Genomic DNA, 516,668 nt, shown 5'->3' with positions numbered 1-516,668 from the left:
AGGATGTCTAGTTGTTTCATCACTATGTTTTGAAAAGTCTGTCCTCTATCCATATATATATATTATTTGCTAAGGTTCAAATCATTTGTATATTTTATAATAGGGTTGTTTTTTTACTGTTGAGTTTTAAGAGTTCTTTATATATTTTAAATACAAGTTCGTTATCAGATGTTTTTAGTAAATATTTTTCTCTCAATTTTTAACTTATCTTTTTTATTATCTTAACAGTATCATCATAGAGTTTTTAATTTTACTGAAGTCCTACTTATCAATTCTTTTCTTTCATGGGTTGTGCTTTTGGTGTTATATCTAAAATCTCATTGCCAAACCCATGGTCACTTAAACTTTTTTCTATGTTATCTTCTAGAATGTTATACTTTGCATTTTACATTTAGATCTATGATACATTTAGAATTAATTTTTGAGACGTGTGCATGGTCTGTATATAGATTTTCTCTCTCTCTCTCTCTTTTTTTTTTTTTTGCTTAAGGATGTCTAGTTGTTTCATCACTATGTTTTGAAAAGTCTGTCCTCTATCCATTGAATCACCCTTGCTCTTTTGTTAAAGATTAGTTGACTATATTTATGTGGCTCTATTTCTAAGCTTTCTAGTCTGTATCACTAATCTATTTTTCTATTGTTTTATAAATGCCACACTGTCTTGATCACTGTAGCTTTGTTATAAGTGAAGTCAGGCAGTGTCAACCCTCCAATTTTGTTATTGTTCAATATTGTGTTGGCTATTCTGAGTCTTTTGCCTGTCCATGTATACTTTTGAATAAGTTTTTTGATATCCACAATATGACTCACTGGTATTTGGACTGAGATTATGCTGAATCTATAGATCAAGTTTAGAAGAACTGACATTTTAATAATATCAAGCTTTTCTATCCATAAACATGTACGATCTCTCCATAACTGTAGGTTATGTTTACTGTTTGCTTTAGCTGTAGGTTTCAGAGACTAAAATTTCCTCTAGAGTCCTTTTTTGTTCCCCACTGTGGTCTTTGGATTTTCCTAGAGCTAGTTTAAAAAGTGCTTGAGGCTAGCTCTTTCAACTGTAATCTCCTGTTTTTGTAGACGAGCCCAATCTACATGGTGGTGAACAGGGAGAGGAGTCTCATGATTAGGTCTCAGCCTTTTAGTGAGCCTGTGCCCCTAGGCTGTGACCTTCACAAGTGTTTCTCTGCCTTTAGTTTTATACTTTTATGTGAGACAGGAGGCAAGAGGAGATCTGAGGTGGTATTTCACTTCCCCTTGTTCAATTAGGTTCTGATAAGTCTCAAGTCTCTTAGGCTCTGACAAAGCAGTTGCCCTTGAGGGTAGACTTTTGTTTAGGAGAACAGAATGTTCTGAGCTTATTTCAAAATTGCTGCTTTCCCCCTGTTTATTCCAGAAGTATGAGGGAGCTTTTCTCTGATCTTCACCCTCATAACCTGGTGGGGCTCTTAAACATGAAACTCACAAAAGTCTAGCCCTTTCCTGAACTGGGGGCCCTGGAGCTTTAACTCTTAAATTCATCAGTGCCAAATCTCCAGCGATTGATCAATAGCTTAAGTGTTCCTGCTGGTACTGGCTGCAGATAAGCTGTGAATCTCTTTATTAAATTTTCTCTCCAATTTTAGGGTAGCGTCTTGATCTTTGACCTCGATTCTTTAACAGATGGAGGAATAGTTGGTGATTTTCAGGTTTTTTGGAATTTTCTTGTTTTAAAGACAGAAAACACAACTTTAGAGTTCTTTACATGGTAGACCAGAAACCAGGACTTTATTAGAAAACTGAAAACCAATCCTTATAAATCGAAAAGGCCTACTGTTGCTGTTAAGTAAAATTCTAAGTGCTCTGTGCTCACAGCTTTTGTTGAGAGGATATTTAGTTTGATGTTATCATATCGGACTGGCACCAAGAGTCAATGTAGTATGACAATGATAAGCGCAAAACCGTGAGTCAAAGTGAATTTTACATTTTACAATAATTTTTCTTTTATATAAAAGAAAAAACAGGTTATCCTACAGGCTATAAAAAGTTCAGAGCAGTATTATTGGGGGCGGGGTGATGGGGGAAACCCAGAAAGAGTAAAAGTATCCCATCATAGAATGGATAAAAACATTTCATTGTTATGTTTTTCTTACATTTAGGTAATATCTGTTTAATTAGTCCTATTATATTTATGTTCTCCTTTTAAAAGTTCTTAAATTTATGAATCTTTAGAACGCACCATAATGCAACCTATGAAATATACATATCCAATAAATAATTAAAAGATTTAAAGTGCCATATCAAAGGACAGAAAAGAACATAAATTATTGTTATATTTTTTTGCAAACATTATTTAATTGTCCTACTATTAATTATTGCTAATTGTCACTGTTTAGTCCTATTGTTGTTCTTAAATTATAGCACTTATATAACAGAAAATTAAATAACACGTAATAATACATAGTTTTAAACAAACATTTATTTTTTACATTTTGTGTGCTAAAGTAATAACATAATGTGGATATATATTATAATATTTTTTGTCTGATATGGCTGTGTCCTGAACTGGCTCTCTCAAATTTGTGTACCTTATTGACCTTCACTCTAAGTGTAGGCTTTCTTAAGGCAGCTTGTGAGCAGGAGACAACAAGTTAGGGGCCAGACAAGGAAGGACCTGTAGTGGACCCCATGAGTAAATGCTGAGAGTCTATTCAAGCCCACTACGCATATATCATAAGTCATTGATTTTTTATTGTACTTTTGAAATATATAATAAAATTTATTAAGTATTATCAGTTTTCTGCAGTACTGCAGGTAAGAGAGGGAAGCGGTTCTATGTGCGATTGGAAAATGGTACAAAAGAGAGAAAATATACTCTACAGACCAGCGGTGCCCCAGGATGAAAATTAGGAGAAGGCATTTACCATTTTGAGGCTCAGTTCTGATAAGAACTGAATGGTTGCTGGAAAGAGGTTAATCACAGGTGAGACACGGAGTCTAGGGTATTACACAACCAGAATGACAAAGGTTGGCTTCTACAGAGCTGGGGTGGCAGTAACAGCAATAGTTTAAAAATTACCAATGAGAACTTGTGGACTTTTGTAGATTCCTAGAACTATTAGAAGAAATAAGAAAGCTTAAATAATTTGCATCAGTAGGGGCAGGGTATAAGGACAGGAAATAGATTGCTATAAATTCGAGAGAGCTGCAATCTAGCAGAAACATAATACACATATTAATATGATCTGATATGCAGGAAAAGAGGGTAAAACTTCAGGTGTCTGTATCTGTAAGGCTAATTTTATTAATTGTATTATTCAAATCTTTGTAGTGGACATTTGTTGCCTGTTCCTGCTTACCTTGTTTTTCTCTTTGGATACTAATACTTTAATTTTCTTATGTTAATTATTCAATCCACGTGGTTTGAATGAGACTGAGCCTATCTCAGCCCCAGAGATAAGCATGTGACTCAGTATTAGCCAATCGGAATATTCTATGACTGGTCACAGGGACTTAATCACAGAAGTTCATTTGACTCATAACAGGCAGATATAACCACATTCATTTGCTAGGATTGTTAGGAAAGATAAGATCTTATTATATTTATATTGCCAGTTATACGGATGATGTAAATGTAAAGGTACTTATACAGAACGAAAGCCAAAGTACAGAAATGCAGAGCCTAGAGGTGGAGAAAGGAAAAGTGAGCAAGCGAGAGAAAGAAAAGGGATGAGATACAGAGGACAGTGGAGAAAGAAGAGAGAAATGCTCAGTAATAATAATAACATTGAAGAAAGATATCTGAATTCTACCCCTTGACTTTCATCAAAGATTCCTTACTTGGGGTACTAAATTTTAAATAATTTCTGTCACTTGCATACCAATGAATTCTAAAGAAATCTATTTTTGAATTCTTAAGGACTAATAAAAATATTAGCATTTTGCAGTATTAATGTATTTCTTTTGATTTATTGTGATGCTTTAAAATTTTTTTGCTTTATATATTTGATTGCAAGGTACCCATAGGTTTATGACCGTAATATCTTCCATGTAAATTTCCTGCTAGGTGTCTTTTAATTTTTTTAAGCCAGAACTCTATCTAATATTAATAAGAATCCAATACTTTTGTTTACATTTTAATGTTATAAATTTGCCCATCCTTTTTGTGTGTCAACCTTGCTAAATCAATTTTTCATTAGTCTCTTATAGACAGCACAAGATTGGATTTTGTTTTATAACATTAACTGATATTGTATGTTTGTGTTTATTGATTACATTGTTCCATTTTAAATTATTTCATGACCTAGTTACTGTCTTCTTTTTGTCATTTTGTTCTATGTTCTGGTTCTCGCTTGATCATGATATAAAATTATTTTTTATAATGCTGAATTCTGTTTGCTAATATTTTGTTAAGGATTTTTGCCTCTATATTCAGGAGGAAAATCAGTCTATAGTTTGTTTTTTTCTGTGATATCTTTGTCTCTATTTGGTATTATAGTAATACAACACAAATTAATTGAGAAGCATTTACTTCACTTCAATTTTCTGAAGAGATTGTAAAGAATTGCTGTTAATTTTTCCTTCAACATTGGAAGAATTCTCTAATGAAACCATGTGGACTTGTAGATTTCCTTCTGGAGAATTTATCAATTACAAATTTTTAAAATAGTATAGAGTATTTCAAATGATCTATTTCATATTGTGTGAATTGTAGTATTTTGTGTTTTTGAGAAATTGATCCATTTTGTTTAAATCATCAAATTTATGACTGTAGAGTTGTTTGCAGTATTCCTTTATTATCCTTTTGATATTTGTACAGTGTGTAGTGCTACTTCCTATTTAATTTCTAATACTGGTAATTTGTATTTTTTCTCTTTTTTCTTTTCCAGTCTTGCTAGGGGTTTGACAAATGTATTCACATTTCAAAGACCCAGATCTTTATTTCATTGATTTTATCTATTTTTTTCTCTTTTTAATTTTATTGATTTCTGCAATTATCTTTATCATTTTCTTCCTTCTAATTTACATTGGAATAATTTTGCTCTTCTTTTCCAAAGTCCTTGAAGTCTTAGCTTAGATTAGTGATTTGAGGCTTTTCTTTATTTGTAATGAATATATTTAACACTGTAAATTTTCCTCTCAACACTGCCACAGTTATGCCCACAAATTTTGTTTATTTTCATTTTTATTCAAGATCAATGTATTTTCCATTTTTCTTGAGGTTTCCTCTTGGATTCAAGAGTTATTTTGAAGTGTCTTATTTAGTTTCCAAGTGTTTAGAGATTTTCCACCAATGTTTCTATTATTACTTTCTACTTTGATTCCAATATGCTCAAAACAACACAATTTTTATACATCTTTTCAACTTGTTGAGGTTTGTGTTTTGGTACAGGATATATTCTATCTTGGTACATCTTTCATGGCACCTGAAAAGATATATATAATCTACTGTCGTTGAGTAGAATGTTTTATAAATATAATTTAGATCCTTTTGGTTGATAGTTTGGAGTTCTTTTATATCTTGCTAATTACTTGTTTAGCTGTTCTGTGATTTGTTGTGAGAGAGTTGTTAAAACTTCCCATTAAAATTTTGAATTCTTCTATTTCTCTTTCCAGTTCTATAAGATTTTGCTTTCTATATTTGGCAATTCTGTTGTTCGGTGCATGCTCATTTAGGATTACCATGCTTCATGTTGGATTGACCTTTTACCATTGTATGTGCTTCTCTTTCTCTAGTAATTTTCCTTGTTTTAAAGACTACTTTAATTAATATTAATATACCCAAATTTGATTTACTTTGATAAATGTTTAGATGATATATTTTCTCCTATCCTTTTATTTTTAACCTACCTATGGGGAAAGTGAGTTTCTTATAGACAGTACGCAGCTGGGTCATGTTTAAAAAATATATTGGGAGGTTGTTTTTATTTTCTGGAAGTTGTCCCCATCACCAGAGGACCAGCTATGTTGGAAAGATATTGGTTAGATACTAGGTTTGGTAAGGCCACACACTTATTTCCTCCATGCTGTTACTTTGACAACTATTAGGCTAGAAATGTGAACATGATACTAATTTGGTTTATTCCTGTTTCCCCCCAATCTTTCTTAACCTCTAGACCATGTTCTCTCAGATTTAGAAGTTAACCTAATATCAGAAGGAACTGGTATAATTGATTATTAAGAAAGTAAATTATAGAAAAATTGCAGAGATTTACATTTTCTTTTCTAATTCTGAAAGCACTAAGTATGAAGTACTATTGATCTGTAACTATGTCAACCATATTTCAGCTTCAGAGTCTTTGCACTTGCTGTTCCTACTACCTGGAATTTTCTTCCTTTTTACATTGACATGGCTTACTCACTCATTTTATTCAGAGCCATACTAAAACACGCCTTCCTCAGAGACTTCTTCCCCAGTGTCTCTTTCTGTAAGACTTTCTCTCTCTTCTTACTTTCTTGGACTATTTCATTTTTATTCACTGCATTAATCAGTACCTTGAATTCTAGCTTATAAATCTATTTTTTTTTCCTTTTTCTGTCTCCCCTCTAGAATGTAAGATCTGTCAGAACATAGTTTCTGTCTTCCCAGATCACTATGATATCATCAGTACCTTAAGACAGTGCCTAACTGAGAAGAGGCATCTAAAAATATTTGTCAGAATGTGGCCAGAAAAGAAATTCAAAATATTTGCCTCTTGACTTCTCTAGAATTTTTCAGCACATCTGTTTAATTATAGCATTTTATTATGTTTGGCTCAAACTATACAATTATGGGAATAATTTATCATTCTCTTGGAAGAAAATTCATGCTCTGGCCCTTGATATCTACTTTCAAAACAATCTAATCAGTACAATATATAGCAGAAATGTCTCTAGAATTGTGATAAGAAGTGTGGACCATTCCTTAGGTGAGTAATTATCAACTTTTCTTTTTAAATTATTTTGGCCAGTTGCTAGAAGATGGTTGTTGGGAAAAAGATTGGCAACCTGCTTTTACCCCAACAATTTTCCCAAGTTCTAAGTCTTAAAATCCGTTTTTTTTTTTTTAACAAAAACTTTTTTATTATGGAAAATGTCAAATGCAAATAAGATAGAATCATATAATAAACCTCCACTTACCCATTACTTTTATTATCGTATATCTTCTAGCCAATCTTTTTTGTTATCCATAGACCCGAATGCTTCAACTTCTCAGATTATTTTAAAGAAAATCTTAAATATCTTATCATTTCAACCAGAAATATTTTACTATATATCTCTAAAAGAAGGACAAATCTTGTTTTTCATATAATCACAATTGTATTATCTCTATAATCACATTAACTCTAAATAGTCCAAATACACAATTAAAAAGCAGCAGTTGTAAAATTGGATAAAAGAGCAAAACTCAACTATATGCTGCCTAGAAGAAACTTACTTAAAAAATAAACACTTAAAAGTAAAGAATAGGAAAAAAATGCACCATGATAACAATAATTAAAAACTAAGTGGCTATATTAATAACAAACAAAGGAGATCTTAAGACAAAGAATATTACCATGGATAAGAAAAGACATTACACAATGACAGAGGGATCAATTCTCCAAGTGGATATTACAATCCTAAATGTTTTTTATATTATAACACAGTTTAAATATAGATGAAGCAAAAACTGATAGAACTAAAAAGAGAAACAGGCACATCTATCATTATCATCAGAGGTTTCAACAAGCTTCTCTCAATAATTAATAGAAGAAAACAGAAAATCAGCAAAAAGTGTAGAATACTTTAAGATTATCAATCAACTTACCCTAATCTATATTTATTGAACTCCAACCAAAACCAGCAGAATACATATTCTTTTCTAGTCCCCATTAGACTTTCACCAAAGAAGATCATATTGTTGACCATAAAACAAATATTAATGCATTTTTAATAATATAAAGTATGTTCCCTAATAAAAATGAAATTAATTTAGATATCAATAACAAGATATTTGAGAAATCCATATATATTTTGTAATTAAACAATAGATTTCCAAATAACACATGGGTCTAAGAAAAAATTCACAAGGAAGTTAGAAAGCATTTTGAACATTTGTAAATCATAATATGTGAGATGTAGCTAATGGAGTATACACACAGGGAAATATGGCACTAAATGCTCATATTAGAAAACAGAAAAAAAGAAAGAAGGAAGGAAAGAAGGAAGGAAGGAAGGAAGAAAGGAAGGAAGGAAGGATTTCAAATCAAAGAGTTCAGCTTCCACCTTTAGAAATAAAAATGGGAACAAAGTAAACAGAAGAGGGAAATAATATAAATTAAAGCAGAAATCAATAGAAATCAGGGAAATAGTAGAGAAAAATAAAAAATCAAAAGTAGGTTTCTTGAGATTAATAAAGTTGATAAATATTGACAAAATTAATCATGAAAAAGAGAAACAAGATTACAAATATCAAGTATGAGATGACATCAATATAGTCTACAGATATTAAAAGAATAACAAAGGAATATCGCAAAAAGTATATGCCAATATATTTGATAAGTAGGTGAAATGAGCAAATTTCTTAAACACACCAACTTCTAAAGCTCATTGAACAAGAATTATATAACATGTATTCCTGTATCTATTAATAAAATTGAACTTGTAATCAAAGTTCTCTCCACAAAGAAAACTCCAGGACCAGGTGGATTTACTTGAAAATTTTACCAAATGCTTAAGGAATAAACGATACCAATTTTAGACAAAATATCCAGAAAATTGAAGAGAGTATATTTTCTACTTCATTCCGTGAGGCAAGAATTAGTCTGCTACAGAGCGAGAGAGAGAGAAAGAGAGAGACAGAGACAGAGACAGAAACAGAGACAGAGACAGAGACAAAGAGATTACAAGAAAGGTAAACTATAGACCCAAATTGCTCATTAACATAGATACAAAAATTCTTAACAAAATTTTAGCAAGTCAAACAATACATAAAAAGGATGATGTTTCATTACCAAGTAAGGTTTATCTGAGAAATGCAAAGTTGCCTTAATATTGAAAAATTCATCATATTGCCATACTATGAAAGAAAAACCATATTATCATTTGAATAGATTCAGAAAAACTTTTGACAAAATCCAATGTTCATTCATGATAAAAACTGCATAAACTAGGAACAGAAGGAAACTTCCTCAATCTAGTAAAAGGCAGCTATGAAAACAAACTTTCATCTAGTATTTACTTAATAATGAAATACTAAATGATTTTCCTCTAAGATAAGAAATAAGAAAGCTTTATTTGTAATACCCCAAAACTTGAAGCAACCCTTCTATTTAGCATTGTACTAGAGTTCTTACTAGTCTAATGATTTAGACAGAAAAGATAGAAGCAAAATGGTCAGTATTCACAGATGGTATGATTGTCCATGTAGAAAATCTGATGGCATCTACAAAAAATAATGTTAAAATTAATAACTGAGATTCTTAATATTTTAGGCTATAATATGAGTATATAAAAATGAATTTTATTTCTATATATTTATAACAAATAATAAGATTGAAATTTTAAAAATTCCATTCATATAAGAATATGAATGTGGATAAATCTTACAAAAATGTGAAAGACTATAGCTGAAAATTTTCAAACATTGCTGAGAGAAATTAAAGAAAACCATAATAAATGGGCAATATACCAGCTTCATATCAATTCTCCCCAAATTTACATAAAGATTATTGTAAACATATTTTCACTCAAAACTCCAATAGACTACTTTGTAGAAATTGGCAAGCTGGGTTTAAATTCTATATGGAAACACAAGAGCCTATATATTTTTTTTTTTAATCAAAGTTAGAGGACTAAATCTACCTGATTTAAGACATTATAAAATTACAGGAATCAAGACAGTATGATATTGATACCAAGACAGATGACTAGAACAATGAGATAGAATATGTAGCCCAGAAATAGTCAACTGATTTTCAGTAAGCATGTAAACACAACTAAATTGAAGAACTAATAGCATATTAAACATATACTCTTGAAATGATTCAATACCCATATGCAAAAGAAGAGCTTGAATTTATGTTTTGCACCATATATTAAAATGTATATAATTGGTTCAAAGATCCAAATGTAAAACTTAGAGCTATAAAATTTCTAGAAGAAACATAGGAGGGATTCTAGTCAAGATGGTGGAGTAGGTAGGTAGATGCTGCATTTGCCTCCTTTCATGACCACATCAAAATTACGACTAAACTACAGAACAACTATCATTGGGAGTCACCTGAAATCTAGTTGAACAGAAGTCCTACAACTGGGGACACACAGAAGAAACTATCTTGATAACTGGTAGGAGGGGCAGAGATGCAGAATGGGGTGATCTCACACATGCGTGTGGTGGTTAAAAATCGGGAGTGATATCATGGCTGCAGAGGTCCCTCTGGTAGAGTGAGGGACCCCAGCCTCACACCAGACTCCCCAACTAAGGGTTTCAGTGCTGGGAAGAGAAGGCCCCACAAAATCTGGATGAGCAGAGATTGTGGCTGAGTGAGACCAAGGGCTTCAGGAGTCCCAGGTATTCCTTTTAAAGGGCCAGTGCATGGATTTACCTGCTGATGAACTCGCTGGGAACTGCAGTGTTTGAGCAGCAGTTCAAAAGGTATCAGGGACCAATTTTAGAGAAACTAAATTGTCTGGCTTCAGGGCAAGGGCTAGAGGGGCAGCTTTCTCCCACACAGAAGTACTAGCAGAGGGCATTGTTTCTTTGATGAACCCTGCCCCCACCCAGCATGCTAACCCAGGCAGTGGCCATATCTGAGTTTCTATCAGTCTAGCTAACACTGGTTGCTCTGATATCCTGCACTACTCAACTTGCAGGTCTCCAGGGGCTTTTCCAATCAAATGGCTTGTTTCCTAGACATGAAAAAAGCTAAAGGAGTTCATCATCACCAAGCCAGAATCATTGAAACAGAGGAACTTCTTTAAGAAGAAGAAAAAAGATAAAAAAGATGAATAATAAAATGGCAATAACTACATACTTATCGACAATGACTTTGAATGTAAATGGATTAAGTATTCAAAAGATAGGGTGGCTGAATGGATAAGAAAGCAAAACTCTTACATATGCTGCCTATAAGTGACTTACTTCAGATCAAAAGACACACAGAATGAAAGTAATGAAAAAAGATGTTACATGAAAATGAAAACAAACAAAAAAGCTTGGGTAGCAAGTCTTATACCAGACAAAATATACTTTAAAACAATGGCTATAACAATAGATAAAGAAGGACTCAGTAATCCTACTTCTGGGTATTTATCCAAAGAAACTCAGTACACTACTTCGAAGGGACATATGTATCCATATGTTCATTGCAGCATTATTTACAATAATCAAGATATGGAGGCAACCTGGGTGTCCATCAATGGGTGAATGGATAAAAAGGTACTCAGTCATAAAAAAGAATGAAATCTTGCTATTTGCAATGACATAGATGGACCTAGAGGGTAATGTACTGCGTGGAGTAAGTCAGACAGATAAAGACAAATGCCACATGATTTCACGTACATGTGAAATCTAAAGAATGAAACCAACAAAACAAACAGACTCGTAGATAAGAGAACATTTTGATGGTTGCCAGATGGGAGGGGGTTTGGGGGGGTGAAAAATTGGTAGTTACAAAATAGTTATAGAGATGTAAAGTATAGCATATGGAATGTAGTCAAAAATAATGTAATAACTATGTAAGGTGTCAGATGGGTGCTAGATTTATTGGGGTGATAACTTTGTAATTTATATAAATTCTAATCACTGTGTTGTATACTTAAAACTAATATTATATCATATGCCGATTGTAATTGAAAAAAATATATATTAGAGAAAAAAAAGAAACACAGGAGAAAACATTTGTGCCCATGGGTAGGCAAAGATGTCTTAGATTTGACACCAAAACCAAGACTTATAAAAGAGAATGATAAATTAAATGTCATTGAAATTAAGAAGTTCTGCTTTTCAAATGTCACTGTTAAAAGCATGAATATAAAAGCCACAAAGTTGGGGGGGGGAACACAATTTTTGCAAAGAATATATCAGATAAAGGGCTTGAATATAGAATATATAAATATTCTTCAGACTTCAATAATAAGAAAATAAATAACCCAATTAAAATGGGAGATAGGAGCAAAATATTTGAAGACACTCTTAACCAAAGAAGATACATGGATGACAAATAAATACACATAACTCTTACATTATTTGTCTTTAGAACAGCCAGTTAAACCACAATAAGATACCACTATATATCTATTAGAATGATAAAATTAAAAGGACTGATCATACAGTGGTAAGAATGTAGAGCAATTGCAAACTCTCATAAACTACTAGTAGAAAATAATTACTTTGGAAAATGGTTTGGCATATTTCTTAAAAAGTTAAATATATACCCACCATATGACCCTGTCATTTTACTCCTTGTATTTACCAGAGAAAAACAAAAACACATGTCAATTCAATAATCTATGCACAAATGTTCATACTAGCTTTTTCGTGCTGGCCCAGAACTGGAAGCAACCAAATATCCATCAATAGATCAATAAATAAACAAACTGTGGTGTGCTGATGCCAAAACAGCACAAGACCGCCCAGAAATAAAAAGATAATACTTGTTGCCTCAAATGCCATTCTTGTGTTTTGTTGACTAGAAAATATTTACTCATTTTTCAACAAAATTGAATTATCATTTCTTCTAGAAAGTTTTCTCTTTTACCCTGTTCACCATCCACCCCAGTTTGAAGTGTGGTCCTGCTTTGTGTTTCTTTTGATTTGTGCTTCACTCTGGGTTGCAGATGCTATTCAGATATTCATGAAACACTTCTTCCTCCCTGGGCTCATAGCTAGATGGCATTTCCCAGTCTCCCTTGTGGTCAAGTGCAGCTATGTAATTGATGTCTAGCCATTAGAATTCAAACAGAAGTGACATGGGAAACCTCTGTAGCGCAATCCTCCATCCACAACACTGAAGATTAAACAATGTTTACAGAAGAGGATGGAGGTATAAGATGAAAGGATTCTGCATGCTAAGTGAACCCAGGGAGCCCATCGACCTTAGGAACCTATGTTGAAATCATTAGTAAAAAGTGTTAAACTGCTGAGGTTTAGGGATTTATCTATTACATTAGCATTACCCCAACAAATACACTCTGCAATCATACTGAAAACATCGTATTGAAGTTATATATTTATGTATCTGAATCTCTTATTAGACTGCTGTAACAATCTGAATTTAGAGACTGTGCGATGTCTTATTCATACTTGTATGCCTAAGTGAATACAGATATTCAATGAATGCTTGAATTTAATGAATAATGACCTGAATTTCCATTCATGGAAGTAACATGTTTTAGGCAAGTTGTGAAATTTATTGTATTTAATTGTCACGACATTGCTTGTAGTATGTATCATTTTTTCTATATTATAGGCAAGGAATGAAATATGAAAAGGCAAATAATTTGGGCAATGTTGACAATAATACCCAGATTTGCCTAACTCTAAAGCCCATGTTACTTTCTTGAAACACATGTCAGAGTCCGTGGAAATCTGCAGTTCACATCTAAAACCTGTGTCTTGTGTTTCTCAGAAACACTTTGTCCATGATTTGATTCCATAGCTCTCTGATCAAAAATCCCAGAAGTAACTTTCCATTCTAGGGAAGCTTAGTATAAGTTACTATTTTCCAAAAAATTTTAGGTCTATCATGTGTATCTATTTTATTTTTAAGAATTCTGTAGGGTTATCCTTTGAATAAGTGCTCTAGTTTTCTATGGGAGTGAGAAGGTGATTTTTCTTCAAACAATAAGGTAGTTTATGATTTAATCAAAAATAAAATACCAGCGACTTGTTATCTTCTAACAAGTACTCTGCAGTCCTTTGCTTGCACACTCCTTATTAGTCTCCTTGGCAACGGGTAATCACTTGTTTCCCTTAAATAGATGAGATGCCAACAAATATGTAATAGTGGTTTGATACATCAGCAAAGTAAAGTGCTATAATGACAGCATAATAAATCTGAACATGAAAAGTTAATAGCCACATTAGTGACAGCCTAACTATAGTGGGAGAAGCACATGAAGCCTGAATTTTCGGCTTCCATTTCATTCTTTTTGTGATACTTGGTTCTCCCTAGAATGCCCTCCTTCCTCCTCCCTCCCATCCCTTTGCATAGCTCCAAATTATAACAGGATAAAAAACACTCAAAATTAAAATAGACCTGTTAATAATTACTTATTTTTCTCTATAAGAAAGGATGCTAAATTTATCTGAATCAGGGTCAATATTTTTATAAAAAATATGACTTTGAGGTGATCCTTAAAGAGTTAAATGTGTAATTTGAACCCAATACGTTTACCTAAATAGGTTGCATTTGGGGATATTCACCTTGATGTGTTCCAGTCAGGGTCATTCATCTCTGATTAAGTATCACAGCTCTGTCATCAAGACCAATGCAGAACTCACCATGGTTCTTTCAGTGGATTCAGGCTTAGAGTCACTGCCTCTGAAGGTATAACTAGGTACAGTGACCCTGCTTGACCCATAAGGGGTCATTTTCTCATTCTTGGTGGGCGAATACAGGCATTTCGCAGTGAATTAACTATGCTTAGCAATGGCACCAGATTTAGGCCAAAATGAGAAGTCAGTCATAGAGGTCTCCTACATCTCCTCTCTTCTTTATTTTTAGCGCTGCTTCCTCTACTTCCAATGGTCTTCTATCTTCCTTTAATTTAGGGTACCCAGTTTTGTCTTTTTCCTTGATATAGTAACAGAACCATCTGAAAAAAAAAATATCTCCTCTAAGATATTAAGTAGCCCAACATAAAATGGTGAGATTAGAGAATAATATGGATTGGAGAAGCAAAAACCTAAATAAACATAAATATAATATTAGAAATTATTTCTATCACCTGCCAGGTACTGTTTGTGTGACGATCAGTGGGTTAAATTCTATGTACATTATTCTCATTGAATCTTTACAATGCAAATATTACTATCTTAATTATACAGACAAGTGAGACTTCCACCGTTGTTAAACATTTTGTCCAGGGTCACCTAAGTAGTAAGTGGCAGAGTCAGTATTTTGATCTACATCATCTTGTTTCCAAAGCCTGTGTAGAGTAATTTTCTACTAAATGTAGTCATTCTTCATCCAGAATTCTTGGAGGGTGATTAGCCAAAATTTGAATAGTTCCATGTCCTTGCTTTCTAAGGCAACTACTTCATTATTAATAACAAGAGGAAGAATGGCTACTATTTATGTAATACTTTCAATGATCCAGGAGCATACTTAACCCCAAACATGATCAGTGATTACAACTGTGGTCTCTGGAGTGAGACTGCCTGGGTTAAATTCTTTTTCCATTGTTGTGATTATTGTGAGACCTTGGGCCTCCATTCCTTACCTAACACCCCAGTTTTTTCCATTTATAAAGAGGGGAAGAATAATATTCACATTATCACAGGGTTATTGTGAGAATTAGATGAAATAATACACATATAACTCTTGGCACTGTGCCTGCATGTAGGAATTATTCAGTGAAAGTTAACTAGATTGTAAGTTTTTATTGTTGTATACAAGACAATGTGCTTAGCAATTTATATACATTAATTCACCTGTTCTTCTTAGTAATTCTATAAATTATGCACTGTGGTTACCCTCATTTTGCAATTAAGAAAAATAAGCCACAGAGGGATTATTTTCCTAAGGATACAGAGCAAGTAGTGGCTGAGCCAGGATTCTAACTCAGGCGTTATGCCTTCAAGCCTGGCTTCTCAGCAGCCGATATTGTGACACTTTGCTATTGAACAATACTATTGGTTAGAAAAGCATGTGTCTATTTGAAGCCGAACTGTTTCTATGAAATTTTATCCTCTTAATATTAGTTTTTATTATTAGTTTATAGGCATCGATGAACATACCAGGACAATTTTCTTTCTCCTTCCTAATGGTCTACAACCCTCTTCACTCAACCCATCCCAACACTACTGCTTCACTAACTTTTCATCCCAAGTAATTTGTTAAATATATTCTAAGGAAAAGTACAAAATAAATACATGCAATCCAAAGAAAGATAACAGAATTTTCATGTGTTGGACCAAAAGCCTCTCTTAAACTGAACAAATCCAGATCTATTTAAGCATCAATGCTTTTCCTATGGTGGAAAATAATAACAAGCAATTCATTGAATCGAGGAATTTCTCGCCAATTTTTTGAGTCAGTTATATATCCTTTGCCACCAGGGGAGGGACATACATGTTCAGATTTCACTCTGACCCTGAGGTGACAGGGCGTCCTGTTTGACAGCCCAGGTTACCATACACGCACAATGCACAAAGACTGCCTTTTAGGAATCAGCAACTTTAGAGAAGTTATTTGCTTGTTGCAAATTTGTGTCATAGCAACACACACATTTTTAATAAATAAATTGTTCTCCAAATAACTTTATTCACTGAGGAGAGATTTCAAGTCCTTGTCTCTCAGTCTGAATAGCACTTGATGTTCTGTTCTTCCTGTGTTGAATCTAAAAACCACACAAACTTTCTTTCCCCTCTGTAAATTATTATCACAAGTGGAAAATGCCTTGGTTTTCAGTGGATGGTTACACATTGTTTTTCAAAATTCTCCAGAGTTATTAAAGAAACAATGTCAGGGATGAGAGTTTGATTTAAAAGGATGAAACTGTCAGATGTCATTTCTGAATCTGCCACTAGAACACTGACTTGGCTAAGGAGATATTCTGATTTCATTTCCAGTCAACTTGTACTCTGAGTGCTCCTCTCAAGAATCTTGAGGTTTACTGGGAGGGAAGGATTGTGGACTGGAGTGAGAGAAAAAAATATGATACAAGATAGAATATTAAATAATTTTTACATACAATTATGTTAGGAATTATGCAACAGAACCAATGAAATCAGGCTCAGTTTCAAGTAATTTCTATTGAAATGCCAATTATCTCTATTTTCACTCACATCCCATCCTACCTCATTTCTGTCCTCCATGGTCTGTGGTGAGTGGATCTAACATAGACCAAAGCCTCTGACTATAAAAATGTAACTCATTTTTATTACTTGTCAAGCCTCTATGACCAGAACTTCATCATTTAGGAGGATCATGGCATCCCTTCCTGTGTGACTCTAGACAAATTTCGGCTCATCTTTGAACTTTCTGAAACGTTCTCTCATCTGGAAGCCTTCCCTGACCTTCCTTCTCCCATTTCACCTAGAAATTAGGTACTCTCTTTTGGTTCTGATAGTATTTTGTGTATACCCCTAGCATAATCTACACTTATTTGTCTGCATGTCTATTTACTTTCTAAAGTGTGAAATTCACTGCAGTGGCATAGACAAATGCTATGCCTTAGGCTTTTTTTAAAAAATTGCAATTGCTTAGCAAGTTGTTGCTTCAAGAAATGTTTGTTGGATGATTGGCTGGATGAATAAAGTGATAAGACTAATAGTAGAAATATTGGCATCAATACTTTTAAGGCTTGTTCATTAAACATTCATTAGTTTAAGAGATGATTACGCAGAGCGAAACAGCAATTGGCTTTGAAGGAAAAAGACTTGGGTTTAAATACCTACTACAGCACCTACTGGATATTTGACCTTGCTCTGATTGCTTAACTTCTTAGACTATGAACTATCTCTTTTATAAACTGGGCCTAATAAAGTTGACCTCAGAGAATTTTTATAAAAATTTAATAAAATTATAAAGAGTCTGGTCAATTATAAGTATACAATAAATGGTAACTATTATATATAAACCTAAGAACCTCTCTACATTTTAAGACATGTTTTTGTTTAAGTAAAAATAATTGAAGACCTCTCAGCACATGCAAATACATGCTTAGTCATTTCCTCATTAAAACTAATGTTCAAACTAATAGATGGTTTATCACACATGCACATACACACCAACACAGACACACAATCACGAATATAAAATGTCTGTTGTTTCTTAAAAAATACATTTGACTTAGGAACTCTTGCTTGTTTGTACAAGGCAACAGACCGAAAATAATTATTAATAATAACCATAACAATAATAATAACAACAATAAATATTTATATAGAATTTATTTTGTGCCTGGTCCTGTTTTAAGTACTTTATATATATTAAGTTAGCTAATGGACATAAGAACAACATAATGTAGATGTGTTATTAGTATTCCCATTTAACAGGTGGAGAAACACAAGCACAGAGATGAAACAACTGGCCCAAGCTCACGCAATTTGTGAATAGCATAGTAGTTGGGCAAGTTTTTAAAGTAGCAATGACATGAAGTTAGCTCATTATGAAACAGGTGGCTGGACAGGAACTATTCAATATTTGCAGAAAATAATAAATTTAACCTTGTTAAGCTAAACATCATGGAAAGAAAGATACTGTGGAAGCATACTATGCTAGTCCAAGATATGCATGGTTGAAACAGAGGCTCAGATTCCTACCCAACTGAATGATGTCTTTTCATTGTTTGCTATCTACTGTCCCCTGAAGTTGCAAGACTCACAGGCATGGTGAGTGGCATGCAGGGGCACTCAGTGTAGGCACCCAGGGTGCCATTTGGGTTTGGAGCTGTGACGTTTGTCCCTGCAGTGGATTACAGTGATATCTGGGGCATATAAGCTTGTTAGAAACTGCCTCAGCTATGTAATCATATAAGTTGGTATCTAAACCCTCCCATTTTTATTCTGATCTGTCTGCATAATGCTTATATCTATGAAACACATTTACCTGTCTTTTATTATAGACACTTATGGAGTTATCATGGAAAATCAATCAATCAATCAATCGGTCGATCACCCACCCCCACCTAAATTTGTTTGTTCTATCTATGGAAGAGATGTGGTATAAATGAATACTAAATTCCAAAATAATGTACTTTTTACCTAAATAATATATTGATTCACTACAGAAGATTTATACCAAAGTGGAAAAATCCATTTTGGAAAAAAAGCCTGCTTATAGTGATAACAGTGTTTTGATGTTGTGTATCATGCCAAATATTATGAAGGAAGGCCACTAAAGAATGTCAGAACTAGTAGCTCTTTTAGACAGTGGTTTAGTGCACAGAGGAATCGCCAAGAGAGTTGGAAACAGGAAAGGCATCATTTTCAAAGATTCTGGTAGGTCTCCCTTTTAGATGGAGCCTGAGGGTTTGCATAATGAGCTTTCTGGGTGATTTGTATAGGCGTGGTCTATGTACCATACTTGAACAAACACTGCTTGAGGGCATCTTCAGTTGTTTAATAGTTAATACTATTTGTTTTAAATGCTTCAGAAACTGTAAAGAATGACAGAAATGATCTCTTGACTCTTATGTCATTACTCTAGATCCTAAAATACACAGGCATATTTACACCAGAAACTGGAAGGCAATTAATCTCAGACATACCGTAGATCATAACAAGGTTCTCCATTAAGTGATAGGGATATTCCAGTCCTCAGAGCTTTCGGAGTGCCATCAGGAAGGTAGATTTGGCCTTGTAATTCTTTCTATCTTATTTAAAATGTCAATTTCCTGTCATACATTTCACCTGCATTGGTTGGACCCCTTGCTTATAGACAATGGGGGCAGACAAAATGCCACATCCAGAAGTCTCAAGTTCTGTGATTTCTGACTGCTGTTAAAGAATTCATTAGGTTTAGCATGGGCTCTCCTTGCTACTGTGTAATTGAAGACTCCTCTAACATCAATCTTATCATTGAATTAAATTGACTACAGTGCACTGAAGACTACATCAAATGAGTTTGAGGTTTGAATATAACAGGTATTGCCAAGAGCAGAGAAAGTGTCGATAACTGGGCATAGATTTTGCACTTTGGTTTGAACATCTTAGATCACTCAGCTGCAAAAGGAAAGACAGCGACGAGTGAAGTGGTCTGAGTCTGACGTGAGCTTGGTCATCAGTGCTACCATCATTGTGATCATTGTGGTCACTGTCAACACTATTATTCCCCAACAAATTTAATTAAAAGCTGTGTCTTTTAGCCTGTAGTACAATGATTTCTAGTTATCTATTCTTTAGTCAGTCTATGACATTTTGTTATTTTCTCTAGGAAAGAGCCTGATTAAAAATTTTGCATGGAACAATAGGGAAAAAATTAGGTATTGGAGTTCTCCAACGAAATATTATCTCCAAACCTATCTTACTACTTATCTTAGGGTAGCTGATTCACTTAGCTGGTCTTATTTTATATATTTTAAATATGGGAATGATAATATTTTACCCCTCTGATCATTGAGAAGATGAAGTAATAATAGTAATAATAATTTTAAAAAATGAAGCATAGAATTTGGCATAGAAGCTGGCACTGAATATGCTTTAGTTACCATCCCTTCACTTATCCAATATAGTTTAGGGTCTGTTATAACTGCACATTAATAAGGTGTACATGAATGGATGGATGGGGGAGTGAAACAATTAGTGGAATGGACAATTAAGAAATTCAAAACTTCATTTTTAATGTAAGACACCAACTACTTCTCTAGAAGACACATTTGTCTCTTTCCCAAGTGGATTCCTTCAAAAAACTACATGTTTTATTAAACACAAAGTACTACACAGAAAATTTTATTAAGAGAAAGGGTCTTTTATATGTCATCTATTTCAATACATTTATTCCATAAATTGGAAAAAGGAGAGTCAAAAATAAACTGTCCACACAATTTATCAACTAAACCAGGACACTTCTAAGCTTGAAATGGAGTGCTGTTAATCATTATACCAGGGCAACAGGTATAAACTGAAAGTATTCCAGGCAAACTAGGATTACTAATCAGTTTATCATGACTTGCCAATGGGCCTTTTAACCAGCCCTTTCTTTCTCAGTTCAGCACTTTTTCTGATCATGCATCCCTTTTAGTACTTCATCTTTGGATTATATAAATGATCAAATAATTAATAAATTATTGAAAATACTCATATCTTCTTATGAGACCAGTCTGAAGTTAATCCTTAGCTTTCCTCTCTGGCTCTCTCCTGCTTCCCGTGCTCTTTTCATGAGAATCCCATTTCGGATTCTACTTCTAGGGGACCAACCTAAGATGACAGGATTGGTTGTGGAGAGTAAGGAACAGAATGTTTGAGAAATTAAAAAATAGAGAAATATATAGTTTTCAGGGCCCTTTCTGTTTGCCTCAAACTTCAGTGATAAAGATGATGGCCTTGGTGGTGCTGCTTTGGCTCAAGAATTAGGCAAGTCCTAAGACTGCAAATAACCCCTTGAAGGAAAGGGTGCAAATTGTTGGTGTAAGTTCTCTGGGAAAAGTGAAGTAAGCCTAAAGTGGGTTGAGCTGTCTCCCCAAAAAATGATATGTTGAAGTCTCACCTCTGGAACCTGAGAACGTGGCCTTATTTGGAAAAAAGATCTTTGCAGATGTAATTAGATGAGATGAGGTCGTACTGGAGAAAAGTGGGTTCTACATCTAATACGACTGGTGTCCTTACAAGAAAAGGAGAAGTGACATCATCCTGTAGAGGAAGGAGATATGAAGATATAGGGAGAACCGCAATGTGAAAATGAGAGCAGAGACGGAAGTGTGCATGTACAAGGACTGCTGGTGACCACTAGGGGAAAGTGTGGAACAAACACTCCTTCTGAGCCCCTAAGAAGGAAGCAATCTTGCCAACACTCGATTTTGGACTTTCAGCCTCCAGAACTGAGAGAGAATGAATTTTTGTTGTTTTAAGCCATCGAAGTATGTGCTAATTTGTTTCAGCAGCCCTAGGAGACTAATTCTTAAGTACACAATGGCAGTGAGTTAGCATACACTGAGCTTTTCTTCATAAATCAGTGGGAACCATATCTGTACCAGGTGTTGCTAGCAATTGTGTCTGTCTCCTGTCTCTCCCACTTCTCACCTAGAGGGGATCTGGAGAAAAGGAACCAGCAGCAAAAATAGACTTCATTTTGTCCCACTACCCTGTATAGCATTTTGCTTTTGTGACATTCTATCTCTTTGGCTGAATAAATCACAAACTTGCAAAGGGTTACATTTATGTTGTTTTTTTCCCCATCGTAACCCAACCCACCTGAAATGCTCTGACACACTTGAAAATAATTCCAATTAATGAATAAAACATGATAAACTGATAATTTGCTTTTGAAGGTGAACTCTTTAACAGGAGGGTAATTCAGTAATGTTCTAGTTGTTTTTCCCAGCATCAGACCTTAGCTGACATTTGGTTTTAGCTTCAGCATAACCATTCCCAGGATATGTTTAGAAAGATCATGAGCAATTTCCTAGGACTTGGCCAGAAATTATTCACAATGCCTGGATTACACACTTTGAAAATGTGAGGTTGTATGTTAGTCAAGATTTTAAATCTAGCTTTGGCTTAGGCTCCTGGCTTGGAATACTTAACAGAAACTTATGATCAGCCTTGTTTTTTAATTTCCAAGCAAAACAACATGAAAGAGACTTTTGTTAGTAGATAATTAGCAATTTAAAAATTATAGATGTTAATATCAATTCTAAAGTGTCAGTTTATTGCCTGGGCAGACAAGGATAGCTATTTTGCATACTATGGCTAATTCTATATTTTAAATGCTATTTCTAAATGTTGGTAGGACAGGGAGTTATTTCAAGAGTTAATAAAAATACTTTTGCATGGATTTTTTTTTCAAACTAATAATCTGGTAGCTTACATGTATTTGCAGGAAAGTAGTCGGTGGTCCTAAAAAAAAGAATCAAATGTATTCAGCCAAGGTATGTTCAGAAATATTATCTCTAAAATTTTCTTCATATTTGACTTGAAGAAAAAAAGAGATAAGGTCTTGTTTTCATATGAAATATACTTGGTATTTCTTCCTAAAATCCCATTTCTGTTAATAGCTGAAGCCAAATTCTCCTATAAGAAAATACAAAGAAAGTGATAGAATCCTTTTTTTGAATAGAGTCACCCACTGCCTGAATCAAATTATTCCTGGGTGTCAATTTTAAGGAATCTCACACACTCTCCAGTCATTAATTTGTCACAGGCCATACTCTGGTGAAGGGAGCCTGAATGAGATTGATGTTTGCAAAACATTGCCCCTTATAAAACTGCCTATTCAAAATGAGAATCAGAAGTATTATAAGACAAACACAGCAATAATGAATTGGGAGAGAGAATAGAGGGATGAAGAGGACCCTGAAAACTCGCTGGCAAAAGAGTATGTGGTGGTTGAGAATCAATCATCCATGCTGGTCATTGAAAAACAAATGATTACAGGGGTCTGGCAGGAAACAATTACTGGGGCCTAAGTGTAGATGATAATAAATTGCAAAACTCTGCTTTGTCTAAAGGGGGCAATCACAGTTCAGTTGCAGCTAACAGTTGCCTAGTAGGAATGCAATACCAGGGCTTTCAGATTTTTCTGATTTTTCAAGAGAAATCAGAATTTCCAATTAAAAAATTCCTTTATTTTTTAGGAATAGGAGCTAATTAAAATTTGTTTAAAAACACTGTTCAGGCAAAAAAACTTTTTCAGTTATATGGAAACATGGACATCTTGCAACCTCTTATCTGCACTGAGATTTCATTTCAGCAAGGACCAATCACAAGGTTTTAAAGTTATAAATAATTGTTCTGCCTTACACGTAATTGAAATGTACTGTGTTTAGTTTAAAGATAAGAACTCTTGTCATTCTAACAAGGGAGAAAGAAGGGACAATGGAACAGGCATCATTCAGGGATGAATAAAAATATTTTATCTTTTTTTTCTTTTTCAAACAACACATTTCTTTGGCGAAACAGTCATAATAAACATTTTCTGTGAGTCATTAAATGTCTGAGTTTGCACTTGGGACAATTGTGTCATGTAGGTTTACTGTACTTCTCGAAATGGTAAGATATTACAAATAAGTAGAGTGAACATGTAGGATACACACTTGATACGATCTAATACTCCCTCCTTCAAAAGAGCCTTCAAATTTAAACTCAGAAGGAAAAATGTTTCCAAAATTGGATATATTACCTACAGATTATATATGAGTGAGAAGAAAATAGAAACCATCTTTATTTCATGAACTAAATGAAGAATAAGTTCTTAAATGTACCAATTTCCTGAAACCACCAGTAAAGTTACATTTATCTGGACAATTTTCATATTGTCAAAAAGAGAGGATATCATGGCTAAGGATGTTTCTAGAGCTGCTGAAGGAACCAGGGAACTTTCATCACATAAAAATATCACTAGTGTCTCTTATATTGAAACTGAAAAGTTCTTAAAGAAATTGTGATAAAAATAAAGACTAATTTGTTCACAGCTGCAAGCTGAACTTAGTACAGGACCAGAGACAGGATGAAAAGTGCTATATATTACATTTCTGAGTAAATAAAATTGATAGCAGCTTCATTTCATATTGGGTAAATTACTGGCATATGGGGAAATTTTATTACATGACTTAAAAAGGAAGAAAAGCATGATACAAATTATGCAAATTTTCCTGATTATTTTTAATTCGGGGCTTTACTGGCATACAGGGGACAGTTCTTTGGGTCTGCAATTAAAATAAATAATAACACCAACACAAATAACCATAATTCAAGTATCAAAATGCAAAACATAAAAAAGTTTCTTCTCAACAGTCTAAGTCCACCTGGGGACATCTAAAACCTCTAACTAAAGGTTATTCACCATGTTTTGGCAAGATGAAAAGAGCAAAGTCAGTTACTGGCACAGGGGCTGATAAGGTGACACAAATTTGCTTCCTGAGCATTTTGGCTTCTGCTGCTCAAGTCAAGCTCCCAAATGTGCATATGAAGATGGAACATGCTAATTCTACAACATTGGGGTGTCAGCGTAACTGACTGATGAATCAGTGACCCATAGCTGTGTGACTATAGGTAAGTCAATTTTTTTAATCCTTGCTTTTCTCTTATTTTTTTAAATCAAGAAAGCCATGTCTACTGTACCTCTTTAATGTTTGTAGTAATGCTCTGTCAAAAGTGAGGTATTATGGTTATCAGGTAAAACTTCATAAAAACTTTGCCAGGCAGTTGATTGATATTGGACAAAGCCCTGCTATGAGATTTTTCTAAGCTATGAGATTTTTAAGGGAAGAAAAATCACATTTCCCCCCCTAAATTGTTTTTCTGCAGGGCTACAAAAATGTGGGACAAACTATAATCTATTTTTTTTTAATTTCAAAATATTATTCATTTTTTTGGAACGTTAATGCCAGAGTTTCCAATCAGAAGCCTGGTTGTCAAAAACAAATGCTGCCTTCAATTCATGGTCACTAAATGCATAGGGATTAAGCTATTCTTAGTCTTGAGACTAAGGTTCAAATTGGCTCATGTCAGTAAATGCACAGTCATCACTCAATTCATTTGATAGGGTTGGTTTTTAGTTCTATTGTTAAGAATAACTGTTTAAAAATAACCAAGCCTCCAGTGTTCGTGAGAGTTGACTGTTTCATCACACATTGGCTAAGGCTAAATTGACCCTCTTTAGGAGGCAATTTAAAATTAATTGTAAAATTCCAGTAAATTAAATATTACTAGCAGAAATGATTGATTATAATTAAGAAAAACTTAGTTGAATTAACATAAGATTTCAACTGATAAATTTTTAAAATTATGATTAACAAATGTCCCAAGAAAACAATGTTCTTAGCATATAGAATCCATTGAGTTTTTTTTAGAGCAAAATTGAGTGTTTAATATAGCTACATATGACTTTGCTTTGGCATCAGATCAGTCTAATCTTAAATATGTAGGAATATTAACACTGTAAGTATGAGATACATTTTAAAACAATTTTATTGAAATTTATAGGGATTAGACAAGATTTTGGAATCAATTTTGAGAGGCAAAATACTTGTTTTTTTTGTTTGTTATTTTACTAAATTCAGCCTTTTTTTAAAAATATGTACTTGTAATCTCATTATTACTTTTTTTTTTCCAGAAGAGAATGATCAAAATAACATGTGAGTTGGCCCAGGTTCCTCATAGATAATTTGTGATGAAGCCAGATACCATGTTCATAATTCTGTGATGATCAATCTGTGCCCAGATCCCTTGGCCACAAGGCTTTTCCTCAATATTTAACACTTCCACACATTTTTCCATAATGCCTTTACAACGCAGATGTCATCTGATAAAATCTTCTTGACTCTTTCATGAAAGCTAAACTTTCCATAATCTCAAGAACTTTATTTCTTTTCTATTTCTAATAATATTAGAACTTTATTTCTTTTCTATTAGAACTTTATTTCTTTTCTATTTCTAATAATATTAGCTCACAGATACAAAAGTATTCACCCAGTATTAACCTCCCTAGCCCATGTCCTAGGCTGAAATTATGCAAAAATGTATTTTAAATTGAGTTGACAAGTATCCAATAAACCCATATTGTTATTTTTTGTTAATAAAATTCTATATCATCTCACCATAGCTTAAAAATTCCATAAGAACATCACTTCTCAATGGATTTATGTTTCAAGAAGTTTAGACAAATAGCTAGTGATTTCAAAAAAAAGAAAAAATTATTTCCTGGGAAAAAAATGTAATCTGGGACCCCAGAAAAGGATTCTCTCTTTGTTAATTTTCTTTAGTCCTGTTTTATCGTGTTCTCACACTACCTGGATTTGAAGATTTGATGATTTGATAAAGGTTCAACTTGTATGCTTAAAGTCAGTAACTTGTAAGAAATGATAAAATGCATTATGCAACTCAAATTGCTAGTGTAATAATATTACTAGAGACCACATCTACTTATCAACCTCGTCAAAGCTCTAAAGTGATTGAGGTTCCTTAGAACTGGTCACTGTACAAGTACTTACTTTTAGTTATATTTTTTTGTTCACAAATCATTTAGTCTTATTCTTTGGAAATTGCTTTGAGAGCTGACTTGTCATGAAAAGAACATGATCCCATTTTCTGTGGTCTTAGTAAACTTGACCAAACTATACGATACTTCACTTGATCATAAATACTAACCATCAGATTTAAGTTCAACTCAGCTATCCAAGAAGGATAGCTTTCCATCACTGAGAAAAGAGAAGACACTCAGATTGAAGGTAATTCTTAGTCCTTTCACACCAGAGCATTGATAAGCCAACCAAGGAATTCTTTAAACTCTGTGACTCTTTGTAACTTGCACAAACTTCTAATCAAGTAGCACATGCAAAGTTTTTCCAAGGCAGCACCTGTCTTCCATCACCATTCAGAATTCTGGTAAGGTATAACTCCATTCTTGGAAGTAACAAACAACCTTACAGGCCTTCTGAGGATGATATATCAACATATCTATCTTTCACTGAAAGCCCTGATATCATTCTCAGAACTTGTAAGTGGGCAATGGAGACTTGTCATATAAATGATCCATTTTACTGCCTGATAGTAGACTCTGTAGTTATTGAAGCATACCTTAGAAAGACCAGCAGAGGTGCTCCAGAAATCAGTCTGCCCTTTTCAAGAAGACCAACAGCAATCAATGTGTAAAACATTCCTTGTCAGGATTCAACTCAAATACAGGCATACCTTGAAGATATGGTGGGTTCCTTTTCAGAGCACTGTAATAAAATGTGTCTTGTGATAAAGCAGCCCCTAATCTTTCTGCTGACGAAGGCTTTCACCTTCAATTTGTAAAAAACACAACACCTGTGATGCAAAGCGAAGTACAATAAAAGGAGGCATTCCTGTAATTCTTGCTGTAACAATGGAAAGAGGAGATAACTAATATCTTTTGGCTGTGGGAGAAGCAGTCTTAATAAGGTGGCCATTAGCTAAAACACCTGCAAAACCATGGCAGAATTACTGAGGGGATCTGTGAGAAAGCACCACAAAAAGAAAAAGGATGAAGCATTTAAATCTGTTGCTCCCTTCCACACCCTCATTGCCTATTTTCTATTGCTTTTATTGGGGTTTGTTTTATTCAGAATTTATTATGTTCTAAACTGAGAAAAGAGATGCACTGTATTCTTCATGACTTGTTATAAGTCTGATGTGAATTAGCAACTCCTCTGATAATTCTTGGTGAAGTCTACATTCTGATTAATCAGATGAATGATAATACTCAGGATGGAAAGGAATTCAGAACATTTTTCTGGACACTTGCAAATATTGAATAGCTGTATGGTTTACTACCACAAGAAGCAGTTTTATTCCTGAGGGGACTAGAGAAGAGGTCCTTTAAATGCAGAAATAGGAAACCAGCTCAGTCGTTACACACCCTCACCTTTACTGATGAAGTAGTTAAGGACAAAGCATTAGCTGACTATTCGTTACACTGCTGGTCAGAGACTACAAGACTTGGACTTCTTTCAGGCTCATTGTTTTCTCCACCACTTTCTGATGCTTTCCCGTATGCACGTAGGTATTAACACAATGTCATCCATGCTTATGAACAGGAAAGTATTTCTATACATCAATCCAGATTTGAAGAAAGAGGTCTATAAACCACAGAACCGTCTTTTAGCTTTGTAATCTGACTTCTTCAGGAAAGTTGAAATTTTACATGGGTGTGGAGACAAATATATTCACTTAAAATGTAATTGTAAGTGAAATTTAATGCCCATGTCTGCTATATATTGGTTCTGTGCCTTAGAAATCTACATGGGCATATCCACGATAAACTCTGAATGATCTTATTTTTAAAACTTTATTGTCTTTTAATTTTTAATCCTTTGTTTTGTGATTTACTGCTCTTTTAATTTCCAAATGAGTATAAACAGTCTCTTGGCTAAATAGTTCCTTGGCAGAAAATATGTAGCACCTTTCAAAAACCCAAACTATATCTCTGATGATAACAGCAGTAAGTTATTAAAATGAATGTGAGAAAGCCCAACAGTACCTAAAGTCTACAATTCTTTCAGATGAGACAATGATGATATAAACTGTCAAAAACCAACTGTTTGCTTATGTGAAAAGAATAAAGTTTAGGACCACCGAGAGGAGCCATTTGTTATGTGTAATCACCTGTTTTCTCAAAAGAGAAATACAATACCTCCCCAACAACTGTTTCCCATTTGTCTAGAATGATCTGGATGAGGTGCAACAATGCTTTTTCCAGAGGAATCTGACTCCTGCAATGCATTTATATTTGTTTCAAATGAAATCAGAGACGCTTTCTCTATCACTTCCTTGTCATGGGTGTGATGCATGGGACAGGATATATAACTATAAAGTCAGACCACCCTTCGGGATTTTCAGAGCACCACTGCTGACCAATCTGAATTATTGATCTTTATTCATGAAGAAAGTTCCCTCAGGGAAAGGATACAGCTTTATAGCAGTCTGGACTATAATAGATGTTGATCTGGTACTGATAAATACATGGAGTGGGAGGAAACAATTCACAGAGAGAATCCACTATAAGTTCTAAGGTTAGGCTTCATCCTTTATTAGGTAGTGAGTAAAAGACAACTGATGATTACAACTCCAATTTAAGAGACCATTTAAACAAAAATGGTTCCATAGCGAAGTGAGGCAGAAAGGATTTACGTATTTCTCAGTTTTCTCATATGGCTGATGGAGAAATATGGCTGATTTGTTTGTTCCCAGCAAATCATTAAAGTTAGTAACACCTTGTGATCCAGGACTCTTGTATCCCATAGGCCCTGACTTTTAGTGGACTGGCTCATTCGCTTTGGTGAAAACAGGGGAGAACAGCGAAAGCACATGTAGTGAGACTGCATCAATTAACACTAAGTTCTCCAATAGAAAGGCAGGTGTTCTCAGGTGTAGGCTGTTGGATAAGAATTCAGAAAAAGGAAAACTAAAGTTCAAAACAGTCAGAATCTAGTCACACGAGATACAGAGTCCCAAACAACTCTTCACTTGGCTGAACTAGCAGATCTGTGGGTGAACAAAGAAAATGCTGGCGAAGACCAGAGAGTAGAGATATTGGCAAGTACAAAATCACCAGATACTCTCAAAAATAATTTTTAATGCTAACCAACATGTTTAACCAAGATATATAATTTAAAATTCTTTTTTAACAAAGACTGATGAAATAGTTTTTCTTCTCCTTCCTTCCTGCTTGCCTGCCCTCTTCCTTTTTCTTTCTTTCTTTTTTCTTTTGTTTTGGTTGTTTGTTTAACAAAAAATATATAAAGCTGACTGCTTTAAAGATATGTTTATATGACAAATGTCTGTAGCTAGATGGTAGAGAAGAACTCCAAAGATCATGGTTAATATCGAGCACCAAGCGCGCTATGGGTGTTTCTTAAATATAAAATGACAAATGCTAAATACCTATCTCTCAAATGGTTTCATCTTGAATCCTCTCAAAAGGTTAGTACAGTTTAGATAAGAGCAGTTTCAGGAAGGCCATACTCAGCCCTTCCTATGTTTTTAAATAATCTTTACAAAACCTTTTCAAAAATATTTTTTTTCTCTAAACCTAAATCATGTAGGACTGATTTGTACATGTTTTATCATTGTTCTAAGTTTGAGTGTCACTGTTCTTATGAATAATTAACAGACTGGCTGCCTCAAACCCCATCATAGTGATAGGTATATGTTAGCTTTCTATGGGAAAAAGCAAATAGCCTTTATCACAAATTAAAGGCACAGCTATTTTTATGCCATTTGTTACCAACTTAATGATAACATGTAACACGGGATGGTTATATAATTATTTCATATAGATTTTCTTTTTATAAGTTATTCTCTTAATCTTTCTAACATATATACAATATACATATATTTATATATACCCCTGATAAATCTTGTTTTAAAGGTAAAACATCAACTCCTTTCAGCCTTACGGTGAATATCAAAGGCTATTAGTATTTCACAACTTCACTAGAGAAATGATGGTCAATTGCATCTTACCGGTATTTTGTTTTAACATTATATCCTTGGTCTGCAATTAACTCAGATTCATTTTTCTTGTCTTACTAACATTTAAATATATTAATTGTTTATATCATGTCAGTAGGAAATAAAAAGAAACAACAAAAAACCCACAATAGCTAATGTCTACCATCATATTCAAAGCGGACACCTTTGAGACAAAGGTTTGCCTAAGAGACAACCCTACTGGTATGATATAAAGGGATATTGCAGAGATACAATATTCTGTCTTTATTGGATATGAACACGAGAAATTTTTACTTTGCCTTATCATCTTAGGTTATGATTGTCCCTTATCCATGAAATAAAAGAGTTGTGTCGTTTTCTTTTTCGACACCCATGATGCATGGTTTTATCTATTTTGCAGATCCAGGTTCATTACAAACAGTTCCCTATTTCCAGCAATACTGCTTCAAGGTGGGAAGATGATACTTGGTAAGAAATCGTCTTTGTTAACATCTCCCCCACCTCTGTGATTGGCCCTGTTCTATTGTTCTGAACTGAAAGTCGTCTTAGAGCTGGACAGGAGGGGAGGATGTGGACCAGAGAGACCTCCACAACACCATCGGGTGTGCTTTGTTTTTTGACTGCTTACTGGCATGAAATAGTTGTTCGTTCTACCTTTGCAATTCTTCAAAACCTAGTGGCATAGATTGAGACACAGCACTATTGTTTTACAAGACATCTACTGTATCTATTTTTGTTGGGATAAATACCCAGTAATTGCTGTCATAGCAAGAGGACCAGCACGGGTACTACTATTCACAGTGTTGCTTTTGTTTTTTTCTTCTGTTTTTTTCTATTATTTTAATCTACAGGGTAAATTATTATATATACATTGGAACCAGTTAATGCCCTTAGACAATATATAGTTGTTTCATAAAGCAGGAAGGACAATGCAGAGGGAAATAGGTGCCCAAAAGCACAGTCACAAAGGCTTCAGAAGTTCTAGATACCACAACAAGTCAATGCTGGAGATCACTTCTAAAACAATCTGTTCAAGAGGAATGCTTTAATTTGGAGAAAATACCACCCCTGCCCTCCCATTCCCACACCTCCCTCCCTCCCCTTTTTGTTTTAATAATCTTTTAAATTCACTATCAAAAGTCCTGGCTCTTCAGATATACTTTAAACTATAAATAAACACTGCATAGTTCTCTTTTGTTTGTTTTTTTTTTGTTTGTTTTTTGAAAAATTATTGCAGTACAATTACTCCCGTTTGGAATTCAGTAAGGAGCAAACAGCACAGGCGTGTGGGCGGTCCGAATGGGTCCAGGTGCTGGCCGCAGGAGGGCAGGCGGAAGGGCGGAAGTCTGGAACAGTGTCGCTGCTGGGGCTGTCCGAAGACTGAAGGGGGAATTCACTGCCACAGCAGCTGCGGCAGCCGCAGCTGCCAGCGGGTTTGGTAGAATTCGTGGAGCCAATGGCTTTGTAGGTTCTTTTGAAAATACTAATTTTACCTGCAAGGGAGTGACAGAAAAAAAACAGAAGAACAAAAGTTTGGAGTCTACACTTGGAATCCAAAATGGCAGGCAGCTTTTAAAATATAGCAGGAAACAACTACGAAGATTAACTTATACTTGTGAATTGACAATAAAAATACTGGAAAGCGTAGATCATCTTTCCTTTGGAAGAGTTGGTAGATGCCTGAAAATGGCTGACCTCGGATGTGGAACAGCCCCCCCAGAAAAGTACTCAGCAATCTTATTTTTCTTGATAAATAACTTCCTAAGGAAAGTATTCATCTTGAGAAAAAAATTAAAAATTTTACTCCACCTTTTACACACATAATAACTATCATGGAATAGACATTTTAAAATAGAGATTCATTAATGCTGTCAGTTACTATTAGACTATCCAAGTGTATCACTGATTAGCATAGAGAAGTGTGAGGTCCTAATCAAGGGAAATAAAAATAACGAAATTCCACTTTCAATAAAGAAGAAAACTTATCTCCCCCAAAGTTTGACATGTTCTACTTTTTCTTTGTGCAAAATAGTAACAACATTCTCTCAATCCTACTCTACAAAACCATTTCCTTCTCTGGCTAGTAGCAACAATAAGATGTCTGTTCTCATGGAGAGAATGTTCTCATTTATGGAAATAGTAACACAGTGATAGTAAGGAGGTTTTGCATGCTAATATTAACATGATTTGACTTCTCTGTTTGTTTAAGAACCATTCACTTGGTTTTCGAAAGCTGCATCTATGCTGGTCAGAGCACTCAAGGTTATGACAAGTGGTGCTGAAGTCACAATTTCCCAATGCAGCTAAAATTGCTTCTGTAAAAGAGTAAAGTAACTTCATTTGCATAAAAATGAGTGATGCTACTAAACTAATTGGGTCAACTCATACTTAGGTCTTGTAATAGATGATTGCAGTTTTCCTTTATATTTTCATGTGTCAACAGCACACAATAGCACCAATTACAGTTGGCCCTTGAATAATGTGAGGGTTAGGGGTGATGATCACCCCCTCAGTACAGTAAAAAATACATGTATAACTCATGTCTTCCCCACAACTCAACTATAGTCAGCCCTCCGCATATGCAGATTTCCAACTGTTGATCAAAAATATACTGTTTTCGATACGAGGTTGGTGGAATCCATGGATGCAAAACCTGTAGATGCAGAAGGCTAACTGTATTTATGGAAAAAAAAAACCAGATAAGTGGACCTACACAGTTCGAAACTGAGCTATTCAAGGGTCAATTGTATTAATAAGATCTATTTTGAAGAAAACAGATTTCAAAATGTACAAATTCAACACATACCGCAGATCAGCTATCCTCAACTTTCCACTGATAAAAATTATGGTCAATTCAACAAGAAAAAAAGCACATGCTCATAACTATTAACCTAAGAGGTCCACAGATTCCCCCTAAAGCCCTACAAAAATTCCAAGTGAAGACATCAGTATTAGTATGTTTACTAACCTAAAAGGCACATTTGGAATAAATGGAAGAGGCCACTTCCTGCGAAGTATTTCCCAAGCATCATATAGTGACCTTGGTGAATAATTAAATAAAAATAAGCCATACCTTTGAGACTGTGTCACTCAAAATTCAAAATATTACTGAGGGTATCAATAATACCAATATTTTGTCTCTTAAAAGTATTAAAAAGGATAGTTGGTCATGGAGATGGGGAGCACGGCAGAGGGAAAGCAGTTAGCATTAATATGATGGCTAGGTGGAGGGCCAGAGGAGGGAGGGAGCAATTGGGGGGATTGTTTTATGAACTATATAGATGTCTAACCAATGTACTGTATACTTGGAACTAATTTAAATAAATAAATTTTAAAAAATATTAAAAAGGAGATGCAAAAACTTGTTTTTCACTGACATTCTTTCCTAAAATTATCCATTAATTTCAAGACCAGGTTTTAGGTGATTACTTATCCGACTCAAAAGAATTTGACTTTTCTCATTTCCTCATGATCTGTCACAAACCTGAGCCAACTTAGGAAGATAAGATACTGGGCGGTGGCTAAAGATGGCAAAACAACTCACAAAACCAATCATTCTGTAGTTGTTGGACCCTCAAATCAATTGTCATTACTTAAGTACCACTCATTTATTTCATTCAGTAACAACGACACAACCCAAACAAACCAAAGTTCAGCTGACTGTGGTAAATTAAAGGCTACTATCTTTTGGCAAGCAAAAATGATACTCACCCCCAGTGGATGTGCTGCCTTCTGTAGTTTGTTGTAAGGACTGTATTTAGGTTTTGGGGGCTTCCCCGCAGCTCTGTCTTTGTGCCTTCTACTGCTAATGTGCTATGAAAAGCAATTAAAATTGACAACTTTAAAAAAAACATCATCCCAAAGAACTCTCACAAATATTGCTTTAACTTGAGGAAACATATTAATTATTTCATGCAAGTTTTGGAAAGAGAAACATAAAAAAGCATGCACTTTTATCCTTGAATTTTGTCTGATGCCTTGAGTATATTTTTATGTTATTCATTTTAGTATTTTTTAACAAATAGAAGGATCTTCTTTTTCCCAGTCTTCTTTATCATTGCACAGATCTCTTTTTTTAGAAGTTTACAAAGGAAAGGAATGTCTGAAGGAATTTCATGTGCAGATAAACAAAGATGCCTAGGCAGGCACAAATTTATCTCCCTTCTAATATTTATCCTCACATTTGTACAGTCAAATGTCAACCCCTTAAATTTAAAGATAAATAACTAAGGTGCATAAAATCAGCACAATATCATACCTATGCATATAAAACAACATAATGTGAGGGCTGGGCCTTTGATTGGCAACATGTAACCAATCTCTTTGTAAGGCTATTCAGAGTAAAAGTGAATGTAACAAGATTAGTCATCCCTTTAGCAGGTGGCTACAGGATTTAGTACAACACCATGTAATAAAGTACATAAAATAATAGCATTGTATAAAGTTAGTTGTAGTATGTAAATATCTAAACAAGTTAAAATAAAATGTTACAATTTGAACTTTAAAGAAAATCAACACTTTTAAGTGGGAAACCTGGTAGAAAAAAGGTCTAATACCCACTTTCCTCTCACTCTCATATATAAGAATAGTACAAACTCACTTCAAATAATTTCTGAAAGGTCTGAGAAGCCATTGCGTTATAGTAGTCCCTCAGCAACTAAAATGAGCATAAATAAATTAGGACAGTGACTAGAAGGTAAGTCGATGGATGGATGGATGGATGGATGGATAGATAAATGGATAAATGGACAAATAAATACATAGATAAATGGATGAATGGGTGGATAAATGAATGGATGGATGGGAGGAGAAAATAGAAAAAAAGGAATAAAGGAAACATACATCCTGCTCATAAGGTGTCCCCTCTTTTTATTTCTAGAATATGTGCTGCCTACCTGTTTAAGTTGTGTTTCCGAGTTGACGTGCACATCACAGATTTCACAGTGAAATGTTTTGTTTTGCAGGCCTGTATTTCCCTTGTTAACTGGTCCTTTACCTTTCACGCCTGCCCTAGGAAAGGCTTTGATAGTCCCACTTCCATTCCGGGCTTCTAGCATGGTTTTGTGCTTAGTACCTGCCAGGAATATTTACAAAAAAGAAGAGAACAATCTTAACTAGTATATGCCTTCAAGAAACAATACAATAACAAAACACGAGTCCTAGTTTTAGTGCAGTTCTTTTGTAGATTATGGTTGAAGTATGCTCAAATTTATTGGAGCAAGAAATCGAGAAGCATTCCTGAGGCTAGCTTGGCTTTCAAATGACTACCTTATAGCAACATTACTTAGTTACTTGTTTTTTTTAAATAATGCCCCCATTACAAATAAGCACGATTAATATAGTAACTCAACTCCAGAGTTTTGAGATGAAATTAAATGGGTATGACTTGGTTTTGTTTCCTCTTGATGCTAACAAGATATAAATGATAGCTGATGAGGAAGAGTGATTTAGTTGCTAAAGGTATGGTTGAAGGTGATGTATAACAAATGTAATCACTTTAACATGGTGTGTTAATAGAAGTGGCACTAATTAAGTACCCACTTTCTAAACAGAATACAAACAAGCTTGCCTGGCTATGTGTCTTAGGTTCAAAGAGGAAGAGTAACAGTATAAAGATCTTAATGACTCTGAAAAAAAGCCCTATGAGGATAGTAAGCCCACACTGATTGGCTATATAATTTCAAATATAAATAAATTACCAAGAAGATGAGGGTGGAATCATAGGCTAAGCAGATACAGTATAAAAAAAATGCATCTTTTAAATAAATCAGTAACATCTTTGGACTGTCACATGTAACTAATGTAACTCAGCTTATCAACATTTATTGTTGTTTTTTAATCACTAAAGTTCATGATGGGAGTTTTCTCTCAAAATTTTATTCATAATTTCCTTTTTCTTAGCGTTGATAAGTATTCTTTATTTTTCTCACATAATCATGTGTTTTTGCTACGAAATTTTCTCTTGTAATCGTTTATGTCATTTCCACCATTCTGGTTTTTAAAAAGCTTTTTTTTATTTTTCAGCAGTTTCTCCTTCCTAATTGTATTTATTAGACTTTTATCAATTCTGCAAGCATAACAAAAGATTCTTAACTTATGCTTCTTAGGCTAGCCTCCCAGAACCATTGAATATTAAGGAGGAAAACATGTTTGGGGACATTCTAGGTCAATGCAGATTATCATTGTCTTAAATAAGAGGCAATGAATACATGAAACAAATTTATAACCTTATGTTTCTTTCAAAATGATTACAACTTTATTGAGTCCAATATAAAAAAAGTATATATTTTTACAATTTAGATTACCTACTTTGAATATCATAATGTTATTGCATAGCTATGAAAATATTCATATCTCAGCATATTAAGAAAAGAGTAAAATGTCACCATCTATGAGAAGATTAGAGGAACTGAAATACAGGGCCACAGAACTGCTCTGTGGTGGCGGTTGTGAGGCCTCACTGAGGTTTGTTTTCACCCATTTCCCTGGTACTATAGTGACAGAAACGCTTTCTACATTGTACGAAGATGGCATAAGCGAGAGTAGGGCAAACAATGGTCGTAAGGAGCAAGAAATCGAGAAGCATTCCTGAGGCCAGCTTGGCTTTCAAATGCCTAAAAGTAGTCTGTAGGAGGCTAATTTTCATCCTGATTTTCTTGAGGGTCTTTCGAGTCCCTTTGGTTAATATCTTTGAGAGCTGGTGCTTGGTAGGTGGCACCTGAATAGATCAGAAAACTATTTTAACCTATTCAGCAATATTTAAGTACTTTATCCTGTCTAAGAGGAGAAAAAAAGCCAGATTTGGTGTCTTGTCTCAGGACTGAATGTCAGGTGAATTAGGGAGGTGAGAAGAAATTCAAAGAGTTGGCCCCAATAGTAGGGGCTTAGAAACAGTAGGGAAAGATCCAAAATATAAAAACAAAATTCTCCCCATAATATATTTGGCAAGTTAAGTCCCACTTATGTCATGTTCCTAGGAGAAGAGTAGAATGGGATATATGTATACATGTGAACATTTGAGAAATCCTCTCAGAAAATCACTGGATCGTTAGCATTATTATTTCAGTGTAGTCTCTCCACAGAGCTAGCAAACATAGGAAAATTAGATATACCTACCTACACGTGCCTTATATGCAAACACACACACACCCGCACACACGCACACACACACACACACACCCCCATACACTCATACACTTATGGTTAAAAATGTGGCAATATTGTGTGAAAAACTTCAACTAATAGCTTTGACTCTGGGGTTATTATTCATCATAAGCAGAGTGGAACTTTTGTACTATATAACCTCCTTTATTTTGTGGCAGGTTGTCAGTCTTGTTAAATAGCTATTAGCTACTTTTTAAAGGCCATAAAGCTCGAATAAGCTGTAAGAGTATCTGTATTTCCTCCAAATACAGCTAAAATTAATGCTTAATTTTAAAGCATTTATATTTTTGAGAGATAAAACGTTCAATAATAATATAAAAATAGTGATTATTAGGAGAACTCATACTTATGTTATTTTGTAAACATTGCACATATTGTGCTAAATTACTTACCTGCTCACTGCTGCCCCATAAGTTAGGTGCTATCATTATACCCATTTTAGGCATAACAACCTTTGACTCAGAAAGGTTAAGGTGCTTGCCTGGCTCACAAAGGAAGTACTACTTGAAGTTTCTGGCAGGTAGAAAAAGGATTTCTAACTAAGTCCCTAGAGCTATGGGGACTTAGCTAGACATCCACTAAGGATTTCTGAGCCAGTTTAATATCAGTTATGAATCTCTCATAGCACTTTTAATTTTCTATTGTGATAATGCAGTCTTTTCAAAACTTGGATTTTGAGTCTTTGAAATTTCCAGTCTCTGGGCTTCCTCTTCTTCTTTTTCTTTTTTTTTTTTTTTTTTAGCCTTGCAATGCTCCTTTCTGCTTAGCAGAGTACTTTGAAACATGATGCCTCGAAAGGCTGTGACTCTATGATGGCCAGTTTGATCACCTCTTTGGTCACCTCTGGTGCAACATTGTGTAAATATCTCCAATGCTTGTGGCTTCCTCTGTGATTGCACAGCAGGTCAGTCACAAGTCTGCTTCTGTATTTTATTCCTTCTTCCTCAGAGGACAGAATCAGCAAGGAGCTAAATGGACTATTTTCTTTCTATAACTTTTAAAAGACTGACTCTGGCTATGTAAGACCTTCATTTGATGCTTCATGATTCCTGAAATATGAAACTATATTCCAACTATGGTTTAAATTAAGCAAATCATAATGCTCCAATAGATATTAGTTTTTACTTGTTTGTTTTTGATGACCTTGGGTCAAGAGAGTTATTTATCTTATATCTGCAAATCAAAATAATATGTAGGGGGTAGTGAAAAGAGGCTGGGCTTCCCTTTTATCCCCCATCATCTTTATAATTTCCCCCTTTTAGATGGTTCCCAAGTTAGGTATAAAGAAAAGGCAGGCAAGCAAGAAAACTGGCAAATGACTTTTAAAAATTAAATGAATTATTCTTTAGGTCATCAGAAAAATCAAGAAGAAGATCTATTTACAAAAAGGATTTTTTTAAAATGAAAAAATCATAATTCCACCAAGGAGAGGTATATCAAAATATTAATAGTGGTTATCACGTTCCAGTCTTTTATTTTCTATTTGTATATGTGCATTTTAAAAAGTTTAGTAATTTAAAAGTGACTTTGTAAAGAACTTCCTATGGAATTATATATACTTTTAGAAATGAACATGACTTTTTAATGACAACATAGGCTAACATTTTATGGATGCGATGTATTTAACCACTTATTTAATATGAGACATTTCTTTTCTTTCTCCTATATAATTAGGTTGTAATGAACATCCCACTCATTAAATCTTTTATCCCATATTTGGTTGCTTCCTTAGGACAGATTTTTATAAGGGGTCTTATAGGGACCAAGAATATGACTACTTTTAAGTCTCTTGATTCAAGCTGCCAAAAAATTAGAAAGGAAGTTTCAGAGGGATTCATCTTACACAGAAATGTATTCTGGTACAGTCTGAAAACTTTGCTTCTCTATAAAATAAATTTCAATACCTTAAATTCTCCAGAATGCCCATTAAATGATATTTAGTAATGTTAGACTAGACCCTTAATAAACCCATGCACCTTCCAGCAATTATCTAGTTACCTTCTCATCGGCGAGTTCAGGTGATTCAGCTTACAGATAAATGGACAGGAAAGTGGTCAGTCTCCACACAAACAGCAAAGTGCAAAGGTGTTTCTTTTTGATGTGCTTATTTATGATATTTTGTATAATGGCATTATATTCAAACTCTTGTGTGCCCTAAGGAAAAAAAGTTCTCTTGAACCTATATACCTAAACTGTATAATAGGCATCAAAAGCCTCTGTGTTCCATATCTTTTTATTACCCTGACTTCCTATATAATATGTATTTTCCACGTTAATCATATTTGCATTTTGTCTTAGAGATGAAAACTTTGGTTTACTTTAACAGCATATCAATAAGCATTAAGCACCCACAAAGACATCTATGGTTCAGGTAACTAAGTAATGCCCCAAATGAGTAAAAAAAATTGTATTATTTCTGTTAGCTTCCAGGTTGAAAGTAATTTGCTGATTCACCAGTAATGTATCTAAAGTCCAATTTGCAGAAGTGAAAGATGAGACAAGGAAAACGAGAAGTCTAAAGCAGAGGAAAGGATAACTTTGCTTTTAGCATCTGAAACAGCCCTAGATGAAGAACTATGAAGTTGGAATAGAATGGGAGACAAGCCACACACAGCACTACTAGTGGGGATGGGCTTGATGAACAACAACAAAAAACTCAGGAAAGAGCTCTACAGGCTCAGGGACCAATGGGCAGAGCACTGGCTGTGTCTGATGGGAAGATAAACACATGGGGTTGATATGGCAGTAACTCTGGTGATCCCAGCATGTGAATAAAAATGTCAGACATCCAGAAAGCCTCTTTTATCCATAATAACTGACTACAGGGAACACTGAGGCTTTCTTGTGCTTCTTTAGACAGGAATTTAACACTCTTTATGTGCACATGTCCCACCTCCTTAAAACAAGGATCGTAAGAGCATGGAAAAATGCTATGTTGCTTTTATATCTATTACCCGAGACAGCCTAGCATAAAGATCTTCATTTAATAAATATTAAACAATTAAAGGATCTTCACATAATAAACACAAAACAATCAATCAACGAATAGACAAATTAGAGACAGTTTCATAGTATATAAAAAATGTTACCGTATTTATAAAAGTGTTTTTACTTTCTGTATAAACTAATTTTATTTTTAATTTTTTAAAAATTATTTTTGATGGCAGTAAAACATGCTTTTAGTAGAAAATTCAAAGAGCATTTAAAGTGAACATCAAATTTTAAAATCTGCCCACCTCTCACCTTCAAGCTTCATTTCCTCAGTAGTGACACATTTTCAGGTGTAAACTTCCTGAAATGTTCTAAATAACAATGACTTTATAGTAGGTAAGAGTAGGAAAAATAATATAGGTTGAATATTCCATTTGGTTTGCATGTGAAACCACTTTTAACAAGAACAGTCATATAAAAATACACAGCATGAGAATGCATCTTGACACAACTGTGAAGTTACTCCTGGTTGTTGTGTGTAGTGAGATGCCATCAAATGTGAAATAAATAAACTTTGAGTGCTCACAGGTATGCACAAATTATTTTTATCGAGTCACATACTGTATATCGCAACCTCCCAAACATGTTATTTATGAATTATAGCACTAATACACTGTCTGATAGAAACTTCTGTGATAATGGAAATGTTCCATATCCATACAGTCCAATATGGTGGCCATTAGTCATACGTGGCTCTCGAACACTTGAAATGAGGCTACTGCAACTGTGAAACTGAATTTGTAATTAATTTAAATGTAAATAGCCGCCCGAGGCTGGTGGTTACTATATGAGATTGTATAGCTCCAGTACTCAAATATTCCTTATATTGTCATATGGAACAGAGAGGAGGTATAAGGCTGAATTTTTTTTTTTTTTATTTGTAGAAAGTTTACAGAAGGCACAATAGCAGAACTGTGATAAGAGAGTTTCTATCTTTATTTTCAATCAAATTGAAGTCTTACCATGATCATGGAAGACGCTGACTAGGAGTGGCAGATAATCTTTGAGCCTTAATAATAATAAGGACATGACATTGGCCACAGCTGACTGGCTTAAATGAGTTTTTTACTTGAACAATGAAATGACAGATCTCTTGATGAAACCAGTCTTTACATATTCTATTCTTGAATACAGAGGAACAAACTAGACATGAGCTTCTTAAAGGCAATTGTTGGGTTTTGCTCATATTTATATTATCAGTGCCTAACACATAGTAGGCGATCAGCAAAGATTAGCTGAAGTATTAGATATTAATAAAGTTCAGTGAACACATATTTGTAAAGAGAGTTGTAACCTCAGGCTGTGGAATGATGTAAGTCAGAATTCACTTCCATTAGCTGTGTGGTTTATATTTCTTTGTCCCTCAATGTCCTCAGTTATGAAAAAAAAATTATCTGCTCTATTAAAATGTATTGCTTTAAAGACTATTTTTTGGTACTTCCATGTGCCCAATAAATTTTAGTCAATTTTCTCCTCTTTCTCCTTCTTAACATTGTTGTTCTTGTTTAGGCAAAATTCTAAAAATCTCTAAGCATTTTAAAATCTCTAAGCATTTTAAAATTTAGTAAAGGCCATCTTTGGATAACTGTCTTTTCTGTATATTAAAACTTAGTGAGGGATAGAATAAGCTCTGTCTTGGGACAGAAAAGCTGTAATGAGATTAGTGAAAATTATCAAATATTATCCTTTTGAGTCATTACCCCCCAAAATCTGCCCAAATTAGTAATGAGCGTTAACTACAAAACATTGCAAGGTTTTTTGTTTTTTTTTTCAATTATGTAGAGGCAATCATCACAATTAGCTAGACAAAGCAAATCTAGTAGGATGTTTTGGGGGAGGTTTTTTAAAAGAAAAAAACAAAACATATTTTGTAATATCTGTATCTATAACATACAATAAAAGAGGACTCTCAGATTCCTTGAAAACTGCATGTCCTTAAGATGTTTTAAGCATTCTTAGACTGTTTTTTTAATCCTGCCCGTATACTCAGGAGAGAGACTTCTCTCCCCAAATTCTAAAAAGGCAAAGCAGTTATGCCCCTATTCAAATTCTGTATTCTCATTTTATGGAATATAAGTTAATTAATTACAATTTTGAATGGTTACACATTTGTGAAAACAAAAAGGAGAAAGAAAATGAAACACAAAGCTGTGGTTATACTAAAAATCATGCTAGAATAGTTGATCCTTAAAAGATTCTTAAGAGAGAGAGAGAGAGAGACACAGACAGACAGACAGACAGAGACAGAGACAGAAAGAGACCGACCCAAAGAGGACAACTGACATACCCAGGTTCACACAAAAAGTTATCTGCCATTTGAGGTAAAAACTAAATCTGGTCACTTCTATTTCATCTACTGAACCATGCCATAGGCAGTGTTTGATGCAAGTTGTATTCCCAAATTTACTTATGATTAAGAATGCATTTTCCAAGATTAAAATAAAAACGTGTTTTGAAAGGTCATTGGCTTCCCATGAGCAGACCATAAATGCATAATTCTACTCAGTGCTACAGGCCTTATTTTATGTATATAATGTGCTTCCGAAGGGAAAAGAAAAAGAAAAAAAACAACAACTGAATTATAATTTGGATGCAAAGAACACATCTCCCCACCCTGCATCGTGGTTGCTTCTGATCAAAATTGGCATTCGAACCTCTTTCTCTGTATAACATAGTCCAATCTTAACAGTGGTTTCCTAATACCAGGCTTAGAAGAAAGCATAGAAGTCCTAGAGTTATATTAGAGGGGTGGGGGTGATGTAGGGGGCAGTGGAGCACTAAGGGTGGGGTAGTGAATGTGGTCTGCTCTGAGTGCAGGTAATAAAAGTGTACATTAAAGAGAACTAGAAAACAATACCTAAATGGATTAGGAGAATTCCATTAGCACCATGAACTGGCAACTCTAAAATGTCAGTGATAAAGGACTGCTCTCTAAAAATATTTTGTTAATGTGTATTCTAAATAACTGATATGGTTACTGTTAAGATGTCATATAGATTAAGTTAACATATTGTATTACTTATTCTATAATGAACATCATATGATACATGGAAATTAATTTGTAGAACTCTCCATTATACAGTCAGCCCGCGACACATATGAATTTGGCCATAAGCTTTTGTTTCATTAGTAAGTTCATAACATTTCAAAATCCCTTCAGCTCGCAAAGGCTGTAGTTCATGCATTCGACCTCCGTGGTATCATACATTTTTTAATGTGAAAAATAGATTATAAATAAACAATGATAGCACAGTGATCGTAAAGATGAAGAAATAGCATTGAATTAATTCAATTCTGTCATTCTATGTGAATACTTGAAATTTTTATGTTGAAAATAGCTAAACAGAGTGTGAGCCATGTGGCTTACAGGTTTTGTTTGGTGAATTCCAGTTGCCCACGTTAGCAACTGGCTATGTGATGCACCCGACGCTGGCTGCCATCTCTTCCCTGGTTCCTTTTCTCAGTCTCTTAACTGGTTTCTTTCACTTCCCCTAAAAACTATGTGCCCTGAAATCCTGGTCTTATATTCTGCTTCTGATGAAACCGAAACTAAAACACAATACAATAACCCTACAACTACCATTCCTACTCCTGACAGGAGAGCGAGCATGATATAGAACCTCTCTACTTTACACTCAACTCATGGGTTCCTCCGTATCAGACCCTAAGGGAAAGATGCAGGATGCTGTCTGGATACAGGAAGGACTGCATTCACCTTCATCTACATTTAGAGGAAGTCCCAGATTTACTTGGCTTTCCAACACTATTGCAGTTACAAATAATGGAGCTAAATCTGGAGCTCAAAAATGGTGCATGAAGCGGGTCCTAGAACATCTAGTTGTATATCTTTTCTTTTTCCTTTGCCACCTCTATTTCTGGCACTGCTGGCTCATGCAAGTATAGGGTGAATCCTAAAATGAGTATCATGCCTGGATCCTGGAAAAAGGTCTCTGACGCTGAACGGGAAATACAGGAATAAGGAAACCCACACAGCATGTTGGAGGGAAAGGGAGTGGCTGCAGTCCCCCGACTAACTGAAAGACTGAAAGGGACACCCCTATAAAGGGATTCAAGTATGGGTAAAACCACATTTAACATTTAAACTCTCAAATGAGATGGTTATAGTAGTTCCAAGCTCTGAATAGATAACACTTTTGAGTTTTTAAAAAAATTTTTCCAAACACTATAGCTTCCCAGGTCCTGAATATATAAATAATCAGAATCCCTGGATATAGGAAAAAAAAAATATATATAAATATTTATACATAAATATATATAATTACAATATATTTAAATAAATATAAATGTATTTATAACATATGAACATGTTTTATATTCATATAAAATATATGAATATATACATATATTTTGTAAAGCACCATGGGTGAATATGTTTTTAGAACTCCATAAATAATTCTGGCACACAAAGTAGAGATGACCACAGGATTGTAATATGAAAATTATTGACCTGATGTGATATAATCAAATAATTCCTTTTTGCTTCTTAATCAGATGTTTCTGATAAGAATTCAGGAAAGATATCCAAATTCTTGATAAATTAACTCTAGCCTCATAGGATATGGTTTGTGCCCTGCCCCCAAATAAAAGCGTTTCTTAGTCACCATGCAAAATGATCAAGAATTCTTGAGAAATAAATTGACTTCTAGCAATGTTTATGCTCTCCAATTATCTTGCATCCAGGAAGAATATGTTGTAGTGATAAACACAAGACAAATCTACATGGTATAGATTCTGACAGAGCCAGACACTTTCTATGTTTTTTAGCCCCTGGACACATGACTCTCCATAACTACAACTAATGTTGCATGATGGAGGAAAGTATGTGCTAAAGGGGTTATTCTCCATCTGAAATTACTCCCTTAAAGCTTTGAAGTCAATACTCGAATATTACTAGGGCAGCACATTGATTGGTCAATGACTTAGTCAACATAGAGCTACAATATTAACTCAAGGTATAATTCACAAATTATTCTTTTTCTATTGTAATTGCTGAAAGAATCCTGGCAATGAATTGAGTCTTTCAGAGAAAAGCTGAACTTGGGCCAAAGAGCTGACTAAAATTTCAGGCAGGACATAAACAAACAAACAAATATACTATTATTTATATCTAGATATATATGTAGATAGATATGCCAAAGATAGATATAGATATATAATACCTTGATATAGATATATAACATATGAATGAAATAAAAATATATTGAGAAAGCATTTTATCTTGGCTTATCATATATCATGACATATTAATGTTTAGTATTTTCTGGTATAATATATTAACGTTTAGTATTTACATTAGCAAGACCTGTGTTTGAATTATGACTCGGTCAACTTAAGTCATCATGTGCCTTCACTGAGCCTCAATCAAACAAGAAGAATAGTATCTAGGTTGTCAGAAAGAGTAAAATATTACATGTAAAGATCATAACAAGCACTTTTTTAAGTTTAATCGTCCAGGTCATATGGATTTAGCCCAAACAACATTATCTGCCATAAGAAAAAAAACAAACAAACAAAAAAACAAACAAACAAAAAAACTAATAGGGAAGTTTTGAACAAAAGTACATAGAGTTATGCAACAAATTTTGCAACTATATTATTGGTATAACTTTAGAAAACTTCATTTAGAAGCAAATGCATGGAAGTACTTAGGAACCTAGAAATCAAATAAATGCAAAAGTTATACTTTAGAATTGTATTTTACTTTATCTTCTAATGTTTAATAATGCACACACACATCCATTGATACAAACACATACACAACACAGCACAGAAGCCCTGGAAACCCTCCCTTGTCCTCATGTAAATGACACTTTGCATGTCATTTTTATTTTTTAATGGTTAATGAATTCCATGTAATAATTGCCAGTTTTCTGCCATCTCCTTGTCCCCTGATGCAAAAGATCTAATCTATTCAGAGGAAGATAATTGCAGAGCTGCTAAGACAGAAAAGAAAGTGCTGCATCTCACCACTGTTGTGTGCCTCCAGCTGCGAGGCCGAATTGACAGCAACCTTGCATAGGGAACAGTAAAGAAGCCGTTTTGCCTTTTCTTCTTCAGTCTCTGCAGAAGGACATGAGCTATTGCCAGTGGCTGTCGTGGGGCTTTTTTCCACTTTAGAGGTGATCTCAGTTGTCATAACACTGCTTTTGCGAATTTCCACAGTTGTCGTTGATATTGCTGGTGTCCCTGTGGTACTGTCTGCATTCAAAACAGCACGGGAAAAAAAAAGGAAAAACAGTGATATTATCTTTCCCTATTTGGAGATGTATCACTAACATTACATTCTGCTAATATAAGAGCAGTTATCAAGGGGGTAAATAAATATGCCCACAATGTTCTCCTGTTAACATATGGCCTTAGTAAAATAATTTTTACATTGTATTATACCTTGTAATACATATATTTCTACACAGATGGCTTTAAAAAATAAAATAGAGAATACTTTTAAGATATTTTTATTTTTACTTATTACTTGTCTATTTTCCTTCTACATTATTTTCTATAATTATAAAAATAAGCACTGATTCTTTTGCACATACTTTACAAAAGAAAAAAAAATGGAACCCTGACAATATATTGCTTTGTCTAGATCAGCAGTTTAGAAAATCATTGCCCTATTTACGAAGAGTTGTATATTCAATACCAGGTACAAAAATTATCAATATACAAATACGAGAAATTCCAATATGGTGTATTTAGTAAATGCATGCTCTGTACCAGGCTGTGTTCTGGGAGTTTGTGACATAGTATTCAAACATCAACGGTCACTCTTTACAAGGAATTCACAGACCTGTCACATCATGTTAATGTCAAATGGTTTCAAGAGTTTGATAACCAATAAAGTGTTGATATATTATAACCCTACAACCCCCCCACCCCACTCCAAAGTTTGATCCTAAATCTGGAGTGATCAACCTCTAAAGTGAAACAATCTTCCCCTAACTTCATGTGGGTATACATAGCTCTCATTCCAAATATGCCAATTATCATGATGTCAACAAATGTTTGTATATCCAACAACGAACTGCAAATGAGCTCTATACTCATATTCTTTCTACTCTTATACTACTTACTCTGCCTCCTGGCTGGCTAGTTCTTAACCTCTTACTCAAAATATTCCCAGGCTGTCTGTCTGTCCAGCAACTGTTTCTCATTCCATATGCTGCTGTGGTCACTACCTAATGCCACATTGAAAAATGGATTGAGCAGTGACTATAAAAGACATTGGTCTGCCTGCAATGAAATGTTGTCCTCATAAACTCTTACTTCTTGTAAAGCTCATACTACCAAGAGTTGATTTCGGTTCCAGGATTCCTTTTAACTTGGATATTCTCTCTCTTTGATTCAGAATCAGAGGTGGGAATATAGGTGAGATTGATTATGGCTTCTTCCCAAAATATGGCATCAGAAACACTAGTCAATAAGAAGAGAAATGAGGTCTTGTTGGGGGCTTTTGCATAAAACAATTCATCTGGATATCATTTTCTTTACCTAACACTTCACACACTTTTTAATCACTTATTTTAGCTGCTAAGATCATCAAGTAAGCCTCCTTCGGTGTCATGAAGAATTATCCACCAATCATGTAAAAAAAAATCAGTTTCTCATGGTTAGGAAAAAATAAATAAAAATAACTGTAATACAATCCCCCCCGAGAGTTTATTTACTCCTTTGAACACTGAGAGGTCCATTTCCAGATTAGTTTTTACTTGCTTAATAAACTACCTGATTAAAGTTAAAATACCAGGTAATAGCCAGAAAATATTTCTAAGAGCCTAGATACGGCATAAAATACAATGACTGTTTTGAGATAGTATAGTAGCTGTTCATTACTCTCAACAAACCAGAAATGATTGTTTCAAAGCATATGCACATGTGTCTGTGAATAAATAACAAATAGCCAGTTAATTTGCTGAATGCTTTATATATATCATTTCATTTAACCTTCACACAAACTTGTACAAATGAAGAAATTCCAGAGTTAAAGAAATTTCCCAAGGTCACACAAGTACTATATGGTGAGCCAGGGCAAAGAGCTTCATGGAACGAAGAAATCACGGATTTTAAAAAATAAAAAAAAGGAACAAATGAACAGGACAAACAGAGACTCATGGCCATGGACAATGGACTATTGGTATAATACAGGAGAGGGGAGGGGGCAAGGGGGAAAAATAAAATGTTAAAAATAAATGAATAAATAAAATGTTTAAAAAAATAAAAAAATACAAAAAAGGAAATGATATCGTTGGCCAACACAGTGGTTCTCCATAGATAGTCCCAAACACCAGTTAGTTAAAACTACTAAATTTTTCTCATGATCAGCTGTATTTGGAGTGACACCCATATATACAGAGATATTTAAACTTAGTGTGGCTACATGCTAGAGCAAGAGTGTGATACTATGGGTATTATTTCATTAAAATCTAAGTAAAGATATTCCTAGTAATACCCTACTTCTAACAAATTTTCCCCTGGATTGACCACATTTATTTTACGTCTTGATCTAAAAATTGTACAGAGCATAGATCACAGCACTCCTAAACCAACTTTCCTATTTACAGTGAAATTCATAACAAAAGTATAGAATAAACAAAACCATGGATCTTCCAGTCTCGGTAACAGCTACATCAGTGTCTTTCCAAACACTAGAGGATAATGTACATTTATACCAAAGACTCCACAAGATTAGAGACTCCAGATTCTCCATGCCTAAGGCTTAGTAAAGTATTAACATTTTGTTGCTTGCATGAGACAGGCTTAGGGGAATTAGTATCAAAATGCTTGACTTCTGGGCTTCTACTTTGTTGCATCCTTTAGACCACATAGCTGAGCATAGATCTGTTATTATCAGTTTGCAGTAAATTTGAAAGAAATACAAACAGTTACATTTTTCATCTTAAATTTAATATATAGATCTTGAGTCCATAAAGGTAGGACTACTACTAATTTGTAACAAGACGTGAATTTTTCATTTACTTTTTATTTATAAGTGGTGAAAGGGACTTTTTTACATGAAAAAAGTAAGGTAAATATATTTTGAGATTATGCCATATTCAAATTGAATATAAATTGAATAGAAAATTACATATAGCAAAGAGATTTTCCTTACTATGATATGTTAAATTAGCAATTATACATAATTTTTATGCACTTATTAAAATAGAATCTTAAATCAGTGATCGTGTTAAAAGCATATACACTTAATATGATGGGATAAGGATTACTCCTGCAATCTTCCTCCTCAAAACTCATAACTCTTGTCTTACCATGAGAAAAGAAAAAAAATAAACCTAAATTTAAAGGCATTCTACAAAATTCCTGACCAAGAGTCCTCAAAACTGTCAAGGTCATCAAAACAAGGAAGTCTGAGAAAGGAAGAAATATAAGAAAAGGACTGGTTCATTAGTTTTGACAAATGTACCATGATAATGTGACATGTTAACAATAAGGGAAAGTGGGTGTGGGGTATATGGGAACCCTCTATAATATTCTTGCACCTTTTCTGTAAATCTAAAACTATTCTAAAATCAAAAGTTTATTAAATTTAAGAAAAAATAGAATTATAACCAGTCAACAAATAGCATATAATTTCAGTTACTTTGTAGAATCATAGTCAGAAGCTATAGTATAGTTTTCTTAATTTTTTATTAGGAAATTTCAGTCAATTTCTCAAGGTCACATAATGCTCTGGGGGAGAAACTGGGACTTGACATTGCATCTCCCAATTCCAAATACAGGGCTTCTTATACTACATTGCATTGACTTATGTATTCAAATTTCATTCCATCAACATTTATTAAGTGGCTATTTTGTGCTAGGTTCTATATTAAGCCACTAAAGATGAGAAGGCCAACAAACATCCATCATGTACTAAAGTGGTTTATGAGACATCCCATAATGACTTGAAATAATAATAAACTTAATCTTTAATCAGTTTTGGTCATTGCTATATCCTTGCACTTATACTTGGCATGAAAAGACACTCAATAAATATTTATTGAAAAAAATGAATGAATGAATGAACAACAATTATAGGTAATGATTGTGGAGCACTTTTAAAGCATTTACAGGTATTAACACATTCAATCTTCATAAAAACCTTAGAGGGCATACCATTTTCATCTCCATCTTATAGAATAAATTGAAGTATGGAGAGATTTGGGAACTTGCCCCATGCCAGAGCTGCCAGCTGTAGCTCAATAATTTAAACTCAGTCTGGCTCAGAAGCACATGCTCTTCATTTATTTTTTAATGCTAAATTTTTTATTTTTTCATAAAAGTATTGACTATGTCCCCTTCAGTCAATGCAAGTTGGTCATTATTTATTATGCATGTTTGAAAATCACATCCTAAAAATCTGACTTTAAAAGAAACTAGGCAAGGTCCAAACTAGAGTTGATTATGTATGTCCAATCATGCATTTATGCTAAAGTATTAAGTTGCTGGAATCCAACTTAATACTTTAGCATAAATGCATGATTGGACATACATAAGAAAAACCTACAGCTCTCAAATAACCTCTTGTGCAAAACGGTAAGTAAACCACAGGCCTTCCTTATTGCACCTTTTTCTTTCTTCCTTTTTTTTTTTTTAAGATTAGAAACTAGAATAATTTGCTTTTCTTAATGTTTCCCCAAGGCAGATTCACATTTATTTGCACTATTCAACCAATGACCCCCTAGGAACAATATATGTGAGAGGGAGCTAAAAATAATAGTGGTTCAGTGGGAAGAGAAAGGTTTGAGATGATTTGGGTTTGCATTTCTGTGCCATTTCTGTGCTACTGCCAGTGTCTAGTAGCAAATATTCATTATTGCAACTGTCACGATTTGGCTTTGGCATCAAAACAGGCTGTTTATACTTTGCAAATGGGGCTTTAGTTGAGAATGAAAGGAAACTTGACAGTATTCAGCGTGGTCCATTTGTGGTTCTCATTCTTGTCTAAAAACACTGTAAATTCTTCTTCAAAAATCCACAAAGCAAGAAGATTCCACAAAATACTAACATTGTGAATTGCAAATAATAAAATATAGCAGCCAAGTGACGTGGTCTGGGTAAGAAATTTATTCTCTCAGTTACAAACCTCATAACCCAAGTGGGAGACCCAGAGTTGTATTATTTAAGTTTTCTCCTAGGTAACAGGAATTAATATTATGACCCAAAGATGCTCATCATATTTCCTGTAGACTGAAGACTCAGAATTATATACTATTTATTTTCTTCTTTCCTGTGTGGATTTAAGTCTCACCGAGGCTTGCTACCAAGTGTGCAGAACAGCTGCTTCCTTAACTATGCTGACATTCTGAGGCTTCATGACACAAAAACCCCACAAGTTTTTAAAAATTATTTCTGGTGGTTTCTTTCCTATGGATTTTATTTAATTTAACCAACATTTATTAAGCATATTATGATGCTCTTAGACCCAAGCAGAAATAGTCCCTGCATTGGGCTCTGGACTTTTGAAGGCTCTACATATCACAAGCCACTGAAAGAAAAGTCTACTTTGTGTCTTTTGATCTCATGAAAAAGTTTTTAGAGAGTTTAATAACCAACTGAGCAGATGGGGATTATAGGAAAGAAATGTAAGAGCTGAACTGGGTGCCCCAAAGGTCAGAGTATAGAGTATGAATGTTCACAAGTTTGAGTGTGTTTGTGTGCGTATGTGTGTCTCTGTGTGTGTATATGTCTGTGTGTGTGCATGTGTGGCTATGTATGTTGAGAGGTAGGAGATCACAGCCTCTATATGGAAATCCAAGAAGGAGGTTGGTTTGTTCAAACTTGGCTACCTCAAATCACCAAAACGTATGGTTGCAGAAACTCTTAGAAGATGTAGTGATCAAGACCAGATCAAAGAAGGCTTGACTTGGGCCAAGCAACTGAGAGTGGAGCTAATGTGAAGGAGGAGGGGGCAGGAGAATCAGGCCAGAAAGAAGGAAGATCAGAGGTTCCTGAAGCACAGAGGGCTTAACAGGAATTGGTTGGCCAACCATAGCTGATATCTTCAAACCTGACACCTCCGAAATGTCCTTGACCTCCAAATGGACCTCTCTGGTTTGAACTGAGATTTCACCAAGTAAAAGAAGGTATAAAACTAGGCCATACTCTCTCTCTCTTACGCGTGCGCGCGCGCACACACACACACACACACACACACGTGCACACACACACACGCACACACACAGAGCAACAGGAAAAGGCAGAAGATATAAATGACTGAAACAGTGCAATTCACAGTATAAGCAGACAAAGTCCTTCCCCTCCCCTCAATATTTACTCCTTCCGCTCTGCTTCATTGGTATAGACAGTACTTCAAACTGCCTGGAAATTTTGAATCCGCAAAGTGAGGTTGGGGAGAAAGAACACCTCCCCCAGCAGGTTACCTGATTTGGGTGGGTTCAGTCACCACCCAAACGTTCTGACTTTGGGAACAGCTTCCACCTTGTCCCTGAAGATTTGTATCGCCACTTGGTAGGACTCAGGGCTGACTCGGGTGAGTGGATTCCTTATTCTCCAGATCAAAAAGGCACTCCGAGGCTGTGGGGCTACTAGGTGAAACTTGAGGTATAATTTGTAAATATTTAGCCTTATGGCATATGGTCTCGATTTGTATTTTTGTCTTGGCTCTGAAACCTTTGGGGTGGGCCTGATTGAACTCTCATGTGTCAGATCCTGTATTATAAACTGGAGAGCACAGTGCTCCACAAAAAAGGGGGTAGTTCATTATATCACTCTAGTCAGTTCCTGTCATTTTAGACATATGGGTCCAATTTTACCAGATGTTTTGATTATTATTTTGATAAAAGCCAAAAGTTTTATATAAAATTTCCAAATTTGAAGTTTCAGAAACTCTGTGTGTGTGTGTGTGTGTAAAAGTGAGAGAGAGAGAGAGAGAGAGAGAGAGAGAGAGAGAGAGAGAGAGAGAGAGAGAGAGAGAGAGAAAGAAGAAAGAAAGAAATCCTGTGTGGGCCCCAAATCTCTGTTTTTTTTTTTTATGAGAGCTGCCAGTTTTGAAAGGTGCTCTAGGGACTCTGTACCTGAGCTCCAAACACTGATCATTTCCACAATGGTTCAGGTCACGTGACCCGACTTAAGCTCTCCCTCAGAAGGCAAGGTCTCTTTTTTAAGGAGAAATACTCTGATTTCAGCTAGTCTTATTTTTTCTCTTCGCCAAATAATTTGCCCTTGTTCCTTTCTTTCAAGTCCACAGAAAGCACTCATTCTAGTGTAGAAGCCTTGGCATCTCTTGTTAGCCACCTGGAAGGGTTCATAACGTAATATTCCAGGGATGTTCTTGGTTGACGACAGTCACTTCAGCAATCTCTAATGTCTTATCATGTTAAAGCCCTACTTTCTGAAAGTCTATGGGGATTATATTCTCTACTTCTATAGTATATACAATTATACTCCATAACACAACCAGAACAGGGCTTGCTCGTTATTTGATAATTGATAAACGTAGAGCCTACTATCAACACATTTGTTGTTAGGCATTTGCTTTTCTTCAAAAAGTCGAGGTTACATCCCCACGAGGTGCTAGACTGAAAACTGGCACAGCAGTATAAATAGCAATCTCTGACCTGCTAACCTAAGTTTTCATCCTTAATCATTTTCCCCTTAGAATTTTTAAAACTTTTTTCACTCGTTTTTTTTTTTTTTTTTTTTCCTCTGCTCTTTTGGCTCTCACAACATCCAACAAAGATGAGGCCAAAAAGTTGAAAACTTTTGTGAATCAGAAATAACGCTGTTACTGTAAACCAGTGGTTTCCAAACTTTCATATCCATCACAACCACTTGGGGGAGGGGGATTGATAAAACACAGACTGTTGATTCCCACCCAGCATTTATGATTCCTAGGTCTGCACTGGGGTCTGAATATCTGCAAGTCCAACAAGTACCCAGGTGATGCTGCTGCTGGGGCTGGTCTGAGGACAACACTTTAACAGCCACCACTGACAGATCTGCCAATTAGTTTCTGCTTTAGCTTAACTGGTCTCATCTTTAGAGCTGTAATGTCACCTAAACAGAAAGTCATGAAAGTCAAAAAGGGAAATGAGGGATCGATCGGGTGGTTACTGTCCTGTTTTGCCTGTGACTAAGGTTGTTCCCGAGACATGGAACTTCCAGTACTAAAACGGGGCACATTTCCAGCAAGCCAGGATAAGTCGATCACTCTAAGGGGAAATTTGGAATAAATTATGAAACAACTCTTTAAAAAACATTTTAAATACTACCTAAGCAAGCAATGAATATTTCCATTGTACAGTACATTTTTTAGAGATATATGTAACGAAAAATGAGGGAGGATAGAGAAACATTCAGATCCTTGAAGTAGAAATAAATAAGTAAGGAGCTTCCTTACCCTCCCATTGAGCAGTGAAACCAGGGATTCTTTTGTAAGAATATAGTCTTCTCTCCCTAAATTAGAGTTTATGTTTCCAAGGAAATTTGTTTCCTATGTTGCTCACAGAATGTCTGTACATCCCTTCCAAGCATGAATTAATTCAAAGCAATTCAATTCAAAACTAAGTTAATCAGAAAGTAAGACTGCTAGGCCTTGAGAATTAATTGAGTAGGTCTGGCCACTGGACATACGTGGAATAAGCATTAACTTGTTTTGTTAGAATGTGCGAACTTTCTGATAAATAGTACAAAAAAGACAGAAAGGGGAAGACCAAAGAAATTTTATTTCAAAGCTATTTTAAGTGACTTGGATGCCACTAGATTAGGAAATGACCTTTTTAGGGTTCTAATGGAAAGGTGCTTCCCCACCCCGCTCAGAAAGGCAGAAGAAAAAGTCTTTTCAAATCTATAAATGATAGTTCTCCTGTTCCAAGAACTTTCAGAGGGAAAAAGTGTTGCACGCCACAGTAACAGCTGCCGTTTCATTAATGAGAAGACCTGTTTTAAAAAATCAGATTTGAAATCTGGGGAAAAGTCCAGGCATGGTTTTTCAGTGAAAACCTCTGGTACTGTATCTGTTTACAGCAACAGTCTTCTTTAGCCACATGCTTTAGCTTAAAAGTAAGGGTTTGCCTTGTGTCCTTAACTTCCATGATATCTAACTACTAAGGTTTATGACATCATAAATCATGAATCTTGAATTCTTTTACTAATTAAAATCGAACACAAAGTGAGGGAGAGTGTGCCTTCTGACAAATGAATTCAGAAAGTGTAGAAAACTGAGAATGTGGAGAAAGTCACACCAAGCCATTTAGGACACAAATCCTTGCTGTAGAATGCTGCTGGACAGCCCATATAACAAAAAGGAAGTAACGATTGTCAGCTCTTCAAATTTTTTTGTACCTTAGAGCTGTCTTGAAGATAAGAAAACAAACTCTCATAATGGATGGCACAATGATAAAATATTTAGCGTGGATATAATTTAGAACACTGTTTCATGTGGTCTCAGGCATTTTATTGTATGTGTAAGAGTTACTTAACAGTTTTCATTACAATATAAGTGTCTCATAGATAACTATGCAGAAAACATTTAAATCACCAGAAAGATACCATGATGTAACTGATATGTACTTGTCACACTCAAACATCTAGATTAAAAACTTATTTTTCAAATTTTAGGGCACCAGTTTTTAGGACTTAAGTGCCACTGGACAAATTTTGGGAAATGGTTGGCAAAAATGAGAGAAATACAGAAGAAGAGAGGGCTTTTAAAATAATTGAGAAAACATTCATCTCTATATATGTGTGTATATATATATATACACACACACACACACACACACACACACACACACACACACATATATATTTTTAAATGACAACATTTCAACAACTGCTAAGCATTCCATTTAAACTATAAACTGTGTTGTCTCAAGAACCAAACTACCGTTCATTACACTTCAAACAGCAATTTATTATGATTTTCCTCTCGGCAGAACAGAGTACAGAAGGAAGTTATCACATAATGCAATCACTTTTTGGTAGAATTTTTATCCTCAAAGTAGCTGTTTCCATGTAATGTTAATGTACCTCAGCCAAGATTTTTAAGACTTGGAGGACACATAAAAATTAGGAAAAATGTACACATCGAAGTAGAACAGGAAAAATCAAAATTCTACTCATTATTTACTGAAAGGTTGGCTGCTGAAAAATTAACAGAACTGCTTGGAGACTAATAAAATTTTGGAGCAAATGCCTCTCAGTGAAGCCGACAGACCTATTTCTAAAATGGTAAGTAAGATTCCCTTTTAATCGGCAGAAACCATACAAAACAGATGATCATGAAATTCCAGATATAAAATTCTCTCTCCTATTATTTCCATAAACTATCACACTGTTCCAGAAACTCTAAGCTACAAAGACTGCCCTTTGCACAAAAATCCTCCATACCATGTTTTCTTTTTGTTTTTGAGAATACATTTAGTATAATCGTATCATCATTTCTCTAAAACACTAACTGAAACACTAAAAAAATTATGTCAATCACTCTTTTGTCTAAATGATGCAGAATAATCATTTTGGTTTTCCTTAGCTCTCAATTAAGAGACTAGTTATTTCAGTATAATTTAAACAGCTTCAAATCCACTTACTTATTTTGAGTATATATGCAGGAAAAAAAAAGAGTTCTTCTTGGTTAGCTCTATCAACCAATATTTAACTTAATACTTTAAGATATATTTTAAAGGAAGACCTATGTTAAAGGCTATGCCACCTGAGAATTAATTTCAAAATAAATTTGTATTATCTCTGATAGTTAGTACTGGTCATTCTGATCCTGTAGAATGCTAAATATTTTTATAGCTATAAAAGGATAGAAATCTAGTCCCATGCAACCCGACTTCTAAAAAATGATAGCACTTCTGTTCCATTTCACCATTTGGGATCTATTTCATGAGTCAAATCTGAATACTATATTAGAGACATTCTAATATAGTTCTGAAATTTCATCGTTAATTTAGATAAACTAATTTTAAAATATAATTCTTAGTCAAGTCTTAGAAAATAATCATTATTTTATTTAGGATACATATTTGTATAGCTGTTTTAATTATCACTATTTCTACTTTTAACCAAAAGCAAACTGTAAAGTTAAAATTAAAAGCCAGCACTTTGAGTAAACCACTTTGCTTTATAGATCACATTAAAAAATTAATTTTCTTAGTATAGATTTGTGTATCCTGTTTTCTCTAAACCTGTTTTAAATCAACATTAGATTCTTTTGATGATGTTTCTCCAGAAATGGAAAAGCTTCACTGCAATGTGTGACTAGTTTTGTTCACATCCTTTCTGGCAGCCTCCTCTAGCTCAGGGAGGAAGCCAAGCCAAGAGTGCTAGCAGTCCAGGGCTGGATGTGTAGAGTGAAAAGTCTGAGTGGATAGGGAGTGTGCAAGGCAGACCACATCTGAGCCTGGCACTTGAAAAGCTGTTGCCAAGGAGTCAAGATCACAGCCAGGTCATGACAGCCAATTCACCCAGCTGCGGGGAGAAGTCAGAGCCAGAAGGCAACTGGGTGAGAAGAAACAGCCCTGGGGTATTTGAGGACGTGGCTTAAGACCATGGTAGGGAGACAAAGTAGTGACCATGTCAGATTATTTTTAGCATGAAGGCCTTACCTTTTAGACAGCCCTGTCATGGTTTTATTGAGAAAAGAGTACTCGTGGCCACTGCCTGCACCTCCCAAAGAAGGGGAGAAGAGGCAAAGCAAGAGATGGTAACTGTGTGTTTAGAGACTTCAGGCTTTATGACCCTGGATCACACTACAGGCAACTGGGATAAACAGGCAGGCAAGGCAAGTACAGGGCTAGGGTTCAAGCTCCTTTCTTTCCTGCTCTTTGGCTCAACTCATCTATTCTCTACCTCAACAAAAACAAAATAATATAAGCAAACAAATAAACAGACACACAAATATATGTATTTCTCCCTTTGAGATTTCAATTTGCACCTATAAGTGGCCCTTCACTGAGGATATTTCTAGAGACAGCAAATAAAAACTTTCCAGATTGGCTTGGGGGAGGGAAAAATGACCAAGAATTGGGCAAGTCAGCTAACAGGGTTGAACTGTATGATCTATTTCAGTGATATCATCTTTCCTTAGAAGTTCCTCCAGAGAACATTGATGCTTAGGCCTAGCTTTATAAAAATACAATGCTTTTTAAAAGCAAAATTGAATTCAAAGCAAAAATAAATCCACCTAGAAAATTTAAGGGCACAGATAATTCTAAGTGTTGGGGGAATTCTTGAAAACTGCTTAGACATTGAAAAAATAATATATTTTATTTTCACACATTTTTATTTTCCCTCGATATTTATCTTTATATTTATCTTTAGTGCTGCAATGCCATAATTGTAGTGGTCATTTGCTTTTACGTAGCACTTCAGCAAAATTCCATTGTAACTTAACCTTCAGAATACAGTTCCAAAGCCAATAAAAGTCTTGTCAGTCTGAGTTAATACATATTTCCTCAGATTGAAAGTTTAATTAAGTTGAATAGATGTGAATGAGATAGAAATTATTTGTATTTGCTTATTCTTTCTTTTTCTCCCAAGAGAGAACTAGAAAGAAAAAACAAGAGCTAAGAGTTAGGGAGATGTGTGTCTTATTTGCCTTTCTAAATTACAGATATTATAGGAAGAAAGCTTTTGTGAGCTTCTCCTCTTAAAGGGTATTTTTATCAGTCAGCCCAGATGGATCAATGTAATGAACTAATCAATAAGATTTGGATGAAATTCTTCTCTTTCAATCTTTGAAGGTCCCATCATCACAGATGCTCTATTTCTGTTGAGGGATCTATCTGTTAAGATTTCCGAGATGCTACTGCAAAAGGTGCCACCAGATATGATGTGTATATCACTGAAACACACAAATGTATGGTAAATGCCAAAGAAGCCTATAGCTGATTTTGCAAGATATATATTATACAATATATTCAAAATAATAGATGATGTATCACTCAAAATGAGAGAAAGACTGCTTTTTCAACTATTTTTCTATCTCATTATTTTTTGTTATTTAAAATTTTGCATGATATAGAGTAGCTCTCTCTAGTTAGTCCAACAACCCAGTTACTGTCTAGTTTTAAAGGTCCTTAATTCTAAATGTCATTACTGTTACATGAATCAGCTACTGGCTTTAACAGTGCATTCCTTTTAAAAGTAAACCTAAAAAATTAGAAAATTAAACGAATGTGTAACAAATTTAAAATATGCAAGTAACAGCAATGCCCAACATTTGTTTAGTCCCTGTTAGTTTTCAGATAATCTTTTTAGATATTTCTCTTTTTTATCCTCATAACAATACAGTGAAATAGGCATTAGAGTTCTTATTTTATAAAAGCGATATAAAGTCATTGATATAAAGTCACTGGCTAGCACCATGTAGCTGTTAGAAAAGCCATTGTCAGTACCAAGATTTTTCTTAGGATTTATTGTCGCCACCTGGTAGAAAACATTTAATCATCAAGACCTAAGTGTAAAAAAGGTTACATAATATCAATAGGATACTGCAAAACTATACAGTAATTTTTATTTCTCCAAAAATATTATTGCTAAGACAATGTATATGACTAGAATACATTATATATGTAGTTTTGAACTAATTTTATAGTACTTAGGATAAATATATATGGATTAAACATTTTTGTGTAGTAATATTACTATATTATTTAAATTTAATGAACCGCATCAGATTTTTAATACCTACTTATATTTACTAAAATTTCTAGCCTTACTTTTAGAAATCGCAATCATTTAAAACAAAGACAAAGGTATTCTTTTAAAATAGGGGTTATATCTCATCACTCTTTTCCTCAAACTACCACAATGCTGCCCTATTTTGCCCTAAGTAAAAGCTAATGTCCAACTGAAAGCTCTCCTCCTTAGATCAGCAACAAGATGAAGATGTCTCTCTCATCACTGTTATTCAACATTGTACTGGAAGTTTTAGCCAGGACTATTAAACAAGAAACAAAAGCTATCCAGATTGGAAAAGAAGAAGTAAAACTTTCTCTAGTCACAGATGACATAATATTATATATAGAAAACCCTAAAGAATCTAAAAAAAAAAAAAAAAAAAAATAGAGCTAATAGACAACTTCAGCCAAGTTGCAGAATACAAGATCAATGTACAAAAATCAATTACATTTCTATACGCTAACAATGAGCAATCGAAAAATGGAATTAAGAAAACAATTTTATTTACCATAGCATGAGAAAGAATAAAATAGTTAGGAATATATGTAATCAATGAAGTGGAAGATTATACACTGAAAACTCTAAAACATTGATGAAGAAAATTTTAAAACACCCAAATAAATGGAAAGACATTGCTTACTCATGGATTAAAAGACAGTGTTATTAAGATGGTAATACTTCCTGAAGTGATCTACAGCTTAAGTGCAAAATCTATCAAATTCTCTATGAACTTTTTGTAGATATAAGCAAGCTGACCTAAAGTTAATAAAGAAATGGAGGGATCCCTAATAGCCAAACAACATCGAAAGAGAAAAATAACACCGACTTATTCACACTACCTGATTTCAAAACTTATTAAAAAGCTACAGTAATCAAAACGGTGTGGCATAAGGCTAGACAGACATATAGATCAATGGAATAAAACTGAGAGTCCAGAAATTAACCCATACATCCATAGCTAGCTGATTTTTGACAAAAGTGACAACACAATTCAGTGGAGAAAGAATAGTCTCTTCAACAAATGATGGTGAAAAAAGTTGACATCCAGAGCAAGAGAATAAAGCTAGAGACCTGTCTCGTATCATATGCCTCTCAAAATAAATCAACAATCTATACGTAAGAGCTAAATTATAAAACTCTTAAAAGGAAACAGTTGAAAATATGTGATCCTGGATTAAGCAATGGTTTCTTAAAAATGATATTAAAAGCACAGGAACAAAGAAAAAAAGAAGTTTAACTTCAAAATTAAAAACTCCTGGGTGTCAAAAAAGTGATAAAAAATCTACAGAATGGGAGATATTTGCAAATCATAAAGCTGCTAGTGTTTAGAAAATAAAAATAACTCTTACAGCTCAACAATAAAAAGATGAACAACTCTTACAGCTCAACAATAAAAAGATGAACAACCCAATTAAAAACTGGACAGAATATCAGAATAGACATTTCTCCAAATTAAGATATACAAATGGCCAATAAATACAGGAGAGACGTTCAACATCATTAGTCATTAGAGAAATGCAGATCAAAACCACAATGAGATACCATTTCACACTCACTAGGATAGCTGAAATAATGGTGGGGGAGAGGGCGGGAATAAAATATCAAGTATTAGCAAAGATGTGTAGAAACTAGAATCTTCATAAATTGCTAGTTGAGATAAGATATGATGCAGTGGCTGTTGAAAAGTTTGGTAGTTTCTCAAAAGATTAAATATAGAGTCAACATACAACTCAGCAATTACACTTCTAAGTATACACACAAGACAAATGCAATATTTTCTAACACAAACTTGTAAATGAATGCTCATAACAGCACTTCATAATTGCCAAAAAAAAAAAAAAAGAAAGAAATCCAAATGTCTATCAACTAATAAATAGGCATACGAATGTGGTATGTCCATAAATGAAATATTATCAAGCCACATAAAGAAATGAAGTATCAATATATGTTATAAAGCAGATGAATCTTGAAAGCGTTATGCTAAGTGAAAGAAGTCAGTCACAAAAGACCGCATGATTCTATTTACCAGAATAGCCAAATCCATAGAGATAGAAAGTATATTAGTGGTTGCCAGAGAATGAGGGAAAAGGAAATTAGGAAGTATAGGGTTTTTTTTCCCGGTAGTGATGGAAATATTCTGGAATTAGGTAGTGTATTGGTTTTATGACACTGGGAATATACTAAAACCCTCTAATTGTATACTTTAAAATGGTTAAAATAGTGGATTATGTTATGTAAATTTTATTTCTATAATTTTGTTTTGTTTTTAAAACCGATGTCCTTGTGATGGCCAGAGGCCCTATGTGGTCTGGTCCTCCATTATCTATCTGGCTTTACCTTTTCCTACCTTCCCTTTATTCTATCTGTAACAATCACACTGCACTGGACTTTTTGCTCTTCTTCAAGCATTCCAAGGATACTCTCACCTTAGAAACTGTGAGTTTGCTATTTCATCTATCCAGAATACTCTTCCTCAGAGAGTCAGATTACTCATCCCCTCCCCATTTTTAAATCTGTATCATTTTCCCAGTGAGGCTTTACCTTATCTTGGATAAAATCGTATCCCTCCAGCTATGCCTGTAATTCCCCTTTCTCTATCCTGCTTTCTTTTACTCCTCAGAATTTATCACATTAAAATATGCTATGAAATATATAACAATCTAAGTGTTGTTTATTATCAGTCTCCCTCCAGTGGAATGCAAACTCTACAAGGGTAGGGGTTTTTATTTGTTTTGTTCTCTGGTGATCTTTAGTATCTAATACTGTATCTGAAACATAATAGATTCTCAATAAATATTTCTTCAGTAAATGAATGAATAAATGGAAAAAAACAACCCAGGAAATGAAATGACACTTGGAAAGGAAGAATGGATAATAATAGAGAAAGGCAGAGAAAGGCCCAACATCTGTGTGTGATTGCATTATGTGAAAATTATTTCTTATCTCTAAAATTTCTGCCTTCTTCAAGTGTGATTAGGTGATTTAAGAAAGGTAGTTATGATTTTTTAAAAGTGAGGAACCTTGTTACATGATTTCTGAAGTCCTTCCCAGCTCTAAAATAATATGATGCTCTGAAAAACAGGATGATTATAAAAACTCATCTGTAAGATACAGTTTCTAAAAAAAGTGATTATTAAGTTAACTTGAGAATTATACACAGATAATTTCTTCACTACCCCTTCCATTACAAAAGGCCAATTGCTAAATTGGATAGGGCATATGTGGAAAATTATTTTCTGCATTTGGGGAGTTAGGTCAGGAATCATATCAAGGAATTATTGCCATGCTTTTTCTCCTCCTCTCCTCAATTATGCTAGGTCAGGAAGAAAGAGATCATATAGTCCAGAAAACAGTTTCTGAAACTCTTGGAGGGAAAAAAAAAAAAAAACAACTTTAAGTAGCTGAAAAAGAGATTAAGATTAAAGCTGGTAACACAAGAACAAAGATTAGGAAAATCTGAACTCTCAAGTATCCAGTAGCTCTGTAAAACCTAAGAAGAGTGACTCAGTGTTAAGAAATAGATTAAGGTTCTCTGGTTAAACCACAGGTAAAAATATAAAAAATACAAATTATTAGGAAAAAAACAAATTAGAAAAAAATGCAAATTATTAGAATTAGTTAATAGTTATATTTTATTTATACCTTTCTTTTTTTAAACAGAAACAGCATCATTGACTAAAAATGCATCCAGGTTTTTGTTTTCTTTTCAGTTAATTTTATGAGGAACCTATCTGCTAAGAGTATCAACCTATAGAAACTTTACATACAAGTTTTGACTTGGTAGTTAAGAATAAATAGTCTCAAACCTAATAGCTATTAAGTTGGTACAGCCAGTTTGGAAAATATTTTGATAAGTTCCTCAAAAAGTTAACCATGGAGTTATATGACTCAGCAATTCTCATCCTACCCAATTCCCCACATACCTAAGAGAAAGAAAAAACATGTGTTCACACAAAAACTTGCACACAAATGTTTATAGCAGCACTGTTCATGATACCTCACATGTGGAAAATCTAACTATCCATCATCTGACGGAAGAGAAAATAAAATGCGATATATCCATACAATGGATATTCTGCCCTAAAGAGAAATGAAGTTATGATACATGACACATTATGAATGAACTTTGAAAACATTATGTTAAGTAAAAATAATCAGTCACAAAATACTAGACATTATGTGGTTTCATTTTTATGAAATATCTGGCATAGGCAAATCTACAGAAAGTTTATTAGTGATTGCAAGGGGAGAAGGGGTTGAAGAAGTAAGGGAAAGTGACCACTAGCAGGTATAAGATTTCTTTGTGGGGTTCTAACATTGTGGCGATGAGTGCACAACTCCGTGAATATTTATGCCTTCAGGTTGCTCTGTTGGGAGGTTGGGCCTAATATATTAATATATGCAAATGGATGGCAATTATCATGCATCTCAAATAAAAAAAAAATCCTCTTAAAAGACAACTATCAGGATTCCTCTGCTAAAAACCCTGTAGAACAAAATCTAAACTACTCTAACACACCAGTCTGGCCTTTGAGAGTTTTTGAGCTTTAATTCTAGGTTCTCATCCACACACTACATTTTCATCTTGTCAAACTATCCTAGTTGCCTAAAATGCTATTCTCATTCCAAGCTTCCTGTGCGTCTTTGGCCGGGGCTTAGCACAAATGTTACTGTAGAAATTCGGTGATTCTTTCTCCATGTGCTTATAACACCTTGTCCACATTCCTATTTGGGTACTAACCATGTTACTATAATGACTTTTTAAATTAGCAATCTTTTCCCAAGACTATGAGTCTCCCAAGGACAATATCTGGCACATGGTAAGTGCTTAAATAAAGTACTTATTACTTGGCTGGCTGGCTGGATGATTAAATAAAGTGTTGCATTTAACTATCTCTGCTTGACATCTCTGCTCTATAGGGAAGGAGGAGAAGGGTGGAGTGAAACAATACTTTATAATTAAAATGTAAGTTTAGAATTATTTAATTGGTGTGAGCAATCACAATTAAATGGGTGGACAATAATGTAGAATAAGCGCAAAATTTACAGTTAGGATATATTTTACTTTTAATGAGTTCTCGATCCCCAAAAGAAGGGAATCTCCAAGAATACTACACTAGGTATATTTTATTTTTAAACAACATGGCCCAGAAAGCCAACTATCTCATCTAGTGCTCACCCAGTGCAACATAATCTATTATATTGCTTGATGAAAATGGAAGACGATGGGCATTCAAGAGACATGAAATGTCTACACCAAACTGCCACCTTTTTAAGGTATGTTCGAAGGTAACTATGATACTATCTAATTTTCACCTTAGGTGAAAACTTTAGAATCCACTTTCCATGAAAGATGGACCTCCACTCTCTAAGTCTGGGAATATAAAATTCTGTTCCAGGTTCCAGACCAACCGACTATTTACAGCTTCCCACAGCAGTGCTTCACAACCTAGGCTGTAACAAGTATAAATCCTCATTGCTATTATTATTGACTGCTGCTAAATCATCTGTCAAATTTTCTGCATTCTCAGTCAATTTACTCTGAATGTTAAGCTTGATCCTTTGTGTCGATATTTCTGTCAATGCTGTTTACATCGGGAGTCCTAAGAGACTCAGGCCTGACCTCTGTTTTACACTCAGATGTTCTGTAATATCATCTTTTTTCTTTCTAGTGCTACACAGCATAAAATTCAAATATAGTTTAGTGATGTTGTACGTCCTAGACTGCATGAACGACTGATGTAGATTTGGAGCAGAAATTCTTTTGGTTTCTTTATCTGCCTGAAATACGGATGCCTCAGCCTAATGCTTTGTGTATTATTTCATATATATTAATTAGCTCATGTAAGAAACAGTGTAGAAAGCCAAAAAGCAGTTGTTGGAAATTGGATATTTATCATTTAACTTTGCTTATAACAGTTTATATTCAGGATAAAGCTTTACCAACATGCTTTCAAATTAAACACTTCAATGGGGACAAAAGGAACAAAGCAATTGATTTTTCTTTAAAATATTATATTACTTTCAACTTCGAAATTAAGTCTTTGTATGTAATCTTGTGATAAAGCTACAACACCAAATGGGTCTTTTGTCCAAGCACAAGTTTTTACATGTGTGGTCTTTGTTCTGTGTATGTAAGGAGTAATATTTTACATTATTTTCTATAGATTCTGTTAAAGAATGAAGATACAACAAAGTTACTTATTAGAGCCATGGTAATCTCTAAAACTGATAGTTTTCTAATTTGATATACAGTCATGATGTAGAACTTTTTTTTAAAAAAAGAGCAATTAATTAGGACAACTAGATTTCTGATCTAGTTTCTGAAAAACTCAAGACTTATCTTTCTGTCATGAAAAAAATTATTAAGTTGTCTTAATAACATCTAAGATTTGTTTAGCACTGTACAATTTGCTAAATGCTTTTATACTCATTCATTCTAACAAAATTCTTTAAAATCAGAGCAGGAACTATTTTTGCTTTTGAAATGTGACTATAGTTGATAACACTGTATTGTATAATTTAAATTTGCTAAAAGAGTAGAACAAATGCCCTCACCAAAATAAATAATAAATGAATAAATGAATGAATGAATGAACAAATAAATAGATAGATAGATAAATAAGGTGATGGGTATGTTAATTAACTACATGGGGATAATCCTTTCACAGTATATATCAAATCACTACCATCTATACTTTAACTATCTTACAATTTTATATGGCAAATGTATCTCAATAAAACTGAAATAACAAAAATAAAATGCAGACACAAAAGTTGATAGACTTGAATTAACTCACCTAAAGACACAAAAATTACATTGCAGCACCAAGACCCTCACATATGCTATCTCAGGGAATTAAGGTAAAGAAAGGATGTAAAATGAAAGAAGATTCTCTGCCTTTCATCTTCTAAAATAATTTTCACTGTTTAGTCTTTGGTCTTCACACTTTAGATGATATATGAATTTTTTGAACTTAAAATTCCTCTTTGAAATTAAGTTTTAATTTTGAAGATGACAATTTAAGAGAGCAAGTCTAGTACGAATGTTATAAATTCAAATTATTCATGTTGGGCCAAATGTTAAATAGTAATTTAATTGCCTTCGAATTTGCACAGCTACTAATTAGGCCTCTAGCCAGTTGAAATCACACACTATCAACTTGTAGTTGTACATTTCAAATATTCATAGAAAGGAGTCGAATACTGCCTGACAGCGTGCTTCCTGGAGAGCTGCAAATGGCCAGTAAAGCTGCTTGCTGGTACAAACTGGGACAAAAACACATCTGCAGTCTATTAAAGTATTTTAACCTGTGTCCTTGATTTCTGGCTTGGGTACTCTTGCAATCTAGTTCTTACCATAATAGATATAAATAGGTATCTGACATATAGTAGTTGCTTAACAAATAGTTTATGAGTGAGCTAATTTTTTTGGTCCTTATAATATTTTCACAGCTGAAATTTGACAGTCTTGCACATTAATTGCATGTGCAGTGGCAACAGCAATCAAAAGCAAATCCCTTAGACTAGAAACTCCAGAGCGCCCCATAGTGGCTTGGTGGTTGGAATTGTTATATTAAAATCGAAACCCAACTTTTCTACTTTTAATTTAATTTCCTTCTATTCTCCACCCACCCTACCCAGAAACGAGATGCAAGAATTCTCAGGTACTTAATATTTCTCAGACTATAGTTTTGTGAGCTAGGATTTAGTTTCTAGAGGAAAACTTATAGAATAAGAACCTAGAGCAATTGTCATGGAACTAAATGCAAGAGAGAGATTTACTTCGGAACTGATCCTGATGCCTATGATACTTGCTTGATATTAAGTCAGGAGAAGAAATGTAACTTATAAGCAGGAGATAGGTAGATAAATAGCTAAACATTATTTTAATGGTAAAAGTAGACATTAAAATATGTGTAACATTGTGCTGGAAGTAAATACCATTTTTTAGGAGGCTAAGGATAAAAACATAATGAAGCCAAAAAGATAAAATAAATTCAAATAAATTTTAAATGCTATAAAGTTGAATTATATAATTCAACTTTACAATTATATATTATAATTACAATAATTATATAATCATATATTATAATTATGAAATTCATATATAACTACATATAATTATATATGTAATTAGTATATAATTATATATGTAAATATGTAATAATTATTATATAATGATTTACATGATAAGCTTTTAAAAGCTAAGCAGGCAACATCAAATAAAGCAATCTTTAAAATATTGTTTGATAAGAAAAAAATAAAGTCTTGAAAGATTGGAAAAGTAGAGAGCTCAGTAATATTAAGGATAATACATATAATTTTATTAGTCTGGGTAATTAAATTAGTAAATATACAAAAATAATGTAGATTAAGAGGGAAAATAAAGTAGAACAGAAAATATTCAGCAACATAAGATTCCAAAACATTATGTGTCATGTAATTCCATTTTTATAAAAATACATCCCATATATTTTTAAAGATAAATTAGAAGGATATATAAGTGGTAAGTGACACAATCTATTTTTTTCTGTATTAAAATACGTATTGCTTTCACAATTAGAAAAAATACTACTTATTTAAAATAATGAAGAGACAGAGAGCACAGGCAGCAGCACAGCAGCAGCTGAGACCCATGAGACCTACACAGCAGCATGCATAGGAGCCTGAGCGGTTCTGAGGGCATCCTCAGAGCTAAATGCCGGGGGGAAGTGAAAAGCAGCTAAGCCCCTTCACATATGGCCTTGAAGACAGCTCTCTGCAACAGCTGGCTAGTTTTCCTTCATCCATGAATCCAGACTCACTAGCCTTCTCCACAGATGCCTTACAGATAAGAAAAGATACCCATTTCCAGGTGGTTACACCACAGCCCAAATATCTGGGAATCAAGAAAAACCTCTTCAGATCTGAGGTCCCTCACTTTTTCAGTGACAGACCTTACTAGATGAAATCCAAAATTATTGATAGGGTTAAATGTTTAGTTTTATTAGAGATTACATTTTTCTTCCTAGATTGGTGCTATCATATTATACTCTTTGGAGACCCACTTGGTTTAATTTCTTTATATGCACAGGACTAAGAGTATAGATCCCACACTATCTTATTTATAGGAGGTGACGGCACACGTAAATAAAACAATAGAAATATAGCAATGAAGTGAAATGAGTTCAGCTGAGGTAAATGCTATATACAATTCTTGGCTTAACCAAAGGAAGCAGAGGTTCCAATAAGCCTTATACTCATTTAAATCTCCACCTAAAGCAAATATTTTAGATTATAATATTCTCAGGATATTTGATAAAGCAATGCTGCAAACTCATAAGCAAACTTTTGAGAAAGTAATTACAGAGATTTCAAAATAACTTTATAGTCACTGACTGGAAGTTTAATGTAGAATAACATATTATATACATACACTTTTTTGTTAACTATGTAATCTTATAATCTTAAATGGAAAACCAAAAGCCTTCTTTTGAATGGGTCTACTAATTTGAAACAAATAAACCTTAATGCTAGTAAATGCTAGTATATTAAAAAGAAAACCAAAAATATTGTTGTCTGTCTGTCTTCCTACCTCTCCCTGTTTTTGGCACAGCACACATTACACTGCATATGCACCCAGAGAACCTCAAATGCTCAGATGCATATTACTTTTTCTCTCTCTCTGGAACACTGTATTAGCTTCAGAAACAACAGCAGTCAACTCTTCTCCAAATAGAATAGGCTCTATCTAGAACTGCAGTTTTAAAACCACAGCTGTTAGAAGCTGCAGTCCAAAGTTAATATGTTTATGCCATGTTTTCAACTCATAGTGTCCAAAAATCCTTTTTGTGTGTGTGTGTGTGAAAAACACAGACACACATACTCAATTATTTACAGCCATCAGAAAATAAAATAGACATGTGCGCACAAGTGTGCACATACACACGCACGCTCATGGATATTTTTGCAATAATTTCTGGATTAAGAGAAAAACAATCACAGCAGATGTGCAACATATTAAAATGTTCACAGAACTATAACTCATGTGAAAATGAGATCGTATCTCTGTTTACCACACATTACTCGGCTACTCTCTGCTTTTCAGTGGGGTGCAGGCAGAGCGATCCAAGCAAATTTATGAGGCCGTCATGTGATTCCACTGCTGGTCAAAGATTCTGCTTCAAAGTAAGATGCTATAAATTTCTTTCTCATTAAATACTTAGTTAACTTCACAGAGAGATTTTATATCCAAGTACTGTACACCCTGTGGTTAACAGATTTCCATCCATCTTTCTCTGTACGGGACATTTTATGTTAAACATTTCTTTGCATATGTTTTCACTGTCCCCTTGACTAGCTGGAAAACCTGAATTTTATTTCTGTGTAGGCGGCTACATTTATACCTAAAGTCTTCTCAATTTCTTTGCTTTTAGATTGTTTTTATATAACCCTTGTGTATTTAATAAAAAACATACTGGTTTTTAAAGACTATTCTCTGCACTGAATATTTCTGTTCAGAATCATGGTTATTTAGGTGATACAAACTAGTCTACCAATGCCTTATATAATCTCGGTTAATTTGAAGTACTTTCTCTCTTCTCAATGGGAAGAATCACGTATTGTAATATTTCATGCACAGTTTAGATCTAATAGGCCTCTCTTTTCCTATCCACACATTTGCAAACCCTCTTTCCCCCCAAGGGAGCCTTAGCCTCTCATCACCCGGCAAGGGTAGATAACACAAGACAAAATATTTTAAAGTCCAGGAAAAGTCATAAAATAATTAATGAAATAGAACCCAAACCTGTCAATTACCACTAGTACTTAAACCTAAACTCTCAGATAATTCCTCCAAGAATGTATTAGAGTTATTTATTTTTCTTGGCACTCTTGTCTCACATCTGTGTGAGTCTCAATATATCTTTTTTTTTTTTTTGTCCTGACCCTGCTTCTTCCTTTACTGTGAAAAGCAATCCATTCAGAGTCCACCTGTGTGAATTTTATAACACTTCTATAATTTGTTTCTTTATCACCCATTTTATTTTTGTGATTAATCGCACAGTTGACCTAAGCAGGGCACTGGGGATAGGATCTGGCATATAACCAGACTCATTGATCGCAGCCTGACCCACTCTCTCAGGCTATATAACACTCATGCTCCGTCATACTTCAAGCTGCAGAAGCTGCTGTAAGCATGAATAAAGATGCTCTTTTTCTGCATGAATTCCTGCCAGGTACCTCTGCTAGGGTTTGTGAGGATCTTGGAAAATTGTTGTTTCCATATATTTCAATAGCAAATTTCAGAGTACAATTATTTCTCACTTAACACCATTGAAATACGTCTGCAAATGATATCTGCATGTCTTCTATTACACTATCCCAATTCATTCTAATATAAAAATCTATTAGTACTTTTACCTTATAATATGTTCATTTGCTTAACATTTTGGGGAACAAAATCCAACAACCTTAATATGGCCAATAAGATCCTTAAGACTCTGGTCCTTGCTTAACTTTCTAGACTCATCTTTCTCTTTGCCCATTCCTCCATATATCAACTCTGCTCTAGTCCTACTGACCTTCTTTCATGTTCTAGGAAATCATTCTTATCTCAAGGCTTCAAACATTATGTCACCTCTGCCCTTAACATCATTCTCTTTCACATCTGGGTAATGGCTATTTGTCCTCAGCTAAGAGATTTCATTTTCCAAGAAGCCTTCAGGGATCTCTAAAATGAGTTGTCAACCCCTCCTGTATACTGTTACTAACAATTGTGGCTTTTAACATCTGTATCTCAATTTCTTTCCTCTTAGTTGCATTCTTCACTAGACTGAAAGCTCCATAAGAAATGATAACATATTTACCTTGTTCTCCATTATGTCTTGTGATTCCTGCTCAAGGCAATTGCTAAGCACAAAAATTTGTTAAATTACTGAACAGCTGGTTCCATTTCCTTTAACTCCATGTTCTCTTCCAATAGCACTTGCCCTCTTTCTCCCTGCTTAGGTCTCCGTGAATTATGGGCCTTGATAAGTAAATACAGAAAAACTCAAAGGAGTAGTAATTTAGGAGAATAACTATTACTGTCTTACAGTCTAACAAATGAATGTACACTAGTCCAACAAGATGAGACAATTTTCCCAGGACATAGTGCTGGAGAGAAGCAGGCTCTGGACCTGACCTCAAATCTTCTAAATCTCTGTTCTATGTTATCTTGACTACGCCAAACAATTTACCAACGATCAGGAATTTATCAACTCCTTCTAACATGTTCTTATGTCACTGGCTCTAGCATTTACATTCTTATTCATGCAAAATACTGAAGGGGATGGGTAGCTTATTCCATTAACATTTCTTCATCAATATGCTCATCAATAACATATGAAAGCAAAGTTTAGAAGAAAACAGTGAATTTCTGTGTCAAAACTTGAATCTATTACAGTTACTTTTCTTTTGCATGAACTTGACAGCTTTTTCAAAATATGAAAACCAAGAATGGTTTTGTTTTTGTTGGTGGTGTAGGTGGTGTTGTGATGTTTATAAAATATCGTGGATGCTATCTATCTATCTATCTATCTATCTATCTATCTATCTATCTATCTATTTATTTATTTATTTATTTTGCCAAAACAGTAATCTGTTTCCAAGTGCAGATAAGTGGAAAGACTTAAGTAAGACAGTTTCTTTGAGACATCATTATTGATGCATATAGACTTTCTAGTATTTGGAGAACAAAACAGTTCTTAAAATAGTTGAAGGCATTTTTGGGGAGGTCAATATTAAGCATCTCCCAGTGAGTCTAACCTAGAGAATAAGGAAAAAGGGCAATGCTAGTAAACATGCTTATTTTAGTTTACTTCCGCACCTGGAGCTTTGTTTTGGCCTTAGACCCCTAGTGTAAGAGACACCTTTTTGTGAGATTTCCCTGATAATTCATAATATCCTGGTTCTGTACCAGCAAAGCCATGCTTTCTCTCAATGACCATTTGAGGTTCATTTGGATGTTACATTCTTCAGGACCCAGAGATTCTACTTGTGAGAATATGCACAGCATGATTCAATTAATGTCACATTCTGGAAAAGGTAAAAATAGTCTATCGTGATACAAAGCAGATCAGTGTTTGCCTCTGAGTTAGGAGGGGATTGACTGGAATGGGACATCAGTGAACTTCCTGGGGTAATGGAAAGGTCCTATTTCTTCTTTTAAATATATTTTTTTATTTTATATTAGTTTTAGGTACACAGTACAATGGTTAAACATTCATATAATTTATGAATTGATCCCCTTGATTACTCTAGCGCCCATCTGGCTCTACACACAGCCATTACAATGCTATTGACTACAGTCCCTACGCTGTACTCTACATCTCCATGACTGTTTTGTAACTCCTAATTTGTACTTCTTCATCCCTTCACCTGTTTCACCCAGTCTTCCGTCCCCCTTCCTCTCTGGAAATCACTAGTTTGTTCTCTGTATCTGAGTCTGTTTTTGTTTGGTTTGTTCCTTTTATTCCTTAGATTCTGCATATGGTATTTATCTTTCTCTGTCTGACTTATTTCACTCAGTATAATATCCTCTAGGTTCATCCATGCTGTTACAAATGGAAGATTTCATTTTTTTTTTATGGTTGAGTAATATTCTATTGTATATATGTACCACCTCTTCTTTATCCAATTGTCTATCGATGGGCACTTAGGCTGCTTCCATATCTTGGCTATTATGAATAGTGCTGCCATGAACATAGGGGTGCATACATCTTTACCAATTAGTGTTTTGGGTTCTTTAAATAAGTATCCAGAAGTACAATAGCTGAGTCAAATGGCAGTTTTATTTTTAATTTTCGAGGAATTTCCATAGCGGCTGTACCATTTTGCAGTCTCACCAACAATGTATGAGGGCTCCCTTTTCTACGCATCTTTGCCAACACTTGTTTTTTGACTTATTGATGATAGCCATTCTGACAGGTATGAGGTAATATCTCATTGCGGTTTTAATTTGTATTTCTTTGATGATTAGTGACGTTGAGCAACTTTTCATTTGTCTATTGGCCATCTGTATTGCCTCTATGGAAAAATACCTATTTGGGTTTTCTGCCTATTTTTCAATTCCATTGTTTGTTTTTTGTTGTTGTTGAGTTGTATGAGTACTTTATACATTTTGGATTTTAAACCCTTATTAGGTGTTTCGTAATCAAATATATACTCCCATCCAGTAGGCTGCCTTTTCATTTTGTTGATGGTTTCCTTAGCTATACAAAAACTTTTTAGTTTTTTGTAGTCCCATTTATTTTTTCTTTTGTTTCCCTTGCCCAGGGAGATACAGCAGAAAAAAAATTACTGATAGCAATATCAAGAGTTTACTGCCTATGTTTTCTTCTAAAAGCTTTATGGTTTTGGGTCTTACATTTAACTCTATAGTGCACTTTGAGTTTATTTTTGTATATGGTGTAAGAAGGTGGTCCAGTTTTCCCAACACCTTTTGTTGAAGAGACTGTCTTTACCCAATTGTATATTTTTGTCACCTTTGTCATAGAGTGGATTTATTTCTGGGCTCTTTATTCTGGTCCCATTGATCTATGCATCTGTTTTTACTCTAGTACCATGCTGTTTTGATTACTATAGCCTTGTAGTATAGTTTGATATCAGGTAGTGTGATAGCTCCAACTTTGTACTTTTTCTCAAGATTTTCTTCGCTATTCGGGATCTTTTATGGTTCCATATACATTTTTGGATTATTTGTTCTAGTTTTCTGAAAAATGCCATTAGTATTTTCATAAGGATTGCATTGAATCTGTAGATTGCTTTGGGTAGTATGGCCATTTTAATGACATTGATCCTTCCTACTAGAAAAGTCCATTTCTTGACTAGGGTGATGGTTATACTGGTGAACAGACCTGTCTAAACTCATTTAAAATATGTACATTTGATTGTATATAAGCTACGTCTCAATAAAACAGTAAAGTAACTGAAATTTGTTCATTCACACTGATTTGTACAGTATTGTAAATGGAACATGGGAGGAGGCCATAGACTTTTGTGCCATGAACTTAGAAAATAAACATGGTCATACTGTGATTTCACCAAAGCCCTCCTCCCTACAACCTGCCATAGTTTGTGTTTACCTCCAGCTGACCCCATACTTCACAGAACATATTTTAGGATATGTTGCTTTCTTTTTGAGGGCCAAATATAAACACATTATATTAGTCCTTTTTTTAAACAGTGTTTTTCAAAGGATACTAAAAAAACATAGGGAATGTCAAAATAAGTAGTTTTTTTTGGAACTATTATAAATAATATACATTGGACAAATATCAGATAAGAGTCTACTTAGGTTTATACTATGGGAAAAGTTTTTTAGTGTTTTTATTGTAAGTTATTTCACGATGTTCAAGTTTCTTTTTTTTTTCTTTAAATAACTATATAGACTCATGGAAGTTCCATTACTTGAGAAAAATTTTTAAATTTTCTTCTTATTTTAGTGTAACATAATTTGGCATAGGCATAGCCACTTAAAACTCGAGAAAAATTATTAAAATGGAACTCAAAGTATTAAACAACCATACAAAGAAGACAAAGAGAGAAAAAAAAGTTGGTAATTGTTTTGTGGTCTAGAAGTTTGGGAGTGGATCCAAAGAAATCTCTCATTTTCTTGCAAAGTACTCTACAAAGCAGGTGCATTAAGAAAAAATTGATGGGTAAGAGGACTAAGAATATAGCTACTAATGGAATGTGTTGGTTTTTAAAGTCGGATAAAGTGGAAGTCATATCAACTAAGTATAACTGCTTTTCTCTGAGCACTTCGCTTGCCGCATGTCATATTAGGCACTTACAACAAGTTTCCTCCCTTTCCCCCCTTTAAAATATGAGTTCATTATATAATCATGGTAAGGAAACATATCATGTACTTCTTTTCTATTTGCTTGCTTTGCCCAGTACTATGCTGCATAGACCAACTCTTCGACAAACATGAGATGATAGAACTAAAGAATTAAGAGCACATTATGAAAGGCCTTTATGTTAAAAATGTTCTAGATACTAAGTAACTAGCCAGGTAGTTTGAGGAAAGTAGGCAGCTGCGCAGGTTTAGAAAACTCAGCACAGTCACTAGTATTGTTCTAAAATGTGATGGGGGTCGGTGTAGTCTGTCTACATTATCCTCAAATTTCTATAAAGCTGTCAGAGTATAAAATGACTAAGAAAACAATACAAATTTCCACATAAAACTTTAAAAATTTTAAAATATTGTTTCTGGAATTAGTATCAAAATAAATTGATGTAAAAATATATAAAGGAAAGGACAAATTAAGTATGATATATACATAATATGATTTCTATCTTTAATTTTTTGGGGGAAGCATAATCAAATGGTTTCCTAACATTTGATCAGAGACTGTTCTTTGTTGTCATATCACAGATCCTAACTGAGCCAGACCTATAATTTGAAAACTGCTTCTGCGGACAGAAAACATGTCCTCTGGGACTAACTATGGAGATAAAAAAGTATAGGACACAGCAAAATGCTAAAGAACGGGCCTGGAGTCAACTACCTTTTTGCGGTGCAATTATTTTTAAATGAGCATTCCTAACCTTCAGCCATCAGTGGGCCCAAGATACCCTTGTATACATGGAACATACTTTGCAAATGTTGGCAATTATAAACCAACACAACGGGGCCAGTAGAGTCTGAAAGACTAAAGCAAGTGGGACTTTAAACTCATATTCTATATTCAATTCATAAAGACAATGTAGGCTAGTGATTCATTAAATCGTTGAATTTTAGAGCTAGATTGTGTGTTTTATGTTATAACTCTCTCAATTTAATATGGAAAAATAGGGGACCAGAAAAGTCTAAATGATTTGCCCAAGACAACACATATATCACATGTCATAGCCAGGATCAATCCCAAATTCTCCTGAGTTCTGAGTTAGGACTTCTTTCACTGTATCATTCTCTGGATTGTTTTCTCACCATTACTTGGTACGATCTATTCATATAAGGGCATTATTTTCATGAATGACGTTCAAAGCCATAGTCTGCAGAGGTTCTAATACATAACCCTTAAAGCAGCTCTGATAATGCTCACTAAAGAGCCCAGAGCAAATAAGCAAACTCATTTCTCTGTAATAAAATGTCAGGTTCTTATATTTGTGGTGAAACTACTTTTCTGTTAATTAATCTATTATATGAAGTCTTCTAACGATCAAAAATTCTCAGAGGATGGAGTACAGAGAACACTTCTCACCCCTCAAGTTAAAATATCAAAATATTTTTATTATAATCAGTTTTGTCTTATTAAAAACAGCCTGCAGCATGTAGGGTAACATCTCCCTTAAGACTCTTTATTTTTGACACAATTGGAAAAATGATTTCTTTCTGAGTATATTTACAGGGTCTTTCTGAATATCTTTGTGCATGAAAAACTCAAAGGAAATCAATAATTGCTTGCTGGTTAAGTTTTTTTCTCTCCCTGTTAGAGAAAAAAATAATTATTTCTTCCTATTTCATTATATACATAGGTTCAGAAAATAAAATGCTAAGTTTGCTAAATTACTTTGATGAGTTCTTAAGATTCATCTTTTTCCATAAACTTTTAAAGTGGTAATTTCTTATGTTATAATAAAGACATGTTGCTAAAGGTCGGAATGTAACAAAGAAGAAACACTTAATTAACATTTCTTGACATAAGAAACTGTGCTAGGAACTTCAGGAGGATATAAAAAATAAGTTTTAAAAAATATGACAGGAGGAGGCATTTGAGATCTTGCTCCCCAGCACATATGTTGTTGTCATTTTGGCTCAAACGCTTATAAAAATTCAATAAACAAACAAACAAACAAATAACAGACAAGAAATCTCTATTCTTGAAGATCTTAAAACTAAGAAAAGGAAGCAAGAACTTTACCCAATAGTACTATAAGGGAGCATAAGAGAAGGGCTACAATCAAGGAGCAAGCAATATATTACGGAACCCCAGAGAGAAAGTGCTGACTCTCATTTAGAAAACACAACCGTCAGCCACAAATGGCACCCTCATGCAGCCAGCTGCTTAAGTCTGAACATGGTTTGTCCTTGTTTCCTACCTCTCACCTCTGATCCATCAACAAGTCCTCCTGTGTCTATATCAAAAGGTACTTTCAGTCCACCCACCACTTCTGTTGCCACAGTGCTCCCAGTCACCATCACTTCTTGCCTAGACTGGTATAATCACCTTCAATCAGTCTCCCTGATTCCATTCCTAATTTCTAATCCACTCCCTGCACTACAACAAAAGTAACCATTTTGAAACATAAAAAGATGATGCCTACTTAAAATACTTTAATGGCTTCCCGTTGCTCTTAAAGGTCTAAGTATGTGTAATAGCTTGCAAAACCCAAGGATGATTTGGTTCCTGCCTGAGTGTGCATCCTCTTCTCCTCTTTTGTAGGGGATGTGGTAGCCTTACTCAGCATCTGTGCCAGAGGCTGGAGAGCTACAAGCCGTATGTCCTAGATTCACCTCCACATAGGTTAGTTTCTACCAGTTAGATTGCGTGAGATTGGAAGAAAAGAAGGATAAAATGGATTATAGATTCATTAGGAAATAAAGTTAATTCTAAATATTGCTGTTCAACTCTGAATGATATATTTATTTTCAGTTTCTCTAATATACCAAATATTTGTTGTTGTTTTAAAGTTTTTGTACATACTTTCTCTCTTGACTGGACTGGCCTTTGGGCTCCTTCTCAACTCTAACTTCTTAATGTAAATTTTAGCTACTCAAACATAGCTAAAGATAGCATTTTCCTTGATTAATGAACCCAACTTGGATACTCCCCAATTTTCTCCTATTAAATACTCTGCTTCTTAGTTAATATAAGCTATAGTATATAAGTATATGATATATAGTATATATCATAAAATATCAGATATTTTGTATCCCATATGAGATATATCTACATATCTATCTAAGTAAACTTGTTCATTGTATTCAGCCAATAAATTCTGCCACTTGCTCAGCAATGGATACCTAGTACCTTGAAGAGTGCCTGGCTCAACTATTTTTAGAATAAATCTACGTTGCTCCTAAGAGTTTCCTAACTTTTCAATTAGCCCATTCTTCTTTCATTGTTTTTCAGTGACCATGGCTTAGCTAGGGAAACCGAGAGGGAGATTTCTATCCAGAGCGGCTGGAAAAGTTCACCCAAACCACAGCATCAAGGCAAACCATAGTATAACTGTCAGAGATGGTGAAGGTCACAGGGGACTCTGTCTCTATACTGTCCTATTTCCTTAGTACCTAGCAAAGGCTTTGAACTTTGAGTAGGTGCCCAAGGAATAAATGTTTGGTAAATAAACTGATTTCATTCTAAAGTCCGGGGAGGTCACATCATTCTCTTAAGGTCAAATATGTTGTTTGGAGGTGACTACAGATCCAGTATCATCAGAAATTATTCTTTTCCCTACACAATTCAAGCTGTCATACTGCTAAAATTTCTCACATTTTATTTTTGAGATTAGAACTATATTTAATTTATTTTAAATCCTGAGAAAATTAAATAACTATTTGGATACTTAAATTTTAAAATGTACAGAATATTTTCTAATCAAAGCCCTCTCACAAGTCTTGCTGTTCACATAATTCAAAATAATTTTATATTGCTTGAGGCCTTTGTTATAGTCCTCATATTAATGATTACATTCCTCATGACATGTTTTCTTGTATAGTTTTATATTTTAATTATGGCTAAAATATATCGGGTGTAATTGATAAAGACTCTTTTCTCTACATGTTGATATAGAAAATACAGAATAAATTTAAAAAATTATTTTTTTTTTTTGTTTTGCAATAAAATTTCAGGCATGTTATTTATTGTTCATATGGTACACAGAGTAGTAAAATGCTACTAGGATAGTTACAAATTTTAAAAAATATATACTCCCCAAAAACTGGTTGGGGGAGGCAATAATTGTTTTGTGTTATTCCATTTCTCATTACTAGTATTTGAATTGGTATTTATATTAGATAATGTGCTTAGACCAATAATTTTATACTGAAATATGCTATAACAACATGTCTAAAGGCATCTATTTAAAATCTGCAGCAGTCGATTTCTGTTTTTGATGTTAAGGTAAATAATGTCAAGCATAAAATAAGAATATACCTTCATTTAAAATATCTAACGGCCTTTTTGTTCAATTTTCGTTTTTAGAAAGTGAAAGATTTGATACATATTTTAAAATCTTTCATAGCTACTAAAACAAATGTTTCCCTTTTTTTTTTTTTTTTAAATCCACAGGCATTATTTAGACTGACCTCTAATACAGAAAAGATCCAAGAGGAAAGACTCCCAGATTTAACGTTCGAAACTTGTATAAAAGTTCATGGTATCTTTATTTTCCTTATGAGCCAAAGAGTGCCATTCTTCTCAAAGTTAAAGACACACACATTTAAAATGTCAAGCCCATTAACTCTTTCAGTCCCCCAAAGAAATAATCAATGCATGCCTATATTAGTGCAAATCAAATCTAAGACAGGAAAAAAAGATTACATTTTATAGATACTTAAATTTTGAGTTTAAAGTAGACTTCACTGGCATTCTTAGGAAAATCCATTTCTTTTCTTTTGGTTTTTATGGTTTAATCTAGAATCATTTCTAGTGTATCACATACGAAAAATACCTCATCTTTTAGATACAGCTCATGTGTATATGCATTTTGCATGCCGAGTGAATCATCAACAGACAGAAAAGCATGTTGCTTTCTCAGCAATTGTTGGTCATATAGATTAAAAGATAGAGTACAGTTAAATATTCCTGATTATTTGAACATAGCTCTGTAAACATTGCTCAACCCTGAAATGCAGTGTTAGACATTTAAACTACTGAAATTTGTTTGGGCAGAGAAGCTGCAAGCTACAATAGTGTGTGTGGCAGTTTTACCTTTTAAACCATAGCATTTTAAACAGAATTAAATCCACTTTAGTTGGATTTAATTTGTTTCAGGCTGGATTTAAATACTGTCTTCATGAAGGAAGGCCACTCTTTATTCAATCATTCACTCAGCCCCTAAAATAGACCAGATGAAGTAACCACAAAGGGGAACAGCTCAAAGGAATAATTGCTAAATGTATTATTTACCTATTAATTCTAAAAATTAGATCCTTCACTCCCCTCACATATAAATTGGAATATTTTTAATGACGTTCAGCCCAATTTTCTCCTTTTTACAAAAAACAGTACATATATTTGCTTGAATTATATCTTTAAGATACTTATCCTCATGGTAGAGTATGTGTGCATGTGCATGTGCATGTGCATGTGTGTATTGGAAGGAGACTTATATTCTGTTTTATTTTGCATTTGTAGCCTATTAAATTTACTGTTTTTAGGTGAGAGTGGCTACCCATTTTTAATTACAGCACCTGAACTTAGGTCAGAATTAAAAAGAACATTTCTCTACTATCGAAGAAAAAAATTCCTTACCCAAAATCTGTTTATTTCCTTTCATGCTTTCATTTTGGCTAGAACCTGATTCTCCCCTAAAAACTGTTCCAGGAAGCTCTCTTTTTTTTTCCTGTATATGGAAGAGATTTGGGATATCGGTACTCCTGGCTGCAGAGTCTCATCCATATTCACTCTATTTCCATCATCTGAAGGTCCATGGTTACTCTCTGAATTATTCTCTGTCACCAATCACCTTCACTATTTTTGTCACCGCCCCACAATCCTTCTAAGACCTTCTGACTTGCAGTCTTTAAGGCACTGTTACCTCTTTCTTGACTATGTCTGACAGACCAAATCCACCAGATTGCAACTCCACTCCAGCTCACCTCTTCTTTATTAACACCCCATGTTCTGCAGAGTGATTGCATCATATTTACAACTTGCAAAATTTAGCAAAGATCTCCCCAAAGATACTTTCTTTTTCATGTCACTGTTGGTTCCCAAATATCTACCAGCTGTTAGATTGTTCTCTCTAATGTCAAGCTCTGAGTCCTTAATCTACTGTGTTCTGCCTTTTCTTGCTGGAGTTCCATCTTCCCTACCCAATTCTAGCACTCTAACTCTCCATCAACCAACATAATGTTTATTCTTGTATCTGTTTTTGTTCATGGTTATTTCCACCAGGCTTGTTTTTTCTCTGACATCTCAAACATCTGTGCCCAAGCCAGTTTCCTTTAAATTTTACATCTCATGAAGCCTCACTTCCAGAAACTAAAACCTGTAAACACACATGCATGGTCACCAATTTTCTGCCCTTATGCTATCACCCCACATTTAAAGATACAAATCTATGGATTTCAGTGACTTTCTCTACTATCACAATGGAATTGGAGGGGACATCTTCCAGAATCGCTCAGAATCTCCAGGGTCGTGTATAAAAATGTCCTTGGCTTATTTCTTGCTCCCTAATCCCTAACTGGATTTCTTTCAGAAAGGAATATTTGCAGCCTCTACGAAAGTAGCATAAAATTTCAATCAACACTATATTCACAAAAAAAGTCTGTTATTCATTACTCTAGCCTCAACCCTAACACAGACCTTAGCACATATTAGATGTTCCAAAATATGTATTATATAAACAAATATGTACCACATAAGTGATAGAATCATTGTTCAAGATATTCAAACCCTTTCTCCACAGTATCCTTCAGAGGACTATATATGCCTATGTCTCACTGCCATTAGGACTCACCGTGCAACTGACTTTAGGAATCTCCGCCCCCCAATAAAAACATGAGTAAAAGTGACCACGCCACCTCTTAGAAGATAATTTAACAAATAATGTGTGGCTTATCATTCCTCCCCACCCTCATACTATAAAACAAACAATGCCCAGATACACCTGCTCTGTACATCTGACTATGTCTAGAAATAAATGCACATTCAGCAGAATCACAGCAAAGAACAAACCTTTTTTTTTTTTTATAAGCCATTGAGATTTGGATGGCCATCTATTACCATAAGATAACTTAGCCTAAGATGTCCGATATTTGAATCAACTATTTGAAGATGAATTATTCTCTCTTACTACTGTCTATCATCTTTGAGAGAAAGGAAAATCCTTTTAATTCAAATTTGTGAAAATCTTCAATACAAAAACACTGTCCCCAGTAAAAAAGAAAACTGACTGACCGAAGGGACAGAAAGAGAGATGAGACTTTGTTTCTTTGTCTTTGTTCGAATTTGGTAGCAGAAGAAATTTGCAGAAAAGGGGATTACGGGAAGTTTATTTTACCTTTTAGGTCATATAAATCTTATAAAATGAGCTTGTACTATGTCTAATTAAGAAATAGTAATAAAAAAGAAATACATGAGAAAATGAAGTGACAACCATAAATTATTATAAACATTGGGTAGGAACATTTTTGTTGAAAAAAGAATAATATACACTATTTCCGATCTAAAACACAAATTACCAAGTTAATATTTTTATATTTGAACTGGTAGCCTAGAAGTATTGGTATTATGTCCTCTATGAAAAATTTTAGAAGATTCTAGAGGTGTAAGTTAATTTAGTTCAATAATAAGGCAGGAAATGCATATCTCTCTGTATAATTTCATCTAGGATACCACTTGAGAAATTTATCTTTGCTTTATGTAACTTTTGTGGAAATTTTCCTTCTCAGATCTGATCCATAATTTAGTATGTGTAATTAACACATGTAATGATGTGTTAATGATCTCTTATTTATACATCTAGCATCTAGCTTCAGTGAACACAAAGTACTCTATTTACTTAATTCATTCTCTAAATATATGCATCTGGAACTAACTTTGGACTTAAATTAACTCTACTAAAGAACAGATTTCTGTAAAAGAAGATTTATTTAAAGGCGAGAAGAAAAAATTAAGACATACAAATATTCTTTTGCATGACAAACTTATTTAAAGCTTTTGATTTAGAATCAAGAGTACCAAAAAAGTATTTCCTCCCTCCTATCAGTGTTCAGCAGGCCTCTGATGGCTACCTAGAACCTTACAGTTTTATTAACATCATAAGAACTTAACTTGTAATGAAAGGCTGCTTTGCAGTTACAGCTAATTCTACATTTACTTGCCTCTATAATTTGCTTTACTTACGGCTGTCTCTTACATTAATATTCATCACAAAAGCCCCCTTCTAATATTACTTGATATGACAGAAATGCGTTAGCTATGACAAATGCTTCATAATGTATTCAGTATTAATGCAAGCAGAATCTATGATAATTATTGCTATTTAAACACACAGATTATTCCTTCTGGTCTTCTTTTAAAAAATGAAAATAAAATCTACAGCTACCGGAGATTACAAATATCTGCTTTTGAAATACACTTTGTATTATATCATTTCTCTAAAACAACCATGTACAGAGGTAGTGGCATACAATAATCATGGTGCACCCATATATATAATTGAAAAAAAGTAGAAAATTAAAAAAATAAACTCCTTACTTGTATGGAAAAAAGAGAGATCTCAAGATGATGAGTTACTTAGTATAACAATAAGGTTAGGGCTTTTTGTCACTCACTATCACTTCATCCTCCAGGGGTCCCTTTCTTTAACTGTTCCCATTCTCCTCACATACAGCCGAATCAGCAGCTCCTTTCAGTAAGGAAAGATCCAGAAGATAAGGGAGATTTCTTTTTTACTTTAATAATCACTAAAAAAGCATAACACATATGGCCTGATTAAGTCTAAGTTATTGACTGGTGGTATTTGATATTTGACTTGTTCCACTTTGTAAGCTCAGCCCACAAACATAGTCATCTCCCAATATTTCAGGGATTATGGATCATTTACAAGTAGCACGTAATTTAAAGCTATCTTATGATTCAAATATATTCTGATGGATATTTGGATATGGTATTCTCAATGATTTTAACCCAATCGGTATCATTAACTGTCATTTCATGTTATATAAATCACTAAATTTCACTTTTTTAAATTTTTATTTTCCAATTACAGTGGATGTTCAATATTATTTTATGTTAATTTCAGGTGTATGGCATAGTGGTTAGACATTTATATAATTTACAAAGTGGTCCCTCTGATTAGTCTACTACCCACCTGACACCATACAGTTATTGTAATATTGTTGACTGTATTCTCTATGCTGTACTTCACATCCCCGTGACTACTTTGCAACTACCTATTTGTACTTCTTAATCTCTTCACCTTTTTCACCCAGCCCCCAAACCCCCTCCGATCTGACAATCATCAGTTTGTTCTCTGTGTCTATGAGTCTGTTTCTCTTTTGTTTGTTCACTTATTTTGTTCTTTAGTTTCCACATATAAGGGAGATAATCAATTTCATTTTTGAAAAGCAAATTTTAAGTTTACTTACCACATATGATAACCCTTAACTATTTATTTTATCTTCTAGGTTTTCCAGATTTTTTAATTGATTTCCTGAGGGTGACTACATGCTAGGCGGAGTTGAGTGGTGACAGGAAACACAAAACTGTCTAAGGCACTGGCTGAGAAATCACTGAGTGATTGAGTCACCTGGAAGGGACACGAATAAGATTTATACTATCATAAAAACAGGGATAAAGGTAGAATTTTGCTGAATTATAGAAATATAAGTAACATTATATAACAGAATGTACAGACTGTAAAAAATTGAACGACAAAAGGGATGCGATGCAATAAAGGAGATAAATCACTTTTGTAGAAATAAATGGCAATGTCCAAGACAAAAGTAAAAATAAGGTACTATGAAAATAGGTATTATTTGAAAAGGAATGTTACCTTTGGGATTCCTATAAACTATCTCTTCAAATCTACAGTTTTCTGATTGTGTATTTTAATTCCGAAGTGTTCAGTTGCTACTGCCTACTTTGATAAAATATAGAAACTCAGATTTAGAGCGGACAATCTCACAGAGCTTTTGATTGAAATCATTATCTCAGTGGTTTTAAAATATATTTTTAGGCAAAGGACTGACTATTTATTCAGAAAATTATTATGCAGGAGTCCAACTGTTCATAGATAAACACGGAAACTGAAACTGGACTGAGGAATCCGGAATTCTGAACTCCACAACCTTGGTTCCTTACGGAGCTCACAGAGAGCCCTAGAGGCCACAAGACAGAACTTAAACCACTGCCCCATACAGACTCTCCACTAAAATGCCCCAGGCCAAATTACTCTATTTGTTAGATTGTTTTTACACAGCTCCAAAGACGAAGAATTCATCACCTCCCAAGTAGCCCAGACCATTTTCCGGTAGCTTTTAGTTTTTAGAGGAGCCTTTCTTATTGAATTGAAATCCAACTTTTTACAACCTTCTTTCACCATCTGGTTGGCTAGTGTCTTTCTGGGGCCTAGAACAGCACATGAATGCAGTAAGTGTTCAAAATAGAGTTCTTAGATAAATGAGTTGAATAAAGAGCCTCTTTCTTTGTTTCTACCTTTAATCTCTTTTCTGAATAACAAAGTATTTGAACACCGTTCTCAGTCTCTTCTTCAGGTTCAGCATTCTAGTTACTCCAAGTGCTTTACCCATGGTCCAGTTTTCACTGTCTTGGGTAGTTCGTTCTGGCCTTGAACAATTTCATAAATGTTCACCTAAGTAGAGAGTCAGACTAAGCACAATGCACTAAGCGTGGTTTGACAAGAGCAGAGTAGGTACAGTCATTGGTTTCGTAAGTATGGAATCATTTGTTTATTAATTCTAAATAGGATTGCAAAAACTCATAGGCTGGGACCACCACATGATTGACTACCACTAAGTATGTGATCCACTTAATCCTTTAAATAAGACTTTAGTGATTTGTGGCCTTCGGGACAACTTTGTTCCGTTGTGTGTCTTTATAAAGTTTTATTGGAATATAGGCACATCCATTCATTTGTGTATTATCTATGACAGCTTTTGCATTTCAATGGCAGAGCTGAATAGGTATGACAGAGACTGTATGACCTGCCAAGCATAAAATGTTTCCACCTGATCCTTTATAGAAAAAGTTTTTTTCCAAACCAAATATTCTAAATCATTCTTGCCCAGAATCAATGAAAGTTCAGGCCAAGATAAATAGTGCCATCAAATATCATAAACCCAGGGAACCTAGGAAAATTCTCCCTCCAAGGCAAACCTAACTTTGCCTTAGAATTCCTTTAAATCAGCATTTCTTCAACCTGTCTACTCAGTAAAATTATCTGTGAAATTTTTAAAAAGTGCCAATTCCTAGGCCTCTAACTAGGTCAACTGACTCAGAAACAAGGGTATGGCTTTGACTAGTCCCTGGCATCAGATCCCCTGTCTTAGTCCTATCCTTCTACCACGGTACCTAACATACCGTTGTTGGATATGTTATGATTCTTTGCTTGCTTAATTTTTACTTTGAAATAATTTTAGACCCTCAGAAAAGTTGTACAAATAATACAGAAAGTGTTCTCGTGCAATCTTCATTCAGATTCTTCCCATGATAACAACTTATATACCATAGCAAAATTATCAAAATCAGAAAACTGATGTTGGACAGTATTATTAACTGAACTACAGATTTTATTCAGATTTTACCGGTTTCAACATGCAACCTTTTTAAATGGTTTATTTCTTTGAAATTGTATCACATGTATAGATTCTTGTGATCACCACCACAATCAAGGAAATAGACTATTAATCACTCCAAAGAAACTTGCTCACGCTACCCACTGTAGTTACAACCCTACTCCAACTTTACACCCTGAAAACTACTGCAGAGTACAATTTGGGAAATGCTACATAAATGGAACGATAAAGTCTGGAAAATTTTGCGGCCGGTTTTATACACTCACCACAATGCCCTTGACATCTGCCCAAGTTGTTGCATTAACAGAAGTTTATTCCTTTTTCTTATTGAGCAGCACTCCATTGTATCAATGGACCATTTGCCCAGTGAAGGCCATTTGGGTTGCTTCCAGTATTTGCTGAGTATTAATAGAACTGCTCTAAATGTTTGTATGCAAGTTTTTGAAGCAACTTAAGTTTTCAATTTCCTTGGGTAAATCCCCAGGAATAAGATTGCTGGGTCACATGGCAATTATATGTTTATCTTTATAAGAAACTGCTAACTGTTTTACTCAGTGTCTGAACCAGTTTGCATTCAAACCAGCAATGTGTTCCAGCTGCTCTGCATCCTCATTGGTATTTGGCATTGTCAGTATTTATTTATTTTAGCCATCCTAGTTGGTGTGTGTAGGATCTTATCATGGCTTTAATTTGCATTTCCCTAATAGTTAATAATGTTGAACATCCGTCTTCTTATGTACTTATTTACCATAGGTAAATTCTTTGGTGAAGAGCTGGTCAAGGCTTTTGCCCATTTTATAATCGGAATGTTTGCCTTCTCACTCTTGAGTTTAATGGGTTCTTTATTCTGGATACAAAATCATTGTCAGATATGTGAATTAAAAATATTTCCTCTCAGACTGAAGTTTGTCTGTGGCAGAACAAAAGTTTTAATTTTGGTGAAGTCCAATTTATCAACTTTTTTTTTCTTTCACGGATCATGTTTTTGGTGTCATTCTTTATCAGTCAGGGTCCAATGAGGAGGGAGAAACTACACAGTAATTTGAACATGGAAAGTTCAGTATTGAATGTAACAGGATTGCTTAAATGATGATTGGCTAATAAGAAGTAAAGAGATCTCTAAATAATATAGGACGAGCACATATAAGGAGCAGCCACCCAGGGCTGAGCTCCAGACCTTGGGGCAGAGGGTGTGGTCATGGCTCACTTAATGGTTATAGAGTTGCTGTGGGGCAACTCGCTGGTGGAACTTCCTGGAAATCTGTCCCCTAGTGACCAGGGAAAGCTATTCATGAGCAGGAATCTCACTGGAGGCACCAAGCTACAAAATTGCCATAGGAGTGTGTCGAGAGAAGCTGCTGGCCTGTGGATGCTTCTCATCACCATTCACATCAGGAGCCGGGTATCTATGGGAGAAGCTGTCCACATCTCAAGAGTCTGACCAGTGACTACTTGAGACCAGAAAGAAAAATCCCTCTTGCTGCAATGTCTCGCCAGCGCCCTCTACTGACAAAGCTGAAGATTGTGCCAGTTGGTAAAAGGAAGGCTATTTAAAGGGTCCAGATCCATATTCACAGGGTGGGGCTGGTCAACAGGGTTGTGCTCCACAGTTTTCACAGTGCTTGCTGGAAAGGGTCACTGCCTCTGCTTGCATCAGTGCTGATGGTCGACATGATTCTTGCCCCCAACTTTTGCAGTGTCCAGTGGGACGGGGGAGTGGAGTGCCCTCTTTGTGATATTCATCTAAACAGGGAGTGTATAGTCAAAAGGGTTTGAAGGCTCTCTCTTTCCAAGGAGCTAGAAAGAGCACAGTTTTCTTGGGGTTGTTGTGTCTGTAACTATTTCCAGTTTCAGGTTGCAGGCTGCTCTGGCACCCAGGCAGGCATATATAGGAGGCAAAACAAACAAACAAACAAAACTAAACAAAAGAAACAAACAAAAACAAAAAAATAGGAAAATGTCTACTGGGTCATCCTCAAGTCATTAGTCAGTCATACTTCTCTCCACCCTTCAGAGTCTTCTTATAGTTGCCTTATATTTGTCCAGGGTTTATGGTAGTAATTTGGAAAAAGATAGGATGAAATGTGTTTACTCCATCTTCTCTGGAACCACACACTACCCATGGCCTCTGTTTAGACTGATTTATTTCCTTAGACTGAATGCCAAGCCTTGTTCCATATGTAGATGTTCCTGAGCACAGCTCAGGGAGATTCCTTCTAAAAAAATGCTTATCCTGATCCACAAGGCTTCCTTACTTGCTAAAGCTGGAAGTGAACCATAATATGGGCAATAAAGAGACACCACATTATTGTGAAGGCCAAGCTATACTAAATACTGGAGCTGATCTATAGAAAACACTGAACTTGTCCTCAACTGCCAGTTGGTGGTGACAAATATTCACTTGGCATCACTGATTCCCACCTTTGTGGCATATCAAAGATCTGGGAATGCCTTGGCACTCTTCTGGCCATAGCACCATTTCTGATCTTGCTAGCTATCAGCTTCCTCTCGGGGTTTCCTCACATCTTTTAATCCCTCCCACCTTCTTTACCCATTTGTGCAGACCACAGAAGATTAGTCTCAAAATTACACAAAAATTTAATAATTATAACAACAATAATGACAATAATAAATAGTAATAGTGATCTTTCTAACCATTTCATAGAACCAACTATGTCCCAGTCATTATGACAGGTGTCTTAACTGCATTACTAATCATCCTCATTATAATTTATTATTTGAGAGATGAAGAAAATTAAATGGTATTGCAGAGATTAGAAACCTGGAGTCTCATTCCAAACTTCATCTACTTTTCCTCAAATCATCCCTTGCCTTTAACCCACCCCCAACATAAACACATGTGTTGTGTTGTTCTTTTTGCAGGTACCTTTAGGCATACGTCATAGCATTTCGATTTGGGTTTAATCTATAAAACAAGGCTGAAAGCTCTTTGATAGCAGTGAGTTATCATAGGTTTTAAAACACTTAATGTGACACGGAATCCTGTTTTAGGCATTGAGTGGCTACCGACTTTCATAGCTGCCAATTTAGAGGCTGTCTCTCTCTGGAAACTGACTTAGCAGAGAGATTAAAAGAATTTATCTAGAGAGTCACAAATCCATTCAATGACCAGCTGAGTGGAAGGGATGCTCAGTGATTAATGAGGCTAATCTGACTGGTGGTCAAAATTTGACCATGCATACATATGAGCACCCAACTTGAGATGAGGTGTCACTGTATGCCTTAATTTATAGCTCTATATGAAGAAATGGAGCCCAGTGTCATAAATGCAAGTACAAGCCTTTCAGACACACACATTTCAGAAACACACATTTGACAATGATACCTGATAAAAGCTCCCATCAGTTATGCCACAGCCTCCTGTCCTGATTACAAAGTACTTGCTGTCCCTTTCTCTGAACATGATGACATGTTATCAAAAGATGATAAATGTCCTCACAAACAGGTGGGCTAAAAAATGCTTGCAATATTTCCCTGTGGTTTTGCAACAACAAACATCTTGACTGAATTTCCTATCTGCTGGGGAATAAAAAAGCAAAAGGCTTTAACTATCAGGAAAGCTCCAACAAAAAGAGATAGAAATCAGAGGATCAGGATGTTGGAATAGACATTACACTACTCTAGTACAACCACAATCCAGAGCTGGAACTTGCTCTGAAACATTCTTAACAACTAGTCACACAGCCTGTACCAGAATTCCTCCGTAGTTGGGAAAATATCTGGAGTGCTCTATTTGATAGAAAATTCTTTTGTTCATTCATTCATTCTCCCATTCGTTCATTCATTTGATGACTACATTATGCTTTTTTTTTTTTAATGAGAAGAGACTATGCAAGGCACTAGGAAAATAGCCATGAACAAGACACACATATTTTTGCTCTTAAGGAACTTCTAGTCTTCTGGAGGTAGCAAACAAAACTGTACAAGAAATAAATTATTTACAAATGTAGTGGAGAATCCATATGTAATATCAAAAATAAGTTCTTTTTTATATTGAACCTAGTGAGTTCCTCTGTATTTCTCACCAATTAGTCCTGGTTGTATACTTTCACACCGTATAGAACAAGGCTTTTTTCATTCTTCTACATGTTCACACACCAGATATTTGAAGACAGCTAGCATTTCACCTTCAAAACTTCTCTAGGACAAATGCCTCCAGAATTTTAAAAATAATTTCATGTTTAACAAAATGTCATTGCCCTTAATCACCATGCTGGTCCTACATGCTAGGTTTTTTCTCTGTCAACACAGTGTTTCACAATCTACCACATCTGTTCATAATCACATTTAGTATAATTAATTATATGGCCCAAATATAAATGCAAGAGGGGCTTGAAAATGGAGGAGAATATATGGATATTTAGTGAGCATTATCTCTACTGCAAATTCCAAATCTCACCTAACATCATGATAGTACATCTAACAACAGTATTATCTTTCTTTATTAATCCTATAGCTTTACTATATTACTTCCAAATGTATCACACACACACACACTATAATATGTATATACATAACATTAATATGGCAATAGAATGGAGATATTTTGTTTGAGGAAAGAGAATTAAATAATATGCTTACTGAAAATATAACACATAGAGCTGGATCACAACCTTGCATCACAGAGGCACCATGCCTACCGCTCAGGATCAGTGCCTTTGGAGACAGATTTGCTGGATTCTGATCCTGGTTCCATCATTACTAGCTTAACACCTGTGACTCCGGGCAAGTACTTAACCTCTCTGTTCTATAGTATCTTCACTCACCAAATAAGATCAAAACCTTTGCCAAGGTGCTGTGCAAATTAAATAAGTCAATCTCTGTAAAATATGAGAGGGCTTGACTCATAGTGTTATAGAAGTATACGCTACTGTTATTATTACGATTAAATGTGCAAGGAAAATGCAATTTTTTCATTTGCTAAAACCCAGTCAGTCTTCCTTAAGAGCTTCCACCATGCTAAGCTGGAAGTGGGCAGGAGGATGTATTTTCACAATGAGCTTATGTATCAACATCATCACGATTTTTCCAGGCTGAATAGTTTCTTTTGGATTTTTTTTTTTTTAACGCAATGGCACAGAGATAAAATCTATGTCTCTTCTTCTTCCCTTCTATTAACTTCAGGAGGATTACAATTGTTCATAACATTTGTTCTAATCTTCCTGGCAGTCAAGGCAAAAAGAAAAGCACAACTTTCATTATGAAAGAGGAAGAAACATGCCAGTTCCACAAAGAATTAATATCAATTTAGCTTTTCTGGTGCCTGCATGAATCTCCATATCTAGAATAGAATCTTTTACCATACTATGACCAAGGAAAAACTTGTAATCTTGTTCAACTGCATCTGACTCTGCAGAAGAACTGAAATGCATTTCTCCGATTAACTTGGTTCTCAACCTTCTGTCCATCCAATGTCACAGCTCTGTAGAAACAGGACAGAAATTATATTAAGGAGCTTGCAGTTGGAACAGACTTGGGCCCAGTGGGCAGTTTGCTGCTTAAGTCTTGACTATTTTCTTAGGCCAGAGGTTTTAGAGTATGAATAAATCCAGCTCCCTGGAAGGTAAGTTTCAGCATTTATTTGTTTAATCTCTCCAAGCAGTCCAAAAGCATTATCTGAAGGTAGAACTTAGAATTGGATTTCTAGTCCCAGAGGACATTGCTGCTGCTGCTAGACTCAGCCTAACGCCCTAGCATTTAACAAGCACATTTGCAGTTAAAGCCTATTAATAAACTGATGAAAGCTCACCAGTTAAAAGCTGAAGAACGCTAGTTAATACACTCTTTTGCTTTTAATGGACTGAAACCTGTTAAAACACTGCTAAATAATAAGGTACATTTTTCTTGCAGTTGATAGAGGGACAAGAACACACACACACACACACACACACACACAGAGATTAATTTCAATAGGCTCTATACCAGAAGCAGCTAGAATGGAGCAAAACTGAGTCTACAGGGTCCAAGGAGCCTCACAGAAAGGCTGGAGATAAAACTCGAGACGTTTTACTCAGACAGAACTCTATGATTACATTATCAACTTTTCCTGGGGCTATTAAACCAGTGGAGCGAAAAATAGGCACATTTGGTTCACAGACAAAGAGATCTGGGTACAGCGGAGAGAAGACTGAAACGGAACAACAGATGTCTCAGGGCTCTCGTATCAAGGTGCATGCTCGGAAGGGCTCTTCCGGGGCCCTAATGCAGAAAACGGCTTATTGAGTGCAAAAATGAGAGAAGTTAGGGGATGGAGTTTTAAAGACTTTCCTTATTTTTAAGTTCCCAGATGGGCTGTTTCATCTATTTTGGGATTCATGATGTCAAACCAACCAGTCGATGCAGCCATTTCAGTGAGATTTTTGCTTCTGTGACACCTGTCGGAATTCAGCTTCACAGTCAACACTTGATTCTCATTCTAGCTAGAAACATTTCCCTCTCTGCCCCACCCTATGCTATGGGTTGTCTTTGACACGCAGTGGGTTTCAGACCTCCAGAAGATTTTGCAGCTCCTGGTAGGGTCAGAATGTGGCCCCGGTGTCAAGGGCACCTCACTTGCCTGGTTGTAAAGGCCTCTTTCTGATTTCTTCCCTTATTTGTATGAATAGGGACATCCGTTCATCTTTTATAGATACAGCATTTCTAAAATTCTTTTGCTTCAATGGATGGCTCTAGCATTTTGAATCTTATAACAACCCGGATTTACCTCCTGCTTGCCTTAGCTACCATGATCAATGTGTCCTTATTACTGTCCCAATTTCTCCCTTGCTTTCCAAATCTTTTTGTTCTGCCTTTTCTATTGCTGTTCTATTGCTGCTGTTAACAGACTAGACTAGACTAGAATACTACCAGGGCAGATTTTATTTTACAAAGATGACCATAGCAATAGTTCCCAACGCATGTGACCATTTTACATGGTGACTCTGACACTCTGTCATCATTGGGTGGAATTTAGGCCCTCTACCCTTGCGCCTGTGTCAACCAACATAATATGGTGGAATGATATTATGACTTTACAGACTATGTTATAAAAGGAAATGAAGCTTCGACTTGGCTGTCTTTTTGAAACCCAGATGCCATGCTGTGAGAAGCCCAGGACATAGAGAGGCCACCAGTAGGGGCTCTAGCAGCTGGTCCTGCGGATGGTCCAGTCAACAGGCAACATATACAGCCTGACACGTGAGTGGGGAAGGCGTCAAGATGACTCCAGCATAAGCTGCCATTTCCTTGTAACTACACAGAAGATAGCCCCCCTCCACCCTCACTCAAAAGAATACCCCTTATTAAATCTCAGAATCATGAGAGATATCAATAACATAATACTGCTAAGATACTAATAGTCTTGTGCGATATTAAGATAAATTGTTGTTGTATTTTTCCACTCCGACATCTGTAGTGGTTTGTTTTGAGTACACAGATAATGGGGGAAAAACAAATGAAATAGCTGAATGTATGGAGGCCTCTAGACCAAGTATTCACAAAGTATGGCCCTTGAGTCAAATCTAATCTGCTTCATGTTTTGGTAAATAAAGATTTATTGAAATACAGCTCATTCGTTTACATATGCCAATGGCTACTTTCACGTGACAGTGTCAGAGTTACGTAGTTGTGACAGATGATATGATCTACAAAGGTTAAAATATTTAATACCTGGCTCCCTCACTGAAAAATTTTTCTGAACCATGATCTAGACAAATGGCTGATTTGTCTTTTCCTTTTTTTTTTTTTTTAACTTTTGACGGTGGATAGTTACCATTTGCCATCTAATATACTAAAAGTTTTGTTTTAATTTTCACACTAAAGTAAAGCTACACATACTCACTCATGCATGTGAGTAAAGCTTTCATTAAACTGAAATACAGCACAGATTCTAAATAGCCATATATGTGATTTTTGTAATGCTAATGTGGCATTGAGTATGCGCTGAGGTACCCAAAAGCAAATATGCTCATCGATTAACCAGGGATTGTGACGCATTATAGTAAATGTTTTGTTTTTCCTTCTGGAATAAGAAGATAGCTGACATAACATACTTGCGTCTTGAGAGTACCATGTTAAGTGAAGTAAGTTAGAAGGAAAAGGACAAGAACCACATAATTTCACTCGTATGTGGGCTATAAAACAGAAAGCAACAAACAAACAAACACTCATAGGCGCAGACAGTATGGCAGTTACCAGAAGGGAAGAGGGGTGTGGATAGGATGAAGAGGGTAAAGAGGGTCAAATATATGGTGACAGAAGGAGACTAGACTTTGAGTGGGGAGCCCACAAGGCAGTATACATATGATATCGTACAGAATTATATAACTGAAACTTATGTTATTAACCAATGTTACCCTAAAAATTTAACAAAAAAAAAGACAGCTGAGAAAACCAAAAACTCCTTACTGTTCAGAATTCTACATTGAGTGGGATTTGGATGAAGATAAAACAAAGCCTTTGTCTGGTTTTTAAGTCAAGACAAACATCTTAAAAAGAAAACAAAAAACCAAAAAAACTCAACTGCATTAACCTGATGACAAAGTACCTGCAAATTGAGCAGACTTACTTTATAGATTCTAAACGTGTTCTGTATGAAAAATAACTTTGTCAATCAAGTCCTGCTTGACTTCTTTCCTTCATTATTGTTTGCATTATAAAAAATTAAATTTCTGCAGGATACAACTTAGGAAAACCATCTCACCCTCTTCAATTAATTGCACGTTTGATGGAAGATGTTACCTTTATCCTTTTGAATAAAGAGAACAATAGCAGACGGAAATAGTCAATGGTTTGAGAGCCATGACAAGTAAATTATTCTACCACTGTTCCAAACATAGCTATTAGATTAGTGGTTTTCAACACAAAGATACATAATCTGGTTAGAATCTTGAATTACTTTGAAGAAAGAAATTGCTTTTCACCTACTGATTTAAAAACCTTTTTAAGATCTACTCATCTTTCAAGGTGATGTGTAATTCCCTCCTTCCTAGGACACAAAAGTTAATATACATGAGTATCCGGAAATAACTAAAAGGCAGATACTACATCACAAATATATTTTTCAATAATATTTGGCAAATGAGTGCTATATAAACTGTTTCTACTAATAGGGAGATAACTATGATTTCTGTCCCATTTTGATAGTCTTCCGTAAAGCAATTTTTTTTAAAATGGGGATTTCAATACTTAGAAATAATTCTTTACACATTAAAAAAATTCTGTATGAGGATAAAACATGATAATCTATATACCATCTTGAAATTTTAAAAACTATATAAATAAAAAGCACACTGTTTTTCCTGTTTAGGAAATTAACCAACTTTATAGGGAAAAAACAATTTATGACCTTAGACTCTAAACTATATTAGCTTATTTTTAAATGTCACTATATCCTGATCTAAAATGTCTTACTAACAAAGGAGAAAACTTGCATTTATGGGCCCTGAACCAATCCTTTCTAGGTTACTGGATTTTCAATTACCAAAATTACTGCACTAAATATTGCCTTAGTTACCTGAAAGAATTAAAGCCCTTTTCCAAAGTGGAAATTCCTAGGAGACCTTACACGTCCCGCAGACCTTAATCTCTTCCAATGTAGGTAACCCTGTAACTTTATTTGATAATTTTGTATACTCATTTAGAAAAATTTACATTTAAAGGTCAAAAAAAGCAGATTTTTTTTTTGTCCTTTGTATTTAAGACCTCAGTTTTATTCTTCCAGAGAATTCTGTCATTGTCTAGACAGTATTACGAAATCAACATACATAGAAAAACTATGGTTGAAATGGCTTCACGTGCAACCCTATATTATCTGCTACAAATTTTACATAGAAAGATCAAAGACGTTCCTTTTCAGTACACATGATGTTTTTCTGTCTGGCAAAATAATAAAAATAACAGCGTGGTTTTCATTAACAAAATGTAGCCTAGCAAAATGCTTTGGCCCTTAACCTTATTTTCTCTTACCAGCTTCCATGCAGGTGAAAACCACAATAAAGACATGAGGAGCATAAATGTGGGCAGACACACACACTGAAATCTTTTAACAGGTCCAAGTATGCAAAAGCAACTATTTACAGCAGCATCCTGTAAATAAGAGGAACTATCTGAATAATCCAACAACATGTTGATATCAGTTAGTAATCAAAACTGGGGCTAGTGCTAACAAGGATTCTGGGAGGATTAAACAATTTTCTGCCTAAGAGGAGACAGGGAGGCAAAAGGCCCTGGGAGGAATCAGAACTCGGTTCAAATCCTAACTCTGCCTCTTACAAATTTGTTGACCTCAGATAAGTTATTTAACTCAAAACCTGCTTTCTTTATCTGCAAATTAAGAATGTCTACTTCCAATTGCTAGGACTGCCATGACTTTCAATCCTCTAGCACAGAATTTCTAAACTACTTCATTATAGCCTTTTGTTCCCTGTCTCTCCTACTAAAGTGAGTCGCTAGAGGACAGGAGCCATATCTAAAGACAAGCAATTACTGAGTTCTCACTAATGTTTAAAAGAACTACTTTATCCAAGGAGTTATTTTAGGGATTACATACCCCTGACATTAAGCTTAGAGCACATGTTGATTAATAATCTCTGTATCTGCTTCTACCACTCTCGTATGAAGAGATCATTCTACCTGCTCTACACTTTCATGGCACCATATCTGCTATTTTCTCCTGACAAACCATTACCTACCCAGGCTTGCATTTTGGGTTTATTTCTTGTTTTCCCAATCTTGTGGGTAGAATTCTGCATCTTAATTTTCATCTCTGCAGTACCTTATATATTACAAAAATACTTGTAGAAGAATGAGTGGGTGTGAGCTGACAAAAGAATAAATAAATAACCTAGAGTTCATGAGTTAGACTCAAATCTCTGACCATTTCAGACAAGGATAAAAATGGTTTTCTTATTCACATGCTCTTCTACTTCCTGAGCAGCATGAAAAAAATGGATTACTTTTCTTCCCTGGTTTTACTTAATTTTACTAGAGAGCTGGCAGAGAAACAGAAAACTGGACAAAAAGTAAAATAAAGTCCAAATGGCTATCATTACTGCTACATATTCTGCATCTTGACCTTCGCCTTGGAGTTTGGCCAGGCACCAACTGTTAGTCTGAGGGCGACTGATTTGAGCAATCACATAAGTGTAAAATGTTGTCAACTGCCCCCAAACTGAGTCATAACAAAAGCAAACTAGAGCACTGGCTGAGCACTGGCCAAGCGGCACAGACTCTACCCCATGGAGCTAAATATGCTCCCTGACCTCAAATTTAACCTGACACCAATGTCATAACTTGAAGTTAGTACACAGTCAATCTGACTCAACGGAGCTTTTAAAAATGTTCTTAACACTCATTAGAAACTGAAGTAGCACAGTAATTTAATGACAAATCTGAATGCAATTATGATAATTAAAATAGCAATTTAATTTTATGCTGTCTTTGGAAAATGCTCAACCCAAAGGTTGCACATTCAAATTCTGAGTTACGCTGGTTGATGTCTTTGATCTGTATTATAAAGTAGTTAAATATATTAGAGTTCAGCAAAACTTATTGACTATATGTATTCAAATAATTACTATGTATTTTAGAGTATGCTAGTTGTTATTGTTAAAATAATTTTTAGGATGATCTTCCATAGAGTAAAAGTAATATATCACTGTTAAATGATAGTTTTAATATAAAACTTATACTTGCTGGGATAAAGACATATAAGATAAAGGTGTATATGCCATCAAGGAAGTGGAAATTTGCTGGGGTTGACAAGTAGGTGCTAGTACAGAGCTTACACAGAAGCCTGGAAATAGGAATCACTCAGGCAAAAGAGCGTGAATGTATTTGTACGTTTGTGTCAATCTGTTCATGTGTACCCTGGCACACAACATGTGTGTCTTGTGTATCAGTACATGATACATGAGATGGGGTGAAGTATAAGGAAGGGTTTTCCCAAGTAAAAGAATGTGGACACCTTGCTCTCAATCCTCAAGTGATTTTGTCGGGCTACAGTTAAGGAGAGATGTGGATGCCTGCCAGAAATGGTAGATTACAAAAGAGTTCTGATGCCATGTTTAAGAGTTTGGAATTCATAGAACACAAATGCGATTGTAATTCTTAATTTAAATGTCTGTTTCAGTTTGAGTTTTGCCAAAAATTCAGTAGAAGTTTATGTCTCTTGGTTGTAAGAAATGTGTTTTTAACATGTTTCGTTTCACACTTCATGTCTCTTACTATTAGATAGCAAACCCTTCACTTTTCCACTTTGGAGACAAAGTTCTTTAATGGTACACAAATTTTTATAGGTTCTCATTTCACATTCTGTCATATTTGATTATTGTTCTACTTTTTGTTATAGTTAAGATTCTACCTTTAAGAATTATTTTGCAATTGAAATATTTTATCATTATGTAAGTTTATGTCTACTTAATTCATAAGAATGACGTTAAAACAGGAGAAAAAAACACTCCTCCAGAAATTAAAAAAAATGTACAAACACACACATAGGCACAGATGTTTCTAGAAGTATAGCATCTGTAGACAAAGCCACTGGGAATTTATTTTAATTTTTAAAATTCATCCAGATGTCTAGTATTTCACAGATACTAGTTAGATATTTAGCTTATTTATTTTATAGATTTGATATTTATGGTAAAGAAAGATGATCGCATACACAGTGTATACACAAGCACGTGCATGCATACGCACACATACACAAGTAAAAGATCCTGTTGTTTTAGACAATATCATAAAATTATATACAAGCATATCATTTTAGTCTTAATTCCTCTCTTATCTTGAACGCCATATACCAGCACCCACACAAAGCTCTATGACAGTTTCCTTAAGAAGTTTATGTCCTTACTACATAACCCATTCATTTTGTCGAGGAAGGCAACTCTTCTTGTCCACATGAAGAATTCACTGTGAAATTCTTTTGCGATTCAAGAAGAGAAGTCATATGTAATGCATCTAGGTCAAATGTTTATCAGACTGATGGAACCAGCAAAATAACTTTCATTTGATTTCCTCAGACACAAAAAGAATGGGATAAAGTATTGTTTTTGTTATTTCACATCACCCATAATATATACAATTTGTCATCACTGATTCGCATACGAAGATCCTGGAACCACAATATTCAAATGAGCTTTAGGTGTTTTCTTTTCCCTCTTCTCTTTTTTAATCTCTCTAGATATCTGCTACCAGGACACTCTGCTGGCACTTTTCACGTATCTTGAGAAGAGAACACTTGATAAAGTCTCTTTCTTTGACCAATCTGAAGCAAGTCATGAACCAGTGCTAAGAAAAGAAAAAGCACTTTCTTTTAAAATAAATGGTCTCACAATGGTGCTTCAACTCCTACGCCAAGGTGCTTGCAATAGGGTCCTTTATCATGGAGTAGTGATTGTCCCAGGGAGGCTTTGTTTGGGAGAATGGGTCAGAAAAGAAAGACCCCAGGAGATAGTAAAAATTCCCCTATGCCGAGAGGGGCGTTTGCACACCACTGCACCAGATCTGTAAGTGCTGATAGAAATGTGCACCCTTTCAAATGGCTTTATATTGCCTTTAAAGTACAACAAAGCTATGGATTCATAAGCCACAAAAATGTTTGTTTTTATTCCTAAAGAAAATGTACAATGCTAATTATAAAGATCTGGTGTAGTGGGATATTTCAAAGACAGAATCTTGCATATAAATAAATATGTGTATAAAATATTTATATATACTATAACTTTTATGTGTGTGTGTGTGTGTGTGTGTGTGTGTGTGTGTGTGTGTGTGTGTGTGTGTATGGGTTTCTGATGTCAAACCCAGATTGTAGTTTGTTATAATTTTAGCCTTGGGACATTAGTCTGAAGTCTATGTCAAGAGAAGCAAAATTTTCCCATTTTCCTTTTGAAAACAGAAACAAAACTAATTCCTACTTGTCCTCTGCTGAAAACTGTGTGTCTGTTTTTTAAATAACATTGGAATTGGCTTTTCCTTACAAATTATTCATCCACCACCTTTATTTCCAGATCACCATTCCAATGATTTTGCTTCTAGCTAAATAGGAAGGAAAAAACATGTGTGCCTAGCTTTGCTGGCAAGGAGCCTGATGGAAATAAATAGCTGGCTCGAGAGGGTAACGCTCAGGAGAGAAAAGAACAGAGACTTTGTGACCTTGTAAGTGACTGATTTTCCCAAAGAGGCTTTGCTTCCTAATGTATTTGTTTGCAGTCACTGGCCATCAATTTATATCAGATATATTCTTTATCTTTAGAAAAGTCTTTTTATCACTCTAAGTCCCAGAACAAATAATGTGAATTCCAATAAACATTAGAGTCAATTATTAATCCAGAGCAAATAAATGCTCCTTTGCATTCATAGACCTTCTCAACAATAGATTCAAAAGTATTTCACTCTTGCACCTTTGAGTCAAGTGAGTACAACACCTCGGGATTATAATTTTATATTTAAAAAAAGAAAAAGAGAGGTAAAAGTGTATACAAAAAATACTTAATCACAAGAGTGAAAAGTGCACATTTAAATTGTAACATATTACCTTTACCTAATGAATATATTTGCAATTCACTGACTTTGTAAAGAGAATTATGTAATAGAACCCTGGAGAAATGTTCCCAATCTTACCAATTAGATGACTAGGGTAAATCTATATACTTAATAGGCTAATTAACTCCTGATTGATAGTCACTGAAGAGGCATTAGAAATGTCAAGTGTTTTTTTTATCTGTGCAACCAGAGAATCTCTAAAAAACAAAGAAATTTTAGAGGTTTGACTTGATGATCTTTATGAAAATTTGCAACTCTAAAATTTGATGAGCAACATTTCAGAATTTCTTGGATTAATGAGAACCAAATACTTGCAAAGAAGTCTAAATTTTTGCTATGCTTCAATTCACGAACAAAAACACAAGTGATTACTTTAAGTTTTAAAACTACTTATTTATTATTTTTATGAAAAAAAAGAGTAAAAAATAAATAAAAGAAGAGTAAAAAATAAGTGTGTACTCTGAACGAACACATCATCTAGCAATAGGAGAAAGTAAAGACATAAAACTTACATTTTAAGAATCTGAAAGTTTTAAGGTTTAAGAATATGGGTTCTTATGGAAATTCATAGGCAAAGGACAAAGAGAAAAGTAATATATTTTTTAAGAAATTTAGAAAAACAGTATAAAAAACACAGATAAAAAAAACAAAGTGTGTCTCTAGGAGAAAATATTACAGATGAGCAATAGAAGAAAAGTTTGGAAAGGCAGGTTGTCAAATCAAGGTCATATCAAGGAGGGACATGAGGTTCCACATAAAGGTAAACTGAAGGTTTCTGAATAGGTAAGTGCTGTGATGGATAGGGTTGTCAAGGGGCAAGAATGGAGGCTAGGGCAATTGTATAGGCAGGACACAGAGCTATGAGGCCAGAGAACAGGTAGTAACTGTGTGTGAAAGAATGAAAGATGTTTTCTAGGGCTTGGAGGGGAGTGGATTCCAACAACTGAATTGATGTGCAGACTGAGATAGAAAAGGCAAAGCAACTAGAAGGTTTCAACTCTGAAATGCACAACCCAAAATAAAACTAAGTAAAGACAGAATGAAGAGAAAGTTGGGGATGATGGTCAAGATTAGCTCTATTTTTTTAAACCTGTAAATTAGAGGTACTGACAAACCATCCAAGTGAATGAGCAATAAGCCATGAAGAATCAGGTTAGCACTTAGAAGAACAATGTTAGAGATGTCAAATGTTGTTGAAACATCTAAGCACAAGTGATGGCTGAGATACAATGTCGTGTTTAATTGCTCACTAATATCTGCTTCCCCTACCTGGAGATTATTCTTCCTCCCCAGTTATAATCAGGCTTGACCATGGGATTTGCCAATGGCCACATGAAGAATGTTATATGTCACTTCCATCAAAAAGCTTTAAAAGCCTATTGTTTCAGGACGCTTTTTTTCCCTCTTCCATAGAATTGGTAATATACAGCTAGTGACTGCTTCATTAGCCTGGCTCTAGAGTTAAATTAACATGAAAACAAACAAACAAACAAACAAACAAACCTATAGTTGATATGCAGTGTGAGAAATAATTTGAAAAAAGCCACGAGAATTTAGAAATTATTTCTTACTGCAGTATAATCTAGCCTAAACTAACTGAAAGGCCATGGAAATAAAGAGTTCCCCAAAAGGGATAGTAAAGAAAGATCATAGGATGACTGACCTAGCGCAAGACTAAATCAGACAACTATGAATTTGTCATTTCATAGAAAACAAAACAAAACAAAACAACTGAGTTACATATGCCAAGTTGCTTTGAGCATAATTTCTTAATTCTTGTCATTTCTTTTTCTGTATAAAATTACCTTGCTAGATTAGATAAAGTTATTCTGGCCAACTTGGACAATGTTTGCTCTACGAAATATTCTGTAATAAATAGCAATCACCATTATATGCCAACAATTTCGAGTGTTCAGAATAGTTTTTAAAATATTACTTTTGCCTGTAAATTTGTCTTTGTGTCAATTCGCCAGCCCAACATTAGATCACAAGAACTAAAATTATGCTTTTATGTTAGGGAGTATCTTTCATGCCTAGAGATAGGGAAACAAAGCTTTCTGTGAGCAGTTGGTGGTTGATCACTGAATATTATCTATTGCTCACCACTCCAGCATGCAGACTGACATAAATAATGAAAAAGAATTCCAAGATCATAAAGCTAGTGAATAAAAGCTTACCCCATGTGTCATTAAGACATATTTGTTAGCCCAAGGCAGCAATTAAAACCATTAATATATGATTTTGGAATTCAAGAGGAATTGTTTGTCACAATGCTCTTTTTATCAAGTAGATTTGTAATGAAAATTTGTTTTTAATGAGTATTCTATTTCTTGTATGTATGTTAGAGAAACTCAGGAAAACCTCTGTCAATTTTCTAATTCTCAAGTTCACACTACTTCCTGCCTTTTTCACTATTGCTGCTCAACCTTCTCTTAAGATTCTCATCTACCAAATAATTGTATATTTAGCTTTTTAAAAAGCAATATTTAAAAAATATATTTGGATTATTTTTATTAAGAATAATTTGATAAAATCAGTAAAATGTGACAATATATTTCTAATTTTATGTATGGATAAATCCACGAATCAAAAGAAAAACCTTGTTCATTAAGTAGAATGGTTAATATTTTTTATTATTAAAAATTCGTGATCTTTAATTCTAGAGTCTTAGCTCTCCTTCTGTCACCAAATATTTAACTGTTCTAGGAAACTAGCTCAGAGAACCATCTTATATTCAGGGTTGTACTCCTTCCTAAACAGCATGAAGAAGCAGGCAGTAATAAAAAAGGACCAATGATAAGTTTTAAGAAAACTCCAATTTGTCAGCATATGTGCCTCTGATTTGCAATACTGATGGGTAAAGAAACTATTGAATGACAGGAGTATTCTTGGGCTACTTCTCATAGGTAGTTTTGTGGAAATCTCAGTTTTATAGACTTTGGCTTAAAATATCTGGTGAATGTGCTAGATTTTCAACCTATGGATTTTTTTTTTTTTTTTTTTTGGATGTAGGTCTCCACAGATTAAGAGAGCAATTCTTGATACCCATCACTTCCTTCCAATTTTATAGATTTTACTATCCCTTCTGCCTTTCTAGATTTTCTTTAGCTCCAGCCTGAAGGGATGGTTCACCATTTCAATGCCATTCCAACCATTAGGTATGTTCTCGCATCTCCACTGGAGATCCATTTATTTTATATAGGTTGTTTCCCACAGTCCAATCCCCAAACTGTTCTCATTTAACTTCTAAAAGGACAGAGTCATGATGACTGCCAGCCTTTACCCTTTTGTCTCTAAGTTGAGGAATGGAAGAATGAATTCATAACCCATTTATGTAACAGAGACAATGCACGTGGGAGCCTTCCTAACCCAAGTTAGCAGCTCTACCCACCATGTACAAAGCTATATTTAAATGATGTGCATCCTCAATGTAACAGGGATTTTTGCAATTTAAAGAGGAGTCAAGGTAACCCAAAAAGCCATTATTGATTAAAATGTCTAGGAGTAAAAAAGTTTGGGGGCAAGCAAAAATTTTACACCAAATACATCTATTTGTTCTCCTTACCTACTATCTTTTCGCAAATGAAAGATATTTCTTTATGGAAAGTATGGCTTTAGGGATGCAAATCTGTGCCCCAATATCTGGGAGCAAATATTGCACTCACCTGGTTCATTACTGTTCATTCCCCTACAGCTCCGTAAATAAGGCAGTGAGTTTTCAATAATAGAAAAAAGATTAACGCTTTCCCTGTAAAGTGTTACATCTAAATTAATAAAATAGCATAATGCAGGTCTTATTCTTGATACAAAAGAAGTGAACATGACAAGGGCTTCATTTTTCCTTTAGTATGTTGTGACACAAAATAGAATGAATCAGAGAATCAAAGGGGTGAGAGGAAATTCAGCCATTCAATAGACATTTTACTCAGCATCTACAGCAGGTGCCAGGGTACAAAGATGACAGATGCACTCCGCCTCAGAGAGCATATAGGGTTCTCAGGGAGGACAGCATGATGCATCTACCAATAATGCCTGGGTAAAGGATAGCAATTTTGTCTCGGGAACTTGGAGAGAACATCATTATCCCTTACAGATTCACATAGGAGTAAGTATCTCCCCAAATCCTTTGAGTAGCATATATGTGTCTAATATATGTAACCATGTGTAATAAAGTCATCATAATCTGTTCTATTTGATCACTGCAGTTTTATATTTTCATCAGTCATGGACAGAAGAGTCTTTTCTAGTTAAGACATTACCATCTCTGATGATATCAATGCTTCCTGACCATTGTCATTTGTAGGGACTGAAAAACAACCAGTGATTTTTTTCAAGGGACATCCATGAATCACACAGGACTTCCTTTCATGTAAATTTTGAGGATCAGTGTTTTTATATTTTAAAATGCCAGCTTAGGAAGACCCCATTGGCTTCCACTGCTGTGAATAAACTGGTTGTTTGTAGGAGCTATCCCAGGGGGGCATTCAGAAGCCATTATTTTACTGTGAAGACTCTGTTAAAAAGAATAATTGATATCAATAATACTTACCTGTGTGTGCGTAGAGAAGGTTACCAAGCCATAACAAACCCAGAATTACATAGCCGCTACTTAAAACACTGCAATGCTTGGGATTTATAAGAATAAGGCCTGTCAATAATGTCCTTATTTGGGTCTTCTCAATTCATTTGGCATCCTTCGCTGTGTATTCACAGTTAAATTAAATCTGCCATGCAGTTACAGGCTGGGGTGCTGCATACAAGATACCAATAATGCACACTGAAAGGTTGCACTTCTCAAAAAGGGTTTCTGGGGACATGGCTTCAAATGCCTTTATGATTGTTGTGTTCCTTTAAAACAGCCACAGGACTGCTTCAAGTGAAAAATCTGTAGTATAATTAGTGATTACCTTAATGTCTTAAGGGTATTAGAAAACTGAGGGGATACAATTATCATTACATAGAAAGATGGATCAAGCATGAATTAATGTGGCAGGAACATAAGTAAACAGACATGGGGTTAGACAAGGGAAGGAATCCCAAATGACGACGACAACAGCAACAATGACAACAACAAAGATCATCGCTTAACCTGTTTTGTCAGAGCTGGTATTGATGGTATTGGTAGTGATGGAGGTGAAGGTTGTCTTTGCGCTGTCCTTGGTAGTTACAGATTTCTGCTTATTTTTCATGGCTTCCAGTGCTTTGAGCTTCTTGGCATGTTTCGTGCCTTTGTAGTGGGCCGCAGCCTGGCTCTACAAAGGAGAACAAAATGAACCATGCAATCAGGCTCATTTCTAAACTAGCATTCTCTGTATTACTGCAAATACAGACTCCCTTTCAATAATAGGTACCATTCGAGCTAATTCTGGCCGTGGCCAAACAGTGGGATTCTATTTAGAATGATGCTAGAAAGCAATGGGGATCAAGTTCTAAAGCCTCTGGATGGAAGGAAGAAACATTCTATTGCTTCCCTTAAGAGACATGTAGCTGAACACTAACACATGAATAACATTTTCTTTGTGGTGTGGAAAAAAGTACAAATTTACACCTGGATTGCCTTTGTTCTGCCACAGAAGATGCTGGGCTCCCAGAGATTAACAAGGGCCCTAGAAAAGAACGGCTCTCCTATTCTTGGCTTGGGAAATGTGTTTTCTCTTTCTACAATGTGTCTTATTAATACAGTCCCCAAAGGGTATCTATAAGAAAAAGTTCACACATAACAAGGGAAGTGGGCACCCTGGAGACTGAGATTGAAGCTTGAGAGTTCAAAACCAAAGGCACTGCCTGAGTCCAAACGGGGTACACAGAAATCAAATTTCTGATTCTTTCTTTCTCCTTGCTTCTTATAGAGGGTAGTCTGAGAAATTATGGTAGTGACATTCTTTCAACACATAGGTCTTTCAAACCCCGATCCATTGTAAGGAGATTTCAGTGTGTTTTGACTATCTAATGGGGCTAAGGCAATTCTTTTGCCTGTGCCTTCCGAGATTTTTTTAAAACAGTAAGATATATTTTCCCAAGTTTATATTTCCTTAACATTATTTTTTGGGGGTACTGTAGAGACACATTAATTGAGATAGAAAATCATCTTAAAGAAATCTGTATTTATTAATGTTGATTTATAGAGAACAAAAGCCTTTGTGGCTTGGGATGAGGCTGGGAGTGGGCAGAGAGATTCTTAAATCAAAAGGTTTTCCAGCTTAAAACATTTAAAAATGTCATCTAACAAAGAAGATATCTCAGTGGAGGATTATGCCTGTTAGACTACCCATGATTTTCCATGGCATATTTAAACTCAATGTTTCCTTTTGTCAGAAAAATAATAATCACATTGTCCTCTTCATCACAGCAACTGTGGTAGGTAAGGTGCTGCGGTATAATATCTTTTAATAAATGATAAATAAATAATCCACACCTTAATTTGCATCATTCTGATAAGTATCTTCAGAAAACTAGGTACCCTTATTGAAAGAACACTGGACAAGGAAATTATATATTAGAAACAGTTTGAACAGAGAGGACACTCATGCATCAGTTACAGTTTTCCAACAACACATAACATCAAAAGACATAGTGTGAGCCAAATGTGAAATTAAGACTTGCTATAATTAATTGAAGAACCAGTGATAGGTTGGATTGGTTTGATTCTACATGGAGAATGCTACTTTGATGGACAGAGGTGTGTCCCTTTTTATTTCCTGCCTAGTTCTCCTCTTTAATAAATCAAGTCTCTTGGCCATATCTTTTGAAGGCAATACAGTCAATTAAATCCAAATCACAGTTGGTCATCTTCTCTAAGCAGCTGGCTACATAATTTCTCTTAAAGCAAAGTTCCTCTCTTCTCTCTGTCCAGCATATTTAGAAGTGGATATTTTAGGTATAATACATATTAAAAGATAGGGTTTAAATTAACAGTGATATCTTCACTTATACCTCCAAAATATACATTTTAAAGTTTCTAGCAAATCTTAGTGGTATTTCAAACAAGACAAAATTTTGTTTGAGTACACCATGGGACCAGGTGAACATAACTATTTTGGAAATTAAGAAAAAATCCTAAAGAATCCTGCAAGTAAGAGAATATTCTATCCCCCCCCCCAAATACTCTTTGTACAGGTACAGTTAAGCTGATGCTCCCAACAAGTGAAATGGCTCAGGGAGTCGTGGGGAGAAGGGGATGATAAAATGACCAATAGCTGGTAAGTCCCAACTGAGACACCTGATGAATTAAAAAGCAAAACAGAACAAAATAATAAGATAATGCATACTCACTTGTTAATTGAATAATAGTCCCAAAGCACCCTGATAATAATTATCTTAATTAAAAATTATCTGATTAAAAAAAATACAACTAAGTCCTACAAATCTGAAAATAACCCAATGATATGACGGTCCGAAGTGCTCTGGAAAGCCCCAAACATATAGAATTTAGGGGAATGATGGAGGTGGTGAGTGTAATAGAGAAGATCAAGGTGATTATGATGGTGCAGGGTATGTGTGTTAGAGTAGAAGTGGACATATGAGTTGGAAACTGAATGTAGAGAGATAATCCTGGATACTACAAATTTTCTTTGTCATCAGCCTTTGTTTAATGTTTGTAGAATTTATTGAACTGCTCTTGGGTTGTACTAGGAGCAATTTTTCTATCTATGTACACTGACCCATAACTCTTGGTCCACCTTGACACAGGTATCTTGTATAAAGATGTGCTTCTTGTGTAAAAAAGAAAACTCAGTCAGCTCTCCTTACCCATTTTGGCCACTTCACTGGACTGGATAGATTATTTAGCCACATCTAATCTTTCTGTGACTATAAACAAAGCTGCAGCCTAAGAAAGAATCCTGCTGAGAGATTTTTAAAAGTAGCAGTTGGCCAGAGATGTCTCTTGGGGCCCCATCTGCTTTTCTGTCGGGCAGAGAGGTACTGGACATAACGTAACACATCATATTCCCTTCAAGGTTGTTTTCTGTTATTTATTAGCCAGTCTCTGAACCGAGTTTTTCCCAGAAGCCTGGAAACTATCAGACACAAGCAAACAATTATTTTTCACGGGAATGATTTCAAGGTTAAAAAAGTGTACTACTTCATTATGGCCCATTTCAGAATTCTGCATTTTAAAACTAAAACAGAATCAGATGATCATAGTACACATAGAAGTGAGCAGAACAATAAAAATTGGGCTTTGACAACTTACTTTTAAATAATAAGTGCAGTTTGGGGTACTGTGCAATAAAAATCACTACTATAGACTGTGAAACAGCACATGACACAAAGAAATCTAACAAGTGTCATCACAGAGGCAAGTGCTGACATGAAAGATACACACACACATTCCTGGAGAAAAGAATGATGCCAGTTTAAATATCATCCTCACATCCTGGGCATCTGTAGCCAGTTAGGCTTTTCAATTGTTAAATTTTATCCTCAGTATTTCAAAATGGTTTCCAGTTTAAAAACAACTAAAGTTCCAAAGTAGATAAAAATAGCTGTTAAATGGCTAACATTTGGGAGAAGAGTTTCATACTTTTGAAACACGCATACACACCCATTTATTTTACTTATCTAAGTAAGGCTTCTTTCTAAGTCACTATTATTCTGTTAAACGCCCTGGATATTTAATATTTATGTGTCACTGCATTCCTTAACATCAATACCTTGTATACTTTTATTCTATGTCTCTTTTATATAAAGGTATCTTAACGTGCTTTTCTAAATCTAGGAAGTATATTATAAACATACATACCTGGTTACCATAATCGATTAATTTTCATGCAAATGTGATTTTAAAAGGAACAAGGTGGTCTTTGTTAGTTTGTGATATCATGTAATTTTATAACATATTAAATTTATTAAAACAAAATGAACATTATCCTATTAAAATGTAACATTAGGAAAAGAAAGAGTAGTTATTAAAGAAGTTGCCATCCTTTTGGGGAGGGGACAGAAGATGAGTCAGAGTAATTATTATTATTTTTTAAAGAATTATCTGACTTTAAAATTTTAGCTTATGTTATTTTTTTATAGAAAAAAAAATGAAATAACACATGATATAGTATCCAAACTCTAAAACATTAAATGTAGATTTATATTTTAAGAACTATTAAAAAAGTACTAAAGGAAAAAAAGTTTAAAATTTCGATTTATCTAAATACAGTTGTTTTTTAAGTTACGTATACTCACTCAAGTCTAAGGTCGAGGCAGTGTGTATGGGCTCAGCCATATGGATTAAGACCAAATGCATTCTAATTGGTCAGTGGCTTGTTAAATATTTTGAATATTACTTTTGTATACACCAGTAGAATATTTCCAAGTCCTTATTTTACCTTAATTCTTTTCTATCAATTCTCAGCTTAATTTAACATTCATGTAAAGCATTTGTTCTCAAAGTGTGGTCCTCAGAACAGTAGCAGTAGCAGCAGCAGCAGCAGCAGCAGCAGGCAGCTTGTCAGAAATGCAAATTCTCAGCTTCCATCCTAGACATATGGAATCAGAAACTATGGAGATGGGGCTCAGCAATCTGTATTTTATAAGCTCTCCAGGTAATTCTGATGCATACTAAAATTTCAGAACCACTCATCTTAAATATTAGTGACTTTTCTCCTTCTTGAATAAATAGCCAAAGTCTAGATTTTTTTTTAAGATTAATGCAGAATCATTTGAAGACTGAGCATTTACATATGTATAAATGTGAGCAAGGTATATTACCACACCCTCCCCTCCCCAAATTATCAAAAATTTCTTTTCTTAAAAACCAATCGTAAAAAAAGAAGTAAAAAATAACGAGGATACATGTGTAATTGGGAAGCATCTATCCAAGAAGGATCAATGCAAAATAGCAAATCAACCTTGGAAACCTCTATATAATTCTAAAACCCCATATAAGTGCTTTCCAAGTCCTTGTGATTTTTTTCTTTCCAGTTTTTACCTTTTCTCTCCAAGCTAATTATTGTTGCAGCATGACCCACTGACTCCAATATTTTTACTTCTGTATTGAATGCTTTGCCATGGTCCTTTTTGTGGGGGCTGAGGGTATCCCCAGCTCTATGAAAAAATAAGCTAAGCTGAACCCTGTGTCACAATTCTTATAACTTCACTATATAACAAATATGTATCTCACTATTTTGTTTGCACGAAACTGATTTGGTGTTAGTCATGTTCAGGTTCTTTCATTATGTACTTAGGGCTTTTTTATTGAGGGAAACGTCTCGCCAGCAGGCAAATAAAAACCACTCTGGTAAGCCAAGAAGAGAGCTTTTCTGTTACTCCACTTAACAAAATAGCTGAAGAAGAAATTTCAAGGTATAATAGTTCATTGTTTTACATTTGCCTTACTGCTGTGAATACATGCACCTTTCAAATTCTCTTACACATCGGGGGAATGATGTGATACAGATATTTTTATTCCTCAATTACATGTTCCATAAAGACTATTTAATAATTTAACTTGTGATTGTGTAGTTAACATGGAAGTAGATGACTGCATTACAAATAAAAATGAAATTTCACTGGCATTGAGTCCCAAAGAAAAAAAACATGATTCAATTAAGAGTGTTCCCTTTGAGCTCATGTGATTGATGCCTTACTTTAAATGTGTTCCTGTCCCCTGTACTCTTCAATACAGAAATGAACGGTAACAGTCACAGGAACAGAAAAATAGAAAAGAAGAAAAATAATACCACAAGAGTAACGTGATTTTTATCCACTACCACTACTAACTGAAAAAAAATTCTAAATAAACATTTTAAAGGCAAAGAAAATACCTTGTCACTTACGTGGTTGTATAAAAACAATCTCGATGGACTCATTTATCTTTTAAAAGCTTCTCAATTCATCTATGAACATCACGATTTCGAAACAATAAGTATTTAATGTTTTCAGGTATCTAATGTGAATGATAAAGTAGCACTTATTTAAGTGAGAAAAACTAATTTAATAGGTCCTTCCTGTTTTCTGTTGTGGAACTACCATTATTTTTATTTTGGGAATCCAAAAAGCTATTTCATTGACTTCTAACGGTAGGGTCCTGATTGGGGGACACCAGCTAACAGTGGGCACTGGAGCTGGTACACATCATCTGATGGAGCCAAAACAAAGACCTGACTCTGGCTAAGTTTGCTCAATATTTTTGGAAAGTTTTTTGTAAGCCAGAGAACTTGAATGAGTTTTAACTCTAGTGATGAAAGAGTTCTTGTATGAAACTGAGAGAAAGCAGAAAAAACACTTTGCCTAACTATTCAACTAATGTTCAGTATGGCCTCACAATTTCCATAGTTTAATACTTCACTCAGCATGTGATTGTCAATTACCATTTAAAAGTTCGGGTACACTTAAAAATGTTGAATCTAAGTATGTCCGAAGGTCAAGCTGTCATAGGTGTTGGTATCAGTAACAGATAAAAATGTTTTTATTTCCTGGTATAACATGCATGCTTCCTTTAAGTAACCCTCAACTTCCTCCTCCAGACAACCTACCTGTCCCACTACCCCTGCTACCAAGTCACAGTTATTTTTGTTCTCCGGTAAGAAAATTTCTTGCAATGTAGACAAATGAAGGATAGCCCTCCCTTTTATAGCACAAGAAGAAATAATTTCAAGCCTTTGTATGACTAGTTTCCTTTGCCTAGAGCACCTGAACTTGGCTGACAGATTTCTATTCATCACATGTCACCTTCTCCATGTAGTCTTAGATATGTCGGCATTATAGCACTTATGTCATTGCCACAAGAAGGGTTAAATGTCTGCTTCTAATAGAGGGTGAATCTCTCAACAGATAAAGAACTGATGTTACTAGTCATTCTGTCCCTAGGTCCTAGTCTGGATCTCTAAATAGGTGCCTATTAAATGCACTTTGAGTTAGCTTCACATTTTGATTTTAAAATGGATGTATGCATATGGTGTCTCAATGGATTTTATATGTGAACAGGGTTCAACTTAATTCTCTGCCATTCTTTGGCACTTTGCCTTATCTGTTGAACACACTTCAGGGAATTTTTATGGCACTTAATGCTGGAAAAGCATCTGGCATAAAGACAAACTATTATTTTTTCTCTGGGAGAAGCTTATCACCAACTGCAAATTGTGCTGTTTACAGGAGCTCTCTTTGCATGAGATGTAGCAAAGGAATAATATGGAGATTGTTTCATTTTTTTAAAATTTTGATGAATAACTTACAAGTTTTTTTTTTTAAATCTGGAAAATGTAACGAGTAATTCCGGAGATGACTCTGCATTTTAAGATTTACATAAAAGACTGAATTATTTTAAACATACATCTAGAAATTTTTAGTACTCAAAAGAATGCTATTTCTCTAACACCATTTTTTAACTCTCAAAATGCTTTCAAACAATATAGAGAAATTAACTCTGACATCATTAACCCATTTTCCTCCCTGCAAATCTGCATAATAATACATATCCTGTATTTGCTGAAGAAGAGCGCCTTCCATTAGGGAAAAATGATTAAATTATCGATTTCTCCATAAACCAACGAAGGGCTTCTTTCAGTAGGTTTGTAACATTTCTAATTTCTAATTCATAAATCTGAGAATTGTTTTAATTGTTCCCTTAATGAACTTTCAAAGATCATTTCTAAAATATGCAATTGTTAAAATATGCAATTGGGTCCACAAAATAATAATGGTTTCTATCTGGGCCAAATGTTTTGTCTTTGTTAAGCATCATAACAGTTTTCTGAAGCACTTTGGGCACACAGGGAAAAGCTGGAGAATGAGACTACAGATAACCTCAAGAACCTAGATTAGGCAGAATCCACCCTTATTCCAGTCCTTTAGCTGTTCATTCATTCATTCACAAAGGTCTCACTGACCTGTGGCCAGATGCTACTGAAGTAATGAGGACAGAGTAGAAAACAAGTCAGACTGATAAACTAAATTTACAAATAACTCTATTAAAAATACCATAGTAAAACGGTTTGAAAAGATATAAAAAGTATTTTCAAGTCCTATTGCAAAAGGTTGTTAAACTTCATATTACATCACAAATATCTAGATAATCAGGAAGACAAAGACACCAACCATTTGAAAAACTGGCAAAGGTTTCACCTAATTCAATGAGATAAATTATGTCAAAGTACCTAAGGCTTTTGGGGATATAATAAAGACTCAAATAATGAGAATAAATGTCCATTTTTTGGTCAAAATAAAAGAATGCAAATGTTCATCTGTATAAATCAATTTGATGCCTAGGTTAGAATCCCGAATATGGACAAACACTGTGAATGAACTGTGCATTTGTGGGCTTAAGAACAAAGGAAAAGAAAATGCTTTTAAAGAAGAGAAGCTCAGCTGACTTGACACTACCTCAGAACATCCCTTTGATCAAAGAGGTCTGGAGTGAGATATTTCATGGGCAAAACCTGGAGAAATCGTCAAACTTCTCAAATAAGGGACTTAGGAAATATTTAAAAGACAGAAAAAAGCTGTTGTTGTTATTGTTGTTGTGAACTTTCATATAAGAATTGTGTTAGCAAAGAAGAGTTATAATCCCAAGAGCTTAATGTTTAGAGGAAATGTGAACAATCAGGTGCTAACAGCACAGTATCCCCCAGGAACGTTCAGCAGTCATTAGTAGAATTTTGTCCAGATGGTTTTTTCCTGGGTGATGCTTGCAGGAAGAGTCAGTGTGTCACAACTGCAGTAAGGAGCCCCTGCTATTTCTTTATACGATGGATATTTATGTGAGGCATTTATTAAATGTTCATCTGTGCTAGATACTGTGCTGAAGGCTTTTTATGAATATTCTCACTTATTTCTTATGAAGACCTATGAGAGAATGACATGGGCATTTTATAGATGAAGAGACTGACACTCTGAAAGCTAGAACAACTAAACCACAAAAGTGAAGGCAAAACAGGGCATGTACCCAATGGAAAACCACCTTATCATGTGACTTAATAGTGGCTCGCCTTGTAGAAGACATAAGACTAAATACTGCATAGATATTAAGCTCATTAATGAGAAATGACTGATTTATGTGGTCAATAAGTCACAAAATTTCATTGTATATTAGGCCTATGCTTTTCACAGTATTAGCATCATTCTATCTGAGGTTTCCCTTAGTTTAATTATTTCAATATAAGCCCCAATGAATTAATGCCGATGTTCTACACAAAGTGTGGGAAACCATGTGATGTTTGTTTATATCCCAAAATGTGAAGGCTTCAGGCATCAGAAAGTATCACTGGGCATACGTCAACTCTTGCAGAGGGCCTCGTAGGCTAGGTTAAGAATTATGTTCTTTACTCTTTGTTCAAAGGTAAGGCCCTTTGAAGGTTTTAAGAAATACAGATACATAGATATGTTTGCATGTTTTTTATGAGGTCACTCTAGCAGGCACAAAGAGGCTAGATAAGGAGGGGAAGGGCAAAAATGGGGAAAGAGAAGAGCATTGGATTATTACTGTAGAGATCCAGACACTGAAAGCAGAGAGAGGACTACATACTTTTGATTATTATGTAAGTTAAAAATGTCAAGAACTGATGGAGAATCTTGAGGGGTGGTCTCAAAGATGCCTCACAGGGTTTTGCTTCTTGCAAATGTATGATTGGAGATTCCATTTCCTAGAATTGTTGATATTCAAAGAGGTCCAAATATTTGAGGAGAAATCATGGGTTGGGTTGGGGTATGTTGAGTTTGAGGAGTCTTTAACAGGTCTAAGTAAAATGTGGGCTATGTAATTAGCTATATGGTCTGGAGCTTAGAGGTGAATTCTAGGCTGTAGCTATATTGTGGAGTTATCAGCAACAGATGGTAACCAAAGCCACTGGGAAATGCCATTTGAAAGGCAAATAAAATATTTTTTTCCTGTTTAACCACTGAAACACAATCTTTAATCAGCTGCAACATTTGAATGAATGAACTAAAACTCCAACTGACAGTGTATGAGATAACATATTTCCAAATTCTTCACTGAGCTAAAGTATACTTCATCACTTAGCTTTTTTAAAAAGTATTTTCTTAAAGTGTTTAAAATCTTCAATTTCAGCCAGAGAATGAGTCATTCTCTTTTCATCTTCACACCAAAGTAAGTTCACTAGAAATAAAAGACCCATTTCTCTCTGCTATATAGAATATTATATCTCAGTATTTGGCCTCCAGAGGCTAGATTCATAAAAATAAAAATTCTATCACTAGAGCAGCAAAATGAGGATTGGTAAAGTCTGACTATAGAAGGCTACAATGAGGTGGCCTCCAAACCTGACAGTTGTTCCCTCAGATAAAATTGTAGTGGATGGAATTAGCCATTTACAGGAAACTTATTAAAGGGTAGGTCAAAAGCAACAAGGCAATAATCAAGGGCTGACTAAATATAAAAGAGAGCTGTGCTTAATGAATATTATTAACATGTCTGAAGTAAGACTATATTAGTTGAATAGGTTACATCCTGGCATCTAGAAAAAGGGAATTTAAAGATTAATGTCATATAGGTTTCTTTCTCTCCCCCTGATAAATATAAGAGGGAAAAAAAAAAAACAACTAATGCCATCTGTCTCTGTGACGACCAAAGGAGAAAGAGTTTATTTTATAAATTATATTTTTATAAATTTTATAAGTATAACATTTAAAAGTCTCAATAACTATAAAATTTAAGCACTCGGCTTCTACATGTGAAGAAATAAAAAGCTATGACTTAGATTACTAAAACTAAAATTCTAGGCTATATTTTTTTCAACATTTTCAAAGTTAATTTTCAGTTTTTAAAACAGGCCTTTAATTTCAATTTCTGAGGGATGGTATCAAAGCAGGGGCTTCATCTGACATGTTTTTTGAATAGTATTTGTGATTAACACTAAAAAATGTCAAAAAGTTTTCTAAGTAAAAATTATTAAAACTTTGACTTTGTAAATATGAAGAAATTTCTAACCATAGGATTTTTGATGATATTATTTGAATCTCTAAATTGTTTGAATTTACCAAGGTCAAGTAAATTAACAAAATAAACATCTATATTTTCATGACAAGTTGGCTATTTTGGACCTAATCTTAAATACAGGAGTTGTCTAAGTGATGCTTGTTAATATCACTGCTTCCACTGCACAAGCCAGCAAGAGACTTCTCCCCTTGGGCATATATTAACAATTTACTTTTTTGCAGACAAGTGCACAAATATGATTAGCTTTTGCAAATTGCTCTTTATTCTGTTACTGGTAAGTAATTTTTATATTATTACAGTGTAAACAGATGCTATTTTCCACTACATATTCAGCTGTAATGAGCTAATTTAATGTGTTAAAAACAACAAAAGAACTCCAAGAATGATTCAGTGATTCAAGCTTCATGGAAAGCAACAGAAAAATCAAGCGCAAAGTTTGCAAAATTATTCCAAGGTTTAGTTTTCGATAAGGAATTGTGGAGCCCCTGTTCTCTGAGGTTGTTTATTCAAAGCTGTGTTTTCACCTTTTCTGGGTGAGTCCTGTAACCAACCTTCCAAGTGGAAGGGTTCCACAGGTTCCTCTGCTCATTGTGCTCCTAGTTCCCGAAACACCCATTATTAGTGCAACTCTTTTATATTAAAATTAGATTTATTTATTTATCTGTTCATTTAAATATTTATGTTTTCTACCAATGCATATGCTGTGGGGCATCCCAACATATGGATAGGCATTTCAGGAAGTGGAGCCAGAAGAGGAGATGAAGAAGATTCAGTAATGGAAATAGAATAAAAGTCTGAAGAATCTGGTATCACAGAAGCCAAGAGCCTTAATAGCTTGTGGAAGGGAATTGACTACTACTGCCATGTCAGGTAAAAAGAGAACACAAAACGTCCATTGAATTTTGCAACATGTACATTGTTGATGATACAGGACATGATAATTTGATGCTTAATCAATTAATTGGAACAAAAGAATTTGGAAAGGTAGAGAATAAAAGATCTGAATACTTGGTCACAGAGTTGTCAATTCAGGTGGCTTCCAGATAAAAACTCCATCCATCTGAAACTGTCATTCTGAACTCAGCACTATTTATTTCCTTGTTTTATTTTGCTAATATGTTTCCACATTATAAATGTATATCTGGAAATAGACCTGCATTTTGAGTCTATCATTTCTAAAAGCACAAAAATCAGCTAATATTTTTAAAAACATCAATGAGTTACCTTAAAATACTTTTTTTTGGTAAAATCCATCAAGTAGAAAATTTTGAAAGTTGAAATAAAAAGAAGAAATAATATAAAATAACCAATACGCAAATCAATCAGTATTAATCCTTTCAGATTTTTAGGGATTTTATTCTGTCAGTAGGTGCACAGTAGGTGCTTAATATCTATTTGTTGAATATTAATATATTTGTATACAAAAATGAGATCACACTCTTCACTGTTACTTAAACTACTTAATGCAATTATTAATATACGCTACACATTTCTATATTTGATCGAATTTTTTTTTAGATCACATCTTCATGATGATTTTCATTCTGAAGGAGAAGGGATGTAACTTGGTACAGTAAGCAACAAGATAGAAATGTAAAGGCACAACTTCCAATTAGTCTCCTAACTTTATTCATATATCCAACATAAATCATTTCACCTCCAGTATGAGATTTTCCTCATTCTTAAAATGCAGCATTTGTACAAAAGGTTTTAATCAGGTTATTGAGTGAAATGATTTATTAGTTACTTTGAGAGTAAATTTTTAGATAAAGAATCTCAATTATCCATGGTATCCATGGAAATATTAACTTTAGGCTTTCCTCTACAGATTAATGTTTTAAATTGGCTACCCTCTATCTTCAATATTCTCAATGTCTGCAATGGCTATGATTTGCTAAATCACCAAAACCACATGGAGTATAGTGCCCGACAACCAGAAATGCTCACTACAGAAAGATGATATTTAAGAGAAATAAACACCTATGTTCCCTAAGTCTCTCTAGTTAAGGGTCTATTTGTTACACAGCTTAGTGTTAATATAACTAGTACATAATCTTTCCATAGATTATCAGGTGAGGAAAAAAGAATTTGGAGTTGCCCTGATAGTAGAGTAGTATGCCCTTATCTGCACAAGATATGTTCCAAGATCCACCAAAGATGCCCAAAACCGCAAGTATTTCCCAACACTATATATATTATGCTTTTTCCTGTACATATATATCTTTTCACTTAAAAGAAGCTCTTTGACATATCTAAATTGCTAGCATCACTACTCCTAAGCTTTGGGGCCATTTTAAGTAAAATAAGAGTTACTTGAACTTTATTTATACTACGTTTTTTCCTATACATACATACTTATGATAAAGTTTAATTTATAAATTAGGCACAGTTAAGAGTTTAACAAATAATAACTAATAAAATAGAACAATTACAACAATATACTATAAGAAAAGTTATATAAATGGATTTGAGGCCATTATTAAGTAAAATGAGGGTTATTAGAACATAAGCACTGTGATATCGGGACAGCTGATCTGATAACCTAGAAGGCTACTAAGGGACTAACAGGTGGGTAGCATGTACAGCATGAATACGCTGGACAAAGGGGTGATTGACGTCCCAGGGGAGATGGAGCAGGATGATGCTAGATTTCATCAGACTATTCAGAACAGTGTGCAATTAAAACTTATGAATTGTTTACTTCTCAAATTTTCATTCTAATATTTTTGGAGTGCAATTGATTGCAGGTGACTAAACCAATGGAAAGGAAAAACGTGGATAAGAAGAAACTGCTGTTACAGCTACCAAATATTTTCCAACTAATATATTCTATGTTCTGTTCAAGGAGCTTAATGCAAAGATCATAGTTTCCTTCGAAATTAGATATTATTATATCCATTTTACAGATGATAAATTGAGGTTCATAATGTTTAAATAACTTGCTCAAGGTCCATAGGGAGTGAGCCAAACAGGAAAGATTCAAAACTAGGTCTTCCTGTTTCCAAAGCCCATGATCCTTCTATCATACCATGAAGAATTTTTCAAATATTTCTGTCTTCAATGCAGATATTTAACAAAATTTAAAAAAAAAATGATCCAGGAAGGGGAGAAAAGATTTTAAAAAGTATATTTCTGATAAAACAGATTCCTCACCTTCTTCTATGACCCACTGTCTTTTACCACAGAAACTAAACAGAACATTTTTGTAATATTCTAGCTAGTTTCTGCGGTACAATATCAAGAACTCACAGAAGATACTTATTTCTTCCTCTTGGCACACAGTTGAACTATGCTACTCTCATACTTAAGTGACTATGTGATTGAGTTATAGACAATGAATGTGAGTGGAAGTGATCTTCAATATATCCAGACTTGGTTTACTAAAACTTCCCAAGCATAATTTTCCAGATTCTCTCCCCTTTTACCTATTTGATACAAACAAACATAGCCACTTGGAAGCTACACATTAAAGATGTTAAACCAACGAGATGGAAAGGCCTGGAATCCTGAATCACCACTGGGAAGAGATGTGCCAATGAATGAAGAACACATATTTTGGATTTTACATAAGCAAAGTTTAAATATCTATTATTAGAGCCATGATACATCTGTTGATTGATTCATAGGACAGCAAGAGTTACTTTAACCTAATGACTGCATCTACCTTCTTATTATGCTTTAAATCTAGAAAAATACAGAGTTCCCAGCCAAGGGAAAGAAGAGAGAGTGTGTGAGCAGAAAAGCACAATTAAGTGTTCAAAATTTATTTTTTAGCTAATCTTTGCCTAAATGCACCACAGTGCTCTGAAAATCTACATGTTCTGTGATCTTAAGAGAAACAGGAAATACAATATATCTTTGGGCCTCTTTGGGTTTTGGATAGCCTAGACTAAAGAAATATCTAGGAGAGGGGCTGAACCATAGATCTGAACAGACTCAAATCACCCTTACTGTATAATTCCTTGTCATTTCTTAATAAGCCATTATGGTTGGCATACCCAGTTTCCCCAAATGCTCTCTTTGTCTGAAACCAAAGGCAGAACCATGACTGGAGGGTTGTCTCAGTCCTTCATCAAAGCCAAGGAGTGTGTGTCTTCTTAGACAAAGCAATGGAATTTTAGTTTCTGACATCCTATTTGACTTTGACAGAATAAATCAAAAGACCTTGCTCCTGCTAAAGAGACTGTGCAAATGATTGATGAAACTTCGTAAGATTTTAATATCATGCACTTCAAAAATAAGTACTACTTTTATTTCAGGAACCCTTTAAATCTGTAACGTTTTATGTTTCTTCATTTTTCCTGGCTGTCCTCTCACATCGCATACTTAGAAATCTTAAAAATATAAAATAATTTACCTATGTCTTTTTAAAAAATCTTTTCAGGAAACAGATAATCTTGTTAATCTTTTTTCAATCTTACATGCATTTCATCTATAGATCTCAAGTTCCTTGTGCAAACATTCAGTCGTTTTTCTCTATCTTCAAGTGAAGGAGATAAGAAACATTGCCTTGAGATAGGTGTGTAAATGCAAAAAAATGAATAAATTCTTGTACAAATTTAATAAAATCCAGGAGATCACAACACCAAGTCTATGAGCTAAGCATTAGGCATTAAGTCTTCTTCTAAGTAAGATGGAATGAAATTAAGTTTGAATTTAATCATCCTGAGTTTAAATTTTAGCCTTTCAATCATGAACCTTAAGCAAGTTACTATTCTCCAAACCTCAGTTTTCTCATTTGTGAAATTATTATAGAAAAGGTTATTTTTTACTTTGTGAAGATCAAATTAGAGAACCAAAACTTCAGTTCCTTGGACAAAGACTAAATATGAATGAGAAGTTTTGGAGTCTCCATCCTGGTCTTTGATTTACTTAATCTCTATCACAATAGAACCCTTTTTTACAACAGCTAGCTTTTTCTGCATCCAAATCTCAGATTCATACCCCTTTGGGAAACTGAACTAACTGCCCCTAATCAGGTCTACATTACACTAATGGATAATAGTAGTAGTCTTAGTAAGGTAGAAAAAAAGACATTAAGAGTGTTTTCATAACTCATAAGAGGTATGCTAAAACAGACCCTCATCATGAGGGGGAAAATAAAGTTTATTTTATGGGTATTTCATTCTAAGAAAGCTGAGAAGTCTAAGTCCCTCTTCCAGACCCCAGAGGACACAAGATCTAAAGTTGCCCTTCTCTACAGCAGTTACATCTAAAGGAAAACACAATGGAGAGCTGACTGAGAGTCAGCTCTGGGGGAAGTTCAGAGAGAATGACTTGCCAGAGGGGGGGTAATACACCCAGAGGACAGTAAAATAAGAAATGAAGAAGAGGGGATCAGGGAGGAAGAAATCCCTGATTCCCATCCGAAGAGACTAATGGATGACATTATGAACTGATCAATGACTAAATAGAAGAGGTAAAGAAAATTGTGAACATGCAATATCAACTAATATTTGATATCCTTACTAGCAATGGGCTAGATCTTCCCAACCTTACGTTAAAAGCATAGCTATGTTCTTAAAAGTTCTTGCAAGGTAATCATTCTTACTTGTATGTAAATACAGAATAGAGAGGAGTTGCTCTGCTATAAGCTAGAAGTAGAAGGAGATGGGAAAATGATCCTCAACTTCTTGGTCTTCTGCCCCACAGATGTTAGTTGATTTCTCCCCTGATAGTTACTGAGAACTTCCTTTGGAACCATAGAGACTCAAGGAGAAGGGATAGATAAAAGGAATGCTCTCATAGGTACCTTTCAGTTAAAATGTTATATGCCACTATTATAATACATTTGAAAAAAACAGAGAGCAAGATACATTATTTCGGAAACATTCTCTTTTCTTCCTCGAATATTTTAATTCTTGTTAAATTACTTGAAATAACATTCAAAATTTATTTTTTCTTTTCATTTTTGGTATGATAATAAATAATGTGCATTTTCTTGTTCTGTTTTTTATTTTTTTTGTTTTTAATTAAACGCTGGCTTGACTACCGTCACAGTTTCAACTCCCACTCTCTCATTTTCTCTATAATCCAGAGAAATTTTCTCTGTCTCATCTTTTCCCAAGACCTTTGAAAAAAAAAGTGGAAACAAAATCACCATTCAAACTGCCAAAAGATGCATCTTTCCTTTTGAGGTGGCGAAGGAAAGCACTGTATTTAATGAAATGCATGGATTTCATGGTCAGAGGCCTGGTTCCAATCCGATCTCCACCACTTGGGAGAAGGGGAATTTATATTGCCATTTTTAAAGTTGAATCCTCTCATTGGCAAAGCAGAAGCAACAATGCAGGGTTGTTTGTTTGTTTTTTCTTGCATCAAATATTAAAATCCATACTGTGTACAAAACTCTGTGCTAGACACTAGGGCTGTACTGGTGGAAAAAAACAGACTCAGTTCCTGCCCCTGGTGAGTGTGGTATCATAAGGATTAAAGGAACCTGTGAATCTAAAAACATTAAGTTCTCAATATATGATAATTATATCTACTATTGCTCAGGACACTTTGATTATTTTGACACAGACAATCTTGGAGCAGGTTACAAGGCTTTTAGATTTCAAGATTTCAAGATTTCCATTTAAAAAAGGAGCGAAAAAACAATTTGCTTTCAGATGAAGTATATTGCTCCCACACTGGATTGACATTAGAATGACCAAAATGTATTTATAAGCACATGTGTATGAATCATATTAAATTATCAGCATTTGGTCATTTTTTACCTATAAAATGAGCAATTGCATATGCCCCTTCTAGTACGTCAGCAGTGGGGGAGGGGTTTATGAAAAGATGTGTGTGGGAAGGAGAACAGAGTGATGAATAGTACATGTTGCAAAAAATTCAGTCTATTCAACATCATATTTAACTAAATATAGAGTTCTGATAATTAAATTTTAAGACATTCTTAAAAATGAAACATTTTGGCTTTCTTCTGGCTATAGTTCCAATATGAATAATGAAAAATACTTTCAAAATGAAAATATCTACATCCTATATCTGAAACAAATGCAGGTAGCATTTGTACAAATTTTATGTGTCAGTTGTCTACAGTATGATACTCTAAGTACATATTACAAAGAGTAATAGATGCAGCAACTTTCGGGGTCACTTTCCTTTTCATGTTTCTGTTTATCCTCCACCAATTCACCCCAGCATATATTGAGTTCATTCAATGCTTACTGAATGCCTTTGGTGGCCAGAAGCTATCTTGGTACTTCACATGAGGACGTAAATCAAAGCATTTAATAAGACAAATAGCCTATAAAATTCATTATTTGACACTCCAAAATATTACTAACCTCTGATTTTTAGAGAGTTTGTGCAACTGTTTCACAGAGGTCTAGAAATTCAAGGGTTAAAGATCTTGTGACTCGAACTCTGAGTCTGTATTCCGTGAAGATGGATATAATCATTGCCATAAATTGATAAGTTATGCATACAGCTACAGTGACAAACAAGGCCACAAGCCATCACAGGTCCCTGGAATTACTGATGTACTACCAAATCTCCCGTGGCCCTCACCCAGGAGGCTGCAGCTCTAAATCTTCCCAATGGACTGGCAAATAAGCACTTCACCATTTAACATGAGTACAGGAAGTCATTTCATCATTGGCCTGTCGCATGAATTGCTGACACAAGAAACTTTACCCCACTTAAAAAACCACAAGTACCATGCGACTGCTTATCAGTTGGAAAATACGTGTTTTTTTTTTTTCTTTTTTTCTTTTTTTTGCCCATGCTAACGGTCTCGTATTTGAGAATAAAGGCCAGTTCTTTTTGAGAAACATTTTGGTGCCCTAAGCATTTGAACTTCACTCATCCTCTACTAATCTTATAGCAGTAAACTTTTCGTGAGTCTGTCAATGGTATATAAACTTATTTATAACTACAGCTGTGTATTTATTATCCATCTATACAACGCCAAATGCCAGCTGTCTGAGGCCTATGCAGCAACTCACTGGATACCATTTTCGAAAAATGTTAGGTCAAACCTGCATTTATTACACAAGATCTTGTGGCTTTGAATTAGAAAGCAAGAGAGAGAACCCAGAATCAACCTGTCAGTTACTGAGTCAATCTATAAATTGCTCTCGGAATTAATTTATATCATTAATTTATTAAAAAATAACTTAATGACTATGCATGTTCAAAGCTTCAGCAAAAGGAAGAATTGGCCAAAAGGACAGAATACACTGGCAGTGCCAAATTAACACTTACTTATTTAATTGAGAAAGATGGAAGGAGTATTGGACATCTAGCAATCCCTGCCACACACATATAACTTGTGATTTTTGAAAGATACTGAGTATGAAAAAATTACTATTTATATGCCAATATTGAATATAAAAAGGAAAATTGACTCTAAATAACTATTATGAATCTACTGCTTTGCTTACAATATCCCCTTTAATCTTCACAGACATCTGATTTGTGTTATGTTATCATCTTCACCGTACAACGCAGAATCTGAGATTCATAGAAGGTAAAAATCTTGCTCAATCTCACATCACTAATAAGCACTGACACAGGATTAGCCTGATACAAGTCTTTTCATATCAAGAGCTGGAACAAATAGTAATCTGGAAAATAACTCCTTTCTCATTTGAACTTGCATTGAGGATTAGGTGCAAACCTGAAACAATGGTCTTAGTCATTTATCAAGGGATCATCCAAAGATTTGAACAGATTGCTCCAATCGCACTCTAAAATGTTTACTAAAGCAGGCTTAATATAATCTTCCGTCCCCCACTCTCCAATATCAAACAAAAGGTGGTTCAGCTCTCTGACACAAAGAAACTGGAACTAAGCTCAACTTACTCAACAGCAAATCATTCACATGCTGACCAGAGAAGAAGAGAGCTGGAGTAGTGCTTTTACACATGCTGCTCACTCAGATAAGCACAGCTGGGCTGAGGAGACCTCTTTTCCTAAATTCTGTTGCCAAGTTGAATTTTATGATCTTCACTGGCAGATGATCAAACGCAAACTCTTAACTTACAGCCAAGTTATCTTACAGCAGCTGTTGGAAGAACTAATTTAGAATGCAAATCTAGTCCTTAATCTATGGGAAAACTGTTGTAGTGATGGATGGCTTTTGAAGTACTGGTTCACAAAAGACACTCCTGATGCCCTCTAGTATTACGGAAGAAGAAAGACTTAGGTGCCATTTGTTCTCTTTTGAGCAATTGCCCCTATAGGGGGAATTGCAGTCACATGGAAAGAAGGTCCAGGTGTTTAAAATCTGTCTCAATTCTCTTTTCCACATAAGTAAAATTGAGACCAGAAGACAGATGTACAGACTAATTTCAGATAATGTCTTCTTAGTATCTATAACTCTACTTCTTTAGGCTAAATCATTTAAAGGACAAGGCAACTGGGAGGAAACAATCTGCCTAGAATGCTTTGTGATGTCAAGAAAGTAGAAGTTTGCACCTGTCATTGATCCTGTCTCTACAGAATGCTGTTACTCTAGCTATTATTTATCAGTTAAAGTTGGCAGTCTTTTTTTTCTTTTTATTCATGTAACTGACAGCTAACAGTGACCTTCTAGAATACCTAATATAAGAAGAGTTCACTAAATCATTCTACAGTTTTGATCCTCATCTCTTTAGCTGAACAAAATCTTAGAAAATAGTCTGTCCTGATTATTAGGAAGTTTCTTATTATTCCATTGAGTTACTAAAGAAACCTAAGCTTGTGTAATATCTATGAAGATCTCATCCCCTGGCAACTGTCAGAGTTAACGCAATAGAAAAAAGTATGTCTCTATCTGTTCCTGTTTTGTTAGGCATGGAGAATGAGTCTTGTGGAACTGCAAATCAATTCAAAGAATTCTTAGAATAAGAATAATGGAAAATTGCTATAATAAGTAAAGAATTAGAAAGAGGAAAATATGTCCATTTTATTTATTTATTTTTTTGTTCTTTCAGCTTGGCTTTGTATACAACAGAGAAACACTTGCAGCTAACTCTGATAATTAGACTAGAAACTCTCTTTATCCACGATGTGCCTCTAACTAGTCACTCTCACATGTGCTCAGTGTTTCACATGAGCCAAGATACACAAAGGGAAAACCAAATCAATCCACTAATCATGGCTGTTTGTGGTCCTGCATTTCTCTGACCTTATCCCATCATTGTCACCTCTAGTTTTCTTAGATATACAGCTATCTATTTTAGTCTGCGGGTGGAGAAGGCGGGAGCTTCAGGAATTATTAGGAAAATATTGTGAGTTCCCCACAATCACAACAGGAAGCTGGAGCTGGAGCTGGAGATGGAGATGGAGTTGGAGCTGGAGCTGAATCGATTATGTTTAACAAATATTCCCCTATGTTCTCCAAGATTAGGCATTGTCAAAGCCCTTGATCACCTTAAATATTATTGATGATCAAACAGTGGCAACTTTTCTGAAAATACAGTACACTTCTATTTCATTTACTATTGCCCAAGTTGACATGTGAGAATCTACATAATTGGATATTTATCTTATTTGTTGACACAGTACAGATAGAGGAGCCTAACAATATGTTTGGTGTTAAGATACCAAGAAAAGCCCACATCCACTGTGAAACTATCTAATATCCATGGACAGACCAAATACTATGATGTCAGGAAATAAAGTAAGTTCACAGCGGGGAGGACAGTATTCATTCACCGAGGATGAACAGGGGAAAAGGCAGCTAGTTCCATCTTTCCTAGGAAGGTCTCCATTTCATGTCATGGGGTATGGGCTTTTATGTGTGAGTAGAAAAGAGGAAGAAGAGAAATTGGGAGAGGGCTGAAATATAAAGATTGGGTGAAATAAAGCTTGGATATATATATAACTGGTTAACATCATGATATACATTTAGTCATCAATATGTGCACTCAATAAATATTTACTAAGCACTATATATTAAGCACTGCTCTAACTACTTGGATAAAACAATGAACCAAATAGGCAAAAATCTTTGATCCAATAGAGCTTACATATTAATTGGCAGTAGTCAATAAATATAATAAATAAGTAAATTATTTATTATATTAGGAGGTAATTATTCTTAGGAAAAAAGCCATCAGGTAAGAAGGGTAGGGAAGACAAATTAAAATTCTAAATATAGTGGATGTAGTAAGCATTATGATGTGGTACCATTTAGGTAAAGCTTAAAGGAATCATATCATGTACAAATCTGAAGAAGAGTAACCAGGCAGAAAGGAGAGTCTATGCAAAGGCCTAGGGGTAGGAGTAAGCCTGGTGTATTCAAGATATAGTAAGGGCAGAGCTGGCACTAGGTTGAGGTAAGTGAATTATTTACCTTGGGAGAAAAAATTAAGTGAATATTAAAAGACTCAGTAATCAAGATGAATAATATTTTAACTCAATATTTTTTAAAAAAATGAAGTTAAAGCAATAAACAAAATCCATGGTGAACAAAATATCAAAATTTTAAATAAGACAGGATCTGACCCGGCACTTGTACAACTCTGCCTCACTCGTCTGGCTCAGTTTGAACTCCTATCTCAACTTTTATAAATTTTATAAAATGTATTTATAAAAATAGGCAGCCAGCCTATGAGTCAGTTTGCCAATTTTATCTTTTTAATATTGCATTTATTATCTGTCTTAATTACTGAGTTTTTCAGCCACCCTAAATTTTGCATCCAAGTGCCTCACTTGCCTCATCCCAGTCCCAGCCCTGCCAAGGAGGCCACTGTGGCTGCAGAGGAGTGAGTGAGGACAGAAAGAGTGAGAGAGGTAGAAGAATATGAGGCCAGAAAGGCATTGGGAGGTCACATTTCATGAGGCTGTGTAGCCATTCTAAGGATTTTGCCTGTCAATCTAAGTGAAACACACCACCATTGGAAAGTTTAAAACAGATAAACCAACTTACATCTTTACACTTACACTTTTAAAATGATGAGTAGAAACAGGGAGAATGATTAAGAGGGATGTTTATAATAATCTAGATGAGAGATGATGGCGGCTTGAACCAGAGTGGTTAACATGAAGATGGTAAAAAGTGGTCACATCCTGGGTATATTTTGGAGGTAGAACTAACAGGATTTATATAGTATTAAACATAGGTTGTGAGAAGGAAGATGAACTAAAAAGATGGAGTAGCCATTATCAGAGAAATGCTGTCTATAGAGCAGGTGTGAGGGAGTAGGCCATGGCTTTCAGTTTTGAACATTTTAGATTTGAGGTATGTGTTAGCTAACCAAGTGAAGATACTGAGTGAGCAGTTGATATTTGATTATGAACTTGAGAAAGTGATTTCAGCTGCAGATATAAACATGGATGTCATCTTGAAATTTACATATTTCCTTTCTTCTATCTCCAAATACTGAAACCATTCTTATGTGGACTAGAAATGAAAACCTTTTATAGAGAATACATCTCTTCATGAGATGGGGATATGTTAACTTCGCCTCTTTCAATATTCTTCAGTGGCCTAGGAGTTTGTTTAAAAAAAGAAACTAGATTCTGTACATGAAACATCTTTAATAGAATCTCTGTTTCCACTGAGGTTTTAATTTTAGCATTTTTTTTTTTCAATTTAAAAATTAGCAACAAATTAGAGGAGATGATATGGTCAAAATTTTAGTAATCTGATCCCACCACGAATGTGTCACTTCCCAAAATCTGCATCAAAATTTTCTGCCAGCATGTGAGGTGCTAACAGAATTACAATATAACTAAACATCCCCACAGTGGAAAAATTGGAAAGAGAGAGAGCAAGGGAGAGAAAGAGAGAGAGGGACAAAGACAGAAACAAAGACAGAGAAAACTCTTTCTTAAATTATTTATTTAAAATAAAGGTCTGTCATTTCTTATCGGTCTCCAATAAATGGTAATAAAATTTTAGCCAATCTGTATGTTTTATGAATATACAAACATGGCTGTTTAGACTGATTTTCAAGGTTAATCATTAGGTCATACACTGTGACTACTGTTTAAAAGAATAAAAGGCATTCAGCAGGCTAAGATGATAAGTTCCTTGTGACAAACCATTTGACTAGCCTCTTTGGTCTAAAAAGAGATTAACTATTTTGACCTATTCTTCCTGGCAAGATCCAGTCTGCTGACTGCTAAAAAAAAAAGGCAAGAGGGGTTTCTGCAAAATATTCACATTAATTATTAAACCTTCATAATGACAAAGTACCTTTGACAAAATTGATCAGCTCCTATCCTGGGAAGATTCACGACCATAGATATACCATGAACCAGTTTGAACTCCTAGCTCAGCTTTTCAAAATCAAATCCCATTCGTGTGGTTTGTTTCTACATGGATCACTTCCTCATCAAGTGATGCCATTTACCCTTCTTTTTTTTTTTTTTTCCTTTTAAACAGATTAAAGCAAGAACTAATAATATCTAAATATTGATATCAAATGAAAACTGCAATCTCTTTTTGTTGTCCTATTTCACTCAAAAATAAAAATATATCTAAAGAAAGTATGGTACATATATATAATGGAATATTACTCAGCCATAAGAAAAGATGAAATACTGCCATTTGTGACAACATGGATGGACCTCGAGATAATCATACTAAGTAAAATTAGCCACACAGAAAAAAGTTGAAAATCACATGCTATCACTTATATGTGGGATATAAACCTAAAAGCAACAGATGAACTGGACAAACAGAGACTCATGGACATGGACAATAGACTAGTGGTTACCAGAGAGTAGAGGGAAAAGGGGAGGGGGGAGGTAGATGGAATAAAAGGGGTCAAATATGTGGTGACAGAAAGAAATCTAACTATGAGAGGTGAACATACAATGTAAATATATATATGCCTTACTGTTAATATGTACAGCTGAAACTTACTGGATTTCATTAACCAATGTCACAATAAAAAAAATTAATAAATTTATTTAAAAAATAAATAAAAATAAAAATAATAAAAATCAAAAACCAAAAATCAAAATATATCATTATCACAGGAAGTCCAGCCATAGAAGAAATTTTAGGTTTCTCAAATTAATCTTTTTAATAGTGAAGCATGTTATCCTATAATTTCATATTCTATTCAGTTTTCCTTATACTTTGCACTTTAAATGTTAAAATACCTTTTATATGTCTCTAAATTATTGCTCCAGATTTTAAGAAGTCATAAAACTATCACGAAATACAAGAGAAAAAGAGTGTCTTTGTGTAATACACACAGGACATATTAAATGTTTATTTAATCAGACATTTATTTTAAATACTTTATGAAATCAATAAATATTTTACCATGATAATGCTCTATCATTACTCTAGTACTGCTCTGAAAATACTACTATTTTAAGAAATATGAGTTGGCTTAGAGAAATAAGAACTATTTTTACTGCATATAACCTATATTACAGACACAGCTGAGAGTAATGCTGACTGAGCAACTGATTTTAAAACATTTACTTCTCTTTTAAACCATGAAGACAGCTAGTTAGTGTTGCTTAAAATAAGATGAAAATTAAAGATAAATATTCCCTAGCCCAAGTAAAAACATAAAACAAAAAGCCTAACTTAGGAAACCATTAAAAATCAACAAAATTAGACTTGCAAACATTAGAGTAAAACATATGCTAAACTGTTTCTTACAGAAGCACTGAATATTCATTGAATTATAATTTGTGTGATTTTAATTTCTACAATAACTACATTAAGAATAGGAAAATGTTAATATGAAAATAAGGAAACAATAGATCATAAGCTACTTTTTTTGCAATAAGAAGGCAAAAGCATGATAATAATAACAATAAAGTACAAATTATCAACCAGATTTTGAAAGCTATTTCAGGAGAATATTTTATATGAGAGAGCAGCAGATAGAGTCAAAGACAGACATGACAACTCAATGAGACCCAAATGTAAATGATAAAGCCATTGACAAAAGCCTTGAAGGAAAATACTTTTCCCATCGAGGGATGATTTCTACTGGCCTCCAGGTGTAATATTATGTGCACTGATGAGCTGATCAACAGTACAGAACTTCTACCCAGCTGTAATCAAGAGTGATTGATGGTTGGGACAAAAAAGTTGATTATCATGACAAGTTCACTGATGCAGAGAAAATAAGCTCTGCTTGGGAAATGGATAAAGCCTGTTCAGAGACTACCTTCTGAAACCTTATTTATAAGGGAATCTAAGAGAAGCTTTAAAGTTGTACAGACAGACCGTATAGTCCAATAAACCTGATAAGAATAAATTTGCTATACATCAATTTCCACAGGTTTCCTACGTAAGAAATTTAAAAGCTCCCAATAAAAGTGAACCATAATTATGTGGTCAATTCTTAGAAGTTCTCTTTCTGCTTTTGAAAGTATCACTGAAAATCATATATGGACAGAGAAAATTAAACCCTCACAGCATCCCATGCCTCCATTTGCCCACCTCAGCTCCCTCTTCACATGGAATGAGTTCCCCAAATCACTGCAACCTTTACCACTATCTGATTCAATTTACATCAAAGAACAGATTTAGACTGAAACAAGAGATCCCAGAGGCAGTACTTTGCATTTAAAATGGGTTTTGTCAGTCTATGGCCATGCCACCCTGAATGCCCCCGATCCCATCTGATCTCGGAAGCTAAGCAGGGTCGGGCCTGGTTAGTACTTGGATGGGAGACCATTTACGAAGACCTGGTGCTGTAGGTGTAAATAAAATAAAATAAAATAAAATGGGTTTTGTCAGGCTTGAAAGAGGTGAATGTGGCCCAGAATCTTGGGTGTCAGTATGGTGTTCTAAAACAGTAGCTAGATTATGGAGACAACCATAGAATATGAAGGAATGCATCCATCGTTTCCGGTTCCGGTTCTAAGGTCACAAAAGAAATTCCAGCAACATGATCCAAATGTAGTATGCAATTTACAGTATGCATTTCATTCTCCTTTAGCTCGCAATGAAAAAAAAAAAAGCCACTCCAAACCTAGTCGTCATAAGAAACTTTGAGTGTGAAGAAGGTAAAATGAGTGTGTAGGTTCATTTCACCTATTTAGAGATCTTTGGCCATATGGACACCTGAGAAAGGTAATGTATTTGTATTTCATCACAATTACTCCAGTTAATTAACACAGAGACTAGGACTCAGCAGCAGAGAATACCAAATAGCAACTATTAAGAAAGGCAGAATACAAGGGACCATGAAAACCAAAATGGCTCAAGAACAAACTAATACGAATTACTTTTTTCCCCAATTCCTTTGCTCATCTGGCCAGGAATAAATCCTTCTATTGTCCTAGTTTCCAGGACTATGGTGAAAATGATAATTTATTAAATGTTGAAATAGACTAGAATAAAGTAGAGCAAAAAGAGCAAGGGTCCTGATAGACAGTGACTTACAGTGAATAGAAAGGGATGGACAAATTTTATTTTTGAGATCTTCAACTATTGGTGATCATTAATCCTGTTTCTGTTCAGTTCCTACAAGTATCGTTAGTTCTAAGTAATACTTTGAGAAATGAATATAGTTGTAAAAAGACATATAAAATAACAGGTGGCATTTATATTAGAGATGTATATCAAGCAATTTCTGAGCAACTGGGTTATATCAAAGATTTTATTCCATGGCGAATAAAGGCTTCATTAGTCAGACAGTGACGAGGTAGGTTGCCACTGTGCTCTGTAATCATAAAGTTAAAATTGGGGATTTATAACTAGGCTGATTTTAAAAAATAAAATAAAATAAAAAATTCAGAGGTCACTACGTGGCACACTTTCAAAATCATAAGCAGCAGTTTCTAGGCTGTGCTCAAGTCTAATTTCACTTATTCACTATATTCACCTTTCAGGTCATGTGAATTTTCATTTTTAGGCTTTAGGGAGCCAACTGGTTAGGATATATATATCCTGCTTTGCAGAGGGGAAAGGCAACCTAAAATTCCATTTTTATCAAAACACAGCAATTATTCTAAATGCCCTTAGTAAAGATGAAGTCAGACCATTTCAGAGATTCCTGTTTCTACCTTCATTTTCTTGTCATGGCAATAAAGAACAATGTTTCTTGTCTTGAGCATTTCATTCATTTATTTAGTCAACATTTATTAAGTGATAGCTAAGCCTTACAGAGCTTTCCTAACATGAATAAGCTCGTCACCGCATCTCCTGGGGACACGTGGACAACATTTAGTTTGTTTAATTGGAAACATACCTCTTACTTCACCAAGTTGTACCTTCCCCATCACATTTCCTTCCTATGCTTTGCCCATGCTTAACCCTCTCCCCAAAACCTTTGCATTTAACAGGTGGCATTTGATGAAATAGGCTCAGCACAGGTTCTCTTTTTCTCTCTTCAGTTCTTACTACGATATTACTGCCCTTTCAGTGGTTCTCGATTTTGAAATGTGTTTTATATTTTAGGTATCTGTACTACTAGCAATCTAGCTAAGAGTATATTACTGGTATTAACCTTGATCAACTTCTGTGTTGTGTGTAGAACTTAAGTGATCAATTGTCTTAGCTGAAAACTGTCAGCAGATGCCAATGTAAGTCTCAAAATAAAGTTCCCTTAGGAGATGTCACTTGAAATGGTAAATAAATCGCTATGCTGAAACTTAAGAGCTTTGTTCCCAGTTCTTCCAGCTGTTTCAATAGCTTAGAGACCTTGAAAGAGTCAACTAAATATTTTGGCCTTTGGTTTATCCATCTATACAGTCTATAAAATGGACAGAATGATTTCCTAGACATCTCTAAGTCCTAATATACAACAATTCTCTGAGGTGCTCGCAGCACTCCATAGAAATATAAACATATCTTTGTTTAGCGGGGGTTATGTGTGTAGCTACTCGTCTAAAATTAACTTTCTCTCTCTAGACTTTCGAGGTCAACTTTTCCATGTCTAGGAGAATTCGATAGAAAAGCGAGCTTTATTATTTTGTTTTTCTTTGTTTACAAAGGAAAGAAGCCCAGAGAAATAAAGACACTTTTATAAAGATTTCTCTTTTCTCAGTCCCCACTCTTCATTCCATCTACAAATGAAACTCTGAAATATCAAAGCCTGATTCAGAGAGTCTTAAAATGTCTCAATGTTGAAGTTTTATTTTTAAAAGCCTGCCAAAGAAGTACACTCCTTAAATAGATTCCTGTGCTCTTGAATGGCTCGTTTTCTCCTGAAATATCTAGCAGCCAGACCCAATATTTCCTGCTTGGTCTTTCTGTTCAAGTTTTCTTTTCTGAGAATTCCTGACAAAGCTGTGGGCTCCATTTAAGAAGTAGAAGGTAGTGAAGCTGAGGGATGAAATATGGCCCAAATGCACACTCAAATATAATCCTTCCAAAGAGACATCTCAGGCACTTGTTTCAAACTCAGCCACAATTCACAGTCCATCACCACACACTCCACAGCCAGTTCCTCACACAGGAGTAACCTGACAACCCAACTAAACCTCATCATGTCCCAGACATGCTTCCTCTTTTACAGAAGCCAAATAGCCCTGTCACAGAACTGCTTTTGAAGAGGAAAAGCACCCAGTGGGAAGGCCAAGGTGCACAGGCCAGGCCAAAGCTCTTGATAGCTCTGTGAGTCCTAGAGACTAATAGAGGACACTCTCTTATGAAAGAGATATTTCAAAGCTGCTTGGAAATTAAATTTATAACTGGGTCCCTCACATCCTTTGGGACTTAGCAGTAGCAGCAGCAGCAGCAGCCACAGCAGCAGCAATAGACTTGAAGAGGTTGAGAGTTTTTATAAATGCAGCTTTGCCAGGGACAAGTTGTTACTGCAGTTTTTAAAAAGTAAAAGATTTACCAGGAATAAGAACCTCAAATTAACACAAAAACGCACTAAGTCTGATACCTTCCATAGAGTAGATCCCTTTGAATACTTTTCTTAAAGATAGAAAAGATATTTTCAAACCATTATATTTCTTAAGAAGTGATTTAACATTCAGAGAAAATAAAAAAAACAACTATAACTGCATTTTTACCCCATAAAATAAAAATGACCTTTCCATTTCATTTACCATACGGTTTATATCCTAATTGCCTACACGTTGTAGTTTATAATCCTTACAACATGGCTGTAAAGAAGAGCTAGTTATTTTAAATGAGATGATTATAGACCTTGTAAGTTCAATGAAGAGCTCAAGGACACATGGGCAATTAAGAAAAGGTAGATCTAGACAACAAGGAGTTTAATTCATGATCTTATGATTTTCCTACCGTTTCACTCATCTTCCATAGCTACCGTTTTTAGGTTTGGGGTTAGATGTATATCCCCAATGCATAGATTTTTATTAACCTTTCTCTTAAGATATGTAATAAAATGCCGAAATCTGAATGAGACCATGGTAATATCTATGAACTCTCCTGGGCATGTTTTGAGACTGCAGAAATTGCCAGAAATAGGCAAGAAATATTTATAAAATTGCTACTAAGGCCTTCAAAATGGAATTTATAATTTGGGACAAAACATGCAGTATTAGAACCATAATATAACAGCAGACGCAGAAATTCCTTTTTTCCTTTATAAAATTTAAGCATCTTATAAAGAAAATTTGGAAAATAAACAAGAGTAGAAAGAAATAAAAGAACAGTTCTTTAACTCTAATACAAGTAACCATTAGTTTTTGTTTTTCTCTCCATCTAAGCAATATTTCCCTTAACTAATAGTCCCCACAAATAATATTGATTTAAATGCTTAAAAGATGTGTCGTAAGACACGATGTTAAGAAAGTTTAATTATTGAGTTTGGTCATTTGGTAGGAAAAAATATGCCTGTGCACATCTTCATCATCATATTGCCACATATGGGTATGGAAGTTATGACAGAGATATGAATTAAATTCAGATATATTGCTTAGTTTCACTACATTTCTGGGTTCTAAAATGCAGAACAAGAATAATGATTTCTACTCTATAATACCATTGGAAAACATATCAATTATATTGATGATGATCTCAAGGAACCCCGTTTGGAGGGGTCTGAGGCCTCTACGCAATGTTACTTCCTGATGAGGTTGTTTTTCCTTCTGGTTTATCAAACAGTTCCCTGAACTAATTAATACTTGACAGCCTAAGTCATAAAGGACATGTTGCTACTGTATTTTAGTTCAGTAATTTGCATCCATACTTACTTTTTCACCATGTGTATGACTGAGTTGTATGATCGAATACAAGTGAAGCCATAGGAGAGGACTCCTGAGTCCTTGTGGGTGAGGCACAGCCTGGGCTGTGAATGATTTTCCACAACAGCCCTGAGTACAACTAGTTAGTTTCATAAGGGAAGGAGTCGACAAGGCTCTCTCTCTGGGACAGGCTGTATGTCAAGAACACACAGATCTCCATCCATGCCACTGCTGAAGGATCCGCTGGAACTTCTGGATGGACTTGCTGCCCCACCTGGACCAGATGAGGCAGCAACGTCCGAGAAATAGACATTGACCCTGTGAGGCCAGCTACTGGCCAGTTGGCCTTTTATAAACAGCCTACATTCTCCGTACCTGAGTTTCCATGTATGCAATTAGCAAAAGTTTTCTTCTGTCTCTAACATATTATGGAATGTTATTGTTAGGAGGTTAACCATAGTAACTCTTAGATGCTACAATGTTATGATTCCTTAGTTTGGGGCCTGAGACCTTATTTCCCATTCTATAAAGTCACTGAGTTATTATTCTCTAACTTACTTAATAATTTTAAATCTATGCTATAAGTTGTCTTTCAAAGGCAAACTTGCTAACTTGCCAAGGTCAATGACAATTCATGGTTATTTTAGAAGCTGATAAAATAATTGGGCAAATTATAACCTTTCAGTCTTTAGCTAGAAGCTTTTTGCATAATGCCATGTGTGTTTCATATAAATGTTGAGAAGTTTTTTTGTTTTTTGTTTTTTTAAAGAAAAGCCTACCCCAGGAGAAGGCAATCTGATTTAAAATACATGCAATATAATCTGACATTTATAAAGATATCTGCAGAGCCCGAAATGGAAAATGTACTATATGGGAAATAAGTATGGCATACCACCAAACTACAGAGTTTATAATATGAAGGGTTAAAAAACTAAATAAAAGCTTAGAGGAAAAGGAAATTGAATTTTCATGATGCAGAGATGAAAAGAACTACAAGCTATTATTTTTATTGGAAGGGGAAGAAGTTTTGAAATGTAAAAAGGTTCATAATACAAAAATATTTTGCTATGTGATAGAGGATTCAACTAAGCATACAAGTGAATTACAGTATTACTTTTCTAGAAGGATTCTAGGTTTAAGAATGGCAACAGAAAGATAAATTTACCTAAAAAGAGCAGAGGCAGTTGTATTAAGATTATAAAGGATTTTTTTTTGTAATTAAAATGATCTAACATGATATATATCTATATTTTCTCATTATTTAGAGATTATTTTCTTACATATCAATAAATGGATGATAAATCCAATTGATCTTGGTATTTGAATATTTCATAAATTAATATGTATATAAAATTAGTATTAATGGATATGACCAGTCAATAAGTAAGCAAATCTTTAGTTCCCTTATTGACATAATAATGCTACAGAGATATTTTTAAATAAAAACTCTAAAAGAATTTCCACTCCTGTATTTCAACTTTGTAATAATTATGTTTTATTTGCAAATCATAGTTAAAATGTTGCTATGCCACTTACAAACTCAATTACATTAGGTCTTCTGATTTTTAAAATACTTCAATTTTAAAATTGAAGTATTTTAAAAATCAGCACTACATAGTGAATATACATTCAAGTTCAAAATAAGGAAAAATGTGAGGGCAGCAAATTCACATGTTCAGTTTATATGGGTGATTACTGATAAATTCAGGTGGTCATGAAAGTCAATTCAAACCTAAATCAAACATCCAAATGAGACTCTGTGGTAGGCAGAAGGATGGTGTTTAAGTCTCAACCCCTGGAAACTATGAATATGTTATGATACACGACAAAGGGGAATTAAGTTAGCAGATGATTGCCAATCAGCTGAGTTTAAAATAGAGAAATTATCCTGGATTGTACAGGTGAGTCCACTGTGATCACAGGGTCCTTGAATGTGGAAGAGGGAGGTAAGAGAGTGAGAATCAGTAATTAAATGGAGAAGGACTCGATCAGCCATTGCTGGCTTTGAAGATGGAAAGGAGTAATGGGCCAAGGAGAAAGGTCAGCCTCTCTAGAAGGTAGAAAAGAATGGCAAAGAACATAGTCTAGAGAACATAACCCTGCCAACACCTTGGTTTTTAGCCTGAGGGCCATTTCTGACTTTTCACCTCCAGAACTATAGGATAATACATTTGTGTTGTTTCAAGCTACTAAGTTTGTGGTAATTTGTTATAGTAGCAGATTAACATAGTAACCATCCAGTGAATGGTCATGCCTGTAATTGTTTAATTATGACCCAGACTGATTAGTTTAAATTCTCCAAATATCTTGGCTATTTTCCTTTTGACCACACACCAGACAAACCTGAAAGCAAAGTTGTGACAATGATATTGTCCCTAATAAATATGCATTGATTCCCACATCATCTTGGAACTTCATTATCAAGATAAACTGCTATTCTTTCTTACCAAGGAAATAAGATTATATTTTAGAAAAGTATATAAATGATCTTTATACTGTTATATTCTTTGTTAATGCTAATAATCATGTATGTAAATATATACGTATTTTCAAGAGCATATCTGGCAATATTTCTAAAGCCTTTAACCATGACTTTGATATTCCCCTACAGGATTAGAAACACTAAAAAAAAAAAAAAGAAAAAAAAAGAAAAATGAAAAAGAAAAAACTGTCTTAAAGTGGTGAGTGACCCATCACAGGGGATAATCAACCAAAAGAGCTAGCCTGGATGCGGCAGATAGTTTTCTTATATTTAGTGGGAGATCGGATTCAATGAGCTTGAAGTCTCTCTCTGATTTCCAGTTTACAGGAATTTTTAATACAGAGGAAAATACTGACAGTAAAATTATTGGCAGGAGGAACGTTAAAATGTCTCCCATTAGATGTAAGAAGCTGGCAACATGGCTCTTGGGAGACTTTGTATCATTATATATTCAGTTCCAAAGTGAAATATCAGTATAATCTAAGGAGAAAGCGAATAAAAGAGGAGCCACTTAAAATTGCAATTAGAGAACCATATGGTTGTTTGGTGACTGTTTAAAAATTATAAAAAATTACAACTACAGTTAACTCTTGAACAATGCAGCAATTAGGGGCACCGATGCACTCACAGTCAAAATTTCACATCTCACTTTTAACTCCCCGAATACTTAACTACTAAGCTTCCTATTGACTGGAAGCCTTACCAATGACATAAATAGTCGATTAACACATATTTTGTATGATGTATTACATATTATAGTCTTATGACAAAGTAAACTAGAGAAAAGAAAATATTAAGAAAATCATAATAAAGACAAAATATATTTACTCTATTTATTGGGAAAAAATCCACATATAAGTGGACCCATGCAGTTCAAACCTGTGTTGTTAACGGTCAACCCTATTGAGTTCAGAACTCTTATTTATATGTCAACATGTCGGACTCCTCTTTTTTTTATACAACTGGAAGAGATTACTACATATATTGATCACTTGAAAATATTATTTGTTAATAAACTATAATAAATTTCTTAAAATTCAAATCAAATAAAGGCACTCAGTATTAAAAAAACAACAAAATAAACATCAAGAAACACCTCTTCAAATAAAATGCTGCATGTTTAGTGTATTCTTTTTTATAGCAGCAAATACCACTCAGGTATTAAGCAGACAATCTACTCTTCTCTTTTTTAAGCCAACAGAAGGAACGTTATAACATTACCTAATGGTTATACAGTAGGTGGTACGATGTCATATTAGCAATCTTTATATGAAATGAAATGTTCTCACAGAAGAAAAAAACACTTTAATTCCAACACATCTATTTCCTGTGCCTGATTATCTTATATGCTATCTTCAAACCCGGAGCACCTAAAGGACCTACTGCCTAGGGAAAGCAAATCCTAGAAGGCCTAACAGTCTCTAGAATCCAGATCTGTTTGGTCATCTCTACACTGTGTGTCAATTTAGGGTAAAATAATGACACCTTGGAGGAGTCATTTTGATAGGGTGGGGTCCTCTGTTTGCCTAGAGTTCAATTACTATTTCTTCCAGGCCAACGTTCCCCTCTTTTCTGTATTTCTCAGGACCAACTCCACACCAAAGCAGATTGGGGGAGGAGGGGTCAGTGTTTTTCAGATTGGCCACAATCCAACATTAGTTTCACTGTGATGAATCAAGAGCCCATCTTAATCCTTAGAAAAGGTACGAAAGATGTGAATAACTTTGTGAATAATTTGCAAAGCACTGGCCAGGTCCACAAGTGTCTCTTTCTGTTTTCCACTTAAGTTAAATTCCTTAGGGGATTGAGTGCTTTGCGATCTTTAGGATCTCTGCTAAAATGCTAATACTTCTAGAACAGCAAATTGAGAGCTCTAACAAAAATATAATTAAGGATATAAGGGCTGATTGAGAATTGGACACCACCAAAGTAGGCAAAAAGAATTTACAAAGCCAAAATCTGGCCATGAAATAAGATCTGGGAATTAAATCAGTGGTGTCATTTATTGAAAACTCCATTGGTCGTAAATATGACTATTTCCCAAAGGGAAAGTATATTACCTAAATTTAGCATAAAAAAAAAAAAAAAAAAAAAAAGAAAACCATAAATGGCAAATATATAAGATTGGATATGTGTGATTTTTCTACAGTAAACAACCAAACATAATATAATAAACTCCAAAATTAAAGCACCTAAGGAGTTAAAATGTTATCTTTAAATTTTGACATGCTCTATTATCAGAGAAAAATGTTTAAGAAATCTCTTCTGTGAGATTAGAACAGCATAATACATTTTTTTAACTGTATATTAAATGATAAACTTACATCAGAATTAAATCTCAACTGGCAAATGTTGCATGATATGATTTGCTTTCTTCGATGAGGAAGAGGAACCCCGAATGTATGATTTATTACAGCTTTCTGAATCGGGTCCATCTGTAAGGAGAAAAAAATACAACAAATAGAAATAAAGCTTGTCAGTTCCATTGGAATGTTGCCTATTTCATTAAAGAGCCAATCTGTACAGCTTCAATCTATTGCTCACATCATAAAAAAACATTTTTATTCTAAGAAAAGGCGTTTCTACTTTCTTGAAAAATAGGAAACAATAAACTTGAAGATCACTATGATAAGGAAAATAATAAATGTATCCATTTAAGTCTGTGTACTGTTTTTCTCATTTAGGATCAACAATTGTCTCAGTTTGATAATACTAAAATGTAATTAAAGGTTTATCAAAACTCGAGTTATTGCAAATGCCAGCAATCTTGCACAAAAGTATATCTACGCCATTGCCCCAAATATATTACAAAATAGACTTGGTCAGACAATCAGCTCTGAAAGTAAATTATGCACTATTATCCAACATTAACTTTATGCTGTTTGGTATATTTTCTACCTTGAGAATATAGTACATAGTATACACTTTCTGCTTTTAAGAATCCTAATACATGGAGCTATCAATTCCATTCAACAACCACTTATTGCTCATCCAGTATACTGTGACCCTATAGACTTATTATTTGAGGTTCAAAGAGTTTGGGCCACATATCAGTTATTTCTCTCCATCTCATTTTCTCAGGACAGGACAAGTTGACACCCAAAACATAATGTCAACAATCCAGCTCTAATAAAACTTAATGTCTCCTCACCAAGCTCTGTCCTACAGTCCGCATTAGTGGGTCTCAACTCTTAGATAAAAATTTTGATCTGCTTCTTAATATTTGTTAAATCTCTTTGAATGTCTGTCTTTATATCTTAAGATTATGATCAGGTTTAAAAGTGATAATTCATGTAATTTACTTAGCACAGTCAGTGCTGGGCACATTAACAAATCAATAAATGTTGGCTATTAATATAGAACACTCTTAATGTAGTGTTCTAAATATCAGCTGTAACAACAATAAACATAATAACACTCAGCATTTATTAAGTGTCTTTTATTAGCTAAGTATTAGGCTAGGTGGTTTATATATTAAACAGATACAAAGATCAAAAAGAAGTTGTCATGTAATCATTATTTTCTTCCATCATCACTTAATTTTTTTTCCTGATTTTAATCCTGGCCCAGATTCTGGATAAAATTCAGCTATCCAAGAGTTTTCTGATCACTTCCAGGTATTAACAAGTTCTAGCATCACCCGCCCCCCGCTTACTGGTGAATTCTCCATACTCCCTTTTAAACCAGTTTTATTTAGGTATAATTTACATGCAATAGCATTCACTGGTGTTAACTATAGAATTGGTTGAGATTTGACAAATATACACAGTAATACTAATTATCAAATAGAGCATTTGAATTGCCTGGAAAAGTTCCCTCCTGCCCTTCTGTGATCAATTCCTGCCTCCCACCCCAAGTCTTTGAAACCAATAATCTGCTTTCTGTCACTACATTTTTGCATTTTCTCGAAGTTCATATAAAAAGAATCATACAGTATGTGATCTTTTTGTCTGCCATCTATCATGCAGCATTAAGTTTCTAAGAGTCAACCATTTCGTTGCCTATATCAGTAACTTATTCATTTTTTATTGCTGAGTAGTAATCGTTCGTATAGATACACCACCATATGTTTACCCATTTGTCAGTTGATGAACATTTGAATTTGAATTATTTCCAGTAAATTCTATAATCTTTTCAAGTCTTAATATACAATCTAAAGCTTATTCCTAAATTCGATTCAGCGTCTTAATTCGAACATTGAAATTAAATTAAAATTACAATCTCTTTTCCTTAGGTTGGATGTACTACCAGAGAGTAGTTTGAAAGGCCACAGGGCATGGTATCGGATTCTTCTCTCTTCCTCCCTCTCTCTCCTTCCCTCCCTCCTCTCAAACTCCCCTACTTCCTCAGATCCAAAATGGATAATGCTCAGAGCTTGAAAAGGCCACACAAATCTGTGAATCTGGGCTGTTTCAAAAGCCTTCATTTTGCTTCCCAGGATCACTCTTAAACTACTTTAAACATGCCATCATAATGCTTCTATGACAACAATTACAGAGAACACTGGGGAATAATTTCCCTTTCAGCCAAGAGCTAAAGAAAATTAAAAGCAGAAAGAGGTCACTAACTTAGAAGTAGTTGTCTTGTCATGTTATATTGCATCTGTTCTGTGCATAAATGGGGCCCATTTCTATCAGGGGATTAGGTAAATTATGTCTATAACTCATTTAGAAATATTGAAGTACTCTTACAATAATACAATGAAATAAAAATGAACAACACATTTATATTAAAGATGCTTTCTGACATGTGGTGCTGAGTATTTATCATATATTAGTGAACAGTATATTATTTTGGTCTTTCAATAACAATGAGAAAGCAATGACTATATTCGATTCAAATTTGTGTAGGAGGTATTTTGGAACTAGACCCCATGCAAATGTGACATATTCTCTAGATTTAATTCTTTTGTTTGAATTGAATGATGTTCTGATCTCTGGGACTGTAAAATCAAATTTCACAATGCAAAGTTGTATATTCTTCTTTGGAGACCATTTTATTTCCCAGTATAGTTAGCAAAAAAACACAACTGAATTATATTTTAAAAACAAAAGTTACACCAACAAAAAGTATTTTATTTATCTTTTATCATTTTAGGAATCTAGTATGAAAAATGATGTCTAATGCCTTTATTACTTAACATAAATCGCATTCACCTCTCTAATATATACACCTATAAATATACATTTACAACAAGGAATTATGAAAGGGCAATATCTACATAATAACCAGTTCTGTTGTTAGATAGTCAATTAAATGAATCCACATGGTATGTAACGAAAAGTAGCATCTACTCTAAACTCAGGGGACAAATAGCCACTTTGATCATTTTGTCTAAACATACCATTATTTACCATTATAATCAAACATTTTGTTCAAAGAGAAAGCCATACATGTGGGTTTTTCCCCATGAACAAATAGGTCTGATTTGTCAAAACAATCACACTTTATTGTGTGTATGTATATTATCATTAAGACTTTTTTTTCTACAGAATCAGTTTTAAGGGACGCCAATGTGTGTAGGCTAGAAAAAATGGGGGCTCTTGGGTTAAATAAGTAGTAGAAAACCCAGATTTTACAGCCGAGGTATTCACAGTGCGCCATAAAATAAATTCTCTGAGATATCCCATAATAAAAAAGTTTTAAATAAATAATTTCTAAAATAATATAACCAAATCTTTTGTCATTTTATTTGTTTTTAATTTTAGCATGTCTGGTTCAATGCATGCAGTTTAGAAAATTGTAATCTGGAAAAATAAAGTCATTATAGAAATACGAATAAAATGTAAAGCCTTCAGCATGAAAGTAAAGACATAAACTAAAAATGTAATGCATAAAAATCAGGTCCATAAAACTTATCCCATGTATCACTAAATTAAAAACTGAAAGAAATGGTAAAATATATAAGATATTTTAAGATATTTATTTAATTTCTAAAGTAGAATATTTTAACAGCTAAAATTTTCTAAAAACAATACTCAGTCCCCTAAAACAAACAAAAGTGAAGAATGATACACTACTTATCGATATGCTTACCCAAACTCTAGACTAAAAATCAATTTCAAACTCAGTATGGCTTTATTTAAAGCCAAATGAATATGTTTTTCTTCATTTCAGGCTTAAAGATCTCTGCATTTCTATCTCAGATCCAGCTTTTCCATCACCTCCCCTCTGGGCATTCTGCTAAATTGATTTGTAAATAAGTGTACCAGGCACAGCTTCAGGTAGAGCAGCCGCAGTACAAGGTTCTGAACCTACTCTAAGGACGTCTGTTGTATTTTCACAGGAAAGGGCTTAACCTGGGTTTACATTTCCTATTCTAGGAGACCGCCTCTTTCGCTGTTCCTATTATTATTGTGGATTTCAGTTTTAAAATCGGACAATAAGAACTTAAATGTCAGGAAGTTTAGAAGTCTAGAAATATAAAGGTTGTCTCTTTCAGCTGATATTTCTATGTAACAATGACCAGTAACAATAACTCTAAAGGTTACACACACTTAAGGGCATTTAGAGTGTGTTTTTTGTTTATAAGCATTATTTCTATGCTAACAATTTACTGAAGAGCTCTCATTGCCCCTTATCTAAAATAATACAAGTAGTAAGCGGCAGAGCCAGCTAATATCCACAGCCTCCCACTCTGCCTCTTTGCCTTCCTCAGGCACCACAATAAAGCTTCGTGATATCTACTGTCCTGAGTATTTGTGACTCTGTAGAATTAAGTGACACTGAGTAGAGACCCTGGTAGATTTATTACACCAACTATGAATTAGTAAAATTTGTGTTTATATTGCTTATATTCATATATTAGAAAACACTAATAACAATATTCCTAATAATCTCACTCCTGCAACGAATTTATCCATTTGAAAAATTGCAACTTCTGTCCTTTTTCTCTATTTTAATGGATATATAACTTACATATAAAAAAGTGCATACATCTTAAGTGTATCATTAATTGATTTTTTAAAACATGTGCATACTCCCATGTTATCACTATCCTAATAAAGATGTAGAACGCTTTCTGAAATCAAGAAGGCTCCCAGTCTTCCTCTTACCTAGTCAATACCCTCTAGTGATCACTATCATTATGAGATCAGCATAGATTATTTTTCCTACTTTTGTACTTTATAAAATGTAATTACATAGTATATATTCTTAGGTATCCATTTCTTTCATTCAGCATATGGGTCAAGAGTATCTTGTCCCCTATTCATTGCTGTATTCTACCATATCACAATTGTTTGTCAACTCTACAGTTGGTGGAGATTTGGGTTTTCAGTTTGAACCTATTATGATTAAAGTTACTATAAATATTTGTGAGCATGTGTTTTGTTGGAATTAGAAGTCATTTCTCTGAGATATATAATTAGAAATTAAGTTTCTAGCTTGTAGGATATGCACAAGTTAAGCTTTACCAGATATTCCTAGAGAGTTTTTTAAAATGGTAGTTACAATACTGCAATGCAATTCTGGCACTATCCAGAGTTAGTGTCGTCTCCACAGGTGAAGAGCACAGTCCCCAAAAAGACTGTCTTCATTTCAGAATCTAGGCACTAATTTGGGAGTCCCCAAGTCACCTGCACTTCTGACAAACTGGCTACCACTTCAGCAGCTCCATGACCCCTGCGGTTTCGATAACTTGCTAGAATGACTAACAGAACTCAAGAAAGCACTATAATTATGATTACAGATTTATTATAAAGGATACAAATCAGAGTAATCCAAATGGAGAGACCAGTAGGATGAGGTCTGGGAGAATCCTGACATGGAGCCGCCAATGGCTCTCTCCACAGAATCAGGACATGTTACCTTCCTTGCACCCTCCCAGCCAAGAAGTTCACCCAAGCCTTGCTGTCCGGAGTTTTTATTGGGATTTCATTACATAGGCATGATTAATTGAATAATTGGCCATATGATTGAACTGAGTTACCAGCTCCTTTCCCCTCCCTGGAGGTCAGACTGACATTACCTGTACAAAGCCCAGTCCTCTAATTGCACAGTCACTCTTTCTGGTGACTGACCCCCATCCTACGTCCTCTCATTAGCATAAACTCGGGTGTGATCTAAAGTGTGTATGATCAACAAAGATACTCATCACTCAGGAATATCCAAGATTTTAGAAGTTACCTCCCAAGAACAGAGGATAAAGACAGTTATATTCTTTATTATACAGCAGCTGTATATCTTTATACTTTTAAATGCATAATTTTACATAGTTGATATAGAATATTTTTCTTTATTTCCATTTAAGAATGTATCAAAAGAATACTTTCATTTAACTTCAGTTTTTATATTTATCAATTAAATGGTGGCATACTATCTCACTAAATGATTGTACCACAATTTACTTAGCTAATTCTCTGTCACTGCATATTTAGGTTGTCATTTTAAATTGCACTGCACAGATCATCTTTTGTGGTGTAACTTTTTTTCTGAGAACCAAAGCATCTTAGAGCTGGAAAGAATGTCAGTGATCACATTTTGTCTCTCGTTCTATTTAAAAGGCCACTAAAGTTCAGAGAGGTGAAGTGTTCTAATGAAAAAATGGTCAAGGAACCAACTTGTCACCTCCCAGTTCTAGGTTCTGACAGCTATAATATATGACATTAAGTCTGACCCTTCTTCTTTCTCTCCAAATAGAAAGTAACAACTGGTTAAAAGCTATTCTAAAATCTTCCTTCTTTATTTGCTAGCTCTTTTATTTTAATGTTTCTAAGCCTGTATTTTCTCCCCTCTAAAATGGGGTGATAATCACTCTTGCATTTTGGGTGAAAAAGAAATTATACTAAGTGTATACACATTTCAGCACTGTGTCTGACACATAGAAAGTACTCAATAAATGCAACTGCTTCTGCTATTATTATTTTATAGCAAGAACAGCAAACCTCACCATTCCTTTCCAGAAGCAGAAAACCTAGAAAGAGTAGAAAGATGCCTCAGAAGATCCATGAGATCTAAATCCAGGAAAAGATATATAAGTTCAATGATGTTAAACCTCAAATTATATTTGAAGGAAGCAATAAGTAACTTTAGGTGAGCAAGCACTTTGATGTGTGAATCACTTTTAGTAGGGCCTATATGTCATATCTCCTTAGGTCTTAGCATCCATACAAGGTAGATATATATATTTTTTTCCTTTGAATAATGTTATTTTACAGCAGTTTTAGATTCACAGCAAAATTGAGCAGAAGGTGCAGGTAGATATTTTTTTGCCACCATTTTACATATGAGAATGTTTAGGCACAGAGACACGAATTTAACTGGAAATCAGTTTCAACGCTAAGTATTTTCAGGCCTGTGATTTGAATTCAGGTAATCCGATGCCACCACTTTGACTCTTAAACACTGTGCTAGATTTTCTTTCTTCAGCAAATGAAAAAATAAATACGTTTAAACAAAAAGAGATGGGGAGAAAATGTCTACAACATCTAAATCAAGGATTATGTACTCCAGCTACATACGGGAGCTCTAGAAATCGCTATGTGAAAGATAAAAATACCAATGGCAAAATGGTCAGGACATACTAAAAGGCAATTTGTAGGAGAAAATATCTGAAAGGTCAATAAAAAATAAAATGTGCTGGTTATCGTGAAAATGGAATTTAAAATAACAAGACAGTTTTTACACAGTGGGCAAAAAAAAAAAAAATCTGACAGCATTCAGTATTGACAAGGATTTGGGAAAAGTAAAGGAGAATTTAGCAGCACCTAGTAAAATTTAAAATAATTGACCATATGACCTAAATATTCAACTTCTAGAGAAACTCTGGCTCATGTACACCACGAGATCATTACAAGGGAGTTCCTTGCAGTTTTGTTGGCATTAGCCACAATTTTGAAACAACCTAAATGGCCATCAACAGGAGAAATGATAAATGGCCCAAGAGCTATAAGATGAAACGTCAATACAGAAGTTACAAGGAATTTCTTAAATATTTCTTTAGCAGCATGGACGAACAAACAAAACAAAATGCATAAGAATATCTACCATATGACATCAGACACCAAAAAAAACACACATCCATGGTCAATAAAAAAAAGCAGGAAAAAAAAATTAAGATAGAATCATTTTATAACTCATAAAGAAATAATGCATCCAGGCAATAAGCATCAATCACTTCTAATGAACAAAAGAGACAACCAGACATCAAGTATCTCCTGAAGTACAATGCCATCCATGTATCTAAAATAAAAAACCTGAATCTGATCAAGCCTATAGATGTAATTATCAGTTTGCAGGAAATAGAGAGAGAGAGAACATATTAAGTTTCTACATGAATAAAATCAGTGTATTCCAAACTGGGAAACCATAGAACAAATGACATACTTTTTAGAACAAATAAATAGATAGAACATAATAGGGGAAAGACTTATAACCTATATGATACATGATAGTTAAGAGATATAGTAATCAATTCCAAACAATGAGCCTTACATGGATCCTTATTTTAACACATTGTAAAATAAATATTAGGAGACAATAGGGGAAAATAAAACTGACTATTTATAACAATAAAGAGTTATTTTTAAGTTGTGATCATTAGTGTGTTTAAAAAGTCATAATTTTAAAATACACACAAATATATACTGAGTAGATGATATTATGACTGATTTTCTTCAAAATAAAAATTAAAAATCACATGAAAAAATCGATAAATTGAGGATGCACATATCTGTATATAAAAATATGCTAACTAGAATGAAAAGAAGAGTGTATATCATGCTCATAATAATTGTCTTTTGGGGATCTAAGGATGGGACTAGGACAGTGGCTAAAGAGAACTAAAGCTACAGACATAACATTTCATTTCTTCTAAAATATGAAAACTAGAAATCAAAATGACAAAATATTAAGCTGTAAAATTATGATTAAATATGGGTTTTGTTATAATATTTATCATACTCTTCTTAAAAATCTAAAAGTTCACATGCAAATCTTTCTATGGGACTAGTGTTGGTAGGGAGTTTAACAGAAATATCAATCACCCAAGCCAAAGACAGCTCTGAGTGGGGTGTATTGGGGATACACATTAAGTCTGATGATTTCTTTGCTTTTGTAGAACAGCAAAGGACGTGCATGAATTCATTCAACAAATTCATTTAACCAGAATGTTTATTTCCATCAATCTCTTTAATCAGGCAAGCCCTAATCTACTCATTTAAATCAAGTAAGAAATATAACATGTATAAATCCCATAAATACACTAAGGGCACAGCCAATTTTTCAATGAACGAAGCTCTCTTTTACCTTTTACATTCATGTCTTTCGCACATTCCACTCCCTCTGCCTTGAGAAGTCTTTTCCCTATGCTTTCAAATTCATCTTCCCCTGGCTAATGCCTGCCCACTTTTTCAGGAGTCCAATAGGGACTCAACTCTTCTTCCAGAATTCTTCACTGATCCCCTTCAAATAGGCTTGGTGCTTCCACTCATCCTTCACAATGCTCCATCACGCCATCTGAAGATACTTCTTGACTTGTTTGTCTTTCTCAACACAGAGTAAAGTGTGTTGGCAGGCCTGGATCCCACTGTTCTTTGTATGCAGCAATCAGCAGACTGGCTCACACTTATTAAAGGCTTAAAACATGTCTATTGAGTTGCTAAATAAAGTCCAATATCATCACATAATAGTGTTGGAATGGTATTTACAATAGCAGTGGAAAAACTTGGGTTCACAAGAAAACCTTAAAAACAGAAGGTGAAGAGAGCTTATTAAAAGCAAAGACATGTAGGAAATGACTCCATGATACGACATGGCATACAGGATATAGACGCTGGGAGTAGACTCTATAACTGTGAGCCACCGAGCAGAATTTGCATATAATCTATTGTCATCTAAGTAACAGGAAACGGTTGATAGGCTGTCTTTACACTTTAATGTGCCAACATCAGACCATTTTTCCACCATACACCTTCCTAGACAAAGGCTAATAGACATACTAGTCTCCTGATCAGTTAAGGAGAAGAGGATTTGGTTCAGAAAACCAATGCTTGGACTTGAAATGAGCAAAGGCATTTGGATGCTCTCCAAGTACTCAGGACATGTCCGCATGTAAGAGACATTTCACTGTCAGTAGCTTTCTGCCATGGCTATTTTCCCTAATGTTCTATGAGTAGGCTAATAAAGGGAAACATAGGAAGTTCAAAGTAAAGGATGGATGAGCTTAAGGGGATTTTAAGACATTATTTTTCTTAGAATCATTTATGCACTCAAGCAATACCAGTTTAACCAATGCGCTTTGTAGCCTTATCATGGAATGCCCCCTGATACCCGCACTCCGAGATTTTTAAGTGGATATATGGATTGTTACCAACACAATTTCTCAGTCATGGGATTTTCATCCTGGGCACATCTCTGGAATTCATCTACTTGTGTTTTCAGTAAGGAGGGGGCTATGTTTCACCCATGCTCATGTCCCCCGTCATTCTCATTCCTTTCCTTAGAACCTAGTGAGCACTCAATATATATTTTAATTTTATTGAAATTTCTCATTTTACAAATGAGAAAAGTTATACCCCAAAGAGGGATATAAAAGTCTAAGAAAAAAAAGGAAGAAAAGAAGGTGACTTCATTCTATTGATGGACTTCCTTTTTCAGCAACAGTATTTTTTTAGCCTATAGATATATATTGTTTTAGCCTATATATATAAAATATATTATATATTAGATATATATTACATACATATGGTTTCTTTATAAAGAATGAATGTTGCCTAATCACACTAATATCACCCTGTGGAGTACACTCCAGTTTTTAATACTAGACACTTTAGAAACCTTGTTATCAGCATTACAGAGACTTAATTTGACTCAAATGTTTTGACATGAATCCTGTTTTTGGTGGATTTAAATAGAAAAATCTCTTTCAAAGACAATGAATGCCAAAGACAAGATTCCTCAGTGGTCTTCAGGGTTGGTCTCTGAATAATGTCTAAGGTAATTAAATCTAGCAACCCCAGAGTTGGGATTACATTTATGTGGAATGCCCCAGAGAACATGGCATTATTGACTAAGAAGGAGAATAAACTTCAAAAATCCATTCTATTACCAGCTCTACTAGAAGTCCACAAACGTTTCTGATTCCTGGCCAGGAAACACTGGCCAGGTGTTAAAACCTGCTGTATTCTGAGATGAAAAGAAAGGTAAGGACAAAATACTTTTGTATATGAATCACTTATGACTAAATTGAAAGGATTTTCTCTTTCTCTGAAATATCCTTTCTACTTCTCTGTTGTTAAACTCCTCTCTTTTTCAACATCATGGTATTATTATATGGAGTGATTGATTATGTTCTTGTTTGAAACAATTAAAAGGTGAAAGCACTAGGTTAATTGGCCTTTCATATCTCCTTAATATTTTAATTGTGTGATAGTTTCCTAGGGCTGTTGTAACAAAGTACTGCAAACGTGGTGGCTCTAAACAAAAGAAATTCATTATCTCACAGTTTGAGAAGCTAGAAGTTTGACATCAAAGTGTTGGAGACACACACTTTCTCTGAAATCTGTGAAGAGAAATTATTCCTGCCTATTCCTAGCTTCTGGTGTTCTACCAGCACTCTTTGGTAAGCTCTAATTTATAGACACATCACTCCAATACTCCATTCTTCCTATGTGTGTTGGTCTCTGTGTCCAAATTTCTACTGTTGATAAGGACACCAGTCCTATTGGATTAGGGACCACTCTACTGAATTCATTTCAACTTGATTACATCTGTAAAAAGCACATTTCCAAATAATGTCTCATTCTGATGTATTGGGGTTTAAGACTCCAACCATTCTTTTTTGGGGGGAACACATTTCAAGCCCTAACAAATGGAATGGGCAATATAAAATACAGAGGCCACTGTGAAATTTAACTCAGACACTAATTCTAGGATTTCTTGGTTAAAGGAAAAATACAAATTAAAATAAGTTTTCTTGTCTTAGTGGTCAAAACTAAAAGGGAAAGCTTGAACAATGTATCACTGAGACTATTCCTTTTCCGTCTTCTTCTTAACTCGATCAGTTTTAGCCTCAAATTGTTTTGTGATCCCCAAGGGTCTGGGAAGGAGAAACAAGTTCAAGTTCAAGGAACTGAAATACAGAGAGATAAAGATAATAGAATTGAAAGAAGTAGTGCAGATCGTTATTAGGGGGCCTGCAAAAAATGTAGATGGGTTATTTATGAACTGTCACAAAATCAAAGTTATAAAGTCTATAGAAAAATTAAACAGTGGCACATTGGTATGAGCTATGTGAGTGATTATCTAATTTTGGTTAAATTAGAAAAGACATAAATTTGGGGCTACATGTTTTGCCTTGTACTATTTTTTTTATTATTCCTTTGCTTGTTTGTTTCTTTGTTTATACTGCCATTTAATGCCTTTGAGAAAGTATAATGATGTGTGGAATGGCTCCTTTTATACAAATTCCAACTCTGTCAGTATCTATATGTCTCTTCCAGCATGAAAATTCCAAGATAACACATGTATATGGAATTAAGCATATAAGGATATCCTTGCTTGTTTTTGTTTTGTTCAAAAATGAAAATAGACATACACATAAGTTTGTATGTGTGTGTATACACATGCATACATATTATTTACATACAAATTTAAGTGCCAGTATTTATCCACCAATTCCATACATAAAAATTCTCACTGCTTGGAATTTGGCATGACTCAATTTCTTTTATTCTGTTTGGGCTATACTTGATAATTTATTGACATATTCTACTTCTTGCACTGAAATATTCTTTCACTGATTTACACACATATTTCCCCTACCTTTCCCTGTGGGTGGCCCATATACCACTTTCTTTAATCCAGTGATGTGGAATTCAAGCCACAAGGGACATTTTATGGTGGTAAACACTGCCTTTCATGAAGTAGCCCAGGCCCATATCTCTAGATTCATTTCCATTCTTCCTTGCCTCCGATATTTTGCTTCTGTAATACAGATCTGCTTGCAAGTCCTTGCATAATCCAGTGTGGTTTCTTGTCTTCTTATCTTTTGTAAGGCTCTTTCATATTTTTCAATATCTATGACTTAAATATTACATGAAAAATTCCTGTCTATCTTTGGAAATGTTATTTTCTCCAAGAGAATCAAATCCCTCTAGTCTCTCAATAGGTCAGACTAAATGCTCCCTCTCCCAGTCCCCAAAACACTCTTTACATTCTAGCATCATGTCATATACTATCCACACTCAAATACTCTGCTTATACTTCTTTCCTCCCCAAATTGCAAAAGATATAGTTTTATTTGTCATTGAAAAGCAAGTGTCTGAGGACAGAAAATGCTCAAGAAAGTTTTACTGTTGAAGAAAGTAATTAGATATATAAAAGCAGCCACTCCAGCCAACTGTCAATCATTTTAAGAGGGAAAGTGGTCTAATAGAATTCTTCATTGAAGCCACTTTGTTCAATTTTGTAGAAAAATTGCTTTGTCATCAAATTGCACTGTCATCTGAAGCAGATTGTGCTTAGGGGCCTTGATGTAAATATTCAAAATGAACTGCATGTTTTAAAGTAAAAACAATAATCTGTCTCTTAAATGCTTGGCACACATTTAAGGCAATCATTCTCAACCCTGGCTGCACACTGGGAGTTGCCCAGGGAGCCTGTTCAAGGTACAGGGCCAAAACCCCAACACAAGGAAAATCCATTCGATGTTTAAAGGCTCTATGGGGAATGGCTAAGAAGTACTGGTTAAAACCCAGGTATTAGAATCAACTTCCTGTGATTAAAATGTTTTCGCCAGATGTTTCCAGGAAACCAATGTCTTCTTTTCTACCAATAAATAATTTTTAGGCAAATAATCCTACGAGGGATGTGATATTATCCTTGTTTTACAGAAATGGAAACCAAAGAACAGCCAGGATTAGTTGTTTGTCATGGTAACCTATTTATTAGCAGATAGCTTCAAGATTTAAATCAAGGTTTATTAAAGTCCGATATTATTCCTACATATCACGCTGACTCTCAAACATGTGTAGCAGCTCAATAAACTTCTGAACTCAGTTTAAAAACTGGATCTGAATTTGGGGTTCTTGGGAATTGACAAGCTACACCAGAACAACTTGAAATAAACAAGGGCTATTATAAAGTATTTCTAACAATTGACTTGCTTTTATTTCATTGTAGGCTATTTTTAATCTTCAAAGTGTGCTTAAAGTACACTGTTACACTTCTCGTTCTCTCTTTCTCTACTCTGCCTGCTTTTCATTTCCTGACCGTTTTTAAAGACTTAAAGAAACTAATGTAAAGTTAAATTGTAGTTAGAAGCTTGAATCTGATGTAACAAAGGCCAAGTGGTCAGCAAGACATTCTCAACTATAGAGATCACGGAAGGATGAAGCTGAGGCTATCTTGTGCTCCCAGAAATCTTAAAGATCAAACCCGCCTGAACCAAAGGCAAAGGTAACTTGATACATAAGAACCTCTCTTATCCATGAAGGTACAGTTACATTTTGGTTGTATTTTAAACACTTTTGGTGCCTGCCACATAGAAACGCACACACAAAAACATAATTTGGGGGTTTGAAAACCCCCCAAATATAGTGCCGATAGACTATTGGTGGTTTATTGAATAAACTACAATGTAAATTGTATAAACTAAAATATAAACTGCAACCACTTAAACCACTCTTCACATGGCCCAAAAGGGGCTGCAAATCTCAAATGGATTCCCATGAGCAAGCACATCAAAAAACCGATTTGAGAGGTTATTTTGTTAGTTGGCACACTACCTAGTACATTTTGTATTTCCTATGCATTTCAAGTCTTTTCACATAGGGACTCTTGTACATACTGTGCTTTAATTTATTTTCTAGTTTTATTTGTTTTTATCAAATAATATACACATGGTAACAAACCAGAGTACAACAGAGTTTCAGATAAAAAGCAAAACTCTCCCACTCTAACCCTCCTAAACCAGAGGTAAATGCTTGCAATGTTTATTATTATTATGTTTCTTCTAGTTGCCATAATTGCTCTAAATAACATGCAAACATATTTATATCTCTAGACACTAATAAAGATGAGAAGTTAATATGTAGACACCATCACACTTTCTTTGTTTCTTTCCATACCCATTTATATAAACTTTCAAAGTTTTATTAATTTCAATATTCTCTTGTCATTTTATAATACTACATAATATGTTTCTACTTTTATGTTTGGTTCCACTAATTTGAGTCAGTATCTCAAATTTCTTGCTTTAAGTTATTGTTTTCTTACATCTTTTCTCTCCTCAATTTCCATTTCTAAATTCTCTCAACTACATTTACACTTTTAGATGTTCAAAATTTTCTAACTGAAATATTGTGTACTCTAACTACAAACTATTCTTATCAACTTTGTTCAAGGATAACTCTAGTGTCTAAAAGCTAATAAAATTATCATTGTTTTGACTTTATCGATATTTTTGTCTGCTAACCAGATAACACGACAGGATTCCATTTCTTTTTTTATGGTTCCTGTGCTACAAATCTTGGCCCATACAAGAGATTTTTTTTTAGCTTTGAGTAAGGTAGCTTCTATTTTCTCACTATTCATCAATTGTTTGAAATTCTGTTCTATTTCAACTAATTCATATATTAAACCATGCTTTTCTATTATTTCTTTTTGCCTTTGTTTCTATATAAATAATGTGTTTTTATTTTAAATTAAAACAAATTTTTCTCTTCTCAATCAGTCCCCATGTTTTCAGCCCCACCTGTCTCATGCTTTCTGATTTATTCACTCACCTTACACCTGTAGACCCTAATTCTAGACTTTTTTCAAGGTTCTGACTTTATACTTTTCTCTACTTTTTTTTTTCTTTAAGTTATCTGTGCATTTCTGCCCAATATTTCTCTAGTTTCCAGAGATATTTAAACCTTTACCTGCTGGCGACCCAAACCACTTTTGTTCTTTTGCAACTATGTGTCTTCTTCATATTTCTTTATGCTTATTTCAAGGAAATCTTGAGAGAAAAAGAATTGTTTGTATGATCTTTATCCCATTTTGAAAGAAAACTAGAAGTTATTGCTAAATGAGTTTTAATAAAAAAATCTAAAGAAAAGTATGTATACTAAAAATGTACACTAATCCAAAATACCTGCTATCTAATATCAATAAATTATAGTTTTTAGGTAAAGGATTATTGTTGCTCACATTTGATTAGATAAACTACTCTAGTTAAGTAATCACTCTTCTAAACAATATTTGAGCATCAAGAACATGAGTTAGCATCATGTCACTTCCTCTGAAATCTGGGAACCCAGTGAAAGCTGCTTTCTCCCACTTCTTAGAATGTATATTTCTTTTCATTATGAAAAGAACATATGATAGCTAAAAACTACAGTTTCATCCTTCCTCTGTTGCTGTTTACTTTGCATTTTAAGTGAAATTTCTAAACCAATTTTCTATATCTTTCTTGATAATAATTTGCATATTGTAAAAATCCTTGGCTAAAGAAAAGCAAATATAAAAAAGGCAATCACAAAGAAGAAAATGCACTAGTACTAAAGACTTCTGCTAATTACCTAGCAAAATTATCTGGCTGCCTGAGTACCTCTGGGATGGCAATGTTAACACTTAAGAAAAACACATCACATATCAAGTGTCAGGCTGCTAAGCTAAATTTCAAACAATTCCAAAACATTAAACAGGAAAAGACCATGCACTGCATGACACAACTTGGCAAGAGTTCTTGTAACTGTTCGCACTTTATCATATAAATACAGAGTTCAAAAGGGGGTGAAGGGGATAGCTGAGAATTGGAAAATGGAGAGATAAATTGGTTCTAAAAATATGAGGTATCTTGAAATATAAATCTCGTGTTGGATAGTCTTGGGTTTACATCCAGGAATGGTCACCTCCTAATTTTTTGACCTTGGGAAAGAGTATTGGGAGGATTAATTATGGTAATATATGGGAAACACTTGAAACAGAACCAAGCATGTCCAGGATCCATAACCGTACTGTGGTTTTCAGACACCATTATCCCCAGATATTGAGAGCCAAGTAAGTGGGAGAAATAATAACTCTTATGCTGTTTTCCCATGCTGAAGATCATGCCTGAAGTATAGAGTCATTAAAAAAATTCTCTATTGGTTGTTCAGAGATTAGTTAAGATGATAACAAATTGAAAGCAATGAATTAAAGATAAATTGGGAGGGTTGATCAGTTTGATCAAGTTTTAAGAGAGAACCTGAACACACAGACCTAACACATAGGCTTGCAAGAAGGACAGCATTTGATCAGTGTTGATGAGAAGGAAGGATGCCATGTGAAGTAGACAGACATTTTCTGGACCTCTGTGGACTTTTGTCTGAGGAAGGATCTATATTCTAACCACTGGGGCAGATACAATATTGCAAAACAAATGGTGCTGAGTTCCAGAAAATAATTTAGAATAAGGAATATTAGAAAACATATAAATAAATTTTAGTTCAAATTAGCAAGCGTTGAACTAAAAATATGAGCAATGTGTTATGCGAGCAGAGGAGAGGAAGCAATTACTCAGTTTGGTGATGTCCTGGAAGATGTCAAATAAATGATCATATTTGGGTTAAATGAGTAGGGATTATTTAGATAAAAAAGGGGACATGGCAGTTACAACAGAAACCACTGATGTAAAGGCATTAAAGAATGTGATGTAAGTAAACGTTTAAAATTTAAGTATGAATGGAGAACAGTATGAATGGAAGCTATGAAAGTGACAAGGTAAATTGGAGCATGTGCATAACATGTGTGCTTTGGTAATTAATTTGGACTTTTGTCTTTTCGGCAATATTAAGCTATAAGAAAACATTCAGCTCAAGAGTACATGTAACAATACTTGCATTAAAAAAATAATTTAAACAAGAATCTTCAGGGAGAAAATCAATCTGACATCAGGAAGACATATCAGGAGGTTGTTGCCATAGTCCATCTGAAAACTATCGGTCATAATTCAGCCAGTAGCAACTGTGAGATTGAGGGATAGATTGGGGAGATTTTTAGGAGACTGGCTTTTAAGTCAGCATTATTTTTTTTGAAATAAGGCCCACGGAAGCCTGATTCTTTTCATCTAGGTAACTGAATGGATAGTGACAATATTAACTATCGCATAAATAAAGGAAGAATGATAAATTTCAGAAAGGCATGTGTATAGGTATATGCATGGGTAGGGAAATTAATGAGTTCATTATTGGGAACATATTGAATTTTATGTACTAATGGTAGACTTTATACAAGATATGTAGTAGATATGTAGGAAATTAGAAACAAGTCTTGAGTTTAAAGCTGTGTTCAGTGTTAAAGTTAAAAATTTCATAATTCTTTGTGTAACTGAAGACATAGGAATAGATCATACGTAATAGATTTTTGAGTAAAGTTAGAAGAGAGGGGACTACAAAGAGATTCTTGAGAGAAACTGATCTTTCTGGAGATCGCAGATGGAAAAGATACAACAAAGGAACTGAAGAGGAGAGAGTTGGAAAAGAAATAGGAGAGAATGGAACAATTGTATCTATAGAGAAAAAGGATCTAAAAGGAAGAAATTATTGTGTGGGCCAATTTCTGAGTAACTTTGGAAGACTTTATAGAGAGTAGATTCTATGATCTCCTCTGGATGCCCAATTTTAATGCCTAAAAGCATACAGTGCTTATATTGTAGACGGCAGGCACTGCGACCGATCCTGGTGTTACAAAGACGAGATAAAGTCCCTGGTCTCAACAAATGTAAAGTCCAGTAAGGAAGACAAATATATGTAAAGATAATTATTGCACAAGACTATATTATGATAATTGCTGTCATACAGGGTCATAGAAACACAAGGAAGAAACTAATGAATTTCATTGGGGAAGGATCATAGAAGGCTTCAGAGTGGGAGAAAAGACGCAAGTTAAGAATAAAGTGGTTTTCTCCGTAAGACTTCTCAGTAGTTTTAATTAGATTATTCTTTTTAGATTTTCATCTCTTAGTTAAATGGAAATTTTCTAATGACTTACAATTAGTAGCTTATTTCAAAACTTTACCTTTATTCATAAATCCATGATATTTTATAATTTAATTTTTAGAACATATATTGTCTATGTTTAAAGATAAGTAATTCTGATTTAATGAAAGAATATGTGAAGAATATAACTGTCTGCAAGAATGATAAGAATTTATTAAATAGTGCAGAACCTATAGAGGTAATTTTAAAAATAAATGAGAGATATAATAATGGATAGAAAGATCTGAAATAATAAGAAATATCAATGCATTGTGAATCAAATAGCCATGAGATTTTTCACAGCAATATATAGGATAATTCTAAAATTGACAAAGGAGAAGAAATTACTGAGAATAAGCAAACCACCTTTAAAGAATGACAACATGGAGAGGCCATGTCCTATCAGACATCAAACCATATTATAAAGTTATAGATTAACACAAGTACTCACCAAGAGGAAAAGAAATAAATCAATTAAACAGTACTTATGAATAGATCCATTTTTAAAATGACATATGCTCATTCATCTACTCATTCAATATATAGAGTGTTGATTATGTGCAGACATCTTCTAGCTACTAGGATTCCAACAGTAAACAAAACAAAAACCTTTCTCTTCATTGGGCTTATGCTACAGTGGGGGAGATACAGAATAAAATAAATAAGACAAGTATATACAAATTCAAATAGTCATAAGAGTGATGGAGAAAAATAAAGGAAGGAAGAGGGATTGGGGGATACATTTGGGGAAGAGTTAAATTTTAAATATAAATGGATACAGTCTCACTGAAAAGTAACGTTAGAGAAAAACCCAAAAAGAGGTAAGGAAGGGAGCCTGTAGCCATCTAAGAGTACAGCCCTTCTGGTAGAGCACAAAGCAGGTGCAAGGACCCTGATGTGGGAGCTTATGTGAGGCAGATATGTTGTCATGTGGTGGAGACAGAAATGACAAATCAATGAATGAAGTGGGACATTTTTTTACCCTTATGAAAATAAATGAAATTGGATTTATATCTCATGCCATACACAAAAACTAATTCCCAGTAGATTATATACCTAAATGTGAGAGGCAAAACTTCACCTTTCAGGAAATAAGAATATTTTAATGGCCTTAAGGTAGGAAACAATTTTTTACTTAAGACAAAAAAGGTTCAAACCACTATGAAACTAAGGACATTTGTTCATCAAAAATCATTGTAAAGAGAACAAAGATACAAGTCACAAATCTGACAAAGGATTAACATCCTTAATATATAAAGAACATGAACAATTCAGTTCAAGAAAAAAATCATAATCTAATAAAAAATGGACATTTCACAAAAAAAGGAAAAATACATAGCCAATAAAAATGAGAAAATGATCAACACTGCTAGTAATCAGAGAAATTTTTGAAAACACAAAATGACTTTAGGATTCTATTTTTCATCCAACAAATTGATGTAAATTTTTTAAAATGTACAACAGCACCAACCATTGGTAAAGATGTAGAACAAAAAGAACTCTTATACACCCAGGTACTGCCTGGGTGTAACTGGTACTGCTTTTCGGTAGTATTTACTGAAGTTGAGACCCTAGTACTGTAAGACTCAGCAAGTCCATTGCTAGGCAATAGAGTCTATCTAGAGAAACTCATGCAGTTGTGCACAAATAGGCATATGCAAGAGCATTAATAACAGCAGTCTAGTAATAGCAAAAACATGGATCCAGATATCCAACCGTATTACAACAGACCTATACCCTCATTGCTATTCACACAATAGATTTGCCATGCAGCATGATAAGAAATGAGTACAGCTAAATGTATGGCTACAGATGAATCTCAGACACATGGTATTGAGTAAAAAAAAAAAGTCACAGAGGATATATATATAGATTTCTGTGATGCTAAAAAACAGAGGATATAAGGATATTTCTGTGATGCTAAAAAAGAAGCAGAATTAAATCATCCTTTATTTAAGGTTATAGCCTTAGGGACTAAAACAATGAAATAAAAATAGTAATGCTGAATAAAAAATTTTGGATAGTGGTTATATCTGATCTGGAGGCAAGAAAGAACAAATTATTTTGAAAGTTAAAGATAATGGTCAATTTCTTAATCTGGATAGGAGAATCATGATGTTCACATTACATTATGTTCTATTACATATATATATACACATATATATATATACACATACACACATACACACACACACACACACATATGTATATGACACATATACTATATACTTGTAGGCATCAAATATTTCATTTAAAAAGGCCAAGACAGTCTATAAAATAATACTTACAATGACCCTTCAAAAATGCATAATGAAAAAATGAATTAATTTGCTTTTATCTATTGAATTTTTATCTTGAAGAGTCACTGAAAAATGGTTCATACTACCATGAATTTCAGATAATTAGAATTAACTAAGCAGAGGAAGTGATTATTTCTATTTCGCCTCCATTTTCTTCATTTGGTGGTGGGAGAGGAATAGGGAGTAGGAGGGATGTAGCTGCAATGGTGTGCGGGCATCACCCCAAAAACTCTATAATGGTTATTCTCCATCTAATCAAGGACACACACAAAAAACACACACACACATTCCAAAGAATCTCAAATCCATTATACTTTAAAGAAAATAGATTAAAAATTTAAATATGTATACAACATCTTAAAATCACATGCTAGTCATGGCAATACAGAAAAATACTCAGAAAAATAAGTATGAACAATGTTTTTTCAGTTTCTTCACAATCTCCTTGAATTAAATTGTAATAAACTGAAATTCCACATTATAAATTTCTCTTTTTTCACAAGTGAACCTTTATCTTCTCAATAAACAAAACTATTTTACAATATTATGCTTACCTACCCAAAGAGAATAGTCTATTCACTCCTGCAGTACTTAAATACTTATTGAGTGTTGGTCACTGAATGATTATGGAAATTTAAAAAAAAACTGAAAGAAATTTAATAGCTTTCTAAAATCATTATTCACCCACATTTACATTTAACAAGTTGATTACATGATTAAATACTATAATAACCAATGTTTAGTTTTAAAAGCCAACAATATTAAGTCCGATATGAACATAAATTAACTTACTAGGTACTTATAAATGTTTACTATGTTGTCCTCATATAGAGAAAACACACACGTGCAATTAATTTAGCATGTATATATTAACCTAGTTTTAAGATCATAACCTAAACCTTCATTTCCCAGGAACTTCCCTGCCTCTGAAATATTAAATACATCATTCACTCTGGCCACAGGCTTCTTCAAGCTCTGCTCCATTTTTTTCTCACCGTAGACTTTTTTAAACTTTCATCAACACACTACTTTTTTCTATTGTAATTCTTTCTCTAATATCTAGCCTAGAAACATTTTACATTAATGGCCTTCATGCCTCTTTGGGCCATTACATGTCCATCACTTTTTTTTCTTTAAAATGCCCATCATAGGTCAACCAACTATCTGGATTCTTGGCTCTTTTGAGTGTTATCGTTTATTTTTTACCAGCTGCTCAAGCCTGATACTCCTTCAAATAGCAATTAACTCTTAGTAGTGGTGAGACAGTTAATTAATCTCTTTAAGCCTAAGTATTTATAATTAAGATAATATGTGATATATAGGTATGCTGTGAGATATCAAGTGAGATAATATTTGTGAAGGACTTAATTAGTATATTTTCTGGCACATAATTTCTCATACTTCTCACTTATGACTATTAGTAGTTTTATTGACTTATCTGAGACAAATAAAGCCCTCATGTAATTTCTTGGTTTTCAAACTCTTGCTGCTTTTCTATAAATTCGATTACAAGATTCTGTTCCTCTGCTCTTCTCTTAAATAATACCATTCTTCAGTATTCCATCTGTGTTCCAATCTGATAACTTATTTATCCATTATAATTTAGTGTCCTTGTAAAAGGATACTACTTTTAAAATTAGAAAACAAACATCAGGAGAAACAAGTTAATGATCGCCATAGATGGCGATATATTGATGTGTCTTGTATTTCCCTCTTCTCACTATGTCTTCTATTTATATTTTCTCATAAAGCCTTCCCTCTTTCATAATTTTGTCTTCATGGTAAAAAAACAAATATTGTACCACGGGTGATTTTCAGCTGTTTTTGAAAAGGAAGACATATCTATCTGCAGTAAAGCTGGAGTTTGCTCAAAATGCTGTTCTCAAATCAGATCTTTTAGATGTAAAAGGAACGGCAAATTCTATTTTAAGATTTTGAATCCCAGCAACAGGTACCTTTCAAGAATAAAACCTATTCCATTTTCTTCTAAGTAGAAAGCAGTTAGAATCTGTCAATCAAAGTACAAAAGTTCCACAAGGGAAAAGCATTCTAGAACATAAAGCCATTCATTGATCTAAATCAAATGAAAAGGTGGATCTCTCAGACAGTCTCTTTTCTTAACATGCTCTATTCCCTACACTGGCTAAAGGACAATAACGGCTGAAACATGGTCTGCATGGCAAGCTGCTGGCTGACTGTGAAATGACACCCTGAATGGCATTCCTCCATGACCTCAGAGTGTTCCCCCAATATCTACAGCTACCAGAGAACAATAGCCCCAGGTCACAGAATGCCTTTGCCCCTGGCTGCTGTGTAGCACATTCTTGCTCTTCCTTCTTTTCTAGTTACTCCCAACTAGCCCAGCTTGGGATGTCTCAAACCAATTCTACTTTTCATTTTGCAATGGGGGCTCTGGTTAGCTCCCTTTAACAGAAGAGCTAGTGGATTAGTGGCAGGAGTGTGGTGACCAAGGGTCTGGCTTTTCTCCATCTTCCCCTACCTCTCCTGGCTCCACTGGCAGTGATCGCAGCAGTGTTTTTGGCTCCCCTTCCATCACCTCACTTCTCAGACAAAACTTTCTTTTTTTATATTTTCACCCTTGGACTAGACTCAATTCTGGGCCAAAACATCTTAAACAACTTCTGAAATATAAATGACTCATATTCTATCTTTTGTGGACAAAAAGTTCCATCTTTTATCTATGAGTTACTGAAAGAGCGAAGGATGGGGAAGGGGCGCCAAAGTTAAACAGAGGGTTTTTTTTGCCGTCTCTGGCTTTTAGTACGAGTGGTACATCTTTCTTTCTAAATACAATATCCACCCTACTCCAAAAATACATGCATGCACACAGACACAGACACATGTACACGCAGTGCATTTAAAAAACACTTGAACGGAGCTTATATTTGCTTCTGGGTCCCTAGGAACATATTATAGACTTTGTTTAAAATTACAATGGACAACAAGAAAGAAAACGTGATCTGAATACTTGGCAATAAAAAGAGAGGAGCGAAAGGATAAGCTAGTCTCAGAAAAGTGCAGAAAATAAACGGAAAAGAGAACTTTTAAAAGGAGAAACTATAGAAAAGTGCCAGGACACTGGTCAGAGCCAAGAGGATTTCTGATGGGATTATTCTGCCATAAAAACCTACCCCCACTGCTCCTAACTGTCTAAATCCTGGCTCCCCAGTTTAGAGCTTAACTTGCAGAGGAGCGGACATGAAATAGTTAAAGTAGTACAACACCAAGGAGACAGAAAACAGATAGCTTTTCAGTAGAGTTGCTGTCTCAGAAGAACATTAGTGATGGAAGTTAGGTTCATTCAGGCAATGCTTAGAAGTTGTTCTTTTATCAATGAAAACCATAGCAGTTGTTATGAAATACTTCACATTAGAACTGCCAAGATCATTCAGTTATTTTGCAGTGTGCATTTGTCCTGTAGATTACCTGTGATTTTAGCACCTTCATGAAAGTGCTGGATGACGAATAGGAACAGAGCTAGCTAACAGATGAAGTCTGTGCACCTTTGTTTAAAATAGACCTGTCTTAGTCTAGTTTCCCAGAAGCAGACTCTGAGATACAGATTACATTGTACAAGTGATTTAAAAATGACATGTCCTAGGAGAGACATGTAAATTTGCAAGGGAAGCAGAAGACAGACTGAAGAGAAGACAGTTAATGTTAGGGGTATCTGGAGTGTAGGCTACACCACACTTTGTCTTGATCCTAAGTAAGGGAGTTGGGCTTGCATAGTCCAACATTTGTCAATTATTGTTAAGGATCTCAATCTTCCAGAGAGTTCTGGTTCTCTGCCTAGATTGGAAATGTGGCTCTAATAGTCCAGTGGCTTTTTTATAATGAAGAGTCAAGGTACAGAGTGTTGGAAGCAAAAGCACGCCAAAGCCAGAGGGGCACATAAACACCGTTAGAGATCAAGGGGACCTGGGTGGTGGGGATAATGGGCAGTAACCACTTACAGGTCCTTGACAGTAGCAGCCATGACATTAACTGAAAATTTTAAGCTTAGAGATCTGTCTGACAAGAATAAGTACTGGAGAAAAACATAAGTCAATACTAAACTGGAGGATTTCCTCCATGTTGCCTTATGCCCGACAAATTATTTTTAAACTCTGCTTAAATCTATTTAATCCTATGTTCATTTCAATCTTCAAGCCATGACCCATAGAAAGAAGATGCAGAATAAACCTATGACCTAGAATACAAGTGCCCTTCACAATTAGCCTTCGAACCATAATCATAATTGTATACACATTATTAAAAAAATATAGACAGACACACCTATGTATTATATAGTTACTCAATAAACTACAAAATTAAACTGCTCATTTGCTACCACAGGTTAAACCAACAGTTAATTAAATGTTCTAACCTTTCATAACCATTATTAGATAGTTAAGTAGTTGTGACACTCTTTAGCTCAGGCTTAAAAAGATAAATTTGTCTTAACAGCACTTAGACCAGAAAATAGAATCCTGGAGAGCATGCTTATCCCTGCTCACATACACCAGGAGACTACTGTGAGTTCCAACAGACAGCCATGTACTTGGACCACACCCAATATTTCTTCCAGGGGCAAGGATACAGCACCTTCGTAAGCTTGGTTCCTTGTTGTTCCAGTCATTGTAAATGCCTGTAGTGCTCAGTCTTTGCAGGCTCTCTTAGCAATGAAACATCTAATGTTTGTTCAGTTTTGTGCTTCATCCTTCAAGCCCTATTATTCATGTATAAGTCTTTACTTTAGCACAGATGGAGACAGGAACTCAATATATATAAAACAGGAAAATGTCGTATCTACCACATAAGCAATACTGAATACCGGACTACCTTTAGAAATTGGAATAAACTAAGCCTCAGTTTCAAATTTCATTAGTTTTCTCTTCTATCTCGGACTCTATGTTCAATGTGATGCACCCAATGGCAGCACTTGCTTACTACAGAAGAACACACTGTTCTCATCTGAATCATGTTTTACCAACTGAGGTGATTTTTGAGCACCAGAAATAATAATAAAGCTCTCTTAGGACTGCAAGTCTTTAGATACAAATCTTCTAGACCGAGAAAGATAGAAAAAAAAAGAAACGGATGAAAGTTTTAGAGTGATCTGTCATGAGTAATAAGTTCCCACTCTTATAAGGATCCTCAGATTCGTACACTGAACATCAGCCTCCAATCTTTCTGTCATGGTTTTCCACCAAAAACACGCACAATACATAAATTATGGATTGAGTCTTTTCTAACAACACTAATCTGGAAGCATGGGTATCAAAGCAATTTCACAATGCATTGACATTTTTATTTTTCAGGTCATAAGAACCAGCCATTTGATAGCTGTCACTGAAACATAATGACATTGAACTACAAAAGTTCACAGAAACTCTTTCTCTAACATCTTCTGAAAAGAAAAGATGATATAGGAAAGAAAGTTAACCAAAATGGTTCTGAATTTCAGTTTTAACAGGTTTAAGTAGAGAAGAGGGTAACTTCAATTTGAGAGTAATTTACTGCCAAACACTTCAGTAATTTTATAAAAAAGTTAAGAAGATAAATTAATTACAAAGCAAAGACAAAATTAGAAAGTCACAAACCACGTTATTCAGCATACGAATCTGAGGATCCTTATAAGAGTGGGAAATTATTATTCTTCAGAGATTTCTAGTCTCATCTTCAAATAGTCTACAAGCTGTATGGTACAATCAGAAAACAAATTTTCATTTGTCCAACACTCTCTGATTTTTTGAGATGATGCTATGAGGAAATGGAATCCTGGGGCACAACATAATCAGAGGTGCTTCTGCAAGTAGTTTTAATTTCCTTCTGTGCTTCTGAGTGACTGAGTCCTTGCCAACTTCATCTTTTCTTTTTCTTCATAGGTAAGAGATACAGAGAGGATTAATGATGGAGGGGAAAAAAGGTATCACATTATGACACAGTTTCCCTTCCACTTCCAGACCTGATCTGAAAACAACTAATTCAACCTAAGGCTGCATCCCTCTGCTAATGTACTCTGAAAAGTTGCAAGTTTTATAACAGTTATGTTGATTTTTCCTATGTTTTTCTGGGTGTCAAATTATGCTAGCAATTTTGATGCTGGATTACATTACAGCCAATAGTTGGTGTATTTGTTGATTTGATAAAAAATATTGAAGACCTACAAAGTATTTTAATTAAATAGGGTTTGCTTTAAAAGTGAAGCTATGTTTCAGTTCAAGATTTAATCAACTAATTGTAATTTACCATATACTTAATTAGTGGCTTCATTTTCTTTTGCAGTTGGAACACTCAGAGATTACTTTCAAGTAGTGTTATCATGTGACCCAAGAAGTCCTGCAATTCACCCTGTACTTGATATTTACTAAATGGAATAAGTAAAGTTCCTACAGCCATGTTCAACTTATGTGAGTTAGAAACTGAGTTATTTAAAAAAGAAGGGGTCTAAGGAAAAAGTAGACATTATCTCTACGCCCATAAAACTTACAGATAGAATGCACACAGTAACAAACACATGCAAATAAAATGGCATAGGTGTTCAGAAGGGAAAAACAAAATGAGAGTGATTTCTGACAGGAGCAAAGAACAACGATTTCAGTGAAGAATGACTTTAAAGCTTAGACTTGGGAGTTGAATAGGACCATAGAAATGGAAGGAGTGGTGAGAGGCACATCAGACAAGGCAACTATATAGGACAATGGGTGGAATGGAAAAGGCATGGAGATAACAAATCATTTTCAGCCTAAAGTGGTTTGTGATTTATCTCAAGTACGAGTAGGAATAGGTGATAAACCTAGGAAGTTTGTTTTAAGATGAGATTACCAAAGACCTTAAATGTGTTTTTGAATGGGTGGGAAATGGCACTGTAGATGGTTTTTTGAAAAAGTTTAATCCAACATTCATATGGGGAGATATCTGAATAAGGAAGAAAGGAGAAGACACAGAAACCTAAGATATGTCTGAAAATGATCCCGACATTTAATGAGTGATGAAAAACAAGGTAAACTGGAAGGATGACTGAGATTGCAAAAAAGAAGAATTAAATGGAATTAGTAAGATAACTACTGATTCACATGTCACCTTAAAAAATCTCTACTACTACTTTAGAGAGTAGTAGTAGCAAATACATTTAGCCGATACATTTATAATAATTCATAAGGGGCTAAATTATTTATGATAGAAGATAACCATGAGTCTTAGAGAAAGCAGTCTTGGAAATAAGTGATTTTTTTTTTCATCTTTTTAAAAATATCTTTAAGGATATATTTAGCTTAACATTTACATGGATAAAATTAGACACACACATCTTATTTCTAAATTATTTTCAAAGAAGTCTAGATTTAAAATAGTGTTTCAAAAAGTTAAGAATAGACAATAGTAGAGAACCACATACATGTAGTTTTAGCTTAATGGGAGAAAAATCCTCAATAATAATTTTAGAAAACATAGAACCATATTAAGCTTGGTCATTAAAAAGGAAATTTAGGAGTAAGAGCTGGTAAGCACTATATAACATATTCCCAACTGGATCATTTATATTATATGTGAATAAACAATATAACTGGTCCAAATACTAAATTGGATTGAATAACAGTGGAGCAAAGTCATTGCTCAAAACTCAGGAAAGTGGGATTTCTGCCCAATAGATAAGACACTAGCGTCTCAAAAATATTTCTGTTGACTTGAATCCTGAAAGAAAAAAAAAACTCGAGCACCAATTTATGCTTTTAGTGAATTGTGACTACATGAATTTAGGTGCTTCAGTTTAAAGCACAAATTAGGAATTATGATTTAGGTAAAGTAAATAAATATTTGGGTACTTGAAAAGTAAATGCAAATTTTTAATATAAGACACCCAGAGTTATCAGAGTTTCTTCTGGCTTCTCAGGCAAATGCAGATCTATTCAATTACAAAACTGTATGTTCTTTATTCAACTTCTTTAATGATTCTAGACAAGTTCATTATGTTTTCTAATGTTCAGAAAAATCTTAATAAGGGTTATGTCCATGGCTGACCTGAACGGAACAAGGAGTCCTTGAGTCTACCCACCAGTTAAAACTATTTACAATGTTGTATTTATAAAAATAGCTAAAGAGAATAACACTAAAAAACATAGTGGTTTCCAAGTAAACTTCATTTATTTTTTAATGTGAATCAGGGGTCACATATAAATTTTTCTACAGAAGGTCATTGAAAAGTAAATGCTGGTTCCCACTGCAGACTGGCTCCATTGTTTATAGACAGACATCCAGCCTGCTTATAGCAAACAGACGGCAAGCAATTTTACAGATTTGGTTGAAATATTGTTATTGCATATGTGAGAACGAGAAGGTTGAGAAAGCATTCCAGAAAGGCTTGGGTGAGTTATATGTGGTATCAAAAGATAAAAACATTAAACATGAAGTGTTTGCATTTTATACTTTTAAAACCAAAGTTCTTCCCAAGTTGCCAAGCATTTCCCCCAAGGTTTACATAAGAGACAATTTCTCTAGGTGAACTAGAACAGCTCTTATTTATTGAGAATCTGACATGTGCTAAGATTTTGCTGACTCTAATGCTGATCTATTGTACAAATATAAAGTTTGGTGTTACTATGCCTGTTTTACATATGAGAGAAATGATGCTTAGAGAGATTATTTATATAAAGTCACAGGGTATGCAGAACAGGAATGTAAGGCTGACTAAAAAGTACTTTTGTTGAAAGAAAATAGTAGTCTGAGAATTTTCTAATTTCTAACAGTAGAGCATTTCTATTTTGATATATGTACAATCCTTTTTCCATTAAAATAGTTTTTCCAAATAAGGCCTTTTAACCTGGTATTGTTTCTTCAAGGTAATATATAAATCAAATATATTGATTATTATCAATTATATAAAATAAATTGATATAAAATCAATTATATCAATAAGATAGCAATTTTAAAAGAGCAAGTTATGGCATCTAACATGCCTTATTTTTACTTTTAATGTTAATTTTAAAAATATCAATTTCATAATAAACTAAATTATATTTACTCATTAAATATACTATGAAGATGTATCAACCATTTACTTTATTTCCTTTTTTAAAGAAAAATTAAAACTTGATAATCAAATAAAATTTTCTAACAGGATATGGATGATTGTTTTGGACAGGTCTGGACTAACGCTATAAATTTCTATGCAACATGTTTCTAAATGATCAAGTTTTTAAGAATAAGAGATTAAATTCTTAAGAAATTTGTATTTCTAAAGTGGTCAGCACAATTTCTAAATTGAATATCTGAAGAAAGTCAAATAACAAAGTATTATTTTATAAAAAATCAAAAGAAATTCAAATGGAAGTTGAAGCAACTCTATCATAAAGTAAGAGATAAATAGGTTTATGCCCCATTTCTCCTTTGATTTATCACCTGAAAAAGAAAATCAGTGAACACAAGAACCAAAATCAAAATCTCTATGTGGGATGATAGCAAGAGACATGTCCTTATACTGCAAATATGGAATAAAATGAAGAAAAGATGAGGTCTAAAGATTTTGAGAGAGAGTGAGAACAAAAAAAAAATCAGTCTGAGGTATCCCTCAGAGTCATAGTGAGCATCGGGAGTTTATGACATCAAGTATCTTTGGGATGCCCTATAAGGAGTGGTTAGAGCCGCAGGTCCCACCTCCATTTCCTATTTCATGCTTACTCATGATTCATCACCATGGGAAGCTACAGATATATTCTTTGGAAATGTTCAAGAACAGAAGATATCAAACACAGTAGTCATTTGAAGTGGAGTAGTTGATTAAGTGGGGGTTTAGTAAAGGTCAGTAGAATAATTCCTCGCATCCCTTTCTTCCTCCCAATATCTAGAATGGTACTGTGCAGTATGGCAGCCACTAACCAGATGTGACTATTGAAATTAAATCAAATCAAAACCTAGTTCCTCTATTGCATTAGCTATCTCCTGAGTGCTCAATATCTACATGTGGCTAGTGGTTACTGCACTAGACAGCACAGGTAAGAAACATGCCCATCATCAAAGGACAGACAGTTCGATTGGGTAGCACTGAAGAAATAAGCAATCTGTGTTACAGTTACCAGACAGAAGATTAAATGATGCCTCTCAATAACATCCAAAAGCCCCAGAAAAAGCCCTACAATTCCTAATGTTAGAGTTCTCTAATGAAAAATAGTTTTCAATCTTATCACTCTACATTGTTTATCCTAACACCATTCATATATGGCATCAAGCTACCCTTCTCATGATTTACTCTTGAAAATAAATTTAAAGCTGAGGATCATGAGATATTTGAGAAAATCTTCCAAAATGAAAGACAGAGACCTAAACAAATACAAAAACAAAACACACACATATGCGTGTGCACGCGCACGCGCACACACACACACACACATACACAAGAAATATAGAGAAAACAGGAGCGATGCAGAGAACAAAAATATTAATTAATTTTTCATGATAAATAACAGAATATAGTCACACATTAAATTAGAAGATGCTGTTAAAAAAGAATACTCAAATGCAAAAATATCTGAGAAATTATAAATATGAAAGTATACATATAAAAAGTAGTAGAAAATTATAAAGATAAATAAGAAAAATATCCTCCTAATTAAAAATAAAAGCTAAGCCAAAAGTATGAACAATAGATGAAAAAAATAAGATAATTAAAGTTAATCCTAGAGAGGGCAGATCTGACTAACGGGGGTTCAACAAAAAAGGAAAATCCTGAGAAAAATTTGCATTGAAAGTTGTAGTAAAGCCCAGAGAATATTTATTATTTTTATTGATGTCATTTTTAGGAGCATTTTGTTACTCTCTCTCTCTCTCTATATATATATTTATATATATAACTTATACCATGAATCACATTGATGAAAATTAAAATAATAATTATTATTTGAAAACCAACAAACAATTTTATAAAACAAATTGAGTCCATATATTCCACAGCATAGATGACAAATTATTACAAAGTGCATATTTGAGATGGGTTCCTTACTGTGAACCCAAAAGATTTTTCACTTTAGAAAGCAGAAGATAAACCATAGGCTAAGATAGATCTGAATTCTTCCTGCTGACTCATTTGCATGAATGAAGTAAAACATTGAAAACCTCAAGAAAGATAAAAACTCCAGCTAATGAGGCCATTTGCACAATTTCATTAGCATGAATACTTCCAATTGATTAGCACAAAGTGTTACCAGGAAACCTCAAGAGTAAAAAGTAACAGAAGATTGGAGGCTACATTCCCAAAACAGAGAAAACCCCTGGGGATGAAGCACTGGGGAGTTAAGAAAAGCATCTGGCCTTTTCTTTTTTGCAAATGAAAATCTCATAAAAAGCAATGTCTCGTACTTACAAGACTGGATTAGAACAAGTGCTTCACTTTTATAAGGTTACTAAATGTGAAATCATTAAGGAAAGCAAAGTTTAATGATAGTTATTTGTAAAATGTTACCATTATTTTATAAACCTTTTGGACAGGTTTGAACTAACTTTCCTCAAAAGTATCCAAAGATGCCAAGCCTGGTAACTGCATTTCATCAGTGATCTGGAAGTCACATTTGACCCTTGAGATGACTATAGCTGTCCCTTTCTCCTGGAAGAGCAGATCAGTTCATACTGCAGGAGTGAGGTGCTCCAACTAATGGTACCCAAGCATCCTTTTATGTCTCTGTTTGGAGCAATCTCACAATATTTTCATGATCTCTTCATATGGTGCCTATTCTCCATAATCCTTTATGTTCAGAGAGAATTAGGAAGCAGGCTATATCACCCATTGTTGTATCCGTAACTACTAATAAACTGTCTACCACACCTTGGCAGGTATGCAGATTGATGGAAAAAATGAATAAATAAATGGAAGTCTTAATTTTAGAGATGAGGAAATACCATACTAGAGATGCAAATATCAGTCCAGCTTCAGTTAGTAGAAAAACCAGGAGCAGAACTTAGGTCTTTTGCTTCTCTGCTTATTGCTTTTTTTTAAGCATTAAACAAATTTAATGCTAATTAGTTATATATTTAAAATCTGAAAACTCATTAGCCCACATTCAGGAGCCAAATTGGCTAAGCTAATACGTCAATTATAATTGAAAAATAAATTTTAAAAAAAGTATTTTTTTTGTGAAGTTAACTTGTTAATACTCTAACTTATAATGGAGAAGAAACACCACATTTTTATCAGTGGAGTGGAATTATGAGAGAACTTTCATAATTGGCTTTATGTATTTCTATAATGTTTTAATTTTCAATAAACATATATTTCATAAACTTAAATAAAAACATTAAAAACAAGTCACAAAAATGTAATTACAACCTTCTCCTCTACTACTATCATATGCTACTTTTACACCTCCAGACAAAAAGATCTGTTTGCTGTTTGACAAAGCCAGCCTACTCCCTCCTACTCCTGTCTTTGATGCCTGTGATGATACTAGGAATTCACTGCCTTTATCTTTAGCTACTCCAAACCTATTATCATTCAGGGTCCAGCTTAAATGCCATCATGTTCAATTATAAAGAATAAAAAGAACTTACAACACTGAACACTTTCTATGTACCAAGCAAGAGAGGAGAAAAAAAGATAGATAATAAATGGCCTCTCTTAAAGAAGCATATGACTTAATTAGGTGATTAAAAGGTTAATAATACCTAGAGTTGTTAAGAGGGCAAGAAAAAACTCCTTTATACAATATTTGTAGGGCTGTAAATCAGTGCCACAGTTTTGTTTTCCTTTATTTTGCGGGGAGAAGATTTGGCAATGTGTCTCCAAGTTAAAAGCTAAGTATCCCATTAGCAATTTTGCTTCTAGTAACCACTTATGAAGATGTTCTCCGATGTGTTTAATTCTTTTCACATTAATGATGAGTGTAGCAGAATTTTTAGAAGGCCAAAATGGTAAAATAAGTGTCCATTTATAGGATGCTGGTAACATAAATTATGCTATATCTATATTGATAATATTTTATGTGTAAAAAAGAATGAGCTAGTTCTCTGTAAGCTAATGTAGAAAAAAAACCTCAAACATAAGAAGTGAAACAGCAAAGTAGAGAATAATATGTCTAATGTGATTCGATTTGGTTAAAAATATCTATACACGTATGCATTAGAATTATCAAGGGATAGGCAAAAGGGTATAAATAGTGATCGATTATCTCTAGGAAGTAGGACTGGGGCTATGGGGTGGCAATGGCTCTTTACTTTTTTTAGTCCTTCAAAATTTGAATTTTTAACCATATACAGCTATCATATTTACAACTACTTATCTATTAAAATTAAGTTTTTAAAATTCTGTGGATATTTACCTAATTAATGGGAAAGTGACATGAATAGTGGAAAAAGATTAAATGAGATAAATGTTATGTTATATTGGCCTAGAAGGGCAGTTAGTGTTTAATAAACACAGACGGTGGAAGGATTCTGTGTATAGACTAGGCTGTATTTCCCAGCGCATACCCGTTAGGTACGGCCATATAATTTGTTCTAGCCAATGAAATGTGAGTAGAAATGGCACACCCCATCTCCAGCGCGAGGCAGTAAAAGCCCTTGTATAATTTTATTCAGTCATAGAGAAGGACTTGTGCTGAGTTGGTGGAACAAGTTTGCTGAGTAACTTTAAAAAGGAACAGCTGCCCTGTTGTGTCACATAAATTTCCAACGGTGAAAAATATATGTTCACAATGTAAAACCAATGAAATTCGGAGCTGCTCGTTACTCTAGCCAAGCCTAGCCTGACTGACACAGAAGAGGAAATAACATCACTGGGAAAGGTTATAAAAATGAGGTTTAGTTTATATCAGAGAAGGTCTACTATGTGCATAGAGGCGGAAATGGAGATGCTTAGAAAGTGCTCTGGAGTTGAAAGAGAAATGGCATTGGCTGCCATAAACAGGAAGTTACATTCAGTTTACAAACTGCTAAAAGTGTTTTGTCTGCATGATTTTTGTCTTCGTTTTAAGCTGAGAAGTGACATAATCAAAGTTTAGGCATTTCGATTACTCAGGAAGATTAGCCTGACAGTGCTATTCTAAGAGGGATATCTAGTTATAGAAATGGAAGAGGAATACTCGGCAAAAAAGGCAGAATGGAGTGAGAGAAAAGGAGGAGTATTCTGTGTCCTAGAATCCAAGGTCAAAAAAAAGAATAGGTAGCTTGCAATGTAAAACCCAAGGGGATGAAAAAAGGTAAGGCTTGACAATTAAGTGATTCTGGTGATTAACAGATAAACTTAGATAAAGTAATTAGTAGAGCAAGGTGGAAAGAAACTAGGTTGTAGGAGCCTGAGGAGTGAGCAAGTGGTAAGGAAATGGGGTCACTTGTAGGAAACTCTCTTTAAAAATCTACAAAAAGACGACAAGTAGAGAAATGAAAACAGCTTGAGAAAATTTTTAAAAAGGTAAAGAAAGGTTGTTCGTTTGTTTATTTAGCCATTTGTTTGGATAAGGAAGATAATGAAATATTTGTGGACAAAAGGGAGTCAGGATGGGAGGACAGAAAGGATGCTAGAGGGTGGTAATTAATGGCATGTCATAATTCTCATGTTAGCAACGGATAAAATCAAAAGCACAGGTGAAGAGACCAGCATTGACCATACTTCTGACATGAATAAGAAGCATGAAAATACAGGCAAACCCACTAAAAGTTTCTCAAGTGCAGAAGACGGAACATTAATGGAAATTAAATTTAGTCCTAACTCTTCTCAATAGAGGAAACAAAAGGCATTCCCTTTACATCAGAGTCTGGAGGCTATAAGTAGAATTGAGAAGTGAAATCATTGGATGGGGGTGGTGTGGGAGCTGGGGACATCTAATTTCCAGGAACAGACAAGGAGACAAGAAGAAAAAAAAAGAAAAGGATATCTGAGTCCCACTGAGGGTTCAGATAGAGGAGAGGTTTGTATTGGATCCAATATAGATGTTTAGTAAATATTCCAAGTCAGATACAGCGGCCTGGGAACAGAATGGAGAACACAGAGAATTGGGGTCTCGTTGGGCTAAACTGAGGCAAGAATAGTAAGGCAAAGGTGACTCACAGCATGTCTATCATAGAATTTTCTATGTTCAGTGGCTCACGTTTGTGACCAGGGTAGGGAATTATATGTTGATCACAGGTGACGGGCCAAACAGAGGGGATAGTTGAATGGCAGTAATAGACGATCTAGTTAATAAAGCTTTTCCTGGCCACTCAACATTTTTGTCTGACTTATTCCTATGGCATTTATAATCTCTCTAGACCTCAGTTTCTTCATCTGTAAGATGGCTATAATAATACCAAACACCCACATAGTTAATGTAAAGATTTATTGTTATTTTTGTCTTATTTAATTATTACTAGCATCTGGTGAGTTAGGTATTATCATTAATCACAAAGTTAAAGATGAAGAAATTGAAAGAATCTTACCCTGACCTTTAATAATTTCATTAAAATATTTGAACATAAACATTTCATAATAATAGCCTGCTCTACTCAACATTATCCAACATTTGATGAAGCATGAAAAAACGATTCATGTATACTACACACAGGAAAACCACATCATGCACATCTTAGAATGTGCAGACTGGACTGGTTATTCTTTTTTGCCACCTCTATCCAGTCCCTGATGTTCTCTTGACTCTATTCTTTGAGGGGGCTCACTCTATGGACTCCATCACCTGAATCCCTTCCACCTGACTTCTGTCTGTGTTTGGCTGGCAGAAGCACAACAGGAGAACTAAGGGATGGAGGTGAGAGATGTCAGAGTACCTCTGCCCCAGCACCCTGTAAATGTCCACTTCACCCTCCAAACGCCCATGCTGCCCTCCAAACATCCACACCACCCTCCAAACATCCACACCGCCCTCTAAGTGTCTACATCACCCTAACAGTAACTTCTCTTTAAGACCATAGCTTATGCCCTGCAGCTCCTCCTGCACAGCAGCCCAGCTCTCCTGAGCTCCAGCAGCATTATTTTCTCCCCATGTTCCTTCAGGCCCAGGGCGTGGCCATGATGCCACCTCTGAGTACCTCCACACAACTTGTTGGCTCCTTTAGCATTGCCCTCACCTCTGAACACTGTCCTTTTATCGATTCTTTTCTATTAAACCTTTGAATAGATTTTTTTCCTATCCGTAACCTGACTGATCCACAGAGTATAATGAGATACCATATATTTTATGTACAAAATGGAACATCAGTAATAAAGATCCATAAGTGAATTGAGAGTGCATTTAAAATACATGAAGAAACACATGAGGACTGGAGAAGTAAATTGGCTCCCAGGCTGCAAAGCTCGTAAGAGCAAAGAGAAGGGCCAGGTCTCCTGATTCCTAGAACAGACGATTTGTGCTCTATTATGTGGTCTCTCTTACAGAGGAACCTGAACTGAAAAACAAAAGGTTCTGATTATAGGAAGCATCTGCAAGACAGTGACTGTGGCTTCTATTAAATAAATTCCACTGTCAGACCTTTCCACCCCATTGTGAGAACAGTCCTACCACCTCTCTCTGTGGAGATAATTAGGATTTAACCTTCATGTTGCAGACAGAAAGTTGCTAGCTTTCAAAAAGAGATGTGACTTAAGGGTCAAAACTATTTTCTTCTGATCAATTCTGCTGCAGTGGATGAAGTTCTTATATTTGCTTCTTGTTTGAGGAGTGGAGGGGTATACTCTTGTCTCTCCCTCTTTTGCATACTTAGAGCAAATCATATATCATTAGGCAAAGTTAAGGAATACAGTCTTTAATTAAAACAATCCTTCAATTCTGATGCATTTACAGAGCAGAAAATTTATTTTCATTAATCAATTAACACTCTAGCTGTGTTTTGTTCTCTCCAAAATTATTCTTAAAAGTAATGGTATACACAATCATTGATGGCATCTTAACTACACACACACACAACACAAACACACACAGAGAAATATATACAAACATATAAACATAGTATATAGACATATACACACAAATATAGTCTTTTAAAGTTAATATAAATTTAATTAGTTTAATCCACAATAAATAGTGATGAAATTTATTATTTAGTAGGGGAAACTTCTGCATTAATGACTTAATGGATTACTCCCATAACTTGAAGTGGCGTTTATTACTGTTGTCATGTTGGACCAGAGAGAACTAGGTATAGAGACAAGAGCACAAATGCATAGCTTCAAAGAGAAACACAGATGAGAGACAACTTAGTTCTTGGGAGAGGGAGAAAATAATACGACTCCATGATGGCTTTCTGGTCTTGTCCTATTAAGAGGCCTGATTCTTGGGTCCTGCTTTTGAGTTCCATGAGATGTTCCTTTATTCTTTTAGTAACTCATTTCTTCTTTTAATTTATATAAACAAGTTTAAATAGTTTTGTGTTACTTGCAACCAAGTAGCTCATAATGAAAAAACATACTTTTTTTCTGAAAATTATAGGTGTCTTCAAATAGTGTGATTAAGAATATGAATTCTCATTATTGCTTGTTATTAAACCATAAGCATTAATGAAACATCAGATAACTAAATATATCAAATTATCAATAGTGTTTAAAAGCGTGGGCTCTGGATTCAGATTGCCTACACTCAAACCTTTACATCAGTATAACATAAAACAAGTTATTTTTCTCTACTATGATTCTGCTATCTCTTGTAGAATATGGAAAATAATTTACATAAAAAATGTCATTATGAAAATAAAGTAATATATGGAAAGCAGTTGGCACAGTAACCAAACTAAGGAAATGCTCAAAAATTGTCAGTTGTTTTTGTTGTTATTTTTTTACTCTGATCATCCTCACGGTTACTTTTCCTGTCTTACTTTCTAGATAAAGCTTTGTTTTGGGGTTCACATAGACGTGTCAAAATACTATCTAGAAATGAAAGTAGTTTCAAATTCTGCTGTGAAATAAGATCAATGTCTGCCATAGTCATTAGAATTAACATTTTTAGTTCTATATCTTTGTTTAAATTTCTAATAAGTTTCATTCATTCTCACAAGAATGGGTTGGGATGATGAGACTTCACTGAGACAGGGAGGAAAATTCTTTTTACACGTCTTGTCAATGATAAGTCAGACAACCTTGGGATATAATCAGGTACCTAATATGAAAATAATTGTGCCATCATTCATAAATGTAAATGACTGCCAACCACTTTTGCGACGAGTTGCCCTGGAGTTGTTTTCCCAGCTGTGCTAAATAGAATTGTGCTAAATAATTTTGCTTGTTCTGTCCTACATCCAAAAGCAAGTATTTTCAGAAGAAGATGAGAGTAAGAGTAGAGTTCATATCCCAAAATGAGTAAAACCTACTGGTCTATATAGGGATTTACCCACCACATCAGGCTCATTAACAGACAGTTCTAGCCAATTGAGCAAAATAATTAGGGTCAGCTATAGATAGAATTACCATTAATTGTTTCCAGATTTCAATCTCTGGGCCCTTCATTCTAGAATTACTAATTAAAATAAGGAAGAAAAAAGTGCTCAGAAGTGTAAAGTCAATTTATGCTTCATAATCATCTATTAGCAAGCCAAATGGCTCATTTATGGAGAATGCTATCCAAATCAGGTTTTCCAGTAGTAAACATTTAAATTCAAGGCACTTGAGAAAAATGTTGCTAAATAAATTCTAGACACCACTGCTTGGTCTAGTTAACATGTCTTCCCACTCTTCTGGAATAGCACCACTCACGAACTGTTCTGAGCATCTTAGAGTACTTTGCCCCATGGTGGACATACTCACTGGTCTGAGGTGTCATATGGAACCTAAAGGGAGCCAATAATATATGCCTCTGGGATTCTTTTCAAGATGAAATGATGAGAGGATGTGTTCTTGACACTGGTCCTGAAATTGTTAATGTATAAGCTAGATTTGCTTGGAGCCATTTCCAAAGCTACAAAAAGACAAATGAAACCAACATGCAGAGAGAAACAGAGATGAGGTGCAGAGGAAGATGAAAAGAGATGCCTGCTGGCATTTGAATCCCCCTTTCCATCTGTCCTTAGCTTTACTCTTACCATTCCCAGTAATGCATGCTAATAAAATTTCTCATTTTTTTCTTAAACTAATCTACTATACCACGATTACTTTCTTTAAACATTGTTGAGACTTGCTTCATTGAAAAGACCCTGGAATTATAAGGGCAATTTATACAGTAGTCATATCTACAAAAAATCTAGACATATATAAATATATATAAACATAGGATATATCTTTATAATGGCCTCATAGTAAGCTTCTAGGAGATTGTATTACAATAAAGGACAGGCATCATGGAACGAACTACATAAGAATGCAAATATATCAGGATATGACTCTAAAACTTTCATTATATTACTGGATTAAGAAATAAAGCATAATAATGATATGAACTTTTATTGAGTTATTATAATGTGCCCACCATAGATATAAGCACTTTACATCTATTACTGAATTTAATCTCACGATAGTGCCATTAGGGTGAATTAAGTATCTATGACAATCTAACTACAAATTCTGTGGCTAAAAACAACATGCACTTATTAACACAGTTTCTGTAGATCAGGAGTCCAGATACAGCTTAGTTGGGTTCTCTGCAAGACTGCAATCAAGGTGTGAGCCTGGGATGCAGTGTCAGCTGAGTCTTAGAGAGGGAAGAATCTGCTTCTTCATTCACTTGGTTGTTGGCTGCATTAAGCTCCTTGTGAGCTGTTGAACTAAGCCTCATTTTTTACTATTCGCCTGAGGCTGGCCCAAGTTCCTTGTCAGGGGAATCCCTCTATAAGCAATACAAATGACAACCTGCCTCATCAAAGCCAGTAAGAGAGAGAATCTCCTTGTAAGACTGGTGCTTCAATCATATGTAATATAATCATGTTCATATAATCATATTTGTCCCATCACCTTTGTAAATATTCTATTGGTTAGAAGTATGTCATAGGCCCTGACTATGTGTTAAGAGGAAGAATTATACAAGGATTGTGAAGGTGGGGCTGATGGGAGCCACCTTAGCGTCTGTCTGCCATAGAGGTATATATTATTTCCCATTTTATAGATGAAGATGCTGATGCATCCTTAACAGAGAAGTTAAGATGCAGAGCTATGCTTCTAATCCAGGCAGTCTGTTTGTATTATGCTGCTCTTTATTGGAAAAAAGAAAATCGTACTACAAATGGCAAGTTCAATAACAATCTCAGATTTAATATTTACTAGCTGTGTGGGCTGGGACAAAAGTCTTAGCCTCCCTGATACTGACTTAATTTTTCTTCTATAAAGCAAAAATAATGATAAAAACATTTCTGGATTTATGTGATGGCCAAGTGACATAATGTATATAAATGTACATTGAAAGTCTAAGAATGTTGTTAAAAATATTACTTAATATCCCTAGGAACTAGAATATAGTTATTATAAACTACATTGCTCCAAATTTATTTTCCCCAAATAATTAGGGACTGTATTTCCTACAACTTGCTATAATTCTATGCATCCACGTAGTCAAAAAAGGCCAATATCACCCATTGCTTTCCGTAAAAATGGCAAGTTCAGTCTTATTAGGCAGAGGGAGATGAAGATAAAGGTATCTAAATATGGCTGATGCTTCACCATCACCAAGACATGAGACTTTAGAACCCTGACTAGAACGACAGATGGGTTGCGTGCGTGCACACGCACACACACACACAAAACCATATTATTTTCCTGGCAATACTTCCATAAAGAACAGACTTGGAGAGATGTTTTTGGTAGCAATGAATAAGAAAGTGAAGGAAATTTGCATCTAGTGAGCATCTACTAAAAGTTACCATTGTTCTAGGGACTTCATAGTTGTTATTTCATTTAACTTTTAGGAAGCTCTGTAAAATAGTCATTATTAACTTTATTTTCACATTAAGAAACTATGAATCAGGGAAGTTATATAATTTTTTCGATGGAGAATTCAAACCCAAGACTTCTTTAGGTTGCACAAATAGGGTAAATATACATTTAAATATACACACACATATATTTGATATATATTATATCATGTTGAAATTCATTCATTTATTCAGTTGTCAAGTCATCAGGAGTAATTAAGCTCATAATATATCAGTCACAGATATATAAAAGCAATGAGAAGTTGGATTAAAATATCACAGCAGTTTTAAAAGAGAAACCATTCAGTTGGGACTCAAGAGACATCCATTCGTATATCTGGTGGTACTGCTCACTAACCATGTGTCCAAGTCAACTGATTTAGATTCTGTAGTCCAAGCCTGAGGTTTTCTTCTGTAAAAATGGCACCTATTTCCTCTGCTCTACCTTTTTTACAAAGAAGCTACTGGAATCAAATTAATTAATATGTTTGTAAGAATAAAGCATTATAAATATAAGGAATTATCACAGTCATGGGTAAACAAATACAATCTTAGACCCATTTAATTTTGAATAATGGTCAAAAAACAAACATCCTCATGAAGCATCTCCTTTCACCAGAGTAGCTAACACAGTCTGTATATGAGATAACAACTTTGACGCTTCTCAGATTTAATAGTAAATGTAAAATACATATAAGGAAGAACTAAATAACTCCAGCTTCTAATCATTACATATCTATAAGCAGACTAGTTTCAGAAAAATGATGATACAATTTTATGAGCTACAAAAAAGATACGGGCATTATATTTACAGACATATTTTCCCTTAAATGTTTCATGTTTCATTGAAAACATGATAGGTTTTAATAAAAGCAATTTAGAAAACATACTACGTTTCGCAAACCTACTTTCCTATAATATCAGCATGCATCTGTGAACAAATGGAGAAGAAATGGAACTTTCTGTCCAGGTCCCTTGGAAGAGCCAGGACTTAGTTGAAACTGACATCAGCATAAATTGAATTAAAACAAACAAGGAAAGAACAGTAAGAACACACTAATGTTGTCATGATTAGGACTGCTCCACACTGAAAGGAAAGCCCTATGGTTGAGGTGAGAGGCTCTGTCACTAGAAGAGTTCAAGCAAAGGCTTATTGCTGGGAAGATTCAGGTTTTGTGCATCCTGAAGTTGAAATTTATACAATTCTGGTGAGTATTTTTAAGAAAAAGAACATATATTTACAAATAAAATATTCGATTGGACAAAGAATATTAATTTATAATGAGGAAATGGACAACGAACTCCAAATATTAAAAAAGAAACCTGACAGACACCACAAACATAAATTCGGAAAAATAATTTTTTTAACAACCCACCTTAATAACACTTTTTTTCCCCTTTACATCTTTTGGGTGAATACTCTTCAATTGCTTCTTCATATGACAATAATTTCATATGAAAGTTTTCAGTGAAGAGTCTAAAAAAACAAAATCACTCTTTCTCATATGATTGACTGAACTTTTATAATGACGGTTTTAGAACAGTTTTTCCTGCAGCTTCAAAAAAACTTTCCATTGACAATCTAAAGTAAATATTTAGGATTGTTGTCAAATTTGGGACACATATTAAATCTCTTTTATATTTGAACTCTAAGACTTAGAGTTATTTTTCATAGACTAGTTCTGGCTCCATACATTTCAAACCTCACTTCTCCTCTATTACATACACATAACTTCAGTGCTAGGCTTTCTAGAATTGGTTGATATTAGATCTAAACTCCAAACCGACATTTTTGTTACATTACTCTGTGTGTTACTGATAATTTAGAAGAGAATCCAACGTCACATGAAGTTGGGTCAATAAGACTCTTAGGAGAATTCCTTTCATCATTATAATTACATAAGCTTCTGTTTCTTTATTCATTAAATGATCCTTTGTACCCTTGAAGCAGTAAATAGGCAGACTTGTATTATCAGACTGGTACAGAGTGAGAATACTGGGGTTGAAAGTCCCATTCCTTTAGCTAGAACTCAGACATATGGCAGTACTCACAAAGAAAGCTGGGAAACCTAGTACCCCTGGGTAGCCACCTCCCAACAAAAGCTCATACAATAAGAGGTAGCACACATTTTTGGTGGATAGGTAGGCATCTCTGACATAGCACTGTATTAAAATCTATATGATCCTTATTAAAATATAGTACAAAGTCTCACACAGCAAGAAATCTCATATGATTTCATTTAACTTCTATTTCTTGCTCTCCTCCCTTAATATTTTTGATCTTGCTCTCTAGCTCTCTCCTTGACCAATTTTTTTCAATTCCAAAAAACTCAAATTGTGTTGTTGTTGCAGTAGTCCTTTTGCTTTATCTTTCGTTTTCCATTTAAAAAGCATTCATGTGGCCAAATCATTTTATAAAGCCTCCTCTATCTTATCTCTTGAGAGAATAACTATATAGAGAGTGGGGAAACTGTGTATGTATCGGGAGATTGGAAAAAAAATTACTGATCATTTTGAAAAGACCTCATTATTCAGTGAAAGAGGGGAAAAAGCATAACAAGCTAATCTAAGTACAGTTTCAGGAGTCTGAGCAGTTGTATTTACCTTGGATATAAACAGATGACTTTCTGAAAGGCTAATCAGAATTAATGAATAGAAAAAATGAGGAATAGAATTAATGCATGGAAAACAGGAAAAGAAAAATTGTAATCAGGCATCAAATTTGTTCTACTAAAATGAGCTAAACTCTATTAGAATTTACAAAATTAAATCACCTTTTAGACTTCTCTCCCCTTTAATATTAAAAGATAAATGAATATAATAAAAGATTTTAAAAAGAGAAGGAAATCTAATTGTAATCACATAATGTGCATGATGTGATAAAAATAAAAGTCAAATGAAGGTGTGAGAACACACAATATCAGGTGATTTGAGAATTCAAGGTGTCCACAATTCATGCTATTTCCTTACAAAGGAATCTGGGTAATAGAAACAGGGTAAGGAATGGCTTAATTCTTGTTTTCTGTTGAGAATATACAGACATCTGACTCACTGATAGTGCTAAATTACTTGCTTCTTCACTGATGCTAAAGATACCCTTCAGTACCTTCCATCAGAAAATCAATTTCCTTGCAGAAGAGTTTTTGAAGGAGGCCTGTGGACCTTCTATAACTAGTTATACCAAAACACACTTTCATTCCTAAAATGCCCTCTACGAACAGGGCACATTTAGTCTTGCAAATCAGAAATGTTTCTCTGTCCTTTAAAACAAACTAGTTTGCCATTGAAGCATATTCCTCCTGCTTATTTTTATTACTTGTAAGTGCTGTCAAAATATATGCCAAACAATAGTGAAGACTCTGAAGTGTGTGTGTGTGTGTGTGTGTGTGTGTGTGTGTGTGTGTGTGTGTGTAATGCTGTGTGTGTGTGCGTGTGTGTGTGTGAGAGAGAGAGAGACAGAGAGAGAGAGAAGGAGAGAGAGAGAGGATCACTCATTAACTACACTATTTGTTATCTAAATGCACAGGACAAAATACTTTTCATGAAATTTGTATGCTTTTGATAAAAAGATAACTATTAGCAATATAGGTCACTTTGACACTGGAACTTTGATTTTTTATTTAAAAAAATGCGTACACTGTCATCACTTAAGAATCTGCAACAGAGTTATTTATTGCAGCAAATACCCAAATTATTACTTTCTCTTTGCTGATTATTTTTTAAAAGGCCTCAAAAATGTCAGAAGTTACCACATCTGACTAAATCACTACAGCACATCATTTTGCCCCTATCACATATTTTAAAAATACAAACCTGGTATTTTCCTTCTTTGCAAGAGCCTGAATTTCAGCAGTTGCCTCCATGTCCTCGAAACCTGTGCCATCAATAATAATTTCTATGTTTATAAGCTTTAATGTGTTGAGTAATTGAAATTCTGGCTTCTCTAGCCACTAAGGATACCAACTTTTCATTTCTATTTAATACAATTGAGAGCAAGGTGTCTTGACTCCCATGTGCTCAGAACAATCAGTTAAGTTCTTCATGAAATTTTTCTGGCAAGAACTAGGGATGTATTATAGGTCCTAGGTTCTAGAGAGATGGGTTTGAGTCTAGCTCTGTTATTTAATAGCTGTGTGATGTTGAAAAAAAAGTCACAATTCTTTGGATCTCTTGTGCATATCTATAAAGGGGGGTATTTGAACAAGATACTTGCTAATGATAGCTAATGCTATAGAGTGCTTCTTGCAGTCCAGATACTTCTCTGTACTTTACATGTATTAATTTATTACATCCTCGGAACAACCCCAAAGAAGAGGTACTTTTATAACTTTTGCTCTATAGATGTAGAAACCCAAGGCATGATGAAGTTAAGAATCTTACCTAAGGTCAAAACAGCAAGTAAAGGTGAGACAGATTCAACCCAGGAGTAAATGCTATTAGCCACCCCACTATACTGCTGAGGTCTTTTCTAGCACTGATGTGATCTGATTTATATCAACCTCTTTTACATAGCACTTAGTTAGACCTAATGTCCTTGGTAGATTTTTGAGACAAGTAACATGAAAGAAGGAAAAGAACCTGGACCAGGAACCAGGAAACTGATCCCTTCTCTCTCTCTTGAACTCAAGAAGTTGTGTGCAGCCATGAAGGTTGCCAAAAAGTTTCTGCACCTTAATGTCCCCTCCAGTTTTCCATTTGTGGGATTTTGATTCTGAATTAACAAATGATGCATCAATCATTGCCAATAGAAACCTAGGTTCTTGGTACAATGAGTTCTTTCCTCCTATATAGAGGGTTGAATGGTGGTCTCCCAAAAGATATGAATATATCCTAATCTCTGGACCTGTGAATATTTCTTATATAGCAAGAGAGTAAATGTTACCTTATTTGGGAAAGAGGTCTTTGTAATGTAATTAAGTTATGGATCTTGAGATAAGATTTCCCTGGATTATCCAGGTGGGTCCTAAATGCTAAATAACTAGTCACAGCAAAACATACTTTCATTTCTAGAATGACCTCTACAAAAAAAAGTATAGTTAGTCCTACAAATCACAAATGCTTCTCTATCCTTTAATCATTTTGACCATAAACTAATTAAAAAACAGTTCATATGCATATACTTATAAGATAGAAGCAAAGGGATATTTCACACTTGGACACACAGAGAAGGACATGTGAAGATGGAGGCAGAGATGGAAGCGATAGAAACCAAGCAATGCCAAGGATTTGGGAGAGCCAGCAGAAGCTAGGAAGAGGCAAGGAAAGATTCTTTTCTAGAGCCCTCAGAAGGAGCCAACCATGCCTATTACCTGATTTTGGATTGCTAGCCTCCAGAACAGTGAGAAAATAAATTTCTGTTGTTGTTTTAAGAACTCCATTGCAGCAGCCCTACCAAATTAATATAGTCCCTATTCGGAATGAATTGGGTAAATCAAAGAGTAGTATCTGAAATATGTTTATATTCAGTGATTACGGAGTAAATGAGCAAGAAATATATTCTTGTAAATATAAACTCATATCATAGAAATTAATGTATGTTAGGCCCTTTAAGTATAAATTGAAAAACACTAGCAAGGGTTGGTAATCTTAAATAAGGAGAAAAGCCTATCAGTTAAAGAATGGATGTCTACCTAGTATAAAGCAATTTAGTCAAGAAGATTTGAAATTTAAACATACTGTCTCCTGGCCTCAACCTTGATGTTTGAGTATATATGTATGAGTACATACATATTTAGATCCAACGAGAAATGCATATAATTTTTCCTTTCTAAATCCATATCCCATTATCTAGTCAAAGCAACATGGGTAAAACACAAATCTGATGATCACATTATTCTCCTGCTTGTCACTAATGATATTGTAAAAGGCAGGTTCTATTCCATTAAAAATTCCTTTAAGAGAACAAGTCTCTGTCTGGAGAATGGTGGTAAGGGTTGCAAACCTGAAGCAGCGTTAGTGTTCTTAGCCTAGACCTGCTGAGGGGATGATGGGTAAGACCCTGCTACCTTCTAGATCTAATCGATAAGGTAATTCTGGGAACTCCATCAGATAAAGAGAGGAAAAGAACTCTAGTAATTGTAACCCTTAGTAATTTGCCCATGTTGTACCTAAGAAAAAAAGAGGGGAGGTCACTACTTCACGTATATAGAGATAGCACCCTGTTCTGAGTACCAACCGCTCGTCTCTCTTCAATGCATGATATCGACAAATGTAATGCAAAAGTAGTTTTCACTTGTAAAAGCCCACAGGAATTAGCATTGTAAGTACTGGAGAGCCTGTTAGCAAAACATCTGCACATATTTCAGTGTAAGTTACTTTGGAAAGCAATGAATAGTACATCAGAAATACAGCACGGGGAAGTTTATTCTAAATCAAACATAGTCAGAGATCTCTGAATACTCTATATTTTAAATTGAGACCAGAAGATTTAGGCACTAGGTCTCCCACCTCTTGTGTTCAAAACACAGGAACAATGGCTAAAATTGGGCTGTTTGCTATTCAAACGAATCATCGAAACTCATTACAAAAGAGTCCTCTTTTTTGCAAATTTTTAAAAATCTTCACAGGTAGTCTTCCCCCACCTCCTCTATGCCTTCTTAGTGGCTCTTTTCTGTGAATAGACATACAATTGGGGTGAGACTTTTTCTAGCTGGCTTAGCAGGAAGCTTTGTGCTAATGAATTGCCATTTTATACTAACAAGCCAATAATTAGTCTCATTCAAAGCAGTCATTGAATAAGGGACTGGGATTCAGGCTATCGCTATGCTAGGGAATTTTCCTTTTAGCACCTAGGCCTGTCCTTTCAGTATCAGCACAGAATGGCAAGCAAAGGTATTTTAATCTCAGCCCACTGCTTTTCTTTTTCATCAGATTGCCCTCTGCCTATTTGAGTCTGTGTTTTGGTTTTGCCCAATATGCTGAATCTGGAGTTATAGGCCCAACAGGAACGTGGGTGGCTGTGATCTAATGCTTGCCAGTACACCTCACTCCTGAAGTGTCACAGTAGTAGGAGGCAGTTTTTCACAAAGGGCTCAGGAGGCAAGGGACCCTAAGTCCAACAATGGAGGGCTACATATGCAAATCAGCAGTGTGTTATTGCTCTGCAAATCCTTGTAAGTGAACTCATTACAAATCAAGCACAGTAGGTAAGCAAAGCTGTGTGCTGTCCACATATACACCCATGCACGTGTGCGCACACTCACACACATGCACACACTCACACATTAATTATTTTCTGAAGCAGTAAGTATATAGTATGGGTTAACCATCAAGCAATGGAGAGCAATTGTTTCCTTATAAAAACCTGCACTATTTACTATGATGTTAATCAGAAGGCTGCAAAAGTGTAATTTGGAAAGCTGGACTCCTTGCTGCAAATACTGTGTGGTTTTTTCCCTTGATAATTATGCATTTGCTCTCTAAGATTAATCAGGGAAGTTAATGATGCAAAAAATTACATTTATAATCCAGTCTGAATACAGCTGTACTGCAAGCTAAGTTCTAAGTCCTATTAAAGTAAATGGAATTAATGGGCTGTCGCTGGCAATCTTTATATCTATCAGTTACTAATTAACATTCTTCTGTAAAGAATAGTTTGTGGTGGGGAAAAAATAAAACATATCTTAGTAGCAACTATGGTAAAGCTTAAGTAATTAGAATGGCCAAAGCAGCAGCTGTTAGGGATGACAATGCAAGGTGTTCACAATGCAGTGAGCAAGAAACTGCCAATTTGTCATGTCATCAGTTTTTTAAAAAATCTGTGTGTGCCTGTGTGTGTGTATGTATGGGTGTATAAAGTTGTTTGTTTTACGCAACAGCAAATGATCACCACTAAGGATGACCTTTCAGTGGGAAATGTCGATGTCAGCTAATAATGCAGGAACAGAGGCATGCGAACTGTGAAACGGGAGAGTCAAATTATCTATAGAGGACAAATGAATGTAGCACTTTATCTTCGGAAACACTCAAGCATATTTGCTGCTCTCATCACAAAAAAAGCTCCCAGTTTGATTACTGATTTTTAATTGTTTTCTGTTCTTGTACTAATTTGAAGTGTCTCTTCCTTCCCACCCTTTAGCATTCTGTGTGTATGTATGTTCATTTGATTCTTAGAACACAAGGTGAAATATATTACTTTTGGATTTTAATTCTTTTGTATTTTTGTTTTGTTTTGGCCAGAAATATGTGCTTTGTCACTCTACAGTCCAGAAGACTAAATTTAGTAATAAAGGATGCAGTTCCTTTTATAGGAGACATGAAAGAGTTTCCACTCATTTTTTATTACTCACAAATTGAGACTCAGATGCAATAAAAACTCTCTTAGACCCTATAGATAAAAGATGGCTCTATTTTAATGAGAAAAAAAGTGACAATGGAGGAAGGCATTCAAAAATAATGCTTTAGAAAGAAAATGAGGTCAAGATCATTTGCCCTTGAATTTTCAATATCCCCAATTTGCCTTGACACCAAACAGTTAACACTTAGTTTGAAGAGATCATTTGCTTGTAAACTTTCCAGAAGTGCAGGAAACTTGCTTTTTTCAGTTAGATTCATACTGAACCTCACAAACAGAAAAAAAGGCAAATGTTTTGAGAAGTCAAGTGATAGAATAAATTGGGTCCTGAATTTTGAGTGAAAAGATCAAGGTTGAAATCGTACCTCTTTCACTTACTAGGAGAAAAAGCCTGAAAGTTAGGTTTTTTTTCATCTATCAAAAAGGGATAAAGCAGATGATCTTCTCTCCTTCTAAGGAGATGTTAAGATGTTAAAGACTTCAAGTGAGATTATGAACAGGTAGGTGTTCAAAAATGGAAAGTAATTCTGTGTTGAATTCAGTCCATCTATACAGCTATCAAGAGACAGTTGTATCTTTAGTATAGGTCCAGTGGATTAGAACCCCGAGGGCTAGGGAAGAGGCATTAGATCTGGGAAGGGAGCCAGCCCGCCTTGGCCTTGCACTTTGGGAAGCTTTCCTCAAAATTTTCCAAGTCCTAAGTGGGTACCTGGACCAAGAGGAGCGGGCACTTGCATCCAGGTCCCCACAGAGCTCTGTGATTTGCACCTTTGAGGTTGTCATGACACTTGGGGCCAGGGTGGTTCCAAGAGGGCGGGCTGGGACCCTCCTGCTGCCTTGAATGCTGCTTCTACATGCAAGATCAGGCCACCCATGGTTGCTGACACCTGATTTAGGGTGTCCACTCCCAGTGAGCACAAGGTATGTTTGGAGCTCTGGGATACCCACCATCCACCCTGTCTGAGTCACACGTGTAGGTCCTAAGTGGTACTTGCCTCTCTTACTCTGAAAGTCTAGGTCCACAGCACTAATGGGGTGGGCTGCAACCTTGGTCCCATGCACCTCCACAGCTGATAGCCAGGACAGCTACCCACCCCCACCACTGGCTCCAATGTCCTCCTAGATGGCTTTCGAGACTATTCCTCCTCATGCCAACAAACCCTGCTGGTCAATGTCCTCTCGTCTCCCACCTCATGCTGTCCCTGTCATCTTAGGCTGTGCTTGATGAGTTGGACACGTTTTGCCAGAATGGAACTGCTCCTCTCGTTCTTCCCGCAGGCCACCACCCTTTGGACTGATGGCCTTGTGTGGCTGGCAAGAGTGCTCTCTTTTTCATTAAAAAGAGAGCACATTTTAGCCTGAATTGTTCAGAATACAGTGGAAGATACATTTATGCTAGAAAATCCAAACAGTAAATTTGATGTCAACAAGTGAGAATTATCCTTCACACTTTCTTATATAATTTGGGAAGGCTTGCATCTCCTGTCATCGTTAAGGGAGAAGCACAGTAACAACCTTTGAGTAGGTCACCATGGGTCTTCACCTCAAGCAGATGGACGAGGCGGCTCAGCAGTAACAATGTAACAGCCCTTAAATTACTGGTGTTAAGGAAAAGCAGAAACAAGGTCTGTTTTAATACAAACTTGCTCTGAAGAGTCCTGGCATTGTAATAACAATGCTGTTCTCTCCTTCTTATAGAGGGAGATATGAAATCAACTAGGAATGATGCATTGGGCAATACACAATGGAAAAGAAGGTGTCTGCACGCTAGAAAAAATTTTCATGTGCACAGATGGGACAACAAATAGATATATAAGTAGCTCTTGTCTACTAAATAGAAGTAGACAAATATTCTATTTTTTCTTCAATAAATCACTATGCCTCATATGGGCCCATAGTTTGGTTATATATTTTATATTTAACTTGTTTTATAGACAGGAACCAGGTCAAACAACATTTGTCCAGGCTCTGGACATGCTAGAGGCAATTCTGCGGGGCATCCTCCAAAAAATATATACACATATTTATCAATACCTATATCAATATGTATATAAAATCTATAAAGCTATACAGTCAAATTAATTCTCTTTGTTGAATTCAGCCTATCTATATAACTCAAGAGGTCTTAATTTTAATTCTTTGGACATGATTATTATTTTGTTTTTTAATGTAAAATAAATGTTGTAGTTTGCCTAGTCGTCACTTTACTTGATGATGGCTACAATACTTATGTATTCTAGTCTCATTTTAACTAAGACTCACATCTTTAAACTAATTCATCTGTTCTTTCAAAATGATTTATGTGGACGCTCCAAGCAAAATGTAATGGTAAAGGAAAATAACAATTTAAAAATCTTGCCCCCAAATGAAAAACAAAATGTTTATTAGCCTTTCTTCCTTGACCTGTCACAGAAATGAAGGGATGATAAAATAATGTCCCCATCTAGAAGAACTATCATTTTTTTTTATTGTTAGAAGAGGCATAACTTGTGTTTGAGAAGAGGGGCTCAGAGTTTATTCTGCCGTCAATCTTATGAGAGTTATTGTGTTTGTTAGCTATGTAATTTGCATGAACGAGCCTCTTAGTTTCCTCATCTGTATATTAAGACAACACAGCACCCACGTCATTGAGTTGTTGTAAGGATCCAAAGAAATAATGTAGGATAAGCATTTATGTATTTTACCTAGAACCAAAACTGTGTTTAATAAATACAAGTTCCTATTATTTTATTATAGATCATAAAATGATGTTTTGCTTTAAAAACACTTTTATTACACATTAATAACAAATCTCAAAAGAAAATGACTTTGCACATGATCCTTAAATATTGCTACAGTATACGGTATGGTTGCAAGTTCCGCAGCAATTCTGTTTTATTTCATTTTATAACACATGGCCTGATGATACTGATTTTAAACCACTTTCCCCTGTTCAGTTGGTCATCACTATCTGAGCTGCAGATTCTCTTTCTTGCAAAAGTAAAGCAAAAAAACTGACAAAAATTAGTACAGAATTATGCATGTCAGTGAGTTTGAAATGAAAAGCTGAAACACATTAAAATCATCAAATTCTATTGTGAAAAGGGAGGAATGGCCCTACGGTGCTTATGGTGGTTGTTCTTTTTTCACAGACATAAGTAGATTAAACCGTGTGTCTAGTCAATATGGAACAAGATACAGTAAAGAAAATACTAACAGTATTCAGTTCAGCTTCTTATTTTCACTTCACGTGCAACCAATCAACATTATTTACTTAATGAAAACCGACAGCACTATTTTAAGAGATGCCTCCATTCATAAAAGTGCTTTTTATTGCCATCACAACACAGTTTGGGAAATTACAGTTTGGTTCGCGTTTGGAACTTCCCAGGTTGGCCACAAACCTTAAAAGGAAGCCCAGCTTTCCCCTGCATGGAGGATTACCCTGTCATGTATCTGTTTTCTGGGTGACCTGCAAAATTAATTCAATGTCAAAAATTGGCATTAAAGAAAGTAATTATTTTTTTTTCTTTTCAAAAAGTACTGAAATAAAAATAACAATGCTATTTCCAGTCACACAGATACGTGTAAAGATGGAAAAGATACATTACCTAAATTGGAAAAAGATTTAGTTTATTTTAAAATAACAGAAATCTGAGAAATAATCATACTCTGAGGCCCATTAAAGGCTACTGGAAAGAATTGAATGGGTAGAAATCCAGGCAGCTGGGAAAATGCTGGTTCAACAACTTCACAGAAGAACCTTGAGTCCCTCCATAGGACACGGGAAGGAAACCATCACTGCCCAGCTCTCGCCCACCAGCCTCAGAAAATGCAACTCAAGCATCGTGAAGGTTTAACACTGAGTATTCCAGGAAAACCATGAGCCAACTGCAACCTGAATCCTGGACATGAGGAAGTTCTCTCGACCACAGTCATAATGCAATCTCTAGACTCTTTTGCTACTTCTGTGTTGAAGCCAAATTTGAACCTATTAAAGAGTAGAGGTAAACATTTCCTTCTCCTTAGAGTGACCTGCCAAACATACCCTATTCCCACTCCCCAAACATGAGGGAGGCTTAGAAAGGAAGGATTAAGATTCATAAAAATACATCTATTCACTCATAGATATTTTCATAATCTACTTCTTGCCTATCTCTCAAATACTTTCTTTGATCTGGTTTTAAGGATTAAAATATCATTATTAAGTAACAAGATAGAACAGAATTGATTTTTCAAAAAACTAAAATATTTTGATGGTAGATTCCAATAGTTAGATAAAGTAGTAAAGCTACAATCTAATTAGCTTTATAAATAAGAAGCAGAGAAAATATTTCTTCATGATTCCAAATTCATGGGACTCTCTCTTCCCAAGGTTCATATTCTTGCAGATGCAGGTATTTTCTGTGTTTTTGCTGTTTCTGTTGACAGTCAGGATATGAAATGATCCAAACGAGGAACAACTAGGAAAGACCACATGAAAATACCATAGGCCATGCCCAAACAGAAAGTTTCTAAACCAGCCCTGGGGTAAAGCTTTCAGGGATTCAGGGACAAAAGCAACCACTGAATTTTTTTTTCTGAATCTAGTTCTCGTAAACAAGAATACTTAATGACATTTTTCTCTTCCTTCAGACATATTCACTAAATTTGAACAATTCAAGAGAACCATGTGACTTAACTACATTAGGAAAAAGAGTCTTGGTCTAGGCCTCAAATTTAGCCCTGGGCAAATAGCAAAGTATTAAGAATGCATTTTTGTCCATTTTGATGAGTGAGTGACTGAGACACAAGGAAGTCATATAGCTTCTATGTCTGTGCTGTCCAATACCATGGACGTTGGTTAAATGTGACTTTTTAAATTTAAATTAATTAAAACTAAAAATTCAGTTCCTCTGTCTCACTAGCCACATTTCCTGTGTTCAGTAGTCACGTATAGTAAGTGTCTACCACACTGGAAAATAAATGACACTTTTGCCATCATAGAAAGTTCTAACGAACAGCACTGCTAACGTAGTCAAAGCAATTTGAGGTGGGCTTTCAAGCCCTCTCTCCTTTCATGTTTCTTAAAGTTCCCCTTTTTTTTTATTTAAATCATCCTATTGGCCAGGTACTTTCCACATTTTATCTCCAATTTACTTGCTATGCTATGTGACAAATAATACAATTCTCATTCTATGGATGAGGACACGAGTTGAGGGAGGTTAAACATACTGCCCAAGGTCACATATCGAGGACGGAACCCCAGATTCACCCAGCTCAGAGCTCCTGCTCTATGTATAATGCTGTGAGGCTCCTGGAGTTTATACTCACTACTCCAAGCAAGGTACTTCAGAGATACAAACCCACGCAAATGCCCTTCGCATAGGTCCTTTGGGTAAAAATGTGACAAGGTGAGGAAGTAGAAAAGGAATTAACATGGTTCAAAAGCCACTTCTGTGCCAGGAACTATACCAGACATGTTGTCTCAATTTTCACAAAAAGTCTATTCAGTTATATGCATCGCACAGACAGGCAAAAATAAAATGGCTTCTTTATTGAACTGGATGTCTCTTGAGGTCAAATTTGGCTCTGATCTGTGGCATTACCTTTCTATCCTCATGGAATATTCCTATCTGACTTGAATCAGATTCCCAGTGGCTATGAGAGGATAAAGCACTGAGGATATTTATCACTACCACCACCTTGTGGTGACCTTGGCCACTGCAGGTATCCCCTCTCCTGAGGAGAAGATTAGGTAGGTTCTAGAAGTACCTCTCTCCTCTGGTTGAGGTGCATGAATGTGACGGGAAGTGTCCAGGTGGAACCTAAAAAATGAGTCCAAGGTGGGTTCCAATACAAGAAAATCTAAGGCACATATTTGAAGTTAGAACGGGGAACAAAGAGAGGCAGGCAAGTATGTTAGAATTCTAAATGGGCAGTGATGCAAATAGATTTCAGCACCAGGGGCCAAGGCTGGTGGGCTATTTACATGCTTCAGTACACATGGATGTGGTCTCGACAGGCCCATTTAAAGAATTTGGGTATCGAAGGGCTTAGAGAGAAAAAGCAAAAGTCAATTAGGGATTTGGTGCCTATCAACGACGAGTTTTTCAGTGTTTTGCAGTAAAATATAATTTAAAAATTAGGACAGTTTAGGGAAGGTTTGTTTGTTTTCCATAAAACTAAGGACTACAAGTACAGGATCATCTCTTTTCTCTTTTTGAGGTTATGTGTTCTGTTGTTAAAGATCTATTTTTTAAATGAAATGACTTTAATAGAATATTCTAGGCTGTTTGTTTTAATGCCCTTTGTTGACAACATTAACTATCGGCAAACTTATGTTAAATTATATGTGTGCCCTGTGTGTGTGTGTGTGTGTGTGTGTGTGAGAGAGAGAGAGAGAGAGAGAGAGAGAGAGAAATTATTACTGGCTTGTGAAGGTCAAGTCTAGGAACCACTGCACTATGGGATTAGTGGTGAAGCAAAGCGTAGGCTATGCATTCCAAGGTCCCCCACATATTCCAGTGGGTCCTGAATATTTTTAAGAATGACCCTTTTATCAATGTGTCACATATTAATAAGAGAAAGCTGAGTTTAGAAGACTAAAAGATGTGAAAATCAGGTGGTAGATTAGGTGTCTTTTTCCATCCTCATCCCAATTACTGAAATTCTGCATGCCTCCTTTGTTTACTAGAGATTCTAACCTGTGCAAATCGCAAACAACAGAATAGATGTGGATACAAATAAAAGTCAAAAAAGGTTAAAAACAATTGCCTTAGATAATGTACAGTAGTATGAGACAGACATGGTTTTCCCATGAAACAACACATCAAAATGTGAGCCATAGAGCAAGCATCACCTGTAGGGTATCTACCTGGAGTGGAAGAAAATTTTCTATTAAAATATTGTTGTTCCCATCACTTATGTGGAAAGAGGTCTGCTGGTCATCTAACTGTCTCTGAATCAAGTAACAATATATGTAGTTTTGATGTATACCACAACTATAACCTGATATAAAGCATTTATTTTAAATGTGGTTATGTATACAACAGCAGAGTAGACCAAAACTGCCAAATGTTTTCTTCGCAAATATGTTCTAAAATGAGGAACCGGTATATTAATAATCCCTTTGTCTGCAATTTGCAAGATGAAATTGAGCAATGACCTGAAAGACTATTTTTTCCACCAACTAGGGCTTTCCCCATTCTTCCCTAACACTGCGGACAAAGGCTTCTGGAATGACTGGTGGTTGCTGAAGTTCGTAAGGTGGCAGTGCGTTTAGGAAACCCGAAGCTGGAGCTGAATAAAAAGCTGTTTCAAAAAGTCTTCACTCTGACACCATAGGCTCTAAGTGGCATTTCACTGTCGGACGGGATCCATTTTAATTGCTCACAAGTAGCATCTCTGCTGTAAGGGCAAGTTACATTAACTGAGAAAGGCTGTGGGCTTCAATAGCAGAAACATTAACTGGCAGTGGGGAAAAAGGAGGATTTATTTTCAAATCTGCCACCAATTGGCTATGTCACCTTAGGCAAGTCATTTTTATTCATTTCCTTAAAGGGTACACTCTGAGAGAAAGGATTTAAGGTAGCTTTTATGAACAACCTAGATAAGAGAAAAAAAAGTCAATAAAATAAGAAAAAAAAAGAGAAGTTGCTTAACTTCTCCAAGTTCCCATTTACTGTTTCTAAGAAAGGCAGGCGAGTCTGTCAGTAGCTGCTGAGTTCTGTTCTGTGGCTGAGTGACTGGCTGTCAGTATCAGAATAATCTGGGATCCTCTTCATTATACCCGCTTCCTGGAACCATTCCTAAAATTTTAACTTAGTAAATATGGGGAGAAGCTTTGGAATCGGAATTGTTATAAGCACCCCAGATGATCCCATCCTAACACTTAAACCAAAGTGTAAGTAGTGGTAGTAATAATAATGATAAAAATAATAGCTAAACTTCCATAGTACTATGCGCAAGAGATCTTATTAAAATAATATATGCATATATCTCTTCAAATATGACCTATAATATCCTTTCTCACTCCATGATTTTATGACTCCATGTACCTTCCCATTTCTATTGTGCCTGGGAAATATTTATTAATGGTAGAACTGAAAAATTTTTTTAAAGTCCCCCAACCAACATTGTACATTATAATTAACAGATAGTAAGTGCTGGCTAAAATTCAGAGAATCAGATTAAAGTCTATTTTTCTTGTGATCTATTCCTAGTCAACTTTAGGGAGAATGAGTCTGTCATATTAAAGAGTTGTGCTCCCTCTTTTCCTGCAGATGTGCTAAAAGTAATGGTTTGTCAAAGCCATTTGGTAAGGACAGGAGAAACAAAATAGGTGCAGGGGTCTCCTTGGGCTACTTCTGGCCAGGTCTGCCTTGAGCTCGGGGTACAGGTTGGGGGCCCTCAGAAGCTCATTCAGCTCTTCCCCACACAACACCCTGTGAAAATCCACTTCTTATTTTCATCTGTTTTTCTCCAGGCCTATTCTTTTCCTAGGTAGGAAGGCTCATTCTCAAAACAGAAGGAAAAATAAGAACATATACATGTTCCATGTTCCCATGCTCACTCTGAAAATGAAAGGATTAAGCACATGAAAAAAGTAACCACTTGACCGGGTAATGGGAACCACTGCCAGTGACACTTAATCTGCCCATGCGGAATTTTTTATTTCTTCTTTTTTTCCCCCTACCACCAGTATTTTTTCAGACCTCGTTTTAGGAAAAGTGACCCAAATTCCATCAAAAGATGAGCAGCCTCCCATGTAGGCTACTATTTTAAGCTTTATAGGCAACTCGTTTCCAGTATTTATTAGAGAAGAGACTCTAAGATGCAATGCATAACAGAAACTCATCTAGCTTTTGAAACTTTAGTCATGGATTAAGCCAAAAGATGCAAAACTGGCCACACACTGTACTGGCTTACCCTAGCACTGCTTTGATGGTATTGTATTATGACATCACTTCATAGGGCTCTGCCAAATAAGTGAGGAAACCCACCACAGTATCTGTTGCAAGGATTGATTAAATATTCATATTTATAGACATTTCCTCTAGGAGGACCCATGGGGAAAGTGACCCTCTGCATATATTTCCTCACTGCATCCTCCCAGTCGCCCTATGAATTAGGTTTTATTATCATCACCATGTGACAAGAAAAGTAGAAATTATAAAATTTAAGAAAACTTCTCATAATTTTGTAGCTAGTAATTGGAGGAACCAGTGTTCAAAATTAAGATTTTCCAAATCTACACTCTTTTCTTTCAAGTTTAATTAAACTGCTGAAATACCACACAAAAATCTCAGTGTCACTAACATACTATGTACACTTAGGCAAGTCACTTCATCTTTTTAAGACTTACTTTGCTCATCTCTAAAATAGGGAGACAGAACTAAACGAACTCAAAAGTACACTTGAGTTTGGATATTATGATGACTTGGGAACTGTGTTCCCATCAGACATGTGGAATTCAAGTTCCTCTTTATCATCATCACCTTCATCACCATAACAATCTCCATTACCAATATCTACTGAGCACATATTATGTTAATCATCATGTAGAGTGTTGCTCTTCTAACACACCCTATACTGTAGACACTATCTATTTTTCCATTTTAAAGATGAGAGAAGAGAGAATTAAAGAGATGCAATTTTCCAAGTCCACGTAATTAGTAGATGATAAGGTAAGAATTTAAATAGTCTATAAGTTTCACAGACAGATAACAGAGAACAGCCCTTTGACTCATATAAAGAAATATTTTAAATGATATTTATATTTATGTTTATTGGTTGGTACCAAGGATATGCAAACTTACCATGTGTTTGTTTGTTTGTTTGTTTGTTTGTTTTTTGGCTTGTGAGGTGAGATATGTCGATATGACATTATAATGCACAGACATACACACATGAAAATACTGAATAGCAATTTTCTAGTGACAACCTCCTTTTCTATGCTGGACTTTACTGGAAGACAGCAGTAGCATCTGGCTCCTCACTTGTCCCCTCACAGACAATGCCACGTCAACCCACACTTCTCTCCTACCCTCCTAAGACAGGTTAACCTTAAACTACCTTATGACAAACAGTATTTCCAGATCACATCTCTGGAACTTCCTGTAGTCTGTCTTACCACAACAGCAGACACATATCTTATCACCCTCTCTCCCCACCCTAGCACCACTATAGATGTGATATATTTGGAATCAAGCAAAGGAAGATTTTTAAAAATCACTTTCTATGGAGGAAATACCTCCTTGAATACTGAGGAGATCACCGCAAATAAGTTTTTTGTTTGTTTGTGTGTTTGTTTGTTTGTTTTTTTCCCAGCCAGGAGTCTGCCTTTATCCTCACTTTAAAAAAAAAAGTATAATTGCATATATTTTTCAAAATGTCAGTGGTGCTTTTGGCTATCTAACAGTCTTTTGAAACTTCAGTTACTTCAGTTTTAGACAGCCATCAAAAGGCATTTTGACCTTGCAAAATCTTTGAATTTGTGGTTTCCTTTTTTAAACGAAGTCAAGATTTGAGATAGGAAGGAGAAACTTCCTAATGTCAGAACTTAGATATAAAGTCAGCAGGTATTCCCGGTAAACACTGAGGAGAAGTTTTTAAGGGTGTTTATTCTCATCAGGTTACTAGAAATAAAAGCCTTTCCTTTAAGGCTTCAGATTCCCAGAGGTGGATCCTTGTTCATCTGGAGCTTATATGAAATCTAAATGTATGTAAGGGTATTGATAGTATGTATATGTCTCTGGATGTCCAATAAAGATTTCTCTCATTTAATCAATATTTATTGAATTCCTAATATGTGCCAGGCATGATACTAGGCACCAGAGACATGGTGGTGAACAAAAACACAGCAAAAAAAGTCCTCCCTGTCACAGAGATTACAATCTAGTGGTGGGAGAGACAGTCAATTAAACTTAACTAGATATATTGTGGTGATCATTTTGTAACATATACAAATATTGAATCATTTCAAATATTGAATCAATAGTACTGAATCTGAATCAAGTATTGAATCTGAAACTAATATAATGTTATATGTCAAATATACCTCAATGAAAAATAATGGAAATAACATTTGAATGGGGGGGGATTATAAAATTCCTTCCCTCAGAGCTTATACCTAGTGATAGAGAGATAGATATTAAACAAATATGTAAGATAATGTCAGATGTTGGTAAGTATCATAAGAAAAACAGTACTGGGAAGGTGGCAGGGCATAGTGGTAAAGTAATGGAAGCTGATAAATTTTAATTAAGTGACCAGTTTGAGACTACTTTTCTTAATTTGTTCATTTACTGAGTTTATAACATTAGTTTAAACCCTTGGGAAATATATTAAATTTTTACTTACTTCTCATGCTGATTTTTGTCAATTCAAAACAATTCTGCATGAAATGCATTAAATTAATTTCCAAAGGAAAGTAGTTAAAGGGGAAAAAAGGCAATATAATAGCATTTTGCTCTGGGAGATTGAACAATAATGCGTGATATGAATTGGACCATGGAGTGTATTCTTTAATGAAAGAAACCAGAAAAAAGAGACATAACAAATCTATTTTCAGATTCAGTTGACATGGACTGTTGTTTCTTCCTAATTTGTAGTAGAGCATACATTATCTCTGTTGGATTGGATGTGACAAAATTTTGGGAAACAAAATAGAAAGCATCATTTTGTGTGAAAATTGAAATCAAATTACACTGTCATCAAGCAATGTGAAGTCCTGAGAAATTATTTTTCCATATATCTTAGTCAAGTATTATAATCTCAAAAACTAAAGCATCTGTATTATATCTATTTTATTTATTTGATGAACTAATTATAGGAAAGTTATTCTTATATGTTTATTCTAATATATTATGAATAAGTATATGGTTTCATAAGAGTGGAACTTTTTAACTTAATTGAAATTTGAACATATGGTAAGAAATCTAAAATTCAGTATATTTTCCAGATTTAACAGAAAAGTTACCAATTTTTTAGCTATCACAAGCTAGTATTCAAAGGCAGAGAAAGAAGAGAAATATAAACTCACTCATTTTGTTCCCTTATATTAGAGTGAAATTAAAATTAAATCATTAGAAGCATATCAGTTTTTATTTTACTCTATTATTTTATCTTTATTTTACTCTCCTATTTATGAAGATTCAATTACTTTGAATAAGAGCTGGCTACAGCACTTGAATTATACAGTCATTTGAGCGTGTGTGTCAAGATGATGGGTCTTTAAATTGCAGTATGTATGCAAATGTATAAAAACACACTAAACTAACAATAAAACATAAAAACAAAAGGTAAAGAGGGGAAACATAAAAAAAACTTTAATATATTTATCTGCATTCAGCTATTACAACGAATTACTATTTTCAGGTCATTCTGAACATTAGTTCTGGATGTCCTGACTTCACTGAGTAAACTTCAAATCATCTTAAGTTATTTAGATAATCAGTAAATCAATTAAGGTTCTGAAAGATGGAATTTTTAGCATTGTGTTTTTATAATGACTCTAACAAACAGAAGAAATATAATAAAGTATAAACATTTCATAAAACTGCATATTTCTTGTAATGCCAACCTCTGAATATATATATGTTGCATTATTTATAACATATTTATAAACCTAATGAATCTATGATTGTACACTTAAATACTGTCTTTGTTAATGTTTTAAACCAGTGGTATTGGTGGCTAAAGAAAGTAAATAAAAGGAGAAATGGCTTTTCTTTTTCATAATGAACTAAATTAAAATCAGCTGTAAAGGAAATCCATGATCTTCTAGCTCTAAATAGCATTGCAAGTGACAAATCTCTGCATTAAAAAATAGTATATTTTTAGTATTAAATGTGAGAGGTACTCACTTATCTTATTAAAGTGTAATCCTCATTTTCCAATCAATAAAATGTTTAATATATACTATATACTTAGTTAAGAAGGACATACAGGCTAAGTAACATTCTTCTAGTTTTTCCAACTACATAATAACATTTTGGGTAAACAGCACACATGTTATGTCATTGTGATGACTTCTTAAGTACACAAATATCCAGCTAATCAAATTATATATATATAAATCAATGTTTTCAAATCTCATATTTTCCTTCAGTATGTTCTGTAATTGAAGGCTTATCTTTTGAGGGATTAAAATATTTTTCTTTTAGATTTCATTTTACAGAGAGAAGAAAACTGTTACTTAGAAGAAATATAATTTAAAATGAGTCAGGAAAATAAATTTATGCATACACATCAGGGTAACTTGTGTCAACTAGCTTATGATTTCAATGGGAGCAAACCATGGTTTTGTTCTTCAGGTCTAATTATACTATCAAGAAATTGTTCCCTAAAAGTCAAAGCCGATCCTTATGCAAGTAGAAAACTATAGACAAATACATATGTGTATTTGTCTGTATCACTATCACGCCATTGCCTGTGATTCTGTTTCAGGATTTTAATAAAAATATTTATTTTATTCATCTATTTAAGAAATATCGACTAAGCATTTACTTTGTATGAGGCATTGTGGTTGCCTAGAATCATAATGGTGATCAAGCAAGAGTACGTTCCTGTTCTTATAGAATCTAATGGGTTTAGAAATGTCATTAGTTTCTAAGAACAAAATTCACAAATAATAAGATGATATCTAATAATTAAAATGTACTGAGTGCCCATCAAATGCCTGGCTCCGTTAAAAGTATTTAGCATGTGTTAACTAACGTAATCATTGCAACAATCCTATAAGTATGTTTCATTAATATCTTTCCTAGGTAGATGAGGAAATTAAAGCACAATGAATTTAAGTGATTTGTCCCAAACTATAGAGCTACTAGGGTGGCTGGGGTGGGATTCTAGCTTAGGCAGTCTTGCTCCAAAGCCCACACTCTCAAACACTGCATGATCTTTTGTAGCTGACCCTGTGAGTATATCATTGCCAACCTGTATTAGCCAAGTAACTTTCAATGTAGAATTTAAAGACTGTGTTATCTCCAAGAGGTCCAGTTTTCTCTTCCAGTTCTGCTTTCCCTCCCCAGCACCTCTCTCCACAAACCCTAGATTCTAGATTTTTGATGACTTCAATGGATGATCCTCAGGGGAAGCTGTTTCTTTGTTAAAGGGGGAAATAAAATTTTAAGAGACTCCCGATCATTGCAACAAATCTAAAATCTCTACTATTGACTATGGATCTAAACTGAATCTAAAATTTAATCCTAATGTATGATGTGTCTCTGTACTTTCCTGTCTTTATCTTTATTGAGCATATCATCTATAAAAAATTTCAAGTAATAATCAGAGGAAATTAAAAGAAACATAGCAGTAAAAACACAATACTGGTCATTACATTATTCTGTATATATTCTAATAGAGAAATTTTAGCCTGCATTTTTCCTAAACATACTAACAACTATGAACAAAATGGAACAAATACACAAAATTCAAAAAACAAATAATTCACCAAGAAATGTAATATGCAATATTCAATTGGGAGAAAATTCTCCCAGGGTTTTATGTTTTTGCACTTCTGAGCAAAAGACCTTGGCAGATTGCTCTGGACGTTCTTTTCAAAGTTGTTGGTATAGCAGTCTTGGAAGTTAGACAGTATCTCTCTCTGGATAGAGGACAGATTTGTTTCCTGACCAGTATAATAGATAATGCCTTTCTCTGGGACAAAGGTTAGGCAGGTTTGCTAGGGGCTTCTTTTAAAAGATTATGGTTTTGCTAAGTTCAAGGTTCCTCAGCTGTGACACAAAAGCACTCTGTGTGCAGCATCAACCTGAATCTACCCCCATCTCACCCTGTGGACTTGGGAGGCAAAGTGAACCAATGTGAACATGAAACTCGTAGTGCCTGATATGCAGTAATAAAATCATTTGTCTCTGACCTAGGAATCTCATGTCTTCTGCCAGCATCTATAAAACTATGGTTAGACTTACTTGTTAATTTGCAAGTAGTATAAAGTCTCAGATCTTGTACTATTCTTGACGCAGTCCAATTAAATAAGTAGTACATTGGTTTTCTGTATAGAAAGCTATTTTAGTTATATTTTATTAAATCTTTACCTCTTGTAATCTTCAGATTTATAGAAGAATGCATAGTGAAATATAATCTTGCACTTGAACTTAACAAGAAATTACCCAATGGCAATCATATATGAACCCTTTAACCTGAGGAAATATCTTCTATAGCTGAGGAGTAAACACATATTCATTAATATGAAACCACAAAGAAATGACAGTTCTGATAGACATTGCAAAGGCAATTTGTCAAATTCTTCAGATAAACACACACACACACACACACACGCACACACACATACACACGCACAAACACACACACGCACACACATTTCAACTTCAAAAAGAGTTAACCTCATATTCCCATCTAATCCAACTACCACTCTGTGACTTACCAGAGTTTCTGCACATGGATAGCAACTAATTACAATTTTCCAAATTATTCAAGAACAATTCATTGTTATAACGTTTTTATATTCAAGTCCTTCAATAACATAGAAATATAGAGCCACCACTCCCACATTCCCTACAGCTATTCTTTTTTCTAGAGTACTTAGCATCATCTGACATACTTTATATATTACCTGATTATTTACTTATTATCTTCCTCCCTTCACTAAAATGCAAGCAGTATGATCCCTAGGGCTATTCCAGAATATGATATATAGGAGGTACCCAATAAAAGTTTGCTGAAGGAATTGCTAAATATATTAAATAAATATATAGATATGTTAATTGATTTCTGTACAAAATTAAAAAAATTACTGAAAAAGTTTTATATTCTGTTTTATAAATTAAACCAATATGAGCCTTTATGTCATTATTTTTTTCAAACCATTACTTTTATAACAATATACAATTCTACTTTACCAGTCTACCATAACCTAAATATTTCCTCATAGGTAGGCACTTGGCTTTTTTCCAGTATTTTGATATTATAAATAAACTGCCTCATACTTCTATTAAATATTAATCTTTGGCTATCTTAACGCTACTACTGCATAAGATTCTCCTTTTAATAAACTCTTATACACAAAATTTTACATGAAAACCAATTGTGCTATGGACCTGCCCTACTTTAAAAAAATTTGGATAAAGAGAAATACCTTCACCGCACTATTACAGTTTAGAAAAAAGAAAATTGAGGACAAACATCAGGAACACAGTTTTATTATAGAATGAATATTCCAAATATACTTTCAAGTGATCTTTATGTATAATTACTTTCCCAACAGTTTAAGTAATTAAACATTTAAACTGTTAACTCAAAATTATCTTGGATTTTAAAATTGGAGATATTTCCCTCCTTGTTTAAAGTTTTATTTCCTTTTTCTAAATCTCTGAGAAACAAAGAAGCGTGAAATCCACTTTGTACCATGGAAGTTTGGCAGCTGTCACCCTGGTCTTCCCGCACATTATGCTGAAGTTAACATGGTAGAAAGTAGGCCTTCCAGTTGAAATGCACACATACACATACACTTATTGAGATTATAGCAGTAGTTTGATGCCTCTCCAGCTTTTCTGCACTTTCTGATTAAGCCATGATAGTGAGGGTCAAAAAATGTGAAACTGTGTCCCATTCCACACAAGCCATGCTCCTGATGCTCATCTCCAAACAATGGGCCATCTCAGCTCTTGAAGTTTAGATGCTTACTATTTTCCAAACTTATTATATTCTATTCTAGGCACTAAGAAGTACAAGGTTTTTGAAGGTAAAAATGTGTCTTATGATTGAGAGCTACCAACTAAATGACTACAATAATGATCCAGACTTTTCTGTGAACATGTCCCTTGGTATACATGAAGGCACACGTAAGAACATACAGCTTTACCTCCCAGGAAACATGGATGAAGGGGTGGGATGGTATAATAACTCTAACAGTTAAAAGATTTCACTAGTTTCTTATAGACTCTGAGAAGAGCCCTTACAGGGAGCCCTTACAGAGCTTCTTTGTGAAAAAGGCCATTGTGAGTTGACCCTTCTGTTTTTTTGACCACAGGGTCAAGGTCACTCCAACACACTAAATTTAAGTGTGTCACACCAGTGCCAGCTATATTCAGTGCTCTGTTAACTGGTTAAATGCAGAGCTGAGAACTATGTGAAGCAATACATGATATATGTTATTATAACACAAAGAGAACTGGAATGGGACTCAGTCTAGACAAGGAGTCGACAAACTGTAAAGAGTCAGAAGACCCTATAGGCCCTTTAGGCCTATAGGGTCTCTGTCTCAACTATTCAACTCTCCTATTGTAACATGAAAACAGCTATAAACCATATGTAAAATTAATAAGTGTGGCTGTGTTCCAATAAATTTTTTCTTTTATAAAAATAGGTGGTCCATTGAATTTGGCCCACAGGCTACAGTTTGTTGACTCTCAGCTTCTTTTACTTTATATACTCGCATGGTGACTAAGCACAGGTGAATTATCTAAATACTCTGGCCCTTAAATTCATCATTTATAAAGATATTTATAGAATTCTAGAGACTTAATGTACTAAAAGATATTGGCATGTGTGTCTACACAAAAAAAGACAATCACACAATGACCTCTAAATACTTTTGTTATAAATACACATATACATGTGCATTTTATAAAATGACATATTTAATGTCTCTGCTTCAGTAACTCCAAAGGTACCTTTTGAGTATCAAATCAGAAATATGTGGTCTGAAGCATAGGTCTGTCAAATTCCAGTTTTTTGAACATAGGTTAATTATTACTGCTACATCTCATATCCTTCTATAAAATGGGGATAATTTACCTACATATAATTGCTCTAATTGTTCTACCTATAATTGTGTAACAAAGATGTTTAAATCTAAATGGTCCAGTCATTCAATCTTTTGGTTTATTCATTCACAAGCAAAGGTGTCTTGATACCTATTTTATTGTGGTTGAATGCCCCAATTTTTCAGCAATATCTCCAAAACTTGGAAGTAGAGTTATAGTTTTCCTATATATACCATTGTTGTAACTATTTCCCCACTAGGTCCTGCAGTGAGCATCCTTTTTTATGGGTCTGCTAGTGTCCACACTGGAGGTTACTCCCCATCTTCAATTTTCCTGGAGCTTTGTATTTGGTAAATGTTATAAACAGTTAAGGGGTACCTAGAATAAAATTTAGCATGAGGAAGAAAGCATAGTACCAGACAAGTTGGAATAGAAGAAGGAGGAGGAGGAGGAGAAAGAAAAGACAAAGAAGGAGAAGAGGAGAAAGGAGGGAGGAAAGAAGGAGAAAGAAGAGGGGGAAAAATGGGAAGGAGGAAGAGAAAAAGGAAGAAAAAAAATAAAACTATTAGCATTATTTCTTATCGTTAGAGATTTCATGGGTTATATTCCTCTACTGTCTAGTCCTCACACCATGTACTTAGGTTCCTCTTTCTTGTTATATCATTACATTTCTACATTCTCTCTATTTCCACTTTCTACAAGCAAACAATGTAAGATTTTTCTCACCACACTACGCAGAACAAATCAGATCTCCTTTTAAGCCATCTCCGTAACATCTCCTTATAATCCAGGGTGTGCTTTGAGATATTTTCACTCTAATCCCATTTAGTCAGCAGCATTCACTAGTTAAAAGAAAGCAGAGACTTCTTGGTAATACTCAAAAATTTGAAAACAAGGACTTGAAGAAATATTTGTACAGCCATGTTCATATAGGACAATGCCCAAAAGGTGGAAGTGACCCAAATATCCATCGGTGGGTGAGTGGATAAACAAAATGTGATATATACATACAACAGAATATTATTTGGCCTTTAAAAGGAAGGAATTTCTGACACATATTACATGGATGAATCCTGAAGGCATCCAAAGTGAAATAAGCCAGATACAAAGGGACAAACATTGTATGATTCTACTTATGTGAAGTACCTAGAGTATTCAAACACATAAAAACAGAAAGCAGAATGGCGTTTGCCAGAGCTTGAGAAAGAGAGGAATGGGGAGTTGTTATTTGATAGGTACAAGTTTCAGATTTGCAAGATGAAAAAGTTCTGGAGACAGATGGTGGTGATTGTTGAACAACAATGTGAAAATACTTAATGCTACTAAACTGTGCACTTAGAAACTGTTAAAATGGTATTTTATATTACGTATATTTTAACACAATAAAAAATAAAGCAGAAAATGCATTTGATTTTCAAAAGCCAATGTGTTTGAATTCTAAGAACTAGGCTTTTGAGTTTAAAAGCATACACTTTAAAGGCCACAGTATATAAAGTTTCCACCATATAAAAGACAAATTGAGAAAAATTCATGCTCATATACAGGCCATTTTTCTCACTTCAAAAGATAACACCATTCTCTGGCTGGGGAAGGCCGTAGAGTCAGAGGAGAAGAAAACTTAGAGCTGGCTGGTAAATAACAAGAGTCAAGCTGGGTAGCAAGATGACAGGACCATCAAGTGCTTTTGGGAGAAGAGTAGAGATAAAAGAGACCTGTTTTAGCTTCATCCCCCACTGGCACCTGCCAACACCAAGAAGGGCTGATAACACAGCAAAAGCCCAGAGATTCCTTGTGCTCACAATTCGGAAGCAAAATACATGTTTGCATGGCTAGTAGAGAGAATCTAAACAAACGAGTGAGCCAATATCACAGAATTCCAGAATGTTCCAGTGATGTGAAGTTCAGTAGAATGATTTCTCAAGGATACTAGAGCAATACTGAACCTATTACAGCCTTAGAGAACCCCCTAAATTTTCTAGGGATCTAGACTGTCACAGAGAAATGACTGAATTAAGTCTAAGAGTCTGCAGAGTGTGTAGAAATAGCTGGAGGTGAAGTGACCTGAATAGATCCTGTGGTTTAGAACTGTGCTGTCCAATACAGTGGCTACTAGCCACATGTGGCCCTTTAAATAAATTAAAATTAAATACAATTAATTGTTCAGGTACTCAGTTGCATTAGCTATATTTCAAGTGCTCAATAGTCACGCGTGGTCAGTGGCTACCCAATTAGAGCAGACACAGAGCATTTCCAACACCACGAAAAGTTCAATTGGATAATGCTAGTTTAGAAAGAAGAGCTACAATAGCAATTAATGCAGCTAGACAACCAAGAATCACATGCAATAGACCAGAGTGCACCCACCTCTTGCCAACATGAAAAGAAAAGGACAAAGGACCAGATGTCTCCTGTCTCTGACATTGTTAAAGCATCCTGAATATAAATATAATCCAGGGAAGTAAAGAGAAAGACTCCGAATTAACTAAAATAGTATTTTTACTACACACAGAATGGAAGTTCAAAATTGATACTAAGTTCAATTTTAGGGGGAAAAAGTAAAGTTTCCTGCACACCTAGCCTTATGGATTAAAAGTGATACCACATCACATGTGAATCACACTTCCTGAGATGAAACGGGCCACACTATGGTGTGAAAGTGACTGCAGCACCTTTTAAAGATAAAATTGTGTTCTTGTCACCACCCTAAACGATGTGCCCAGTGTGGTGCTCAGTCTATAGGTCTAGTTTACAGATGGTACTCAAAAATGGTAGCTTTTCTGATTATTATTCCTTAAACACTTCTTTGTCGTAAACATAAAAATATGTATCTGAGAAAAAGCAAAACCTCAGTATCTAAAAACTACAAAACTATCTTTTAGAATAAGCTGCCAAGGAGAGCTAAGAGACCTTGAAGTCCTAAGTCAGCATACTCAGCATGTCTTCGATGCAATGGTCCCCAAGAAAGTTTTGTGAATTCCAAACTGCAGCATATATCAGGTTCTTGAACCCACTGGCAGGACCGGAACTGGCAACAGCTGCACTGTCGAATTCACACTAATCAGTTAACAGTTGTCTAAATCAAATTACAGCCAAGGTTGTTAGAGTGGCTGATAAAATAAATAGTTGTTGAGAAGGAGATGGTGCAGGCTAGTGAGATCACACCATCAGCTGGGACCTGGGGTGTGAATGAAAAGGCACAGCAAGGAAGAGGTCAGTTGAGACCCCTGCAACCTACACATTTTCAGACTCTAGTATAACTGACCTACTAATCGTTTTGCCTCTGACCCTTCTGATAGTGGGAGCTCTTAACTACAGCTGGAAATTACAAAGACAGGATAAATGGACAAATAAATGTCAGGGGTATTTTTCCTGACATACGACCTCCATTTTGAGGGTGAGAGCAGAGCTTAGTAATGAATAAAAAAACCTTAGAATTCAGTGGCTGGCCAAATTGGGAATTTAAAGCTAGGCTGAGAGTTTGAGAAAAATAGGGCTATTAAATTAACTACTTGGTACATCTGCTACAGAAGTGTGTGTGAACTAAATGTTTCTGGACAAGTTGAAGTTCTTTTTAATCCCCACCCATACCCAAGACAGCCACCAACCCTCAGTTTCAGCTAAGTTTAAAGCCAACAGTCCCTGCACAGGGGAAGAAAAAATAGAAAGAAGGGCAACTGAACAAAGGTGAAGTGACCTCATTTGAATAGCTGTTTTCTTCTCCCTCATTACCAAGTCGTGGCTGCTTGGTCTTGTCTTGTTTTAAATTTAGCTTTTCTAGGTCCATGTTCAGCATTAAGCTTCGAGAAAAACTGAGCATTAGTACAACGTAGCAAATGGCTCACCAGGATTTTGGATTTTGCATTTGGTTAGTTTATAATTCAATACAGGCGAATCTCAAATTTGTCTTCTTCCTCAAAGGGCGGCCAATGCCAAGAAGTGAGTTTAAATGAGCATCTCGTAAAGCTCAGTGAAATGTAGTTCTAGTCTACAGGGACCTAGAAAAGACCGAAAATGAGAGTAGCTGCCAGTGGCCGCAGGGCCAAATTACTTTTTTAAGAAGGGAAAATTCAGGGAAATTTTAAAGAATTGTTTTCCTTTTCAAAATATGAGGAAGAGGGTTATATAATTTTAAGGTGTGGAAATAAGCCGTGGAAGTAAATGCAACTGTGGATTTGGTTATAAGAAAATGAAGAAGGGAGGAAAATGTTATTTACTGAGCATCTACTTATTCAAGGCTTGCTTAGTACTATAAAACGTTTTGCCTGCTATGGTGTTATTATTCTTATTTTTCAGATGAAGTATTAGTTGCTCCAGAAAGTGAAGTGCGTGGACCAAGAGCCTCACCTGCTAAGTGACAATGCTTAGATTTGAACCCAGATCTTTACTTTCAAAGGTAAGCTACAAACTTGAAAGAGGACTTACCAACCACAGACTATTTTCAGTGGTAACTGAGGATAATTAATCCAGCTACTACTAAGTGAGCATCTAAGTGCATTAACCACTGCTACGGGAAAATGGCAAATAGTGGAATTTGGGAAACATGTTAATCAAGAGAAAATCGGAATTTTGACAACTCTACGGGCTACATCTACTTCAGAGGCAGTTACAAAGAAATAAAATAACTTTGTTTCCTTTTTCTATCATCAGAGACCTGTATAGGTCATTCCATTTACTTTCCTTCCATATATCATCTGGGAATGTTTTCAACCAGCATTCAGAGTCAACAGCTTCAGCATGTTGACATACAAATAGAAAGCAGCAAAGTACTAATTGTTGCCTGTAATGGCAGCACTGCCCAACCCCTACTTTGTTTGATTCTATGGCTTGCTGAAATCAAGACTAGACGGAATTGAGAGCCATTCCAATGTGATTCTGTAATCTGTCATTTACACTATGCTACCAGTGATCTTTTCATTGGTAATCAATTTCTTAGTGACATGCACTGTTTCTCGTTTTTAAGCAAAACAGAATACTTAAGGAAAACAGCAGGTATAGACAGATCTAAGATTTTCAATATTATATTTACAGATAATCTAAACGTCCAATATAATTCTTGTTATTTAAATTTTAATATTGCTGTTAAGTAAATTATAGTCATTTTCTAAATACTAATCTTTTAAAGGGATTGCCTAAATCACATATAACAAAAGCAACACAAAACCTCAATATGAAAGTTTCCTTAGTGTCTTGCCGTAAATCATTTCCAGACCTAAATTTTTTTGGCAGTCTGTTCTAAAATGGCAGTGATGAATCATTTCTTCCTTTCTTCCATCCCTCCTTCCTCCTTTTATTCCTTCCTTGCTTCCTTCTCTCTCTCTCTCTTCATCCTTCCATTTACTTGCCAGCGCAAATACAACAAACCCATGCTTATTTTTCAAGAGAGCTGTAAGTTTCAAAGAAAATCAGATAATTCAGCTAATTAAACAATCCCCATTAACACAGCTCAACTTCTAAAATAATGATTTTTTTCCCATTTTCATTATCCGTAAGTCTGTTTCTTTTACCCACAGAATTAATTGTAGTAGTAAAATTTGCTTCTCTCTTTCTATTCCTGACTAGTTTAATCAAATAATTTTTTAAAGTACATCACTTTTCATTTTAACTATAGCTTTAAAAAACAGGTTAACGACTGTCTACATTTAACTGTAGATTTTATGTGCTATATTTATTATATGTCATCCATTACCAATTTTATAGGCTTAGCAGAATAAAATAATCATTGATCTTTTTCATATAAATCTTATTAAGAAACATGGTGTAAACTTCAACTGATTAAAAATGTTACTTAAGATGCTTTATTGAAATTTATTTTAAAGTGATTTTTCTCATTAAGACTTGACAAATCTGGAGAGCTCTCATTTAATTTCCTTTATGAGGATGTTTTGCATGCTGAAGACCATGAGATCCCAGAGAGACTTGGGTGGTCTAGAGTTACCAGAATCTGTAGGCATTTATTTCTTGCAGATGTGCTGTGCAAACTGTTCTTTACACAAATCAAGGTAGGAAGAAAGAGCAGGGAATCATAATCTAGGTTGTAGGTTGAGCTTTCTATACATATCGATAACGAATGGAGAGGAGAACAACTGCCAATTAAAATCTGTGTGATTCTTACACATTTCTTATGATTATTTAAATAAAATAGCCTATAACAGGAATTCAACGGGTTTAAGCGATGTTAGAATGTGACAAAAGAACTGGAAAAAATCTATTAAGTAATAACAAAGATAGTCATTGCTGCCACTCTCACAACTACCAAAAGCCCCTGTAATAGTCTTAATCCACAAATAACCCAAGAGGCAGTTGGTAGTATTACTTCCAATGTACAAATGAGGAAACTGACACATAGGGAGACCAACGTTACATATTTAGTAAGTAGTCAATCTAGAATATAAAACTTAGACTCTGATTCTAAAACCCATCATCTTAAGCTACCTCACTCCTCAGTGTGTGGTCCATCAACAGGCAGCGTCAGTGTTACCTGTGACTTTGTCAGAAGTGCAAGTTCTGATTTAATTGCATATCAAAGTTCAGGAGCACTCATCTCTATACTATAACAATAATATGAATAATAGCTCTATTATATTATATATTTACTCATAGCTTAAAAGTATGTGCATATATACTACTTAATTATGGCAAGACAAGGCTAAAAGGCAAATGAAAAGAGTGTTCTGAAAGAAAAAGAGTGTATGTGGATGTCACCAGAGGGTGTTTTGTCCTGCAGTTTATCAGATAACATGGATATGCTGTGTTCTTGCAGGATTATGAAGGGGGTGATCATGGACTCATGTCCCCAGAAGGTACTTAGTAGCTGACATCACGGACATTTGTAGGACTTGGCTAGGAAGGGGCATCCAACCACTTCAAAAAGCTATCTTACCAAAAGTGACACAAAATGTCCTTTTTTGCAGATATAATCAAAGAAACCCATTTTATGAGAATTTCCGTTTCTATAAGGAGAAATCTTGGCAAAGAGACTCTTCAGAATCAGAAAATATTTAAAGCTCCAATCTCTTTTACTGAACATTTTCAATAGCTCAAAGACCACATATAATTTATATTGAACACAAAATTGAATATAGTTCTTTTATCCTAAATGCAAGTTAGCTAAAAAAATGACAGGATAGGATAAATTTATTTTTTCCAATCCTTTGACTTTGTCCAAATAAGAGCCGATTCATTAAAGGGAAGCAATCTGTCGAATCAGCAATATCAAATTTACTACTTAAACTATTAAAATGTGTCGGTTTGTTGTGCCTTCTTCCTCAGCTAAGTTATGAGTTTCAGTCTTCATTTGTTCTATAACATCTTATGAGCACTTATGAATTGTCTGAGATTTTCAACTCTGAGAATGCCTAGTATGGTGTGGAGCTATCTTAGTCACATAATAAAAAAATGCTTATTGATTCATGAATTAAAACAAAATTTATTCAAATTTCCTGGATCAAGATCCTAAGTTCCTTGAAGGAAAGGAATGGATCTTGGTCATTGTTTTATTTCCCGTGACTAGAACTTCTACAGTAACTGAGTATTTATTGAATTAATAAATGAGTAAAAGGTGGGAGAGAAATAGGAAGTTATCATACTCTTGAAGGGTACTAGGAAATATGTTGAATCTAACAAATAATGCTCATTTTGATGGCATTAATGTAGATATTTTATATTTTATAAGTTAACAATGGAACCCTTATGTCTTAAATACCTATCAGTTCAACTAAATGACTAGCTATTGTCAAAGTTTTTAGTTTATATCCATTTTCTATGTGTTCACATAATTTTTAGTTCAATATTATCTGCTAGCAATCAAGCTAATAAACACATTTATATGTTTAAAAATGTTTCTTTTATTTCCTAAAATGAATTTCTACTTAACACGTACATTATCAAGAGCCAAAATTTATGGGAGGAAATCTCACAATTATGAAACATACATTAATGATTTTAACAGCAGAATTCCTTAGGTCAGGTCTTTTTTAAACAACAATATTCCAATGAAAAATATTTTTTAAAGGTATAAGTAAAACATAGCTTTTTATTATAATAGGTGTTTTTTAGAGCATTTCACATCCATAAAATTTTTGTTTATGTCATTCTTAAAAAAATAAGGAAAAAATATGCAGATATGATCAGGACATGAGAGAAATCTAGAACTATTTATTCTTCCACTTCACCTACTCAAAAATACAAGTCACAAATGGCAGCTAAGAAAATGGCTACCAATCAGCCAAAACATCCATATAAAGAAAGAAAACATCTCCATCGAAGCAGGCCAATGTACTAAATATGGGATCAAATAGTGAATACAGAGCTAATTACCATATTCACAGTCAAATATTGAAGTTGGCAAAAAGATCCAAAGATGTGATGAGAAAGGAAATATCCTGGAGTGCAAGTATTTCAAAATCCGAAAGTAGGGGAAATGTGGCCAAAACAAGAGCAGAATATGGATAGGAATTATATATGGAATCAACATCTCCAAAAACCTATGGAATTGTATATTAAATATAAAAATTTAGGTTTTGTCAACTTTAAATCTCCGAAATGATTTCAGGAGCCAAAACTCAACTTGGAACATTTTTCTTTGCTCCTGCGCTGTCTCTTTATTCTTCAAGGTTTTCTTGGTTCTATAAAGGGTAAAGCTTTGCTCCTGGCCACTACTGTATGGGCCTTCTTAACCAGTTGAAAACAGGCAGCCCAATACACAGATGAGAAAGAAATGGCTACATTCATTTATGTTTCTTTATTAGGCATGAGAGTCTTTAAAACATGAATTTTAAAAAATTCCCCCAAACGGCTCACAGGCATCTGCAAAGGATATACTATTTAGGATAACATAAACAGCATATCACACTTTCAAGGGAATTTCTGAGAGCGACATGGGCTCTCCAATTCTGCGTGTTCTCTCACAGATCCCAAAAACGCAATGAAGTTGGAAATCAGCTAGTGTAACACAAGGCATTGAGTTTTTCCCCCTCATTTTGGACTTACTAACAGTTGCTGAGAAGAGTGCATTTGGCTTTGAATAGAGTAAAAGCCGTCATGCAAAGAATGGGTCAATCGACTAGAAGTTTATCAACGTGTGTTAGCTTTCGCATTTTTATTATTCCCAGATGTTTCTCAGGCTCTTACTGTTATCTTAAAAATTTAAATTTTTTAAAAAAGAAAAAACTGAAGAGGAATTCTGTGGCTAAGTCCTATAAACTATTATCTCATTTATGTTCTGGCTCATGTTATTTTCATTCACTAAAATTGAAGATATTCATCAGATGTACCACATAGTATAATCTATGATCACTAAATTCTATTGTGTGGCAGAAATGGTTCTACGATTCTGTTTGGGTTACAAAGCAAAGCAGTCTGATTTTTTTTTTTTTTTTTGGTGATGGGGAGAGGTTCTTACAAGTTATTATTAAAACTATTTAAAATAATGGTATTTATATAGTAAGTTGAATGTATAGACAAATCTGGTCAACTAACTTCAAATTGAAATTGGGCTGTTTAACCTCATTCAGGAGTTCCATGACATACATTATAGTGGGTTCAGTATCCTTGCTTTCAAAATAAAAATTTTCCTGCTACACAGAACCCAGTGGTTATCTACAACATACAGCACTTCCTTTAAAAATACAGAGAGCATTCAACAGAAAATTAAGTATCAACTTGACATTTTTACTTGCTGGATCAGCTTGTTTTAAAGAAGTATAAATGAAGTTGACCACTTCTGAAAAATTATTCAAAGGCAGTGTCTGAACAGTGATATCATTTCTCTGAGACTCTAAAACATCGTCCCTACTATACTATGAAACTTGATGTAAGCTAGAGTGTCATCTCGAATTCCATTACAATTGATATTAATAAAAAACCCAGAAATTTTACTAACCTCTTTGACTTTCAGTGAATGTGCAAGTATTTAAGTGATAATGTTTTTAATAAGTAAATTTGAATTGGATTTTAGGAGTAAGTTGCCAAGCTTGGTCAACACATCTTCTGATTACCTTTGCAATGTCATCTAAAATAATGGAAGGTTACAAGAATACATTCATTAACCTTTCTACTTGAATATTAATCTAAATAGTTCTACTAGAAGGCCTTTGAGCAAGCCAAATCATCAGTGTGTCACGGAAATCTTAGAGCTGAGCTCATGTTGACCGGAAAATACAAACTAGTATCTGAAACTGGCATATCTAAGTGTCAGTATCATCCAGGCTCTTAACTAGTAACATATTATAGGTAGTACATGTTGCAATTAAGTATTTTGCTGAAGATATACATAACTTATAACATTTGATATTTTTTGATACATATAGTAGATAGACTATTATAAATAATCATGTACTGAATACCTAGATTAAAACAACTCTTTAATTTTGTTGTAGATATTTCCTTTTTAAATAGCAAAACTTGAACACTACAGATATGCTGAAGTCTCCTTTGTTCCCCACTCCAGTCCTGTTGTCTCTCACTCCTTAGAAACATTGCAAATAAGGATTTGATGTGTGTTCTTCCAGTCCATGTTGTTAGATGCTGTGATTCAATCTTGATCCACCTATCTCTCTCTCTCACTGCCATGTAATTTTAAAACACATATGCACACATATTTTCTAAAATTCTGTATATATTCTGAAACTGCTTCCTACCTACCCAACATTATGATTTTATGATATTTCCATGTAAAAAAGTTATTTCATTTCAAATACCTCTTAAGGTACATTTCACAAATAGATCTCAATTTATATATCCATTTCCCCATTAATAATCATATCGGTTTTTATGTAGTTTTTTTTCCTTTTTTTGCTAATAAAAACAGTGCTGCAATAATCATCTTAAATTAAGCCTCTTAACATACATATGCAAGGGTTTGTCTACATATGTGGGGTCAATATTTTAAACCATAATCCACAGTAGGAAGCATACACACATGCATGTATATATACATATACATACGCATATGCATATATATTTTTCTTTAAATTTCTAAATTTTTATTATGATTTTAGTTAAGAAGAATTAAAAACAAACTCTAAGCTTAAAATCATTCTACCTTATTTCTCTTCCTTATTCCAAACCAGGGGCTCCAATCCAAAGTATGTCAATAAGACCTTATAGATAGTCTGAGATAATTAAGCTGATTCTGAAAATCAAATTAGTATTTTCTGAACTTTTTTTCCCCTCCTTTAAAAGACAAGCAGGATTATCTGGAGAAAAGAAGGTGGAGGGCAGTCTTCCCACTTAGACCATTATACACCAGCACCATCCGAGTACATAAATTCTACATATGTAGAAAGTGCTAGAAAATGCTCGTTACTTCTCTTGCTTCTCTTTCCTACCACAAGTTCTTAGGAAACCAGAGATAGGTGTTTTTCAATGTACTAGGTAACAAAAGTCACAGAAACGCTAAAACAGAAAGTATGCACAGATGTTCGAAAGAGCACAAGGATGTTTTGGTAAAACCAATTATTCTTTTGTGTGATTTCCTTGAAGAAACTTCTTTTACAATATCTCCAATCTATTGTACTAGTATCATTTATTCTAGTTTCTATTAAAAATAATTTGGATTAGAAATCAAAACAATGTTTCTTATCCCCATATATAGTCACCTAAATTTTTCAATTTTCTTTAGTTTGTTAAATTACCTCAGCAAGGTCCTTGAATTAAATTCCATTCTAAAGTGTTCAAACAAGGAAGCTCAAGAAATAACTACTAATTTTATCACTTTATTATTTGCTCAAACTCTAGATAAAATGTGGCATAAGGGGTTATGCTTCAGAGAGAAGCAAAATGCAAATGATCTTCCTTTTGATTTTACTACTGTCTTGATTTATTAGTTTCAGAGAGAGCCATTTGCCTTTGCCACACCTCAGCAAGATAAGGGAAATTGGATAGAGCTAAAAGAATTTGAATCAAAATGTATTTGCGGCTTTCTCAACCATACAGCGTACGAATTACCTAAATAACCGCTTCAAAGTCTCCTCCACTTTTGAAGTATACACGAAACTCTGAAATCTTTAACAGAGTAATGCTTCTCAACTCCCTTGGCTGAAGGACCAGCACTCCTCCATCAGTCACAGGCTGATACTTTTATAAAATATAATAAAGATGAATTACCAGAAAAAAGAGAATGGAAAAGACATACCAAATATAAGCCACATTCTTTCTTAGCTTCAACAGATGTAAAATTGTTCTCTTAAGTTATAAAAATGTCTAAATGCTGCTCACTCTCAAGTTCTGTTCTTATCTCACTGCAGACCTGTAAACAGTTCTTGGATAAGTAAGGATCTATGAACCACACTTTGAGAAATAAAATAGTCCTGCTGGCAAAAAGTTCTCATTCCTTTGACTAAGACTAGTGAGAAAGAGCATTAATATCGTTCTTTACATTTGCATTGAGGGGGAAGTGTAGAAAAGGCAACTTTCTACCAAAGATCCTCTGAGGTTATACTTAGCTGTGAAAATGGATTTTCCTGCCAATTTTGGCCTCGGGGTGGAATGCAGAGACTCTCAACATTTAAGGGGCAAAAAGAAAAAAAAATCAACTTGGAGAGGTTGTGAAAACACGCTCATTAGGCTCCCCAAACCAGAGACAATGATTTACTAGACCTCTTTAATGCCTACTATTTCTGTAGCACTTTCGATCTTTAGCACCTTTAGACACTCATACGAGGTCAATGATTAGTTCTAGTTTCACAGATGAGGAGGTATGGATTCAGAGTTTTGCCATAGATAGAGTATTAATCATGGAATTAGAACTTTTAAGATTCTAAGTTTAATATTTTTTATCTTATGTGTGCAAATGGGTCTTGAGTCTTAAAAAGCCTAAATCGTTACTGGGATAGAAATGGATTTTTTTTTTTTAAATTTACTGCCACTTAAAGTTATTTATTCCCCTAATAATGACTGTCCACATACAACATAAATGTTCCTGAATGTGACACAATGCACGGTCCATTGATGCTCCAGATTCTTTTTTATAACTGTCCAATCGCAGCCAAGATATTATTCAAGAAATAGCATGCTTTCTTGGAGTTAAGTCTTCTAGGGAATTACAGATTATTTAATTAGCTATTACAGTATACTAAGACTCCCACAGCTGATTAGAAAAACTATAACTGTTTGCAGCAGGAAATCAGCTACCTATGTTTAGAAAAAATTACACTGGACTTGGATCACTGAATCTAAATCTAGCCATAATTCAGTGACTCACCATTTCTGTGATTTGAGGCCAATTATTTTCTCTCTCACCCATAAGTTTCCTTATTGATATTGTTCAGATAATACCTAAAACATGCAAGGCTCTTATGAAATGAGATTTTTATAAATAGTGAGTGTAAAATTGCCTTCCTTTCTAGCCCTTGTCACCTCGCTTATGATTAATAAATATTTTTTATAAAAAATGAATATATTGTGCATTATCTTCTTCCTTGGTTTATAGTGGTTACAGGTATCCTGCAGTGGCTTCAAATATAGAACTTCTTTATTGTGTGGTCGACCTAGAGTGCAGAGTCTCTCTCCCCTAAGGGCTGGCTTATTTGCCATCACTAAAGATAAGTAAAAAGCTGAATTGCAAGTTGTCTGGAACACTGTAGAGTCTAGCAAGTGTAGGCAGGTAGATCAGATGGTTTTAACAACCTTGTCTTGTTAGGGCAGCCATAACATAGTACCACAAAGTGAGTGGCTTAAACAACAGAAATTTATTTTCTCAGAGTTCTGGAGGCTAAAAGTCCAAAATTAAAGTGTTGGTTGGTTCCTTCTGAGGGCTGTGAGGAAGGGATCAGTTCTGGCCTCTCTTCTTGGCTTGTAGACAATGTTCAACCTGTGTCTTTACACTATCTTTCCCCTATGCCTGTCTCTGTCTCAACTTCCCCTTTTTATAAGTATATCAGTCATACGATTCACTCCAATGATCTCATCTTAACTATAACTTCAATGACCCTATTTCCAAAGGTCACAGTCTAAGGCACTGTGAAATACGAGTTTTGGGGGGACATAATTCAACCCTTAACACTATGGTTCAATGATTCGCTCCTCATGAGAAACGGAAGTCAGAAGTCAGAAGTCTCAGTTTTAGTTCTGTACTTACTAGACATGAAACTGGAAATCTCTCGATCATTGTAGGCTTAGCCTTGAAGTAAGGGAGTTGAAGTAGACATAAATTAACTTTAAAAAGTGTTTTTCATTTCTAAAATGTCTATATCTAAGTGTGAAGAAGGATCTTGAAAAGAGTTGCTGGATCACAAAATGAAGTATGAGCTTAGACAGATAGTTTCTAATTCAGTCCCCTTATTCACCCAGAATCCCAGAATCATAGTAAGAAAGTCAGACTAGGAAATATGTCAAACATATTCTTTGCAAGAGCAAAGCTTCAGCTCATTATGATTAGATTGACCGATAAAGGAAAATGAATGTATAAAATGTGTATTATTCCTCATTCTTCAGTGAGAAGAAGATATTCACGCATCAAAATATCTCTGGAAAGATAGACAGAAAAGCAAATTACCACACTGATTGTCAGTTAAGAGAGAACTGAGTGGCAAGGGAAGAACAGGAAAACTTTTTTGTTCTCTTTAGATTTGAATCACAGGAAAATGTGTTACCTTTTCAAAGAATAAACAAGTTTTTAAACGGAAAGATATTCATGTATGTACATTTGTTTAGCCTTTTACTTTCAAGCCTAGATATTCTATATTTAAGTTATTTTGTGTTTGAGGGGGTCATTATAAGAAGGTGTGACTTTCATAAACTTTTGGTTTTACAGGACGCTGTAGGGCTCAGCAAACATGCTTATATTTGTTTCAGTGTGAAAACATATAATGAAAGGAGACTTCATAAGCAGATGTTTCTGAAGAGGCTTTCGCTCTGTAAATATGACACACTCAGTGCACAGAACTTGCTAGCAATCTGCTACATCTATTTTCAAAGGACAAAGAACTTAGCAATCGATACCATATTTACTATGGCATTTTTCACCTGAAAAATTTCCATACCCTCAACCAGTTGTGACGAAGAAAGACAGGCTTATTTTTCTACCCATAATTTCAACTTGGCTGCCTACCTATTTTAGTGACAGCAGCAGTTGTAAAAACTTAGTAAGAGCAGTTATTGATGTGTAAACTGAGTTTAATTAATATCTCTTTGAACCAAACAAACGGAATTGTGTTTAGCCACTGTTTCTGTAACTCCACCAAGCTGAGGATAGGAGGCATCTCCATACCTGGAGCAGGTAACAAAATACAGAGCCACAGATGAGAGCAATTGTCAAGAACAATTTTTGAAAGGAAAGGAGACATAGTGTGAAAATAAATATGACAGCATTTCCATTTTAAAGATAGAGAAAATAAAGGTCCTGAAGGATATCTATCCAGATAACAAAAATTTGAATTTGAAATTTGCCTATTTTGGGTTCTATTTTTTTTTTTGTAATTCACCTATAGTATTATGAATGCAAATTTAAGCTATAGTTGTAGAATAACTTCTTTATGCTAATAAGCACATTAATGCTGTCCTTTTAGAGTTCTGAAGTACCTCACCAATATTTTATAGCGACAGCCCTTCTGGGCTCACATGAAATAGTTGATGAATATTATGAAGGATAGATTTTAAAGTATATTCTATAGACAAACACTGGGATTTTTACATCGCTGTTCTCTTATATAACCAGAGTAAGTAAATACATGAGCCAACATAAAATTACGGCTGCAAATTAAGGGGATGGCTCGATGCTATGCTTGCTTATGTTTCCTAATAATTGCTTAAATTAATAATTCTGGTTAGATGTAAATAATCTAATATATAAAACCAGTGAGTACTTAAATTTGTTTTTATTGAGACATTTCCATCAATTATGTTTCTCATGGTACAACTTTAATAGCTATTTCTCTTCTATGAATTATCTGTTGTGAATTTTTCTTCTCTCTCACGCTCGCTCGCGCTCTCTCTCTCTCTCTCTCTCTCTCTTTCTGTATCCATCCATTGTCCACTCATTCACTAAACAAATGTAATGCTGAGTCTTTGAGATGTTTCAGGCTCTATATTATGATTACCTTAACAAACAAGATAAATATGATATATGATAACAGCTGATATCGGCTCCCAAATCAAATCTTAACTTTTACCATAGAGCTTACATTAGTTACCTGCATGCGGCCTCTCCTTTCTTTGGACTCAGGTAGTATTTACTATCAAAGTAGTTTATTTAAGCATTTAATTACAGTGTCCTTTATGAAATAATTTACCTACTCCACCCCATTTTTTAAATAAATGAAGCAAACTATACAGATAAGGTTCCCGCTTGCACAGGGCTTATTGTCTAATGTTGTGTTTAACATCTGAATGTTTTTCCAGTGGCTGACAGAAGAGAATTTAAAGGAGTGAATAATCAACTATGCCAACACCATAAATACAAGAACCATTCCTCTTTCACCCCCATTTCCTTCTCCTCCTTCCTGTCTTTCTCTCCTCCTTCTTCTTCTCCTCCTTCTTGTTTCTGTATTTCTGGTGTCTGCCATAGTGTCAAGCACATAGTTAGTGCTTAAAAAATGCCCAATGAGTGAATCATGGAGTAAGATTAGTTACCTCTTCTTCCTCATACTCTCCATTATATTGATTAATGCTGTCCTTATAACTGATGCTTTTGATGGAGTCTAATGTATTTAATCATTCTTTTGGCTTCCCCTCCCTCCACCCACATATGTTCAAAATCTCAGGCCCCACCCGAACTACTGAATCAGAATCTGCCCTTCAGCATGAGCCTCTTCTGATTCACCTGCACCCCAGAGTATAAGAAGCACTGCTACGACTCACATAAATTTCACTTTCCTGCCATCCAGCTGATAAAACTTTTAAACTCAAACCCAAACTAAGCCACACTCAGGCTTCTAGGAAAACTGGTGTTTTTGAGAAACAAGAACTAGAGTCACATGCTACGATTCAAGCTTTTTCTTTCTTAGTCTTTCTCTTTCCCCATCCCTTTGCCCGTAGCTCCCTCTTCGATAATGAAATCTTATTATACAGAGAAGCAGCACAGAGTCAAAATTCTATGCTAATTTACTTTTTTAATGTTGAAGAATATTAGCCAAAGCCAACTGAAAGCAAAATAGTCTGTATTTGCCCACTTTTCTGCCTCTCTATTGTCTGTGCAACCTCCTTACTTTTTTTTGTGCGTCTCCCGGAAGGGCAGGCTCAATACTTATTGAGTATTGAGTTATGCTGGTACATTAGGTCAGTTTATCCATTAAACCTTTATGCCCACAGGAAACACAGCCATGGGAGGGGAGCACGGAATCAGGTTCACAGTCTGTCCGTGAACACATTCCCCAAAAGCTGTAACTTTCCAACAACATTTTGAAGGTTTGTCATTATCATAACTACGGATCAGAATATGAAGAAAAAGGTAGTTAGAGAAATGAAAGACGAAAGGGAAGCCATGAGACCCCGGAGAGAAATTGTAAAGGAGTATAGCCATTTTTGAATAATTAGCTCCCCTTCTAAACAACATTCCAAGGTCTTACTCAAGCCCATTCTCGGCTTCAGTCTCCAGCACTTTAAAACTCAGTCGCCCCTCGAATAACAAAACTGAGAGATATTTAGTCATTCTTATTTTATAGGACAGGACACTGGAGTGTCAATGGATTTAGCCTCTTGCTCGTGATTGCAGACTTGTTCAGGTTTTTCTTATGCCATCATGTCAAGTCTTCTGCTGGCAATATTCAGCACTGCTTCCCCTCTCCTGTGTTCTCTCTTCCATCACAAAGATGGGAAGCCTGAGGTTTATGTGACCATGCATCTCTGCCAGCAGTGCTCAAGCTTAGATTCCACTAAGGAGTGGTATTTCATGGGATTACTGGGTGTCCTGTGTTTCTGCAACTTCCTGACTCCATGAACGCACACAGAAAAACTGAGAGCCAGAAAGAGCCTTCCCTGACCTTTGTTTGCCAGCACCGCCAAAGGTTTTGCAAGCACCTAAATCCTTATATTAAGTCCTTTCCTGTTTGCATGCCTAAAGTAGTTCCTGTTTTTCTTACCACGCCCTCACTAAGACAACCACACACAGCCTTCCACGACTGTCCCCAAACTGCCATTCAATCCTATATACATATTTCTCTATAAAAGCACTCATATTTACAAATTTGTATTTATTTGTCCAACTTCTCCTTTATAGATGGAATTATTTCATGGCAGAGGTAATAACATAACTTTGTTATCATAATTCCTCCCACATAATAGATGCTTCATAAAAAAGCAGTTATCTAAATGGACTGAGTTCACACCATTCCCTAACATTTCTTGCCTAAACATCCTCTACTTACTTCTAGGATTGGTTCCTTTCAAGAAATGCATTCTCAGAATGAGATCACTGGGACCAGAATGGTCCTCAGCACTAAGACTCCAACATCTTAAGAGATTTAGGAACAGCCTGGGAGTACATGAGAAATTCATGTCTCTTGTCTGAAAGCTACTGGAACATGAGTGACACAATACCTTTAGGTCAAGAGAACAGCTTTACTGCTATTTCTAAAAAACTGGCTTTGGGTAGACTAAGAGATCCTAATGGTTTTATCAAATATCCTCTTTTATATCAATATCCCAGCCCAGATCTTACATCTGTTTTCCTTTTCCCCTAACTGTACTTATGTTTACAGATGTTTTATTATTCTTCCTGACTCACATCCAAACCCAATGGTTTATGATCCTGTGGAAGAAAAATAATTAGAGATATCCACTTATGTTTTCATATATTTTATTTTACATATATACATTTTTTAAAATTTCCTTCACCACTGTGCTTCACTCTACCCCAAATAGAGAGATGATTCCATACTCATAAACTCAGAGGAGGAATATAATAGGCAGACAGTCTTTTGTTTCAAAAAGGTCAGATGAGGGAAGGCTGTTGGGTGGCAGAAAGGTTCACCATTTCCTTGGCAAAGAAGCACCTAAATCCTTATATTAAGGATTGTATATTAAGGTGGTATAGTAATCTAGGCATGAGGGACCACAGACAGTCTCACAAAGTTTATATGCTCAAATCTGATAGCTGATGGCCTGACGGGCACGCTAACCAGGTGCTGACCATCGATGAGTGCTTACGTGGATAAATAACTTGATGACCACAGGAATTCTCCTACCAAAAGCTGGATGGATAACCTTTAGATTCCTGAACCTTAGCACAAAATTAAATTGCATTTCTCTCCAGTCTGATAGAATGAGCTCTTGAACTAGAAATAAAATAAACTCGCAACAATAAAAAATTATATTCCATATACCCTGAATTTGTGGATTGAGATTTGTACCTGCTACAACATCAAGAACTCAGGTTTTTACTTAGAGAGATGCTCTATGTCCTAATTCTGAGTCCAAAGACATCTAAGTATGGTCTTTGCAAACACTCCCCTCAGTTGGAAGCAAGGAGTGTCTTCATCCATGGATGCACTGGACTAGCACTGGAAGGAAATAACCAATAGGTGTAGTAACAGAGAGTTTCTTGGTTTAAATTGAACAAATACTAGCACAAGCAAAATCCATCACAGGAAAAAAAAATCAAATCAAACTTTTGCAATCAGTCGATGAACTGCCCCATTGAAAATAAGAAGGGTTTATAGTCTATGAACATAATAGTTATCACTCAAATAGCGCTTATTTTATGTTGAGCCCTATTCTAAATGATTTAATCCACATAAGTATCATACACCTACAAAATAGGTTACATATTAGCTCCATTTTTCAGATAAAGATATTGAGATACATGAGGGTTGTGTGATTTACCCAAGGTCATAGTGATGGTGAGTAGCGGCTCTGAGATTTGAACCAAGTCAGTCCAGCTAGAATCCAGCTTGACAAGCATACAATGCTGCCTTTGCCTACAAAAGCTCAAAAGTTTTAATAATAGAACCCCTAAAAGAAGAGATTGTCAGATCCACTCTCCTTATTTTAAAGAGGAAGTCGGAAACTGTAACGAAGAGGGTAAAGAGATTTGCTCAGTGTCATATAACTCAGCCTATCGCTCATCTTTGTTTTATGACAAACAATACTAATCAACTTAATCATTTTGCTTTCAATGTTTCCCAAAGGGCAAATCAAAAGTTTTAAACCCAGCCTTTTACAGCTTTCCAGGAATTTTACTTCACGTTCTCTAAAGCTGACATGAGACCTGAGTGACAGGATGCCAAGTGGTCTCAGAGGACAGGTAAAGCATCTTGATGGATCATCCCTGGGGGTCTGGAAAGCAAGACTGTGCCAGGAAGGCACTTAACAGAAGAGCAGACAAGAAGCTCGGAGACAGGGAACCCAAGGGACTTCAGTGTGGTCATTTACAAATCAGGGAATATGAGCAATTTGTCCTCTACTTTCATTGAAATGCCCAGGATTAGAAACCTCTACTTTGGAAATGTGATGTCTTCATAATGTTCAATTTATGCTCCATCGATTTCAAAATAAGATGCCTATGGACACTCCCTCAGCCCCACAAAAATCGAAGCAATCATTATGATTGTCCCTTGCCCTTTAGTGAGGACTAGCACATAAGTGTACTATCTCACTGGCATGTCCAAAGTCCCCGTGACAAACTTTTATTAAAGAAAATAAGATCCACTACTGTCTTCTGAAGGAGAATGATCTGATTTGGGGCAAAATTTTTTGTTTTTTAATCTGTCATTGGGGCAAGATATTGTAACAAGAAATCTGTATTATTTAGATCACTAGACATTAAATGACCTCCCATCTTAATCCTCTTTGCTTTGGTTGTGTTGACATGTCTTGTCATTGATAAGTTGAGACCTGCATTATAACAACTGCTGAAAGCTGAATCACAAAGTATTAGAAAAAAAATCTCTTACTGGGTTCTAACCTTTTCAACTCTTATTTCTATTTCCATCCTAAGAATATGCTCACTCACACAAAAAAGATGATGAATAAGAGGAATTTGCCAACTTATAAAGATATACTTAGGAGTGAAAATAGAAGCAAGTAAGTAATTCAACTTGTGTTGAAAAAGCTGTTGACAAAGCACCGCCCCGCCCCCCGCACTCCCCCCACAAACAAGGAAATTTCAGAAAGACTTAACCAGAGTAACTGGCTGAGCAGGGAAGAAAAAAATTAAGAGGAAAACTCTTGCTACCAAATGCTGTTTTAAGTTAAGAAGGAAAAAACGTACTCTAAGCATGGAATGTATCACCATTGTGACTATCAGGGTCCTCTTTATTAAATTAGAAAAAAAAAAATATAACAGATTTTAAAATTAGAGGGCCCAGACAGAAGAAACACATGTTTAAGTTTTAGACATTTACTTGAATTATAATGTTCTAACAAATTCATTAAATTTCAATTTAGATATACTCCAACAAGATAACGAAATTGTTAATGTTACTCAGAAAGACAGTAAAGGAGAGACAAGGACTCATAATCAACCCAATTGATTGAATCTCTTTTCATTTTCCCTTGAAGGAGCCTGGCTCCCGGGGGGGCGGACTTTACATAACCAGGCAGGCAACTAACCTAGCCTTGGGCTTCAGACAACCACAGGATAAACAACATAGCAAAACAGAAGTAGTGACCAACTCACCCCTGGCCTTGAAAGTTTTCCAGTACTTACCACTCTGGTATATGCAAATTTGACAGTAGGACTTACCGCATTAAAATTGGGGAAGAGGTTGACTGCAGCCGCAGTGTCAAGAGGAAAAGGAAGAAATGGTTTAATATCCAGCGATGGTTGCAAAGGAGGGGCTGGTGGACGGACCAGGGCTGGGAGAGCAGGGCTCTGGCATGTACCACCTGCAGAGAGGAGAGCAAAGGGAGCAATCAGGGACATTGATACATTAAAAAAAAAAAAAAATGGAAAAGAAAGAAAAAGAAAAGAAAACAAACAAACAAAAAAAACAACCAAGGTCTCTTTTGAGACTGAAGGCCAGCTTTGTGGGTCAGTGGAAAAAACAAGGCATGGAGCGTACTGACCTCAACTGGGAACTGGCCGATAGCAGATTTGCCATTAGGCAGAGGAAACTGGTTGAGCTGCTCCGTTTTCCTCCTTGGATTATAACTATCTGGTTATGTAAGTAACAGTTAACATTTGAAACAATTCATACTACCCAATCTATCCTTTTCCTGCCTATAGCCCTGGCTTAGGTCAGTTACAAGTCTGTCACCAAAATCCCTCAATTCAAAAGGGAAACCCCTCCATTACACCTCCCATCCCTCTTTGCAAACTAACTCCTGCTCAGAATGTGCATCTAGTCTGAGTGATTACTTTACAGAACTGCTCTTTTCCATCACATCCAAAACTCCGGCAGTAGATGACATGAACCTGGCACAAAAAAGAAACTTAACTGCAAACACAGGCAGCCGTACCTTACTGCCCTGGCAACTGGAGGATTAAAACAAGTGAACCCAGCTACAAATTGAGCAATCTCTGAGCTATTCAGCACTCCTATGGCTTTAAGCATTCAAGGGCTACCTGCCTCCTTCCCAGTCATGAGTAGGTGGACTTCAGAAATTCACCGATGAGCAGGCAGTGAGACTATTATGCCAACAAAGACACCCTCTTTGCATACCAGTAGGCAACTAACTGTTTGCAACAGCTCAGAATTTTGCCCCCTTATAGAAGAATTTCACTGCACTCAGAGGCTTGAAGGTCAGAAGCCCACCACAGTGTTCCATCTCCCATATTTTGGTAACATTCCAAAACATCAATTTTCTGTTAATTAAAGGCTGTTTGAATCCTAGGAAACCGTTAAAATATGCGAGCATTCTTCTAATCTGAGAGGCAGGCAACAGACTGTAAAACCTGCTGGTGAGAATCCAAGAAGCATTAGGAAAACAAAATGCGGTAGAATTTTTGTTTCTCGTGGAAAAGAGTTCTAAGAGACAGAAAGGGGAGGTTCCTGTCTGTGCCAATTACTTGCCTATCATCTTGTTTTTAAAACAAAGCAGAGGGAGACCCCATACGAATCATCTTTACATATCTCACAATTAATTCTCTGGTCAAATGCACACAGACCATCATCCTGCCCTCAATCAATTACCTGAACACAAGGTAAACATTTTAAGAATTATTCCCCAATGGTAAATCCAACCCTACTGGACCAGAGGATCTGCTAACAAGGTGGGTGACTTAATACCTAGAAGAGAAGCCATCAGCACAGGATTTAATTAACCATACCAAAAAAACATTAGCCCTCCTGCTTCCAGGTATAAAATCAGCTGGAGCCAAATTAACAAAACACAGTATTTTTCCCTCTCTTTTTACATCCCTCTTGAAATGTTTCTTAACATCAGCAAGGCCAACAATAGCAAGTTTGAATCAGCAAACCAATTAAAATAAAAATAGTACAAGTCAGGAAACAGGGCAGATGTTAAAACAAACAAAATATAATAAGTCTACATTCACCAGAGCACATCATGAAGTTCTATTATTGTCCACCTGATAGTATATTGAGTGTGAGTGTGTAAACGCTCTTAGAGAGGACATCCATAAAACTTTGGTGAAATACCTATCTTGAGTTTAGATTTGCTGAAAATTTCTCTTTTGATGAAAAGTTCGAGAACCAAAATCAAGTTTTTTGTTGGTGCCCCTTTAGAAAACTTGGAAGTAAAAATAAGTTGTGGTTGAAATCAATGACATAGTTTAATATGTCCACAAATAATAGTGAGCTTTAATTAATAATTTTAAATTATTTTTAGCTGTGTCACAAGTCATGCTCTGCAAACGTATTCATTACATTGTTTGATCCTAAAATCTCAGAAATTAGTCAAGGTAAGGGTTAACATAACATCTTGAAGAGAAAAATAAGTTGATATGCTTGAGAAAATAGCTATTTCATGCCTTCTTTTCTTAATAAAAACTATTGCATTTAGAATATGAATGTTTATTACTATTTTGCTTATTATAAAATTATCTTGACAGTAATGAACATCAAAATATGTAGTAAATTTACACATATTTCTATAGATTAGAAGAATTGTTTTGTTATTATTTATGACCGTGTTGCTTCATACATTGGAATGTCACACTTCTGGAAATACTAATATTTGAGGAAAGCATTTTGAAGCTTCCATGGGGTGGGAACTGAAAAAGATATTAATTCAAGCCCTTTGTATATAAAACTCCGCCTGTATCTAGCAGCACATATTTCATAGCCTATGTAATTTTGAATTACACAGTTTTACGAGTTAAATTTTAACAAATTATTCTGATTTCAGAGCAATTACTGTATCACTATCCCAAGTTTCTTACATATCATTAAAGTCAACAAATTAGAAAACATTCACTGAATATTGAATAGTTATTAGACACTGAGTAAGTTATTAAAGAAGGTAGATAAGATAAAGAAGATAGTGATCATTAAAGCTTATAAACTCTGTCCCTTTTTGATGTTTGTTTCTGTTAGTTTATATTTAGAATTTAGAATTGAACTATAGAGCAAACATATTAAATATTACTTTGCTCTACTCACAAGATAGCTGTGTATTCGCAAAAGTACAAATTTGTGAATTCGAAAAATATACTGAAGTAATCCTATTTGTTAACAGAATATTTATTAATAGAGACTATCTGAGAAAGTAAGACCATTCATTTCAAAAATTTGGATTTTTTGAAAATTAAATTAAAATGTAAACTCGGAAACATTTGTTTTAACAATTTATACAGATAAATAGGAATTCTAAACAGGTAGTTGTCAGTTGAAGCTTATCATACTAGATTAGAGATAATGTATACAAATTGCCTAGCACAGGGCCTGGCTGATTGGTGCTCATTAAGGTGAGGCATATATTTTTAATGAACTTAATAAATTCCAAAGGAGTGGTTCAGGTTGGTCCAGACATAAATCTAGGCTCTCTGGAAACAGTTAATTAAGATAATTTTAAAAGCAACTTCATATTTTTCACTTTCTTTTGAACCCTGCAGAAAGAGTCTTTACAATAAGAGGTTGCTTTGTAAATCAATATTCTGAAATATTCCTTAAAAGAGATATAGTGTTCTTTCCATAATACAACACTTTTAACCTTGAACTTCTGCACTTGATGCGTTGAGTTCATCAGTCACACAGTCACAAACATCTTGTGTGACAGCTTAAACTACTGCTTAATCTTTCATTTTCCCAAATGACAAAACCAAAGTTCGGAATGATCAGCGTTTGCCGCTGTTAAATATTCATGCCAGTGTATGCACCAGAACTGTGAATCACATACACACACACACACACACACACACATACATACACACACATTTATAGAAAGCAGCAGAAATCCCTGATTTCATGATGAGAGAAACAATTTATAGAAATCCTTTTCCTCCACCATAAGTTTAATCTTATATATATATATACATATAAAATTATATATATAATATATTATATTATATATAATAGTCAAATAGTCAAGGTTGTTGGTTGTAGATTACAATGGGCAGTTGTTATTTTTTACTCCTCACCTAGGAAAACTATAGGTTTACCATATTTCCTTAAACTTCAGTGATACAAACTGCCATTTAGTTCCTATCTTTGTTTAAATGTTGTTCTCAATGGAATGATAAAACTAGACACTTATTTTGAGATAAAACTGAATTTAATGTGAGTTGGTCATGATTTTTCCTTCCTTTCTTTCTTTTTCCTTTCTTTTTTTTTTTCTTTTTATCCTCCCTCTGTTTTGGAGTGTTGATTCACCTACCAGGTTTTAGAAAGTTGATCTAGTACTTTCTACCGAAGGATGAAAGTCCTCATTGGCCTAAAGTGACTTGCCCTTGGCAGGTCAATTCAAATGTTAAAGCCAGTTCTGACAACAGGGGCAGTTGGCAGCATTTACCCACATGGGATGGTGACTGCTGTCTCACACATCCTACTCGTGACCACAGAGAGGAATGAAGTGAGAATGGAAGTATGAGTCAGGTCAACAGAAGCACCAATCTGGAAACACTGATTCAAAACCATTTGCCCAAGTCAATGGTCAGTGACTTAATCTTTACCCATGAAGGAAAACACATGTATGTGAGTGATCCACGTTTTCCCTCATGCAAATTCTTTATTTACTCATTTTAAGTTGTGATGTTTAAACATCCCAGTAGGTCACCTCAAAACTCGTTTTGGAAGCAAGCTAAGAAAAGACTAACTAATATTGTTTATTTGTTTGTTTGTTTTCCATCACTAATTGAATGCCATGTAATTGAATGCCATGACCAAAATCAAAATACTGCTATTATCTAGTTGCCAATATCCTGAGTCCAGTCTTCACTAGAAAAGCTGAATCTCTCACTTTAATCAACATTCACTACAATTTCTGGTGTCTGGGAAACACTAGAGAAGATTCTGTTAGAAGAGCCCCAGTAAAGAGTTTTAGTTGTTTAACCCTAAATATTCCTCTGTACTTCAACCCCTTTGCTAAGTAGATCATAAAATCAGGACAAGTACCTCCACATTGGAAAGCAAAAGATTCTGCCTAGAAACACTCCCTTGAGTCAGCACCAGTGAATGTAAAAATGTAAAATTTTCCGCAAGAGGAATTTCCCAAGATTTAATTTCACAAAATCAATTATAACTAACAAAAAAAGGTGCTCACATGCTGAGCTGTCCAATATGGTAGTCATTAGCCATATGTGGCTATTTTAAATTATAATGAAGTAAAATTAAAAATTCAATTTCTCAAGTCATGCTAGCCACATGTCAAATGCTCAATAGCCACATGTGGCTAAAGGCTCCCAAGTTGTACAGTGCAGTTAAAAAACATTCCCATCAATGCAGAAGATACTACTGGACATTACAACTCCAGTGCAAAACCAACATTCTCTAGTGAAGGTAATTTACAGATAAGGTGCTTGATATACTCTGTTTCAGAATGCACTGCATGCAGATAGCAGAGGAAGTCTTGCTTTCTCCTAGTTACTTCTTTTTTGGGGACTGAAGAGGAGAGCTTACCCAGAGCCAAACATGGCCACTGTCAGAGGGCAGACACTGCTGGGGTCATGAACGAAAGGATTAGTCATCCATTTTTAGAGAAGACAGTGGCCAATCTATGAAGCATCATATGTGATCAATGATGATAATACTCAAAGGGCAAGATAATTTAAAAAATTGTTAATGCTGAAATCAATATTAATGAATAATGAGTGTTTTAGATAAAAATGATACCACCTTCAAATGAAGGATGTAAATGGGGCAGATGTGGGATAAATGGATGTTTATTAAAATTTGGTAATCCTTGTGAATGCTATCATAAAGCTTTTATTTCCCCAAAGTGTGTCACAATCCAGTCTCATTTACAGCTAAGTGTTTAAATCTGGCTGAGGAAGGCAGTTAAATCTGCCTAGCTATGTCTGTCTCTCAGAGTAATTTTGACATAATATCTAGGCTTTAGTCATCTCACACTTTAAAGAGGAAAAAATAAAGTCTTGTTACTTGGCCTTGTTTTTCCATGATCTGTTCCTTTCAATCGGGACTTGCCTGCATGATCTTGTCTTTGCCAGGAGAGTAGGATGTGCAATTCCTCCTCCATAGCCTGATAAATATTTTCTTTTCCATGTTTTTTTCACATGATGTAATTGTGTTACATTTTTTGCTTCATCTCTAAGCACTCGTCAATCTATGTAGGCTCTAAATGCGATCTAAGGTCTTAATGAAACAGTTCTGAGTTTAAATGGTTTAGTGTGGTTTTCCCAGTACCATCGAAGTGAGTTAGAATCACACAAATTAGGGAACACCTTCATTTATCTCATTAAAGTGTCCTTGTGATGCAGATGGTGCGACTATCGCCTGAGATACAGAAGACCTGAGGAAGAATAGGTCTAAAAGAAGACAAGCTAAGTTTTTGACATAATGAGTTTAAGGTATAAGTGAAAATGTGGCCATTGCAAAAGTGGGACTAGTGCTTAGAAGCTAGTTCTGGACACATTTCATTCTGAGGAAATATTGGAGTCATCAGGTAGACACTGAAATTGTGGATGCGAACAAGACTTCCCCAGGAAAGTGTAGAATGGAGAGACCAAGTCCTAAGCCTTGAGGATCTTTAGCCTGGTGAAGAAGACGACTGAGAATAACAAGAAAAAGAGCAAGAGGAAGAGGGGAGAATGGGACCACCAGAAGCAAAAGGGAGAGACTGTGCAGAAAAGAAAGGAATGGTCCACACTTTCTAAGGCTGCCTGCAAAGAGATCAAGTAAGACAGCAACATTTGTTAGATTTAACATCCTGCAGATTTTTGATGGCCTTTATGAGTTATCTAACTGCAGTCATTTAAACAGGTAACATCAAAGAGGAACCACTTTTGAGAAGGATCAGGGATGGACGAGGGACTCAGAATAGGGACTAGCGGAGAAAATTATTTTGAAAAATTAAAAGGAAAAGTAGTGTAGGGCACTATAGATATGGGAAAATATGTTTTAAAGGTATAGAAAAGAACTAATTCAATCCAGAATATCTAATATAACTCACTTTTGGAATAGCAAGTTTCAACTAGTAATTAAGCCTAGAAAATGTGAACCCATGACAGTATATTAAGCACTGTAATTTATATTTCTCTCAGTTACATCCCTCCCCACATATTCTCTAAACCTACACCAAAGTTGACAAAAAACCAATTGTCTGTTCCTGGTTCAGGACACAGCTCAAGTATGGTTTCCTTTACGTAGTATCTACAGGACATCATTGCAGATGGATCGTACCCTCTGTGCCCTACTCTGCCTTGCACAGGCTTCCTTTTGAACATACATCTCTGGACTTGCTTCTATGTCTATCTCCTCATATGAGTATGCTGGGTCTTGAGGAGTTTATCTATTGTGTTCCTCTTTAACTTCTATGTGTTAAGGCATTCCCGTTACTTAATGATTTATCTTTAAGAACAAACAGGTGGATGAATGGATAGCTGGATGAGCAAACAAATGACTGAATTAAAGTGAATCACAGCCTTTTGAGATATTGTAGCCTCTCTTCTCTTGTGCCCAAATTAACAATCTATATCCACTTCAAAACCGAACAACTTCCTTGAAGAACTAGAAAAGAAACAGGAACTAAACAGAGTTTATTGGAGTGCACTGCTAAAAGGTGAGGAACATTTTGTCGTAGATTTTGATTTCAATTAAGCTTCCATTGTTGATTTTCTTTCTTAAAAAATAAATGGTCCAAAAATAAGAAGCTCTAATCTTTTTGCATTATAATTTTATTAAAATTCTTTCTCTGCACAAGTTTCCTAAACATGGATTTCATTTTTAGGTGTAAATTTATTCTATCTTGTAAGTACTCCCTTTTCCTCCACAGGCATAAAGGCAATAGCACTGCTGCTCCTGCACACAGGGTGTTGTGCTGGGTTCTCTATGTAGTATATCTCCTTTGTCCTTCCATAGCCTTATGAACAAGGAAATGGAGCAATGGTGAGGTTGCTCAAGGCCATACAGTTAGTAAGTTGGAGATCCAGGTTTTGACACCAAATGTTCTGTTCCCATAGTCTAAGCTCTTACATCTACATTTTATTCAGTGATTGTCATTGTTTTCAGTAACAGGTGCTAATTCTATAAATGAAGCTTCAATTAAACTTTGCTAAAGTGAATCAAATCAATGTATACTAAAAGGTATTCATTTGAAAGGCAATAGACTGGTCAGGAAGTAATTTCACCTGTCTGTTGCCTCCATTAGGGCTTACAATACAGTGTATAGTAGGTTCTGCACATATTGTCTACCAAATACCATAATACTATAGATTCAATATTTGTGCACTCCCTCCCAAATAATACTATAGAGTCAATATTTGTGACCTCCAAAATTAATATCATGAAACCTAACCCCCAATGTAATCATATTTGGAGGTAAGGCCTTTGGGAGTTGATTAGGTCATGAGGGCAGAGCTCTCGAGAATTGGATTAGTCATGCCCTTATTAAAGAGGCCCCAGAGAGATCCTTTGCCCCTTCCATCATGTGAAGTGACCATCTATGAACCAGAAAGTGGACTCTCACCAGACATCATATTTGCTGGCACCTTGATCTTGGATTTCCAAGTCTCTAAAACTGTGAGAAATAAATGCCTATGGATTATAAGCTACCCAGTCTATGATAGGCTGTTATAGCAGCCCAAATACACTAATACATAAGTGTTCATCTATGGTATCTGAATTAACCTGATTGCGGTTTAGTCTCCCTTTCACTTTGTCTATGTCATAGTCCAAAAGAACAAAGCAAAAACTAAATTTACATCCACCATAATTAATTTTATTGAAATTAATGGCAATACCTTCAATGTGCTTGATTGTGAATGTTTTCATTCAATGTTTCACTGTAATTTTTTCCCACATTTCAAATGAATTTTCTTTCATGATAGCCATGGCAAAAAAAAATTCCTAGAAAATGCCACTGGAGTTAGCACTGGGTGACATTTAGAAAAGACCATGTAAGAAAAGACTATGTCACTATCACCATCATCGAACTACATAAAATGTGCCAAGAACAGTGACAATCACATTTTTGCTATCTTAAGGGGCCTATACTTAGCATATCCCATTTGTAGCATCTATTAGCTTCCAAGGTTTAGGAACTGTGAGTTCTGGTTTTCTCTGCTTTGATGAGTGTTCTTATAAACTCTATAATAGCAAAAGAAATTCTGATTTCAGTTTCCTCAAGAACATTCCCTGTGGAGCTGACATGTGCTCTGTTTTGTCTCAGTCTCAATGTGATTGTTTCTTCTGGCGGGTTGTACTGAAAAGAAACCTAACTTTTTATTTTGTTTTAATTCTGAAACATTTGGTGCTTGGAAAAGATGTAAAATCAATTACTAATGAAATTGTAGTAATTGTGGTATCCTGAAAATGACTGGCTTTAATGGAAGAAGAATTAAATGCCTGTGATTGCAAACAAGAAGATACCATAACCGTATTTTATTTTTATAAGATGTCCTGCCATTTTGAACAATGACTCTATTCTAGGTTCTGTGCTAGATGTCTTTACATACATTATTTATGTAAACAATGACGATATCCTTACTTGTTCTCATTTCACAGGTGAAGAAATGGAGGCTTAGTGAGATTATTTTACTGAAGATAAAACACCTTGCTAAGTGATAGAGCCTAGAAGAATTAGAAACCAGAGATACCTGATTCCAAAGCCCATATTCCTCGATTATATTATATCCTTCTTCCTCTCAAATACCTAAGAAGTTGTGATTCCCACAAATTTGAAAGAGAAATTGATGGAAGCAGAAATTGCCTCTGAAGAAAGGATCTAAGTTTTCACATTCAAATTGCCAGGAGGCAGCAAGTACAGGATTTACAAATCCAGAAAAAAACAGAAATTGCTTATAGCCTCAGGGAGCAGAAAGTCATCATACCAGGTTATGGAGCCATCACCAAGATGCAACACACAATGAAAACGGACATATATTATGAGAAAATAAAAGACATCATAAAACGGTGTAGTTAAATACAAGATTAAAGCTAACCTAAAATGAAAGAGAAGCAAATGATCAGTGGGAGCTGTCATTCTTGAGAGCCATGTTGATAGAAAGATGAACATTAAAGGTTAAATCTGGTGAAGCCCTGAGCTCAGAGAATACCAGGTGTTGACTAGAAGTCCAAAATCAGAGGCCAAGGTCATAAGAGAACACAGATTTTTCTTGTTGCCATGATCAAGTTTTCACCTTCTTGTGAATTGCAGCATAAAATCGACAGTTTTTGACTTGCCACAAGGCGCATATATTGTGACTTGTCTACTAATTCCCATAGATTTTGATCAACTCAGACCTTGCCTGAATTTGACTGATGTAAGAAAGACACAAAACTTGTCTCTGATTTTTCTTTGAATGCAAGTTTGCAAGAAGCTCACCTTATTATTCCTTAGAATACACAGGCCTAAATAAATTTCTGAACATTTTAATTTAGCAATGAGAATGAAATATTCCAGTAATAAAATTGTACTGTGCTGGCATGTGGTGGACCATATAAACTGAAATATTCAAAGCTCCCAATTTCAAAATATAATGATAAACACTAAAATATATAATTATAAATATAAACATATGAGGTTATAATACCTCAATTTTATAAATATAAAATTATATATAATATGTACATAATATACATTATATATACACAGATGATTTTAATTTTCACAACAATTCTGTTAAAATTTTTATTTTTTTTAGTATTGGAAACTGTATATGAACAAAGTACTTTATAGCAGCTAATTCAAAGTAAGATGAAAACATAGGTTGACTGATTTCAATATTCTTGCTGTTTGTGAAAAATCATATTCTGCCTATTGTCTCCATAAGCCAAGGACAGAAATCCATTATTCTGCTTTCCTTTCTAGTACTTAGGGCATATGTTACCAATCAATCATACTTCTAGTTTGCCTCAGAATCCTTCTAATACAACATATCAACATACCAGTATCTAATCCAGTTGATCAGAGTTTGCTATTCCCAACATAAATACTCAAAATGACCCAAACATGGTAACATTAGGGCATCTAAACCCTACTCTTATATTCATCAATCAGGTTACAAAATGTACAGATATCCTTTGTAATCACTGCAAGATGGATAGTGGAATAAGCCTCATGGTTTTCTTATACTAAGCCTTTTGGCAAAACGCTCAGCATTCTTATGGTTAGAATCTGATGAGAGAACTAAGAGCATTTGACTTTTCTGCCAAAACTTGTCCAGCTTATTAGGATAACTGGAGATTTGCATTTGTTCCTCAATAAGTGGGAGACATCCATTCTCTCGCTTCTTGCAACAGTGAGTGTTGAGATTCCCTCATGATTCAAATGTGATTGAATGTCTTGAGAATATATCAGCTCTTCATTGCTATTCTTCCTTATTGACCTTTCTTAAGATAGTGGAAGCCTGTGGATGGACCTGATCAATGTAAACCCAAAAAATTCGGCGGAAAACGTAACAACTCTGATCACAAGCCCAGAGAATTGGAGTTAGTCCTTTCAAATTTACAGGCCTGTTTGCCTTAAATTGTAAAGATTATTTTGTGCTTTTGAAGTACATTAATCCCAAAGGAAGAACAAAACAGATGAGTCAAATTGCTTTGAGCAGGAATGCCTGCTGAGAGAAGTGAGAAATTCTGTAAGAAATGTCTTCTGAAATTGGCCCTGCATTTTCCTGAATGATTCTGATCTGTGCTGTATATCATTTTCAAAAGTCATTATGCCTTCCAACTGCTAAGTATCTGTCTCCCATGTTATCAATGTCATCATGACCTTTTCTTGCCTATTCTTACTATTTAGTAGCCTCCTCATATAACTAAGATAAGAAAAATACTTTTATTATTTTTTTTTAATTTGTGTCATTTAACTGCCCTCTGCTCCTCAAGGTTTAACTTCTCCCTGCCCTGGCCTCCCCTGTCCATTTAGCACCATAATCAATTTTCTCTTTTGCAAACTTCCACAGAATATTTTAATTGGTTATGAGAACAGGCTTTGTCATCAGAAACCTGAATCCAACTTTCAACATTTTCATGTCCTAAGGAACTAAACAGCTATTCAGTTTCTTCTAGTAAGTTAAGAAAAATAACATCTAAATCACAGGATTTCTGTAAGAAGTACACAGAGAACTACATACAGAGTAAATATTAAATTATAGTAACTATTCTTATTGCTTTTATAAATTCATGTTTATTTTATTATAATAATAGAAAATAAATTAATATATAATTTATTATGTTTGATTTGATTAAAGTTATTATGTAAATCATTAAACATTACGTCTCTTATGAGTCTTACTTTTTGCTTAGTAGTTTAGTTATTTGGTTCTGGCTTAAAAGTTTTTAAAGGGAAGTGTCCGTGCCTGTATTACTTTACTTTTTTTCCCACAATGCCTAAAAAATGCTTTGAAAATTATAGGCATTCAAGTGTTCTTGAGTGAATGAATGAATAAATGAACAAATGAATAAGACAGTGTTTATCTGAAAGCTTATCTAAAGGGAATAAATGGAAATGGTAAACTATATTTAATTTCCTTAATACCTTTTGCTTGATTCCTATTAAGAACATGAAATATTCATTGATGCCTGTTTCCAATGCATAAGCATTGTAATGGCTGGCCTAGGAAACAATATTAAAAAGAGAAAAAAAAATCAAAGGAAAAGAAAGAAGAAAGAAAGGAATGGAGAAGTAGAGGGAGGGAGATTGGGAAAAATAATAATCTGGGAAATGATCATACCCAAATCAGATATACAGATGATTCACTTGACCTAGACAGAAATGTTACCGAAACGGCCTCCTATAAACAGTATGGAAAATGCCCCCAAATATATAATATATAGAAATACCTACTAAAAATATCTTATCATAACCCACAGAAGTATTTCCATCTTTTAAATTAGAAAATAACCCCCCAATCAAGAACATAACAAAGTATTATATGGGATAGAGACTAGCTTAGTGCCTACTACACAGTGGATATTCAACACATGATAACTGATTAAGAATCTGGCATGGAAATATTTATTAACATTATTTTTGATCAGTTGAAAAATGGACACACGCTAATTCATATCCATTCCCTTTTAGCTTTGTTCTCAAATACTTACCTGCTCTGTCATCTCCCTTACTGACTCTCACTTCTCTTTCCTCTCAGATTTCTTTCTTGGGTCATTCTTTCTCACAAACATATATCAAATATTTATTGGTTGCCCACTCTCTTGAATGCACTGGGTAATTTTCAATAACAGTAAATGTTTCTAAGCCCTTTAAATAAAGATAAAACAAAAGTGATGGCAAGGAATAAGCAAAATATTCTTTCCCCATTTCTATTTTCTCCAGCTTTCCCTCTGGTATAATAGCTTTCTCTTGTTTAATAAAATGGAATCCTTTCCTGAACCAACAAGTAAAACAAGTGCAATTTATTAATATTAACATATATTAATGCAAGCAAGCTAGTTTTTAAATAAACACTGGTTGGTCTCAATTTGGCTTTTCCTCCACATCTTCAAAGGGTTTGAAACCCACTTCTTTAGCAAGGAGTCTTATGTAATCTTTAACAGTATCAGATTTAATGACTGATACTTTTACTCAGAATATGACATGTTCTAGTATTCACATAGACTAGAATCAAGGCCAGTCGATTTTATGAGTGGCTTTCTTGTCTATTTGCTATATTTTCACCAACTATTCGAGGCAAAGTTTTAGATGACATATTGGCACTGGGGAAATCTTGATAATAATTTTTTATGACACCCTTGCCTGTAGCTGGAGAATTCAATTAGTCTAGCCAAAATTTTAGTTGGCTCTTTTTATCAAATACTCCTAGCCAAATCATGAATGCTACACAGCTCTACACAAATATATTCTTTCTTCTCTACTGTTATAGACAAACTCAAAATCTTGCATTTCTTTTTCTCTTCAAGGCTGTCTTTCTTCAATGGCTACTGCTACAAAGCTAGGTAGATGTTTTGGATTTTTTATATTTTTGTTTTCAATTTTGTATTCCATTTTGAATTGCTGTTGGCTACAATTTCATTTGGCTAGTTTGGATTGGGTCTCAACTGGTTGATAAATTCCAGCTATAGATATGAGCAGAGTAGAACTGTTTGTGAAGAACTCAGACTCTCCCATCACATTTCAGAGTATTATATTGTTACAAAATTCCTGAAGTCCTTCCCTGATAACAAAACAATGTGGTAAGGTAAGTCTTCCTAAGAAATACATCATTTTTATTTTAAATAAGTCATATGTTCAGAAAGCCTATTTGAATATATTCTATCCATAAAAACCTACATTTTTAGCACATGGGATGCAAAGTTGATTGGCATGGAGCAAATTATGTTTTTCATTATGTTTCTGGAAAGGTAAAGGCTGTATAATTGGTAAATTAAAAGTGATTATTTCAGTAATGAAATATTTCAAATAAGCAGGCTTTAATCTGCTAAAGGAAATGGCAGGACATACCTCAAGGGGCAAGCTTAGGAAAGCTGGCTGTCCCTCAAAGAAATCCATAATACCAAGAGTACGGATGTACATCACAGATAAAGTGGGACACCAAAGGGTACAGAATAAGAGCTCTGCATATATTTGGAAAACAAGCGCGCGCGCACACACACACACACACACACACACATTTTCTAGAAGAATCCAGACTAAGAATAAATGAAATACAAAAAATAAAATTTTGAAACAAAACAAAATACCCAATCATGTATATTTTTAGTGCTACAAATCAGAAAATATGAAGACTGAGGACCAAACTTGCCTGATGAAAGGAAATAGAAAGCAGAGATTTCATTGATTTCATTGACTGATTCATTGATTGATTTGCCAGATATCGAGAACATAGATAAAAATGAGAAAAGGATGGTAAAATTAAAGTTAGGCACCTAAAGTATGTTGAACCAATCGTATGTCCAATTAAAAATATCGGATGCCAGTGAAAATCTCCATCATGTCAAATGTTTGACATCACCGAACTTAGCCTCCGAAAGCAAGAATTAACCATCTTAAGTCTGATTGTTGGACTGATTTTGGAGAGGAGGGGATGTAAAGTCAGGGATGCAGGCCTTATTTAGTGAACTTCAAGCAAAGGTAAGCTCAAAAGATATACAATTACACAAAGCTCAACAAAATAAAGAGCCGAATCCTGGACTGTTGGAGGGGTGGTTTGTTTGCTGTTTTGTTTTAATGTAGAAGCCAGAAAGATTGGCCAAGTATGTTCAGAGTTTAATAACTTATGAAAGTTTTACAGAGCCTATAAAAGAATCCGAAGCAGAGAAAAAGACATGATTAAAGGATATGCAAATAGGAAAAGGGAAAGAATGGAGAAAGCTAAAGGTACTGTATTGGCAATGTTAGCCTGAAGGGAAGAGACTCAGAATGACTTAATAGCCTTTAACTACTTGAAAAGTAATATAGGAAGGATGGTGAACAGATGTTCTCCATTTTCACTTAAGAGAGAAAAAGACAGAGGATAAAAAGTGCAGAAGAAGGATAAAAAAAGTTATTTTAGTTGCAATCATGTCAGGAGAAAATGATACACTTTCAGGCCCTCTAATAGGAATGATTATCAAGGTTAATCTTTTTTAAGAGAATAAGCCTCTAAATCTCATACATAAGTTTGTAGGATTCATATGGGAAGATTTATAAATTCAGAATAAGTTAGAATTGGATGGGACTTAAGCAATCAAGTAATCTACTTCCTGAGAAGGGGTAGGCGAACTTTTTTTTTTTTTTGAAAAGGGCCAAATAATAAATATTTTAGGTTAAGTGGGCCCTATGGTCTATACTGCAGTGCCTCTACTATAGTGTGGAAAAAGCCATAGACAATATGTAAACAAATGGTTATGACTATGTTCCAATAAAACTTTATTTACTAAAACAGTCACCATGCCAAATTCATCTCTGGCATCAGTTCTAGTTTGCTAACCCGGTCTGTAGTACTGGTTCGCAAACACTGGTGAGCATCAGAAATACCTGGAAGACTTGTTAAAAAAAACAAATTGCTGAGGCCTATTCCTACCTAGAGTTTCTGATTCAGTCTTGAGTAAAACCTGCTTATTTGCATTTCTTACTAATTACCAAGTAATGCTGATGCTGTTCCTCCAGGGACTACATACTGAGAACCCCGAGGCCAGAGAATGGAAATGATAAACCCAAGATCTAGGTGAAGGTGTGTGTGTATGTGTTTGTGTGTGTTCAGCAGAGTTCTAAAATGGCCCCTAAGATTTCCTGACTCCTGGTGTACACACTGCATCAACCCCAGAACTGTGAATATTGTGGATATCATTCTTGTTATTAGATTATGCTAGATGATATGATGTCAAAATTGGGAGATTATCAGAATATGCCCAAGCTAATCACATGTGCCCTTTAAAAGCAAAGGACATTTTCCTGCTGTTCACAAAAGTACCCAAAAGATTCAGTGTACTGTTTTTGGCTTGAAGATGATGGCTATGTATTAAAGCACTAAAAAAAAAAAAAATACCTAGGCTGACAGCAGCTAAGCATATCGCCAGGCTGACAATAGCAAGGAAATAGAAACCTCAGTCCTACAACCACAGGAACTGAATTCTGCCAACAAGAATGAGCTTGGAAACAGATTTTTCCCCCTAGTATCTTCAGATTTGTCTAGCCAACATCTTGATTTCAGCCTTATGATGCCCTTAGCAGAAAACACGGTCATACCAGTGCTGGACTTTATATCAACAGAACTGTGAACTAATAAATGAGAGTTGTTTTAAGTCACTGAATTTCTGGTAGATGTATTACGCTGTCAGAGAAATCTAAAACTGTGTGTGTGGGATATGTCCCACCTTAGACCTACACCTCCCTAGCTGCTCTGGTTCTATATCCACCACCAAATGTCATGATTAACTCCAACAACTTCCAGGCATGCTCTGCTCTATCCCCTGCCCCTTTTACACAAATACTCCCCAAAGCACTCTGTTTAGGAAGTGTCTCTTTGAATTAAAACATCTTCCAACTGCTCTTCTGGTCAGATGCTCAAATAACCTGAGGTAATAAATAGCTTATATGTTTGGCAAGCTTAACAATATTAAACCTAAAAATAGTTAACTGTTCTTTCTTTCTAAGTACCTTTACGTTCTTTAGATCTAATTCAAGCCAACCCTATTTCAATGACAGAACCCTTTAAGGATCTTAATAAGCTCCTAAATTCATAAAAGTTCAAAAATACCATCAGCAGTTAAGTATTATAAAATCACATTAATTTAAAAGCATTACATTTTTCTGACATTTAAAAAGTCTCTGACATGGCATATCCATAGTTTGATTTTTCTAATGTTCTTAGAAAGGTCATGTTTATGGTATAATAAGCACACATTTGCAAGGGTTATTAATCAGAGCAAAGCTAGGTTGCAAACAGATTTCCAAAGAATTTCCCATTTTTATTCTGAATATATTAGCTACTTAAGAATGTCACATTTTTCAAGAGCCTACTTAGAAAAAAAATTAACAATTAATTTTGTTCAAAAGGATGTCTTCATTTTAAATGAAGTGGGAGTATAGCTTAGGAAAATAAATGACAGGGATGTATTCTGCTAGTTCAGCAAACTTGCATGGCAATTTGAAAAATTCTGATTTTTAAGCTAATGCTTTAGAACAGGTACATTGCCAGTTAGCAAGGAAACTGATGGGATCTGTAAGCTTCATAAAGAATCCAGTGGGTATCAGCAATAGGCTTTTCTAATTTGTATGCTGCAAGAAATGCAAAGAAATGCTGCAAAATCCTAGTCTACACAGGTGTAAAATCTTTATTTTCTCAATTACCTTCCCATTTTGTCTTAGCAACACAGATACAAGATAAAGTCCCTTTTGTTTAATGTAAAAAAAAAAGAGAGAGAGAGAGAGAAAGAAAAAGAAAAAAAAGACTTCTTTTGTTTTAATATTCAAGTATTGCCAAGAAAAGGTGTGTCCCTAAAGATATTTTTGGCTCCTAGCTGTTTGGAAACATCATTTGCCTTAGTGACAAGAATTCAACCTGCCCTTGCAATATAAGCACACTTTGAAAACATTCAAGCTTAACAGAGAGAAACAAACACACAATATGGCACAGCCTAGCAGTTCATGAACGACAGCAGAAGTGGCAGACATTTAAGCATCTGATTTTCAATTTTCTGTATCTCTGTTCAGTTTTTCCATATGAGTTTCTCTAACCTCGTGTGTGATGAACTTTACAAACCAAACAGACGAACTAGCACATGCAATTTTGCGGCAACAAGAGGAAGTATCAGCTCCAAAAGGCTGCTTCACCTGATGGATGTTTAAACCAAACGCTCCAGCCAGATTTAAAAGATTCCAAATAACACAGCTCATAAAAAGACAAAGTACAAACCCATTAAAAAATGATGAAATTAGTAATTGGCAACACCACATTACTAATGATACAAGATTTCTGGAAAACCTTTCTTGTCTGGAACAACACATCTGCTTCTCAATTTAGAAAATGAAGTGCTAGATCAAGTACACATGATCAACCATCCTGAGGTTTTGGCCAAGGGACCAGTAAAGCAATAAGCCAAGAGTGACAGCAAGATAGGTGAATTCTCTGGGCAATAATTCCTCAACTGAAACAATCAGGGCAGGGAGAATGGGTCAACCGAGAAAAGAGAACAACGGTGAAAACTGGCAAGCTGGCATCTTTGGCTGTCACAGATTTCCAGCTTGGGTTTTCACATGGATAAGGGACAAAAACAAATTGAAATGTTCTAGCCTTTCATGTTACCCACATAAGAATAATTAAAGATAAATAATTACAGATAAATAAATACAGAAAGTAAAAACAATGAAAACTAGAAAGTAATTTCTTTAAAAACATCAAGCGATTTGGTACTTGGAAATAAGGTAATAATGTGCAGAGATGTGTACCAATTTGTAGTAGTTTATTTCTAAGTCTCTTCACGAATATAACACCAAATAATTATTGTTTGGATTTTAAGTTTGCTATAATTATTTTTGGCAAGTGCGGGTTACACATTGATATAAAGAGATCTAAAAATCACACTTTGAAATTATATATGGTCTCAAGCTATGTTATCGATAAAATGATGATTTGTAAGGGGTATGAGAAACTATATGAAAAGCATCAGTGTATAGAGCAACACTCACCAATTGTAACATAAAATGAGCCTCAGATGTGAGTCACATGTGAAATTATAAATTTCCTAGTAGCCACACAAAAAATGCAAAAAGAAACAGGTGAAATTCATTTAATAATATGTTCTATTTGACTCAATATACATAGAAGATCATTTCTACATATAAGCGATCTAAAAAAAAAGACCTATTATAAACTCTTTTTTTCTATATTAAATCTTCATAGATCAGTGTGCATATTACACTTACAGCACACCTCCACTGACACTAGAGGATTTTAAATCTGCAACAGCCACATGTGGCTAGTAGCTATTGTATTTGGCAGTACAGGCATAGAAGTTAAGAAATCAACCTTTGGAGTCAGACTTTGAATTTAAATCCTGTTTCCTCATTAACTAGCTGTGTCCCAGGCAGCATGGTTAATATTTCTTAAACTAATTTCCCTTATCTGTAAAATGGAAAAAAAAAAATAGCATCTACCCTTAGTGTTATTCTATCAGTTAAATGAGATAATTCATAGGAAAAAAAAATGTAAATACTGACTTGACATTTACTAAACATGTAATACTTTTTAACTTGAATAAATAAGATTTTAATGAGATATTAGAATTATTTATAATTTCAAGGTGTGAGAGCTACAAAACACTTTTTATTGATAACTGTGGGACTCTGCCTTTAATAGTTTGGTCATACCTTGTGGAAAATTAAATGTGACCACAAATACTTTGCTGATCCTTCTATCATGAAGAGAAGTCTATTTGTTCATCCCATCAGTAATCTCTGGCCTCATGACCCGCTTTCCTAATAGAATATGGCAGAAGTGATGTCATGTGCAATCATCCAGAGCCTGGGCCTCAACAGGCCTTGCACTGCTGCCCTTACTCTCTGGTTATGCTGCCTGGTGAGAATTAGGTAAGGAAACAGATCGATCCAAAACATGAAGAACCGGGGTCCAAAATCGACAGCCAGCACCAAACTTCAGAAAGGTGAGTGAGGTCGTCTTGGGTCTTACAGCCCAGAAGACCTTCCAGATAGATGCTGCTGTATGAATGAGCCAGGCAAATAGCAGAGGAAGTGCCCAAACCCCAAATATTATGAGAAACAATACACTGTTACCATTGTAAGCCAGTTAGTTTTGGAGCTGGTCGGTTATGCAGCAACAGCTAACAAAACTATTACCCATAACCCATAATATGTTTTCGGGTAAAGCAAAAAACACTTCTAAATGCAAAAAGGGAATAAATGCAAAAAGGAAAAACATTGCTTCATCAATGGTGATCCTGTAGAATTTTAATTTGTTCCGTTTGAGAAATAGCTAAATGGCTGAATGAAGCTTTATGGTCATTGTTGAAAGTTAGACAACATAAATAAGCAAAGAATAAAAAAAATTTAAATCACTACATTCTCACTACTAGAAGCTACCTCTGTTATTTCTGGCATCTACTGCTTTGCTCCTTTTTAAAATATATATATGATTGGGGCAAACATATTAGTTTACAGTAACAGAATCATTTGAAGCTGCTTTTGTTCTATTATGAATAATTGCATATCTTAGTAAATATACTTCTAAAACATCATATAAACTCTGAAAAGTACTTTATTTTAGAGATTTACCATAACTGATTTAACCAATGCCCCATCATTGGGCACTTATGGTATGTCCTATTTTTGCCATTATAAATAAAACTGATATATAAATTTTTTACAATCATAAATAAGTTATTTCAAATGAAACAAAATAAGGAGATGAAAAAAGTGAGGAGAGAAGATAAGGCATACCATAAAACACATAATGACATTATTTATTAATTGTCTTTTTATAATAAAAGTAACAAAACAAGTCTGTCACAGCTAGACACTAACTGCATTTTTTCCAAGTCTCAGCTGCTTTAAGTGGTTTTAGCAATGTCTCTACTCCCACAGTGCATACACATAAACTGTTTTTAAAATCCATGAATTCTGCCATATCTATTATCACATGACGAAATTCTAATGTTCAATTAATAACTCAAGAAATACAGCATGAAAACTAAATACCAAGCCATACAATGTTAAAAAACAACAAAAAGAAATTTCTCAGCTCCCACTCAACAGCTTTGTACTGTACCATATGTTTAAAAAATCATTAAGAGCACACCAGGGTATTGAAAACAGTATGTGCATACTCTGAAATTATTATAATGTGCTTGTGTTCCCAAAAACATACTTCAGTATGTACAGAGAGATAGTCCTTAGCCAAGAAGACTGTTGTCTAGTTAAACAGAAAAGCTGAGAAAAATATTCTTTATGACAATGGAAGGGAATTTGAATGTATAAACCTTATATACTTCCATGGCTGAGACTGTGTAATCTCAACATCCAGATTATTTTCTGATGTCCGAATATTTAGAATCATCTACCCTGCCCTACCTTCTTGAAGCACAAAGATACTGTCACACTTAAAGACTGAACAACTAAATCTCAGAGCAGTTAGGCCAGGCTGACTATATTCTAATACCTTACTGTAAAAGTGGAGGACAGAGAGAGAGAATTTTGCTGTATTTATCTAGTTCTGTGCAGAGGAGAACAAACCAAATTTATGAACCACTAGTATTCAATCACTGGAGAGGTCTGTTCTGTTGTAGGGTAGCATAGGCCCTATTAAACTTACAATCTAGGTGAACTGTCACTCAAAATGATCAACCTCCCTTTTCTCCCGTGCTCACCGAGAACCTGTAGATTGACTGGGCCTTTGCAGCAATCTGGAAAAGCAGCTATAAATATAATAGTCACTGGAAATTCTGTGTAGACTCAACTGCACCTTAGTAATTAGACAATTAGGATAAGATTCCATAGTTCATAGGTGTCAATCTTTGAGAATGTGTTTGCTTCTTCTTGCAATAGTAACAGATTTTAGGGGAGACCAATCAGGTAGCTGCCTGAGGCATGGATCTATAAGCAGCATGAAAGCAGTGATTCACAAACTTTCTCAGAATCACTTGGGAGCTTAAAAATAAATTTCTGGGTCCCACCACCTGAGAATTTGCATTTCTAAGAACTTCCCAGGTAATGCTGATGCTAGAGATTTGGTGACCTTATTTTGACAGTCACTGCCCTAAAATATCCTCGGATTTCACCAAGAATGTTATGGCAGTTTTTACTGGTTTCTAAATATGACGCTTTACAGATCCCATGAAAGGTATTTGCTTCTGTTCCTGCCAAAGTAGACAGTGCCCTTGAGTTATGTCTCAGACCTGGTTCCTTAAGTAGCAGAGGCTAAGACCAAACTTAAGTGTTCAGGCTTTATTTGGGAAGTGCAGGGACAAGGCCAGGGCAGTAAGAGTGAGGAAAAGAGTTGTGAGACACGGAAGAATGGCAAACAATGCAAGGTAACACACTGTCAAGCTGGCAACTGCTTCCTGACAAGCGGCGAAGAGACGCAGCCAACTGCTGAGCCACATCTGACATCTCTAGACAGGCTATTCAGAGAAACTGTTCCTTGGAGTAGTCCATGAGAAAGGGGAAGGAGAGTTTCACTGCATTCCTTCTCCTTTTCTCCATTGTCTTAATTATGTTCCACAGGAAGTTAACACCCGGCTCTTTCAGGCTGCATCGTCTGACCTCACTGGGAGAAAACCACATTCCACTTTGCATGGAGTGTGGTATCTCATCCAAGCCTGGAAGTTTCAGAAGCCAGAAACTCAGAGCTTAGCACTGACTAAGCTAGCCTTTTAGCAGCAGCCTAGAAGCGGGGATTGGCCTTCAGACGAGCTATGAGCCTGCACCAGGTGGTAGAACTCTGAGGGCCCAGTCACAGTTTCTTGACTGTTATGTTGGGTGATGCACAGCAGGAAGCAGAGGGTCTGGAAAATGGAATTTCTAAAAAGCTCATAAAATCTGTCTAATGTCAGTAGAAATTGAAAATGGTACCTCCTTTTTACCCACTTATCCCCAATGAATCGGAATTGCATAAGACCCATCCAACTCTGAAATGACAGATCCTGCTGTCAAGTCTGAGATCAATGAGCCCAGAGTTGCCTGAAAATGACAGACATCGTCACCTGAAATTCTAGGGCTATTAGAATTATTCTAAGGAAATTCATAGCCATGCCATGGCACTGCTTATTAGGAACAAGGAGATTATTTTTATTATTTTGAAAATATAAATTTAAAACTCTTTAATGTATATTCTAAAATATTGGCTGGATCAAAAATTGAAAAAAAAGTGGTTTGTTTTTTTTTAAGTGGAAAACATTTGCCAATAAGAAGGAATGAGTACTTTTAAACATATTTTGAATGAGACTTTATAACTGTCTTAATGAGTCTGATCCAGTAAACATTTCTGAGTGAGGGAAAGACTGAAAATCAAGTATATAAAGTACATGTAAAATATCCTTTATTATAGACATAAAATTTGTATTAAATTTTTAGCCATATAAAAGATATTTAGTAGAAAGATCTATTTTTTATTTCCTTACTAAAAAGATATAATTTTAACACAGAATAAATATGTATGTATAAACATGTACATCCATATAACAAAAACCCAAAGAATATGATTTGAAGGGGCACTAAATCATTCAACCATCTGGGATGCATATATAACTCAATATAGACTTATAGAGGGATCCTTAGGGAACCTGAGCCTTTAGATTCAGTGCCTGCCACACCAAGGTTTGAACACTATGTAAAACCCTGATTGAATGGTAAACTGGTCAACTTAGCGCATATTTCAAGCTGATCCCTCACCGTCCTTATCCTCTTCAGATACCCAGGTTATTTCCTCATGTTCCTTGGAAACTTTAGCACCTGGGACAGAGCCCTCCCTCCTTCTTCATCTCCTGTCATGTATAACACCTACAATGAAGAACAACCCCACCCTCGAATCATAGACTTTTCTCCATGCTCTACTGCAGTGGTTCTCGAAGCGTGGTCCCCAGGCCAGTAGCATCAGCATCAAATGAAAACTTGTTAGAAATGCAAATTCACTGGTCCCACCCTAATCTTGTGGAATCAGAAACTCTGGGTGTTAGATCCAGCAAAACCTGTTTTTAAGAACCTCAGGTAATTCTGATGGGTCGAAAGTTTGAGAACCACAACTATAAAATTCACATGAACCCAACTGCCTTCAGCCTGGGCACTTATGTGATCAATATCTGGAATTACTCCTCCTCCTTGAATTCTGCAATTCTAACTTCTGATCGTAACCCATGTTCACTATATTTTCCTTTCATTAAATTTTCTAGCCCCTTGAAAGCTTCCAGGTCTCCTCCTTGTCTCTCAATCTCCCTGTTTTCTTTCCTCTCTAACCTGGACTACATAGTCAACCAATTCAACTGTATTCTCGCGAGTACCCTCAATTCCCTCAACTCTTTAACTTTTGACTGCAACTGTCTTGCCAATACCATATCCTAAATCAATCCAAATGCCAGATTCTCTAGGTTGTTTCTGTGTTGCCAAGTACTACTAGAGAAAATGACATAGCCATGTTCACTGGCTCCATTACAAATTTATTTTATCCAACCTCAGCTGGTTCCTTTCTGCTACTTGGCTATTGTTTTATTCTTCCCGTCTGTTTCCTTTCCCTTCCAGACAGCTTTGTAACTTTCCCCATACCCCCAACCTCACCTTCAGTCTCCACACTCCTTCACCAAGAGAAGAAAGTCACCAGGCAGGAGCTTCTTATACCTCCCTCCCCTTTATATCAAAATGGACTCAAATATTTGTGCCCATCTTTCTCTCCTTTCTTTCCTCTAAGAGGTGTCTTGATCTGCTTTCCTAGCCCATCCCACTCATCACCCTTTTCTCATTTTCCACATTTGCCAACATCAGATGCCTGTCTATTGTTAATTCTGATCACAGTTGCTGTGAAACTGTTATTTGTATGCACCACCCACCCTAATTCTCACCACACTTTATTTTTACTTCGGCAAAACATACATAACATGAAACCTACCATTTTAAGTATCTTTAAGTGTATAGTTCAGTGGCATTAAGTACATTTGCATTGTTGTGCACCCAGCACCACTATCTATCTTCAACATTTCATTATCCTAAAGTGAAACTCTATTTTACTATCCTAGGTACAATCATAAAATATTCATACTTATTTCACATAGCATAATGTTTTCAAGGTTCATTCATGTTGCAATATGTATCACAATGTTATTCCTTCTTAATGCTGAATAATATTCCATTGCGTGTATACATCACATTTTGTTCATCCATTTACCCATCAGTGGATATTTGGATTGTGTCCTCTTACAAAACTTTTGTGTGGCATCTATTTTCAACCTCATTTTCAGATGAAGATCATGAGGTTTACAGAGGTTAACTAATCGTTCACATCCACATAGCTGTTAATCAGGTGGAGTAATCAGATCTAAAACCTCTAACTTTATACATCTCGCTTTTTCCCACTATATCTCAGAGACTCTATCTCAATCACTTCCATTTCTCTAGAGATTGTACTACATCAGCTTTTCACCCTCAATCAAGTTGACTTTCTCCCTCTCTATACATTCCTTTCTAAAATCATGCGTTCTGTGCATGATTTGCTTCTAAATTCTCCCAAATTTGGCCGTCAGCGGTCACCAGAGATACCCTATGTGTCTCTTTTCTCTCTTATCCTCTTCCTACTCAGTGCGCCATTTTATGCTCTCACATTCTACTACCAATGTACCTTTCTGGCCCCATTTGCCAATGACATCCTCACTGTACTCTACAAAGAATGCCATGAGAAAGCAGGATGCCCATCCCTCCTAAACAGTGCACATCTTGGTTCTCTCTGCATTCCCCTTAGAATGTCCTTCCCCTCAACCCTCGTCTCAGGCACAGTAACTATGTCTTTCTTTGAACTACCATTATCTAGCCTACTGCCCAGCATTTTATTGCCATTAGCTGAACATCTGTCATCTTCCACCAATATTCTGTGAACTCCTTGAAAATAATCACTATTTTTAAATAGAGCAGAAAACTTATATATTGGATATTTCTTTTGACCTACATAAAACTCTTAGCCATTTTTTCTCTAGCTATAGTCATGGCAACTAGCTTTGCACAGCTGTAGCCAGACAACTTTTTGCTTCAGTAACAATAGTTATCTCTTGCTTTCTTCCCCAGAGCTTTCCTGATACCTCAGTGAGGGATACCTAGGGAGCCTGAGTTCACATATATGTGAAGATCTGAATCATGCAGGAGTTATCCCATGTTACCACCCATACCCAAAGAGAAATGGGAGCTGGTGGACTGCCTCCTTCTTCAGTCTCTTGAATGGAAATTTCTGAGGCTGCTGGATACAGAGACTCAGAGGGTCCCAGTCAGACTGAGCCTTCTTGCCCATACCAGTGTTCAGCCTGATAATATACCCTTCTTTGACTCTTCCCAGACTGCCATTCTTGTTCCCTGTGTTCTCTTCTCAAAATAAACTATAGTTGACCATTGAACAACAGGTATTTGAACTGTGTGGGTTCACGTAAATGTGCCTTTTGTTTTTAAATAAATACAGAGAGCCCTTCCTATTGGTGGGTTTTGCATCAGCTGGAAAACAGTATTTTTGCATTACCAATGGCAGATTCCCAGCCCAGTTCAAAAATACTGTTTTCAATTTGTGGTTGTCTGAATCTGTGGATGTGATTGCTGATTGTAGAACCAGAAGTTTGGCATGGAAGTTAGGCCCCTACCCGGTCCATTGTTCAAGGGTCAACTGTACTTGCAACATAAACCATTCTCTCAAGTTCTGCTTTCTGGAGGATATCAGACATACCATCAGAATACTAAATCTGGAGTAAGTCTTTGCCATTTATAAATGGTGTAACCTCAGGCAAGTCACCTGACCTCCCTGTGTGATTTCCTTTTCCTCATTCATAAAAAGGATAAACTAAGAGGAATATACTAAAGCTCATAAGCTAAAGTAGTATCTGTCCTTTGCCAAGTATAACAGGTTTTAGAAATATTAAAAGTAATTATTTCCATGTCTATACTTTTAAAGTTTAAAAAAAATTTCCCACAGATTTATGCAATCAACAAAAGCCAAAAAACAGTTTATGAATTTTTTAAAAATAAGAAAAATGATGTATCATCTAGCTAGAGACAAGCATAAATTAAATTAAAAAATATTGATACTATAAAACTTAGGAAATCTTTCTACAGAGTCTTTTAAGGTGTGCCTTCTGATATAATAAAGGCTCATGTGGAAAACCCTGCACCTTGAAAACGTACTCAAGAGCATTCTAAAAAAGTGGAAGGAGCTCGGATTCGGAGGAGTCACTTCTCCAGGTGGCCCAAATCTGCTTTCTCTCAGGCCTTCTGAAGCACTAACTGGTCCTACAGCCAGATCTGGGCACTCAGGGAGATTCTTGGATCTTGGACTATCCCGTACTTGACAGAAGAAGACAATATGGAAGAAGAAAGAGAAATCTGGACTATAGTAAACTAAATCTCCAGACATTAATTTGAGTACTCATTCATGTACATCTGGATGAAAGGTAGAATATTGGGTGTTTGAACATATAACAGTGAATTGGGATAACTTAGCAAGCTTCTTGTGATGGATTTCAATTAATCAACCTGTAATTTCAATTAACCCACCTCTTACTAAGTGTTCAGGGTCAAGCTGGTTATTAAGTTCACTGAGTCTAATTAAAACAAACAAACAACAAGAGAATTTTTAAAAGGAAGATAAAGAGAAGGGAAGGAAAGGGAAGGGAAAAAATAGAGAGAAAGAGAAGAAAGGAAAAAAGGAGGAAGAGAGGAAGGGAAGAAGGAATGATAAGCTTGGCTTCTGAAGTGAGGCCAACCTGGGCTTGGATCCTAGCTCCACCACAGAACTGCTTTAGTGATTTAATACATAATTTAGCTTAACCGTAAAGTGAGAGCATTATCTTAGAGGTTAGACATGGAGTATAAAAAGTGCCTGAAATCTAGCAGTTGTGCATAAATGGACGTCATCTTCGTCGTCATCATCATTCTCATCATTACAAGTATTAGCATCATATCACTTCCTAGAATACGAAAGTGCAATGCAAAAAGCTGAAAGTCAGGCATTCAAAAGGACGTCAAAAGAAGAGCTGTGTAATGGAGTTATTTTTCTCTTCTAAAGTAGCTTTCAGAAATTATCTTTCTTTTCCCTTTTAGATTAATCTTCGAATGCCGCTAGAGACAGGTAATTTTCAAGAGCTGAGCAAAAGTGAAGCCGATCCATAGTGGATGGTAATACAGTCTGGCTTGCAGAATGTGTGTCATCAGCTAGATAACACCCCATGTAGCTCTTTTTAGTTCAAAGGTTGCAGCCACATGTGATTTTAAGCAAGCATTACTGCAGGATATAGTATGTATTATAGCTTAAGTAGAACTGACCAATAGCCCATCCAGCTAACATCAGGCCTCTTCCTTAAATAATGTCAGATGCTTCAGTGGAAAGTATAAAATGCATCAAATATCCATCACCATGCTCTACAACACCATAGAGAGAATATATTCTTGACCTCAGCCAGTCATACAGCCATGCCCAAGAGCATAAGATCTTACAGCCCTCCTAATAATTTTATCCTTGTAGCCAAACTACACATGCTATTAAGTATATTTATACACATACAGAGTCCATGGAGCTATTTAATTTTACTCCTTTAAAATGCCCTCCCTATTAGAATTCTAATTGCTGCTAACTCTTGTTAGGGAGAAAAGGTGTAGTGTAAATAAGAACACCATTTTATTCTCTCGAAGTACAATTACGGAGATAATTGCCATTATTGTGTCTTCTCAATGCCAGACCCTGTGCTAAGCAACTTTCATACAGCATTTCTCATCATAATCATGATAGTGGCATTATAGCCCCATTCTACAAATAAGAGAAGTGAGACTTTCAGTAGGTAAGTCATTTTGTCCAATTTCTTACAGTAAACAAGTTTCAGAGTTGGATGGAGACCCAGTTCTGTCTCCAAAGCCATCAGAATGTACTTCCTTTGAAGTGCCTTCACAGAGTAGAGAAAGGCAGAGGCCTGGGAAGTTAGGATGCTTAAAATGTAAGGGGCAGGGGGTGGGCAGCAAGGTTGAATGTGGACTTCAGAATTGGATCATTCAAGTAAGAGCACTGACACTAGGCAGGTATGTGACCTTGAGTAATTTACTTAATCTTTTCATGCTTCAGTTACTCTGTCTGTGGAATGGAGATTCTCTAAGCATACTTGGGACAATTCATGGATCCTTACATCTCTGGCATAAAGAAAACACGCAGCAAATACTGGTTGTTGTTGTACTCACTTTGTTGTAACAGCATATGATTATTATATACAGTCATATAGAAGCTGGCCCATATGAGAGAAACCAAGACAGTAAATTCAGCCACCATCCAGAGCATTTAAACATTCTTCTCTTAAGCAACTTGATCAGTGAATAATAGACTTTCTGATCTAATCAGCATCACTATGTGTCCACATAACATATGCACATCCATCAAACTGAAGCCCTTTAAACAACTGGTCATTGTTTATCAAGGCCATATAATGCATTTCCAGCAAATTATCCAACAAAATAATGAGAATTTAGCTTCTACCAAACAATGCTTTAGTGTGGGGAAAAATATACTCCTGAACCAACCTCCCCATAAATCAGTTAAGCGTGCAATTACTGGGACCTGAAGGGAGCAAGGGCATTACTTCTGAACCAGTTCTCTCTAGCTAGCCATAAAGGACCTGAAGTTATTATCTTATTTATCGGTTTGTGTCTTGTTCATAGTTCTTTGTTTATTTTAATATTATTTGAAACAGGAGAATTATGAGAAAAACATTAGAAAGTGACAGTTTATCATTCTGATCAATGCGTTCTCATATTTTTCTAGTTCAGCAGAATAGCTTAGATTAAATATGTGCTCTCAAAGAACAGACTGCCCAGGTGGAAACCCATAAACTAGTTGTGTGGTGTGAGGAGTGGAACTTTTCTTCTTGTGCCTCTGCCTCCTCTGCCTTACAAGAGGGGTAGGGTCAAAGCTGAACCCATGCCAGCATGTTGCTATTCATCCAATCAAGGTTTGAGTACTTACTTTCAGTGAAATATGACTCAATATACTGTAGACACAATAGTGAATAAAACAGACTAATTTTCTTGCCTTTAGAAAGTTTGTAATCATATTAAGACAATAAATCAATATATGATATGTCAAAGTGATAAGCTGAGCTCTGTCTTTAGTTCTGATAGTAATGAGTTTTGTGATCTGTTCTGAGCAACTCATTTGGCTTTGCTGAGCCTCATAATAAAATAAAAAAAGTCAAGTGGAGTAAAGGGCATAGAGCTGCACTATCCGCTATGGTGCCACTGCGGCTACTGCACACTTAAAATGCGCTCTAAGTGTAAATATGATATATTTATTGGATGTGCCCTAAATGTAAGTGCTATATATAAAAAGAGAATATAAAATATCGCATGCATGTTTTATATTAACTATATGTTAAATGATATTTTTGGATATTAAGTTAAATAAAATACATTATTTAAATTAATTTTTTTGTATCTTTTTGTTTTAAAATGTGACTACCAAAAAATTTTAATTTGCATTTGTAGCTCATGTTATATTTCTATTTCCACTTGGCTAGAGAGTGATGAGGGCCAGGTTTGGTGAGGCGTGGGGCATAGACTAGTCAGAGAAGACCTCTCTTAATTGAATGACATTGGTGCAGAGACCAGAAGAAAGTGACAAAAGAATGTGGGTTTCTGGGGAAGCAGCATTTCAGGTCGTGGGAACAGTTAGGGATAAATGACATAATATATGTTATACAACTAAAAAGAGAACTGACACTTAGTATAGGGGTAAACTTTAGCTCTAATGATCCAAAACTCAAAAGCCTGAACTAACATTTACAGATCTGCATTTATACTATATTATAAATTTAAAAAATTAGTTTTGAATTTTATTTTTTTTAAACAGGAATAGCCAAGATTAACCATCGTTAGGGATTATGGGAAAGCAGCTGGATGGGACAGAAGACATGAAGACCTGAGTGCTCTTGGTTCTGATAAACTTTGTGACCCTGTGACATTCATTCAGTAACTCACTCAGCCTTTCTGAGTCTCATTCACAGCTGTGTGAAATAGAAGGATAAAATAAATAAGAATATTTGCTCTGCATGCTATAGAGAATTGTTGCAAAGTTTTAGAAAGTTATTTAAATTATATGATGCAAAACATCATTTTGGAATACTCAAGTGATATGCACATGTCAATTTCATAATTGAAATGTACAAGGGAGATGCCCCAAAACAGTTCTAGTTCATCTGTCTCAACTGTCTATAACAGTTTATATTGAAAAGAATTTCCTTCATCTTTAAAGAATGAAATCTTTTCAGAACATTTACTCTTTATTCCTCCACATGTACTCTGAAGTTTTCTCTAGTCTTTGCCGTGACCTGAAAGTATAAGCACAAGTTTGGGTGTTTTATCTCTGAAGAGTCTCCATTGGTGTCTGTGTCCCTCAAACAAACCTTTTCTCAGGCAGCCCTCTCCACACTGTTCAAAGGTGACCATCCTTCTCCTTATCGAGGGTCCTGCATAATCCTTGTTGGTTCCCTTAAATCCCACCCAACCTTTGTAAATAACTCCTTTATTAAAAGGTTATTCACAATTACACAATTTTAGTGTGCCATCTTTCCTTGCTGGATCCCTTTCAATGGCTAAGTATGTGTAAAATAAACTATGTAAATGAGAAAGCATTATATATATGTACCACATCTTTATTCAATCATCTATCATAGGACACTTCTGTTGCTTCCATGTCCTGGCCACTCTGAATAATGCTTCTATGAACATCAGTGTGCAAATATCTTTTCGGATGTGAGTTTTCATAATATACAATGGAATATTATTCAGCCATAAGAAGTGATGAAATACTGTCATTTGCAAATACATGGATGGACCTCAAGACACTCATGCTAAGCGAAATAAGCCAGACAGAAAAAGTCAAAAATCACATGATATCATTTATGTGTGGGATATAAACCTAAAAGCAACAAATGAACAGGACAAATAAACAGAGACTCATAGACATGGACAATAGACTAGTGCTTACCATAAGGGAGGGGGGTGGTAAAAGGGGGTAAAAGGGGTCAATATGTGGTGACAGAAAGAAATCTAACTATGGAAGGTGAATACATAGTGTAAATATATACCTTACTGTTAAAATGTATAGCTGAAACACTGGTTTTCATTATCCAATGTCACCATCAAAAAATAAATTAAAAAAATAATAATAATAAAAAGAGAAAGCAGTTATTGCAAACTTGTAAAAGTAACTTAAGCTGTATATCCTCTTAACAAAAAAATCTAGGACATACATTGTCCTGTGTAAAGACACCACTGTAGATAGTTCTTTTTCATGTTGGTCCATGAGCCTGATCACTAGGCTGGTGAGTTGGTCAAATCTGTTATTTGTGGCTCCTCCTCTTCCTGACCTTTGGACTTAAACTGAGCTTAGACATTTAAAAAGAAATTAGCTGCTATGTCTGCATAGCCAACACCACTACTTCCTCCCCTAAACCATACACTAGTGCCGTGAAGGTATGCCTTTCAGAACATGAGGAGGCCAAACTCCTGTCAGACTCTGTGCCTTGCACTCTGTGCCATATGTCAGCAGTGCCCATACCTGCTCTCTGCATGGCTCGACCTACTCAGGTCCTTTACCAACCACAAACACTGAAAAGAAATTGTGTGCCCCCTTTCCACAGGCAGTTAAAAACAATACTCAGCCAAAAAAGACAAAATGCATGTATTTAGAAATTAGAATAGAGATTTTCTAGGGATTCTGGTCCCGTTTAAGTTCCATGAGACTAAAATTTTCTTATTTTTGAGGTGACATCGATGGTTGTTTTAACTTAGCCTTTGGTTGGTTTGGCTTCTTGGTCATCCATCAACGCTCCCCTGTTTGAGATTCTGGTCAGATGCAATTTCCTGCTAAAAGCTGTCACTAAATCGTAGACTCTGGATTAAGAGCCACACTTCATGCGCACCTGGAAAGCATTGTGTGTAACTCCAGCAGCATCCCGAGCACACCTTATTGTCATCTCTGGGTTACCTCCCTCCTTCCTAAATGTCACCTTTCATTCCTCATCCTCTTCCCTACTTTATTTCATAGCCTTTATCAATATCTGATATTATTTGCTTCTTTATTCATTATCTTTTCCTTTCACTAAAGGGTAAGTTCATGAAATCATGTTTTGTTCATCACAGTATCCCCAGTACCTAGAACAGTACCTGACACAGAGTAGGCCCTCAATAAATATCTGTTATATTAATGAATGAACAAATAATCTCATGTTTCTCACATGATGTTGGGCAGAATAGGTGTTTGATAAGTACTTGTTTGAATGCTGAGTGGTGTCACTCTAGTCCCCCACTACAGTGGCGTGCTGACCATTTCATGCATCTCCAAGAAGAAGTCTCATACAGTGCGGAGGTAACCATGATGAACCGGAAGAAGTCCCAGCCATTACGAAGGGGCAGCTAGGACTCAAACCAGACATTTATCATCATTTTTAATGCAGGCTTGGTGCCGCTAGACTTTCCTGTATTTTGAGAAAAGCCAAAATTCTTGATATTTCTATGTTAAAATTTCTCCATTTTAAAAAGTGGTAATGAATTTAAAATATTATTAAAATTATGTGACCCAAATGAAATATCCACAAGTATAATGCAGCCGGTGGGCTACCAGTTTGAGAACTCCGCCTTACATCCCTACCCTATAAAATGCATCTGTAAAAGAAAGCAAATTTTAATAAATATTAATACCCTGGACTAGTAGCCTTTTTTAAAAACATGAAAAGTAACTAATTAATATAGATTAAGAAGCAGCAAATGCATATGTATGTGTGTGTATGTAAATAAATATAATTATTTAAGTTCTCTTGTAGTCCAAAGAGTAGAAATTAAAACCGCTAATTAGAATTTAATTTGAAACTTAATCAAAAGTGATTTCTACTATGTTAAAAACTCGATAATCTCAATGATCTCATGACCTTCAATTTTTTTGTACTATGGTTCTTCTTCCCAAGCAGGCATGGGAGGGCACAGACTATGAGAGTAAGAAGAGTTCCTTAAGTCATTTTGTCAATTTCTTCCTTTCACAGCTGAGGAAATTAAGGGAGGCAGAATAAGAGACTTGTCTGAGGTTGTGATGGCAGAGCTAGAAACAGAACCCACTCTGTCTACCACTGCCTCTCTACCACCCCCAACCCCCACTTGCTCCACTGTGCCTCTCCTGTGGTTCAGACCCTTTGCATTAGATGTGGACCCTGCTGTTCTACTCACCTGTTTGGGTTTGACTCTCCAGACTGTCCTCTGCTTCCTGCCTCAGAGGTACTCAGTGGCTCAATTCCTGCCACTCCCACGCCAAGCCCTGGTTACCAAAGCCTCAGCCTGGGACATGTGCCCAGATGAGCTCAGTCACCAGGGAGAAAGCATAACCTGACTAATGATGGCGGAGGTGGGGCTGGGATGTAGAAATTCATCATCCCTGTACACTATGGAACATCTGATGCACTGCATTGCCTCCTCCAAGGGTCCAACTCACTTCCACATAATGACTTGTCCTTAAAATAGTTACTCATTGGTCACAGGATTAACAGTGACCAAAAAATAACCTTACTTCCCCCCAAAAAAGAACAGACTTCAACAAGGCCATACAAACTTACATGATTACACATTGACTTATTACAAGGCTCTTGTTGAAAATTCTGTCAGCATTTTAATTTTCTTTTCCTAACAGTTTGATTAAGATATTGTTCATATATCATACAATTCATTCCTTTATAAACAATCAACTTTCGATAGCTCACCTCTAACTTCTTACACTGGAGTCAATGAAAAACCACATACCTCCACAAAAAGCTGTATCTTTTGGTAGAAACTGTAATGAGGTCAAGGGTTAATCTTGCATTAGTCATTGCATATTTATGACTTTAGAATACAAAAGAGAAGATTTTCTAACTTTTTCTAAGCTTCCTTGAGTAGAGGCAGAAATTGGGGCTCCAGGAACGTGTTTTCAAATTCATATCTATATTAATTTTATAAGCTTATGATCACAAGTGACCTTGAACCAGAAGGCTTTATTCTAGTTTCTAATCTTTTTCAGTGCTCAAGAGTCAATTATAATTAAGACCAACACTCAGAAATCTATAGCTTTGCATGTGCCATGAAGGTAGCTGTTAGGGTCATAGAGTGCCACATCCCTAATGATCTATTTCTGTGGAAAGGGCATTTAGATAGATAGATAGCTGATAGGTAGGTAGTAGGTGGGTAGATAGATGAAGAGAGAGAGAGAGAGAGAGAGAGAGAGAGATTCTAATACCATAGATAAAATCAGGTTTAAAGAGCTGACAGTTTATTCTTTTCTTCCTCCTTCAAGTTGCTGCCTCAGCCTTTATTCCTCTGTACATTTAGATATAACCATAGAAACAATTTGAAAAGCTTGATGAAGTTTAAGTTCAAAGGCTTTCAGTAGCTTACCTCTAATGAAACCCAGATGTGATTTAAACTTGAGTGGGTCTTATTTGCCAAGAGTATTTGTTATTATTTAAAGAAAAATTGAGTGAGCTGATGATCTGAATCACACTGCTAGGGGAGAGAGATGCTTACTTAGTTCAAATAGTTATTATTCTTTTTAAATAACTCCTATTTAGATTGGCTTCATTATGCAACTTACAAATCACACCATCTTTATTAAAGGCACTTAAAATATTCAACACAAAATGAAATTCCAAATGCTTGATTTACTATAAATTGTGCACAGGTGTGGGATTGTTTACAGTCCTTTGGTACAGTAGGAAGTCAGGCTTTCATTTATGTTTCATGGTGCAGTAAGTATCGTTTAACTCTGAAATGTTAGAATCATCACGTGGAGACTTAAAATACAAAGAATCGTCAGTGAAGATCAGCTTTATAAGACTTGGCCATCATCACAGTATCTCCTTAAGACACTGCAAGTGCTTCTTTGTTAGAACCTTGAAGGGGAAGATGTCTACATATAGGAGACATTTAAACCCCTAAGTGCTCTATGGAGAAAAAGGACTGCAGATTAGACAAGCGTATGCTAATATGGGCAAAATCTAAAACGGGCTCCTCTGGGACAGTAGCACTTGGAAAGGGGATGGCCAGTCTGAGTACAGCTCAGATGAGATCATTTGAGATCATTTGAGAATGTACTGGTGTTGGAAACATACAATGACATGTCATTTTGCTTATTAAAACCCTTCCACAATTCCCTATAACTTATTATAACAATAATATCTAAACCTTTATCCGATGGAGCATTTGAGACCTTTCATAAAGGCCCTATCAAAATATTTTTGTCTCCTCTGCCACCACCTACCACCACGGCCTGTACTCTCTATGGCAATGTACAAGTAATGACCCCCAGAACATGCCTTATTCTTTCACATCCTACAACCCTGTTCACTATAGTCAGTCTGCCCTAAAATAGCTTTGCCTCACGGAAAACCACCATGGATGTCCAAAATCCTCCCTCTTCACTCAGACATGTCTGCTTCCAAGGCATTCCACATTATAGGACTGTGATGCCCATGTTACGAACCAGGATCTCTGTTCCTTAAGGCCAGCTGTCCTTCATTCCTTATTCTCCAGTGAGCACCTTGCCTACATGCTCCAGCATAACCCATCAGTCAGTTGAGCTCATGGTCTTCTTCATGTCTTACTTCTTTATGTGGAATGTGCTCTCATTCCCATATTTCAACCTGTAATGTTTCTATACCCTGTATCATCTTCATATTTGCTTCGTTTAAACCATCATGAAGTAATGTTATTTCAAATAGAAAAGTACAGATCTAAGAAAAATATTTCTCAGTAATTTGTATACCCTCGTAAAACTCTATTAAATAAAACTTTGATTTTGAGAAATTTCACTCTATATACATTGGTATCCCATGTGAAAATTACATGCTGGAGGAAATGAGAATAGTTCATATAGAGGTTATTCAGGTTAGCAAATATGCAAGCTCATGAAAACATGGATTTTACTGTTGTCTAAATACCTAAGACCTATTGGCCGCCTTTACCAACTCTGAATAAATATAGTTTTCTCTACTCAATCAAGATTAATTTATTTCGTGAATCTATCATATCCTTTCAGCCTCTACTGGCAGTGAATTAATTTATTCTTGATTTACCTCCTGAAATATTGCAATAGACTCTTAAATGACTTTGATACTCTCAGTCTGAACCCACTATACACATAAATACACATACACACACAGTCTCTCTTTTCAACTTACCAGCGGTGCCAGATTTTTAAAATATACTTCACCCTCGAACAACACGGATTTGAAATGTGTGTGTCCACTTATACATATATTTTTTTTTCAATAAATACAGTTGCCCCTTCCTATCTGCAGGTTTCACACCTGATGATTTAATCAACCTTCAAATCAAAAATAGTATTTTCACATTTGCGATGGAAGTTTCACTCTGGAGGATTCCCAGCCACAGATTCCCAAGGGCATACTGAAAATACGGTTTGTGATTTGCAGTTGGCTGAATCTGTGGATGGGAAGGGCTAACTGTAGTTAGGTTTGGAGACAGTCAAAAGTTACAGCGGGTATTTTCACCTCTATGAGGGTCCACTCCCCTAACTTCCATATTGTGCAAGGGTCAACTGTATAAGGATCACTTTCCAATGTAAAAATAATTTTCTTTCATTTCCCTACCATGCCAACTTGATCAACCCTCTAGCCTCTAATAGAGAGAGCCACCAGAGTAAATTAAGATGGCTCCTCTATCTCCATTGTCAGGAGCCAAGGGAAAATCTACACCCACGGAGTAATAATCCCTTCGCAAATGCCTGGAAGACACCACCAGCTGAGTATAAACAAAGCCGCATTCTAGAGAAAAGATGGACCCTTCTCTAGAACTGCACTTGTCAAGTGGCAGCCCCCAAACTCTGTGTGCTCCTGCAAACCTCTTCCGTGATGTTTTCTTTCACTGTCTTGAGTGAGGTCACTACTTCCCCTTCAATTCTCTCATGTGGTGGCTGTTTCTCTTCCACTCTCCTAGGATCACTGAGCATGTCAAGTAAATGTTCTCCTTGCCTCAAATCCCATCCCCAGGAGTCACTCCTTCACCACCTGCAGCTTCAAATTTTACATGTTCATAGGAACCACTGTTGCTGTCACAATTACTGCTGCTATCACTCCTGACCTCAGGTTGCTCCTCTTCCTTTCTTAATGGTGTCAGCACTTGTTTCTCTACTACCATCTCCTACACTGTTTCTGACATACCTCGTGATTTCAGTATATCCATATATACTCAACACTTCCAGTTCACTGGAGTGGCTGTTGTTTGGCTTCCTGTTCACTAACCATCTTGTTTCTCACTCTACTTCTCCCACTCTTTCCCACGGTCATAGACTAGACTTTGTCATTCACAATAGCTGCAATTTCAAACTTCCTGTCCTCCGAACTCCACCTCCTTTATTTATAGGTTAGTTTCCTTATACCAACTCAATCTTTCATCTCGGGAATACCTAGAATCTGCTGATCTTACCACCTTTTCAATCCTTCGCCCTGGTCATGCTTTTCAATCTTTACTTGGCCTTAATCTTTCGTTAATCATAATAACACTCTTGCATGCATCCTTGATTCCCAAATGCTTTCTTACTTCTTTATCCCCTTGACTAAGTGAAACTATACTTAAATTTAAATCTTTGCCTACTGTGCCCACACTTGTGCAGCTGAATTGAGCAGGAGAAGAAATTAAATGTGTCATAATGACTACTCCCAATTTAAATCCATATTAACATCAAGTGGGCCCTTCATGCTGCCTAAGAAACAAATTACCATTCCCAAACCTGTTCACTTATTGTTTGTTCCTAGACAAGTGTTTTATTTTTTTCTCTTTTCTCTTAAAACTTTCAATACGTCTTCCCCAGCCCAATGGCCTTGCTTCACATCTCGCTGAGAAAATGGGAGCAACAAAAGATAAATACCATGAATGCCCATAATCTCATCTGTGTCCATATCCTCTACCACCCCTGCTTGCTGGTAATGAAGTTGTATTGCCAGCTAAAGTCAATCCCTCCTCTTAATCTTTGCCCTGAAGTCTGAACACAAACTATCCCTTCTCTTCTTCATCATTAAATTACTCTCTCTACTGTATCAATCCTATCCATTTCCCAAGAAGTTATTATTTCTTCCATCTTCAAAGACAAAAAACAAGCAAATTTCTTTCCTGATCCTGCATCCTTTTCCAGCGAACAGTTAATTCTCTCGTTCCCTTTAAGCAAAGTTCCTTGAGAGGGTTGTCTATAATGGCTGTCTCCAAAATCCCATTTCCTATTCTCTCAAAGGCACTCCAGCCGACTTTTGTTTATACCATGCCACAGAAACTTCTTACTAAGATCACTAAAGACAATGCCTAGTCCTCCTATTACCTAACTAACCGAACCTTTCTCTTTGGATTATAGGTATTGGTTTTCCTCCTGCTCTCGCTGCTCTTTCTTATTCTCATTCCCATGGCCCCTGAATGTTGAAAAACCTCAGAGCTGGTTCCTTGAGACTTACTGAATTCCTATCTATATCTTATTTGTACTAATTTCTTTGGCAATCTCTTCCAGCCTCATGTTTTATATATCATCTATACGCTCCCACATTTAAATCTCTAGCCCAGACCTTCTCCCTAAACTTTTTACTCAGTATATGCAACTGCCTACTCGATAGTTTTCACATGCATATCTAACAGGCATTTCAAGACTCTTCATGTTCAAAATAAAACTCCTGCTATTCGCCCTTCAAATCTGCTCTTCTCAGTACTGTCTCCATCTCAGGAAATGGAAGCTCCAGCCTTCTAGTTACTGAAGCCCCACCAAAACTTTAAATCATCCTTAATATCCCATACCCAACTCTTTAGCAAGTCCTATCAAGTCTACTTTAAAACAGACATTTTCCAACACCTCTGCTGTTACCATCCCTGTCCGGTACACTATCAGGCCTCGTCTGAAATATTTTAATAGTTTCCTAATGGGTTTCCTTGTTTCTGCCCATGACCATGTTCAAGCTATTTCCAACACAGCAACCAGAATGATACTCCTTACACGTGTCAGATCATTTCCTCAGAAACTGTTACTATCTTCCCATTTTACTCCAAGTAAAATCAAAGGTCTTATAATACTCTAAAGTCCTTACATAATCACTCCATGATCTCTCTGTATTATCCTCTCCACTACCACCCTCAACCACTCGAAGTTCATTACCTGAAACTCTGTACCCCTTTCATGCCACTCCAACCACTCTGGCCTCCCTGTTATTCCTACACGTGTCAGGGTCAGTTCTCCCTCGGGCCTTTTACACTTACTATTTCGGGTGCGGGGGATGATTTTTCCCCATATATCTGCATGGCTTGAGTTCTCAGCTTCTTAAATATATCAAAGTTCACTTTTTCAGTGAAACCTTCCCTGAATCCTCAATATTTCTATTCACTCTTCCGTTCTTTAATTTTCTACTTGAGAATGTATTCCTATATAGCATAGGAAATATTTTACTTACTTATCTTGTTATAATCTCTACACTCCACTAGAATGTAAATTCCATCAAGTTAGGCAATTTTATTTCTTTCTGTTCATTATTCTGTCTCAAGTGCCTAGAAAAGTCTCTGGCACACAGCAATCCTTACTAAACATTGAAAGAATAAATGCTTTATCTCTAGCTATCAGTTGGTTGAGAAAATACGTGACAAAAGTTTTTCTAAATACAATTATGCCTTTGAACAGAACTGCCTTATTTAATAATAAAATAATTTAGTACATTCAAAGAAAGCAGAATGGATATATACAAGAGAATGTTTTGAGCCCCTCTGGAATTTTCAAACTTGAAGATAATATTTCAATACTTGGAACCATATGAGATTTTCAAATCCCTTGTGATAACTTCCTGGATCTTTCTGCAGTTCTGATGCAGAGACTGGATCTCATGCCCCATTGTTCTGCCAAGGTAATCTTTCTAAAATATAAAACCCATCATGTCACTCCTCTGGTTAAAATCCTTTAGGGTTGCCTATGTCTATAGCAGTGCTTCACAATTTTCACCTGCATTAGAATCACGTGGAAGACTCCTTCAGACAGACTCTTGGGCCCCACTCCATAGTTTCAAATTCTGTCAGTTTGACATGGGAGGCAGAGAATTTACATTTCTAACAGTTCTCAGGGGGTTCAGTTGCTACTGGTGCAAGGACCACACTTTGCAAACCACTTGGCTAAAACATGAACACGTTTGCTTGCCACATGATGTCCCCTGCATATGAACTGGCAGAATTCAGAAATAGGCAGTCAGGGGCCTGCCAGGCCAACAAGCTGGGGACATTCCTGGAATGCTCATCCAAGTTTGCACCTGACCAACTCTCCTGGCAGATCTTACTCTGACAACTCCACTCTGCAATTTGATCCCCTGGGGTTGATAGGAAGAATGATACTGACTTGGTCTCCTGAGAAAGCCTTCCAGGGACATTCCTGACAGTCAGAGGATGAAGTCCTCAGAATCACAGGTGACTCTCTACACCAATCATTCAGCTGTAGTCACCAGCCAATGAAGCAGGGTAACAATGAAAGCCAGTATTTATCTAAGTGCTTACAAAGTACCTGGATATTTGCTAAGAATTTTCCATGTATTTGTTTATTAAATCCTCTTAAAACCCTACAAAGCAAGTACCATTATTATCTCCACTTTATAGATGAGGAAACTGAACCTCATCAAGATTAAGTATTGTGCTCATAATTAAATAGCTTGTTAGTGGCAAACACTGGACTTGAGCCCAGAAATTCTATTTCCAGAGGCCAAAATTTTAATCAGGATGCTATAACACCTTCTCCTAAATACGAAAACAGGAAAGAGAAAAACTAAAACAGTTAAAGTGTTTACTTCCCAACATGACTTTGGAATGTTCAGGCAGAACTGGAAAACAGAATTGAATCAATTTTAAAACAATTAGCATTGTGGAGGTTAGTTGTCTCCAAAGCACTCGATTTTCACTTTTTTCTTACCTTTATATTTTCAGCAAAAAGTTGAACATTTTTTAATTATTAAAATTCTAACCCCCCCAAAAAATGAAGGACAGAAAATTATTAACAAGTCTCTAAAATTTTAAATGGCTAAAAATTGATCTAGCATAGTTGCAGAAGATATACCAATTTTCCTTATAGTAGCTATTACTTTGTATATGAGGTCATGGTTTCTGTTATATTTACATTTAAAACATTGATAAAGCCCAGGTTAAGATACATTTCAACTTCGCGGTTCAAAATGTGGTCTATGAACTGGCTGTATGATCAAACCTGAGGGCGTAATGCAGACTCTCAGAACTCACCCCAGACCCACTGAGATAGGACCCACATTTTAACGAGATCTCAGGCAACTCTCCTGCGGAAGTCACATTATGCAATGTTGCTAAATTTTAAATCTAGGCACCCTGGTAGAGAATTGTTACATAGTAAAAGTACCCTGGTCCACACATCAGGAAAACAATCTCTTAGAACTAGCTGTATGGCCTTGAGTGCTTTCATTTCTCTTGGCCACAATTCTTAATTGAAAAATAAAGAGAAAGAAAGATAGACCTAGAATAGTGGTTTTCAAACTTAGCTGCATATTGGGATCATTTGGAGATCTTGAAATAAATACTGATGCCTATTTCTCACTTCTAGAGAATCTAATTTAAATTGGTCAGGGTTGTGGCCTGAGTATTGGAATTTTAAAGACTTCTTCCAGTGATTCAAATGTACAGCTGAGGTTGGAAACCATTGGACCAGATAGGCAGCATTAGCATCGCTTGGGAACTCGGAAATGCGAATTCTCAGGTCCTACCTCAGACCTACAGAATCAGAAGCTCTAGGGGTAGAGTCCTGTGATCTGTATTTAACAAATGCTCTGGGAGATTCTGATGTGCACTCCAGTCTGAGAACACTGACCTGGAAAATAAATCATCAAGGTCCTTTTCATACTGTAAAGTGACTATAATTTTAGCACATATTTCTGATTGGCTATGTTAACAATATGTTTTCCCTACAGGTCCCACATCATCTAATTTGAAGACTTTCTGTTTTGGGGTAGTGGTGAGGAAGGAAGAGGAGATCCTCAGGGAGATTTCCAAATGGTGACCAAAGAGGGGGAAAAAATCCTAAATAGCTACCATGCAATTATTTGCACCTTTTTCCTGTAAGATAAATTTCACAATTGAAGGGGCATGAATAGCAAATCTCCATTTGCTAAACGGCACACTTTGCTTACACTCCCTTCGACAAATCTCTCATTATTATGAAAAAGTTGTAATAATTTTTTTTTCTAATGAGCAGAGATTAAATGTAAATATAACCGTGTAGTCTATGTTCCTGGAAAGCAACATACCCACCTCTCCTTCTCCATTGCTGCAATAGTCCCCTACAAGATGTCAGCTAGTGTTGGCACTTACTCTGCATGTAACCAGGACCAAAGAATTTAAGATTTCCACCTTCAGGCAGAAAGCTGAAGCCGGGTGCACGGTTGGACATTTCACTGCATAGGATAAAGGGCAAGTGAAATCCTTTGGACAGCCTCTGTCTCTCAATGGTCTGAAATACTCTTCCCATGCATATAAAAAGAAATAATCCAGAGAAGAAAGTACCAAAAGTTTGGCATACACTAAAAAAAGACTCCACAAAAAAAAAAAAAAAAAAAAAAAAAAAAAAAGGAAGAAAAATCCCCCTTGCTAAATATAAAGAAATAATAGTCTTGTGCCTTGAGTTTCTTTGAGATTTTATAATAAAAATGAGGACAAGAACATCCCATTTTGGAGAGAGTCCAATTTATTTTAAAATGCTTGTGATCTTTAAATCCCTCAGCAATGATAGTAATATTAATTTAGACTATTTTAAGTTACACAAGTGAAATGTTATACTTTATGGAAAAGCTATGTTTATAAATACACAAAGCCTCTCAACTATATTTTTTAAAGATCAGCATGGAATCTGAAGCCCAGCCTGGCATTTTATGTCTGAACTGTAATAGTGTTCCATCTTCCAGAAATATTTGCAAACAAATAGCAGGGCAGCAGGGGTGGCCCAAAAGGAATGAGTAATGTAAACTGCTGTTTTGTGTGTGTGTGTTTTATTATTAGTATTATTATTATTTATGCCCACAGCACCTGGTCTTCTTAAATGGTCTGCTATCCAAGTACTAACCAGGCCTGATCCTGCTTAGCTTCCGAAATCAGACGGGATCGGCTTGCTCAGGGTGGCATGGCTATAGACCATGGACCGTGGCTCCATTGGGGTGCAAACTCAGGACCTTCTGTGTGTAAAGCAGACGTGCTAATCGCTACACTATGGAATCATGTCCAAGCTGCCATTTCTAACGGGTACGTAGTACAATACTAGTCCTCTCCCTGCAACCCCCTTCCCCAACACACACACACCCGCTGCAGTTGCACGAACCAAAATGCAGCTCTGGATAAAACTTTTCCTTAGATACTATAGTGTATATAATAGATATTTTATATGATATGTAAACGTAGCCCTCTTCTCTCTCTTTCCCCCCTTTACCTTTGAAAAACAAGGCTTTCAGCTATCTAGTGTGCAGGCCATAACTGTTTGCCTTGCTTCTTTTCTGTTTTCTCTGCCACAGGAAAGGCAATGGTACCCATAAAGCAGGCTCAGGGCTTCCTGACAGACCAGAGCCTGAATTCTCAGGAGCCTGGGTCCCTTCTGCCAGGGAAACAGAATTTTACCTTGCTCCCATCTAAGGAGGCCACTGTGACCTCTGAGATGCAGTTTTGATTTTTTTCTCATCCCACCCCATCCTGGAACCCATTAGGGTTCCATGGCTCACACTTCAAACTCCCTCTCTCTCCTGTCCCCTGATGTGACCTACATTCTCTTGCCAACTTCCATACCAAGGAGATTTCATCGTTTCTCCAGGTTTCAAAACAATTTTGAAGCCTACTGGCACTAAACAAAGGTCCTAAAACCTGCAAGTAACCCTAACTGCTTCCAAATCTAGAGTATAATTGGCCTCATTCACCAGACTTTCCCACCTCACTCTCCGCCAGCCTACACACCTTCAAGAGCTTGTGCACATTTTGGATAGTGGGTCTCTGACCTGGTTGTCCTTGGTTGGTTTCCCAGGCCCATACAGCCTTGGCTAACCCTTTTGCCTACCCAGCTATGTGCTGCTGTCCCAGGTAGTTTCCCTGATAGTATATAAAGTAAAAAGAAGGAAAGTTCAGATGCCCATCCAACCAGTATGATGGCATTTTCTTTCCCAGAATCAATTTACGGAAACAAATAAACAAAAAACAAGGTTTTGCCATATCACAGAAGCTCAAGGACTATGTGACACCATCATAGGATACACACACACTTAAAAAGATATATTCAACTAAAAACTATTTTACTTAACCTTTTCGTAAACAAAAGTTAAGACCACCTGAATGTGAAATGATAAAACAAGCAATAAAGACCCTACAGCTTTTTGAGGATCTACTATAGGTCAGTTGCTTTACTGAGGTTTGTTCATTTAATTCCCACCACAGCACCATTCTGGTCTTGCTGATGGCAAAAATCAAAGTTATAAGTATTTAAGTATGCCTTACATCTTGAAGTATAAAGATTTATAAACAATGAGAATTTACAAGCAATAAAACCCTAAAAGCTAATTGCTCGTTAGAACATACGTATTTAAATATTGGTTTGTTAGTCAATGGCTAGTCAAGGCCTTCATTCAAACTATTTTAAGAGGCAACACTTATTTTATAACCCACAGTGAAAATGGATTATCTTCCCACTCCACTGTCTTTGAAGATAAGACTGCTATTTCCACAAGCAGTGGAAGACAGTGTGATTCAAGGACCCTGGCAATCTTGTCAACTCTGAGGCACTCCGGTGGGATGGAAGCTTCTTTCCCCACACAGTATTTTAAAGATAAGGCCTGTGGCTCTCCCAGTGGTTTGCCAGGCTTCTGTAATCTCTCAGAATCCAGTACTGAATTGGGCTTTCAATTGACTGAGTGGGAAATCTGGCACAAAATGAAAACAAGGGAGATTTAGAGGACAGCAACAGCCCGGAAAGCCAGAGCGATAAAGAGGAAATGCCTTAATGACCCAAGAGATGACACCACACAGGATAACTGCTAGGAAACAGACCTGTAACAGTAAGTGACTGGCTGAGGAAGAAGACATGAGACTACAATCTCCTTGTAAATCAAAAGGGATTAATTGTGTGTCCAGTTTGGAATAAATCATCAGCAGATTTTTCAATACAATCCCTCCAGAGCTATGAGATGCAGGAGTAGACTGCCTCAGGCCTCCCTTTATAGTGCATGGGGTTCATTCTTCCATTCATCCATTCTCTATTCATTCAGTAACCATTTACTGACTATATCTCTTCACGCTAGATAACAAATGGCTACCATCTAACATGAAGGACATTTTATTACGCATATCATATCTATTATTTCACTAAAGAACAACCCTATGAGGAAACACAGGCACAAACATCAAGTATCACAGGGTTTGGCCAGGGTCATCCAGCTGATAGGCATAAGAGGTAGGACTAAAACCAAGAAATCTGACAACAGAAGATGGAACCTAAATCAGTTCTCAGCGTTGTGCAAGAAATGCCTCTACTCGCAAAGGCCTGCAACCTAAAAACAGAGATGATGCCTCACTGCAAACATCTGTCCTGCTATCTGAACAAGGCACTTCCCGAAAGGAGAAAAGATAATGCACCAACAGTGCTCTCCAGCTCTGGCTGAGCATCAGAACCGCCTGAGAAGCTTTTACATATATTTCATAATCATTTTCAACCAAGATATCCCTTATCTTTGTTAATGCAGAGTAATATAAACAAGAGAACAACAACAACAACAAAAGTGGCTCATATCCCAATGACAGATAATCTTTGATGAGAAAAAAAAAAGTAAGCTAGTCATTTCCACAGTGATTGAGCACCTCTGATGTGCCAAGCACCATTGTCCTGCTGGGCACAGTGCACTGAACAAACAAACTAGACATGAACCCTGAGCGAGCGAACAGACTACCCAGAATGACTTAAAAAGCGTAAGTCGCACCCAACTCTAACAACTGCTAACAATTTCTTATGTTCCTTTTCACTATAACTATCAAAACACCATCTTAAATTTTTACTCCCAAATGGATTTCTTTTGGGATTCCTCTTTATCCTTCTGAGCCTTGCTTTCACTGCTGTTATAGTCTAGGTTTTTGCCTTATCACAACATAAAGATATACTTACTTTTCTTCTCATGGCCGCGTACCAGTCCAACATTTTAAATATATCATAATTTTATTTAATGTATCCCCTACTGATGCTCACTTTTGTTGTTTCTAGTTTGTGATTTAAAAATCAACCCTGCATTTAACATTCTTAATCATATGCATGAATGACCTTTTGGGAATATAAGGTATGTCTTAGTTACAATTTTGCTAGGCAAAGAGTACTTGCTATAAAAAAAAAAAAAATGGATATGTAAGTATTATCAAATCACCTGTGCAAAGTTTGCAAAAATGTATTCTTATTCTCTTACACACTGTGTATAAGAGTGGCCTCTCCCACATGCAACTCTTAAAAATTTGTCCAACTTTTAAATGTTTACCAATCTGCTAAGTGAAGGACTATATAAATCCTGTTATTTTCATACATATTTTGTTAATTATGAGTGAAATTGAATGTAGTTTTATATTTTCACTGGTAATATATATGTCTTTATTTGTAATGTGTTTGCTCATATTTCCCATTTTTCCATTGAGTTGTTTGTCTTTTCCTATTGATTCCTACAACCTGTTTGTTAAAGAAATTGGCCATTTATCTGACATTGGTTTTTAAATACTGTTCTCCAATTTTGTCAATTTGTTTTTTTTTTTTTACTTAGGTTTTGAATTATTTTTCCCTAACACCAGTTATTAGTTTTATACAGTTAGATTTATTATTTGTCCCCTTTACAGTTTTGTGTTTATATTCTGATTACGAAGGTCTTTTCTATTGCAAGAGTATAAATTTATTCACCAGGTCTTCCTTCTATAAATTTATGGCTTCAGTTTTTAATGTTTGAATCTTATTTCAATCTATAATTTATTTTGGTTTAAAAAGTGGAATAGGAATTCATTTTATTTTTTGTCTAAATGTTTATCCAGTTGTACCCAAACCACTTATTTAATACTTCCTGTTTTCAACAATAAATTGAAATGTCATTTTTATCACTGCCTAAATCCTCATATACATAAGCATTAAGGTTTACTTCTAGATAGTCTAATCTTCTTTTTATGACTTATCATTCAGGACCAAATTATTTGATTATTATGGTTTTATGATATAATTTAGGATAAGTCTCTCCTGTCAGAACACACGTTCTTCATAATTTCCTGGAGCATTTGCTTATGTTTCTTCTTTCAGATAAATTATAGTATAATTTTGTCAGTTCACAATTAAATCTTATTAGTATTTTAAGTGCAACTGCATTACATTTATAGGTTTATTTACGGAGAACTGACAATCTTATTAAATTTGAGGGTAGTTTTTGAAAATATTGATTCCTGCACTCTTTCCCTGGAGGTTCTGACTCAGTAAGTCTATCTTGAGAATGAGAAACATAGAACTTTTAAGACACTCCGAGTTTTTGCTCAGACAGGTTTTGGCAATATCATGCATGAGAATTCAGATAAAGGGTGTTTACTCCTTATATAAAGAATTAGATGGTCTTCCCAAAGAAGCATTGCAGTGGACCTTCTTGAAGAATTTGTAAAATAGTGTTTTTAAATAAAACATTTAAAGGACAGGTAAAAAAAGTGAAAAAATAATGAATGCTTAGATTTTTGGAGACACAGAGGCAAAAACAAGCTTTGTATCAGGTAAGAAGGACAACATTTCAGAAGAGTTAAGAAACACGGAATGGAGAGCTTAGGATGAGATGGGGGATGGTGTTATAAAAATATAACTGCAAGGTGAATTGGGGCCAGAACCTGGGCTGCACTGGCCACCTGGATAATGAGTTTGAAAGCTCTACATCAGAAAATAAAAACCACAGGAGGCATGTGAGTATGTGTGTGTTGGGGGGGCGGGGGCGTGGGTATCATGTCTGTAGCTATGCCTTGGGACAACGAAGTGCAGGTTGAGATAGAAGCCTAAGAAAATGAAGTCAGGAAGCTCATTAGCGACAATTGTAGCAGTTCACACAAGAGATAAATGATATACACTGCTGACAGTAAGAAATGAAATGACACAGACTTGATCATACTTTTGGGATTCATGTGGGCTACAGTGATTTATTGCTCCAATGAGTTTCATCCTTTTATTACCCACAGCTATTGTTGGATTAGAGAATTTTAGGGCTGGGAGGGATATTTGAATTCATTTAGACCTTGAGAAGTACAAAGATCTACCCACATTCAAACCTAACACACATAATGGCAGATAGGAGCACTGAATCCAGGAAGTAGAGAGGAATGGTGAACAATGGATTCAACTCCTGGCTCCCACACTTTCTGTATAACATTGGGGAAGTAATTTAATGTCAGTTTCTTCATCTATAAAATGAGAAGAGTAACACGCATCTCTTATTTTGTTGTGAAAAAAGAATGAGCCAGTGGACTCCACCTTACATCCCAAGGAAAGCAAATGGTACTGGGAAGGAGTCAGACCTGAATTCCAGGCAGCCTAACTCTGCCACTCACTATTGACTACCTGGGTTAAATAATTAAACCCACTATCTTCCTTTTGCTCACCTATAAAAATATAAGGATGTCAGATATTAGATGATATCTCAAGCTGCCATCAGATAAAAATTTTTTTGAGTATTACACAAGGATTGATTAGTCACAAGAGTGAGGAAGAACTATCAATGTCTCAGCGAACAGAAGAGATATAAATCAAGACACTAGACAGTAAGTTCTATATAGCATTCCTACTTAGCATATCATAAAGTACAATGATTTACTGATTTCCTTCACCTAAACTCCGTTGCTTTGACAGCACTGGGGACTGCTAAGATGGCTCAAAGAGACAGCAGGTAACATGCAAGACCATCTCTCCAACAGAAGAGAGAACAGAAGACTCATCACCTTTCCCTTCTCAGAGCCCTTATTGTAGGGTAGGGCTCAGCATTATTTATACCTTAGTAGGAATTGCTGTGATTGCCCTTAAGACTCTTCAACAGCAAGGACCAGGAAAGCGAAAACCTCCACTTTACATAAATGTCTCCTACTATCAAAATTCCACAGAAGTGAACTAAGAGGAGTACAATGGACAGAAACTACCAGAGGATGGTGTCAACGTGTTAGCACACAGGATGTCCAATCAGAAGGTCCTGGGTTTGAATCCTGTGCCTGCCATTTTCAATCTATGTGTTCTTGGGCAAGAAACTTAACCTTTAAGCACGTCTCTCCTCTTTTGCAGAGAGAATGACATTCAGTTCATTAAAACAATATCATTCCTTTAGGAAATAAATTTGTTGATATTTGCAAAGAGCTCAAGAGCTCAATAAAGGTGACAGTTATGATGACTTGGGGATTTTTTTCTTTAATAAATGTGGCAATTTTACCATAGAGACGTGCTATAGATATTCCAGATTATTCCTAACCCTAATGTGTTGTAAATAAAGATGATGAAAAACTAAAAGAAGAATATGGAGTTAGGAAGAGAAGATAAAACCACTGAAATATGAAATTATGCAAATGTAAACTTACCTTTTAATGACCAGTGGCTCCAAAGAAAATGAAGCTTCCAACCATATTTGGTTTTAGATCAAACTGATTTAGAGACCTTTCAAGGAACAACATTCAGGAGGGTACTACTGCCACTTATGAGATGCATTCTTCCTGTTTTATTTATCCCCATTGTGAAGCATAGGGAATTTTTCAATTTTTTTAGCGCCATTGCTTTTTTGATATTGAAACTAATACCCATACGAAACTAGCGCAATGGAAGTGAAATGGGGAAACAGACTGGATGGGAGAGCATAAGGACAAAAAAGCAGGAAATTGCTTCACTTTGAAAATCCTTACTCTGAGAAGTCTTGATTTACATAAACAGTTACCAGTTTAAAAGCAGCTATTTTATTTTCTAATGATAGAAATATATGGAAGAATTTATCAATAAAAAATTTCCATGGGCACGTTGGCAGTACCCGTGAGAATATGCCTTGTCCCATAAATTCCACTTCTAAGAATTTACCCTATAGATATGTATGTCCATGTGCCCAAAGAATTAGATATAGATTGCTTTTATTAGTAAAAGGTGGAAAAAATTTTCTTTTAAAAGGGCCAGTAAAATAAATCACAAATATGTTTCTGCATTAGAATAGTATGTAGCCATAAAATAAAAAAAGAATGAAAAACATCAATATATACTAAATAAAGCAATAAGCAAACAAGTGGTATGCTTCTATTCCATGTAAAAATGAGAGGGAGATATATATGTGTGTGTGTGTGTGTGTATATATATATATATACACATATATATATATACACACACATATATATACACACATATATATATATTTATACATATATGCATATATATGTGTATATATATATATACATATATATACATACACGCTTACATAGAATTTTTTTCCAGTTTTACTGAGATATAATTGACTTATGACATTTGTAAGTTTAAGGTATACAACATGATTGATCTATGTATATTGAGAAATGATCACGTAGTAAATTTAATTAACACTCATCACCTCATGTAATTTCATTTTTTTCCCTTGTGAGAATTTTTAAGATCTAGTCTCTTAGCGACTTTCAAATATACAATACAGTACTATTAATTATAGTCACTATGCAGTACACGACATCCCCAGGACTAATTTATCTTATGACTGGAAGTTTGTACCTCTTGACCACCTTCAACCATTTCCTCCATCTTTCCCCCATCCCCACCACTCCCACCTTCCATAGACTTTAGTCTTTCAAATGCAACACACTGCATTATGGTTGCAAGTAGGAGGTTTAGTCACTATTGACTCCTTTATAAATATTTGATTTTTAAAATTGTACATGTATTATCTTTTCAAAAAGTAGAAAATACTCTATTGAGGGTACAGAAGAGTTTCATGATCTCTCTCAGCTCCTGGTATCCCAGGGCCCTGAAAGAAGTTTAGTTTATTATCTGATAAGAAAAGATCACCCCATTGCATGAAGTGCCTAGGAAGAAGTCAGTGAGAAAGGAAATCCATTGCTCCATTTGGAAGAGCAGGGTCCCTTCATCAGGCACAAACACACGAGAAAAGGCTGCACCGTATCCCCTGGCACGCAGACGCCAGCTATCTTTGTGATTAGCATCATTTGTAAGCCGGGATTCTGGAGCATCACTGGCATTGGTGCTGCATGTTCCATGAACAAGAACTCCTGCCCTTGGGAAAGGAACTAGAATCTTTCCCTGATCTCAGCCTCAGGCCCCACCACCAGGTGGCTGCTTGGCATGCAAGCCGAGAGGAGTTTTGCTTGTGTGTTTGTTCACTTTTTAGTTTGTTGCCTTCTTCAAAAACCTGCTGCTCTACCTGAGTGATGAGAATATGCTCCTGAGCTTTGGCTTTCAGAGGCCAAGATTTACTCAAGGTCACACAAACAGTGCGGTGGGGGCGCCTGTGCTAGAGGGGATATTTTGAATAAGACTCAGCCTGGCTGCTTACCATAGTCTCTGTACCTCCATTTATTCATCTGTACAATAGGCACAGTGTTCGTTCCTCTGTCCTAGGGCTTTTATGAGGATTGGCTGAGCTGATATACTTAGAATAGTATCTAGCAGGGCCTAAGTACTAAATAAACCTAAGCTATTTTTAGTAGTTATAGCTTTCTCTGCCTTGTGAGGCAAGGTGAGTTACCATTATCTCAATTTACTGATTTGGAAGCTGAGACGCAGGAAAATTTATCCAAATTCAAATCCCTATATCAAGACTTGGTTTTAATTTTCAGTTTGAGTATTGGTACCAGCCAGATATTTGCCTTTACTAATCACTTGGCCTCCATTTTCCTGTCCATTAAATGGAGACTTTGACTCCATATGCTTAGTAATGGCACAGGCTATGACGATAGTAATCAGAGATGGGAACAGAGACAAAAGTCTCCCAATTTTGCCTCCACAACAGACCTCAGTGAAAGTACGATTGCGTTGGGCCCTTTCTACAATTGCATTTTATGCTTGAGGAAAGCAAGAGTAGCTTCTGCTTTGTTGTTCATTTGTTTTCTTGTCTAAAATGCTAGTCGGCAGCAGTTCAGGCCTGGTAACCCCTACTGTGGAATAATTTGCTGCTCATAGCAGCCCTACTTACTAGTCATAATAGAAAAACAAAAGTGCACATTGCTTTGCACATAAAAGTCACATATTTGGCAGACTAAGTGCTCTGATAAGCGGATGGCATTTGACAGGAGGTGAGTGAATTGGCTTTCCTAGGTAAGGACTGGCAAAGACAGCCTTATTCACTCAACACCAGCCAACTGAGCATGAGGAAGGGGAACCTCAGTCTCTACTGGAAATTCATCAGAGATGCCCAAGGCTTGGCATTACACTCAATAAACACACACAGTTCCAGCGTCTATGTGCCAGGCTCTGTGCGAGGAAATGTGTGGGTTAAGAGTCTCTCTTTTTTCCTCTCAGTGGGCATTTTAGTGGACACTGCAGTGTAGGTGCTGCCTTGTCTGTCTGTGTGTGTGTTGTTTTAAGGATATCGATTGTTAACACAATGACAGGTCAGGAGATGGAAGGCACAGTCATTAGCAGCAGCTGCCCTTATAAGTTGTTAGAGAGCTCAGAAAAACACTAATGGATAAACAAGGTCGACAGGAACACAGTGGGCCAGTTCAAAATGTCCCAAGGTGGCTAAGCCTTAGCCAGGCCTCTCTTTCTCTAAACAGCAAATGAAAACCTTTAGTATTGATATTCAGACTAGGCAAACTATATGCTGAACCAAGAATGACTTCACCCGGCTTATCCATCATACCTCAGGGCAAGAGATGACTTACAAGCTGCCCTCTCTTTATGGAGATGGTGCAATAAAGAAGATCCACAATTACTCACACTTTATCTTTGGGGCACTTCTTCTTTTCAGTCATGGAGGGGAATGCAGAGTCAGGTCTATGTATTCGTGGCAATTGCTACTACCAACATTAGTGAGAATGAACATTGCGACGTGTTGAGTGCTTTGCATTCACCATCTAATGTAATCCTTACAATTGTTCTAATTGGAAGTTGCATTTATTATTTCTGCTTTAGAGATGGAGGCTTGAAAAAAATCTAGTCGCTTGCCCAAGTTCTCTGTGGAAAACAACTTGGTCTTGGATGCTGAAGCTACAATTTAAATTTGATCTCCTGGAACTAGGGTGACCAATTCACCCCAGTCTGCATGAGAGTTCTTCCATTTCATCACTGAAAGTCCCATGTTCTGGGAACACTCTCAGTCTCAGGCAAAATGAGATGGTTGATCGCCCTGAATGTAACTCTAACTAGGGACCATTCAGTGCCTTGTAGAACAGAAACAGAGCAATTTAGCTTAGCGACTTAGACCTGATTTCCCAGAGCTGCAGAAAGGAGAACACAAAGCTCAGTTACACAATCCCTGACGCCTCACTAAAGTATGGTCAGCGCACCAGCAGCAGGGGCATCACCTGGGAGTGTGTTCAAAAGGTAAAACCCTGGGCTGCACCCCAGATCTACTGAATCAAGATCTGCATTTTAATATGATCCTTGGGTGATGTGTACCATTGAATTTTGAGAAACTCAGGGGTCTAAGATCCTTTCCAGAACCATATACCACTGTGATCCTGAATTGACTAGTGTAGCATGAATCTCTTTTGTATGCCAGCTCTAAAAGGGGTCCAAAGTAGAGGGGAGAGGGTTCACCCTAGGGACTTTTGCTCTGGAAACCAGGGGGTGCGGCACAAGGCACTTTGCAAGCAGGCCCGGACTTCATGCATGGACCGATTTCCCCAAGGGGAGACAGTGTGCTGGGGAGGAAAGAACGTAGGCTTTAAATTCTGATTGAGCTGGGTTTGAATCCTGATTCAGTTGCCTGGGTGACCTGGGGCAAGCTGGGAACTCCTAGGATGCAGGATGCGGTCTGTAAAGTGGTTAAATTACCCATCTCCGTGGTTCTCAATTCTGGCCATCCTTCAGAATCAGTTGAGACATTTTAAAAGAAAATGCAGGTGCCTGGGCTCTGCCCCCAGAGAAGTGGATTTAATCTGACTGGGGCGGGGCCTTGACCATACATCATTTCAAAGTTCCCCAGGGGGTTCCTTCTTTCGTGCAGCCGGGACTTAGACCCACTGAACTTCCTCTTAAGGATGGTGGTAAGGTGACAATGAAATAACTCATGCCAGCATCTGACACTAAGCAGCCCTCGAGCTCTTTCAAACTCCCCTTCTGTCAGTGGTGGACACATCACCCATCGGCAATAGGGCTGCTCTCCACCAACGGCAGTTGAGGCAGTCTCTAAGGAAACCAAGAGATCCATATAAAGTCCGTGCCTTGGGCTTCTCACTCTATTTTTCTTACCTATTAAGCATGTTAAACTTAGGAAAAACTAGGCAACAGTGAAGCAATTTACCAGAAGGTTAGTATTTAGGATCTTACGTAATATATTGTTTAAAAAGAAAGAACAAGTAAATAAATAACAATCTGCCTTCAATGCACCTTTTAACTGATAAAGCTGCCTTAAGATAGGACTCTTAAGAATCGCCATAGTCCTCTAAGTTACAGCGTGCCGTTCCTCGGGGCAGCTAATTAAAACACCTCGTGGGAATCGGTGCCTTCCACACGGTGCACGGCCTGGGCGATGCTCCCCCCAGGTACCACAGCGTTGCCTCAAAACAAGGGCACGGTAAGGTATGAACCATCACAGGGCTTTACGAGCAGGCTTTGGGAGAGGGATGCTGATAATTCCATACAGAAAGGGCAGAATGCTTTGCTTTATTTATTTTTTAATAAGAGGGCAAGTCGGCCAAAGAAATCAGTTTTAGAAGTCTAGCAACACAAGGAAGGATAGATAAAAATCAATACCAAATCCTGCTTTCCTTCCAAGCAACTATTAATAAACTCACAGCTTTCAAGGTGTCTATCCCCATTAAAGCCTTGGAGAGGAAGGAATATGGGGCATGAAATCTTTATGCAGGTTTTCCTGCCCAGCTCACTTTCTCACTGTCTCTGCTTCTGCAATTTCCCTTTGTTATAGAATAATGACAAAGAACAGATTAGAAGTGGCCTTGAAAGTATATCTAACCCCATAATACAAGGGGCTATTTGAGGAAGTAACCAAATGCTCCCTTCCTTAGTGCACTAGAAATCTCTGCTGGAATGCTAAGCTGCATAGTTGAACATATTATTTCCAAATTGTTATTCTCTCAAAATTCGCTCTTCTAATTCACTTGGTTTTTCACGTCCTCATACCAAGACTCTTTCGTATGGTGCTTTGCAGATTATGAAGCTTTGCATTCAACATCTCATTGAACCTCGCTGTCAGACACTTTAACTCATTGTATGAAGGGAAAAGTTGACATAGAGAGAGATTCACTAATTTGTCCAATGTCACACACTACCAGAAAATAACAAAGTAGGTACTTGAACTGGGAGGGCTGGTGAGGTCGCTGAAAGCTCTCAAGCTATGCTCCTTTCCCTCTTACTTGTATCTCCCTCAAGCAAAACTTTCACTAATAAACTGACATTTTTTTCAGAGACAGTGTCTTACTTAAAGCGTTACTTAAATCAGGTATAAGGCTCCGTCCAGGTCCCTGGCCAGTTTGCCCTGAGATCTGTTTCTTGGACTTTCCCTGAACTGCCCAGGTGCTGATACATTGCCCAGTTGGCCTTATCAGTTGGCCTCTGGCTCAGTTTCACCAGCGACGGGCAGAGATAGTGCACTGGATGGTGAATGAAAGGGTGAAGCCAGAGTATTCATCTACCTCTCTCTGTACCTATGGCTGAATCCTTCCATTCTTCAATGTCTTAGCCCTGCCATGATTCCAGCTCCTACCTGTAGGCCCTGGGCGCTGGCCTCCTGGAGGGTATGTCACCTCTCCATCTTACAACTACCAGTTTCTTGCTACTGCTAATCTCTGGGTTGCCTCTTCATCCCACATGTGGCTTCATAGCGCTTCCATCACCTATATAACATATTATCTGCATTAAAGTTCTTCTTTGTGAATTAATTGGCATGGTTCCTGTTTTCTGGTTGCTCTCAAATAATGACTTTTTAAAAATTTTTAGATATTTGTATATTTGGTTGGATAGAGAGAGAAAATCAAGAAAGAATCGAATTTTACTGATGGCTTAACATGTACTTCCTGGGGCCTGGCACTTTTATATGCCTTGTGTATTTTAGTCCTAAAAATAGAACTGTGGGAAACATATTATCATTATTCTCCTTTTATAAAAAATTCTGGATATCAAAAAAGCGTGGTGGCTTGCCCAAAGATACAAAGCCAGTAACTGGAACAGCTAAACTTCTAATGTAGGCCATTTTTTTTTCCTCTTAATCAGTCATGGAATAAAGACCAGTGTGGGTCTCCATCTTGAACAAATACTGGAGTTGGTGTCATTGTAAATAGCAGAGGTGGTAGCACATATGATTTGGATTTTTTCAATAAGCATTGAGCTAAATAGTGAGACAGCAGGAATACATAACGTATAATTAATACAAGCCTTAATATATAACACTGCCTTGTTAAAACCTAGAGAAAGCCTAGGCCTTGCCTGAGGCCGACTCGTGCTTTCTAATTAGTATTTTTTTCTGATTATTATTAACTATTTGATGTAAAAAGACAAAGCAAAAGAAATAAAAGCATGAATTATATTCAGACCTCTGTTATTAATTGGGATTCCAACAAAGTCAAAACACAAATATACCTAGACCCCAATCTTTTGTATTCATTTAACTATTAGCTAAAATATTTTATAGGATTATTATTACAGATACTCTTCCATTCATAAAATATTCCTTTATGCTCTGCTATAAAAAGTAAAGAGCACTGAAGTAAGCCTCAGAAGTACTCAATTAGAGTCATGGCCTTAATAAAAACTAGTTGTGTGACCTTGAGAAAGTTGTTTCAGTCATCTGAGGCTCAGATTCTTCTTCTAAAAATAGGAATAATTATATTTTTCTCTACCTCCTGCAATGGGTCATTTTGAGGATAAAAAAAAGCATAATGTCTATGCATTTCGAAAAATACAAATTGCTATAAAAATGTAAGGGATCATGTTTACTAAAGTACATTTATGTTCATTATTGTGTTTCTATCCTCAGAGCAATCTGCCACAAGTGCTTTTCCTCATCAGCAAAAGGCATGAATAAGATTTAGTATGAAGAACAATTTTACAAAAGCCTTGCAAATAGTGTCAAAATTATCTCCATTTCTTCAGACTTAACTAATGGCAGTCTTTGAAACTAGTGGCCTTCCTGGGCATTTTCGGCTACTTGTACATAGAGGGTTTTCCTGCCAATCCCAGCTTCTTAGCAATGCCAACATCTGGAGCAAATTCACTGAAGCCAAGTAAAGCTGAGAACTGAAGTTGTGATAAGGCAAATTGATACAAAATGTAATTCTACCATCTTATATGATGATTTTTGGTATTCTTCAGACATTTTTGTACATTGGTCTTAATATTCTAATAGATTTGTCCTTCTTTTTACATTGCAGCGACCTATGAAGGAAGAAGTGAACAGAAGCAGAAAAAAAGATTGTGAAATTCCTTACATTTATTTTAAGATTTAATTTCTAAGGTCCAGTCTTTTCTTTCACAAAAAAGAAAAAAAAAAAAAAGGTAGTTAATGTTTCAGGAGCAGAAGTGTTTCTCTTGCTTTCATAGGGAACATCAGCCCTAAAGGATCTGTTGAGAAAGTAGAATCCCTTGTTCTCTGATCTCCAACAATATTGCACATTCATCACCTATTTCTAAGTGTCTGTGTGCCTGGCACGGAGCTGAGCAGGGAGCTTAGGATACAGATTAAAGAGCATTCATCCATTAAACAGCTCGGCCGACCCATCCCATCCTGCTCCACAGCCCCTGTCTCCCATCAGGTACAATGGTGTTTCGGGGCAGACTGCATTTGCTCAGAGCACCAATCCAGACACTGATGCTGACTTTCCTTCTGACCTTGGCCAGGTTACTTTTCTCTTTCTTCCCTACTTACAGAAATGTGATATTATAAGTGGGCAAAAAAAAAAAAGAGAAAACTAAAAAGTTGATAGGGAGAAGGGGTTGAATGCATTCCACTCAGTGCTCTGATGATGGTTCACATGCATTTCAGGTTTTGGAATCAAGAGGGTTTCATGGTAATACCATCAACTCTAAAGGCTGTGTAAACCTGGAGTTCACATTCAGTGAAGGCCGACTTCCAGCTGCTTCCTAACGATTTTAACGCTGCGACAGAGCAAAGCGTCTTCCTATTTTCAACCCTAGCAATTTGGTTCAAGCATGATCTCAACCACTTTAAGCTTTGATATTTCTAGCCACCTCTTAAGCTGTATTTTCTCTTAATGCCACCAATCATGTGTGAAATTCTGTTGAAAAATTAATCTTTGTGGGAAATGATATGTAATGGCTTCTTTAAAGAAAGACAGAGAGGGAAAGAGAGATGGAGGGCAACGACTATGATCTTTGTTGTTTTCTGATGTTTTTCACAGTGTAATACAAACGGAAACATCTCTTTCTCAAGGTCAAAGTAGAAATAGGTTTCTGCTTATATATCACTCTTTCTTTAGCAGGAAAAGCCTTGAAAATTATCCTTCTGACTTGATTTTACAAACCTCTAATGTATTTAAAGATTGTTAAACTCGAAATCCAGCTATGCTCAAAAAACAGTTTAATTTTCATCTTATTAAACCAATACTTAATGTTTTACTTTTAAAGAATGTGAAAAGATTTAGAAATACACAAAAGATGAGGATAAAGAATAATATTTGAGTATTTATATAATAGGGCAGTATTCACAAATCCAGTGTTAAACACACACATGCACACGCACACACTCACACATTAGCCAATACATCGTGTTTTATCAAGGGAGGTTTCAGTCAAAAGCAGCTGTGACCAAATCTTCTGGAAGTCAGAAACCACTAATTTAAATTTTTCATTTGTTTTTTGGAACAATTATGCCACCCACAAAAGGGTAACTTTGCAAGTCGTCATTATCTCATGAATTTGGGAACTTATCCCTTAAATAAACCTGTCTCATTTCCATATAATTACAGCAACTAAGAAGGTCCTTTAAAAAAAAAAGGAAAATTTTTAGCTTAGCTTAACATTTTAACGGTGTGATAAGGAATCAGTGTTACTGCCATATCGATCAAATTTGGAATTTGGTTCCTTAAAATAAGTTCATATGAATTTAAAAGAGAACTGTCTTGAGGGAGAAATCTTTATGGTTTTGGAAGTTCTCTTAGATTTCAGATTCCTGCGTATGATCTTTTCCCGCAGTATTCACCTGTCACCTTCTCCAACCCTGTTACATAGTGATTTATTGCATGTCGTTTAGATTCGTTTGTAATAAAACATAATGGTAATGACTTCAAATTTTAAAAGGTGGGGGTGGGGGTGCTAAACTAACAAGTTTCTTCCCGAATTGTTCTCTCCCCCTGTCAGTCTTAGGAAGACAGAAACACCTCCAGTGTTTAGCAGACTCTACTGGACCTAACTCCCCCTAACAGATCACTCAGTACAAACTAATTAGGATGCACTAACTGTTTCCTCTGAAAACACCAAAAAAGAGGAATGCTTTTTCTGCCGTTTCCTTCCTCATAACCTTGCCGCTTAAGTGTTCTTCTAACATACTGCTTTAGAGGTGAAACTTGATGATCCAGCCACCAGCGAAAGTGTAAATGCTAACTTAAGAATGTTCTAAACATCTCAGGGGAAAAATAAAAGTCTCTCTTATGACAATGTACTAACATAGCTATTAAAGACAAGGGAATAGGTTTCTTGTCCAGAATTGTCTTACCAGACTTTTCCTAGCTGTTGTATTAAAAGCTTCCTCAATAAGTATTTCTTGTTATGATAGGCACACCATTAAGTATTTTTCCTGGTTTTTTTTTAGGCAGTTTCAGGAAGACAGTTGATCCACAATTAACACCAAGCTGAACTTGAATGGCTCATTCACACTTTCTAAATTTTGCTCACACTTTTCTCCAGGTTTAATGAATATGCCATTAATAGTAGCATTTAGAGGAAGCTCTAATATTTGTCTCAGTTCTCATTTGTTTCAGATGTATCCTTCCTTTTTTCATTTCTTTCGTCATTTTTCTCTTCATGTGGTTGACTCGGGGACTGATAACATCCTGATTTTCAGTCACATAGAATTTCCTCAGTGCAATCAGCCTCCCATTTTCTCTCCTGATGGCAGAGGATTGCGACATGGCACTTCTCTGGCCAACCATGGACAGTTTGTGAGGTTGACATGACCACTGGCAACGACTCACCACTCCAGCAATGGAGAAATGTGTTGGGCCAGATGGAAAGGGGGAGATGATTCAGACATACGGTGCTTAGAGCTGGAGACAGTACACAGTTGCAACAGTTCTGCCAGGCTCTGAGAAATAACCGGGATGCACTCAAGCAGAGAACCTGCCCTTCATACCAGCACACTCCTCTTAACCAAGCTAACCCAGCGGCTCCGGTCTGTCGTACTGACAACCACCCATGGCCTCTCTTTCTTAATCTGAGGAGAACTCTCCCAACTGCCTTGCATTTATTTCTAGATAAATTTTTAATGGCTATTCATCCTTGGCACATGTAATTCTTAACTGTGTAAAATATTTATGGGGGTGGAAAGGGTAACTTCAAAAGCATTTATTACTTTCCCTTACATTTACAGTAAATCCCAATCAGGTTGCTGACTGGGATTTTCCTCGCTTCTTTCTCTTGTGTGAACCTCTTTTTAAACTCTAAGTAATGAATGCAAGATCAATAGAATAAGTAACAAAAGTATCCAGGGTGACTGAACAGTAAACTCTTAAATCACTGCGCAGTAAGTGCAAATGAACAATTATTAAAAACATTGCACTAAAATTTCAGTAGGAGATAAGAGTAAGGCTTAAACCTTTAAAAGGTTCCATTAGTCATGTAAGCCTGAGACAGCACACTCAAAACATGAGCTATTCTTGAGAACTGGAAAGATAACATATTCCACCAAGTTGCACACACACAACTGACTCCAACTGAGAAAGGAGAGGGTCCAACTGTCCAGTCTCTAAGGATAAGGAGGTGCAGAGAGGCGAAGGCAGCCTGCTCAGGCAATGATTCTTCAGTTATATTTGAAGGGGGAGGTGGGATTTACAATGATGACTAATTAGATTATTTATAAGGGAAATAAATATTCTGCTTGCATATCAATTTATCCCATGTTACGGCATCATCATGCTCTTCATCACTCCGTGCCTGGGACACAAATAAAAGAATTCTGACACAAATTACCAGAAAAGCCCAAGAATGCAGCCCCACTTTCCCTTTGTCCCTGTTCTCCCCGACTTGATAAATCATTTGCAGTTAAAAAATGAAGAGAAAGTAATGGGCAACCAAACTGCAAAGTAAAAACATGGTTTAGAAAAATCACCTGAAATAGCTAAAATTTTGGATACACACACATAAATATACACACATAAATACATATAGATACGCACATAGTAATCTTGTCTTAGGGATTTGCAAACATCAGAATGCTATTAAATCTTAACATGCCTGGGATATATTGCTCAATTCTTGCTTTCGTTCTTATACCACGCATTTTATTATAGACAGGTGGGCTCTCAGAGTTCTGGATGCCAAATAGCTTGAGCAAGGGACTGCATAGCATAACCTGAAAGAAATGGCATTCCTGAATACATATGATTTCCTCCGAGAATAGAAAAACAAATCTCATGCCAGAATTATGGTGAGACTGAACCATGCTCATGACACAGAGGGCAACTTTAGCCTTGCCTTTAAAAGAGTATAGTTTCATCTTAAGCAGAACATCACATTTCAATTTGTACTATTAAAAACTTGCATTGCACAGTGAAACAAACTGCCCTGTGAATCACTCTGCTTTACAAGGCAGCTAGACTAACATACAGTTAATGACACGAGCTAGCCCAGTGTACATTTCTCCAATAGCGACATGATAATCCAGAACAGCGTGGATGGCCTCTGACTAGTACTTTTAGACTATACCACCACTCTGGTTAACACTACTTCCTCATCGCCATCACATAAGGAATTGTTGCAAGAGGCTGAAAACTTAAAGTAAAATTATAATCTACTTTCCATTCCTCAAATATCATTACAGATGCTAAAATTTTATTTTGTCCAAAAAACATTATCTTTACAAGCTTTTCCATTTTTCAAAAATATATTCACAGTAAATGATAAACATTTGCTATTTTATTAATTGCCAATAAACAAGCTTAGAACCTCTATCATTACCCCCTGGAAAGAGATGTTGTTTAACTCTGGATTCTGCTTAAATTTGGCTCTGAAATAAGGAGTATTTCTTCCCAATCATTTTTAGTTATTTTAAGACTTATTTTATAATATGACACAATTATAGGGAAATTAAAACTGCTTGCAAGATAACTAAAGGCGTTCAGCTTTTGCAACTTGTGTTGCTTCCATACTTTTGCAAATGTTTCAAAGGCTCAAGAAAAGAAACAAAGCAAATGGTACACACAGAAATAAATACCCAAGAAACTAATATTGCCCCAATGCGTTTATCTAAATATCTCTTTAATCTGAAATATGACTCTAATTTCATATGTAAAGCAAACCAAGAAATCACTCAGAACATTCACCCCTTGGAATCCTTCCCTAGCCCCTCTCCAGTTGCTGTTACAAACCTTTTAGTATCAGAAAGGTGCCCTTAGAAGATGACGTGGGATGGAACTTACAGAAGGAAAGCATAACTTCAAGGAGGAGGAAAGGATATTCAGTCCTTGGCTTCTTATTTAGTGAAGGGATTTTGCCTTCTCTCCTAGCAGTAAGTTGCAGAGTACAGTGCAAATGTACAGCTCCCCGCGGGTTTACAGTGCTACACTGAGAGCCCAGATCTAAGCTTGAACACGTTTTCTGGAAATGCAAGCAGCTCAGCTCAAAACCTAAGGGAGGTTTCCACCGTGGCACACAACTATATTGCACAAATATTTAACAGCTCCGAGACCTCTAATGGTTTAAAGTAATATGCATTTTGTGCTAGGCTGCTCTAGCTAGAAAGAAAACTGGGATGGTATGGAGGAGTGCTTTCAGTTGCTCAACCCTGCACACCAAAGAACGTTTTCCTTTTCTGGCTCAGAATTAGGGAAACACCAAAATACTTAATGAAACATTGATATTGACTAAGCCTTCACAGACTCAGTAGTATAGGAACTTTGTTTTACATTTCATTAAGTTAGCCCATGACTTCCCACGCGGCACCATTTCTCCTTCACCTAGCTAAAAAAAGCCAACTTCATGCAGACACATCAAGGGAAAGTTTATCCACCCCCACCCCTGTTTCTTTTCTTTTCCAACTTAAACTCGTCCACGACTAATAAACAGCCCCGATTGTAGCACAAAGGAAGCTGAGAGGGTGCACCAGCTTGGTCCTCCAGTTGCCAACTGGAGATAGGTTTAATATAATCGATTCTCGCCGTTTAAAATTTTTCTAAAGGCTTGTCTGCACTGATGAAGAGCTGTGCACACCCAAAATTACATCATAAGAGTTAACACTCACCAAAATACATTATGTTTCTCATTAATTAGGCAGCTGGAACCCCACCGCGGCGTCTTCAGCATCAGCTCGCACCCAAGGTTGACACGCAAAGCAGAGCCGTTTCATGCTACATTCGGCGGAAACGTCCCCGGCGTGGAGAGCAGCGAGCGCCGAGCGTGCGTCCTCCGTGAGCTGAGCGCCTTGCAGGCTTCCTTTCCCGGGCTACGATCCCCGGCAGCTGGAGCGTGCGCTCGGGCTGCCTGCTGCACTGCCCATCCTTACTGTAATCCGACTCCTCCTTGCGATGTCCTTGCCGCGCCTGTGACATCAGGACTGAGAGTACTACAAACAGACATCCCCACCCCACCCTACCCCACCCCACCCCCGGTTAACAGCGGTTCCATGAGGTGCTCGGATTGCCTGTCTGGACCAACCATGGCTCTCGGGAAGCTTTGACGAGCCCAGAGACCCGGAGGGGGCGGAGTGAGGGGCGCGGGAGGCTGTCTTAAAGAGAGAAGGGTCTCTAGAACCACATAGGAGCACACGGGGGATATTCACCAGCGTGAGGGAGGGGACATGGTTAAGGCGAAGTCTGCCGTTAACGTGTAATTCGACACACTTTTATCCCGCCTCTCCTGTGAATGCCATCATCCTCGCCAAAATTTAGCCTCCCCTACCAAGTTAAAAAGGCAGTGTGGTAGGAGGAATGGTGCCTTGTGTGCCTGCGTTCTCTTTGAGGCTTGAGGGTTTCTTATTGTTTGTGATGTTTATACCCAAGAGGAATAAAAGACTCAAGGGACCATTGCTAGAATAATAGAGGTTTTCACTTAGAAGTGATCATATCATAGAAAGCCAGTAGTTAGTTGGTAAAGAGTTATTTTTATTTCTTGAGTATTTTCAGAGCTAGGTTGATTGAGAAATGTAAAGAAAAATAACTGGTAATAAAAGTCTCCTCCCTTTTTCACAGGATCACATTTGCTGGCTCCCTTAGTAGGTATAGAAAGGACATCGAGGCTGAAATGATCTTTGACCCCTGAAGGGGAGAGACATTTAGCCTGAAAGGCAACCAAAATTTTGTCATAATTGCAGTCTGGTCACAAGTATAATATAGACACACACGTACACTCCCATTAAATTTGCTATGAACAGTCAAGAAAGGCAAAGCTTAGCAAAGCCTCTGGCTCCTCCAATGGTCCAATGAATTGCACTCCTTATCTTACATGGAAAAGAATGTTTGAAAGAAATCGCAGAAAGCTGTGCTGATTAATACTTAAATGCTTAAATGTGGGAAAACAAACCCACAGAACAAGTTCATTTTCCTAAGGACTCCTCACTTTGTGACCCAACTTACCTACCAGACCATTTAAACTTAAAATTTCTACAAAATGTTATGCAATTAAGAACTGAAGATAAAGAGCTATAGCCTATGAAAGGAAGTAATTGTTATATATTTTAATACGGGTGTTTACAAGCCATGTTAGCAAATATTTCTACATTTTGATATTAAAATATTCAAAGGTCTTACCTTGCACAATTCTGTATCTGTCGGTGGGTTTAATGAGTATTATTGGAACTAGGGGGCTGAGGCTCATAATAAAGACTTGCTGTGCAATCTTGCAAAAAAGCTTAGCACCCTATTTCCATTCTGTGAAAGGAACACTGTGACCAATATCCTCCCTTACAATAAATTATAAAGAATTTGGTGAATGTGAAAAGGTAATCATATATAAATCAGAAACATTACAGTGAGTCTTAGGATAAATCTAGTGATGTTCTTTCAGGAATATACTCCATGTAAAGCAATTTGGAAGAAGAAAGTGTAAACAGTAAAGAATATTTACTTTTTTAAACTTTTTTTAAAATTAAAAATAAAAAGAATGTCACAGGAAAATACTGAAGAAAACACATGTTTTTTTCCTTTTGGACAGATGGAAATCATCCAAGAGCACAATTAATGGGCTCTTCCCACAGGCAGAAGAACCATCTGTGGTAGAACTTAACTCGGGAAACTCATCAGCTGTCTTGACCTCTTACATGGGCTAGGGGGCACTGTAGTTTAATGTTAGAGTTTTTGGTCCTTTTGAGTTCCTGTAGTTAGGAGATGCAAGCACTGAGAGTGCAATTTAAAACAGGAGATTTGAGACACTAAAGGACTGTCTTAATAATTAATAACACTCTTGCATTTGCATGGCATTTTGCATTTACAATGTACTTTTACTTATGTCATCTTACTAACAAACTGAGATCTAGACATGTGGTTATTGTCAGTGTTACACATGGAAAACCTGAGAGTCACAGACATTAGCAACTTTTTCATTGATGTGGTCAGTAAAGCACAGCGGTCTTACTATTTGTATGTTGTTGGAGTCCCCAGCACATTTTTTTCAAAGAAATAAATTATAAATTTCCCATTCATAATGGTTCAAGTAAAGATCTTCCCCAATTAAATTATGTCACTGCTTGTTCCAGAAGAAAAATATATGTATATGGTAACAAATATAAAGGCAGACAGTATCTAGTAACAGAACATTCCAACCTCTGCCTGGTTTATAGAGGATTATGCCTGAAAGACTGGCATGTAGCCTCTGAAAGAGTGTGGCATCCAAGAGACAACCAAGTGTCACATCCCTAGAATATCGAACCAAATGAAGGAAAGCGTTCTCTTTATTTAAAGGTGTGTCCCCACAACCCCCGCAATTAAACGTTATCTGGAATGCTGAGGCTTCAGATACAAATATTGCTTATCTCTGGTTGGAAAATAAGTAATTTCAATTGTACACATTTTATTATTGTACTTAAATTTATTTGTATTATTATATTTACAAAAATAAAAATGCAACTATTTTTATTTTGAAACAGAATAGTATCCAAATGATGGCACAGTTAGATATGAAGTTGTGGATATGCCAGCTGTACCTGAGAGATGGTCCCATATGTCAACTCAAGGACAAGACCTAGTGTTTCCAGGGAAGGACCTAGTTTACACTCCTGCCCTTTATTTGTCCTTAAGAAGGTTTTAAAAGCTAGAAGATTCTGAGAGGGAATCAGGCAATTGCTTACCCGATAGAAATACACCTTTCACTATTGATAGAAAAGATGCCCCAAACCAGTTACATACTTGGGGTTAAAACTTCAATAAATGTAAAATAAAAATTCTAAGTGATAAAAAACTATGATAAGGTAAGAATTTTCTCTCTGCTCAAATATCTAGATAGCTATTTACCTGGATCCCTCACCTCCTTCAAATCTTGCTCAAAGATTTGTCTGGCTCTCTCTTTTCGCTTTCACAATTTCAGACTGCCCTGGACCCTTCCCTGGCATTTCCTATCCTCCTTCACCCCTTATTATTCTCCATAGCAGTTACTATTATCTGACACACCACTGTAGACATCTGTTTATTTTGTTCTCTCTTCATTGGAATATAATCTCCATGAGGGCAGGGATTTCTGTTTGTCATTCACCGTTGTATCCACAGTCCTTACAAAGGTATCTGGAACTTGCTGCTACCCAATGAAGACTTTTGAAAGAATGAATGAACATACTAAGTACAACTGTATTGTATGTAAAACATTGTACTTTTCTATGTGCCTGCAGTCAATTCTTTGAGGTTGATGGTGTCTTATGCAAAGTGTTTCCACGGATTGAATTTGTCCATGCTTAGCAGCAACTGTTCGTAAATTCCATACAATACAGAGGCCAGGTGGGACTGCAGGCCACAGTTCATGAGCTTGCTTGCCCTTTCAAGTTCTCATAGCTGTATGCAGCAGTAATTTAGCATTGAGTTAGCACTGCCCAGTTGTGTCTTACATTGCCTAGCCCTGAGCCTCAGTTTAGACCACTTTAATCTCTTACCTGTATTGCAGAAATAAAATTTTATCCAATGTTCCTGACTCCAAGCTTGCATTCTCCATTATTATCTTTTCAAAACAGAGATAATCAAATCACTCCCTTACTTAGTACTCTTCACTGTCTATTTTACCTACTGGGGTATTCGAGGCCTTTCACAATCAAGTCCCTGATTATTCCTTCATTTGTGAATTCTTTATCCTTCACACTCTTTACTCCAATCTTACCGCATGACTATAGTTCCCCTAAAGACTATATTCCCTCTTACCTGCTCTCTTTATCTGGACAGTTTATTCATCCTTGGGTCTCTGTTCCAATATTATGTCTCTGAGGCCACTTTTTCAATCTCAAGACTGAGTGAGGTGATGCTCCTATTTCTTTTCCTATAGGATACAACACTAATTCTGATACTAGCACTTAAACATAGTGTAGGAATTTCCCTGTACTTGTCTCCCAAATGAAAGAGGATGCTCTTTTATCTTCATGACCTACTATGAATCGTTAGTTAATAAATGAATTCATTATTTACCTATTCATTCATTCATTCATTCATTCAATATTTATTGAATAAATTCAATATCTTTTGAATGCCTACTTTGTGCTATGAATTATTCTAGATCTTGAGTCTGGTTAAAGAGCACTGCAGAAAGTGCAGAGGGCAATGAGAAGACATGCCTGAGGGTTACTTAGAAGAGCAACAAGGCCAATGTACTAGAACAGAGTAGGTACTGAAGAGTATACTAGGAGTGAAAGTCAAATGGGTCATGTGGAGCCTAATTTAATAGGACTTTGAAGGTCATATAATAAGGGCTTTGACTTTTGTTCTGATTTATATAGAATGCCTTTGGAGTAACATGATTTAGCATATTTTAATAGGTTCATTATGGCTAACGTATGGAGAATAGAGTCAAAGGAACAAGGAAAGAGGCAAAGTGACCATTTAGGAAGCCTTTTTAATAATCTAGAAAATAGTTGGTGGCATGGACCATGGTAGTTGGTGGCATGGACCACAGTAGTTGGTGGCATGGACCACTGTAGAGGTGGTAAAAAGTGGTTGGAGTCTTATACGTATGACAAAATGGTCAATAGGATTTCCTGATGGGTTGGATAAGTGATGGAAGAGAAATTAAGAGTAATGGATTATTTAAGATTGGAGACTGAGCAATTGAAAGGATGGAATTTCCATTAACTGGTATGGAGAAGACTATGGAAGAACATGCTTGGGTGGGGGTTGGGAGGTGGTCAATGTAGGACATATTTAGTTTAAAATTCCTATTATGTATTCAAGTGGAAATATTCCATAGCAGTTTGACTATATGGGTCTGGAGTTAGGGCTGAAGTTTAGGTTTCCTATGTAAATTTTTAAGTCATCAATTTATAGGTAGTAATTAATCATGAGAGTAGAATGTATCTTCCAGGGACTATAGATGTAAATGGAGAAGAGAGTTAAGACTGCCATTATAAGCAAGAAGACAAGTATGTGGTATTTGACGACTGAATATTTGTTGAAAGTGTAATAATTTGTTGAATGAATATTTGTTGACATACGAATGACATTTAATGAAAGGCTATTAATTTTAAGGCTGACTTTGCCACTTTCTGATGTAACAACATCCACTGTCAAAACAGTTTGAAAAGTGGAGAAATAAGTAAGTTGACCGTATGAGAAGAAATATCTAGTTTAATTAATTAGAATTTTTTAGGTCCTGTAGGCACTGCTGTAAACTCACAAATCATTTCTATTCCCATATTCTCATTCGATGCTTCCATTGAAATTAATTCCTATGAACCTTAGTCCAGAAAATTAATTGGCTGTAAGAAAAAATGTGCTAATATCTTGATAAAAATAAAAACCTATAAATACCATAATATTTCAAAATTCTATCTATCTGAATATCTATGACTTTGGAGATATCCAATAAATCCCTTCTATATGTGATCCTATCTATTCTGATAGTCAGTTAATAGGGGCTTTTTTATAATATTTAGTAACTGGCATTGAGAGCTTTCTTAGAATTCTTACCTTAGTATTGACTGTGGCCTAAGCATGTTTATTCATTCAAAAAATAGCCGTTGAGCACTTAGGTGCCAAGTACTATTCTAGATGCTGAAGGTACATCAATGAAATTACAGAAATCACTGTCCACAAGGAGCTTACAATCTAGGGATTTCCATATTTCAACTTATCCAGTAGGATTTGGAACTTCTTCCACTTTTCTCTCACACAGAGGAAAGGACCTAAAACATCCTTCATCTCATTCATTCATTAGTAACAGTTTATTGCTTCTATTCCAATACAATGGACTTAAGGGCTGGGCATGTGTACCATGTCCATGCTATATCCAGTGCCTCAAACAGTGTCTAAACAATAGGAGGTATACAATAAATACTTGTCAAGTGAATAAGTATCTCAAAAGTCTTCTACTTCTAGATGATGCTCCATCCTGACCCTACGGAGAATATAGTGATATTCTACCTGGAATGCCTTTTTCTATTCCTTTTCATTTATCTAAATGGTTATATTCACCACCCAAAACTACTCATATATTTTGCTTTTGTCTGACTCATGTGTTCTTTTAATAAGCCGCAAAACATTCTTTGCATAACTATTACAATATTTATCAGATTGAATTCCAATGACCCGTCCAGTTGTCAATATCCCCCAAATAGAATGAAGGCCCTAAGGAATCATGGAAAGAGTTAGATAAGTGTTAATTTCTTGGATGTTTTAACATAACCCAGAACATAGCAGAAATACATGCCAAAGACCAAGGTTAGTGCCAGGGTTAGTGCCTGGAGTATGCCATTAACATCAGACATTGTCCATGATTTATGAAGCAGCAACCTTTGCTGTGGTTGGAGACAAGAATCATAATTGCACAGACAAGGAGGAGACATAAAGAGTAATCTTAGGGTAGAGAGGCAAATCCCAAAACTCTGAGGAAAGGCCAGCCAGAAACCAGAGGGCTGAGCAGCCATTAGGCAAAAGACAGATCAGAAATTTTGTGGGTAGAGCAGGTCAGGAGGCCAATGTGGAAGCCAAGTACCAGAGTTAAGAACAGAAAGTTTAGGCAGAGAGTGATTCAGGGGAAGATAATCAAACCCCTAGCTGCTCTCATAGGTGGCTTTCATGAGTGCATTTGCCCTAATTCATTGATATAGTACCAATTCCCTTATAATAAGAAGCATCACGAGCTTCCTTTCTGAAGGCTCTCAGATTGTCTCCCTTCCATGTGTCCCTTTGTTTTTTCTTATTTGGCCAAAACTTCAGGAAGTTGTTTATATTTTTATCTAGTGTTTTATGAGGTCAATGCTACCTCTCGTTGGTAGCCAGACCATCTAGTTTGGTGCCTCACCTATAGGAATTTAAACTGTTATAAACTATACTAGCAGAAGGAGAAGAAGGAGAAGGAGGGGGAGGGAAGAGGGAGGAGGAGGAGAAATCCTATCACAAGGCATCAAACTCTCATGTTTAAGCTATCACCCTGCTCCTCAAAGCACTTAGTATGGTATTTAAGAAGATGAACCATATATATGTATATGTATATGTGTGTGTGTATACACACACACACACACACACACACACACACACACACACACACATATATATAAAGTAAAATCAAAGGTAATATCAAGTAAATAACAAGACAATAATTTAAGAAATGTATGTAAGGGTTTGGTAAAAGATGAAATTATGATAGCTTCAGGCAAACCTGGACAATTGCAGAAGAACGTAAGCTTGCTTTTAATACTTGTTCAGATGGATAAAGTGCAGAAAAAGTTGCCAAATGACATAAAACAAGGGTGGGATTATGAATGACATGTCTGGGAGACTAAAGACAAATTAGAGTATTTAAGAGAAATTCATAAAAGGTTTTCATACTAAGTAAAGTTGGAGAGGTAAACACAGAAGCCATATTGGATATAATTTCACATTCCAGGTTAAAGAATGTGAATCTTATTTGACAGATATTGTAGGAAGCGTTAGCTGAATGAATATATAAATGAGTCTCGAAGTGCTTCCAAGGACAGAAATGTAATAATATTACCTCGAATATATCTGGTGACATAATAATATGAGCTAATACATCTTGTATAGCAGGTTGAAAGATCTTACACACTCCAGAGGTTTCCAATTTTTCTTAAAATAAAATTCATATGGTTCTTGGGCAGCAATTTGAAAATGAGTCCTCTCCCCACTCAGCCCCACAACAAATGTGCTTGGAAACGAAATGGAAGAAAACAGAATCACACTGAATTCCTTCTTTTGCTTAAAAAAATATCCTTCATGATAAATTGAGTACAGCTCTAGTAAGTTTGGATGCTGTAGGTCATGGACATTCCGTTTTTATATATACTGTGATAATAACTACACAGAGTGAGCAGAGAGAGTGCAACTCTGCCCCAACGTTGCAAGAATTCACAAAGTAATTGAAAGTGTTTCCAAGTGTGCATAATTCTGTGCCTCCAGTCAAATACAGTAGATAGAAATCATTTGGCTTCCTCTGTCAAAATGTCTAAAACATATAAAGGAAATGTGTAAACGAGAAGCAAAATATTACAGTTTTAACATTCTTTTAATTATATCTCAATTTCAATCTTGACTTTACTCAAACATATTAATAATCCTTAGGGCTCATCTCTGATCCTTTTGGTGGATAGAATGACCGAATGTGATTTTTACCCTTGACTCAAAAGTGTCAGTTCTGGAAATCTGCAGTATTTGTCACCATGAATACCATTTAACTGCAGCAGTACCCAAAGGAACTTTGCACAGCCACACGTGAATACAACTGGAGGAACTTAATTAATCTTGCTGTCACTTCCATGATGCTTTTCATTAGTTTTGCTGCTATCTGATCAAGTGGCCTTCTCTATATTGGAAAAGTTACCCACAGCCTCTTGTAAAAGCATTTTCAAAAGGTAAACAAAGACCCACCTTTGCAGTAGGGAGTTTTTATGCAGATGGACATTATTACTGCTACTCTAACATGCAAGTAATCCTCACATTTCATATTTAAGATTATAAAATCACAGGAAACATAAGTATCAAGCCACCAACTGAGAAAGTGTTTTAAAATCTATACACAGATTATGTACTTGAAATAAAAGATCATAATTTTCTTTATATTCTTTTTCATGAATATCAATAGAATAAAACAAGTGATAATTTGATGATAATGTCAGCTTTCTCTGAGTCATATTTTTGAGATTGGTTTAATATGTATATATTTTAATATAATTTGATTTACATGCATTCTTTTTCTCATTATTTTTTCATTGCTGACCATAATTAAATTTAATTTAAAAATTGGAAAGATTTTACAAAATGTTATCACATTTTGACTACAGTTGACCCTTGAACAACACAAGGTTAGGGATACCAACCCCTACAGTCAAAAATCTGTGTATAACTTTTGACTGCCCCCAAACTTGACTACTCTTGACCAGAAGCCTTACTGATAACATAAACAGTCAATTAACACATATTCTGTACATCACATGTATTATATATTACATGCTTACAATAAAGTGAACTAGAGAAAATAAAATGTTAAGAAAATCATAAGGAAAATACATTTACAGTATTTTTTTAAAAATCTGTACACGTGTTGTTCAAGGGTCAACTGTATATGATAATCAATTCATACCTCTAGCATAGTCATGGAGAACTAGAAAAGAAGCTCACTAATAGCTCGACATAAGTGGTGGGCTCTGATGGAGAAATACAAGAAAGTAATGTGGCCCCTTTCCTCAAGTGTGGAAGCTAGCCTCCAAAATAGTCCTCAGTGATTCTTATTTCCCATTAGTCACACTCTTGTGCAGTCCCTTCCTACTTTGGAGAGGGCTGACCTCTGTAACCAATAGAGTATTGTTGAAATGACCAAGTGTGACTTTCAAGATTGGGTCATAAAAGGCAAAGTGGTTTCTGTTTCTCTGCCATGGATCACACTCTCTAGAGGAAGGCAGCGGCCACTCTGTGAGGACACTCAAGAAACCCAATGAACGGTACTCATTGTGAGGAACTGCGACATCCAATCAACATCCAGAATCAACTTGCCAGGCATGAGAGTAAGCTACCTTGGACTCGGATCCCTCGACTTGTCAAGCCTTCAGATACCTGTGGCCATGACCAATATTTTAAATAAAGCTCCTGAGAGACCCCAAGTCAGTACCAGCCAATTGAGCAACTCTCAAAACTAAGTAAGATGACAAATGTTTATTGCTGTTTTAAGCTTCCGAGTTTGGCACGGGGAGAGCTTTTTTTTTTTTTTTTTTTTTGTCAATGAGACTTCTGTACAATATTAATTACAACTATGAAAATGTGATCTAGAGGTCAGCTGAGATAGAGATAGGGGCTTGAGGATGTTATATGCCCCTTCGGGTCTTGGTTTCTTATTCCATGAAATGATGTTGTGGGAATGAGTAAAGGTCACCAATGAAAGAGCCTATAGAGGTGAGGTAAGTAACACAGCTGCATAGGGTTTATAGAGAGTATCTGAGTTTTAGAGGATTAAAGTGAGTGTCAACTATCAAGGGAGTGCCTGTTATTTAGATTAAACCGATAGTGTGCCATGAGGGAATGTGCCCCCAGTGTTGCCAGATTCTTCCATTTCAACTCCTAGCTTTTACTTTGTGTGACTAAAACATTATCCATTTGATAAAAAGTTTCATTTAATTTCTATCCGAAGCCATGGTGGTTGAAAATTATGATTGAAGTATTTTCTTTTATACTTTTATCGCATTTTCCAATACCTTCGGTGTTTTATTCAAGGGTCTCTATTATTGTATTCAACTGCTCCATCCCTTCTTCCCTTCCACTATCATCTGTAACTTTTCTTCCTATCTCACAATCAAACTTCTACCATTCACCTCCAAACACATACTCCTCTCTTGATGGTCCATTCACATGACACCTCTTCGAGTACAATTTTCTTCATTGCCACACTCAATAATTAGTGACTATTTTTCTTATGTCCCAAGAATTCTTCATCCCTTGAGTCCTACTAGATGTATCTTCCTGTTTTTAATGTGAAATTTCATTAGACAAAATTAATATATCTCATTTATTTTATTGTCTATGGCTGGAGATGAGGATCAGAATTACACAAGCAATGCCTATCTGTGATGCACTGCCCAGATCTCCCTAAAATGATAGACTTGTTGCTCAGCTTCTAGGAATACTGTATACAGATGGATTTCAACTGCCAGGCCCTCTAGTTACTGTTTTTCAACTGCCAGAAACTGCCTTGCCAGGGTTTCTCCCCTTTATAGAGGACCATATTCAATGATCAACGTGGGAGTAAAAATTTGGGCCACTCAAATTCTAAAGTAGCCAAAGCTGACTTTACCTACAGCATAGTTCAACTTCTTCCTCTCCCCACTCCAAAACCTCTTCTCTCTTCCACAGTGCTGACCCAGAGTGCTCCCTAATAAACATCCTGAATGCTAACTTTCATCCAAGTTTGTTTCCTGGAGAACCTATCCTGTGACATTGTCATTGAGTAAGTATTCAATAAATACTTGGTGGAATAAATTTAAGTCCCAAGAAACAAGACTAATTTCCCAAAGAAGAGAGTATGGTTATTCCCCTCAGAAGCCCTTGAAATTGATGAGTACTTTAGGAATAAAGCCCATTTATTCTTTAGAGACTTGTTGATTTTGAAATTAATGTGAGGAAAGGAAAGACCAGAATTTAAATAATTGCCCTGGTCCGTGTACTCTGTCTGAGTAATAGTGATGGTTCAGAGCTGTCAGGTCTGCCAGGAGACACTCAATCATGATGCTCTCCTCTTTCTCTTCAACAAAGGTAATCACTCAGCATTTTATCTTTTCTAGGAGGTGTCATTACTTTGAAAAGACAATAAAAGTCTCGCAAGGGTTTTTACGTAGCGGAAAGATTCTCTTCTCCTTCAAGAAAAAAACTAAAGGGAAAAAAGACCTTAATTAATTTGAGTGTGAAGAAATACATTAGCTTTGAGAAATTTCCATAATTTTGAAGTATAAATTTCTTGGGAAATCCTTTCAAATTGAATAATTGATCATGTTTTTTAGTGTTTATAATACAGAGTGCCTATCTTTTAAAATTACATTGTTTTAGTTAAATAACTAAGCCATTCTTTCTAGAAGAAAAAAAAAAACTTTAATTTAGAAAAATCTGTGATGCAGAGATATGTACAGAGAGTCTACCCTAAACAATCAATTGTACATTCCTGTTAAGCTCTGACTACATGTAACCAACAAGAGAACATGGACTAAAACCAAGCAGTTTATCACCTATTTTAAAATCCATTGCTTAATCTAGAAGTCATTTAATTTTTTTCATTTATTCACTAATTTAACAAATATTCACTGAGCACCCACTTGTCAAGCACTGTGCTTGGGACTAGGGATACAGGAGTGATCAAGGTAGATATTGTCTTTGGCTTCATGGAACTTACAGTTTTCCAGAGAATGGAGGATTATAATGAAAGATGAATCAATGGCTGCAATAATCTGTTGAGATGCAGAAAGGAAGAAAAAACATGGGTAGTCAGGGAGGTTAGAGAAGGACTTTTGAGAATGCGAAATCTATGTTGAAGGGTGAGGAGAATTTGAAATTAGATACAAATAAGGGAAGAGAATGTCAGGCATAGCTACCAGCATGGGCAAAGGTCCAGAAGAAAAAGGAATATGGGACACAAGCTAAAAGATATTCAACAAGGAGAGGCAGGAGAAAGTGGTAAAGAATGAGGTAGGACAGGTAGTCTGGAGGCAATCACGAATTTGCAACAAGGATTTGGCAAACCACAGAGCGTTTAATCAGGAAAGTGAGGGACTACATGGTTATAGATTTGAAAGGTACTAGAATAGTTTACTATTAAGCATTCTGTGGAAATAAAGTTTTCATGTAATCATGCAACTTGGAGATAAGCATACACAGTAAAACTGTAAATCTCTTGAATAGGCCAGTTTTTCTGGCTCAGCTTTTTTGTCTATATGCCATCCAATAAAACATAGCAGGCAAGGAAAAAAGAGATATCTTGCATGGCTAGGCTTGTCTTGGGAATCACCAATTCAACCAGTTTCTAAGTAGATCATCTTTTTTAGCTGCCATAGATGCTGAGCATTGAATACAAAAATGAAAACTGAAAATTAATTGTTTGATGACTGACCCAGATTAGCCTTCAGATGATTGAGTCAATGTGCTGGCTACATTGGATTCTGTGCCACACAAATATTGGCACTGAAATGCTAATTATAGATGATAGACATATAGATGATAGATGATAGATAAATAGATAGAAAGATAGAGATATAGAATATATACATATAGATATGTGTTATATAGTATAGGCACTAAAGAACATGATCATATACATATAGATAATATAGATATATTATCTCTATCTCTATTTCATCTCTATCTCTATCTCTCTAAATCTAGATCTAGATCTAAGATTCATTGGGAAAATGGGGAAAATGACGCAGAGTGATAGACCACAAGTTTTTATGTTTATATTGAGGTTGTGGTATAATTCTACATTTCTGGCTTCCAAGCTCATTTTTTTTCAATTTTTCATTTCTCTCCTGCTTACAAATTTCTTAAATAACTTCTGTCACATTATGAGTGGCCCTGTTTTTGAAGATCCTCAAGCACTGAAGAGTATTCTTAGACTACCATTATCTATAGTTGCTTCAAGGAAATAAAGTCCTACATATTTTCAATAGCTGGAAATGTCCTGTTACTTCTCTAAAGTTTCAAAAATGAATGTCTTTCTAATCTTAGTAACATTTCACAAAATAAGCTAGCTATTGCATTTATTTCAGAAAAATAAAACAGCCACTTCCAAAAGGTTATGTATATATGTTATGTATGTATTGCACAACAAACTGTATATGTGACATAAGTATCGCACGACAAACTGTATATGTGATATCTCATATAAGTATGTGAGATTGCACTCTCACTTTTCTATACATATAAGTAAGGCATCAATCTTGACAGGAAATATAGGCAACTTTGACATATTTCAGGGTTGCTGCCAAGCCATCTTCCTCTCTGGGGAATTTCCTTTTCCATTTGAAATATGTAAGCTTTACTCACCCCTGGACATGACTGATTTGATTAGGGCAACCTCTGAATAGGATTTTCTGAGGCCTATGACCTATATGACCTAGCTTAAAAAGATGAACTGAGACAATCATGTTTGTTCTCGAAAATATAAACTAAGAAATGGAGAAGGAACTTGTCAATTGGTGATGGGTCCTGGAACTAGGAGGTCATACAAACTCAAGTCATATGGATCCTTGTGCAAGATGGATAAGAAAAGGAGAAAAGAGGCCAACATACAGAAAGAGAGAGTGTATATATCACATGCAGGATGGAGAGAGAGGCACATTCTTATAGGCAGGCATTAGTTATTCAATGATTTCTTTTCATATGCACGTTTCCAATAATCTCATTTTTCTCCTTAAGGCAACTTTAGCAAGTCTCTGTTCTTTAAATAGTAATATCTTTTATTATACCCTTAGTTAATTGGAAGAGATTTGGTAGACTGACACTAGGATGAGTCATGGTCAAGTATGTGTACTAGCCTTTTGACTACTTCTTCTAAACAAGAGAATACAGGATAGTAGAACAGTGATAAAGGGCAAGATGGTAGTCTAGGGATAAAAAGAAGAGTCAGTCATGTGTGGGGTGAAGATGGGGGGTGAGGTGTGGGAATCCAGAGCATTCAGGAAATGAACTAAGAGTAGTTACAGAATTAATAATAATGGTTTCTGCAAGGAAAAAATAATAATCACTTCTAGCTCTCCAGATCAAAGACTTATTCCCTTCCAACCTCCATTTTCCACTAATATTTTGTGAATATGAACGTGTGAACAATAAGTAAAGATTTTTGACTCAGTGTTGATAAGTAACATGTATTCATCATGTTTTCATGTATTATTTTCTTGATAATCAAATCTTTTATTAATAGAGTGATAAAGAGCATTGGCTTTTGTCAGTCAGATGATTTCCTATCCATTATGGATCAGGAGCACACTTATCAAAGTGTTAGAAGCCAAAACCATGACTTTGGTCCATGAATTGAGGCATAATCATCATAGTCTAAAAACTCACTTTTTAGAGATGAGTTCATGCTTTAGCGAAGAGTAGGAGTGTGACATATTATTTTCATAAGTAACATGGATTCGTTCATTCTCGCCTTTATCTCAATTTCTTATAGTTCACAATAGATCTACTATAAGATGCAAATCTCAGGGGACATCTTTCAGGAGAAAGATAAAATTTTATTAAACCACTATAGAAAGTCAGTCATGGTGGAGGATAACAGAGAAATAAGTAGTAAGAATGAGAGTAAGTTAAAATAAAAGACATTTAAAATAAAGTATATTAAATGGAGTAAAGGTAGAATAAAAAGGATATAATGAGTTAGAAGGCGGGATAAAGAAGTAGAGATCCTTGAAGTCAAGAACACATAGTTAAAATTGTATTTACTAGAAAAGCTGTTTGTAGTGAACCAACGTACTTGAAAGGATTTGTGGCTATGGGTAAAGAGGATGGTCAGATGAGGCTCTATTAATATAAATCTTACCTAATCCAATACTTGATTCAAGTTGTGGGCTCAATGACCATATATAATGTAGCTATCAAATATAAAACCTTTTTCATTCCAATCTTTTCTTTCTGCTCATGAAAAGTGGCTAAAGAAAGTGTGTAAAAAACTCCCTGCCTCCCACACACATGCACACCCCAGCTATTTCTGTCTAAGCCTAAATTGAAACAGAATTTGGTAGCAAATATTATCAGCTGAGAGCTTTATAGAAATCACAGTTCTTAAAGGAATACTAGGACAGTGTGAGACAGCCACCTTTAAATAAGACTGAAGCTGCACATGTTTTTTTAGGTTTGTATAATTATCCTACAAAATATATTTCTCTTTTTAGCTCAACTCTTTCTGACAAATTTTACACATTCTTTACCTCTAAACTTAGACACCATTTCTTCCAGAGCATGTCATGACTCTGCTGATGAGTCTCCTATGTACTTCCTTAGCACACTCTCCTTAGTGATAATACATTTATAATCTTCTCCACAATAGCCTATTACTTCACAAGACTGTAAGATTTTTGAAGGCAGATGCCTCCTCGAGGATCTAGTATGTAATTCATGGTAAGTACCCGATACATCCTTGTTAAATGATGGAGAGTTTGGGGGTGGAATGTGGGATGGGGAAAGAGGAGGAAGAGGATATGATGTAAGTTTACAAAGTGATAATTGTAGATATTTGCATAACAGACAGATATGACCTTTCTTTGAGAGCATTTTAGTAATTAAAGAAGAGGATTCTCTTACTAGGTTAAAGCATAAAATATATATATAATAGTTTTATATTACTATGAACACCCATCTCATACCCAATAGACTAGCTTCTTATAAATTCTAGCCAACAATTAAAAGACTGCTCATATTTTTATATTACTACAACTTGTTGTAATTATCCACATAATTACATCCTAAACATGAAGAGATTATACAAATATGTACTTGTCTCTCATTTAAAGGGAGAAATTTTAGTGGGATATGGAGACAGATGAATGCAATGTATGAAAGAATCCCCAAGGTCACTCATGCCATGTAACTTAGGCCTGCATTCTGGTTATGGGCAAAGATGAAGGATCTTCTTGAAGATAGAGCTATGAGCCATTTTATAACAAGAGTAGAGTATTTAGAAGGGAGTGATATGCTATAATTAAATATACAAAAAAGGAAATTGATAATTAATAAGAATGTATTCTTAAACTGAAGTACTCCATTTTTTCCCTGCTAGCTTCTGTCCTCAGTATTTCTACTTAAAGAACCAGAAGCAAGGTGTAATTAACAGGTTCTCCCACGCCAGGCAAGGCCACCTTAAGGAATGAAACTCTAAAGAAAGTCTTCCTTTACTACCCTTTTACCTAGGAAGCCATAAGTCCTTGCTTCTTTCTCCATCAATTTCAATCTAAACACAATTCTTTTGAAGCTTTGATCAAAGTGTGTGGTACATCTTTGCATGTCCTTTCTCTTCATTGGATTGTGCATTCCCTGAGGGCAGAGTATTCATCTCTATATTAATCTTACTCATATCTGTGTTTCTGGCACTTACAATAGTGTCTGGTACATAGTGAGCACTCAATAGATGTTTGTTAGATGAGTGAATAGCTATATGTATAAGGAGTGAATGAATGAATACAAGAGGAAGAAGAGTCACATTGACCATGTGACTGAGAATCTGTGTATTTATTCTGACGAATCTCTAGAAAAGATGGTAAAGATATATTTGAGGATGGAATTTTGTCATGAGAATTTGTTTTGTTGCCTTTGCTTCATTTATACCAAAAATAATTGCTTATTGTCTTGAGATAGGAAAGCTATTTTTCCAATGACTGATATGCCACCTAAGACTTTCTCCCTTTTCTATTACTAGTTAATCCGAAGAATAGAAATATTAGTTAGATAATTGGTTGTTCCTAGGGAACATAATATCAGACCAAAGGAAGATGGAAAGATTTACCAGTTTATCCAAGCTATGGAGAGATCCTCAGCAAAACTCCTATTTTATATCCTTCACATTTTGTCATTAAAATTTAGCGTCCCACTCATTTGGGCAGTGTTGCACAGATATTGTCAAGTTTGAGACACTTATTATTATTTAACCACAAAAGTCCTATGAAACTGCTTTATTCCCAAACCTGGTTTTACACTGTTCCATTAAAGAAATTCTATATATCTTAATTAAGGTGGTAGTTACATGGAGTACATTTGTCAAACTAATCAAACTTTAAACTTAAGAACTGTGTTTTTTATAACTGTGCTTGTAAACCATATTCAAAAAAAAAAAGAGAAATGGAAAAAAGCAATGTTAAACACGCACATACAAAAGAACTGGATTGGGTAAACATAAAACTGAAAGCTAGAATTAGCTATGAGATATGGTCAGAAAAAAAAACCAATCAAAATGAATCTTAAATGTCTAACAGGCTTGAACAGATTTGTTACAACACCAGAAACAATGGGCTCCTTGGGTCTGAGGACTGGCAAAATGTTACAGTATAAACAGTATGGATTTGGAGTAATACTGACCTAGGACTGAATCCAAACATTGCCACTCAAAAGTTTTGTGACCTTATGAAATTTGTTTAACCTTTTGAGATTGTATTTCATCATCTGTAAAACAGGGATAATAATTCTTACTTTGCTTTGTGGTTTTGAACAGTTAGTTCATATAGGTGCTTAAAAAATAGCTGCTATCATCGTATCATCATCTTAATAATATAATGCTAATTTCCATAAATTTAAAATAGTTACAGTAATATTAAAAAGAAATTTACTATTTTGTGCTTTCATGTTTGGCAACTTCAGGTTTCTCTGGTATTCTTCTCCATGAAGTGTTTTTCTCTGTTAAAAATAGGGGCCAAACAGACGTAACACCTTTAAAAAGAGAGACCATGGTACCCTGTGTTGGAAGCAGAAAAGAGAAAATAGGGAGAAGGGTCTCAATTCCATGGTATCACAAAGCTCAGACTAGTTCAAAAGAAATGACAGCTCCTAAGAAGGATATTATGGTAGGTACAGAGATGGACTGATTTGAGAACTTTGAAGAGTTGTTGTTGACTAACTAGATAGATGATAATGGGTGGTGGTGCTGGGGTTGATGAAGGAGTGGATATGATTATGAATAACTTAGGGTTTTCACTTTTCCAATTCAGTGCCTGTCACTGCTTTTGGTATTTGGAGAACTTTAAAGTCTCCTAGTGGAGTGAGTGGTGCTAACATATTTGAATAAGATCTTCCTGGTATCGTTGAAACTAGGAAATGGAAATGACATAGGCCAGTGGTCCTCAACCTTTTTGGCACCAGAGACCGGTGCTTCTATGAGAATCTAATGTCTGATGATCTGAGGTGGAGCTGAGGCGGTGATGCTAATGCTGAGGAGTGGCTGCAAATATAGATGAAGTTTCACTCACTGTGTGGCTTGGTTCCTAACAAGCCATGGAAAGGTACCGATCCATGGCCCAGGATTTGGGGACCCTTGACATAGGCAGTTGAACAAAAGCTCTGAAACTGAGAAGAGAGATCTAGGATAGTGGTCTGCTGGTAAATGCTTCACAGCTGATTCTCCAGGGAAACAAAGCCCTGATTTGTAGCATTTGCCAATCTCTATTATTTAAATATTCCCACCAAGACACCAATGTCATATTATAAACACAACCAACATAGCTTTAGAGATGTGCACAACTAGCTCTTGAAAAGGTGGTGCAACCCAGCTCCATCACATAAGGAGGAGGTCATAGTCAAAAGTATAAAGTATTCATCGAAAGTTGAGTGAATTCCTCTGGATGAGGGATGGCTTTTGCATATCTTTTGCTTCTGTTTCATTTGTGTTTTCTTTTTTATTAACTCTTTCATGCAGGGTTACAAAGTATTTACAGGAAGAATTAGCATCTGCTCCTTAAATCAACTTAGAGCTTTCATTTCTGGCACCTACAAAATCTGCTACTTCCCAAGGTTATCTGAAGGTTAGAGTAAATAAAGAATAGCTTCTCCTTACTAAAAAAGAAAGGGGCACAAAAGAGAACAGTGGAAACTGCTTTTATGGTTCTATCATCCCCAAAGTAGTCTAAACTCTCAATAAACCTAATTGTACCTATCTAAAGTTCAATTGCCTCTGGCTATCACTTTTGGCAAATGAAATTTTGTATGTTATCTAATTTTCAAATTTAAATCTTCTATAATTTTATCATGACTGTTTTGGTTATATGTGCATCTTTTCCTCCTTCATATAGGGTTGCTGTTTTTATATCTCTAGAAATTAAATTCTTTTACTAAGATACTTGTGGTTTTCAATGATGGGGAAATAATTATTGATTTTATTATTAATATAAGGATATGATTCTAGAACTTTTTTTTGGATTATCCAAGCTAAAAATAGTATACATTTCTTTCTAGAGCTCATTTTTAATAGCACTTCTCATTAAATAAAAAATTATGAAATGTTCCCATTAAAGAATTTAGAAAAATCAGAAAAGAAGTAAAGGAAAAAATAAGAACACATAATTCCATACACAAATATTTTAATGTTATTTCTTTTTAGATAGTAAACTATATAGTTTATATTTACAATGGCATATATTATTTACATATTAAATATTTTACAGTATTTTTTGCATTCTGAAATTTTAATATTATAGTATCATCTTCCCCATCTTATTAAAATTCTATAAAATTTAACCTTAAATGTTGACCAATACTCTCTGAGTGTACCATATGCGTTTAAACATTGTTCTATTTTTGGACACTTAGTTTCCAAGTTTTCATCATTATAAATGGAATGTCAATGAGCTTCCTTTTTCATTAGTTTTTGTGCGTATTATTCATTGTTTTCTTGGATAAAGTCCTAGAAATATAATTATTGGGTTAAAGGGTAAAATTGCTGTACAGAATTTGGGTACATACTGTTCAATTGTGCGCTCAAAGCAATTGTACCAATTTACAACCATATCAGCACGTGTCTATTTGAATATTATCAATAAATAAAATAATATGTGTGCACATTCCATTTGATAAGCAATAACTAGCATTTCACTGTTATTTACATTTATTTTTTTCTTTTATTAAGATAGATTAATGTTTTTATAGAAGCAATTTTTGTGTTTGTATGAATTTCTCTTCATATCCCTTGCTCATTTTTTTTCTACTGACATTTAACATTTTACTTTACCTGAGGAATTTGATGTAATTTAGAGGTAACTAAAATAATAAACTTTACTTGAGCTTCTGGAAATATAATTTCTAAATGGAGCATCAGGAATTACCATAAAAGAGAAAATAAAGCTAAACTATGAAAGTGATGTTTACAAATCATAATTACACAAAGCAAAAAGAACATTATCCTTACAGTTATTAGGACCCCACGAGGAAGGCACACGGTTACCCCTTTGGGCAGATAAGGTTTGTTCTTCTGTCTGTAGATGCAGTTGGATGTTACAGGGAAGACTAGATTCAGAAGGGTTCCCACTGCTGCACAGTGCGGCAGAAGAATCCTTGCAAACATTTGCTGTGAGCTTTAGATATGATTTTCTAATTCTCCCTTGGCCCCCAAACATGCTACTTCCTCAGCCTTTTCACCGCATGGGATCATGTTGCCAATAATGTCTTTGGGATAAATTTGAATTCATCAGGCTTGAATTTAATTACATTATGTAAACTAGGAAATGTCCCCAGTAGGCTTTGAGGGAATAGCTTCTGTATGCAATTGCAATGTCCTGTTTTGTTTAAAATATTTGCATTTTGATAATTTCACTCTGACTCCAAATCCTTTTTTTGATCTTTGTCAGGAACTCATTTTCATCACATCAGCCTGAATTTACTTTTATAAAAAAATAAATATTTGCAAAATTTTGCATAAGTTCCTTCCCTCTATTTGAGGTCCTTCCCCAAGTACCTCTCTCTTTACTTTGGCTGGGGCAGAATGGTAAAAGGAGGTGAACAAAGCATCATCTTTATGGGTTATCTCAGCATCACAGAAGTTGACAAATATTAATCAAGTTCTGAATAGAGAATATTCTTAGCCAGTGTAAAGAGAAGAAAGGTTTTCAAAATAATCAAACTAGGAAAGAGGAATCATTTGAAACACTGATTATTTTCACCTGAATTTTCACCCCTCCTCATAACTATGCTCTTTGCCAGATAACTTTGTAGTCCCCCTTCCAATGGGCATATTAAATTTCAACCCCTGCCTTATTTGGGGCTTGGCTTTGTGACCAATTTTGATTAATAGAATGAGGTGTGCCATATTTGAACCTAGCTCTCTTACACCTCCAGTATCACTATGAGAAGAACCTCCCTTGGCAAGCATGCCGGCCCAAGGAAATGAGAAACATGTGGAATAGAGACAACCCAGCTGGCTTAAACCTGCAAGAAGAAGCAGAGCTGCCCAGTAATTGCAACCTGAAACAAAGTCATGCAGTCGAGCCAAGCCTAGATCAGCTGAACCCTGGCCGACATGAAGCTACAATCCAAAAAGGAAGACCATAAGTAATTGCTGTTTTAAGTCAATGAGTTCTGGGATGGTTTGTTAAACAGCAGCAACAAACTAATATAACGCCCTAGAAGTTTTAACATCTTACAACTTACACACTCAATACAAGAATTTTAAAAATTAAAAATTCTTCAGGAAGAAAGTCAGTCTGTGCCCCTCACTGAAGAATGGCGATATTCAGTTTTCTCAGGTTCTTGTTTACGGTTCCTGAGATGCACCTCCTACTGGAAACATTTCTATTTACTGGCTTTTAAAGAAACTTTTCTCACTACAAATATCCTTCCCTACCCCCCACCCTCAACACAACTAGCCATCTCTCTTCAAAGCTCCTCCCAACTACTTTACTTTTTTCCTACCACAGAGATGCAGAGCCTGAATAAAAGGTGGCGATGGTTGAGTTCAGAAATAAAGCAAGCTTTCTCATTTCCTATTCATCTCACAGGGGTACTTTAAACATTGAAGCACTCCATACTCAATCCAGTAAGCTCTCACTGCCAACTCTTGAAAGATCCAGAGAAACAATTCTGATTCAGGGCATGGCTCATGTAAAACAAAATCTACAATCAGAAAAAATATATGTACACCTGTCTCAAAGAAGACAGAAAAATCACATCCCATATCTTTATATTATTTCTAATTTCTCATAACAGAAAAAGAGGATCATATTTATTTTATTGTTTAACTAAAAAAAAAAAATTTAGATTCCCAATCTAAACTCTCCAATGGTCATGTTGTGATTCAGTTTTACCAAAATCAATAAGCCACTGGTAGCTAAGTGTTTTTATAAGCATTCAGCAAACCGAAGGAAAAATATTGTGATTGAAAGATTATTTTAAGAAAGCAAAATCACCATCTGGCACATAGTCTGGACCATTACTATATGTGGACCAGATCCTATTAATATCCCTGCTTTTCTAAGAACAACAAACCTAGCCCGTTCTGTTAGACAGAACTAAATCTCCCCCACAGAGAATCAGGTTGGAAAAGTTGATATTCTTTTAGCAACACTCAGGAAGTGGTGATCTGGTGGCTGACGTGGACAGAAGCATACCACTTTTAGCCTGGAGCAGAAAAAAATCAACCACAGTCATGGCTGAAACACAGACAGCTGCCTACAGATCACCCACTCTACACATTGCTTTCTCAGCACCAATGACAAAGCCAGGAGCATCAGGGTCATTAAGCAGTTTTGATGTTTTGGGATAGAAACATTCCAAAAGCTCTATTCTCTGTGAAACACAATTGGGCAGGTTACGTAAGTCAAAAGATTTCTATCTCAATGATTATAAACCGCAAATGGATCAAAGGTTTACATTCAGAAACACATCTAAAAGCTCACATGGAGAAATATATATACTTTTTTCCTGCTTTGTAAAAATGTGAGGACAAAATCATTAAGAAGGGCTGATTGCTGTCTTTCTATAAATTATCTAGCCTAAAGCATAATATTATATATTATGTATATAATAAAAAAGGTAATTAAATATCTATTATAATTAAAAGATCTAGCATGTTAAGTTTATGCAATAGCTATTTTTGAACATTAGAAACAAAAATTATTTTTCTGATTTTAATTTCTACCTTGGAGGGAAAGAAAAGGTGAGGAATTAACATTGACTGAATATCTTCTGAATGACACCCATTTTACATATGTAAGTTCATTTAATATGGTACAGCAAAAAGATCTATGACAAAAGAATAAGTAGGATGTGATGCACATACTCACTGAGAACTGCAAGGTCTCAGATATCCAGACATGTTTATATTACTTTCTGAGCATGGCCTTAGATTGAGCAAATTCTATATTTTACTGAAAAGTACAGGATCTACTAAGTCAATTATGCAAAATAACTTTTTATTCTCTTTGTGTTGTCACTATATATTTCCTTAGACTTAGTCCAAAAATTAAATTTATATATTTAAAAAACAGACTCAGAAGAAACCCTAGCTCCAAATGTAATTTCCAGGCATTGTCTTACAAGGCTACCTTGCTTACTGAGAAGAATAAAGAAAGACAGGCTTATCTATTGTGTTATGTGAAACTTACTTTCAGGATCTAACTCGTATATTAGTGAATAGCTCACACACACACAGAAACACACACAACCATCTATATAGGAAATAGACATTTCTAAAGAGCCAACAACAATAGTAATAATAACAAACACATAGAACTTACCATGTGACGGGCGCTGTTCTAAATACTTTACTTCTATTAACTATTTTAATCTTCGTAACAATCCTATGAGACAAGTTTCACACATTTCAAAGGGAAGTAACAGCTTAACAGAGTGCTAACAGCCAAAGTGAATACTAGATGTAGGGTATCCTATCATTACAGCTTCTGCCTAGGGACTCATGTCACAGTTCACCAAGTTTTGCTCTGAGATTTCTCTCTCTTCCTCACCTACTTTTGTTTCTTCTGTTCTGCCTGTGCATTCTTGTCTCAGTATCTTCCATACGTGAATATATTTTATATTTAGTACATTGATATGATTTACTTTCTGAAAAATATGAATATGTTTCTTTTCTTCATTATAAGAATGAAAGGGTTTAAGTATTTACTTTTTCTATCTTTTTAAATACTTAAGCTACATTATGGATCCATAGTAGCACACACATGAAAGTGCTGCTAAGACATGCAGGATCCTTCAAATGTCTACATGTGTAGCATTAGTGTCCCTTACAATATTCTAGATTAACCCACAGAACCTCCAGGGGGCTACTGTATGGTCCTCAGATAAACTCTCTTTCTCCAACTTTCATCTGAGAAAATATTTTCTAAAACTGCCTCCATCTGATGACTAATAACAATATTCAAATATTAACAACAAAACCAAGGACTTCCTGTGAGATCTATCTAGCATGATTGCTGATTGTATATTACCAAAGCTGCCATAGCCATTACTTAATACATGAATGTTTAAAACCATCAGTTTTTGATCCGCCGTACTTGAAAGATTGTGAGGCAATGATTTTACTGGATTCCCCCAAGTTAGATGGAGAAGCTAGGAGATTATAGCAGAGAACTAACTCAGAAGAGAGAGGTAAGATTGGCTATATTAATCGTTCAGAAAATTAAAGAAAAGGGTACAAGGTAAATAAGACATTTAAGAATAGCATAGCTATCTCTTTCTTTGAAAGGTAGTGAAGAGAGAAAAGAATGGACTTCAGCAAGAGAAAAAAATAAAATAATAGTATTTTCAGAGAAAAATTATCAGGAGGAATGGGAGATAGCAATCTAAAGTTCTCTTGCCTATGTCAGATGGGCAGCGTCTCTGCATCCAAAATGGAAATGTTGCATAAAATATTCCCCCAATTCTAAATTATTTCAACTCCCTCTAGACTCCATCTGGAAGTAAATCATTTATGGCAACTATTTACTATATCGAAGGCTTTGCCAAAGAGTGTCAGGTCTTCAGTGTCCATATGATACATAATATTTTGAGAAAACAAAGAATTCTTTATAGAAAACTTGTTTGAATAATGATTCCTTTATAAGTCATTTGGGACAAGTGTTTCATGAGTCTCAGCTCTAATAATACATCATATAAATTCAGGCCAGAGCATGACTAAGGATTCTTTGCTGTTCTTGATGACATGAGACAGACACCTTGAACAAATGTGTAAGTCTTGTTATTATTGTGGTTTCTAAGCTCATCATATTAAAGGTTATAAATACCCAAGCAGCATGGGTTTTAGAGGCTCATCCCTTTACCAGACTGACAGAGGAAAGTTCTTAAAAGTAGGTCTCTAGCCCACAGGTCAAGATGAATCAAATAATTGACATCCCCAGCAATGCCATTTGACTAAGGAAAAAGCTTTAGCAATAAAGTGAAAATTGAAAAGACTAAATGGGGATGGAACAACTAGCAACTTTCATCACTACTCAAACAGACAAAAAGTGTCTCTATCAATAAAATAGGTTCCTTGCTTTCTTCGCTTCTTCTCTCCACCAGGGAGAAGACTCATCTGCATCATTTACCCTATACTTTCTGCTCCTTTTCTTTGATGATAAGGGACTTGTTTCACGACTTGGATCAAAAACTGAAGCTCTCTCATCATCGAATGCACCGTTAGCATAATTCTAGATGCTTCCCTGTTTTTCATGGAGGTCAGTAGTTTCTCCTGTGAGATCTGTGCATATGTGCCTATTGGTATTCAGCATCTTGGGCAATATTTAGTGGTGCCTGCCAAGTGTATGGCACAATATATGAGAACTTGTATTTGTGAGACATCAACATGAAACCACCAAGCTTGCACCTGAGATATATGATCTGTCAGCTGGAGAAAATTTAGGGGTCAGAGAATTTAAATACATCTTTTTTAAAGTGAGGAAACTGACGCTTGGAGAGCTTAAGAGGTTTGTTCAAGGTCACCAGTTGACTCAAGATAAATGAGCCTCTAATTCAGGACCTTTTCATGTAGAATCTGATACGTTTAATTTTCATACTATGGGTAGATCATTAACTTAATTTGTGTCTCCTTTTCCAATCTGTCTTACCTTTATACCTCCCCAAGTTTGCTATCTATGTGATTCTGAGCAGGTTATTAAACTCTCTGGAATTATTTCCTTATAAGTAAAAACATGCACCATAATATACATGATTAATATAAATATTCTTTTTAGAATAATTTGGAGAATTAAATTAGACAACTTTTTTTAGACAACATGGTCTATTACTTATGTAATAAGTATTTGGTAAATATTAGTTCCCTACTATTACTCTTTGGACGAGGATGAGAAAGGCATTGAAATAATGAGTATGTAGGTTACAGTGTGTTTGAACAGAGGATAAGAGGGAAAGTAGAGCAGGAACTTAATTTAACCCGGTCCTTTGCATCCTGGATAATTAGGCTTACCTACCTGAAAATCTGTTATGTAGTTATAATTGCATTCAGGCTCGGAAAAGCACAGCTTCACTAAAATATTCACACTTCACTGCATTTCCTACTCAGAACACTGCTGTTTCGATCTTTGTGACTAGTAACTGATCACTATTCTTCCTGATCTTTTGGCTCAATATTTCAAGATCATCATAGAAGAAGAATACCATGCTCCTTTGATAAATTATATTTAAGAATCCTTAAATATCAGGTACAGTGATTTTCTGGTGTTGTAAATAGAAGGATATCTGAAACAACCAGACATATGAATGACCTGGAGAGGTAATGAATAAGCAATTAATTCAAACAAAGTTTTATGGGAAATGGTTTAGTTTGATCATGGTTTCTTTTAAAGTATATTCAAAGTTAAATTCCCCCAGTCTCAAACATTCCCGTAGAACAATGGAGAGAGAAGAGCCTGAGAAGACATTTTCCCTGAAAATTTTCCAAGTACAGGGGAAGACACATATATTATTACACATTACCATTTGGCAAAAACATGTTCAGAGAAGCCTAATTGTGTGTAGACTGTCCCCCTACAGGATAAATCTAAAAAATCATCTGCAAACAGACTATCTAACAGCATTAATGTATATCTAACAGGCTTAATGTATAAGCACTTAGCCCTTGGGAAGTGCATCCATCTCATTTCTTAATAAACCAGCAATTTCTCCATCTTTGTTTTCACTGTGTCAGCCTCCTTACCTGGCCTTCATAAGGAGCACCATTACGGAAGCTCACCAACTAAAAGATGCTCTTTACAAAAATTAATAAATAAAGTAAAATAGTAACCCTGGAAAAAGCCAACTGATCTTTTCCCTTACAAATGTGGGGATATTTATTTGAATAAGGAAACACTCAAAAGCTTACAGTATAGCTGGACAAGTTAAGCTTTTCTCTAAAACATCTTGATTGACACCTACTTCCTATGACAAGACTAAAAATATAGGATGTAAGCACGTCTTCCAGAAAGTTTTGGCAGTGATTTTTTTTCTCTTTTCCTCTTTTTCTATCAGACCTCATAGACAGTGTTATCAGCATTGCCAGACTAATTCAGCGGGCAGTCAGGTTCTCTTACACACGTGCTTATCAGTCTCCTGTAAGAAGTTTGTCATTTACTGCACTATGGGTATTAGGACTGAGTTGCTGGGAGCAAATTCTACCAAGAATAAAACTTTAAAAATCAGCCTATAGAGAAGAAGAATGTTATTACGGCTTCAAAATCCATATATTTCAAAGAAAACTATAATGGGCCATTGGAGGGGCATTCTTAAAAATGGAAATCTCTCTTACTACCCAACTCTTGGTGTGGGCTACTTATTTACTTACCTAAAGATCTATCTTTTGGTGTTACTTTTCAAGATACCAGCATAATCACATTAACCATTTAATTGGCACCTGGAGTTTCTAAAATTGATGGCATCTTTGTTCTACATGGCTTAAATATGGTTATTTAACACATAGATTTCAGATAAGTAGAAGTTGTTAAGAGTTTCAAAGAGTCTACTTCTAAGTACTAGGGAAATGTACACACTCTCATATAGATAAAGAATCAGGGAATGAACTAGTATGAGGGGAGCGAGTACCCATCTTGGGACCAAAATTTAAGAGGGCACCAAGCATCTCAGTAATCAGTATAAAAGGCATTATAATATACTTTTTAAAAAAACTAAATCAATGTAAAAAAAAATACCATAATGAAGACAATTTAGAATTTTTAAATACAGGTAGAATCAGTCTTACCGATTTCTCCTCCTGCCTTAGGCTCCACTGTTACTGATTATGATTTTTATTTAAGATGTTTATATTTTGTTCCTCATGGACTTTTTTTGCATTTAAAATATTGCATCAAAATATTATCTGTTTTGATTACTGATTTTTTTGGGGTGATTCCTTATATTTTGTGACTGAGGCAAGTGCCTCACTCACCCTAGTCGGGCCCTGAGAGGGACGCACACATGGGCTCCGCGCTATGGATGTTACTGTGGCATCACATCTGGTCCTCTCAATGGCCCAAGAAAAGTAGAGTTGAAAACAGAGAGTTAGAGTGCTTTCATAACTTGGCCTAAATCAAGTAACTATTTAAAAGGGCAGCTAGCATGTGAACCCAGGTCTGTGTCACCCCTGAGCCCTGCGTCTAACTACTCTACTACACTGTCTCTCCCTGTTTGTTTAGGGTTATCACAGCATGATCACAAATTCAGTTTGACAAACACCTAGTAAATACCTGCTCTGTACTTTATGGCGCTTTGCTAGAAATTTGAAGACAAATAACACATTTGTTTCAGTATAGTCGTGACCTATTGAAGCACGTGGAAACCTATTTGACTAGCTGAACAGAATGTGACAATTGCCTTCTTCCCCCTGCCTAGCCTCCACTCACATAAATCACCACGCACCAAATAATACTTCATTTCCATAGAGGCATAACCTTGATGTGAGAAAGGGAGAAAAAAAACGCAAGAAACATTGAGCATGCTGTTTATCCCAAGTGCTGGTACTTTAGGATTTTTTTTATACATGTGACTTCATTTTGCCTTCATAAAATCCTTGTGTGATATTGACAGTTTTTTTTATTATTCTGAGGTTTGTAGAAATTCATAATCTGCCCAACATCACAAACAAAAATAGTAGAACTGGAACTCACATTTAGCTCTGACTCTCCTTTTCCCAGATTCCTCACAAAGAACTTTACAAGCTGCTCCGAATGCTAAGTTTGGCCCGACTGGCTGTCCTGGGAAAAGAGTCGGCACCCTGTCCTGAGCATACTGCATCAGTTAATGGCCTGTCCAGAAATGTTTTCGATAGTCTCAGTCCAAGAAAGCCAAGAACTGTTTGAGAGTACAGTGCTTCTCTAGGAAAGTCAGTTTTGTTTTGTTTTTATCTTCATTGTTTGCTTTGGCATATTTCGTTTTAAACATATAGAAATTCACAGCAAATGGGATAGAGTGCCTCCAGCAAGAATTATTCAAAAGGCTTTAATCAGAAATTTTGCTCTCATTCCCAGTGCCCTGAAACCACATATCCTGTTTTTGTCAGTACATTATCTCTGAATCAATCTATGCTAGGCCATCAGTGAGAAAAACAACTTTCGAATACCTCCCATTGTGCAAAAACTATGATCTGGAACAGTACAACATCAGTGGTGACAGAATAATGAGGCCATTTATACTTTTCTGTTTGGCAATTCATAAAACCAAGTTGCATCTAAGTAATTTTTTTAGCATTAAGCTTTGCCATGTCTGTGGACATATGCTAATAAATGAAATGAACAGATTTTTTTTTTTGTATAAATGAATCTTATCTTTTAAACCAGAAACAAATTCCCAAGCTAAATCTCCAAATATATTTTCCTAAGCCCTTGTGAAGTAGTCTATTATACTATTTTAGGAATAATGCTACCAATAAAAATTACATTTATTTAAGCCTAATAATAAAACATAGTGGATTGAACACGTGTTTATCTTTATTCTTGCCTGAAATTACACTTAAAGGAGAGCAAGAAATGAGAAAAGGATTAATCCATAAGAGTAAAAAATAAAAAAGGAAATAACCACATATAAGTAATGTCAACTCATTTTTGGAAGATAGAGAATGGAAGAAAAATACGTGATCAAGCCAAGTAGTGGAAGCTAAAACTAAGTATCCAGAGGAGATACTAATGAGAGGTCAGCTTATTGAACTTCCGGCATCTTCAAAAGTCTCAGGAATAGGAGATGTGAGGTGCCTCCTCGGGAGGCGTGGCTACAACCAGAGACCCCGCCTCCTCTACTTTTTGTGGAAGAAAGGGGACTTCAGAGGCTCACCAAGTAGGGGCACGAGGCATAGAGAAAGGAAGAAGTGAGAAGTTAAAATAAAAACAGCAGTATTTAGTCAAAGTTTGAAAACTAAATGGGAACGTACGCCCCACCTCAAGCCCTCTGCTCCTGCTAGTCATTCAGACCCTAGTTCCAGCACGCCAGTGACCACACAACACCCTGCCCTGTGGGATGTTAGAAGCTCCTTTCAGGAAAAATAGAAACATCCCAGAAAATGCCATTCACATGCCATTCATTTTGGGAACGGCCTAGAAAAAGCTAGCTTCCCTTCCACACCCAGTCACCTTATAGTGAAGGTCACCAGCCTATAAGCTCTGCCACCAACCTTTTAACACCTCATTCTTAAATATAAATGAACAGAAAGATCACCACATATTTGAGGAAAGCCTGCATCAGGAAAAGAAGAGACCAAGATAATAGGATAAAATTCAAAGAAAGAAAAACAATGCTAGGGGCAGAAGTTTTTTTTTTTTTTTTTTTTTAATATGAATAATGGTTAATAACCTCAGAGTAGGAGTTAATATTGTACCATAAAAAAAAAAAAAAGATGAGGATATCTGTCATGAGGAACAATGAGATAAAAAGAGCTCTAAGAAATTAACATTATGGTAGGAGTAATCAAATATTCAATAGGAACATTAGAAGGTAAAGTTAAGGGTGCCTTCCAAAGAATAGAAATAAAAAGACGATAGGTGGGAAGTGAGAGAAAAATGATAACAAAATTAGAGAATTGATCTATACAGCTAGATATACCTGCCTAACAAAGGATCCAGAAATAAAATTAAGGATAGCAAATTACAAAAACAAAACAAAAACAAGAAAAACAAATAGAAGGACACGTGCCCAGATGGGACACAATTAAAATTAAAAAAGGGGAGCAGAATTCTCACTGAAGCATGAGGGTAAAATAAAAACCTTTTTGAGACGCCAAGATTTCCAAAGAACAATCTCATCTCTATTCTTTGTCTCCACTGCAGGAGGTGCTTCATTTTAAGGAGGCAATAATCATGCTAGAGGAAACATAGAATCCAGGAAGCAGGAATCATGGGACCCAACACCAGCGAGAAGTTTGGAAATTTCCAAGGTGATGGCCAATGGGATGCTGTGATAAAACAGCCAGGCAGGAGGCTTAGAGGGCTGCTGGTCTGGATTAGGGTAGAAAGTCAGAGGGTATCAGGAAAGAGAATAGAAAAAGAATTTGACAGACAGATGTGCTATTGAAAGGTGTAATAAAAAGTATTCCAAAAGCCCTAAGCAAGTGAAAAATTAAAACAATGTTCTAGGAAAACAAAAAGAAATCATACAGTAAAAGTGATTACAGCCCATTACTTGGCTTCACTGTGAACAGAATGTCCACGGCATAATAAATAAAATAGAAAATATTGGTTTAATCAAAACCATAATATAATTATCTTTGGAGGATGCAGAAGGTTTGTGAGCCACATGCATTTAAATTTAGGGATTTAAGATATACTGTCTAAAATTATAGATCAACCCAAAGCAATAAATTCCTGTTATTGGTAAGAAAAAATTAAATAAAAATAAAATCCAGAAGAATGTAGAAGACTTGAAAGTTATAGGTTCTCGTGGGCAGGACTTGGGAGTAGGGACAGGGTAGGAAACTGATCTTGTTGATCTAAATTAAAGCACTATTTGACTTTCATACTATGGGCATGTGTTCATTTGTTAAACATATATATTCATAACAAATCAACATGTTAATAGATGCCTTTTACTGCATTACTGCAAATAAATCTCCCTGAAAAAGAAAGGTAGACAGCACTGACTTATGAGGTCAGAAGATACTTTATTTGCCTATCAATTCTGGATTTGCATGTTTGTATATTAAAAAAAAAAGCAAAACAGAAAATGAAATACTAAATAAAGATTCAAATGCTTAAAGTATTTAGTAGATTACTGCATTTTTATTGCATTTATCACATATACTGTGACGGATTTTTGGACATAATGAATATTCTATGACCTCATGTACGACTTCTAGCCTTTTTTTTACTTTGTCAGAGTATGGCAGAAGGTTGGGGTAAAGGGACTCAAAGCTCTTCAACAGGAAATTAAGTGTAGTCAGACCTTAAAATAAAAACATTTCAAAGCTGTTACTAGGCTGAGATAGATCTATAAGGAAAGATCTCCAGCAAATATTAAATAAAAGGATCAAGATATAGACAACAGCTTGTATTCTGTGATTCCACAGGTATTTATGATTGTGGATACATAGACTAATTTTAGGAGGACACTTACACTGCTAACAGTGTTGGCCTTTCAGGAAGTAACCTCAGAGGAAAGATTCATATTTCACTCAAAACTCTTTAATACTCTGATTTTTAGACCTTATGCATAAATGGTTTATCTTCAATAACAAAGTAATTCATAAAGATAAATAAAATGTAGTTTCATATGCTGCTGATAAAGCAAATGGTTTTGAAGAGGAATGGAAAGATCGATCGATTTATACAAAGGGGAAAAGGAATTATGATCATATTTATGTAAAACTAACACACAGAATTATCTGTTGGTTATATGATTTAGGGTGATTGCTGTTTCTTCTTCACAGTTTTTTTTTTTCAAAGTTTACAAATTTTCTACAGTTATATTTCTATTACTTTTAAAATGAAAAAAAATTAAAGAAAAAAGAAAGGAGAAAATGTCATCCTTTTGTCAGTTCTCTAGGACACAGAAGATGTGCAGTCACAGTGTAGTTTCTCTGGAAGGGGAATGTGAGCATCTGGGTATTACATTTGCAGATGGACTTCATAAAAAGCATATGGTAGATTTTCTCAAGGAAAATTGTTGCTGTAGAGGCACGAGTTGCTATTTAAACCTTGGCAGACTAGGTCTTTTTTATGCTTGACTTTGCTCTCTCCGATATGTGAATTAGGCATCTGCTCAGATTTTCTTAAGGAATTCTCCCATTAGTGAAATTAATTTTTCCTTTGTAAATTATATAATGTGAAATTTTGATAACTGGATAGTCAAGGGGGATAATTTTTTAACTCATCTTTTAGGACTATTTATTTTTTCTTTCTGCTTCCTAAGTTTCAGATATGTTAAAACAAGAGCAAAGGAAAACAAAACACAACAAAACACAATAAGCCAATATGAAGATTTTCACAGAACCAAGCAGGCGTAGCACCAATTCAGAATAACAACCAACTTCATTCTGTTTACCAGAGGTTATCGCTCAAAAATTCACAAGTACTTTTCATGGAAAGAAAATGCCTTTATAATGGTCAGTGCAGAATTTATCAACTTTATTGCATGTTTTCTGTCCTTTCTTTAGGTATGTAAAAGGAACACAATGAACTTTTTTTTGTTTTTTTGTTTTGTTTTGTTTTTTATCTTTCTGCAACATGATCAGATAGAGCAATTCCTTTGCTTCTACCTCAGTAAGTTGTTTTGATAAGGTGTAGGTCCATTTTTAATAAAAAACAAACATACCTTCACTGGCTCAGACTAAAAAACAGACATACAGTGTGCAGTGACAGGGTGAGATAGACAGGAGAGAATGACAAACATTTACCCAGGAGAAACAATGACAGATGCAGAAATGTCTTCATCACAAAAAAATTAGCCCTGTGTATTTAGGGTTTTCAGCTGACAGTTTTAAGAGAAACTTTCTTCCCCAAAGAAGAAATCTGGCTCCTTCAATTTCTCATCCAGTTTTGGGGACAAAAGTCTGGAAATCTGCCAGTGCTTGGAGTCCCCCAAGGAATATTTTACAAAACATTAGCAAGTCTAATGATTGTCATTATTTAATGATTTCTAACATTATATATCTGAATGATAAAGCAAAGTTTTGAAAGTTTAATGTTTACAGTCTTATGTAGTGGGACTGACTTTAGTAATTTTCACATTCTCTTTGCCTTTTTGTGCAAAAGATACTTGATCATCAAAGATGGGGGCTCAAAGTTTTAAAATTCTTTCATCTGTAAGTTGTATTGTTTTGAGCAATTTAGCTTCTCTGGGCCTTAAATTTTCATGCCTGTAAAATGAAGTGATGAGGCAAATAAACTGATGTCTCTTCTGATTTTAATATAAGATAAAAGCAAAGAAATGCTTTTCTCTGTAGAGCACTTTGCACCCTCCATTAAAAGAACATAGGGATTTATAAAGTTATAGCAATCATCCTTTGCCTCTAGGCAAAAGTTTGTCTAGGGAAGGGGTCATCATATTTTAGCCTCCAGCCAAGTCTGACCAGCCTCTGTTTCTGTAGATAACATTTAATCAGAACACAGCCTCACCTATGGGTTTGCTTATTGTCAATGGCTGCTTTCAGACTTAAGGTACGGTTGAGTATTTGTACCATATACCATCTGGCATACAAGGCCTAAAATATTCACTAGCAGGCCCTTTACAAAAAGTCAGCCAATCCGTGGTCTAGAAGCTCTCTCAACTTCCAAGTACTTTCTTGGCCCCTGGGTATAATGAAGACCTGAGCCAGGCGTCCAGTCCAGAATGTGGGAGATGTACACACGCAGCCCAAGGCAGGCCCCACATTGCCCCCTCATCCTACTCGCACCCTCTTCGTTTGAGTAAAACCTGATATCTAGATTCCATAGATTAAAAGACAAGATTTCATCAGGACCATTCGGCTATGTAATGCCAGAAGATTGTTTTCATCATCTTAGAAAATTGCTCTCAAGTCTCCTTGTTTTGTATATTTTAATCTCTGACCAGTACTCAAACTTTTTGGTTGATCACTGACCTTTTGAGAATCTAATTAAAGCTATGGACCCTAGCAGGAAAATGTGCTAGCATAATTCAAACAACATTTTCACACCCAATTTTCTGAGTGGGGGGTGGGGGGGTGGTTCACATTAGTCTAAGACTTCAGAACACATAGCTTTCATAGCTTCTAAATGAAATAATTTATACAATATTCTCACCATAAAGGTCAATACTACTTTATAGGATTGAATGCCAACGTGACATAGCAGAAAAATATCATATGAAAAGCCAAAAAAACAAGTTTATGCATTGTCTCTGCTCCTAACTAGATGTGACAAGCTACTGAAGTACTCCATGCTTTGGGTTTCTCATTTGTTAATTAGTGAAAATAATAAATGTCCTGTCTATGCCACAGGCTGTGATAAGAATCAAATGAGGTAATAAGAGAAAATTTTATAAACCACACACTCTTTCCATTTCAGGAATTTGACAACCCATTTCAAAGAACCATAGGTACTTTCGTATTAAAAGTGTAATCCTTGGCCCAGCAGTATCAGCATCACCTGGAAGCTTGTTAGAAATGAAGATGCCCAGGCCTATCTGCAGACTGAGGGAATCAGAATCTGCATTTGAACAAGCTCACCAGGGGATCTGTGTGCATGTTAAAGCTTGAGGAATGTGGAAAGAGCTCTTTGCAAAGTACAAACTACTGCATAGGGCTGGTCTCCTTCAGATAAAGAAAATGAAGACCACAGAAATTACAGGACATGGTGAGGTTTTGCACAAGACACATCATTAAGTAAACATGACATGCTGTGGGATGCTTAAAAACAGCTCGATCAGGTCACTGAAATCCACAAAGAGATTTCATCTATTATTATGAGGTCATGGAACCACTGTCAGATCGAGCCTCAGATTTCTAGATTTTTTTAGCTGCAAAATTTTCATATGAGAAGTAGCATATCTATTTCCCTGTAATATCTCATTAAGATGGAGAAAAATTAGTAAGGATAATATACATTTTACTGGCTGCACTCCCTACCACACATCACTTCTGTCTCTAAAGCAGAAATTTTAGGCATAAAAAGATCAAGGATATGACATAAAAGAACATGTGGTCAGGAACGAAGGAGGATTGGAAATATTAAAACAAAACAAAACAAAACAAAACAAAACAAAACAAAACAAAACAAAACAAAAAACCTGCTGCTGACAGTATAACCAAGAAAAATAATTGAGGGAGCATATGTGGGAAACAATTTCTTTTGGTGACAGAGGAAGGCATTCTATCTTCACTTTCCCATTCTCTGACACCAGGTGCAACTTGTCAATTTAGGGAAGTGGGGGTAGAGATGAGAAGGGAGAAGAAATGGGAAGTTTTAAACCAAAGGTTGCTTAAACTGAGAGAGAAAATGGATGTGGTTTATACTATCGGGAACTTCGCTCTAATAGGACCACTGGACATCCCTGAAGGTTTCTGGGTTCTGAGGCATCTGCCTCTTGGGAACTGGAGGTGCCAGAGTGCCACTCACAGGATAGAAAACAAAGAGTAGGTCGAGAGGCTTAGCCTCAAGTTCAAGGAAAAGACAGCTTCTAGCTCAGACCGCCAAGTTGAGGGGGCAACTAGGGTTCAGAGCAGAAGCTGTCTCTAGAGGTACAGTTGTATGTACCTTACAAACTGGTTTACAGCGTTTTCCTTATCTTTTATCTCTTAGAACTCTGAGCATGGTAGTTGGAAGTGGAAGAAGATGATGACATTTAAAAAAATAACCTTTGCTGCTCACTCTGGGGCTGTAACAGAAAGGGATAAAAGTTTGAAATAAATGAAGCCTGGGTTTGAAACCCAGTTCTGCTACTTACCAGTGCTGTGTGATCTCATGTACCCCAGTCAGCCTCTCTGAACTTCATCTGAAAACCGCAAATTATTGTCACATATCACATAATGTTATTAGAACGATTAGGTGAAATATGATTATGAAGAATTGACAAATTGTGAGTGCCCATGACATTCATTCCTTCCTCATCCATTTTCACTCAGGCTCAACCTGTTAGTCCATATTTGCATAGTCAGTATCCACTGCGTGCTGACTTGTTGGATGAAGTGATTCATTTAGGACCCTCAATTAAAACAGAACTTAAAAAGTTTTTTTAAAAATGCTTGTTTCAGTGTTCCAGCCCTACTTGTCCTCAGCTCATCCTGCAGGTTTAGTTATCTAACAACAGTGTTAGCCTGCTCTGCGATCACCCAGTGTGAATGGAAAAGCCATCAAAGCCTTTCATGTAATTATGCACACTGTTGCTGTAGGCCTCAGGGGCCCCATTGGCCCTCTAATAACGAAGGAGTCTAGAAAGTCTGTGCCTCCCCAAATTACAGCAGTGGCAGGCTATGGACTCACCCAAGTAACAGATGGTTTTATTAGTGGCCACTGTCAGACACTTGGCTGAGGGCGGAGCACATGGCCATTAGCGTCTGTTCCACTTTGGTGGAGTAGTAGCTGTGTGCACAAGGAAAGCTGAGTCTGAAAATAATTGACACTGAGGGAGACAATGCTCTCTTGGTGTCACCTAGGGAGCAAATGAGCTGAACAACAACAACAAAAAATCCTTTCCTCAAGCACCTAAGACAGAAAAGATAAGCCCAAATAATTGTGTTAATTCTTTGGAAGAGGAAAGTCAGGATGTCTCCTTGTAGTAGAAAAATAAAGCAGGTGAATGAGATGCCACTTAGCGAATCTGTGGGAAGAAACTCTGACTCTGGCTAGTTGAAAAACAAATTAAAAACAAAACAAAACTATTTCTTCAAAGAGGAAATACAGATGGTCAACAGACATATGAAAAGATGTTCAAGGTCACTAATCATCAGAGAAATGCAAATTAAAACCACAATAAGATATCACCTCACACCTGTCAGAATGGCTATCATCAATAAATCAAAGAACAAGTGTTGGGGAGGATGCGGAGGAAAGGGATCTCTCATATATTGTTGGTGGGATTGCAAATTGGTATAGCCGCTATGGAAAACAGTCCGGAGGTTTCTCGAAAAATTAAAAATGGATATATCTTTTGATCCAGCAACTGCACTTCTGGGTATTTATCTAAAGAAAACCAAAACAACAATTTGTAAAGATCTATGCACCCCAAAATTCATGGCAGCAAAATTTACAATAGCCAAGATATGGAAGCAAACTATATGCCTATCAACAGATGATTGGATAAAGAAGTTATGGTTCATATATACAATGGAATATTATTTAGCCATTAAAAAAATGAAATCCTACCATTTGCAACGACATGGATGGACTTAGAGGTTATTATGCTGAGTGAAATAAGTCAGATAGAGGAAGATAAACACCATATGATTTCACTTACATGTGGAATCTAAGGAACAAAAAGAACAAACTAATAAAAAAAACAGACTCACAAATATAGAGGATGACGGTGACGTATTGCAGAGGGAGGGGTTGGCGGGCTGGGAGAATGGGGTGAAGGGTTAAAGAAGTACAAATTAATAGTCGATAGATGGTCACAGGGATAGGGAACATGGCATAGGGAATGCAGTTAGCATTAATATATTGGGTAGGTGGAGGGCCAGAAGAGAGAAAGAACAATTAGGGGGATCCTTTTATAAACTATATAAATGTCTAACCAATGTACTGTATACTTGAAACTAATAAAATAAAATGAAAACAAAACAAAACAAAACAAAACTCTTCTCCATCTACCACTTCCTCAAATAATAGGCACTCAATCAGACTGCATTTAAGAGGAAAGACATACTTCACTCTCAATAGCAAATATAAAATATTCTTTTTAACCAAAAAAAGGAATATAAATATTTGAGACCAAGAAAGCAAAAGCTGGTAGTTAGCTACTAACACAAGTATTTAAGATATATATTGAAAAGATCTAGGAGTTTATGGTCATCCACTCAAAAAGTAGTGGATTTGCAGCAATAGCATCATCACAAAGCCCAGATAGCACTCAGTTTTTTTTTCTCTCACTCGGCATCTAGATACAAATACTGTCACCAGCTGCTTTGTTTCATTTTTAATCAAGTTCTAGTAGGTTTCTCTAACTCTTTGGAGCTTTCAGAGTCTATTAGAGAACTCCACTGCAGTGAAATCTCTCTATCCATCTTGGTTTTCTATTGCTATGTGACAAATTACCACAAAATAAGCATCTTAAAACAACACAAATTCATTATCTCACAGTTACATGGGTAAAACTCCAGGCACAGGTAAGCTGATTCCTCCGCTTATGGCCTCACTGGGCTGAAATCAAGACGTTGGCTAGGCCTGTTATCTCCTCTGAGGCTTAGGATCCTCTTCCAAGTCTACTGGTTTTTGGCAGGATTCATAACCTTAGTCTGTAACTAAGGTCCCCGTTTTCCTGCTATCTCTAGTTCAGGGGTCACTCTCAGCTCCTAGAGTCCATCCTCGCGTCTTTACCACATGGCCCCCTCCTCTAACAATATGGCAGTTTACTTCTACAAGGCTAATAGGAGAGCATCTGCAACAGCAGTTTGTTTTTTTAGATGGTTCACTGAATTAGGTCAGGCCCACTCAGTATAATCTTTCTTTTGACTCAACATCAACTAATTAGAGACTTTAGTTACAGGTGAAAAATTCGACTTTGCCACATAATGTAGGTTAATCATGAGTGTGATATCATATTCACAGATTCTATCACTGAAGGGAGGGTTATCATTCAAGGCATGAACATGATGGGGTGGGGACTTTGGGGACTATCTTTGATTGTGTGATACACTATTTTTTTAATTGACATAAAACTTGCATAACATAAAATAACCATTTTAAATAGTACAATTCAGTGGAATTTAGTACATTCATGCTGTTTGCATTAATCATCTCTATCTAGTTCCATAATATTTTTATTATCCCAAAGGGAAACCTCATACCTGTTAAGTAGCAACTCCCCATTACTCTCTCCCTTTGGCCCTTGGCAACCACTAATATACTTTCTGTCTTGTGGATTTACTTATTCTGGACATTTTTGTATAAACGAAGTCATACCATATGTGATCTTTTGTGTTTGGCTTCTAAGAGTTGATGGACATTTGGGAAGTTTCTATCTCATTTGGTGATTGAGAATTGAGCTGCTGTAAATATTTCTATATAAGTTTTTTAAACATCTGTTATCAATTTTTCTGGGTATATACCTAGGAGTGGAATTTATGTATCATATAGTAACTGGCAAACAATTTTCACAGCAGCTAAACCATATTACATTCCTACCATCAATATCTGTATGTTTAAATTCCTTTATAATAAAAGAAAGGTTATTATTATTTTTTTTTAAATTGTAGCCATTCCAGTGAGTATAAAGTGACATCCCACTGGGTTTGATTTACATTTCCCTAGTGATTAGCAATGTTGACATCTTTTTGTGTTCATTTTGGCTATTTAATATCTTCTTTTTATATCTAAAAAACAAGTCCCTTGACTATTTTTAAAGAGGGTCGTCTTTTTGTTAGAGTTGTAAGAGTTCTTTTTGTAGTCTGTATACTTATCAGATATATGATTCACAGATATTTTCTCCTATTTTATAGGTGTCTTTTCGCCTTCTTGATAGCATTCTTTGATCTATAAAATTTTGAATTTTTATAAAGTTAATTTTATAAAATTTATTTATTTTTTTCTTTTGTTCATTGATCTTTCAGAATCTTATCTAGGAATTCATTGCCAAATCTCATGAAGTTTTGCCTCTATGTTTTCTATTAAGAGTTTAGCACTTACATTTAGGCCTTTGATCCATTTTGACTTTGTTTTTATATATGATGTGAGCTGGGGATCCAATTCATTATTTTGCATGTGGATATCCAGTTGTCCCAGACATATTTGTTGAAGAGACTATTTTTTTTCCTATAGAATAGTACAGTAGCTTTGTTCAAAACCAATGGAGCAAAGATTAATGGGTTTATTTTTATACTCTCAATTCTAATCCACTTATGTATATGTCTATTCTCTTATCACAGTGTTTTGATTATTGTAGATTTGTAGGAAGTTTTGAAATTGGAAAGTGTGAGTAGTCCAAATTTATTTTCCTTTTTAAAGATTGTCTTGGCTTTTTGAAGTGTCCTGCAATTCCACATGAATTTTAGGAACGGTTTGTCCATTTATACAAAAATGTCCATTAAGATTTAGATAGCAGTTGCAATGAAAGTGTAGGTTGTTTTGAATAGTGTTGCCATCTTAACAGTATTAAGTCTTCCAATAAATGCTCATGACTATCTATTCATTTATTTCAGTCTTCTTTAATGTTTATCAGCAACCTTTAGTAGTTTTCACTATACAAGTCAAGCACCACCTTGGTTAAATTTACTCCTAAGTATTTTTATGCTATCATAAATGGAATTGTCTTTCTTAATTTCCTTTTTCAGATTGTTCATTCATTTCTAGTTCATAAAAATACAGTTGATTTTTCCATGTTGATCCTGTATGCTACAACTTTGCTGATTTATTAGGTCTAACAAGTTCTTTGGTACATTCTTTAGAATTTTTATATATAAGCTCATGTCATTTACAAATAAAAATAGTTTTACTTCCTCATTTCTGATTTTTAAGTCTTTTATTTCTTTCTCCTGCCTAACTGCTGTCTGGAATTTAGAGCATTAGCATCCTTTGTTTACACACAGTCATTAAGGAAAAAACAGACTTTCACCCCTGAGTATACTATTAGCTGTGGAATTTTCATAAATGCCCTTTACCTAATTGAAAAATTGACATCTATTCCTAGTTTGAATGTTTCATTTTTGTTTTTAATCATGAAATAGTATTGGATTTTGTCGAATGATTTTTTCTGCATCAATCGAGATGACTGTGTTTTTACTCCATTTCGTTCTATTAACACTGTGTATTACATTGATTGATTTCATATGCTGAATTACCCTTGAATTCTTGGAATAAATTCCACTTGTCTCTGGTGTATAATACTCATAATAGGCTTCTGGATTTGGTTTGCTATTATTTTCTTGAGGATTTCTGCATCAATAATCAATATTAAAAATGTTTATGAGTTATAGTTTTCTTCCAATATCTTTATCTGGCTTTGGTATCAGGGTAATACTGGCTTTCTAGATTGAGTTAGGAAGTATTCCCTCCTCCTTGATTTTTTGAGAATTATAAGGATTGGTGTTAATTCATTTTTAAGTGTTTGGTAAGTTCACCAATGAGAGCATCTGGTTCTGGGTTGTCATTGTTGAGAGATTTTTAGTTGTCGTTACCAATTCACTCTATTTTTTTATGTCTATTTTAATCATAAACTTTCAGCTAATGTAGCTGGAACTTAACTGAGGCGCTGTTTCCTTTCTCTCTCTAGCCAAAACACTTGCATTATGAATTTGTTAAAGCAAAGCTATCAAACAGGAAAACCACATGGGAGTGAAATGGGAGCTAACAGTTCAAGCAGCTGCTGTGGCTTGGAGAGGGAGAACAGGTCATTTGCCATCTTAAAATTGGGAGCTATAGAAAACGTATTGAAACTTGGGTGATACAGAAGATAAATCATCTGAAATTAATATCTGTCTCATAAACACTGAAAGGAAAACATAATTAAGAAATGATACATCTCTCCACAAAGGGGAAATAATATTTTCAATTTTGTAGGAGACTGGATAGTTTTCTTAAACTTATGTCATTCTCACTAGGTTACCTGAAGTCACAAAAATGTCTACTCAATACATTCCTTAAAGACAAGAAAATTGTGCATAAAAATCTAATTTATGAATTTATTAATTTTGCATGAAAATGATACATGTTAGTTAATATAGATTGCAATTCCTGTTATCCCAAAGTTGATACTTATGGAGGAGGTAGCACATATTAAATATTCTTTCCAAGCAGAGTATAAAATAATAAAAGCTTTTAGCTTGGGTTATGGAGATGGAGTCATTTCTTTCATAAATCTAATTATTGCTTCCGTAGGGAAATGAACTCACTCCTTTAGAAAGGATTTTCCATTATTGTTTCCAAAACGACTTGTTTGTTTTGCTTAAGACCCCTGAAGCAGAAAGTTCTGAGACCCTTGAAAACAACAGAATCAAAACAGTGTTTATGTAATAGATATCTTCAAATAAATAATATAAAACTTGAACCAGCACCTTATTGTGCAGAAAATGAATGTTTTTTTTTTATTTTTTCAGAGCTGGTACATTTTGGTTTATATATGCATGGGCGACAGGGCAGTTCACACAGGCCACCCCTGTCGATGGTGATGATTATCTTACTCTGGAGGCAGGAAGATCTCCCCATCTGTGTTAACCATGGGCAAGTCACTTAATCTTTGAGCTTTCTTTCCTCACCTCTAATATAAGGATAATAGTGCTTACCTGTACATTAGGTTGGTTAATAACATCATGTTTATGAATTGCTTATAAAGCCACAAGACCAAAGCAAAGTAAGTTTTCCAGGATTCGTGTGCAAGTGATTGATTGAGAAGCGCTCTCAGGAGAAGCAAGAGAGTTAGAGATGCAGGACTGTGAAGGGAAAGAAGAGGAAGGCTAGGAATTTAGGCAATCTTGATCTGCTGGGAGCTTTAGAGTTTTAATTGTGCCAGAGTTTGTCTCCCCTCAAGGCAAGAGGGCTGCAGGTCATTGCTAAGTTCCTACCCTGTGAGATAAAAACGCTTTACACACTCGAGTACTCTGTATATGTGAGCAAAGTATCTCCAGGAATTTAAAAGCAGTCCTCCAAAGAGAGTCACAGGTACAAGTGGCACCTTAAAAGCAAAGCACCAAATGTGGGGGGAATGAGAGCGCCAACGCTAAAATGATCTGCCAGGATCTGGATGGATCAAGAGGGTCCATGATAACTATCTTCGTTAACATTTCATTTTCTTCCCAGATTTTCATCTTTAGCCTTTTTTTTTTTTTTTAAAGAAAATTGTCTAGACAAAGCATTTCTTTTTCTGTGTTTGTTCTAGTACATAAAGATACATAAACCACCCCTATCATAATTTAAATAAAATGCAACTTATCCAGACAGCAGATCAAGAAACAAAAGCATTTTTCTTAGACTTCGCCATTTCTTAAGTTTCCTGATATTGGACAAATTCAAGTGGATTTTGAATATCTTCATAGAAATATAGTTTGCACGGAATCATTTATCCCAAGAGTCTTGGAAAGCAAACTGCTGGGTGGGGAAAAATCTTTAACAGGCTCCCATGGGATAATTAATTACCACTCAGTTCGGAACTATACTCAGTATCTGTGGCACTGTCATCTGAGAATAAGAAATTCAGTATTCTTCAACATCAATGAAGATATTGTCAAGTTCTGTAAAGTTTCATTTTATGTTTAGACAGTGAAGGAAGGAATCTTTGCTAGAAGTATTTCTACTTTTCAAAAAACAAAGTTAAGAGATTTTATAAAGGTGTAAATTCTTTCAGCTGAGAAATTAGCACTATCACAGGGCAAATTAAACCTACTGCATATTTTTACCTGCAATAAAACATTTTGGATACAATTGTGACAAAATTAAGATGTGTTTGACATGATGATTTAGTAAACAGAACAGTGCTTTTTCAGTTAACAGAATAATATTTTTATATCACATGCCTATGATCCACAATTATTGTCCTCCGTGAATTTTTAATTTGTTGTTTTTTACATGATGAAATGCAACTGCCCTCCCAGATTGCATCGGCTAAATAGGCCTTTATTTACAAGCTGTAATTAAAATGAACTCACATGTGATGATAGCAGTTATCAGTGGAGAGTAAGCTTTTTAAGAAATCAATCAGATGAAAGATTAACTAAATCTATCACAAGGAAGTGCTTTAATTTCTTCCAAAAAGACAGAATGGCTATAAGAGATTATTAAAAAGTAGAGACAGTGGTATTTTTTTTCCCATGTGCCACACCTCGCCCGAAGGGGAGGCCCCCAGTTTGTGAGCCCCCAGTTTGTGAAAAGCTTTAAGTATGCAATCAGAAGACAAGAATTTGAATCCCTCCTTCTGCTTCAGAGCTGTTCATCCCTGGACAATTTATTTTAGCCTCTCCTGTCTTCGGATTCTTCCTAATTCACTTAATTTAAGCTGTTTTTAATTTTTATGTACATTATTTTCTTAATTTTACATGTGAGAAAACAGTGTCAGAGAAGTTAATTTGTCCAAGATCACAAATGATGAAAGTGGGTCTACCTCAGTTCAGCACTATTCTATTTGTATTATTTTTCCTGGCTTATCTTATTTACTTCCATCAGTTTATTGTTAGAAAGAATATTGCTTAAAAAATCAATCTTAAGAATGAAAATTTAATAATTATGATTATTTCTTGATTGAGAAATTAAAGTTCGAACAACAAGAAAACGCTCTAGAAGAGTTTAGACTAGCACTATGCCATTCACTATGGTAGTCATATGTGGCCATTTAAATTTAAATAAATTCAAATTAGAGAAAAAAATTACAAATTCTTTAGTTTCAAGAGTCACATTTCAAGCGCTCAATAGCCACATGTAGCTCCTTGCTATTGTATTAGAAAGCACAAATGAACATTTTCATTATCACAGAAATTTCTATTGGATAACGCTGGCTAGAGTCCAGATCCAGGACTCACAACATTGTATTTTATAGTCACAAATGTTTTATTTGCGTTTATTTATCTCACTCCCAGGCATGGTATGTTAGCTTACTTTTATAACAATATATGGCTGCTTACATCTTTAAGTATTTTGTCAGGTGTGTGGTAACATAAAAATCAAATGGGAAAATAAAAAACAAGCCAAGAGGTTTGGAAACAAGACATCTTCTCTCAGTATTTGAGAAGTTTGGAAGACAGTGCTAGAACTCAAACCCTAGGCAAATGCAGCTTAGAATCTTCTACGGACAATAAGTCAAGTGAATAAGAGACCGTAAGTTAAGACACTCCATAATCACTAGGGCCACCTTGGACAGAAGCAACAATTTGATTTCTATTGACTCCTGGAAGTAGAGTGAAAAAAAGACTAATCTGATAATCGCAAGGGTGACATATCTCTAAGCAGGTTTCTATTTCCAAGCTGTTAAGAGACTCTAATCACCATCCTTTTGCTCCCTGAACCATCTCCCCCCATTTACATGAATAATGTGGGAAAACAGTACCAGATGCAAATAACACAGGAGAAGGTTACGAGAGATGCAGATAAGAGAAAGTCTGTTGAATGGCACTGAAAAATGATTAAATTAAATTAATTCAAATTAGAGCTCTGCCTTGGGGGTGGTGGAGAGAGAGAGACAGAGAGAGCATCTATGTGCCTGTATAAGTGGTGTGTGTAAATATATTATAAATTTGGGAGTAAATATAAGTGTTTAGGTATGCAAATAGGTCACTGGCAGTTTTCACTGTGTGGACTCTAATAAAAATTAATACTGCTGACTCTCAATGATTCCTGGTCATAGGTATCAAATCAATCAATAAATAGCCTATTCAATTCAATTCAAGTCAAGCAGTCTACTTGAGATTAGGAAAATGAATGAAACGTGGCTCTCCTGGAGATCAATTTTGTCATTTATAAACTGAATAAGCTGTACAGCCTCACATCGCCTCTGACATTCAGATTCCTCCCCTTATTACAACTTACCTTGGAGTTGTCAGGAGTAAGTAATACTGACAAGACTGGACCTCACTTTTTGTTTTGTTGTTTCCTACTTTTTCTTCTTCTAAGTACAGACATACACTCACATGCAAACACACATTTTGTAATAAGGAAAAATAACTACAAATCTCCTGAAGCCCTAATATGAAAGAAATTTAAATATATATTATTGAACACAATGGTACATATTTGGCTCACTTTTTACTCTCTTGTCTTCTAGTTTTCTCTTTACAATTAGAACCCCAATTAAGTTTGGGGTATCATATTTCCCAGTCCTCCTTGGAGTTAAGGTTATCTATGTGATACAGGGGCAATCAACAAAATATAAGCAGAAGTTCTAGTTGGGGCATTTAGTTAAGCCCTTTACCATAGAAAAGACCTAGTTAGTTTGTCCCTTTTTTCACTACCCTTCACATTGCCTCTTGTTGCCTGGACTGTAGAGTTACCATCCACAGAAAAATTAGCCCTTTGATCATCAGGTAAAATGGCATAAGGATGGTGGCTTGCCCTAAAAATCATGAAGGAAAAAGTCAGAATAGTCTTGAGTGCTTACTGACATCCCAGATTACTGTTCCTGTAACAGCCTTCTTTCACCTAAAGCTGAAATTAGTTCTCATAGTAACTTTTCCTGAAAACATGAAGAAAGTCTTGGAAAATAATTGAGAAACTCTTCTGAATTTATTAGCAATATTATCATTTTTTAAAGGGAACACGTAGCTTGATGATAATGATATTCTCCCCTCTTCATGACAGTTGCCTCGAATAGTAAAAATATTACAAAGGTCCTTATATTTCCCAAATCTTTCTTGCTGGTGTAATTTTACCTATGGACATTGGCTTGTGTCTTATTAATACATGTCATGATAAAATTATGGCTAGAAATCAGTGAGTGGGAAGAAAGTTTTGAAAGATTTGCCCATGGGTATTAAAAATATTAATAAGGCCATCTTGACTTTGCTAAGGGACTGAGTTGAGAAAACCAGAAAGCTGTTCACTTTGACTCGAAATGTCTCTAAACGCTGTCAGAAACTTCCTACAGTGTCCACAGACAGGAGCTGCATTGTGCTGATAAGAAATAGAAAGTAATTTCTCACATATAATATATAAACTCTTTAAATTGATTTTTAAATCTGCACTTTCCAAATTGTCTATTCCATAACTCATCCTGATATTCTCATTGCCTCGAAAGTCAATTGTGATGGCTATGGCATGCTAAGCACATAGTCCTGTCTTCCCTTGACTTATAAGAAAATGTAAGATTGTCCACCTGCTTCAGATGCAAAAGCTTTATTAGATATTGGATTCCACAAGGAAGATGAGAGATGTTGTCAGTCACCAAATTTAATATGCATTTTCTGAAGGAGACTTTGCAACAACCTACCTACAAGTTTTCCTTCCAAAATAAACAATTCATGCCATAGATAATTTTTATGTGTGATGGAAAATATTTGTAAAAAACTAGTTTTAGAAATAAAAACAAACAGTTAAGGAAAATAATATTAACATATTATGAAAATGTAAAAAATTATATAATTTATGAAATTATATAAGCATATGTTATATAAAAATTTATATGCTATATGCAAAAGTTATATAATTTATGAAAACCTGAATATGCCAATGGTCAAAGATAAGGAAGTGAATGTATATTTTAATACATTTATTTTAACATGACTAGATTAATATATATGTGATATACACAAAATATTATACACATATGTAATCATTAGTATTAATCTTTAAGAAAATATGTAGAGCATAACAAAATGCTAGAAACCATGAAAACCATAAGAGTAACTATTTCTCTGGTAGTTTAAATGATAAGGATAAAGGCAAGAACTCAAAGTTCAAAAGTTTATAAAGGACCTTAGTTCTTTAGCTTAAAAAGACAAAATGCTCACCTCGCTGTCCTGGTATATGAGATAAAAGTAACACAGTATAAACAAATGAAGTATTGGAATTGTTTCAATTATACGACAAAAGCAAATTTGAAGATGCTTGAAGGATTGAATTAAATAAATAACATAGGAAAACTTAAAAAAAAAATCACCCCACAAAAACACACTCCCTTCACAAAAGGATTCAGAGCACAAAACCCACTTGAATATGCTTGCCCCATTCCAGGCAAACACCAGAAGCTGTTTGTTTCTCCCAACTCCCTGCTCTGTGCTGTGGCCTCATAAACTGTGGGAAGTTGCCTTTTTACCATCCCAACCCTGTATTAAGAGAATGCAGGCAGAGATGACATCCTTTGGACATGGTGATTGCAGAGACTGAGGAGAATCCTGCTGACTATCTCCATTCTGCACTACTGTGAGCATTACCACCCCTTCCTTTTGTCAGTGCTGTGGCCATAGAGACTGTTGGGTGGAACATTGTCAACCACTCCTCTCCTTCCCTAAGCTAATATAGCAAGGGGCAAACCACCTCACTTTCCTAACTAGAGAGTAGAGGAAAGATTATGGAAAGGGTGAGCTGGATAAAGCAATGCTTTACATCGGGGTCCACGATGGAGCAGCCTGTGCATGAAACCAACCAGAAGCAACACGGCAAAAGCCTGGAGAGCTGAACAATGGGGTGGAACACTGCCCAGGTTTCAGACTGGCCTCTGGGTAGCACATAAGTGACATACTGCAAAGACTTTGAAAACTAAACTGATATTTGAACCGCAGCTCACAAAGGAGAGCCAAGACACGAATTCTAAACTTCAAGGGGTTGCTTGCATGCTGTAATAGAAGATTTAAATAGGAACTGGAGTCTCATAACCTAGAATGTCCAGAAGGTAATGCAAAATTGCTCATCATATCTAGACTGGAAAAATCTCAACTGGAATGGGAAAAGATAATCGAAAGATACTGAGTGCCAGGATTACGCACAATTAGAATTAAAAAAGAAGACTTTAAAGTAGCTATCATAGAATGCTCCAGCATGCAATTACAATCACTCCTGGAGTGGGGGTGGAGTAGGGGAATGAAATTCTCAGCAAAGAAAAAAATTAAAATTCAGAAAGTTTTCAGGAATAAATAAAGAGCATCAGACATGGTAAATATCTGGCTGAATATAATATGCTATTCTTATCCTCTTGAAGTTTTAAAATCATCTTTGATGATTGAAAACAAAAATCATAACATTGATGTCATTTTCAGAGCATGTACAGGTAATATTTAAGACAATTAAATTATAAAGGTGGAGAGGAAGAGGCATGAGAGAATTTTTATGTTTTTGCATTCCCCTTGAATTCATAACATATTGAAAGAACATCATAAATTCTGATGACTTAGGAATGTATAAAACCCCTAGAATAACCACTAGAATCACTATGCAAAATATATACTCAAAACACTAAAAATAAACTAAAATTGAATACTGAAAAATAAACAAGAAGGCAAAGAGAGAAAAACAAAAAAGACAGAAGGAACACACAGAAAATCAATAGGTAACTTGAACAGAGCTATAACTAAAAAAGAAATTAAATTTGTTGTAAAAAGTAACTTCTAAAACAAAATATCTAGTCACAGATTGTTTTACTGGAGAATACTCCCAAATATTTCAGGAAGAAAATAACACCCGTTTTACACAGTCTCTTCCAGAAAATAGAATTTCTCAATCTATTTTATGAGACCATCATTACCCTGATAACAAAACCAGACAAAAACAGTACCAAAAAAAAAAAAATTACATACCAATACCCCCAAGAACACTGACAGAAAAATCATCAATAAAATATTAACAAATCAAGTTAAGTAATGTATACAAAGAAAAAAATGTACCATGATTAAGTGGGATATATTCTAGGAATGCAAGGCAGGTGCAATATTTAAAAATCAATTAATCTAAATAACCAATTAATCTAAAGAAAGAAACTACATGATTGTATCAGTTGATATGGAAAAATCATTTACTATTTACGATTAAAATAGTAAATAGTAAATAATGTAAATAATATTTACATTTTATTTTAAAACATATGTGTGTATGCATACACATATATATTTATATTAAAAATGTAAAGCAAAAGTAAAAGAAACTGGTTACCTGTGGGGAAGAAATGGAACAAGGTGGAGAGGAAAGAAATAGAAGCTGGATGCCCTGAATATACTTTGTTTTATAATTATTAAACAAAATGGAAACAAATGAAACTAGCTGTGTATCAATTTGGAGGCTTAACTATACAGGTAAGAATTAATTTGAATGAATTTAAACAAAGGACTTTTAATATACATTCGTGGTGAATATATACAAAGGATAAAATAAATTACAGAGATAACTTGAATGATAATCATATTATTCTTTATATTAGTATTTAAATAAGTAATGTCAAGGTCTTTAGTGACCACATTTCCCACGTAGGAGAAAAGAAATAGAAAATGGATAGAAATGCAAAAATCAAAAAGGTTAATAAAAGTAACCTGAAATCTTAAATTTGAATTGAAAATATCAGTATAAACTTACTTTATTCTATTTAACATAAATCCTATTTCTTTGCACATTTGAAAAATTCTGAAAGCAATGACAAATGCAGTAGCAATGAACACCCTAATCACTGAGATTGTGGTCTTTAAATAACATTTTCAGTTTAGAAGAACCAAGACTTCTTCAGAAAATTGTAGATTCTCTGGACTGAGAGAGGAAATATTCAACACAAGACAAGAATATATTTTCATGTTAAAAAGCAAGAAAGCTATAAAAGACTATTACAGTCATTTCAAAAAGCCAAGAGTCAAGAGAAGGGATTCCCACTTCTCAGTAGGGAAAATTTTTAATAACAAAAAGAATAATGAATGTAATTTATTGAATACATAAAAAATAAATTAAAAAGTGAGAACTTGATAAAAACAACACAAAACAAAACAGAGTCAAACATATTTGGAGGTTGCTAATATATGGCACTAATTAAATATTCCAAAATCTCATAAAGAAAGGAAAGCCTCCAGCACTTATTCTGCCTTAACTGTGTAAACTGTACATCAAGAAACCAAATTTACGAGGAATAGTACCTCTATAAAAGAATTCTACTTAATTAATGCAGAAGGAAAGATGGAGTTAGAATATCATCATTTTGTAAACTCTAATGAAATGTTGTACCTAGGCAATTCATCAACTATTGATGAATTATTTAGTATAAGACTTCTTAATGGTGAACTGTATAATGAATGCATGAAAGTAACAAAACCTAAACCCACTGATCAACTTTAACACCACAGAAAAAGAGGCAATAAAACATTTTGCACCTTATGATAGAATGCAATAGAAAGTACACAGAACTACATATAAAACATTTTTCCAAAAATAAAGTCTATCCTAAACCTATTTGAGTCTGTGGATATTACTATTGGTTTATAGGAAACACAGGGAACAGAAGAATGAGTTAAATGCTCTTAAAGAGATGCAGTCAGTCAAATTCAGAACAGGGAAAATTTTACAGAAAAAATAACCTAGTTTATTTCATTAAAAGAAAGAGAGAAAGAAAGAGAGAGAGAGGAAACTCTTACAGATTAAGAGCCTTTAAAAGACTAGGAGACCTATCAACCAAATGCCACGTTTTGGCTTTGTTTACAATTTTATTTAAATAATCAACTAAAAAATATATTAATACCACAATTAGAGAAAATTTAAATAATAACTGGATACTAGATGGTATGAAGGAATTATTTTTATAGATAGGTATAATTGTGATAATATGTTAATTTTTAAATAGTTATCTCTTAGAGACATTTTGAAATTTTTCAAGATTAAAATATAACTAGGATTTACTTGGAGTGATTCATTAGGGTATGGGGTGTAGTGAGGAAATGGGAAAAAGGTAACACTGAAATAAGATATATGGCTTCTATCAGGCCATATGCTGGGTGATGAGCATCTTTATACAATTCTCTTCTTTTCTGTATGTATCTAAAATTTTTCTACATTAATAGAAAAAGTAATTTTAGGTTGAAGAAAATGCTAGAAGGAAAGAGGAAGATTAAAGATGGCATAATAAAGAAATTAAGATTTTCGGGGTGAATCTAAACCAATGTTATTACATTAAGCAATACAAATCAATTTATTTTTTCATATTAAAAATAAAACAAAATAGAACTAAAGTTATGATAGAGAACTGCATGTAAGCTATTAGGAAGTGATTGACATTAACAAGTTCTAAGGGGCTTATATTTTTCTGGAATGGAAAAGATATTTAAATTTACACTTGGTTATAACAAATATGCTGTTAAATGTTTTCCAGTAACCACTAAAAATAGAAATAAAACAGAAAAAAAGAACAAGAAGAAAGTCAAAAAGAGAAGGAAAAAAACATAAGGAAGCAGAATAAATAAAAAGCATACTATAAGGTGTTAGAAATGAATTTAAATATATCAGTAATCACAATCAATGTTAATAGACTAAACTCTAGAATTGAAAGACAAAGATTATCAGGCAAGATTGGGGACAAAAAGTCATATGCTCTTTAACAGAAACTCAAAACTAAGACAAGATAAACAAAAAGTCTGAAAGTAAAACAATGGGAAATATATACCATCCAAATACCATAAAGAAAATTTGGTGTTTTTATATTAATGTAAGAAAAAATATGCTTCAAGGAAAAAAAATAATAGAGAGTAAAATGTTCAACATGATACTAATAGACCTAATTCTTCAGGAAGAAACAAATTATATACTATAAAATAACACTACTTCAAAACTGAAAGCAAATTTTTAAACAACTATCAGAAAAAATTAATGAATCATCATAACATGGGGCTATATTATATAAATATACCTTTTAGTAATAATATATTAATCACATAAAAACCAGTAGGAAAATAGAATATATGAGTAACACATTTAAGATACTTTATCTAATGGATATATTAATATTTGTAGAATATAAATTATAGAATATACATTCTTTTCAAGCACAGTAAAAGTGAGCAGTATTAGAAATGGATAGTACTATGAGCAGTATTAGGAATCAATCAAGAAAACATAAAAAACCTCACTAAACTCACCACAATGAACTAAATCAAATCAATAATTTAAAGTATTTGAACAGGCACAGATGGTTTCTCAGAGATATTCTACCAAACTTCAATGAATAGATAATTCCAATTGTTTATAAATTCTTACAAGGAAGAGGATGGAAAAAGACATTGTCTTGATGGACCTAGAGGGTATATTGCACTGAATGAAATTAAGTCAGGTAGAGAAAGACAAATACCACATGATTTCACATACATGTGGAATATAAAGAAGAAAATAAACAACAAAAACAGAAACAAACACATAGATACAGAGAATATTTGAGGGCTACTAGATGGAAGAGGGGTTATGGGGACGATGCGAAAGGGAAAAGGGATTAAGTACAAATGGATAATTACAGAAAAGACATGGAGATATTAAGTGTAGCAAAAGAAAAAAGTTTACGATGTGGTAATAAATATGTAAGAGGGATGAGGGGTACTAGATTTAGTGGGGTGACCATTTTGTGAGTTATATAGAACTATAATCACTATGCTGTACAATTGAAATTATTATATTATTGTATACCAACTATAATTGAAAAAGAAACTCATTGACTTGTACAATGTAAATATGAGCAACTGTCTATTTTATTTCAATAAAGCCAAAAAAAAAAACCTCAGAAAAAAAATTTTAAATAGAAATATAAGGAAATTTCTTAAATTTAATAAAGGCCGTTTCTCAAAAGAGGCAAAAAAAAAAATTCTATCCTTACATAAAACTTTATATGGAAAAATTTCTAAGTAATTTTATACGATGAGGCAATTATAGTGCAGGACAGTCTCACTCATAAGCTTAAATGAAAAAAATCTTCAATAAAAGATGAGTAAGTCAAATCCAGTAGAGTACTTAAAATTGTTAACTATCATAAATAATTTTTTTATCTCAATAGTGCAAGGTTAGTTCAAGTAAAAAATACATATGATCATCCTAATATTGAAAAATTACTAAGCATTTGACAATTTTTAAAAAGGCTTCCATGAGAAGATAAACAACAAACTCTAACCTACTAAAAATTTAAGAAAATTCTTTTTTACCAACAAGAGGTGCTTAGAATCAAAAATATCTGCATCAAACATTATATTTAATAATGAAATATAAAATCTATTCATTTTAAAATCAGAAATAAGATCAGAATGCTGATAAACCCAATGGAAAATTTGGCAGAAGATTTGAATAAGCATTTCAGAAAATAAAATAAAAATCATCATCATGCTTGTGAAACGAGGTTCAGCCTCATTGGTAATCAGAAAAATGTAAATTAAAATCATGAGGTGATGCCATTGCACGTTCACCAGGTTGTCCAAAATTAAAAAGCTGGCTAAACATAAGTGTTGGTGAATTTATAAGTATCCTCATCCTTTGCTGGTGGGCATGTAAATTTGTACAATGATTTTGCAAAACAATTTGTCAATATCTAGAAAAGTTAAAGATGCATGTATCCTATAACCCAGTGACTTTATTCCTAGGTATACAATTTAAAGAAATTCGTGCGAAGTTACAAAGAATGATTTTTATAAGAAAGTCGACAGTGGCGTCATCAGCTGAGCAAACTCTGGAAACAAGCTAATATTATAGCTCTATTAAAATGACTTAATAAATTGTAGTGTACTTATAGATTGAAATAAAGCAGGAAAAGGAAGGAACTCTTGTGACATGCATCAACACATGAATTTCAAAAACATAACATTGCTTAAAAAAAAGCAAGCAACAAAAGAACTTATGTGAGATCTTACATTTACAGAGAGATCAAAAGCAAGCAGGCAAAGCTGCATAAAATACTGTTTAGAGATATGTACATATATATAAAGCTAATAAACAAAAGAAGGGAAATGGATTGCTCAAAATTCAGGATAGTAGTTACCTGGGAAGGGAGCAAGAAGAGGAGTTTGCAATCAAAAAGGGTAACACAAGAGACTTCAAATATAGTGTAATTTTCTACTTTTCAAGCTACATATTGTCATACTTAAACTGCATCCATACTTTATATATGTGCATTAATGATAAACACCTTCAAAGACTGTCTATTTAAAAAGCAGGTAAAAATGTCAACATCATAGTTTATGTAGTTGCTTATTCACACCAAACTTGATGTTATACAAACTAGTAACATACAAATTTGAGCTACTTTAGGTTTAAATCACGGCAGCCAAATCTTCCAAATGTTGGCAATTCCTATTTGTATCCCAAACACTGACTTACTTTATTTACATTCATGATATGTCCAACACCACTGTGCCTCCTTTTAGGCCCCCGAACACACACTGTGCGTACATAGTATATGAACACATTTTGTTTTAATTCACTTCTCTTTTCATCGGACTCTCTCTGGGGATGAAGTCAAGCATTGCTATGTTCAGATGAATTTTCTGGCCCAAGGAGATAATTTTGCACACAGTCAATAGCAATATCCCAGAAGTGAACCAGAAAACTCAACCAGTGAAACAAAATTCAATAGCAATATCAGAGCAGAAAACTCCTTAACCACAGAGGGCATGTTTTCCAAAGAACACACCAGTAAATGCAAATGGAGCACATAATACCTACATGTGATCCAAGCTGACTGCGCCACATTGTCAGATAAAGTTGCAACAGAAAAAAAAAAAAAAAAGTCAGCCTCTGTAATTCCCAAGGGGTCTCTATTGCTTAGGTTTACTGAAAGTCAATTTATGTTAATGGATTACGCAGAGCTGTACATCAAACCTGAGGTGAAGTTATCACGTTATAGAGAAATCATTAAATTATTACACTATTTAATGATGCATGAAAACAAAATGCAATTGTGAAGAAAAGCATAAAAGACTGTGCGCTTTAGTAATGCAAAATGGTGCATTTCTGTCAGTTCCACATACACAGCATGGCCATCTGTGCAAACCTAAAACTGAAAGGAGATGACAAAAGGTGACTAATTAAAACACGGCTTCTTTCAAAATTCATTATATCACAGTACAGTGCACTACCCGAGGCCTCGAGGCTACTGAGCAAAACAGGGAAGGCTCGCTCCTCACATTGTTTAAATTAACTTTATATTCAAAACAAAATATCTACGCTTTTGAGAATTTTTATTAAAAAGACTACATAGCAACAGTGCTTTTATAAAAAACAACAGTTGGGGCAACATATGTGTATATATATGAGTACAACAATGTAAGAATATGTATACCTAGGAAAATTATTGGTATATAAAAATCAATAAAAAACAAAATTTTCTTCTTTAAGCCAAAAGATTATACACATATGTATGTGCATGTATCCACATATACATACTACATATACATATGTCTATATGTACGCCTCACCTGGTCTTATATATCTTATATATCTTGATCATATAAGTATATATACATATATAACTATATATTATATGTGTATATCTATCTATCTATCTATCTATCTATCTATCTATCTATATATATATATATACATGGTTATGTAGTTATATGTATAGCCTAGATTTGTTTAAACATCTTAACACAGAATTTTGGTAAAACTGAATAGAAACCCAAATAATTCCACTTGGTGGTGTTACCAATCTGTGAGTTTCGGTAGGTAAAAAGTATTAGCTATGGATGAAAATGGAAGAGTTTAACATCTTACTAAATAACTTAGAAAATTTAAAGAAAAAACAATTTCAGTTCTAAAATTCCTAGCTGAGAAGACTTGGTGGCTGCTTTTACACTATAAGGAAATGGCAGAGAAATGCCGTCTTGCTCCCTTTGTGCCATATGCTGATTGTAACTATAATATGATAATGTGACATTTCAAACAAAATTGCTTTCATTAAAAATGTTATGTATAAGTACTTTTTAGGAAATTAATATATTCAGATTACTGAAAGTAAGAGATTCTCATATCATTTAAATATTGATCCCACTGTCTATTTGAGATGTTTCAAAGTTTGTATCAGTACCACACAGATCATTCACAAAGAAAAAATTTCTTCTGATATTTACATCTATTTTCCCATGCTGATACTTAATAAATATATATTTATCAATGCAAACAAGAAAAATAACATTTTTCCCCCTTAAAGACTGCTCTAAAATGACAAGCACTCCTAATGGGAATGTCAAAAGGAACTTGAAATCCAAGTAAAACTGCATGAGCTCCATGAAGCTTGCATCAAACTCATGTATCATTGCTTTTCTTACCTACCGCATTTATTGCCAGACAATTTTGCCACTTGAGTACACCCTTTTTTGTATTCTTCTCAAATTACTCCTAGTGTTTGTGGTTTGTCTCATCATATCAGTCAAATTGCTTTTAGTTTCAAGAAACAAAATATGAAACTAGAACTGGCTAACCATTTTATATTAGCCCAAAACAAAACTCTGCAGCAGAATTTCCTTTACGTTTCTTTTCCAAAAAGTAGGTCACATGATCATTTCATGAGCAAATGAAGCTGGGAAACTAAATATCTAGCCTTTGTAATTTTTATCATGGAAGGCCAACTCTACCAGTAAGAAGATAGGAGAGGGGAATGTTTGGTGAGTAGAAAACCCAAAGTATCTACTGCCACCCCCAACCAGATTATGAGTTACCCAAAGACTGGACCAGGTGACATATTACTTATGTTTCCAGCAGAGTGGCCCATTCAGTGCTGGGAGCTTTATACCAGTGGTACAATTCTGACTTGGTGGCACTAGTCAGATGAAATATTTCATAGGGCACACAGAGAGCCATATAGTTATTGTTGTCTAAACAATGGTGGTGGCGGGGGTAGGAAAAAGGTTCAGACAGCACTTCACTTGGAAGTTACCTCCTTTCCTTAGAATGTATGGGTGGTCTAGGTAACTTCTGTCACTGTTCAAACAGACAGAAAAATAAGCAAGGTTGGATTCAGACACAACAGCTAATTTGCAGAACATGAACTATAATGGGAGTGAGAGTTGCATTCCTTAAGTTCCAATTTTACAAATAGATGGAGGTTTCACACAGTAATGAAGACTCTGCTGATCATTACACAACTGCAAAAGAAAGCTAGAGAATTCTCTGCAATAGAATAAACAGAGAAATAATGGGAGGTTATTAACAACCAGGAAATGGACAGAAAACTCTCCTGCAGGACATCAGTAGAGGTAGTCCTCTACTGAATGCACCTGAATGAAACAGTGATCAGTACGGGTTTCAAGGTCAAAGTACTTGAGCAGAGAGACTGGCTCTGCCATCTGCTCAACTGTATAGCTTTTATCAATCCAATATCTCTGTGCCTATTTCTGTATTTCTGAAGTGAGGATTCTAGTAATACCCCTTTCATATGGTTATCATATGATAATACAAGTGACACATGCTTTGAACATTGACACATTGTAAGTATTCAATTCTTGTTAGCGTCTGTCACCTCTATCCATAACTCTTAAGCCACACTCATGGATTGGCAGTTCTTCATTAAGAGATTTGAAATCAATACGACAACCTCTCTGAATACTGTTTATTTGATATTAATGCATCTTTAAATCAGGTGATAGGCAAACTATGCATAAACTCATATATGTGTGTATATATGTATATGCATTTCTCTATATATATTTACTACATTAAGATGGATCATTGTAGGTCTCTTACAGGCTTCAGAGTCTTGACTTATAAGGACTCCTTCAAATAGTTTTTAAGAGATCAACTGGCACTTGTGGACAAGCAGCGCCCTTTATAAGAGGTGCCTGGTTTAACTTTACTCATGTCTCTAGATGCCACATGCTACACTAGATCAATAAAATCACTTGAACTAAATTCACATACTAGGTAGTCTATACTTCATCCAGATTTCATATAGAAAGGAGATCAGAAATCACACCACAGTCTCCTTATATTAATACACTGGAGTGCCTCAATTTTGAAGCATTACAATTATTCTTGGAATGCTAGAGGATGACAAATTACAAAAAGATTAATTCTTTGAGAAGTTACAACTCTAGGAAAAAAGTCTTCAAAATGTGCATGACATTTGGCTCTTCATTCAAATGCAATTTCTGACCCTTTTGAAGTTTGCCTGTTACTAGTTAAACATATAGTGCAGAAAGAAACACACTGAATTTGTAGCATATGTTTCTTTCTACATTCAGAATATTGGTAAAAGGCTCAACATATTGAGGGCAATTAATCTTCAGCTTATTTACCTGGATAAATGCCATTATGAGTCAGAAGTATTGAATATTAAGAAAACCTTGACTTACGGTTTATGCATTTCCTTCTGATTAGCTTTTCCCTCTAACTTTCCTACTCTGTACTTACAACTAAGCCCATGGAAATAGCATGTCAAAAACTAATCATAAATAAGCCATAAACGAACACTACATATTTTACAAAAGAAAAAATCTATGCATACCAGGGTTGGTTATAATTTCTAAAATCCAGAGCCATATTTCTTCCACAAAACATTCCCTTTAAACAAATATGATCATTGGTGCTGAGAAGTTTGTGGCCTTATCATCACATATATTCATCATGCACATGCTAACTCTGAAGGTCAGTTTCAAAAAAAAATCAAATAGTTCACAGGCAACTTTCAAGAAAACTTGAAGCTGGCAGGGGTCATATTTTAGACTTCTTCTGAATGATATCTAATCAACATATATTTTATTATATTTTATTGTCTATTAGAAAAATAAGCAAAAGAGAATGTGGTAAATTTTATGGCTTTTTAAAATCAATGGGGCTCATAACTATATTCATACTCATATACAGTCCAAGTCAATTTAGCATTCATGTCTCCCCGTAAGGAAATTTTGGTACATGATTTACTATCTGTTTGTTTTAGAAATATTTCTTAACTATTTACATGTGTGAGACAGGTATGTACAGGATGGATTCAGTAGGGAACAAATAAATATATGTATTAATTTCTCATTACTACCCTAACAAGTTACCACTAACTTAGAGGCTTATAATAATACAAATTTATTATATTAAATTTATTATATTATTATGAAAGTCAGAGATCTGAAATTAGTCTCATTGGACTAAATTAAAGGTGTTGTCAAGGTGCACTCCTTCTGGAGACTATAGGGAATATAATTTCCTTGCCCTTCCTGGTTTCTAGAGGCTTTACTCACATTCTTTACTCATTGTCCCTTTCTACATCTCCAAAGTACATCACGTCACGCTCTGGTTCTCTTCTTACATCGCCTTTTACTGATGTGGACCCCTTATCTCCTTCTTATAAGGGCTCTTGCGATTATACTTGGTCCACTTGGATAATCTAGAAAAATTTTATCAATCTCAAGGGTCTTTAACTGAATCTTGTCTTCAAAGCACCTTTTGCCATGTAAAGAAACACATTTATAGTTTAGGATGTAAATATTTGGATGTCAACATCTGTGGAGTTAGACAGTATTCTGTCTGCCACACTAAGTATCTGCTCTCATGAAACTTACCTTCTGGGGATAGACAATAAAGATGCAACCAAATCAATAAATTACAAAATTTCAGGAATAAATATATACTATGAAAAACCTTAAAGAGATAACAGGAGAGTGAGTAATTGGATATAAAAGGAGAGACTATTTTATCTGAGGAGGTCAGAGAAAGCATATGACATATGAGTCTTGGGGCCTAAATGATGAGAAGGGGATAAAGAGCTTTCCAAATGAAAGAAACAGCAAGTGCAAAGGCACAGCAATAGTAACAAACTTGGTTTTAGGGCAGAAAACGGCCATGGTAGTGGCTTAAGGTGAGCATGAATAGAGACACAATCAGAAAGCAAGGCTGTGCTCTGATCAGGTAGGTCTCTGTAAATCATGGTAAAAAGCTTGAATTTTATCCATATTAGAGGGGGAAGCAAAGGAGAATTTTGATCAATGAGAAGGCATGACATATAGTTTATCCTTTGAGATCACCTTGGCTGTTGCTTTAAAGTATGGACTAAAGAGGATCATGTTGGCGGCAGGGAGTTGGATTGGGAGTAGCAGCTGCCATAACCCAGGTACAATGCGATAATGTCTTAGATTAGGGTTTTTGTGGGGGAAGATGCTGAGAAGTTATTGGAATATATTTTAGAATAGCTCCGAAAAGATTTGCATGCAAGCCTCTAACTACTCTAGCAAAAATGCAATCTTTATATTCACCAAACTGACACTGTGTTACTATGTACATACACAACAGGCATGAGTATTTGGGGATTGTTTTCTAGTTCATTTGGTCTGGCAGCTGATTTGATTATTATTTGTTTAACTGACTTGACCAGCTGTTTCGCCGAATGGATTGGATTGATCTGTTATTTTAGCAGTGTTGACATGGCTGTCACCATCTCTAGGGAATCCTAGGCTTTACACTTACATTTCTTTGATATAAAGCTACTTATAATCATCTCAGTTGATAACGTCTTGACTACACTGGGAAAAGACTCTATGTGTAATTTGTAGTGATGGTTGAAGTCAACTCAATTCTGTAGCCAAAATTGTATTTGCTTAGCCATTCTTACTCAATGTTTGCTTTCCTTCTTCACTTCTCTGCCCTTGTCTGTCCAAGATGAGGCAAACTCTAGCCAACATCTTGCTCAGACTATCTTATTAGTAGACTTGTGGAATATGCCTGAAATTTTTAAGTAGGTGTTCCATGTTTGTGATTTCCTTCCTTTAGCAAATGTTTATGTCTGGAAATTTTTCTTGCAGTATACAAAGAAACCTTGTACTTTTGGGGGGAAAAAAATAAACATGTCCATATTTGCCACTGCCTTGGGATAGACAGAAATCCTGGTATGTGTCTGGAGGAAAATATTCATGCAATTGGTCTAATTTATTCACCCAAGTTCATTTGGAGACTGTCATGTCATAAGTTCACTTTAAAAGCTGGTATATAAAATATTCTGTTAAAAAACTAGTATTTGGGTTTTAAGAGTAAAGTTTTATAAAAATAAACGAGTCAGATTCCAGTACTTCAAAATTTATGTATACAGTGAGACCAGAATCTAAGCATGAAAGGAAATGTTTTCTTGACATTTCTTTTCAAAACAAATCAACACTCAAGGTTGTTTTTAGAGGCACAATTCAATAACTGTGTAAAAACATTTTACTTAAAAAGTCCCTCTTCTTTGCTACCTGCAATGCCCTTTCTCTTAGGTTCTATCATTTCCTTCAAAATTTAAGCATTCCAGACTCTTCTGGGATTAATCTTAGTTGTGGTGGAGAGAAGCAGAAATCATATTTACCTCACTGGACGCTATGATAAAAAGGAAAATCTGTATAAAAGTCATGTGACAGAGACATAGTTGGTACTCAAAAGTATTATGTAGTTTTAAAAAATATTCTTTTCTTCCTTTTATAGTTAATTGATTCACTGGCAAACTGTTCTTGATGGATGAGCCTGGACTGGGAATTAGAAAACATCAGTTACAAGTTAGCGGTAGTATTTGAACTTAAACCCAGACCTTTCTACACTCAATTTAGAGGTCATCCAATCCCACTTAGCTACTAATTTATTCCATAAATATTTACTGAGCTTCAATCTGGTTCAAATTAACCCCATTTTATCTATGAACACATACTTTGGTAGCAGAGACATTTGAAAACTTCCCACTCTTCTGACCACTTGCTTTCCCTTCGTGGGATATAAATGTGCCCAGGACTCCATCACAGGCCATGGATTCAATACTGGAGTTGGACAACTAAATCTGATCAGTTCTGGATTTTTAGCTGGGTTTCACAACAAAGAATTTCAACTATGTTATCCTGATAATATATTTAATATTCCATAACTTTGTGTTCATACCAAAATAACCTATAGCTTGAAAACATTAAAAGAACCTTACATATACATGTTTATACTTAAACACTTAGTGAGAAATGGGCTAAGAAATATGCTTTTAAAATGATTTTTGACAGTAAAATGCAGTATCCCTTTAACTAACATGGATATCATCTTTCCAGATTTATCCATAAAAACATTAAAAATCAACCCAATGTATTTTGTATAGTGATGTTAAATAATTTATCTTTTGCTTATTTCTGTATTGTCTTCTCGAAGTGCATATATTTGAATTTTTCCTTTTTATTAAATTTGACAATACTGAATATGTTAATAAATCACATCTTATTTGATTCTTTTTTCTTCACATCTACTTTCACTTAAAAATGATTCAGTAAAGACATGAAAAATAATTACAAAACTTTTCTTTAATGTAACAAATCTTACAGCAAATTAACTCAAATGCCTTTTAGCATTTTATATGTTAGACTCATTCAAATTCTGTCAGGATTTTATGATAAATAATAAACAGTGTTTTCAACAAATAATTTGAAAATCACTAGTGCTTGCTATCTACTTCTGAGTAGAAATTATCTTCAAGTTAATAGATTGCTTTGAATGATTATGGATCAAAAAAGCAAGTAACCTCTCATGATCACAGAAATTTACAAGATGAGAAGTTGCTCTCCCTTTGCTAGGAGACTCTCCCCAAATTTAGAAATTACAGCTGACCCAGACACTGCCCTATGCAACTGGCCACATACTTTTGAAATTTGTGTTATTCACCTTTACCGTCCTGGGTCAGCCCAATGATAAAATGGGTCGAACAGTCAGGTGATGTTATCCTCAGCACCAGGACATTTCAATGTAAGTGCTCGGTGTTTCACAAGTGTGATCATTTGTTGCTAAGTGAGAAATTGGACTAGACAACATTTCAAGTCCTTTTAAACTTGATGATCTGATTCTATGAGTTTCCCTGCTCCCTTTCATGTCTTCTTCTGTTTCTCACCCATAATAAGGAAAAGTCATGGAAACAGATACTCAGTTATTTCTCTGACTTCATGTTAAGGGTACCCTTGTGGTTAAAAACTTTTTCAATGAGAAGATCTGAATATAAAGTCAATCTCACTTAGCTACGTTCTTCATCCACAACTTCTTTTCAATGGTAAGGCACATCCTACCAGTATTAAGATACTTTCCACTTCCATATCCTGAAGCGTTTATCCATTCATCCATTTAGCAAATAATATTGAGTACATTTTATGCCAGGCATTATGTTGTATTGGATACTAGGAACACAGCAGAGATCAATATGGACAGGATCCTCCGTAATTGAATTTTTTTAAAATCAGATTTCTAGCCTGGCATCTCTAATAGGCTGAAAGTTAGCCCCGATGATATGTCCATCTCCTCGTCTCTGACACCTGTGATTATTACCTTATATGGCAAAAGAGTGTATATGAATTTATATGGCAAAAGATGTGATTAAATTAAGGATCTCGAGAGGAGAAATTTATCCTGGATTATCCAGGTAGGCTGTAAATTGTATGTGCAATCGCATGTATCCTTATAAGAGAAAACAGAGAGAAGTTCAACACTATACACAGTGGAGGAGTGATGTGAAGATGGAGCAGAGAGAAACGTGACCACAAGTCAAGGAATGTCAAAACAGCCAGAAGCTGGAAGAGGCAAGGAACGGATTCTGCTCCAGATCTTGCAGAGAGAGTATGTCCCCATAGACCCCTTGATTTTGGATTTCTGGCCTCCAGAACTGTGGAAGAATAAATTTCTCTTGTTTTAATACGCTCAGTTTGCAGTAGTTTGTAACAACAACTTCAGGAGACAAAATAGCATAGAAAATCAGGATTTAGGAACCAAAAGACTTGGGAACTCTGAGCTCTGCAACCTAGTAAATGCATGGCTTCAGGCAAGTCCCTTAGGCTTTCTAGCTCTTAGCTGGCTAATTTGTAAAATAGGAAAATACTATCTACCTCCTATTTAATCACTGGCTTAAAAGTATGTGTTTGAGTTAAAAGTCCAGACCACTCATGGGAAGCATTCAATAATTGTAGGCATTTCTGTATGTTAGCCAGTAGTCCTTTAAATAATTATATGTAAGAAATAGGGTTATTTTGGAGGAGTTAGTCAATTGAAAATATGAAAAAGTCATTTTAGAATTACTTTTGTGGTGTTGAGATGAATGCATGCAAAAACTTTTATCTAATTGCGATCTTTGATAGTCACAACAACAAAATAAAAAGACAATAAAGGAAAGAAGGATGAAGTTGTTCTATAACATTAAAATTGCATTTTACAAACAGCTGGCTGAACTGGATATTGATGTTTAGTTACTCTACATCTCTTCCTTTATCTTTCTTTTCTGAAGTACGCTATGTTCAAATAGCCAAAAGACTGTAAGACTCAGAGCTGATATTATTTCCTCATCTTGAGCTCCAAATCTAAGCACCGAAACCCCATCTTCTTCACAAAGGACTGACTGAGGAATAAACATGTGCCGTGATTTCACCAATGAGACCCAAAGGACCCATTTATGGAGGGCTTCTTAGAAAGTTGTTTTTTGCTTATCTGGGAAAGGGTCTAGATAGTTCTCTTTCTTCTACCCAATAGGAATAAGGAAGAATGCTACTGTTGCCATCCTAGACATTATAGGATGAAGGTGACACTTTGGACTACACTATGGTGAGATGGTTGATTATTCTATCATTGATCGTTTGAATCAGCCAACACCGAGCTTCAGCCTACCTTTGTAGTCCCATGTAAGCAAGCCAATAAAAAGCTTCATTTTTCAAAGTCAATTTTGCATTATATTTTATTTTACTTGCATGTACTCTAAGTGATAGATTGTCCTGGCAATGCTAGGCACAGTTCTGGCCCTAAATAAATCTACTTATTCACTGGCATATAATTATGGCTCTAAATAAACACTTAATTACTGCAATTTAGTTATTATTTAAATTCAAATCTAATGAAGGTACTGTCATGTGTAAGACCTGACTAGAAAACAAGGGATTCGCAACAGCTAAGGAAGGAAAGATAAAAAGTAGTGGGAATATTTATATTTTGTATATGTTTTCTTAGGTTTGGGGAAAAGAAGTAAAAAGAGATGACGTTCTTAGCACTAAATAGATTCTGTGCAACTGTATAGCAAATGGCTTATGATCTTTCATTGCAAAATTTGCTTAGAACAAGTTTTCCCCACAGAAAGTTGTTATAATAGCATATGTTGCCTCTAAAATTCTCCAACTGGATAATGTTCCCAGCTAAAATATTCTTAGTGCTCTCTGGAATGTGGTAAACAATGTGATTTGCAAAGTGGATCAAAGTGAGATTATTTTTTAAAAAATACCTAAGCTAAGTACATATGTTCACTAAGGTAAAAGACACAAGTAATAAATATTAGCATATAGTCTAATAGGAAAAGTTAAAAAATATGAGGAAAGAGGCACGTAGCCTAAACGAGGGGTTTTATGTGTTATTTGGGAATTAAACCATGCAGCCTAAATGAGGGGTTTTATGTGTTATTTGGGAATTAAACCAGAAATTATACTTGAAACTATATTATTACAGGGAAAGAGAACTTGTTTCCCCTTCTTCCATTCATAAGTAATGGTGTGTCATTTCCAGAAAAAAATAAAATATTCTGGTAACAATTGTTCCCCTAAAAAATGTTCCTGTCAATTTGGTATCCTGAGATTATATTCCATAATCCCTTAACTGTTATAAAAGCAAAGTACATTAATAGATTCTGAATAGGATTTTAATGGAAATCAAAGGTGCTTTAGGAGTACATTTTGAATGAGGGTGGAAAGGAGGTGAAGTCTATAGATGTCTTGAAACCTTTAAAGGTCAGCCAGGTGAGAAAAATGCATTCAGTTTTTTCACTCATATATTTATTTATTAGCAACATGGTCACAAGATCTTTTGAAGAACTTTTAATTGCTAATGATGGAAGCAAACAGAAAATAAAAAAGTCATTTTTGAGGGCTAATGCTGTTATTCATTTGCTATCTCAGCCCTTCAAAAATAGCTTTGCTCTATAAACAAAAATGTTATTTAGAAGAGATACCAAGATAGAAACATAAATATGGAGTTTTTAGAGTCACTTCTTTAATCGTTATCATCAAACACTTGCTCCGTGTTCTCTTGCTCTCTCCTCCCCTCATCTATTCCTCTAACCAAATTTAGGACTTAAACACCTTTATATTTCTCCACATTAGACCAACAAGGTGGGAAAACTGTGGGTAGAAAAAGTCAGCTGGGTGTCTTTATTTATAGGTTCACAGATACTGCCATGAAGACATAACACATTACAGCAACCTAAAAAGAAAACATTCAAGTCTGCATTATAGACCGAGAATAGGCAAACTTTTTTTGAAAAGAATCAGAGAGTAAAGCACTTTAGGTTTTATGTACATGTCTCTACCACTATTCAATTGTGCAGCTGGAGTGAAAAAGTAGCCATAGATAATATGTCTACAAAAGAGCATTGCAATGTTCCCATAAAACTTGGTTTATGGACACTGAAATTTGAATTTCATATAACTTCCACATATGAAATATTATGATTCTTTTGATTTTCTCTATTGACCATTTGAAATGAAAAACTATTCTTAGCTCACAGACATGCAAACATATGGTGGGCAGACTTGGCCCCTGGGCCATAGTTGGCTGATCCTGCTCTAGATCTGCCCCATCTTAAATATCTGAGAGTGGCAGAAATCAGGATATGATCCAGAAGTATTCTAGGCTTCTTCCACTTCCCACTCCTGGAGCTAACCTTCTCGCTTTCATTTGTCGTAGCATGAAAAATCATAAATAGGGACATGAGACTTGTTTGAAGAGTATTTTGTGATGATTTTATGAAAGAGTTGTAAAAACTTCAAACTGTTTATCTTTATAGCTCTATAAAGCATAAAGTCTTTCACATGTTGCAAACATTGGAGTGACAGAAACAAAAGTTAAAAAAAAGTTACATGAAAAATTTTTTTATGTTTCATTGTCAGATATCTTCCTACAGGCCTCTTTCTTTCAGTCTCTAATTCAGAGAAATGCCTGTTAAAAGCCTTTGGCTTTTTTCAGTCGCCTTCTGTTGTGTAAAAACCACTCCAAATAATGTCTTCAAAAAACAATTATTTATTATGTCTAGCAAATATGGTGGGTTGGCTGTGAGGATGTTTTGCTGGTCTCACCTAGGCTGACCCACGCAGCTGTGTTTAGCTGGTGGATAGATAGGGGTCTGGCCTCATCTGAGACAGTTGGAATAGCGAGGCCTCTCTCTTCACATCCCAGGCTTCTCCATGGTATGGTGAGCTCAGCGGCAGCCTTCCACATGAGGATATATAAAAGCTGCAAATCCTCTTGAAGCCCTGCCTCTAGAATTTGCATAGCATCATTTCTTCATATTCTATTGCTCAAAACTAGTCAGAATATCAGCCTAGATTCAACAGAGAATTTGAGGCCACCAAACGACCTACCAAATCACACTTATTTCCATGCTCATGAAGCCTATGGGCTCAAATGATCCCTTTTACTTTGAAGCACTTGGATTTTCAAAACTGAACATTAAGAGAAACAACCTTAATGGCACGGTTACAAAGCTTAATGATGGACTTTTAGAACAACACAGATGCACACCATTTATAAGGCCAGGTGTTGTCATGAAGTTGGTTTGTGTTGCCTCTTGTCATTTTGGTAATGGGAAAATTCAAGAGGATTGCCTGTGGGGACAATGCAGAGGATGAGAATGAGCTAAATGCTAGTGAGAACCTCAAATATGTCAGTTAGGGGCTTCAGGTACTTGAAGGATTTGGAGAAAGGCAGCTGTGTATGGTATAGATGGTAGCGACAAAGGGGAGGAAGAGGCTTTGACTATGCTCACAGTCTGAACGGGGGATCAGAAGGAGCTCCCAGAAGTTGTCATAGTGATGTTAAGCATGAGTCAATAGCAAAGTGGCCAGCCTTCCTTGTTAGAGTGCTTTTAGTTAAGATTTAAGACCTCCTTGTTTAGAATATCGCCCTAGCTCATTATAATACTGGAAAAGACATTTTCAAAGGTCTCCAGGAAACAGCTGAGGCTCTGAGTTTTAATAGTAGAAGTACTGGGAAGGAGAGATGAGCAAGGTTATGATATCACTGCTGTAGGAAGGCAAAATGGCCCTGTTCACCATGACTTATTATTGCTCAAGGCAGCTCCACCCAGAATCTTGTTACTGGTCTTTATAATAACCTGTTTCTTTAACCCTAAGGCGTAATCTATTGTTAAGTTGTTTCCTGATTTATATATCACTCCACAACTAAAATTACAAGATGCCACCAATTGTAAGATGCATCCTGATTGATTTCAGAGATAAGTTGTGAGAAAACATGCTTTTTAGATGTGACGAAATTTGTTAGTAATAATAACAAAAGTAACATGAATGAAATAATTTGCATAGGAACACATTTAGCATTTTTCATATTTTATCTATCAATACCTATAACAGTCTATAAGGGACTTTCTAATATTATAATTCCAATTGCACAGTCAAGGCAACTGAGGCTAAAGAGATTATGTCACCTGTTCAAATTCAGATGGCTCATAAATGCTAAGCCAAGATTCTATCCTTGGTCTTTCTAACTTCAAAACTTAAACTCTTAATTACTAAGCTCTATGGCTTTTCCTGCAAATTGATCATAGATGGGGCAAGATATTGATCAGAAAAACAAAAAAAGTTAAGACAAATTCAAACTTCAAAGACCTAAAATTAAAACAGAATGGAGAAAAGTCATAAGCAAGTGGAATCATTTTCACTTTTCCACTCATCAGAGGACAGTGTAAGGAATTTGATCATTACGTCAAAGGCAGTGTGGTTTGCACACCCAGACATCTTCATGTGGACATTTCATTCCTTCCTTTTGTGTAATCCAGTAGTGCCCAAACTTAAGCAAGCATAAGAATTGCTATTTACACAATCTGAAAAATTCTGCACCTTATGGAAAGTTTCAAAAAAACTTTTTTCTTTAGCCAATGTTGGTGCGCATATGTATTTGGGATCTGATAACCCTTAAGCTAGATACTACTGCTTCCATATGAAGGCACCTAGCAGATGACGCTCTTCAGTTTTTGGTAATGTTTCATCTAATTCTAATATTTCGCTACTACTAATTTAAGCATTAACTTTTGAGACATGGCTGGAACATTACTTTTTAACCATTCAACGAAGTTTGATAAATCACCCCTATGTCAGATATTATATCTAACTCACATGCTGAGAATGTTGATATAACAATATGTAGTTTCTGGCTTCAAAGAGTTGTAGTCTGTGAGAAAGCACAAATTGAATAAATGGCCATGACTGAGGTCTGCTCAGGTTAACTTGGCAGAGACTTATCCCACCTGGGTTGATCAGTTTAGATTCCCTGATAAGCTGAGGCTTCTGCTGCATATTTAAGAATATATAAGAATTAGACAAGATACATGGTAAGAAATGGCTTGCAATTAAGAGGAGGAAAGCAAGTCAAAGGCAAGGAGGTGAGGACATTCAAGAGTGAGGACATTCAAGACCAGGTATTCATGTGACTCTGCAGCTTGTGTTTTTCACTAAACTGCATATCATGAGCATCTCTATAAATCAGTGATAATAGGCCTAATCCACTCTTCTTAATAGCTACATAGTGATTTCAAGACTAGAGGCACAATTTTTATTCAACTTTTTTTATACTAATGGACATTCATATTATCTCCAGGGTTTCGCTACTATAATGTTGCCATAAACAAACATTTTTGAATCAAAAGCTATTTCATTTTTTAAAATACCAGATTACTGTATCAATTTATCTTCTCATCTAGTAGTATAGGTTACAAATCTTATTAAATTTTGCTAATTTTATGAGCACAATAATAACTCTTTATTGTAATTTATAATATCCTGACCATTGATCAGGTTGAAAATGTTTGCTTTCCTATGATTAGCCTGTTTGTATTTATTGGGCATTTCTCCATTGCATTTTTGTTGTCATTTTTAGGGGTTCTTTTGAATACTTAGATTATTAACCACTTTTCTTTTAAATTACACACACTTTCCTATTGCTTGTCTTTTGACTTTTTTATTAACTTTGACTTTGTTGACTTCTTTTATGACAAATTTTATTATAACATTTTGAATTTTTCATAAATGCATATGCATTTTTCTTTGCTTATGTAAAATTTTCAGTTTCTTATCTTGCTTTAGAAGTCTCCCATAACTTGAAGTTATATAAATACTAATTTAAAATTAATCTAGTATTTTTATTATTTCTAAATTTAGATCTGTTTATCTTAAAATTATATATCATTTTAGGATTCCTGTAGCTTTCATATTAAAAAAAACCAAAAAAACAAAAAAAACAATGACTATGGCCATGCCACCCTGAACAAGCCCGTTCCTGTCTGATCTCGGAAGCTAAGCAGGGTCAGGCCTGGTTAGGACTTGAATGGGAGACCACCTAGGAAGAACAGGTGCTGTAGGTGTAAAAAATAAAAAAAATAAGGGATTGTAAACTGACAAGGTCCTTGTAATCTGTGAGGTCAACCAAGGATTGCCTGGCCTAAAAACAAACAAACAAACAAACAAAAACAATGATAGACAATTGGTTTTGATACAAATAACAAATAATAATTAAGTAGATAATATTTTCTCATCAGTGTACGTCAGTTGGGACTTGATTCTGCTCTGTTCTCAGGCCTAGGCTGACAACGGCCACCCTCTGGAACAACAGGAAATGTAATTTGGGATGCCTCTCAATTTGGATGGAAGTGATAACAGGGAGTGTGGAGTGGAAGGATTAACCTAGGAAGAGAATGAATTTTATCCTGAAATCTGATTTGTATCAGATCTGATTCCTATTTCTTATGTGGATTTTCTTCCACCTTATTTCCAGCAGTAATAAAAGGAATTTGAACCATTTTTGAAAGGCCAGGTAGTGATTGGTAGACATAAAATATTACTTCAAACTCAATTTGGCTAACCAGAGGTTCTTTGGAGGCTTGGTTAGACATTCATAATGATGTTTTATTTGTTTGTTTGTTTGTTTTTATATTGATGCTGTAATTAGATCTTTGGCATGATTACCTTAAATACTGGTCTGAGGATGTTGATTTATATCCCAAGAGTTGTTTTATAGTTGTAAAACTTTGTAAGTGTAATAAAAGTATTTTCTTGCTTAATTCAACTTCTCAGTTAATCTATCACCTTTCAAATACCAAAATGGCACAGAAACACAGTACTTTTCAGCTTTGGTTACCTCTATACTTGACCTGCTGTCAAACAGCAGGTAAGCTGATCCGGGAGGATTATTTTGATAAGGCCATTTCTAAAGACAGAATTCAAAATAAGAACATTATGGTCTGCCCCGTTAATGTCAAATAAATGGTATTCTGCCAGACATTGTTGGGACACTTCTGAAAATCTGTTCTCTTTCCAATTGCACTGTACTATATTTTCTGAAGAACGCTTGGTCACTGTTTAAAATAGTTTAGAGTAAAAGCTTTTAAGAACAATTTCTTTAGAAGCTGGGTTGGCCTTTATTGGAAACTGTGGTTTATCCTAAAGAATGATACTGGTCCTATTTCAGAAAAAGATGAACAAGACCACTCCATGTAGGGAACTGTGAATAGTTAGAAGGTGATATAAGGACAGTGGGGAAGAGGCTATACGAACCAGCAGGTAGAAGATCCAGGAGATCTATCTCAGCTCCTTTATCATTCTACTTCTTGCTGGGATCTTAAAATGTGTCTAATCAAAAAGGTGGCCAGTGGGGTGTTAGTGGCCCAGGAGTTATCCTGGCCACCTGGGTTACCCCTGAGGCTATCTTTCAGCCCAGGATAAATGCAAGCCTGTTGCCCATTTTTAAAAAGTAGGTTCTAGGGATACCAAGCCATTTGTATTTCTTATGCACTATAGCCCAAGCAAGTGAGAGGCAGACTCTGATTCAAGGGTGATAACAATAGACAACAGTTATTTGTTAACTCAACTAAAATTTACTGAGCCCTTAAAATATATAGGACATTGTTCTAGGCAGTGCAGGAAAAACTAAAGAGTTATCTAATAGTGGGCATATATGAAAGTCAGAATATGGTAAAGAGGAATAATCAAAGCAATTCTGAAAAGGAAAGAAATCCCAATAGATGGTGAATTTTTAATGGAAGAGTTATTCAATATGAACTATGACAGGTAGAACCAATTCCAAGGGTCCCAGGTAGAAATAGGAGGACTGGTACCTCTAATGTGAGAGGAGAGCATTCATTCTAACTCTCACTCTAGTTATCATCAGCTCCATTCAAAGCATCATGTTTTCTCCTGGGGAACATATTTGAAACACACATAAACTGTGTAGGAAGGAACTCCAGTAGGAAGATAAGATACACTCATAAATAAACATGATGTAAGATAGAAAGTAATTACACAGGCAGTATATATCCTTGTTCTGGAAACTGTTGGAATTTAGAAAGGTGATACTTGGCAGGACAGGAGGCCAAAGGCAGGGATTTGGAATTGCTTACATACATGTTACAGCAGTTTAATTTTAATATTTAAAAAACTGTTACAGGTAGATAGTACAGGGTGGGCTAAGATTTATTATCCTTGTTTTACTGATGAGGAAACTCAGGTCAAGAAAAGAGGGATTTTGTTATTATTTTTTGTTGTTTTCATCCTCAACATGTACAGTTGACCCTTGAACAACACAGGTTTGAACTGCACGGATCCACTTACATACGTTTTTTCTTCAATTAACTACAGTTCAGTGGACCCGCATTGTTTAAATTTGTGTTGTTTGAGCCAACTAGCAATTGGGAATCCACGTATACAAAAGGGCCAACTTAGTTATATGTGAATTTCAACTGTGTGAGCGGCCAGCACCCTTAACCCTTGGCATTGTTTAAGGGTCAACTATAGTATCAAAAGAGTCTTCTTGCTAAAGATAATTTATCCTAGGTCAGGTCAGAGAATCAGTTGCTTTATTCTAGCTAATCAGCTAATAGGACACAATAAATGGTGCTTCTGAATGTTTTTGATTGGCAACCTGTATATTGAAGTTGTCTGAAGCTCAAAGTTTCCCCATGTGTCAGGTGGGGGGTAATAAAACCTGCCCTACTTGCAAAAATTAAATAGGGAAGTCCTTTAAAAAATGATAAATCACCATATAAGGTAAGAGGTTAAGTTTTGCCTGGTGAACATTAAGTCCAAAGTCAATGTCATGACATCATTTTTAAAATTTATCTCAGTAAAAGGTGTTTAAAATCTGAAATATTGAGACCTCTAAGGAATTTGTCACTATCAGCAATATTGCAGTATCACTAAATTGTTCACATTCTACTTGGAGCTAATATTTTCATTTAGCTTCGAAAGGCAAAAGAGATCAATTTTACTGCAATTTTACAGAGCTGCCTTGTTCAGCCTCACCAACAGATAAACATCAGTATACAGCGCCACTGTGACTATGCTAAGATAATTGAAGAGATCCTGATGGACTTTAGAATTGGTTTTATAGATGTTGGTTTCACTTACAGTACTATTGTACTTCTGACACTTTAAAACATGCATTGATGTACTGCTAAACCATGAACAGAGGCAAACAACAACAAACAACAACAAAGAAACAGTACTTGCTAATCTCTGACACCCAGGTCCTAATGTTACTTTTCAACTTTTTCCTTACAGAGAATCACTGGGTGATAAAATGGTGGGAACAATTATTAGTCATTTACTCTCTGGTCTAGTTCTATGAATGCCAGATAATGGGTTGCATATCTGTGCTGCAAATTTGCAGTCTGTAATAGAATAGAGAGAGCTTCCTGAGATTAAAAAGAAAAAGAAAAAAAAAATGTGGAGATTTAAATTTGCTCAGTGGCAATATTTTTCTTCATGAATATGACTTTTGTTGTCATGGAATATAATAGGGATAGTAATTTTGGTTGAGGCATGAATGCACACGTGAAAGCATCAAGTACGCGAAGGCTCTTACACCTAGAGCTATTATATTCTCTCCTTCGTCTTTTTCTCCATCTTCTCTCTCTTCTCTAAACCCCTTTTCACTTACGAAATCTACTCTTTGAACTGATATGGAGATCTTTCTAAACCAAAGAAATTTGTTCCTTGTTAAATTTTAGAATGATGAACTGAACAAACCATGCCAGTTTTCATTAATCCAGAAAACCTTTCAATATTACAATCTCTCTCAGGAAGGAAATATTTTTACGGTTCTGTAAGTGCTTTCTGATGTATAAATGTACCCCTGAAAAGACACCTGAATAACCTCAGCCACATTTGCCATATTATAATATCAGGATTGTTCAGTGAAAGGGCTTAAAAGACTTGATTGTTAGAGATGAGATTTTTGTGGTTAATGAGAGCACCTAAGAGTCAACGTCTTTGGCTTTTAAAGGAGAGAGCTTGACTGCAATTTCTACATCAATGTCAGGTTAAGGAAATATACCTGAACACAGGAAAATATTTGGAGATTCACACAAAAGAGGTTATATGAGTGAAAATAAATTAGTTTTATTGATAATGACCATGAAGTAACTTCACATATGCATACAGTACCTAAAGCATGCTAGAGCTGACAACTGTGCTGCAGTTCTGATTGCTGGGGAGACTGATAGTAAAATACAGAGAAAACTTCTGCTCCAAAGTAAGAATGAACATGTAGGCTGTGTCAATCAAGGTAACAGGAGTTGTGAAAAGAACTACACATTAAGCTTTATTGTGGGTGAAAAGGCTTCCTAATCACAACCATACAACTGGGGAAACTGAGTTGGTAGCGTGGAGGATTTGGAGGAAGTATTTTAGAGGTGTTTCTCAGTGGTGGAGTTCTTTAGATGTTTGTATATAATTAATATGTCCTATAGCCTTCCACATTTTTATCCTCACATCTCTGCTCGATGCTGGAACACATAACAAACAAATAATTCAAAATCTTTTAATGTTCGGGTAGAGTTTTACAGATTGTAAAAGTACTTTCCCATAAACTAGTATAGTGGAAAAATTATTGACATTAAATGGTATATGCTCTCTTGATTTCTTTCTCTTGTCTTAAAATCAAGCAGGTAATGAGAGGTGGCAACGTACTGCTTTTGGGCTTTTGCCATGGCTGAGAGATGAAGCAGCCTCTTCCTCCAGCATATGAAAAATAGGAATTTATTGAAAAGACTATGTGGCATGTTGCTGAAAGGGCAGGAAACACCAGAGTACCCTTGTGATATGGGAGAGATTTAAGAGAATGAAAAATGAGATTTCTCTGGGTCCTTGGATCTGGCCCCTGGACATTACCCATCCCTAACATACACCTCAAGTTTGAAAAGAGAGAATGGGAAATGTGCAAAGGAGAGGCTTACTGGTATACCTAAAGAAACTTGAACTTGGCACAAACCAAAGCCCAAAGCCACAGAAGAAACCTGGGGCCCAAGGGAACTTGCAGACTGAGATAGTGGCTGTCCTATCAGAAGCCTATGAGTAGTGATAGTCTATTACTGCTGTACTTGATTTCCACAACTCTATGAATTTCTGACTTAACAAAGACCACATGATGAGTTAAAGGTAAAGCAAAAGCAAGATCCCAGGTCTTGTAAAGCCCCACTCAGATTACTTTCTGTTACAGAGCTCTAATCTCAACTTTTCAATTGAGGCAAATTCTAAATTCTAATTTCACATCGGCTGCCAAAGAATTTACCTCTGGAAATCCAACTGCTAAAACTATTTTTCACCAGTAGGAATGTGGAAGAATTCATATTTTTATGACTGATTTCCAAGAGCCCTGAACAAATATAAAGCTATGTAAGCAAAGGATTTTTTTGTGGGGGAAGCAACCCATTATCTATATTCAAAATAGTTGCTACTGAGATTCTTTGCTTCAAGGGGATGGAGACTAGGATAAGAAGGAGACTGTGCCTTATTATCACAATCTCAAAAAATATATATATCCATAAGGCTGCATCAATTAAGTAAAAGATTGCATTTCCATGCTTTTGACATGAATAATAGCAACATAATAATCCAACTGTTTCATGCTGATTAGGATCTTTCTTATGCTCTTAACATATTTTAGATTACAATAAAAATTAAATAATTATATAATTAATATAGTTTATTGAATATAATAATGCTTTTGTAGTTGTCCCCTATTCTGGGTATCTGTGTGTCAGTTTTACTGAGGTACCACTTACATACAATACAATTCGCTAATTTTAATTATATTATGTTATGCGCTTTGATAAATGTGTACAGTCTAATAAATACCACTACAGTGGTGACACAGAACATTTCTATCATCTGCAGAAAATTCCCTCTTGTTCCTTTGCAGTCAATCTCCTCTCTTACCCGTCGTTTTTTTGCCACCAATTATTTTTCTTTTCTTAATTTTAATTTGATAAGAACACTTAATATGAGGAATATCCTCTACAGATTTTTGTTTACAATACAGTATTGCAAACTGTAAGCACAGTGCTGTGTAGCAGATCTCTTATTCATCTTGCATATCTGAAACTTAATACCCATTGATTAGAGACTCTCCATTTCCCCTTCTCCCAGCCCCTAGCAACCACTATTGTATTCTCTGTTTCTAGGAGTTTGACTACTTTAGATATCTTACATAAGTGAAATCTTGCAGTATTTGTCCTTCTGTGAAATCGCTTAGCATAATGTCTTCAGAGTTCACCCATGTTATTACATATTGCAGGATTTTCTTTTTTTCTTAAGACTGAATAATATTCTATTGCATGTGTGTACCACCTTTTCTTTATTCTTCTGTAGATAGGTATTTACACTGTTTCTCCATCTTGGCCGTTGTGAATAGGGCTTCGGTGAACGTGATAGTGGTAATATCTCTTTGAGACCCTGATTTCCATGCTTTTGGATAAATACACAGAAGGGGGATTTATGGAGCAGATGGTAGAAAATATTATTACTAGAATAGAAAAATATTAGAATAAATATTAGATAAAATAATTAGATAAATAATTATTAAATTAATAAAAATAAATGTTAGAGTAGAAAAAATAACATAGAGACTAGAAAAACCACATGATTGTCTCAATAGATGCAGAAAAAGTATTTGATAAAACAACATTTTTTGATAATAAAAACTTGCAACAAACTAAAAACAGAAGAAAATTACTCCAACATAATAAAAGCCATATGTGAAAAGCCCACAGCTAATGTTACACTCTCTGGGGAAAAACCAATAGCCTTTCCTCTAAGATCAGGAACAGAGAAAGGATGTCTGTCCACTGTTACCACTTCTATTTAATACTACTGGAAAGTCCTCGCCAGAGAAATTATGTAAGAAAAAAAATGAAAGGCATCCAAATCAGAAAGGAAAACATTTGCAGGTGACATGCTCTTATATATAGAAAATCTTAAAAACTTACCACCCCCCAATGTTAGAAATAATAAAAGAGTTCAAAAAAATTGCAGGATACAAAATCAACAAACAAAAATAATAATTTGCCTTCAATATACTACCAACAAACAAAGATAAAGTGAACTATTAACAAATACTCGATTCTCAAAATACAAAAATAAAGAACAGGAAAAAAAAAAAAACAAAGAATGGATCAGACAAAGAGAATACCAATAGCAAGATAGAAGGCTTAAACTCAGGTCCATCCATCATTACATTAAATACAAATTGTCTAAATATACTAAATAAAATGCAGATATTGTAAGAATAGAATTTTTAAAAGCAAGAAGCGGCTTTATAATGTCTTCAAGAAATGCACTTTAAATGTAAAGACTAAAGAAAATTAAATGTATATGATGGAAAAAGATATATCACGTGAATAATAAACATAAAAAGTTAGAGTGACTATTAATATCAGACAAATATTATCAGAGATAATGATGAATATTAATTATAAACATTATATATAAAACTAAAACAACTCAGATTACATAATGACATTTTAGGACTCTCTTAACAAGTTAGAATATATGCTCATTTCAAATACAAAAGAAATATTCATCAAGATTGACAATATTCTGTGTCATGAAACAAAGCTCAAAATTTAAAATCAATGGTTAAAACACTACTTCTGTTGAACATTATGCTGAAAGTCTTAGTGTAAAAGGCAAGAAGAAAGCAATAAAGTAAAATAGAATAAAAATAAAATAAAATAGAATGATTCAAATTGGAAAGGAAGAATTAAAGCTATATTTATTTGCATATGACACAATCATACACCAAAAAAGCTAATGAACCTACAGAAAGCTAAAGAAATGTCACTTTAGCAATACTATAGAGTATAAGAGAATATAAAAAGTAATTATATTTCTGTATATGGTCAACAATTATATTTTAAAAACATAATTTTAAGGTATTAAAAAAGCTTAAAACACACAGGGATATCTTTACAAAAGCTTTGCAAGACCTATATATTGAAAAGAACAAGATAATGCTCAGAAAAACTAAAGAAAAAATAAATAGGGTGATATATCACATTTATGGATTAAAAGACTAAATACTGTTAAAATAGAAATTCTTCTCAAAGTGATCTATCTGTACATTCAATACCACTCTGTTCCAAATCTATTCATGCTTCCCTGTAGAAATTGACAGTCTAATTATAAAATTTACATACAAATGCAAAAAAACAAATTAGCAAGAAAAAAATTGAAAAATCAGAACAAAATTGAGGGACTTACACATACTGTAACTTTATATTAATGAATAATGTGTGATATTTGAAAAATTAGATATATAGGTCAATGAGACCAAGTAGAGAGCCCAGAAATAGACCTACACATGAATAGTGAATTAAATTTCAATATGCCAATTAGTTATCTAATGGGAAAAGATGTGGAAAAAATAAGCCTCAATGCCTACCTTGCACCATACTGAAAATTAAACTCAAATGTATCAAAAACCTAAGTGAAAAAACAATTACAAAATTTCTGGAAGGACACATGGGAGTAATCTTTATTTTTTGGAGGTAGGCAAAGATTTCTACAAAATGCACTAATCATAAAAAAAATGGTAAATTGGCTTATATAAAGTTTAAATATTCTGGTTTTCAAAATTTTTCCTCAAGGAAATAGAAAACAAGCCACAGAGGGGAACAAAATATTTCTAATAATTCCAAATCAATAATAAAAAGAAAAACAGCCTATTTTTTAAAATGGCAAATGATTTTAACATGTACTTCACAAAAGAAGATATACAAATGGACACTTGACTTTTCTGCTTTTGAAGAAAAGGCCTGTTTTATTTCCATTCAAGATTAATAAATAGATGTTGACTTTTTTTTAAATTGGGATGCCATAGTCACATAATATAAATCATATAACCGACTAGGCACTGTAGCAAAACAGCCATTGCAACACACAGCCCTCCACTAGCCATATACAGAAAAGTTTTCTGTATATGACTGGTGAAAAAGCTCATGCCTATCTCAGTTCCGACAGTCCCTTCAGGACTGCTTGCTGTCCATCCCTGTTTTTCACCAAATCAGGACTTGAAGAGATTCTCAAGTTATCATGGAAATGCTAATTAAAACTGCAATGAGATACTAGCACCCTTTTATTAGAATGGCTAAAATCAAAACTTCCAAAAATATCAAGTATTAGTTAGGATATGGATCAACCAGAACTACAATACTGTGCTGGTGACTATGAAATGTACAACCACATTGTTTGGCAGCTTCATGTAAAATTAAATATACACTTAACGTATGATTCAGCAATGCACTCTTAAGTATTTATGGAGAAATGAAAACATATATCCACATGAATGTTCATAGAAACTTTACTTAAAATACTAAAAACTAGAAATCTTTTGAGCATCCTTAAACAACAAATGGATAAACAAACTGTGGCATATTCTCTTAAAGGAATATTAAACTATAAAAAGCAACAAAGAAAATTGCTTGTCATTATAAGACTCTAGGTGTTAAAATTTTCTTGTAATTATTAATAGCTGATTAAAAGAACATAAGATACATTTTACAAAGTACTAAAAATTATATAGTCCAGTATCAATTCTTTCTGTTTTGCATGTCTATAGATATAAGCACTGACCATTACATTCCCTTGCATAAATAGATGAACAATGGAAGTTTTGTTACGGCAATCTTACTGAATTATTGGATCTCTCTAAATACTAGCAATCACATTGTTATCTACCAAAAAAATGTGTTTTCTAAAATCTTATTGAAGTGAAGAAATAGGAAATCAACTAATTTGTAAAACGATTTGGTACTAACTAGAGTCATTCACTTTTTCAGCACCAAAATCGATATTTCTTTTTTTCTCTGTGCATTTTTAATTTCTAAAATTTTTCAATTACAGTTGACAGTCATTATTTTATATTAGTTTCAGGTATACAGTATAGTGGTTAAAATTTAAATAATAACCAATATTTTTAATTGTCCCTTTGTTTGGTATCCAGAGGGTTTTACCAGAGCAAAATATTGTAGATTCTGGATGGATGAGGTAAAACTTTCTTTGTGAATTATGAAAGGGGAGATAAGAAAATAGAACATGCATAGAATGTTTTCAGGAAGATCATTTTCAGAAAAGAGCACATATGAAAGTTGAGGAGTTGTAAATTGATTCCCCTAAAAGAATTCATGTCACAGAGTGCCCTCCTCCTTGGGGTGACATCCCTGGTCTGAAGACTACTGCTCTAACAGATCTCCATTCTTATCTCTTGCCTCTTGCAGTCCATTCTCCTGACAGCAGCAGCCTAAATGATACTCGTCTTATTGCTCTATTTCATTTTCCCAACGTTTATCACTGTCTAATATTGCTTGGTTCCCTCTTCTAATATGCTTCATGACAGCAAAATCAAAACCTTGTCTTTTTTTTTCCTGTACAGTACCAAGAACTGTGCCCAGTAGGGTCTCAAAACATATTTTTCAAATGGGCGAATGAGCCAATAAATTAGTACCAAGTAGTTTTTATAAGCATTAGTTTTTAGAAAACATTTTGATATTGTTTAACAACAAGTATTGCTTTATTTTTTTATGTGAATTTATTATTTCCTAAAGATACTGGATGCATGTGGTAAGTCTCTCATTTTGCTGTATGTCTCTAAGGAATCTTTGAGTGAGAGACAATTTAGAGAAGGTAGAAATTTCAACAAGTTCAATTAATTGCACAGTAGTTTCCCTTAGGACATTTCCAACACTGTTCCTAGGTCTTATTCATAAAAGAACTTTCCTAAGTGACTGTAATAGACAGCATTTGTTTGAAAACTGTCACCTCTAGACCTGTGGTTTTATTGATTTCTACATAGCTTTTACTTTTGAAGCATCAAAGTCAGAAACAAAATAGATATAATGCTAAATGGCTGATTGTAAAGGGGATTATTTTCTCTAAAGAATTTTGAATAAATGTTGTGATTCTAAAAGGGTAAGATTAGGCAGTAATTACTGTCCTGAACTAAGAATAAATTCTATTGTTTCTATAGTGGCATTTAAGACAAAATGAGGCTGTAATTACTAAGAATTGACTAAGAATAAAATGGTGGACAAGATGAGAAGATACGAATTGAGAAACTATTTCAAGGGATAAAGGTCAGTATGAAATAATTAAACCTTAATGGAGAAGGGAACAGAGCAGAGGTTAGGATATTGAAAGATAATGGGACCAGAAGGAAATTATACCCAAGGAGAAAATGTTCCTCCCTCAAGCCCCTCATAAGGTCATCATGAAATACAATAGGATTATTCCATGAGAAAAGTAAGTTAAATATCCACATTTGAAAATATTGTGGGAGACCTAAATTCAGTTTTAATTTGTTCTACTTGTTCCCTATACACACTAATGCAGAATACAGTTGTATCTGTTTCTAAGATTTCCTTACCCAGTGGTAAAAGTCAATTAAAGTTCTACATACATTTCAAAAATAAGACTTCCAAAGAAAAATTAAAAGTGGTTTGTGATCAAACTAGACAAACAACAAAAAGATAAATTCTGAGTAATGTTTTTAAAAAACAGCAAATATATGTTAAATTAGGTGTCATTGAAGTTATATAGTCTTATGTATGTAAGGAGAGAAACTTTTTCTTATAGTTGGTAAGAAATTCCTATAATTATTTTCAGTAAAAGGAGAATAAAATGTCTAGAAAAACATATCTGATTTTTTTTTTCAGCTGTCTATTTTTCCGTTTGGTGGATTTAAAAAATTATTTTGAAGAAAAACGGCGGCTGTCTTTATTAGCTCAGAAACAAATGTTTGGTTAGTCAATCCACTTTCATATTTATAGTATGATGATGATAAAGGTCATTATAATTAGTCATGTGTTTTAGAATTTAATTTTTCAAAATTTGCATTTCTGTTCCTTTTTTGTTCTGCAATGTCACTTTATCGAATTATCAGTGACCAAGTGGATAGTTGTGGAAAAAAAAAAAAAATGGAAAACTTAGCTTAGAATTGGAAGAATGGATTTTGAGCCTTGATTTTATTGCTTGTTATTCATGTGATATGACATTGTTTCATAATTATGAGCATTAACTTCCTCATCTGTAAAAAGGAGAACCGAACATAATTTCCTCACATCATTATTTTAAGGATTAACTGAAAATATGGCAAGAAGTCATTCATTAAAATATAAAGTGCAAAAGAAAAAGAAGAGTATAGACTGTATGATTCTGTTTCTATGAAGTTCAAGAAAGATAAAACAAATGCATAGTGATAGAAGACCAAATAATGATTATGGCGGGTTAGGCTACTGACTGGAAAGGAAACACAAGGGAACATTCTAGAGTGATAAATTATTATATGCTTTTATCTAGGTGGCAGTTACAATATAAAATGTCATAGGGATGTGCACTTAAGATTTGTGCATTTTGTGGTAAATTAAACCTGAATAAAATATATAGAAGGAAGATATTGCTGTGATACTTATCCATGCTCCCAGATGTAGCCACAAGGGCAGTTGGGACCTGCTCCTTACTTACTTTTCTATTCTCAAGTCTAGCCACTCCATTCTCTTCCTTCAGTCAAATTTTGAACCAATTATTATTTACTGGCCACATTTGCTTTTTACAGTTGAAAATACATTATAACAGGTCCACCTCTTTATATCCTAATCCAATCTTGCAAACAAACTCTTAAGTTCTCTCTCAAATGAGAGCTCCTATTCCACTTATCCCAAAAACCTTTCCAGAAATATTCATCATAGATAGAGATAAACAGACAATCGTCCTTTGCAGGGCGAGCTTCAGGCCACACAACCTGGAAACCAATTCAGAGCCCCATGCTTAGAAAGGCCTTGCATTTGGTTAACACTGCTATAGCCTCATTGAAATTCTTATTTTTTTCAACAAGGGCACCTGCACTTTCACTGTGTAATGTGTCCCCAAAATTATGTACCAGATTCTGCTCTTCTGCTCTTTTGCCGTACCTGTTCCAGCATCTTTTTTGTTGGGATTTATGATTTATTTCTCTGACTCCTTGATTACCAAGAATCTCTATAATCATGACGATGGCTTTCCCATCTGCATTCCAAGAATTTAGCATAACTAAGCATTTAATGGGCAGTGAATGAGTATTTGTTTATTGATAAGTTAACTAACTGATGCACTAATTGAATTGATAACAGACTGAATTGTTATTGGATAAGAGAGCGATATGGAAAGCTAAGAAATGATAACAGAGTTGAAAGGTAAAATGAAAACTAATCACTCATTAATCAGATCTGTAAATTCATTCAACAAACATTAAATATCTACTCTGTGCCACTAGACTTCATTAGCTGGCAATCACATCTATCATTTCCACTTTTTGACTGTCCTCTGCCCCACATGCCTGGGCTAAAGAAACAGAGAACAATACCTCTATGCAACATATCTGTCCCTGAAGTCTATGGCAGGAACCAAAGGCAACACTGGGCAGAACCAGTGAGTTTTAGACATGTTGCCATACTGTTTTCAAACTTACTTTCTAAATTCCTTTTAAACTCTACTCATCTGGTATCCTTATAAAGTCATTCCTCAGCAACTGTTTTGGTAATTCACTTCTTTTCAATGGAGTGGGAAACTGGATAGGAGAAAATGGCTAGGGACATCATAATGAAGACTTCGGAATATCCATACTGTTTCAGAGGAAAACCCTCTATAAGACGACTGTTGGAAATACCATGATTTTTACCATGTCCAAATTCCACCAAAGTTCTCATTGAGCCTTTCTCAATGGCTTCTAGGTCTTTCAATATACAGGCAAAGTTGCTTTCAAAGCTACATTACTGCTACCCAAACCTATACCCATACCCATTCCTGAAAGTAACTTAGCATAATGTTATTTTATCTAAGAATGTGCTTGCAATCTAGACCTTACATACTGTCTCAAAATAATTTGTTTCCCTTCCCTTAAAATTTTTTTAGTTGATAGAATTTGCATGCTTTGGTATCCCAAACTGCCCATCTCTAGCCAAGATGGTGTCTGGGTCACCCAGGAAATTAATCTCAGAGTGGTGTGTGACAAGGTGTGCACTCTGCACATACTGCTCTGAGGTTGCATTTCTTCATGAAAATAAGGTCATGTAGGTTCCATACCATTTCCCCTCTGTGGAACTAACACCTTCTTTGACATTTCTAGTGTTTTATTCATGTTGAGTCTGAATTTCATTTCTTTCCTATTTTCACAAGACATTAGAATCACAATCCATTGAAAGCATAGTTTCTAGTTTTTTTTCTTCCCACATATATCAGAAAAGTCATCCAAATGAGATGTAGGTTAATATAGACCTGGAGCCCTTCTATTTGCAGAATAACCATTTATTTGCTCTGTCCCAAAGACTTTTTCTTAACCTTTTGTACTAAGAGATACAGAATAACTTATTTTTAAAGTAAACTTAATCACTTATGTAAACTTCTATTGAATTTGAATATGCTTTCAGAGCTTGAGCTAATCTAGATCATGTTTGAATCTTCATAATAATGATGTGTGGCAATAACTCTAATATACTGTGATGCTAATTAAGTTTATTCACATCTTGCTGAAGGCGTTGAAAGGAGATAGCTAAAAAAAATATATACTGCCAAACACAGGACTGTATTAAATCTATCTCTTATCTATCTTCACAGACATATTCATAGAATACACTATGTGAGAATAGTATATATGTGTGCATATAATGTTTATGTTTATGTATATATATATATATATATATACATATATATTATGTCTGTATATTGTACGTGTAATCTGGTTCTAAGAGTTCTACTAGTTGAAGCATAAGTGGAAGAGTATAAATTATAAAATACTCATTATCTAAGAGCATTTCTCTTGCTATATTTTTTTTGCTATATTTTCCAAGAGAAATTATTTACATGAAGTATTTTTTAGCATTGGTGGATATCAAACATTCCTAGTTTTCTTCCTTACTCATTGGTCATCTCTTTATAGCCTTTTTTAGTGGGTGGGCCTTAATAACTGAAGTTTAGACACTGGAGTATCCAGGACCATTTCTATCCAGGACCTTCTATTTCTCTCTGCATGCATTCAACTTCCTTGTGATCTTAGCTAGTAGCTTGGCTTTAAGTAACATTCTTAACTTTTTATCTTCCTTCTGGACCCCTTCTGTGAAGTTCAAACTCAATTATCCCTAGGGCATCTCTATTTGAATATCAATAAGTGCTTCAGAACTAAATTTGTGTAATGCAAAACTCCTGATCTTCTCTTTAAAATCTGTTTTAATTGCAGTTTATCCCATCCTTTCAGTTGCTCAGGTCAGTAATCTTGGAATCTTTTTTTCTAATTTCTTTCCTTTATACACCACATATAATCTATTAGAAATTCTGTTGCTGCACATTCAGAATAAATTCAGAATTTGACCACTATTCATCTCTTCCACCACTGCCACCTAGCCCAAGCCACCATCTTTTGCCTGAATTAATACAATGCATCCCTAAATAGTTGACCTATTTCTCCTCTTGTCCCTATACCTCTGAGAAAACAAATGAAGAACAACCAGTTTATATATGCTCAATAAAGAGCTTTTGAACAAATTCAAGGCATGTCCTTAAAATACGATCTCAAAGGAAATATAGAAATTGATTCCAAGTGACTATTTCAAAAATCTTTTTTTTTTTAAAGTCACAGACATAAAATAAAACTAAAACTCAAGGGAGACAATTCTAAGTGGAACTAAGGCAAGTGACCTAAAAAGAATACTATTCATAGCAGAAATAGAATTTCCATGTCTCTGCTCATTAAGACCATTCCTCACCACTGTATTTAAGACTATAATAACCTATTCTCAGCTCTCACTAGCTTTCCCTATCCCCTTGATCTTTTTTATGTTTCTTAACAGTACCATCAACATAGTGTATATTTAGTTATTTATTTACTTCTATATTTTTCATTGTTGGTTTTCCCTATTAGAGTATAATGACATTAGGGCAGGTTTGTTTTCGGTGTTTTGTTCACATTGTATCCCCAGGTCTAGAACAGTTAGAACAGTGACTAGTGTATAGTAAGTTGCATTCTTTGGTCCCAGCAGAAAATAGAATTCTACTCAAATAGTAAGAGGGTTTTATATGTGTATGGTGTGTGTGTGTGTGTGTGTGTGTGTGTGTGTGTGTATAATATAGACAGTTAGTAGAGAGGTATGTGAAGTAATCAACAAGGGATTTGGGGCACCCAGAAATTAGAAACCAAGGAAGTCCTTAATCCTGAGGCACCAAGAGGAATATTACAGACACTAAAGAGATCTTAATGCTCAGTGAGAGCAAAAGTCAAGGTGGGGGTTGCCCAACAGGAGTGGTGGTCCTAGAGGGAAAGAGAATGGCCCTGGTAACACAGCCTAAAGTAGTGAGGGAGGAAAGGGTATATGCCCTGACCTCTGCTGTCTCCTGCTTTGAATCTCCCTCTCTTGCTGTCTATTGGCCAAACCCAATGGAAGGCCAGTGTCAATAGAACCCAGCAATTTAGGCCACAGATTGGCCTTCTAGGGCATAAAGTCAGGCAGAAAAGCATCAGAATGAATCTGAGGGACAATCAGAGAACAACCAGCTAATGTGCACTTAATACATATCCATGATAGAAATGCAAGGCAATGTCCTTAAAATATAGTTTCAAAAGAGACTTAGAAATTGAATCCAAATGACTGTTTATCTCAGAGACCTTAAAAAATGTCAAGGGCATGAAATCAAAATAAAATTCAGAAGAGCCAATTCTGAGAGGGATTAAGGTAAGGAGGTTCTAATATGAGCTGTGAAGGAAGGGTTATTTGCACAGTGGACCTTTTGGTCAAATTAAAATGTTCACATGGATGGGTATATATAATATCCTCAAATTTTCTAGTTCTGTGTAAGTTCTACCTCTAACTTCTCTGTTTAACTAACTGGCATTCATGGATTGTATCATTAATTCAGCTTCCTGCCATAGTATAGCTCTCTGCTGTTCACTTAGCATGTAGGCAAAGTATAAGGGCTTCACAGTGACGACTGATCAGATAACAGGGCCAATCTGTAAATGCCACGTGGTTCCTGTTTTCCTTGATTGTATACCCCACTTTTGGAGAGTCAAGAGATCTAGGAACTGATTTGCTATCAGAAAGCCAGAATAGCAGACATCACAGCCATCACCCCCTACATAAAACAGGAAGGAAAATGTAAAAGTCGACTTTCATATCTGAGGCTGCAGGAAGGGATTCTTTTAAGTAGCAATACCACCTGGAACTAGAATTTATTATTTCTGTAAATAGTAAGGAAACACAGGTAAGAGATGAAAACCACAAAGCAGCTGCTGAGCCTTTCTGTTCTGAGGAATCCCAGAAGCTCAAAGAACCTCCTTCAGTTGAACTGCACTTTATACTCTGTCTACAGATTCACTTCGGCTTCAGGAAGAAAGCTTGGAGCAAAAACAGCCTGTGGAGAGCCAAGAAGTTAGAGAGTCAGGGGTTATGCTTGCGTGGATTTATCTCTCCTCTTAAGTAGTTAGGTTTGGGAAGAAAGACGTAGAAAGAGACAGAAAACAATAAATGGAGAAATATAGGTGCCTGTTTTTTGGTCCTGTCGATGAAAAGCACATAATGCTTTCCCTCCATTTGCTCTCATTAGAGGCCCAGGGAATAGAGCATTAAGGAAAAAAGAGACAAAACAGCATGTCTTGTGCCATGTCAGGATGCAGGCACATCCATGCAGCAGCCCGCACGCAGAGTGCTATTCTCCCTGCAAAGGGCCTGCTGCTGGCACATTATTGCTGTCTTTGACTCAAGAATCTCTAAAGGCATTTTTCCCCCTGTAGCTATGAGGTGCTGACCTCACTGCTGGAATTGAAAGATAAGAAAAATGTTTTAATCCGTATGTTAATTATTGAAATTAGAACTGCAAACAAATATTTTGAGAAACTTCAAGTTGCTTCCAAACGTGGTACTTTCCATTTTAAGCCCAAAGCATAATTGTGTATTCAAAGGCTCAGATCTTCCCTAAGATTCATGCATTATGTATGGTGCACTTCCCTGGGACACGAAGGATGTCACGCTCCGCATCCTGCTGAAATGGGGAAATAATTTCAGACAGAGTTTGACTTGAAAAAGTATCAAGACTAAAGAAAAGGAAAAAAAAACGTGGAACCCACTTTTAGGGATTCAAAACTTTAACAATATAGAGGCTCTCTGTTGGGTAAAAAAAAAAAAAAAATTAAGAAATTAAGATGAATGTTGAAAACTACAGAAAAACTTTTTTTTATGCCCCCTCAAAAAAGTATGTCTGAAAGAGGTTGTTAACGACCTAGATTCAGCACAGTTTTTCTGTAAAGGGCCAGGTGATAAATATTTCAGGTTTTGTGGTGACATGATCCCATCATAAATACTCAACTCTGTCATTGCAGAGCAAAACAGACATATGTAAAGAAATAAGTGGCATTGTGTTCCAATTAACTGTATTTACTAATCCAGGTGGTCAAACAGAGTTGGCCTGGAGGTTGTAGTCTGACAATCCTTGATGTAAGATATGTACTTTTACAGACTAATTAATATTTTTACGAGGCAAGTTAAATATTTAAAAGCACACAATATTGCCTTCTTTTGTAAGGGAATTATTTCCTTATAGATTCCTGGCCTCTTTCATCAGCTGGACGAGTACAGATTTCCTCACATAAACATCAATTAAGAAGGGAGACATATACATTGCCAACATCAAAGTGCTCCTGGGAACAGATCAAGCATCCTGTCTGAATTAGGTTTAACATTTCTATCATCAAGTTTAACAAAATCTTATTTCAAGGCCAGGCCCACAAACATTTCCTCTAACTTCTGCCTCAAAATCATGTATTAATTTCAGCCATGGGTACCCTAGGCAGTTCCATTGCAGTGACTTTCTGCTGCTCCAGGGAAGGCCAGGCTAAGGGAATTTGAACATTTGTCTATAGCAACTCCATTAAGAATCTCTATTTGGAGATTCCTGTCAAACCAAATGGAAAGGGGCAGAATACGATAGCATCCCTTCAGATTCACTGCCTGATTCTCATTTAGTTGTCCTGATTTCTTGTAGTCTCTGGACATATCTGTGAGTGCTTATATTTATGGTTGATTTACAGTAAAGGTTTGATTAAGATATCTCCATATCTTGCAATGCTTAAGATACCTCCATATCATGTATGCTTAATATGCAGAATGGACCAGGCAAAGAGCAGAGTTTCGACTGTCAGTTCAAGGTCAAACTAAAATATTTTAGTCCACACAGCCAAGTCATTGAGATTGGCAAAATCATTAGTCTATTCACAAAAAGCCTCCAGCTTCTATGAGGCATCGTTGGTCCATCTGGGAAACCCAAGGAAACAGACTGCTTTCGAGACAAGCTCTATTTTTTGGTCATGCTACAGCACAGGTGTTTCAATTGTATCAGTATAGTCTGTCATCATAAACTGGAAAATTCATAATAATTACAATATTTTTTGTGTTCAGAGGTAAGTGGAATTTTTTATTTAGGAGCATTAGTTACTACTCATGAAAACACATCTAATTGCTTTTCCTCACTCATATCACTTAATATGCCATACTCTGATGACATTTCTAATATGACCTTGAAAACAGGTAAACTCTCTGTGTGTAGAGTGAAAATTTAAATAAATGCAATTAATTAAAATGAGTATGGGGAGAATTTGAGCAATATATAATTGATTTGAAACAGCTTAACAATAAAATCACTGACCAAGCAGCCTTATTTTGCAAACTCTAGCTGGAAAAGCCACATGGCATATGTGTGGAAGAAGCCTTCCAACAATCATATGTAGAAGTGACATCAAAAGAATAGGAGAATGCAGGAACCTCTCCTTCTCTCATTTTGTGTATGTGAATTTGTGGGTAGAATCTGCTTTGCCTAACCCAATCAAGGTACTCCCATTCCCTTGCCACAGAGGCTGCCTGAGACAACATGTTTTATGCCAATCAACACATAGCATTCCCTTGGTGCTTTGCACACATAATTAGGGCCAGTGAGACAGAAAGAAAAGTTCCAGCGGTTATACTAAAAAGAGGTTACACTCACATCAGGAAAGCCATGCCATGCCTTGAAGACATCATTGCACAATTAAATCAAACCCACCCTAAAACTAGACCATCTGGTCATATAACCTAAATAGTCCTAAATGTTTTATAAGTATAATTCATATTTTTAAATTGTAAAGGACTTCAACTATATAGAAAAGCAGGTACACACTAAGACAAATACCTATGTACTTCATTTATTTTAGGAAATATTGACACTTTTCTACATTGCTATTAAATCCTTTTTTAAAAAAAGTGTTTAAAATGTTGTAGAATGACTTAACTCACAGCTCTGCACTCAAATAATTAGGAATAGAAGTAGAACTACTGTGGAAGCATTACTGATGAATTAATTCTGTGTGCTAGAGGCAGGCTACCTCTACTTTTTAGAGAGTTCAGGTTAAAAGCCTAAGATAAATGCAGTAAATAATACTGCTTAGAATCTGAAAACATGATTGAAGTGATATGTCATCGTGGAATGTTGACCAACTTGACATTCTTATATCACACTAGGGTTATAAGAATGGAGAATGAGCCATAGAAACAGAACACAATGTTTTCCTTTATCATTCCTGGCCAAAGCTATGCCAACACTTTGATAAGGTGGCCACAAGTAACTTCCACGATTGCCACATCGTGGGGCACAGTAAATGATGGGTTCTCTTCTCTTCATATCCTCATTATGCTGTGTGTATGAGATTCCAGCATAAAGACTGATGCTAAAGAGAGGTAATTAAATTAGACAGAACCAAAGAACCTTAGAGACCATCATTCTGCAGCTCTGATAAAGCTGTCCAGGCAAGCAGCTGTGCCTCCTTATAAACGTTCTTTTCCTGTTTGCATGGGCCCTGTTACAGCTGCCACTACAGATCTGAGAGTGCTGTGCCAACAGCTCTAATAACCTAAGACACACCTAACTTCGAGTGATACTGAACTATTAGTTCAATTACAATTGGTCCGGGTTGTTTCCAGGATTTCTGGAGCCTAATGGAGATATAGCAATGTCCTACATCCCTCTCTACTTAGTTTCATCTGAAAAATCCACTTTCCCTTCCTTTCCTGACTTTATCTCAATTTGTGTACAAATAGTAAAAATATATGCAGATAATATTCTTGCAAAAAGATATCCATATTTGAAAATATACCTATAAATATTCGTAGAATCCATTGTTCTAAAACTTCATCCCAGCGGCCAGGAATATAAAATCATGTTTGGAAACCATATTAGAGCTCAAATATAAGCAAAATAACTAATATTGGATTAGAAGTATCATTTAAAAAATAAAACTATATAACAATAGTTTAATTTCTTTTCTTTCTGTATTTCATCACTTACCCCATTTATTACAATTCTGTCAAACTAAATGTTCAAAAATGTTTACATTCTTAAAATAAATGTCAGCATTTGATTTATATTTTAAATATATCTTCTCTTTTCTAGGTTATTATAGATACTCACTATATGTTGAATACAGGGATGGATGAATAAATTAATAAATGTCAAAATGTTCATATTAAACATTTATCTTCATATTTTGAGCAATCTGCTTGGCTATGAGAAATAAAAATAGTATTCACATTTAACACACACAAAGCAGTCATCAAATTTCAGGTTTTAAACCTATGTTTCCCAGGGCAAACCAGTATTCAACGAAATAGCAGCTAACTCAAGTTGGAGAAATTTAATAGTGGTGATAAGAAGCTACTAAATACTGAAACAGAGTTGCTCAGCAAAAATTTAACTCAGAAAAGGACATAGACTTCTTAAGAAAGACAGTCAGTATATGTTAGTATAACTGATGAAGAAAGGCCAAAAATTTAAAACGAGACTCACGTTATCAGCAGAGAAAATAAAAATTAAAAAATAAATAAGTAAATAAAAACTAAGAGCTATTAGTGTATTTGTGCAGACACAAGAAAGTGGCCAGCCAGCTCCAGATATTTATAGAATATAAACATAGTGAATTAACAGCTTTTCTCAAACACTAATGTGTAAATGAATCACCTGCGCATCTTGTTCCAAATGCAGATTCTGATTTACTCTGGGGGAAAGTCTACATTTCCAAGCTTCTAGATGATGCCCACGACGTTGGTTCATGGACCATACATTTTGTAGCAAAGAAACAGGATCCTCAGAATGAATAAAGAAGATCCACGTAACGACTATGTCTCATAGTATGTATGTTGTGCATATAATTTTATTATGCACACATACACATACATTCATTTACAGTTTAATTCTCAACCAGTCCTGTTGTTGTTGATTTTTATTATGAAGTCTCATTGGTTGACCAGATAAGCATCCTTTTCATATGAGCATCAATTACATCCTTTTCATCTGAGCATCAATTACATCATCTATGGTTTGGGATGTTCACCTAGATTTTCTGAATACTTGCTCCTCTAATTCTAGCTGAATAACTAGAAACGTTGCCTAAACCTTGCGAGCCTCAATTTTCCTATTTCAAAAATTATTGATAAAATATACACTTTTGAAGATCAAACAGGCTAATAATTTTAAAAAGCTTAGCACAGTCTTTGGCACATCATGAATTCTCATTAAATGGCAGTGTTATAAATACTAGTAAAATAATCCAATACTATCAACCATTTTTTAAAGGACTATTCAGGTTTATTATTATTTTTATGACTTGAAAATTAGTCTTTTGTCTGTGAGTGTGCCTGAAGATAACTATAAAAGTTTCTATTCCATTACTTATTCACTTCTGTCTCCTTGTTTAATTCTATTCATTGCATCTTCTTACTAAGAAGCTTAGTATTCCAGCCTAAAAACGTCCTCATAAAATATTCTTTATTATGCCAGTAACTCATAAATGTAGGTCAAGTAAATACAAGTGGTGTGTGAAATGAAGTCTTCAGAGTTAATAGTGCTACTGACCAAGAGTTTAACATTGTTAGTGTGATTATGATGGCCTGGAGGAGCCATCCTACCTTCAGAACAACGCTTTTCTCTTCTTTTACAGCAAATATTCTGGGGAGTTAGGGGGCATTTTTCACTTTCAGAGGAGTCCACCACTTGCCATATCTACTTTCACTTGGTACAATACAGTTTTTCTTTAAGTCATTATAAAGCATTAGCCCATTACAGCACATCAAGTAATTAGAGCACTTGCTACACATTATGGGCTTCCAGAGACCTGAAGAAACACCATGAATCTGCCATACAAACTTATAAATAGATGGAATCAATACACAGTGAAACCTCAAAAACTCATGCTATGCTAGTTTAGAATTTGTGATTTATCAACATAGGTCTGACTGAATTTGCTTTTGCATTATCTGTGGAAGGAAAAAAAAAATTTCTAATAAGCAATTTAACAAGGTCATCTACTTTTCCTAAAGAAAGCAGTCCTGCACCACATAATGATGTTTCAGTCCTCAATGGACAACATGTATGATGGTGGACCCATAAGATTATAATAGAGCTAAACACTTCCTATCGCCTAGTGACATCAGAGCTGACATGTCCTAGTGTAACAATTACTCATGTGTTTCTGGTAACACCAGTTGTAAACAAACCTACTGTGCTGCCAGTCATATAAAAGTATAGCACATATAGTTATGTATAATACGTAATACTCGGTAGTGATAATAAATGACTACATAATTGGTTTATGTATTTACTATACTGTATGTTTCATTGTTATTTTAGAGTGTACTCTTTCCAATTATTAAAAAAATGTTTGTTGTATAATAGTACACTGTGTTACACTGGCAGCAGCCACACACATCTCATGTCTATCTTGTTTCCTGACTGCATCATTTTCTCTTGGGCTTGAGTTAATCTCTTGTTGTTTTATAAATTTAGTGTAGCCCAAGTGTACAGTGTTTATAAAGTCTACAGCAATGTACAGTAATGTCCTTGGTCTTCACACTCAATAGTCACTCACTTACTGGCTCACCCAGAGCTACTTCCTTTCCTGCAAGCTTCATTCTTGGTAAGTGTCCTATACAGGTGTATCATTTTAAATCTTTTATATCATATTTTTAATGTATTTTTCTATTTTATATATGTTTAGATACACGAATACTTACCATTGTGTTATAATTGCCTACAATATTCAGTACAGCAACATGCTGTACTGGCTTGTAGCCTAGGAGCAATAGGCTGTACCATATAGTCTGGGTGTGTAGCAGGCTATACCACCTAGTTTATGTAAGTGCACTCTATGATATGCACACAATGACAAAATTTCCTAGTGATCCATTTCTCAGAACATATACCCATCATTAAGTGGCACATAACTGTATATTATATTAAGGCATTTTAAACAGATCCAAGGGGATAAAATACCAACACTGCTTTCAGTTCATTAAAACAGACTCTGCAAATCTTTGACAATATTGTTAATATGCCTTCTTGAATATTACAAAATAAAATTTTAGAAATCATTCAGAATGTCTTTAATTGAGAATTTGTTAAGAAGGGGTAGAGAGCTGAACATTACTGGGTAATCTGTTAAATTAGAAGGTTTTACAGCTTGAGAAACTTACTTTGTGGAAGAACTTGAGCTTTCACTTACACAGACTGAATTTCTTTCACATTAAATTTACCTCGTTCAATACCAAGGAATCTGAAATTCAAGTACGGTACTGCATAATTGATCTAGTTGCTTTATTCAAATGTGTACACTTAACTACTTCAATACAAACAAGGGATTTTTAAGTGCAAATATAAATATTTCATTTGCATCTTAGAGCTATAATTTATCCTGTTTGGGTTATCAGAAGCTGTGGCAGCACAAAGGACACTCGGAAAATTTACATCATGGGGCTTCAAGTGACTAGACACTAGCTTGGTAAATAATACTAAATTGCATCATCATTTAGAATTATAAATATACTATGCTGGTATATACTTCAATAAACATCTGTTTATAATGTTTGCATGTACACATATAAATTTATGCATTGGTAATTTTAAAAATAGTAACAAAATAGAAGAAATAGCTTTATTTTGATTTTATAAATTTGGAATTAAAAAAAAAATGCTACCTAGATTTTATGAGCGCATCATTGTGCATCCACAGCATTGGTTCTCAAATTTCAGTTTGCATCAGACTCATCTGAAGGGAGGGCTTGTTAAAGGAGCTTCTGATTCAGTTGGCCTGAGGTGGAACCCAAGAGATTGCATTTCTAAGTTCCTTAGCTTATGTTGACACTGCTGGCCCTGGCAACGACACTTTGGATGCCACTGCTCTAGAATATCTTATTTTTATTTGGCGTACACCATAACTAGATGTTCTCTTTTGACTCTTATTGTTCCTCATTATAGCAAAGATTTATAGAATTTGTTACCATGCTCTAATAATCATATTGTTTAAACTAATTATTAGAATCATCTGAATACTTTAAAATATATAAATACCTGGGCCTCGCATCATTCGGCTTAAGGCGAGACCAGGGATTCTACATCAGTGGTTCTCAAACTTTGCTGCTTATCAGAATCTACCAGGGAGCTTTTCAAAATCCTAAGGCCCAGGCTGTGTCCCACACCAATTAAGTCAGAATCTTGGGGTGGGAATTGGGTCTCACTAAATCACCAGATGGTTCTAGTGTGCAGTCAAAGCTGAGAACCAATCTGCATACTTGAAAACTGTAATGTTAGGAGTCTATATTCCAAAGTATACTCTATTGCTCTCTTCCTATGGGATTACAATAATCACACACACACAAAAAAAACTGATCTCTTTTTCTCTCTGTCAAACTGCATCCTGATTACATATTTGTGTTTTCTCTATTTATCACACTTAAACTTCTAGTTTTTAAATATTTATAAATGTTCTGTTGTAAATACATATATTTCAATTTCTATTTATAAATAAGACATGCTATTTTATTAGATTATTTTAACACTTTTTGATCTCTTGATGCCAAGAGGAAATATATTTTAGTAGGGGGGAAAAAAAAAAACAACAAACTTTTTTGTCGGTTTTGAGATCTTAGACCAGAGCTGTCCAACAGAACTTTCTCAGTTAATGAAAAATTTCTGTATCTGCTCTGTTTAATATAGTAGCTACTAACCACATGTGACTTTGAAAACTTAAAATGTAGCTAATGCACCTAAGAAACTGAACTTCATATTTTGTTAAACTATAATTAATTTAAAGTTAAATAGTCACATGCGGCTACTGGCCACCATATTGGACAGGATAGCCTTAAACGATAAATGTAATCTAGCACAAAACTGGCCTGAGTAGTGTGCTACAAAACAATGCTTTGAGGGACCCAGAAACAACAGTATAAAAACACATTAGCACATAGATTAAACCAACAGAAAAAGATTACTTTATTGTTTCATTTAAAGACTATAATTTTGGTGCTAATGGGTTGGTATATTTTAACAGGGCAGAGGTGCAAAGTCAAACAGTATAACATTCAAAGGAGACTTGAAACTCTCTTTAGAGGTGGCATGCACACATTTTATCCTAAAACACAGTCATCGAGATATGTTTTTTTATTATTATAATCATTGTTATTAATTATAATGCCCACAGAAACTATCACAAATCTTCAAATCAAATATCTCTTCTATATGTGATACTCTTTCCTAAAGTGGGAATATATTACATTTGGAGAGCAACCCTGATACTGACAGGTTTGAAGGTCAGCAAAATTAAACTATATCCTGAGAGATCAATAATGGATAATTGACAAGCTAAATGCAGGCTTACAAAGTATTACATACTCTAAATGATGCAATTCAGATGCACTCTTAGTGAAAAACTTGCATAATATTCTTAGTTTTTAATGCTACATAAGAAGAAAAATAGTTTATGCATTATAGTAATTTGTTAATGTCACTTGTTTGAGTGCAGATTAAATTCTTGTACCAAAAGACAGAAAATTAAGCCTGGAGTCAATATAAGATATTATTTTTAAAATTTCTTACCAGAGCGGTATTAAAAGCAGTTCAATAATGCAGTTTAAAGTAGATCTCTTAAAAACAGAATGGCAACTTAGCATTAGGGCAAATTTTTCTTTAACTTAGATAGAAACTGATAAGCTCAAAATTGGTTAAAAGAGATTTGTAAGTAAAGATGATAAAACAAAAAGTACTGTGTTTTATATACTGTTGTGGGAATTTAAAAATAAGTTTCCCAAATACAGAACACATATTTACAGTTTTAAATTTGAACAGTCAACCCAAAAATATCCACTAATTACAGCTGCAAATTTAAAGAACATTTCACTTGAAACTTACTGGATGTCATTTACCAGTGTCACCATAATAAAAAAAATAAAATTACAAATTATTTATTTAAAAAAAAACAAAGAACATTTCCATGGTAAATAGCTAAATATTTTGGTAATTAATTTTACCCCACAGGAAGTTTTTATTCTTCCTGACCAAGATCACCAATTTCAACAAGCATGGCTAGACATTGTGACTTCTTTTCATGAAAATGTCTGTGTATGCTAGGCAGTTGATACAGAGACTCAGCAAATTTCTACCTGACATGTCTTTTTATTTAGTTGTTAGCCCTGAACTAAAGTGCAAGCCTAAGGTTCTGGTTTCATCACAGAAATAGTAAGACTAAATTCAAGATATGGATGCCTTTATACCCAGTGAATGAATACACTTATCATTAAATCAGTAAATTCTTAGCGCTAGTATAGCTAAACAAACCTACAGCATGTACATATGTGTGATTCATGTAAAAAGTAGCACAACTGTGAAGTCTGATTCCTGACTTTATAATTTGCAATTTAGGGTTTACATTTACAATCAATAATATATTTTTCTGTGGCATTTGATTTTGTAGGGCACCATCTGCCACATGAACCTCTTGTTCAAATGTATTGTTAACTGATATAAAACTTTAGTGTGCATCAGAATCACTTGGAACATTTGCAGAAAACAGACACTTGGACCACACCTATAGAGATTCCAATTCAATAGGTTTGGCACAGGGTCCTTAGCCCACATTTCTAACAAGTTCACAGGTGATGCTGATCTTGCTGTTTCACAGAACACACTTTGAGTAACAGAACTTAGAGGACGTCTACCTGGAGATGACTGTGTATGTCTTCGAAGATATATAATATCTTCTCTTTGAAGAGTCACAAGGGCTCTCGAAAGAAATTTTATTCATATAATGAAATCTTATTTAATTTCAGACTATTTCATATAAACTCTCCAAATTTGATGAAATTCTTGTTATTGTCATAAGATATAATAACAAAATGACAGACAATGTTAATAAACCAATTAAAATCTGTTTTCCATAATGTTTATAATGACTTGGTCAATATGTTATATTGAGATTTAAAAAAATTTTAATTGGTATATAATCTTTATTGTTTATGTTAGTTTCAAGTGTACCATATAGTTTTTTTGACATTTTCATACCTTACAACGTAAACCTCATTCATTCTAGTAATCATATGTCACGGTGCAAACTTATCACATTATTATTGACCATATTCCCATTTGCCTTTTCACCCATTCCCTCACCCCTTCCCTTCCGGCAACCATCGCTTTGGTCTCTGTTTCTTTGAGTTCATTTTTGTTTGTTTTGTTTGTTTTTAGATTCACATGTAAGTGAATCTAAATCTACAGTATTTGCCCTTCTCTGCCTGACTTATTTCATTTAACATAATATTGTCTAGATTTATCCGTGGTGTAATAAATTGCAAATTTTATTCCTTTTTATTACTTCATAATATTCCATTGTATATATATCCACTTCTTTATCCAATCAACTATTGATGGACACCTAGGTTGCTCCCATATCTTAGCTACTATAAATAATGCTGCAATGAACATAATGGTGCACATATCTTCTCAAATTAGTGTTTTCATTTTCTTTGGATAAATACCCAGAGATGGAATTGCTGGATTGTATGGTATATCCATTTTTAGTTTTTTGAGGCATCTCAATACTGTTTTCCATAGGGGATGCACCAGTTTGCAGTCCCACCAACAGTGCACAACAAGCATTTTCTTTTTCTCTGCATCCTTATCAAACCCATGTTATTTGTTGACTATTTGATAATAGCCATTCTGAAAATGGAGGTATCTCATCATGGTTTTGATTTGCATTTTTCTGATGATGAACGGATGGGTAATTATACCTAAAAGCGGTACATCAAGAATTATGATTTAGCTATACGAAGAAAGAGATAATTTAAAAGATGACTTCTGGTGCAACCTTCAACTTGTAAAAAGCTTGGAAGTCATCACTCCTGTTCTCACAGCAAGAAAAAAGCTGAAATTGAATGATTTTTCTTAGGTCTATCTTAGAGTTGAGGGAACAAGGCAAACTACCATTCTCAAATCCGAAGTGACAGGTAAATGTAGAGAATTACACATAAGGTTGGCCTATGTGAGGAAGAAGCCCCTAGAAGCCAGTAACTGATCAGAACATTGAAATGGTAAATGGATGAACTGCCAGAGGCTGAGTATAGACTAGTTAGAAAATTAAAGAGTCTTGGGGACTGTGTTTTAAAAGGGAGATCCTACAGTTTCATGGGTTTTACCTCCTAGAATCCCATCAGGTTCTAAAGAATGAAGACTGGAAAATAATCTACTCTTGTGTTGGGCAACGAAGGTGAAAAGTAAAACATCTGAAATACCACTAGGATTTTCTCCATAAAAAAAGCCTAGTAGCATTCAGGTTACTATAGCGGAGCCTTATCTGTCTTGAGGAAAAGGGACAATAAGACAACTGTAGTTTTCCTGTTCCACGTAATGGAGGAGGAAAACAAAAAAAAGCTAAGAAATTCTTTTGAAGGTCACAACCAAGGGACTTTGGCCCATTAAAAAACTGAGATTTGCTCATAAGATTAAAGAATTCTTCTTCTCCATCCACATCATACCACTACATCGACGGGGCTTTGGGTAACAGTGAACTACAATTGAGACAGCTGCAAGAGACACACTCTATTTAAAAAGAAGTTTTTAGAGAAACCAGAGATATACAGGGAAGGAAAAAAGGTAAGTACAGGAAATGAAGTCTTTGAAGCATATAGCTAGGACAAACATTTTACACAGCCCAGATTCTGGCTAAATGAATATAAAATCTCACACTAAAAGTCTAACTACTTCATTTCTACAACCAGAAACATTATGCCCTGTTCTCACAAAAAAATTACAAAGCATATTAAAAGACAGGAGAAAAAATAATCTAAAGAGATAAAATAAGTGTCAGAAACAGATTCAGATATGACATAATTTTTAGAATTATCAGATAGGGAATTTAAATAATTATGATTAATATGTTTAGAGTTATAATCGAGAGTAGACAACATGCAAGAACAGACGAAAAATGTAAGCAGAGAAATGAAAACTCTAAAACAGAATAAAACGTTCTAGAAATAAAAAAAACATAAACAGAAAAGAATATAGTCATAACATTTCAGTCAATAATGGAATGCATATACAATGGTGGTCCTCTAAAATTATAATGGAGCTGAAAAATTCCTATTACATAGTGACATTGTAGCCACCAGAACACTATAGCACAACTCATTACTCATGTATTTGAGGTGATACTGGGTAAACAAACTACTGTGCTAGCAGTCCTAGAAAAATGTAGCACATATAATTATGTACAGTACATAATACTTGACAGTGGTAATAAATGACTATGTCTGGTTTATATATTTATGATACTATAGTTTTATCATTATGTTAGTGTGTACTCTTTCCACTTATAGAAAAAAAAGTTTGCTATAAAATGATATGCCATGTTATGCCAGCAGAGCTGCATACATGCATTTACTGTGTCTCTTAACTGCATCGTTCATTACCTCTTGTGCTTGATTAATATCTAAAATGCTCAATAATAATTTTAATGCAAAATATTATATATATACACCATTGTTTCCCCTGTGAGCTACATGTTAGCATTTACCAGTACACTATTGCTTAGAACAGGCCTTATGTCTGCTCTTTCGTTCCCATCCTTTAAGGCAATGACTGTCTGCTGTATTTATTTCTCTGTTCTCATACTAGTAAACAGTAAGTAGTAGGTACTTAATAAATACTTGTTGAACAAATTAATGTGTGAAGAAATGAATATTATAATTAGCAATCCAGTAAATAGTTATATCTTCAATTGGATCCATGTACCTTTGTGAGAGATTTGATTAATATAGCAATTTCAAACATGTATTTTTTAAAAAAAAAACTGAACTTCGAAACAAACTGAAATTACCCTAACACTTTGATTAATGGTAATTTTGATAAAATGTTTTTCTTGTATAACATAAATATAACACATGTATTAAAATGTTTTTATATCATTTAATGTCTACATCTGAAGATATTTATGTACATTTCTATTAGAGTAGATCATTTCTTAGTTATAAATACATAGATACACACACAAAAATAATATAGAAATTGAGTGTTATTGACACATGATTAAATAAATTTGGAGAAAACTGCCTTAAGTTTTATTTCAATTTGAGTGTGTTTGAATTTGCATTTTTATACAATACATGCTACATTAGGCTGAAAATTCTTTGAAGGCAAGAATCATCTTTCATTATACTTATATTCCTAACACCATGCACAACTGAAACGCAATATATATGTATTTGAAAGAATGAAAGTCTATTAAATTGAAAATAATAAAGGCATTCCAGATTATCAAATAATAATATATTGGTCTTAGGCTACAACAACACATTTTAGGGGCAGAAATTTAAAAATTACAGCACTTAATGCAGATGTCTTCTAATTACATGGTTTGACATACCACCCTTGTACACTTATAATGGTTCCTATATTTCAGTGAAGCCTTACTATTCAGACTCTGAGACCATGATAAAGTGGTTGCTATTCACTGGGCAACAAATGGCCTGAAAGAAAGAATGTACAGAGCTTGAAAATCAAGTTATGAAGGAATAGTTGCATCACATAACAGTCCATTTTCTGCAAATCTCGTAGCCGCAACTATACTGCCTTGATAACACATTTTCTGTAAAGATGTAATTGGAACCGGGTAATTTGGAGGACTGAGGGTTAAAGCTGATAATGTCAGTATTAATAACAGATGGACATAAATCAGTTTTACCTTCTATTTACCATTGAATGGCTACAGTGTGCATTTAATACAGGAGGACACAATTGTTACCACTAATTCCTACCAGTTGATTTGGGTAAAAGGAGAGCATATACCCAGGTCAAGTCAAGGTCACAGCATCACACAATTTAGCGTAATTCTCTCTTTTAAAACTTATCTGTATTTGTATCAAATGAACTTGATAACTTTAAATGTGTTTTGGAATGAAAAATTATATACATTATAGACGACTAAATGATAGAAAGATAATGCTATGTTTTAGATATATGGACACATAGATATGTATATATGTGTTCATGAAACTCATGCATATGCTATTAAACACTTTACATATGTTATGCATATTACATATGCTGTAACACTCAAAACTGCAGTGAGCTCATCAGGTATATGTTTTTAAAATTAATTTATAGAAAAGTAATCTCCTACATTATCTAAACACACACAGCTAGTAAGTAGCAGGGCCATGATATCATCTCAACTCTTTGCCTGCTCTCATATGTTATGCTGTGTCCCATATTTCTACTTATTACTATATTTTCATGGTTGCATAATCTTTCACTCTTTTCTGCATCCCTTCGACAGATTATAGCTTTCGTCTGTTCTTCATTCATTATATTTCTCACATTCATTCTTTTGGGATCCCATTTTAGTCACTCAAGTTTAGACTCTTTTTGCCTCATATATATATTAAACTGTATTTCTGCTTCACTGTACACCTCTTAAACTTGCTGAATGTAGCATCTCTAAATACCACTTTAAGCCTGTCACTCATTTGTTAAACCCCATGTCCTTCAAGATCTCACTCTCCAATCTTATTTTCTGAATGTATCTGATCTGTTTAAGTGTGAAATGATCTTGATGCCATCATGTGATTCTCATCTCACCTTTGCTGAGGCTTTGTCATACATGCAGTGTACTCTCACTTCCCCTTCAAACAGCTCGAATCCAGTCTGGCTTAATTCCCAACTATGAACCCACTCTGAATAGCAGCAGCATCATTATCGTCACTGTTGTCATCATTGAGTCATCACCATCATCATCATCATCATGTCAGCTCTATTTGCGCAGACACTAATAGCATCTCAATTCAAAGAGTAAACACTGAGATACCCTGGCCAGTCAGCCAACCACTTCCTATTGCTCCACCAAGAAGCTAAGACTGAAAGTGAGAGAAAGCATTTTGAAACCTTGATATCAATTTAACATTGCTGTGACATTGACATGTGGGGATTTAAAAGTATCAGTTCTTAATGGGTTAAAAATTAAAAACCAGAAAAAAAAAGTTGGTCCATCATAGATGGTTTGAGAAGTATTGCTTTATAATCTTTCAAAATGTATTCACAAATTATATAAGCATTCTATTTATGCTGAGATATCAAGGATAGATATTGTTTTTATCTCATAAAAGTAGAAATAAAAAACACAATACAAAACTGATGGCCAGAAAATGTCTGTGATTTGCCGAAAAATATATCTTATTAGTGGTATAATTTTTTAATCCAAATCCAGCGATTCTTCCTCTCTGTCCTATTACTTATATGTGAGAGGAACCACACAGTGTGATTGTCCTCCTTCCTCCTAATAAAAATGGGATAGACAAAATCACTTACCTTGGATCACTAAAGAACCACTGAACGCCTAAGTAAGTTTTATCTATCAATACAAATTAATCAAACATTTGTCTTTAAAAACATGAAAGAATAAAATACATATTTATTCTTTCCATTAAGAATTACTATAAAGGTTGACTTACTTTCTCATTCATTCGTCTTTTGAATCAACCAACATTTATTACATTTGTTGAGCATCTGCAATAACCCAGGCTTTGGGCTCAGTGCTGGGTATATATACTTGAGGAACAAAACAGCTTTTCTACAATGAGTTCATAGGTAGATGATAACAGAGGTTTGGATAAGTTTTCTCGTGTTTCATGGAATTTTGCCTATAATTTGGTATCATTGAAAACTCAATTTTCCTGTTTTGTAATACAAAGCTTTGAATAAATTCTATCTAATGTGGAAATAAAATTCTGCACCGCTTCCCCTGCTGCAAGCTACTTAGTATTAGCTTCTGTCTAAATGTTCTTTTTTTCTCCTCTGTAATTGCTTTCTTTAGGGTCGCTAATCTTCCAGAGAATCATTGTTTACATTATGACTTCGCACATTAACCAGAGAGGCATTTTTTACCACCTTTCTCCTCTTCCAAGAAGGATTAAGAGGAACTGTTAACACAATTAAAGCTCAGTTTAATTTCTACGATCCATTTGCATTTGCAGTAAAACATCACGACAGTGGACTCCTATAGGGTTTAAAGTACCATGGGATCAGGTTTGTTCTCCTGCCCTAAGTGATCTGTATAGGAAGAAAGCAAGGCTTTTCATGTAGAACAATAAAAAAGAAAACATTCAGATTCCCTAAACAAAGTCATTTGAATGCTCTGTTTGCATAGGAATAAACGTATTGACCACCCTGTTTCTACTCTCTGCGATCCTGAGAACGAACTCAACAAACATTGTCCCAAATATCTATTGCAGCCTGAAGTTAAGTCTCAAAAGCACAGTGGCCTGGAATTATGATCCACTAAGGAAATCAATTCAAGAGCAAATGCCCTCGATATATGACCCGTTCTCTGAGCCTTTGATTTTAGGTAGAACGCACATTCCCATAAATGCGTTAGATTAGCAGGATGACAGTGCTGTCACACAGACTTTGGTAGTTATTTAAAATTAATTAATTTAACCTGACCCTTCCCTATAACCATAAGGCAAAATAGACTACTAGTGATAATTGATTTTGGTGAGCCTCTGAAATGTTCAAGGAAAACACAGCTGTGCTGTGTAACAGTTCTTATATACACTGGATTAAAAACTATTTTTAGTACTTAGTTAATAAAGGTGATTTTCTTAAGGGACCTGCAGTGGAATGCATGAATTGCCATGCCATGCTGTTGAAATTGGGATTTGCATGGATGAACCTAAGAAAATTAACTCCACCAATGCAGCCTGATTTTTTAGAGCTGAGGCACTGGTATGCCTGCTTGTGAAGATATCTAATGGAGGTAGCTAGGGTCTATTTCACGGTTTCCCAAAATAAAATAAACCTACTTTTGAAGTAACATATGGACTTAAACAAATCTATCACCCTTTATTTTATGCGTTGATATTTCATTATTTTTAATTACAAAAGCAATAAATGAGATTTCAGAATATAATAATAAGCAACATATACAAAGTGCTCCTTACAAATGCTTTACATACATCTTTCTATTTTAAGATGCTCATCTTTTCTCATTTTGACATTTTTGAAGTTGATGATGTATCATAATAGATCATCTTATAATCAATCATACTTTTGGTTCGGTAAAATATGGCAACTGATGTAATCGTGTAAGCGACTTTCTAAAGGAGGGACCGTTTTTATTCCCATCTTACAGATGAGGAAACTGAATTACAGAGAGGTCTTAAGTAACTTATTCAATGTGATATATCCAGTAAATTGCACAGCTGTGGTTTAAACATAATTAATCTGCTTCCAGATTCAAATTCTTAATCGCTATGAGATGTTGCCTCATGGACTCATCTAGATATGACTCAAGTGGCATTTGAACAAGACCTTCTCATAAGAAATACAATTATTAGTTCCATGTATGTCCCATCAGTATAAAGATGACATTAATATGTAAAAAGTAAAAAATATATGGTATTTTGTGTTTACAGAAGAGTATGTCATACTGTGAAAATCCTTCTATTTTGCTTTCATCACTCAACAATTTTTGCATGAAATTCTTTTAACTCTTAAACTTCTTTCTTAACTGCTGCATAATATCCCGTTACATGAATGGACGTGTAAGTGATTTTTATGTTTACATTATCATAAAGAGCCCTGTAATGAAACATTTAAATGTGCCCATTTAAACAAATTATTCTCTAGGTCAATATCAAGAATTAGAATTTCTGGGCCATGGATGTGCTTCTATTTGTTTTCTAGAAAATTTAAATATTTTAGCTGTAATACATCAGGCCTGTTATATAGCACTTTGTTTTTAAAAATCAGCCAATTATTTACCACTAAATATTACAATAGATATTTCTCAAACTCATTTGAAGTGCTTTTCTCTCTTATCCTTTATAATACATTTTTATTTAGGTTCATATACACCCTAAACATATTTTGTATAAAGACCTCTGCACATGTGGAGGGCAGAAGAATAGGACAAGACATGATCCAATAGTAGTTTTGTAATATATTACCATTAAAAGGAGATGCCCTTATTATTTTTCGTCATTCAAATGCCTCTCAAATTTGTAAAACACGTCAAGGTGGTGATATTTTGCTCGTGACAAATAGCACTAACAAGAAATCAAATGATATAATTTACCTCTTATTGGATCAAAAAAATTCTAAATGAGAAAGAAAAAATCCTGTGTTTGTTATATTCTTTCAGCACAATGAGTTTAGTACTCTTAGCACCAAAGTGTTGTTTTCATAAATTATTTTTGACAAACTGCAGCCTTGCCTAAATGACAGAATGTCTGCTCAAGAGAGGACATGTGGGATTCTTTTATTGCCATCTCTGGGATTAAAATGCTTGCTCTCAGCTACCTTTACAGATGCTTCCTGTCAGTGCTCTTAATATAGTTGTTTAGAATTAAAATAGTTATGTCACCATAACACCTAATAAGAATAGCAGGGCTGTAATCTTGAAATGGTATAGGTTTTTGTGTAATAGCTGATCTGCTATAAACCAACCTTTCTACAGAGGTGGGAAGCTATTGAGATGAATTTATTAACTTAAGTATCAAGTCCTAAATACAACACTTTTCTCAGAGCTGCTGTAACACACAACAGCACTTCAATTAAAAAAACAAATAGTCACGTGTTTTGGGAATAATGAAGATAATAAAAATAGCTGTCTGAGACACTGAGTGCAATATTTAAAAGGGCACTAGAGAGTCCTCATTTGGAAAGCTGCTTACAAACTTCAGCATCAGAGGATGCATAAATATGCAAGACTTGAGTTGGTTTTATGATGTTATTCCTTTAGTCTCATAATGGAGAGAAGGGACAGATTGTTGACATTCTTTCTCTCTTCTTAACGTACAAGTAAGAGCAAAAAACCTTCTCCCGTTATGCTCATTAACCATACATCAGCCCGCTAAATTAGTTCTTGGCCATGATTTGGCTCTGCATGGCAAGAAAAATAGTAAATTAATTTTTAAAATGTAAAAATGATCTAGATATGCAAATAGCATTAAAGCTTGAGAAATATTGCTCTATATCGTGGAGTCAGTAATAATTTTATTTTTACTTTTCGTTAGACCATGAACAGTATGTGAACAGTTGCAACATTGTATTTTGCTTAACTATGTGGACTTTGATTTAAAGAGCACAGCTACTTAGAAACATTTCCAGTTTCTCTACTTTGTCTTCAAAAAAGTGTACAAGAATCTTTAGATGAAGGTAAAAAGTGCATAAGAAAATCATGCTAATAGTGTTTACATTTAGAATACTCTAGAGAATGGAGTATAATTTAACACTTCTCACTATTTAATAAAACTCATTTTATTGAACTTAGATTATTCTGAAAAAAAATAGTATTTATGGTTACTGGAGGTGAAAGATTTATACTTTGTCTTCTACCACATTAAAGAAGTGTCATAAGAAACTACTATACGTCATCTATGGGTTAGTATGTATGTAAATAAGATTAGTATCACACTATTTTGTCTAGATTTATGACAATGACTTGGTAGTTTGTCTTCTCATCAAGAAATTTACTTTTATTTTATAATTATTTGTCCTACAAGAATCAGTCCATGGGGGAAAAGTCAAATTGATTTCAAAGTTAGAAACATGCATTAGTATCATTTAAATAATTTCTTTATCTTTAAAAATAAACCAACAAACTCCTTTTTCTACCCATAAAAAAATAAAAAATTTTTTTCTAACCAGACAAGTGTCTAGTCAAAATGACCATGTCCCTTACACATTCTGGGCCTTTGTTTTCCACATGTGTAAAATTAGATTTTTCCCGATCATGACGTTTTATGAAATACAGTCAGGTATAAAAATTTATGATTCTATGATTGTACCATTCATTTTTGGTCATGCTATTTCATGACATGAATAAACATACAGTTTGGCAGACTTTCCCAAGATTCCTGCAGCTTGGAACCACAGAATTTTAAATAAATTTGCTGGAAATGATGAGAAAGGGTTTTGGTAATATACAACCTTTCTGCACAGCAAAATAGAGCATATTGATTACAGAAATGAAGATTGTTTTATTATATTCCATCAAATTATTGCACATATAAAGGTAGAATTTATGTTTATAGAAAAAGTGTTATGAAAACAATGCATTTCTGCCACTATCTTTGTGGTTCTTTCGGTAGCTAAGGTAGGTTAAATTACACGTAGGAACAATTGGTCTCGGACTGAGACATGCTACACCATCTCATCCATTTCACTATTCTCAGCAGAAAATCATAGCTACTAAGTCGAATTTCTTGTCTTTCAAAATGGATCCATTTATGCTACATTTTATGGTATCCTTAAAGCATGTTAATAGAGGCATGCTAAGACTTTTAGAATTGATGTGTGACACAAGCCACACAGTCATGATGCAGGTGGTCTGACAAGGGGTAAAGAAGACTGAGGGGTTTTATCTGATTCTTGTTACTCTGTTGCAAGAAAATATTAAATAGTAAAGTCATTACTATGAATTATATTTAATAATATTTTGGCAAAATATAATTTACCCATGCAACAATGACCCTGTCATGTGTATACATACAAGCAGGTCTATAATTTATGAACACAGTGCCCTAAAAAGTTCCTTTTTTAAATTGGTTGTTTGAAACCTGAGATGTGTTTTCTATAGATACAGTGTTTTAAATAATAACTGTATTCTCTGGTGAATTCAGAAAAACCCTTTCAACTCAGCATTTTATTAAACTGATACCAAGTCACGTGTTACACAGTGTGACTTGAAAGTCAGTAGACGATTCTGCAAGTAGTTTTGCTAAGTAAAATGCTATCCATTCATCATTATTGCTATCTGAGTGTCCCACCTAATGTCTTTTTCATGAATCCAAGTTTCTACCCTATAGTTATCCTCTGAAACAGTTTCATGACCTTGACCCAGATATTAAGTTTGTTCTTGACTCTGGCTAGTGGTGTGTTAGAACCAGATTGTACTAGCTCACTAGAGATAATCATTAAATTTTCAGAAAGTTTGTAAGCCATCTTTGTAACACAGCCAATATTAAAAATTAGATTACATATGCTTATAAGAAAATTATATTAAAAATAAAGGTAATCAATGGTCGAAACTCATCAGTTCTTAATTATTTTACTATTTTACTACTAATACTCTATTCTCTTGAGGTGTATTGCATATATATGTTAAAAATAGTATACCAAGGTACGGTATTGCACATCTCTTTTCGACTTTATTTTCAGTGACAACATGTTGGTAGCTTGATATCAACCATGATGAGAATATCTACATAATGGAAATCAGTAAATTGATTGATTTCATTGATTGTTGATTTCCAGACTAGGGTAAGGTACAACCATGAAGCCAAAATTGACCTCCTATTCATTTTTGTTAATACAGCTTAATAAAATACAGTTAAGCTCATTCACATATATATTGTCATGGTTACTTTTACGCTGCAATGGCAGATTGAGTAGTGGAGACTCAGGGACTATAAGGCTCACAGACAGTAAAATAGTTACTATGTGGCCATTTAAACAAAAAGTCTACCAATTCCTGCTCTAGATTTAAGAAAGTGATGAAAAAAATTGTTGGTAATTTGAACTGTTATATCTGTACCTGTTACATTAGAATAGCACAGAAAAAATTATTTCCAGTATTCTAAAACTATTATCCAACTCAGTAAAAAAGTCAAATGAACTTCTAAAATACATCTTTGTTCTTCCACTTGTCCCTTACTTATTAATGTAAATTAAAATATCAACTAACTCTCATGTTAAACTCTATAAGATCACAATGATATGAGTGACTTCTTGCTAAATCAAATAATAAACATTTATTAGTAGTCTGATTTTGTGACACAATTATTAGCAATTCAATGTTATAAAAATGATATTAGATTTCACAAATTCATATACCAGAGTTTACAGTAATATGTTTATTTGAAATGGAGTGAGCAAATTGGGATATATCTTCATTTATCATATCATGGTTAAATTGCAATAATAGTTTATCTATAGATACAATAGTTTGTCAAAAACTAAGAAAGCAATTGAGACTCAATTAGCTATGAGTAATTTACAATGAAGCATTTTTTAATATTTTATTATTATTTTTATATTAGGTGCTTTACAAGTTTTATATTAGTAACATTTATAATAAATTTATGAATATTGTTTTAGTCACAGTTCTCCAGGGAAAAAGAACCAACAGTTTATATATACACGTAGATATAGACAGACAGATATCTATATCTATCTCTCCATCTCTCTATCTATCTATCCATCTGTCTATTTATCTATCTATCTTCTATCTATCATTTATTTTAAGGAGTTTTCTCACATAATTGTGGAGGCTTAGTAAGTTCAAAATCTACAGAGTAGGCCAGAAGTCTGGAGACCCAGAGAAGAGTCCAAAAGAAGTTGGCCGACAGAATTCTCCCTTGCTCAGAGGAAGTCAGTCTTTGTTCTGTTAAGGCCTTCAACTAATTGAATGAAGCCCACTCACATTATGGAGAATAGTCTGCTTTACTCAAAATCTACTGATATAAATATTACTCTCATCTGAAAAACACCCTCACAGAAGCATCCAGAATAATATTGACCAAATATCTGGGTGTCATTGCCCAGAGAAGTTGATAAATAAAATTAACCTTTACATACTTATACACATGTTGGGTTTTTGTTTTGTTTTTTGTTTTTTGTTTTCCCTCAGAAGCGCCATTTGAACATTGACAAGCATACACTGATCCTGGCCACCACCACGCCCCCCCCCCCCACACACACTCTATATCTTCTAGTGGTCTGCCTATTTCATGTATGCTGTTTAGTTCCTACTTCAAAGTTATGGCTGGATGATGGAAGAAGCTCTATGGTATAGGTGAAGTCTTACACTCATTTTACTGCACAGTGATGTGGATATAGTAGCTGGATTTGGGAGTGGAGAGGAGAAAGAGGAAGAAGCTTCTCTCTCCCTTCTCTGTTTAGAACTGGCAAACTTTCGAAGTGAGCTCTATCTGTATTTAGCATCCTTAACACTCTCTCTGAGCAGCACCCTTTCTCACTGATGTCCCTGTGACTTGCTCTGGTCCTTATTCTTTCTGAAGAAAGAGGCCTCAGGTAGATGTGGGATAGATGGCTTTGAAAAACCACAGCAAATTTTATATTTATGAGTCTTGTTAAATCTTAAAATGCTTCCTTGTCCATATCAAATTGGATTGCATCTACACAAAGACAAGAAGCATAGACAGCTGATATATATATATATATTTGTAGAATTCTCTCTGGTTTCTATTTGGCAAAGACCATAATAAATTGATGAGATCTAAATTCAAACACATGATTAGCGTTGGCCCTGCATAACCAAATCTAAAATGAGTTGTATATTTTTTTAATACTTCTACCTACCTATTGGTATTAACTTAATCTTAGCCGAGGCCATTATTGGATATACAGTGTCGCCGCGGGTTCGCTTCCAGCATATCTTTTCATTCATATGTGTGGCCCACCTGGCTAGAACGTCTGTCACTCCATTTGATGCCAGACTTTTTCAAGAGAGTTGGCAACTGTTCCTTCCCTTCCTCACCTCTCCAAGGATGTCCCTCTGGAAGCAGCATTTATTAGTTCTTCCTTATGGATGTTTTATGGATATTTCAGGTGCTCCATTATGTGCCTTTTCGGAGAAAAGGAATGGTCCCTGCCCGCTGGGGTGGGGGGTGGGGCTTACATAAAAATTTTATCTTTGGAAAACATTTATGAGGAGAAGAATTTAAGTTGGGTTTTTGTAGTTTGTGGATTCTCAATTGTGAAGTGACTATTTCATGTATTAAAATGTCATGAAAGGTGTTTGATTTTTGTGGATTTAGTCTTAAATACCAGAGTTTGCATCTGAGTGTGCCCTTTAGTTATCTACTACCAATAATTGTTTCTAATATTTTGGAAATCATTCAAGGGAACATAATTGTGCTGCTTAATGGCATAGTTTATAAAAGTGAATTTATGGAGAGATAATACTTGGGAATGGAGAATTTAGAAGAATGAAAATCAGCAACAACTAAAACCTTGAAGTTTCTTAAGTCTAGCAGATTAATAAATGCTGTAGAAACAAGCCAAAAATAGAATTTTGTTTTATCTTTTAAGAAACATTTTTATAACAACTACATATCAGCTGCTACATGTTGGGGAGGCAAATATTAACAACACAGATGGTATCTGTTCTCCAAAAATTGTTTAGAGGCAAACAGTGTGAAAAAAGCAAAAAATAAGAAATAATATGAATAATAATCATTCAGCAAAGGGAAAAAGAAAATAAATTTAAAATTATCTAATAAAATGATTAAGATTTTGCCTAGCCTCTGATGATTCCTAAATAAAGAATGCATAGAGAAGATACTTCTAAGATGCCAACTATTTTTTATTGTATCACTTGGAACAAAAGAGAAAAGAAAAAGCATAATTAACAAATCAGTAAAATGATTTAAAATGTTGCTGTAAAAATTATAACAGAAGTTTTTAAATGGGTGACATACTTTAACTGAAAGTATATTAATATATTATAAAATAACTCGAGTACTTATGGGAGAAAACTACATCACATGAATAAAATTTCTTTTAAAATAAAGTGATTAAGTTTTTAAGAATTTACTTCACTTTCATTTTTCCCTTTTATTCAAACTCAATAATTGCTCTTCCTTTTTGAAAGATGATCCCCTCAATGTTTTCAACTCTATGTAATTCTTCCTCAATTGTCTAGACTGAAAAAATTTTGTATCAAGAATAATAGCTCAAAATTATATAGTTTCAAGAACATTCATTAGTTGATTAAATAGATTGTTAAATAACCATTGAGTTTAGGAAAGTGAGCTAATTTAAAAAAAAAAAAACCTTTTATAATGGGTTAAATTGTAATGAGACTAAAAACAAAACAAACCAAAACCAAAAACAAAATAAAACAAAAAATGTTTCCAAGGAAGAAACCTGAAGACACTTAACATCCAATGAACATTAGAAGAAGAGAGACTTTTGGAAGGACATGGAGAAGATAGAAGAGAGAGAGGAGTCTCCGGAAACACAGTGGGTACATTTTTAAGAAGGAAGTTCACGGTGGTTAACAGAGGTTCAAAAATGCAAGAGAGTGGCCAGAACTGAGAATTGGATGTTGGATGGAGTAATCAGGAGTTTATTAGTCATTTCCTTCAGGATGGTTTTTAGTGTTGCTGTAGAAACAGAAGACAGAGCTGTGAAAAGGGAAATGGAAGAAAATGGAAACAAGAAGTCTAGCTACTTTTTTTCAGAAAGGTTGGTTGAAAAGGAAACAGAAATAAAGTGTAGGGGCAGGTAGACAGATATAAATGGTAACAGGAATTTAAAAGTGAACCTGTTTTTCATTTCATCCAAGACCTCAACTTGATAATGAAATAATAAGTGGTGAGTTTTTCCAAAGTGAGATGCCAGCTCACCTAAGTTCAGGGAACCAAGGAGGTACAGGGCCAGATCTGTGGTGCTCATCTGACCACCCACATGCAAACAATTACCTACCTGTTCAGAAAGCAGGACTCTAGGATGATATCAGAAAAATTACTTTACTCTCACTACCCCCTGCACTACAATGAAAGGGGCTGGAGGCGTAGAGTTACCTGGGAAACTACAGATGATTTATTCGAAGAGAGTAGATAGTGTGAGTTCCTTTGACATCTGAAGAGAGGCACAGTAAGAAAATTTCTCAGAGACCTCGATAAGAGCAATTTTGAGGACATAGTGGACACCTATCTGACATTGAAAGCAGCCTTCTAGTACCAGAATAGAACATCTGAAATACCAACAACCTCTCAGATATCACGTTGTCCATGTAGCAGATGGGACACACATGAGAAACAGAGCAGGCCTGGCATGGCCTTAGATCCTGCCTAAGAAGCCCATCTGGAAGGTCAAGGAGATCTCAGCAGCAAGACAATGGAGGAGAGGTGCCAGAAAACACAGCCTCAATAAGAATCCTAACAATCAGATGGTGGAAATTTATTGAATCAGATACTTGTATAGTGTCCTCACAAGAGCAAGAGATGGCTTTTCATGTCTGCCAGGCCATTGGAAACTGGCATTTTATCTTAATGACAAATAGGAATTGGTTGACTCAACTTTTTTCAAAAACCACTGGTAAGAGAAATTCCTGTGGAAGAAAGAAGCTCTACATAGAAACATACAGAAGAGCAAGTAGGTAAGGAAAAAAGAGTGAGGGTTTTTTTTTGTTTGTTTGTTTTTTTCCCTTATGTTACCCTGTGTATTCTTTTTCTAGGGCTGCCGTAAGAAAGTACCACAGACTTAGTGGCTTAAACAACAGACATTTGTTGTCTCACAGTTCAAGAGACTTGTGGTCTTTGATCGATGTGCCAGCAGGGCTGTGCTTTCTCTGACTGCACTGGGGAAAGGTCTGTTCTGAGCAGAATAACTCTTCACATGGCATCTCCTTGTGTGTGCATCAGTCCCTGTGTCCAAATTTTTCCTTTTTTATAAAGACATCAGACATATTAAATTAGGGTCCACCCTAGGAACCTCATTTTCACTTGATTACCTCTTCAAAGATGCTTTCCCCAAATAAGGTGACATTCTGATGTACTAGAGGTTAGAACGCTAACGTATTTTTTTTTTTGTCCCCAGAAGCACTTAAGTGTCTGATAGCGGGGGACAAGAAAGTGAAATTTTGAAGCACTATAGCAGAGCAGCAAGCCAACTTGGAATTGAATGGCTATAGCTTTGAATTTTGTCTCTGACACTCACTGTATGCAAACATATATACAGTATGTTTTCTAGAAAGTTAAATTTCCAATGTTTATAAAATGGTTAAAATAATACTTTCTTTACAAATCTTTATGACATACAGTAGGTACTCAATAAATATATATATTTTTTATTATTTTATTTTTTTAGCCTACAGCACCTGCTATTCCTAGGTGGTCTCCCACCCAAGTACTAACCAGGTCCGATCCTGCTTAGCTTCCGAGATCAGATGAAATCGGGCGTGTTCAAGGTGGCATGGCCATAGACTCAAAAAATACTTTTTGATTGTTATTGTTCTGTTTCAGTATAAAGATTCTCATCATCATCCTTTATTCAAGGATGAAGGTTTCAAACCTTGTTTGAAGGTTTGATGGATGGTTGGAGTAAAAGGATATGGAGGAGTTCAATGTGTTTTTATTGTTTTTATTCTTCTGTGTAAAAATTACCAAAACTTAGCTGCTTACATGTTGATTACCTCAATGTTTCCAACCATCAGGGGTTCAGGCATGCTTAGCTCAGTCCTCTACTCAGGGTCTCTCAAGGTGCAATCGAGGCTGCGATCAAGCTTTCGGGACATATTCTCATCTAGAGGCCAAAGTAGGGAAGAATCTACTTCTAAGCTCAATCCGGTTGTTGGCAGAATTCATTTCACTAAGGCTGTTTGGCCTGGGTCCCTGGCTTATTACTGGCTATTGGTTGGAAGCTAACTCAGATCCTATTGCATCCCACAGTTCCTAGAGACTACCCAGAGTTCCTTGCCACATGGGCTTCTCCAATATGGCCACTTCAAGACCCTAAGGATAAGCTCTTGCTCCAGTCTGTTAAGACAGTCTTATAAAACATAACATATTAAAGGGAGTGACGTCTCATTCCCTTAGTCATATTCTATGGTTAGAAGCAAGTCGCAGGTTCTACTCACACTCCAATGGAAGGGCTTACACAAAGTTGAGAACACCAGGAGGTAGGAATGGCTGGCTGAAACCTTAGGGTCTGTCTGTCACAGCTGCATTAGCACATCCTCAATGAGTAACTAGTTCACAAAACTGATTAACTTGATATGTTTGTTCTCTCATTATCCTATAATTATTAATAAATATCTACGGTTACTTTTGACCACTGGCCATGTTGGTTTTACTCTTCAAAGCTGGTAGGAAAATCACAAACACGTGATTTAAATGACACTTATTAAAAACAAAACCAAAATAACCAAATACAAAATGGTCCCTCAAGGTACGCTTATAAGTCAAATAAAAAAGCCCCAAACAAAAACTTAATTATCTTAAAAGTACCACAATTAGTCATCAATGTGGCTATTCTGCAGATGAAATAGAAACCCAGCAAATATTAGTATTCTCTTACTGAATCCTACCATTTTAGACAGTTTCTAGAGAAAGTTCTTCAATATTGTTCATAGGCAACAATGGACATTAAATGGAAATCTCTCTGATAAGGAATGTGTAAAGGCAAGCCATTTGCCAACATTAAAGTGCATGATATTCTAACTTTCCAGCATAGCATGAGCAAGGAGAAATGAACTGGAGACATAGGTAGGGAAGGAAAAGAAATCCATTTTGATAACCTTGAAGCACAGCTTCCAAGAAAGGGTATGACTAGTTCAAATATCCCTTCCTCAAAAGGGTCTTCACTACTATCCTGATTAAAATATCTCTTCACCTTTCACTTTTCAATTCCTTACACTCTTGGTTTTCCCTGAAAGTCCTAATCTCAATCAGACACTATATTATGTCATTATTTGCTTATTATCTTTCTTCTTAACTAGAAGGTAGATGCTATAAGCATAGGTTTTTGTGTCTAGATTGTGTCTATCTGGTGCTTAGAATAGAGGCGCACACAGGAAACAATGTTCTCTGAAGAATGAATATCATGACTTCATAGCAGCAGTTAATATCCAGTGAACGTTCTACCCAAGTGGTTGAATCAGTTTTAAATCAGGCTGAGAGGTCTGAAAATGTCCTAATTATCTGAAATATGAATTAATGAGGTTATATTCTACTATTATTATTATTAAGTGGCATGCATCTGAAATTCTGAAGATACAGTAAGTTTCTGTTATTTTAAAATCTATACTAATTCCCCAAATTCAGTAATCCACAGAAGGATTATCTGTCATTGATGTGATTCAGAAAAATTCTACTCTATCTGCTTAACAGCCTTTTGAAATAGAGATCCAAGCTGATCACAAAATACTAAATCAAAAGAATATCATCAAAATCAACAAAGATATTGGTCTCGATGCTTGGATGTAAAATATCCATTTTAAGGTAACTGTAGCTCATGTGATATATATTCATTTCAAGGGCAACTAAAATTTACTTTAAAAATTAAGTTCCAATATTTGCTTCATGGGTTAGGAGGCATTCGGAGTGAAAATATTACTAAAAGCAGTGGAAATTAAAACATCTCAAATGAAACTTTATTTTAATAATTGAAATGAAAGAATCCATATTTTCAGAGGGTGAGAGAAATGCTTGCCTGAAATCTCAGATCTTTTAGATTACAACCTTGAAAATCTACAGTGTCACAGATATGTTGATTCAGCACAGAAACCTCAAGGGAAAAACTATAGTAAATGACTGCCTCAGGTTTGCCCAAATAAATTCCTCAAGAAATCTCTAAAGATGCAACAATCCAGAAAAATCATTCTTCTCCAAATAGATGTGTTTATGTGTTTAAAACTATTATTATCCTTACTGATTTAATTTGGTAAAAACGAACAAACAAAAACTCTTGTTAATGTAATCATGACTCCTCTTAAAATCTACTTGAAGAAATATCAAGATTAAGATTTATTGGTTTCCTGACGTAAGTCTTATATTGAAAGAGCTAAACATAAGTCTTTATTAGTTCTAAATTTAATTTAAAAGATACTGACTCCATCAATATTTTTACTCCTTTTACCTCAAATGGTCTATAATTTCCAAAACAATTTATTTGCACAGAACGATTAAGTCCAGAAGTAAAGTGAAGATCAGTGTTTTTCTAACCACAGATTGTGACCAATTAGTATACTGTGAAATCAAGTTATTGTTTTATATCTTACAAAATGAAATAGAATAGAACAGAATGTAATATATCAGATTAAATTGCATGTTGTAAAGATAAGTATTTTTTGAAAAAATTTTTATTGTGTGTGTCTGTATTTGATCTCGTGTAAAATGTGTTTTTGTAGAATAGATTCCTATCAGCAAAGTTTGAAAAACACAGAAGCAGAGAAGAAAATGTAATTTAGAGGCAAACGGCTTAGCTTGAATGCTGGCTCTAGCACTCCCTCTCTGAGATTGAGTAAGTAACCTGTTGGGGCCTCAAATGCCTCATTTAAAATGGTAGTTTATAATTCCATGTGGTGAAGTGGGAGAATATTGGTAGATTATAACTACGTTGAACGTAAGACAAACAAACTGGACTGACATCATATCTCATCCACATCTGCTTTTATCAGAGATATATCTCATTCTAGATATGAATTACATATTTATGAAGAGAGGAAGACCTGGCACAAAATTTAAAACATTGGTATAAGTACTAGCAAACAAAAATGGTGTTTTCCACATTGCAGCTGTCCAGCTGAATTTTAATGAGCACCCGAGTTTCACTTTGCTGGACTGTGGGGCGGGAGCAAACACATGAGATATGCAACAGTGAGTCATGATCTCCATGAATAACATTTTAAAAGGCTAAACAATAAAAATAGCTTAGTATTTATGTGAAATATAAAACACTTTAAACATTTTATGTATCCTCAAATAATTAAGCTCATTGAATGTCTTTCCACTGAACTTATTCAAATTAATTATCTTGAGAAATCTATCCAGAATTTTAACTGTGCTGAGAGAGAACATCAATAGTGTCCTGAAGGTTAAAAGTTGTTTTATAGAGAAATTTGAAACTGAGAGCCAATGACAATCAGAATTCCCTGTTGTTAGGTCTAGCTTTTCAGAACTTAGAGAACTAATAAAGAGACAGTCCACATTTTGTCAAAGCCACTGTTTTAGTACCTGAGTTAAGCAATCATCAGTTTCTATTCTGCAGACTTTCAATAACAAGATCACTTGAGATTGAAATTAGTTTTTTGATTTTATCATCCAAAAGGAAAATTATTTTGATTATATAGGCTATAGATCAATCTAAAGATAATCACTGCCTTAGATAATTTACAAAAGCAACTTTTTAATATGTTCAAACACTTCACCTAACTTAGCAAGTTCTGAAAGGTCCAATGACAGAATACTTGTTCATGTGTCTCTAGGCAATTAGATATATATTTCACATTTTTTAAAAAACTTGGGTTTTTGAACTTGCATAGCCGTATACATTAAATCATATTTTAAAATTGCCTTAATCTAGAATCTAAATTTCTATTTTTTCCTCTTTGAAAAATATAACAAGAAAGAAAACAGCATTATCTTTATGATAATTAAAATAAAAAAATATAGGCTGCTAAGTAAATAACAATTCCAAATTATCACTAATACTGTCTTAAGAACTAATGTTATAATTGGCCTACTCATCTGATATCACTACTTGGAAAACATGTTTTTAAAAAAACTTTAAAAATGATATTGTCATAAATGCAAAGAAAAATTATTGAACCAATGTTTCAAGCCAAAAAATCCTCCAAATTTTGGATTTTCTATTTCTTTCCCATTTGCTCTCTCCCTTATCTTCTATAACTTGTCTTTGTGATAAAAACACAAACTCAGAGCTTTATCTGATTTTCTTTCAGCTTACGGACTAGTGTAGCTATCATTTTATCAGCATAACTCACCTTATTTTACTATTAAAGATCTACTTTATAATTATTTTTTAATTAATATAATTTGTGACTGGTGACAATTTTCTAAATTCATGGTTTATGGGCTCCCTCCAGTGGCTAATGTAGCATCCACAAATCTCTCAAAATGGCCAATTTAAACTACTAAGCTTATTTCAGTAATGATCAACCATTGTTTCAAAATCTCTGAGTGTAAATCTTACAAGAAACAATAAGCATCAGGTGAGCATGTACCCACAAGTCATTTATCTGTCTATTCATTTACCAAGAAATGGTAGCGCTTAAAACATATGCCAGGCACCATGCCAACCTTTGGAGATTCAAGATATGAAGCAAGCTCTCTCTAGTGCTCCCTTTGAAGTGGTGACGTGGATGTTTATAAACAATGATAAACACCACCAATCAAAACTCAGTGAGGAGAGCACAATAATGGTGGCATGGACAAAATGGAGTAGACATCCCACAGTCAGTAAATAATCCTAGACAGATAGACCAAGAAAGGTCATTCAGTAGATCATAAAATATGTGGTTTGGAAGAAAGGACATTCTGAGCAAAGAGAACAGTATCTTCAAAGGCTCAGATTCAAAAAAATACTTGGGCATATATGAAAAATTAAGCATTTCTTTTGGACTGACTGGAGTTCACCTGGGTAACTGGTAAATGCTAAAGATGTTCAAGAAGATAGAAATCAGAACATGGAGGACACGGAATTCTTACAAAAGTTGAAAAATACCCTCCTGGCATGGATGAACCACTAAAGTATTTTTTAAAAGGAAGTGACATGGATGGATTTCCATTTGGGAAAAGGAAATTGTAGTGGCAATGTGCAGGACGCATTGGAACAGAGAGTGAAACCAAGTTCAGGGGATGCAGGTAGGTAATTCTGATGAAAGTACTAAATGATAAGAAGAAAGTGAATGTCAGAGATTCCAAGATGGAAATAAGCAGAGTCAAGGGATGTTCAGGTCTTAGATATATGGCAGAGAAAGGAAAATGTGTCTATGATGTCTCCTAGAAGTCTGGTTTACATTAAATTCAAACTAGTGTCTCATTTGTATAATTTTTAAAATTTAAAAGGATGTCATTGAAAATGTATGTAATGTCATCAATAATAATTATCTTTAATGGATAGAATAGTTATTTGGACCATATTAAAATTAAATTTGGGGCACAGGTAAGGGATTCCTCTCTTTAACTTTGAGGATAGTAATGCTCCTGAGATATTTCTGTTCCCATGTCAATAAAAGCAATTTTGTGACACAGTGCTTCTTCTGGCAGGACTGCTAATTGAAACCAGGAGAAGAGAAACTTGGTGAAACTGCAATTTCAGTGCCCAGTTTACTCTACAAATATGTTAAGTTTGAGTGAGCAATGGTAGTCCTCTGGGAAGCATCAATGCTTTGGATATGTCATTTATGGCTGCTTCTAAACACTATAATTTGATAGTTTGCCATAGTATACTACCACCTTCCTGAAATAGAATTGAAAAAACTATATACTTCCCAGCCTCCCTTGATACTACTCACATACACATGAGTTGGGTTTCACAATCAGATACATCTATGGGAGACTTTGATTTTCAACTGAGTTAAGTGGGGGAAAAAAAAGGAAGGGCCTGGGGGTGTCCTCTTTTCTCTCCCCCTTATATACTTTATGAACAGGCAGCATGTCCCTGGAACCAACAGCTATGGAAGCAGCTTCCTATTTGGGAGCTCCCTGAGGTTGTGTGGCTTTAGAGTCAGCAACTATCTAGTAGTTTCCTGATGCAATGATGCATGATTGTGACAGAGGCAGCAGTTCTCCTTACAGAATGGTGAGGATTGGGAGGATACTGATATGATATGGGAAAATGTTCTTGACACTCGCTATAGAGTCTATTAATTTCTCCAATGTATTAATAAATTTATTCTTAAACTAGGCAGAGGTGGTCTGTTGTCTGCAATTTTGAATATTGGCCAAAACATAAACTGCTTGTAGAAGTCATTGTTGGCAGCAGGACCTTAAGAAAATGGGAAACTTGGACTGGTTTTCTGTTGCGGGTTTTATAGGTAGTGAGGAACCAGGTATCATTAGGAGATGGGACATTCGTAGTCCATAAAAAGCAATCATGAATTACCTACTGCAATTATCATATAAGGGCACATGGAATACAGAGTCTATTGGAGGTAAGAATTTAGTTGATCAGATGGAGGCTTCAATAGACTTGCCACTTTGGGCTTTGCAAGTATAGAAGTTTTTCAATACCTGAATAAGGATGCTTAGACCAGTGAATACAACAGTGATTCACTTGAGGCTGCCACATGGCTATTTTCAGACTACTCATGCTATTCAAAAACAGGCAAAAGGAGATTAATAAATTGCCTTGGTGACTGATCTTGATTATCAAGTGAAAATAAAGTGCTTTACAATATTTAGGAAAGAATGTATATTGAATCCAGGAAATATAATGTGATTATTTTGAGTATTTATAAGCTTATGACTAGTTGCAGAAATCAGGATTGTAGTAGTCATTCTTATTTTCTTCCCTCCTTACTGTATCCCCTACTTATCTACATATGCTAGCTTCTTCTCCTTTTTCCTAAATCTCTTTCCCTTATTCTTTTGTATAGGCTATGCTGGCTGTTAATTTTATAATTTATTTCCCAGATTTCAGAATATTGAGATAAGATTGTGACTGAGCCAGACGAGGAGTGAACATCAAGCAGAGATTCTTGTTTTGGAATTAAGTGTGCACAACCTCAACTAGATGCATTCATGTGACCATCATGTTAATTTAACTTGGGCTCAGAGTTGAGTTTTATCACTATGCTTGTAGGAAAGGAATGAACTCAATCCTAATCAACACCCAACATGGATTTACTGATTTTAGTTTTTATTATTTGTTAGTTTTAAATAAGCTATACCATCTAGTTTCCATTTTTATATCAACCAAAACTTATTCCTCATTTTAACCCACCTAAAGTTTCTTTATGTAAACATAGATGATTAAATCATGAGCAAAGAGATTGTATTTTTACTCATTCAAATGGTAGACTATGAAATATGTGAATCAAAATGTACCATTTTTCATTCCTCTAGCATTTAAGTGTTACCTTTGAGGCCAATTATTTTAAAACAAAAAAAGGAACAATGTGCAATAAAGATAAAATTACATTTCAGTGATGTTGAATGTCACAAAAAAAAATTCATTATCACTGAACAGCAAAGACACCTGGGCACACATTCACTAATAAAACCCCCTGAGATCTAGCACAATGGCACTACTCTATACTAAAATAGCTCATTGTAATGGAATTTTCCTAATATAGATATCCTGAATGTGATTTTTGGTGAGTTTCATTTTCATTGCTATTGGAAGACAAACTTCATACATAAACACATAAGAAAATGTTGCTCATGCATAAACTGTTTGCAAATTATCTCTGTATAGTTTAATATTGCTTCATATTATTTAGATTTATGATTTGCTGCAATTCAGTCACTTTAAAAGGACTAAGAAATATACATATTATAACTCCCCATTATCGGAATTTATAAATGCAATATCGGCAGTTATATTGCATTTATTGGTTAGGATGTTTTAGCTCCAAGTTACACAAACCAATTAAAGATTACAAAAATAATAGTTCATTTTCTCAAATAATAGGAGGTCTGATGGTAGCTATTTTCTGGACCTATTGATGTAGTAGCTCAATTGACAGACAAATTCTCTCTGATTTTATGGGCATTCCTCTGATGGTACAAGGGCTGCCACAACTCCAAGCATCACATATGCAAAAGATAATATCCAGAGAGAAGGAAGATAGGAGACATTTCCTCATGTTTATCTCCAATTTACTGAAAGGAAAATCTTTCTGAGGACTTCTCAGAACGCCACAACTAAGTCATATGCTACTAATCTTATCAAAGGCAATCAGGAGAGATTTTGATGCTCAAATTAAAACAAATATGAATCATACTCCATGTTAGTGATTCCCATAAGAAGAAGGTGGGGAGGGTGCCCTCAGGGGACAGTAGGTACTGCCTGTAGACATGTTTGGTTGATACAGCTTGGGGGTTGGGGTTGTTTCTAGAATGCTCAGGAAGATCCCTCACAACTAAAGATTATCTGGCTCAGAACAGCAATAGTACCAAGGTTGGGAAGGCCTGTCCTAGAATTTCACTGACCTTCTCTGGTTAGATTGCCTTTTGTTAAGTGAACAAAATCAAGGTTCTATTGGCAAGAAATCAATAGTCTCTTCTACAGGGGAAAGAAGTCTATTAGATAAGTGGTTCTCAAACTTTAAAAAACATCAGTGTTACCTGGAGGGCTTGTTAAACACAGATTGCTGGACCCCATTCCAAGATATTGTGATTCAGTAGTTCTGGAGTGAAGGCTCAAAATTTTCCGTTTCTAACAAGCGTTCAGGTGATGCTTATGCTGTTGGTCCATATACCACACTGTTGAGAACAATTGTATTCAATCATGCTGGGGGCTGTGACTAGGTATTCATCAGACTGTGACAATGGGCAACTAACTTAACTTCTCTGGGCATTTGCTTCCTCAATGGTAAAATAAAGAAATATACTAAAGGTACAATCTAACCACAAAACAAGATACACAAATTTTAATGAAAAGTGCTAAAATGTTAAACCTAACCAACTAAGAAATGCTAATTAAAACAACCAGGAGATACTGTCTATGTTTTGACAAAGATAGACGTGAACAAGGAAAACTGGATGCTGGTAATCAGGGGAAAACAACTGGAGCCACACCTGACACAGGTTAGCAAACTTCACTCTAGAAGAATGACAGAATCAAGTAAGACAAACTTATGGGGAAAAAAATCAAACAGGAAATAAAACGGGATATTTACTGGTCCTATGGAAGAATGATAACCAGCCCCGAGACCAGAAAACAACATTATGGCTATTTCATCATGATGATATTCATGATGATTATAATAACATACCTTTGCTCATTAATGTATTCAAAGAGATTAGAAAAACATTTAAATAGTTCGGGAAAGTGAGTAATCCACATACTTAATAAGTGCTTACTCAAGTATAAAGGAAAAATAAGAAAACAATAGATAAGAAAATAGTAAGACCTTATGAGTCACACAAGATGAAATATAATATGGAACTAAGCCAAAAAGGTAAATTGAAAAAATAAAAATAGTGGTATTAGAGTGCAGTCATTGTAGCTGATATATTTATGTACACATATACAGACCTGCAAAAAGAAAAAATGATTCAATTGTTCACCAGGTAGTCCTGGAAAAAGGTCTGTAATGACTGACTTTGGCCTTGGACTGGGATCAGGCTGATGATTACTAAAGTCTCCGTGTCCAGTGATTCTTAAGGACTTCATCTAATTTGGTGCATCCTACAGCCCTCTCAGGAAAACATTATTATTTCCATTTTACAGATGAAGGCACTGAAGTTCAGAGAAGTAAAGTGACCAGCCCAGCCTGTGCTCTTTGTATTATAATTTTGGTGTTGCCCTTGGATGGTGATAATAAACATCATAACATTAATGACTAACATTTATTGAGTACCAAGTGCTGTGCTAAGCAAACTGCCTGCATCATTCCATTTAATTCTTAATATAATCCTGTTATCTACTCCCGTTTGTAGATGATAAAATTAAGAGGATATGTTCAAGGTCACAGAACTCTTAAAGGCAGGTCTGCAAGATTCCAAAGACTACACATAAAATCCTTCCTCCTATTTTCTTCTTTAATAGGAGGAAAGAAAAGGGAATTAAAAAAAAATTCAGAGAAAGAAACACATTTCCATTAATGTTCACCTGATCAGTTGGAAATAAGCATTTTTCACTTTGTTAGGGATTAAGGAACTGGTATTTGCCTTAGTATAGCTTTTAATTTCTCCCCTCACCTCCTGACCCTAACCTCTGGTTTCAAATAAAATTTTCATCATCAAATTCACTAATGGATTTGTCTCCAAAGTTTGAAAGAGTGTGGAAAAGTGGGAATTAAAATAGAGTTAAAAGCTGCCTCTCTCAAAAAGTACACTAAAAAGCTAGGAATGTATACATTAGGTAATAGTAGAGGTGAGATAATTATGAGTGAGATAATTACAAGAGTAAGACCAATGGCTGGCATACATTATGTGCATACTGGCTGCCTGGCCCTATGCTATATACTTTAAAAAACATATTGCCATTTAAGCCTCATAGCAATCCTCAAAGGCACATCAGAATCTCTTGTTTCACAAACAAGGGAAGAAATAGTTACCTGATAGGATGACTTAGAATGGTCATGTGTACTCTACCATCGTGCTAAATTGTAAAACAAGCAGCTTTGTAGTAAACTATGAGAGTGAGAAGTATTAGGACTCAAGTTACTACAGGAAGACCCAGATTGACAAGTTATTTTAAGGGTGAAAAGGCAGGTAAAAAGACTTTGGTAATGGGTGAAGGATTTTAGTAAAAGCAAGACACAGATGTGCCTACAGCCTGGTATTAAATATGCCATGTGTAAATCATTCACTTGCCAGTAGCAGCTTCCTAGAATGGCAGGGATGTCCATGGTCTCCCCTTCCACTGAATAATAGGCTGCTATGCTTTGTTTTCTTTGTGTTACCTGAAACACAACATTAAACTTCAAGTTCTACTTAATAATGAAGGGTGCCCAAGTAAAATTTGAAGTTGGATCTACATAATTAGATCAAAAGCTGCTTTTCCTGAATGTGAAAAAAATATATAGAAGTACGTATTACGTATTTGCATTTAGAATTTTACTCTACTCATTCCCACTTAGCCTTAAATTGAGCGCAAAATCTTCAAGGACACACATTTTTTTTTGTACAGGTGCCAATGACACACAGACGCCCCAAAATATTGGTCGGTCAACATGAAGTAGCTTAATATCTGTTGGGAATGGATAAAGTTATCTGACTTTATGTTTTGTTCCTTCCTCCATTTGTAGAAAAGTTGTTTTCAATGACAAAAAAAGGAAGCAGGAATTAATGGAGTTTGGGAGTAGGAATTAATGGAGCGTTTCCAATAATTAACAGAATATCACTAAAAATTATTTTCCGTGATTATCATTTGTATTTATTTTTAATATTTTAATTTTATTTTCTAGGAAGCAACGCAAAGATGTCTAAAAAAATGGAATTCTAAGAAAAGATTTATGGTAGTGATTTAATAGGAATAAGTAGCTGCTTTACTTATTTTTATAGAATTATAATGGTTTTTGTACTTTGATCAGACTCATCAACATAAGCCTCTTTCTATTGTCTTTGAGACCACAACTCAAAATTCACCGTTGGCCTAGTGGAAGAATAACTTCATTTCTGGCATGGTGATTTATGAGTAAACAACCTTTGCAGTGCTAGCTTTGCAACCCCACACTTATAAAATGATTGCACCTGTCACACCATGACGTGAGGTCTTGAGACCATAAGATAAACCAAACCACCCAGTCATCTTTCTAAAAAGGGATGACCCATTTTAATATCTAGCAATATGCACAAGCTCTTTAGCCTTAGGGCAGAAATTGATCATTAGAAGGATTTGGGAAGGTATTTCCTCCTTGTTCAAACACAGTATCATAGAATTACATGTGTGTGTGTGAGACGGCTTACTTCAAATAAGATCCACTGCCAGGGGCAAAATACAATAATTGATGCAATGATTCAGTCATTTACAATAGGACCTGAGCTCTATTGTGTCGTACTCACACCTGTGCTCTGTTTTATAAAGATCCTCAGAATCTGTGAGGCCAGCTTAATAACCCCACCGCAGGCAAGCAAAAGGCCAAGTGCCTAAGCAAGCATTCTATGAAAATCAAAATTGATGGCTGTCACAGAACTTTATTGGTTAATGGAATTGTTCTGAATTTTGATTGTGGTGGTGATTACGTTGGTGCAAACATTTCTCAAAATTCGCTGAACCATACATTTAAAATGATGTGTTTCATTGTGTGGAAATTATACTTCAATAAAGCTGATTTAAAAAAATGACAGCTGTCCATGTCGACCATGAACACATGCCCCTCTGGCAAAAGCAATAGAAACCATGAAGTCAGCTCTGGATGCACACTAATAAAGATTAAATATAGCATTTAAGACTTTGTGCAGTCGTGAACAGAAAGACTTCCTTGTGAGAAACTGGCTGTGGTAATTAAAGATCTTCTGGGAACTTTATCTTACCCTCAAAGATAAAAATAGCCACTCAACATGAGTCTCTGGAATTTGCCTTTTCCTTTATCAAACCAGTCATAGAGTGCATCCGCATATTCAATGGCTTACCAAAGGTTTTTATGCCTCCTATATGCACACAACTCATCATTAGAACTGGTAAAGCTCAAGTTCGACATGCATATTAACTATGAAAAGTATGCCTTCTTGTTTCAAGAAAATAAAACATAGTATAGTTCTCTGAGATTAGTGAAAATATATCTAAGAAATATAGTTATAAAGGCTAATTTCCTAAATATGTAGTATTGTACATACTGAGAGGTAACACAGTTCCAGAAACCACCTTTAATGGGTGACCTTGGCAAAGTCATATCATCCTTCTAGATCTATCTCTATTTTTGCTTCTGTAAAATAAGAGGGCTAGACCAGATAAAGCCCTATAATATCAAACATCATAAATCATACTTATCCTATGAATTAGAAGTGCTATATTTACTAACTTGAAATTCTCTCTTTTTAGTACTTAATATTTTCTTTTGTTATAGTAGATTTGGAGAAAGGATGGTGCTGATGAGAGAAGAGAAAATTTTTTTAATTTTTTAATTGAGACACAGCAGACACTCTAAAAATAGCAATTTCTTTTCAGCAGACTGGATATGATAAGAGAAATGTTCTATAAGTTGAGGTTGTCATGAAAATATTAGGGAGAAAAAGCATGTTATCAATGAAGAAAAATAAAAAGAAACTATGAGTCATCTTCCTAACATTTTAACAAAAGATCTGTAAAAGACTAAAATATCTTTCATTGGAAACAGATGAACACATCTTTGACTTTTATGAAAATAACTCTATGTTTTAGAAATTATGACATTATAGAATGTGGATTTACAAGGGGATATGTATGGTTATCAATGCCAGCTTCCCACTCAGAGTCTAATGGTGTCTCATATTATGACATAAAATATAAAAATAATAAACCTGCTTTAATTATTTTACTATTGTAAAAGAAAGGCACAAAAACAACTTCACACAGCTGTCGCTCTGCATGTTTAAGTCAAGCTCAAAGTGATTAATATTTTGGAGATAAATATTCAGATACAGCAGCTGGGGCTTTCTCTTATCACATAAAGGCTAAATTTTACCCAAGATTGCATTTATTCATTTACTTTAACTTGTCAGCATCAGAGAGTCTTTCTCAATTTCAAACCAGGGCACACTTCTCATTCTAAGAAGAGCTGATAGAATAATGAATTTGCCCAGGAAATCTAAACCCCTTGGAGTCTGGTAGATAAAAAATAAAGCAAGAAAAACAAATGATTGAAGTCCAGAGTATCAAAAAAATTATCTAAAACTTGGACTTAATGTGCAAAGATGGTGGCACATTTTTTCAACATCATCTAAGGGCAAAAGCCACCCAAAGATTATCTACAGGAACATATTCAATTAAATGCATTGTTTAGTATTCATTAAAGGTCTCAAACTTAGTGAACTTATTGGGGTTTTTTGGGGTCAACCTAATGCTTTATTTTCTGATAGAGGTGCAAAATATATTTTAATTCATTTTTTTTATTTTGATAAAACTGACAACTCCAAAATGTATGGATTTTTGTATATTTACCATTAGTTGTTTTTTTTAAACTAAGTTATCTTAACCTAATTTTACTTTGTTGATGGTCTATATACATCTAACTTCTCAAATACTCTGAATTGACTGTAACATTTTACTCTGTCTCATTAACTATGAGTTAAGTGAAATAAAAGATTTCACATGTCCACTCTATAGTTGCCTGACAATTATAATTTTACCTTTTGAAAATTATATTTTAATGAAAGGATGATATTAAATGGAAACTGTTAATTGCTATACTTTTTATTTTTTAATAAAAAAGATTAAAATGAAAGGGTTGAGCCATGTAACTGGAGGTTATATAAATCTTGGATGTTTGAGAAAAAAAACTTACAAAGCAATGTCTTAAAAGTGGGTTCAAGCCCCATAAAAAGGTTGCAGTTCCCTCTACTTGGAAGAAACTTCACTTGCACGTGCTCTCAAAAAACAGTCAAATTAATATTTTGTTTGCAAGACTATCAATATTTTCCCCCAAATAGGCATTTTCTTCAAACCATTTGGGTCATCCTTCTTTAAAGCGCCTACTATTTTGTACTGTAATTTAACTGTTTAAATGTCATTACTGACTTCTTCTCAGCTTTGTGCCCACAGAGTTCCTTTAAATGCAGGCCCGGCATTGACTGGCCCATGGTGACATAAGATGCATGATAATTGCTCCTTGACTTATAGATTCTCAGCTGGTGGCATCCCAATGGAGCTTTATAATGGATAGTTTAAGACAGACCCTTGTCTGTCTGCCACACTGCCTTGTTCCCCAGCTGCAACCGGCATGAACAGCTGGGAGACTTTATTGTGTGATCAAAGAGGACACACCCCAAGTTCCTGCATTCACAATCTTCAGTCTTTAACTCTGTACCCTTCAAAGTCCACTAGCAGGTTAACTTGAGCTTTGTAGTGATTCTAGAGTTCTGCACTGCCCCCTGTTTCCCACTGCTCGAGATCTAGTAATAGCCACAACTCTGCAGTACAGTGAACTTTTGGATCATCGACATGCATTCATCAGGTTTGGAAACATTCCTAAGCATGCAGTCAGTCCAAAGGGGATGCACTTTAACACGCTTTGATGCACATCACCCTTCGCAAATGTTGTTCCAGTTTATTCTTCCCCCAGCACTTCCTCCTACACTCATCAAAATTCAGTACTATCAATCTTTTACAATGTTTGATACTAAAATACAAGAAAGGACCATTATCCCAGTAATATAAATGTTGCTACAGGTTGTGCATATTATTGTGCCCTAGAGCTTAAATTCTAACATGCCCCAGGTAGGAGTTGAGGGAGGCCAAGGGGAGTCTATAAACTTGCCTGTTGTAAACAATAGGCCTAGGAAGATCTTTTCTCATGGAAAGATAAGCAAATCATGGAAATAAAAAACAAGGGGACTGTGAAAGGGTGAAACATTTAAAGAAGAAAGGACATTATACTCAAAATGAAGAGAAAAAATATATTTAAAACATTACTGATGGAAACCAGAGAAAATAGTTGTTTACTTAATATATTTTTCAAAAACAAGCACTCTCAGAAACAGGAAAAGAAAAATGAAACCAAGATGCAAGTGGATGATTTGAATATTAGATATATGAATTGTTAAAAATGGAAAGAAAAAGAAAAATGTAATCATAGGATGAAAAGACTCATTGAAAATAGGAAGGAGCCCAACTGATATTACCTGAGATATACCTTTTCTATTGAAAATGGGGTTATGTTGTTTATCATTCATTTATTCTAACAAATAATTCTGGGCACCTACTTTGCATGTCAACATTTGAGGATAAATGCTGAGAATCCAGTTTGTAAAGAACTCACCTGGAGGGAGGCCAAGTGGAAACACTGTAACAGGCTGAGTTCTCAAACTGAGCCTGGGCACAGGGCTGTAGGAGGAGCACAATGAAGGAAGGATTATCTAACTACACACAGAGTGAGGAAGGTCTGCACAGAGGATGCAACCTGTAATTCAGAACTTAGAGAATGAGGCAGATTTGGCCAGATTCTGGAGGGGTGGGAAGAATTCCAGGGAAAAGAAACAGCACAGGCAAAATTCTCAAATCCATCTCCATCTAGACTGAATCACTCTTCATATACAGGTCCCTAACATTGTGAGAGATCATATTTGCTTCTTAAATAACATTTTCTAGAGAAACACACAAGTTATGAGCATGCACACCTATGTGTTAACATCATGACAATTTCAGCTGTTAAAAAAGATTCTATCACTACAGAATGTGAGAGTTATTTTTTTCCCCCACAGGCCAGCTCTATTTTGCATGGCAAATAATCACAAGTTTTTTTTAGCCTATGAAAACATTACAAGAAAACTAAAATTAGCATTTTTAAACATATGGTAAAACAAAGTAAAAGTACAGTTCCCAATATTTAAGTTACTTTTTCTCTAAAGGTCTCAGAGTCTAAACCGAGTTAATCGCTCATTGATAGCTCAAATGTTGAAAACACAGATGTTCTATTTCTTTAAATAACTTCTTTTCCTACAGAATGGCCATGTCTTGTGAGATACAATTCATCCAAGTATAATATGGATTACATATGGAACTAATCACATTCTATTTTTGAAACCACTTGACAAAACTCTGTCACTGCACAAAATACAATCTTCTAACCCCCACCCCAACCTTTTTTTCTAAATGCAGCAAATATTCGGTTTAACAACACAAAATAATTCTGATGTTCTGAGAATTTCGTGACATTTTGTGTTCCACTATGTTAGGTGGGAATGAAAAAGGACCAAACACTACTGATAACAGCATTAGAAAATCTTGGCCTCTCAGATTAGGTAAGAATCATTATTGGTGAAATCATTGAAACAATCATTTTATCTATAAATATAGTTAAACACTGAGTTTCATGGTTAAATTTGCAAAGAGAGCAGGTTGAAGACGGGCTTTCAAATTCTGCTTCATCCTGTGAATCCCCAGTTCAAGGCTCTGAATGAAATGTTCCAAAGTCACTATCCTGTTTCCCATGGATAAATGTAGCAGGAATAAATAGCACAGTTCTGATAATTATTGTGGGAAAGAAAGAATACTGTATATGGAGCAGGAAGACAAATTCCAGATATTTAATTCTGAGAACATTATAAAACAATTACTTAAATTTAACAGATTTCAGTTTTCTTGAATGAAAAATGGGACTACTAATAAGACTCTACCATGCAAAATGGAAAGTGAGAATATATATGGACAACTCTTATAAACAACAAAATATTGTCATCCTGTATTTATGAATAATGCATCATTATCATTATATGGGATAAGAATTGCTTTTGCGACTTTGACAATTAGCAAACAATTAAAGGTGGCTCAAGAAAAAGCATAAACTGTTTTTTTAGACGCAAATATTATTTAGCTAAGTACTATTTTCAAAGTGTGTATAGATGCAACTAGCTATGGGTTATTTTACAGACATGTATCCATGCATGTGCGCTCAAACATATACACAAACTGTCAATTGTCTTTCTTCTTTCTAAACTGCCATTGTCCTATTTCACTCCCAGGATAGGACTGCTCTACCACTCAATAGCTATGTGGCTCCAGGGTTTCAGTCAGCCATTTAGTTCATTGTTGCTGGAAATAGTAACATTTGCCAGGCATTATATCTGTTTAATGTGTTTATTGTATAGGTTCCATATGTTCCACGCAGTTTGCAAATCTCTGAGATAGGAAAGAGACAGTTGCTTATTAAAAGCTGTTAAAATGATAATCTTGAAATTTTTTAGCTCAACAAATAACTTTATAATGTTAAAATACACAGAGTTTTTGCACTTACTCTAAACTCTTTTAAATATTGTCTCCTGTGCTTACTGCTAAAAATACAAATACTAAAAAATGAAATTTACTACTTTCAGGAAATTATTAAATTTTCATTTTAAAAAAGTCTTTGAAAGTCTACCCAGCAATCTGAAAACACACTCAGAGACCAGTAAGAATTGCATCTCATGTATAATAATATTCATATGTGATTGAACAGATATGATTGACAGATCAAAATATAAATATGGAAATGTGAATTGTGACATGGGCTAGGGGAGGAGAATTAGAGATGGCCGTTATTGCAGAAAGCAAGAGAGAAGGCAAAAAACACTGCATAAATTTCCTGAAAATAAAATGATGGCATTTGAGGAACAAAATAAATATAACTCATAATTTCAAAATGTAGGGTATATAGGCTTTAAAATTAAATTTAGTTATAGAATTTCACCATATTTGATGACTAAGTATTTATATACAGTTGTTTGGAGTAACAAATAAACATAATGCTCTTTAGTATTTTAAAAACTACATGACATTTTCTAAAGTTCTTAAGAATAAAATGTGCATGTGTTTGTATATGTGCCATGTGTTGGGGGAGGATGCTGCTGAGGATCCATCTATGTGCTTTCAAAATGATATAGTTTAACACTCTCTTACATAATATTGGAGCTTCTAAAGCTTAAAAGAAATCTGTAAATACTAATGACAACTAAAACTGAAAATAGCTGTGTAATGATTAAACAACAGAAGTAATTGCTATATTTAAATAAACATAAAAAATTGGATTTTATGAGACCTCATTAGCTCTCATTATTATATTTAATACTTGTAAGAAATATTAGTAAAGCTTATTGGTGTTTCTAAATGAAGTCCAAAAGATGTAAAGTGTTTTATAGATCACTAGTTTCATGGTGACGATATGCCTATGGTGACATGGCCATGTTGAGAAGACGTTAGAGACTTGAGTTCACGTTCTTGCTCTGCCATCTACTGTGACTATAGGCAAGTTACATAAGTTTTGTGTTTGTAATACTGCCATAGTCTTAATATTCACCTCATGATGTTGTTTGAGAATCAAATGATCTAACATAAATCATTCAACGTGACAAATTGGAAATGCTCAACATATTTTAGCATTCTTAATGAAAACGAAGTTACATTACAGAAGTTGTACTTTTTTAACATTTTGACTAAATTTTTAAAGTCTTATTGATATAATTGACATATATAACATTGTGTAAGTTTAGATATGCAACATGATTATTTGATTATTGTGAAATGATAACCACAAAAAGGTTAGTTTACACTTCCATCATCTCACATAATTACCCTTCTTTGTGTATGTGATAAGAACATTTAAGATCTGCTCTCTTAGTATTGTACAATTTTTATTACCGTTAAAGGCCACTAAATAATTTCTTTATTTAATTATTTGCCAACAAGTAATTTTCTTAAAATTGGAGAGATATAAAGGATTTATTAGATATTTATCATACTTAGAAACCATCTCAAGGTTTAAGAGAATTGTATTTTATGACTCATCTCTATGATCATTTTTAAGTTTCTCAGATGTCATTGAAAATGGTTTTGTGGACGTTTATCAATATATCAAACTGAAAATAAACCTGAGAGTGATTTAGTATTTTGAAAATAAAATAGGTGAGAATTGAAATCAAAATAACATCCTATCTCTGCTTAACAATACCTGAACTAAACAAAATTAACCTAGTTTCTTGTTCCAAGAAATTCTTGCTCTTGGAATCTATGACTGTATACCAACCTAAGGAGCATATTTATCAAGACTAAGCATTTGCTTATTATGACTCATTTCAAGATGCTCATTTTCCTCTTCACACCAACTAAAAACTGAACTCTGCTCAATTTCAATCATTTCTGCACCTTGCAAGGCCTGCCTTAAAATTATTCAGCCCAGTCCCTAACACTGGTTAAATACTCCATCCTAATTCTTCCATTCTGAGACATTATTAACTCAAAGTGATACACTTTCTCGCTGCAGTAGGTCCAATAAACTTAGTTTTTCTTCGTCAACAAATTTTTTAGTAGACTTTTAGAGAGTTGACATCAATTTTTAAGACATTATTTATGGTATTTAGAGAGAAGGTTTGAATATCTTATACCCTCATGATGGTAAAAGGGAAAGTGTTATTTTTTGGTGTACAGATAAATCTGATTATGTGCAGAAGAAACTAAACAAACTATCATATCATGCTTTGATCTACAAGCTGTATGTCATTCAAAGCAATCCAGTGGATTGTTCTCTGTTGTATGCAAGTTAGGAGACAGATATCTAATTATGCATCAGGAAGAAAAGGATATCATTAGAACTGGCCCCACTCTTCTGAAACTGCAACAAGGAGAAAATCCAACTAATTATTTTATATTCCACAATATACTGACAATAAATTATGTTACAGGTGGGTCTCTATAGAAAATCTGTTAATAAGGTAGATTGGCATTTCTATCCTATTATGTACCCCTTTGTTCTTGAACACTTCTCTGAAATAGCCTTTGGCTCCCTAACAAGAATATAGAGAAAAACCTTAAACTATCTTGGCTTCCAAAACTAAGAAATTGAAATAGTACTGACAATCTTACTGCGGTTTGAGAAGATTGGAAAGAGAATTGCAATGATGATAAGAAAAGAGTAAATTGTTCACTTTCTAGATAGGGTTCTTACTTTTGCAGACCAGTGGATAATCACTCTGGATGAGAGTTCTGGAAAAGTACTTTAGAGGAGTGATTGAACTGAATGTAATCTCCTCGCTGGAGAGGCAGAGTTCCTCCAAATGTAATCTTGTTACCTTCTTACCAAGAGAATAAATCCTCATGAGCAATGGGTGTAGGTGCAGTGGGAAAGGGAGATCAGGGAGAGGAGAGTAACTCTATGCTGTGCTTCAATGTGTCCGAGACACAACTGTTACACCTTAAAAACAGAATAAAATTTTTGCGGCCTTATCTTCCTCATATAAAATGACTTCCTCAGATTATATATCTGCCGTTGTGTAAAATAACCAATAATAGAAAAATTCAGCACATTCCACTTCTCAAACTCGATGTCAGGAGATTACCTACGTGAATTTCTGAATTTTGTATTGCTGTCATTCTAAAGCACTTATTAAATGACTATTATGGTCCAGGTATTACTACCATCCTTAAAATGATGGCTTTTAATATTCCAATAGAAAAGGTATGTTTCAATAAAATGATACTCATATCATTTTATTTTGTTTACCTTTGGGAAACTTCTATAGCAAAAGCCTTGTCTTTATTAAACTGTAAATCAAAAGTCATTTGTTTTTCCTTTCGTTCATACAAGGGTTATTATGTTTTATCAATTTGGGATGAAAGTATCAAATACTTGGCTTTCTAAAGAGAGATCAGATATCACTTATATGGGGGATATATATCTAAAAGCAACAAATGAACAGGACAAACAAACAGAGACTCAGGGACATGGACAATGGACTAGTGGTTACCAGAGGGAAGGGGGTGGAAGAGGAGGGGAGAGGTGGACGGGGTAAAAGAGATTAAATATAGAGGGGTAAGGGGAGTGTGAAGTGGATAAAGGGGATCAAATATATTGTAGCTGAAGGAAACTAGACTTTGGGTGGTAATCACACAATAGAATATACAGATGTCAAATTATAATGTATACCTAAAAATTATATAATTGTATTAAACAATGTTACCCCAATAAACTTAATTAAAAAAAGAGAAAAAAATAAAGATCAGAACTTTTACTTGGTGGAGATTAGTAATTCCACCTCCCTCACCATTCACTCTGCGGCCATCCTCCTAGCCTTTGATCACAATGCTAATTCATCATAAATCCATTCCTCATAATGAACCATCTGTCTAGATTTCCTCATCAGTAGTTGTTAAAATTAGGCAAGGATTTGTTGGTTAGTTATTTTTATTCACAACCACATTAATGTGCCCTAAAGTAATCAGCTTGTATTATGTGGCCTTTCATGCAGGGTGCACAGATTTGCAGCTTGTTTGGTTTAGCTAGGCTCAAGCTTGTGAGGCAGCTGTTAGGCATTTAGTTAATAAAATCCTCTTCCCCCGGGGGGCACTATGTTTTGTCCATTCACAGGGAGACACATGTACCCTACAGTTCAACACTGGAAGCATTTTAAATCATTCCTCTTTTTTATTTTTTTATTTTTATTTTTTTATTTTTATGAAGCCAGCTCCAGAATTTTGGTGCACAGTTTCTCTAAAACTATCTAACTGCTTCAAGCATGACAAAACTTGGCCACTGTGCTTCTCAATTTTCTTGAAGGGAGTGGGTTAACATATATTCTATTTTTGAGATAAATCGCAGTGACTTCAAGTGTTAGTAAGTAAATCTTTGAATGTATTTAAACTATTCAGCTTCTAACCCATCTTTTGTTCAGTGCTTCTATTTCACCTTTTTTCTTTGGGGGTGGGGAGGGGAGTCTTATCTGTCCTTTTCAAATATTAAAGAAATGAAAATATGAGATTAAACCTTTTCTCATTTGATTGTGTTTCTTCCAAAAGATCATATCAATGAAAACTCATTCAAATACCTCATTAAAATTCAGTCCCTAGATGAGCAAATTTAATTGGCATGAAGTCAAGATACATAATTATTTAAATTATGAACATTTCTGGAAACAGTAAGTTATGATGAAAGGCATCTATTTACATTGTCTCATTCCATTATGTTGGAAGTTACAACAAAAACCTATATTGTGGATTACTGCTAAAAAGAAAATAAATTTAAAATTATGAACACATAGCATTTTTAAAACAAAAGTTTTATTTAAAATATCTTAAATGTACTTTGGTTCATTTGTATTGAAAAGAAGCTTTATTGCCTAAAAGATATCTTTCTAAAGAGTTCAGATCAAACTAATAACATTGTGACAAATTGCTCTGATGTTTATCATAGCTCTTGACATTTAAAAAATGGTAAAAAAAAAAAAAAATAAAGAAAAAATATGTTGAAATAGTATGTGTGCACATTCCACAACATGGAAAGAAGTGTGAGACTTGGTTAATGTGAATCACCAAAACCATTAAATAGAAAGCCAGAGTGTGAAAATTACTTTAAGAATTAGTAAAACATAATTAAAAAAAAAAAAAAGAATTGCATGTTTTTTAATACCCTGCAGTTCTCTGTCATTTCATCCATATGGTATATTTTTCTTACTACCCAGGGACATTGGGTGGTATGCCTTGACAGTACTGTGGCTATCTGAGAATAAGATAAATACTTTCAGTATCTCAGAAAAAGGGTTTATAGTTCATTAAAATTCAACTCACAGTGGAACTGCTGATACTCTGCTTTTCATTTGCCAGAAGACACCTTGCGTTGAGGTAGTTTTCTTATTTTAAGATTGGTATTATTATTACTGCAGGTATTTGCAAGTTACGACAATGTGAACTGAATTGTAAGCATAAAACATCTAATGGCATTGTGTAACTTTAGAAACACTATCATGCTTCTTTTAATGTAAGTGTATCTCTCATTTTTATTCTTTTATGTTTTTGTTTTAACTATAAATTTTCCATTACCAGATAAAATTAATAAATTAGAGTTTCTAAATACTGTCTGTATTGATATTTTTATTAGTGGTTACAGTAATATAAAGTAACTAGTTCATTCAAGAAACATGAAGTTACCCCCCCCAAAAAAAGAGGAAAAATGAAAACATGAAAAACAACAAAAATGGTACTTGTCCCTATACACAAACAAGAAAGGGGCCAATTGAATACAGATTTTGAAGATACACTATCAAGGGTTGTTCAAAGTTGGGACTTATTTAGAAAGTAGGCAGAAAGCAAAGATACTGTTCACATCCCATATCTTTTATGAAACAAACTCATGGCAAACAGGGAAGATGGAAAATTTTGGTCCACAGTGTATGAGTTGCACTATACATATCAAGACATGACTCTGAAATTATGTTTTCCTGTTGAGACCAGCATGGCTCTGACTCTTATTAAATTGGCTACTGGCAGCTTACAAGCTAAACTAGTTCCATAAAATTCTAGCTTAAAAATCAGAAAAGAAGACCAGTAACAATCAGGTATACTTTAAACTGTTTTAATACATAGATTTCAATCTTCTTACTTTAATATCAGAAATGATTCTTTCTAAATGTTCATGAATATTAAAGTCATGTTAGACCACATCAAAAGCTTAATGTTTATCAAAAGATAATAACTCTATAGAGGTTGTGTTCTACTACAAGAAGGAAACAAAACTTGAAATTTATAATAAAAAATAAAGGAAATTACAATATTGGGAACTAATAAAAGTTTCCTGGATAGATGTTATCAACTTAAGTAAGAAATATTGTTTACACATTTTTGTAGTTTTTGGATCTTATGTTTCATTTTATTTTTTGTTAGTTCTGATCTTCCACATTATTTAGTTGCTCTTCCATTAGATTGATTTTATATTTGGCTGCTTATGATGCATATTTGTAATTGTGCATTTATATTTAAAATCTGATCTTTACATAAACATTTATTATAGACTTTAGAGAATAGAATAAGTAACAGGACAACAAAAAAGACATATATTCCTATACCCAAAAGTAACTATTTTAACCAATGATAATGTTCTTGTATATAGTCAGTTCTATGTATATCCTTTGACATAAATTTTTCCATCAAAGAATGTATACTGCTTTGTAATCTTACTTTTAATACCCTACTGCTAGTCTTTTCAAGTAATTAAACATTCTCTTCAAAAAGAATTTCTATTAATTCATAAAAAATATTGTAAAGGTCCACAACAATTTATCTACCCAGTTCCTTATTGTTTGATATGTGGGTACTGGAAGAAGCTATTATTATTGTTGTTATTATTTTGGTTCTTTTATTCAAGAACAGAGCAAGTGGAATCAGTGATTTTTTCAGTGGAGTTTATAATTCTAAAATTGCCATCCTTGATATTTCAGAAAATTGTAGATGGTTTGCCTGAGAGATATATTTTTATTCCTCAATTTGGAAAATGTATGTGAAACATTCATAACTGTCATTTTGACAATAATATCAATAGTTTTAGTGATCAGTATATCTGATATGAAAAGTGAAATAATGACATAGGGGATTACATGGTCTGTGGTTTAAAAAAAACTATTCATTTCCTTTGACATTGTTCTTCTCTTCCTCTTTATTCCAATATCATTTTATAATTCTACAATATATTTATCTTTTGTTGGCTAAAGTGTGCAGTGAGTCATTTTATCTTCTTTTCATTTTTAATCATTTCAGTTAAATTGGCAGCTTGAAATGACTTCTTGACATGAAGATCCTGTGATATTAATCAATGTCTTTATCTCTAGGCTCAGCCTTTGTTATTTATTAGCTCTGAGGTTATTTCAAATGCTTGCCCTAGATCCCAACATCTAAGAGAAAATATTCAAATCCTTCCTACTCCTATTAAATAAAGACAGCCTTAATTCAAAATCTCTTCACTTGCTATCAGATAGTTTCATAATGCATTAAACAGTATCAGGAACATGGTCTTCTCTAATAACATTCATTTGAATAGTTGCCCCTCATATCTTGTCTTTGACAATTCCATTATAAAATTGCTGAGGGATTTAGAGAATGTTGAAAAATGTCAGAATTTAGTCCTCATTTATTCATTAATCAACAAGCGTGTATTATGATCAACCATGTGTCAGCAACCAAGCTTGGCACTAGGAGTTCAAAGATGTAATAAACAGTCATGTGCCGCTTAATGACAGTGATATAGTCTGAGAAATGAGTCATTAGGTGATTTTTTTCACTGTGTGAACATCATAGAGTACACTTACGTAAATCTAGATAACCTACTTATACACTTAGACAATGTGGTAGAGCCTGTTGTTCCTAGGCTATAAACCCGTAGAGCTTATTACCGTACTAAATATTATAGGCAACTATAACACAATAGTATTTACATATCTAAACATATTTAATCATAGAGAAGATACAGTAAAAATACATTATAAAAGATTAAAATGGTACACCTGTATAGGGCACTTACCATGAATGGAGCTTGCATGACTACAAGTTGCTTTGGATAAGTCAGTGAATGAGTGGTGAGTGAATGTGAAGGCCTATGACAGTACTGTACACTGCTGTAGACTTTATAAAACTGTACACTTGGGCTACACTAAGCTATAAAACATTTTTTCTTTCTCAATAATAAATTAACCTTAGGTCGCTGTAACTTTATAACATTATGGGATGGCCATCACGCATGAGTTTGTCGTTGACTGAAACAGCATTATATGGTGCATGACTGTACATGTTGCCTGGCATCAAGGGTTCTGACATTCCGGCTGTAGACACAGACAATGACAATTATAATGCACTTTGAAAGTTGTTTTATAATTTCCCGGTGGCTGGAATTGGTCATCCAGGACTTCCTTCTCTATTTACTAGCTGTGTAAAGCGGTGCAAATTCATTTGCCTGTCAGTGGTCAAATATATGAAATGGAAATTATAACTATACATAATCCATAGAGTTGGTGTAAGAGTTAGGTGACATTCTTATGTAAAGAGTTTATCACAAATTCTGGCACACAGTAAATATTCAATAAGTGTAAAGTATTATTTTTACTAACATTTATGAGAGAATAAAATATATAGCTTTGTGAAACATTGGACTTTGAGGGGCTTACATTGCCTCTTGATATGGAGAAGGCTTTTCAGAGAAGGAAAAAACTGAGTTGTGACTATAGGGATAAGTAGGAATTTATTTTAGAGAATGGGAGGCCTTTCACTCAGAGGGTACAGCTACAACAAAAGCATAAAGAAGTAAAAGTGTATGGCGCGATCATCTGTAAATCATCCAAAAATAGGAAGCGATAGGGGTTGGCAATTTTTTAACATTTTATTTTATTTTATTATTAGTTTCAAGTACACAGTACATTGATTAAACATTTGTATAGTTTATGAAATGATCACCCCTAATTGCTCTTTCTTTCCTCTGGCTCTCCACCTAGCTATTATATTACTGCTAACTGCATTCCCTATGCTGTGCTCCCCATCCCTATGACCATCTACCAGTTACTAATTTGTACTTCTTTAACTCATTCTCCTCTTTCTTCCAGCACCCCACAACCCTCCCCTCTGGTCGTTACCAGACTGTCTTCTATATTTGTGAATCTGTTTTCGATGAATTTATTCATTTTGTTCCTTAGATTCTGCATATAAGTGAAATCATATGGTATTTATCTTTCTCTGTCTGATTTGTTTCACTCAGCATTAATCATCTCCAGGTCCATCCATGTCATTGCAATCATAGGATTTCATTTTTTTAATGGCCGAGTAATATTCCATCGCATATAGGAACCATAACTTCTTCATCTAATCATGTTGATGGCTATTTAGGTTGCTTCCATATCATAGCTATTGTGAATAGTGCTGCTGTGAACATAAGGATGCATAGATCTTTAAGAATTGTTCTTTTGGTTTTCTTTGGATAAATACTCAGAAATAAATTGCTGGGTCGAAAGGTAGATCCATTTTAATTTTTGTAAGAACTTCCAGACTGTTTTCCATAATGGCTGCACCAATTTGCAATCCCACCAAGAGTTCCCTTTTCTCCACATCCTTGCCAACACTTGTTGTTTTGGGATTTATTGATGATAGCCATTCTGACAAGTATGAAGTGATATCTTATTTTGGTGTTAATTTGCATTTCGCTGATGATTAGTTATCTCGAGTATCTTTTCTTATGTCTATTGGCTATCCGTATTTCCTCTCTGGAGAAATATCTATTCAGGTCTTCTGCTCATTTTTTTTTTTAATTGAATTGTTTCTTGTTTGTTGTTGAATTGTATAAATTATTTATATATTTTGGATATTAACCCCTTATTAGATATATCATAAGTGAATATCTTCTCTCATTCAGTAGGTTGTCTTTTTGTTTTGTTGATGGTTTCCTTTGCTGTATGAAAACATTTTAGTTTGATGTTAGTTTAGTTTTTCTTTTATTTCCTTTGCCTGAGGAGATATATCTGAAAAGAAATTACTAGTAGCAATATAAGGGAGTTTACTGCCTATGTTTTCTTCTAGGAATTTTATGGTTTCGGGCCTTACATTTAAGTCTTTAACCCATTTTGTCAGTTCTTGCATATGGTATAAGAAAGTGGTCCAGTTTCATTTTTTTGCATGTATCCCATCTAATTTTCCCAACACCATTCATTGAAGAGTCTGTCTTTATCTCATTGTATATTCTTGTCTCCTTTCTCGTATATTAAATGAATATATAGACATGGGTTTATTTCTAGGCTCGCTGTTTCATTGATCAATGGATCTATTTTTATCACTGTAGCCTTGTAGTATAGTTTGATACCACGTAATGTAATATCTCCAACTTTATTATTCTTTCTCAAGATTGCCATGGCTATTCAAGATCTTTTATGGTTCCATATAAATTTTAGGATTATTTGTTCTAGTTCTATGAAAAATGCCTTTGGTATTTTGATAGAAATTGCATTGAATCTATAGATTGGTTTGATAGTATGGCCATTTTAATGATGTTGATTCTTCCTACCCATGCACATGGTATATGCTTCCATTTACTTATATCTTCTTCAATTTCTTTTTCAATGGCATAATTTTCTGAGAACAGATCTTTTATCTCCTTGGTTATTTCAATTCGTAGGTATTTTATTGTTTTTGATGCAATTCGGAATGGTATTGTTTTCTTAATTTCTCTTTCTGAAAGTTCATCACTGGTGTATAAATATGCCACTGACTTCTGAATATTAATTTCATATCCTGCTATTTTATTGAATTCATTGATCAGTTCTAATAGTTTTTTTTTTTTATGTGTATGTGTGAAATCTTTAGGGTTCTCTCTATAAAGTATCATGTCATCAGCAAATAACAAGCGTTTTACTTCTTCCTTTCCAATTTTCTCTTTCTTGTCTAATTGCTGTAGCTAGGACTTCCAACACAATGTTTAAAAGAAGTGGTGAAAGTGGGCATCCTTGTCTTGTTCCTGATCTTAAAAAAGGAATTGGCAATTTTTTATGTAAAGGGTAAGAGAGTAAATATTTTAGTCTTTGGGAGTCAAACAGTTTCTGTCACAACTTCTCAACTCTGCTGTGGTAACGGGAAAACAGCCATAAAAAAAATATGTAAACAAGTGAGGGTGGCCATGTTCCAATAAAACTTTATTTACAAAAACAAATTGAATTTCAAATAATTTTCATTTGTCATAAAATATTATTATAGTATTACTAGTATTTTGATATTTTCAACAATTTAAAAGTATAAAATCTTTTTTCTTTTTTTGTCAATGGGCAATATGAAAACAGGCTGTGGGCTGGATTTGGATTGCAGACCATAGTTTGTCAATCTCTAGTCTATATAATGAAATATTATGCAGCATTTAAAACATTGCATTGATTTAGAAGAACATTTAATAGTACACCCAAGGGCACCTGCTTAATAATCCTAAGCATAAAGAAATGAATGAAGGTGAGAATACACTAAAAAGTCAACAGAAGCTTATTCTGTATTAAAAATTGTATTATACTACAGTAGTTATACTTTTTAATTCTTTCCAAATTCTAGGCTGAACATAAATTAATTTTAAAAGTAAAAATATAGCTTATATTTTAATACATACTCAATGTTATTAATTGATGTGTTTCAATGAGTTTTAGTATATGTTCATTGAAAATAAAATTCAAATATTCAAAATAAAAATAAAATCTATATCTCCAACAATTATTTTTTTTCAATTGCTTTTATAATTTTAATCTGCATAGAGTAAAAAATTATTTCATCAAAGATGAGTTTGGCAAGTTAACATATATAAAATCTGTGTTAGAATTTTCACAACTTTCTAGTCTCACTTTTGTGTTACAAGCACAGTTATTCTGCAAAAAAAAAATCAAATAGTGACAATCTGTCCTGGACATTATTGACATTTGCTCATGAGGGTGGAGTAAACTCTGATAAATGGAAGCCCAAAGAAAATACAAGGCAAAAGCATTAGGCTTTTAAGTGAGCATAAAGTTTGGGAAGAAATTATTTTGGTTATTCTACCTTAAAATCTCCAAAATAGACAAATAAAAAACTCCTTAGAAATAAAGTATTCAAAATGAAACATGGTACTTCCTAAGAAACATAATCAGTTTCAGGGTCAATTCACTCACAAATGTTTATTAAATCTTAACTATGTTCTAGACATAGATATACTCACTGAAGATAACATTGAGACGAAGTTGCCATATTTAATGGGGAAGCATTCCCTTTAAACCAAGAATGAGACTAGTATCCCCACTACCACCACTTGTAGTCAACAGGAACATCCCAGTTGGTGCAATAACAATGAAAACAATGATTTCAAAAGCCCAAAGGTTTGCAAATGTCATTGCTTCTCAATAAACTCCAGAAAAGCATAAGGATATATGAATTATTAAAAATAATAGAAATATTCTGCAATGTAGCTAGATTCATGATCAATATACAATCAATTCTATTCCTCTATAACAACAGTAAATAGTTGAAAATAAAATTAGAAAAGAAAGATAGCATTACCATAGCAAATTAAACATAAGGTACTCACCTATCAATAAAGCTATGATAAAACTGTGCAGGATCTTTTTTAGAGAAAACAGTACTGAAAGACATCAAAGATCTAAATAAAAGAAGGGCAATGTATGTCATAACTTATTAATTTCCTCAAAGTTAAAATATAAATTTAATTCAATTTTAATCTAAATCTCAAAAAGTATTTTGTGGTGTTTGAGAGGATGGTAAAATTTGTATGGAAGAAAACAGCCAATAGTCAAGACAATTCTGAAGATGAACAAAAATTGTTATAAAGTTACAGTAATTTCGAGTATGTGGTATTGGTATTAGCATAAAATAGATTAATAGTTGTGGAACAGAATGGAGAGATCAGAAATACTACCTATATTGATTAGTGCTTTAAATTTACTCAATAATTCACCTAGGAAAACATCGTTAGACCTGTACATAACACAATATACAAATAAAAAATTTCTCTACTAGCCTATATATATTTTCTATGGTATAAAATGTAAAAGAAATTAGTTGGGCTCAGACAGATGGTCCTGAGTTTTGGCCCATGAGAAAGAATAGATCATTACTAAAAGTCAATCTGATTGCATTGTTTATTATTCAATCCCAAGATTATGGGTACTCTGTGACTCCAGGGACTCTTAGCTTTTGATGTCATATGCTCTTTTAGTAAAGAACACCTGAATCTCTCAACTAAACTATACAACAACACATAAGTGGGATTCACTGAAGATGCTCTAATGGTCTCTCATTTCTTAACTCAACTGTCATAGAATCAGGTCAAAGTCCTTGGGTCCAGTGGTTCCTCCTTCCAGTAAAATACTGGTTATCTAATCCCACCCCTTCAAAAGAAAAAACCCAAAAAACAAAAAAACACCCACACCAAAAACAAAACAAAAACCTACCTCCCCATTACCTCATTTAGCTTTGAGTGATTACTTATGCAACTACTGTTGAGAGGAATTGTTATTCTCTTGAAGATCATGAGAGACTCTTCAGAGCCAGATTTATACCACAATACTATCTGACTCTAGTGCACTGAGCTCTCCGTATAGACAATAATATGATCCTAAGGATCTGCTTGTCTCTCTAGAATAAATATTATATATTTTACTACCATTGTGGGCTACATGAATGTGGGCATTTGCCAATACTTATTGAACTGCACTTGTAAGATCCATTTAAATCATCCTATGTAAATTATAGGTCACTAAAAAGGTCCTCAAGAAAAAAAAATAAAGTGGTATGGTGACAGAGGGAGCTTGGTTAAAGTCTGGGAACTGTTTCTTTCAGAATCTCTTATAGAATGCACAATGTACATGAATATTAATGTCTGATGAATGCTGCAAAAAGACTTGCAATTAGTTTTGTTAATATACACAGTGTGGTACTGGCATAAGGAGAGGTGATGGACAGAAATTAATCCTTGTATTATAGCCAATTAATTTTTTGGCAGTGATGCTAAGACAATTCAGTGTGACAAAAGATAGTCTTTTCAACAAATTGTGCTAGGAAAATTGGATATCCATATGCAAAACATAAATTTCAACTCTTACTTCACACCACACAAAAAAAAACAAACTCAAAATTTATTATAGGCCTACATGTAAGAGATAAACTATAAAACACATGAGGGAAAATGTAGGAGAAAATATTTAGGACTTTTGGCTAGGCAAAGATTTCTTAGATATGACACCAGAAGCACAATTTATTAAAAGAATTATAATTTTGATTTGATCAAAATATAAAACATTTATTCTTTAAAAGACCATATTAAGACAATGAAAACCCAACCAACAGAAGGGAATAAAATATATATAAATTATATTTCATAAAGGACTTGTTTCCAGAATATATAAAGACCTTTTACAACTCAATTATAAAAAGACAATTTCAAAATTAGGCAAAGGATCTGAATATCAAAAGAAGATGTACAAACTGCTAATTAATAAGCACATGAAGAATGATCAACATCATTAGTTCATAACTAGGGAAATGCAAATTAAAACTACAAGGAGATATGATTTTCCAACCAATACGACAGCTATAATAAAAAAGACAGACAGTGACAAGTGTTGGAAAGATTATAGAGACACTTAGAACCTTCGTGTATAGCTAGGGAAATGTAAAATTATATAGTCATTTTATAAAACAATTTGGCAGCTTGAAAAGTTAAAGTTATCAGATGATCTGGGAGTTTCATTCCTAGGTATTAGCTAAGAGAAATGAAAAACATAAGTCCATATAGAGATGTGTGCAAATGTTTATAATAATCAAAAGTTGATACAATCCAACATTTCCATCAATCAGTGAATGAATGATTTTTATTTTATCCATACAGTAGAATATGATTCAGCAATAAATAGCAACATGCTACAAAATAGACGAATTCCCAAAACACTATGAGTAATACCCAATGCATAGGCACAGACACTGTATGATTTCATTTATATGAAAATCTATAGAGATAGAAAACAAATTAGTGATTATCATGGTCCAGGAGTGAGAGCAGAACTTGACTGCAACAGACATGAGTGATATTTTGGGGATGATGGAAATGTTCAAAGTGTATTGTGGCGATGTTTGCACATTTCTGTAAATGTATTAAATGTTTTTGGATTGTATATATAACTGGATATATTTTATAGTTTGTAAATTATACCTTAATAAAGCTGTTTAAAAAAGTGGGAGCTGATCAAGACAAATAAAAGAGAACAGGCCCATTGTGATATAGAAAAAAAAATACTTTGAATGACATCCTTACAATAAATTACATATTTAGCTGCTTTTCAATGTTCCTGAATCTAAGCCTATGAAAAAAATATGGAAATGAAATTAAGTAAAAGCAAGTTTTCAGTACAAGATGCAGCACTCTGTAGCTTAAAACAGAGATAGACTTTTTTTTTTTTAACATTTAAGTGAGGGGCAGCGTCTCTGTCAATCTATCTGCCATAGATATTATATCTCTCTACTGAGCTTTTGATTAAATATGAACAGCACTGAGTTTGAGGTTATATAATCCTTAACAAGTATGTGGAGTTCAGTTATTCTATGTGGCTTATTAGGTGGGGAACCATCAGCTTTAACAGCCAGTTGAGCTGGTGTCAGGATTACTCTTTTCTTAAGAAAGTTAAGTAGTTTGAAAAAAACACATATTGAAATAGAAAGCCATCCTACCTTATTTCTTGACTTTCCAGTTTCTCAAACAGAATAGGTGAACAACTTCAAAAAAGTAAGACATATTTGGTCTTATTGACACTAGAAAACACCACAGAGTAATATCAACATATAAAACAATTTTACAGCCGTGCTTATTCCTTTTCAGGGCCATGGTTCTGATCTTATTTTATATTAACTATGACAATAATAATTAATTATGGATTGTTACCAGAACCTAGATTGACGTATTTACTGAAATTGGTTATAGGTACAGAGATCATAGGGCTAAAGCAGATGCACAGCTTTCTTCAAAGCAGCCCAGGCACGTTTCCCTCAGGTGATGATGGTTTAAACCCAAGGGGAAAAGGGAGCAACTTCCTGAATTTTGCAGCTCTGGACTGACTCCTGTGTACCATTTCCCCATGTGCTACTGACACTCTCTGGGCCTTCCAATATTGGCAGATGCTTCAATTTGGGGAATTACATATTTAAAAACCAGTAAAAATGCTTGAATCAATTCCTTGTTTCCAAAGAACATTTTATGTTGCTTTCCTCCTTTCCCTCCATACCTTAATCTTCTTTAGATCTGCAATCTAAAAGCATCAAAAAGATTAATCACAGCTTCTTTTGTTTCTCTGTCTCCAAAAGGAATTTCTTCAACTTTGTCTAGACTTTGCTATTTAACATGCATGCTTTAATTAATAGTACATTTAAAATCATGTAACTGTGAGCTGGTTTATAAATATATAGTGATATTGATGAGAGATATTGTTAATACACAGAATTTTTACTCATTTACAAAAGGGGCAATGCTTCATGGCTTGATTTCGTTAGTATCTCAGGACTAAAACTGTTAGATTTGTTTTGTGCATACTGGGCCTAACTTACTGGTATTTAGCATTGACATAGAAAACAAATATATAACATTTTTGAGAAAGTCAAAATATTTCCAAGTCACTTCAAAGAAGCCTACAAACAGTAAAATTTGCACAACTTTCATATCTCCTGGTCTCTTAAATGTAGCATTTAAACTTTCTTAGCCTTTATTTCCTCAGGTCCAAAAAGGAGTTAATTTTAATTCTGCTTAGATCATAGGATTTTGAATGAGATAATGCGTACAAGGTACTTAGCAGTTTACTAGTGCATTGTTGTCACTCAATTGATTAGTTATTATTTACATAGTAATTCATTGGTAATAATAAAACTAATTTTAGCAGAAAAAGTGTTGAAAAATAAAAATTTAGAGAGAAATTTGTTTTTCAGTATTGAAGAAATCTGATTATTTCCCACAAAGGAAAAGAAACAGTATTCAACATATCCTGTTTTGTTTTTTTTTTTACCTTAGCAATGAGAAGCAAATATTAGTAGTTTTGTTGAATCTTATTTTGAAAATCATTTGAAAACAACTATTGTTGGATTATATTTCTCTTTTGGGATGGAAATTACTTAGAGTAAGGGAAAGTCTACAAAACCTGGGATGCCAGGGGCTGTATTTAGTTGAAATATGCTCTGTGCTCTGTGTATTCTTTCCACATAAGAAGAGTTTGCTAGAAATAACTGTTAATAGATTATCTGGGTTCTAAGGAAATCTATGTTGTTGCTTTTTAAGTTACTAGCACCCATTATCAATTATTTATTCTGAGATTTGTAATAGAGATCTTGACTTTTTATCAGATGACCCTTTCTTACAATCACATAGGCAAAAAAAAAAAAAAAATTCGAAGTAGCTTTAAGTTCTACGACTTAAACTGTTTATTGACTACATCATGGAGACATTAAAATATATTAACAATCAAAATTTGTCTACAGATTGATAACACAGCATGAGAGAATCCTAGTGCTATAAAAGAGTCTAGATTTTGGGACCAAATTGCTCCAGTTATGGGATAATTAAACAATTTCAGCCCCGGGGAAGGCTGCTTTGGCTGGCAGCTTGACTGTACTAACAGATGAACTTGTTTTGCAAGCAAATGAGTAAACAATCTGTTAAATATAATTAATTTGTTTTTACACATTTTTCTTCCACTTTTTATTTACCAAATAATTCTCGTCTCCACTTAAACATAGAATACTGATTGCACAAATATGAGCTCCCACTTAAGTGATATAAATAAGAAATGGAGCAAAAACGTTTTTTACTTCATTGTCCCATGGTATTTGGCATGTTGTTTACTCTTAGTTGTATTGTCACTACTGAAGATGCTCCTTAAAACCACACAATTAATTTACCTGATTTGTCTAATAAATTCCCTTTATAGGTGATGTATCTAGTTAAATATGCAATTATCTAGTAATAAATTGTACAGAGGAAAAGACAGTGGAGAAGTATTTCTCCTTAGATTATGAAAAGTTTATGCTGTTGGCATTAATGATTAACAAGTCGATTTTTATGCATGCCTTAAAATAATCTTTACGAAAATATCCTTTCAATAAAACACTGATTTATTTATTTTATATAACAAACACATAGCACCTACTAAACAATGTGCATGGTTCTAAGTGATTTATAACTTATTTATTTCTCAAAATAACCACAGGATTAGGTATTACCCTTATATGATGAAGGACATGGACATAAAGTGAAGTAATTCACTAAGGACACAAAGCTAATATGTGCGTTTGAACATAGGCAGAGGTAACAAAACACAGCTTTTAGAATCTATTGGTACATTCAATGTTGTCTCCTTCAAGTTCATTTTGGAACTGTACACTTTAGAGATTTTTTGACTAAATATAATTTTCTATCATTCTACTTTCTTGGACAGACTGAAGGTCGCTTGTCTGTCTGGAAGCGATCCTTTCTTAGCACATAGAACAAAGACAATATGGGCAGACTCAGTTTTCCTAAAAGATCAGCCCAAAGAGAGCAAAGTTAAAGTAGATTAAACAGACAGTGGACCCAAGTCTAAGCTTTATCTTGCCACCTTATTTTCAATTGGCCATACTTCATAGGAGTATCTTCTCTTGCTGGCCCTTGGCATAGAAGTGTCCTAAGAGCCCCCACACATCATATGATGTTTTGGAATTTTTCACAACAAAGTGTAAAGAGAGTTTGGTTTGTTTGAGTAGAGTCAGGTTTTCAAGGATCTTGAAGATTGACTTTGAGGTGTTCAGTCTAAGTTGTAAGAGAATAGAGGGCCACTGAAGGTTCTAGAGTTGAGAAATGACAGACAGATGCCATGCCTAAAGACTAGTTTGTGGAATGGTACAAAATGAATCAAAGTAGACCATGCATATGGCCAGACAGACAAATTATACAGGTAACTTGTTGGGTGAGGGGGTCAGAGAGGGAGGATAAGATAAAGAGAGAGGTCTACGGTAATTACAGAGCTTCAAGCATGGGTAATCAGAAGAATGTCATTTCACTCCCATTACTAGATGAGAAAAATCTTGTCTGGTAGGAGAAAAGGGAGACGAGAAAGGTGGCATAGAGTTGGAAGAGAGAAGAAGTGAATAAAACTATTGAACAATATACATAAAGACTTATTTGATCATCACTTGCATCATGAAGCTAAAATGCTCAAACTTTGTAAAAGTAGAACTTTTTTGAGATGTATAATATTGGGGAGGCAGAGCTATGCAAGCGCTGGTCTGTGAAGAAGAAAATTTTATCTCTATTCTAATTCCTTCATTGTAACTAGCCCTACTCTGTGAGGTAATCAGTCTAAATTGGTAGCTCCTATTACTTTCTCATGGAACCCATATGTTTCTTCATAGCATTATCATAATTTGTAATTATATATCCATTTACATGTTTACTTGTTAAATGTCTGTTTCCTACACTAAATTGAAATCTTTATGAAGCCATGAACGTTATTTTATTTTACAGCCATGTGTATCCCATTATTCACATAGTTTATGGTACAAGATGAGTAAATTAATCATCCAGGTTTCTTCTGCTCAATAAGAGCTAAATTTGTTTGTTTAAATCTTACAGACTAAAAAACAGGTAATACCTGGAAGATGCTATTCATTATACTCTGCTGAAAAAAAATGAAATCCATGTCTATAAACTACCTGAATTTTACTGGAAATAAAAGATAAGGAAAAGTTGCAAGTAGGTTAGCAGTGAATCACCAAACTTAAATATTCCTTTTAAGTGGTTAAACTCTATTAACATTTCAACTGTTCAAGTTCTTGGATATAAAATATTTATGAATACAAAAGGTTATAATGTAACATTATAATAAGCAGAGAAAAAAGCACTACTCTGGATCAGAGACAGTTACATTATAAGTAACAGAAGTTAGCTGAACAGCTAGAGTACTAACAACAACAAAAAAGTATGCCTTGAGATGAAAAAAAAAATGTGTGCTCATAAAATTTCAAATACTTCAATCAAAGTATGGTATGACATACATTAATTTTTTCCCACAGATGAAAGACCCAAATAAAGCAAGCTTGAAAAAAATCAAAGTACAATAAAGGTCTGTGATCCAGAACATCTTCAATCATAGCCTCTTATTCTGCTATGTCATCTAATTTCACCATTCTCCACTCCAGTGCCTTTGACCTTCAGAGAACAATAATGCCAATGACTTTTACAGTTATTTGCCCCATTGTGCCACTGTAATTGAGTTCATCTAAGAACCTGTTTGATATTGTATAATAATTGTTTGTGCAAGAGTTATTTTAGCCACACTAAGTCTTTATAAAATCTAATGAAGAAACTTAAGAGCTGTTTTGTGTTATTAGTGATAAAGCACCTCAACTCTATTAAAATATTCACTATTGTTTGAATTTTAAAATATATTTATCTTTACTTTTATGTTTAGAAATAAAAACACAAAGGACAGTTTTACTTTATTATGTTCTTTTGTCTTGAAATGAAAGAAAAAATTCTCCCTGCAGAAGTGTTCCTATTGGTGTTTTTTTTTTTTGATGATGAATGAAATATACATCAGTAATTTTAATTGTTTTATATATTCTCAAGTTATTATTATCCCAACATTCTCTTAAAATATATTTAATATTAAGTATGTATACAGGTTAAAGTAGTCTCTTCAAATAAGGATATTTTTCAATTATCTCAAGGAAAAAGACTAAAAATAGGAAATAAAATTCTTCAAAAACTCTCTCTCCTCCTTGCAATAAGTATCCAAGCTTTTACAAATGCCAGACATTTAACTTCTAGAAATATTACAGTGCCCAGTCTCTATGTAAAAAAGGTCCAATTTTTTTATTTACTTCAAGTAATACTCAACACAACAAAATCTCAATGCATAGAATATTCTGAGCAGTCTCTTTTTAAATGTAATTTTATTCATTAAAGGTGCCCATTTAAGTTGAAAAACTCACTCTAACACCAAAGTTGAAGTTGACCTTGTAGCTGGCAAGGCCCTTCTCCCAGTCAGGCCAACATCTGAATAGTTACCACCAAGAAAGTTTTTCTGTACTGACACTGATGAACCTGGCAGATGAGAGTGCCCCAGGTCAGTCTATCTAATACCATCAAAGTGAATCTCTTCCAACCTGAATGAACCTTCTGTGAAAGTGTGTGGACTGCAAGTAGGAGGAGGGCGGTAGTTGAAAATTTAAAGTAGATAGAATATGTCTAGTCAATCATAGCCTGTCTGCCTCTCATACATGAATTAGCCCATTGCCAGGCAATCATTCATCATAAATGTCCCAGATGATAAACGTGATTTTTTTTTAACCTACTCTCTACTCTCTTACCGTAAACTATGGTGTACATTTCAAGCATTTCTATAGTTTGGCTACTTTCCTCCTCTTCATCTGTGTCAGACACCTGTCATGTCAATCACACTTATTGCTCATCACCCTCTATACATAATACACTCATTCATTCCTCACTGTGTTTTAAGTGCACTTTTCCATCCCAACACCCCGATCTGAAATGTTCATCTTTCTAACTTTACTCAATACGAAGTCCACCATCCCTCAAAGTCAAGATCAAGTTCACTTTTACTTTTCTCTGTCTAATTTCAGTCCATCATGATTATTTTTATTCTACTATGTCATTACTTTGAACTTTAGTACATAAGAGTTTATTAATTGTTTCAAGTCCATTGAGTAGTCGGTCATTTAACTGAACTGTGAGGTCTCTCAGGACAGAGCCCATATTTTGTGCTTCCTGATTACTAGCAGTGCTAGATATCATATTGAAAGGGCAGGCTTTATACTGAACTGATTTTCCATGCTGGCAGCTGAACAGAAAGTAGAAATCCATTCAGTAAAGGCAAGGACAAGTGGACGGCAATGTTTTACTATCATTGCTAGGGTAAGAAGAATGATAAAAACCACTAAATCTGCCTACTGAAATACCAGGGAATAACAACATTATCAAATAGGTATTCCTATCTCCATTTACAGATGAGAAAAGGGAGCTTTAGAGTAAGGAACTTGTTAAAGACCATGCATCAGTTAAAAGCAGTGAAACTTGAATAAAAATGTAGTTTGGTCGGACCCTAAAGCTTTTACCACAGAACTCTAGGAAGATTTTCACCTCTTAAAAAGTAGATACTTATTCACTAAAACATTAATCATCCACCCGAATTACCCATAATTTATTAGTTATATATTAAGAACAATAATCATTCAATCAAGCCTTGTTGAGTGCTAGATATTGTAAAATACACAAAAAATTAAAAGACAATTCTGACAATTAAGAATAAAATATAGATGAATGGCAAGAAATTAAGAGTTACAGAAAATATAATATGAAATGTCTTAAAAATACTATGTGATGTGTCCAATAAGTGGTGCCATGAGTTTTTATGGGGGTAACTGTCATTGTAGGCTAAAGCTTCAAGACAAGATGGGCTAGGGGAAAGACCTCGAAAAATGAATGGAAAGCATATCTATTTCTGTCATGAAAAGAGAAGTCTTCAGAGATGGGAGGAGATCTGCTAAGTAAAGCACAGTTTCTGGTTCAGATGACATTGAGTAAACTCACTTGACAAAGGAGAGTGATGGATGGAAGGCTGGAAAGTTGTCCTAGGGAAATAGAAAGACAAGTCCTTATGGACTAATGTGGTAGGAATAGTTGGAACTGAAACAATGTTCTTTGTGCATGGCTCACTTCTTTTCAATTCTTTCCTTTCCTCTCAATTATTCCCTGGGCCCTTCTCTTTTAGAGGTCTTTGGAGACTATGGTTTTCTTTATATTCTTTTCAAAGTTTCTGGGCAAGCATAAACTATGGCATGGTTTACCAGTTTTCCTCTCTCCTCTCCCAATTTTCCTTTTCTTTTATGACATATGAAAGAAAAATTGTTTGTAAGTGTAATATAGTGTTAGACAATGTGATGTAGCAAAAAGGTATTCATGGCTTCTTAAGGCATACATAGCAGGATTTGACTCCAGTGCAGATGTCTAGTGGCAAATTGCTTGTTCTCTATATATCTCACATTCTCAATCTATAAAATAGTGAAAATAACAACTATTTGAGAAGTTTAATGTTAAAATTAGAAATTATATATGCAAAGCACCATTTTTATACACAGTAAATATAGTATTAGCTCTGAGTATTATTGATTTATTTAACATTCATGCCAAAATTTTATATTTTATGCCAGAAGCTCTCTTTCTTATAGTACAGCAATGAAAACAAAACAAAATAAAACAAAACACAGTCTACATGCTGTTAAGGAACTGATGTTCTGGTTAGAGAGATAGAAAACATTCAGATAATAAACATGCAATATAATTTTAGCTATAGTTAAAGGCTGTAAAAAAGAAAATAAGACAGGCTAAGAAGATATGAGTAGGAATGGGAGTGTGGAGGATTTAGGTAGCGTGGCCAGGGAAGTCTCAATATGGAGATTTATTTTTAATGAATAAAATATCATATGCAAAAATATGCTATGTAAAATATTTATCAACAAACAGATAATACTGAAATAGTTTCGAGTACTACAAAAATATTATCAATTTTAGATTAAATGGGATCAATACATCACAAAGGTTCCATCCAAGAACTTTTGAATAATTAGTATTTTACCAATGACTGAAAGACAAGGAATATTTTTTCTAAAGTGTTTGAAACCAGTGACTGATAAAAATGAATGAGAAACAAAAACAAATTGTCTTTGAAAGTATGATTTTAGCCAGTAAAAAATGTGATACATCTTCTTTTCAGTATTTACCTTATGTTCTTTCAAGAAAACTATTAAATAAAATGTGTGGTGGTTAAAACAGAAGCTTCAGAAAACAAACCATCTGGGTTCCCAGGCTCTAATTTTTCTTAGCTTTGTGACCTGGCTTATATAAATTGTATGTTAGTTTGTTGACGCTGTCAATTTTGTGGAAACTTCATTTTTATAAAAAGACCAACACATCCTATAGTAAAAATGTTATCTTTTTGGCAATAGAGTGATATTACTTGTATAGACTAAGCTGAATCAAACGTCAGCTGTATTAAATTTCCAGCTTAGCTAAAACAAGCGAAGAAAGTAATGGTCTATAAAATATAGTTATTAGGTTAGATATTTTCTATGGTTGTTTCCAATTTTAATTCCATGACTGCTTACTTTCCTTTATGTATTATATGAGAACTACCTCAGTGTATAATTGATTTGAGGCAACTAAATCTTTAAGCTTTATGATTGGAAAGGAAAATAAAATAATATATTGTGCTTATTCTTTCTTTTTTATGGACTCAGTTTCTTTTACAAAGTAGAATAACTAGATGCCATCAGGTTACATATAATTATCTCCTTTGATTTTGGGAAAATACTTTACTAAACTTTTTCTTTGGTAAAGAAAATGTGTACAACATACACATATTTGTGTATGCATGTGTATTATACCTGAGAACATGAAAAAATAACGACACTGTAACATCATGTGTTATTATTTCAAACTGATAATTTATTGACATCCTTATGTGATAATTTTTTTTAATTCTAGTAAATTAACAAATTCTCATTTTCAGAGAAATAATCCCCACTTGATAGTCAACTAGCTTGCATTTGAAATAAAAAGATAGTTTTTTTCAGCAGTCGAAAGAGAATAAGCAAATAACCATTGTTTTAAGTTCCTTTCCTAAAAGTGTGCACTAGTAAAAGAGCCTTTAAGATTATGTTCCACATTCTAATTTGTAGTGAGTCATCCTTCTGTCCTATAAAATATGATACAAAAAGAATGCAGAGACTCATCCTCCAGCTAATGCATTGTTTAGAGACTTACTAACTTTGGATGAGAGCACATGGCCATGAGGACACGAGAAAATCTGAGCACTGCAGAAGCAACTACATAATTTGCTTCTTGATTTATTAGATCTTTGGCAGGCAATGCTCCAAGCTTCCATGCATATATGGGCAATTGGGGCATCTGTGATGAAGTGCTGTTGACAGAAATATGGCCTGTGGTAACATGATTGCTATAATAAGGAACAACGGTAAGTCAGACAGCTGTATCAATGGTTATTCTTTGCTTTGATATTTCAAAATGTCAATGCACCATCACAAACTGTCAGGGGAAAAAAATGTAAAAGATGTGGGGAGAGGAAAGAACACTTCTATCTGCAGTTCTTTAATCAAGTCATTGTTTGAAATGTCCCTAATCACAAGTATATAATACATGCAGTTCTGCTACTTCCCTCTGAAAAAATAATGAGGATTTCATCAAAAGCTAATGCCAAGTTCATCAGTCTTATTTTGAAGTCATCATTTTTTTTTTTTTTTTTTTACCTTGTAAGACATTACAGCTTAACCCTTCAAGGTCTATACTAGAATCTTCTTGATAATATATAAGAACTTATAACTGTAATATTGCTTCATATAAAAACATATTTATAACATATAAAATTGTATCAGAGAAGCCAGAAAAAGTCACAACTTTAGGCTGAATTTAGCTATTATGTATCTGAAGACCTAAAAATAAGGGAAGAACTAAATTAGCTAACTGATTCCACATTTTGGTTCTGTCTAATCTATAGCAAAAAAAAAAAAGTATCTTAAAGAAATAATTGTTTCAAATAAATATTCTTAATTTTACATATCTCGTTTTTCTAGTCTCTTTATCTGTGCTCTAGTTTATCAAATATTGAACTTTAAAGTATTAATGACTTCTGTAGAAATAACTTCAAATGCACAATATATCTCTACTGACTATAATATATTCAATACTTTTCATTAGTTCTTGAATTCAGGAATTAATCTACATGATAAACTATAGAATCAATTCTAAAAGAGAATTAAGAACAACATGTAACTAAAATTATGCAGACAGAGCAGGTGAAATATAAGGGAGTTATCTTGCTCTTATATGATTATAATATATAAATACATTCACAGGTTAGTATACTGTGCTATACCAAATATAAACATGTGTATTTTTCTCAACAAGAGTTAAAGAATTTAATAAACAATATATACTTTTTTTTTTTTTTTTTTTTTTTTTTTTTAGCAAAGAACGAAAGAAGGACACTGTATAAAAGGAATTTACTTCTGGTGGTTTTATGCAATGGCCAGACTAAGCTTGAAAATACTGATGTATTTTGTGGTGTATGGAAATCCAAAGAAATCATTAAATATTGTTACATTCCATGATAAGAACTATGATTGTGCTGAAAATTCAATCAGGTTCTCTTGCTAGTCCAATAACAATAATTTTAAGATGTTCACACCAACAAAACCAGTGAACCATGGTATTGCATTCAACGAACAGAATGAAGCCAGACACTAAGTCTATGATATAGAAAACACAAAACTATATTTAATATTTCTTTATGTTTTCAGCTATTTTGTACTTAAAAGGACAGGTTTTAAAAATGTAATAAAAATTCATATATACAGCACTCTGCTTTTTTATAGTCTTACACATTAACTTACCCAATACCATGGCGCTTTCTGCTAATGAAAAGAAAGCAGGCTGTACAAATCTTCTTAAGTCTCTTGTGGCAAGAAAACTATTACAGAAATGAATAGAAGGAAGTCTCCGGAGCTTTCTCCCTGCCTTCTTGTTTTACCAAAGGCTGTTAAGATCATACTGAGAACTGTCAAAGCTAAATAAACCACTGGCAATTGGGTTTATACCCTTTGGGCAGTCAGGCTTTCATAGGGGATGATTCGACTTTGTCCAAGCACCAATATATTAGAAACAATATGAAAACTCCCAGAGACTAGAGACTGGCTTATAACTGTAGACAAAGAGGCACTTTGCTGCTTGTGGTTTGCAAGAGAGGGCTTGTCAGAGAGAGTTAATTCAAGCAGCCTGAAATTACATCAAACCCGAACATCTAAGCACTGGTAATCTGCAGCTTTGCACATTGTATTTTTAAAGCTGTTCAGCTGCAGGGTGAGAGAACAACCTGGTTTCCAGAATCATTTAGAAATGTGAAATTTCTTACCTTCCATCTCTGACAAGGAAATACTCATTAACTTGTATGGGGTGAAGTGGGAGGGATGACTTTCAAGCCACTTCTAGGAAATCGTTGAAGGTCAAAGTCAGATTATTATTTTACAATATCTTCTGAACAAATTTATTTATATTCAGAATAAATGAGTAAACTCATTGAAAATTAGAATTATAGAAATATGGATATATATGGAAGGTACCTGGGAAGTCAAGGCCTTCATCTGCATTTTACAGATGAATATACATGAGCTTTACACACTGAGTTTTAAAAATCTCATTTACATAGAAAATTTTATAAAGCACTATCAGTATGAATAATTTGATGTAATTGTTTATTTTCAATTTATATAGGTAGATTTTTAGAAAAAATATATAATAATTTTAATATTTCTCAAACACTTAATGCATACATTCGCTGACTGTATACAGATGTAAATATATGTACATTCGAATGTGCAGAGAGCGGGGGGCAGGAGAGAGAAGAGAGATTTTCCTATGCCAAGCAAGCACCGGCTGGGGACAGGAAAATAGTATCTGACTTAATAGTTTATGATTATATTTCTATAATCATGAGCATCCATATAGGTTATACAAATTCTACTGAAGTCCAGTATTGTCTGGACTTCATGTTTATGGTAAGATTCATGTTAGTTGTATGTTTTCTACATGGAAGAGCAAAATTTTAAGCCTGGTTCTTTTATTTATTAGCTGTGTGAACTTTGCCACCTCATTTAAAAACAATTTCAACTTCTATAAAACAGAAATCATAATGTCTAATTAGAAGGCTGTCAAGATTAAATTATTTCACTCATGTCAAAGAATATGACGTAAAATAGGTAAAACAAATGTTGGTTTTCCTAGACTCAGAATTTTACATAATGGCAAAAAGGTACCTTCAAAAACATATTTTGTACTTGTATCCGAATGTGTCTTTGCTCAATGGTCCCATGCCTAACTGATGTACCATCTTAATTACACCCTTAACTAGAATTCTCATATTAACCTATATCATCAAAGTACTAAACTTTGTGAAAATATTTTAGAAGATATTTAAATATCTGCACTGATATATCAAGTTTATGACCTGGTACTATGTATTTATTCTAGAGACATTAGTAACTTTGCTTCATTTCCTCTTTAAGCAATTCACATTAATAATAAAGTCTTATTCTGCATCATGGTGCTCGATTTCAGAGCTCTCAAAATTAAGAAATCAATTCATAGTAAAATGAATTTAAGCTGAACCCTGTAATCACCTCTTAATTTTACTTAATGCAGTGTGTATATTTAGATGGCAAGTTAGCTGATTTAGCTGACCCTTGCTCAATTCATGGATCAGTTCACCAAATGTATTTATATATTTCTCCAAAGTCATACACCAGTGAACTATAAAATTAAGATCTCTTCTTTTCACTATCATTGGTTCTTTGATTTCCCAACTATTCACTTTTAACTTCCATCCTTTATTTATAATGAAACAATTAGAGAAATTGAATAATGGAATATTATATTAGATATTTTATATTATTTATGTACAAAAATATTTTTACATCTATTTAATGCTTTACATTGTGTACAAGAAAACCAGTACATAAATCAATCTATACCACTACCTATTCCTTTACAGGCATCTTAATGTTGAAACTGCATTTTATTATATTCTAAAAATACAGAGTCATTGAATGGCTGCTTTGAATTTTTAAAAATTTTCTCTATTAGAATTTCCTAAACACTGATTTTTTAAAAACTTATATTTTTTTAAAAACTATATTAAGAATGATTTTCTAACTTTGCAGAGTCTTCTATGAAAGCAATTTTAAGAAGCCATATAGTATTGCAACAGGTAGATCTTCCATAATTCTTGTAATAATCTTGTCTCGGATATGTGAACTAATGCCAATTTGATCCTCCTGACAAAACATCAGTTTGAGCATTCCTGAAAAACATCTTCATAACTCTTTAGACTTATTCCTTAACATAAATATTTCAAAATGGCATTTTTGGGCCAAGGTGATATAAATGTTTCAGCTTGCTCTCATGAAACTTTATAATAATTCATATAGCACTTATGTATAAGAATGCCTAAATATTTTACATATAACTCTGCACACAAGGTCAAACTGATAGATAAAAATATTAAATTGTAATTTAAATAGAATTTTGAGTTGTTTGTTTATAAATGTTGACAAAATTTATATTACATTATCCACTCTCTAATGAACATATAACATTATATATATATATGATCTTCTTCAAATAATGGGGCTGTGGGTGCACCCAATCAGTCTTTATTCTGGTCCTATTTTTATTATATAATAAAATAAACCCTCCAAATTTTATTTGTTTTTTGCATAAAACACCTTTTCAAAATTCTTTGCTTATATGCAATTGGTTTAGTTGTCATTTTAACCTGTCAGATTTATATTCTTTTATTTAGTTCTTGTAAAAAGAAAGGGAAGAAAAACTTTCCAGTTCTTTAGTAATTGCCTAGAAGATATCTAAACTGAATATTTTATTCCCCTAAACCTATTTCTAATCAGCTGAGGTTGTTAAAGAACCGGGTACTTTGAGGGACCTCATTATGTCAGGCCCTCACTGGACTAAAGACTTTCTTGAGCAAATAACGATGGGACTTGTTTTAACCAACCATATACCAGTGACCTCAAACAGTCTATCTAGAAGGCAGCTTTCAATCTTTAGCTAGGATAAGTAAAATAGAGACCCTCTCCTTTCCAGGGCTTAAAAACCCTTCAGCAGAATACTCTGATTGTTTCCCCCACAGATCTGTGTTCCCTTGCCTGGTAGCTTCCCCACCCCTAAGACCTGGTGGTCTTTATTCCCTAACATCCCATTTCCTTGATTCTAAGAAACCATACATTTTTAAGACACATCATGGATTTAATATGTCTTTATTGGGGAAAGACATTACTAAACATAAGCATGATATAAAATTACATTAATTTAAAACCAAAATTTGATTTTAGAATTGTTGAAATGTGGGGAAAAATAAACTCAGGCTCTAAGGCCAAACGGGTTGGGTTTGAGTCCTGATATTATGATTTACTGTCCCATGATCTTGGACCTTAGTTTTCTCATCCTTCAAATAGAGATAATAACAGAATTCTACTCAGAGAGTGATTAAACAAAATAATTAAAATTAAGCTCTTAATTCAGAGTTTGGCACAAAACAATCATTTGGTAAATATTGATTAATATAAGCATAAGTTAATTTTTGAGGATTGGCATCAAAGTTTTGTTATACAATAGTATAATAAAATGCTCCTGGTTCCTATCTTTTATGATGCAATCAAATAATTTCTAAAAATAAGCGTATCCATTTACATTGTATTTCTACAGATAAAATCAAAGCAAAGGTTAGATGTTAAAGATAGAATTTCTAGGTACATGAAAAATTTTGATGATCTATGAGCTCATTTCTAAGACTTCCAGAGAGATTTCCCATGGTGCCTTAAACTCATTCTCATCCTCTCCCCTTAGTGAACACGTTCAGCCAGCACAAAAATCAAGATTACAGGTGGCTGATTTCTCTATTTTCTAACTTTATGTTCTTCATCAGGTTACAAACTGCCACAATTATAAAATCTGAATACTCTACAATATTATCTCGTCTGATGTCTGGATGTTCCTCAAGTGTCTCCTTACCCCCCTGTTTCTGTCTAATGAAATGCAATAAAACATTTCTAAAGGTCATGTGGGAAATGCACATATCAAGTAGCAATACTTACAAACTAGAGGCTCAGAATATACCTTTTTTTTTTTTCCTTTCAAAAGTCACATCAAGCTCAATGGGTAATTATTTCATTTTCAAGTGGCAATATAACATCTGGAAAAAAATGGAATTCACTTGGCTCTTTGAGTTTTATTCTGATTTTTCCTGACGTCGTTATCCTTTGACTTGTCTTTCATGGCTGCATTCATTATGGTATACCGTACTTGAAATCTCTTGAATAAATATAACTTCAATAAGATTAAGTAGTTACCTCCAAGTAAAACTTTTTTAAAAATTTCACCAAATGGCTAAAATACAATATTTAAAAAAGCTTTGGTTACCAGTGCATATTTTCAAATAATGTAGCTTCCAGGAAAATGACATTAACTCATATTTTTGGTTTGACATAAATCCTGTATTTTCTAAACATCCAAGGAATACAGAGCAATTTTTACACTGTCATTTAATTTTAGCAAATATATACCCAGCCATTCATTATTTTAATGTTTCTATAACTAAAATGAACTTGGGGGCCAAGAGAGCAATTTATTTAGGTTTTCACAAAGATATCACTTCAGTATTTGGAAATTAGAGAAAATTAGAATAGACAACTCTAATTAGAATAGAAAACAAACATACACACACACACATACGCACACACACAAATAATTAAAAAACTAAAGGCACACATAGTCTGCAACAAAGCATTACCAGAGACCTGTTTTAAAGTGAGGCCCTTTCTAAACTGTTTTGCTGAGCTATATTTATAATATTATGAACAAATAAGAGCGGGCTGTGAACACAAAACAAGGGTACTCTTAAATTATTTTTAATGGAATTCTTTAAGGTAAAAAGTCAGATCTGTTTTTAGTTTATTTAATTACAGGATAGGAGCTACCTTCCCTCTCCATTCAGAAGATAATAAAGACACAAGATATGTCAATGAAAAACATAATTTTGAGTCACAGTCTTCTCATTGTTTTGCTGTATAACTTAAACTGTGCCTCAGTGTCTTTGCTTTGACAAAGTTCTTATAATAATAATGGCGACTATAAAGGCTGAATATAAAATTTTAATACATTTTTTGGGATGATGTTTGACCCATGGTAGGTGGAATTTATCTCTAAGTAATACATTCCAATAATTTTCTTTACTTGAAATAATCACATAAGGATCAATTTGCTCAAAAATGTAGTTTTTGATACATTCTCATAATGGAGATTCCTCAGTTATTTCATAGACTCACAGGGATCTAAAGGACAAGTAGAACAATTCCTCATTCCAAAGGGTTCCGAATTTTCTCATTTTGTGGCACTTTTAGTGTCTTAGCAATTTTTATATGATATTCCCAGGTCAGAAATATGTGAGAATTTTATTAAATAGTTGAGTCCAAAAACTTAACAGTTATTTATGTTCTAACAACTTAATAGCCCAATGATTAAATAATATATATTAACAAAATTAAAACATTATTTCATTTCATTCTTAAATGACCAGAATTACTTACTAATAGAATGCACACACCTGTTGAGCCTGACACAATTTCTCAAACTTTGGAATAAGATTAATTGAACATCCTCACTTTCATTTCCTGTTCTTCATCGACATTTGTATTATACTTGCTTTTTATCACAGCAACTACCAAAAATTAAGCTTTACAAAAATATGACATCATTAAAAGTAATGTATGTGATCTGATGTTGAAAGAGTGAACAGCCTCAATCAATTGATTTATGCAGTGTCTGAAAGGCTATGCTGTTTTGCAAAATATTTAAATATTTGGTGGTGCCCCTGTGAGTTTACTGAAGTGCTTCAGAGCACTTTCACACACAATTTTGGAACTTTAACCTTAAACAATTGTTTTTTTTATCATGAAAATTAAAGGTATTTTATTATCATCAACAAAGGTTTTTGTGTCCTCCTATAGGTGGAATGTCATTGTGGAAAGCTATGATAAGATCTTTCTTCAAACAAAAGAAAACAAAGAGATGAAAATAAAAATCCTTTTTTTCTCCCCATAATACCCAGCACAATAACACAAATTTGGATGCATTGCTATTGATGACTGGCTTCTAATCCTTCTTCTGAGTCTTGTTCTCAAAATGGTTGGGGGAAAGTTGGTGGTATTCCTATGGCAGCTAAAGTTACTAGTTTCTAATGGGGTGTGGGACAGGACATGAAAGAGAAAACAGACTGGATGGAAAATGCAGGTACTTCCAGCTCAAGAATTGGAGAGGGAGAGGATGAGTCCTCTCATCTCCGACATTCCTTCATACCTATCTATTCAAATCTGACCAACGCGTATCAACTAAACAGGTGATTTTTTAAGGCCTTGATGGTTTCCAGGAAGCCCCAGCTAGCCACTGGATCCAGAATCATCTTTATCCATACCACTAGGTGGGGCAAACTAAGCAAGAACTTGTATTTGTCTAAATTTTTCAATCTATTCCCAAATTCCTAGCCAGCCAGCTGCACAGGCTCATCCTGGCAATTTCATTAACTCATATTTTGTAGAATTGAATATTTTGGATCCACCCATTGAGTTATGGTAGTAGGAAGATTTAATTTATCCTGTATCAATATCTACTGGAACTCAGTTCTGTACCAGCACATGCTTGGTGCTCCAGGCATGATACAGATAGTTAATGCTTCCATAATTCAGAGAAGAGAATATCTTTTCAGGCTTCTCACAAGTATATAGAGTTTATTCATCCAGAGTCCTAGCTATGAGCCAGGTCCTTATCTCCAGCTCCAATATGGCACCAAAATGGAGGCATCCAAACTTCTGCCAATATGGCCAGACTCTGGAGAACTTGGGAAGTCTGGTGGAATCTTCAGTCATGCGAGAAGAAAGGTGTCCATTTGGGATAGAAAGTGTGCCCTCCTACTCTAAACTATAACTGAAATTGGAGTAGGTATAGAGAATGTCAATTTTTCAATATTTATTATGTATTCAATCATCTTACTGAATTTATAATGTTCTTTTAGTTATCGTATTATTGCCAAATTTGTGTTACCTTTTTGTAAAATTTATTACAAATTTTTTCTCCTTTTTAAATTGAATTGACTAGAATTTTCAGAATAATTTTTAATATTACTTATAGTGAGTAAATTTAGACTTTTCCTGACTTTAGTAGAAATCTTTTTAGCATTGTACTATTAAATATATTTCTGGCAACATATGCTAATTTAAAAATTGTGCAATAAATGTTAATATATTTTATATCTCCTTTTAATGTATTGTTATATAAATACATTTTTTTTACTATCATGACTACGTCTAAAACAGGTATTTTTTTCACTAAAATATTCCATTACATAAGAAAAAATGTGTAATACAACAGGAAACAAATTCTATTTATGGTGCTTTGTTGTTTTCATTAAAAAAAAATAGTGACAATAATTCAAGATAAGTGGCATTCCTTAAGATCGCTCTATGTTATTTATTACCTTTTATTTTCCTAACAGCCAACATTCGAATTTATGGCCTAGCACTAACTAATTTTTAACTAAAAAGTCAAACTTGAACCATTGAAACATACTTGAATGAGCTCATTTTTTAAAAAAATCGATTAGCACTAATGTCTGCAGTAACAAGAAGTATTAGACAATTTAAATTTAATATTTTCTTTTTTATGTGTTGAAATCAAAGCACTTAAAAAACAGCCATAACACAGACATCAGGGCTTTGATAATCTACCAGATGGTGGTCAGACTATAAGACAGAGATAAGACTCTACTCATTTAATCTTGCTACTTGTCAGCTGTGCTGATAATAATATGAGAGGTGGCAGAAACTGTTTAAAGAAGGTGATGAAGTGTCCTTTTTATTTAAACGATATAGTCCTTTATTAGTGCCTATTTATCATAGATAAATTAAAGTGAATGATGGGAATATTTTATAGTCATAGTTAAATAGCAAATTGTTAGGTCTCAAGAAAAATATTATAGCAGATCTTAAATGACCAGTGGGTCTGAAAGAGTTAGGTTTTTAATAATCATTGTTGCAAATATTCAGAAATATTTAGGTCTCATGTGGAATATTTTTATTTGAGTTTTTTTTTTTTTTTTTTCCTTTCTGTCCCACATTTCAAACTACATGCTGGCTTCAGAGATCCCTTGGTTTCTTGTCAATTAATACCATCTTGTTCAAAGTTCTCTCAGCCTATAGGTAAAATTGAGAATATAAACCAACGTAGAATTATATTTCTGAAAGAAAATTATCAAAACACTGAGATAACATTGTGATGATCAAACTTGACCTACTAACTTGCTATAGACTGATTGTTCTTTTGACATAGTATCCATTACCTTAAAAATGCTATAAATTTATCAAACATTCTCATAAATCTGGATTTTACAAAATTATTTTTAGAATAAATACAAATAACTACAAATTCAATATTAATGTTGATTTAATTTAATGTCATAATAATTAATTGATTGAGGAAGAAAACCGCTTCTATATTTTTTTATGAAGTTGTTTTAACTTTTATCCTGAGAAGTGGTATTGGTTCTGCTCCACCCCATTTGTTTTACAAATGTGATATTCTTAATCAGTCTTAAGTTGTAGTAACACAAAGAAAATGGAGACAACTTTTAAAATGATAAAGTTTGGGTGGGGGAAGGAAAGAAAGGATTGACCCTCTACAGTGATCTAATGGTAAACATTTAAAAGGGAGACAATTAAAAATTTACCCTGAGAAAGTTAAATACTTTTACTTAACTTTTCAATTATTAATACTTAACTTTTCAATAATTGGGAGAAAGTTCCTACCCAACAGAGTGACATATTTAAAGCAATTGATATGTCAGAGAAACCTGTTCAGTGCAATGGGAAAGAGTGATTCATGACTCCGGTAATTTGAGGAAGTGTTATGCTAAGCATGGTCTCAAAATAATCATGAAATGAGCCTGCTTTCAGAAACAAGGATGCATGGCTGCAGGGGCCAATGCCAGATCTTCAATGAAAACATACCTCAAACAGAAAGCACTCTGTACTATTTTCTCCTGTGAGCTGCAGTTGCTCCTCAACAGGTGATTCAATTTAACCTTGACTTGAGGTTTATTATCTCTATATATTCTCTATCCTTAGCATTGGTACTCTGCTTCTCTCTGGATATTCTCTAAGCTTGGTACTCTGATTGCTTCTCTCATTAAGGTCGTCTTTACTTTGCAAGTAACCTAATTCAGTAATTGCAAAACCCAACTATCTTCCCTTAAAATTCCACTTCTACTTCACAACCTTGTTATGCTAATGGCCCCACAACAACTTTATCGCTTCCTGGTTTCAAAGTCCCAGGTCTCCTCCCATCACTAAGCTTCATAAAAGCTCTTACAGGATGAACAATGATATCATTGGGGATTATAACGGCTCTCATCTACATCTGTAAGAGGAGGACATTCTTCTAGAGGAAAAACTCTCTGTTGCAATTCTACTGAACAGTCTGAAAATTAAAATTATACTCTTTTCTCCCTCCATAAACTCATGTGGCATAAGCCTGCCCAGGTGCTAGAGGATATACGTAAGATACTGCTGGAATGGCGTGCTGTGTGGTTAGGGGAATGACTGCAGGTTTTGTCTCCAGTCCTCTGCCTCTGAACATTACCATCTGTCCACCCCTTATTTCCACCCTTTATTTCCATTTCTCTACATGGCCTTTCCCTCAGGTCTTAGGAGCTGATAATGCATTTTAGTCTGTCTGTCTGGTATTTTGCTTTGGCTTTTTTTCCTCTTCAATTCTCCATTGTATCCCAAAGGACCTCCTCCCAGCACTCTACTGGTAAATAAAATGCCCCAGTAGTAAACACACTACTTACATTCAGTGTACTAACTGACCACCAGTTTGAGGATGCAGGTAGCAGACCGTACTTAATGAAACAGTTCTATTTAAATCGACACACTGATTCTCAAAATCACCCTCACGTGTCCAAGAGCTACCCACATAATTGCATGCACTCACTCGCACACATACATTAAAGAGAAGGAGATGCCGGGAGGAAGGCAGCTATGGAGACATCCTTCTTTAAGAAAATTGTTAGAATTTATTGGAATGGACATGTGCAGGCTTATCTCTCTCCTCCCTGAAAATCTTTGTCTCCTTAATGGTTTTCAAAATTAACATAATTAAGCCTTGTAGATCACATTTTGTCTTCCCTATCTAAGAGTATCAGCTTGTGCAAGTGATCAGCAAAATCATTTTGTTAGCTGATCACAATAAGACCTATATTGTGTAGTTAGGAACATTGGATAGTGACAATAGAGGTCAACATCTTGCCTTTGCTCTCAGACAGACCAGAGTTCAAGCTTTATTGCTTTCCAGTAGCAAAAGAACTTGTATAAATTTCATATCTCAAACCTTCAGTACCTTTATCCTAAAATGGGAATAACTGCTTCTCCACAGGTTTGATGTGAGAACAAATGAGACAGTACTTATATAGTGCTACCTTGGTGGGCACATGTTATATAATTAATAGGTAATAGCTCTTCTTTTATTGCTATTATCATTATTGTTACTGACAAGAACCTGTATACCTAGTTTGAAAAATGCTCTTACTCAATGAAAATAAACATTTTCAACTATAATATAATCCCAAGGTAGAAGAAGATTCTGTTGCCGCATTATATAATAACTAACTGGATAACCTATTTTTCCAAATTATTGCAGAATGTTTTACAATTGAAATAAAAGTCCAAATAAATATTAAGCCAGAGAGAGTTGTATAGCAATCAGAAAAATTGGTGTTTAGCAATCAGAAAAATTGCTAAATATAAACCATGGTTGTTTACAATATAATTTTTCTCTCCTAGTAAAGCAATGTGCCAGTATTTTTTTCCATTATAATAATACAAGGAAAATAAACCATTGAATATAAATAAACCACTGTATTACATTTTCTACAATGAGAAAGAAATATATACCATAAAGTTCTTCCTTTAAAGTCCTAAGATTTCATAATACAACATTACAAGATAACACCTCCTGGGATTGCAGCATAAAACATAAGTTTCTAGTATTTGTTGTTTTTATTCCATGTGGTTAATAAAGTTACATTTATAGTGTTTTGCAACCAATAGTTGTTACATAAATGCCTTTGCTCTTACCATATCACAAATAATATATGATATTCAGGTCAGAAATCTAGTTTTAACACTTTGAGAATACTATGCTTTACATTATTCAGAGATCTATTTAAATTAGATAATCAAAATGAAGACTGCTGCTTCCCACAGACAGGAAAAACATACTTTAAATAGGACAAAATGCATAGTCAAAAACAAATGAACATGCTGAATGCAATTAAAGAAATGCACAAGATTTATTTTCCATCTGTCAGGCCAAAACAATGAGAAAATAAGTCATAAAGTTATAAAATATCACACTGTTTTTGAAGAAAGAGTCAAAAATTTAACCTTTTTCTTTCCCCTCCAGCTGAAAATGCAGGCTATTAAGACATTCGTTTCAATTTGATATTTTTGGAGCACTGGAAACAATTATCTGTGCTTCTTACCCTAACTCAAGTCCAAAGAGTTAAAGTATTCAGAGCTCATGAATGTGATGCAGGAGACTCTGTCACCAAGTCTCCTCCCATGGAGGATGGGGGCTGGCCTCACTGCAGGCACAGGGAAAAGGAGCCTTGGGCTACTGTGGCTACCTAGAACAGGAGAATCATGGAAGGCAGCTTATCTAACTGCTTTCCTTACCCCAGGACAAAAGAGAGAATCCAATCCAGAAAGAGAAAATGACTCATACAGAGTGGGTGTGAGCTCCACAAAGGGCAGAAGACTTCTCTGTCTTAATTCTGGTTTACTGGATTCTAAAAGAGTACTTGGCATAAAAAATGTCTTGATGACTAGTTATTAAATGAATGAATGAACAAGAACTTACTTAAGGGATAATTTTTTCCTGTCACCAGTTTGAGCAATTTCAATATCACACTTGAAGAACACTGGACTTTACAAAATTTTAAGTTAATAATTGTTTTCTTCTCTTTTTTGGTTAACAACTGGTATTTTGACAAAAATCCTTTTAAAAAAGCCAGTTTTATTAAAAATTCTAAGTAACTGTAGAATTAGTTCAATTGCAATAAAACAAATTATGGCAAGGAGGTAAAAATGTCCTTAAAACTACATTGGCAAATTAAATGAATATATTTTACATTTTAATTATAATGCCTTTCATTTGCCTAGAACTATAAGATTTCTAAAGTGGGGTACTATAAATTGTGTCCTTAGACTGTTATATTTCAGTTGATGAATAACTGATTTCCTATTATTTTGTAAGTGAACAGACTGCAGCTTATGTAATTATGCATGCATATATTTATATTTAATCATTAATAAATGCACACATACACATGACTTCCCCCAAAATGCCACCCCAATGCAGTGTCAAGCATATGGTAGCAATAGAAAGTAACTCCTCCTTACACTAGAATACAAACTAAATGCGAATGAAAATAGTTAAGGAAAGAACTGCTTCAGGTTATAATTCCAAAATCTAGAAAGATTACATTTCTGCAGCAAACTGACTTGAAAAAAGAGAGGTATAGAAAGTTCATCTTTGAAATTGTGAATAACAAAAGTAGTACAAATTTAAATTATCTTTTAAAACCCATGCATGTTCACAAATTCATGAGGACTCATGCATGTATACATTCATTTTTTTAATTTATGCATCCATTTATCCAATCATCCATTTGTCCATCCTTCCATCCATCCATCCGCTCATCCATCCATCCACCACCATCCATCCCATCCACCCATCCATCCATCCATCCACCATCCATCCATCCATCCATCCATCCATCCACCTATCCATCCACGTACCTATCTATTCATCCATCTATCCAAGATTTTGTTTATTCATTGATCTACTGAGTGTTGTCTTGTATATTTAGTGGTGAAAAATATTGCCCTTGTGCATCTTTAATTTTAGAGAGATATACAAACATTCAATAACTAACCAATTAAGTATTAGATTAAAATTGTGATTAATACTACAAGTATGGAAATATAGTGTGCTATGACTGCTTATATCAGAAGTTTCTAAAAGTATTTGGGGGTCAGGAAGGGCTTTCTTGGATACATTAGTTCTGAAGGAGACATACAAATCCATTATTTAGTGGAAGAGCATAAGGAACAATTTTCAAAGGAGGAGGAATAATTGTAGAACTCTGAAATAAAAAGGACCATTAAACCTATGAAAGACTAATGTGACTAAAAGGAAGAGAGTATAAGGAAGAAAGGTCACCCAAAAAGAGGTGAATTGGGTTGTTGGGAGCTTATAAATGGTCTTGTGGACCGGTTTAAGGAATTTGGCCTTAATCCTAAAAGCAATAGGAAGATGCTGAAGAATATAAAGCAGGGGTAAGACATGTTCATATAAATATCATTCAAAGATCTTTCTCACTGTAGTATGGAGAACAGATTATGAGTGACATAAAAACAGGCAAAAAATGTTAAAGAGGCTATTGCAGAAAAGAGATGAGTATGTATTCAATGAGAATCCTGGTGGTGGACATAAAGAGAAGTAGATAAATAAGCATTTCAAAGGTAATCGACATGATGTTCAGAAGGAGGTTTAGTCTGCATTTTAAATGATTAGTAGAGAAAATTGGGTTCCTTACCCCTTTTTAAGAACATAAAACTTGGAAGTACTGATTGTCTTTCAGACATAAACTAGCAATTCAGTTCCTAGAAGGGTAATTTCATACAATATTCATGCTGGCTGCTGGCCACTTTTGTCAGCTGGTGAGGTATCTGGTATTCTGTGGAAATGTATTTTTTTTGTACCATATGATCATATAGTTTTTTCTTCATTTTAGCTTCTTTGGTAAACATATATTCTCAAAGCTTTGTGGGTTTGAAATTGTATTTTGATGAAGGAATATTAATATGCACTTGGGAAATGTCTTTATAAAACAAAGTTAAATTGATTTTGATCTTGCAAAATATCTTAGAGTCATTATTAGTCTAATATGTAAGGGGATACAGTAATTACATATGTCCCTAATTATTTGAACAAGGAAGATTTTCCCAAGATCACCTCTATCAACTATTGCTTTATGAATGAACTTTGGGCAATTCTTGGTTAAATAGTAGTCTCTTGCTCTGAGCAGTATCTTTTATTTAATATTCCCATCCTGGCTTTGGAAACCAAAATTAGCCACAATGGTCTTTTCCCAAGAGAGTCAATAGGACTTGTCTGCAAATACTTTAAAATGTTTATTTGCTCTTCAGGCTGTTAAAGCTTGAGCAAACTCAAATGTACCACTTATAACTGTTGTAGTGATCATTTGGGAGAAGTTTATCATCTGTTTAGCAAGTCGTCTTTCATCCTTGTGTTGGTATTGGCTCTGTATGTGGTGTGGTTGGAGGTAGGATAGAGACAGTGGTCACGAGGAGGGTGAACAGTATTAACTCTAATTTTTCAGATTATAATCAATGATCTATTCATGGTAGGTTGCAGAAAAGTAAAAGATAGAAAGGGGAAAGAGTTCCTATTGCTTCTATTCACTGCTTCCCATCCTTATCCAAGTTAATATCCCTATTGCCTAAGAATCTGAAAATAGTATCACTTACATAAAAATTTCTAAATTGAATCTACATTCTGAAAATCTTTATCAGTCAAAACACTGAACTCTACTTCTAAAAACAAACAAAAAAATTGGCTGCCCTGATGGTCAAATAATTTCTTTATCCATCTGCCTTTAAGGTATAATACAATAAATATGCAAGATATCTCTTTATGAGAGCTTTATACATTTCTTTTCTTTGATAATTAAAAATGTATGTATATACAGGACTCCAGAAATATAAATTAAAAGCAACAAAGTATAAATAAAAATTATGGTTCTGGCAATGGTGATCAAAATAAAAGGACAAATTTGGAGCAGAAATACAATTTCAAACTCAGAGCGATTTTAGAATGGCTACTAATGTTAATGTTATGTGATATAGTATAGTATCATAAAGGCATTAATGCAAAAGAGACTGAATATTACCTGAAATATTTTAAATAAACAAACCATACTTAAGAATTTCATGTAAAGTGCTCAGTTTAGTGCCTGGAATATAATAAGTGGTATATAAATGCTAGGTACTATCACCTTTCTTATTGAACTCTTCTAATTCAATTTTGTACAATAGTCCACTTGTTCCACAATTCAATTTATAAGCTTGAGTAAAGAATGAATCAAATATCATTAACCAGGATAAAAAAAAAAATCAAGATTAGTAAGTTTAAGCTCTTTCAAATATGAAATATAAATTTTATATTTCTGCATCTCTTTCATCCACTAAAACCTGGAGTTTGCATCATTATATGTGCAAGAAAGTGCAAATATTATCACAAATGAAAAAAAATACCCATGGGCTCTTCATAAAACTTGCTTTAAAGAATTCTTCTTAAGAACTTGCTCCACAGTTGGTCCCTCAAAAAAAAAAAAAAAAAAAAAAGAGAGAGAGAGAGAGAGAAGAATCTCCAATTTCAAAGGTTTTGAAGCAACAGAATATCTTGTTTTATGTTCAAAGGTAATTGCTATTCTTATATTTGGCTACTAGCAATATGAGACTGTGGAACGTCCTTAGAAGCTACTGAACTTAGGAAGATGCATGTGTTTATGTATTAAGCAGATAAAAATAACATTAGCTCTTAGGTTTATTTCATTTCATTCAGCTATAGTTATCCCTTAGATTTCCAGCATAATCAATTCCAAAGTTGACCCAAGAATCGTGAAAGTATGAGTCTCAGAAGATGGAAAAATCTGTACTGAAAAGGAGTGAGCATAGTGTAAAGAGAGACCAAGGGAGATGTGGTGTCTAATTCCACTACTGCAACTTAACAGCTTGTGTAACTTTCTTGATTAGTAGACTCTGATCCTATATTTCCTTATCTGTAAAATGGGTTTAAGGATAATTAGATTTCAAAGTTGTAGCAAGAGCTAAAAATTAAGTAATATGTATAAAGTACATGCCACATATAAGAATCATTTATTCAAATATCAATTACTGAGCACCTAGTGTGTGCTGAGACACAGTGTTAATGATAAGGAAATACAAGTGAATAAGACAGATATATTTCATAGACATATTCTACCAAGTCATACAGAAAGTAACCAAGTAAATGAGTATGTTTTAAAAATATAATGTCAGAAATACACGATATCTGCACATCTCACAAATTTCAAAAAAAGAAAAAGAAAGGCTTAAGAATAGTTTTACAATAAAAGTCTAAAGAACAAACACTAAATGCAGCGCATGATTCCAGAATGGATTCTGAACACGAAATAAATAGCTACAGAGAACATTATTGGAATATTTGACAAATTTGAATATGAGCTTTAGATCTGGCACTATTATAACAATGTTAAATTTGATTTGGATTATTGTTCTGTGGTAAAATGATATCCTTGCTCTTAGGAATAAACACTGAAGTATTTAGGGATAAAGGAGCAAAATGCTTTCAACAACTCTCAAAAGGCTCAAAAACTGGAAGGAAAAGAGAGTAAGAATGCAAAAAGAAGGGATAACAGTAAAGCAAATGAGCAAAACGAAAATAATTAGTAAATCTTGGTAAAGTCTTTATGAGAGTTCCTTGTACTATTCCTGCAAATTTTCTATAAGTTTGAGATTACATAAAAATAAAAAAGTTACTTTGTTTGAAGGAAGGTAGAGTGTTATTCAACAAGTATAATTTCCTTTCCCCTCTTCTCTGGAACCTGACTTTCTGGAGTAAATTTTGCTAATCTTATTTAGAATTTTGGCAATAGAAACAGTGACTTTCAATTGTGTATGCCTTCCATATTGAGTAGTACCATTCTATCTCAATGGATTTGACAAAATCAATAATTTATAGTATAGGACTTTAGGTAGAATTATGTTACTGACGTGTATGAGTCAAAAAACATCCTTAAACACCTGGCACAGCTTCTAAAGCTGATGTTTTATTTGGAAAACAAGCTCAATGTGTAGCAAATACATAAAGCATACTGATATTCCAAGGCTAAGGAATTGACCTCACCTTTATTTCCCATAACAAGTAAGAGAAATGACAAACTTTAGTTTAATAAAGATGCATCTGTGGTTTTCAGTTTAATTATGCTAGCATTTCTTAGACTGGATCAAATCTATAATGTGCCTCACAGGCTCTATAATCAGAACTGCTCATTATATTCATTTCTCCATTACTGTAATTAATAGTGTCACACATAAACCCACTGGTGTCAACTGCTAGATTTACTTCTGACTTTTTAGAATAAGTGTGTATGCACATGCATGTGAATGTATGAGTTTGTGTGTGTATTTTAGAGTAGACAAGCATGGATATAAAATAACACATAAGAGAGATAAAAAGGTTTATTTATAGTATGGGAAAAATATGATCAAATAATTGTAAAAAGTACTATGCGTGATATGTTCTACAAAGGAAATTTCTACCTTTAACTTGTGAAAAGTGGGTAATTGTGAAAATATGGAATCTAGAAGTACTGCAGTGGTCATTATTTAAAAAGTTTAGTTTTGGTATTGCTGGTCTCTTTTGACCTTCTTCAGTCTTGGGCAAGAAAATAATATCTGGTCTATTTGACTTAAATTCCTTAAAATTCCATTATGTGAAGATAATTTATTTCTTCCAAATTTACTGCCTTAAATATTGGCAACAGCTTAATTTTATTATCATTTGAGTATTTATTCTAAAACTTAGGACAAATAAAAATTTAAGCCTGGAACTTCCACTGCCAGTTATGTTGGAGTATCTTACTGCAGATCTATGATTCTGCTAATAAAACATATCAAAATAAAATTTTAAACAATGGATTTGAAAGCATCAGAAAGCTACTGAGTTAGCCAGTTTTGGAGGCAGATCCTAGAGAGAAGGAAATTGTATTTAGGTGAGCTAAATTTTCTTCACATTTGCTTTCTCTTTGGGACATTTACTGATTCTTGAAGAGTGCCAATATGTGACTAAGCTGGGTAGAGAAGCTGCTAAGAGCCTTAAAACACAGAAGAGATTTTGGTGATTTCTCAAGGTTAGGAAAACAAAAATTGGAGTTCTGATATGGCAAGGCAGAACTTGACTGACCAAAATTCTAATCATGAGGTTCACAGAAATGAGACTGTTTTCCCATTGAGCCATTATCTGATTAAACTACAGAGGAAAAGATACAAAGAAACCCAGCAGAAAGTGTGAGAAAAAAGGCAAATATGACTAAAGAGATGCGTGGAGTCTTCAGCAAACTCACAGTACTAGGAAGACCAAAATCAAGTTTCAAGACCTCCAAGGAGAAGTGGCACTAGCAAATACTCCAGGCCCTAACTGACACTCCTGGAATATACTTAGGTGTAGAAGCAAACCAAAGGTAGACTGAACCTCGCCAAAATTGCAAACTAGCATCAAGTTAATTCAAGATATGATTGGCTATAGTGATATGTCTCTTTTTGGCCTGTCAGAGGATAGAGTAAATCATTGCTAAAATTTTTTATACACAAGATTAGCTGTGAAACCAAATTTTTTTGGAATATTAATAGAACCAGAAGAAAAAACAGGCAAACACAAAGTGACACAAATAAGAAAGTTATCAACTAAAATTTTAAAATAACTGTGATTAATATCTTTAGGCAAATGGATGACCAGGTAGAGAATTTGAATAGAAAATAAGAAAAGAATAAATGGAAAATTTTTAATTAAAAAATATAAAAACTGAAATTATAGCATGATAATAGGACATAGCTGAAGAACGAATGGATGAAATGGAAGATAGATCAATACAAAATATCTAGACTATAACACCAAAAGTAAAACAGATGGAAAGTACAGAGAGAAGCGTGAGAGACCTATTATATGCAACAGAGAGGCATATGTATGTTCATATGTATGTTAGTTATATAGTTCCAAACTCTTCATCAATAGCAGAATGGATAACTATACTTTAGTATGTTTATAAAATGGAAAACTATTTAGTATTGAAAAATAATATATTATCACTACACAAAAAATAATGATGAATAATTCAAACATAATATTATACAAAAGAAGCCATATACAAAAGAGTACATGCTTCATGATGCCATTTATATACAACTCAGAAATAGGTAGACTCAGTCATTATCATTAGACAGGAATTAATTACTGGGGCCACTGGGGGTGCTATTAATATTGTACTTCTTGACTTGATGGTGGTTACAGAGTATATTTGATTTATGAAAATTCACTGAATTGTAAACATGCTTTGTGTGGTTTTGTGCCTATAAGCTAAACTTCATCTTAAAAAAAGAATTAAAAAAATTAAAGCCTGAGTATGTTAAAGTTACAGTTAAAATTAAAGTTTTGTATGATAATATCCATCACTTTTATCCTCCCACAGCTAATAAAATCCCTTTGGACATTAATGGCTTTTGGCTTTCAAGGAATGTGATGAATTAATGAGGAGAGAGAATGTCAAAATTTTTTTTAAAAAGTAATAGGCTGAATAGGGGATGTGTGTATATCTGAAAGACTACTCAATAGTCCTCTACATCCTTAAAGAAATGAGCAGAATGGAGGTTGCTTAAGAACAAGCAAATTGTCCCACCAATTCTTTCCTGCTTTAGGAATTCAGCAGAGCCAGGGATGGCTGATTCGGCCACCAAGCAAGAATCAGAAATCATAATAATGTCACTACTATGGAACTTATAAAAAATAATAGATCAATGTGCTTCTGGTCTGCTTATTTGTTTATCTGTTTCTTTTTATCATTTCAGGAGGCAAGATGTCCCCAACTTATTTGGAGCCTCTTTCACAACTTTATACTATTTTGATTAGAATCTCTTAATTCTAGACTCAGCTCCTAGAGAGCATGGTCTGTTTCTTATTAGTTGTTTATCTACATTGCCTAATAAGGTAGCTGTCAAAGAGTGAATATTAACAAATGCGTGTTTCTTATTACTTGCATGGTCTAAACCCAGGGCTAATATTGTAGCATTTTAGGTATTGTACATGTTTTGACTTTGCTTCTTTTTTCCCCTCTGGAAAGAAAAAGAAAAATAACCCAGGAACTATGCCATCATTGGCAAACATAGATTAGAATTTATTTGTCCTGGTGTGACTGAAGCTCTTGCTAAATTTTCTCTAAGATTAAAAGTTTTGTCTGTGCTCTGACACATATGTTCATGATCAGATTTTGCCTTTGTCTCCAGACCAGACCGAACATTAGTAAAAATGCCCATATATCTTTTTATCTGATTACTCTTTGTGACTAAAAGGCATTTCCATTAATTATGTATATAGATGGCTCCCCACAAATGTAGTCAGTAAGAACATCACAAATTGGCAAATTGACACTTTAAAAAGTATTTCTGGGGATTAAGTGTAGATGGCATGTGAAAGCCATCTTAAATGTTCAGTATTACCACAAATGTTTCCTGCATACCTGACCTCAATTCTATAAAAATATTCACAAATGTACCCTAGAAGAGTATAAAATCCATTAAGAAGCAAAACACATTTGCTTCATGGTAATATCAAAATCAGAACTTTGGGTTTAAAAGTTTATTTGCTCCGGATCCAGCTTCCAAGAATCGAGGGTCACTGGTTCCTATAGCTTGACATTGAATATGATAACATGGAGAATAAGAGAAAATAGTTGTCACTGTCTCTAGTACATGTCAATCTTCTATTTCAATGGTCACTTTAACCAGATGATATATGGTTGGTGATTCATTTGCCTGGAACATTTTCTGGGCTAGATACTAGTAGGAAAAAAAGAAAAGGATACAAGAGCTATTTTGTTACTGCCCTGTACAACTGCACCCGACAGAAGAAAAAAAATCTATGTTCTTATATCATGTCCATTTTATTCCATACATCACTATTAATAACAACCATATTATGTTTTTACTATTAAATAAAACCTTAGAGGCAATCCTACTATAGAGATAAAGAACACTGAGATCTAGAGATTGAGCTTCTTGCTCATGACTTGACAGTTAATCAGTAATTAAGCTAAAGCACAATTGAGTTACTCTGACCAACAATAAGGAGGTATTCTCATAACTGCTGGGGTAGCTGTTTTCAAATTGTGTGATTTTTGAGGTCTGAAATAAATAAAGAAGAAATAAAACTCTTGTCCCACTCTAGTAAAATTAGTATCACTTTCTACTCTGGGATGTTCATTAATAATTATCTCTTAGTTCCCTGAAACAACTATTACTTTTCAGATCCTCCATCTCAACAGGAATGCTGAGAAAAGGAAGAGAGAAGAATAAAATCTTTGCAGGAACATCCGAAATGAAGAGGAGGTAAGTATTCAGAGAAAGAAAGTACCGGAGTAGAAAAATATGTCAAGCCTTACGCTATAAAGGACTCGCGTTGAAAATATGTTATATATGTTTGCATGGAGAGTAACAATTGATATTGTGGTTTTAAAATACATCCATGAATTCTCTGATACTCTTCTCTTCAAATGACAGAAACTAATTTTCCTTTTCGTGATTTTGGGCTAGACTTAGTGATTCACTTCTAATAAATAAACTATGGCAGAAATGATGGCGCCTTACTTCTAAGACTAGGACATAGAAAGTATTGTGACTTCCTTTTCTTCTCTTAGATCTATTGCCCTGTATTAAGCCTGCTGCTATATTGGGGGGACACTAAAGCAGCCTTATAGAGAAGCTCTTATGACAAGGAATTAAGTTTCCTGTCAATAACGAACACTAATTTGCCAGGCATGTGAGTGAGCCATCTTGGAAATGAACTCACCAGCCCCAATCAAGCCTTCAAATAACTGTAGCCCTGGCTGATATCTTGACTGTAAACTCATAAGAGATCTTAAACTAGAACCACTTGAATAAGTCACTTTTGAATTCTTGACTCATATCAACTGTGGCATTAATAAATGCTTATTGTTTTAAAAACCACTAAATATGGAAATAATTTGTCATACAGCAATAGATAACTAATAATGTTGTCATGTCAAATTGAAGAGCAGTGTCATAGTACTTATAAAACACAACTACTATTAGGGTAAACCTATGTCACATATCAGCCATTTTGTATGATTCAATCTACTACACAGGAGCCCTACCCACCTGCTTCATTCCTCATTTGGACTGGACTTTAGTCTCCCAGGATGCCTTTGTTGAATATGTTTGTCATTTTCCTAATTATAATCACATGGCAATATAGTCATAAGTTTCTGACACCATGTTCTGATGCAACAATTGGAAACTAATTATTTGTGGATTATCTCTTGGTTTAGACATGTAAAAGATAATTATTAGCAAATGACGATCATTCTCTTTTACGAAAGGTATTTTGGGTTTGGGGCTTGGGACAAATATTTGAATAAATAATGCTTCAAATATCTTACACAATCCTAAGTACAAAAAACTGTTTTCATCTGACGCTTAGATGTGCTGGGTAGATGTTCTTAGGACATCATGTTTTCTTTGAATTAAAAAAAACTCAAAACGATCAAACAGAAAAATCACACAAACCATCCATTCTGTAAATACATAGTTACCTTTCAATCCTCTCCTAATTTTAATGCCATTAACATGCCTCAGAGGGCCCAGGTAACACAAAATTAGCCTCTTGAAAACTTACTGTCTTTTGGGCAAAAATTTTGCCATTTCCACATTTCAATCGACACTTTTGAGTGAGAATTTATTTCTGCTTCTAGCCTCCCTGGAGCTTTCACTTATGGTTGGTTTTATGCAAAGCTTTAGGTGCAATCTTTCCAGTACCAGATCACAACGATTTTTACCTTTTTCACTTTCAGCTTTAATTGAAGACAAATCTTAAATGGGAACTTACAAAACCTTGGTAATTTTTACCCTGACCTAAAATGCAAGATATTGCTGTTATTTTAAAGAGCTTTCATCAATTATCTCTCGTAAGAATTTGTGGGGATATGTCACATATAAGTGTTATGGTGTGCTTATTTTCTTTAAAAAATATCATTAAGCTAAATTTTTTGACTAGCTAATGAAATTACTCTGTCGGCTTAGAGATCTATTGAAACAAATGTACTTACTTTTTCTCATGATTACATCTTAACTAAGATTTGGCCAATACCAAAATTAGTTAAAAGAAATAAAAAACTTTTCACAAATTCAAAGTTAGAAAACATGTTACATTATGTACATTGCCAGAGCATGAATTTACTTAATTTCCTAGTGAGAGCTCATAAAGTTCACTGTGCCTTTTTTCAGGTAATAAGATTAGAATTGACCTTTATGTTCATTTCTGCTCATTTCTATCCCTTAACATTAATTTTAAGAGTTCGTATGTATTTCTCTTCTATTCTATGATATATTTAATTATTAGTAACCATTTGCACTAATATAATTTGTATATGATAAATTATATATTCGTGTAAACACAGTAATTCTGACTCAGACACTAGTTGATTCAAATGTAGGTACAAAAGTCTTATTTTTTACTTTGTCTTCTCTTTATAGAGCTCAGTCTATCTCTATATCCTCTACAGAGAAAGATTATGAGCTGAAACACCTATTGTTACCCACTAGAGGACATTCTGAACATCTTAAACTATCGAAAACTGTATAGCTCGGACTTCCTTTGAAAACAAAGTGCTACATTAAAGAACAACAAACCAACTGGCACTAACTCAAACTTAATAAGTTGCTGAGCGAATCCATTTTTCAAAATAACCAGTGTGTGATTTGATGACAGTATTAGCAGTGCACTGTATGAGGATGAGAATGCTATGTTAAACCTGCTAATTTGCAGTAGCTTTTATGGAGGTATAATTTCCCATTTAAAATGTAAAATTTCTGTACAAAAACACTTGAATGATTATGAAAATGTAAGTAATCCTTTGCAAAAAGTAATTATGTTGAGGGAGACTTTTCTTTGCCTTCAGTGTTTTTATGCATGTGTTTGGTTCCATAAGCAAACTAATTAAAATGTTGCAAGACACACTGAAATGCTGGCATTTTAGATGGAAAGCAGTTGTATTCCTGGCAAAGATTGTTTTGTTTCTCAGGAATTTTTAAATTGTAGTGATAATAAACTATTCAGTCAAGCAAACCAAAACAAGAGCCAAACTCATGTGCTCAATCGTAGAGATCTGTAGCCACATGTTCATGCTACCACAAAGCCATGAATTTTCTAAGTATAAAGTAGGACAAAAACACATTTATTTAGTTGGCAAACATTTGGGGCAAAAGGAGATAAAACTGTAGAATTTATATAGCTAAAAATCTTAAAAATAATAATTTGGTTGACTGTTTCTAGGTTGACTGTTTCTATGATTTAGAAATGACTGGACAACTGGCTCACAAATGTTTCTACCACAAACAGGAATGCTCCAGCCTGACAGTTAATAAGGTGAAAAATTGTATATGGTACAGCTTCAACAGTAAATACCTGACCTGAGTGCCTAGGAGGTAAAGGCAGCTGCAGAATGACTGTCAGGAGTGCTGCTTGCAACAGATTACATTTGGAATGTGAAATGTCCATCCTCTTCCATTTTTGGTCAGTTGGTCATGCTTTGAGCAAGACTTATTGAGTTGCTATTTTGTTTCAATCACAGTTATAGGAAGTACAGTTTCAGTGGTCTGAATCTGATATGGTACCTGCCTACATGGATTGTATAGTCCAATATCTCTAGGAGGCAGCTTAGTGTGTTATAGACTCCAGTGAATTGTAGACTCCAGTGCTAGACCATATGGTCTTAAATCCTGGCTTGTCAACTAATTATCTGTGTGATATTGGACATGTAAACTAATATTTCCAGTAGGCCCATCTGTGGAATGAGAATAATAATGGTCTTGGCTAATGTAGCTGCTATGAAAATTAAACGAGTTAACCTATGTATAAATGTATAGTGCCTGGTACTCAGTAGTAAATAGGTTATTTATTATCATTTTTACCTCCAACCCAGCAGTGCTATAAATATTGCCTACTAGATAAGATAATATTTAATTTTATATAAGGTAGATATCCAATAAAAGTCAAAGATCAGAAAACCCCTAGAGGGTAACTAATAGCTATTGGCATTTGAAAGACTACTAATTACTTAGCATGTAAAACATAAGGATACATTCAGACCATTACCCAAATAAATTCATGTTAAACACAATAGAACACATACAGATAACAGCTGACATCAGCAGAATGGAGTAGAAGAACTATTTCTATAACACAGAAGAAAAATAGCAGTTTGAAATTATACTGTTATCATCCATCATAACTATCATTTATTCAGCCCTTACCATGAAAGCCAAGCACTAATCTCTTTAAATGCCAACCCAAGCAACTCTCACAGAAACCCTGTGGTGCAAGTACTATTATTTTATCCATTGTATAGATGAAAAAGTTGAGGCTCAAATAAGTTGAACAACTTTCTCCAGGCTATCTGCGTAATTAGCGATAAGGATGTGACAAGAACTCAAGTCTCTCTGAAGCTAAAGTGCATGTTATTATTCTGTACTGTAACCCATATAATAATATGAGCATGTTGCCACATCTTTAAATGTTCTTAACAAAACAAGTTTTCTAATGGCTGCAAAGTGTCCTAGTCTATGGAAGTAACATAATTTATTTACTTCTTTCTGTTCTGTTGACTATTTAGGTTGTTTCTAGTCCCTTAGCTATTGTAAATTATTTGAAAATAAAAATCTTCATGTATAAGTCTTTGTATACATAGCTGATGTTTCTTAGTATGGACTCCAATAAGTATAGTCACCAGGATGAAGGACTGAAATGTTTACAAAACTGTTAACACAAATTGCCAAATCACCCACCAGGAATGTTATAGCAATTAGCTCTCCCTCTAGCAATTTTTAAGCTTGCTTATTTCTCTGCATCCTTGCTAATCCTGAATATTAGAATCTTTTAAAAAAAAATCTTATTAATGTGCCAGACTTAAAAAAATAGTCCCTCATTGATTTAATTTGTATTTTTATTTCCACGAGGGTGCTCAGAGAGAAAAGTATCACATTAAAAAGAAAACATATGGACACTATTTTAACATTAATATCATCTCTATCCCTCAGCCTTTTTACATTCGATCTTTGGTTTTCCCTTAACAGAATTTTCTAAAACTCCAAGTCACAATTTAATTGTCAATGTTTGGAAAGTTTTCCCAACTTGTCTAGACAAAGTTTTACCTTCTCTGATCTGCGCACATGCCGTTATGTTATCCTACATTCCATTGTTGTAAAATTACTGTTTACCTCTCTGTTCTATTCTAGATTATGAACTACTAGAAAACACACGATCTTACGATATCGTGGATCCCCAGGACCCAACACATAATGAAAAGTCTTATAAAAAAACTTACTTAGCACTTCCCACAAAAATATATCAACTCTACATTTCAATCAATTTTTCATTTTTTGATTAAATTATGGATTTATTCATCATTCATTGGTAATGTATTTGATAGGTGCTATGAACAATTTTAAAAATAAATAAAGACATGTAATGAAATTGCCTTGTTCTAAAAGAACTATTCTGTGAGAAAGTAAAAATTAGCTTTTCTGGTCATCAGAATGTGATATTCCTATCAAAATAAAAACAATATTTTCAAAGGGACATTGATAAGGGCACATATACAATGTTTAATGTTTTCCCCAAGGTCATATCACAGCTGCAAAATAACTAACAATTCCTTTTTGGGTAATTTCTGATTTTTACTAATACCTAACACAGCTACATTTTCATTCATCTTGTCTATTCCATGAAGTTACCCAATAATGAGGTACCCAACTGCTGAGCTGCCCTATGTCTTGAAAGAACCCAACCTGTAGTTGGTTGCTGCTTTTCCAGACACTTCTAAGAATCCTTCACAAGCCCAGACCTATACAAAGTGCCTCCACATAGCTTCTGACTTTCCCAAGATCTCTTCCTGAGGTGTTTCCCTTGCTGCAGCAAGCTAAATGAACTCAGCCTTCATTGGAGATGTGTTCCAGGTCATCTTCAGCTGGTGAGCTTCAGTATTTGTTAGGTTTGTTAGACTTGTATACTGTTTTCAAAACAACAGCATTCGACAACTGATTAGATACTTGATGAAGGAAAATTGATAAATTGAGATTATTCCCAAACTTTAAGCCTGAAAACCTTGTCACAATGCTCATGTTCTTATAAATTGGGAAGTTCAAAAAGAAACAAGCAGGAGAAATACAAAAACTGGTGTACCAATATTTGAAACATGTTAGACATTTCGAAGCTGAAAGCTAATGTTAGACATTTCGAAGCTGAAATCTACACCTATCCACTCCCAAAATGTTTAAAATAGAGAAAATATTGTATGTACAAATACTCAGAAAAATTCTCACTCAGGGAACTTTAAAAAATAAATATGGTGATATGCGTAAACAAATTCTTAAACAGTCATGTGATGTAGCTGGTTTAATTTTCATTTTATAAACAAGAAAACTATGTTAGAGAGATTAGTTATCAGACTGAAAGTCAAAAGTAATGGTAGAATCTTATTTGAATATTAATCAGGCTGACTCCATAGATTCTGCTCTGTCTTCCAACAATATAACGAAGTTAAAAAATTTGATGAGAATATTAATAGAAGATGGGAGGACTAAAGATGCTGAAGATGACCAATGTTTTCTCTGTTTTAAAGAGTACTCACAAAATGTTGAAATAAACTAGCAATAGTAAATATTCTCATTTCATATATTTAGATTGTATTAAAACTTGTCCATGTTAACTTCGGATATGACAGGAAGAAGAAAAAAAAGTTTGTTTTGTCTTAGGAGTCTTTTCAGATGGAAGCAACAATATAGTTAAGATGTCAAGCCAACTTCATAGAAATTGTCAGTGAAAATCTTAGAAACAATCTGTGCTAGGTGGCATTTTAATGCAGCGTAATGCCCTCGGCTTTTTATTGATAAAAATAACAACAAAACCGCAGAGAAAGGCTGCAGCTCAGTGAGCCTGACTGATGTGCATGGCTGGACTTCTATCTTGCTAAAATAAAACTAGAAATGAGTATGTTTGTTAACAGCAGACAGTATTTAGGAGGTATGGCGAGACCTTTTAAAAAATTAAACCCAGGGAACCAATTCTATATCATTTTTATTTTCCAAAGGGTATGCAACACAAAAGAAAATTTCTGCTTTACTAGAATTGTATAAATCAATGCAAGTATTCCTCAGAGTGTGTGTGAGAGTGAGTGCCATAAACCCCTTTGGAAGTTGATTTAAGCTTATGTACTTCTAATAATGATGGTTTTAAATACCTGAAATAAAGTATTGAAATACAAATAGTTACAAAGAAAACTAATTACATTAAAATACCATTGTTGAAATATTTGTAAAATGTGATATGGGCATATATGTTCTTGTTTATTAATACATTAAATATCAGATTTTTTTGGCAGGCCTAACAACTGTTATTTCAAGGCAGTGAGAAGTATAAGTGATAGGTCAAATTACCTGCAACTTTATGACTGACTGTTATGTCTATTGGTGACAAAGTCACAGGAATTGCCAATAGTACTGTGGTTTGTCCTCTACATTCATAGTGGAAAGAAATACAATATTTCCCTTAGAGGTGCTAAAAATAAAGATATGATTTTTTTCTAATTACACACACGCACACACATACCCCCAAAGCAACAACATCAACAACAACAAAAACATTAAAAAAACAAGTCTATACACAGACCCCTAAGTTAAGAACTAACTCCTATATTAACGTATTTCTACTTTATAATATAATCTGCTAGTTCCTTGAAAACGTAAAGCAAATTAAATTATCATACTATGATTCCAAGTAAATAAAACTCTGAATACTTGAAAGACAGAGAACATAAGAGAGAAATTAACTATGATCTGCAAACACACGAAACATGCTTGTACGTATGAAAACTAATTGAACAAGTTTGGAAGTGATATAGTTAAGATATATAGTAGATCATTTTTCATTGATATTTTTCCAACATCAGTTCAATGAAGATAGTATTTTTTTTTTCTTGTGATGTTTTAAATTTTACAGCATTACCAAGAACATAATGTTATTTTCCATTTTGTTCTTTTGCCTGCCAGAGTCACATTCTATCTCTTCCTCCCTACCACCTCTTCTTTTTATACTATTTCTTCTGCAGTGATAGTTATACTTACAGAAAATCTTTGGATTAACAGCAATCACAGTTTTAAAAAATGCTATCCCTTTGATGGTCTTATTAAGGGATGAGCTTTAAATAACATTGCTTTAATGTCTCAAGAAATCGAAATCTAGATTTGCAGTTTGGCAGTTAACTCTAATGTTATTCATGGACAGTGACGCCAGGGTTAAGATCTTGGTTAATTACTGAGGCAGTGAAGCAATGATGACTCCATCATTTATTTTTTTCAAACAGAGATACATGAGATAGAGAAGCAATGAAGTCATCCTTTTTTTAATCAGAAATACATATGACTCTGTTAACCCACCTTATTTTAATACTGAATAGACACACTTATAACTAAGGTTAAGATGACATTTAAAATTTTTAGGGAATTTTCTAACCTTGGCAAAGAAAATTACACATTCTAAGATAAAAGGAGTATTTTTGAATGAGAAGCAAGTTCCTAAAAATTTGCATAAGATTAATTCTCAACAAAAGGATGGAAGTACCAGGCTATGCTAATATGAGCTAAAAACATTCTTGGGAAATAAATGTGTCAGTGAGTGCCCACTCATTAAAATAATTGCTAAAGATTTGAAAATGATAGCTTATTCTCATAGAATGTGAGTTTCAGAAATTGAAATTCAACATTCAGTGTTCTCCCCCTTTCACCCTCCCTGCTCCTACTTAAGGAATAGTACACCATAAGGCCACCTCTAAAAATTTAACATAATGAAGGAAGGGCCCATTAGACAATTTTGAACACTAAGTGTGAAATATAAAAGCACTGCTATTTTACTGAAAATTCTCATGCCTTTGTTCCAACAGGTATTTATAGAAATAGAAAAGAGTTTTAGTGTATTTAAAAGCAGAAGCAAGAAATATACAAAAGGCCATTATTTTGGTATCTATTTCTATTTCTAATAACTAATTCACAGGTATTTAAAGTTTTAAAAGCTTTTACTCATATCGAATGTGATTTTTTGAGCTTTAATTGTAAATGTAAAGGGAAAGAATAGCAGTTTTATGCCGGAGAGACACACCTTTTAATTCCACATGATGGTCTGGGCTTGGATTATTCTTCAATCTACATATGTGCAGAGGCCAAATGAACACATCTTAGAGAAACTTGTGTCAGAGCTGCTTCACGTTTTGAGATGAGTAGGGGAAGAGACCTAATGAACTAGTGTATCTGCGATAAGACAAAATATCATCCTTGTTGATATCCATTAAAAAAATGTCAATGGTGAAGTATTTGGAGGTTTTTTGTTCAAAAAATAATCTGGGTATCGGGGTTGTGTTACTTTTTTTTTTTTTAATTTAATGAAATTCTTGTAAAGTTAGAAATGTTCGTGACATGCTATTTCAAATGTATTAAAAAAATACAGATTTTTTCAGAGATGACTTTTTAAAGTGATTATTCATGATTACATATGAAGTATTTTGGATAGTTATCTTCTTTGACTGTAGTAACAAATGGAGAATAGGGATAGATGTGAGAGAAAAGAAGTTGAATCCCACATTTAAAAAAGGAGATATAAAGTATCAATAGGAGTAAAAAAGGCACAGAATGGAGAGAGAAGTGGGAAGAGAGGGAAAGAAAATGAAAATAGGAGATAAAACAAGAAAGAATGTGTTTTACTTTTAGCAATACAGCAAATTAATTTTTCCCCTAGTTTGTCATTTATTTTATTTTTGTTTATGAAATTTTCTTTTTGTTCATACAAAAAATTACTTTTTATGATTTTTATAGGTTCAAGTGTATCAATCTTTTCTTTATCACATTTGAATTTTGAGTCTTGTTTAGGTTTTCCTATATCCATATTGTAAAGGAACTAAGCCATTTTTTTCTTCTAGTCCCTTTTTATCTCTTTAAATTTGGATGTTTGATCCATTTGGACTTTATTCTTGTGTTTGCTGAGAAGTAGGGTCCAGTTTATTTTTTAAGTGACTATTCAGTTTACTTATTATTTTTGTAAAATATCTTTAATTAGATGGACATTAGAACTCAGACTCCTCACAAAATTCAGATCTTCAAAGTCTTATACTTTCAAAATTAGGTAGACTGGAAATATATTCAATTGGAAGCAAAAGGAGATGACAAGGAAACCCTTTTATTGTCCCAGGTTTTAAGGAAAATACTTTCCAGAACATAAGGAAAAGTTCAACAAATAAAATCGCTTTCATACAGACTATTTTTTCTAACCACAATGCAATCACATTGGAAAGCAAGAACAAAACACAAGTAAAAATTCAAAACAAAAAAAAAACAAAAAAAAACCCTAAAAGGTGTGTGGAAACTTTATACACTCTTTAAGTAACATGAATTAAAATCAGGAAGTGCTTAAAACCAATTACAAAATCACTATAAATCAAGACAAGCAATAATTAGCTAAATCAGTGTATATAAAAAATGATAGATTTAAATCTTATATTAGAAAAGAAGTTCTGAAATTAATGACATGCCTGCCTAACACTGAAAGAATTAAAAACGCAGAATAAATCAAAAAAAATTGAAAAGAAAGACATGATAATTTTAAAAAATAAGACTTAAAGAAATCAACACATTACAAAATTGCATTAGAAAAGATGTGGAGGGATGGAATTCTCATAAACTGAGAATAGGAGGGCAACTTGGTCAAATCACTTTAGAGAGTACACTGTAATATTTAGTTCATTAAAAAATGCAATATACCCTAAACCAAGCAATCTCAAGAATCCTATTGTTAGGTGCACAGTCTGTTAAAATATGTGTGAAAACGTTGATTCCAGTAATATTTGGAAAAGGGAAAAATTGTAAATAATATCCACATTTATCACCATGAGAATAAACAAGTAAACTGTGGTAAATCCATGCTATGGAACTTCATACACTATAAATGAATCTGTAAAAAATTCAGTGAGCAGTTGCAGAAGAGTATATTCCACATACAATTTTTATAAAGTTTAAAATATACAAATTAAATACTAAAATGTGTAATTTTCAAATGCCCAAATTTGCAGGGTTGTTTCTTCTAGCTGAAGAGGAGTCAGGGAATTTGAAAGTGGTATTCAGGGGTCATCCTCAGCATTGTCATGTTTTATTTCTTAAGTTTGGTTCGTGGGTATATGTATCTTTCTTATAGAAAAATTTACGGTTTTATAAATAATAAAATATTAAAATGCTATAAAACAAAATAAAAGAGAAATAGAAAAAGGAGCAGGATAGAAAGAGAAATAACAGTAGGCTAGAAAGAGCAGAAGGAGATAAAGAGGCATGAAGGAAAAGGAGAAAAATAGATGAACGATTCCCTTCTGAACTGTTAACAAAGTCCTACAGTTAGGCTAATCATATAACTTAGAAACCTATAGCAGGAAAAACAAAAACAAACACAAACACACATATGTACACACAAAAAATGTCTACAAGATTTTAAGATTGGATTACAATTAATAAAATACAAAGAAAATATATTATTTTAAAAAGCAGCTTGTATGAAAAAAAAAACACAGTGAACACAGAAGGCAGAGTAATAAAAATTAGAAAGGTCAAAAGCTAATTTAGCAGCCATTGTCATAAATACCTTATCGACCTATGCCAAATGACTCAGAATATTTAGGAAATCGACCTTGGGGATAGAGTAAAATTCATGAGTTCTACACACAAATTCACCAACAGAATCCAATACCAGTTTATTTTTAAAACCAGTCCTTGAGTTGAGGAAGAGGAAAAAAAAAAAAGACATTTGTTGAGTTTGCTCTTTTTAGTCTCGGACCAGCATCCTATCCACTACATTTTATGCCTAGAAATCCATAATCTAAGCCTGGTTCTAGGTAGACACAGGCTCCTATTGGACTCAGTACTGCAAAAACGTTTTATGCAAACTGGGTTCTACAAACTCACTTTGTCCCACAAGGCAGAAGAAAACCAGGTAGACTATTTTCTAGGTATATCACTATTTCTTCATAAGAATTTAACAATTTTATTTACTTCTGTATGAATAACTATTTTGACTGATGTTATTTTGGTTGTTTCTATTTTAAACAGGGAAAATAATGTAACAAGAGCTATTTTAATAATTGTATGTGGTTTTTTTTTCTCTCTCCCCCTTTTCCTGTCCCTTCAACTCCCAATGAAAATATCATCTATTCTAAACTAAATGTACATGATAGATTCCTGGACAGAATATTTCAGCAGATCATAACTGAATAGATTTTGTTATTAATATAACTTACTGAAGACATGATACATGGATTTCTACAAGTTTTTTAATGAATCATCCCTAGATTATTCTAAGAAGCATAATAAATAATTACTTAGAGCATGATTTATTTTTGCATATATCTGCAGTAATTTATGAGTAAATTCCACTATGTTTATTATTCCTAAAATAAGTATATGTAAGCAAAAATGTCCTTAATGAGAAAGCTTTTTATGGAAATAAATACAGTGTGGCTAGATTAATTATTTTAATACGTCTAAAATGTTAAAGAACAGTATTATTCTTAGAAAAAAGTCATGTCGATGTATTTCATCAGAACTTACCATCTGCTTACAAATATATCTATCATTAGAACAGAAGCAAACTGCCCAAGAATAAACCCAACACTAGGTTTATTACCCACCTGTCTTCATTTCTTCACACTGATGAGCTTGTCAGATTTAGTTCAAGACAAGACAAAACAACTCTATTATGGAATTTAATGGACAGACAGAAAAGAAAAACACATAATAATACAGTTTGATATTCTTTAGGAACTTTTTAATTGTGTTGTATAAAATAAAGTTGTGGATAATCAGAAAAAAAACATTTGGAATCTAAATAATTATAAATTTTCAAAGTGGTTTTATTAATAAGTATAGTTGTAAAGATCTATTAATGTAATATTAAAATCTATAATTTATAAAACAATCATTTCTTAATTTCAACAATCCTTTGAAGAAGAAATTATTATTATTCCATTTTAAGGAGAGAAAAATTGAGACACACGGTAACATAGTAATTTACCTAAGATCACTCTTTTGATATGTTCCAGAGCTGAAATACCAAGTATAAAGACTATAATTATGCTACTACAATATGCCTTGTATTTAGCAGCACAAATTACACATTGTTTTAAAGGACCTGAGCAAATAGCAGCTTTTCCTCCTCCTCCCTCACTTCTCTTCTTCTTTTACTTCTTTTAAATATTGTGGTTCTAAATACACATAAAATAATCACTATATGTGCATGGTGTTATCAAACAGGAAATTATATTAACTTTCTTTCTATGAGAGCTCCTAACTTGGGGTCCACAGATGGATTCCAGAGAGTCTACCACCCATCCGGAACCATTTACACAATTTGATTTTCATATTTCTGGGGAGAAATGCCTTGTTTTCAACACCAGATTCTTGACATGCTTCTTCCTTGACATTTTAGGAATCATCGGCCTAAAGTCTTCCCATGTGCAAGCTAACACTGAGATGCATAGAACTTTCTCAACTTTATCCTAACTAACCTAAGTATTGGTTCCACCAGCAATTATTATCAAATGCTTGGTTAATCCTAAGGAGATAACACTAAATATTTTCCACAAGTGTGTTTCACTACTAGAAACCAAGGTACTTTATTTGCATTTGTGCTCTCTCTCTCTCTGTCTCCTCCCCACTTTGTATCTTTCTATCTCTCTCTCTGCCTCCATTCCTCCTTCCCTCCCTTTCATGTTTCTTCTTCCTCTTTTTCTACCAGAAATGCATGTGCTCCAAAAAATATCCCATAATTGGAAATTATACAGATAAATAAACTATGACCTATATATTATAGTTTAGTGAGGACACCAAAGTTATATTCACACAAGTCTTTAAAATATTTACCATAAGATAGGAATATAGATGTGACAACTTGGTACACTTTCCAGAGCTGGCTTCACTTACTTGCATTCTTACTTAGCAAGAAACTATAATGTCTTATTCTGGACTCTGGAATCATTCTGGCTCCTCCAGGAGTGCCCACCCCACCATGTTACAGTAAAGGGTTAAGAACATTCTCCATTAGCTGCTAAAAACAGAATTCTTAGGAACTTAGAATCAGTTGTCTAAATTTAAGTACTGGAAATAGAGTATATTTATTTAAAATGTATGTGGTAAAACTGAGTGTTTCTTAATCAAAAGTGATTGTAGACTACTAGTGAAAAATAGCTGACTTAACTGTATTTAGCTTCTCTATCTCCCCAAATCCCATTAAAATGATAGGAGAAATATAAAATTAAACATAAATCAATATTAGCACTAGAAAGTATAAGATAAGCATTGGCAGAACAAAAATTTGAGGACTTTATGAGAGATTTAAAGTAAGTAAGCTCAAACGAAAGGTAAAATTCTAATCTTAGAAATGTACAACCTACACAGGTTAAAAAGAGGGTCAGTGCTTCAGATCACAAATATGTTTCAATACTGAAAAAAAATATTGACTCAAAATACAAAAAAGTACCAACGTTAAATAAAATAAATAAAAACTTGTTTGAATGTCCTCTGAACTTAACATTCTCATAATTGTCTTAATTGTTATATATAACATATACAAAAATTTGTTATATTTGCTAATGAAGTTAGATATACTCACTTTGTAAAAATTCCTAAGCATAATAATGATTACAAAGAAACCAGAGTCAACAGTATTAAGTTAGTTACGTTAGGTCAAATAAGTATCAATATATCTTCTTTTCTCACATTCTTAGATAATGAAATCTCCAGAGAGAAAAACGACAGACCTATAATCTGCCAGAGAGAAGAAAGATAATACCTATGAAAAAACATGATGTGAACTCATTCATAAAAAAAGAATGTTAATAAAACAAAAATGAATAAACAGAAATATAAAATACCAGTGTAGAAATATTTAAAACACACTAAGGTAAGACATTTGAAGTTGAAATTTATACCCACACATTCCCAAAATGTTTAAAATAGAGAAAATGTTATACATACAAATACTCAGAAAAATTATCACTCATGAAACTTTAAAAAAGAATTATGACTATATATGTAAACAAACTGAAAAATGAAGAGGAAGTGAAGACATATAAGAAATGAGTGAGGAAACAACTGCCTAGGATAATGATTAACTTAATGTATTTGTTAATAATGGAATTTCTATGTAAATATTCACAAAATAGAAATGTAAAATGTAATAAAAATAGAAATTAATAAATGGGTGACAAAAACTATCATTTTGGAAACAGACTTCACACAAATTAAAAATAACTAAAAGTGAAGACTACAAATTAATCTGAAAGTTATTTAAAGTTATTCTTACAAAGGTTTGTGGGGTGGATTAGAGGAAGAAGAGAGAATTTCCATTCTTTATATGTCTTTACTATTTTAATTATTTATAATGAGCATATATCACTATATAATTTTTAACATTAAACATTGCTCTTGCCATAGAATGAGTATTTGCTATTTACCTAAGAAAATAATTTATAGATTAAGATACTAAAGAATTACTTCCTTGCCAATTACAAGATTCAAATTAAAGTAAATAGGTTTAGTGTCAAGCACTAAACAAGATGCCAGTAGGTCCAATTTATAGCACTGCCTTATCAATTTATTATACCATGAATTAGCACATAAATATTGATAACAGCTAAATAGATTGAAAACACATCCATTGCACTATAATTTTTACTTCCCTATGCTCTGTAATGCATCATGCAAGGACACAAACTCTTTTGTATCATTAATACCTAATGGAACTTAAAATATCTAGGCTTGTCACGACTTTAAACTGATTATCTCCTTCTTCTCTCCTTAGCAATAATGCTGAGGAAATTTATCTCCATCCTTTAAGCAGTCTCACTGCACACCAGAATTCTTTCCCAACCCTTTGGTGTATTAAATTAGTGGTTGGTGACTCAGTCTCATTCCTGTCCATTCATCCAGGGGAGCACCATTGTACCTAGATCGCTCAGCCCCAAAATTTGAGCTATGAACACGCATCTATGAGTGAACACAAAAATCAACACTTCTTGTTTATTTCCAGTAACAATTGCCGGATGAATTTGCAATAGATTTTGTATAATTTTGAAATAATCCTTTGTGTTAAACTGCTGAAGTTTTAAGATTATTTGTTTCTGCATCATAACCTAGTCCATGCCCTGATATTCATCTTTACATTGCAGGTTCCTAGCCTGCCTTCGTGGCTGGAAAATTGTAGGCATTTAACAAGTGTCTGCTGAATACTTATTAATTTATACATCTATAAATATAAATAATATAAATGTGTACACACACAAACATATACAAGTCCACAAAACTCTGGCTTAGTTCAAATGGCTTATTTGAAACAATAGTTTCCCAATTTTTAAGGTGAAATGCCACTCTTTAAACTTTTTAATTGTTATTACAAAATATTTCAAACATAAAATTATAAAAAGAGTAATATAAAAGTATACAGCCTCTCATATTTAATACAAGTTAACATTTTCTTATATATTTTACAGGTATTATTGTCTTAGAAATAATATATTACAGATAAAACTAAAGTTCATTTTTCTTCTGTCAATTTCTGCTTTGTACATTTTTAAGCTATGTTGTTAAGTGCACACCTGTGTGTTATTACATGAAGACAGAGAATAATTCTTTTTTTTCGGAATGAAATAACTTTCTTTATTCTAGGTAATACTTTTTTAAGTCCATTTTGTCTTATTGCTATGCAAGTGTTCTTTGATTAGTAGATCTCTTTCCAGATCTGCTTTCAAATTCTCTATGCCATATTTAGCTGTATCTCTTTTACAGTAATCAGAGATCTATAATATTTTCAAATTCTGTCAATAATTTCTGCACAGCTAGAAAATTCACAAGCTTAGATTTACTCTGAGATTTATGTCTACCATATATTTTTGTGTTACCATAACTTCCATCCTTATTCCTCCTTCTTCTGATAATCTATCAGATTTATAGATTTTAATTTATTCACCCTCTCTTCTGACACATTTGCAATAAATGAATAAATTCACTATTTAAATGTTTTTTGCAATTAATTTGTTAAGTTACATACATGACAACAAAATCTAAAGTTAAAAATGTATTTATCCTCCTATTTTCATTTTTATGTTTTTTTTTTAATATTTGATCATGCCTTGTTTTTAACACCCTGCTCAAGTGAATATTTTGTTATTATTTTTTACCCATCTGTACTTCTTTGGATTTATTAATATGTTTACCTATGTATTTAAGCTGAATTGTTCCTTGCATCTTACTCATCTATTACAAATTCAATTTATTTCTTACTAAACTAAAACTGTAGTGTTTCTTTCAGTAGAATTCTCTGAGTGGAAAACAGACTTTATTTTGCCTTCATTTCATACTCAGTACTGGATAATATCTAGCTGGATATTAGATTTCACAATATTTGTTTCCTATTAACATTCCGAAGATAATATCTTATCAACTTCTCTGATTTTAAGATATTTTTTAAAATGTTTTGCAGTATCAGTTACTCTACTTAGAACTACATGTAGTTATTGTCTGTGAAGGATGTTTGCCTGTCTTTAAACAATTTCAGAAAATCATTAGTTAACTTCTTTTTTCTTTATTATCTATTCTTTATTCCTTTTTATTCTGGATATTCTATTAACATATAATGTCTTATCATTCTAAACTCCATTTCTATTAAACTCTCTTTTATAATTATCTTATTTTTACATCTTTGTAATGTTTTCTGGTAAATTTCTCATGTATACCTTCCAATACACAAATAATTCAAAATTATCAAGTCTGCCTATTAATTTACCTATTGAGTTTTAAATATCTCTACTAAATTTCTCATTTAGAATTATATTTGATTAGTTTCTAATTCTCTAATTTTTTGCTTTCATCTTCCATTATATACCCTAGTTCTTTTCCATCACTTCATTAATTTTAGAAATTATTATTTAGAGTTTCTTTGAGAGCATCCATTTTATCCAGCTATCAAGTGTGAATCTTTGTTTCCCGCATTTGCTTTCTCTCCCAAATTATGATCTATTTACATTTGTTGATCATGTTAATCTTTAGTTTCTATTGCATTATACTAGAGGAACCTGTATACTGGGTTTTGGAAGCATCCCCACAAAGACATTTGACCTTTGCTTTTGTAGGGTGACCCACAGGTTTCATAGAATTTGGTGGAGTTTAAATGTTAATTTTTGAGTTTACATTCACAACACACAGCTGTGTTAATTTGGACTCTACACCTGTAGAATACAGGTTTGGAGGGATTATTTCTGATACCCACCCTCTTCGTTCCCTTCTCTATCTTGTGCCTTTTACACACACACACACCACACACACACACACACACACAAACACACACGCACTTACAGCCCTGATAGCTATGTAACTTCCTTACCACTTCCAGTTTCATGGGCAGAGTTATGAAGGGGTTATCTCTAAAGGGTGCTGGCTTCACACAGGCATCTCTATTCCAGTCTCTTGTCTCCTACACACCAGTTGATACTAAACTGAGGCCCTGAGGCACAGGACCCGTATGTGTTCTGAAATCCTCCAGAGCAAGGCATTCTCACCTTGTTTCTAGAATGTGCAAATTTCTTTAAGCTCAAATATGTATTCTTTTAAAATTATTATTACATTTTCATATACATTTATCTCTATAGGCAAAGATGGTAAAGTTCATTTTAATTCATTCAGATAGGTTCAGAACAGAATATCAATTACATGAGGGACACCTTTAACGTCAGAATATACGTTTAACTCCTTCACAAAATGATAGCTAAACTTTTAGTATTTATAAATTCAGTAATACTAAATGAAGTTTTATTAATTACAAATATAGACATGAAAAATGTGAGCATGTATATATGAAACATGATAATTCAATCTAATTCTAAAGAAAATTCTTTATTATGCATTAATTTGTACATTATTACCATAACAAAAAGATTCCTTAGGCATCTCTGACCAACATGCTCAATGCTAGGACTCTAAATACACCCCAAAGTTCTGCTTAACTATTTTGGAGACTCTAACTTTATGCTTAGATATACAGCCTTTATGCAGAACCAGCTATGTGAGCCTATGCTCCTATACATAATTTGTAGGAACTGGTGAAAAATGAAAATGTAGAGTGTTTCTTCACAAGTTATTAAGAATTTCAAAATAAAACAACAGAGCATTAAGCTGCTTTCTGAGCATGGAGACCTATGTGACTGCACATCACAGGCTCATGTAGCAGGCTTTGCTTCTATGTATACTATCATGTCTACTACTTCTAGATCCAGTAAACTCAATTCATTCATTTATTCAATGTGTTTTTATTAATTTCCTACGTTCCCAATGCTGTGATATAAAATGAACCAAAGAAAATAGCAACTGATAATTTACTGTATAAATATTTTATTACTAATTAAATTAAAATTAGCAACTCTTGATTGTAAAAGCAAAATTCATAAAATTTCTAAACTATAATAAATACTTATTTTGTATTCTTCTCTAGTAAAATTTTTTCAATAATGGATGCCTAGGAAATTCTGAATTCTATGTAACAATTCCATGATTTGTCATAAAAGATATGATAAGGAATTCTTAAAGTGGTGTGGAATTACAGAGATAAGAGTGGAAGATAAGAACATAACAAAAGTGACAGCCAGCAAGATCTCCCCTGAAAGAGGAAACAGGTGGCAGGGGTGAAGCTGGATACATAGATTTTAAAGGATATTGTGGAAGTGCTCTCTGTCTCTCTCTGTCTCTGTCTCTGTCTGTCTCTCTGTCTCTGTGTCTCTGTCTCTCTCTGTCTCTCTTTCTGCCTGTCTGTCTCTCTCTCTCTCTCTCCAACCATGTGGGGAACACAAAATGGAGAGTGTTTCTGTGCTCCAGAAGTTTCATCAGCAAGAACAGCTGGAACCTAAATATAGATAAGGCTCTAAACACAGCAGCTAGTGTGATTAAGACTCTTAACATGGGAAGCAGAATTATGCTAAACATGGATGCTCCAAGTCTCAAAGCTTCAGGGGGAGTCAGGGTCAGCAAATAGAAATGTCAGAAATCCACAACACTATCAGGCTCCCAGGCATTATAAGAATAGAAACAAAGAAAAGTGACCTCAAAATAGAGACAATCGGTATGATTCTCAGAGTCCCGACTTCTGAGTTCTGAGTCAAGTCCACTTGAGTTTTGAATGCTGGCCTCACCACTAACTAGGTGTGTGGCTTTGAGAAAGTTGCTTTAATTCTCTCAGCATCAGTTTTTTTTCAGATACTTTATGGGAAGACTCAACTTGGGGTTATTCTATGAACTTTGTACTCTTGGCTCCTCAAAACTTAAGAAAACTAATAGTATCCAGGTGAAGTTCTCAGTTCAGTGCCAGGTCCTTAATAAGTGCTTAATACCAGTTGAAGCACAAAGGATCTTTTGGAAATCCTTAACCAACTCAGGGTGCCTAACATTACAAAAAATGACTTAGAAATGAGGACAGTTTGACTCTTTCAAAGCCTTTCCTCTAACTTGGTGGTTCCCAAACTTGTCTGCACATTGGCATTCCACGAGGATTTTCAGAAATTAGTACTTATGTCTTCTCTGAGACTGTGATTTAATTACTGTAGGGTGTGGCTTGAGTTTGGAATAGTGAAAAGAATTCTCAGTTGGTTCTAATGCATAGACAAGTCCAGGCCCCCTGCTCTAACTTATTCTGTGAGGTGGTGAAATCTCATGAAATCTCACTGAGCCTCAGTTTCCCTATGATATATGTGAGGGAAAACAGATGTATAGAATAAAGTCTGTTTGGTTAAAAGCACCAGATTGGAAACCAGAACCAACTGAATATGAATAGGTTTTAGTCACTGATTAGCTCTGCGATGGTAGGCAACTTAATTTCTCTGCACTTCAGTTTTCTCATATAAATAAGGCAACTACATCTTTAAAACTCAGAGGATTATTATAAAAACTAAGTGATGTAATCTATAATAAAGTATGTAAAGTACAGTGACTAACATTAGTAAACTTCTAAAGAATGTTAGCTATTATTATTATCATCATTCATAACTCATGAGCATTTCACTCATTAATTATTGAATTGCCAATTCTGCACTCCCATTTCTATATTGATTGATTGACTTCAACATTGATTTTATAAAAAGTACCTTCCTCAAACTCTGGCCTTCTCAACTTGGGGTTACTCTATGAACTTTCTACTCGTGGCTCCTCAAAACTTCAGAAAACTAATAGCATCAAGAAATAACACCACATTACAATCCTAGTTCAGCTTTTCGTTCGTATAGCAAATTCACCCCAAAAGAAAACAATGAAAAAGAAATGACACAACAAAAATGCCTAAGATTGGCAAATAAACAGCATATACACTGTGATAGCATACCTTGGCTCTTATCAGAATTCTAAAGTTCGAGAAAGGAAATGTCTGTCCTAAGCAAACTCAACATGTTCTACGTTATATAGATCTACTTTTTAAAAATAAAAAGTGAATTAAAAAACAAATCAGAGAAGAAAAACTTCAAGGAGAACATTTAAATTTCATTTAAAACAAATTTTATTTAGAAACAGCATTTATTATCTCAAATGACATATGCAAAATAATTACCTGAAAAAAAATGGATTTTTTTTTTTAAGAGTCAAGGCCCCCATAGCTTGTTTATTTATTTATTTAACATGGAATGTAGTGAAGGCTCACACTGTAGGGATCCTAGGTGAGGCAACAGACTGAAGATAAAAATGGGGAGTCTGGAGGAAGCAAATAAAAAGTGAAAGTGCACGGTTCTTTGTACCACAAAAAAATAGCATATATCTTAGTCTGCTCTTTATAAGTGTTTCTTCACCTACTAAAGCCTTTTCTCATTTTTATCTTCCCTACCCATCCCTTGTCTAGGGCATGGTACCATGAAATTTTTATTAATATGGTAAAATTGAAATAATGATGGTAGAGGAGTAGCAGAAAGAGATTGTGAGGTATAACACAAAAGTGAGAATGGGGGGAAGCAGTATGCAACTGAGCCTGGGCAGAAATCATCTTAACTCTCATTTATGGTTAGTGTCACCAATTAGCTCAGGCTGTTTGGAGACCAGGACTGAGAGAAGTACTCATAATGTTATTATCATGCACATATCACTTTTATATTAACATTTGAAAACCCAGTGGCATAGAACACTGAAAAAGATCTCACTGAGAAACTAAATCTGATCTCTCCTTTCAAATTAAAGGTTTACATCAAAACCCATCTTCACTGAGAATAAAATGGAGTCATTTTGACAATGTTTCTTCCCTCTGCACATTTAAATAAATTACAAAGCTCATTCAGGCTGAGAGCAAATCAAGAGAAGTTTACCAAAACAAACAAAAAGACATTCTAAGCATGGTTTGAAAACAAAGAAATACATTTTATATCAAAATGATGATTCAGTGAATTTCAACAGAAATTACTTGATTCTATTATGGATTCTAATACACCGCAGGTTGAGTCATGTGCATCCCACATTGCTAAAAGGTGCAATTTATTATAGACAAGACTGAAAGTAAGAACTTCGAAGAGTGCCCTGTACCTGGCGTGGTGCTATAGGACGAGGCCAGTGATTTTGGGCTCATGAAGGGACTCCATTTATATAAGGTCCAAGCACTGTTTAGGATTAATAATAAAGGTGACTTTCTTTATTCTAGATGCTTAGATTTTAAAAGATCTTCCAAATTAACTTACTGGCAAATGCTAACCAATTACGTAAAATTAGAGTGTGAGGTAGTAGTGACATTACAATAGTCATATAAAAAATAATCAAGATGAATAACGTTAATGCTTACCAAATACTTACTGTATGCTATGGACTGATTTAAGTGCTTTAGATGCATCGATTTTAATCTTCACAATATCACCTAAGATCCTATTGTTGCCGTAATTAAGCAATTGAAGTACTGAGACAAAGAAAGTTGAAGTAATCTGCCAAGTTTTTTAGCTGGCAAATAGTAGTGCTAAAGTTTGAGTGACACCATCTAATTCCAAAGTTATTGGTCTTAGCTACCATACCCTACCCTATTGCAGGCCAAGAGGAAAAAGGCTGAGCTGAAATTCAGAGATTGAGTTCTTATCCAAAACATTTAAATTGTATGGTGTGAAGGTCCAAGAATAGAGGATGAACAGTATGATGAGTTGAAAATAGAAGTCGATGGAACCTGAGAAATCCTGGGAGAAAAGGGAATGGCATATTTTTAAAAGACCTCAGGTTTCACTAAAGTCACATCTACACACCAGAAGCAGATGCCATCTGTTAGTGTAAAGAGTGAAGCTGACTCCACTAGGAGGAATGTAAAAGGCAAACTGAAATCATTCTGTGGGCTATTATTATAGAAATTAAGGTGATTATGACAAAAGAAAAGTCCACAACACTTCCTTGAACAATTATAATAAAACAAGAAAAAAATTAAAAACATTAAAAACATTTCCAGTGAAAACATTCGAACAGTCTGAGTGTATTAGGTCATATCAAATTTTCTTTAATATTCACTTCAATACCAAGCACCATGTCTAAAAGTGCTCTAAGTTAAAAGTATTGCAATAATAATTAGGATGTAGGGTCACTAATCATCCTGGTTCACCTAGAACTTTTGTCATTTTAACAATAAACATCCTGCAAACTGGAATGGTTTTTCCAGGATAGTTCCAATTTTAAAATGGAAGTCCTGCTCCCAGAAAACCCTGTCAATCCTGGGCAAACCAGGTAGCTGGTCATCTTATCAGGATAATATATTACGTTAAAGTCCCAGCATAATCATCATAAATGGGATCTCAAAACGTGAAGTTTACATAGCTATAATTAATGATAGAGAGACATCTAAAATGAGGAAGAAACCAAATTGAATATAGCAAATTTTAAAAATAAGTTTTATAAATTTAAAATATTGTGCAATAAAAATAAATAGATATTGGAGCCAGCAAATTCTCTCATAAGTGGTATCATGAGATGCTATTTTACACCAGCTTTCCTACAGACAGATTATTTTCAAGAATCTTCTAATTATCACTAACATTTGAATTCAAGAATAACTCAATAAATATTAAAAATAACTACCATTAAATGTGGTAGAAGCAATCATCAAGGAAATAAAATATTGTACGTTTTAAAGCTGTCCTTGGTATTCTAGCAAAATAAATATATATGATAAGTGAACAAAAACATCTAAAATCAGCCCAGAGATGCATTGAATACATTCTTTAGTATGATAGTATTTCAAGATTTAGATATAAAATACTTTTAAACATATGTTTAATAGAAAAATCCATAAAATGGCACCACTTAATCATTTTATATTGCTTTCAGCTTACCCAAAAGATTTGCACATAAAGTCAACACTGCAGATTTATATACTGCTGTCTGTGCAAAAAAATCACTGAACGTTGAATAGTCTAATGTTATTCTACATCTGGGTATCAATGAACTGTACTGTGAACATAAAATTTTCTGGATGAAGTGTGTTAAATTACTTATATCATTTAGTTTGATTTCCATTAAAAAGCAGTCTGGTTCAAAACAACTAGTGGAGTATGAATAAATACTAGAAGAACAGACAAAACTTTCTAACCCTGTCCTCACAGGTCCTAATAATGCCATTTAAATGATCGTGAGACATAGAGCTGGACAGCCTTGTTCCCACTGCTCATCTAGCAAAATCCCTGTCCCCCTTTTTAAAAAATATTTTGAATGTTAAGCAAAATGCTACCCTATAACCAACATGATAGCCTATCAATTAAAAACAAAACCTGTATTATTTAAACTGAGAGCACATCAGAACTTGCACACAAAAAAGGTGGTTTCTTGTAAACAACATTTTAAACATAGTAAAGAATTATGAGAATTATGGGAATTAAGGTCTTAATTAGATTTTAGGAGAACTGTCCTTTGATATTCTGAATTTTTGTCAACAACTTAAGAAAACATAGAGAAGACAGACATTAAATTCGATGATGATACAAAACTGAGATAAAAGACTAATAGAAAAAGGATTTTTAAAAGTTATGAGACTGTGGGCAATTCCCTTATCCTCTGAAAACTTCATTTCTCCATCTGTAGGATGAGGATAAAAGTCTATCCCTTTTGGAGATGCTATATTAAATTATTAAACCCATATGGTACTTAGCATATGGCCCACATTGTGTTCAATATTCATTATTATTAATATATAGTTGATTACAGATACCTAACTTTCTTTGCTATACAGTGAGTTGCTATATCTAATTTTGATAGATTTTTTTAAAAGAGAAAGTTTTTCTTTTGTGTTACTAAAATGGTGAGTTGAAGATCTTAAATTATTGTTATACAGCAAAAGAGACTATAAGGTACTCATCTAATTCTTTTGTAACAAGACATTTCTTTGAGCTTGTAGTCATTCAGTCCAATGCTCAGCAGCGATATGAAGCCCTGGTGATGTATTTCTCTGCTGGGAAAGCCCATAAAAGAAACATAGCCTGTCTTCCCACGTTTCACTCCTTTAAAGAATTTAAAGTCTAAATCTCACTAAAAAAGACATTGGCCAGGAGTCAATAAATACATCCTCAGAAGTTACTGGGAAGACCCAATTTAAGAAAGAACATCTAGATTGTTACATAGCTTCAGAATCAAAACAAACTCCATGTCCAAGACTTGACTTGTTTGGTTATCTTTAGAAGGTCACAGACTTGTGTCAAATACTAACCATACAACCTCTTTTTGTTTTGTTTGGTGATTTCAAAGTGTGAGCTTTAAAATCACCAAATCAAGAGACTAAATTAAAATTCAATTCTCACAATTGGAATCAGTCATGGTCCTCTAATTTCATGGACCCAACTAATGAAGTTATAGTTTGCAATGTTCCAGAGCTGAACAAGGCTCCAAACTGAGAAGTCCCTTATGGCCGGCTTTGCAATGACCTCCATACATCTTTGCCACTAAGAAAACAGAAGCCACAGTTCCTCAGTTTACAAGGAACAAAGCAAAAATTTGGGGAGATTATATAGGCCAAATGCATAGATAGGGTCAGGGAGTATATGGGAAACCTCTGTAACTTCCACTTAATTTTGCTATGAACATAAAACAGCTGTAAAAATTTGTCTTTTAAAATAAAAAAAATAGAAGACAAGGACTTAAGCTGAATGTGAGGAATGACAGTAAGAGAGGAAATGAATTAGTCCTCTCGGTGACAGAAAGAGACGATGGATGTACAAAGTTCCATGTAATGACTTACTGTACAGTCATAGCTTGAAGATATTATGAATTCAATTCCAAACCACTTCAATAAAGTGAATATCACAGTAAAACAAATCATACAAATTTACATCCTCACAGTGACTAAAAACATTATATTTACACAATACTGTAGCTATAAAGTTGGCAATAGCAACATGTCTAAAAATATACATATCTTAATTGTTTTATTGCTAAAAATGCTAACCATTATCTGAGTTTTCGGTGAGTTGTAATCTTTTTCTTTGCTAGTGGAGAGTTTTGCTTCATTGTTGATGGCTGTTGACTGATCGCAGTGGTAGCTGCTGCAGGTTCAGGTGGCTGTGGCAATTTCTTATGACAGCAGTGAAGTTTGCTCCACTGGTTGATTCTTCTTTTCACAAATGATTTCTCTGTACCATGCAATGCTGTTTGATAGCATTTTACACACAGTAGAACTTTTTTCAAAACTGGAGCCAAAACTCTCAAACCCTGCTACTGTTTTATCAACTAAATTTATGTAGTATCCTAAGTCCTTTGTTGTCCTTTCAACAATCTTTCCAGCATCTTCACCAGGAGTAGTTTCCATTTCAAGAAACCACTTTTCTTTGCTAGTCCGTAAGAAGCGACTCTTCATTCATTAAGGTTTTATCATGAGATTGCAGCAATTCAGTCTCATCTTCAGGATCCCCTTCTAATTCTAGTTCTCTTGCTATTTTTACCACATCTATAGTTACTTCCTCCACTAAAGTCTTGATTAAACCCCCCAAAGTCATCTAAGAGGATTGGAATCAGCTTCTTCCAAACTCCTCTTATGTTGACATTTTGACTTATTCCAAAAAATCACACTTGTTCTTAATGGCATTTAGAATGGTAAATCCTTTCCAAAAGCCTTTAGCTTGACTATGCCCAGATCTGTCAGAGCAATAACTATCTATGGAAGCTATAGCCTTATGAAATATATTTCTTAAATAATGACTTGAAAGTCAAAATTACTACTTGGTCCATGAGCTGCAGAACGGATGTTGTGCTAGGGGGCATCGAAACAACATTGATCATTGTACACCTCCATCACAGCTCCAGGTGGCCGGGTACATTGTCAATAAACAGTCACATTTTGAAAAGAAGCTTTTTTTCTGAGAAATAGGTCTCAATAGTGGGCTTAAAATATTCAGTAAACCATATTATAAACAGATATGCTATCATCCAGGCTTTGTTGTTCCACATATAGAGCACAGGCAGAGTAGACTGCATAATCCTTAAGAGCCCTAGGATTTTCAGAATGGTAAGTGACAACTAGCTTCAACTTAGAGTCACCAGATGCATTAGCCTCTAACTAGAGAGTCAGCCTGTCACAGACTTCTCTCTAGCTATGAAAGTCCTAGATAGCATCTTCTTCCAATATAAGGCTGGTTTGTCTACAGTGAAAATCTGTTGTTGAGTGTAGCCACCTTCATGAATTACCTTAGCTAGATCTTCTGGATAACTTGCTATAGCTTCTACACTAGCACTGGCTGCTTCACCTTGTCTTTTATGTTATGTTATCTCCTAGAGATGGCTTCTTTCCTTAAACTTCATGAACCAACCTCTGCTAGCTTCAAACTTTTCTGCAGCTTCATAATCTCTCTCAGCATTCATAGAATTAAAGAGAGTTATGTCCTTGCTCGGGGTTAGGCTTTGGCATAGGGGATGTTGTGGCTGGTTTGATCTTCTATCTAGCCCACTAAAACTTTCTCTGTATTAGCAATAACGCATATTGCTTTCTTATCATTTGTGTGTTCACTGAAGTTGCACTTTTAATTTCCTTTGAGAACTTTTCCTTTGCATTCACAACTTGGTTAACTGGTGCAAGAGGCCTAACTTTCGGCCTACTCAGCTTTCCACACTAAGCTTAATCATTTCCAGCTTCTGATTTAAAATTAGAGACATGTGACTTTTTTTTTTTTCAGTTGAACACTCAGAGGCCTTTTGTAAGGTTATTAATTGGCTAATTTCAATATTGCTGTTTCTCAGGGAATAAGGAGGCCAGAGGAGAGGGAGAAAGATGGGGAACCAGCTGGTCTATAGAACAGTCAGAACACGCACAGCGTATATTTATTAAATTTGCTGTCTCATATGGGAATGGTTTGTGATACCCCAAACAATTATTTAAGTACCATTGAAGATCATTAATCACAGATCGCCATAACAGATATAATAATAATGAAAATCTTTGAAATATTGTAACAATTACTGAAATGTGACACAACAGGAAGTGAGCACATTCTGTTGGAAAAATGGCACCAATAGACTTGCAAACACAGGGTTGCTACAAACCTTTAGTTTGTAAAAAATGTAATATGTACAAAGTACAATAAAGTGAAGCTCAATAAATCAAAGTATGCCTATAAACGAAATGATAAGTAAGGTGCAGAAGAGGTGGGTTGGTGCAAAGAAGGACTCTTTTTGCTTAGTGTGATTTAACATAGTATATACATATGCACACATAAATACACACAAGCTCACTGCTCTCTCTCTCTCTCTCTCTCACACACACACACACACACACACACACACACACACACACACACAGAAATTTTTCAGTAAAGAGAAAGGTAATTAATTTAGAGGGTTTCTTGAGAAAAGAAAAGGTAAGGGAGGTGCAATCCAGAACACAAAACAAAATTTTGTCTTCTAAAGCATTTGGAACACTTCTTCCAACATCAGTTGGGACGAGAATGCTACGGGTTCCAATTCCTTTCAATTTCCACTTCATTTCCAGTTGGTGCCAAATTACTTAGAGATTTAAAGATATGAGTTTTTCACGTACAATTTTTAATTCTATCACTACCCCATAATGTAGGAAATTCTCTACAGGTTTCATTATTATTTCTAATGCTGAGGTAAGGTAATACTTAAAAATATTTTAATGCAGAAAATGTTGTAAATACTTTATTCACGATGCCTAGCTTTTATGGTTTTCCTTCTCTAGTTTGCTTTCTAGACCTTTCCCTCAACCAATGAAGCACTCCGGGGTCAAGACCAGCCTGCCTATATGTGGCTATTTGGCACCCTAGTACTCCTAAAAAATGAGACTCAAATCTCCTTGCCATTAACCAAAAATACAATTATAACTGAGATCTAAGCAAATTTCTCTATCTCTAAGCCCCAGGTGAAGAGCTAGGGACTGTTCATATCAATTGCCTCCAGGGAAGAAAAATAATGAGGGAGGCGATCTGAATGACTGAACATTACTGAACAAGCACTTGTTAGTATGATAATTGTCAGTCTTGGCAGATTCAACTGGTAGGAAAATTGATGAGAGTGGCTCAGCACAACTGTTCCAACCAAGATGACAGCGGACTGGGCAGCAGGGATCTGCTAAGTGTAATAAACAAATGGCCACTGAGAGGAAAAAAAGTCAAAGGAAAATATTCACTTAGGGTTTCAATTCAAAGTACCAATACAAAATTTTGCACATCAGATAAAATTCTCTTTTCTAAAACTGCCCACTTTTGCTACAATTTCATTAACCATATATTTTCATACCTATTATTCTTCTCTATTTCAGAATATTCAATAGAGATGGTCTCTAAAAGAAGACAATGCCTTGGCAGCCCACTACATCCTATGTTCATGTGAAATAGACATTGTAATTGACTAAAATTTATTTTAAGGTTTTTTTTTTGAAATTTATTCAAAATGGACAATCTCTTAGCTGCTTTCCACCCATGTTTGCTATCTGAAATGTTTAGGGAACTGCCACTGAAGAAAATTTCCTTCTCTTCTTCCATTGATGTTTTCTTCTTTCATTTCCATTCAAATAAGCAATTGCAAATACACTGAGATTTATTGAAAGAGTTACCTATGAAATTCAATATCTGTTCATTAATTCATCCAAAACAAGTTATATTCCAGCTGTTGATGGGTAGAGTTGAATATCTTCTTGTCCTCAGCTCAGTATTTATTCAGGGAAGATTATGAGTCAACAAAAGGTTCTTTTCTAAATCAAATTGTATTGGGAGATATAATTTATAAAATAATTTTAATTCTAGAAAGAACAAGGAAAAAGCTAAAGCCAGAAAAACTTTAAAACAGATTATACTGCATAAGATTCAACAGGTAACTGAGAAATAGATGTCAATGTACGAAATATCTACTTTGAATAAACAAAGAATAGTTCCTAAAATTTATATTAATTTTCAAATGATCAACACTGAAGAATTCAGACGATAAGTTATACTAACTGCACTGTAAATTAACAGCTCACCTGACTTCCCTAGCCAACAGTGAAAGTTTCTGACTTTGATTAAATCATTAAATACATATAAACCATATCATTTTTCCATGGAAACTAAGTAATTTTAATGAGTTAATTTCTCAGGTCTGAAGAATTCTAAAATTCTATTAATCCATTTTATTATATGACATATTTGTGTAAAAATTATATGTTTATAGAAACTAAACTAAGTAAAAACAACCCAAAAGAGTGAATATTTCTTCCTGAATTTCACACTCTATTCCTATATTAGTAAGACTAAAAATTCAATATGTGGCATAGATCTCTAGAGAGCAAATTTAAACGAGAGGAAGTAAATCAAGGTCTCTCCATTATGGGCCATCTCAAAGATAATATGCCAAAATTCCATTAGGTGACAGGTAGGTGGGAATGTAACTGAGTGAAAGGTCTGACTTGAGTTGTGGGAACCGTGGCACATGAGAGGGTACATCTCCTCCTGAAGCCATTCAAATCAGTGAGAAAAAAATGTTTAAAAATGATTCTGGCCAAAACCAACAAACAGTAATAATAATAAAAAGGTCTATAGACAAAATTTAACTGGTGCATTTTATCAGTCTTAATTTAAAAATCTGTTCTCCAGCATGTGTCACCTATTGCCGTACTAATTCTGTGTAACGACCTGTGATGGATTGAAACAACTCTCCTCTGTTCTCATGCTCACAGATATGAGGATTGAAATTAGTTGATCTCAATTGAGTTTGGCTTGGGGAGGCTGCAGACCGCATGTTCCATTCAAACCTCATGGCGGAGACCAGACATTACAGTCAATGGTCACTCAGAACAAGAAGACAACCAGAAGCTAATTACGTAAGCACATAAGTCTCTGTTCTCATCATTTTTGCCAAATTATATTAACCAAAGTAAGTCACATGACTAAGTCTGAAATCAGGAGATTGGGATACATACTTTTCTATCTACCATGAAGTTGTGGCAGAGATGTGAAGTGAAACACAAAGAAATGAAATAGTACAACCAATAATTTAACTAACCACATATGATGACTTGCTGGGCCATTTGTGCTAAAACTCAGTTTTTAGAGACATGTAGGCTTGATTTGAATTCTAGCCATGTCATTCACTAGCTGTGTGACCTTGGGTAAGTTCATTAAATTCTCTCAACCTTGGTTTATTCATTTATAAAATAGAAATAACAATATTAATAATACCTTCCTTGTAGGCTCTAAGCATTAAATTAGATAATCATTTTAAAGTGATTAGCACTGTTCTTAAAACATAGTAAAACATTCAAAAATGACATATTAGATCACATCATTATTAACTGCTTTGGAAAATGACTTGAAATAGAGAAATGAATAGTCTCTTATTATATCAACTAATATTATAATACCATTACTTAAACAGAAATGCAAATTACTCAGAAACATTTTTTAAGCCCAATTTACTTTTTCTGGACCTCTACACCCTGGAAACACCAAACTGGCAGATAATTAGATCAGTCAAAATAAAGATCGGTGGATAAAATCATTACAGTTCATGGTTTCACTCTGTAAAGCCTGGCATTTAGGCCATATTCTTGTTTATCCCAATCAAGCAGTGTAATTGAAAATTAAGAAAGGAAAGAAAGAAGAAAGGAAGGAAGGCAAACTTGTAATAATTCCAGTTGCTCCTGTGGGACCCCCTAGGCAATCTACAAGGTTGACAGAAAACAGAAAGGAATTTTACACTGGTAGAAAGGAAGATGGTTTCTTAAAATATCTGTACTTCGTAGTTTTATAATTCAATTTTACGACGATGGTATCATTCAATTTCTGGTTGGATATAACAAACTCTATTTGTCAGAACCCTTTTAGCTTCAAATGAGAAAGACATGACTCAATGTTGCTTAACTGAATAATAAAAAATGAGGAAGAGAATGTGATATGAGCTCCCTCTAATAGGTGCCTCCCATTATCAACAGCTGCCTGGGACTCAGGCCCAGGATTCAAGCCAAGGTAGCAACTCTCCTGAACGCCATTGTTTACAAGACAACTTAACAAAATGGGATTGCCCATTCAGACTCTCCCCACTTCTCACACGACCCATGGCCTCTTCACGGAATTGGATAATGGAATGCACCATAAAGTGAGGCTGCAGTTCCAACCCTTAACTGGTCATGAGCTTTTTCACAGAGGCAGGCAAATGAGTGCTGCTGAAGAGTATTTCAGGACTATGAGCAAATCTGAGAGCTTTTATATTTAATTTAGTGGTCCCAAAAAGAAAAATAGGACCTTACCATGTATTTTCTTCATATTTTTAAATATTTTAAATTATTTAAAAATATTTTCATTGTAAATCTACACTATTTCAAATTTATGATGTGTTCAATGAGCTTTTGAAAGCCAATCTTAAATTTTAACCTTAATTTATAATTTAATTGGTGTATTTGGTTAAGGCCCTGTAACATAAATGACTGGTGTTTAGGTAGACCACCGCCCATCCCCATAGCAAGAAGTTTGCTATCTCTCCTTAACTTAAGCCTTTTCTTCTTAACATTATTTCGAGGGATACTACTAGCTGAGAATGTAATTGAGCTCACAGGAGTTTTATTTTAATCATTCTTAAACCTTCTACTAGCTCTGATTTGAGGAAAAGGAAAAAGACAACCACATGACACAGTTCTTTGTGGACAGCCAAGCAGCCAGGAAATCACTGCTGACCTGTCTCAAAAACTAATCTATTATGAGTTGTCTCTTCAAAATGGCGCTATGTAATCACAGGAGGTGACTGCCATTCTGATCAGCACTGAGGTTAAAAAATAATAATTATTCTTATTTAAGTGAAAGGTGTGTGAGTGTAAGTGTGTACGTGTGCGAGGGGGGAATGGAGGGAAAGGGACACAGAATGTGACTGTGTGTGTGCGGAGGTGTGAGCACGAACTAGTAGATGAGGGTTATTCGCTTTCTTAACATCAACGCCAACCTATTTTCTTCCATGAAATAATGCAGCAAATAAGACAAGTAAGGTAAAGAGATGGGTCACAGGTCTCCCTTTCTTTTGCAAAGTTAGAGAATGTCCATTGTGATAGGGTTGGTGGTGGAGGTGGGATGGGCAGGAATCATTTGCCAGGAGCTTTCTCAGGTACCTTCATTTTAGAAAAGAGTATGCACGGAGTTGAAAATCTGGGATTGTATTCCCTTAAAACTCTTCATCAGCTTCTTAGAATGTCTTTGGGTCCTCCAGTGGGTATGTGGACAACATTTTGAAGACCATATATAAGTTCTTAAGGGCAGGAATTATGTCAATTTTGTTCACAGCTATATCTCTGGGCCTAAGCACCTATAATAGGCTTTCAATAATTATTTATTAAAAATTAATTATAGTGACTAAATTCAAATGGACTTTCTATCAATGATCAATATATACTCTTTTGTCCATAATTAAGCGAACAGAGTAGCATTAATAAAGGGACTAGGGTAGGCAAGCCTTTTTCTAAAGGAGAAAAGAAACCATTACATGGTCATTTTTTAATGTAGTGCATTATATTTCCTCTTTGGAAACTGAAAATGCACATTTTTATACTAAATGCTCTAGAAAATTCTGAGGAATTTTTTTGTTTGTTTTACTTTGCTCATATTTCCAAAACTTATTTGAACAATAAATCTCTTCTAATTCTCATTTAAATCCTGTTAATATCTATGGAAACTAATGATCTTAGAGCATTAGGAAATAAAGTTTGGATTAAAATTAAAGACTGATACATAACAACATAACATAACATAACATAACATACATAATATAGTAGATTATTATTAGGTTAGTACAGCTCAATTAGAAAATAAGCGAAAAACCTAACAAGAAAAGCCATCCACTTAAGTGTTTTTATGAAAACAGTGACTATTAATTAAATAAGAGAGTGTTGAGCTCTAGTTTTAATGGCTTCATTATTCAATTACCAGAAGGACTATTTTGGCTCTTACAGTAAAATATTTTTTAAAATGTTATCAGAAGAAAGAGTAAATTGATAATACAGTTAATTTCATATCAAATTAAGTAATGACATTTTTACTAAGTAACCTTTATAAATGTATAATGAACTGATAATCATGGATATTTAACATTTTGATTGATTTGCTCATTTCTGAGGACAGTATTAACGTGGCTATAGCTTGGATAATAAGGAAAATGTTAATCACTTCACAGTTGTTGAAACTAAAAATAGATCACTTAGTATATTAATGTGCATTATTAAACAGGACTCCACAGTTTTGTTTCCACAGTTTTAAGGGGGAAAACAAAGCCTAAAAGCATTTCAGCAGTGAGCATAAAGTATTCAGAAGAGCAGTCATTTATAGATGAACTGAATGACATTTTAAAGCCTTTGGGTTACCCTTTACCCTCTTTTTATTTTTTTTTTTTTATCTCCTGTTCAAATGTATCTGAGTCTAACCATTTCCTTCCCCTTTTCTGCTTCCTCCTATTCTTAGACACTGTCATCTGCAGACTACTGCAGTCATCTCCCAGCTGGGAGTTCTGCTCAAACAACTTTTACCCCACTAGAATTTATTCTCCAAAGAACAGTTAGCATCTTGCTTTTAAACTCAGTACATCAGGTCATGTCACTCTCATGTTTTCAAACCTTCTTCGGCTTATATAACGCTTGAAGTAGAGTCCAAAGCCTTGAATTCCTATAGCCCCTAAAACTCTTGGGTTCCGGTTCCTGGCTCCATTTCTAACCTTATTTCTTTTCACTCCCTTCCAATATTTCAGCCATACTAGCCTCCATCTTGTTCACGAACACATCAAAGGTTATCTTGTCAGAGAGGTCTTCCACGACTTTTGTGTCAAAAATATGCCCTCCTTTCCTCTCTCCCAGCACACCTGCTCCTCCACCACTTCCTTGCACACCTACACTTCAATTGCTATTGCCTTATCCTGATGCCTATTGCAATCTATATTACTTTATTTTACCCAGCTGGTTATTGTTTATTATCTGTCTCTGCCACTAAAATGTAAGGTGGATGAAGGCATACCCAAATTTTTATCCCCAGCACCTGGTAAATAGCATGCACTCAATAAAAGTCACTGGATAAATTTGTAAGTAAAATAGTTTAAAACCTGAAAATATCTATTGTGCATTAAAACAATATTTAGAATATTCAAAATTGCAAAAAAGAATTAACATTCATTCCACTTCATAACACTTTCCATCATCGAATCTGTATTCTTAACTAAGTATACAAATGCCATATTAAAAAAAGCTTCTTATAGTAATAAAGTTGGTTCGATTATAATGGGTCTAACTTGTGATGGAAATTTTGAAAATTAAACATACATGTTATTTTAATATATTGAATATTGTAATGCTTTTAAAATATGTGCACGAATTCTTTTATGACTTATCTAGCTCCCCACCCCAAAAGTGCTACCTTTGTCCTCCCCACCCCCATAAGTATGAGCCAGACTATGTGACTCAATTTGCAGGAAGAAAATGTGGCAGAATTGACAGTCTGTGACTTGTGAGATGAGGTTATTAAAGACATTGCAGTTTCCTCCTTGCTCTGTCTCTGGGGGACAGCAACTGCCGTGTTGCAAGGATAAGCAGCCATGTGGAATCATCTATGTGTCAAGTAATGGAGGCCTTCTACCAATAGCCTTTTGAGTGAGTCAGCGTGGAAGCAGATCCTCCAGCCTTAGTCAAGCCTTTCAAGAACTGCATCCCAGGCTAACATCTCCACCACAACTTACCAAGAAACCACGAGCCAGAATTACCCTACCAAGCCACTCCCATGACCCACAGAAATTACGCTAGATAATAACCATTA

At 34.7% G+C, this 516,668-nt stretch overlaps 1 protein-coding gene, 1 non-coding gene and 2 pseudogenes across 7 annotated transcripts; 2 read left to right on the top strand and 2 right to left on the bottom strand.

Annotated features, from left to right (window-relative positions):
* Nucleotides 1–29,293: 29,293 nt before the first annotated feature.
* ZNF385D (zinc finger protein 385D) lies at nt 29,294–297,651 on the bottom strand. 6 transcript variants are annotated; one of them, XM_039836766.1, is made up of 8 exons: nt 297,224–297,651; nt 232,657–232,799; nt 143,308–143,418; nt 107,674–107,836; nt 46,889–47,119; nt 35,641–35,819; nt 34,457–34,558; nt 31,898–32,238 (listed from the first exon to the last, which is right to left on the bottom strand). In XM_039836766.1, exons 1-8 carry the CDS (start codon nt 297,243–297,245, stop codon nt 32,005–32,007), a joined length of 1,185 nt encoding a protein of 394 aa, XP_039692700.1. In that variant the 5' UTR covers nt 297,246–297,651; the 3' UTR covers nt 31,898–32,004. The 6 variants fall into 6 exon arrangements, with proteins under 6 accessions (XP_039692705.1, XP_039692700.1, XP_039692699.1 ...); XM_039836765.1 differs by lacking the exon at nt 297,224–297,651 and adding an exon at nt 296,352–297,138; XM_039836767.1 differs by lacking the exon at nt 297,224–297,651 and adding an exon at nt 296,403–297,135.
* Nucleotides 133,976–134,094, top strand: LOC120581747 (5S ribosomal RNA). Its single transcript, XR_005647375.1, has one exon. It is a non-coding gene; the product is annotated as a 5S ribosomal RNA (ribosomal RNA).
* Nucleotides 297,652–369,165: 71,514 nt separating the features above from the next.
* LOC120581828 (uncharacterized) lies at nt 369,166–369,284 on the top strand (annotated as a pseudogene).
* Nucleotides 369,285–414,445: 45,161 nt separating this feature from the next.
* On the bottom strand, nt 414,446–414,564 carry LOC120581899 (uncharacterized; annotated as a pseudogene).
* Between the last annotated feature and the right edge of the window lie 102,104 nt (nt 414,565–516,668).

Source organism: Pteropus medius, unplaced genomic scaffold (genome assembly GCF_902729225.1).
Source record: "Pteropus medius unplaced genomic scaffold, Ma_sr-lr_union100, whole genome shotgun sequence".
NCBI lineage: Eukaryota > Metazoa > Chordata > Mammalia > Chiroptera > Pteropodidae > Pteropus > Pteropus medius.
The sequence above is the reverse complement of the archived record's forward strand: the minus strand, read 5'-3'. Positions and strand labels throughout refer to the sequence as shown.

Coding starts and splice junctions, on each gene's coding strand:
- ZNF385D (XM_039836765.1), bottom strand. CDS start 296,415: ATGCTTTCCTTCTGTAAGTTCCATCCCACGTCATCTTCTAAGGGCACC. Junction 232,800..296,351: donor CACCTTTCTGATACTAAAAG/GTTTGTAACAGC, acceptor TCCTCTCTGCAG/GTGGTACATGCCAGAGCCCT. Junction 32,239..34,456: donor AGGCAGCACATCCACTGGGG/GTGAGTATCATT, acceptor ACTCCCTTGCAG/GTAAAATTAGTATTTTCAAA.